The 536,997-nt window shown below is 39.8% G+C and overlaps 2 protein-coding genes, 1 long non-coding RNA gene, 1 other non-coding gene and 1 pseudogene across 16 annotated transcripts; 3 read left to right on the top strand and 2 right to left on the bottom strand.

Annotated features, from left to right (window-relative positions):
* Positions 1–34,068: 34,068 nt before the first annotated feature.
* On the top strand, positions 34,069–82,259 carry Dcp2 (decapping mRNA 2). Of its 4 annotated transcripts, none has more exons than XM_004836188.4 (11): positions 34,069–34,317; positions 45,864–46,015; positions 52,033–52,160; positions 52,567–52,665; positions 64,050–64,202; positions 64,330–64,442; positions 64,525–64,632; positions 68,041–68,176; positions 71,496–71,606; positions 73,655–73,706; positions 75,391–82,259. In XM_004836188.4, the coding sequence occupies exons 1-11, from the start codon at positions 34,265–34,267 to the stop codon at positions 75,552–75,554; spliced, it is 1,269 nt and encodes a 422-aa protein (XP_004836245.1). In that variant the 5' UTR covers positions 34,069–34,264; the 3' UTR covers positions 75,555–82,259. The 4 variants fall into 4 exon arrangements, with proteins under 4 accessions (XP_004836245.1, XP_012933398.1, XP_087050616.1 ...); XM_013077944.3 differs by lacking the exons at positions 34,069–34,317; positions 45,864–46,015 and adding exons at positions 46,035–46,658; positions 48,447–48,651 and having other exon boundaries at positions 51,995–52,160; XM_087194490.1 differs by lacking the exons at positions 34,069–34,317; positions 45,864–46,015 and adding an exon at positions 46,035–48,651 and having other exon boundaries at positions 51,995–52,160.
* Positions 82,260–87,507: 5,248 nt separating this feature from the next.
* On the bottom strand, positions 87,508–512,826 carry Mcc (MCC regulator of Wnt signaling pathway). Of its 10 annotated transcripts, none has more exons than XM_087194482.1 (20): positions 512,702–512,826; positions 433,823–434,070; positions 399,156–399,367; positions 273,020–273,073; positions 194,522–194,635; positions 178,259–178,401; positions 167,044–167,186; positions 145,288–145,451; positions 143,264–143,470; positions 135,439–135,585; positions 134,480–134,569; positions 133,337–133,485; positions 128,945–129,085; positions 126,331–126,434; positions 122,742–123,024; positions 113,368–113,602; positions 107,488–107,694; positions 103,604–103,704; positions 90,532–90,654; positions 87,508–88,541 (listed from the first exon to the last, which is right to left on the bottom strand). In XM_087194482.1, exons 1-20 carry the CDS (start codon positions 512,824–512,826, stop codon positions 88,361–88,363), a joined length of 3,171 nt encoding a protein of 1,056 aa, XP_087050608.1. In that variant the 3' UTR covers positions 87,508–88,360. The 10 variants fall into 10 exon arrangements, with proteins under 10 accessions (XP_087050608.1, XP_087050610.1, XP_087050607.1 ...); XM_087194484.1 differs by lacking the exon at positions 512,702–512,826 and adding an exon at positions 460,914–461,050; XM_087194481.1 differs by lacking the exon at positions 512,702–512,826 and adding an exon at positions 434,293–434,433.
* LOC106010684 (uncharacterized) lies at positions 291,001–330,906 on the top strand. Its single transcript, XR_001184446.3, has 3 exons — positions 291,001–292,443; positions 325,713–325,789; positions 330,746–330,906. It is a non-coding gene; the product is annotated as an uncharacterized LOC106010684 (long non-coding RNA).
* On the bottom strand, positions 300,299–300,428 carry LOC147822919 (small nucleolar RNA SNORA70). The gene has a single exon (XR_015444927.1). It is a non-coding gene; the product is annotated as a small nucleolar RNA SNORA70 (small nucleolar RNA).
* Positions 368,949–372,463, top strand: LOC147822918 (large ribosomal subunit protein uL18 pseudogene; annotated as a pseudogene).
* Positions 512,827–536,997: the final 24,171 nt, after the last annotated feature.

The raw sequence follows: 536,997 nt of genomic DNA, 5'->3' as shown, positions 1-536,997 counted from the left end.
ATGTGGAGGTAAATATTATAGGGCGATAAATATTTTTTTTTAAGTATTCAAGAAAGAAAAGCTTGTTAATTACCATGATTTTTCAAGCAGAGTCAGTTTCGAAAGTGAGCCAGGGAAAACGCCTTTGGGTGGACCTTCCACCTTCACTGACATTAGGTTATGCGGTCTGGCTGCCAACAAAATGGCTGCATCCTGCAGATTGGGCCCTGACTAACTTGGGGCTTGCTTAGACACCTCCACAGCCTCTTTCATGTTCTTTTCTTCTCTGGGGACAAATGCCCTTCTATTCTCACTCTCATTTTCTTTATAAACTCTGCATTGAGAAGAGTCAAAAATGTCCACAGAAGGTGTGGAGGGTAATAGGGAACACATCCTTAAGACAGAGTTGGGGAAAAAAAAAAGACAGAGTTGGGGCTGGAGAGACCAAGTATGGAAGAGCCTCCAGACCTCAACCAAATATCTGAAGATAATGTACCCCTGTAGGCACATGGATGTGTATATGAATGTGTGAATGTGTAGCTATAGCAAAAGATTTACTTCATAAAATTTGGGCCCTGTGGATGTGGGTGTTCTATACATTCCTCTGTGGACAGCCTTGCTTTTTACACCTCTATTTCTTTTCATTTCCTTCTTTGCCTGTTTATTTTTTTTTCTCTTAATAGGCCATAATATATTGAAAGAAAGTGTTACTTTTTGCTTTATCAAATCATTACATTTTATATAGAGAGTGGACCTCTGACTTACAAACTCAATTGGTTCCCAAGGGCTGGTTGTAACTCAAGTTGGTTGTAAGTCATACATCTGAGATCTGGATGTTTACATGGGTACACACTATAGAGGAAAAGAGGCAAATGAATCTTCCATTAACCTAATTAACCCAAGTTGTTCGTATGTCAGGCTGGTCACAACTTGAGAGTCTACTGTATTTTATATTGAGTGAAATAGTGCTCACTTTAGAAGTACAGGATCAACTATATTTTATATTTCTTTATAACACCACTAACTCCTTGCTGCTGTTTGTCTATATCCTCAGGGTTTATGTGTTGCAAACTTGGTCCCCACTGCAGCCATGTAGAGAGGCAGGATGTTTGGGAGGTAACTGAGTCATGATTAGTACATTTGTATATGAGTAGGTTAACTGATTACCATGAAATGGACTTATTATAAAAGTGAGCTCTCTCTGGCATGCTTGTTCTGTTTCTCCAAGTGCTGATACGGCGAAAAGGCCCTGAGGAGAACCTGTGACATAGTCTTGGATTTTTCAGCTTCCTGAACTGTGAGCTAAATACACTTACTTTCTTTTTAAAGTGTCCAGTCTGAAAAACTCAGCAATAGCAACAGAAAACAGAGGAAGATGCTGACACTGTTTTATTTATTTATTTATTTATTTATTTCTCCTAATAGCATTTAAAGGCCTCAAGAGCAGCTCTTTGTTTTACTCTCTGCTGTATCCCAGTTATGTACAATCTCCATGTTTCCCCAGGAGTCCTTCATTTACCCTATTCCAATGCTAGCCTTTTCCTTTTTCCCTAAAAGTAAACACATGTTGACTTGCATGGTCATCATTTCCTTGCTTTCTTTACAGTTCTGTCACAATGAAGCTTAATTTGTCTTTTTAAAATGTACATATTTTATGTCTCTTCTCTTGTATCCCTTAGTTGCCTCTTTGCCCTACCTTCCCCTGTACAACTTAGTTCTGGAAAAATCTGGTGTTGTCTGATATGACTTAGTCTCTCACATTTGGATTTTGCTGATTACATTTGCTTGCAATTTATGCTATTCTTCTATCTTCTATAAATTGGTAGTGAGATTATAAGTTTGCTCAGATTCAGGTATGATTTTAAGACAATACTCCTTTGTGGCATACAAGAGACATATAATATCTGGTTCTCTTTCTCCATGTGATGTTGGCAAGCATTTATCCATTTATTCTTTAGAAGCTGAAAATGGACCCAGATGTGGTGGTGTATGTCTGTAATCCTAGGCAGGAAGATTATAAATTTAAGGCCAGCTTGGGCAACATATCGAGGCCCTATCTCAAAATGAAAAACAGTCTTGGGATGTAGTTCAGTGTGAAGGCCCTGGGTTCGATCCTCAGTAAAGAAAAAGAAGAAGGGGAGGGTATAGGAGGGTGAGGAGAAGAAGAAGAAGAGGAAGAAGGAAAAGGAGGAGGAGGGGAGGAAGAGGTGGTGAAAAAACAGTAATATTAAATTTGATCATTCCTTCTTTAGTTCACAGATAAAATATTTCCATAATGAGAAAATTCTTTCAACTTTTTTTCCCTTAAATTCTTTTATTGGTACATTTTAGGTATACAATACATTTACATTTATCATTGGGTGCTTGTACCTGTACATGATATATCTTGGTTCTTATTTTTTCCCCATTACCAGTGTGCCCTTCACCCCCTCCACAATTCCCTATTTACATAGAATTTGTTTCCATTTTTTTCTCTTCTCATAATTTTTTCCTTTCCCTTCTTTTCTTTCCCCTTCCCCTCCCGCCACCCCTACCTCTTTGGACCTTTTCTTCCTATTTCATATTATCAATTATTCAGTTTAATCATTTTAATCCTTATTTACACTTTCAGTTTCTCACACTAGAGAAATTATTAGGTATTTACCCATGTGTGTCCTATTTATTTCACTTAAGAGTATGGCCTCAATATGCATCCATTTAGCTATAAATGTCTGTAGTTTGTTGTTCTTTATGGCTGAGTAGTACTCCATTTTACAAAAAAAACCAACAACACATCTTTATCCAGTCTCCAGTTGATGGGCACTTGGGCTGTTTCCAAGATTTAGCTATTACAAACTGTGCTGCTATAAACATGGCTGCACATATATCACTGTGGTATGATTTTTTTAATTCTTCTGGGAACATACCCAGCAAGGGAATACCTGGGTCAAATGTGGGGAAAGAGGAACCCTGCTCCACTGCTGGTGGGAGTGTAGACTGGTGCAACCACTGTGGAAATCAGTATGGAGATATCTCAAAGAACTAGGACTGGAAGTCCCATTTGACCCAGCTATTCCACTGCTGGGGATCTTCCCCAGAGAATTAAAAGAATCATACCACAGTGATACATGTGCACCCATGTTCGTAGCAGTGCAGTTTGTAATAGCTAAAACTTGGAAACAGCCCAAATGTCCATCAACTGGAGACTGGATAAAGAAAATGTGCTTTTTTTTAATAAAATGGAGTACTACTCAGCCATAAAAAAATGAGAAATTAGAGACATTTATAGCTAAGTGGATGAACATTGAGGTGATACTCTTAAGTGAAATAAATAGGACATACGTGTGTAAATATCAAATAGTTTCTCTGGTGTGAGAAACTGAAAGTGTAAATAAGGACTAAATGTATAATAGGTAATGTGAAATAGGAAGAAAAGGGGCAAAAGGGAAGGAATTGGGAGGGCTGGGGAAAGGATAGAAGGGAACGGGATTAATATGAGAAAATGGAAAAATAGGAACAAAATCTTTGTAAATAGGGAGGAATGGAGGGGTTGAAGGGAGGGCTGGGCAAGGGTGAAAAATAAGAACCAAGAGAGACTATGTAAAGGTGCAAATTTCCAATGATGAATGTCATTATATTGTATACCTAAAATGTACCAATGATTAGAATGAATAATCGATAATGTAAAATAGGAAGAAAAGGTCCAAAGGGGTAGGGGTAATGGGAGGGGCAGGGGAAAGGAAAGAAGGGAAAGGAAAAATGCTGAGAAATGGAGAAAATGGAAATAAAGTCTTTGTAAATAGGGAAGGGTGGAGGGTGTGAAGGGAGGACTAGGAATGGGGAAAAAATAAGAACCAAGATGCATTATGTAAAGGTACAATTCCCAATGAGAAATGTAATTGTGCTATATACCTACAATGTACCAATGAGAGAATTTAATTTAAAAAAAAGAAATAAAATATAATATATGCTGTTCAAATTCAACAAAGAATGAAAAAAGAATACAGAAAACTTCATCAGCCCTAAAGAAGAGAGAAAAATGAAAAAGGAAAAAGGGTAGTCAAGAGAAAAACTCAATTAGATACTGTAAATACATCCAAATATCACCATATGGGAATCACTATATGAGTTAATTAGATAGAACTCATTTGCTAAAAGATAAAAAACATTCACTTCATTTATAAGCAAGCAAATAAATTGAGCTGCAGTTCAAGAGGCACACACCAGAAATTTGAAAATAAAAGTAAGGAAAAATTTAACAACCAAATACAAATGAAAAAAGAATCTACAGAAATGTCAGCATTTAATGTACTTAAAAACAAACAAATGAAATTTAAAATGGGAAGCGTCATTTGGGATAAAAGTCAAACTCCTCTGTGTTAAAAAGAATAATTTACCAGAAGAGCAATTAAGAACCATAGTTTCAAGTTTTATTTTCCTGTCTCTATCTCTTGTGTTTGTTGGTTGACTTCTTCTATTTACTCATCTTACACATTTCCAAAATGTTAGGCTTTATGAATCAAAACTGTAGACACACATTTCTTTTCCTTTTGTCATCTATTTCTTGGGCTTTATCCCATAGCTATACCTACACAAGTGTGCAAAAAATGAGTGTATAAAGCTCTTTGGGGAAAACAAACAAGCTGGAAGCAATCTAAACATCCACCAATAACTGATTACTTGTTAGGCACACACATTTTTCTGTGGTTCCACTTGCTTGAGCCAGGGAGGTAGAGACCAGCTTGGGCAACATAGGAATATCCTGCTTTAATTAATTAACTTAGAAGGACTATTTTTCTTCTACTTTCATGTGCAGCTCAGCAGTAGATCACTTGCCTAGAATGTGTGAGGACCTGAGCTTGATCCTCAGCACCACAAACAAAACAAAACAAAACAAAACAAAAAGATTACTTAAAATAAATTATGGTATATGTTAGCATTTATGTAGGGCACCTCAGTCCTTGAGTTCTTGATGAAAGAATTCATTCAAAACTCAGGAAACTGTTTTGAAAGTAAAGGCAGAATTTATTGCAAAGAAAAAATTTATTATGTTGTTGTACTAATGCAAAAGTATACCCTTAAAGGAAAGGGCAAGCAAAAGCCACGGTTTCAGTTATACAGAGTGGCAGATTGGATTTCTTTTTATACACAGGACAGTAACTCCCAAGGCTTAGGGAACTATAGTGATTATTATTCCTCTGTTTCCATGGTGACCATGCTTACCTATATTTCCTCTTAGAAATTATTTTGGAATGTCTACCTTTTACTGGTGGAAAATATATGATTTATATACTATCCAGGGGATTTAATCATATAAGATATGTTTTTAAAAAGTAAGAAATTTTAAATCTAAGTGAGGCTTTAATTTACTGCGGGTACCACAGGTCTTGAATTGTTACTATTGTTCTTATGTCTGTTATCAGTAGGCTGTTGGCTGTAGCAACCAGGAATACGAATGGTGGCTGCTATTTTTGAGAATAAATGACCCTGAAGTTTTTGACTAACCATGCAGTGCAGCTGTACACATTCTCTGACCTTAAGAATTCATTATGCTGTGCAGGGGCATTTTTTGATCTGACACCTAATAGATGACTACAAATGTATTATACACTGAGATCTTTATTTCATTTTCTGAAACTATAATTGACAAAGCATGTTGTTTTGATCCCCTTTGTCCCTCAGGCCTGCTAATATCTAAATACCTGCCTAATAGTATACTCACTAAATGATATCTGTGGTAGATATTTCTAGTTTTCACCAGTATTTCTTGATCCCTTCTCCTTCTAGATACACAGAATAAATTATACACATCTCTGCCCCTTTGAGGTTTGGCATGCCAAAGTGATTTCCTTTGGCCTCTCAAATTTGAAGACCATTTCCTAGGGCCATAGAGCTTCTCCATGCTCTCTTTTGCAGCAATTGTACGAACTCATACTGGGATGGAAGATCATGAGATGGAAACAGCCCAGACACAGGAAGGATAGTAGACTTCATGTGCAAAAGAAACAGAATTGGTTAGTATTAAACCACAGATTTTGGTGGTGTTTGTTATCACAGCATAACTTAGATCATCCTGACTGCTACAGTGCTCTGTGCAGCCAATAAAATGAGTGAGATAGATAGATGTGTACAAAAGTGGAAAATGTAAGGGATATGCTAAGTGAAAAAAACAAGCAGCATAAGTATATATAGGGATGTTCTATTTGTTATTTTTTAATCTATTGAAAAAAAAGATTGATCAAAGGATATTAAAGTAACATGACACTGAATGTAAGGTAGATCTTGAGTTGGATCCTAGACCAGAAAAAAATTATCTTTCTTTCACTATAAATTACGTTAGTGTGATAATTTGTGAAATTTGTACAAGGTCTATAGACTAGATGATAATATTAAGTGATGTTAATTCTTGTTTTTTGTCATTGTATTATGGTTAAAATAAAATGTTTTTGTTTTTATAAAATACGCTAACAGGGCCAGGATTTAGCTCAGTGGTTTTGCCACCTGCCTCGCAAACGCAAGGACCCAAGTTCGATACCCGGTACCAAAAAAAAAAAATACGCTAACATATTATATGGTAAAATGGCATGATAATTGCAGTCTATCTCAAATTATTCAGAAAAAGTACATCCAAAAAGAGGATAATACATCAAATATGCTAAAATGCTAATATTTGGGAGTCTAGGTGAAAAGTATGTACTCTGTGCAATTTTTGTAATTTTTCTGTAAGTTTAAATTATTTTAATATGAGAAGCCAAAATTACCTTTATCTACATATGTGTATATGTTTGCATATAATTACAGATTTTTAAAAATTATAGAATAAAGTTACCTCTATGTGGGTGGATGTGAAGGTAAGACTAGTGTTTTGGGGTAGAAGGAAGACTCCCACTTTTCTTTGGGTACCCTTTCATTCCATGTGAATTCCCCAGAGAGAATAAATGATTGTTGTTGTTTTGGGACATTAGAGCATCTTGAAGTCATTTGTTTTAGAGACCTAGAATACTATGTGTCTCCTAAGGAAAAGAGAAACTGCTATAGGAAAAGATGAAAACCAGAACTACAACCAAAGGAAGAGGATTTATCAAGATTCAATTATAGCACAAAGGAGTGTTTCTAAAAATCTTAAGCATAATTTTATAAACTTAAAATTTAGTAGATATGTTTAAATAAGGAAAGAAATGATGAACCTTGAGTTAGTGGCCTGGACTACTAAGTAGGAGAAATATTTCAAACTAAAGAAGAAAAAATGCTATAGAAATGGTAAATAATATAAAAAGCCTTGGAGAACAGATACTGGAAATACAACATGTAAATAATAAGATTATTCAAAAGAACAAATGGAAGAAAAACAATATTATAAAAATATAAGAAAATATTTTGAATTAAAGAAAAACTTGAATAAGATTAAAGGCATCAGTGAGTTCTGTAGTAAGATTGATCAAAAAATAATAATAAATGGAAAAACCCAAATATATAATTACTTATGCACAGGCATATCCTGGTAAATTCCAGAGCCCCAAGAGTCAAAAGTACTAATCTTAAAAACTGTTGGAGTCTAAGAAAAAAATTACTTAGAAAGGAAAAATGTCAGCCTGGCACCACATTTCTTTTGAAAAATTTGAAAGCAGAGAGTCAAGTAAGATTCACAGACTACTACGAGAGGGGGGAAAAAAATCAAACCACCCTAATAGAAAACTCTATCCAGTTGAAATATTGTTCATCTGTTATAGTAAAAGAAAGATCTATGTAGACTACAAAGGTCCACAGAACACATCTTAGAAGTTCCCCATGGATGATATATGCAACAACTGAATCAAAACTGACCTAAGGAAGGTCAGTACACTTATTTACTGCTGGATCAGAAAAATCTGTTGTGGGAAACCACCCCATTGATTATGCCCAAAGCATGCTGTAAGCAGTGCAGGCTATAAAGAGTTAACCCCACAATTGGCTTATTTTAAGAAATGAGTCCAACTGAAGCCTATATGACTCATAGGAGCATTGTGGGTGGCATACAGGTTAGCACAACCTCTCCACCAACAACCACAGAAGAGACCAGAGAGATGGCCTATGAAGCTGTGGGGCTCAATGTGAGACAACGCAGCAGCCAAGGTCAGGGTGACTCGCATCCAAATTCCATTCCCAAAATTAAAACCTACTTAACTAAAAAGACAAAGTTAATTATTAACTACAGCCTAAATTTTGTCTGTTCTGTTCCTAATTCAAGAATGCTTTGTCTCTTCCTTTATAAGCCTTGCCTGCATCAGCAATGTAACCATAGCAACTCCAGTAGCACCTTTACCTCAATCTAACTATGATGTCACCAATAAATATCAATGGCTCTGGGTGTTCAAGGCCTTTGCTTGTTCATCCTTGCTTGCATGAGCACTGGTCATCCTGGCTCCCCATATCCCTGTCTCTTTAATTCTGTCTTTAAATTTTTCTTCTCACCATGCATTGTAGCACCAAGCATGAGATCAGAATCCACTTCAGGGGTCTCCAATAATCTGTCCCTGATCCAGAACTCCTCACATGCATATTCAAGGTAAAATTAATAAAGGTGGGTATATAAAACTGAATTAATGAAGATGAATAAATATAAAAGCCAAACAGTCACTTTTTACAAAAATGCAATAGTTGAAAAGAATAGTAACTCCTATTGTCACTGGCTAATATGGGTACTTGCTTTTCTAGAAACAGAAACTAAAATTAAAGCAGCCATATGGGTTTACAGGCAAAACTTTTATTGAAAAGTAAGAGAGAATATAGGGACAAAACTCCAGCTTGAATAACTGAAGGGAGCATACTTTGATGCAGGGGTTCATACTTGTCCAATGACAGAAGAATGGAGACCATTTTTATGGGATAACACAGTGGACTGGGGCACATTCAATCATTATCTCAGTCCCAGTTTTGTAGCCCTGGAGAACTCCATGGCTTGAGGGGAGATTTGGTGCTAATGAAGTTATTGTCTTTGTGGTGGTTTTAGTCATATGAAGCAACTGAGCAAAGAAGTCCCACCCTGGATGTGAGTGGGACAACCAATAGGCGTATAGCTCAGATGAAATAAAAAGGGAAAGAAGAAGGAAGTATGCATATTTTGGAAGAGCTCTGGTCTTCACCATCACCTTTGGACATTAATCTCCTGTTTCTTCAGCCTTCTATTGCAGACCCACACCAGCAACTCTACTATGAGCTTTCAGGTCTTCAGCCTTGGACTGGTGGTGCATTCTTTTTTTTCTCTCTCTCTCTCTCTTTTTTTTTTGGTACTGTGGGGACCGAACTCTGGACCTTGCACTTGTGAGGCAGGTGGTGACACCACTGAGCTAAATCTCTGGCCCAGTGGTGCATTCTTGACCCCTCTTGTTTTGTGGTTTCCATCTTCTTGGGCTGAGCAGCTACTAGATCCTCTGGTTCTCTGACATGCAGATAGCCATGCAGTTAAAGTGAGGAATCTCATCATTGGGATGGAGATGCTTGGGAAGAACATGATGAGACAGGGGGATTTGAACCCCTAAACCTTGGTGAGATTATTTTGTCAGAGGACAGGATTTCCCCATCCTCAGTGGCATAGTCATCTCACTCCTACCCTCTGTAATGTTGGCCTCTCTACCTATACCTGAGGAAACCAATCCTGTGCTGCTTCTGGAAATAGCAATGTCCTTCCCTGATGCAGTTACCAAACAAGACAATACGATGCTACTCAGGACCCATGCTCACTACCAACTTTTGACTCTAAGCCTATAACAGGACATAAATATTGAAAAGCTCCTAAAAGCGAGTTATATAGCATGACTCCCAAAGAGCTTCTTGAGTTTTCTAATTCTCACAGGCAAAGGTCTGGGGACCAGTATGGAAATGGATTATAAGAGTTCAAGATAATGGTAGAAGAAACATAAACATGGGATCAGGCTGAATTTCTGGATAGTGACCCATTAAGAGAAAATTCTGGGTTTAATGACACAGTTCATATCATTTAAAGAGGTGCTAATTGTTTATATGGTTGATTGGGTGAAATATGGATCAAAACATGGCCAACTGTGAGTGAGTTGGAGATGCCTAATATTCCTTGATTTACTGTTGATGAGGGTATACCAAAGCTCAGGGAAATGAGAATTCTAGAGTGGATTTGCCAGGATAAATGTACTCTACTATACTGGGAGGGTACAGAAAATGTATCCTTCACTAACACTTTTAGAAAAAAATTTGTGAGCATTCTTGTAGAGCTCCAGCATTGCTCATCTCTGTGTGCCAGACCATAGAGGATGTGCCCCAGTCACTCAATTGGGAAACTTAAATGTGATGGGTATATTCGGATCCTGGAGTGGCAGCAACCAAGTAGCAGCACTCAACCACCAAAGGCAAAGTGTGCATACTTACATAAGGAACAGCAGAGGAAAAGCAATGATCAGAATGGTGTGACACATGTAGACCTATGGCACTGGCTAATTAATCATGGTGTTCCCAGAAGTTAAATAGATAGGAAAGCTATTAGATTTATATAAGCAAAGAAAATTTAGGGTAATTGAAAAAAAATATACATAAAACTATAGAAACAGAGAATCACAGCCCCTGAAAAATTTCAAGACTTGAGCCAAAGGGGAGGCCAGGTCCCCTTGAGGAAGGACCCTAGTGCACTACCAAAACTGTATACTGCCAGTCTTTCTCCCATCCTTCCTCAAGGGAACCCATAGCCTTTTACCAAAGTAACCATACATTAGAGAAAAGGAAATGATCAGACAGTTCAGGGAATACTGGGTATTGGTTCTGAACTAATGCAAGAGAGCCAAAGAGTCATTGTGGCCCTCCAATAACAGCAGAGGGCTAAAGAGGTCAGGTAATTAGTGGAGCTTTAGGCCAAGGTCCAACTCACAGTGTGTCCAGTGGGTCCCCAAATCTATACTGTGATCATTTCTCCAGTTCCAGAAGGCACAGAATACATAATATATCAGACAAATTCTCATATTTCCTCCCTAACTTGTGGTGTGAAGGCGACTATGGTGAGAAAGACCAAATGAAAATCATTAAAGTTGTCTCTACCTAGGGAAATAGTAAATAAAAAACAATATCAAGGCCAGGGGTTTAACTCAGTGACACTGCACCTGCCTTGCAAGTGCAAGGTCCTGAGTTCAATCCAGTACCAAAAAAAAAATAACCCACAAAAATAAATGTCTCATCCCTGAAGGGATCACAGAGATTAGTATCACCATCAAGGACTTGTAGGATGCAAGGGTAGTGGTACCTACCACACGGCCATTTAACTGTCTGTTTTTGTTTTTGTTTTGTTTGTTTGTTTCGGTACCAGGCATCCCTTCTTTCCTTTCCCCTTCCCCTCCCACTTCCCCTACCCCTCTGTACCTTTTCTTCCTATTTAAAATTATCAATTATTTGTTTTAATCATTTTAATCCTTATTTACACTTTCAGTTTCTCACACTAGAGAAACTATTTGGTATTTACCCATGTGTGTCCTATTTATTTCATTTATGAGTATGGCCTCAATATGCATCCATTTAGCTATAACTGTCTCTAGTTTCTCATTCTTTATGGCTGAGTAGTGCTCCATTTTATTAAAAAACCATATCTTCTTTATCCAGTTTCCAGTTGATGGGCACTTGGGCTGTTTCCAAGCTTTAGCTATTACAAACACAGCAGAATTTTTTAGCAAGGCTTACCATCATCTATAGACATTACTTTCCCTTCAAGAAACAACTCCTGGTCTGCTACTAGGCCTTAGGGAAAACTGAATGCTTGACCATGGGTCACCACATTACTATGCAACCTGTATCAGTTCGGGTCCACTATAGGAACAAATATAGCACAATATAATATAATATGTGTGTTTATTATATAGGGATTTACAAGGTAGTCTTACAATGCAGCCTGCAGAGACAGGTGCAGAAGGATGCAAAAGAGATATCCGCATACTGGAGATCCAAAGGATCCAGTCAAAAGTCAAAGGCCTGGATCTCTTTACAGAGTCTCATGTGAGTTTGTATCAGGAAGCCAAAGGATCTGTGCTAAAACGCTGAAGAGTCTGTGCAGGAAGCTTGGAGACAGATGTTCAAAGATGATAGTAAAGACTGGAACTCCTGCAAAAAAGCAGAAGCAAAACTTCCTTCTTCTTTCCCTTTTTATTCCATTCAGGCTACAAGTCTATTGGTTGGTGCCACCCATATCCAGGGTGGGTCTTCCATCTTCACCTAGGTGTTTCTTATTCAACTTGACACCACAGTTAACTATCACACAACCTGAGCTGCCCATCATGGGTGCTGTTTGACTCACTGAGTTACAAAGCTGAGCATGCATAGCAAGAGTCCATCATCAAATGGAAATGGTATATATGTGATTGAACCCAAGCAGGTCCTGAAGGTACAAGTGAGTTACATGAAGAAGTGGCCTAAATGCCCGTGACTTCTACTCCTGTTATACTGCCTTGTGTCTCCCAGTAATGCCCTATGGCCTCCTAGGGTATAAAATGACAAAGGAAGAGAAGACTACAGAAGGCCTGACTTACAGATGGTTCTGCACATAATGAAGGCACCACTCAAAAGTGGACAGCAGCTGTACTATAGCCCCTTTCCAGAACATCACTGAAGGAAAGTGGTGAAGAGAAATCCTCATGGTGGGCAGAATTTCAGGCAGTTGGTCATACATTTTGCTCAGGAGAAAAAGTAGCCAGATGTGTGACTATACACTGATTTATAGGCTATAATCAATATTCTTGCTGGATTGTCAGGGACTTTAAAGGAAAATTACTGGAAATTGGTGACAAAGACATTTGCAAAACAGGTGTGTGACAGGCCTCTCCATATGGGTGAAGGATGTGAAGATATTTGTGTCCCGTGTAAAGGCTCAGCAAAGTGTGATCTCAGCAGAAGCAGAGTTTGATAACATTATTCTATAGATAGTAGTCAACCATTTCCTGAGCCGCCCTGTGGGCTCATGAACCAAGTGGCCATGGTTAAAGGAATGGAGGTGTTATATAGGCTCACCACCATGGACTTCCGTTCACCAAGGCTAACCTGGCTACAGTCACTGCTGAATTTCAACCTGCTGGTAGCAGAGACCAACACTGAGTCCCTGATACAGTATCATTCTCCAGAGTGATCAACCTGTGACCTGATGACAAGTTAATTATATTGGACCATTTTCTTTATGAAAATAGTAGCACTCTGTCCTTATGGGAATAGACACTCTGAGTATGGATTTGCCTTCCTTGTAGGTAATGGTTCTGCTAAAACTACTATCTGTGGACTTAGAGAATGCCTATCCACTGTCATGGTATTCCAAATATCATTGCTTTTGATCAAGGAACATATTACACAGCCAAAGAAAAGTAGCAAAGGACTCATACTCATGATTTTCATTGGTGTTACCATGTCCCCCATCATCCAGACACAGCTAGATTGATACAATAGAGTGGAATGGACTTTAGAATATGTAATTACAGTATCAACTAGGTCACAATACCTTGCAAGGTTAGGGTAAGGTTTTCTAGAAAACTGTATATGCTCTCAATCTGTGTCCAATCTATGGCACTATTTCTCCTGTAGCCAGGATTCATAGGTCCAGGAATCTATAGGTGGAGATGGCAATGGCACCACTCATTATTATCCCTAGTGACCCACTAGCAAAATTTCTGCTTATTGTTCCCGCCACCTAATGCTCTGCTGGCCTAGAAACTATAGAAGGGAAGGCTTCTACCAGGAGGCACACCAGTGATTCCATTAAACTGGAAGCTAAGACTTCCCTCTGGGTCATTTTGGGATCCTCATGCCTCTAAGTTGAAAAGCTAAAAATGAAATTATAGCGTTTGCAGGGATCCAGACTACTCAGAGGAAATTGGATGACTACTCCACAATGGAGGTAAGGAAGAAGAATATATTTGGAGTGCAGGACATCCCTTAGGGCCTCTCCTAGTATTACCATGCCCTGTTATTAAAATCAATGAGAAACTATAACAACCCAATCTAGAAAGGATGACAGATGACCTGGAACCCTCAGAAATGAAGGTATGGTTTATGCCACCAAGTAAAGAACCAAGACTTATTGAAGTGTTTGCTGAAGGCCAAGGGAATACAAAATGGGTACTAGAAGAGGGTATTTATAAATACCCGTCTCAACCAGAAATGATAATTGTAATTGTAATGAGTATTTTGTTCTCATTTTGTTAATATGCTTGTGCATATATATGCATATGTTAAGCAGATCTGTTTTCTTTTTGTAACATAATGTTGATTGACTTAATATTAGTACTTAAGTGTGGTTGTTTACATTACAATATTTAAATTATGGAATTTCAGGAGAAGAGTAAGCATTACCCAAAGAAAAACCCTGCCTTCTGTTCTGGGGAGGGGATTAGTGTGTTTCCATTTGTATAGGACAGTTTTATCATTTTAGGTGTAATTATGAGCTTGCTATTGTGTTTGGAGATTAAGCATGGTTTAAGGAGATGTATCTGGTTGTCAAGTTGACAAGGGTTGCATTGTGACTGTTAGTCATGACATATCAACTTGAGTGGATTAAGAATTATCTTAGGAGTTTAATAAAGCAAGTTCTGGGTCTGTCTGTGGATGATTAATATATAGTCCAGGAAACCGAGTGAAGAAGTCCCACTCTAGATGTGGGTGGCAACAACCAATAGGCTTGGAGCCCAGATGAAATAAAAAGGGAAAGAAAAAGAAAATATGGTCATTTTGGAAGAGCTCCAGTCTTCACCATCACCTTTGGACATTAATCTCCTATTTCTTCAGTCTTCCATTACAGACCCACACCAGTGACTCTACTGTGAGCTTCCAGGCCTTCAACCTTGGACTGGTGGTACATTCTTGATCCCCCTTGTTCTGTGGCTCCCATCTTCTTGGGCTGAGCAGCTACTGGATTCTTGGGCTCTCCAGGACGTTAGGCTGCCATTGTGGCCTCCTCACCTCTGATCCTGCAGAAAGCCATTGTGGACTCTTCATTTCTGATCCTGTAACCCTACCTACTAAATTCTCTTGCATAATTATTCATATATTTCCTGTTGATTCTCTTTCTCTAGAGAATCCTAACTCATACAAGGTATTTACTAGAAGCTAAGAAAACTACTCATACATTAACATTGGAGTAATGAATTCAATACAGACCATTGCCAATTAATCTAATAGTACCTATTAATATTAAACATGTCAACATGTATTAATAAAGAAAATGATCTTTAAAAAGTAACTATATGCTTGCCTTTACCCCAGTAATCTCACTCCTGTTAGTCTTTAGAAATAATGCACCAATACTTAAGCACATGTATACAATGAACTTTCATTGCAGCACTTTTTATAGGAACAAGAAACCTGATACAACGTATAGACTCATCAATAAAAATTATAGTGTATCTACTTCATAGAATATTAGGAAACACAGAATATTACTCAGAAGAATAAGTGAACCCCCATCAACTGAGTTAGAGAGATTTCCTCTATGTAAATGTAGAGAAATTATGGCCTTTTATTTTGTAAAACAATGAGAAAATCTCCATGTTATATGTCTGTAAAGATACATACTTTGTTAACATTTCTAGGAGTAGGGGTTGAGGACAAAAGAGAAAAATTAGATGGGATTTATTCAAGACTGGGGACACAAGCAGCAGTGGGGATGGAATTACTGAGCAATAACTCAGTAATTCATTATAAACATAACACCTATATAAAGTGGACTGCTGCTTTGCAAACAAAATTTTTAATTTGTGAGAACTAGCATATGTTTTTGTGTAGCTTTTATGGTTGTTTTCTAATTATAGGGCTCTAGCTGAATGGATGTTTTACCTAAATTAGAGATCCATGCTATATCATCCAAGCTTAGCAATGCAAATTACCTTCTATAGAAAATTAAATGAACATAGTTGAATATAGGTATGGAAATAAGGCCAGATCACCAGTTCTTCTGAAACTTGGCAAACTGCCTATTGATCATTATTTGCTATTCTTCCCCAAATAAATATATCTGCAGAAATAATATTCAAAAGCAGGAGGTAGCTAACGTTTAAGATTGGAATCTATAAACTTAAGGTTGACAAACCCCCACTGTCATGAGCATAACTGTATACATGGACAAATGTTTAGAAGTTAACTATTACATATTAATAACATTATGACTTGGACTAGTTAATCATAAATCTTGCTTATGTTATATGTTTTTGTTTCTGGGACAAAATAATCAACACGCAAAACTTAAAAGAGAAGATTATTTGGTTCACAGTTTCCAGTGGATTCAGTCCATAGTCAGTTTTCTCCAAGGCAGAAACACACGGTAGAAGGGTCTGGTGGGAGAAAGCTGCTGCTTATCCCATGGCAGCCACAAAGCAGAGAGAAAAGGAGAAACTGGGAAAAGAATATACCCTTCTGGGTTAGGCCTCCAGTGCCCTGGCTCCCTCAACTGGGCTCTACCTCCAAACATCATACTTTCAGGGGACATTTAGATCTAAACCATGGTAATTACTTGTTTCCAAAATGAGTCTCTTCATTGATTTGCATTAATTTTTCATATTAAAAGTTAAATTTTATAAAGTCACTTACTACTAAAACCAATGAGATATTATGAAATGATATTTTGGACATGAATGAAAATAAGGACTTGGCCCTTGATGAGCAAATAACTACCATGCAAATAAATATAACCAAGAAAAGAGGGTCCTGTCTCTGGCCAATAATTTCCCTGCCTGTAAGCCAACTCCTTTCTTCACAGCCAAATGCCAACAAAGACCTTCCTGTTTGATTGGAACAAATACCAAAATCTTTTTGTTCATTTTTCAACTTGATCTTTTTTTTTGTACTGGGGATGGAACTCAGGACCTTGCACTTGCGAGGTCAACTTGATCTTTTATTATTCTGCCTCTGACTTAGAAATGTAGCCTCTCTCCTCAGCATTCCCCCTTTCTATTTCCACATCCCTTCCCCCAAATTCTGATTCTGTTTACAGCCATTTAGATTTGGTGTTTTCACTTGGCCTCCTGGATGCAGCTTGATTTTCTACTCTCTTAAATACTTTTGATCTGGACTACTCCCTTTTTTCCAGGGCAGTTAATAGTGCTGACAGAAAGCTATATAGGATGTAAAGTTTAATTTCAAGTCTTCTTAAAGAATGCTTAGTTGAAAAGGAGCCTGAGCAGGGGAAGGGGGAAAAAATAAGAACCAAGAGAGTATGTAAAGGTGTATATCTCCAATGATGAATGTCATTACATTTTACACCTAAAACGTACTAATAAAAGGATATACAAAAAAAAGAAAAAAGAAAAGGAGCCTGAGTGATTTGAAAAGTTAGAGGTCCTGTTAGACATCACAGTAAGCACTGCCAAGCAGATGGTCAATTGGCTACTCAATGTGTTTCCAGTTAATGGGGCTTAGAGAGGCAAAGCCAAATCCTGCACTTCAGCTTTCTTTCAGAACTTCCACTTGCTACCTTGTTGAATTTTTAATTTTTTTGGACTCATTGTTAGCCAACTGTGTAATCCAGCTTTTTTTGCCTGGACAGTTTTTATTTTTTGCAGATGTAATTCATTCATTAATTTTATTATTGTGATTAGAGTATTTTCAAGTTCATTTCTTTTTCATAACGAAAGGGAGGATTGAATCTCAAACTTTTACCATGAGCTACACCCTCAACCCTTTCTTTTTAGTTTTATTTTTAATTTTGAGACAAAATCTTGCCAAGTCGCTGAGTTGCCCAGGCTGGGGTCCAACTTGTTATCCTCCTGCTTCAACCCCCCAGAATGTGAGGACTACAGGCATGTGCCACCGTGCCCAGTTTTGGATGTCATTCTTATCTCTTGCCATGTCTAAGTTCTCATCTTCATTTTCATGTTTGCCCTCTTGCTTTCAACTACTGCTTTACTCCTACAAAGCATCTCTTACCCTCTTAGATGCTGCTTTTCTTTCTTAATAATTATTGTATTAATCAGCTCTTTGTCTCTATAACAAAATACTTGAGAAGAAACAAATACTCAGAAAAAACATGTTTGTTCGGCTCACAGTTCTGTAGGTTCAAGAACATAAAGACTACTGGAAAAGACTGTTTATGTCAGTTTGAACTATTGTCCTCATAAAACAAGAAAAAACCAGTATCATGGCTTAAAGAAAGAAGTTTCTCTTTCTCTGTTAAAGAAGTCTAGACTCAGGCAGTCTAGGGATGGTTTGGTGGCTCCAAGGTATCATGTAGTAGGGAGTCATATTTTGCTTTTTTGGCCAGATGCCCAATGGCTGGCCACGGGTAGTGAAGAGGAGTGAGGTACATCCTATTACTTTCTTTTAGAGATTTTGCAGAGTGGGTGGCAGAGCACTAGGCCACCCTTACACTCACATCTCCTCGGCCAAACATAGCTGCCACAAGAAGTCACATATAGCCATGAAAGGAGACAAGAAACAAACTTTTAAATGGACATTTAAGGGAGAGGGAGGAAGAGAATGGGTGTTGGAGAAGGCAGCTCCCAGAAGTATTTGTCATATCACTGAGACTTCCAGCCATCTAAGGTATGTAACTTTGAGTGCCCTACAGCGCTTCTGTGCTGCTTTGGCCCCTGAGTTCCAGAAAATCTCTGTATTATTCCCAGTCACTTTTTTAAAGGTTATGAACTAACTTCATTTGGAATATATTGTAAATATTTGACAACCAGACAGAAAATGCTAGCCGTAAAAGGACAATATGAAGGACCTTTGTGATGAAAATGTTGTCTTGACTGTATAGATTTCAGTATCCTGGTTGAGATATTGTACTACAGTATTGCAAGATGTTATCATTCTTGGAAACTGAGTAAGGGGTATACCAGACCTCTCTTCTTACAACTGGATATGAATCCATAATTTTTGCCAAAGAAGCTTAATTTTACAAAAATTTAACAGCATTTTAAATTGATGTATTTAATAACAATATTTTAGTATGCAGTTTCAACTATTCCTATCATTTTTTCCTCTCAAATACTAAAGAAAAAAGAGAAAGAGCCAAAAGAACACTCTAAAACTTTTTATTAAGACTTGAAAATAGAAGAGTATAAGAATGATCTTTGTGTACTGAAAGTACAACTTCAAACATTACTACGTTTTTGGCAATGTTATTTTATCTATTTGCTCTGCAGGTTTTCTTTCTCTCCTCTCCTCTCCCCTGCCTCTCCCTCCTCCTCCCTGACCCCCCTCCTGTGCAGAGAATGGAACCCAGGGCCTTGCACTTGCTAAGCATGCACTCTAGCACTAAGCTATAGTGGATTATTATAAAGCAAATCCCAGACATCCTGTTGTTTTACCCATTAATAAGGACTATTTTTAAACTAGGGATCCCATGCAAGACCGAAAAGGAGGTAAAATTAGCAATTTTCAAACACAATAAAAATGTGTGATGTTGATTCCTAGAAACTGGGAAGGGAAGAAATGGGTAGACAGAGAGAAGAGCTACAATGCAACAGGGGCATGATAGGCAGAATAATGCCTTCCAAAGATGTGCATGTCATGATCCTGGGGATTTCTACATTATATTACAATAGCAAATGGGGAATTAAAATCACAGATGTTATCAAGGCTGCTAATCAGCTGGTTTTAAAATAGAAAGATTATCCTAGATTATCTGGGTGGGCCCAGTGTAATCACAAGGGATTTTAAAAGTGGAAGGCCATGCAGGGAGTCAGAGGAAGATAGTTTATGGTAGAAGGTGAGAATGATGTAAGAAAGAATCACCAGTGATTGCTGGCTTGGAAGATGGAGGAAGAGAAGCCTGAACCAAGGCATGTAAGTGATGTAAGTGGAAGCTAGAACAGGTAAGGACATTGACTCTCTCAGAGAGCCTACAGTAGGGAACACAGCCTTGCAGACACCTTAGTATTAGCTCAATGAGATCTGTGTTGGTCAACTGTGCAATAATAATTTTGTGTTCTTGAAAAACACAAAATTTTGGTGGCTTAATGCAACCAATCTGTGGCAATTGCCTATAATAGCAATAGAAAACTAATGCCCAGAGTGAGATTGTACCACCATTTGTCAATGCAGCCATGAGTATAGAATAGATGAAAAAAAGCTGTTAGGGGAGGTTTCATTGTATGGGAAAAGGGTTTCTTCAGAGACCTGAATCAACCAGGAAACAATGTCATTTCCCTCATGCCATAAAAATGAAGTCCTCTAAGCAGCTGGGGATGTAGCTTAGTGGTGCTGTGCCTGCCTGGCAAATGCAAGGTCCTGAGTTCAATCCTCAGTACTGCCAAACAAACAAACAATGGAGTCCTCTAACTTCCCTATCCCAATTATCATTTTCATTGATATTATTAATAGTTCATGTTTATGGGATATAATGTTTACATTTACTGAGGTTATTAGGTCCCTGAAATGATTGTAAAATGCATAAACTGCAAACATGTACTTAAAAATAAAATATTTTTGAAAATAGGTTAACACAGATGTTCTTCATTTAATGACTGTGTTATTTTTTTCTTGTTGCTGAGACAAAGTACCTGCCACCCAAAGTTGTAGGGGAAGAGGTTCATTTGGCTTACAGTTCGTAGAGGTTTCAGTCCATGATTGGGTGGCTCCAAGGCAGGGTGGCAGAGGGGCAACAACAGTTCATGGCAGTGGAAGCCTCAAAAAGCAACGAGAGGTGGGAGGGGCATCACAGAGGAGAAACAGTTCATGGAGACCAGAAGGTAGCAAAAGCAACAAGGGACCTCAGCAGTCTCTTTCTGCTCCTTTTATCTTATTCACACTACCTGGATTGGGGCAGTGCCAAACCAATCACTCACGTGTAGTGGTTTAGTAATCACATGCCCTTAATCCTAGCATCACCTGTTCCAGATTCAGCTACCTTCAAAAAAGACTGCATGAGGCTTTGGGAGGACATCTAGACACGAGCCACAACAATAACCTGTTTAATTAACATTCGGACTTAGGACCAAGGTGTGCTGTTTGGACTTATGACCCACCACTTGGACTTACAACCTTTTTTATTTGTACATTTTTGTACTTCTTGTTTACAGAATCTCAACATTTTTTATTTGTGCAGTACACCTTGTTTATACAGTAATTTTGCTGATTGTACTGTATAGTACTGTCATTTTATGTTTTGTTATACATTACAGCACTGTGTGTAAAAGTTGTACAAATAAAAGCAAAGTCATTAAAAAAAAAAAAAGGAGAGTCCTATGTATGGCAAAAGCCTCCGTTTTAAAGTCCTGGTCTTGTAGTAAATACTTGTGATATCAAATTTAAAAATGGAAAAAAGATATGGACACCCTCTGCTGGTAACAGCTAAAACAAATTTGTTGTTTAGAATTCTGGTTCCTTTGAATTTTCCAGGACTGATCACAGGGCTCTGTCTGGAGAGTGCTGGGTTGGCTGTAGAGACTTATGGGGCATATTTAGCTGATCTTCTTTTCTTGTCTTTTATTTTTATTTTTTATTTCATTTAATTAGATTTATTTATTTATTTTTGGTGTGGTACTGGAGGTTGAACCCAGGGCCTTTGCACTGAGCTACATCTCCAGCCATTTTTATTTTTTGAGACAGTGCCTCACTAAATCAAAGTTGCCCAGGCTGGGCTTGAACTTGTGATCCTCCTATTTTAGCCTTCCAGATTGCTAGGATTACAGGCGTGTGCCATGATGTCCATTTTAGCTAATTATTTTAACAAGATTAGTGGATATTTTGAGGGGCTCATTGTATTTCAATACAAACTCTTAAAAAATGTGATATGAGGTGCTATAAAACAAACCCTTTTTCCCAGTTAAAAAAACTAACAAGGTCAGTTAAGAAAAGAATAACAAACCAGCATCTAGGACACTTGCTCAACAACAAAATTCATTCAACGATGTGATGTAGTATTTAGTCATGGTTAGTAACTTAGTTTCTCAAATTTTACCCAATCAGTGATGGAAAATTAATAACAGAATTCTTAGAAAGTGTTGTAGAGTTTGTAGTTCTGATTTTTAAAATTGACACTTTCTGATAAAGTCCTGAAATAGTTTTATTTTTCCTGATTTCTCCTTCATGCCAAAGAATATTGTTTATTACTAGTTAACTTTCTGACACTTCCATTCTGCTCCCTTTAAATTACTTCTGCTTTCTTGAATACTTAGCAAATATATCAGTGCATGGGAGTTAAACGTGACAGGAGGAGTCAAAACAAGACGGCAAGAGAAAAGGGGACAGTCTACAGTTTTTGGGTTGTTTTATATTAAAAAATACATTTGTATGAATATATTATTAAGATTTTTTTCTTTTTTTGGTGTTGGTACTCAAATCTAGGGCCTCATGCATGCTGGGAAAGTATTCTACCCCTGAGGTACACCACTATCCTCATATTTCTGTTATGTTACATATATGCAACAATTTACATCTGGAATGTTCATCTGTTAATGGCTTGGTTCCCAGCTTGCTGCTACTTCAAGGTGGTAGAACCTGTGAGAGGCAGTATTTAGTGAATTAAAACCTCCAAATGGAGCCAAAAATTAACTTATTCTCTTTCTAGTTATCTTGGGTACTTGTTAAAGTGATACAAATCTGCCTAAGACAATATACTATATTATATATTGCTTATATTTATATACTGTATCTCTAGTCTATATGTATATAAAGAGAACAACTGAACTTGGTATTACTTTGACTTTCTGGTAAAAGTAACAAAAACTCACCTGAGCAAGAATAAGAATAGCTTCAACATACATCTAAACAGAGATTCACTCTTTTTAATTTTTTCTTAAGAGAGCCATTTTTACTTAAGATTTTGTACCTCTTCCCCAGTAACCTCAGCACATATTTGGCAAAAACTCATCCATTTGTTTGCTCTTCAGTTAAATGTTTATGGATTGCCTACCATATGGTGGGGATGTCTAGGCTTTGGGGATTTGATTCGGTGGAGAAGACAAAAGATCCCTGCTTTATTCTAACATATAGCATAGTGGGAAGAGGGCCAAACTTGATTGGAAAAATTCAAATCGAGGAGGCAGAGTGTGAGGGAAATAAAGGAATATGATAGATATAATAGCAGTGACCATTAGAAAAAGTGGTTGGGGAAATTCTTTTTGAAGATGGAATATTAAAGCTATACATGCAGGATGAAAAGGAAGGAATCATGGAAAGAGGGATGGGCAGAACTGTAGGCAGAGGGAATTGTGTGAGGAAGGAGTATTTGGTGAATTTCAAGAGTACTAGTGTGGCTAGCATGCAGTGAGGGACAGAGGACAATAAGATGTAGCTAGGGTGATAGTCAGATCCTACCATGTAAGGTTTCTTAGGCCATCTCATACATCTTAGGTTTTACTCTAAGGGTTATGAAGATTTTTAAGGAGAGTGATATGATAAAATTATGTGTTAAAATCCATGTAAAGGATATCTTAAAATGGCAGGGGTAAAAGACAAAAAAGATGACTTAGGACCCTATAGAAGTAGTCCAGGTGAGAGATGAGGTGGATTGGATTGAGGTGGAGTAAGTTGAGGTAGAGAAAAAGGGATGGATCTTAGAAATGTTTTGGAGGTAGAACTGGGCAGGACTTACTCACATATTGGGGATGGTAATACATGAGAGAAGGTCTAGGAGTAAAAAATCAGGAATCAGGGTCAATCAAACTTCTAGTTTTAGCCACTGGGTGGTTCATGGAATATATTTAATTAGAGTGATTTGGGCTCACCTAATAGAAAGCTTTAACTTGAAAACTCAGAGTCTTAAATAGTTTGGAAGTAAGGTGGGCTTTGACTTTCATCTACTCTAATAGTACTCGGGGAATCTACTTATGTGTAATTTTTCAGATCAGAGCAGAGGCAATTACAAAATTTTTCCCTGGCAGGCCTCATAGGGGAAAGCTGCCCTCCCTGCACCAGCCTTGGTGTACAGTCAATGCACTGCAGTGTCTGAGGGGCTGCACACAAGGACTTGGGTGCCTTTGCATTCCTATTCCCAGCAGAGCAGGCCCTTCATTCCAGTTCAGGTAGGCTCCTGGCAGTTCTGCCTCCATTTCTCTGCAGTCTTTCAGCTTTGCCCTATTCCACTTGTTATTTTTGTCCTGAAGATGATAGTGAGATGATCATAGTAGGTCCAGATATCACAGCCTGACCTAATGACATCTAATAAGAGAACTCAAGGGATTTTTTTTCATGTTAATATTTTAAGAGTCTTAAGATTCATGCTGATAGGACAGTGTAGGTGTGTTCCATCCATGAAATGGCACATGTCCAGGGACTATGACCAAGAAATACAATTGCTTATTGACTTAGGGCAGAGGTAGCTACAGAGCCCTCTCTCTCCTGACGTGAGCCAAGTTGCCCCAGCATCGCCCCAGCAGCTGAGCATCTGATAATAATGCACAAAAGCATGCCAATGCAAACTTTTACTTTTCAGTAAAAAGCTGTTTGTATCGTCGAAAGCTCCGTTATTGTGTTTTTCTTTTAAGACAAGAGATGGTAATGTTTTTTCTAAACTAAAACCTCAGTATTCAGGTTTCATTGCAGTGTTGGCACTCTGTGATAATTAAATGGGTTTTGGGTTACAGTTTGGGCACTTGGTCTCTAAAAGATTCACCATCACTGACTTAAGCCAACCAGGTCCTACCCCTGGAGCCAAGGCATGTCTAGCTTCCACAGAGTTACAGCGTTGCTTGAGGAAAGCCAGAAAGATCACATTTGAATCAGGCTTGAGTTAGGAAAATGTATGGGGTTGGTTGAGAGGCGTGGGGAGTCAGGGTCTGATTCATAATTTGCATAGCCTAGTGCCTCCTGAAGTACTGAGCTCCTTACTCAAAAGGCACGAATAAAGCCCTTCCAAGTAATAGAATATAAAACTTTTTCCTTCCTACCACAGTTTCTTTTGTGACTTATGATGCTTTTTTTAATATATAGTTAGTGCAAAGAAAATTGATATTTTTAATGATTATAATGAATTTTACCCTTCATCTTTATATTGTGCAATGCCAATTTAAAACACAAATATAAGAACATCTAACTTGTATATAGAATCACTGACATTACACAGTTTATATTTCATAATTCATACTTGCATTATGTAATTTCATTTTTATCAGAACAATGGAAATGCTGTACAAAATTAAGTGAACTGCTTGATTTAACTGGTTTTATGTTATTGGGGGTGGGGGGTGAGACAGGTTCTTGCTATGTAGCCCAGGGTGGCCTCAAACTTTCTGAGACTACAGGTATGCACCACTATGCCTGGCTTTATTACCTTTTTTTTGTCTTAAGGGGTAAAGTGTCTTGCTATGTTGCTTAGACTGGCTTCACACTCCTGGGCTCAAGTGATTCTCCTGCCTCAGTCTCTTGAGTAACTGGGACTATAGGCACATAACACCACTGTACTAGGCTGTTACTTCTTGATATGCACATAGCCTACCACCACTCTACCTTTAGCTTACTGATGAATGAGCAGAGACTGAGAAGAAAGAAACTATGGGCTGCCCTATCTTTTCCTTTCTTTTTGTCATAATTGTCAGCATAATGGTGGGTGATTATTGTTCTAGTAAGAATGAAATATATAATGCATATATGAAGTATAAAATATAAATTGTGTAACTTTGTAAAGTAACAATAAAGGATATGATATAGTTTCTTGGTCCTTTGCAATTTTTAAGACTGCTATTGTCTTCTTTTGTATTCAAAGCAAGTTCTGATTCAGAGGAAGATCGGCCTCTCAAGGCTGACAATGATCCCAAATACTCAGCTGCAGCATGCGTATCTTGTTTATACTTTGAATCTTGCTGAATTTCCATGTATTGAGAGTTCATGGAAATTCTGTTCTCACAGGATACTGCAAATATTATATGCAAATGGCAGTGCAAGGAGTGGAGAGGCTTGAGTAGTGGTTAGATCACCTCTGCTTACATACATCCTCCATCGTCCCACCTAATTTCACTTACAAAACATAAGCTCAAAAATAAAATTATTAAGAATTTCAAGATAGAGACTGTTACACCCAGTGAGAGAGAACCAACCAGAGATCAATATTAAATCCACACAGGAGTTTATTACCAGCCGGGACCCAAGCCGAGCATCAGACTCGAGCCCCAACTGGGGGGAGACAAACATGTTTTATACACCTTTGAGGCCAACAGTTTCTAGGCCCCTCTATGGGATAGAACTAGTAAAGCAAGCAAAAGGTACAGAAGCAGAATGTCCTGCTGTTAGAACATTTGTAAAACAATAGTTGATTAATTGTTATTTCTAAAGAGACTTTCTAAGGGGAAGAGGTTTCTAAGCTTCCTCCTTCTAAATTCATCTAAAGGGCAGGCAGGTGGGTCATCCAGCAACAATATGGAGTCTGTTTTGCTAACTAGGTTCCTTCATTCCCCACTGGTTCTTGTAACTTAATCAAATCTTTGATTTCTGTATTTATTCTTTGGATTCTTCCTCTAAAACATCTTCTAAAATCTCATAATTTTGTCTCAACACCATCAGTTTAACTGCATCAACCCTCTGTCTGACATATTTAGTCAGAGCATTTATAATACAAGGTCCCACGAGCAAAAGCAGAAGTAAGATAACTAAGGGGCCTGCTAGAGCAGAAACTAGGGTAGTTAACCATAGGGACCAGTCAAATAGATTTTGAAACCAATTTTGATCCTTTTGTTGAGTATATTTAGTCTTTAAATTTTCCCTGACCATAGCTAAGGTATCTCTAATGACACCAGACTGATCAGCATAAAAGCAACAGGTTTCTCCTAGGGCTACACATAACCCTCCTTGTTTCATGAACAGGAGGTCAAGTCCCCTTCGATTTTGTAGGACCATCTCAGCTAGGGAATCAACCTGGTTTTCTAATCTGGAGAACGAGTCTTCCAGGTGACCTAAATCTCTGGCTACTTGGTGGCTTAGGGCTTTAAAATTTGTATCCTGAAGGATCAGGGAGGAAGTTCCAATAGCCGCTGACCTGGCTACTCCTAATCCCACCAGAATGGGCACTAAAATGGGAGCAGCTCGTTTATTCCTATAGTGCTCAGTGGTTAATCCCAGATGCTTGCGGCCCCCTTTTCCATTATAATACAAGACTTGTAGAACAACACAGCCGGTGACACAAAATAAAGTGGCAGATTGGGTAGCCAAGACTGATTTGGGAATGTATTTAGTCAAGCCCTCAGTGCAAGCAAACCAAGCATATCAGGACCAGGTCTCCTGGCTTGAAACCATGGGGCTGGAACATCACAAAGGGCTTTTCTCAAGCCTGTTGTATTGTAGCCTGGACCTCACTCTGAAGAATCTGAAAAGCTTGAAGAGACTGAAGTAAAGAAACACGAGAATTCTCTGTTATCTGTTTAAGGTTTAACTTAGGGAGGACTGGCAGCGGCCTCCCAAACAAGATTTCAAATGGGGTAAACTTGTCAACATATGGAGTACATCTAACTCTTAACAAGGCTAGAGGAAGCAAATCGGGCCACCTACCGCCAGTCTCTAGAACATATTTAGTCAGAGTTTTTTTTACAGTTCTATTTATCCTTTCCACTTGCCCTGAACTTTGTGGGCGATAGGCACAGTGTAACTTCCAATCAATATGTAGTGCCCTTGCCAACAATTTGGATATCTGTGCTGTGAAGGCAGGCCCATTGTCGGACCCCAGGTAATGAGGGATGCTAAATCGGGGAACTATCTCCTGGAGCAAAACCTTACTTACTATGTTGGCTGATTCTCCATGAGTGGGGAAAGCTTTTACCCAACCCGAGTAGGTGTCAACCAATACCAGTAAATATTTGAACCTATTGCTAGATTTTATTTTGGTGAAATCAAGTTCCCCATGTTCCCCTGGCTCTCTTCCCCATAGTTGATTACCTTTGTTCCTTGGTCTCGTCTTGGAGTTTACCTGTGCACACACCTGACAGCTGGAACTGATGTCCTGGACCATAGAGGTCAGTCCTGGGATTGAAAACTTAGAGCTCATTAGTCTTTTTAACTTTGATTTTCCCAGGTGAGTTAAGTGATGTAACTGATGAAGTAGTTGTCACCCCAGGGCTTGGGGGAGACAAATTTGTTTGTTTGTCCCTTTCCACCATCCTGAGTCCAGTTTTGTACCCCCTTGCTTTTGGTTTTCTTCTTCCTCTTCCAGGGTATACGTGGGTCTTTCTGGCAGGTAGCCAAAGGGCCGGATGGGCAGAATGTCTATTGGCCCCACTGGTTCTCTGGCCACTCATCAGGCCGCATCATCAGCCTCTCAGTTACCGCGGGCCTCGAAGCTGTCTCCTTTTTGGTGGCTTTTGTAGTGAATAATGGCCAACACCCTGGGTTCCCAAATTGTTTCCAATAAGGCCAAAATTTCTTTTTTATTTTTGATAGTTTTCCCTTCTGATGTCAATAGCCCTCTCTGTCTGTAGATGTCGCCATGCACATGGGCAGTGGCAAATGCATACCGGCTGTCAGTGTAGATGTTTACAGCCTTGTCTCAACCTAACAGGGCTTGAGTTAAGGCTATTAGTTCAGCCCTCTGCATTGAAGTCCCTGGCTTAATGCCTGTGTCCATTGCACTTGTCCTCCTGGACTGACTATGGCCGCCCCCGCATACCTGACTCTGTCTTCCATGAAGCTGTTTCCATTGGTGAAGAAGGTCTCATCTGGGCTTTGCAGGGGAACATCAGTCAGGTCTGAGTGGTTGGTGGTGGAAGTTGTCAGAGTGTCCAGACAGTCATGGAGGGGTGTGCATGAGTTAGAGTCCGGGAGTAAGATGGCTGGATTAAGGGCCGTTTCTTGGGTGAATTTGATGCATGGAGCATCCAACAACAGGGCCTGGTACTGAATCAGGTGGGTGTTGGAGAGCCATCATTCTGGGGCTCCTCTCAGCAACATCTCCACCGCATGGGGTGCGGTGAAGACCACCTCCTGTTCCAGGCTGAGCTTATCTGCCTCCTTGACCAGGAGAGTGGTGGCTGCAACTGCCCTCAAACAGGTAGGCCATCCACTTGCCACAGGATCAAGTCTTTTAGACAGGTAGGCCACAGGTCTGTTCCAAGGCCCTAATGCCTAAGCTAGCACTCCTTTGGCTATGCCCCCTCATTCAGCCACAAACAACCGAAAGGGCTTGGTGATATCAGGTAGGGCCAGGGATGGTGCTGACACTAAGGCTTTCTTTAAAGCCAAAAAGGCGCTTTTTCCTTTTCTGTCTAGAGGGACTGTCTCTTGTGCCTGGAGTGCAGCAATAGTGACTTTCCCCAGTTTCTTGGCTAGGACTTTCTCGGGGGCATCACAGTTATCATAAACTTTCTGGGCTATGTTCAGTAGTTCAGTCCTATTCTTTTCCTCAAATCCCTCCAATTTCTGTAATTTCTTTCTAATGTCTGGGGCTGACTGGGAAACAAAGGCCAAATTTAAAGCTGCTGCATTTTGGGGAGTCTCTGGGTCAATAGGAGTGAAAACTCTTTAGGCTTCCAAGAGTCTCTCTAAAAACACAGCTGGAGACTCTGTTTTTCCCTGGCGAGCCTCATTTAAATTAGTGGGCTTTCTGACAGCTGCCTGGACTGCTGCTAATAAGTGCTGGTGGTAGGTCCCCAGCCTCCTCTTACCATCATCATCATCATTGGGGTGCCATTCAGGGTGCTGTGACAGAACTGCCACTTTGGCCCTGGCCGAATACCCCGCAGTTCTGGGAGTGACGCTGGGGTTTGGCCTCAGGGCCTCTTTGACTGCCTGTTGATAAATGCAGTCCCACTCCTCAGTGGTGAACAGGATCTGTAAAAGCTGCTGGCAATCATCCCAGGTTGGCTGATGGGTATGAAAAACAGACTCAAGGAGAGATTAATGCCTGAGGTTTTTCAGAGAAGGGGGGATTCTGATGTTTCCAATTGTAAAGATCATGAGTTGTAAAAGGGACATAAATCAATCCTCCCCCGGGCTCTGTCTGTTTTAAAGGAAAAAGGGAGGAGGAAGATGGGGCTGATGGATCGTAGTCCTGTCCTGATCAAGTGCCAAAGGTCGATCGGGACCTGTGTGGCTCTGACTCCGGTGACCACATTCCAAACCTTGTGAGCAATGTGCATAGAATAAGTTCCCACCGGGGGCCAACCGACTCCAAAACTGGGCCATTTTAATTGACACAGGGTTTGTAATTTGCCTTTAGAAAATTTCATGCCATATTCATCTTCCCTGTCTGTGGAATAAATTTTTTTGAAGTTATTCAAAACATAATCAAGTGGAGTTCCTTCTGTGGACTGTGAGGAACCCATAATTTTAGCCTGTGAAAATGCAAAAGGCACACAGAGCAAGCAGACAGACAACAATAAACAAAGACAAACTTTGGCCAAGTAAAACCTCTGGGGCCAAATGGATTCGGACCCCACCCAGGGAGTCAGTCTTCTGAGGACTCCGACCCAGTGAGTCTGCTTGCCGTCTCGAAGAGACTGTAGGTAGGGGAACCTGTGCCGTGTCCAGCTTCCTCCTGCCTACCCACAGTGCACTAAGAATCATTTGATTCTTACCTCTAGAGGCTTTCCTGATAAACTTCTGCAGGTCGGTTGATCGGTGATAGGGCCCAACTGGGACCAGCCTACCAGGAGCCCCGGAATACCATCAGGGTGGCCTCTCTTTCTGCAGACCAGTGTCCAGAGGGGACAAATACTGCCAATGTCTGATCCTGGTCTCTCCTAAAAGAAACAATGACTCCAAGATAATAAGCTCCAGAGCAGCTGGCTATCTCACTGGGGCCTCCAAGAATGTTACACCCAGTGAGAGAGAACCAACCAGAGACCGATATTAAATCTACACAGGAGTTTATTACCAGCTGGGACTGGAGCCGAGCATCGGAGTCGAGACAAACATGTTTTATACACATCGGGGGGAGACAAACATGTTTTATACACTGTTGAGGCCAACAGTTTCTAGGCCCCACTACGGGACAGAACTAGCAAAGCAAGCAAAAGGTACAGAAGTGGAATGTCCTGCTGTTAGAACATTTGTAAAACAATAGTCGATTAACTGTTGTTTCTAAAAGACTTTCTAAGGCGAAGAGATTTCTAAGCTTCCTCCTTCTAAGTTCATCTAAAGGGCAGGCAGGTGGGTTGTCCAGCAGCAATATGGAGTCTGTTTTGCTAACTAGGGTCCTTCAGTGACAGCAGAGCATTAACCCAAACTTGCAGGGCCCATGTATAGTTCACACCCATACCCACAAAACGGGTCCTGGGTAAACTGGTGCTAAGTAAGCAAGCAAGAATGTACATACAGGGTATATTTACTGAAACAAGGAAGACTGATTATAAAAAAATAGCTCAGGTATAAAAAACCAAGACACTTTATGCAGCAATAATTATATATGGCCCATACAAAATCTGCAACAAGTGCTCCGGGTAGCTCTACTCTGAGCAGTAGGCTTACAGATCTTTGCCCTTGTTTCAACAGTGTGGCTCTGTTGTCTTGAATCCCTAGCTTCCAGCTTGTAAAAGGAGAGAAAATGTAAAAATTCCATAGGCATTTCAGGAGCTGTACTTGGAAGCTTAGTATACCACTTTTGTCCTCATTCCATTAGTCAGAACTCAGTTTCCTGGTTCTATCTAAATGCAAGGGGTCAGCAAGACTGAGACAGAGATAAAGGGAGTTTTGTTTGTTAGTAGCATTTTAGTAGCTTTGGGAGATGATCAAACAGAAGGAGAGAGTGGGGCCAACAGAAAAGGCAATTATATGTTGCTCCATAAGCACTAAATTGAACCATAAGAAGTTTACAGGGATGTGAAAAAGCTTTGACAGACTTAGTTTAACCATACTCAATTTATTTTTGTGTGCTAGAGATTGACACCAGGTATGCTATGTAGGATACAGCTTTCACCGAGCTATGGTATATACTTCAAACTTTTGGTGGATTAATGAATAGTCAACTTGGAAAGCCCAGCTGAACTGAATCAGTATGATTTGGGCATGGAAGATCCACCTGAGGATTGTGGCCAATGGCATAAAAAGAGAACTGGAGGGGAAGATCGTGGGCTGATGATTTTTTAGGAGAAGCTTGCTGCAGTTGGTTTTCCTGATGTGAACCTGGCAGTTCTCCTTGGAGGAGGAGCTTGGGTCTTGCAGTCACTTGCTGCCCCTGGGACAGATGGGGTTGTGTTGTCCCAGGAATAGCCTTGAACCAATGACTGATGATCAAAGTTTGTATATAAATTTCCATCTTTCTTACTCCTTGAGTGGGATAACTCTTAGGCATGTTTGCACTGGGCTTGTGAGTTCTTCAGATGGATTAGGATCCAGTTACCCACAGTGTTAACTTTCTTAATAAGCCCTTTAGTGGCTTTCTTACCTTTGACTCTTTTCTAGGCTCCCCTGCCAGTGTTTCGTAGGGTACCTTCCTTACAGACTACTTGAACTCAAGTCCTTTCTCAGGGGCTGGTTCTTAGGAAAACTAAGACTTGTCCCATGAGAGGACTGAATAAAGTAAATACTCTAGTGTGTGCTCTTCTACTTGACACCCAAAATACAGTGCTTCCAGCTGGGCCTGGAAGCATTTTTAGTGAATTTGTCCAGCCAGAAAGAATAACCTACGTATACTTCTACCAGGTGTTTCCAATGAATAGCACAACCGGCTCATTCTACAGTGAAACTCAGAAAACAAGTCCCACCCATGTGCTGAGAACTTCCAATCAGCTTTTATAGCACTTGATTTCAGGTTTTTAAGGCCTTACTCTTAAGTACCAGTGAATACTCAGAGACTACAGGAAATTAATGACTGATGGAGACCAATTTCATAGCAGTTTGGAGGAATAGAAACTAGGAGAATGAAACTTCAATAAGTATTATTAATATTTAGAAAATAATGTATCTTTGAAGCAGGAATATAACATCACAAGAAAGCAACATTTGAAGAACAAAAAATTAAGTAAATATTTCTATAAGTGCTTGAGAGAGAAATTTGAATTCTCCAAGAACAAAAGGACGGAGTTGGAAAACTGGAGTATAAAATGGGTAGTGACAAGATTCGCATCATGCTAAGGGGTATAAAGCATATCAAAATCAGCAGGTAGTAAGGAGATGACTGAAAGCTGAAAAGATAGTTGCCCAGGCCAAGAAAGGAGACAGAGGCACTTAGGCAGCTATCTCAGGAGTACGGAGAAATTATGCAAAGCTAAAGACAGTGGATTTTGACAGAAATTAAGAAAAAACTTGGGAGCCCATATCCCTGGGTTCCCAGTAACTGCCCTGTGGCCTGATCTTCTGTCCTCCTTGCAGACTCCAGTGGGGTGAGTCCCTTGCTCCCAGTACCCTGTCCCCTACCTCAGGGTGCTGCCGAGAGGCCCCACCCTGCCCTTTTGCACTAAGAGATCAGGCAGCTTGTGTGCTAGAAGAGTCATATAGGAATAAGGGTGGTTTTGTTTTTGTTTTTGTTTTTTTTAAAAAACAGACTAAACTTGTGATTGAGCAGGGGTGTGTGTGTGTGTATATGGAGATACTGCGGGTCTCATGTAAGAGGAGGAACAGATGAATTCCTTTTCTCAAAGGATCTCGAGTGTATTGGACTCCATTAAGCAAAATGAGGAATGAGTACCTTAGAGTGGGTTGTGGGTGTGTAGGGAGTAGAATACTTAACAAGTTCAGGTTCAGTCTCTGTTTCCCGACTTCACTAGGTGTCAAATAGCGCGACTAAATTCCTGGGGATTGTTTTCTTTATATTTGGGACTAAGTGCCTGGGGAGGGATTGAGGTTAACAGTATCACAATGGTGTGCTTTCTTCAGGGGTTTGTAGTAGAGGAATATCTCTAGGCCTGGAGCTAGTGGGGGCTGTGTTGACTGTGTGCGCAAGATAGCTGGTGAGAAAAATCATGAACACACACTTGTGCTTAACAAATACAGTACTCAAGGTCTGCCCGGCAGAGCTAATAACTGGTCAGTCCAGAGGGGGTCGAGCAGACCACACCGAAGCCCCGGATGTTGGTCTCGTCCTCAGGGGAAAACCTGAGCTTTCTAAACTTCCCAGTACTGCATAGGAGGGATGACACGCATGCGCCTACGCGTCTCCAGGGTTCAGTCAAAGGCGGCGGGAAGTTAGTTTTCTGAGCAGGAACTGAGCAGGTAGAAGGCGGATTGGAGACGACGGACCAATAAACAAACGTCTCATTGGCTTAACCTGCGCAGGCTCCCCATCCACCGGATTCTTATTGGGCCTTTCAAGCAGAGCGGGGGCGTGACTCCCGGGCTCCGCCCCACGCCTAGACCCAGCTTCGGGTTCGGGGCTGAGGGAACGGGACGGAAGTGAGCGGGTCCCGCCCCTTTCCGCTCTCGCTTTCGTCGGAGCGGTTGCTGCTGCCGTTGCCCCTGCTCTCCGGCGAGCCGGAGTCTCCGTGCTGTACCTCGGTCACCGGCCGCGCGGAGCCGGGATGCACTGCTCCTGCTGTGGGTCCTCATCATGGAGACCAGACGGGTGGAGATTCCCGGCAGCGTCCTGGACGATCTCTGCAGGTACCGCGCTGCCCGGCCTCCTTCCGCCTCCCCGGCTCCTCAGTCTCGGACCCTAGCGGTCTCTCGGCCTCGTCTCCCCGGCCTGTCCAGGTCCTCGCTCCCCGCTTTCGCCCCGTTTAGCTTCTCCGTCGCGCCTCTCCCCGACGCCGCCGCCCTCAGGCCGCCTGGGTCTCGGGTCGCCGCCCGTCACGGCGTTTCCGCCTGTGCCGCCTCCCCGCCTGAGCCTAGTTTTTAGCTCTCCCCTTTTCCCTCAGCTGTTTCCTCTGCCTTTGCCTTCACTCACCATCTCCCTCTTCTCTCCCTGTCTGTAGGAGACCCCAGTATGTTAATATAAATGTTAGGATTCCAGGATACGCAAGTTTTCACACTTAGTTAACCTTTGTATATTCTTACTCATGTCCGTGGCATAAAAAGAATTACCAGTTCTTTTCATCCCAGGACTTGGTGTGAAGGAGATACCTAGAGCTGGTTTGTTTTTTATTCTTCCTTAATTATCCCACCTGAAAAGAAATTTTCGACTGCTAGGTTTTAAGACGGGGCATATTTTCCCAGGTAGCCAAACACGTGTAAAATATATTTAAAATATTTTCTCGAAGTAGAGTCATTGCACTGTAACCGAGTTGTCACCGACTATAGGTGGACTGCGAAATAATTTAGAGTAGGAGTAGAAACTATGATAAAATAACACCTGTTCACTTGTAGTTACAGTGTTTAGGTTAAAAGTGAGACAGTAGATATGTTGCATTCAAGCTTTCATTGTTAAGGAAAGAGCTAACATCTGTAGAATTTGTGCTGTGCTAGGCACTGGCTAATTTTCCAATTTCATCTGAACAAATGGATTCAGAGACTAATTTGTGCAAAGTCACATCCATCCTAATTAACAAACTCGAGATTTTTAGCCTATATCCCCCTAACTGCTTGTGCTTTCTCTAGGTGAATATAATAAAGTCGAACATTTTAAATCACAAAAGAAAAGTACATGTAAACATGTTAATTTGCAACTAATAATTAATGTTATTCTACTTGGGCAATGGAAGAATTAGAGTTTTTGAACCGTGATAGATTCAGATAAATCCTTAAAAGGCTCTTATTTTCTATGATCCCAAATTTGGTAGAAAAAGGAAAAAATTTGGTATATATATATGTCTGGATAAATGCCTAGGAGAATACGAATCTAAAGTCGGGTTATTAGATTGTGATCTTTGTGTTTCCAAGATTTTAAAAAAATTGTGCATTTTATGCTTAGAAAAAAAATTAAAGATGAGTACTGTATTTTAAAAGGTGAGTGAGTACTGTAGTAATTGTGGGCTCATGGGGTAAAAGTTGATTTTGAAAAAGATGAGATAAGCTTATACATTTTTATGGGCATCTGAACCAATCTTAGAGATAGTGGAGTTGATAGGTAAATTACCTAAGGTTACATCATTTAAAGAAGTGTTATTCTAGGTGTTGAACTCATTTCCATAATTTGTGTTGCTTTTTTTATGTTGTGTTTTTAAACATGTTAAACATCTGTGAAATGTTAAAGATACTTGATTTTCCAATAGATGTGTTTAAATTATTTTCTTAGACAAATCTTTTGGAATAGTTTTTCCTGTAAGGTTTTTTTAAAATTTTCTTACAATTATAAAATTTAGGTGTATAGGTAAGAAGGTAATATATTAACAAAATTAGGGCTATAAACTAGTAATGAAACCAAATCTTAAAACTTCAAGTTTTAAAAGTACTGCTATAGTTATATCTTTATTGATTAATTTGAGATTTCTTATGTTAATCAAGCTTTTCATTATGGGTTTAAATTTTTTCTTAATTCCTATAAAAATAAATCTCAAGTTGAAAGGTTAATTTTCTCTACTTCTTTGTAGTCTAAGGTGGCTCTCAATTTATAAATTCTGTCTAGATTCTTGTTTTTACTCTTCATTTTCTCCCCAGTTCTATTGCTTTGTTATTACATTAGTATATGTTCAGAGCTTTTTTTTTTTGGAATGATTCTTTTGATAAGTGACTTACTGCTGCTAATCACGCCTGTTTAGTCATTGTTGTGTATTAAGTAGTTTTGGAGAAATGTAAAAGTTCAAGCTAATTTTGATAAGAAACATTAGAGAACACTTAAGTTTTCAAATTATGACTAACCATTAGGCTGCTTTTAATTAGGATATAGAGTGTTATTTTTAGATTCCTTAATATGCAATGTTTTATTTACTGGAATACCATCCTGTCATTACAAATTCCTGAGGCAATTACCAAACAATAAATTGAAAGAAAATATTTTTGTGTTGAAACATGTATACTTGATGACTTGTGAAAACAAAATTTTGAGCCAAACAGCATGAAAGAATTTACGCTGATAACACTGATTAATTTCTGAGGAGTGGAATTAAGGAGGGAAAGAGGAAGACTTAACATTTCCTAGTAGGCAAAGATTGCTACATAAAATGTATGTAGAAGTAATGTAAACCTGGCGCATCAGGGAACATGTTTGTAGTCCCTGCTCCTGGGGAGACTGAGGCAGGAGGATTGCTTGGGCCCAGTAGTTTGAGACCAGTCTGCTCAACGTAGTGAAATCTTGTCTTAGAAGGGAAAAAAGAAAATGTATCTTTAAAAATAATAAAGTAAATCTGCAGCATTTTATGGTGATATGTGATACGCCATAATTTTTTACATTAAAGTGAAATATTTCAATAGCGCCCCCCCCCACGTCAAGTATAGAGATTTTTAAATACTGTGCAAAATAGTATTGAAAGTTTGAGTAGTTTAAGTGTTTAAATTGCTTGTTAAAGATTGGGAAGCATTTTTTTTTTTTTTTGGTACCGGGGATTGAACTCGCAGCGGGAGGCGAAACCACTGAGCTAAATCCCCGGCCCCAGGAAGCATGTTTTTAAAGTAAAACTGAAAACTAGAATTTGGTAAGTTGTTTCTCTTCCAAAGAAATGCTTGGAATTTTTTAAAAAATCCCTTTAGTATTAGATGGAAAGGCCACTCTACTGTTAAAAAGGAGAAAGATATTTTATGGTGATAAAATATCAGATGTTGCCACTGTTTTGGAGCACATGTTAAGTAATTTGTTTTTGTTTTGTTTTGTTTTGGTATCGAGGATCGAACTCTGGTCCTTGTGCTTGTGCAGCAGGCGGTGAAACCACTGAGCTAAATCCCCGACCCAACATGTTAAATAATTTGTGTTCATCTCAGCTAGCCATTGTGGTGTTGAATTTTATTGAAACAGTTTTTTGGTTTTTGGAGTTTTTTTTTTTTTACTGGTTGGCAGTCTTTGTGCTAATCTATCTGTGGGAATGTTAAAAAGATAATGTTATGTGAGATATTTTTCTATAACCGATAATTTTAACTGTTACTGTATATGTGTATATATACAAACTCAAACTTTTTTTTTTTTTTTTTGAGACAGGGTCTCACTATGCAGTTCAGGCTGGCCTTGAACTCAAGGCAATTCTCCTGCCTCAGCCACTCGAGTGCTGGGACTACACTTGACCCATCATTCCTGGCCACAAACTCACACTTTAAAATCTTTAAATGAGGAATATTCACAAAGTGAAAACATTAAACGTAATTTTCATGTTATCAAAATTGCCTTTTGCTTATAAACTTTCCTCAAATTTTTAACAAAAAGATGTAGGGCCGGGGATTTAGCTCAGTGGTGCTGCGCCTATCTCGCAAGGTCCTGAGTTCGATCTCTGGCACCAAAAAAAAAGTGTAATTATGTGAACAGTTTTATTTAAAAGTCAGTGCCAGTGGATTTATAATTGAAAAGCAATGTTCTCTTGTCAGCCTTTTCAATTCATGTTTTGTGTTTAGAGGCCTTGGCTTTTCTTGCTTTATGTTGAATTATTCTGGTAGATATTTTATGTTTTAAATATACTATGTAGGGGTTTTTTTGTTGTTGTTAAAATACTAAAGGATTTAGTTTCACCTTGATAGCTATTAGATGAGGGTTTAAGTCAGCACACCTACTATGGGCCTTGTCTTATTTTCAGGATATTGTAGTTATACATATCACTATTTTGAATTGCTGCCTGATTTGCCTTGTGACCTTTATATACTTAGAATTATATTTCTGTTTCATGAATGTACAGACTCTGTTGAGTCCCTGTTTGATAAGTCCAGGCAATTAGTATTCCCTCATTTCCATTTTTTATTCCTTTCCTCAGCTGCTGTCCAGAGAAACTTAAAAAATAAGATTGGTACTATTTATATTTCATTTTATAACCTTGTAAAATGTTAAACTTTTTACTGTTTGTTGATTTTAAGAGCTGAAGAATAATAAAAGCATTTGTTATGTACTATAAGGAGGTACATATTCTTCACAGTAGAGGAAAGTCTGCAGTGGCCAAGATTTTGTTTCTTTTCTATAGGGCCATAGTGATAAGAATCTTGAAGGAAAATGACCAAATGAATTTTTACATTCTAACAGTTAGTCAAAATAGTGTTACCTTTTAGTTTTTTCTTTAGAGAAAGAAGGGTATGTTTTCCTCTAATTCCCTAATTCCTTTTGTCTTCTCCTTTTCCTCCTCCTTTGATTGGTCACTGTTCTAAATTTTAGCTTTGTGTTTGTACTGTGATTCTCCTGTATGTTGCTCCCCTCTTCCCCAGAGTTTCTAGCCTTTTTTCTCTCTCCCTCTCTTTCTACTTTGTTATATTCTTGTTGAATCCTAAGTCATAACCTTTTGTTCTACAGAATTCTTTTTTCCTATAAACTGTCCTCTTAGAGACCTCCACTTTCCCAGTATGTTCTGGATCGGATGTTCCCTAGGGTGGCTAAAACATTGGTGTGCTAGATTCATTTTCACAACTCTCCCAGGTTGTATCCTTTCTTGGTTTTCATTCATGTTTTGCTGGTTCATATTTTAATTTCTTTTGAGGGGGTCATTGGGAATAAACTTTCTCAGTCCTTATGTGACTGAAATGTCTATTTCTCGCCTTGAACTTATGTTCCCAGATGGCTTGGGTCCTGCACTTTGAGTAACCAGGCTGTGGGCAGTATCTTCAACACTACAGTCTTTCAACTGAGCTTATTTTGGTAATAATAGAATTTCTAAGGACTCTTATTCAATGATTTTGTATTTAAAAAAGAAAAAAGTATTTCTGCTCTGAAAAAGCTCTTCTTTTTTTTTTGGTACCAGGGATCAAACTCGGGTCTTTGCACTTGCACAGTAGGCGGCGAAACCACTGAGCCAAATCCCCAGCCCTGAAAAAGCTCTTTGTACATCTCTCTGAGGAAAGAGTTCTGCCCTGTAACCCTCGCCCCACACTCCTCCATGTTGGGGATTAAATCCCAGGGCCTTGCACATGCTGGGGAAGTGCTATACCCACTGAGCTACATCCCAGCTATTTTTAAAAGCTTTTATTTTGAGACAATTATTATAGAGTGAATTATGGGAAAGAATGTGTACGATAGAGGAAACTGACACGACTTAGCATCCTGCCAATCATGTTGTCATAATTGTATAAGATGTAGTACATAGGCGTGAATCTTAAATAAGGTCCAGGTGAAGAAAGTTACTGCAGGTCATGCAGGCAAGTCTTATGGAATTTTGGAATTTTCTGGGCAGGCTGGGGAGGTCTTTGCTTTTCTTATGTCTGCCTCTGAGTAGTAAGCCTTAGGACAAGAGTTGGAAGTTGGCCCTGGGTATTGCTCAGGTTCAGGTGAATGGAAGGGAGTGGTCTTGTAGTGGGAGGAGGGGAGCTTCCCCATAGCCCCCAGTTGTACTATCTGTATTAATAACATTAGAACAGGATCTATAAAAGGATACCTTAGAACTGAAAACAGATTTTGGGAATTAAAAATAGCAGAAATAAAAATCTCAGTAAATGACTTGGCTTTATATATTAAGGAATTGTCCCAGAAAATAGAGGGGAGAAAGAGCAAAAGTAGGAAATAATAGAGAAAGGTAAAAAATCATAAGAGGATGGTTCCTTGAGGCTTTTTACCACTGAAGAATGAGAGTCCAAACATGAAGATCCGTTGAGTGACAGTATGGTGGATAAAAAAGACATTAGAAAATTCTGAAGGAAAATGTTTTTCCAACCTAAAATTCTTCACTTAAATTAAGTGTGAAGATACAGATAATTTCAGTATTTCTCTGCATCCTTCCTTCAGAATGTATGGGAAAATATATTTCATGAAAACAGAAGAGTGCATTAAAGAGGAGAAAGACAAGGACATGAGCTCTAATCCAAGATGAAGAAATAAGGAACCATAGGATGCTAGAGAGAGGATAGTATAACAGATGTGAGCCAAGTATAGAGGATAACTGGTCCAAATTGAAATAGATCAAAAGAATCAGTCTCTAAGGTGAAAACATGGATCTAAATCTGGTCCAAATTGAAATAGATCAAAAGAATCATAGTCTCTAAGGTGAAAACGTGGATCTAAATCAACAGTCTTGGGAAAAAAATTAGAAAATTAGTGAAAGGTTAAATTGGTGAAATAGTGACAAGTACTGCATAGAGAAAATGAAGCAAAGGCAATGATGGCAGTTATTGGGCAGGTAAAGGATTGTATGGGAGACAGATCACAGTTCATTCATATGACTTATTTGTGAATTGCATTAAGAGTCAATGTAAAGACTAGAGGCTCATCTATCTGCCAAGTGATAAGATGGACAGCACATTTTGTTGATCTTAATTGGCTTTACTTGGAATTCTAGAATTGGGCAACACTTCTATAAAATAGCATAAGTATTCCATTGAGCTGAGCAAAGAGGTTGGTTTTATGGTAAGAGAAACATTGAAGAAAGAAAGAAATAACTTTTGAAGTTCTTTTCCTTGGAAGGCAGAGTCAGGGCAGTAGAACAATAGAAAAATAATTGATAGGTTAGCATTAGGTTACCTAAAGTTACGTTTTTGTTTGGTAAAGATTAAACCCCCGGAGGACTTCATTACCATCTGTTTGATTATCATTGAAGCTGGCCTTTGGGAAATTTAGCTGTTATCTTCTGAATTCTGAGAAGGTCAGATAACAGCTTAGTTTGTCTTTGTGACTATTTTGATATCTAGTCTGGTCACTCGAGGCCTAGTGCAGGATCTTAGTCCAAGAACAAGGGCCTCTTATAATTTTTACTTAAAACATCTATCCCAGTAATTATCCACTCAGAGTGATTTTGGTCCTCTCAGATCGTTTGGCAATATTTGGAGATACTTTTGGTTGTTAAAACTTTGCTGGAAATGCTGCCATACATCCTGCACTGCACAGAACAGCATCTCTAACAGAATTACCTGCTTCAAAATGTCAGTAGTGCCAAAATTAAGAAACTAACCAAAACTGATATAATTGTGTTGGGAGAATGGAAATATGAGAAAGGTATGTGGATAACTGTAAAATGATGTCTAACTCTTTGAGAAGCTATTGTAAGGGAAATAGGTCAAACAGAATTTCTGGTTTTATTTATTTTTATTCATTTATTTTTTGGTGCCGGGGATTGAACTCAGGACCTTGCATTTGTGAGGCAGGTAGTGGCACCACTGAGCTAAATCCCCGGCCCCCGGGTTTTATGTTTTTGAGGGCTCTCCATACTGATTTCCATAGCTTACATTTGCATCAGTGGAAAAGAGTTCTTTTTCCCTGCAACCTCCCCAGCACTATCTGATTTCTTGATGACCCATGCACATCTGTGTTTATACCAGTACAGTTCATAATAGCTAAAAATCTTGGAAGTGGCTTGTATGCACATCAACAGATGAATACATAAGGAAAATGTATTTATTAATAAATAATAGAGTACTACTCTGCCATAAAGGGTAAACTTGAATCGTTTATAGGAAAATGATTCACCATGATACCATAATGTTAAGTGAAGTAAATCAGACACACAAGCTTAAATATTGCATGGTTTCTCTTACATGAGAAACCATGCAATATAAAGAGTAAAAGATAGATAATAGAGAATAAGAAAGTAGATATTTTACACATGAGAGGGGGCACCAAGAGATGGAGGGAAGGGCTAGGGAGGAGAAGAAAGGGGATGAAAAAGAATTAAGATATGTTACAAACTTGTACCAACTCCTCATGAGGAATGTAATCATTACTGTAAACATGTATTAATAAAAAATAAAAATTGAAAAAGTTAAGTATCAATCAGAAAAAAAAGAAGTATGGGGGAATGAAAGTGGAAATAGTTAATGCCTCATCTTCCGTAGTGGAAGTCAATAGAAAATGCCTCAGACTTGAGTTCAGAGAAAAGAGGACAAGCTTGGGGGGGCGGGGGGCGTTCCAAGAGGTCTTGCTGTACAGTTCAGTCTGGCCTTGAACTCCCGGACATCGTCCTGGCTCAGCCTGTAGAGTGCTGGGTCCACAGGCATGTGCCGCACCATTCTTGGCAAGGACTGTTTTTTGTAGTTTGGTTCTCTGAGCTTAAAATGGACAGTTGTAGAGTAGTCTGAGCATGTGCGGATCAAGGTTGAGCCCTAGATTTCATAAACAATTTTATGGGATCATTTTTCTGGCTGTTCTTCTTGCCATCTCTCTAGAACTTGTGTGTTCCCTAGGGCTTGCCGTTTTGGTCCTATAGCCAGAAAACCATGCTGTACACTTAATGTTACTGTCTATGTCTGGGACTAGCCAGCCAGAGAACAGACAGAAAAAGCAATAGAGATTGTCTGTACTCTTCTGGACTCATACAGCTCTTGACATTGGAAAGGAAGGTTCTTGTTCCTTAGGGTTTTAGGCTATGTAGGTCCTTATTGCTGTTACCTCTAAAATCGTGATAAATCGCGATAGGACTGGTTGAGGGCTGGGGCCTGAAAGAAAGGAGAAAAGAAAATTAGAGAGGATTTCTTCCACCGTCTCCCAAGCAGTAGAGGATGCCAGTAGATTCTTTTCTTAATCATTGAGGCAGAACTCAAGAACTTTTGGAACTTTCTCTGTCATTGACTGATGCCTACTTCCAGCCCCCAATCCAGGATAGTGGGTAACAGACAAGTGGAAAGGGGTAGATTCACTTTGATTCTGGTCTTTTCAGAACTTTCTGCTGTTTTCTTTTCATAGTTCCAAAGTAGCTATTTTGTATATCTGTTCGTGTTTTATAGCTGCATTTGATGAGAGGAACAGATTAGTGCATGCTTAACCAGGAAGAATAATCTATAAGCATTTAAAGGTAAACTATAATCCAGGTAATATCTTTGCATATTTTTATTACTGTAATTTGCTAGACTATTGGGAATAAAAATATGCAAAAATAAAATATTTACCTCACAACTAATTTGGAAAGGTTTATGGACAATAGTAATAACCATGTAATTCCTATGATAGGAGTCTGAGAGTATGTGGTATGATCAAAAATGTGAACGTTTGAAGAAATTTTTAAAAATTTTATTATAGTAAAAGACATGTTTCTGTTATTAATCTCCCTCAAAATATTCCCCCTTGCTTTGGAGACATTTATCCATTGTACTTGGAGCTTTCTGAAGTGAGTGTGGAAGTCTGCTTTCATGAGTGTCTTCATTCACTTTCACTGTCATGAATCCTAGATGTCCTGCATTGATTCAGAATGATTACCTTTAATGGTCATTTTGACTTTGAGGAAGAGCCAGAATTCACCCTGTGGCAGATCCAGTGAATAAGGTGGATGAAGATACACCATACTGTTTATGAGTCTGCCTTTCTTTTGGATGGCACCCAGCAGCAACATTCACTATATTTCTTTCACTATATTTCTTTATCACACCTCATAAAGGACTTCCAGAAGTACTTCAGAAAATGGCGAGAATGATATGAGTGTTCAGAGCAAGAGAAATGTTTTGAAGGGGATCAATGGCAATATATCTTTTATAATTTAGAAAACTAAAGCACTGTATATTTTGACCATACTTCATTTATAAGTCTGTTTTGAGGAGTCTGTTGTACTTATATGGTACTTACATGGTACTTACATGGTAGTGTTTGTAAGTTTCAGGATGAATGAGCAGTTTCTAGGTATGTAGCTCAGTGGTGTGCTTGCCTCACATGGGCAAGGCCCTGGGTTCAATATCCAGTCCAACGAGTGGAAGGGAGAAGATTTATCATTTTGATAGATGGATGTGGAAAGGGGCAGATGAATACAGTATAAAAATGGCAGCTACAAGTTCCAAGAATGAGGTCTCACTAGATACAAAGAACCTCTCAGTGATAAGAGATTGAATAGTTGGGCAGGAACTAGATCCCAAATGTTGTACAGCGGGGTTTTGGTTTTATGCTTTAGCTAATGTTAGATTTTCATATTTGACCTTTTGTTCTTAGTATATATGCAGTTTAAGCTCCTTTTCCCCATCATTTTTCTGTATTGAAACAGATTACTGTTTGTATGTTTGTCTTATTTCCTTATTCTTTATTGGATGTTACTCTAATCTTGTAATTTAAAAATATTTCCTTGAGATTTGATTGGAAACTTAAGAGCCAAGAGTCATTTAGTACCATCACTAATGAGTAATGTAAGTGATCAAACTGGTGATACTATTTTTAGTTTTTAAAAATGACTAAAAATAGTTGAGCCAAGTGAAAGACCGACAAAACGCAAGAGTTTCAGTGTGATTCCCTTAAGACTATGGAAAATGCACACTAATCTCTAGTGACCAAAAACAGATCAGTGATTGCCTGGAAATACGAAGAGGGTTGACACAATGATTTCAAAGGGAAGAAAGGAAATTTGGAAGGTGATGGATATGTCCATTATCTTGATTGTGATGATGATCAAGGGTACACCCTCATGTAGAAATAAACAGTACACGTTAAATATGTTTATATCCTCAATAAAATTTTACTAAAAAAATGACTTTAAAAATACCTGTGAGCTCATTTTATTTAGTTCAACATATCTCTCATGTTTACTAGAAGTTACCAAAAATGCTTAGCAAAAAAATTAGTAGATGCTTAATGACGGCTCATTTTCAGTTGGATTTATAAATTCTACCTTATCTGTTTCACCTAGAGGATTATCACATATATGTGTATGTATAATACAGTACATTATGTACATTTACATAATAGAAGACATTTTTCCATCTTTTCTCCACTGTACTTAGAAAACACAATTTTGGATTTTAAAAAATAAATTTCATGAAAGTGAGTTTAAACCAGGACTATACAGATTAGGTTCTTTGGAAAGTGTGTTATGTTAAAGAGCAGCAAGAGAATATCAGTTTCTCTCTTTGACAGTATTTCTTTGTAAAGTTTTATATGTGAAGGTTAATCACATATGAAATGTTGGTATTAAATTTTACAAATATATTTGCATATATGGTTGGAAATGTTACTAGACATGGAAGGAAATCCTAGTGAAGGATGTTTTCCTTCCCACTTTGTTAGCTTTTATTTCTATACTTGTAAACAGAATATACAGACCCTTAAATTCCATTTCGAGATAAATGTTGTATCTTGTTTTCTCTGTCCGAAAACTCATTTCTCTTACGCTGATTTCCACAAATTCTAATTACTTCCTTGATTGGAACTCCTTTTGATCCCTTTTCTAAGTTGTGGGTCGGGGTGAAACAGTTTCATAGATTAAAATAAATCATTACAATTGGTAAATGTAATTTTGTATGTGTTTTGTTTTTGACAGCCGATTTATTTTGCATATTCCCAGCGAGGAAAGAGACAATGCAATCCGAGTGTGTTTTCAGATTGAACTTGCCCATTGGTTTTACTTGGATTTCTACATGCAGAACACACCAGGATTACCTCAGTGTGGGATAAGAGACTTTGCTAAAGCTGATATCCTTTTTGTTACTATGACTGTCTTTCATTCTTGTTAATAAAATAGTTTTGAATTTTCTTTTACTTGTCTTTGAGATTTTTAACTTACTGGATAATATGTCCTTGATTTCTGAAAATTGTCAAATATATATAATGAAGGCTAGAGATGTAGTCTAGTGTTAGAGTACTTGCCTAGCATGCATTGAGCTTCTGGGTTTGATCCCTAGAACTGCCCCCATCCCAAATTGTATATATAAAGTAGACACAATTTAGTAGGTTTTTTTTTTTTTTTTGGTACCAAGGATTGAACTCTGGACCTTGCGCTTGTGAGGCAGGTGGCGGAACCACTGAGCTAAATCCCCTGGCCCTTTAGTAGTCTTATTTTTATACATAGGGCCTCTCAAAATGTAACTGATTAGAAATTGATTTTATTTTCTTTTAGAAAATCTATTTCTAAAACTGATCTGTTTTAACTTCATTCTTGTACCATTCTTCAATCAAATTGCCTTTCCAATTTACTTAGCAATTTCTTAATTACCAAATATTCAGTGTTAAAAGCAGTTTTATTAGCTGGTCGTGGTGACACATGCCTGTAATCCCAGCACTCGGGAGGCTGAGGCAGGAGAAGTGCCATGAGTTCAAGGCCAGGCTGGGCAATAGAGTGAGTTCAAGACCACCCTGAACTATATAGAGAGACCCTGTCTCAAAAAAACCAAAAAGAAGAAAAAGTTTTATTTGTACTGTAGTAAATACAAAGAAATCTTTTTCTTCAAATCTTTTTTTGTTCTATATATGTTATTACACAGCACCCTGTCATAATTTATAATAAATGATTTGCATGAATATTTAAGATTATAAAAATAACTATTCCATAAGGCAAACAGTTGATAAATTGCTAATGATCTTGATACATTTTTAGAATTTTAGAAAAAGGTAGAAAGAATTTAGGCAAAGGTATATTTTTAAGGGAATATAAGATTCCTTATATAGACAGAAGTGAGGAATATGTTCTAGGTTAAAAATAGGGATGGAGTTGGAACATTATAAGGCTATCTCAGAAAATAAATTAGTTTGTATTGAGCACAGAGTTCTTAGGAGGCCACAATAGTAGATACAGATGGAAAAGTATATTTTACACATTGTGGGGATTCCTACAGCTTGAGCTAATATGCTTTGTTTTGTATTGTGGAGTTCTTTATTTTTCTCAAGCATGAAGTAAATGTATTTGTACTTGCAAGCACAGTATGTTAGAACTAGAGTGGGAGTAGGAATTGGTGACCAGTAATACTCCATACTCTGCTCCCTGGTGTTTGTTTGTTTTTTTTTGTTTTGTTTTTTTTTTTTTTTGATACCTAGGATCGAATTTGGGACTTTGCACTTGTGAGGCAGGAGGTGGCACCATGGAGCTAAATCCCTGGCCCTCCCTGTTACTTTCTTGAGCTCCATTAAATACAGAACTCCTTAGATTCTATAGAAAACGGATGAAATACTGTTCTGGGTAGCTTAATCATAGCAAGTTTTTGAGCAAGGTAAGAAGTGTTACTCAGATCATTTTAAAATGGTATTCCAGGAGATTTATTAGGTAGGTTAAACCATACAGTGAGCTGTCATATAACTTGAGATAAGGAACAGGAAGGTTTTGAGCCACAGTAATGAAACTATAAAGAAAAGACTAATGGGAAACAGATTTCAAAAGGTGGTCAAACCATTCGACTCATTCAATGTGTAGAAGTTAATGAAGAACCAAAGGGAGATAAAAGTATACTAAGTGCCATCTTTGGTGGTGGGTAGTGTGGAGAAGTCTTTGGTTTTAGGGAGTTATGGTCTACTTAACCAATGTTTTGTTTTGGTCACTTTGTGTAGATTTATGTTTCTACCAAAGTAGATCTTTGGAGTAGTACTGCATCAGATTTTGCACATAACTGTGCACATGAGTTTTTGTACTTTCTTTGCTATTAAAAAGTAAAATTATTTCAGGTACACTTCTTTTAGTTTGATGTTGTGGGGAAAGAACTATAGTGGATTCTTCCATTAAATAAGTAAATGGTTACTCTGTGCCAGGCATTATACAGTGAACAAGTTAAACTCAGTGTTGTGAAGATGAGAAACAAAAGAATTATAGTTCAGTATGGTAAGATAAATAGAACAGTACGGGGTTCAGAGAGAACAGAAGAGAGAAGAGGGATCAAGATTTGGGGGCTATTTAATCCTGAATTTATCCACTCAAAGATCTTGGGGGAAGTTATCTAATTTTTCCTGTTCTTAGTTTCTTCATCTGAAAAAAATAAGGTTAGTAGTGAGGCAAAGGATAAGTTTGAGAATTAAGCTAATTTGTACATGTAGTAAATTATTTAGGGCAATACCTGGTGATCATGTAAACTACAGAGTCTGCCCTAAAACTGTATATACACATCAGGAAAAGAAAAATAGTATGTTTTTTTTTCAACAGATGGTGTTACTCTCGTATGGGGGATCCTAAAGGTTATATTATTGCAGAAACCCACTCTGCACTGCCAGCCCTTAGAGAAGAAATTGAAAATATATGTGCAACAATCTCAATGACCAAGGTTACCCAAGTAGCAATTCACCATAATAAATGTCTGGAAGCTGATGGTCACCATTTTGAACACCTCTTGTAATTATGGAGGCCAAAGGTAACTTGTACTAATGTCATGTTGTCTCAATCAATTTAGTAATACTTATACAAGTTTTTCTGTTCCTGAAGTGTGTATACATATTTTTGGTGGACTGTAATTTAAAAAAAAATTTTAATTAGATGACTTCTTTGAAGGAAATCTATATGAGAAAGATCTATGAGGAAGTAAAAGTAAAATATGTATTAGTGTAAATGAGCAATAAGTGAAGCCAGAGCGTAATTGGTGGTTTAAAACATATAGGAGTCTTGTGGGCCACATTTGCTTGGAAAGGAACAAGAACATACAGAATTTTCAAAAAATGTCTTATTTTGCGGGAAAAAAACCCTTCAAATTATACGAAAAGTAAAAAAATTTATTGAATTACTGTCATATCTTTCATATATTTTTATTCACATTTTGTCACATTTCTCTCTGTACAAGGAGAATTTTGAAAGGTTACTGAAGAGCAGTGTGCACAGTGAAGGGGAAGAAGGCAAGATTGGATTCTGAGATGCTATTATTTATGAGAAAGTGAAAACCTGTGACATTAGAAGTTCATTGGAAAAGCCAAATTTGAAAGATACTTAGGAGATACAATTGGGGATAACTTAAATATCTGGGGAACACAAGTGATGGTTTCTGATTTCAGCAGTTGAATGGATGAATGTGCCATTCCATTTGTAGGAAAATGAAGTTTTATAGGGGAATGATGAAGTGAGAAGTTGAATTTGATGAGAGGAGAGACTGCATTCTGTGGGAGTTAAGAGCATGATTTTTGGAGCCACATTCTGCCTCCCATTTACTAGTTGTGCATCTGTGGACAAATTGTGGGACTTTTTTATACCTAGTTTTACTCTTGTAAATTGTGCATAGTCTTAGTTTTTCTTCAGTAAGCAGTCAGTGATGTGGATAGATGGGCATCCTGGAATTGGTTGGCTGAAGTTGTGTTAGGAAGCTAAATTCAGAACACAGTGGGGCAGAGGAATTAGGATATTGCTAAGAGATTAATCAAAGTGGTAGACCATATAGTTCAGGGAAGAAAATAAAAGCAGGAGGGTCCTAAGAGGGAGAAAGGAAAGCAGTTGAAGACTGATACAGAATAACAATGTAGTGCAAATAATTAAAAGGAAGGCATAGAAGGTTATTCTTTATTGAAAATCCTACCCATTACCTTGTTATAGTTTCCTCATAGACAACACAGAATTCTAGCCTCAGTTCCTTGATTTCCTTGTCTTTCACATCCATATGCATTTCTGGAACTGATTCCCACAGCAACCCTCTGGACCTAGCCAACACTAGCACTACCCTGACAGTTTAATTAAAACACATTGGACATAAGCTTCTGTGCTTTCCACTCATTCCTTGCTCACTTGATTTATTTATTTATTCATTTGAGACAGGGTTTCAGGCTGGCTTTGAACTCCTGAATAACCAGTCCCCTGCCTCAGCCTTCTAAAAGTCTTGGAGCTATAGGCACGTGCAACTGCGTGGTTTGTTAGTATTTTTAAAAAATAAATGTTATGGATAGAAAAATAACAGGTGACCATTTTGTGGAGATGCAGGTGTACCTTGAAATTATGAGGGTCATTTTAAGGAGAAGGAACAGAAAGAAAAACTGAATATACATTCTGTTCTAAAGTTTGGGCATTATTTCCGTTCCTGGGGTCTTTTTATGTTTGTCTGTGGTTAATTTTTTATTTATTTATTTATTTTTTGGTACCGGGGATTGAACTCCGGTCCTTGCGCTTGCACAGCTGGCAATAAAACCACTGAGCTAAATCCCCCGGCCCTGTGGTTAATTTTTTAATGGAAGAAATGCCTATTTAAAATTTAAACTTTGGTTAGGTTAAAAAAAAATTTGTGATGACTTTTATAACTCACAACAAATTTTACTGGAAAAAGTTTATCCTAACTTGTACTGGTAAATAACTTTCAGAATCTTAGCCTTTGTGGAACTGTAGTTATTCATGAGATGGTTAATATATCTAAACTTACATTCTGTTTTCACCCTCCCCAAATGAAGGCATGGAATAATAATTGGGATTAACCTTGTACCTGTCTTTTAATTATGTTGTCGGCATAGATAACTCACTTCTTTGGACTTGATGAGGGCCTTTTTCTTGTTACAACTATAAAATCAAAATATTTTAAAATATGAAATTGTGGAACACATAAAATTCAAATTAGTAAAATGAATTTAATGTGATATTTTTGTTTTGCCCAAACCTCTCATCTCAGTGGACGTATGGTGCTAACTTAAAGGTTCTTCTGAGTTTGGTGTCTCTGTACTACCAGTTCTTAACACCACCTTTTCCTGTTTCATTTGTTGTGAAATCTTTATGTTAGGGCATCATTTGATACCATTTGATCTCAGTGCAAATAACATATTATTTATCACGCACATATATTAGGTTTGATTCTGATTGTAATAGCTCACAATGATTAAAGTAATTCTGGTACCAATATGATCTCTGAAATACTGTGGTAATGTTTCATATATGTGCTTACCTACATAATTATTCCATATTTTTAGTTTAACATCAAAATGAGAACACAGTACAAGTTCTTTACAGAAGACTTGAAAATCTTTAAAAATAGGCTCTGAAAAATACTACTATAAATTATAAATTTCCCCACAGTTTTCATCATTAGCAGTTTCAGTGATGAGGTATTTGATGGCATGGATAATTGAAAGGCATATAATTTCAGGGTTTGAGTTTTACTTTTTTCCCCCTACTGCTGTACACTGTCCAGTTTGGCGGAGGAGCATATCCAGTTTGTTTGTTTTAACTGGCAGTACCCTGATTTAACTTTTCTCTCTAATTCATAAGTCTTCATCTTTAAAATGTTTTTCATTATGAGACCAATAGATGTATGTAGTAAAGAAATTTAAGGGTATGGAATATTATATATCTTATCCCTAGTTCTGCTTCCCAGAGTTAACCATTTTGTGTGTGTTTTCTGATAGTTTATTTTCACTTCACAGTATGTATTCTCTTTCTCATTCTCCATCTCTCCCAGCCGCCTCCCCCCTCTTTATCCCTTCTTCTCTCCATACACTTATGTACTTCTGTTTCTTGCTGTCAGTTTCAATATCTTTTCAGTCTGATACGAATTTGAGAAGTATTTGAAATGTTACAGGTTTTGAATTCATTTGTGTTAACTCAGGGATCTCATTCTTCAGTATCCAAAATTTACTTGATTTGTGTCTAGGGTAAATACAGAAGTTAACGATGAGTTTGTTCAAGAGAAAGTGGATGTGGAAGAAACCAGAAAATATTAAACCTAAGTAAAGTGATATGTTGAACAATTTCATCTAAAATACAGGTCATTTAAATAGGTCTCTATGTAATTTTTCAAGCTGTGTTAAAGGAGAAAGGAACTTCCTTAACACTATACTCTTCAGTCATTGTCCATTTTTGCTGCCTCAAGGTGAAGATGTGGAAAAAATTTTGGATGAATGGAAGGAATATAAAATGGGAGTTCCAACATATGGTGCAATTATTCTTGATGAAACACTTGAAAATGTGAGTTTAATAAAGTAAAAGATTGGTGATCAACTGTTAGTTTTTAGTGTATAAACAAAATTTGTTGTGTAGTGGTCTTAATTGAGCATATATAGTATACTTAGATCTATAGGGCTAAAAGGCCAAATTTTACATATTTTGGTATATTCTGGGTCTTAGGATTTTGTATTTGTTTTGCATTTATGGCTCAGTCCAAATATGTGTCATTTTATTAATGAAGAAACACTTTAAAATAGGCAAAATGCCTTTCTTCACAGCAATAGTATATTTAGACTTAGGAAAGTCATCTAAATCAGTGCCATATACAGTTATTGGTAGTAACTTGAAATAAGGAGAGCAACACCTTTGATTTTCGGAGCAGTGGAAAGGAGGGCAAGTTTGAGTTATATTTCTGCTTGTTTTTTAGGTACTACTGGTTCAGGGGTACCTAGCAAAATCAGGCTGGGGATTTCCCAAAGGAAAAGTAAATAAAGAAGAAGCTCCTCATGATTGTGCTGCTAGAGAGGTGAGTACTGCAGTTTGAAACAGTGTATTTGGCCATTAGGTTCAAAGTATTGTTTAACCACTCACCAGTGCAATTTAAATACAGGGTGACCTAATATTGCATATTTTTCATTAATTTTTATAAGACAACATAAAAATGAGTTATTAGATTTATTCAGTACAAGAATCAACTGGTTGAAATGACACCTGCCTGAGAGATGCTTGGGATATGGAAACCAATGTGCTGCCCAAGTGAGGCTCAGGTGAACTGTTGAGTGGTTGAAGCTTGTGGACTTGTTCTTTTGGATGGATGGTCCAATCTTTCCAGAATTTCATGAGTGCATGAAGTACTGTGCCTTATAACTGTCTCTTGTTTTGTCCATGTATCTCCTCATTTATTCTGTTTCCATTTTCTTTCCCTGTCTTTGTTTCTGTAGTGCTAGGGTTTGAACCCAGTGGCTTTGCACTGTGCTACACCTCCATCTTGTTTTGTTTTTTTTTTTTTGGTACTCAGGATCGAACTCAGGACCTTGCGCTTGTGAGGCAGATGCTGGAATCACTGAGCTAAATCCCCCATCCCAACCTTTTTTATTTTCAAAAGAGCATTGCTAAGTCACTAAATTGCCCAGGCTGGGATTGAGCTTGAAATCCCCCTCCCTCAGCACCCCTTCTCGAGGATTATAGGTGTGTGCCTGATTAGTCCATCTAAAAAAATCATCTTTTGTTCCTTTTTTTAATGATGGTATGCTTTTAACCTTTTAATTTTGGAATTGACTTTGTAATTGTAAAACATTTTGGCTATTACAGTCCTTGTTTTATTTTATAGTTTTGACTTCCATGTAGGTGCCCAAATGGGACCATTCTAAGAACTTTACATTATTGTTGCTCGAAAATCGTATGCCTACAGAATGAACTCTGACTCCCCTCCTCAGCACACACCTGACCCATTTAAATTATTTATTTGCTGTCCTCTGCACTGACTGGTTTGTTTCAGACTCTAAAATTTTGCTGGAACTATTTCTTTACCTGAAACATCTCTCTTTTTCCTTTCTGTTTGAATCCTATATAGATATGTTTCTAAACCAACTCAAATTACTCTTTTTATTTGAAGTTCTGTGACACGCTAGCTTGGTATATAGGACCTGAGTTTCTCTGTAAAATGAAGTTTAGAATGGGTAAGTTCTCAAGTTCATTCTTAAATAGTCCAGTTTACCAGCCAGCTTTAGCCCACAGTAATCTCTGAACTTTAATAGCAGCTGCTGTCATTATTCATGTAGCATTACTTACATAGTACCTTGTGTACTGTGTACTTAGCCATTCTTTATCATTACATTATACTTTAAGATTTGAAAAGTTGACCTGTATGTAATAAGTATGATATATATAGTGGAAAGAATGGTAGCCTAGGAGTTGGAAGATTTTTGTTCCAGTGTAGGCTCTGTTACTTAATAGCCTAAACACTTTGTTTGGGCAAGTCATTTAATCTGTGTAAAACAAATTTATTAATGAGGGTCACTTTCAAGGATGTCATAACTAGAAATAATGTCTTTTTTTATAAGAACATGAAAAGTAATTTATTATTATTAGGGACTAGGACATGCAAATTAAAACTTTGGTAAGATACTACTATAAACCCAGTGAAATGGTTAAAATGAAAAGATTAGCATTACCAATCATAGAAGTAATAGCTTTAAAGAAGAGAAAACAAGGTGGGGCCAGGGATTTAGCTCAGTGGCACCGTGCCTGCCTTGGAGGCCAAAGGTCCTGAGTTTGATCCCCGGTACCGGAAAAGGAAAAACAAAGAAAACAAGGTAGTGATTTCTAATTTGAGATAGTAAAATGGGTTTTGTGGCATATTGTTTTAGACTCCATTGCCTTATATTTTTTCTGTAGTAGTGTTTGTTGCTTACTTTAACTTTGTATGTAACTATTGGTGAGAATTAAAAGTTCAAATACTTAAAACCATTAATAACTGTTAGTGAAGAAAAAAATTTAAATTCTTACAAACCGTTAGTAGTTTTATAGGAAAAATAGAAGTTGTTTAAATCCTGTGAGGCAGGATTTTTAAAAATGATTGAAAATATTGTATTTAAAAAAAAATACTGTATGTTAAATTCACTATGAAACAGTTTATCCAGCATAGTATTTGTAGTGTTTGTAACAGCTTATAGACAAAGTAGCCTTCTCCAAATAAATTAAAGTTTTATGTACACCTCTTAAACTGTAAGAAAGCTGCTTGGGGAGAAGGTAATTCCCACATCCTCTAGAGCTTTCTTTCCTTTGCCTAGATGTTAGAGGATGCAAAGGACCAATTCTTAAGTCTTCCCTTTTGTGTCTTCATACTTTGTAGTTCTGTTGCCCATCAAGAAGGACAGAACAGGAAACATAGTATCTTATTTAGAGAAATTGATCTACAATCTTGCTCACGTAGTTAAAACTACAGCAGAGTAGTTGAACAGGTCCAGAAAGGACACTGCATTGAGTGAAATGATACATTTTGATTAAATTGTCAGCTATCTCTATAATTGGATTCTCTAGGGGAAACTTGGGGAAAATGAAAAATTGCAAGTTGCAAAATTGAACAAGATCCACTACTTGTAGAGAGTAGTTTGGGAACTAAGGTGGAGTGTATCTGTTTTAGCCTGCTGAACTGCCAGAATAATTTATCATAGATGGAGTGGCTTAAACAACAGAAATTTACTTAAACAGATTTAGAGACGAAGATGTGGGTTCCTGGTGAGGGCATTCTTTTTTTTTTTGGTACCAGGGATCGAACTCGGGTCCTTGCACTTTCGCAGCAGGTGGCAAAACCACTGACCTAAATCCCCAGCCCCATGGCAAAGGCATTCTTTATGGTTTGTGGTTGACCACTTTGTAACTCGTTGTTCACACGGCCTTTCCTGAGTATATGCTTGTGTGCATGCTTGGGTGCTGCTGAGAGAGCTGTGTTATCTTGTTTGTTTGTTTGTTTGGATGGTTGGTTTTTGTTTTTTTTTTTTTTGAGACAGGATCTTGCTGTGTAGTGCAGGCTGGCCTCCAACTCACTACAGTCTGCCTGCCCCAGCCTTCCAAGTGCTGGGATTACAGGTATGCACCACCACACTTGGCTATGTTGTCTCTTACACAGATACCATCTCTGTCAGATTAGGGCCATGCTGTTAAGGACCACATTGGACCTTTATTACATTGGTCCTTTCACTTTGCTCTCCAAATATAGTCACACTGAGCCATAGGGCTTCTACCTACAAATATTTGGGGGTGGAGCACAAAATTAAGCCTACAACAGTTGCCATTCTTGAATGATGTAAGTATTCAACTCTCAGACCTAAGATTGCAGTATGTCCTTCTGCCACTTGGTGGTACTGAAGTATAATAAAAGCAGCACCATTGGAAAGCAAAGTCTTACTATTCCATTCTTTTTGTATTTTTTTTCCAGTACTGGGAATTGAACTCTGGACCTTGAGCTTGCCAGGCAGGCGTGGCTCTACTAAGCTAAATCCCCAGCCCCACTATTCTATTCTTTATAATAGTTTTATTAATACTTCATTTTTCCTTTTTAATTTCACTTGTATTAATACATAAGGCGAAGCTTTTTTCTAATTTCTTAGCGGGTGATTAAACTTAGGCTGAGGGGTTAAGCACTTTTTTCCCCTTGCTTTTAAGGTGTGCAGTGTTACCATGGCTGCCCGTATTTTAAATTGATGTCTTTATTTAGCTTTTTAAAATAGCATTCCTACAGTTTTATTAATGTTTTTCATTATATGTGGCAGTCCAGAGGTGTTTTGTTATGCTACAGCAGAATCTGAACATTTCCAAAAAGAACTGGATGTGGGCTGTCTAAAGAATCTGAGACTGCTGGGTGTGGTGGTGCACACCTGGAATCTCAGCATTTGGGAGGATCCTAGCAGGTGGATCACTGCAAGTTCCAGGCCAGCCTGAGCTACATAGTGAGACCTTGTCTCAAAAAAACAAAAAAAAAACAAACAAAAAAGAATGTGAGACAAGCTTCTCAGGAGAAAGTTATGAGTAATTCTCAAGCAAAACCAAGGGCAATCTTGTTTAGTAATTTTCAGTATATATTCTTCCTCTTAATGAGGAAATGAAGTTAGCAAAGACTTCTCAGTTTCTTTCCTTGACCCATGAGACTATTTTGTGCCTAATAGTTTGAACTCATAAATAGTGATTGTCACAACAAAACAGTTATTGTACCTTAAGAGAAGGGCTTGAAATGGAATTAATATGAGAAATGAGAAAATGGAAACAAAAGTCTTTGTAAATAGGGAGGAGTGGAGGGGTTGAAGGGAGGGCAGGGGAATGAGGAAAAAATAAGAACCAAGATATATTATGTAAAGGTATAAATCTCCAATGATGAATGTCATATTGTATAGCTAAAATGTACCAATAAGAATTTTTAAAAAAGGACAGGGGCTTGATTCATATGGAAGGAGGTGACACAGGTGTCCATGAGGCTGTGAAGCAGCCACAGGCATCATACTGGCCATCAGGAATGTCTGTGACTGGCAGCCCCTTCATAGGGAGGGAGCCTGAGGATGACGTGGCTGAGACTGTGGGTGAGGGTTATAAAGTGTATAGGAGAACCTGAAGGAACTGGGCTCCTAGCCTGTTGGACAGTCCTGCTGCCCGGGAGCCTGGGGTGATGGAGCTCTTATTCACAAACCATAGCCAGTGGGCTGGCTGGCATATAACTCATGGGGAAGCATGCTGGTGTGGGTAGCTTATTCATGGCTGGACTGGTGTGCAGCATGGATAGATATGTAAGTGAATTATTTCATCTCCAGTGTATCCAGCCAAGTAGATTGCTGTCTATGACAATCTTACAAAGGTGACCACCCCAATTCTCAAACACCTCCACCCTTGCTTAATTAGGCACCTTCTTCCTACCTCTTTGCACTTATAATTGTATTCTAGTTAGGTTTTTTTTGTTTTGTTTTTAGATAGAACTCCTTGAAAGAGGAGAGGAGAGGTTGATTTTACTCATTTTCAAATTCAGCGCTTTCGTTTACAACAGTACAGATTTGAATGAATGCACTAAAAGGATCTAAACATTTTGGTTACCTATGACTCCATAAAGACTGCATTTGTAATGAGATCATTTCAAATATAGAGGACAAAAAGCAAGAATAGAACAAAGAATAGATCTACCAGTTAATGTTTTGCCATATTTGCTTGCAACTTTTGATACAGATATGTATATAGTTCTTATTATTATTCTTGAATGTTATGGCTTGTATCTAGACATCCCCCTAAATCCTCATGTGGTCATAGAGTTTTTCAGAAGTGGCTGGATCTAGGCTGTGGTGCTGGGATTAAGAGTGCCTCACCCTGGGTGTGGGTGGCCCTGCCCAAAAAGTGAGTGGCCTTGGGTAGAATATAAAGGCAGGCTTGGTTGCTGCCATTGCTTGTTGCCTGCTCCCTTTTGTCTGCCCTGTCATGCCATGGACTGTTTCTCCTCTGTGATGCTCCTCTGCTGTGCCACCCTGCCTTAGAGCCAGCCAACTATGGACTGAAACCTCTACAAACTGAGCTAAATAAACCTTCCCTCCTCTAGCTTTACATGTCAGGTATTTTGTCTCTCAACAATGAGAAAAATATCTAAGACACTGAGTCATTTAAGAGTGACTTGCAGGGCTAAAGATGTGGCTCAATGGAAGAGTATTTGCCCACCTTGTGATACGATCCTGCATTTGATCCCCAGCACTACACACACACACACACACACACACACACACACACACACACACACACACACACACACACACACACACACACAGTTGCAGACATGTCTCTTTATCCCTAGCTACTTCTGCATGGTGTGTGTCTGTGTGTGTGTGTGTGTGATACTGAGGATTAAACCTAGGCAGTGAGGAGTTATATCCCCATCCCTCTTTTTTTTAGTTTTTGAGAAGGGGGATCTTGCTAAGTTGTTCATGTTTTCAACTTGTTCATGGCCTTGAACTTGTGTTCCTCCTTCCTCAGCCTCTGAAGTAATTGGTATTACAGATGTGGCTATACCCACAGTGTGTACTTTTTTTTTTCTTTTTAAAATTGCAGTGCTAGCAATAGAACCCAGGCCTTGTGCACAGTAGGCAAGGACATGTATATTTAAGGATAAAGAATTCTGGTAGGGTAATCCCAGTTGTCAAATTCAAAAATATGACATTGCTATGTCTATGTCTAATGGACAGTTCATATTCAAATTCACTACCCATTTTGATCCTTTTAGCAGTCTCATACTCTTCACCTATACAGGATCCTATTAAGGCTCATTTATTAAATTGGCATTTAATTGACAGAGTCCTGCAATTTCCTTTAATCAATTCCTCAGTGCTCCTTCAATATTTTCTTTAATAATCATGTATTCAGTTAGATATTATTTGTTTGTTTTTTTTGGTACAGGGGATCAAACTTGGAACCTTGTGCCTTCGGAACCACTGAGCCAGCCCAGTTAGATAATATTTATAACATAAAGATAACAGGCTCTGCCAACAAGGAATTTAGAGTTTGCAGTTTACTGTTAACACAGTTTCTAGTTATTGTACAGATTTATATGACTAGCCATACATAATTATTTCTGATAATTCAAAGAAGATACACATTGAAGCTTTAAGTAGAGGAACCTAGAGAGACCATAGAAGCTTTGTGCTGTTCTCCCATACCTCACGTTCTGCATCGCTCTATTTGTATCCTTTGTAATATCTTTAATAATAAACTTGCAAATAGTAAACGTAAAAATAGAAAACTAAGACCCTTATTATTATTATTATTATTTATTTTTATTTTTTTGGTACTGGGGATTGAACTCGGGTCCTTGCACTTGCACAGCAGTTGGCGAAACCACTGAGCTAAATCCCCGGCCCATTATTTTTAAATCCCTTTTGTTGACACTAAATACATAAAGTATACTAACACTAACTGAATGGTTTATTCATTTTTATATGTGTGAAACTGTCACTGGTCAGGGCCTGAGGAGGTCCCCCAGAGAAGAGATGGGGACTTCACCTTGCATCACAGGAAAGATTTCAGGGCATGTCATTGTGAGGCATAGTCAGATTTCTAGTTAAGAGGAAATTGGAAAGGAATTTCAGCTTGAGGACCTAATGGGGTCACATCTCAGATGAAGAGGGTCATTCTGCCCCTCCACAAAAGGAGATTGGTGTTTATGGATTAGCTGAGATGGGCCGGAATCTTCATGAACATTGTCTCAGGTTTGGTTTGCAAAATGGCTCAGGGGAGAAGTCCTTATTGCTTGAGGGTACAATTCAGTCTGAGAGAGAGAGAGAGAGAGGGGTGTTTCTTTTTTAGGCAGTCTTAGTTTTATGTACTGCTGAAATCAAAGGTGAACATAGCTTTAGGGCAATGACTGGAGATTTGTGGGCACTCATTGGTAGTTGAGTGTCCCTGTAAATCTCTTCTTTTGATGTCCTCAGTTTTGAAAGGGAGGGGATAAGATAGATTATGTAAATTTAGAGCTAATCAACCTTTTGGCCCACCTTCAGACAGATACAACACTCCCTAAATGATTATATGCCTGTGTGCAAAGCTGAGTGAGGATCTGACTTAAAGTTTTAAGGTTAAAAAAAAAGGATAGAGGCAAAGTGAAGATCAAACCCTGTCCTGCTTTTAGTTACTTACTGGGAATCTATAGGACCAAATGAAGAGTCACTTTTTTTTTTTTAGAAAAAAAAAAAAGTAAGAGCCTGAGTGCCTCAGAAGAAAACAAATCATACTTTTAATGACTTTTATTGCCATTGAAACAGTTTTACTTTTTCCTGAGTTTCATATAGGTAAGAATTTTGCAGTAAGTACTCTATGTTTGACTTCTTTAGCTCAGTGTAATTCCTATCGTATTTATATTGTTGCATTATCAGTACATGGTTTGTTTTATTCTCTGTAATACTCTAGTGTACAGATATGTACAAATACATCACAGTTCTTTGTCCATTCTTATATGCATTGTTTAGCCAGTTTTTGCTATTATGAATAAAACTTCTTGTGAATATTTTTTATGCATGTCCTTTGAGGAAAGTAAGCCCTTTTATTCCTTAAGAATGGACTTGTTGAGCTACAGATTCATAGTGGTTATAGCAATTTACATTCCTAACAGCAGTGTGGTCACAAAATTCAGTGAATGTTAAACTAAAAAAATTTATGACAGTAAAAGAAACATTGCCAACACCCCCCCACACCCTGGCCCCCCCCCCCCCCCCCCCCCGTACTTTCCCTTTCTTCCAGCATGTATCTCATTACTCTCATCACTTTGTAAAGCAGTGCTGGACATTCTCTTTTGTTATTGTCTTTAGTTGAGCTGTCATAGCTGCTCAGTGTCCTTAATCATTTCAAAGTGTTTGCCGTTCATGGTCATTTTGACGTGGGGAAGAGCCAGAAGTCACATGCGCCAGATCTGGTGAATAAGGTGAATGAGGATACACTGTAATTTTTTATTTGACAGAAATTGCCATAAATGTTTTGAATTGATTCAGGATGTGGAGACAGCCATGATAGTGTAACTCAAGACACACAAGAGGGCTTCCAGAACTGATGTAGAAAGTGGCAAGAACAATGGGAAGTGTTTGAAGTGAGAGGGAATATTGTATTTTGAGGGTAATTACTGGCAATGTGTCTTTTACTGTAAATTTAATAAATGTTTAATATATTTTTTATCACACTATGACAGTTTTAGTTGCACTCTGTTTTAGCCTACACATCAAATTATCACATTAAAATGTTTATAATGGTAATCATTGTAGCCTTAATTCGCATTTTCCTAGGTATAAGGATATTGAGCACCTTGTAATATTCTTATTGGGTTTTAGAGTAGCTCCTTCATTAAGTACCCATTTACACATTTTCCATGTTTTTTAAGTGTCAGTTTGTTGTCTGACACTTAATATACGAGTCTTTAGTATATTCTGGATATGAATGTCCCGAGAGTGGATTGTGTATTCCCTTTTGACTCTTAATGGTGTCTTTGATAAAGAGAAAGTTTTATGGTCATTGATAGGTGAACTTTTAAAATATGACAGTTAACGAAAATAAATCTGTCAAGATTGATTCATTAATCAAAATTTGTGTATGTGTGCAAGGCCTTTTTGGTTTTAGTTTTGGTGCGGAGGCTTGAATTTAGGACCTTGTGCATGCTTAGCACATGCTTTACAAGCTTCGCTACACCCACGACAAACCCAGTTAAAGTTGTTTTTAAACCTGGGTGTGATAGTTTACTCCCTTTAATTCCAGTACTCTGGGAGGCTAAGGCAAAAAGGATTACAAGTTCCAGCCAAGCCTGGACAATTTAGTGAGGCCTTGTCTCAAAATTTAAAATGGCTCATCTAGGCGGGGGATTTAGCTCAGTGGTTTCACCGCCTGCTGCACAAGCACAAGGACCCAAGTTCATGCCCAGCACCTAAATAAATAAATTAAATAAATAAATAAATAAATAAATAAATAAAAATGGCTTGTCTGGGGATGTAGGTCAGTGGCAAGGCCCAGAGTTTCATCCCTAGTATGCAAAACAAGCAAACAAACAAAAAAATCAGTTTTTAAGCCATCTCAAACAATAGATTAGACCTTACTTTGAAAGCAAAGGGGGGGAAAACTCATAGACCATTTCCTTGATCTTTTGTTTTAATGGGAATGTTGAGATAGCATTTATGAATCATGAATCTCCATGGTTGATAGTTTAATTATATTGTTTTATGTATATAGATGTCAAGATTGAGAGAAGTGGGAAACCATAAAACCTTAACAGTATCCTGAGCCTTCTGAATTTTACTTTGGGAAAGATGTATTGTTTTGGTATGTTTGAATGTCAGTCATTGTAGCAGATCTGTTTGTATGCCTGTGATACCTCTTGCAGTTATACCTGTGGTATACTTGTGGGTATAGAGAAACAGGGCAGAAGAACTTTAAAAAAATAAAGTATTGAGGCTGAGGATTTAGCTCGGTGCCACCGCCTGACTCACAAACGCAAGGTCCTGAGTTTGAGCCCCGGTACCAAAAAATGTATCATATATCTTCTGTAAGTCTGTCATTGCTAAAGGTAGTAAATGTATATAATGTCTCCCCTTTTCTGAATTTCTGTCTTTAAAATAAACACATTTTTAGTGAACTAGATGTCTGTTAGCTAAAATTGAAAGTGTCATCCAAATGTGTTACTTCCATCTTTACTAAACAACAATTTTCAAGTGAGCATATTCACATATTTCTTAAAATTAAGAACAAAAAGTGTAGCATACTTAAGAATATTCAGAAATGATGAAATGATTTGGGTGTTAACAGTGCAGTTTAAATTGAGAGTCACAAACCAGACATGCCTGAGAGAAGTATGGATGTGACCTGAGGAAAGTAGAAAGACTGTATGGTGATTGAGCAGAGCAAGAGGGAGGAAAACAAAAAGATTGGGTAGAAGTAGCTTTTCTATACCTGTATTTTGAAAGAGATTCCAGACTGTGTATGTGTTTAAAAGTATTATATTGCATAGTTAGGAAGTTTTTTTTTAGTTAGAAAGTTTTGAAACTAGAGCAAGGTAGAGGATGGTCTCCATCATCAGTGATCCTCAGTAGTGTCTAGCCACAAGGATTTTGGAGGTGGAGTAGAGAAAGACAATACAAATATTAATAGAGGGATAATTTTAAAGCTAGAATAAACTAGTGGTATTTTAAGTAAAAGTCCAGTGTGTTAATTAAGCATGGTCTCCTCTGGTTGAAGGAAAAAAGTGAGGGTTAGATGTGACATTAATTCTTGAGATTTCTGTTCTCCTAATCCCACCTCATTCTGCTCCCCCCATCCTTGAAGCACAGCTGAGAATAGTCAATTTTAGATCCATTAATCCAGTTCTCTCTCTCTGTTCCCTCTTTCTCTTGTCAGTCACCATGTACATCTTTTTACCTTTCTTCATTAAGGGAATACCTGTACTTCTCTCATTTCTTTTTGCATTTGAATTTATGCTCTTCATTTCCCTACATGGAAGTGTTTGGGTGATTGTAGCAGTACTTTTGGAATCTGTTCATTTAAATGAGTTTTCATCACAATTCAGTTTTCATGTTTGGAAAATAACTGTATATGTGCAAGACAATTTTTGGTCATATCTTGCTATACCCTTAGATTTCTGGACTCAAACCAATCTCTGTGTGGTCTCGCTTATTGAGAGCCACTGATGTATTCTGACATCTGCTTCCCTTTAATACATAATGGGGAAACTGGCTTGGATATATAATAGGTTTTTCTGTAGTCAGTTTAATAAGGCAGAGGTAGAACTAGGCTATGCATCATGTAGCTCCCTGCTTAGTGTTTTCATGCTTTAATTGCCTGGATATTTAAAATGAACACATTTTAATGAATCAGGGTCTACTCATTAAAATTAAAAATGCCATCCAAATTTATTTCTAGGTCTTTGAAGAAACTGGTTTTGATATCAAAGACTATATTTGTAAGGATGATTACATTGAACTGAGAATCAATGACCAACTTGCTCGTTTGTACATCATTCCAGGAATTCCAAAAGACACAAAATTTAACCCCAAAACCAGAAGAGAAATTCGGGTATGTAACAAATGAGAATATCTGCAGGTGGCTGGACAGTATCCAAATTGAATTAAAATTGAATTGAAAATTCTTTTTTAAGACTCCTCAATAATTATTAACTACATAATTTTTTCCTGTGTTTCAGAACATTGAGTGGTTCTCCATTGAGAAATTACCCTGTCACAGAAATGATATGACCCCCAAATCCAAACTTGGTTTGGCACCGAACAAATTTTTTATGGCCATTCCCTTTATCAGGTATATTTATATTTTTTGAAATATAAAACCTTCATGTTCTGGTGTTTTAGATTTTAAAAGTGAATTTTCAATGTTTACATAGGCCATTAAGGGACTGGCTTTCTCGAAGATTTGGGGATTCCTCAGACAGTGACAATGGATTTTCCTCAGCTGGTAGCACACCAGCCAAAGCCACTGTGGAAAAATTGAGGTAAAGAAATGTAATTTATATTTATGTTTTTTTATATTTAATATGTTTATATTCATATATATTTACATAAATATCTTTCTGACTTTCTGATGTCAGTTTTTAATACAGTAGCATTTTGCTTCTGAAGTTGGCAGAGGTATAAGATTTCTTTTTATGGATAATATTTTGTTACTGGTCTCACAGGTACAGGTTAATTGGAGTTGGAAAGGAGCTTCAGGCATAGTTTATTTTTTATCTGTATGTGTGTAGTGCATGTTTACCTTCCCTGTGAGGACTGGCATAGGTGCATCCCAGTCCCTGCTGTCATTACCTTTCCCTCCTCTCCCTACCCTCCTTCCATCTTTTGGTCCCTTTCTGTTTGAGAAACATGTATCTCCTTCCTTCCTATTTGTTTTATTTTGTTCTTTATCTGTATTTTGTGTTTCTCTTAGAAATCCATGTAATAGTTAAGCTTGTGTGGGTCATGTATTTCACTAACCTTATGGTTTTGAGGTACATTTATTTTCCTACAGATGACTCAAGTTTGCCTTTCTTTTTTTCGTTTTTTTTTTTTTTGGTATCAGGGATCGAATTTTGGTACTTGCGCTTGCAAGGCAGGCAGCGCAACCACTGAGCTAAAAATCTCCGCCCCAAGTTTGCCTTTCTTTATGGCAGAGTACTCCATTATGTGTAAATATCTTATTTTCTTTATTCATTCATCTCAGTGGATATATAGGCTACTTCCAAGATTTAGCTATTATGAACTATGTTTCTATAAACACGTTTCATTGTAATATGATGTCTCTAACTCTTGGGAAAATACCTAGAAGGGGAGTAGTTGGGTCAAACGGAATTTCTAGTTTTAGTTTTTGGAGGAGTCTCCATACTGATTTCCATAGTGGTTATACTAGCTTACATTCTCACCAACAACGGAGAAGGGCTGCTTTTTCCCTGCAGCCTTACCAGCATTTGTTATTTGATTTTTTGATGATGGCCATTGTTTGTGGGGTAAGGTCAAATCTCAGTTGTTTTAATTTGCATTTCTTTAATGGCCAATGATGTTGAGCATTTTTCAACAGTTATTGGCCATTTGTATTTCTTCCGTAGTTGTGTATTTATTTCAGTTGCCCATTTTTTGATTTGGTCCTTGATTTGGGAAGGTCTAGTATTTTTGACTTCTTTAATATATTCTGGATATTAGTCATCTGTCTGAGAAGTACCTGGCAAAAATTTGTTTGCCATTCTATAGGTTGTCTTTTCAATCTGTTGGTTGTTTCTTTTGCTATGTAGCTTTTTAATTTAATATGATCTCAGTTTTGATTTTTGGCACTATTTTTTGTGCAAGCAGGGGAGTTCTGTTCAGAAAGTCTTTGCCTGCAGCTGTGAGTTCAGAAGTTTTTTACCTATTTTATCTTGCATCAAGTGAAATATTTCTGTTTTAACAGGCTGTCTTTCCTTCAGTGTTTTTTCACCCCTTTATCAAATAGTGTTCTCAGAAGGGTACTAACTTATAGATAGGTAAAAAACTAGGAAAAGGAAAAAACCTTGCGTTTTTGTAGTTCCTGTTTTTATCCTGCTGTAGAGAATTGAGTGTCTGAAGGTGGCTGCCAGAGGGATGCTGAGGATGGTGCTGTGTGGGATGCTGACTGGGGATGCTGCTGAGAATTTGTTCAAGGCAGCTGTGAAGACTTGTGCTTGGGTTTCTTTTTTTCATAGCATCAGCTGTATTTTGAATGGTGACTATAAAATGGATGTGAAGCATGAAGAATATTTACTGCTTAGAACTTGATTGTTTCCAAATCACAGGTAGAGAGTAGAATGTGGAACTTCATTAAATATGCATACTTTTGTAATCAGCTTGCTGTAACGTCTCAGATTCAGAGTTAATCTTCACATTTTCACTAATTTAGATGTTGTGTTTTTATTATAGAGATTAAAAATTTTAAATATGAATAAATCACACCTATAATTAATATTCATTTTATATAGGTAGTATTCCATTTTAGTTGGGTTTTATTAGAATAAGAGTTTGAGCTAAATGCTGTAGAATAATTTTTGCCTTTGAAAATTGCTGATTATAATTACCAAACTGTATTTTCCTAGAAATAGGTGAAACAGTATAGAAGAAGTAAGGTAGACAGGAATGCTGCCAAAAAGTTAGGAAATAGTGATGGTGTTTGATAAAAAGTTGTATAAATAATGTTCATCTTTGGGAGAATCTAGCCACTATAATGTGCAATACATTTCCTCTGCTTTTAGTCCCAGGGTTCCTGTTCTTGGTTCATGGGTAAGGAGACAGCAAGAAACCTTTAACTAAATTTCAGGTTTCATACAGATGGCATATTTATTTTTAACCTCTGTGTCATATTTATACTAGTCTCTGTGGTGATGTGTTGGAGGAAATGTCTCAATTTTTTCTATGGAAAAAAATAGACCAAAATTTTATGTAGGTCTTACATGGGGAAGGGGAAGAAGATAATTAACTATAATGTGGTTCTTGGGATCGGTAGCTCTGGCCTGTACTATACATGTACATGGTACTATATAATAATGAGATTTCTTATATGATCAACTACTGCATGGAAGTTAGATTCTTTTGCATAAGAATTGAAGACTGTGTCTTTATTATAATCTCATCATCAATTGTCTTGTACCCTTAATTTTTGCTTTAGAAAATAGCTTAATTTCACAGATGTTCTTATAACATGGATAGGACCCTTAACTGACCTGTGTAAGATCAAATTCCATACTTGAAATATTCTAATAAGAATATGAGGGGTGGGGATTTAGCTCAGTGGCTCCGGCACCTGCCTTGCAAGCGCGAGGTCCCAAGTTCGATCCCCAGTACCAAAAAACAAATAGAATATGAATTAGCCAAGGATTTAGCTCAGTGGTGCCACTGCCTGCCTTGCAAGCGCAAGGTGTCCTTAGTTTGATCCTCAGTACCCCCCCACCAAAAAAAGACAAGAATATGAATTTATGGTGTATTAAGAAGGAAGGTCTTTCAAGTAAATTTAGAAAGAATTATTTTCCTCAAATATTAAAGAATATAATCACTTGAGGAGATGGTATAGATAATTTTGAAAAGTCTGGAATTAAAATATTTATTAACTCATTCAAGAAGTAGTTGGACTGGGGTTGTAGCTCACTAGTAGAGTGTTTGCCTAGCATATGCAAGGCCCTGGGTTCAATCCTCAGTGCTATGAGAAAGAAACTATGTATTCAGTACTTCTCACTCTTCCAAGTGCTGGGGATAAAATAGGGGGCAAAACAGATAAGAATCTCTGCCCCCATGGAATTTACAAGTATCAAGAGAGACAATAATAAGATAGTAAAATATGTAGATTGTCACTTAAGCTATTAGAGTGTTTAAAGAAGCCTAATTAAAAATTTTCTCACCTGATTTTTATTTTTTAAATATCGGTATAGTCGAACCAAATTCCGCCACAGCCAGCAATTATTTCCTGAAGGTTCTCCTGGAGACCAGTGGGTAAAGCACAGGCAGCCAGTGCAGCAAAAGCCATACAACAGCCATTCTGAAATGTCTGACCTATTAAAAGCAAAGGTAAGTGATGTACTTTAAAATTTGTCATAAATTTATATCATTTGTCTTGTTTTTTGGGTCAGGGTCTTGGTAAGTAGTTCAGGCTGGCCTCACACTCCTGGCTGTTCTCCTGTCTCAGCCTCCCAAGTGCTGGGATTACAGGCATATGCCAGCTTGGCTAGATTATTTGTATTTTAAGTTATTTTCAATTGGAGAATTGCCTATTAACAGTGCATTATAAAATTTAATTTTCAGTCTTGTAGTATATGGTGATTCTATAATTTATCCATTCTGGTCTTAATGGAAATTTTGATTGCTCCCAGTTTGTTTCCTGTGTTCTTGAGTATATATTTGAAACAATTTTCTCAAATAATTTATATCTTCGGCAAAAGATCTGAGCGTTAACAGCCAAATTCAGTGGTACGTACCTCTAATCCCATTACTCTGGGAGGCGGAAGCAGGAGGACCATAAGTTCAAGCCCAGATCGAGCAGTTCAGCCTAGCAAGACAGTGTTTGAAAGTTAAAAAAAAAGGGTTGGGCATTTAGCTAGTGTGAAGGACCTAGGTTCAGTCCTCAGTCCTGCTCACCCTGCCCTAAAATATTGTTTTATTTTAGCTTGTATTTGGTATTATCTGTCCTTTTTTTAGTTATCCATTGCATTGCCATTCTTTCACTTTTTAAAAAAATACAGAGTTTAAGCTGGGTGTGGTGACATATACTTCTAATCCCAGCACACTGCTCAGGAGGCGGAAGTAGGATCACAAGTTCAAGGCCACACCCTGTATCATACGACACACACACTGAGTTGTCAAAATTAAAAATTTTATGTGCTTCAGAGGACATTATCAAGAGTGAAAAGACAACTTACAAAATGGGAGAAAATAGTATGTATCCCAAACCATGTATTTGATAAGGGTTTAAAATCCAGAATATATGAAGAATTCCTTCAACTCAGCAATAAAAACCCATCCCCATTGAAAATGGGCAAATGACATGAATAGATACTTCTCAAAAGAAAATATTCAGATGACCAATTAAGTACAAAAAAGAGGTTCAGCATAATTTACTGTTGCGGGAATGCATATCTAAACTGCAGATTCTCATATTTTAGGATGGATAGTAGTAATAATAAAACCAACAGAATGGAAAATAACAAGTCTTGGTGAGACTGTGGAGAATTGGAAGCCTTGTGCATTTGCTAGAGGGAGTGTAAAATGTACAGCAGCTGTGGAGAACGATTTGCAGTTTCTCAAAAAGTCAGACATACAGTTATCATATGACTCGGCAAATCTCACTCACAGGTAACATCCAGAGGAACTGAGGCAGGAACTTCAACAGCCCGATGTATCAGTTTGTTAGCAGGATTATTCTTACTAGCCAAAAGGTGGAAATAACCCACTTGCCCTTTAACAGATGAGTAGATAAAATGATTTGTATACATGCAGTGGACTAATTTTAGCCTTTACAGAATGAAGTTCTGAGACATGCTGCAGTGCAGGTGAAACTTGAAGTGACATAAGGACAGAAAAGGACAGATAGTGTGTGATTTCACTTGTATGAGGTACCTGGTATAGGCAGATTCATAGAAACAGAATAGAGATGATCGGGGTGGAGGGAGGGGGTTTACTGTTTATTGGGTACAGGCTGTTTCTAATGATGAAAAAGTTTGGGAAAAATGAGTAGTGGTACTGGGCATTGTGTCTAATGCAATTGAATTACATTAAAGTGATCGGAGTGACCAAATCTTATGTGTGTTACACCACCAAAAAAAAAAAACCCAAACTGGGAACAGCAGAATGATGCTGAATCAAAAGTATGGTAACATGAATTTTTGAAAGCAATTACTGCTCTAAAATCACTTATTTTAGTAAGTGCTAGTATTTTCTGCACGTAAATAGAACGTAAATGTTTTTATATATTTTTAAATTCTTATATTGTTTTAGACAGTCTTTTTAAATGTTTAATTTTTAAATACATTGATTGATTGTAGTTCTGGGAATCGAACCCAGGGCCTTCATATTGAGCTACATCCACAGCCCTTTTCTATTTTGTAAATTTTGAGTCAAGGGCTTGCTAAATTGCCCAGGCTGCTTTTGAACTTGGGATCCTCCTGCCTCAACCTTCCAGAGTACTGGGATTACAGGTGTGTGCCACCATACCCAGCTAGAGTCAGTCTCTTAAATAGGTGTCTTTGCAAGATCTTGAACTACAAATTTGTTTAAAAAGTGTATTGTGAGCCAAAATAAAGATTTTTCTTTGTAAGTTAAAAAAATATTTGATCCCCGGTACCAAAAAAAATGTTTAAGTTAAACTTAGATTTTTTTAAAAACTCATGTTAAATAAGTATGATAGCAAGATTTTAAACCGTGCTGCATGTTTAGGTTTTATGTCAAATTTTAAAACAATGTTCCATGGGCCAGGGATTTAGCTCAGTACTGACGTCTCCTCCCTTGTAAGTGCAAGGGTCCTGAGTTTGATCTCGGGTACCAGAAATAAATAAATAAATAAATAAAAATAAAAATAATGGCCCAAAATTTTAAAACACCAGTCTTCATTATTATTTGATAAAACAAGATTATTTGATAATGCCTATGTGTTTATTAGTAATTTCAAGTAGATTTTAGGAATAATAATTGATCACATCTGTTACCTACTTTTTTGCTCTAAGAACTGGGGCTGTTGTGCCTCAGCATTCCTTCACAGAGAGCTCCCCTTTGATCATCATGTAGGGTTTTCAAAACTTGTTTTTCTGTACCCTGACTTTTAAAATTTTTATTTTATGTTTATTTATTAATGTTCGAGATTGAACCCAAGGCCTTGTGCATTCTAAGCACAAGCACTATCATTGAGATACTCCTGTGCCCTCATTTAGCATCATAAAATCTATATACAGATATGGGAGGATGAGGCAAGAAATGTGAAGATTCCTGGGAACCATTGTATTTGCTGTTTTATACCTTTAGAGGAATCTTGCTTTGTGAAGCGCTATCTTCTGTAAGAAGATACAGTGGAGCCTTGATTTTCAAACTTGATCAATTCCTGAGAACTGGTTGTAACTCATGTAGGTTGTAAGTCGAAACAGCTAAGATCTGGATGTTTACCTGGGTACACGCTACAGGTAACAGGGCAGATGAATCTTCCATTAACCTAATTAATCTAGGTTGTTAGTATATCAGGCTGGTCGTAACTTGAGGGTCCACTGTACATCTATGTGGTGATTTATGAAAATTTTCTTGGCGTTGCTGACTGACTGTCTGTAAACATTTTTGAGATACATTCTTTTGTGGTTTTTACATTATGCTATAGATTTAAATTTTATTTCTTTTTACGAAAAAACAGAATCAGAGTATGAGGGGAAATGGCAGAAAACAGTATCAAGACTCACCTAATCAAAAGAAAAGAACTAATGGGACCCACAGTCAGCCAGCGAAGCAGCAGAATTTGTTGATGGTAAGAGTTAAAGATCCAGGATGTTGTAGGCAGTCCTTCCTTTACAGAAGTGGAGCAAGGTCATTGTTCCAGCACATTAATGTTGTTGGGTTTGTGCTTGTTTTAAGTGATACAGTGACTGGATTTTTAATGGAAGTAAATTATGTACCATTATATTCATTCACTAAAAATCTCTTTGGCCACTCTTAATTACAGGTTTGTAACATGCCAGTTTCACATCTTATTTTTTCCTTTTATACAATTATTTACTTTTCGAGTGAAAACAGATTCCTTCTAGTTTTTTGACATTCCATTATATTTTCATTATTTTGAGTATGCTGTACAGTAGCACACCAGAACTTCTTCCATCTTGCTGCTTCTCCCTAGTTTCTGGTAACCAGCATTCTAATCTGAACTTTTATTAGATCAGCTATTTTGTAGCTATTATTTTTAATGAAATTTAAAATTTGAGAGGATGTTGCAGTTACATTTTTTATTTAAGTTGATGGAGTTCAGAAAATTAAAAATAAAACACAGTGTCACTGTCATTAGACTAGGCCTAAACACAAATAGTTATGAACATTTTACAGCATTTTCTTTCATTCTTCTATTTAGTGTGTGCTCTAAAAAAATAATATCCTAAGTGTCCTCACTAATCTCTTCTATAAATACTAATATTTGTATGTTGGAGTTTTTTTGATAGTTTCATTTCTTTAATAAAGTAGACAACAGTAACTTCAAACTTTTAGCAAAAAATATTTCATGTGAATTCCATGGTTGATGTTTACTTAGCTTGGGGTATAATGACACCATCCATTAACATATTAGTATAGATCCTTTTATTTCACTGTACTCTGATAAAAGTATTGAAAAGAACAAAGACAACAATCTTAATAGATGATAATAAGTCTTCTGATAAAATTCAACACCTGTTTCTAAAAAAAGCTAGAGAAATCATTTCTTAATGATATTGTATAAATGTTAATTCTTCTCAAATTAATGTGTAAATTTAACTCAGTATCAAGATCCTTGTCGATTTTGGAGACACTTCACAAAAGACTCAGATTTGTCTGGAAAAACTTGAGTAGATTTTTAAAAGTTAGAGAAGTATATGAACAATTTATAAATGAGTGACTGATAAACATTAAGTGTTATACCATATGTGTACTCAAAGAATTAAATTAAAATGGGATACACCATTTTTCATCAAGTAGGCTAACATAAAAAGATTTTACAGTATTGGTATATTAGCAAATCATAATTACTAATTGGTTAGAGAGGAGCTGGCTACATCAAAAAATCTGGAAAAATGCTTATCTCATTTTCTTGGAAGAGAAATTCAAAGAATAGTCACTGTCCCCTTACTCTTCATGATAATGAAAATGTGGAAATAATCTATCCAAGAGGATGTTGATAAATGTAGTGTTGTGAATCTGTGCAATAGACTACCATGCTACCATTACATTAGTAAAACTGACGATGTATGTGTGTATTTATTGAAAAAGTTCAAAACCTATTAATATTTATAAAGGTAGAACTGCTGAGGATGTAGCTTGGTGGCAGAGCACTTGCCTAATATGTGGGAGGTGCTGGGTTTGATCCCCAGCACTGTAAAAACAAAGAAAAAAATATAGAACAATGGTATATATTCTTTAATTCCATTTCAGAGCTGTACAGTTTTATGAAACTATAATCATACATACCTTCATTGGAAAAATAAACACTGCAATATTGATAGTAATCTGTGGGTTGAGAAGTATAGTAAGTAATTTTTTTTTCTGGTTCCTCTGTGTAATCGAAACCAAAACGTTTGGCCGGGGATTTAGCTCAGTGGTTTCACCGCCTGCTACACAAGCGCAAGCACCTGAGTTCGATCCCCGGTACCCAAAAAAAAAAAAAAAAAACCAAAACGTTTTAGGCTTCAAAAGAGAAACCCTTGTGAAAAAATAGAAATGGTGATTTTATTCTTGTTTTAATTTTTTTGTTGAGAAATCTGATACTATATCTTCTGATTTTTTAATAAATGAAAATAACTGGAGTCTGTTGTGTGTGTCTGTGTTTTTAAACAGAAATGTGAAAAGAAACTGCATCCGCGAAAACTTCAGGATAACTTTGAAGCAGGCAAGTTAATTTGTATTTTGTAAAAGTCTGTCATGTGGGATTTGGTTTGGTTACCTAACAGTGACTTTTTAGCGGGGTTTGTTATGAACTGTGATAGTTTTTTGTTTTGTTTTTTTTGTACCGGGGATCGAATTCAGCGTTTGGGAGGCAGGTGACAGCACCACTGAGCCCATGAACTGTGATAGTTAAGCAGGAAGAGTTGCATATGTTTTGGAAAGAGTTCATGTATGTGGAGTTATCTAAATGTGAAACTGGTTGAAATGAATTCACTTAAACAATCATGATCAAATTATTTGCTCTTTGTGCTATTTTGTGACGGTCAAACCTTGGTGCTGTGGATGAATATTGTAAGAAATTTTGTATGGCTTCAGGCAGTGGTGGCGAACCTATGGCATGCGTATTTTTTTTTTTTAAGACAAAAGTTACTAGGGCCAGGGTTTTAGCTCAGTGGTTCCGACACCTTCCTCGCAAGCAGAAGGACCCGAGTTCGATCCCCGGTACCAAACCCCCCCCCCCCAAAAAAAACCAAAAGTTACTAATGTATGAGTTGTTTTTTCTAAACTAAAACCTCAGTATTCAGGTTTAATTGTAGCATTGGCACTCTGCAATAAACAAGGAGGTTTGCAGTTTGGGCCCTCGTCTCTGAAAGGTTCGCCATCACTAGCTTAGGGAGAGTAGAAAGAGTCAAGTATTGTAAAGGTGAGGAAAGCTCATTCTCACATGTATGTAAGGGGAATGCTGAATTCAGAAGGAAACTTGTTCTCATTTTGTTGAGGTAATGAGACCAGCTTTTTAAGGTGATACCAAGGATAGCTTTTGTTACAATGATACTTGCATTTGCTCCATCTTGGGTTATGAAGGGTAGGTATTTTTGATTTGGAAACTAATCCTAATGAATGTAAAAAGTTTTTTGGTAATATTGATTTGATAGATGTCAGTTGAAAGTACAGTATACTCTTTTTAGATACTATTTTCATTTACCACCTTGGTGGTAGGGAACACGATAGGCTGATTGCTTCATGTCATTGACATATGATCAGAAATCTTTTATTTTAACAGAATCTCTTTTAAAATGTAAAAGGATTCTTTTCCTGGAAAGCCTCATTTCAGACTTTCTTTTTTGCTGTACCCAGTTGGAATCCATTCCAAACATGCTTTCCCGATCAGGTCCTTTTTTCTATTAACTAAGTAAAGCCCAGATTAATTGGAGGTTTGTTGTGTTGTGATTTTGAAAACTTGGGTTTTTCTTTGGTTTGATATATTGAAGACTTGGTCAACTTCAACTTTATTTTTCCATAATTGTCATCTTTACAATTCTTCCAGTGTAATTGTAGTTTTCAAAATGCTTTCATTTTCACCTCTGCAAGAATGTACCATTATTTTGGCACAAAATGCAAATGTAAGAGGTAAACTTATGCCCATTTTGAAGGCAAAGGAATGTCAAGGGTCTTACAGGCTGAAGTTAAGGTTTAGAATGTTGAGGTAGAGAAATAAGTTATAGGTCAGAAATTCAATCAAGTACTAGTTTGGGGAAAGGAAAGTATCTTGGTGTTTCTGCTTTAGTTTAGATTTAGTTGTGGAAAGATAAATATATATATACTATATGCATTTCTTTGTATCAGAAGGTGAAGGGCAGTATTTGATTCCTAAGTTTCTGAGCACATTTATTTTGTTTTCTAAGCAGATGCTGTATATGACTTGACTTGCTCCGTTGAAGACCACTTGCTAGAACATCCAGAGGAACAATCTGTGGCATGTAATGGACATTGCAAGTTCCCCTTTTCATCCAGAGCCTTTTTGAGTTTCAAGTTTGACCACAATGCTATAATGAAAATCTTGGACCTTTGATACCAGCAGATGTATTGTAGAAGTCTCAAGATCAGAGGCCTGTTGCATTTGAGTGGGTGTCTCCTCAAGCCTTACCTTTCTCAGGTGTTTTAAAGAAATGCAGGGAGGCAGTGTTTCTGAAGAAATTTTTTTTTCCAGAAGAGAAAGTAGAAATGAGTTTGCACTGTAAATGCAGTTATAACCTTTTAATCCAGTTTTACTTTTTCAGTATTTGGAAGTTTTAAGTTGCTTTTTTTGAGGGCATTTATTTTGTGTGACTGTGGGTCTTATTTTGTATTCTGATCAAGAAAATAGTATTTGAGTCATCAGTAAGTAAGTGGCCAAGTTAATGGGAAGGTTTCGTCTACCCAGTACAGTGATTACAATAATAGTTTACTTATATGAAATTTCAAAAGGAAACTTAAAATACCCTATTAGTAAATGAATATAAAAGTGAAAATGTCATGCATGTCAAGATTACACCTCATCAAGAGGGTAGCATTTTGCTCATTTCTCTGTGTCTAACCATTGAGGCTCTCTGGTACTCTGGCTTGGAGTTTTATTGAAAGAATTTATTTAGAGCCAGCATCTGTGATATAATATTCATGTGCAAAATGAACTCTTAGTACTTCATAAACACACAGTCTGCAGCCTGATAGGGATCATGTTGATGTGGAGTTGATGCTGTAATTTTGAATCGTGCTGCATGCAATCAGTAAACCTGTGAATGCTGAAGCAGAGAGCATGGAGCCAAGACTCAGCAGTCACTTTGGGTCATGTCTTTACCATCTTGCCTCCAACGCTTTGGTATTGTACAATGATTTTGTTCTTGTGAAAATTTCTTCCATATTCCAGTTGTGTAAATATGTAAGGAAAACTGACAATATTAGTTTTACATGGCATATCAGTGTTGGTCTATAGAAAATGGTGTTATATTGGTTCCAGTTTGCAGTAGTGGTAGAGAATGACATGCTTTATTGGCATCTGAGGCCCCAGATGATGGAGTCAGAAGAGATGGGATGTGCAGTTTACCCATGGACAAATAAAGCACTTCACTAGGGAGAATCAGAACATGGAAGTAATGTACCTAACTCAGTCCTAGGAATGTATTTTGCTCCTTCAGGGTTCTTATATCCAAGTAAAGATGGCAATGACCATTTTAAGAAGGGTTTCAGCTATGATTAAGGACAATCACCAGAGCTTTAAGGAGGCATTACTTTTTTTGGCTGCATCTGACCTCATTGAAGATACTTCTTGGGGGAGAGGGGGTGGAGTGTTTGACGTATGTGTGTGCAACTGTCATGTGAGTTTTAAAAATCTTTTTATAAGTGGTATCCACAGAATATATCTCTGCTTATAAATGTTACTGCAGAATTCTTTATTCTATATAGGTAGCCTACTTAGCCCTGTGGGACTTTTAAAAGAAGGGCTATCATAAGGAATTCACTTGGTATTACTACTTTGCTTTAGCTTTTAAGTGACTCGATTTTAAAGGAGAAATTTTATTTATTATTGAAAGTGTCACTCTTGGTGCTAAGCAGAATTCATAATTATGGTTTGTTTAGAATTATGTTATCCATAATCCTATATCTTTTAACATGACTAATTTGTGAATCCCGTGACCTGTGCTTTTTAATGCATTACATGATTGCATTTGAAAGTTCTTTGTTCTTTTCAGAAATACAGCTGCTTTGCTTGGGTCTCCTTGAGCCATATTTATAGTTGGTCCCACCATTCCAGATTTCTGTTAAATTGTTAAGGGAATGAAATACTAGTTTGCCTAGCAGATGAATCATTTTCAATTGTTTACTGTCGTCTAAACCATTTAATTTTTAGGGTTTATTTTTTTAAACATGTGACTTTTTTTTTCTTATTAAATGAGTACTTTTGGTCAGTCTTTCTGGTGCCTGTAGAGTTAGATTTTTCAGCTCCCAATACTAAAGAGCAAAAGAGATTAGTTATCAGAAGTGTGGTTTCTAATATGGTTAAGTGTTTTGAAGAACCAACAAATTATCTTTTTAATTACAATAGTTATTACTGTTGTGCTGCTTCATTTAATGCACTGTGGAACAAAATAAGGTTATGGTTGGGATGCAATTATGATAACTTTAGGCTTTTTACTCTCTTGACAGGTTGAGATTAAACATGTTAAAAGATGAGTTAAAGTTTATGTACATGATGTGACTTAACTATGCAGAATAAATGTTTAAGTGGATGTACCTGGTTTATGTACATCTGTTTTACTTCTTTTCGGTGTTTAGGTTACCTTGAGGTAGGCTATGCTTAGCACAAGACTAGATTTTTTTCTTTGAAATATTTTACCATGGTTTGAGGAAATTGTATGCTAAAGAAGTATGCTGAATATGCAATAATGTACTTCTGTTGAGTGCTGCATTTTAAGAATCTCAAGAAGAGTAGTTAGGGCTTCATTTTTAAAAAAAATTTTTTTGGTACTGGGGATTGAACTCAGGACCTCACACTTGCGAGGCAGGTGGCGGAACCAGTGAGCTAAATCCCTGGCCCATGGTTTCATTATTTTTAATGTGTTTGAGAGATAGGTCTTTAAATTCTTGTTTTTAAATGTTCTTCTGTTCCAGCCATACATGTTCCAAAGTGCAGTGCACTGTGAATCTTGTTTTTTAAAATTTTGTAGGTGCTTTTATGTTTAACTTTGATGCATAGGCTGTTAAATGAATTGTTTTTGTACTAAATCATTGTAATTTAAACAGTAAGGATGCAGTTTACATGCTTTCTACAAAAAAAAAAATAATTAAGAAATAGCAGATGGTTTTAGGATTTGATGCCTTCCTGAGACCTGAACATTTGGAGAGGTCTGGGAACTTAATAGATCTTTGGTAGCAAAGGTGAAATATAATTTAAAAATTTAAGTTCAAGTTTCATGTTAATATATATGTAAAGGATAAAGCCTCTCAATGCTGTCAGGATTTTTGGTTACTGCTTGCTGATTTGAGCTTTTAATATCATTATTTTTGTATAAAGTATCAGTAAACACAGATAACAAAGATACGTAAAAATTTATGCTACATGATTGGCTCGTACTTTTTATTTTGAAGTCTTTAGTACTTTGTATTGTCAAAAAGAACTCAAATCTAAATGAATGACATCCTTCTACTGTAGGAATTAAGTTCCTCTATGAAATTCAACATTGTGTTCTCTAGAAAAGTTAATCAGTTTGATGTCCTCTTCCCTTACTGTTGCCTTTGTATGTATCTCCCCCTCTTTTGTCTTCAACATTTACAGTACTTAACAGTAAGAAGAGCAAAATTAATTACAAAAATTGGAGTTTTTGCCAAGTTTTTCTTACTGTGCTACCTCTCGGCTTTTTAGCTTTCTTTGTACCAGCAAACCTCCTTGCTCAGAGACTTTGTTTTGATTCATATTCATAGTTTTACAGTCATAGCTATGATCATTAACACTTGGTCTTTGTGGTTTTGATTATCTTCTAGCTTGGAGAAGGATCTCAAATGTATTATTATAACTTTAAATTAATGATGAGCAAAACAAACCATTTTGTCCGAAGGTATCTTTTACCTTTATAGCCTGTCTCTGGGTCAACATTAGTAAAACAACAGTTACGATAAATTTTATTCCTGACAGCTTGGTGAAGCCTGGGTAGAAGTTCTCATTTATTATGTCCTAAGACTTTAAAGTGCATTAATACAGTTGCCAAAAATTTTGAAAATAAGCTTATGATGGGTTTTTTTAGCATTTTTTTTTCTTCCTAGAATTGAATTACTCTTGAGGCCTGTAACTCCTGGCCCAGAAGGCAGCAGGTTGCAGATGGGCAGTACAAGCTTGATCTCCTGCTTTCAAAGTAGTGTTCTGGAGTTGAAGTTTCAGGAAATAATGATAAATTATTATTTTAGAACAAAAGTGCCCTGAAAAGAGAAGATAGCCTTAGTTGTGGAGCAAAGAGTATAAAGGTATATCAGCACTTGAGCTGTATAATAACACCTGGTCATTGCCTAGTTTTAAGCATAGTCTGATATATATGGTGATTGCCAAATATTTTCTAGCCCTGAATGAAGTTATTTTTTTCTAGGTATGATTGCCAAGCAATCCAGTGAATCTAAAGTAATTTTTCTCACTTAAAAACCAGTGTTTGGGAGTCTGTTTCTTTCTGTGTTGATAGCCACAGAACTAAGTCTAGCCACTGTGAAGTGGCCGATAGCCCAGAGCACACACAGCCGGGTGTGTGGTAGCCATACATTTGTCCTGAATGGTGACTGATTTCTTATCAGCTACTTTCCTTGTGACAAATTGCATTTATTATTCAAATAGTAGTCTGTAGGGCTGGGATTTAGCTCAGTGGTTCTGCCGCCTGCCTCGCAAGTGTTAAGTCCCGAGTTCGATCCCTGGTACCCCCCCAAAAATAACCAGTAGTCTGTAGCTCTAGAAAAATGAAGCTCTCATGAATGGGACTAGACTTACTGCTCATATTCCAGCATGTACAAAGAAATGTTCATAATGGAGTTTACTCTGGGTCCCCAGATTAATTAAATCACCAATAAAAGTTTAGGTCTTCTGCAATTATCAGAAGAGATAGTTTAACCATATTAACTTGAAAGTACAATGTAAAAGAAACTAACCTTCGTAAGATGTTGCATTAGTTGAGTGATATTACTTAAGGGTGCTCTGAGGACATTGAATGCAGAAATCAACTGTGGGTTGTGTGACTTTTCTCTTTAGTGTACTTCACTCTAAGAGTTAAGGCCCTAAATATATATTTTGGAGGCACACAGTTGTTTGTTTTTAATGACCAGTCTTTTGAGTACCATGTTTAAAGACTTGTTTCTTACCCTTTTTCTTAGTTTGGCCAGGAAGAAGCTATTGAGTCTTGTTTTTATGTTTTGGTTTGGTTTGGTTTTCCTGATTTGTTCCTTTTGGGAATACTCTGGTTTTTCTTTTGTCTCTGCTACATCCCTTTGGTGAATCCATCACTGTCAGAATTTGCAAGTAGTGATTTGCCTTCTGGAGAAGGCAACTTCACTTTGACCCTGGGAACACCTGTGTTCTTCTGACTCAGTGTGTGGTCAGCCTAGTTTGCTGGTCTTTGAGGGGTCTTCTTAGGATAGTGGACTTTTTGAGATAGAAGGTAACATTAATCTACTTTTAATGTAGTGAATCCAGAGTTCTAAATATATAGCTACAGACTGGCAAAATATTTGGGGCACAAGTCTACATTGTAATTTCTCAAGTTTTAAGAAATTAATGCATGCTTTTTTTTTTTTTTGGTATCAAACTCAGATCCTTGCGCTTCCGTAGCAGGCAGTGAAACCACTGAGCTAAATCCCCAGCCCATCGCATGCTTTTTTGATATTTAGGAATAAACTATGAACTGCAGCAAATGAAAGCAAAGTAAAGGTTCTCAGCTCAATGAAATCTAGAAAAACTTTGGCAGTTCAGTTGATGGCAGACTTGCGTTCTTCATGCACTATTATGGTATGCACTGGTAGAAAAGCACACAAGACATATCTGCAAGAATCTGTGCATTTCACTGCTGTCCTAGGGCACTGCTGTCTCTGTGTTCATTTTAGGTTTGTGTTTGGATGTTGCACAAATAACTATGAAATGTCAAATGCAAAATCTAAAGAAATAAGACTTTAATTTTCCTTTTCATTTAAAGTTAGGACAGGAGGTGGCTAGTCTCACTTCCACTTAACACTATTCAAACAGAAAAGGACAATAAACCATGAATATTTTGATTTACATATTTTTCCTTATATTTTTGATGTTTGCTTATCGTAAAACTATTGTACTTTCAAAAGATCATCTTTGTTAAGTATTGACTTATCCTAGATCTATATATAATTCAGACTTAATTTTGTATTGGCTTTAATGAAACTTTAAAACCATCTAATATTTTAGAGTGATTAATCAAATAAAATAGTTTATGTATTAGCTAGCTTAAGTGAAATATCTCTTAAGATTGTTTTTCATCTAACCAAAATAGGGCATAGTTTAGTTTGAATGGGAAAGGGAATAATTGGTTTTTTAAATTCTGTGCCTATTTCTAGAAGAAGATTTGAAGTGACTTTTTTTACATTATGCTGTGAAGAGTAGATAATGTTTATGGAACATAGTCTTAAACAGTTCGGGAGTAAGTTTTAGTCTGAAAAATAGATGTTTATGCTGAGTTATGTTAAGTGAGTTATTTTTATTTGTGATATACAAAAGCAGGAAGATAAAAATTGATGAAGTGGTTTTTCTAAAAATATGAAAAATAAGTATGAGAATTGACTATATTAAGTGGAAAAAAAATGAACTTTAGAGTAAATGTGATATTTTGATATATTTGTAAAGTTTATTTCTCCGGTAATTATTTTTGTCTTATGTGAAATCACTTAAATTTAATTTTTGCTTAAAGTTTTATTACTTTACCTTGGAGGGCATTTTAATGCCTGGAGAAAAACTGTAAGTAAAGTCTTTTAAGTGATTCTGTCTACAGTAGTTTTATAAGTTCTTGCTGCCTTTCTTAGTTGTCAAACACAGCCAAGAAAGAACCCCAGAATACCTGTTAATAAGTTCAACTTGTAGTTAGAAGAATTGAAACCTTTGAAACATATGTTGTTTCTGGATTCATTACAGTGGTACAGCAATAGCTTTGTCTTTTTCCTTCAGTGTTAATGAAAGGGGGTGAGGACTGATTTTTAACCTATCTTGGGTGTAACTGTCATAAATAAAAGATTTCTCGTGACTCATGTTTGTGAATTGAAATTTAAATGTTTGCAAGAACATTACACTTCCAAAGACATGGAGATTGTCAACTGTGCTCTCCACTGAGAAGATGAACGAAATTTTTGTACTTTAGTCTTTTGTAAGCTTTTTGTTGTAAATAACATCAGTTTAGAAACTAAAAACCTCCTTTTATAAAGTAGAATTATGAAAAGTTGATCAAATATTGGCTTATTGTATTAAAGTTAGGCTATTTGTAATGCAATAACCAATAAAATTGGCTACTTGGGTAGTTTTAGTTACCATCTTAACCTTATTTCTGGTAGTTCGTTGTTATTGTGGGTTCTTACTTGTATTTTGGTTACCATCTCTTTGGACTAATAAAAAATGGTGAATATGATAAACAAATTCTAACAGGAAGAAATATTAAAAGGTAATCTGCCTGAAAATAGAGAACTGGTTTGTATTCCTTACCTTAACGGCTTGATTGGTGCTTTAAAACAAGATTATACAGGAGGGCTTAAGATGTGAACTAGATATATAAAAGGGAGCAATTTTTAAAAGTGTACTAGCACCAGGCTTCCCAGTAGAATGCTGCTTCTCCTTGGGTCCCAGGGGAAACAGCAGTACTGTATTTCTTCTCTGTTAAGAGATCTCTGCTCTGATGCTACAGGACTGGAGTACTATCCTTTATGGTTTTCTGTTGTGCCGCAGAAAATCGACATTGTAGCATTCTTTCTGTCAGACAGGATGCCATCTTGTAGTTGAGTTATACATGACTCCCTTGTGCTTTATCTTGCCTGTTTCAGTAGATAATTTCCCAGGTATGCCAAGTTTGAAAAAGCCAAATGAAAGTTCGTGATAAATGAGGTTTCTTTGGCTGTTTGTGGTTTGAGCCAATGCCTTATTTTTAGCTCCCTGTTTTGACTTAGGGCTCCTGATTTAATAAGTATCGCAGGTTTGGTATTTACATGGATTACAAATTGGTTTATTGGAAAACCGAAATTACCCTTTAATTAAAACAGTACAACGTGGAATTAGAAATATTTATTCAGAATATAAGAATGTTTGTAAAATATTATAAATGTCTCTGTATAAATAAATGGAGTTTTTTTAAAAAAAAACAATTCTATATCAAATAAGAAAGTAGCTATTTTACAGCAGCTAAAACTAAAGGCATCTGGGAACATTTAAAGCATATAAGTGAAGAGTCCAAAAAATTAATATAGTACAGTGTTAAGTAGCAACTTTAAAATGAGACTTTCAATACAAACAGCAGAACAATACTGACAAATGCAAATGCAGACGTGTGCTTTAATAACTAAGTACATTCAAGCAGGTTTTTCTAGTAATTCAAGTGGTATAAAAGCACATTTTCAAATAGGAAACTTAAATCTCAGGCAAAGTAAGTCTTGACAAGTTAAAAACTTTTTAGAAATGAAGTGAACATGTTTCATAATTTTTGAATTAGGTTGAAACAAAAGCAGATTATTAGGGGCACTCACTTATACTTGGCAGTCCTGACATGAACACTGTAAGTGAATACTATGAGTTCTACAAACAGAACATCAGTTTCCCACAAGTTGATCTGGAAAAAGTGCAAAAGTGAATGATAGAGCAAAAACTGTTTAAGCAGGGCACCTGTGTCTGTGTGAATGTGGGGGAAATAACTATATAAGTTGCTCTGTTCTGCTGAGCTGATACTTCAGATGATTAGCAGATAAATGACTGAGAAGATGAAAACACTACTAGTCAAGGATGTGAGTACCAATAGCAAATTGTTCTTTCTGGGACTGAATGGTATTTTTTGTCTTGTGAAAAATCTTACTCAGAAGTAATGTGGTAGAATTAAATATAACAACCAAAAATGTAACAGTTGTCTGCATGTGAAACATGAACTACTGTACACTTTTGTACCCTTTTCCACTTTTTATATTTTAATAGCAACTGAGTGCTCAGTAATGCTGCAGTGATAACAGCCAGCATATTAACTGGTAATTCAGGTTCCATTTCTAAAGTTACTTTGCAGCAAAGGCATCTCAGTGAATAGAGAGAGTAACTTCTGCGTAGGAAATAGGGTACTTCAGAAGGCTACTGTTGAGAGCAGACTTCAGCCTGACTTACATGTAAACACAAGGTTCAATTATGGATATACCTCAAAAAGTTTATGTAATGAAGGTATTTTTATTTTGTAGCAAGTTAACACCTGTTCTACAAACTCTAGAGAGTTTGCAAGCCTTAATCAAAGGCAGTGATTATATCATTCCTGGTCAAAATAGGCTGTTCCATTTGGATAAATAGAAAAATAATTGATTTTCTCTGAATGTTTATATTATTCTACAAACCTGTCATGTACTGCAGAAAAACAAAAACGTTACATATGCTCTCACTACCCACCCACCCCAGAAACCTTTGGGAATCCTATAGCTACACCCTAATTAAGTTTGGTACAGAAATTCTACTACAGAATTCTCTCACTGTTCAGGTTCTCAGTGCTTTTGAACTATAGCTCTAGTAAAGTAGGTGAAAGCTGTATGCTGAGTATGAATTTTTCATTTAAAATGTCGAATGAACGTGATGTACTTCCAATTAGGCATCTGCAGGTGATTTAAAACTTTATGGAGGAAAGGACACTTTCAGATGTCATTAATAAAATTCTGGATGTTTTTGTACCTTGGTGCTTTTCTTATCACTTCATCGTGTGTGTGGTTTTTTTTTTTTGGTTGGTACTGGGGATCCACCTCAGGGCCTTGCAGGCGGTGGCACCAGTGAGCTAAATCCCCGGCTCTCATCACTTCATATAAAACATGACCATGATACTGCAAACTTGAGACTTTTAAGTTGAGGAAACTGATGGAATTAAAAAGTAATTGCAGCATAATTTTTGTAGGCCATAGGAAATTGGCAGCCATGGAAATTTAATTCATGTCAGTGACAGAGGCAGCCCAGCCTTGTCCAGGTAAAATATTGAACAATTTTTTCCCACTTAAGATAATATCTGTATGCAGCTGGGAAGTAGATGGCTTTCGATATAGTTTCAGATTTTCAGCAGAGTGGCAGAATTCTTACTACCCTCAGTGTACCAGCTTTTAGGAAAAGCCTTTTGGCTCTAACTTGGGACTGCCTTTCTGAAATGGGACATGAAGGCTCTAATTTAGTTTTCTGAGTTCCCTGTATTTGCTGAAGGCTAAGAGGAAGACTTGGAAGTACTACATGCATCTGAAAAAATTAAGCACTGATGTTTAACTGGCACTGTAACTTTATTAACCTAACATTCCAGTCTCAGGCAGCATGAATATTAACTTCAGTTTGACCTGCCAGCAGATGAGTAAATATGAAAATTATCTCCAGCAGCAGTGAAACATCTAGTGTACATTGAGGCCTAGAGTATGACAGGGACAGTGTGATAAATCTCAATTGTCTGATCACATAATGTATTTAACCCTAAATAATCTTTGATGTAAGTCTCAAAAGGGAATCTGTCTTGCGGCCTCTAAGTTTATGGCAGTTTTGGTAGCTGATACACATGGTGTTGGACAGAGTATCAGACCCAGCTGGTAGGCTCACACATTGATGGCACTCCCGCTGTGAATGGAAGTCTCCTGCCTGTCTTTCTGCCCTGGTTGGTTTTGTTAGCCTCAATTCAGCAATGGGAAATATATTCCTAGGGAACTGTAAAACATCCCATTGCTCTATGCCCATTTCTTCAGGATCCAAAGACTGAACAGGAGAGAGAAGGGGCAACTTCCAAAGAATCTAAAGACAATTTAAAAATACTAAATTTTGAATTAAAAATCAAGATCATTGTTTAGCCCCAAAGGAGATGTTAATAGAAATACGTTCCTAGAGAAAAATTCAGGAAGAACAGTTATACAAGAGAAAATTATGCAGGCACCTGATATCATTTAATCAATGCAATTCATTAGCTTCACAGCATAACCAAATGTCTGCTACTTCACCTTTTAACAAAGATTGTCTCTTAGGGAGTATTTGAAAAATACAAGTAAATCAACTATAGTTTTTTATAATACATATTAATAAAAGTAATATTCTTGCCTGGGATATATATTTTACCTCTGACCACACAAAAGTATTATGTTGAGCTACAACTGACACTAAGGCCTGGTAGGATACTGCTAGGGCACAGAGTAGAAGAGCTGAGGCTCTTTCTATCTGGAGGAAGTACAAGGCTTAAAACAGTGGGTTCTTTGCTTTTACATGCAGCAGAGGTCAGTGGGCAGGATGTTAATCTGGCTTCAGCCACACTTTTCAGGATTGGTGGAAATGGGAACTACCCATTTGGTTAATGCCTGTTCAATTACTAGAGCAAAAAGCATGCACATGCCAGTTTGCCCAGGACAAGGTAGAAGAGTAATGAAAGCCGATTTCATCTATTAAACATTTTTTTGCATATACTTGACAGCTAAAACATCTTCCTCTTGACAAAATACAGCTTTATCCAAAAGGGTGAAAATTGATTTTAAAAAGTGACTTCCAAGAACTTCAACTAAATGAGAATGGAAACAGTAATCAAAGCATCCAAACACTGGTCCTTACAGACGGATACCTTTTTTCTCCTTTTTTGAAATGATCTTTACTGCTGGCCTCAGGGAAGGGGTGTTGCTTTTAGGGAAGAAGTGTTCTAGGTGGTGGCTGGAATTCCCTTCCCTGTTGCACATAGGTTGAGGAATTCTCTTGTGCCCTCTGAAAATAGACCAACTTGTACTGACAGCTCATGGACAGGAAGATTTTCCTGCAGTGACCTGGTATAACAACTATTTGTAGTTAACTGTGACATCAGAACCCACTTCTCATAGGGGACTTGGGTAGTCTTGGGGCTACAGAAAAAAACAGCAAATGATCTTGTAATTTTACCAGTGTAGAACTGAAAAACAGAAGGGTAAAAGGGGTGAAGGCTATAGTAGAGAAGGAATGATAATTTAAAGTGGAAGACCTCCAAGAACAAATTCAGGTGCTTTCGTCCTGCCTAGCCCTGTTACCATTTTGCTGGAAGTCAAACTTTTTAAGCAGAATATCCAATCATTACCATGTATCCTGAGGGAGAAAAGCCTCTCAACTGCACGCGCCCTTCCCCTGCATGACAGTAAGAGCTCAGTGCCCAACTGGAGGTGCACTAGTATTCAAGTAGGAATAGTTTTGCAAAACATTTAGCATCTCCTGTCTGACAGTGCACACCTTGCCCCTGAGAGAGAGAGCACTACAATTGTACTTCAGAATGAGTTTTGATCCAGTAGAACAGCAATTATATAGTGCCGTAGTGCTGGGGGAAGTATTAATACTGCTTCTCCTTTCTGAAACCCTAATAGAATTTTAGTTGTATAACGTGTCATGATTCTCAGCTCTTAAATTGTGGCGAGTAATAAGAGTCCGTTGAGAGGGGAAAATGTTAGAATCAAGAGAGCTCCCTTCCCAGCCCTGATTCTAAAATGCAAGGTTGAAGGACATCTCTACTCTTGTAATACAGGATGGTTCCAGCGCATCTCTGGTGTCTACTACTTGTAACTGATGGGACTGTAAGCGCTATCGTAGGGCAGTGATGGCGAACTTTTTAGAGGGTCTCTAACTCATAGTGACACCTCTGTAGGACAGTTAAGAGTTGAAGTGGGGCTTGAAAAACAGATTCTTGTTGGAACAAGCAAATCAGCAGTCCTAGATGCTAGAAACATACAGATCTGTGTGTCTATCAGTTTTCCCTGGGAGGAAGAGGATGGAAAGAGAAATCTGAGATTCCAGATTAGCCCACTATCTGAAGATTAAAAAGAAAGATTAGAAAATTATAAAAACAAATGCACTGGATCCCACTGATATACAGAAAAGGGGAAATGGTGACTATTGAAAGCAGAAGATATTACTGACTGAGCACAGTGCACAGGACCTTCGTTTACATACTGTCCATGAGCCCAGGAGAGGAGGGACAATCCTGTGGATAAAATCAATAGTGTTGCTGGGGCCACTCACCCCAAGGAGTGAGTCTGTGGCACTCTGTCCAATTCCTGACCTTTGTGCCAGCTTCCTTTGTCTTCCCAACCAGTCCTCTGGCCTGGGACCCTTCTTTCAGGGGCCTGCTAGAGTTTCGTTCCAGGGACATAACTTTGGTGCCTGAGTGCTGATTAGAGTGAAGTTTCATTGGTATGTGGCCTGGAGTTCTCCTCCTCCAGCAGAGCTATTCTTTGTTTGAGCATTCTCACTTGGGTCTCATGTCTTTCCACCATGGCCATCATCTGAGATTCCAACTTCTTCAGCTTGTTCTGATGCTTTTTCTTTGCTTTTTCATATGCAGCCACCAGGTTGCTATATGGGGTTAGAGGGAAATGAGAGTAAAAGATTCTTCCTAAGTAGCATGAGACACATTGTCTGGTCCCCTGGGTAGCCAGGGCTAGTGAACACTGCTCTAAAAAAGAGCTCACTCTGGCTCTTACAGAAGAATCTGAAACCAGGTGCTGAAAAGCAGCACAAAACCCAGACACTGGCACTCAGTGCTAGTCATCTGTCAGTTTAACCTTGATTATCCAGACCCACTGCTGTAGGCTTGTCACACTGACATTTTAGGAAGGTTTCACTAGGACTGAAACCAACAACCTAGACTAGCTAAATCTAAAGAAAATAGAAAAAGTAACTGAATATCAGCAGTCTGTTATTTTAAGTACAGACTACGGTCCACCTGTTGCTGTGTGGCAACTGTAAGTTACAGGAGTGTTGCCATGAAGTAACATTACTTAGGATCAGAGCAAAGAGGCTTATCTTGTTTTTGTTTTTTGTTTTTTAGTTTCAGAAATTTTAATCAATTTCCACAAATTTATTCACATCACATAGGGATATGTGATGTCAAGTAAACCAGACAAATTTTGTTCCTAAAACAAGACCTTGAATTTTTTGTAGTATCCATGATATGCATCCTGAAAAACTTGTTTTCATCTATAACAGACTCCTAATATAAATTCACTGGATTACAAAGTAAAACAGAGATTTTAATGTCCAAAATCAAACACTACAAATATACTGTATTTCATTTTCTGCAAGCAATTGATATTGCATATTTACAAAGCATCTAAGAACATTAATTATTCTTTTAAATTAATTTTATTGGTACATTTCAGATATACATAATGATCACATTCATCATAGGGAATTTACCTAAAAATGTCTCAAGTTAATCCTTCTTTATAGCAGAGTAGTACTCCATTGTATAAAAAACCCTACATCTTTATCCATTTGTTGGACGATGGGCATTTGGGCTGTTTCCAAGCTTTAGCTATTACTAACTGTGCCGGTATAGACATGGGTGTGCACATATTGCTTGTCTTTCTGACTTCCTCCTATGCTTAGGGGTGGTGGGATTCACAGCATTTAGTGAGGCCACAGGAAACACTGTCAGCCAAATATAACAACTGTCCTCATGTAAGTACGCAGAGAGCAAGCCCAGATAAATGCAGATACCCTGTCTGGTTCAAAATGGCACTTTGAACCTTTTCATGTGCAGTCACATTATTAAAGCCACGATTCTTGAAAGTGTGGTCTGAAGATGGACCCCTGGCAATTCCTAAAACCTATCAGTGGGTCCGTGAGGTCCTGACATTTATTTCTAACATCGCTGCAGGAAAGTGGGTGTTTATATATTTTGAAGTAACATTGACTGCAAAAGCAGATGTGAGTCCAGCTGTTTTCTATTAATCCAGATGTTAGATTTGCAACAGTAAATAGTGCCACTTTTTTAATTGCTTTTTTGGAAAATACTTTTTCATTAAGATGACATTTGTTTTACATCTACTGAATTTGGGATTTTGGGGTAAATGAATAAAAACTTTAACAAGTTTGTCTCAATTTTAGTTTCTGATATGAAAAGTATCAATAAATTACAAGAATGGAAACTCTTTGAAATACATGTAAAGGGGTCCTGATCCCCCAAAATTTTGAGATTATCATAAGATAGTATAAAGTGTCCTAAAGTGATCCATTGGATATTAAATGGTTTCATAGCTAGTTCAGTTTGGAAAACGCTGGCTTAAACAAAGATACTTTACTGTATGATTCTCAGAGCCTTTGCTATATATCAAGAAGAGACTACAGTAATCTCTTTCCTAGTTTACTTTGGTCAAAGGACCCATCTTTCCTGAGGATTTCTTAGGTTTCTGTGTGGCCTCTTGTCGGATACTGCTCCGAGGAGGGGCAGGTGAGCACACCCCACTGTCCAGAGTTGCTTCCCAAGGCTACAGAGAGGCTCTCCCTGGAGCCTCTGGATGGGTACTGTCTAAGTATCCCTGGGACAGATGGGGATTCTTACCTGTTGGCGCGCTTTAGATCATTAACGAACTCTGCAGATTGCTGGTGTCGGATTTCGCTGCTCTTTGTGAGCCTTTCCAAGGCGCTCACAAGCTCCTGAACTCTGGCCTTGAGCTTCTTTTCTCTGTGTCAAGGAAAGAATCCACTGCCCTGAGTACCTTGAGGTGACAGTGGAGGCGTCCCTGCCCCAGCTGTCCTGGGGAGGAGGCAGGTGCAGCTTGCCAAATCAAAAGGCAAAACGACCTGGGCTCGGGAATAACATCGTTTTCCTGGTCAGCAGAGCTAAAATGAACACTTGACCCCGGCCTTCTCAAAGGCCGATCTGAGCCTGCTTCTTGAATAAGAGCCCTTCAAAGATCTTAAGTATGTGTCACAAGGGAACAAGACAGGTATTTCTGTGGCGGCATACAAGGTGGTTGGCAAAACTTAAACGGCAAACTGGAAAGGAGAGGCATAGAAATGATACTCATTTCACAAAGGTCTTTGTTCCCCATTATAGTATTTAAATCTTATTTGTATTCTGAGTTCTACTGCTTTTGTTCCATGGCTCTGTACTGTAGCATTCATGCTGAGGGAAGAGTCAGTGAGGGGCAGTTTCTGGAGTCTTTTTTTTTTTTGGTACTGGGGATCGAACTTGGGACCTTGCGTTTGCGAGGCAGTTGCCAGAACCACTGACCTAAATACCCGGCCCGGTTTCTGGAGTCTTGTCAGCTTACTGCTTTCCAAGACGCAGGCACAGAAACAGTGATTAGCACCTCCCCTGATGTCACACGAATGGTGCCACCTTGCACAGTAACACACCAGACTCAGCACGGTCTCGCTGCAGTTGGTTTGGGTCTCCAGTGGATCCCCAGCACTGCACCCAACCTCTTCAGAACCCTGCAGTAAGTACTCAGTGCCTTGGAACTTACTGGAAAACCAGTGCTTAAGGGATGGAGTATCTCTAGAAGGGCAAGTGTGGAGAATATGAATTACCTGATTAGTTCATGTGACAATATGGTAATACCTAGGAAACTACCACCAAAGAATGGACACCTCCCTTAACCAAGCAACTTGATTTTTAGGACTTTATCTTACAGAAAAAACATGAGCATAGTTCCTAAAGACAATCAGTTATCGCTGGATTCCCTTCAGGTTTGGTTATAATAACTAAGAGTGGAAAAGAACCAGTGGAGTGGTTAAGTTCATCAAGGTATATCCATGGTATAAAATGCCTGCTTAACGAAACCCGTTTATAATAGAGATCGACATGCAGTGACATGGAAGGGAATCTCACATATTAAGTGAGAAGGGTAAGTTCTAGTGTATCACTTTCTAAAAACAACTGGAAATCTGAGTGTGTAACAATAAACTAGAAGGCTGAACACCAAACTCAACAATAGTTAACTCACAGGTAGGAGGTAGAGCTGTTCTACTTCACTCTTGTTTTGCTTTCGAGTTTGACGATTTGTATGCTTTCTGTAAAGGAGTCTCGGTTGTCCTTCCCATGGGAATGACACAGGAATGTGACTGTAGCAGGGTCAAAAAATCCTTGCAGATGCACAGTGACTTGGACTCTGATTCTCCCTTCCTGGCTTCTGGATTATCTAATCTTTTACATTTCTGATGTATGGCAAGCCAGGTTCTCCAAACTGATTACTGAAGGAAGCCTTTTGCAAGGGACAGAGGTGGGAAGATATTCTGGCTCCTCAGTGTCCAAATCATTCCTCAGTGAGTACCTCCCACCTGCCTTAGCTACCGGGGGGTGGGGGGTGGGGTATTGGAGCTGGGGTAGCTGCAGCTGTCACCCCCACCCCGCCTCCCACCCACTTCCTGAGGAATGTGTGCTTCCGGACCCCAGCAGGCACCAGGCAGTCGGATCTGGTTGCATTTCCAACTGGAAGCAGAGAGTGGCAGCATTTCCTAGCAGAGGTGAGACTGTATGGTTGGATGGGGTTCCCTCCCTTCCCACAGCTTCCTCTCAGCCATCTGAGCAGCCAGCTCCCCTCCAGCTAAGGCGAGGCTTAAGAGCACCAGGCGTCACCCCCCCCACCACACACACACCCCCTCTGGCTGGAAAGAACAGGGTAGAGTTGTTTATTCTGCATTTTATTATTGTTCTGATTCCTTCATGTTCTTTCTGAAATTGATTGTACAAAGAGAAAAAGCAAATTACGATGAGAACTAAAAATGTAACTCAGAAAATCCACAACAAAAAAAACCACTCAAAGCAGAACTATCCCTGCCCACCCACCCCCATCACTTCCACACCCGGCAGACAGGGAGAACAAGGAAATCCCAGCCCCGACTCAAAGGGCTTCCTTCCTTCCAAGCGCCAGGCCTCAGGGCACCAGGGGGAACTTTCCGGACCTGGCAAGATCCAAAGGAAGGATAGAACACCAGGAGGACACAGGAGGATCTCAGATGCCTCCTGGGCCAGCTTGGGCCATTAGGAGGAGCCCCAACATGCCCCACCCTACCGCCACACCCCAAACTAAGGAGGGGAGAGGGGAGTACAAATGCTAGCGAGAACTGTCATTGATTGATTTAAAGTTGCAAAGACAAGGTCAAACCTAAAATCTGGGTTATTTGCATTTGACAAGCAGATTCCACATTAAGAGTTGGGACTTCAGAATCACTCGCCTCACAGCATCATCCAAACACTGAAGCAACAATGTCCTTAGAGCTGTGTATCCAGTCAAGAACAGACACTGGCCATGGCTACCAGAGTACTCGATGTGACTGCCCCAAACTGATGTGCTCTAAGTAAGTGTAAGACGCACACTGGAGTTGGAGGCCGTGATACAGAAAGTGAATACAAACAACTCCATACCTTTTAAAGTCTTCCTTCCCTCCTTGCCTCTTTCTCCCTCCCTTTCTTGTGGTGGTGATCCAACCCAGAGACTCATGGACAAAGGGCAAGCGCTCTACCACTAAACTACATTCCCAGCCTGAGATGTTTTATATTAGGTTAAATATGCTACTCAAATTATAATCAGGTCGGTGTGAGGCAGCCTCAAGCATGTTAAGCAAGCACTTTACCACTGAACCACATCCCTAACCCTATTAATTTCACATTTAAAAAATTGGTATGGAATTTAGAAATTTTTAAATTACATATGTGACTTACATGTGTGGCTCAAATTATATTCCTCGTAGAGAGCAGTTCTCTAGAGCATTTGTTTAAAAGCGTATTCTCAGATTATTCCCCTGGATTTTGATCCAGTGTGTTTGAGCTGAGACTCGGGATGTCATTTATGAGGTGCCCAAGTGACTCATTACCAGGCAGAACTGGGAAACTGGTAAGGCAAGGGCTTCAGCAGGGGAGTGAGGATGGGCCCCCTGTGCTCCAAGACACCCTGAATCTAACAGCTATGTGCGAAACATGCACAGAGGCTGACTGCAGTCCTGTCTATAGCTCTCCTCACTCTCACAGGATGACCTGGAAAAATCCACCACAGACGCCAATCCCAGGGACCTCAGAGCCTCAGCCAGCCATGCCCGTGCCTGCTAGTTTCTAATTGCAGATGTGCTTGGGCTTCAGCTTGGAAGAATCTATGCAGTTTGTATATGTACTAAAGCCAAAACGAGCATTCTCTCGGGCATTATACAGATGAGAAAGCAAAAATGAAAACACTGTATGTTCCATTTCCCCCTCAACAGTAATGCATCCATACAGTGTTTTCTAGAATGCCCAAAACTGTATAGTCCCTTTCGTTCTTGTTCTTTTCTTCCCAGTAGGTTTAGGCACTCATGAATATGTACCTGTACCATCAAGTAAAAATAAATCAGTGCTGGATTATAATAACACCATGGTAACCCAAGTCTCCCAGTGCACATGTTGTATGGGTCTCCCACATCTGGCACTTAGTCCCCTCACCAATAGCGAGGGTTACTTTTCATCACAAAAGATCGTATGAATCTTACTATAACCACACAGCCAGGAAAGTACTTGTTTTTTTAATTGACACAATTTTAAGCAGTGGAATACCTATAGGGGATTTGAGAGGCAGCTTCATGATGGGAGGTTTAATATAATATGGAAAACCAAAGCGGCTCGTCAGTAAGCTGGGGGGCAGATGCCTATGCAGGACTCCGATGCACTGCTTGCTGGTACCCTGGTGGCTGGGTTGCACGGCTTTGTGAACAAGTAATAACTCCTTATTATTGGATCCTCCTTACAATGATTAGGCCAATAGGCTATACACTCTGTGATTAGAGTCACCAGGGTGAGCGCCCAGTCCTGATGAGGTCTGTGCAGCTTCCCAGCCAGCCAAGAAGCCTTTCAAAAGGGGCTGTAATCAGACCAAACCGCAGGGAGTCATGGCCATGCCACCACAAGGCCGGAATTTCTTAGCAGTTGCTAATTACGTGGAATTAGAACTGAGAGAATTGTCTGCATATGTGGTTCCTCTCCCTTACCCTTCAACCCCAATCTGCCTTCTGCTCCATGGACATGGCTAGGTCAGGTCACCGGGGAGCACTCTGCTTCAGTTAGCGGTGGGTCCTTTCTTACCCAGCAGCGGCATCTACGTGCTTGACCACGCCCTCTCCCTCCGTGGTCTCTGTACTCAGGATTAGTGCAAGGCCTGCAGGGGCTGGACTCCATCCTCCACTTAGGGTCCCCTCAGTTGTCTTCTTTTCCTCTTTTCTCTCTTCATATCACCTCCAGATGCTGGGATTTACCTAAGCATTTGGGCCTAGACTAGATTTTAATTTTACTTTTCTTTAATTCTGTCCACTTAAATTTATTTTCCTAAAAGCTATCTACAAGCTAAAAAGTCCAAATCCTTATCTCTAGACGCTTCTTCAGAGCTCTGGACTTGTCCATTTGACACCTCCATATGAACAGTTATCTTCAGTTTAACATGACGAGAGCAGAACTTTTGAAATCATCGCCAAACCCACTTTCTTCTGTGCCAGCAAAAGGCAACACCACTGGTCTGGTTCCTTACACTGTCTTGGAGTCCTCCCTCAGCCCTTTCACTCCCCTCATCCTCCACATCCGCTGAACAGCAAACTAAATCTTTTCCTCTTCCCATTTCTGCTGCCACCACGAGGGCCCAAGCTGCCATCCTTTCTCACTTAGATTACAATGACAGCCTGACTGGCTTCTCTGCTTTACATTTGCACCCTTCTGATGTGGTTTCCACATCATGGCCAGGTGATGTTTTCAAAGGATAGATCAGATTATATTCTTGCCCTTCAGTGCCTTTCACTTGCACTTGCAATAATGTCTGGTCTCACCTCCACTGGGAGGCTTTGCTTCAGCTTACTGTTTATTTGCAATGTCCTCCACTCTGCTGCTTCTTTTCCTTTCCTCTCAGCTTAAATATGACCTCTCAAAGAGGCTCGTCTTGACCACTGTCTACACAGATGTCCCACATCACAACACCTGTTCCTTTCCTTTATATTATTCATTGCAAACTACACTGACTTAACTTTTTCGAATTTCCACTGTGACTATATCCCTTCTCCGTTTCCTTCACAGTACTCATCGCAATCTATGACTGCTTCCTTTTCAGACTATCCTAGCAGCAGATAGCAGCTCTCTCTAATTCCTTTACAAGGACGACAACATTTAATTCTTACAACCACCTTTAAGATCAGTGTTATGGCCATTTTACAGAGGAGGCACTTGAGGCACAGCTAAGAGACTTATCACTGCCAGGAGCGGCAGAGCTGGGGTTCACACTCATGAGTCTGTGTGTAACACTGCAAGCATCTAGCTGAAGTATCTTGTGACCCATAAAGGGATCGACAGAGCGTGAGATAAGATCTCTGATGAAGAGCACAGGCTTGTGGAACCAGGAGTAAATGCCTCCAGATAATGATGTTCTGCAGCCATTATATCTGAGCTGTATTTTGCCAGGACTAGCAGCAACAGGAGGATAACAGTTGAGCTTTTTTGCCCAGACTTTCCTAGGAACACGTTTTGTGTCCAGCAAATGCCCCTGCAGCTCCCATAGGCACACCACCTCTGTCACCTCTGCCCAGGGCTGCTGTGTGCTCTGATGCTCCCCACCGCTCTCTAGATGGGGTCCCAGGAGAGGCTGGCTGCCTCTTCTCTGAATTTTGGAACACTGGGGTAATGACAGAGAGAAATCTCAATTGCTCAAGCAATACCCGCCTCAGCCTTTGCGCCCTTCCAAGCACCTTGGCCAGAGCTCAGCAATTTATTTCTATGATAATGAAGCCAGAAACACACTTTGTATTCCATTAATGTCCTGCAGACCCATGTGCATTTATGGAATTTTAGGCACAACTTCTACTGCCTGATTGCTATTATAAATCAAAGAAATATGAAGAATCAGCAAGTGCAAGTTTAATAAAACAGCACCTCTTAAAATAATGTACCTCCTAATAAAATGGTAAAGATTTTGCTGCTCATTTGCTCAGTGGGGCTCCCTTTGTAAAAGCACCCCACCCAGTTCACTTCATTCCACCCACTATTTTGTGGCTCAAAATTGTATTCATACTTAGCTGTTGAAATAAGATACATTTTTTTTTTCACTCAAAAATGCCAATATTAGTTCCTACAAGTCTGAAGTTTCTATAACTGGGCATGTGATTTTTGCAATGTGGAGATGGAGTTTTAAGGAGTTTTGCTGGTTTGTCCTAAGGCAATGCCAACAGCCAGGGTGCTGTGAGCCTCTGCTGGGCAGTCAGTGGCACTGACCTTGTGCTTGCAAGGCAGGCGGCACCACTGAGCTAAATCCCTGGCCCGGAAGGGCCTGCTCTTGAAAGGGAAATTGTGAGTGACTATGATTACAAATTATGTATAGGGGAAGCATCTGAAACATCGGCTAGGCGGTTACATGAGGGACCTATGGGTGATCCCCAATGCCACTGTCACCATCAATGGTGACAATGAAAGTATTTATGCAGAGCATCCTGGTCAGTGTGGGTATTAAGGGATTTTGGTGGCAGGGCACATGAAGGGCCCAACAGCAGAATGTCCCATCAGGACACTGAGTCCTGATTGTCTGAGGGCTAAACTTGGGAGAGGTGTTACAAATGGAAAAGAATGAAAGACATTTTAAGAAAAGAAACAATATGTCTTAAAAGTTGTTACCTTGGATCAATAAGAGCTGATTTTTTTTTTTGGTGGTATGGGGGATCAAACTCAGGACCTTGTGCTTGCAAGGCAGCCATTTAGCCACTGAGCTAAATCTTCGGCAAGAGCCAAATTTTTAATATGCACCGTACATGAGAATTCTGAGGGAATTACAAAGCAGGAGTTAACAGAATTCTGTCTTGGCCTTGAGGTACGTAGAGATGGTACCATGACAGGTGGGTGAAGGTGCTCAGTGGGGAGAAGACTAAGGCAATCTAGGGACCATTTGTTTTTTTGGGGTTTTTTTGGTACCGGGGATCGAACTCGGGTCCTTATGCTTGCGTAGCAGGCAGTGAAACCACTGAGCTAAATCCCCGGCCCTAAGGGACCATTTGGAAAGAATAGTCAGGAGAGTTACAGTCATGCACCTGGTTGAGGGTCACAGCTGAGACATTTTTCTGGGTGGAACTGACTGACTCAGGTGAGCCCTGTAAAGGTCCTGGATCTTCCTGAAAGAAACCTGAAGCACGAGGGGGATTTGCAGAGAGGGAGGTTGTCACTGATGGCTCTGGGGATGAAGAGGCAATGAGAAGGAATGTGAGAGGCTCCAGGAGCTGAGGTCCCTGGCCACCAGGCAGCCTGGAGAAGGGGGCCTTAGCTCTCAGCTGTAGGGTGCTGAACTCTTCCATGGGGCAGGAGGAGCTCAGGGGCAGATCCTTCCCTGGATTCTTTGGCTGAGTACACAGCCCAAGACGACAGGACAACTGCACGGCAACCCTGCCAGACACCAAGCAAAAAGCCAGCCATGCTGTCCGACCCACAGGTCCCAGGCTGTAACACATGGGTCTTGTTTCTGACCACTTCTGTAACTCAGGATCCTTGTGAAGAGAGGAATCTGAGATAGATGGAGGTTTCACAGCAACAGAAAACCACTAACGGGGTAGCCATCATGGTGCTTCTTACAAGGTTACTTTTTGACCCTGAAATATTTCCCCCATTTAGTGGAACATTTTCAGGTGCACACAAATGTGCTCTAGTGTCTCCATTCTAAAAAACAAAGCAAAGTTCCTCCAGAGTCCTGACATCTGCACAGCAGACTTCCCAAATCATCTGCCTTCACTTCCGGCCTTTCCCCGCTCCAAAGGGAAACAAGCTGGTGTCCTTGCTTTGAAGCACTTTCTTTTCTTGGCTTTCCCACATCCTTTGCTAGGAGAGGCTTGAGTCTGCCCTCTGGAGTCCCTCTATCCTGGTGACAGGTACAGTGGTACAAGCCCAAGGGACAGGGATGCTACAGTATCTCCTTGAACCCTGTGTGTCTGTCCCTTCTGGTGAGGAATCTCTACTCCAAGTCACATCCAGGCCTTGCAATCTGCTCTCTTGTGATCACACGGATCAAACAGGAACTCCAGGCCACTGAGTCTCTTTATGGGGCTCTCACGTGCAGCCTTCTCTCCAGGCAGCAGTTGCTCCCCTGTGTGGCAGCCATCAGAGAGAAATGGGGGCTTGCAGGCCCCCTCTGCTGGATGAGTTGGGTGACTCCTGCCACTGGACAGAGTGGTCTGGCCACTGCACTGTGAACTGCCTTCATGTATCGGTTTACAGAACCAGCAGGTGTACACAGACACACACACACACACAGGCAGTGCAGCCCAGTCCCCCCGCCCCTAAAGCTCAACAGGCCCCCGGTGGGTGTGTGACTTAATGACCATGACCTCCTGGGAGAGCAGAGCACTGTGCTGTCCCTGGGCCCTGTGAAAGGGGTGTGTGTTACTACGCCCCATTGCCCAGTGCCAGGAGGCACAGTTCCTGCATCTGAATCACTCTGACCTGCAAAGCACACAGAGGTGCTTCACAGGTCTGTCCATCTGTGAGGAAGTCTGCTCCCCCAGGGCACCTCACTGGTCTCATCATCACCTCATCATCGGAGATAGATGCAGCACAACGGCACAGACCGGGCCTGCAGAGGTAGGCTCAACTCACTCCTTTGCAAGCAAACACAACTCTGTCCACATATGTGGGGTGCAGGGGGTACCACAGAGAAAGTGCAGGCACGCAGCATCCCACTATTTCTTAACTGTGTGACCTTGGGAGATCGTTCAGCCTCGCTGTGCCATCTCACCCAGGATGACATGGAGAGCAGCAGCTGCTCCCAGCTGCCTCCTCCATCACAACAGAAGGGAGCTGGATGGGTCCACTCAGCTGTGCCCAGGCTGGCGGGCAGCTGCAGACACTGCTCTCATCTCGGAAAGTTCCCCCTATGTAACTGCTGTTTACTAACTTGCTTCCTGGACTGAAATATCAGTCAAGGGCCTGAAGCATCCTGGTATAGAGAAGAATCTGAGCTGGACGGAGAGTTCATAGCACACAGCCTGAGTAAAACAGAGCCAAAACAAGAAGCTCTGATAAGAAAACACCTCATGTGCAAGACTGCAAACCTGGGCACACACATGGAGTTTTATGGCCACACTGGAGCCAATAAGCTGCAGTAAATGTGCATGAAGTGGAGGGAACGAGGTCAGACCAGATGGAAGTTCTATACTAAATGTGAAATTGTGTGGAGTTCTGGTTTCGTTTCAATGAAGAAGAAAGTAAGAAGACACACCAAGAGGGCCAGCAGTGGGTGACAAGGGCCCAACCAAGGCAGAAGCCAGCATGGCAAGGAGAGACTGGGTTGGCACTGGCAGCAACCTGGAAGTAGTGACCAAAGTGTCACAAGACGCCTTCCTTGGGATGGCTGGTTCTCATAAAGGGACTGTTGCTTAGCTTCATCTCTTACTCTTCTCAATCTAGAGCCTGTTCCCACAACTCTGGGTCCTTTTCAAGGGAAAGGATACTTGTGACAATGCTGGCGAGAGTGCACCAAGTCACCTCAGCTGCTGGCCTCATAGTTAATCATACCACCAAAGAAGGTGAGACTTTCCATGCGAGTTTTAAAAAAGAAAAACCATCCCCAAATCTTAGCCCTCAGGTCCCTATAGGATATACCCTCATGAAATGATTATTCCAATTTCTAAGCTATATTTACAGCATAATTCTTATTCCTCTGGCTCTGTGGGTTCTTTCTTGACTCCACATATCTGGGTTTTGATTAGAAATCCATGCTAACCAACTTAAGGCTGGTACTGGAAATCCATTGTGACTGAAAGAATAAATGAAATCTCTTTGTGTTTAGTCAGGACAACCCGCATTCTACTTGTGCCAGCAAAGTCCTCTGAGGCTTGGGAGTTTGAAAAATTTAGGGTCTTAGCTTACAGATACAATATCCAAATAGCTCCCTGTTGGAACCGGACAGTGGATTTTCATCCCAGGCCTCTGGCATAGGCGTCGCTAGATTTGTTCAGGACATTTTCCTCTGTTGCTTCTCTCTTCCTGCCCTAAGCAGAGGGACTACAATCTAACCACATGGCTAGGAGTGCTGGCAAAGACAAAGCAAAGCTATTACAAGTTGGAAGCAAAGACAAAAAATGATAGTGAGTAAATCAGGAAGATAGTGCAGTTCGCCACAAGACAGCCTGCAATCCACTGTCAGCTGGGAGGCCTTGCTATAAAATAAACAGTCCTGGCCAGACCAAGTTGGCTGACAGAGTACACTGGAGCCTTCCGGTCCCACCCCAAATCCCCAGAAGTGATGAGAAAAATAAAAACTCCCTGAGCTCCTTACAAAGCAAGGAGCACTAGAAACCATGAACAACTGTGAAAGGCACAAGTTTTATTCTTTCTGAAAGAGGAAACAACTCAGAATGCACAGAGATAGGGCCGGGGATTTAACTCAGTGGCACCGTGCCTGCCTCAAAAGTGCAATGTCCTGAGTTCGATCCCCAGTACCAAAAAAACCCCAAAAAACCAATGCACACAGATAGAAGCTGCTGTCAAAGAAAGACAGGAGATCAGAAGTTCTCCAATTAGAGGTTTTGCCTGTCTGAACAGGAGGGGACCAGGTACTGGGTCAGATATGGACACTGGATAGTGGTTAGCAGCCAGAAGGAATAAAAAGCCCAAAAGTGGAGCTTCTGACAACATCAGCCACCAGTACTGCCTGTGACCTGGCTCCGGGAGTTGGGAGGAAGGCCTGTGATAAACACAACGCTCACAAACAAGCCCCCAAGGAATTTGAAAGACAGGGATGAACACAAAAACCGGAACAGAAGTTCCAGAAAGCCAACACTGAGAAAAAATTACAAAATTCAATATAGAAAGACTTTACATATGAGAAATAAGAGTTCATACAGCAGACAAAATAGTATTTAAGAACAAGTATAATAAATCTCCCTTAAAAGAACATCATTTCATCATGAAAAATTTAAAAACCTCAAGCCATACAAGGCGGGAGCACACATGTAATCCCAGCCACTCGGGAGGATGAGGCAGGAGGACTGCAAATTGCAAGACAGCCTGGGCAACCTGGCGTGCCCCTATCTCAAAACATAAAATAAAAAGGACTGGAGATACAGGTCAGTGGTACAGTGCCCCTGAGATCAATTCCTGGGGAGGCGGGCAGGGAGAGGTGGGGAAGGGAAGGAGGAAGGGAGGGAGGGAGAGAAATAGAAACAGTGGCTCAAGTGCTGCAGGTGAGCTGGAAAACTGCTGAAGACTCACTCTCTATGAAATGCCACAGTTACTCTGTGGCAATTAAAAATAATATAAAGAAGCAAAAAGAATTAATGTCTCCAACTGCCACTATCTTACAGAGGAGCCAATAACCATGTGCAGATATGAGTGCATGAAAGGTTGGCTGCTCTGTACATGAGACCAAACGTAGCTATAAACAACGTATCAAGCTGAAATGACATTTTGGATACATGGGTTAAGTAAAATGTGTTCTTAAAATGAATTTGACCTATTTGCTCCCTTTCCTCCCACTCTCTTCTACTTCATGCCTCCCTTCCTTCCTCTTTTTTCATAAGGCAGGGCAGGGTTAGCTGAACTTTAAAGTAAGTCAAGTCATGTGCTTAAGGCCAAACAGTGAACAAGCTGCACACATGGATGTGAACCCCACGTCCGACTCGAGTCCAGGTGTAAACTGAGGCAGGGACTAGGAGGAATTGAAGTAGCTGCCTGATAGGAAGGAAGGAGGCAGCAGTGCTCTGGCTGATGAGAGGGAAAGGAAGCAGATGGTTTCTGGACAGAGCAGTCCACACACTCCCTGCAATGCAGAAGCAGAATGCACGCCAGAGGGCGAGCTGGAGGGGACCAACACAAGTAACTGCACTCTACCCTGTCCAGGGACCCATGCCCCTTGTACACATCCACAAATAAATAATGACGTTCCTTTGGGCCTTCCTAAAAGTAAAATGACTCCACTGTGCCATGGGGCCCTGTCTGTGGAACAGATGTATTTGCTATGTCTTGCTTTGCTATAATAAACTTACTTTAGCATTGGAAGTGACCCATGTATCTTTCCATCTGTGTGTGAAGAGCCCACAGAAAGTGCTAACAGTGGCTATTAGAAAATTTAAAATTACATAGGTGGTTCATCTGGCCCCTTTACTAGACAGTGCTCATCAGGAGGGCAGAGGAAAAGAATGACAGAAAGTGTGGGGTGGAAGGCAGATTTAGATGAATTGGCATTCATTTCTCCTTGCAGAAGAGGAGAAATAATGAAGAAGAGACACTGAAGGAACAAGGAAAAATTCACAGAACGGAGTAAGAACAGAGCCTCTTGTTAGAAAAGGGCCACTACGCTAAAGGAAAGCAGTCCTGCTAAAGGGGCATCAAGGCAGGATGCCTGCTTTCACCCTCAGCGCATATGCTGCCCTGAAGATTCCAGCCAAGGCCACCGAACAGCAATGTGGATGGAATGACCACCTATATGCCTCCCTCCTATACCCCGCCACGCTCCTATCAAAAAGCCTGTTTGTGCCCAAAGCAGTTTGTGCCACCCAGGCAAGAGCAAAAGGGGAACACAGCAGCACTGTCTCCTTCTCAGATAGGTGTGGGTGATACCTGAAGTGGGACATGAGCAGCCGCAAGAATGGAGAATGAAGCTTTCATTCATGATTCATTTGTGAATCACACGAGGCCCCTGTGAGCTGCTTACCTGCGAATAGCACCAGCAAACTCCGAGGCCAGCTCACTCTCGCTGCACGACGTCCTCAGTTCCACCAGGGGGAGGGCTGGGGAGGCAGCCTCAGCACACTCCTGAGGACGGCAAACAAGCTCTGGTTAGACCGGAAGCCGAGCTGGACAGCAGGTAATGGCAGCAGTGTCGTGCTGGGTGGCACCCTCCAATCAGGCTGAAGGGGAAGCTGGTAGCAAACCACAGACAATCCCGCCTCAGCTCTCCGACGACCTTCAGAGGCTGCCCTATGGTGCCCACAACCCCTGCTGTCACAACCCCCGTTGTGCTGAGGGATGCACTGGTCCAAGCCCACAGCATGCATTCACTCAGTCATTAGAGGGAGCCTGAGGCAGATACCTCTGTTACCCCATTTTACCAAGGAGGAAACTGAGGTACAGAGAAAGAATGCACTTCTCAGTCACCAGTGAGGAAATGGGGGATCCAGGACTCAAAGCCAGGCTGTCTGGCTCCAGCTCAGTCTCCAAAGGAGAAATACACATGAATATCCTGTTGCCCGTCCCACTACCTGGGATGAAAGCCAATCTTCTCTACACCCAGGAGCTTTACTGGGTTCCGTGTAACTGAGAAAACAAAGAAGAGGAGGAGGAAAACAGAAGTGCACTTCTATCACATACATCAGACAGGAACCTCGGTGATCTAGGCCTCAGAATAAAAATCTGTGATGTGTGGCAAGAGACACATGTGAACAGAAAAGCCTACTGCATGGATTCAGTGCTAGAAGTCTAGATGGCAGGTGCCACACTGTTTTGCCAGCCCACTCATAAAGAAACACCAGCTTCCTGGGCACGCTGAGACAGCAGCACAGCCGCCACCTGAACACCCTCCTTGGCCACGCCCTTTGCCTGGCCTCCCCCCCTCCCCTCCATCTAGGTGTCCTCAAAGATCCACAGGGTCTGTGGAGATGCCTCACCCTCCCTTTTCATACATCCGCTCCGCTGCTGTTAACATTTCCTATGACTCCTAAAGCTTGGGACTGGCGTGCCTCAACTCCCAGTGCCTCCTGCTGAACGTATGTGGTAATGTCTGTTGCATACAGACTTAAGAACTGCAAAAACCTAATGAAACCTGGAGAGGATTGGGGACCAGCTGTGCTGGCTGGAGAAAAGTTTCTGAAGTAACCAGGAACACCCACCCATTGGAACAATGTTCTAGACCCAAATATGGCCCCTTTACCTGTTTATATATGGGCCATAGGCCAGGAATGGTTCTTCTGCTTTAAAATCATGAAAACAGTCAAGAGGAATATTTTGTGACAAGTAAATACTGCATGAAATTCAATCTTCAGTGTCCATCAATAAATCGTTAGAAGATAGCCACACCCACTGGTTTCCCTATGGTCTCTGCTTTGCACCATATGGCTACTTGAGCAGAGACGAGTAGGTGCAACAGTTTGGACACCCTATAAATCCTAAAATATTTACCACTGGTTCTCTCCAGAAAAGTTTGCTGATCCCTGCTCTGGATCATTTGGCTCTTCTCCAACAAAAAAGACTAATGGGGCAGGCATGGTGGTGTACTCCTGAAATCCTAGCACTTGGGAAGCTGAGGCAGGAGGATCACTGTGAGTTGGAGGCCAGCTTGAACTATATAGGAAGACCTTATCTGGAAAAAAAATAAAGACTAATGAATGGCCAAGATGGGAGATCTTATTGAAATAGTAAATGGATCCAATATTAAAATTAGAATAAGCTGATTATCTTGACTTTCAGCTTCATAACTTGAACAACAGTGGGTGCTCTTATAAAGCTTCTTACTATAACGTTAAATCATCTGGCCTTTTCTTTCACAGAAATTTCTGTACTTCGAAGCCACTGCACAAAACACAGAGTACTTCTCTCAGTCTAAATAAATGCCAAGAGCTGGGAGAATATGTTCATGGGCCTTCAGCAAGAACCTGGCAAGTCACTTCCACCACACCCAAAGAGCACACAGAGACACTAATGTTCTGTCTGGCAGCCTTTACTGAGAACTGACTAGTAACAGATTCCAAAGGCTATGGAAAGGCTCAGAAGGCATCTGTATGGAAGAGAAAATACCATTGCTCAGAGCCCCAGGCCCCCGTAAGAAACAGCACCAGATGGGCTGCTGTTCCCCAGCCAGGTGATTCCTAAGCACTGGTGCACTGGCCACGGGGACTTCCAAAGCCAAACTGTGCTGCTCTGCTCCCTGCTGAATGCATCCTGCGACTTCTCACTGACCTGGGACACACGGCTGGCTAACCCCTTGGCAGCATGGATCCCTACCCTGGGGTCTCCCTGTCTCTTCAGCCCAGGGTGTGCCTCCTCTCCCCAGCCCTCCACCCTGCCTTCAGCAGGCCACTCCCCTGCCTGCAGGGTCCATTCAGAAGCTCATCTCTTCCAGAAAACCTGTCCTGAGTCTCCAAATCCGGATTCTGTGTTTGGTCTGGGATCTACCGTGGTACTACGAGGTGATCCTTGCACTTGGGACACTGTCATTATGTTAGGATTGTGTTTGCCCAGAAGCCTCCCCTGTAGAAAGTAAACTCCGGAGGATGCAGTCTGCCTGCCATGGAACTCGGGGCCCAGCTGCTGTGAGTGCCAGAGCACACTCCTTGGCTAAGGCTACCCAGGAGAATGGAAAGCAGAGGGCCTCAGGACAGCTGGCTGGCAGGGAGCAAGGGCTGTGTGCTCCCAGCACCTCAGCGGGATGGAGGTGGCCAAAGATGTAGCTGTGAAGAATGGTTCAGATTTCTTAGCTATGTAGAGAGTGAAGGTCCACACCACACAGCACCAGCACTGTTCCTTCTTTCCCATGTGCACAACTCTCCTGGACACTATCCTGAACATGGGCCTTGAGCAGCCATTTATGTGGCCAGCAAGTCAGCACATTATCACATGTTCTGGGTCTCAAACAAATTGCGCTCGGGAGAAGCTGGCATTACCAGGAAGAGGAAATGCAACACACAGAATGTAGAGGACACAGGATGCAGGTTATAGTTCTTTAGGGTCCAGAGCCTATCTTTCTTCCATTGTGATATTTGGAAGAGACATATAAAATGATAGAATAAGCTTGGATTCTATGAAAAAGAAAGACCTGGGAGCTGATGGCACCATGAATTTGCAAAACAATGTCAGATGCCCACTGTGTAAGGACATCTGCTTTGCAATCCAAGCCTTGCCTTCCCCTTCCCAGCCTTGAGGCTGCTCCCGCTGAGCCCCTCTCCAAGGCTGAAAGCCAGCAGGAGAGGAAGTGAGCCTGTTAGCCGGTTGTGGACTCAAGCCTGAGGTCCTGTGTTTTGGTTTTTTGAAACAGAGTCTCACTACGTAGTTCAGGCTGGCCTTGCACTCACTTTGTAGACCAGGCTGACCTTGTACTCACAGCGATCCTCTTATCTCAGCCTCCCGAGTGCTGGCAGCACAGGTGTGCACAGGTGTGCCCAGCTCTGAGGTGTCGTTTTTTAAAAAAGCTTCGAGACCTGCATTTCTTTGGAGCCTCATTTTCCTTGTGTAGGTGGGCATAAATATTCCTTCCTCGCTGACTTAAATATTCCTCCTTCACATATGGGTGATTTAAGGGAGATAATAAATAAAAGTACCAAGAAACCAACAAATGATGGCTACTGTGAAAGTAGATGAGAAGGAGGAGGTGAGGCCAGTATCAGAGCAGCAGACAACTGTACAGACAAGACAGACAAGTATTAAGTAAAGTGAGATTTGGATTTGAATGTGGATTTGCTTTTGTTACATTCAAGTGTCACCTGAGATATCTAGGAATGACCTATGCAAACAAGGAAACTGAGGCAGCAGGGTGTGTGGTGTGGTCAGTAGTAAATAAGCCTAGGTGCAGCTTGACCCACGGAGCCCCGATGTGCCCTGCCCCACCTTGCCAGCTTTGTCTTTGCTGCCACTGCTGGTGGAGCTGAGGGAGCGCATCTGCTGCTCCTTCTGCTCCTCCACCTCGGACTTGAGGTGCTCGATGTGCACCAGGTAGGCCTGCTCCTGCGCCTCCCGCGTGCTCAGTTTCAGTTCCAGGGCCTTCTTCTCTTTCTCTAGGAGGTACAGCTGCGCCTTCAGCTCTGCCATCTCCTCCTGCAAGGGAAAAGCACAGAGCACATGAGCGCCCGAAATGCACCAGCAGAGCTGGCTACGTCAGGGCCTGTGCAAAGGGGGCCTGGCTACCACCATGGCCCACGGCAGAGGGACTGCTCTGAAGCCACAAGCAGGAGGACTGGGAGAAGATGGTAGCTGTTTCCACACTGTGAAGCACAGATGTGGGGGACAAATCCATCTGCTTTTTCACTCTGGGAACAGAACTGAGATGAAAGGGCAGAAGTCACAGGCAGATGTTTGGTTCAGTCTAAGGAAAGCCTTTCTAACAGTTGTCGGGACCCCAAATGGATACATCTGTCTCACTGGAAACTTGATCTCTGGCACAGAGCGGCTGAGCTGCATCAACTTGGGGTGCTAAAAGAGTCCCCCAAGCATGGAGGTCTGGGTCTGACTGGGTCCCTACCACTTCCCATGCAATTTCCACCTTTTTTTATCGGCGTAGTTATACAGAATAACAGCTTTCATCTTGGCACATTCATACATGCATGCACACAATATACTCTGATGTCGACCCCCATTAACCTTTCCCCTTTCCCTTCTCTTACTGTCTCCCCTACTTTCAGACTACCCTTTCCCCCTATAGTGTAACAGAGAAGACACGTGAACTTGTCTGAGTCTGGCTTATTTTGCTAAACATCTGTAGTTCCATCCATTTTCCTGCAAATGACAAAACTGCATTCCTCTCTCTGGCTGAATACTCCTTGGTGTATATGTACCCCACACAGAACTGAGTTACAATAAACATGGGCATGCGATTATCTCTATAACATGCTGGCTTGGATGCCTTTGGGTATATACCAAGGAATGGCACGCCAGTTAATTTAAATTGAGAGACTCTTGGAAAGATGAGTTGCTACACTCATTAGTGGACTTGTCTGCTCATGCTCACAGGTGAATGTGCTATAGGAGGTGGGGCCCAGGTAGAGGTGGGTCACTTTGGGGAGCCTCTGGAATACAAGTCACACTGGTGCACTTCCCTGTGCTCTATTCCCAGGCGCTGTGAAGTGAGCAGCTCTGCTCCACCATGCCTTTTTGCTATTACAGTCCTACCCTGGGACCAGCTGACCATGGACTGAAACCTCTAAAGCCATATGCCAAGTTAAACCTCTCCTCTCCTAAGTTGTAGTTGTCAGATATTCTGTCCAAGCGATGAAAAGATGACTAATACAAGTAGTGTAGCTGGATAAGATAGTAGTTCTGTTTTGAGTTTTTAAAAGAAAACTCCACACTGATTTCCACAGTGGCTGCACTAATTTACATTCCCATCAGCAGTGTAAAAGGGTCCCTTTCTTCTTGCATGCTCACTAGTACTGTGTGTTTGTACTCTTCATGACAGCCATCTTGACTGGAGTGAGATGGAATCTCAATATAGTTTTGATTTGGATTTCCCTGATGGCTAAGGATATTGAACACTTTTTTCCCCCCACACGATTGTTGGCCATTTGTATTTCTTTTGAGATTTATCTGTTCAACAGACTTGACCATTTCTTGATTGGGTTGTTTTTCTGTGTTAAGTTTTTTTGAGTTCTTTATACATTCTGGGTATTATTCCTTGGTCAAAAGACTAGCTGGCAAAGATTTTCTCCCATTCTGTTAAGTGCTTATTTTGCTGTGCAGGAGCTTCTTAATTAGATACAATCCCCTTTGTTGATTCTTACTATTATTTCCTAAGCTTTTAGAGTCCTACTCAGGGAGTCATTGCCTGTGCCTATATCTTGAAGTGTTTCTCCAATGTCTTCTTCTACCAATTTCAAAGTTTCAGACCTTACATTTAGGTCTTTGATCTCTTTGCATTAATGTTTGTACAGGGTGAGAGATAAGGATCTAGTTCTAATCTTCTATTTACACATAGCCAGTTTTCCTAGCATCATTTGTTGCTGAGACGGTAACATATGTTTTTATCACCTCTGTCAAGAATCAGATAGCTGTAGCTGCATCCAAACCACATATTTAATGACCCTTTTGGTACCTTCGTCTCCTTGCAGCTGAGCCAGGCAGGTGGAAATACCTACCACAATAGCATCCTCTCACTCTTGTTTACTTCTGAGGGCCCAAATGAAATCAATAACATACACTCCTCATAGGAGAGGATTCATCAGACAACTTGGAGGATGGGATCAAACCTGGGGCTCTGTGCCTGCTATGCATGACATCTATCACTGAGCCATGTCCCCAGCTAGATAACTTCCAAAAGTAACGTACAGGACTCAAATGTTTCTTTTCTGTGGAGACTAAGAAGTGAACCTAATAGGGAACAACCCAATCCTGGGACCACGAGCCACATAACAGTGACAAGCAACAGCCTTTATTGAGTATGTATCACTATTATAAGGGTTCACAGGAAGTAACTCATTTAATTCTTCCAACCTAAAGTAGGTATTATGAGTATTTCCACTTGTGAATGGAAAACTGAGGCATGCAGAGGGAAACCTCCCTTCCCATGGCTGCTGGGTAGGTTGTGGAGGCAGTTTGACCCTAGGCTGTCTGGCCCAAGGCCCAGCTTCATAACCACTCAGCTACTTTGCCTCCCTCTTGGGATGAGCCTGTGCATAACCTCTGGCCACCTCTGCTGGAGGGTGAGTCCGCCACAGCATGGCTGCCAGGGTGTCCTCCCCAGCAGTCTCTATGATCTTCAAGGACTCTGCAGAAAGCTGAGTCACCACCTTGAGATTGACTCATCAAGGTCACTGTCTCTGGCTACTTCTGAGGACAATGAGCTGCCAGCCTGCTGTGCTCTCCTGGGTAGACGTTTATACCTCCAATGTGGGCAACAGCTGGAGCCACTGACCAAGGCTTGTCCTCCTCAGGACGAGAGGATGTTCTTCACTCAGAAGAATAGGCCAGCCCTTTTTTCACTAAAGATCAGACATGAAAACCAGAATGAAAATGTGTTTTCATACCAAGAAGCCTTCTCATCTTTTGCCATCAGAAGCAGGATTCTGAAGGTTCTGGTAACATTGCATGCTGAGCTTATGTGGCTGGTCACACCCAGAACAAACAAGCAAGCTGGAAAGAAGGAAAGGTAAACCCACAGGCACTAGAAATGAAATAAGTCTGCCAGAGGAGACTGGCAAAGTGGGCAGAGACATCAGAGTGGTCTGCAGACCTTGTGATCTGGGTTCTTCCCATCCGACCACTGGCAGAGCTGGGCCCTCCCACCTGACCACTGGCAGAGAGCCACACTGAGACCCCTGTATGAGCTGTACTCTCAAAGTACTGCCCAGAAAGAGACCAGAAAACACCCTTTCCTTTCCGGCGATGTTTAAGGAAACTTGCAGGCTCTGAGCAAGAAAGACTGAAAAATCCCCTTTGAGGAATCAAAGCCTTAAACTTGTGTCACGTGTTTGTGTGATGCAGGAATCCTAATCCAAGAATGTATTAAAACCTAGTAATAAACCTGTGAAACCCACAGGTCTTACTCGGGAGATCTCAATACCCAGCCACTCTAAGGACAGCTGTAAACAAGGACCCACAGGACGCCTGAGACACAGTCTGTGCTGCAGATCGGCCCTGTACATTCTCCAGCCCCAACAGGGGATGGCAACGAGCACACTGATGCAGAAGCACTGGGTGCAACAGAAGCGAGAGCCAGCATATACAGGAGCGGAAGTAACAGAATGTGGAAAACCAGAAAGCAAATATACAAACAGTTTCTCTCTTTTTTTTGTTGGTACTGGGGATTGAACTTGGAACTTTATACTTGCGAGGCGGGCAGTGGAACCACTGAGCTAAATCCCCTGCCCAAATATTCAGATGGTTAAAGGGAGGAAGGAATAGGAGTGCTGATGAAAGGTCAGGACATTCATCTAAGAAGAGTGGACCAAGTAGATAGTCTACAAATGAAAAGGTACTTAGTAAAGATCATGGACCAGAAATAGGAAACCGAGAAATGTGAGTTTTCTCAGAAGTCAGATCCCAGAACAAAATGGTGAAAGGCAAGAGAATCTGCTGGATAATGGATCTACTCAAGTGAGCACTCATCAGCAAACACACTGGGAAAGGAGAGGGCACTGCTGTCTCCAATTTAAAGTCCCCAGGCAGAGAAGTATACCAGAACTCAGGCCAGGTTATGCATTCTTTCCTCCCAGCTATTCATAATTTTCACTGTCTCAGAATATTTATAAAAGGAGTGCACATTTATTTTCAAGTGGCAGAAGGAAAATTAGTGCTTTTGTTCCATAAAAAGTGTCTTTCCTGGCCAGAACAACTGAATTTGTCACACTACACACTGGCCAGTACATAAAACGGAAAGTCTTAGTCGATGGCCAAAGGAAACATAATATTTAGAATAAATAACGGAAGAGCAGCTTCATGCCACAGTCCCGACTGGGGAGAAAGTCACTTTGATTATGGAGCCAAGGCCAGGCTCATGGGCAGCTGGTGAAACTGGCCAGGGATGAGGACTCTTGGAAGGAGGAATCCAAGCTGAGTGAGTGGATGGGGTTAAGCAAGCTTGGAACTCAGGAGAACAGGGAGGGAGTCCCACACGTGCTTCCACTGCCCAGAGCCTTCCCAGGCTTCACCCAGACTCAGGCTACCATGGCCAAGGCCAGACATGCGCTGAGAAGATCACCTGACTGCACAAGTGACTGCTGTTGATGGGCCTGGCCCTCCGCAGAGGCCGCGCTGCCAGAGCTGTGTGTCTCTTCATCTTTCTGGGGACAATACTGGATGCAATGGTGGAGAAACAGGACAAGTTGTTAACCAGACACCACTGCAACCCTCTCTGCCTCCACTGGGGACCAGAGACACAATGGACTCCAAGACTGCAGGTCAGGCCTCTGTTCACAGGACAGGGAAGTTTGGAAAGCAGGTCTGGAAACACGGCCCCCAGCTCCCAATTCAAACCATCAACAGGGCCTGGCAGCACACCGGGACCTGCAGAAGTGGCCCCAAGCAAGCTCCCCCTGCTGCCATGGGGCTGCTGAGATGTATACTGCATCGGACTGAAAGGATGAGCTTAACTGCTTGCCAAGGACGGGCAGCAGCTTCCCGACAGAGTTCTCTCTACTCCAGAAATGCTGGAAAGTAACACAGCCAGTGGGTGCACAGCCCAAGACCTTGTCAGGAGCACTGGCCAGAACATCATGGCCAACCTTCACTGGGTTAAGCAAGCTCTGCACTGGACCCAAGGCACCAGGGTGCCAGGAGCATAAGGATTCCAGGCAAATTCAGCAGGTGGCCTCATACTGGTCTCCCCTTGTTGCCACTGAATGTGAGAGTCAGTGTTCTAACTACTTCCCAGCACTTGTGAGTTCAGGCATCACTGGACAGACCAGACTTATTCTAACATGCAGAGGCCTGGCCTCTCTTGGAGGACCAGATGCTCTGCAGCTGGCCTGGACACCATGAGGCATCCTCTAGATTAGGAATCATCATGGATGGACTCAGGTTTATTCTATCCTGCACATCCAGATGTCTGGCCTGGCTTCTCTCTTGGAAATTCTCTGCAGCTCTCTGCACACCCTGAGGCATCCTCCCGTGCCTCCAGGAATGTTCAGACCAAATGACTCCCAGATAAACTGAAGCCATCACTGTCCATAGCGATGCTCTAGCTCTCTCCATGCTGATTTCTCACCTGCGGGCCCTGCTCTCAGGCCAGTCAGGTCTCCCTCTGAAGCCAGCCACACAGAACAAACCCCTCAAACATACCTTCATGGCCATCAGCTCCTGCATCAGCACAGCATTCTCCAGGTCCAGCCTCTGGCTGTCCCCGCGGGGCTTGACATCGTAGCTGAGTGGATCAATGTGGATGCTTTCCAGCTCCAGCATGGTCAGCTTGACTGCTGCCCTGTCATTCTTGAGCTGCTGGATATAATCCTTCAGCCTCTGCTCATCTTCTTTAGTGAACTCCGTGTCGCAGCTACTGCCTGTGGAACTGGTTGTGCTGAGAAAGAAAAACACCATGTTGCCAAGTTGTCACTAAAATATCCTTTCTCCTCACCCCATCTCCCTAACATTATTTAGAATGTCCCCAAAGGCACATTCTTTGGTCCACTAGAGGGCATCAGAGCCATCCAAGGGGCCTGGGCACCCCTCACTTCATGGTGACCAGTCAGGAGCTTCCAGACTTGAGGAGTGCCCAGTTCTCTCCGGAGACGCCTGTGGCTACAAGTTTTTCGAGGAGCAGGGAGTGGTCTCCACAGGACACCCTCCCCACCTCACACTGGAATAGGGGTCGTGGGCACAGGACTCAACTCAGCCAGGGCAGTTCCATTCTTGTATAAAAACACATCAGTGAAAAGAGAAGGCTGGGTGCACTGACACACACCTGTAGTCTGTGCTACTTGGGAGGCTGAGACAGAAGGATCCCTAGAGTCCAGAAGTTCAAGGTCAACCTAGCTGGGCAAAACAGCAAGACCCTGTCTCAAAAAGGGAAAGGAGAAGAGGAAGGAAGAAGACAAGGTTTCCAGGGAGAGGAAAAGGAGAGAAGAGAGGACGGGCTGCAGCGCTGCTGCTCAGTTTGCCATTCACATGAGGAAGATACCACCTTAGGGTGTGAAGTGGTCTTCAAATTAGAACAGCTTCTAGGAGGGAAACTCCTGGACACCAAAAGCCTTTGGGGTGGCCCTGACTCCCTTTGTCTTGCCAGGAAGGAAGAAGTCACTGGGAGATGAAGGGAGCAAGATCAGCCTATCCACACCACCTCTTCAGGAGATAAGAAGTGAAGTGATATGGGCACTGGACTGGCCCACAGGCCCAGGCACCTTCCAAATACCAGCCTAGAGGTATTTTTTATATGTGATTCACTTTTTAAAAAATGGTACCAGGGGTTGAACATGGGGCTTCACACATGCTAAGCAAACTCTTTATATATTCCAGCCCTTTTAATTTTTTTGAGCCACAACCTACCAAGGTGCCTAGGCTGGCCTCAAACTTGTGGTCCTCTTGCCTTAGCCTCCTGAGTAGCTGAGGTTACAGATATGATTAGTGTCTATGTCAGTAGACTTTGAGTCAAGGAGATTAATCTCCCAAGAAGACATTCTGTCTCCAAACAGGCTACACAAGATCCAATATCAACTGGTCCTTGGGTTTCCAGCCTGATCTGAAGATTTCAAACTTGCCAGTCCCATAATCAAAGGAGCCAATTCCTTAAAATCATTCTGTACAGGGGTAGGGATTTAGCTCAGTGGTTCCACTGCCTGCCCTGCAAGCGCAAGGTCCTATGTTCGATCCCTGGTACCAAAAATATATATATCATTCCGTGCATGTGTGGAGAAATAGATGTCTACAGAGACAGAAATATGAGTTGTCTCTATATAAAGATATCCATATCCATACATGTCTCCTATTGGTCTGCTGCTTTGGAGAGCTCTAATACCAAAGTACTACCGTTACTTATGCCCTGAGCCTCTTACATAGGTCTATTTCCTCATCTGTGAAACGAAGAGAATAGTGTTACATGCTCCATAAAGTTGTGGTAAGGATAAAACAATGTAAAGTGTAAGGTGCTTAGACCAATGCACAGCATATAGTAAGCCCTTGATAAATAGAGCTATCATTCATTTATTCGGACATACCAAAGTGCCTACTATGAGCCACCCAAGTCTAGGCCCTTGCCTTACCTCATGGGACTTATATTCTAATGGGGGAAGACAGGAAGTGAAATTACACTATACACTGTACCAGGGAGAAAAATGAAGCCAAAGGCACAGGGAGTACAAAGTAGGGATGGAGTTATTATCAGAAATGGTGCTGGAGGGAAGGCCTGGAGGGGACCTAAAAGAGGCGAGAAAAGAGCTACACAGATGTGCTGAAAAAGACTGAGCCATGGGCTGGGGATTTAGCTCAGTGGCACCATGCCTGCCTGGGCAAGAGCAAGGTCCTGAGTACAATCTCCGGTACCAAAAAAAAGAAGACTGAGCCAGGCAGAGAACAAAGAATTGCTAAAGCTCCGAGGCTGGGAGCTTGGCCAGCAAGATGGGACTATGGCTGAAGCAGAGCCGACTGGAGGAGGAAGCAGAACTGGTCAGAGTGTGTGGAAGAAGGCAGGTGCCATTTCAGTTAAGGTTGTGTCTAGAATTTTTAAGTTTTCTCTAGAATTAGAATGGCAGTCACTGAAGGGTTGTAAGAGGAGTGACATGATCTGCCTTACATTTTAGAAGGATCCCTCTGGCTATGCTGAAGAGAGAGGTAGGGAAACCAGGCCAGGGCTGGGAGGCCCCTCAGGAGGCTACTTCAACAATAAAGAACGGAAGCCTGAGGTAGGATGAGGGCAAGGAAGGCAGAGGAAAGGTAAAAATATTAATCATCATTATTGTGTTTTCTCATGATATATTTTATTTTATTTATGTTTTTCTACCATGGATCGAACTTGGGACCTTGTGCTTGCAAGGCAGGTGGCAGAACCACTGAGCTAAATCCCTGCCCCCTTCTTATACTATATTTTAAAAGGATGAGAAAGGAGAAGTAGCACCTTCAGTTAGATACCTCAGGTGCTATTCCATAAGGGAGTGATGTTGTTCACAGGAAGCCTGACAAAGCAGACAAGACCACGGCACAGGGCACTGTGGAGGTGTGTGGTGCATTTGTGAGCCACAGCTGCCCACCAGAGGGACTAATGCCCCACCCCCTGGCAGTCCTCTTCCGCCCTGTCTGCAAACAGCTCTGCGGTGGGCATGATGCATACAAAACCCTTTAGATTGGGCGTGGGAGCTCACCTTCAGACTGTCAACACTGACTCAAAGGGACAGGCATCTAATGCTCCCCAGATGAATGAGTGGGCAAATTAAAGCAAATGCAAGAGGTGGCATTGCTCACATGGCAACTCACTGGGCTGAGTGCTGAGCTGGGCTCCCAGGCACCATATGTTTAGACTGAGTCGCTGGGGAAGAGCAGGCCTTCTCTCCCTGTCAGGAAGGAGGAAGCTTCAGGAATGAAGCCAGGACTGCAGCCCAAGGTTAACTTACAAGTTTAGCCTTTCCTTTTCATGAAAAATTATTTTACAAAGCTTCAAATGCCAGAAAAATACACAGAGAATAACCAATACCCACATGCCTGTCACCCATATGACATTTTGCTATATTTTCTTCACACTACTATTTTTAGAAAAAGAGCATTTACATTTGAAGCATCATTATTGGTTTACATTTAAAATAGAAATTGCAAAATCAAAGAGCACTAAAAGCTAGAGTTGTCTAATTATTCTGAATGAAGGGAAGTGATAAAATTTTGGCAGATTTTCTACTTAGCAGGATCAGTCTACCCTAACAGTTCTCAAAGAGGAATCCCTGAGCTGACCGCCACATTGGCATCCCTGACTGCGCGTTCCTGAGCCAGATCCCTCAGGCCAGAGTCAGGGACTCTGCCCAGTAACCTGTTTGAATATGGACTCTGATGGAAGCTCAGGTTTGAGAACCACATGTCTGCCCCTCAGGATATAGGCACTTGCTTAGTAGCCTGTGAGGTAACTGGACACCCTCATGTTTTCTAGGTAGAGGCCACTCTACTTCCAGGTTGCTGTGGTAGACACCACTGAGGGCCAGAAGGTCTCTGAAGCCAGACCTACCTGAACATTTCTCTTCGGGTCCTTCTTAGTCCTGTGGCCCAGAGTGAACTACCCAACCTTTCTCGGGTGCAGTATATGGGGCACTAATGGTTCCCACCTCCCATGTTGTGGAGAGGACACTATGGCCTGAAGCAGGAAGCAGGCAGGACCAGGTGGAGGCGCCCACACACTGTGGGTGAGGAGCAGGGACAGGGCCCCTTTCCTGACAAGCCCAAAACTGGCCAGGCCCACCAGCAGACTCGGGATCCCTGAGAGGTCCGCCATCTACAACCATCCAGAACTTCCTTCCGAAGACAAAAAAGCAGCCAGGGCTTGACTGGACTTTATAGAGACCACCAGAATCAGGGAGAAGCCCACAAATGCGAATGAGCAGGGAAAACCCACAGGCTCTGTCACCCTCTAGGGCCTGGAGCTGATTCCTGGCTGAGCAGGAAGCCTTCTGCTTCACCCTTTGTGTTACAAGCATCATTTCCAGAAAGGAAGAAAAAAGAATAAGAGAGTTCAGTTCACAGAACTTACCCTGTTGGAAGCTCAGAGCCTCAAACTGCTGTTAAGCAGAGGAATGCTGAATTTCAAGATAAGCACCACATTACCAGGCCCTCCAACCTCCCTCTCTCCCAGGACACCAGCAGGGAACAGATCAGGCGAGGTTAATTACAATTCTGCTTCAAGCCCTTAATGTTCCACTGCGGAATATGATTATGACAATGGTGAAGGAGGGGAAGCCACTGGCCTTTCCTCGGCCTCCCTGAGATGAGGCCCTGGCAGCCTCCCAAAGGCCTGCTGTCAGCTGGGCAAGGCTAAGTCATCCATTAACTCTCAGCTTGGAGCACAGGATGAGCTCAGCTGTCACGGGGAATAAATCACTTCCCGCAGACTGTCTGAGTCCTGCTCTCGGCATGGAGGATGGAGGTGTTCTTGATGGGATTGAGGCTGTGGCTGTAGGTGAGGAAACCTCCAGCCCACCTGGCTGCACAAGTTTGTGTTTTGTTGGGGTTTTTTGAGGAACCAGGATGAATGTGTGGGTTTCTTTTGGTGATGCTCTGCTGGAGCACGTGTTGCGCTGGCTTACTATGCATCCACCAACTGCCAGCGCATCTTGCCACACACCCAGGGCACACGCAGCTGGCCCGCAGCCTGGCCTCTTCCAGATGACCCACTCTCTGTCTACTAGGTCTGCTGTAGGATGGGCTGTGAAAACCAGCTACGATGTCAAATACCACCTCCTCTGTCCCTCTGCACCAAGTCCCATTACCAGCCTCAAGGTGTTTCACATCCTGCTCATTAGCAGAAATACTAGCTCAGCTTGCTCTGACAGAAAGCTACATGGGCATTTCCTTCTTTTTGCCTCAAGAATCATTGATGGCATTTTTCTGCAATTTTTAGCGGCATCTTACCTGGTCCTAACTCAGATCTGACTTCCATCAGACATAGCTCATTTTTATAAGGGTAGGTCTAGAGGCAGGGCATCTTCTTTTATATATACTGGGAATTGAACTCAGGGCCTTGAGAGTGCCAGGCAGGTGCTGAACCACTAAGCTATATCCCCAGGCCACGGGCATCTGTTTTATTGAGCATATGACACTGATTTGGAGGAGGGCTCAGTCCAGGGGGCAGTTGGCACTTACGCCACTCCTTGGTGGCCCCATTCTTCTGGTCTACTGTCTTTATCTTGTACTGTCGCACCAGGGTAACCTCTCATACCCTTTTTGACAATGAAAGGGTTTCACAGCAAATGAAAACACTAAGCAAACGCCATGACACTAAGGCTTATGTGTTCTACAATGGTTATGAGAATTCTCCAGGAGAAATGGAGGTTAGATGAGGGTAAATTACCCAACAAAATCTCACAAAATATGGGTATGAGAAAATCTGCAGTCAGATAATATCCTCAGAAACTGCCTAGGTCCAGAAAGTGCCCAGGAATTTAGCTGACAATGAAAGTCAAAATAAAAAACAGAGATGTTTAGGAGATAAATTCTATGTATGCAGCCATTTTTAAAGGTGCCACCACACTGTTATTGGAAACTGGGCATCTCTAAATAATACTAACTCATTCCTGGATTGGTCACTGATAACAAACCAAGACAGACACTGTTAGACCTTAACCAAGATAGTCAAATTGAAAATACATGCACACTGGGCCGGGGATTTAGCTCAGTGGTTGTGCCATCTGCCTCATAAGTGCAAGGTCCCGAGTTTGATCGCCAGTACCAAAAAAGAAAATACGTGCACTCTAATACTCCAGGTCAGCAAGGGTTTAGAGGGAGAGGCCTCTTACACATACTGGCTATAGGAGAATAATTCAATATGTAGAGAGGGCTTTTTGACATTGGAAACAAATCACCTTTGAGCCAGCTAATTCTGCTTAGAACTGGTCCCATAGAAATTGCACAAGGACAGGCCTCATAACCTTCCAAGAAGACCCTTTAGGTCTAAGCTATTGAGGCACATTTCTATTCTTTGGAACCCAGACCTTAAAAAAAACTGCACTTAAATCTGTGGCCCACACTGTTCCTATGTCCTATCCAATGAGGGTCCTAGCAGAAAATTTTCTTTGTGCATCATGCATTTTGTAATGCTGGGATTATTGTTGTTTATTCTTGTCTATCTGTCTTTCTGTATGTCTCTCTCTCTAGGTACTAGGAATTGAACCCAGAGACTTTGCAATGAGCTACATTCCCATCCTTTTTAATTTTTAAAATTTTGAGACAGTAATGCTAAATCACACAATTTCCCAGGCTGGGCTCAAACTTGTGATCTTCTCAGAGTGCTGGGATTACAGGTACTCACTAACACATTCAGCCTGCTTGCTTTTATAATGAGCATATAATTCTTTTGACATCAGGAAATCGGGTCTGAAAGAAAAAAAATAGTATTAAAAGGATTTCATGTTTCCATCATATTCTCATAGAACCTAAAAAGTAAGTTGCAAGGACATTGGAGCAGGAAGGCCGTTCACCAGGCTGTCACACAGAAGAATCTGTCTCAGCTGGATGCTGAAGTGTAATAACACTAATAAGCATTAATCCTGGGACTTTGATGGACTCTGATTCTTGGATGGGAAAGCACATTCTCTTTTCCAGTAAAGATGACTGTTGAAACAGCCAGATATAGCCTGACTCTCATTGCCTGAAGCTTGCTGATGGAGGTGGCAGAGGCCTGTCCTAACTGGATGGCTAGTTCAAGCCATCTCCCTTTTCACACGATTCTGCTGGCCTTAGTGGTAGCAGAGTCTTTCTGCTCCATGAAATCTGATCTTAATCTGGACTAGTTTAGAGAGTGAACTGGGCACCTCTGGAGCTCCGTCAACCCCTATTACAATAGGCCAGGCGGGCAGCGTTCTGGATACCTGCGGGTACAAAGAAGCTCATGGCACCTCTGCACATGGCTCATAGCCCGTAGTGCTAGAAATGCCTCTGGAGGACTGACGGTCAGCATTCCTTTCCTGAGAACTTGAGTAACAGTAGATGGACACTCTGAGTAGAATGCTATGCCAGGTGGTTATAGTGGGTGGTAAGGTAATTTACACAGAAAGCTCCTTTTCTTTCTTTTTTGCATAAATTTGGTATGGGGGAATGTCCAAGCCAGAATGGCAAGACTTACAAGAAAAATTACTGTGATTACTGTAATTGTGAAAGAGTCTGGGGGCTGGAAACCAAGTTTATCTGAAACAGTATAATTGTGTCAGGTCCTATGAATCCACAGGGCCACATAAATGCTGCAATGTGGTTCTATATCTATTGGAGCTGCTCTGCTATGGGGAGGAGGGGAAAGTGAATTTTCAGAGAACTGAGTAGACTCAGAACTAAGCTAAACATCTTTTGATGGAAAGCCCATCTGAGACTGAAACTAGTTAAAAACCCATTCTTTAGTAAGGTCATTACTGAATCCAGAGACTCAGTGTTGTGGAATTTGTCTCAACTTATAGAAGTACATCACCAAAAATCAAATTTCTCTGAGAAAACTGTCTCATAATCAAGGCTCACTTGTATGTTAACAACATATCTACCTCTCTAACAAATATTCAAATCCAAGGTCTCCATTAACATGGGGCCAAAATTTTCCTCACTTCTGACCAACTCCAAAGTTGTTTCTGATTCAGATTAAAATAATAAAATTTATTTTTTAGAGGCTGAGGCATGAGAAAATGATCTTTAGCACAAATCTCGTAAGCTACTAAAAAAGCACACATTTCCTGTTGACCCAATTCTTACATTCACTAATTCAAAAGAACAGTATCACTGACAGCATGAGTTCTCCATCTCTACCTACATGAATGTATTATTCATGTCTGGAGAAGTCATTATGAGGAGCATCTGCTTTCTCTATTTAAATAGAAGAATTTGGCTTTAAGAAAAAAATGAATTGTAATCTGAGTTTCACTGAATAAGACAACTGTTGGTGGGGTCCAGAGGAAATACCTCCTTGTGTTTGTGGGCACCTGGCCAACTGTGGTAGTGGGAATGTGCCCTCTCGTGGGACATGGGAGTCCAGCACAGGTAAATGGATGCACTGAGGCAGATGGCTGGGACCGCCAGTGGGAACGAGATGGAGGCATTAATCTGCTCTTGGGCACCAAGAAAAAAATCAGTAGTTCTTGCCTGGCTTTTGAGATCTCATCTGTCCTTCTAGTCACCTGGTCAGCAAGTAGGTTCTGTTACGTGGGACAGGACAAATGGACCTTCCAGTGGGAAGGTCAACGGTTTTGTCTGAAGTCCTGGGTTACCCTCTTAGCAGGCTTGTGGCCTCGGACAAGTCACTTACACATCTCTGAACCAAGGCTTTCTTACCTGTAAAAATGCTAAGTCATCTTTTTGTCTTTCGTAATTTCAAAATCCCTTAAGAAGCTGTAACCTAGGACCTCCTAGACTGAGAACTGGTATATAAGGGGAAGGCATTTGCGTATTTAGGGCTTCAGATGGCCAAAAATGGGAAGATAACTAGAAGAGGCTTCATTCTGACCCCCTGATCAAACAGTTTCAACAAATTACGCTTAGCAAGGTCTTGGCTGCTCTCCTTCTCATCTTTTTCCAGCACCCTCTTTAATTCTCTAGATTTACAGACTGAACTTGACCTCAGGTTCATGATTAAGTGCCTGGTAAGCACAGCTGTGAATGTGGCATCACTCAACAAGGACAAAGAGATGAGAGGAGAGGCTCTTGCCTGAGAAGACCTTATGAATGAGAGGCCCAAGAAGAGAGTGGGAGTGGAGGACAGGTGGGCTGGGCCTGGGGAGCTCAGGGACCTATATAGCCAGTGCCCTCCGAAATCTAAGTGCTTCCTGAAATCCAGAATTATAAAGAAATGGAGAACAGAACAGTAGGGAGAAAGAGCACCAGACAGAAAAGTAGGTTTGTGTTCCATTCTACCTAATACTTTAGGGCAAATCACCCTTCCTCTCTGGACTGCTGATTCCATGAGGCCCGAAAGAGAGAAGGCCACATTCTAGCTCCCTGCTCTATTTCTCTGACTCTGTGGATGGAGCTAGCTACAAGCCTGCAGCGTCTTGCTTTACCTAAGCCACACAGTTCCCAGCAGCTGCACCACTGCACCTCTCCACTGGCGAGGAGAATACACAGGCATAGGTCCCTCCTTCAGCAAAGCCTGGCAGTACCTTGTGTGGCTGTTGGAGGACAGGCTCTCCCAGGGCTGTACGCTGCAGCCGGCCATGGCGAAGGCTCCCCCACAGCTGCCATCCAATTTAATAAGCAGGGCCTTGGCAGCGTTCTCGGCCGTCTTCCGGCAGTCGTGGGCCCGCTTCAGCATCTGGGTGATGTTTTCATCCCCTGACTGGTCTCCTATGTTGCAAAGAAGCCAATGGATTAATCCTCACAGGCATGGGTAAGGTAAGCCTGGGAATGAACCTGCATTTCCCTTCTCAGTCTCTCAGGGCACAGGTAGCGCAGTGGGGAGCACCAGTGAGAAGAGAGGAGACCTGTGTCCAGGGCTTGACTGTGTCTCTCAAAGGTTGCCATTGGGGAAGGCATTTCTCTGCTTGGGCTCTGCTGTGCTTATGGGCAGGAGAAGGGGTATGATCTCCAAGATCTGATTCCAGCTCTCACATGCTGACTTTCTAGTTGTCTGGGCTCTTGGCTTCTCCTGCATGCAGGCCCAGGTCTGTGCACTGGCACTAGGTGAATAAGGGCAGGGAGAAACTGAGGTGCAAGGCCCTCTCTCCACATGTCAACTTTGGCTAGAGCTTTATTAGGGGCAAAAGAGAGAAAACTAAGAGTTCACATGAGAACTTTATATTAGCTCTGTAATTTCTGTACCAGTGCAATCCCTATCCCTCTCAACTTGAAAGTGGTGTCTCAACTCAGACGCTTCTCGAGAGAGGTGACTGGGCTAGAGCAGGACACTGGGGCAGCGTGGGCACCAATACAGAGCCAGACAGGCAAGTTCCTACTCAAAATGTTCACATTCTTATGTTTTAAAACTGTTCTGAAAACAGCAAAGCTATGGTGACACCAAAAAGAACAGTGGTCGCCAAAGGTTGGCAAGGGGAGAATGAATACTTGGAGCATACAAGATTTTAGGCCAGCAAAATACTCTGTATGATGCTGTAATGGTAAATACACATCATTATATATCCATCCAAGCCCACAGGATGAAGACCACCAAGAGCAAGGGCTGATGTGACCTGTGGTCTTTGGGGGGTAATGGCATGTCTATGTAGGGCCATCACTCTTGATAAATTATCCCACTGATATTGGAGAGGCTGTGGATGTGCAGGGGCAAGAAGCAGATGGGGATCTCTGAACTTTCCCCTCCACTTTGTTAAAAACCCAAAACTGCTCTAAAAAACAAGTCTTAAAAAAATAAACAAAACTGTGCTGGCCAAAACAGTCAACAGTTTGCCACCTGTACAGTACAGTCTATGCTCTACCAAATACTTTCCAATGAAATCTAAAAACCCTGTATGCTGAGTCTTATAAAATGCTAACTGTGGAACTGAGTAGAATGGGAGGGGTGAGGTACACTCAGCTCTTCACCCAGCAAACCCATTGCTGAGGCCCAAAGAAACCCTTCCAACTTCCAGCAGCTCAGTTTGAAAACCTTAATCATCTAGAATTAACACAGTGAATGTTCGGAAAGTCAATAAGAAACAAAGAAAACAACTGCGATAATGGATACTGTGGATAACATCACAAAGGAGTTCTTATGCAGAGTGACAGGTCAATTGCTGCTGTCAGATGAGTGGAAGAGTGAGATTTAATGGGAGGCAGCCACAAAACTGAGGCAACCTTCAGTACTGCAGAGAGTGGAGAAGTCTGGGGAGGTACATTCTGCAGGCTCTGACTCCCTAAACTTCCCTCTGGGCATTTCTCTGAACTTTCACACCATTTTTACTTCCACAAAGACATTTTACATACATCTCACCAACTGACTGCTATTTAAATTCTGCTCTGAAGTAGGCATGATATTACTGGCTGGCGCATCTCATAAATACATACATGAGCTAGCTAGTATTTAGTAAATACAAACCATTTCATTATTGATTTTTAAATACACATTTATTTAAGCCCTTTCAGCTCCTACCAAGAAATGGGTATGAGTAGGTAGAAGCCTAAAAAGGTCCCCTTGAGGATGGAGCAGGCTAAGACATTCCTCTGATAAAAATTTGATAGATAATCAATTAAAGGAAAAATCAATTTATCTATCTATCTATCTAGCTGACAGCAGGCCAACATCATTTAGGTTCTGTTTCACATGAGGAATAAAGTTTTATGGTTCAGTTAAAAATGAGGTTTCTAATGGAAATGTTGGCACAGTTTCCACTTCTAGGCTGGGCTGGTAATGCTATTAGACAGAAAGAGGAGGTTGAAGACAGTCACCCATGCAAATAAAGTCAGCTGCCTTGCTGGATAACTTGGGTATAAAGCATGAAATTAATCCCTGACTTGTTTCCTTTCCTCTAGATTTGATTCAGATTCCTGTGCACATCATAACCAAAGGAGGGAAAATATGTAAAAATGAGGTGTGAAAGCTGGATGCTTGCAGGGGAAGGAGCTAGGAGGACAGGTGAGTCATTCAGGCAGGGCCTGGGTGGTGACCTCGGTAAGGTATATCCTGGAAGCATAAGTCCTAAAGCGAACACACAGCTCTTGTGGGCTGTGGAGCTCACAGCTCAGAGCCGTCCATGACAGAGGGCTGGTCACCACAGAAGGACAGAGCTGCTCTGCCCATGCCACCTACCCTGGGCTGAGGAGTGACCTTGCTTTTTCAGCTTTGTCGCCTTGCCACTGCTTCTCTAAAGATGCTGCTGATATAGAGAGAGGTGCGGTCTTGCACTAAGGTGGCAGCCCCTCTCCATGGTCTCCCTCCCCAACAGTCGTCTTTTGTCACTGAAGGCCTCAGAGCCACCAACACTGGCCACTGGGTGCTGTTCAGCAAACGTTGCTTAGCCCGAGAGGCCACATTGTTCCACTTTTCAATTAAATACAGGTTCAAGGTACTCAAATTTGAGAGGAAGTGGGGGGAAGCAGTGTGGATCCTGAGGTATAAGTTAGGCCAAAAGGAGACCTAAGCCCTGGGATGGGGACAGGGAAGTCTGTAGGGATGCAGGATTGTGGTGGATCCCCTGGCTGCACCACGGCTGGGATCAGAGGGTGAGCATTCTGTGACACTGGCAACAGCATGTGTGAAACTTCTTCATTCATTAACACACCAAGAGCAATGGTAGGAACCCACAATCAAAAACTACTCAGACTTGGGGAGCACACATAGCAAATCAAAGGAATAAGACAAGGCAAAGGCCACAGGGGCAGCAAAGGGACCGTGAAAAGCAGTACTCCAGTGTGTCGGTCCCTTTCATCACGAGTGTGGGCCTCCCACTCCATCTGGTCCTCCTGCCAGCCCAGAAGAATATGTGTCCTAAGAAGGCTTGTTTGTTTTAACTTGCCTGTAATTCTGTTTCCACTTCAGTTACTGCTGCATTCAACATAAACAATTTACCCGCTCAGTCATGAGGAAAAACGAAAAACACACTTGACAAGCGAATTTCGTGTTGCTGAGAGATGACTCACTGCTGGCAGGGAGATGGGGGTGGCAGACAGAAGAGGCTTGGGGATGAGATGGGGGATGAAGACTCGGAGGACACTCACCAGGGGAGGAGCCCACGCCGGCAGCACGGAACTGCCCCAGGATGAGGCTCTGCTCGCTCTCAGCCAGCGCCAGGAGGAGTTCGTAGGCCTCTATGCACTGCTCACTGAAACAGAAGCACACGGCACCCTCAGCTCTGGGAGGGAAGGGTGAGCACCTTCCACGCCAGCATTATTTCCTGAGTGGCTCAGCCGCACCATCCACACAAGGGAGGAAGCTACCGGAATATTCCCTGGTCAAGGCCAGTGGCTTGCGCTGTATGTTGGTGATTTAAAAACACAAAACAGGGTTCTGGAATAATACAAGTGAAGCAATAACAGTGGGAGAGGCATGCTGGTCATTCTTGGATGACCAGCTCAAGGGGACGTGTGACAAACCTATGGCAGCCCCTGCAGTAGCTCCCATGGACCCCCACACCCAAGTATCTTTACCCTGGTGCCGTTGCAGGGTTGGTTGGTGTGAGCAACACTCAGTGGCAGAGTGGTATGTCACTCTCAAGGTTAGATTATGAAAATCACCGGCTTCCACTCAGTCACTTTCTCACCCCTATTCTCTCTCAGATTGTCCTCTTTGGAGGCAGCTGCCATGCTTGAATACTGTAAAGCAGCCCTCTGAAGGGGCCTGTGCGGTGAGGAACTCAGGCTTCCACTCAAGTTCAGGGAAGAAGAGCGGTCCCCACTCATGGCCATGTGAGTGACCCTTCCTAGGAGTAGACCTTCCTGTCCCAGTTAAGGTTTCAGAAGATGCAGCCTGGGCTGGAAGCCTCATCAGAGCTTTCTAACAGACCCTGGGCCAGAACTAAGCCAATCCCAAGTTCCTGATTTCAAAACTATGACACGATAATTTGTTACACAACCATCAATAACTAATATAACACCTCTGAAAAGGACAATTTTGACCTAGTACAAAGAACAGTTCCATCATAACAGAAAGTTCTTTTAGCTACTTGTAAAATGTCTCATGAAACACTCTCAGGACTTCACAGGATCCCTTATTTTTAAGAGTTTGAGTTTGGATTTCTAAGAAAAGAAGCAGTCACTCTGTCTCCATCATCCATTAGGCCAACAAGGTAGGTCAAAGACCAACCGTTTTCCCACAGCCTGACACCCACATTGCAGATGTGTAGACAGAAGTGGAGCAAGCACATGGCACTGGTGTGGTCTGGATGAGAGGCCTGCAGTAGCAAAGTGTCTGCCTGATTAGCTCCTGGAAGGTGAACATGGGAAATGTTGCCCTAGCCAACAGTGATTTGAGAGGACACCTGCTTTTGATTATCTTTTCATTCATCATCCTGCACTAAGAGTTAAGGGACAACCTAACAGCTTGAGGTGTTAGCAGCTCTTCCTTCCAGGCTCAGACTGTATTTCAGGCTAGAAGTGTTAAGACAGCTCATGAGGATGTGCTAATGTGTAAGAAGCCCTTTCTGACCAAAGGCAGGTTGAGGGCAGAGATGGCTGGTGTTAGGACTTGTGTTAAGGAGGATTTTCTGCTCGTTTTGATGCATCTGTGAACTTGTATGACTGATCTCAGCTTTGGTCTCATATTAGTTTGATTTTCTTAAATATTCTTAAAATATTCTTAAAACAATCTTGTGCTTTTTAGAGGATGTTGAGATACAGTCATTTTGAGTCCTTGGCAACTATGCTTAAGCAGTGACACTAATAAAATAAACCTAAGAATATACTCATAAATAGTTTTGTAGCTTTAAACAAGCATTAATTTAAAAACTGATAAATTCCAAAGTTGATACAGCAGGAAAAAAGTAGTATGTTCACATACCACTTGCTCAGCAATGAATTAACTATAGTGGTTCAAATAGGCTTGTTTTTATGGGAAAACAATTGGTAGTATGTCTGAAGAACCCTGAAGCTATTCATATCATTTGACCTGTGATTCTTGCTTCACAGAGTTTACACTAAAGAAACTATTCAAAAGAATGAAGATCTTATCTTTCTTATTCACCATTAAATTAATTTCAGTATTAAAAGTCTGCAAGTGTCAAAATGTCTTTTTAGAGAAATGAATAAAGAAAATGAAATATGTAAACAATGTGGGGGACACAACCATTCGAAATAAATTGAAAAAATTATGACATTTAAAAACAATGCTATTTTATAAACTATGACAATGCTGAAGAAACAGGAGCTGGAGGCTGAGCGGGGAGGGTGGCAATGTCAAGCCCAGCCTGGGCAACTCAGCAAGATACTGTCTCAAAAAAACAGAAAACAAAAGGAGTCTACTGGATTTACAATAATGTACAAGGTATATGAATAAAGACCAGAAGGAACTAATAAACATATCATGCAAAAACTGGTATTTTGAGTGATATTGCTTGAAAAAAAAACTGGCAGAATACAGTAGGAGAAAGGCAGAAATACATGGAAAATATGGAGGAGAAAGATACTAATACTATATTCATCATCCCTAATTTCTTAATTGCTCAGGACGCTAATTGATTTTCAATACACAGCACACTAGTACTTGCTGGTCCAACCCCCTTATTAATATCCTGAAAGCTGGGTTTCTACTTATATGCAGAATATTACTATGGATGTATTTCTAAATGTAAGCAGCACAAAGACCTGGCTGTGTGTCCTTCCCATTCCAGCTCCGCACCTGTACTGCAAGGCCAGCCTCAGCGCTGTGGCATTGGACTCGTACTTCCCCACGAGCATGCTCATCCTCTCTGCATTGCTTTTGCATTCCTCTAGGGTTATGGTCAGGAGGTCATTTTGGGATTTGAGGTGTTCAATACGGCTACAAAGGAAGAAAAATCACTTTCAGTTAGTACTGTAATTAATTTGCCAATATTTTAGTTGTCTCATTTATATGCAGGTCAGAAATGCACATTACCATGTGGGGCTGTCATATGCCTTAGCAAATGTAAGTGACACAAAATCATCAAGGAAACAATTCGAAATAAAACAATCATTAAAATCTGTGTGAGTTGAAAATAAAAAGTATGCTTCTGGTTGTTTTCCATTCTGCTGTGCTCCACAGCATGTTTCACATACCAGGTACTCTGTGAGGTTGAGGATAAACCCGAGACAGTAACAGCTGTGTGACCTCATGGTTCTCGAAAGAGTAGCACCTGGTGTACTCCTACCAGTCACACTGCATGGCTGCAGGGTGCTATTTGCTGAGGCTTTGCTCAGTCATCCTACTGGTAGCCTGCTGAATTAAGTATTATTATCTTCACTTCCCAGAAGAGCAGGCAAGGGGACAGGATGGTTAAGTCCTTGCCCAGGGATTTGACCCAGGCAATCTGGCCCCAGACCTGTGCTCTTACCCATTCACTGCAGAACAGAAGCAAAAGATCAATCAGTGAGTACACAAGAAACTGCTGTAAAGAGTCCTGGAAATAGACCAGGGCCTATAGATGGTGTCCCAGCTCCAGCCAGGTCGGACAGTCCAACAATTCTATTGGTTGGGTCAGTGAGAACTTTAAAGTTTTATCAGATTCAGAACTATATACTTGGGGCAAATAAGTTTTTTTTTTAAAGTGCGAAAATAAATAAAAAATGAAAATCAAAACAAATAAAAAGTTTTCAGCTTCATTTTCTGTCCCATGAAACACGCCCTTGTGTAATACTCTGAGCATCAGGTCTCACAGAGACATGGAGTTTCACACCCACAAAATGCAAGTGACTCTTGCAGTGCTAAGGGGTGTGGAAGCAATCTGCCTTGAGAATAGATCTTGGAATCACGTATCTTAGTGCAAAATATGGGGACTCTCATGCACATGGGCAATGTGTGCTGGGCACATAACCAAGACCACTATCTATCTGGCTCTGGGGACTCCAAAGTCCACTCAAGGTAAGCTGTTATTAAGAACAAGCTTTCTGCCCCTGTTCTTATTAAGACTTCTTGAAACCATCCTCACTCTCTCATTTATGACTTGAGGGTACATTCAGTCCCCACTAATTAGATGAAACCATTTACTCAGCTCATAGGGCTCCATGTGGCCAAGACCAAAATGCTTTCTTAGAATCCTTCCCTCTCTTAGGTCGGGGCCTTAGGTCAGGGCCCTTGCTAGTCTTTGTCTTGACTCACGGCAATGTTTTCTCCATTTCCCTATTCTCTACAAAAGCTGTGAGGGCTGGCATTCCCACAGGGCTCAACCAGGGTACTCTGATCTCGCCTTAGGGATGATTTTATCTAGTACCTGACTCTGACCTGCATTTCTGTTCCCATGGCTCCCAAACTTCTCCAGCCCAGACCTTCCTCTGAGTGCCAGTCTCACAGCCTCAGCTGCCTGCTGACATTTCCATCTGGCCGTCACATGCCAACTTCCTATTTAACATCCCGAGAGGAAACTGTTGATTTTCCCCACACTTTGTTCTTCCCCATCTTCCCTATCTCAGTGATAGGGATTCCTCCAACAGTACAAGCTAGATAACTGAGGATCTTTGAGATCACCCTTTCCTTATATTCACACCTAATCCGCTGCGGTTCCCACTGGCTTTGCTGCCCCAAGTATCCTGAACCAGACCCACTGTGCCACCCTTATTCTCTGTGACCATCTCTCTGCCTCCACCCACCCCATCCCACCCTTTCCATTCTTCACCTCTGAATTATCTTTCAGAATGTAAATTAGACCTTGTTCTTCCCCTGTTTAAAATCCCTTAACAACCTCCAAGCACACTTAGACTAAAGAATAAAATTTGCCCATGGCCTCAAAATCCCCATCCCCGAGAGCCAGGCACTGCCCACTGGGCCTCATCCAATCCAGGGAACCCTCACTCAGTCCCACTGGTTTCAGACGGTTCCTGCTTCAGACCTACTTTTTCCTGGCCTTGAGGGCTAGTAAGTTGGGCTACAGACTCTCCTTGGTCTGTCACCTGGCTATTTCTTTTATTTTTTGTCTCTAAATCTTCCCTCTTCAAAGACACTTTCCCTGAGCACCTATCAAAAAAATCAACCCTCAAGCAGCGGGTACAGCTCAGTGGTAGAGTACTTACATAGCATGGACAAGGCCCTGGCTTCCATTCCCAGCATCACATACAAAAAAACAAAAAAGGAATCCTCCCTGTTACTCGGTCAGTGCTCTATTTATGCTCTTCTTGAAGCTTTCTTTTCTTATTTGAATATTTTTGTCTATCTTTCCTAGCAGAATATAAGCTCCACGGTACCAGGGGCCTTGTCTGCTTTACTTTGCTTTACATATCGAATAGGGGAGAACACAGCAGTTGCATAACACAGGTGTGCTACATGAGGAAGAACACTGTGGCAGGTATGAACTTTCCTCTCCCTGCCCTCACAAGTCACAAAGTTACAGGCTAGCATTTTTGCAGAGTAATAAGCCTTCCATGTTGAGATACGCAGTTCAATAACAAACATCAGGATATAACTAGTAGATTATTTCTAATCTAGGAATCCCTAGGTCCCGATGTAGCTATGATCAGAATAGATAATGTGGGTAGGGTCAAAGGGCAGGAGTTGGAATTCTGCCTGGGTTAACAGCTCTAGACTTGAGGAAGATCACTCTACTTTCAACTTCAAAGCCTTTGTTTTCTCATTTGCAAAATGATACTGTACCACTTTTACCCTCATAAATTGAAGATAAGCAGTTGTCTGTGAGAGCCCACTGTAAGCTGCTAAACAACATAATAATATGCGCTACAAGTACCAAATATCTCTCTCATCTTTGGACTCTCCTGATCGCACATAATTCAGGAACCTCCACTGAGTGCAGCCACAAAGCAGGCTTGTTAAGTACCACAGTCAGGAGAAAGCAGATCCTCACTACACTGAGGGCCCCCCTGAAGGCATGTGAGTTCATTAAATAGCAAAGGACATATCTGATTCAATTTTTAAGCACTCCCAGGCCAGTGATACTGAGAAGGCTGCTTCTGCTTTACTGCAACTTGGTAACCTTCAAGACTGTCACTGTAAGTATTTAGGATTTAATAAGGAAACCATTTAATTTCAAGATTTTAAATGACCTAGATTGCCACACTTCCTTAATTCTCAAAAACTGTATTAAACAGTTTCAAATCAGGAAGGACTAACATGATAATTTAATTTATTCAGTTTTGCCATACACAAGAGGAGTGGAATTAAGCACTGGTGGATGGGAATGGTATCTGCATTTCTTCCTGGTTAGTTCAAGCTTTCCAGTTCTTACTATGCTCTCCCAGCAAAGACTGGTAGGTCAAAGTAGCCACACCATACTTGGCTGTGGCCCAACAATCTACTCTGCGACCACGGAACCATGTCTGAGTCAGGGTGGTGAGCATGGTTTGGCCACAGTCCTTTTCCTTGCTTTTTTAGCAACTCTCACATCACTAGGATGATATACAAACCAGGTTCTTCCAAGAGGCAGAAGTGGAAACTCAAACTATCTCTGTAGTCACAGCTGGGAAGAATCCACAGTACTATGGGTAAATTTACTTTCAGTAGGACAATGAGAATATGATGTTGGGACTCAGGGTTGGGCACACTGGCAGAAGTATAAATAAAAATTAGGGAATTAGGAAGAACAGAGAGAGTTAGAGCAGCAGCCTGGCCAACACCAGAGGCGCCTCCAGCACACTGGCTCTGCTGCTTCCTGGTAGGTCCAGGCGCCCCTGGGACGCTGACTCAACATTCCAGAACTTCCCTCCGTGTCTCTGTAGAGCAGGCCTTTGTGCCTGGCAGCCATCTGTGTGTGACCTAGTTGCCATTCTCTGTGTACTACTCCCGGGGCTTGCTGTGTAATGTGAAAGGTCCAGAGTAAAATGAAAAAGTGGGGCCCCTGGTTCATAAATTACTAAGAATTTAAAACAGCAAGAGCAGAGCAGTAAAGCAAGTGCAGAGTCTTTCTAAGCATGAAACTGTGCGGAGGCCACACTCCCATGAAGCTGCTGTGACTGCTGCACACAGCCCTCCTGAGCCCACATAGTGAGCCCCTCTCCCTCACTGCCACCTTACCAGCCTCGCTTCAGTCACAGTTCATAAAGAATCTTCAGAAAGGGAGGGGAGGAGCAGCTCCCACCCTCCAAACAAATGTCCGTAAGTGTTCCCTACCTGTTCAATCGTTCCGTTTCCACCTCAAACTCCCTAATCTTGCTTTCCGAGATGGCAGATCCATGTGAATAGAGTGTCTGGAAAATCTCTTGGATGTTGGAGCAGTCCTGAAGCGAGTGGGCCAGGTGTTCTGCCACGCTGCTGGACACCTGTACAAATAAGCATTCATTCCTAAGGAGTGTCCATTCAGGGATGCAAGTTCCCAGGCACACTCTGTATGCCGAACAATTTAAAGCTAAGATTCCTTGAGAATCTGCCACTAGGACATGATTACTCTGATGGGTCTTGGCTTGTGTATTATAATTCTAATGCAGAAAGCTACCTACTACTAAAGTAGTACATAAAACATGATCAAACTACAGCTGCATGCCTCAAGCATGTGCGGCTGGGCCTGACCTTCTTTCCCCAATTAGAGCTCCTTGATGCTCCACACCATTGTCTTCGGTCACAGCAGCCACAGAGAGGTGCTGACTAAATGTATGCAATTTCTGCTCAGTGCAAAATTTTACCTGAGGGCCTTAAAGTGTTCTTCAGGCTCTCTCACTCCCAAGGATCAAATAGCCAGCTATTCCAGCCTCACACACCATCCTCAAAGATATCCCTTAAGGAACTGAAACTACTCCCTTGTCATAATCTATCAGCTCTTCTGCCCTAGGGTAGGCTCTGAAAACAAAAACCAGTACCACACTGGGAGGTTCTGGTCTTTCCGAGCATTGGACTACACTACAAAGATAGCATTCATGCTCAGTGGAGAGCAGGTCTCTTTCAAAAAGGAGGTGCAAAAGACACAGTTCTTTTAGAGCTTCGAGACTCCCTTGGTCCCGAGGAGGGATAGGCAATATAAAACACATACTTTAAGCCTTTCATTAACATCACCAGGAATCAGACCCAACCCATTTTTTTTTAATGGATTCAAGTAAGGAAAAGAAAAAAAAATTCTCCCTTAAAGATCAAAAAGTAATTCACCATGCAGAAATGACCATACATTTTACTCTGACACTGGGAAAAGAAACTAGATATGAGTTATTATAATAATTACCTGGCTTATTGGAGGTGAACTTTAAAGTCCTTTCATGATCTGGGAGCAACTTTCTGGGTAGGTCTGTTGAGTACCTTATTCCCTTGCCTCTCAGCAACACTTACCCCAATGCTACTGATTTCTGAGCCCAGGACTGGCCGATCAGATGATGAGGATTCGGACCTTGTCTTTGATAGCTTTACCCTCTCGGCAATCTTGAAAAACAAAATGATCAAAAAAGTACACACACCCTTCAGGTTAACTATCGAGGCCTTAGACTAAACTGATTCATTAATGTCTTTAAAACAACTCACTTGTCCAATTCTTCTACCATCAGTTTAACCCATGGCTTCTCAAGCTCAGCAACACTGACATTTTGGGCTGGCCTTTTCTTTGTTGTGGGAGTATTTAGTAGAACCTCTAGCCTCCAGCCAGAAGATGCCAACAGCACTCCAGTTCTGACCAGCCCCAAGGGCTCCTGGGAGACAAACTCACTTGCGGGCAAGAAACAATGGTTTCAGCTAAACTTACTAAACCTGATAGCTGAGAACCAAACTTAACATGGAGACCAGTAGGGCTGCCTGGCGAGAGGCCATTCATCACTTGAACGGTCTCTCTGTGGTAGAGGGCACTGGGACTGCTCTCCAACTGCCACAGCCTGCCCCGATGATCTTTATTTTTTTGTTGGTGGAACTGTGGGTCCTGTGAGTGAGGAGATCATTGGCTCATTACTGGAGTCTCTGCTGAGCTGAACCATAGTCCTTCAGAGCAACTATCCATCTACCATGAAGGGCCCTAGCACTTAACATAACATCTCACACTCCACTGTGACTTGTCAGCTGTGACATTCTCCAGCCAGCTGATTAATGAGAGATGGCGTCCAGGTTGCAGCCAGGAGAAAATGAAAACATTAGTGGGTTATCTCTCCCTGCAGCCCAGTGTGAGAGGCCTGTGCAGTCCCAGGGGAAGCCCCCTGGGGCTGCAGAACTGGGAAATGTCTGTACAGTGGCATGCTCAGCAGCAGCTGGTGCTTTCAGATAACAGGAGGTGTTCTCGCCCCTCCGTCCTGTCCCCAGGAGCTCACCTTGGCAATAGGAATGTCATTGCTGCTGCTGCTTGTGCTCAGCTCTCCCGTGCTGGGGTTAACAGGGCGGGTGGCAGAAGTGAGACGGCCAGGGCTGGATGGGCCTGTGGCCTGCACGCTCTGCAGTCGAGTTTGAAGCTCTCGAACCTGAAACCACAAGGCAATAAGACAGGGTTGGTGGTTTCCCTGGCCAAAGAGCAAGAGCCAGAAGGGCAGGTGGCAAGGCTTTCCTTTACGTGAAGAGCTCAGCCTCAATGTAAGGCTATACTGGTTGAGTCCACAAAGTCACTTAACCTTTAATGGAACCAGTTACCTACTTGTTGTTCTTCACAAACACAAGGAGAATGTGTTTTCTAGGAGCTGCAAGCTTCTGGCAGAAGCTTAAAGGAATGTTTATTTGTGCAGCCTCAAGTGCCTGATGCTATGATGGGCACCACTGGGACCCAGAATGGAATCTCCACTGTCCTGGAATGCAGAGCCAGGAGGCACCAAAAAGCTCTTATGAAGGAGTGGGTACTAGATTCCCTGTGAAGAACCACCATGAGAACACGTGATGAAGGGCTTCCCAAACTTCATGGTATAACAGAGTCCCCTAACACAGTCCTGTAGAAGGCTTGTGAAAACACAGACTCCAGGCTCCACCCTCAGAGATTCAGAGTCAGTAGGACAGACACCAGGCACTGTTCCCTTCTCTAAAAGCCACTGGAAAGCTTTTCATATTAAATGTCTGGGACATCTGCATCCTGCTAACTTGGGAAGCAAAAGAAATTGAAATTTCAATAATTCATCAACACATTAGAAGCCAAAATAGTCAAACTGCCCTGGAGCAAACTGCATTAAGTAGTGACACAGCTCAGAAGTGGCGGATGCGCTGCTGCAACTCCCAGGAACTGTGCATGGTTGCAAGCGTCTGTGTCCTCATAACACACAGGACAGGGCCCACCTGGAAACAGTTTCCAGGCTAGAAAAATACATGCCTGCCATGGCAAGGGGTAGGGCTTATGGTGGCCTGGTCCCGACAAACCAAGAACAGTGTCAATGTGGATGCCTCATACGCCACATGGCACAGAGGCCCATGCCTATTCCTAAAATCCCAACCAGTTAAAAATGTCTCTTCTTCTAATCACAAAAGTAAACATGTTCATTGAGGAAATGTACAGCTCACTGAAAATTAAAAATTAAAACAGTGCTTACGTTCTTCTTTAACTGTATGGGGACAATTACTTGTAGTCATTTTCTATGATGTATGTGTGTGCACACCCGTGCCAAAAATAATTTCTAAATCCAAATATCCATTTTCATTTTAAAGGTTTCAATCCAAGAAACATCTCTGAAAACTAAAGGATAATAAGTGTGTTCGTTTTGGTGTGTGCTTTATTGTTTCATAATTTTTAGCCTGTGGGGTGGGATCCAGCTCACATGTATACTGAGCCTGTCATGGAAAGACAGACACCTCAGACTGGTGGATGGGTTAAATGGCCTTCTCTCCCAACTTGATTCTTTTTTTGAGGGGTGGGTACTAGGGATCGAATTCGGAACCTTGTGCTTATGAGGCAGGCAGTGGAACCATTAAGCTAAATCCCCGGCACTCTCTCACCTTGATTTTGAGGAAGAGTGTAGTACTGATGTAAGAAACAGAATTTTTAAATTCTAGTACATCTACAAAGGGAGAAGGCTAATCTACTCTGAAGAAGAGGGGCCAGGTTTAGAGTCTGCCATGGAAGATCCCACAATGGACAAGGTGAGAAGAGGGCTGAAAACCAGTTTTCAGAGGTTATCCTTCTGAAACTGGGTATTTTCCAACATGTGACAGCCTCAGCTAAAGTAGCAGGCACACCTCCTATCACAAATGCAGAGAAATGCTGCATTAAAGAGGAAACATTTGTGGGAAATTCATTGCCAAGATTAAATGAAAGCGAAATCTCCAGGTGCCAGAAATGAGAACTGCAGCTACAGAGGTCAAAAGGGAGGTGGGTGTTTCAGGCCCTGACAAGTGGAGGGAGAGATGCTGATGTGGGATTGGCTAGTTAGGCTAAGTAACACACACACACACACACACGCCCGCACACCCGCTGCCCTAAATCCTGGAGCCTTCCGGCCCTACCCACCTGTGCCAAGTGGACAGGAAGGGCTGACCCCAAAGTCTGCAGGAACCTCTGAGGCTATGCAGTAGGGACAACTGGAAAAATCCAAACTCCGTATCTGTGATATATTTGAGTGTAGAGTGCAAATTTACACCATCTATATATCATGGGAACTCATAATTATACATTGATACTCAACACTTGTTTGGATTTTGCAGGCCTCTTACTGCCTCAGAAACTGGATTTATAAATCACCCCGTGTTGTTAAGAAACAGGATACAGGCTTCCATGACTTGGAGCTTATGACTTCGAAGCCATCAGTCACAGGGACACATGCAGAGGGAGGAGGATAAACCAGAGTGCCAGCCACTAAAATGGATGAACTCTCCCCAGAAGACACAAGAGCAAACCATGCACTATATCACAACGGATAAGTGTAGGATACTTAAAGAATGAGAATCAATGCAACAGAACAGGCAAGCATCAAAAGCATCTAGCGTGAGAGCGAAGGTGGGCACCTCAGGCACTGGACAGTTGCTCTCCAGGAAATCAGCTGAATGTCACTACAAAAACCTCTCTCCATAAAATCTAGTACCTAGTGAGACTATTGTCATAAGCTGAACTGTGCCCATCAGAGTCCATGTCCTTGTCCTTGAGATGTGTGTGTTACCTTAGATGACAAGAAGCATTTGAGACTGGAAGACAGACCTGGACTATCTCGGTGCTTGGAGGGGGGCGGTCAGAAGGAGAGCCCTGAGATGCTGCATTCCTGGCTTTGCAGAGGGGAGGGAGGGCAGGGTCACAGAGCACAGGTGACTCTCCCCTCCAGCCTCCAGGACACAGTCCTGCAACACCTGGCTTTTAGCAAATGCGACACATTATGGACTTTGGACTTTAAGAATTGTAAGATAACACATTTGTGTTAAGGCACTGAGTTATTGATAATTTCTTACGGCATCTATAGGAAATGATGTAACTATCAAGAGTGTGGGCAGTACTTATATGGAATCTAAAAACGTTGATTTCCTAGAAAAAGTTGAGTGTAGAATGGTGGTTACCAAGAAGGGTGGGTAGGGAGAGGGAGAGATGGGGAGAGGAGGATCGAGGGACGCTAAGTTCCAGCTAGGAACAAGAAGTTTTGGTGCGTTTATGCACAGGAGGTGAACACAGCTAACAATCACATACTTTATATTCACAAAGCTAGACAAAGGGATTTTGAATGTTCACCATTAACAATAAATGTTTAGCTGGGCCTGGTGAGGCACTCTGCGAGGCTGATGCAGGAGGATCACAAGTTCAAGCCCAGCCTAGGCAATTTAGCAGCTTAAAGACCCTGTCTCAAAATAAAGAATAAAAAGGGCTGGGAGATATACCTCAGGGCAAAGGTCCTGGGTTCAACTCGCTGTACTACAAAATAAATAAATAAATAACAAGAAATGTTTGAGTAGATATGTTAACCTGATTTAACAGTATACAATCAAACTTTCTCCTTACCCCATTAATATGTATAATTTTCTTTATGTACTGGTTAAAACATAAGCCCAACTGGGTGGCATACACACCTATAGCCCTAGGTGCCAAGGCAGAAAAACTGCTTGAGACCAAAAGTTCAAGACCAGCCTGGGCAACATATTGAGACCCTGCCTGAAAAATAAAAATAAATTAATAATTTAATTGGGTTTTCTTAAGTGCAGGCAAAAATAAAGATACTTTCAAAGATTAAGAATTTATCAGACATAGATCTTTGCTAAAAGAACTTCCTATGGATACATCTTAGAAAATTAAACCCAAAAAACAATGGGATGAGAGAGACAGAGATAAGTATGAAAACTGCAGGGATGTAGGGGGAGGAGAAACCCTCTGCTGCTGCCGAGTGGATGGACTGACAAGCCATCCTCAGAAGTCAACAGTATGACTAAAATAAGGACCCTCACATCCTGGGCCTCAGAAATCTCACTCTTGGATGTGGAGTCCAGGGAAATTTTCACAGGAATACAGCAGACACATGCCCCAAGACGCAGTCTGTGGCTGTGGGAATTGGGAAGCAGGCTGGCTGTCAGCCTCAGTCAGTGTGACGGCTGCTCACTCAAAGCCCTCAGATGCATCAGACTGGATGGACACATAGCACCTTGGACTGATCTTACGAGAGTGCAGAGGTGAAGAAAGCAAGAAAGGGCTGTAGCCTAGAAAATGCCTGTCAGTCAAAAAGGACACATGACACACTGTATATCTAACAAGGACACAAACACAATGGGGGAGAACAAATTAATTCAAAGAGGGGCCTTGCTTAGACCAACAAGCATGCATTTAACTGAGGAATGTAATTAACTGACCTCTCTGCTCCTAGGTCCACATTAAAACAAACATACACAAAAGTTACACAAACAGGAGAGCCAGGAGCATTCGAGATTAGGCATAGACAGGAAGTGAGATGTTGGGGATTAGGAATTTGGGGCCAGAGCTGCCAAAGACAGACATCCAGTAGAGTGTGTAAGAAGAGTTTCTAAAATGGCACAAGGGTTCCCAGAAATTCAAGGCCAGGGCGAGTGTGCAATGGGTGTGGGTGCTTCTGTCTTTCGGGAGCACTGCAGGAGCACACTGAGTGAGGGCTGCTGGCTCTCAGATGAGTGGGAAAGAGAAATTAAAGGTGGCACTGGGGTCTGGAGTGGGATTAGAAATGTTATTAGCAGCCAGCTGAGAGCAAGTCTGTTCCACTGGTGAGAGGCAGTAGTGCTCACCGAGTAGCTGTCATTTCAAGCAACTAGGTTGTACTGTACTTCATAATCTCATTGTGTCATGGAGCTCGGTGAGGTGATTCCTACAACATGGCAGGGTGAGAATCACTAGGCCAGAAAAGCTCCACTTAATGAGGGTGAGGCAGTTCATTCCAGTGCACTTTTTTGGGTATTTTGTAGAGAACCATTCTTCTAGTGGAGATTTTGTAAAACTTTCCTTGGAGCCACCAAATGACTGAGAAATCACAATCTATTTTTTTTAAAAAACCCACATATTTATTCCTATAAATCTAATTCACACGGTGTTTTGGAAAAGTGGAATTTTATTGATGGCAACTTTGAGTAGGTTGAAACAGAAGAGACAGACCATGAAGCAGGAGAAGAAAAACCCAACAGCACTTCCATCTCTGAAGGTTTGACAGGTGCACTGCTCTCTCTTTTACTCTTCGGCCCACTGAAGTAAGTACCTGGATCTGATTGTCAGAATGACTGCATCAGGGAAAAGGTCAGCACTTTGGCTGTCTTCCTAATTTCTTACAGTTTTCCAACTAACGGACTCAGCTATTTTCTTTATAGCCAAGAGTTGGCCTTTAAGCAGCTTGGCCTCCTCACAGGCCAGGAATGGGTGAGGAAACACTGTGCCGACAACTAGAAAGCGACCTCATCACTTCCACAGCCCAGGTACAAGTATAGCCCTTGGACGGTTCCTGAAAACTGTTCCTGAAGAAAAGTAGCAAGAGCCTTAGCTCAGGACTCTCTGCCTGGGCCCCATTTAAAGCTCCCTCATCTCACAGAGAGGAGAAACATTGCTCCGAGAGTGCTCTGAGGGACTCAGACCGAGCTGAACAGACATGCACAAACAGCTTCTCCCTGGAACAAGTTCACTGCACCTTCCTGCTGCACTGTTAGGAAAGGGGATCTGGGGAGCCCCATGGAATGGGACAGCTGTGCTACTGTAACAGGCTGGTTTCCTAACTGCTAGCCTGTGTGGAATGAGGGGGCAGAATGAGAGAAAGGGTGGAGAGCAGAAGACAGGAAACAACCTAAACATTTGCAGGTGATGGTTTGGATCTAGAATGTTTCCCACTGTGTGACCACTTTCTGAGTATTATCTAATTCTTCTGCTTTGGTTGATTATCCACACTTCATGGCAAAGTAAAATGAGGTACAGAGAGGTAAGTAACTTGTCAGTGACTCATGGTGACTCTGCTGGTCAGTTTAGGCTATAACTCCACACAGTGTGGGTACAGAACCTTGATATATAAGGTAAATAAATATTCCCCATATTATTCTTCCCCCACTTCTTCCTACAGTTGAACTCAGGACCTTTGCACTAAGCTAGATTCTCAGTCCCCTTTTATTAAATTTTTTTAAAAAGATTTTTTATCTTGAGGGACGGTCTTTCCAAGTTGTTAACTTGCTCAGGTTGGGCTCAAACTTGTGATCCTTCTGTCTCAGCCTCTTATGCCTGAGATTATGATAGTTTTCTTAACACTGACCGCCAGAGTTGGAGAAAACACTGATGGAGAGGTACTGGCTTTTTGCTTGTTACAAAGAAGACTTGTTCTGTGCTTTAGTAACTCAAGTTAGAAAGGAAATTTATTCAAAACCACAATATGTTATTACACTTAAGAGCAACATTTTCTTCACAAAGCACCAGAATGCACACATTAAGAGCACAAAGATCAGCGAGGGCAACCCAGGAAATTACAGGTGGTTTGGGCCTCGGTGCTAACTTAGTCTCAGCTGGTTCTCCATAGAAACCTTTGCTGAATGGGATGAATTGCAGCTGCTGATGCAAGTACGGAGTATGGTAGCTGACAGAGCGTGAAACAGAAAATACACTTATGCAGGTGAGGAAGCCAAAAGCATTCAGATATGAGGGAGGAGAGCTGGCCCTTTAATTATGATATTAGTCATAAATGAAGAACACACCTGATAATGTTCAAAAATAGTAATTCATCCATATTCATGAATAATGACAACGAAGAATACTTGCATGTGGATTACAAAAATCAAATGGCATACACATGCTGATCTTACTGAAGAACAAGCAAGGTGTTCTTTAAAGATTAGGGAGAAATGGCAATGGTGAAGGTTCCTAAGACCTACTCGATATAGTTTCCCCCATTCTAATTCAACTCTGTGCAAAATTACCAGTCAGAGCATGACTAGAAAGCAACCTAATATTGTCCAGATTGAGAAGGAGAGTAAAATAGGCCTCGTATTTCAAAGTGTAGTTCAGAGGGAATCACAGTATTTCTGATTGAAGTATTCATTACTTCACCCCCAGTCCAATCAAAGATCAAATTCACATACCAATTGTGGGTATCTGGTGAAAGTTAAAACTCTTATCTTTGGAAAACTGAGTGCTTTTAACAGTTCTGCCAAATGTTTCTATGGTGAAACATCAGTGCCCTCAGTAATGGTGTGTCCTGACCAAAGTAGTTCTCAAACTAATGCAGGCTCTGGGGTGAACACCAGGGATCACACACATGTGTACACACATACAGTCATACATACACATACATGCAAATACACATGTATGCAGCCATATACACACACAATTATTTTAACTTTGATAAGTGTGTGCTAGAACAGGTATTTTTCATTAGATGCAGTATAAATAAATGACAGCAGGTACTATAGAATTTCTTAAAGTTACAGAAAAAAACTGAAAGGGGAAAATTCTGTATTTTAAAAATTATAAAAATATTAGACTGCCTTAAAAGAGCATGTTAATTATCTTTGGGGACACCGTACATACCTGGGAGAATAGTTTAGAATCACTGCCTGATAAAATTTTACCATTATTTAAATTTCGGATTCCAGAGAAAATTGATTTCAAACTATTAGCTACATACCTTGGCACTATGAAACTATTTTAAAGAATGACTTCATAATGAAAAGGGTCAAACAAGTCACAAAGTAGGATTGCTTGACGTTCCCAGGGCTGCCTTGGGAGCAACTGCATACCTGCTTCTCTCAGCCCTGAGCCATGCTTACCCTGCGCCGGAGCCGGTCGCGCTCCTCCCGGATGGCGTTCATGGTGGCCTTGGTCCGGTTCAGCTCCTCCTCCTTGCTGCACAGCATGGCGGTCAGGCTTTCGTTCTCTTCCCTCAGCCCAGCCAGCTCCTTCTCCCACCGAGACCGCTCTTCAGCCAGGTTGGGGTACAGGTCCCGGCCAAGCACCCCCTCTATCTCTTCAACTGTCTGCAAAACATGGCCAGGTCAGTTCCCTTGGAGAATGCGGACAGGAGTAGGGGGACATGGAGAATGGGTTTTAGAGCCATGTCACTGCACATAGTGACTGTGACTAGTGCTGCCCCCCAATTTCAGAGGAGGCCCTCTCCCTGGCCTGGAATAGTTTGTGTTACCAAGGAGTCCCCAGAATAAGGAAATACATTCCCTTGCTGGGGTTTCAGCCCGTGTGTGGGACTGGCTGCCATGTTCTCACAAATGTTTCTCCCCTTCCCTTGTGTTCCAGAGGTAGGTGGTGAACACACAGGCAGGCAGCAGGTCAGTCAGTGATCCTGACAATGCAGTGACAAGCATGAGGCTGCAAACTGCATACATTTAATTTGAAGTTTCCTAAATGATAGGCCTCCCACGTGCCTACTCAGCAATAAGCATGTCTCACTTTTAGTATCCCATCTGAATTCAGATGGTATGAATGAGGTTCATTCCCAAGATGTGTGTGAAAGACAAAAATAAACCTCAGTGACACAGAAAGGGGGAAACTCACTGTGGAGGTTTCCTTAGACAGCAGGGATTTAATAAGAAAGATAGCTATGAACTAAAAAGATAATACTGTATTTGGAAAGCTCCTAAAAATTCATTTACAACAGCATTAATGGAGAAAACTCCATGAAATTAAGAAAAAAGGAAGAACTTGTTTTGCTTGTTCTCAGGAACTATTCCTCCACTTGTATTGTCTTTTGCTAAAGAAAGCAGAATCTGGCTGATTTTTGAGCAGGAGGAAGAACTACCACACAGAGATGGAAGGTGATGAAGAGCTATGATGAGAAACTAAGTCTCAAGTGCTAGGCTGAACACACGAGGGTGCCACTCTTGGATGCGCAGTTGCCCAAATCTTGCTGCCACTTTCTCTGTACTGTGCTTGGTCCTCTTTACAAATTCAAGACTCTGCTCCTACTTGGCTCCACTCCAGGCTCTAAGTGCCTTGCTAGTTAGCAGAAACCCTGGTCCTTTTCTTTCTCCTGAATATCAAGGTGGGGGCTAGGACCAAAGTTGACATTACAATAAAAAATAGGATCCAGCAAACTCCAAAGAAAGAAAAACAGTGTCAGCTCCCCTATGCCAGACCACATTACCTGCACATGTGCAACTGGGGTGCATAAAGGCTGGAATCCAGCGGTGTTACCAACATACATCAACATGGTTTACCTTGGGTCAACACGACTCTTTTGGGAAATCCAGGATTCCTGTTGACAGAAACTTGGGCCTAGAATGCTCCTTTGCATAAGTTCTTCCCAGACTTTGAAGTTAGGCCTAGGTCACTAAGCTACTAAAGTGAAATTTAAAGATATTGGAGGCCCAGGCTCAACTTCAGCTGACATCCCCATTGTTTGGGATGAGCGTGTGCACATGCAGCAAACTCTTGTCACCTGGCTCTTCAGCAGTAAGCTGGAAGCATGTCAAAGACAAAACTGGGCTTCGGCTGCATTGTGCAGGGATGAGATGACTCAGGCCCTGAACCTTCCCCTTTGTTAGCAACGTGGACTGATAACTCATGGAATTGTATTCTACAGGTCTTAGGGCTCTAATAACGCTTCCAAGGCAAATGTACAACTTAAGAGTGCTCTACAATGAACCACACTAAAATGATAGGCTCAACAGCAGTAATTGAACTGTTTCCAAGTAAACTATCCTTTTTATGCAGAGCCAGCAATCTTGACCACCAGTAGAATGCCTTTTTCTAAAGAAACTCAGACCAACACAAATTTCTGGAGCCTTTGTTTCTACCCAGTGGCCCAATCCACAGCCAGCGGCGGGAGAGGGAGGCTGACCTTGATAGCCAGGTCGCAGTGCTCGCTAGCTGTGGTAAGCTGCTCAATGTGCCTGTCCACCTCGGCCACGGACAGGCTGCAGCTGCTCTTCTTCCTGCCACAGACCACACTTTCCAGCCCCGTCAGCACCCTCTGCAGTTCTGAGTTCAGGTCACTGCAGTTATCTGTAAGTGAATGAGGACAAAATGTGTTATTAAGCAGGCAGGCCGGCAGTGAACATTCTCCATTTCACTTGGCACTAGGAATTCATTCAGGGGAAACAGGAGGCAACAGAGCTTGACATTTCACAGCCCAACCTCATCCTATCTCATCTCCCAGGCTGCTGACACCACCTTAGTAGCACTCGGCCAGTGTAAAACTCTTTATTAAGGTGTTTCAGACCTTAATAAGTGTCTGAAAGAGAGCTGTACCACCCTGAACTCTGTTGCATTTCACTCAAAGGCAGATACATCTAGAGTTTCTTTAGTAAAACCAAAGAAATACCCTAAATGAGGCTGTGAGCACTTCAGAAGCCTTCTGGTAAACCTTTCCACCCAGCCATTCTGACCAGTATGGACCCTAGTGTTTCAACTAAGTCTATCAAAATTTTACACATTAAAAACATCAAAAACAAAAACAAAGAGACCATTTTTAAACTTAAAATATGAACTACTCTCCTCCGTACACCAATCTATATGTTCCATCTTTGAATTTAATCTGTGTTATTCTATCAGGGGAAAAAATAAACTTCTAACAAATTCTATATTGTTCTCCATGGTAAGGTCTTGAAACCAATTCTAATAACTTGGCTTGATGTGACTATATCGATTACTTTTAAATGCTGGGCATCCAGGGACTGGGAAGAATAGGAAAATTAATTATAATTTTAACATGAGCTAGAAATATTACAGCAGATAATTTTTTTGGGAAAAAACTCTTAGATTGCTTTTTTTCTTTCCATTAAGTTTATTGGTATATTTTAGGTATAAAATATAGTTACAGTCATCATTGGGATCTTATACCTTTACATCAGTATCTTGGTTCTTATTTTTTCCCTTCCTCTACCCTCCCTCCACCCTCTCCACCCTTCCTTATTTGCAAAGACTTTGTTTCAATTTTATTTTCTTTCTCATATTTTTTCTTTTCCCTTCTTTCCTTTCCCCTACCTCTCCCACTTCTCCTACTCCTTTATGGCTTTTCTTTCTATTACACACTATCAATTACACATTTTTTAAATTACAATATCAAAATTTCGAGGACATTACCACAGATTTTACACAATTTAAAAGGATATAGAAAGCATATTACAAAAATCTTTTTTGAAATAAATTTGACAATTTCTATGAAGTACCCTGGAAGACAAATTAATGAAACTGACTCTGGAGGAAATATAAAATTTGAATAGCACCTATTAAAGAAAGTATATTCCTAGCTTGAAAACCTACCTATATGACAACAACAGGCTCACATACATCTTAACTGATAAATTATATCAAACATTTAAAGCAGAAAAAAAAAGGAACACTTCTCCCCTCATTTTAGGAAATCAACACTGTGCTAATCCTAAAACTGGATAAAGATAATAGAAGAAAAAAGTATGAATATAGATAGAAATTTGTTTAACAAAACAAACTATTAGAAGTCAGATCTGGCAGTATGTAGAAAGTGGTTTTATTATAGGGATGGCAGTGTTGGTTCAGCACTGGAAGATCCACACCCAAAAGTCATCATTTTAACAGAGGAAAGGAAAAAGCCATATGATCCCTGTCAGTAGTTGCAGAAAAAGTATTGGACCAAATTCTACAGATGTTCATGGTAAAAGCTATCAGGAGACTAGAAGTAGAACAGAACCTTCTCAACAGATAAGCCATGTAATCCATACTTCCAGTAAAAACACCTTATATGAATGGAAAAGATACAATGCTTTCTCCCTAAGGTGGGGAACAAGGGCAGATATGCCTACTCTTCATCTGTCCATTAAACTTCGAAACACAGGCCCAAACTAAAATAGTCTGCCAATAAAAAAACACAATTAGCATAGGATTGGCAAGGTAGAAGTAAAATCTTTATATGTAGATGAAATGATCATTCTACAGAAAAACTACTAAGAAATCTCTAGGAGCCCCTAGAACTTGTATTTGAATTTAGTAGGACTAGAAAACACAAGGTATATATAAAAATTCAGGTCTATGTATACTTGCTATAAATGAAGAATTGGATATTGAAATTTAAAAGTTCTGTAGGAGTACAAAGGACCTAGAAGAGTAAAAAGAAAGAAAAAAAAAACAGTGTTGGAAGACATTTATTACCTAATTTTGAGACTTCCTCTGAAGCTACAGTAATCAAGGCATTGTTGGCATAAGGCATACAGATCAATGGAATAAAACAGAGAATCTAGAACTAGAACCACATATATATGGTCCACTGAATTTTGAAAGATTATTTAACATTAACATTTTGTAGAACATAAACGCAATTCAAGAGTAGAGGAAAAGATAGTGTTTTCAGCAAATGGTATTAGAACACCCGGTACCCATATGTAAAAAACTAACCTCAACCCTTTATTTCCATACATAAAAATAACTTGAAAGGATCTCTGGACCTAAATATGAAAGACTAAAACTATAAAACTTTAAGAAGAAATTATAAGGGAAACGTTCATGAATTTAGGGTAGGCAAGAATTTCCTAGGATACAAAAAACATGATGTATAAAAGAAATTGATAAATGAGATTCCATCAAAATTTAGAACTTTAAATGCCATTGTTAAGAAAATGAAAAGTGGTCCTTAAACAGACCATATTCATAATACATATAACCTAAATATATACATATAACCCAGAATATATAAAGAACTCTTACAGCTCATTAATAGACAACCCAATTAAAAAGTAGTCAGTACAATAACAAGATCGTATTTTACACTCGTTAGGGAGATGAAGTTAAAAGTTTTAAAAGAACATATGTCAGCTTTGGTGTGAACCAGTTAGAACTGTCTAATACTGCTAATTTGAGTGTTAAATGACAAAACCATTTTGGAAAACAATACAGAAATTTCTTGTATTACTGTTAAGAATCAACAGTTCTGTTCTTAAGTTTTTAATTTTAGAGGAATGAAAACACATGTTCACAATAGATTTATACATACAAGTTGACTATCGCTTATCTGAAATTCTTGGGACCAGAAGTGTTTCAGATTTTGGTTTGAAATCCACTTGATCGGGAAAAAGTATAGCTATTCTTGCTTTTTTTCAGGTTCCTGTCACATGGAGTATTGTTTTCCACCCTTTAACTTTCAGTCTCTGAGGTTTTTTTGAATTAAGTATGTTTCTTGTATGCAGCATATTGTTGGATCTTGCTTCTTGATCTATTCCACCGGTCTATTTCTTTTGATTGGTGAATTGAGACCATTAACATTGATAGTTATAACTGATACGTATTGACTTATCCTTGTCATGACTTTTTCTTTTTGTTGAATTCTACCCTTTTGCATTTAATTTCTTGTCGCACCCGATGGATTCATTCTGCTGGGCTTCCTGGGGTTGTGATGCTCATTGTCTTTTCCTAGGATATTGTCTAAAATTTTTGGAGTGTTAGTTTGGTATTCATGAAGTTCCTCAGGTGCTCTTTGTCATGAAAGTATCTTATTTCTCCATCCATTTTGAAAGATAGTTTTCAAGGGTACATCAGTCTGAGTTGGAGGCTGTTTTCCTTTAGGGCTTGAAATACTTCACTCCAAGCTCTTGCCTTGAGAGATTCTGATGAGCTTTCCTTTGCATGTGATTTGTTTCTTTTCTCTAACTGCTTATAGAATTTTGTTCTTCTGTTGGGTTTCTGGAATCTTAACTATTATAAGCCTATGTGTTTTTGCATCACGGCTAGTTGGAGTCCTATATGCCTCATTTATCTGTATGTCAAGTTATTTTCCCCTGCTTGGGAAGTTTTCTGCCATCACTTCTGTGAACAGTTTTTTTTATGTCATCTGTACTCTCTCCTGTTTCTTCGTTGACTCCAATCAGTCATATGTTATTCTTCTTTGCATTGTCTAGCAGCTGCTGGATTGATTTCTCATGGTCCCTTACTCTTTTAAAGATATTTTTCTTTCCCTGGTCACTAATAGCAATCTTATCTTCTATATCTGAAATTCTGTCCTCACATTGGCTCATTCTGCTGCGTAAACTTCCAATCGAGTTTTTAATCTCCTGGAAATCTGTTTGCATCTGTTTTATGGATTCCATTTGTTTCCTATGTTGAGATTCCATCATGTTCCTCAGCTCCTCTATTTTTTTATCTGTGTCCACTCTAGATTTATTAATTGTGTCTTGCACTATGGGGACAATCTCTGCTGTTATCTGAGAAATTATTTCTGATTTCATTTTTTCCAGATCCTCTTTTGTTGCCAGTTCAGGGAGTCCAGGTGGTTGAGTATCAGAGTGTCCCATCTCGTTTCCCTTTGGAGTTGCTTTAGGTGATCTGGAAGTCTGGTTTTAAGACTTGTTTATGTGTCTTCTCATTTCGAGGCATGGGCAGGGCGGTTTGGTATTGTCGCCCGCACTGCTCACCCGCTCTGTGCTGGGTGGTGATGGTGCTGGTTGTGTGTGTAGTAAGGTGGCTGGGAAGCCTCCTCCTGGGCGCTTGGAGCAGCTGGCCTCCCCTCCTCTGCACTGGGGTGGTGGTGGTATGGTCTAGATTTCTTTTTTTTAATTCATTAAATTTATTGGTACATTTTAGGTATACAACATGACATTTACCATTGGAAATTTGTACCTTTACATGATATATCTTGGTTCTTATATTTTTCCTCTATCCCCTGCCCTCCCTCAAACCCTCTACCCCTCCCTATTTACAAAGACTTCATTTCCGTTTTTCCCTTTTTTCATATCTTTTCCTTTCCCTTACCCCTACCACTCCCCCTTCCCCTTTAGACCTTTTCTTCCTATTTCACATTGTTATACATTTTGATCCTAATTTACACTTTCTGTTTCTCACACCAGAGAAACTATTCAGTATTTACACATGTGTGTCCTATTTGTTTCACTTAGAGGAGTATGGCCTCAATGTGCATCCATTTAGCTATAAATGTCTCTAATTTCTCATTGTTTATGGCTGAGTAGTATTCCATTTCATTAAAAAAACACCCCATATCTTCTTTATCTGGTCACCAGTTGATCGCCATTTGGGCTATTTCCAAGATTTTGTTATTTCAAATTGTGCCACTATAACTCTTAGATTCTTAAACTGCTATTCAGAATTCTATATAGCACCCTGTCACTCATACTGCAGCAACTCAGGTACTGACTGTGTGCTATGTCTTTTCCTATATCCAACCTGGTTCCTGCAGGAAGAAGCTAAGGATCTTCAGTTTCTCTTCTTACCACAAAAGGCTCCACAAACTAAAATGGTCAGCTGCTTTGGGTGCTCACCTTAGGAAGATTTCAAAAAAGCTTTTAGCATTACATAAGAGTATTTCTCAGGATACATTAGTCAACCTCATTTGGCTGCTAATACCTGTAAGCTAGCTAAATCTATGGAGAAAACCAACCCGAAGCTTTCTGTACAACCAGTGAACACAACTATTTTCTCTGGTTCTCCAACTTGTTCTTCCCTGATTTCTTCCACTTCTGTGAATGGCACCACCATTCAGCTAGTCCATCAGTTGCACTTTGAGGCAATCCTGATGCTTTTTGCCTTACACCCTAAATCCAACCCATCTTCTGAGCACAAATTCCAAACTGATCTTTTCTGACCATTTCCACCCTGTCACCATCATTTATCAAATAAGCCACTGTGACAGCTCCTTCCTCTACTGTCTGCACAGTAGCCAAGGTGAGTCCTGTAAACACACAAGTCAGATCACATTATTTCCTAACCTGAACTTACCAACAGCTTCTCACTATCCCTCAGTTAAAGTACAACTCCTTACCAGAGTCTGTAATATCTTGCATGATCGAGACTTTCTCAATTCAAGCGGCAGTATGAGATCCCCTGGGGAGTTTTTATAAAATGGCAATACCCTGGGCCCACCCCAGGCCAATTAATTCATAATCTCTGGAGGTAGGGCTTGGACCCTGGAATTTTCTTTTAAATTCCTCAGATAATTTTCAGCACAGTCAGAGTGAGAAACACTGCTCTAGCTTTTACCTCATCTATCTTACTTCCCTGGGTTCTTGATGCGATGTTTACACTTCTGGCTTCTCTCCTTCCCTACAAAGTGTCAAATTCTGATCTGTCCCTGAGGTTCTTTTTTTCTTGGCAGTTTCCTGCCTAGGATGATTTCCACTCATTATGCAGCTCTCAGACAGGGCTCTAGCTCCTTCCTGGGCCCAGCCCCTGTTCCATTATCCTGTTTTCTTTATGACAATTATTGCTATCTTATCTGATTGAAGAGTTTGTTATCTCTCTGCTACTTAAATGTAAGTTCCATGAAAGAATGATCTTTGATCTTCCTCATCATTATATCTCTGATGTAGAACAGTGTAGGCAATCAAAAATTATTTTTAAGTGAGAAAATATAAACACATCACTATGTATTTAAGAAAGCAAGACTAGAAACAGACTGCCTATAGCAGCTTTTGTTTTTGTTTTGTTTTTTGAGACAAGGTCTTGCTATGTAGTTCAGGCTGGCCTCAAACTCAGGCTGGCCTCCTATCTGAGCCTCCCAAGTGCTGGGATTACAGGTGTGCAGCACAATACTCAGCTAATAGTAGCATTGCTTACATTAATTATGCTTTCCATCCTTGTCATGGACAACACCTGTGTTGCTACCACGGGAAATGGAGGGTCCATAAGGATGACAGTGACTCACTCCTCACTGTAGACAGTCCTCTGGACACAGACAGCAGGGGTACATCATGCACATGAGGTGAAGTGACCCAAGTGAGGAGCAGCATGCCCCAGCACCACACAGAGCAGCCTCAGGTGCAGGTCCTTAGTACCCTAAGCTGGTGTGAACACACATCCCTGAATTATTCAGTGCTTAGGAATGAGGAATGAGGACAAGCAATGGATGCCTCTACTCAGCCATTCCACACTGACTTCCCCAGCAGAGGTCTACCTGGTGCGGGTGTTGTGTTGGATGTGTCTGCTGGAGGGATGACAAGGCAGATTCCTGAAGATGCTGGGCCATAGGGAACAGAAGCAATGATGAGAGAGTGGACCATTATTTCTTTCTCATTCTAAAATCAGCTGCTAAGCCCCCACCTCAGGCTGGAAGCAAAGTACAAGGAAGAGCAGGAGACTGCCCTCAACACTGAGAGCTGCACAGATGTGCTGGGTGAATCCTAAAGTCACTTTCTCAGCTGTCTACCGCCTGGGAAAGCACCCTGGAGAACACAGTGCGTGGATGAGGGTGGAGCATCAGGAGGATGTGAAGAGGGTATTTAGTTTAACAAACAGACTGGGAAGAGCTCATTAGCATCTGCCCTCAATCCCAGGATGGATTCAATGCTCTCTTTAGTATAAGGCAGCTGAATGAGTAGGAATATACAGTGGGTGGTAAACCCCACAGACTCCAGCTGTTGTTCACAAAGCTCTACTCTGGCTTCACACAAACTCATTAGTGACCTGTTGATACTTGGCTGTCCTTTGTCACTGTTCCCTCTTTGGAGCCTCACAGAAGGACGAGCTGGCCAGCCTGGCAGCATAGGTATCATGGGTCCCCTGTCCGAGGTGCTGTTACAAGACACCAATCCCTCCACCAGGAACCCCATCAGTACAGCTCTATCCAGGTGGAACTGTCTTCAGAGCCTGTGCCATATTCTTCTAAATGTAAGCTAAAAGTAAATTACAAACTTCTTCCTTTGGCCCAGAATGCCCTGCAGAATCTGGCCACTGCAGAGACTGGATCTTCAACACCAAAGCTGAGTCTGTTGGAATCTCCACAAAATATAAGTGGTATAACTAGAGGGAATGAGGTAAGCCGAGACAAGGGACAGAGTGCTCCAGATGGTGCAAGAAGTGCATAGGTGAGGTGGCAATCGTGGTGACTCTGGATCTTGAAACAGAGTCAGCACCTCTGACAGCTTGGAAAGGGCTTTCACAAACTCTGTTGCAGTCCAGTCTATTAGGTAGGTGGGTAAGCCTCACCAGCAGGGGATATCTGAGGCTGGGAACATGGGCTACTCAGCCAATGCTACATGGTAAGTGTAGCAGAGATGGGACCACAGTGGAGGCCTTTTATGGTGATGGCTATTTTAATCACACCACTGCAACCTGGAATAAGGATCTCTGGGCACACAAGCACAAGCCATCACACTGCATCCCTACCTAAAATCACTGTTTCCCAAAAGAGGAAACAGAAAGAGTTCCCAACAGAGAGACAGAAATCACAATTTAATGAGAAACTTAACTCCTAGGAGAAAACTTTGTAAAGGTATGGATATGCACTATAATTCCTAAAACAACCACTAAAAAAAATAGTAAAAAGCCAACAGATAAATTAAAATGAAATTGTACAAAAATCAGTTAAACACAAAGAAAGAAGAAACAGAATTTAAAACTCAGAAGGGACAAACAGAAAGCAAATTGTAAGTTGAAAGGCCAATGGTCAACCATATCATTAATTACATTAAATGTTAATTGTGTTGGTCAGTTTTCTGTTGCGGTGACAAAATACCTGAGAAAAACAACTTATAGGAGGACAGATGTATTCTGGCTCATAGTTTCACAGGTTTCAGTCCATGGTCATTGGGCTCTGTTGTTTTGAGGCCTGTGGTGAGGCAGAGCAAAGCTGCACACCTAGCAGCAGCCAGGAGGCAGACACTGTGAGGGCTGAGTGGGAGGAGCTGGAGACAAAGGAAATCCCCAAGGCACACTTCCATGATCTCCTTGCAACTAGGCCCTATCTTCTAAGTTTCCATCATTTTCCAATAATGTTATTAAATTATGATTCCATCAATGGGTTGCTCTACTGATGAAGTTAGCACCCTCAGTATTCATTCACTTTCCATAAGTTCCACCTTGGAATATTATTGCCTCGGGGACCAAACCTTCAATACATGAGCTTTTAGGGAATATTTCAGATCCAAATCATAAAATTAATACTAACCCTAAAAGATATAAAAATAGACTTTAAAAGATGCACATAACAAGATGGCGTGTGTGTGTGTGTGTGTGTGTGTGTGTGTGTGTGTGTGTTAACACAGCACTAGGAAATGACATATATTGGTGAGGATGTGGAGAAATTGGAACCCTTCTGCACTGCTCCTGAGAATTTGAAATGATGCAGGTATGTGGACAACAGTGGTATTCCTGGGGGGGAAAACATATGGTGGGCTGGGGATATAACTCAGGGGTAGAGCATGTGCTTAGTGAGTACTGTATGATGTCCTGCCTCCAATCTCTAGCATCACACACAAAAACAAACAATGACAAAAAGTTAAATGTTGAATTGTCATAGGATCCAGCAATTCTCCTCTGAGCCAAAAGAACTGAAAGCAGGGACTCCAAGAAACACTTGTACACCAATATTCATAGCAACATTTTTCACATCAGCCAAAACACAGAAACAACCTACGTGTCAATGACAAATGAACAGGTAAACGGACATATACAATAGAATACTAACTGGATTTAAAAAGGAATGAAACTGTTACATACTACGTCATGGATGTACCTTAAAAACATTATGGTAAAAAAAAACAAAACAAAAAACAGCATTATGGTAAGGGAAATAAGCCAGGCTTATAGGATCAATGTTGTATAATTCTACTTTTATGAGTTATCCAGAATATGCCAATGTATAGGGACAGTGGAATAGAGCTTGCAGGGTGGGAGGGGAGTGTTTAATGGGTGCAGAGTTTATGTTAGGGAGGATGAAAAGGTTCTGGAAACAGTGGTGATGGCTGTACAACTCTATGGATGCACTTAAAGTCACTGAACTGTTCACATTAAAATATACTTTTAAAGTAATATATATATAATACCACAATAACACAATAAACATATTTAAGTGAATAAAACAAGATGATAAAAGCCAATGGGCACAGATAAAATAGAAAAACGTAGCCTTAAAGAATGGCAGTACATTCAGAAAGATATGAGGAACTGTTGTTTAATTTACAAATGTTTCTGGGGGCAAGAGAGCAGAGGAAAGAGGCAGAGGTACAAGAAACCTGAGAGCCAGTGAGGTCACTGGCTCTTACACAACTCCAGCCTTCTCTCTGTGAGCAGGGAAAGGCAGCACAAGGAAGCCACTGCACTCTCAGCTCTGCAGTTCTCTCCATGCCAAAGCCATGGCTCTGTTCTCCACGTATGAAATGGGGAAAAGCCCTCTTGTCAAATGTACATTCCTTTAACAGGTTCTTTACATGATGCCTCTTTCCAAAGAAGAATCTTAAGCTTTCTGCAAACAGCAACAAATGGAGAGGGAGGAGAGGCAAGGATGAGGGAATGAATGGCTATGGGATCAAATAACTAATACAGCTGCTGAGGCTGACTCTTCCATTTAGCCCTGAGCTTCCTGGCAGCTAGAGCAAAAATAAATGATCTGCTATCATTAGAGAGGAAGCATTTCAGTTTCACAAGAAAGACAAGGTGTTTCTAGCAATAAATGCTTAAAGAATGTAGGCATATGGGGCTTCAGATGTAGTATGAAGTCATATGACTGCCACTTGGCCAATTTCACACACATGAAGATGTCATACAGTTTTTTCTTAAACTAACCTTCAACTAAAGTGAAAGATGGAGACCATAAAGTACAATTTAGCAGGAATTCTGGGAAGGGCTACACTCACATAATCCAGGCATTTGGATTTGGAACAGGCATTCCAGTTGTCTAATTTGCCATAAAGATGAAATGGGACATAGAAGAATAAATGGCCTGCCTCTCCTAGACCAGAGGATGCCAGCAAGCCACCTGCAACCAGAGATATGTCTGCACATCTGACAGGGTTGCAGTGTCTGGAATGACCACCTTTTTATTTTTAAAAACAGACTTTGATGAATTGTCACCATTTAAAAGTCATTAGAATTTATGGCTATTCTTGTAAAATCTGAATGCCTGGCAGTACTGGGCCCAGCTTCCCATGCCACAGCAGTCTGCCAAGTGAGCACCCGCTAATGCATGTAGACTCAGTGCACCCATGCGAGCCACAGCCCAACTCGCTTCCCACACAGCTGCCTGCTGCCCATCTCCTGCGCCTGGCGCTGTTTTCTAAAGGTAACTTTTCCCAGTTAGACTTTTGATAGAAGATGGAGAATAGACTGCTTGCACTATAGTTTTCTAATGAGAACCTAGAGCCTTCGGGTCTCATTAGGTTTATTTTGATACTTGAGGGAGATCCACATACTTTAGAAATCTGGAAAGCTGAGGAGAGGATGTTCATGGCCATAAAAATTGAGGAGCCTCACCAGCAGTCTTGCCCAGTTAAACACGCCCCAGCAAACAAAGCTGGTTTTCTTCTTTCTCTCTCAGGATCATCTACGTCTTTGCCCAAAGTTGACCCCATAAACTATACCAGAATTGATTCATTTTGAATATGGTGTTAAAATAAGCTGCTTTTTCTTTTTACCCCTGCTCTGGGAAAAAAAGAAATCCTAGCTCATTTAGCTAAATGGGGCCAGGGATTTAGCTCAGTGGCGCCACGCCTGCCTTGCAAGCTCAAGGTCCTGAGTTCAATCCCTAGTACCAGGAGGAAAAAAATCCAGCCAAATGGAGTAAACACTGAAAACGCTGCCCTTGTCCCCCTGATTTTAACAGGTCAGTTTTTACCAGGTGAATCTGCTCCAAAATATGATTCCAGATTCAAAAGGTACACACTTCTGGGCTCAGTGTCTGTTTCATAGTGAGCAACTAGGCATCTGCCTGGTTCGGAAGACCTTCATTCTTCTTTTCCTATTGGTCTTTTTAAAGCTTTGTCTGGAAATCCCATTTTCCAGGAAGCATCTGATCCAGGCATCACATTCCCTATAATCTCTTAGTAACTGACACACTGACTATTCTAATTTTGGCCCTTGGGAACAATGACTTCACTCATTCAATCACATGTTCCCAGAGACTTGCAACTCTGAGGACAAAGCAGGTGTGTGATATACACTGGATGAAATAAGAGCTAACTTCTAAAACTAAGTTTTTGTTACTGACTTGTTATCAAATTTAAGATATATCAAATAATATATCACACCTTGCTAAAAGGGCCAGAAGCTTTCAATAGAGAGCCCTAAGGTGGTATGCTTCCAATGAGGTATGAGATATCAGCCAGGCTAGGAAACATGAGAGGCTGTAGGCCTGGTCCAGTGTGGATGGCAGCAGGACAGGCCATTAGCCATGCCCTCACTGCCCTCTCGACCCAGCCCATGCCAACCTCTGACGACAGAGCACATCACGCCTGGCAAAGCACTATCAGGTGGAAGAAGTGCAGCTCAGTGAGAGAACATGTGCTCAGCATGCAAAGACCCTGGGTTCAATTCCCAGGAACAACAAAACAAAACAAAAAAGTAAAAAAAAAGAAAGAGCTACAGGCTCTTTTGGCATCCACACAAACTATCTGTGAGGATGCTGGATGTTCTATCCCAGTTCAGATATCCCTCTAGCTCCAGGGTTGAGCCCAGGAGGGCAGCTGCTTTCTCATCCACAGTCCTCAGCACTCCCCATGCAGCATGGCCCTCCCCATCGAACAGTAAACCAAAGCAGAACAAAAGAATATAAAAAGTGATATAGTAAGTCTACTTCCAGGTTTGAGTGCCAAGAGGATGAAAGGTCCAAGAGGAAAAGAGGGGATATCTACAGATGTTAGCTGTTGCACAAGGCCTCACACTGCCTATGTCTACCTAAGACATGAGGATTTATAAGAAGGATGCATTACATAAAAGATCTCAGCATCAACAATGATGCCCACACTGAATTAGGGTCCTTTTACTGCATCATGCTAAAGCAGACACACCATTGCCCACGTATATTCTCCCAAAACAAAACGCCCCCTCAAATCTATGAGAAAACAACCAGACAGTTCAGATTAAGGATCTTTCTATATACTATTAACTTGGCCTCGAAAATGTCCATTTTATGCCAGGACTGGTGCTGATGCCCATAATCCCAGCTACTTAGAGGGCTGAGGCAGGAGATATAGTTCAAGCCTTGAACCTTCCTCTGCCAGAGAAAGTAGTTCCCTGCCTTTAGTCTCAGACTCCTGCAAAGTCTCAGGACATGGTCAAAAGGTAAACTTTCTGCCAGATTTAACACAAGGCCTCTAGTCCAATTCCCAGTAAATTCCAATCTGAAACCTTATGAGCTGACCTTTATTATCTGTATTCCCATCAGCATTATGGTCTTCGGACCACAGGATCACCCATAGGCTCTCCTTTTAGAATTTTTAGGCTTTCTCCAGCCTTTACCTCCAAATCTTTCTAAACTTCTCCCATAAACCAGTTCCAAAGGCTTCTGAACCACACAGTCCCAGTCCCAGCAATAGTCCTCTTCCCAGTACCAATTTTCTGGATTAGTCAGCTTTTTGTTGTTGATGCATAATACCTTACATCCACAATTTTAAAGAAGAACGGTTTATTTGGTTCACAGTTTCAGAGGATTCAGTCCCTGGAGTTGGTGGCTCCAAGGCAGGAACATTGTGGCCATGGAAGGTCACGGTGGAGCAAAGCTGCTTAGTTCAAGGCATCCAGGAACAAAGTAGGAGAACAGCACCAAAGAAGAAGGGGCCAGACACCATGGACTGTACAGTACCCAAAATCACACTTCCATGACCCACCTAAACACACCCAGAAGTGTGCTGTACTAATCCCCTAGGGCAGCGATGGCGAAACTTTTAGAGCTTTCAATGAGAACAAATAGTCAGCAGCAGCACATGCGCCATAGGTTCCCAAGTCAATCAAGTTAACAGGGAAGCTTAACCATCACACCTGGCTTAGAAAAAAAAAGTTACACACAAATACAAATGGGAAAAGAAGGGAGGGAAGAGAGGAAGGAGGGAGAGGATAAAACTGCAACACAACATTAAAACTTGGTTAATCTGGACAAATGGTTTACAGGACATTTCTGTAAGTGTCAAATTTCTCAAAAAGTTGAAGGAGAGGGAACAAACACCTAGTCAGGAAGATTTCCCATAGTATAAATATGCTGAGGTCTCAATTCCCCTCAGACATTGCTGAAAGGATGGATTTCTCAGTGCAGCTTCCAGGCAGGAGTGCTCCCCTATGCCTGGCCTGCCACCAGCAGACAACACTGCCGAGAACCCAGGCACATCAGGGTGGATGTCAGGAGAAGAGAAGGCTGCCACCCCCACCACATCTGACTTCTGTGTTGCTTTTCTCAAAGCTTCTATTTTCACAAGATCTTACCAGCCTGAGATTTGTTTTCATTTTCGCTGTTGTCACTTTGGATTTCTGACACAGTTTGTTTTGGTGAACAGCAAACTTGGTCATAAATCTGAAGGTATAAGGAAGATCACGTAACATCAACTGCCCTTAGTGTCCCTGCCAGGACCCCTCAGTCTAATCTGCCACAAACTACGGGGGCTCTCAGCCTCTGGTATAAAAGCTCTGGCACTGGCTTCTAGAGAACAAGTCTTTGGCAACACATGTATGAAAAAGGGTCCAAATTCACACATCATTATATGATTACTGAGCACTGATTTGGCACAGCTTTAAAATAAGATAATCTCCAGCACTGCAGAGGATAGGAAGGAACCTCTGGGGTAGAGGGGGGGTGGCAGTTTGGCATCATCCTGGCCTTCTGAGAAGTAATCCTGAAGGCACTATTAGAGGCGTGTGTAGGAGATAATCTCTAGCCCCCTCATGCCATGGGGATCAGCCCCTGCCCAGCTTGTGGGCCTGCCCTTGGAGCACATTCCCCCAAGGCCAAAAGGTCTCAATGCCCTCTCAGTGCCCCAATCAACCAGGTCAGCCTTTGTTTACATGGGCTCTCTAGCCCCCAGGAGCAAACAGCACCAGTGCACAGTAGGCCCACTGTCAGCACTCACCAGGCCCTGTGGATCTCCCTGGAACAGGACTGGGAGGATTGCCAGGGCATCAGGGGATGGGGGTGGATGTGATCCCCACATCTAAAAGTTGGAAGTAACAAAATACTTTCCCATAGCAACCAGGCTCACCATGGTGGTTGGGGGGGGGGGTGGTTCTCAGTAATGCCAGCAAGGGCTCAGACTTCATTTCCATTCCAGACTAAACAGGCTTTTTGAGGCTAGTCTAGAAGCTATCACTCCTCTATAATGCTGGTCTTAGGGAAAAATAGATCATGAATTTCAACCAACCAAAAACTAAATCAATCTTACTGGACAGGGTCTGTTTAGAAAATAAGTACTGCTTATATTACAAGAGGAATTCATGCATCCCAACAATGGTAGGAGCTCATTTGGTATATACAGTGCATCAGTGACTTTCCATTTCTATCTCATTTCTACCCCAAGTCTCACTGAAAAATTACTGAACAGTAGAAAGTGACAGAAATAATCACAAACTGACGTATGGCAATGACCTTTCCTGCTTTCAACCCTGGTTATTCTAAAGAAAGTTCTGGAATGATTTTTGGTGGCTTCTTCAGTTGCTCATCTCTGCTCATGTTCACAGACAATGCTCACTGGACCAGGGTCAGGTCTCTGGGTGAAAACACAGTCACTTCAGGGAGCCCCTCAGTGAATCTATGTTCAAAGTTTTACCCCGAACTGTGTGTGATGGTGCATGCCTGTAATTGCCTCATTCTGGGAAGCAGAGGCAGGAGGATCTCATGTTCCAGCCCAGCCCGGGCAACTTAGCAACTAAGCAAGACTCTGTTTCAAAATAAAAAAAGGGCTAGGGATGTAGCTCAATGGCAGGGCCCTGGATTCAATCCTAAGTACCACACACACACACACAAAAGTTATTTCCCTGAGGTTCGTTCTGACTTGACCCACATTGTGAACCTCTAGGAACAAATTAAGTTGCTCAAGTAAAGGAAGGAGAAGGGAATGGGGAGGAAGGACAGCAAAGGGATCAGCTTGCTGCACAGATGAGTCAGAATACTGTTTTCAGTCCAGCCTAACAATTCCATCCTGGGGGCTGGTTCCTCAAGGTTTTCACTTCAGGTTACAGTGTGACTCTTCTAAAAATTCTGTGCTAGAGAATGGAAAACCTTGCCTCTCATTCCTACTGGAAGGTGAGTGTTCTCCAGAGCTGTTGCCCTACAATTCTGAAAAATTGCTTTTGGAAGAGACTGGGTAGCCCTTCCCTGCTCCAACTCTGTCTCCCTACTCTGAGAGGCTGCTGGACACTTCTAAACATTTTTCCTGCAGCTATTAAGTCTCATCAGCCACTAAGCCAAGAAAATCTGGCTTTAACATTAAACATATTTCATAGTCACAGCTATACCAAAAAGCCAGGTTTCATGTGTAAATTCTGGCCTGGCTGCTATCCAAAAACGACTCATACTGAGGAAAACTATCTACATGAGCACACCAGCAAGCAGTATTTGTGCTTCCTTTCAACCAGGAAGGTTGAACACTTTAATATTCTTAAATTGTGGAGAAATAAAAAATTCTCACCAAAACCCAGAAGAGATCTCAAAATACCAGAGCAGTACCACTCAAATCTATGTGATCAGGCATTCTGCTTGTTTTACGATTGCTCCAGAAAAGCTTTGAAGGTCCATTAATAGAGCTGGGGAAAAGCCCACTGGAGAGGACACTGCACCCGCTTTGACATGTGTGATGTGAAGACCCCATGTGCGCACGTCTGTGTTCTGCTCTATTGCAATACCACGAGTCGTGTGGTCTGAGAGTGTTGTTTTATTCTGCAAGCTGCACAATCTTGTTTAATTACAAACCCTCCCCAATTAGGCCAGGTGCTTATGATCACACAGCTGTTCCGGAAATTCCCCCATCGGCACTAGAGACCTCAAAGGATGGCAGTGAGCGCTCAACAGCAACCGCAGCCTGTCTTTTTGTTTCAACAGAGTATGCAAAAGCAAAGCCATCCACAGGAACATGGCACAGCAACAAAAACAACCTCTTAGTTGGGCAGCTTTGGACATGCAACTAAGCTTCTCTGATCCTGGCTCTCCAGCTAAGTCTTCAGGGTTCTCCTTCATGGTTGGGGATTAACATGACAGAGGACGTGAGCAGAGCACTTAGCTGTTACATTCACCCCATGTTTTTAACCATGATGCTTTGCTAGGCTGAGACAGTAAGTATTCTAAGCCATGATTCCTACCCTAGCTTGGTCCATTTAATCCCCAAGTGACTGTGTGACCAGGTGTGAAAGAGGTAATGTCACTTGCTTTAAGATGCAACACGCTGAGAACCTCTCTCCTTTATCCACCTGCTTGAGAAGTCACAGCACTTTCTAAATCACTCACTGCTCTCTCGGGCTAGGAGAGGGCCCTGGAGCTGGCTTACTGAAGGAGCAGCCAGGAGCCAGGTGGGGTTTGAAAACAAAAGAAAAGCGCTTTTTGATGAAGTGAATGGACTAGACTTGCTCCTATTATCTTTGGTGATCAGCAAACTCTGCATATAAAATCCACCTCATAAAAACCCCTGGGTTATTAATGCAAGTTTGCAAATATAGCAGCCATAATGAAATGGATGCTTTTTAATGATTTCCTATAATGGTGTTTATATATGGAAGCTTTTTTCTCTACTGAAGCAATTTAATTGGAAAATGGCAAAGGAGTAAGAGGCAGCCGGCCAGTTCCAATTAACAAGCACTCTGACTACTGTGCTGCAGCCTTAATGAACTCCTCCAGGTTCTCCCCAAGTGTCTGCCCTCCTTGGGGACATGGGTGACCTTTCTGTGCCCAGGGTAGCACTGCTCCCTCTTCACCTGCACTGTTTGCATTTAGCCCTCAGATTTCCATCAGCTGAGACCTTGGGAAGTGGGCTTGCACCCAAGGACACCACCAGGGACTCTGTAGCCCCTGTATGGCCCTGACCCCACTATGGGTCTTCCCATTGACCTGTCAGCATCTGAGAGAACTATGGCTCCAAATGGTGTCACTTCGATGCAGACATTTGAGTATTTTCTATGTGCAGGCACCATTAGGCTGGTACTCAAGGTCATTAAAGTCCCTCTGGCACAGAGCTTGCAATCTAGCCTAAGAGACACAGACTGGTAATAGGTAAGGGACTAACTCACGCACACACACAGACACACACATGGAGTATTTCCTCAGGTAGAGCTAAGTGGTATGAAGGGAACAGGCTGATTCTGCAGACTCAGAAGGGGGATTGGGGAGGTCTGGGGAGGAGACAGTGGACTAAGGGAATGGCATGTGTGGAGACCAGAAGAGAGTGTCCACGCAGAACCTAAGGCTGGAAAAGCTATTGGCTGGAGGGACACCAAGAAAGGAGGCCAAGAACAGGAAGACAGACAGGCAGAGTGGGAGAGGAATACGCTAGAGGCAGGAACCAGGACCCATGGGACCCTGCAGGCCAGAGGAAGGAGTCTGGATGTCACCCAAGTTTAAGGGGCTAGAATGTGGGAGCACAGCCATGTAGCAACAGATACTATCTTATGTGCCAGTACCTAACACAGCACCTAATGAGTTCACTGAATAGGTGAATAAAGGCTTCTCTGGTGGTCAGAGCACATGTACTAACATTGGGGAGAGGTATCAAGGCCCTTCATAGTTCAGTCTTGCCAGGAAAGACACTACTATTGGTTACAATTTACACATTTTCACATAAGGGACAGAATGGAAAGAAATGATTTGAAATGAATGGCTTGGGAAAATGAAGATGTCCCACTGCAAAGACAAGCAGATGGATGCAGGCTCCTACCAGTGCTGAGTCAGTGCTGTAGATGCCAAGTAGTGAGCTCTGTGGTGTCAGGAACTCAAGTCCCACAGTAGAGATGCCCATTCATGTGGGTTAATCCCTGCATGCCCCAAGCTTATTTAATTACCAGAGTGTCACAGCACAGACCACATACTAATTTCATAAAATAGAATTTGAGAGAAACAAATGGAAGGATCAGGGCAGGGCTGACCCTCCACAGCATTTGGGAGCTCGGTGGTGGCTTGAATCTTGCTGTCTGAGGGCGGGAATCAGAGTCCAGAAGATTGGGGCTGCTCAGGTTGGAGACTGGTAATGGTGGTATGAACTGAGAGTGTGGCATTTCAGCTCAGCAGTAGGCTGGTGGTAGGGTTGTGTGTGGTTTAACATAAAGCCTGGGGCTTCGGTTCAGATGAGTTTCAGGAAGGTAGTTTTGTCCTGAGTCAAATCAACCTGAACTCAATACCTGGCCTTTATGTTGTATCTAATGGGGCCTGGGGAAGTGTCTTTACTCTTCAACAGATTCCATCTGGTTGAAACTGATTATCAATCAGTCTACGGCTCTCACTGACTCTGATGCAGGTAAACTGATCTTATGATCTTATTGGGCCTTAGCAGCAATCCAGACTGCTGACCATCTACTTCTTCCTTACTAGGGCCTTCTCTGCTCTAATGGCTTAACACCAGGACACCCCTTTCCCGCCATTTTCTCCCTACATCTTTGGCCCAACAGTTGATTGCTTTATTCATTTATTCAGTCAGGATCTTTAAATACATACCACATGCCAGGCCCTGGGACGGGCTCTAGAAATATAACTAGGAGATCAAAAAACACTTTTTCCAAGAGTTTAATGAGAGAGGCAAGTTAAGCATACATAACTCAGAACTTCAATGTGACATAAGAAGGAAACAAATAGGACAGCACAGCACTCATATATCCTGGGGCTTTCTAAGACTAACAGGGGACATAGCTGCCAGAGCACTCCCAGAGTCTGCTCATCTGCTGGCCCCAAGACTTAGTCTCAGGCCCCCTCCACTTCTCACTCCGTCCACCAACTTCCCTGGCTTCCTTACCACATGCAAATAACCTATTGTCTCCTAGCTGGTTTTCTTCAGCCCAGAACGCTTCTCTGGGCTTTTTCCCCCAGTACGTACTGCCTTCTGAAGCATCTCCATGCAGGTATTTCAAGGCACCTAAGTCCTGCTCAACAAAGCACCTACCCATTCTCTTACCTTCACCCAGCAAAACAAAAGAAGACAAAACTCAAAGCCAAACCCCTAATTCTGTTTCCCTACCCTCCCATACTGAGGAGAGGCCCCATCATCCACCCGCTGTGTAAGCCAGGTTCTTCTGAGACGCTCAAAATCATATCTTCATTTCTGCCCCATTTTGAATCCTTGAGCAAATCTTGTCAAATGTACATCTTTTTTGGGCCAGGGATTTAGCTCAGTGGTTTCACCGCCTGCCTCACAAGTGCAAGGTCCCGAGTTCGATCTCCGGTACCAAAAACCAGAAAACCCATCTGTTCTACATCTGTATTCCTTTCTAAATTAAATTTCAGCTACCACCACCCTAGTCCCAGCAACAACTGTGACCACCTAGGCTTTTGGAATGGTTTTCTAGTTAGCCTTCCCACCTCACTCTTGCTCACTCTTGACCTGTGACTCTTTCTCTGTATTCGAGAGAAATTAATTTAAAAGGCAAATCTGATAATCTCACTCCCTGCACACTATTAAAATCTTTTGGTACCTACTTGTGGTCTTTGGGTAAAGAGCAGACTCTCTCACATGGTCTGTGAGACTCAGAGTGACCTGGCCCCTGCCAACCTCTCCAGCTGCCTTCTTCACACATAGTGGTCTTTCGCCTCCTCGGAGACATCTACTCCTTCACTGGATGCCATCTCCACCCTTACCTGCTTCATTCCTACTTATCTATCCTCTGGGGCTTAGGTCACATGTCATTTCCGAGAGGGAGCCTTCCTGGAACCCTGGACTAAATCAAAATCCTCTGACACATTTTCATGGTAACACATTTAATAGTATTATCACATGTATACAGGCTTAGAATTAAAGATCAAATGTATTATATTTGATTGAAATATGACCCACTGAAATATTAACTTCCATGAAAACTTGCTGTACGCACTTTCCTACTGGTCCTTCTTCTGTCTCCACACCACATGTGACCATTTTTTTGAGATACGTCATGCTGTGCCTCCCTCTTTTGACTCCATACCCTTTCAACCCCAGGGATCACTTCAGCTCCCATGACTTCAAAGCCTCTACCTTCAACCCCAATCTCTCTTCAAATATCCAGGTGGGAATTTCCAAGCAGGCCAGAGTCTTGCAACATTTTTACTGCAACCCACATTTAGGACATTTTGTTTGGCAGCTTACTACATACACATGTGCAACAAGCAAGTTTCATGAGGCCATACTGTCATGCTGTTTCCCCATTTCTTTTCATTTCTAAAATACTTCATTTTTATAACTTCAAGACTCTACAGAGAGTCACAACCTGAAGTTTAAAACACAATGTACCAGATATTTCCATGTGGATATTTCTCTACAACCTCAAACATAGTATGACTATTTCTCAACCAAACTTCTTTACCAAAGATTACGATAATCCTCTTAGTCACTTAGGATCAACATGTTGAAGTCATTTGGGATTCTTCCTTCTTACCCAATGTTGCTAAAGCTACTAGGGTCCTGCCACTGCAATGAATTAACACCATTCCACCCTTTCCACTCCCACCATCACAGTTCACATATGACTGTAAACTTGGAGCACTACAACAGCATTTTTAATTGGTTTCCTGCTTCTAGAATTTTCAGAGGTCACATATCTTCAATCACAGTCCTGTTAGAGCAGAAAGCCAGTTTAGCTCTTCAGTTCTACTTTGACCAATGAAGTAATGATTAAGGGACTAAAATGGATATGCTCTCACCCACTCAGAAACTCCAGGAATAATTTAATTTTAACTCAAGCTGGCCCATACTTTTAAGATTCCTTCTGGAATTAAGAAAGCAAACTTGGGCTTGGTGCTGGTGGCTGACAGACTCACCCATATCTGCAGTGACCATGGTGGACTGGTTTTCAGGAACGGAGACAGAGGTTTGGTCTTGGTCCATGCTTCGGGAGTCCTCATTGACCTCATGTTGGCTCTGGCTAAGCTCTGATCGAAGTTCGGAGTACTCATCTTCCTCCCTGAGAAAAAAAAGATAATCAGCCATCACCAACCAAGGATGTGAGACATATCCCTAGAGATTATGTCTTCTGAAGACAAGGATATTCAGAAAGAAAACAGACAGATTTTTCATCCAGTCCACAGAGGCCAGGATTCCTCTGAGGCTCAAAAGATGGTCACATGTATGGCCAGCCAGTGTATCAAAGTGAAAGGGTGCCTCTGTGGCCGAATGCAAACGTATGTACAGAACAAGATTCACCTATCAGGCTACTAGAAACTCTTCTCCTTCAAAGACTACTTAAAGAAATTAGATTTCTCCACCCCCTCAGATCCAAGGTAAAAATCAAAAGTGACTGCTATCAATGAGGATACAGTAAGCAAAACAATCAAGAGCCTAGTGAATAGCAACAGCACACCCATCATCTGGAAGACCCCACTGGGGGTGGCTTCCTTCTTGAAAGAGGACACTGGGAGGTGTCAGGGTTGGTGCTACTGAGAAACCAACACCTCTACATTCAGCAAACTGGACCCTTGGGAGGTGTAGAGATCAGCACATCTCAGAAATACCATGCTTACTTCTGTGAAGAGAGTGGAGTCAGGAGATAGGGGAAGAGGAGTAAGGCAAGGAGAAAAATGGAAACAGTGAGTGACAGAATATCACTTGATGCCCTATTTCCTCCCTTTTGCATCTGCTGGCAGGAAGGCAACACAGAAATGCAGCCATATTTCACCTGCTTATGCACATATTCTCTGCTCAGCCCAGCATAGATCCTGCAACCTTTGGTCTCTGACCTGTACTATTAACAAATGAAGAAAGTTTAGATTTATGGTATGCATTTCAAAGCACATACATCGCCCCTTCACATCCCACCAGTCACCACACACATAATGAATACAGGCAAGGAAAAAGCAAAAGTCACTCTCAAACATTCATTTTACAAGTGAACCGGAAGAAAACATCACGAGGGGATTTAACTGCAGAGGGGAAAGCTCACTGATATCTGCTGAATTCCCAGAAAGGATGTGTGAAGAAAGAAATTTATCTGGGGAGGTCTACACTCTTGGGTCTTAAGGAGACCAAGATGCTTAGTGGCTACCATGGGGCCTTGGGAGAGAGGCAACTGGGGAGAGATTTCTGGGTCAGAGAAATGTAAAACCTCTCCAAAGTGCTTGCTTCTCTACAGAAATCAACATTCTCCCAGGAAAGGAATTCAGCTGCTTTATAAATGAGTCCCTGCTTTATAAGGTACTTTAAGTAAAAGCCATTCAGAAAACCAGGAAGGCTTTAAACAAATATAAAGCCCCTAGTCGTGAAATAAGTGAATTAAAATGGGAGTGGTAAAGGGGAGAAAAGGTTAATGTTCTATGAATAAGTTAATTATTAGACATATGCAGAAGTCAACAATAATTAGCTTAGGAAAGAAAACAATTGAAAAGTACTCTTAGGAGTAGCCTTTTTGATCTAAAGGGTAATTGAGCACAGATATGTCAGCTCTCCTTTCAGTCAGCACTTAAGATGCTGATTTTAGTTAACAAGGGACTCTGTGTATGATGAATAAATTATCTTTATTGCATGACCAATGTAATCAGGTGCAATGTAGCTGAGACTTTTATAGCTAAGAAAATGAGTGATAAATGCTACTGCTATTTCTGTGGTATAAATGACATTTGCAAAAACCTTTAATAGACACCTTAAACCTTCCTGGTTGGGCAGATTCCAAAACATATAGCTTCTGCTAAATCTACTTTGTACTAAATTACTTCTAAGGATTACTAGGGTGGAAATTTATGAAGACGTGAACAGGGAGGGGGTGGAAGAAGGAAGCTGTTATTGTACAAACATCCCCTGATAGGGTCAGAGCAGAGAAAGAGGATGATTTCACATTAGCAATGTGATCACATGCATAAGGCTCTTGATGTCATGAAATACAAATTAAGGATGTTCATTCATTGTATTTGAGGACCAAGACAAGGACAAGAAAGCAAAGATAGGATGAAGTCTGTGTTGCAGGAGACAAAAATGTTACGACCAACGACCAACTCTAACCTACAAGAGATGCTGGGGGTGGACACAGGAGGAGCATCTGGGGCTGCTGGTGAGTAGTGACCAGGGATTCTCCCCAAGGGTGCAGCACTCAGATGAGTATGGTAGGACACGAGGGGGGAGAACAATGCTAAGGCTCAGAGGAGCTTTTAGGAGAATGTATTACACAGGAGGAAACAAGTAATCAGAGTTGAATTGCACACTTAAAATTACCATGTGAAGAGTCAAGGAATTCAGGGGAAGCAGTAAACGTTAGTAAGATCTTGTACGGAAACAGATAAAATGGAGGAAGGCAGTACAGAATCTCTACATCCCTGACCCACAGGAAAGGGTTGATATAAGCATACTGATCCTTAAGTAGGAGACCAGGACATGGCAATGTAGCTGGAACAGTTGCCAGCTGAAGAGACTTGTTCACCACAGATGCGATGCAGCAGCTCCCAGCCTGACACGAGATCAAGCTGAGCCCTGCACCCAGTACCAATCTTCTCACACGAGAACGAACCGAACCTGGCACCTGATATCAATCTTGTGACATGAGAACATGCCAAGGCGAGCACCTGATACCAATCTTCTAGCACAAGATGAAGTGGGACCACCTGGATCAATTGTCAAAGAAGCAATAAAAGTCAGCATCATTTGACTGAGCACTGCCCTCTTGTTCTTGCAGTAGTCCATTCGGCTTGCAGGACATATCTTCTCTTTTTCCTTCAAAGCAACCCTTTCTCCTTGAACACTTCTTTTGCTTTTCCTTTCCTCATTTCTGCCCTAAAATAAGTAAAACTCTTTCACATTCACCAATGGATCTGACCACTTCACTGAATAGGACAATAAGAACCTGGAAAAATTGCTGCTCCCTACTCCACCTGATAACAACCCCTAGCAAAAATTCTTCTGTGCTAACCATAATACGTATTCTGAAATAAAAACAACAGATACAAAGTAAATAGTAATTAAGAGGTGGAAAGCTACCTTGCACAAAGATCAGAGAAAGTTTTGTGGCATAAGGAACAGAGGTTAAACTGAGCCTACATCTTAGAAGATGTGGGTAGCTCTGCTGTTTCTCCTACCAGCTTAGCTAAAAAGAGCCATAGAGCTGCATCTTTATTCTCCCATCAGCATCACTCCTGAGAAGAGTTTGCAACCTAGGACAGGAAAAATGACAGAAACAAATTCAGAAGCACTGGTGCATGATGGGCAATGAGATCAGAAACACTCTGCTGGCTGAGGTAGGTTTTTCAAACATAAGATTCTGAGTTGTACATCCAAATCTGCTCTGTACAAACTCGAGTCACCTACTGGCGAAGGGTACTTGCTGAAGACACAGCAGCAGCTTCTCAAAGTGACTTCACTGTTCCCTTCCTTTGGGGGATATATAGCAACCCCAATGGGAGGGGGGGCTAAAAATATCTACTGCTAACTTTAATGATGGAAAAGAAGTAAACTGAAAAAGTCCAAAAAATTACCATCTAAGACACAAAAATAGGAACCCGAGACAAACTGATGAATGTTGGTAATTATGTTCTGTAGTGGAGTTTTCATAATGATGAGATTACAAAGTTCTCAAGTGTTTCTCTCTGGCACATAAAAGATCACTGTACAGGATTCTAAATGTACATAACTTCATTCACTTGTTAGCATGTGGGAAATGCCTCCAAGCTGCTTTATTTAGGTTTGCAATGCTCACCGCTTGCCACTAGCTTAAACAGAAAAAATTTTTTCTGAGCAGGCAGGCATTAGACTGTGCACACACCTCTATGATGACCTGCAGTGGCAGTAAAGTCACAGCCAATGAAGACAAGACCAATACTTTTATTTTAAAAACCAGACAATCAAAACTTCAAGAAGAAAAGTGACTTATCCAACATTATGCAACTAGTAGTAGCATAATCTAATCCCTAAATTTCGTATCAATGAAACAACAGTTTAATATTATGGCCTAGGGAAAAAATTCATTACTACTTTTGCTTATTTTTAAAGATTACCTCTTATTGGGTAGGGCTAAAATGATCTAATCTGAAAAGGGAAAAGTTAATAGAAGGATAATTCTTACCATGCTTTCCAGACTTTAGGTGGAAGTATTATAGTCAAGTACTCTTGACAAAATGTCACATCATTAAGTATCCTCAGATCTCCTTTATTTGGAGATGCACATTCATGTCTTATTACTGGGTTGGAATGAACTGGGAGGAAGATCCAGATGCTCATCCACCTGTCCTAGCAACTGTCAGTCAACTGCGGTTAGTGAACCCAGCAGTTTTTGTTGAACCACATTCTGTGTTTCTTACAATTAAAGATAGACTTGCTCAGGTCTCATAAAAAAGCTATCACAGGAAGTGATGAGTAAAGTCTAGATTTTTTTCCTTCTGTTCTGCTTCGTCTTATTCTCCTACATAGCAGAGAGCAGTGATGGCAAACCTTTTAGAGCTTTCAATGACAACAAACACTGTTGGAGCACATAGGTTTGCCACCACTGGCATAGAGGAAGGTCAGAGTCATCTGCAAGTCTTCTGGTGAATAATTGAACAAAAGAGATTTTGAAATGCTCTTCCAAGGATGTAACAATCCAACCTTGTTGTAATAAGATCTGATAAAAGATCCAAATATAAGAAGCTGAAAATATTGAATGAGGGATTATGCACACCACAGGAAGAGAAGGCAGAGAAAAATATGTCTTTTCTTTCTGGTTTTATTTTTATTTCATTATATTTTACTTGTCAGGCCATAACTTAATCAGAACAATATGTCTTCCTGGAAGATAAAGAGGTTTGGGTTACACTGTGTTTGAGATAAAGCATATGGGTCAAAGTATAATCTAAAAACCAATAGAAAGACCAGGCTCCTGCATAGCCCTGACATCTTAGGCATCAGAAGTCAGAGACTTCAGGTATTACTGAATCTGATGGGTTATTGTCCCATCTGCTGTCATTCAAGGTGAAAAGCCAGATGACTCTCAGAGGAAGTGGAAAAGATCCATCTAGGGCCTGCTGGGTCCTAGAATTGAAAGAGCATATCAGGAAGGAAGGAAGACTTAGGGTTACGTCGAATGCTATACAAAGGGATCAGTAATAAGAAAACAATGTTGGATTTTTAAATTAAGAAATTAACAGTGGACTCACTCTGGCTCAGTAGTACAGCATACAGGGAAGGAGGGAGAGAGAGGACAGACCAATGGTATACTCAGGCTCCCAAAATAAAATAGCACACACTGGGTGGCTTAAACAACAGAATTTAATTTCTCACAGTTCTGGAGGCTGGAAGTTCAAGAGCATGTGCCAATATGGTCTGTTCTGGAGGGGGCTCCCTTCATGGCTTACAAGTGGCTGCTTTCTCACTGTGTCATCACAAGGGGGACAGAAGGAGCATATAAGCTCTCTAATATCTCTTTTTATGGGGCCAATACCCCATCATGAGAGCCACACCTTTGTGACTAACAAAATCATCTCCCAAAGGCCAATTTCGAAATATATCACATTGGTGATGAACAGATGAATGTGGGTGGGGAGGAGAAGATACAATTCAGTCCATGGGAAAGGGGTTTAGGAAAACTGCTAGGGTAAGAAGCCAGGCAGTAGTGGGCTAGTAAGCAAACGGGAAATGAAGCACAGAACAAAGACTAGTCACTAGTCATGAGAGCCGGTAGTAACAGGCTGATGTTGTAAGAGTAGCTTATGAGAAAAGAAAAGAAAATAATCTCCTTGGGGGGAAAAAAAAGATCTCATGCTTAATTTGCTATACATATTTTTCCTTTCCAGATCCAAAATGAGCTATTGATGTATTTTTTCATATTTCTTATCCCAATATATAATCTCCCAAAATCAAATAAACATTTTTTAAAAGTCACTCATAACACATGGTTAAGTGGAAAAGCACATATTACAAAGCAATGTGTATTGTATGATCCAATTTGTTTAAATGTTTATGAATAAAATTTTTTTAGAAGACCATATATACAAAATGTTCAGCATTTATTTCTAGAAGATAGGATTTAGGCTGCATTATGGAGGGTTCAGTTGGGAAAACAAACTTCACTGGATGATTCAAGTACAAAGCAATTTAGGCAGTTCTGAGCTTGCAAAACTGCTGAAGGTAAGAGCAGAGAAAGGTGGGTGGAGGCTACTGAGCTGTCAGCCTGGCCAGCACAGCTGTGGTCCCCTCAGAAATCAGGATATTGCTGCTCCCTCATACCTGCTACAGCTCCAGGGTCTGGCCAGTCAAGGGAGGACCACACATATGCATGGCACGTCAACCTGTGTGGCAGCTGCCACCACCATGGCCTAGGGAAAACAGTTCCCACCTCCCTTCTACCTTTAGGTGAATGTGGGGTACATCTCATTGGCAGAGCTAAAACTGCATCCAGCACCCATCTGGTAAGGAGGCCTGGGAAGCAGCCTCAGGCCCAGGGTCCCTTGGAGTCTGGGGGCAACAGACAGAAGTCTGGGTATGGTGCCAAGGGACAGAATATCAATTTACCTTATATAAAATAATACTGGAAAATAAGAGAAAAAGAAATGCATATATACATAGACAAGCAAGAAAATATGCATAGCCTCACCATCTTTTCTGCAACTGCTCACAAGGCTATAGCTGTTAGATTTAGAACTTCCTTCTACCAAGAAATCTACATTTCCTTTGTGTTTGGCATCTAGCACCAGTCTTTCTAGCATCTCAGCTAGTTAGAATTAGTTCTTCACCTAGTGAGGCAATCCAAAATCTTTATTCCCGAAGGGCCTTACCCTATACTGGTTTGCTCTACTCTACTTTTACCACAGAACAACTTCTGGGAGGTATCCTAGAAAATTCCATGTTTCAGACATAATTCTTACTGCTCTTCAATGTAGTAGAAATCCAACTTCCCCTTGATAGTCACCCCAGCCAGTAAATAACCACCTTCTCTGCTTGTTGGTTAAGTGGCATGAGATACAGACTGTTGACAGTCAAGGGAACTATTATTTTACTCTCTGGTGGAGGCATTGGTCCCTTTGGAAGTAAGACTTGTACCATAGGACAAAGGTGCAAGGATGAGAAGAAATCTTTTCTAAAGGTGAGTCTTTAGGTGAATGAATGAGAAGAGCCACTTTTACTTCCCCTCTTGGTCCTTGGATGCAAAAAAAAAAGCAGCACCATAAACGGTGGCAGTTAGAAACAATTAATCTTATCTCTAGGACATTCAAAAATGTTATGTTCTGGGTATGTTGTGTCAACTGGGTAACTGGGTAAGAAACTATGGTTCTCCATCGTGGCTAAGTCAAGTCTCTTAGCACTAGCCCAGAGTTTTTCCTACTACATACAGCAAGTAAAATTTTTGCAGGTTGCCCATTTATGTCAGTTATACAAACATGGTAATTTTAGCCAGTAGCAAAGATCCCTACAGGTCAAAACTTTTGAATTACCACTGTGGTCCTGTTGACTAACAATAGAGCAACCAAGTCCATACTGACTCTAGCAGTTTACTGGCACCAAAAAGCCCATTTTAATCATGTCATTCCCCTACTAAGCAGTCCCAACACACTAAGTCTTTGAAATCATCTTGGCGGGGGGGGGGGGGGTTGTCTTAGAATTGAATCCATAGCCTTTGCACTGAGTTACAACCTCAGCCTGTGTTTTTTATTTTTATTTATTTTATTTTGAGACAGGACCTTGTTAAGTTACTATACTATGTAGACTGAACTCAAACTTGTGGTCCTCTGGCCCCAAACTCCCAGACTGCCGGATTATAGGCATGTACTGCACACTCAACTTCATCATCATTTAATGCAGTCTTCTACTGAACCTAGTTTTAAATTAATCAAAATGCTACAGCTAAAAATCAGACACTCTGCTAGGAACAGTAATGTCGTATCAATAAATTCATCATCAATCTCACTATAATCTTTCCATTCTGTTCTAGAACCCATACATTCTAATCTCAGCATATACAATATGATAAAAAAGTACAGTACATATAATCTTTTTAAAAAATTAAAGTAAGAGACACATTGCTGTTAATCCTACTTACAGTACTCCTCTCCTTGCTTCAAACACACTTATCCCATCATTCGAGCCACTGTCTGTAGCAATTCTGGAAGTTCTTTTCTGTGACTGTCTTCAGTTGTGCTGTCATAGCTACCACACTGTCCTGAATCACTTCCAAGCATTTACTTTTCATGGTCATTTTAACTTTGGGGAAAGAACTAGAAGTGTGCATGGTACAGACCCAGAGAATAAAGTGGAAGAGGACATACTGTAAAGTTTTCATGAGCCTGCCTTTCCCTTGGATGGTACTTGGCAGCAGCATTCACTGTATTTTTTGATCATATGTACCTGTTATATACACCCATGAAAGAAGAATTCCAGAATTTCTTCATAAAGTGGCAAGAATGATGGAATAAGTGTGGTTGAAAAGGAGTATTGTGGGGAGGATTAAAAGCAATGTACATTTTACTGTAATAAGTTTCTAAGATTTCAACATTCACCATCTATTTTGATCCCATCTCATCTTTTCAAGTTTTTGTTAATATAAATTAACCAAATCCTACAAATCTTTTGGTGTTTTAGCTGTATCTTGCCAGGTTGGATTTTCTACTTATCTTCTGGGCTGTGGTGTAATTTGGTGACATTTAGTCCTTAAAGAGGAATAAAATAGGATTGGGACAAGAATACATGTGCCACCCCCTATCTGGAAGATCACTACAGAGTCTCCAAGGAAGGTATGACTAACTTTAGTAGATGGAGAGAGGGGACTGTTTCTGCAGGAAGAGCTCAGCAGGGTTTGTAATTTGTAGGTACCAGGGTTCATTTGAATCTACCTAAAATGCTCCTCAAATTCTCAATATTTCATCTTATCCCATTAATGCTTAACTCTCGCCTAAGAATTCTGATATGGCTATTAATTCAACTTACAATGTAGTTCAGCCACCTGTAGTGCCTGATCCTTGGCTACAATAGCCCTGTGACTATAGGAAATGGAAAATCTATGGCAGTCACAGAAGAGCTCTGCTTCTTTGATTGAGACCTGAGGGAAAAAAATTAAACTATAAGATTGTTATTTGCTTTCCTTAAGCACTTCAGTGTTGCTTATGTGTGGATTTACCATAGCTTACATAATCTCAGATTCCTTTAATGATTTCTCAACTTCTCCACTGAATTCCTAACTCAAGCCCAGAGTGAAGTGACAAAGGTCTCCAAGGAAGATAGTACTGGCTTTAGCAGGACTGACTAGTGTAAGAGCCAGTTCTCTGGACCTTGGGGAAGGCAGGGCAGTGAGAACTCATCCAACAGGTACGGACCCGGTTCCTACTGCAGGGTCACCACAGGACATCAGGAGGCCCAACACTTCCCTGGAGTGCTGACAGCAGGAAGAAGCCTCAGCCTCTGCAGCTCAGAGGGCAGGAGGAACCTCATCTCACCGGGCTGCATGTCCACACACCACATAGCCTTGCAGAGTAACCTGGAGAAAGGCCAGCCCATATACATAGGGAAAACTGGCAGAATTGAATGTGACATCTGCCCAGAGGAAATCCTCCTTTATTTATGTATTTATTTTTTGGTACTGGGGATTGAACTCGGGTCCTTGTGCTTGCACAGCAGGCGGCGAAACCACTAAGCTAAATCCCCAGCCCAAAATCCTCCTTTAAATAAGAGGCACCAATATATGTTTATGGCCAAGCAGCTCACTATATTTTAAGGTGAAGCAGTTTGGGCATTACATTTATTTTAAACATCTTGGAATTGTTTTTTTCAGGTGATATGTGATGCATTTTTTTTTCACAACTTACTGAGTCTGTTTGATTTCATCTTCTCAACTGTTTAAAAGTATAACATGTTTTAATGGAAATTGCAAATTTGCCAGCGTCCTCTGTTGGGGCTCCTTTAAATCTACTATAATCATTTCTTTGGGTTGAAAATTCTTGTTTGCTCATACATTTCTAACCTACAATCAATCTGAAGACCAGGATACAATTTAAAAGCCCTAAAGTTCTAAATTAGAATATGAAATTTATTGTGTGGCTCCAGTGCAGTGCAAATTTTTCCATGACTTTACCCAGAAAACAGATGCCCCTCAATACCCTCATGGAGAAGCCCCATCATTACTGCGACTCTCTAAGTTGGAACAAAATGCACCCAAAGTTTCCTCTGACCTAGGACTTCTAGAAGGAGAACTGAAAGCAGCAGCCTGAAGCTTCCTGATTACGGTGTATATGAGCCTTCAGTGAACAAAGTGCACTCTCTCTCTAATAAGGTAGGTGCCAACTACTTGCTTTCCTTAGGGTTCCTCTCTGAGCACCACCAGGAAGATAAAAACATTCCCATCCTCAGCTCAGTAACTGTCCCTGAACAACGGGACAGACACTACCAACGAAGCACTGTGTGCAGGGGGCCCAGGGGCCATCTGATTGATAAGCAAGGGAGGCAGAATCCCTGACGGTCACTTTCATGAAAAGAAAATTAAGTAAAGGCAGAGACATCCTGAGGTTCCCCTCCAACTCCACCCTCAGCTAAGTATAACTGCAAGGCAGTCACTATTTTTAAAGCCCCATTTTATCTCAACAATAAAACAATGGATCAAATCATTCCCGTCCCCCCTTAGTAGCTTGGTAAGAGGATAAGTCAATGGTGATAGACAACTTAAGATACTTTCAATATTAACAGATGATATAAAAACCTACATAATTCTTAGTCATAGGCCACATTCATGAATCTTTTACAATCTCAAAAGGAGGCACAGAGTGGACAGACTGGAGTAGGGTCACCTCTCTAACACAAAGGGGGCTCTGCTTAGAATGTGGCAATAAAGCATTTCTCTCAGCTTCTGATTCCCTACCCTTATCAATAAGCCAAGGGTAACTCCCATTCTGTCTACCTTCCAGAGTTATCACAAAGATCAAAATCAGAACAGAATAATGGAGGTAAAAGCCCATGACTAACAAAGCAGAGAAAGTGTGTTACAAACTGTGAAAGTCTTAGTTATAAAGAAAGCAGCAGAACTCACAGGGCTGCTTCAACTCCAACACCCATGTCAAACACGGGACTTAGTGGCACAGAGGAAGTTGACTGGAGCCTCAGTACCTGATGGTGGTGCCTTGCAATCGGTCTATCTTCTTATTGAGCTCAGCAATGATGCTGTGGAGTTCCGTGATGCGTTCCTCATACCGCAGCGTCGTTCGCTCCTGGACATCCTCATGTTCTCTCATGAGGTGGGACTGCTCACACTGGGACCGAGAGAACAGGACAGAAGTGAAGATGAGGTGATGTACCTTTAGTCAATGATCCTACATTTTACGTCTTCAAACCATCACAGCCTCTATGCTGATTGTGCCCAAAGTAGAACACTTCTGCTCACTGCCCAGCACCCCAGGAGACACATCAACGGGACAGTTCTGTGATGCCCATGCCGGATATCTGAGGTGCTGCTTTTCCCGCACTCATTGTCTCTCTGGAAACCTTCTCTCAGCCATGGCACGGTCACCGTGGGCCTACCCAAGTCGTTTGCTTCCCCTTAGCCAACAAATGGGCAAGAGGCCCAAGCCAGGTCCATCAGATACCTTCCCTGGGAATCTGAATCTTGAGCAAAGGAACCTAAGATTGCATGGTATTGATTCATGAACTGCCTTGACGGACTGTCCTTTAGTTCCTACTGCTTATGTATTACTTTATGGCTGCTTAGTTTTCCCTTTACCAATTCAGTCCTTCTTTGCTGAAGTTTACCAGCTATTTTTCAACCAAATAACCCAAGTGACATGACAACGTGACTTATCTAGCTGGATTATGTGTGACTTTAATGCTTTCCAATATTCTTCCCAGGCCATCAACTCCCAAAAGGCAGGACAAAGTGCTTTCGGTATTTAACCCTAGCCTTTGGCACATGGCCTGGTTCACTGTAGGTGACCTAGAAGTGTTATGGAATGAATAAACTGCAATGTATCACACTGCCATGAAGGCTACTTTAAAGAAACAATGACAAAAGAGGCTGAAGAGCTTTCCTCACTCAGTGTTTGATGGACCAAGAGGCAGCAAATGCTATAAAAACATTTTTGTGGACAGAGTTTAAATCCTAAGGAATCTGTTCACTTTTTTCATTTCTCTCTACCCTTCTAAACCCCCACTTATCACTCTGGAGTTAATCTCATTTACAGAACAATGAATTTCTCCTCAGGGAAGGAGCAAGTGGTCTAGCTTGTGTCCTTGTCTACCACACCCAGCCTTAATTAATTTCCTGTCCAGTGGAGGAATTTTAATTTAATTTTCAACAAAGTTTTTCTAATGCCAAGATCCACATGTTTTTGCCAGCTTTATATTTTTGGGCCTGATAGCAGTCAGGGAAGGGTACTTTTTACCTACCTCTGTACTTTCAATGTCTCCCCCGTCCCTAGATCTGCCAAATTTCCAAAGGTGTAACTCAGGGAAGAAACCGAAAGATTTCACAGGCAAGCAGAATGCTATACTCAGCCTAGCTCAATACTGAAACAGAAGTACTCAACAAATACATCTGACAAACACATTGGTATAATTAACAGGGACCACATGTATGAACGTGACCTTCAAAAGTAGCTTGGCCAGGATAATGTAATTTCCTAGGAGTTACTCAAGGCTGCAGAAACAAGATCAGAGGCAACAAGGTTGTAGGGTGCTGTATCATAGAACTCAGTGGGTAGGTACCCTCAGAAAAATACTGCTGTGAACTACTGTTTTTAGTGACAACCTGAAACATCAAATAATATCCACTCAAGATCAGTATGTGGGAAAGAAGTGGAGCCAGAGGTGAGGATGAAGATGGAGTAAGAGCCACCTATAAAAGCTGGGAGTGTACCTCAGCAGCACAGTGCATATTTAGCATGTATGAGGCCCCGGGTTCAATCCTCAGCACCAAAAACAAAAAAGCCAGGCGGACGTGAAAGCTTTCCTAACAGAATGACAGGCCATGAACACTCTTTCCATGTATTTAGACCTTTTTTTTTTACCTACAATGGATCAAATTTTAAAAGAAGTTCATGAAAGCAAAGATTCTCAAGAACAGATTCCCCACATTTCACTGGAGTATAACATCAGCAGAACACTCTTCCTCTCAGTTCCCACAAAGTATCTATGAGCACTTGATATTGGTCTTATTACCATGCCCAAGCTGTGAGGTTGTCATGTACACAGGCATGCACAGTGGACACTTTCATCAGCTCCAGATCTTTTAATGATTACAGGATAATGCCCCCTCTTTGACCTGGACGCTGTCCATGCCATGACTCCTTCCTTCATTGCCATGTCGCTGGTTCCTCCTCTTTCGTTTTTTCACACTGAGTTCTTTAGGGCTAGAGTTTTATGTGAACTGTTTCCCCTTCCAAATTCAAAGAGCTCCCTCTCTCCCTTAATCCCTCACTTATTCTTCCTTCTTTATCATGTTTACAGATCAAAAGACCACTACCAACACCTACACAGGTAAGAAACTGCAAAATCCCAACAATGAGGGATGGGGGTCCAAGTGTTTATATAAGAAAATGGCACACGATAAACTGATAGCCACCAAAAGACAACCCTGGTGTCCTTGGGCACTTGTTATAGGCTGCCCAGGTTCCAGAGATACCAGATGGAGAGCAAGAGTATGAGGTCTGCTGCTGCACCGCCTCTGCCCATGCCTCTGGAAAATCAGCCTGGAGGGTACCCATAGGAACAGGAGACAACAGGAAGCCTGATGACTCAGTCAGGCAGAGCGAAAAGACTCATAATATATACTGGGAACTCAGAGGTTCACTTGGGAGTAGTAACAAAAATATATTGGAGAAAAAAATTCTCTTGGCTGAGTGCAGAGAAGTCTGGCTTACATTCCTATATTTTTCTTTAAGTATTTTTTTAATGGCAGAAAGTTCTATAGTTTAATACATCCTCTACAGATATCAGACAATTCTTGATTTCCCATGATGTCTACGAGACTTGCTGGGTGCAACAGGGGAGGTGATTATGACGCAGACTTTGAAGGGAACCAGGTTCACAGCATCCAAGTGGACTAAAACACTCTCAGACTTCTGGAGAACAAAAGCATGCACAGAAGTGGGGTGGTGAGAATAGATGGTAGAGTGCTGCCCTGGGCTTCTTTCCCCAGTGAAGACACAATCCTGGAAAAATCGCTGTCAAACCAATCCTAGCCCTAGATGCGTGAAAGGCTAAGATGGTTCATCGGTACAAATCAACTTCACTCCTTTGTGCACACTCATTGTATTCAGTCAAGGGTGAATCAATAATCTCAAAGCTCAGGGAAGGCCCCTTGAGTACCTCCAAGCTGTGGTGCAGGGAAAAGTGGAGCTACGCTCACCAAAGCAACAGTGGAGGAGGAAACAAGCTGCCGCCCACAGGAGCCACAGAGTCTGACAGAACAGCCTTGCTAAACAGCTCCACTAAACTGCACAAGAGTCAACTCCAGGAATGCAGCATGTTAGTGCAAGAGAGGTGGAAGGAGTGTGTGACACCAGCCAGACACAGTCATTCCAAGCACAATCACTGCCTGCCTGCTCTGGTGACATCCCACTTGGATAGGAATGGCCTGTTGAGGTGAAACCCAATTCTGTTACCATACTCTGGCATGGTTACCAACCCGGTGCCTCGGACCACACAGTTTCCACACCCTGGGAGGGCATTTTCTAATCTGGAAGGATGTGTAATTTCACAAGAACACAGGCTAGGCCAAGATCAATACCGCACCTCCATTTCAGCATCTCCTATGAACACGTTTCAGAAAAACTACATTTAGGAAGTTAATGAAGAAAACTAAACAGGAGAAAGGGGGCACTATTTTTACGATTATGAGTTACTATTCCATAAATCCTGAATTTAAAAATTTTTATATCTATCTCCTAAAATATCTATCACTCCTTTATGGTGTCATTCCTTTTTGAAATGTACAATACACCATTGTTATCTATTGTTTCCCTACTATACAATAGCACACTTTTACACTGAAACTTAGTAACCACTGATCAACCTCCCCACCTCTTCCTCTCTCCCTAGCCCAAGCCTATGGTAATCACCTATGAAAAGGCTGTCCTTTCTCCAGTGCAAGCTCTTGGTACCTTCATACAAAATCATCTGGCTATAGATAGGAGGTTTGCTTCCAGGGTCTCTGTTTTGATCCACTGGTTTATATGCCTGTCTTTAGTCAGTGTCGTGCTGTCTTGATTACTACAGTTTTGTACTCTCTTTTTAGGCTTCTTTTCACCAGAGATTCTTTTGGTGATTCTAGATAAATTTCACAACTATTATTCCAGTTCTGTGAAGAATGTCACTGGTGTTTGATAGGAATGCTTTGGGCGAGGGCTGGGGATGTAGTTCAGTGGCACCACACCTGCCTGACAAGCGCAGGGTCCTGAGTTCAATTGGCGGTAACCCCCCCCCCGCCCCCGCCCCGCCGCAAAGACTGCTTTGGGTACTATGGACATTTTAACAATATTGATCTTTCAATTCAGGAAGATAGGATATCTTTCCATTTCTTGCATCTTTGCTTTTTTTTATCAGTGCTTTATAGCTTTCAGTATGTAGAGCTATTACCCATTTGGTTAAATTTATTCCTAAATATTTATTTATTGGTAGCTATTGTAAAGGGGATTGCTTTCTGAGCTTCAGGTTCAGATAATCTGCTATTTACCACTGGTTTTTGTATCCTGCAACTCTGTTAAATTCATTAGTTCTAACAGGTTTTTTGGTGGAATTTTGGGGATTACCTAATACATATAAGATAATTTGCAAACTGACATTTTGACTTCTTCCTTTCTAGTCTGGATATCCTTCCTTCCCTCCAACCTTCGTTTTTTGTTTTCCTCTCTCTTTTGCTTGTTTGTCTGCACAGGCTGCTCTTGAGCTCCTGGGCCTAAGTGATCCTCCTACTTCAGCCACCCAAGTACTAGATGTACAACTATGCACCATCACACCAGGCTTTGGAAGTTATTTCTTTCTCTTGCTTGACTGCTCTAGTTAGGACTTCCAGTAGCACAGTAAGTAAAAGTGGTGAAAGTATCTCTGTCTTGTTCCAGACCTTAGAGAGAAAACTTTTGGGTAGTCTTCATTCAGCATAATGTAACTGTTAGCTTATTATAGCTGTATATGTATCACGTTGAGGTACATTCTTTCTGCATCTAATTTGTTCAGTGTCTTTACCATGAAGAGATGTTTAATTTTATTGTGTCTTTATTGTATCAACTGAGATAACTTCATGTTTTTGTTTTTGCTGTGCTAGGGATCAGTCCTGTAAGTACTCTACCACTGAGCTATACCCCGAGGCCCTGATCATAAGCTTTTCATCTTTTCAATATTCGATTCAATTTGTTAGCATTTTGTTGAGGATTTCTGAATCTATCTTTATCAAGAATACTGGCCTATCTTTATCAAGAATACTGGCCTATCTTTTTTGTTTGTTTTATCCTGATCTGGCTTGGGTATCAGGGTAATGGTGACCTTGTAGAATGTGTTTGAAAGAATCCCTTACTCTTCTATACTTAGGAATAACGTAAGGAGAATTGGAATTAGTTCTTTAAATATTTGGTAAAATTCAGCAGTGAAGCTGGCTGGTCCCAGGCATTTCTTTGATGGAGATTTTATTACAGATTTAATCTCACTACTTGTTCCTGGTCTGTTCTTTTTTTTTGGTACCGGGGATCGAACTCGGGTCCTTGCGCTTGCAAGGCAGGTGGCAGAACCACTGAGCTAAATCCCTGGCCCTCCTGGTCTGTTCTTAAGCTTTTCTATTTCTTCGTGATTCAATCTTAGAAAACTATACGTATATAGGAATCTGTCCATCTCTTCTAGGTGATTCAGTTTGTTGGCATATAGTTGTTCATAATTTCTAGTGATCCTTTATATTTTTTGTGGTATTAGTTGTAATGCCTCCCTTTTCATCTCTGATTCTTGTGTTCTCTCTTGCTTGGTCTAGATAAGGGCCAATTTTGTCAATTTTGCTTATCTTTACAAAGAAGCAGGGCTTTGTTTCATTGTTTTTTTTTCAAATGTTCTTGCTGGGCATGAGGACACACCCCAGTAATCCCAGCACTCAGGAAGCTGAGGCAGGACAACCATGAGCTTGAGGCCAGCCTGGGTTATACAGTGACTTCAAGGAGAGCCTGAATTACATAGTGAGACCTTGTTTCAAAAAAACCAAAAGGTCTCTTCTTTCCTTTATCTTTCCTCTATTCTTCATTTCTTTCCTTCTAATTCTGGATTTGGTTTGTTCTTGTTTTCTAGTTTCATGTGATACAGTTGTTGGTTAGAGATTTTTTTTTAATGTAGACATTGTTTTCTATAAACTTCCCTTTTAAAATTGCTTTTGCTATATATCCCACAGGTCTTGGTATGTTATATCTCCATTTCCAGTTGTTCCAAATTTTTAAAAGAAATTTTTTCAACTTTTACATTGTAAATTTAAGCATGTTAAGATTTTGTAAATAAATGATAGAAGAATCATTCATTTTTTTCATAAGTCCATTAACATAATTCTTTTTCAAATGGTAGTCGTTGCTCTCCAGTATTTTCTTGTGCATGAGGGGCTCTACCAAGAAGAGCACATGGAAGTAAGTACATCATATCAGCATCAGTGCCCTGGGGAAGCCAGCGGGGCTCTTCAGCAGAAGTTCGGTTTGGCTCCATCATCACATGGTGGGATTATACTTCCCTCTCCCTTGAGGTTAAATACAGCCACTGACTCATTCTGGTCAATGAGATATGAGTGAATATACACCATTTTTGTAGAAGCAATTAAAACACCTGTAAGATTTGTCACATTCGATTACCCAGGTCACGATTACTAGTGATATTCCAGATGGCAGAGTTCATTAACTTGGGAGCCAGGATGAGGTCAATATAACAGAGTCCCCTGCCAGACACATTAGGCTCCTAGTAAGAATCAAAAAACAAACCATTGATATTTTAAGACATTGAAAATTTGGAGTTATCACTGAATATCATCATTGATGAGATCATTTTATAGATGAGAAAACATTAAATGTGAAGAGACTACTGTAACCTAGATGACAGAAACCTCCAAAAAAATTTCCTATTCCTGTTTAGTTCATCAGTGGATTGAGATATAGTCACACTGCCTCCAACCCTCTACTTCTTTCTCTCCCAGCTTCCTATGAACTTATCTCTTCACCATTTGCCAAGATCTCCAGAGATACTGTGGTCTTGTAGCCTGCAATTCTTCCAATAAACTCCAGGAAACATGAATATCATGCCTGACTATACCAAATAAGAGCTGGGAAGACCCAAATGGCTCCCTCCTTAACCCCCTACAAGGACAAAAACAAGACACAAAAGAGTGTGAAATAGGGCACACCAGCTTCCCCTTCCCTGCCAGCTTTAGCTACCCAAGTAAATTACACAGTTAATACTTACTTAGTTTCTAAGGACATCAGCAGCAGCTTCTACAAGTCAGGCATTTCTTCTATTGCATAGAAACACCTCATACAATTTCAGGCGAATAAGATATGAAATTGTTTCAAACAACATGCTCCTGCTTTGTTTGTTTTTTTTTCATTCTTCTCCTTTCTCCCAGCCTAAGTTCAATTTTTAACTGATAGTTCTATGCAGTACAGTCAGAAAGCCAGCAGTTGCAATATCTTACCCGCCACAAATTTATAGAGGTCAATATCATGAGAAGCCTAGATTTTTCCTGCAACTACAGACTTGCAGTTTAAAAGGAAAAAAAGATTGAGATTAGATATAATAAAATTTTGATTTGCCTGAATTTCTTGTGGTACTTAATATACACCCTGATCCTAGCTCTCTTATCATGCTGAGGAAGCAAATTTAAAATCTATATAAATACTTGTGTCTATCCACAGAAACTGGCAGAACTGCCTATATGCAAACATGTTTAATAAAAACAAGCAATATCATCATTTCAACCACTGAGACTAAAACCCTATAGGCTCATCTCTTAGTGGTGCGATATAGGGGTAAAGTCTGCCTTGAAACAGACAGCCCAAGAGCATGAGCTCTTGTTGGAAAAACACCATGCAATGTGATGATGCTAAGGAGCTTTATGGTTTTGTTAATGCTCTTCACCAGGTTTTATCATACTCCACAGAGGCCACTGATCTTTAATCATCACATTAGTCTCAGCTGTCAAAACCTAAGAACATTATGAGCTGGATTCTTGAAAAATGCAATGCCATCATTAATGTGTTAACCTCAACCATCCTGTGTCGGGGGTCAGAACCACTCCCTTTTAAATATGCTGAGATGTGCTCTGGCCATCTGAGAAATGCAAATTTAAACAACACTAAGATTCCATCTTACTCCAGAAAACATGGCAATCATTAACAAATGCTGGTGAGGCTGTGGTGAAAAAGGAACCCATGATTAGTGGGGATGTAAACTAGTACAACCATTATGGAATTAGTATGGAGATTTCTCAGTGAACTGAAATTAGAAATTCCATACGACCCAGAAATTCTGCTCCTAGGTATCTTGTCCAAAGAGTTTAAGACATCATACTGAGGAGAAACATGCATATCAATGTTTATAGCAGCACAACTCGTAATAGCTAAATCCTGAAATAGCCCATATACCCAGCAACAGATGATTGGATAAAGAAAATGTGGTGTCTATATATATAATGGTATGTTATTCTGCTATAAAGAATGGCAGATTTGAGACATTTGTTGGGAAATACAATGTTGAGTGAAATAAACCAGATACACAAGCTTATATACCATATGGTATCTCTCATTTGAGTGAGGCAATGTACAAACAAAGAGAATAGTAAGGATGGATAGAAGGGGAGAAGGAGATGGTTCTCCAGTAGTAGGAAAGTGGTCCAAGGGAAAAAGCACAATGGGTAAAGAGAGGGGGAGCGGAAATAAGTAGAACAAAAATATGCCCTGTATAGGAACCTAATAACCTCAATTAACGTGAACAATATATGCCATAACATGAGCTAAGATTAATAATATCAACAAGAATGAAAAATGGGATGGAGACGGAGGGGGAGGGAAGGGGATTAAAAAACAAACAAGCTGTATTATGTATATGTAACCACTCATCTAGATGATTGCAAATGGCATGAATTATAAACATGAACAAATTAAATAAATAAGCAAGCTGAGATGTGACGTTCTCAGGGTCATGCTAGGTTGGTGACAACTACTAATACTACTTGGATTATTCCATCCCCACTCTGCCTTGGTCCTCCTAGGAGCAAGGTGGGTGGGACACCAAGCCAGTTAAACAAAGACAAATACAAATGCCATTAAGGTAGGGCCAGAGGAATAAGCTCAGCGCGGCACCATACCTGCCTGGCAAGTGCAAGGCCCTGAGTTTGATCCCCGGTACTGGAAAAAACAAAACAAAACAAAACAAAAAATGCCATTAAGGAGCAAAATAACTAGAGCACTTTACCAAAGAGCAAACACAAGTAAGAAAGGATGGGAGAGAGGTAGACCCTAGCAAAGAAAATATTTGCAAATTATATCTTTATCTCAGAAAATAATTTAGAAAAGGCATTAACTGTATGGTCTTTCATGAAAACTGTTATGTTTTCTTCCTGAAAGCAAAGAGGTAGAAAATTCAGATTTGCTTTTCAAGGATAGAGAGCTTAGAAATAGATTTTAAAGGGACTCATAAGCTTCTTTTGTGTATCCACTTCTGTAGTACTTGAAAATGCAGTAAGTTAATTTAAAATAATTGTTGGCACTAAATACATAGCAGATATGCTGAAAAAAAATCAAATCAGGGCTGTATACAGTCTTAGCCAGTTTCCCACAATGCTGTCCCCACTGGGTTGTTGACTTTGGTGTAGATGCGTGTACAAGTCTGTGCACCTGTTCAGTTTGGGAGGTGTGAATATTTTTTGCAGTCAGTAACTTCATAGCAATTTGTTACCCAACAACGGAAAACCAACACAAACATACTTTGTCTTCTCCACCACGATCATATTGGGCTCCTTTACCTAGCTCTTCCCTTCCTCTGAGTCACTAAACTCAAAATCCCACTTAAAGATTGATCTCATGACTATATATAATGAATGTTCTTTTATTTGAAGACTTCCAGTCACCACTAATAATTATTCAACAGATGGTGAAGCTCTTTTTATAATGTCTGATGATTATAACCACCATTTACATGTTACATTTTAATCATAGCACTACAATATTTAGAGAGTTGGTAAAACTTGTGACAGCCACAGAACATAAATTTTCACATGAATTTGCTCTCCTACAAACTAGAAAAGCCTCAAACATGAATCACTTAACAAGTCGTATGACACAGAAAGCACAGTGTTATCCTTTCATTGTATTTATTTTTTCTAGAATAAATAAATCCTTAAAAGAGGTATGAGATGGCAAGCCTGATATTTTCTCATGTTTTCTTTCCTGAGTCCTAGTTCTGAAACTGGGAACATCTCTAGTGAAAGAAGTAGAGGGTAATTTTTAAGTTTATTTAGTGCAATAAGGTAAAAATGAGTGAATGGCACTGTGACATCACCATTGCCCTCAGGGATAAAACCAGCCATCCCAAGCCATTCCTTGAAAATGGCTCAAGTACATGTAACTCTAAAAGGAGCTGAGCCAATCCTTGGCACAGTAGAGGAAAGTGTTCTAGCATCATCTCAACATTTTCTGCCAGGTGGCTTTCTCTTTACAGGTTTAAATCCTAATAAATACTTTGCCGGTCCCCTCTTAAGATCTAAGATTGTGATACATGCCAGCTTCCAGGTGAAAGGTGCACAATTATCTTTCATTTAAAAAATTCTCACTAATAGCAATTAACATTAGTTAGCTTTGGATGGGTGTAAAACAAAAAAGTTTCTTATAACTGGGAGGTAATTTATGTATTAGTACATGTTTGCAGAACATAATATTCACATTCCTTGTGGGGGAGAGAAGGCCTGCAACCCCCAGGCGTGCTCTGCACATTCCAGTCTCTATCTGTACTCTCTTCATAATGGTACCTCTGCCTGGCGTGGAGTGCCTTCTCTTTACTCTCCATCCCACTGGGCTCAGCCATTCTTCAAAGATCATCTCACATGCTGCCTCTTTTGTTTGTTTTACTTTTTTTAATAGTATATCTTTGTGATACACAATGTTTGCATACTTTTGGGAAACTGGTACATGTACAGAACACATCTTAATTTCTTTTTCATTCCCTTTCCCTTCCCTCCCTCCCCTCTGAAATCTTCTCTTGATCCCCCCTTTTTTGTACGTTTGCAGTATGTTTACATTCCTTTTGTAGAGTTGGTACATGCACATAACATATCTTAATTCCTTTTTCATCTCCTTTCTCTCTTTCTCCCCTCTCTCCATCTTTTTTTTTTCCTCCATCTCTTGATCCTCTTATTTCAGAAAGATCTGATACCCTACTTCCTATTATCTTTTATTTTGCTCTTTCTTTAGACTTTGGGTTTCTCATACAAGAGAAACTATGTTACTTAAACTTGTGTGATTTATTTCACTTAAAATTATGATCTCAAGGTGCATCCATTTTCCTACAAATGACTCACATTTATCTTTCTTTAGGGCAGAGTAGTACTCCATTGTATGGAAATACCACGTTTTCATTATCCATTCATCTTTTGATGGACATATTGCCTGCTTCCAAGATTTAGCTATTATGAACTGTGGTGCTATAAACATGGCTATGCATGTATCACTATACATGTTACCTTTAACTCTTTGGGGAAGAGTTAAAGAGTTAAAAATAACCACTTTTAGCTGGGTATGATGGCACACATCTGTAATCTCAGCACTGTAGGAGTCTGAGGCACAGTGATCACAATTTCAAGGCTGGGCCACTTAGCAGCTTAATGTGAAGCTGACTCAAAATAAAAAATAACAACGGGTAAGGATGTAGCTTAGTGCAAATGCTTGGGGTTCAACGCCCAGTACTGGCAGGGAAAAAACAAAAACAAAAACCCTCCAATATTTTAAAACAAATGTATTAAAGAAAAGCATTTAAAAAGATTCAATTTATCAGGCACAACCATACAAACATTACAACACTGTTTTACAAATTTATTCAATCACTTATCTTATTGCTTTTATAATCAGAAGGAAAATATTTTAAATAAAATTTCCGTCTAAGTAAAAACGTAACATTTTCAGCAAGTGTAACATCTTATAGTGAGAACAGGCACTGGTGGGCTTGAGAAGCTATTCACACGACTTTGGGCAAGGTCCTAATCTCCCTGGGTTGCCCATCTAATGTAGGAGCAGACGATCCTAAGTACAAAGGCTCTTCCTCATTATTCCACCTCACTCAATCTGTGATTATGAGATGAGAGTTTTCAAAAAACTTTTGCAGTCCATTCTAGGATAGCTGTAGCAGTGTTTTTTGGTTTTTGGTTTTTTTGGTACTAGGGATCAAACTCGGGACCTTGCACTTTGCAAGGCAGGTGTGGGAACACTGAGCTATATCCCCAGTTCCTATCGCAGTCTTTTAAAAAACGTTCTATGAATTCTCATATAACATCTACACAGAAAAAGGAAAGGCGTGGAGTCAAGGTGTTCCCTTGAATAACAAAGGACAGGCAGGTAAGGATAAACCAAAACCATCCATAGATTTGTGTGGCATTACTTAAGCTGGACAGGCAGAATCAGAGAGAAACAAGGTTGATAGATCCAAGAACTGGAGAATCCCAAATAACCAGAAGATGCTCACAGAAAAGTAAGGAAGCCAATCAAAAAATAGTAGCTGGGGTCATGGGGGGATACAAGTCTTATAAGACTGTGTACGAGCTTGCAAGGGACCTACAGAAAAAAGCTGAAGTCCAGTCCCGAGCTTTCAATAATGGCATTGGGGCTCCCTTCCAGGAGGAGACACTGGTGGGAGGAGAACCAAAACTGAGCAGGCTGGGGATAACAGAGACAAAAGAAGAAAATATCTAGATAAAAATTAGGAAAAGAAACAGAGCCAGGAAGCATCTAAAAGCAGGCTGCCATACTTTTTACTTCAAGAAAACAACATAAGGCTAAGAAAGCTCTCTGACCAGGAAAAAAAGAGCCTTCTTATATCCTACCTCCAAAAAATTCAATTAAACAGTTCAATTTTTCCTATTAAAAAAGTATTGAAGTCAAATTCCATTCAATGTAATAAGAGAACAGAATAACATCTTTATGAACCATGAAAGCATGCCACAAAACCTCAAACAGAATAAAAATTAAAATACAAAAATAGCTATCTTAAAGACTTTAAGGAAATGCATGAGACATAATCGAACAAAATTCAGAATTAGAAAATTTCAGAAAGTAAAAGCACTCAGAAAAGAATTAGAAGATAAAAATGCATGTCAGAAATGAATATTAAACTAGAAGGCACAAAAGAAGAATACAAAATATCATGTAATAACCTCAAGAGAAACACAAAAAACATTACATTTTAAGAAGGAGGAAATATAAAGGATTTGAGAGAGTGCACTTTAAAGATAAAGATGATCTAACATACAAATAACAGGAGTCCACGGAGACCCATCTTTTGTAAATGGGACGTGGACCAAAAGATGGAGAGAGGAGGTAGGGAAAGGGAAGGGAATGAAAAAGGAATTGAGATGTGTGACATACCTGTACCAGCTTCTCACAAGGAATGTTAATACTGTGTACTGCAAAACATGCTAATCAAATATAAAAATTGAATAAAAAAGAAAACCAAAGGAATAAAACCAATATTAAGCAATGTAATTTTTAAAAAATTCTCTGAAATAAAAGATAACTGTAATATATAATCAGAGAATATACAGCAAACCTGAAAATATCAGATCATAATGAGAATAATTAAGACTTACTACAGTAAAATTATGAGAAGAAGGAAGGAAGGGAGGGAGGGAGAGGGGAAAAGGGAACGAGGGAAGCAGGGAGAAAGGGAGGCTGGGAAGGAAGGAGGAAGGGAGGAGGGAAAGAATCCTCTGACTATCTAGAATAAGCACTATCTTGAAAGGGTAAAAGAGATTATCATCAGACTCTGACAGCAACACTCTATGCCAAAAGACAATAAAAAAACAAATTCCAGGAAAGAACACATGAGTCAAGAACTTTACATCCAGCAAAGTGCTCAAGTATAAGGGCAAGAGATACATTGTTATTAACAAGCAAGAATGTTAGAGACATTATTCCTACAAGTGCACTTGGAACAATCTAAAAAATAAGCTTCAGGCAAAATAAATACATATTGAATTTAAAATAGGTACTGACACAAGAATGCTGGTGATCATTAAACATATCAATACTTGTAGAACACAAATAAGAATCAATGGTCATTTGGTCCGGTGGGATCAATATAGTTCAACTGCAAAAACTTGAGAGAATGAAAACATAAAAGAAAAAAATTAAGTTCTCAGCAACTACATTGGTTATAGTGACATTAATGTTATTCTTCTGAGACTGAATATAACATGGGATAAAACAAAAGAATGCTTATGGAATGGAATATTCTAATTCTATCATCATCTGTAACCTCAATAAGTAGGATTTTTAAGTATGAAAAAAATGAAGATCAGAAATTGAGCAAAAATATGCAGTAGTCTCATTTTCATTAGTGGTATTAATTAGTATGAATTCCTAAGGCTCTCTCTCTCTCTATATATATACATTTTAAATTTTATAGTGCTTATTATATACCATTATATATAAGTTAGTAAATAACTTCTTTGCTCTGTCTACAACAGAAACCTACATACAATGAACCACCAAGAATAAGTACCCAGTACCCAGTCAGTGGTCTTGAAAGTCTCATTTCCTGCCGAAGAAAACTATGGCTACTTGGAGAATGGTTAACTCTATGTTTGGGGCAAGAAATATACACTAGGAGCCTGGTATAACTACTCACTCAGTTCAGGCCATAAGACTCAGGAGCCAACTCAAAGAGCCTCTCACTACTAAAAACAATGTAATTTGAGCTTCTGTATGGAAAACAATTACAAAGGGTTGAAATCCAAATATATTTAACTATATCAATTCATAATAGCAAAAATTAGTAGGTACTTTCAGAGGAGCATAGTGAATCACTTCATTATCTTGAAAAAGATTAAGTAAAACGAAAGATTCAAGGGTCCTGGCTAGTTTTTTCTCTATGAACTGTTACTACTATTTCAACAAATAGTAGGTCACAGAAACTGTCTTTATAAAAGGATTCTTATTAATAACAGAAACAGTAGAACTAAAGGTGACTTTGTAAGTCACGATGAAGCAATGAATCTAGGTAATAAGCATTAACAGTTGCTAACATCACAGAAAGATAAACAACCAGATACTATGGGCCTGCTGCTGAAAAAATACTCCTTATAGTTTGCCAAAGGGAGCAGATAAGAATCTGTCTGTGCCTCAGGATTCAACAGTCAGTTTGCAGGAGATACATAAGAACATGCTGAATCCCACTGCAAGTGTGCAATCAGCAACATCCGGAATGTGGGAAATTGTACCAGAACAATGGCCAGGTTTAACAGATACATTAAAAAGCTAACAAAAAGTGGAGGAAAAAAAGCTGCAGATTAAAAGATTTAAAGGAAACATCTAGTTTTTAAATGGGTAAGACCAAGTTCTACTCTCCAGGGATGCAAATTTGAGTGATAAAATGTAAAGATGCAAGAAATACTACTGTAAAAATCCTAGTGGTTACCTCTGCGGGAGGGAAAGTGTGGAGATTGGTATAGGACACAAGCAGGGTCTTCTAGGAGGAGAGACAAGTCCTGTTTCTTAACTTGGGCAGTGGGTACAAATGTGTTTCATGAATGTTTGTACTCCCCCAAATTCATATGGTAGTTTACCCCACTGCAATGGTGATGGTATTAGGGTAAGAGATAGGGCTTTTGAGAGATAATTAGGTCATGAAGGTGGAGCCCTCCTGGATGGGATTAGTTCCTTTTTAAAAGAGCAAGATAAAAGACAGATAATAGGAAATAGGAAGATAGAACTTCTGCAAATGGGAAGGGGGCCTAAAGATGGAGGAAAGAAGAAAGAAAGGGGAGGGGAAGGAAAAGAAAAAAGAATTAAGAAGTGTTATATACATGTACCAACTCCCCACGATGAATGTAATCATTATGTACTGCAGTCATTTAATAAAAATTTAAAAATTAAAAAAAAGGGAAACTGGGGAGGAATGATGGTGCTCTCTCCTCCATGTGAGGACCCAGTGAGGAGTTGGTGTCGGAAGCCAAGAACAGAGCCCTCTCCAGGAGCAAAGCTGGCAGCCACCTTGACTTCCAGCCTCTACATCTTCCAGAAATACATGCTTGTTGCTGTTGTTCTTGAAGTCATGCTGTCTATGGTGTTATAGCATCCCTCCAAAACTAAGACCATATGTTCATTAAGCCAGAACTTGTATTATGGGAATAAAAGTTGAAACAAAGACAAAACTTTCCAGGTTCCTTACCTGTGCCTTGGCCAATTTCTTCTCTAAAAGGTCCCGTTCCCGCTCCGTTTGCTGCAGACGTTTATTGAGCTCTACTATATCTCCCTTGAGTGATGCCAGGGCTGCCAGATGGAGCTGTGATAACAAAAAAGAAGGAGCATGAGGTTAGACAGTTCAGCAGGAACTCATTTTCTTCCCCTCATTCTCTGTAATCAGTGTAACCACGTGAAAAATGTGTCGTCCAATATGGGACACTTCTGAGCATAAAAGTGCATTAATCTCAGGGGACAGTGGCTATAAATCAGGACCCAAAGGCAGGTTGGGTTATATGGTCATCCTACATATAAGAGGGAAAACCATTATGCCGGGGCAGAGGAACTACTTTTGGATGGCAAAATCAGGCCAGAGGGGGCAAACTCCTTATACCAGTGGCTTTTTCTGAGTTGCTCACAAAAGAAGACAAGAGCTGGTGAGGACCTGCCTGTCTACTTCAGATATAAGGATAGAGCAGAACACAATCAGCTTTACTCTTTTTTTTTTTTTTTTTTTTTTTTCCGGTACCGGGGATTGAACTCAGGTCCTTGGGCTTGCAAGGCAGGCGCCGGGACTTCTTGCCAGTCCTTTCTTCCTCATTGCCCCCTATGCAGCCCAGATTAGATGGAGATGTTTCTTGTGTGTCAACAGAGCCTCACTAAGGAACAGAGCCAGAATCCTGATAGAGGATGCGGCAAAGAGACAACTCAGAATCCATCCAGATATCCTTCCCTAGCCACCTCTCTCAGGATAACTGGAGTTAGAAAGAATGTTCTTTGACAGATTAACAGGGCGCAGTATGCACTCCTCTCAACCCCATCAATTTTGCATTCTGCAGACTTAGCTTCAGTGGCAAGCACTCCTGCCCCACACTGGTGCCTTTTGTGGCTGTGGAGGGCAGCTACGGTACTACTCACAAGACCTGCTGACATCACTGACCCCAGAGCAGCACCTTGCAACCTGAGACCTCTCTGTCACCAAAGCAGAGCTGCCCTTAAGAGTCCAGTTAGGCTGACATCATTCCCTACTACAGTCCACATTACATTTGGATAAGCCATAGACTAAGAACAAATGCTCCCTCTTTATAGGTTTATTTGTTGCTTCGGCCAAGAAGGATTTAGAGTAGGGAGAAAGCAAATAAATGTGATCTTTAGAGATGTACATTGTACAATAGTACACAACTGAGCTTTGAAGATTTTCATTTTGGGTGTAGAAAAATGCCCTTTTTTGCAACCTGCCTGTCTGTTTTGCCAGGTGCTTGATGGGGGTGGTGGCACAGGGGCAGTAAGAAGGGGAAGGAGGTAGAGGAAGGGGGCTTCATAGCAGCTGTTTATGAGAGACTAACAGTAGTGAATGTGACTTTGCTTAATTGCACCAGGGCTGCAAATAAACAGATCAATAGCTGATTTGAAATCAGGAATGCCTGAAATTTAAAAAAGGAAATGTCAGGCAATCTGGCAATATTTCCCTTCTCCTGTAGGGCTGAGGCTGCTTAGAAAAGGTCACTTTGATTTTCAGATATGAGGTTTTATGTGATGATTTCTCAGCACAAATACCACAACATTCCCATTGTACAATCTTTTTGAGACTATTTTGTTTCAAGTATGATGGAGAGGGACAGAAATTCATTCCCTTCCACAGCTGTGTTGTCCTCTCAGCCTTTGAACTGTCACCCGAGAATTTCCTATCACACACTGCAACACATTCTATGATTAAATCCAGTCTTGGGAGAAGACACACCGAGTCACCTGTGGTGAAAAGGACTTGACACACCGAAGGTTAAAATGCTAAGAACTTCAGGAGTTGGGGCAGAGGCAACTGTGTGAGCTAGACATTGCTTCCTGCCTAACAGCTCCCCTCTTACTGCTGGAGAGGGATGAGGACTGGGGAAAATGCTGACAGCAAATGCTGGAGGCTCCCCCACTGGTGTCATGAACTGAGCCACATGGGGAGACACAGAGTAGTTGTTTCCATCACAGCCAGAGCTGAGGGGTCTACATGGGACAGTGCCAAAGCAGAGAGTGCTTGGCACCCGGCCCCCAGCCCCCCCAGTCACCAGGAACAGCCACAGGATGTGGCACAGGCCATCCCTCCCCTTTGCTCCATAAGATTCTGCCCCCACAGAAGAGGAACAGACCAGCTGTTCTCAGCCTTAAGCCTCTCGTAATCATGATGACCCCTCTCAGACAACTGTATGAACCTGGGGCTTGAAGCATGTTTTCCTCCCAATCATGATGAAATCTACTCATAAATGTCCAAATGAAGAAACATCCGGGCTGGACATCAGCTCTCCGACACCATGTAAGTCTGCAGACTGTCACATGTGTCACAATCCCTGATGTCTGAGTGGGAAACGGCCCTCATGCTTGGCATCCCCCACTTCTCTAATTGCAGGTGAGGATGTGAGCCCCGGAGAATAACTTGCTTATTTATGGTCTCACAGATAGCTTTGTACCACAGCCTAGACCACATAATCCTTTTAACACTGTATAGTGTTATATGTGGCAGTCATTTTCAAGTTTTCTCATGGATAAAAACTTCACTTAAAATATTTTTTTCTGATTATAAAAAGTGGAAATGTGACAGAAAAAAATTGTAAAGGGCATTCTAATATTTCACCAGTGTGCCCTGGATGGTCTTAAATTTTTTGATGCTTTTTGTTTAATGAGTTTTTTTTTTTAAAGAAGAGGAAGTTATTTTTGTATTAAGAAAATGAGAGAGTTAAAGCCAGGTGTGGTGGTGCATTCCTGTAATCCTTGCAGCCTGGGATGCTGAGGCAGGAAGACTTCAAGTTTGAGCCTAGCCAGGGCAATTCAGAAACTTTGTGAGACCCTTCTCAAAATAAAAAATAAAAAAGGGAATGGGGAAGTAGCTCAGTGTAAAGGCCCTGGGTTGAAACCCCAGTAACACACATACACACACACACATTAAGTAACTGTAGCATAAAAATTGTAAAGTTTTTTTTCCCCTTCTTTGCTATACTGTCTGTCTACTAGTTTTTCTGATAGAAAGTAAAACTTTAAAAAATGTGATAGAGTAAGATGCAGGCCTTAGCATCACTGACAGTTACTCGGCAGGGCACAGTAGGATCTTGCAAGGAGCAGTGGCCCTATAGCTCAGAAGCTGATGGCAGCTGTCCCTCAGGTCTTGAGGAGCAAGCAGACAAGCTGAGTTCCATCACAAGACAGACTTGCTGGGCCCTCGGCCCCTGTGAATGTGAGCCCACCAGGTCACCAAATGCTGTAATCACAGCAGATGTGCCCTCCTTTCTCTTAGGATCTCTCACCCCTCACTCTGAATGGACTGGTGGTATCCCCACAAACGCTGGGGAGTTGATAAGCGTTGCTGCAAGTGCTATGAAGGGACCTGTGTGACTGTGTCAAGGCAAGCATGAAAAAATTATCAGAGGTCCTTCTGGCTAATTTTTATAAGAATTGATGCATCTGTAGTCCTAGCTATTCAGGAGGCTGAGTCAGGAGGATCATTTGAGCCCAAGGGTTCAAGACCATGTTAGAAGAGGGGGGAAAAAAAAACCTGAAAAAAAATACTGGAAAGCTAAATTTACCCAAAACCAACCAAACTTGTAAATTTCTTTAAACATAACCTTACATTTACATTCATCTTGGAATATTCCTTCAGATATATTCTTATTTCTGAAATGAGCTTTGGACATATGAACTATGAGCTATGATTAAAAGATATTTCATGAACCAAAGAGAAGGAAAATATGTTTGTGTCTATGTTAGTCTTCCTTTGACACTTTTATGCATTCTCAAAAGTAAGACCCTGATTTCTAGCCGGTTGCAGTGTATTACTGTTCACTACAATACCCCAGTACCCGGCCTCTCAGGGAGCTGGAGCTATGGAGGCAGAAGTATTGTATGGGGGTGGGGAAAGTTTTTGAGAGAAGTCCTATCCTTTTTCTTGACCTCCACCCTTGCTGTCCAGTACCTCACGTGTGAAGGGTGAGTCCACACTCCAGGGAGCTGAAAAGTGCCTGAGTTCTTAACAACTGTGTGGCGCCACCACTCAGTGTTGGATAATGTGCTTCATCTTCAGATACTCTGGCAAATGAAGCTGATCTAATCTGAATTAGTACAGAATCAGATAACTAACCCTGGGTTCAAATCTTATTTATGACACTAGCTGGTAACGATTCTTGTATGATTGTTACACTGGGTCACTCTGCTACACAGTGACTGTAAAGACAAAGCGAGACCATCCACAAAGTGACTGGCATTCACGGGAGGCTCTCAAGAAACACGTATGTTCTTTCCCTGTGAAGTTTCATGTCAACAGCAACTGAACATTCGGTTCCTGTGAAATTTTAACAGGAGCCCTAACCCAGTTGAGATGGAGCCTTGACAATTCCTATACAAATCCAGGCGCAGCACATGAAGGATATAAATACAAATATTCCTTGAATTTTAGGGAATAAAAGCCCCTAATTCCCTGGGCTGTTATGAACCCTGCTTCACGTGCTTTTATAGCGTGTGTCCAAATGAAGCTAAACCAACTGGACAGACAACTATGAGCTAACTGTCAAAATGGTTGTCACTAGTGGACGAAACACTTCCTTGAGGAAAACTACTGTTTGGCTGGCTATCCAGAGGCTCCTCTGCCAGGTGAGGCATCCTGCCCCTCAGGCCAGGCAGGGGGCGACTCAGCCCCTCACGACCACCTCTTCTGGTCATTTCTCCCCTGCTAAGTGGACAGATGTGTACTCTGTCACACAGCAGCTATGAAACAAAGGGCTCTGCACTTCCCAAATGCCCTGGGAACCCATCAGCCAGTGCCAGTGACAGGAGCCCCTCAGGAGCAAGAATGTGTTTATAAGGTTACATGGTGCATCTCCATCTGGTGGTTACTGCAGGACAGCAAACACATGTTCGTGCAGCACTCTCCTGTGCATCACCTCATCCGATCTTAGCCATCATGACTCCCAGGTTCCCAGGGACAGGTTCTTTCCCATGGACCATGAGTGCCAAGGAGGAATCCAGGACTTGGATCTAGGCTGTCAAATTCTAAGCCCACCACTTTGTTCATCTTTCTGGGACTGTATTCACTGAACCGTTTCATCTTCAAAGTGCCAAAGGTTCCTGCACATAGGTGAGGCTGAGGAATGACTTCCTCTGCAGAGTCCACCCAGGTTTGGGACCACCAGGCACCTCCCAGGGCTGCTGGCCGCACCAGGCTGCACCAGTGCCCCACAGCAACTGTGCCTGTCCCCAGTTTTCCTGCTGGGCCTGGCTTGGCCATGAGGTGGTCCTGTAGACTGTGCCATTCTCACTGCTAAGGGGCCTCATTTCCTTTCCCCTGCTTGATGACAATGGGAATGACTATTATGTCTTCTAATGCAAAAGTATTCACAATTTTTGCTTATGTTTCGGTGATAACAATGAGTAGTATCAACAAGGAAGAACCAAACTGGGTATGGTGGCTCAGGCCATGTTAGGAAAATGAGTCCAGACTGAGCAACTTAATGACTTAGAGAAACCCTGTCTCAAAAAGTTTTAAAAGGCTGGGGATGTACCCTAGTGCAAAGTCCTGGGTCAAATTCCAAGCAGCACCAAAAAAAGAAAAAAAAAAAAGGTTGGGGGAACTAGTGCAACTAAACTTCATTAAACACACACATTTTCAGCGGGTTTTGACTACATTTCACGCACTCACTGCAACGTTATGAGACAGGTATTGTTATTTCCTTCTGACAAATGAGAAAACCAAGGCACAGAGGAGGGTTAGGACACCAGCCCACAGGCAGATGACTAATAAACAGTAGAAGAGCTAGTAACGCACAGGCGCTCCATGCTCAAACTGCTCTGCTGTGTGCCTTCTTAGGAGTTCAACTCTGTCTCTCCTTTCCCTTGCCTTGGGAAGGGCAAGCACACATGTATGTGTCTGTGTGCACATGTGGATGGGTGGGCGAGGGGTGGGGGTAAGGTGCATATATTGGAGTGGGCACATGAGGAAAATCAGGGTCAGGATCCTCAGAGAAGAGCAGCCCCCATGTGATCACACTTGCGACCAGAGGAGGTGGCAGAGCAAGTCTGCGAGTGGCACTGAAGAAGCTGGGGGCTCAACTCAGAGGGAATTTGGATGAGTCTTCCACTTGCCTGTGGATTCTTTCGGGGGTGGGGGGTGGGGTTCCTGGGGACTGAACTTGAGACCTTGTGCTTGTGAGACAGGCGGCAGCACCACTGAGCTAAATCCCGGGCCCTTCCTGTGCATTCTTTAACCTTGCAGCAGCATTTCCACCAGACTCTCAGACTCCTCTGGCTTCACATCTGTACTTGTGCACACCCGGCGCATCCCCCACCCAGACCCCACCCGAGTTCTGTGCTGAGAGCTCAGCATACTCTCTTTGCCCACTGGCCCCAGAAAGGACCTGCAGGAGCCCAACCTCTTGAGGAAGCTTCACTCTATACAGAACGACTCAGCAACCATCTTTCCCCTGGACATGGAGAGAGCACTCAGGATCCTGTACAGTCTGAGCATAGGCAGGGGAATTTGAAGAGTATCTAGTCCAATTTCCTCCACAAAGAAGTGACACTTAGACCCAGAGAAACAAGGCTCATCAAATTCAGATTTCCTGGTTCCCAGTCCAGTGGTTTCTTCCTCTCCCAAATGGTAATCCAAGAGCTTAAGGGAGTGAATGAACACCTGTGTGCCTGCTAGCCTTGCTGACAGCAGGAGACAAGTGCACATCAGGAAGCGGTCTCATTCCACTTCCCCTCCAAGACCCTCCACACCCCAGGGGCTCTCATTCAGATAGCAAAGAACAAAATCCCTGGCAAAGGGGCAGTGTTCCCTGCCAGATGGACACAATCAGGCCTGTTCAGTGGCTTCCAGGCCTGGACATTCCTGTTTGCTGCTACAATTCCAGCTAGGGGCCCCTGCTGTGTAGTATGTCTGGAAATGCTGCTCTTGGTCTTAAAACTTAAAATTCATTGAAACAGATCTATGAGATTGTTCACTGCACGCAAATCACTTTGGTGCTAGATTAACTCAGAAAATGGCAGCATTTTGTCTTTCATTTTACTTGATAATTTCATTGAGAAGTCAGTGGCTCCTGAGTTACTTTTAAACCTTGGTTAAAATCATTTCTCAAAAATAGTACTCCAATGCCCTTTTAACATGACAATACTAGGATTCCACTTACATATGAAAAATTGACCTCATACAAAGCTAGCGGACATAGGTGATGGCGCCAAGCCACCAAGCAAGTCCCAGGCAATACCTGTGAAAGCAGCCACACAACTGTCCCCAGGACCCACGTAAATCCAGTCCTTTCCTGCCTCAAATGAACGGTAAAGGGTGTGATTGCCAAAAAGAGGTGTCCAAAACTGTCATCTTTAAAGATGACCCTCAATCCTATGCCATCTGCAAACATATGCTCATCTAAAAATAAGCCCTATCATAATGTTATTAGCTAATACATGAATGTTGCTAACAACATTAGCTAATGTTATTAGCTAATACATGAATAATATTAGCTAATATATGAATGCTTACTAAGTGCAAGTTGTTATGCATTTTCTCGATTATTCTTCACACAGCCTTACGAGATGGGTGCTGCTGTTATCCCCAGTATATAAAGGTGGGAACTGAGGGACAGCAGTAAGTGTCAGGAGTACAAGGAGAGCTCAGGTCTGCTTCACCCCAGGGCTGGTCAGAACCACCACACCTCATACTGTGCAACAGAGTATAACAGCAATCTTGAGATCCTTGCAAAGACATAGGAGACTGCTGAGGAGGCATGGCCACAAACAAGAGGGTAATTTTTATGAGGAGGGGAAAACAGAATTGGAAAATTAGCACCGAGAAAAAAATGTACTAATTCTTTAAAACATCCAGCATTTTGAGAGATAGAAGACAGTTCATTCAGCTGGTATCAGCCCCAGGAAAGAAGCAGAGAAAAGTGTCTAGCTATTTCCATAATCTATGGAGAAAGTTAAAAAGGAAAGTTTGTAGTACATGTGAAAAAGCCCTTGAAAACAATTATGCTACTTAAATACTACTATATGGAAGGAAAAGTTATTTCAACCATTAGCTCTCCCAAAATTAAAAATCTAAGCAGAACATTCTATGTGCATTTTTAAATGTGCCACACAAATATTATTATGTAATAGTAACTTTTAAACATAACTGTGTATCTTTCCACTAAAAATAAATTCTTATTTTGTTTTCAAGAGAAACCAAAATTATGTGGTTATACAAGGCTATTTGGAAGGAAACACTGACAAAATAAAGACACTGCAATAAAGTGGCAGCACCTACTTACATTTCAAGGTGGGCTGCATCCTAATGACACAACATGAAGGAGATGAAGATGTAACAATTAAATCCAGCTAATCAGAAGGCATGAATATTTCAGCACACTAAATGCTGATGTGATCCCTGAGGCGGAAACTCCCACAGAGAATTATATGAACACAAGTAACAGAGTTCCTCAACAAGGCCTGCAGTGTTCATAAATTTTTATATTGATCCAATTTAGCAGATATTGAATTCTCCATCCTAGAGAAACCAAGTACCTTTAATGGTGAAACAGTCAATAAACTCCAAAGATCAGGAAAGGCCAAAGTGTGTTTATGGCAACGGTTAAAGTGCTTTGAAGGACCCTAGTTTTTTACTAGATTGAGAGCAATGTTTTCTCTTTAAGTAAATAAGTGAAGATTCAGAGTGTGTTTGTGAGTGCAAGTGTGTATGAACTTTACACAAAACTCAAGCCCTGTGCTTTCAGACTTTCAATTAAGGACAGACATAGCCAAACTGTCAACCATTCAGATATTCACTATATTCTTTTTAAAATATATTACCAAATTTTGAAAGACACTTTAGTGTGCCTTATGTTGTTTAAAGAACATCACTTTAATAATGCTTGATATGCCAGAACACGGTTCCATTCTAGTGCAGGCATAGCTGCTGACTGCTGTACCACTCATGGCTTCCTGGTATAGCTAATCCAAAGCACCAGCAAAGAGCAGACGAAATAAAATTTAATCTGCTCCACATTTGCTCCCTCATGGTGCAGTACTGACTGCATCAGAAAACACTATGTAGACAGAAGGAGGAAAGATTTTTGAGGTCCAAACCTCTCCTTCAAAAAGACCCTAATCCAGCCAACATTCACCCCAACCTGCTTCAGCACTTTCCCAAAAATAGAAGAACATGGGAGAGAGTAAAAGTTGAAACAATGGAGAAACCAGTATGGTGGGATGGGACACAGGCTTTGTATGAAAGCAAAAATAAACTTGAGTTCTAGACTTGAGAACTAGTTCAGCCCTGGGGTAACCCTGTTTACTTTTCAAGCTTTAATTTACTCATCTGTAAAATGGGCACACTACTCATCCATTCAGAGTTGTGAGGATTAGATGAAATACTGCAAGTCAATCTCTTAACCACATTGCCAGCTGGCAATGTTAGCCAAAATGACCATTATTATCTTAATTATGATGACCATTATGCCACCTCTTTTGCCTCCTGAAAAGTGTGAAGATACAACTGGGCTTTGAAAGCAGTGGTAGGTTACTATCCTTTCTCCTTGTTTACTCAAGCCCTGATTAAGCAGTCAGAGCAACTCACCACACTGGAGCCTGAAACAAATTGTCTATATTAATCTACACTTTGCCTTTCAACATGGCCACCTGAATCAGCAGCACTCTGCACCCTTGCTCAAGCAGCAGGTGGGCAGGCAAACACACTGACTCTAAGCCTGGAAACATCAGTAGCCTTACACCTGTCTATACCCTGCACTGTCTGGCTCAGATCATTCGGCTAACAGACGATCAGGAACCAAGTCAGACAAATACAGTGACCTCACAATGAAATTCCACAAAAAAATACCTTAATGGCAAAAACAGAGGACAAAATAATTTACTCTAATTAAGGATACACATAAGAATCCATTCTTGATAACAAAAGTGATTAGTTGAATAAACTGTAGGATGAACGTAGAACCCCAACTTGTCAACAGTATATATATTCACACAAATACACACACACAATAACTTGATAATTGTTTCCCATAGCCCTACTAAATTCTTTCATGTTGTGAGTCTCACATTTTCACCACCACCCACCCTGAACAAGTTCTCCTTCTCTTTCACCTGTTTTCTATCCTTTTAATCCTTTTTATTTTTCTTAACACTGACCACTACCTGACTTTATACCATACAAGTTTCTTGTTGATTCACTGTTCCATACAGTATGAGTTCCAAATTAAATCCAAGGCAAGACACTGGAGAAGTGACCAACAAACAAAACGAACAGTATTTGGTACATGACACAACTTGAAATGATATCTGTTGAAGAGATATATTTAGAAAATTTAAAGATACAGATTAACTTACATTAACCTTATTCCCAACACCTGAAAACATCTGTCAGGCATTTTTCTAAGTAAATACATTTAAAATAGCTTATGGGAAACAATATCCTTAATACAGTACAATTTTTTCCCAAAATATCTGCTACTTACAAAGAAGTCTGAGCCAGGCATGGTGGGACATGCATGTAATACTAGCACTCTGGAAGGCTGAGGTAGGAGGATCACCAGTTTGAGCCCAGTCTGGACAAATTAGTGAGACTCTGTTTCAAAATTTAAAAATAAAAACAGGCTGAGGATGTTGCTCAGTGCAAAGCCCTGGGTTCAATGTCTGGTACCACAAACTTCCTCCTCCCAGACAAAGGAAAACTAGGCGAGGGGAGAAGAAGAGAGGAGTCTGGAAAGACAAGTACCAAAATGTTAGCAGTCTTTCCAGGCTGTGCCTATGTAGTGAGATTGTAGACAGTGTTTTTGAGTCTTTTTTCTATCACAAGCATATATTAGTATTATGCAATTCTTTTTGTTGTTGTTTTTCTTGACCCTATTTACAAAGTGTTATGCGGAATACAAATGAGTATAATTATACAATCTTGCTCACAACAGTCTTGCCCAGGGTACTCAGGGAAATAAAATAGAATTTTTAGAATGTGGGAGTTGGAAACAGCATTAGCTATGCTCTTGTCCAATAGCCCAAGCGCTGCCAGAATATTGTCTCTCATGCATCCGCAGGTGTTACTGTGACTATGTAATCCAAATCTTAGCAACCCCCTGACAGCCTTAGACGGCTACAATCATTTGCAAACTTAATCTTACACAGTGACCCTGAAATTACCTCCTTTTACCTTCTCCCCACTGGCCTAGTTCCATAAGTAGGACAAAAGGAACTCTTTTCTATACTTGAAGTTCTCCAAATAAATCATTGTATCAATAACATCTCCTCTAAATCAAATTTCCAGAACAACCCTTCATCCTTTAGGGGTCCCCGGGATGGGAACATTCCTTTTGATAAATGGTACCCATGGCCAAGCACTGCACCCCACAGGAGTTCTGCCTCACATGCTTCCTGTGTGCCAGCTAATCACTTTAAAAGGGATTCCACAGAATCCTCACAGTAATCCAATGCTTCAGGTGCTATGGTGACCTCATTTTACAGAATATCAGGATTATTCATTGGATTACTAGGAAAGTGAGGCACAGTTTTTCTAGTACTTAACACCACAAACTTCCAAGCTGGTCTATCACATCTCATATACCAGGGGTGCCCAGGGTCACATATTTTAAGACTGTATATCGAGTGTGGGCCAAGAAAGAGTTTGGAGAATCAAGACTGCAGACTTGGAAGGAGCCCAGCACCAGATGGTTTACATCAGTGCTACTCAAACCAGAAAAGGCTAATGGTACTAGAAGGAAGCTTCAGAGAGCTCCTATGGACTTTCTCTGACAATGCCTGGTGCTGGAGGAAAGCAGCCAGCATACAGGTGAAAGCAGCCTGAATCCAGTGGACAATCAAGGGCTGTACTCCCCATAAAGACCTCATTCATACAAGCGAGTCATGTGCCCACCAAAGCAGGTGCCCTCCACCATCTGCCAGTGCAGCCTGGCCAGGGCCTGGGAGCATTTCCCAATCCCAGGCCAAATCCCAAATATGTCAGAACTGCAGATGAAAGCTGCAACATGATGCAAGTGAGCCACAGAACAGAATGACACCCTGTGGTCTGAGTCAGGCTAGACAGCATTCCAGTTCCTTTCCTGTATGAAGCTGCTTCTCCCTCAAAGGCAGCCTGTCCTCCCACCTTTGTATCTGGAAACCGCAACACAATAACAATCTGGATAGGTATGCAACAGCTCAGCATTATTTTAATACACAGTACAGAGCTTCCTCCCCTCCCTCCCCCACCTACAAGAAACACATTTTATCGCATAATGCCTTGCCAATGTTCTCTCTTATAAATTGATTTATTCTTTTTTTCCTTCCCTCTTCATTTCATGGGCTAACTGAAACTAATAAAATATAGCAGCCATAGTGGCAGAACTCACAGATGGCAGACTGGGAGAGCCAAGGTCAAAAGGAGGTTTCCAACATCTGCACCCTTCTGTTGTTAGCGGAGTCTAATGCCCTTAGAAAAGCAACACATAGAGTAAGGGGGAGGCCACGTTGGTGAGGTGATGACAGAAACATTCCTTTGGGGAGATATACTCATCAGTTGTTTCTGACTTTCTCTAGATGGAAGGCTCTCCTAATGGGAAGGCACCATGATCTAGCCCATAACATGTGGTAGTCAACAAACCTAAGTCTTGCTCCAGACCCAACTCCATGACGGTGACAGAGAAACAGTTTGGCTGCTCAGGGAGGTGGGGAGCTTTTGGATTAACATATACGGCAGTGTCTCCCAAAAGCAAAGTGTTCCAATTTACATTTTTGGTAATGGCATTGCTTTCTTCCCATAATACAGGTTTATTTATGCTTATAAAGGGGGAAGGGAAGGGAGAGCAGCATATTTTCCCAAGTTCATGAGGATCAGCCTCACCATCAGTTCTAACAGGCCACAGCAGAAGAGGCAACACCTAATCCTTGATTTCCTTGACAAGTCTCCCCTCCCGAGCCTTCCCCTTATCTCCTTGTAGACACAACACTAGGATGCAAATAGAAAGATTTCCTAAGGCTGTTTTATTTTGTTTCCTGAGAATAGAAAGGCAGTGAACAGGATAAAAAAAAAAAAGCTATTAAAGAATTCTAGTCTGTTCAGGAATAAAACATTTCCAACCTAGACAAGACTGTCAAATGAAAGCCCAAGTCTGGCAGCAACCAGAAATACTAGTTTCAACAATACAAAAAACAAAATTCACCCAATTATCACAGCACAGCCTCACTGCTAAAGAAGTTTACATTATTATAATCACTAGACACAGGATTCAATATAGGATTGGGAAATATGTTGAGGGAACTTTCTCCTTATATTCAAATAAAAGGTCTTTTGGAGTCCCAAAAGAGTTATCATGTGAGATCAGAATACTTGAAATGCTAATTATGAAAAAGTATTGGTGATATGATAGTTTAAATGCAAATTTTATTCTGCAACTGACAAATGGGATTATAAATTCAAGGTCTCCTCCCTCATCTCAATCCAGACCATCATCTGCAAAAAATATCAAGCTTAGTTCTGGGCTCCTGAGAACTATCACAAATCTGAAATGGGATTATACATTTTAAGAGACAAGGAGGACATGGGCAAATTAGCAGTAGGTGACAAGCTCGGGAGGGACTCCAAGAGTACTCACTGGCCTGCACAGAGATAATGGTTGTATTTTGGCACAGAGGATTCGGGCTTGCTCTGAATGACTTTCCTGACAGGGAAGCTGGTTGTGTGCTAGAAGGTATAGCAGTGCCTATGGAATTACTCTCTCCAAAAACCTTTCCAGACAGGGGTGAGTCTTACTTCTCTGGTACAATGTGGATGCAGTCCTGCCTGGGAATTTAGTCTGCAGCTTCCTGAAATTCATTCCATTCTGATGATCCTCTCCTTTTACGCCCACAGATGTACTGGGGCAAAAAAGGTGAGTAAGTGAGTCAGTGAAATTAGGGAGGGCATTTCTACTCATGTGGGAAGGAAAACCAGCGGTTATTCCAAGGGAAGCACAGGCACCATGAAGCTAGCCTTTTTATTTTAAACCCTGGCAATTGGGAACCCTAACACAGCATCATCAACAGGAGCACAGATCTGCACACTTCATTCCCTGCTGTTGCAGCCTGAGAGTGGTAGCATTTACACACCTGCAGGGCCAAGGGCTACCCAGAAAGCAACTGGAACAGAACTGGGTGTTAATTTAATGACACCAACACATAAAGGAGCAGCTCTCATTCCCTCACCCTGAAAGTAACAGGCTCGAGTAAAAAGGGTGAAGAGAAGAACCATCACCTTAAAATTGAAACTTAACAGATTTAACATTTTATACACTTTTAAAACCACCTCCACCCACAGGGATACACCTACCACTTTCCCTTTTAATGCTATCTTAAAGAAAACCTAAATTAGTCAAAACTTGCCTATAGTCTCAAGATTTTACAAGTTGATCAATGAAATTGCCTCATTCCAGGTATTACATTCTTTTGGACAGTAGTTTTATGTTCAAAAAGAAAAAATGCAAAAACAAGTCATTTCCTGGGGAAACAGCCTTTGAGTACCCTCATAAAGCAATAAGGTTATGCTGAATTTTCTTTAGTCATTTCATATACCCAGTGCAATATTAAGCTAAGGGCATGCCACAACAAGCCTATTTGGAGCTTAGATACTCGGGATATGTTTGTATCTACATGGGAACTAGAGAGACATAAGGCATTCATAACTTACATGTGGAGCTTTAAAGTTTTGCTGAAAACATGCATGTTTCCTGATAAATTTCAGATGTTAAAAGTACCTTTATATCCATTTAGACAAGTACATTACATGATCTGTTCTTTGGATCCTTTTGAAAAAAAAACCCTTGCATTTCTTTCCCCATTATATTTTATGGACAAAGACGCAGATTTTTACATACTTTTTAAAAGCTTGGTTTTTAAAAAGAAAAGATTATCTATGCCTTGCAAGTTAAAGATTTCCAAAGAAATATATTATTAAGAGTATACCAAATGGTAAGTCTATTCTATGAAAGATAATACAAAGCAACCCTCACCTGTGGTGAGTTCAAGTTCTGGAACATACCACATGCACCAAATCTCTGCAGTGTATGGAATTCTGAGTCTCCAGGTCTGAACAATGGGGAGAGGCCAGTGGAACCCATGCTTCTCTACTGTGTCTACGGCTTTTTAAAGAAGCCTGCTAGCTGGCAGGGTAGGGGAAAAGGGACAAACAAATATGAAATAGGGAATGGGAGTGTCCACAAAGCTAATTCCATTATTGCAAAGCAAAAATTCCCCTAAATTCAGACTAGATAAGTAGCAAGCAACAGCTTAAAGAGGCTTTAGCCCCTGTAAATATCCACCAATTCTCCCACAGGAAAGGCGCAGTCAATCAAAGGTGCAGTAAAGATTGGGTAAGCAAATGGAGCTCAAAGATAGGCTCCCCATCCTACTCCTCAAACCCAAGCTCAGCACTCCCTGGGTGCCTCCTGTATACACATTTTGAAACTGCCACCAACCAAGACTCACTCCCCTCTGTACTGAGGCAGAGGAAAAAAAGATGGATTTGTAGTGTGCTGCTGTTTTAGGGCTAAGACGAGAGAAGAGAAAGGGAAGGTAGAAACGGAAGTGAATCCAAAGGGTAAGGGAAAAGAGGAAATTGAATGGATGTGCCATATACACAGATAGCCATTAATTCTGAAGAAAGCCAAGAAACCCAGAAAAAGAAAAGAATAACATAATTGAAGAATAAATGTTATAGTTTTTAAAAAGTGTCTTTAACATTTCTTGTTTAGGAAAAAAAATGCAGCTCCTTTACAGCGATTGAGAATTACTGTATTTTGTCAATGTAAATGTCACTACTAAAAACAGATGCTATAAATAGATTGATGCCTTTTGTTTCCAAAGACTATTGCTATATTACAGTAATGCAAAAATAGTAAAAGTGAGGGTTTTTTTGTGGCAGACTTTGAGGGTAGGAGTATAATCTGCAAGTTATCTCAGGGTAAATGCTGCAGCCACAGGCACCACCTGCAAGTATTCTTGGGGCAGTGGAAAATGGATTCTCCCCCTTGGAAAACCATTCTTATACCCAGTTATGCAAAGCCTTTGCCTTGCATTGTTTTCTACAATGTCACCCCCACACCATCCAACCAGCATGGCTAAGCAGCACTCGTATTTAGAAAAATGGTTGGAGAGTACTTGTGGACTGCTGCACAGACCACTAGAGGTTGTTCTGAAAACAGAATTCTCTCATTCAGACCCAGTCAAACTGCTCAGTAGCAGAGCCAAGGGGGATAAAATTCAAGCTCAGAAATTCTATGTGGGTTACATTCTATCCACGGAGAGATACAGGGTATGGGGTAGGTTTCTTCAAATGCTTGGATTTGTTTTCTTCCCCAAGAACAGTCACCTTTTGAACTGCCGTGGGAGGACCTGGGAGAAAAATAGAAAGTGGTGCAACCAGGCACTCCTGTGTGAGTGTTTGCAGAGAACAATCGGAGGGCTGTCTAGAAAACAAAATGCTTCATTTCTTTAACAATAGCTATTTGGGGAGCAAGAGGCAATTGAGAGAGCAGCTAGCAAAGTGCACTGCTTGAGAGATCAGTATAAATGATAACGTTTCTATTCTGCCTCAGCTTTTATACATTACCCAACTTCACTTTGGTTAAATAAGATAATTTCTTCTAGGGATGGTAAGTACATGATAGGTCAGCTACAGCTACTGTAATAGAATTAGATGGATAAACAGTATATAACCGAATGCAAAAGTTTTAAGTAACTTAGAGTACTTTTAGTAAGATAAAGGAATTTTGTTTCTGTTTTTGTTTTTTTTTTTTTGGTACCAGGGATCGAACTCAGGTCCTGGTGCTTGTGAGGCAGGCACACTGCCACTGAGCTAAATCCCTGGCCCTTTGTTTCTGTTTTTTAAAGAACAAGATCATTGGTAGGCCTGGTCTTCTTGGACAGAAGTAATTACTGCGGTACTTTAATTTTTTTTTTCTTTGTGACACTTAGTTTAAACAAGGGCAAAGGAATAAGTATGTAACTGGTTCTTTTATTCCATCAATTTTTGTCCTTTTTTCAATGGATTTTATTTCTATCCCAAAGCAAAATGTTCCTTCTCTTTAGAATTGGGCAATATAGCATTTTGTCCACTTCCCAGGCAAGAAGTTACATTTCTAAAAGATTGTGATAAACCCCATCTGCAGAAGTGGAAGGAAGCTTGATAACCTTTGGTTCTGAGTCTGTCACTAAAGCATCCCAGACTCTGTCTATTCCCCACTTCCTTCTGTGTTCTGTAGAAGCTAATGTATACCCTACACACTTTCCAGGGAAACTGGGTGTAAGGGGGTAATTCATAGAAGTGTTTTGTGTTACAAGTACTATAAAAATGTTATGTCATACAGTTGAAGTTAGTGGCTTTTATATGTTACTCCCCTTACTTGGGTCCTTGAAAGTAATACTTTATTATGTTTGCCTCTATTTACAAAGTCTGGCAAGAAGCCATCTTGTGGATGGTAGTCTCTTGGCACATGGTGTCAGTAGTTACAGAATAAGTAAAGGAGCCTTCAGGAATATTGATCTTTAAGGACAAGACCTGGAATCTGCTTGTCAGGTCTGGACCTTGCCAGATAGGTTGCTGGCAGTAACTTTAAGATAATAGAGTCTCCCAAAGTACAGAGTGTGTTTCTGATACTGGGTTTTCTGCATCTGGAACTGGGACCCCCCCCACCCCAAAATGCTGAGTGTGTGTGTCCCCAGTGTTTTAGCTCCAAAGGCACTGGATACAATACTGAGCTATTTCTGTTTTGCAGGGACTTATGAACATGTCCTGGGTATTCACTCAGAAATCTGCATTCAGCACAAAATATCTAATCATTATGGCCTACATCCGTAAGGAAGATCCTGAGACAAGTTTTGCAGAGCATAATTATAGAATGGTGCAAGACAGTTTCCAGGAGCCATTCTCTGGAATCTAGAGACTGAAGGAGGAAGCACAGAAACCAGAGCTGTTTCATCACTCTGGGATCAATTTGCTTGCATCTCTACCCCAAAATGTCTTCATGCTCCAGCCTGGCAATTAGCTGATGAAGGCAAAAATGTACTCTTTAATCCAGAAAATGTAACTGGTGGCTCTGTGCCATGTATCACTTCACAGGTAGTTATCTGGCAGGCCCCAAGAACAGCACTGTGGCAGAGGAACTCTCCAGAAACTGAGGTTTGTAGGCACAGAGAGCTCCATGTGCATCTGCTCATCACACCAGGAAGTCCTAGAACTTGCAAATAGTTGGCTCTGCTGCAGGAACTCCCACAGGAGGAAGGCTCTCTCTTCTCTGTTGGATCTATTGTTTTTGTCTAACCATCAGTCCAATATTTTGACTGTAAAAACTAAAATTTTTAGGAAAGCTGTCCAACTATTGACTGACTTATTGCAAGCACTGTGGGAGTCTTTGGAAAGAAAAAAATTACAATCCAAGGCAAAGATTCTATAGAATACATACATATCATCCTTTTTTCCATGGCCACAAGTAGAAAAGAACAGAAGTACACACCAATGGACAGTTCATATCAAGTCAACATATTTCAGCTCAAACAATCCAGGCCCCTAACTTGATACTAACCAAGTCCCACGTGATAACTTGAGATAAGATTCAGAGCTCAGTGCAAAGCTTCTGTCCCCTGAGACCACAAAACAATGCAAATATGCATTTCTCACCACCCTATTAAAAGTTATTTAACATCTCAGGCAAGGGTTTGGTCTTAGGTGCAGAATATGCTTCATTTTCCCTTTATACTATACAGGGTTAGCCTCAAGCTATTATTTACCATAGCTTTGTAGCTTGGAAATCTTTACTTTGTCATATAAGTCTATTTATTCCCCTTCTAACCTTTCTTGACTAAAAAGGTGTTTTGAGAGTTTACTCTTTCTCCACCTCATTGAAACTCTGACACAACCTGGAACACAACAGCCTAAAAGAACCAAAGAACTAACCCACGGTAAGTATCCATCTTAACATAATTACCTATGTGCCAGACATACTATAATTTAGCCAACAACAAATTACTGGATGTTTAACCAATTTTCCTGGTCTACAGTGAAGAGCCTCCAGACAAATTTGTGGAAACCAAATTATCTGACCAAAATTTTTGTGCCCCGCCCCACAAAAGCAATTGGAATACAGATTTCTGCCAGCTACCTCTATTTCACTTAACTCTGAACAAGTCAAGATATATCATTTAAATAATTTTTTTGCCAATGATTTCAAAACGATATGTAGTCTTCATTTTCTTGGTTACTTGAGGGTAGTTTTTTGCATAAATCTACTGGACATGTGGATTTTTTAATTGCTTGTCCATGTTCTTTGCCTATTTTGACAATATGTTGATTTCTTGGCATTTAATATGTACTACAGGTATTAGCCTTTCACCATATATATTTCAAATATTCTTTCCTGGTTGGCTCTTCATCTTTCAATTTATATAGCATTTTTTACATCTATGCTTTTATGTTGTCCCCATAAAACTTTTCCTTTACAAATCTCCCCTCTGCTTTTATTTAGAAAGCTCTTCTCTACTTCATTCTGATGAAGTAAGTAGTTACCTACAGGTTTTTCAGTGTGATTTTTTAAAAGTGGTCATTTAAAAAACTTTAATTCATCTGGCATTTCAAAACATACATAAATTACAAATCTAACTTTGTTGTTTATATTTAATGCTTGTCCTAGTACTACTGAATAGTTATAGCTAAATGTTTAATATTACTTTAGACTATTATATTAGAATGTTTAATGTTGTATAAAATCTCACCTTTGTTTTCCTAAACTAGTATTTTAGCTGTTTATTCTTCCAAATAAACATAAAGTCATGGTAAAAGGTGTTTTTAATCTTGTAAAACTTTGAGTCCTAACACCAGTAAACTTCTACTCTCCCCTCAATCAGTGGTCATGTGTAAGACCAAATCTCAAGTAATAACACAGACATTCCACGTAACAATTGTAATTTTCTTTGTAGAGGCTCTCTTAAACCTAGGAGACAAATTCTAGATAACAAATATTATTTCTGTTTTGCTTCTCAATATATTCTATTACTAGCTGTTAGTATACTAATTACTTAATGTTAATGAATGATTACAATCTAGTGTCCTTAGAACACTTGTCTTATTATTTCTAACCCAAAATAGCTAAAATGCCACTGTAGCCCTGAATGCACTTGGTGTGTATAAACTGAGCAGAGGTGTAAGTACAGTAAGTACAGGACGTATAGCATCCAACTCTGACTAATGTTAACCAGCTCCAACCTCCTAAAAGACTGCAACAGCACTACAGAGGGCAAAAGAATCTGGGATAGATTAAGATGAACTAAAATCAACTACAGAAACTTATCCAGAGTGAGATTTGTCATTGCCATAGGAAAGTGGAGAGGTTAGTAAGGTGCCTTAAAACATCCTAGACTCAACGCGAAGAGAGATTTATGACACAAAAAGCAATGGCCTAGGGTAGGGATGGATAGAAACATTATCTTCTTCTCAGCTCCTTGCTGAAGGGACTCAGCTAGTAAAAATTCACCTACTGGTGGAGAATGAAAGGAATCATGATAGATGTACCCAAACTGCTGCTATGGACTACCTACACGTTAGTCCTTTGACACTTAAAGAGCTTGTCTTTTGATCTGCCAATTTACTACTGCTATGCTATATTTACAAAGTTATTTATCATTGTAGCAATGACAACTAAACTAAAAATTAAATACATTAATTCTCATCCACAAAAGAGTAAATGAATAAACTAGTATATCAACATTTTGCAACTGTGAAAAAGAATGGGATCTATTGGAAATCTTTGGAAAGAAAACTATAATCTATTGTTAGGTTTTTAAAAAGCTAAGCTTGGGATATACATAAGCTGATCTCACTTTTTATAAAAAGGTTCACTACATACATAAATATTTATGTATTTTGTATGAGCTTAGATCTGTATTGAAAAATAAACACCAAGTCGCAAACTCTGATTAAGGAGGGAGATAAGACTAAGGGAAGGGGACTGAGTTGGTTTGTTCATGGCAAATTTCCATGTTGCTGGGCTTGCTATATATGTATAATGGGCATGGATAGCTTTTGGCCTTGGAAGGAAAGGTTAATAAATTATTATTCTTGAAAACAGGCACGTCAACAAATCTGGGAAAAGGGGTATTAACAATGCAAATGTAAAATCACCTCAGAATTATCAAATGTAGAACAAACAAAATAATGAACCCCATTAGGGTATATTGAGACAGACAAACTTTGATGACTCAAAGCTAGAGAGAGGTATTACAATTAGTTTTCCTTTGATTTCAGGGACTTACTTATTCTGCTTATCTCAAGACAGAGCTAATAGACCAAATTGTTTTTGAAAGATCCTCAATGGTTCTTGACATTTGGGTCTGTTCCAGGAAGACTGAGTTAATTTACCTATTCAGAGAGTGGCACAGTTGACAGGGACAGTCCAAATTAGATCACCGTAGTTAGTGCTCGATTAGAGGGGAAGTAGTGACAGAGACGATGCTACGGGGACCACAATTTATTGGACTTTAGAAAGACTTCCTGGACACCAGTGAGAGGGCAGCACTCTGGTGCAACCTCTTCACTCCCCTCACAGCCATCCATCACACGCCTCAATGGCCTTGTTTCTTGGGCCTCCTTGTTCAAGTCTATATACTTCTTGAAGACTGGGGTTGTGTCTGACTGCTTTACAATGCACACCCTGTGCATGCCACAAAGCAGGTACTGAACAAATACACATTAAAGATTAACGCTAATCAATTTCTTTGCAATGGGACTATGGAAAAGGTGAATTAGGTATTGGGGGTCACCGTGTGATTTGCACTATTGTACAAAGTGGACTTTTGGCAATGGTTATGAAACCATCCCACCAAATCTCTCAGGTACATATGGTCTGACAACGTAGGGCTAGATGGTCTCACAATGACTTTAGTCGCAGGATCTGAAAACAAAAGGAAGCATTGAAACCAATGATGTAATTCTGCTTACAATTATAATTAAGTGTATTTTACCACTAAAACCATCTTATGTAAAGAAATCACAACACAACAATAATTGTAGCAGCTACTACATTTCTCTAGGGTCCTTTTCTACTTTTGTATGTACATATATGTTTGTGGGAAATTTCGGGTATTTATTTATATTTGGTAGTACTGGGGACTGGACATGCTAGGAAAGTCCTTTATCCTTGAACTGTATCCTCTCAGCCCTTTTTCATATTTTTTTGTACTGGGGATCGAACTCAGAACCTTGCACTTGCAAGGCAGGCAGCACAACCACTGAGCTAAATTCCCGGCCCCCCCCCCCCTTTTTTTGAGACAGGTTGGTCTCCAACTTTCGATCTTCCTTTTGAGTAGTTGGGATTACAAGTGTACACACCAGCATGCCTGACTTGTTTTTCTTTTAAAAGCTGTAATCAGAATACATTGTTAAGTTAGTGTTATTTTATACGGTTTTCTCAAGTGGGTACATATATATAGTCTTCAATGCCTGAGTAAACGCAATTAACTTTATATACTACAGTTTCCTTAATCACATTTAGGTTCTTTGTAATCTTCATTAACTTAAAATAATGCAGTAGTAGATATAAAAAATGCTTTTCTTAATTTTTCCATTTAGGGAAGATTTTTTTTCTCCTTATCTTAGGAGATTATTTTGCTATGTGAAAGAACCTTAAAGAACATATCCTAGTGATCCTGTCCACAGTGAAAACAGTAGCTAGCTTAAAAATGGAAACAAGTAGGGCTTGCAAATCGAAGCACTTGCTTGGTGGACAGAGGGACTAGTAAGGAAGGAGGCAGTGAGTGGTGACAGGGAGACCTGAGAAGGGAAGGGAGGCTGCTGAAATGCAACCCAGATGGGCACCATGCAGGTGGAAGAGGTTCCTGGAGAAATGTACCTGCAATTACTCTTCATTCTCAGAGAACCAAGACTCTAATCCTTCAGCTGCCCAGTTCAGAACACAACAGGACAGTGCAAGGGGACCACCTCAATACCCTGAAGAGCACAGGAGCGTGTCCAGCAAGGTGGTCAGGTATGGAAAAAAACATAAAAGCCCTGATGGGGCAGCATAGGATGGTGACATTTTCCCCATGGTTGGGAAACAAGAGCAAAGGGAAAATGGACCTGGGGTAGAAAATTTTCTTACGAGGGATGCTTTGGGCAGGATATCTGAAGGAATTCTAGATTCTTGACCTGCTCTGCTATGATGAGTGCTCACTCAACAAATGCTCATTCAACAAATACTCTCTCCTTGCCCCTGTATCTGGCCCTTGCAATAATAGCTCCACTTCTGTCAACAGCTAGATTCCTTTTACAGGATGGGCTCCCTATAATTAAAACTTGATTGAGCCCTCATGCAAATATTGTTGCTCACTCTATAGTCTTCTACCATTGTGTGCTAACCTCAACGATTTTTGCATTCCATTTCTACTGTCAAAGAATAAAATCCTGCTAGGTATCTCACTCTTAATATGGTGTTTTCTATTCCTTCTACCCTGTAGCACGGATCTAACTCTAATGGAAGGCAAAGGGGATCTGCAATCTTCCTCCAGAGATGTGGTCTGAAGTGATTATAGGCACATCTTTCTATTCCATTTATTTTGTAAGTCTTACAGCAATATTTATACACCCTCTAAGAAGCCAGGTTACTATTAAGCCTTGAATTCAGCAGAGCTTAAACATAAGAGAAGGACAAAGTGATCCACAAGTCATTCTTTACTGTGAAAATGCTGTATATCAAGCTCATTCCTCATCTCCCACAGCATTGCTTCTTCCATGCCTCGTTCAATGCCCTACAGAGACCCTTTAGGAACACAGTCTGCTTCCAGCAGTAACTGACATCCCTGTAAATCCATGTAATGTTCAGAAAAATAAATCCAGGGCTCTCCACTGCCCATAGAGCCACATTAATCTTATGAGAGGTACCACAGAGCAGGCTCCCTGCTTCCCCTTCCATCTGCTTTAAGTAGGGCAAGTGTTTTACTCATGTTAATTGTTCTGACAGATGAGGATCAACACTGCTTTAATCCATTTGCAGCCTCGCACAAGGAACATTTGTCTTCTCAAATGCTGTTAGAGGCAAGCACGCTGGCTGTTAGTAACACAGGAACTACCTCAGGGCAGTGATAGTACTAGTAAGTGAATGACTCTCCTTTCTTCACACAGAAAATTCAAGGGAAATTCTTCCTGAAACTGGCTCAAGGTTTTTTTGGTTGCCATTGTGGTTGTATTTTGAGCCTTTAAACAGTAGAGAGTAGGCCTTTATCAGATTAAAACACACTGATTTCTTTTAAAATGTTGGTGTGCCTTTTCATTTACCAATTAATCATATGCAGATTCTCTAAATGACAAATGGATGCAATCATATTCAAAAGGCTTTTGCAACAAATTTCAACAACCTACTTAGGAATGGTGTGCATTTTACAGTGGTACAGCTACCAACTCTTTATGCACTGGGAAACATGACAGCCAAGGTCTGCCAGTGTTAATAAGGGCAGGGGCACTAGACAAAGGCACATCTGAATTCAAACCTCAGCTCCACCATTTATACCTCCTCGGCCAGCTTCTGTACTGTGAGTACCAAATGATTAGCACATCCCACACTCAGCCCAAGCCCATCTCTAGCCAAGGGCTTCAGGGATGTTTACTTTAAACTACTATTAGACATACCCTTAATCTAGGTTCTGAATTACCTAAGAAAGAAGCTTCACATGATGTGCTAACTTTTGCCTAGAGATTTTTGTTCACATCTCAAAAGTTCAAAGAGGACTTCAATAGAGAATGAATATAGTGGCTTGACAGTCTTCCTTCCCTGCAATGTTAGAGGATAAATACAATTCTTCACCCTGTCCTCCCTAAGCAGTATTTCTTCACTAGCATCTATACTCTGGCCTACCTTCACTCCCACATGCTTTGGAACTGGTCACTTTCCCTTTCCTAATTCCTCTGTCTTGGCTCTATTTTCTCTTAAATTCCATCTTCTGTCTTCATCCTTTCCATTTAATAATCTTGTACATTTAAAGTTTTCAGTACAGTGCCTCCAGCTCAGAAAACTAATGGAGAAAAATAAATACGGTATGACTCAGGCTTATGGATATTTTGCATGGAGAACCCACCTGAAAAATTCACTCACTGCCCTCACAGATGGGACTACTGACTTCCTCTTCCTCTTCTTGATACTTCTGCATCCAACCCTGTTCCAGCCACTTGGGTGGGATGAGAATATATACGGAAGAATATCCTTCCAGTTTTTTAGCTCTTTTTTCTTCAACTTCCAGGTAGGGGGAAGGTCAACAATCAGTCATTTGCTAAAAAAATTTTATTACTGACAAGAGAGATGCTTACACTATAATGCCACCACTTCTTGCCCACAAAGGATATACATTAGCATGAGCTAGGACTTCAACAGTGGGGGAAAGAAAGATCAATTTTTTTCTCTATAAAACAAACATTAAAATATTAGTGGTAAGTACCTCTGTATTTGGAATTGGTCATTTTAATTTTAGTATTTCCCTGACTTTCCAAACTTTCCATGATGGTAATGAATTAGATTTTAATCAGAAAAAAAAATTGTAATTATGTAAAAATCATTTACATTGTTCTTACCCTCATTCATCATTTTGCTTTGCAAGTCATCATTTACAATTTATACAATTTACTCTAAAAATCATCCAGAATAGCCACTGCCAACTCCTGGGCTTGCCAAATTGATTCAACCTAATTAATGCCACATTAATGCCCTAAAACCCATATTCTAATATTGAGATTAATAATTCTCTATGTGAACTGATAACTCCCACTGAAGACAACTTGGTCTAAACCCTATAAACAGATAATTCAGACAATTCCTAATGATAGATTTAGATGGGAAGCTCTGATTCTCAAAAGCAGTTTTCCCATTTCTGCTGCTCAAAGAATAGGCCTAGATGTATAGAGGCCTCTTTAAGGCCATTTCAGGAAGGGCTGGGGATTTAGCTCAGGGGTGCCACCACTTGCCTCGCATGTGCAAGGTCCTGAGTTCGATCCCTGGTTAAAAAAAAAAAAAAAAAGACCATTTCAGGCAAATTTTAAGCCAAGACTATCTATTAGACCATTACAAACAGCCTTGAAATGTCCTGATTAAAATTTAGAAATGAATGCTAAAAGCTACACTTTTACTGGGACTCAGAGTAGTTTGGCTGGGCTGTTTTTTTTAATAATCACTGAGGTTAATATTTAAGAAAATAAAAGATGCCATGTACCAACTCAAAAGATTTCTCTAAACTGACAGCATTCAATAAAAATTCTTTGCATCTGTAGCTATAAAGTCAAATATAATGAGAAAAAAACATACAATAACATTGGCCAAATTCTGACTGTGCCTCTGCTATGGGAACAGTGAGGACAAAGCTGACTCTAGTTCTCCAGGTCTCAGTTTTTTCACCTACTGGATGACGTACCCAGCCCTCTAGACAGGATGAAGTGAAGCAAGTGATTTGTATGAACAAATGGAAACGGTTACAATTCACAAATGTGTGGTGCTAGGTTTGTGCTATTATTTACAAATGGCAAACCAAAGTGACGAATCATTCACCTGAGCAGTTTTTTTCTTTAGATGTCAACATCACAATTCCAAAACCAAAACTGTGTAAAAACAGAAAAAGGAAAGAATAAAATGGGCTCCCAGACACTGCGCTGAAGACCAGCCAGTCGTTTCACCTTTGACTGTAGCCCTACCGGAAATCCCGAGTCCCTGTCCTGCCCAGGTGCCTGCAACAGCCACCACAGGCATTGTTCTCCCTGCAGTTTGCATACCCTGTCAGCTGCATCAGCTACCCATCAGCATCACCTTCTCCCTTATAACTGGCCAGAGACACACGCTGTGCAGGTCAGGGGTCTTTGCTGGGGCTTCTCCTGTGTGCACGAGGGTCCAGCCACAGCTCTCCCCTTCAGCAGTTACTCCTTACCTGTTTAGTTTCCACATTAGGAGCAACCCCAGCTCAACTGAAATGCTTTTAAGAAGATTTTTATAGGAAAGAAGGGATTGAACTGCACTTCACAAGATATGCAGTCTCTTCACCTACTGCTTTCTGGTAGCATTTATGGCTTGCTCTCCCATTGCCATGTTCAAGCCAGGCCCTGTGTTACAGTGTGGTTAATAAAGCATGAATACTTTTGTAAACTAGATGGTGAGTGACTCATTCAAAATGCACATGTTGGCTATCTATTGGTGGGCTGGACATTCTGTAAAGTATGCAAGTAAAAGATTGAGTGAGACACTCTTCTATCTTCAAAATGCAAGACCTCAAAAGCTACATAAAACATTCATGTGGAAATACTGAAGCATTGCTACCTACATCCAGTGTACAGCATATATCATGGGGAGTTCATATTTACATGCCCTTCTCCATACTTGATGGTACCTCCAAGATGTACTTATTTTCAGTTCCTAGCAGGAAGCCTGACACACAGTCAGCACCTAACTACATGATCAAGCAAGGAGGAGCTGGCCATTGAGAAAACACAAAGTACATGTCCAATAACCATACTATCACAAGAGGCTTGAGATACAGGTCACAGGGAAGTCTCAACAATGGCAGTAGACAGCACAGGAGAGATAATACAGTTCCCAAAGGAGGTGACTGAGGAAGATTTTCATGGAGCACAGGCATTTGAGCTGTGCTTGGAAGTAGAATTTTAACAGGCAGGGAGATGCAGAGATGGGGGAGGATGTCCAGGTAGACACAGCAGCTTAAACGACTACCTGATTTATTCTGGGTGTGTGGCTGCCGAACACAGGCTTTACACAGCTGGAGGTCTGGATGTCTCAGCAGCTCCATCTGCTCCTTACTGTTATTGATTTAAAAGGTTAAAGTGCTGCTGTAGTAACCAAAGCGCAGGTCCTTGCAATCCTCAGAGAAGAGCTCCAATTCAAGGTTTGAAAAATTTAATATCTCTCTTTTCCTCCAAACCACCCACACACACTGGCAGAGACACAGTTTTTAAAATAAGCTTCTCTAAAATATTGATTTTCCAATATATGACTTACTTAAAAATCTACCTTTTCTTCCTTCAGGTAACAGATCAGAAAAACAACTGTCCAATTATTCATCAGAGCATTGTCCTATCTCAGAAGAAAGGAGTGGAGAATTAGTGTTTTGGCTCCTGGTGGAAATGTCACGACCATATGGTCAGCTACCTCTCTTCACCTAGATAGTTCCTTCCTAATGATGGCCTGGCTTACTGAGAGGGTTAAGTTCCCCATAAGCCTGGAGAAGGACACTTGTTAGCTATCTCAAATGACAATCCAACCATGCTTGCATTAAAGAAATACTGAACACAGTACAGACAGAGGCCAGAGTCTGAACATTCCCAGAGCTAGTCAGACATCTGGATAAGAGCACTATGAGGAAACAAGACTAGCCCTAAAGAACACGAATTGTCTGGAAACCATGACTAGTGAGGGACAATGGTCAAAATTCTGTGTTCTGTCTAAAAGGATTTGGGGGGCAAAGAGGAATTTGGTGGGGTGCCTAGCCCCTTCCACACACTGGCCTCTTTAAGGCCTGTCTCCACCTCTGGGCCATCTTCATAATTCCCAATTTTTTCCACTTGGAGAAACTGAAACCCATAGAAATTAGAGGAACTATCCAAAATTAGTCAGTAAAATGAGTATCTGATGTCAAAATCCACTTGAATTCCCTCCAAAGTTCATTAGAGTTGAGAGCTGGAATATAATTTAAAGAAAGCAGTCTTCAAAAGAACTGTAATCTTATCTCATGACATTAGAATTTGTTCTTATATAGACTGTTTTCCCACATATCAGCATCACATATTTATCAAGATGTATTTGGATAGTATCAGTAACTGGGGCAGAATATAATCGGATAATTCAGGTTCTTAATCCAAAACTCAGTTTCTATTTAAGATCATCTAAAAGAGTTACAATATCCAATTCTGATTTTTTGCTACAAACCTTCCCCCCAGCCCAACTGCTTTTCCTTAACTGGGAGACCTAACTTAATTGGGAGGTCGACAGAGGATGGACTGGTTGGAAAGATTCGACAGAAACATCAAGCCTATTTGCAAAACTTTATGTTGCTAATTTGCATAGTGTCATATGTTTTTCATACTCATTCAGTCTTTATAATACTATAAAAGTCAGCCAGATTTTTATGAAAAAAGAAGAGATCGACAGGTAAGTCAAGCGAGTAAGTCTGAAATTGTAGACATATTCTGGGTAGTCTTTAGTTCCACTGACATGTTGAGGTATACTAGACAGCTGACAAGTTTGGCTCCACATCTCCAATTGTAGAATTAGCTATCACTGAAACAGACAGGCAATTTTAACTTTATATAAAAGACTACTCTGTGACACACAGTCTAGTGACAGAAACAAAGAAAAAAGTTTCTCTGAGATTCTCTATTTGTCTGCAAATCCAAACCTCACTTTCTCCATCTTTAAACTGAAAGGTGTAAGAGAGGAAGACCACAAGGACTCCAAGAAGAATGCACACTCACACCCACCACACTGACACTGGTCTAAAAACATGAACAAACATCAGGCCACACGAGTGTGGTAACTATTCCATACACAAAGGATCTCTCTGTACCACTGAAACATGGCCTTGATGAGGGGAGGATGGACTTAAGAGTTTGATCTGATCCAAGTCTGGATTCCAACTAAGGTGCCTCCAGGCTGAGGTCCCAATTCTCCAGGAAATCAGGGAAGATGGGTGGCTACATGAGAAAGGACAGGCTTCCTTTAGAAGTCCTAAGAGGGATAAGCATATGGACCTGAGCTCAGATTAGGAGAGGAAATATCAATGTCTCCCCTGTGTTCACACACGACTCCTAAGAAAGGGTCCCCACGCAGAAACCATCTATTTTGTTTGACATCCTAAATATCCTGGTTACACGATTCTAAAATTGCTGGACACACAATTTACTAACACATAAAAGATTAGAAGCAGCAAATTAAAAGGCTAGAGACAGCTATCCAGATAGCAATAAGAACTGACAGCCGACAGAGAACAAAGAAAAAGAATCATCATTTTCAAATGCACACATATTTAAAAACTCAGCAATGGTCCAGGAGCTCTGAGGGGAACTAACAGCTTTACCAACTTTAATCGCTCTTGAGACCCTGCCACCCCCAAGCATACTAAAATAATTTATTACAAGTGGAGGAGAGAAACATGGCCTTGGTAGCAGAACATACAAGTGATTTAGGAATTCCAGTTCACGCTAAGTTCATTGAGAATTAAGTGTGTCATGGCTGCCAGCAGGCTGTGCCACCTGAGGATCTGTGTGGTAGTTACAGAGCCACATGAGGACTGTGAAGGTGGAGGCATTCCTCCTTACCTGGTGCTGGCGGACCAGCTTATGTCTGGACTCCTTTTTGTGGGACAGAAGAGCAACTGTGTGTGTATTCAGAGAAAGGCCACCAGGACCCTGAGGAAACCTGAAAATAAGGAATAGGAGAAAGATGTTTTTTCTAAAGTGGGGGGACAGTGAGAGGGGACAACAACAGATCAACTCAAAGAGTAGGAGTGAGTTGGAACTGTTCCTATTGAGGTGGGTAGGGGGCCTGGTGGCCCTTTCAGGAGTCCCTGGGATTACAGGTCCCCAGGGCAGGACACAATGACACACACTTGTGCTGCAGGCAGTGGTCCTTGCAACAGTTACCGGTGATCTGACCACATTTACATGGTGGCCCCAGTTCAGTCTCAGCAGCTTTGCTTCCTCTTCAGTCCTGCTTCTCAAATCAGAGAAACCCAGAATGTGGTGATGATAGGTACACAATAAACAAGGCTCTGGAGGCTACACACACTTTTTATTTGGTTTACACAATTTCCCTTCTCATTCACTCACTGAAGCCTGTTTTAAATATGAATGACTTAATACTTCATTTCTCAATTTCCTGAAACAACCTGAATTCTGGCAGCCTAGGGCCTGCATCAGGCATGGTGACAATGGACTAGAAATGAAGGCAGCTTCCTCTTTTGGCCAGTGCCCTCCATAATTAACATCCTTTTAAATAAACAAACAAAAAACCTATTTAATCTATTTAACCTGTGCCTTATCTGGCACTTGAGTGTGTAAAGCCTACCCTAGACAACATCTTTACTTGATGTAAATATAACTTAAAATCTTTTTATATTTAAGAACAACACTGACAGATTAGAGAACAGGGCAAAACACATGTGCACTTTTCAGAGAAAAGAAAACACCTATTAGCCCTGAGATGCTGAAAAAAGTACTGAGCCGATGGACCCTTTTGAGGGTCATTATAGGTTTTGCTCTGCTTCCTCAGAGACTGGAAATGTTAACCTTGCTTTATTTTCAAGTAGTAGTTCAAGCCAAGGGTAAGTTTGTTCCCAGAGGACATTTGATAATGTCTGGAGACATTTTTGGGTTTCACAATGGGAGGAAGGTGACGGAGTGCTTCTGGCATCTACTGGGAATGTTCAGGGACACTGCTGAGCCCCTTGCAATGATGCACAGTGACAGCCCCACAATGAAGTATAGCCTGGCAGAAACTCTCTTTAAGAAACCTTTTGAGAAGTACTAACCTATAAGACATGGAAGCTTTAAGTTTCCTCAACATCTGGCTCCAGCCAATCATTCCAAACTCATCTCAACTTTTGTCTCCTGTCGTTTCTCCTCCATCCCTCATCTGTCCATTGCTACTAGTCTCTCTTCCACCCTTCACACACATCTGGCCACACCACTCCTGGAGGTATTCATGCCACATCCCTTTGTCTGTTATTTTTCAAGGTCACCCTTAATACTACCTCCTAAACGCTGACTCCATGGTCTCTTTGCCAAAATTAGATGGCTTCTATGTTCTTGTTTTTTAAAACTTAAAAAGAAAAAGCACCCTGACAATATCACAAATATGGCAACTATGTGTTGTTCAGTCTGCCTTCTCTGGACCATCTTATCTAGTTCTCCCAGTACTGCTGTGTGAGACAAGAAGAACATATCACTGGGGTGGTTAAAAGCAGGGACTCTGCATCAATGCCCACCAGGACTCTGATTCTTGTACCATTTCTCACCAGCTTTGTGATGCTGGTCAAGGTTCCTCAGATTCTTCTTCAGAGAATGGGGACAAAAGTGCCATAAGCTCACCCAGCTGTGGTGAGATTGGTGGAGCCCAGGAAATCTCAGGCCTTAGGTCAAGGGAGGCTGCCATGCTCTCAGGGCCTTGCGCAGAAAGTTCTCACAAAATACACTAACAAAAGAATACACACTCATGACCAAAAGAGAAAAACCCAATGGACTCTTTCCCAAAGAGATAAATTATCACAAGTGTGGGTCACACCAGGTTAAACAGATCCCACATACACAGCTGGCTCTTCACAATCTTACTGCATACTCCAAAAGAAAACCAAAAACACCAAACATAAATGACAAAGATGGCACAAGGATGGCACCAACACATCTGGTGTGTGACCCTACTCCAGCAGGATCCCATCATCATCCTAGAGATGGGAAAGGGGAACAAGTAAACCAGGCCATAAATGAGCCTCTTTCCTCCCACAGCTTTGAAAAGGGTTGTGAAAAGGGCCATGCATTATTTAGAGCCACAAAGGCAGTGACATGAGATGGAAACAAACAATAAACAGTGCCCATGTCAGTGCCTGCCTGTCCCCATTATACACAGACTCTGTGGTTGCCTCTATATACGCCAGATTCCATTATAAATTCATTGTGGCCATGAATGGATATTGCGAGATTCATGAAAAGACAAGAGCTGGCTGACAAAACTAAATTATTCTCACTGTTTTCCAAAAAGAGGTTACAAAGGATTGCAATTATTCTAGCACCATCATTAAACAGGTAAACAAAGAAAGAACTACATATTCTGCCAGAGAATACCATGCAGTTACAATTTACTCCTTCAAAGGACAACCACAGAGTCTGCAAGGGGTATGACTGCAAAGTTTCTATTATTTAATGAGTAAATCTGATCAAGAGGCTGAAGCCTTTACATTTTCATACTTATTAAGATATTTTACATCACCACCTGCTGCACAAGAACAAGGACCTGAGTTCGGTCCCCGGTACAAAAAAAAAAAAAAAAGATATTACAAACAACACAACAACAGAGAGAAGGAGGTGGGGAAATCAAGATTGAGAGCACACACACTTTCCAAAAGACCATGTTTATTCAGCCCCAGTGTTTCATGTACTGTTCACACATCGTCTCATTTAACCATCACAGCAGCCCTTCCAGGTAGGCGCTATTGATTATCCTCACCTTCCAAGCACATGCTCACTGAATCTCAGAGGGTGAGTCCTGTAGCCACAGTCACAAGCCTGCTCAGTGGCAGAGCTAGGAATTGCAATGTTGATTCCAGAGCTTTTACTTAGGGCAACTTTGAACTCACTAAACAATAAAAACACAGCAAAAGATATTAGAATTCAGTATTAGATCATGTGAATAAGAAATGAATACTAAGCAAGGAAAAGTAAATGTGTTTGTTTTTGAAAAAGGGCAAAGGTAAATTTCATACAACGAATTTTCTGACTGCAAAGCTTGGTTGGTGACAAGAAGTCAGACTGTTCACTGGACCATGTGAAATATAATCACAGTGCAAGGAACTACAGAAGTATCCAGCAGGCAAAAAGAAACAGCTAAATAAAATCTACATCACCTCTGACTCATCCACTGCTCCAAAGGCTTCCAACCAATGTTCATACTATAATCTGTACTCTGAGCCCAGCGACACCCACTGCCTGCACCTTGCTCCAAATACCACTTTGCAAGAGCCAGTGTTTCACATTTACAGCCAACTGTCGCCTGGAAAGGGAGGCTTCTCAGCTGTGATTCCTATAGAGGAGCTCCCATCTGCTGAATCTCACAGGACAGGAAAAAGCGGCTTTGAAGTGTTAGCCTATGTTACATGGTGCTTGAAGAACTGGGTGACTGGAGCAGAGGTGGAAAAGCCTACTTTTAGGTGCAAAGCCCCATTAACATTGGGTCAACTGAGTCTGAGAAGTTAAATGGATAGCCTATCCAGGATCGCTCTGACTTGCTGAAAGGTAGAATGCAGATTCAGATGAGTTTTGGCTCCACCATGGTTTTTCACCATGTTGCCTTCCAGGTCCCTTTGTAGTCATGCCACATAGTACATGGAGACTAAATCAAAATGAGTCAACCTGGCAAATAGGAGGCTGGCTCCAACCACTGAGGGAGTGAGCAGAGCTTCACGGGATCACTGTTCACATTCTGATAAAGGAAAAAGGAAGTACATTGTGTCCAAGGAAACGGATATATTAACAAATTTAATTATAGAAGACTGGTCACTTGTTTTATATTAACTAATCATAATCTTAACTAAAGGGCTACCCTTAAAGAACCAGCTCTTTGACCCATAACACTGAAGTTGCATAAGGTTCCTATATGAGAGACCAGGCCCTGCTACTGGATGCAAGTCACCTGAGGAGCTTCATTAGTCCCTTAGCATCCTGAACTGGGAGATCCTGCCATACTCAACCTCGGAACCTGCTGCCCATCACCCTTCTGTCTCTGATCTGGTGTTAAAATGTCTCTAAAGTACCAAGTCTATATTTCCTACCTAGACAGTAGCTATAACCATCTTGGTCAAACTGTAGTTGTAAAGTGAACTAACTACAGCATGCAAGTTACATGATAAATCGTGAGAAGATTGTCTTTTGTTTGTATTTACAAGGCTGCCTTACACCATGAAGGCTTGGATAAGCCTTGCTTTACTGCTGTTTGGAGCTAAACAACTTACAGAGAAAGATGATAAAAACAGAGGGACAGGTCATTGTTTTTCCCTAGATCCAACTCTTTGGCCTATCCAGCAAGGGCAAAATCATATGAAAAGGGGCTGGGAGAATTCAACAGTGCTAGAAGATGTTACACAATGCACCCCACAGAAGGATCAGGGAGCATCGAGGAGAGAAGGCCATAAGACTACGGCAAAGAAAAGCTCTAAACCCTTGTGGGAAATATGTTCCCGAATCACAGCCTCAGAGCACAGAGCTATGCAGTATTGCTCTTCCTCTGCTGATAAAACCAAATAGACAACCACACAACTTAGGATGGGGTGAGAGGAATGGGAAGAAGCTGGTACAGTCCTACTCAAACACCTGAATGGTCTGAATGGTCTGACATCATAGCATCTAGAGCTGCAGGACAGCTGTGCGACGGAATCCAGCCTGGAGCCGAGAAGCAGCATGTGACAACAGTCTCTGAGCTGGCTCCTTTGTGAAGGAGAGGAAAAGAAAACCAGTAAATGTCCCACGGGTTTCAGGATGGAAATATTTCCAAGAAGCACATGCAATCATCTTCAGGTCAAGCAAAGGTCCTCATAAGTGGGAGAGGGCAGCATGGCCCAGGCACACAGCAGACACACTGCCAATGTGCTCATCGGGTGCATCTCCACAGAGACCTGGGGCTCCTCCTCTGCAGATCATGCACACACTGAAATGAGCACAAATCACCTAATGCAAAAATCACAATCATCTCATTTTGGCACTATGAATTGACTATTCCACATTTTTAGTTCATGTCACCAAGCAGAAGGTAGAGGCAGCTTACACATCTGTGCTTCCATTTCTTCCCATCTAGCAATGACAAATGTCAGAAGGAGAAAATCTGGCCTGCCCTACTGGCCTCTATGCTAGCATATCTCACTCTGACACTTATTCTCCCATGACCCGGGTTGTGTTAGCCCAAGCTTTGCCTGTCTCTCTCCTTTCCTTCTATCCCTTCAGAGGAGTGACAGGGTGTTCCTCGACTGTTTAAACATCTCTCCCTCTGGCCAGAGCCTGGCCAGGAGGATCACTGGCCAACATGGGGAACAGGACCTGGGGGCTCACCTGAGGCCTGATAACACCAGCAGCTCAGCATCCTCAAATCTCTCACTGACTCTGATTCTCTGCTTCTAGCATAGCTCTTCTGGTTCTCATCTTCCTGCCTCCTTCCTATGAGGACTCTTTTGATTATATTGGGCCTACTTGGATAACCCCAGCTAATCTCCCATCTTAACATTCTTAATTATACCTGCAAAGGTCCAGTTACCATGCAAGGTAACATATTTGCAGGTTCTAGAGATTGGACTGTTGGCATCTTTGGGAGAGCCATTATTCAGGCTAATATATATATATATATATATATATATATATATATATATATATATAATACAAGTAGGGCCAATGGGACCATTGCCTTCCACTCACCTGATCCTGGGTAGCATCCTAGTGCCAAACCCCGACCTTTGTACTGGAGGTGGCTCCTTGAAGGTAGAGATGGAAAATGACAAAATGACATGCCCAATGAACACAGCTGACCTGACTCAGTACCCTGTCAACTGTGCTCTGAAAGACCCAATGGGAGTTTCCCTAGGCCCAGCACACATTCCAAATCTTCTATTTTTTGGTACCAGGGCTCGATCTTGGACTTTGTGTTTGTGAAGCAGGCGGCGGAACCACTGAGCTACATCCCCGGCCCCACATTTGAAATCCTGAGGCCCAACCCATTCAGTGTCCATTCTTCTTTTCAGTTCATGGTGTTTTCTTTTCCACCTGCAATAGCCTACTTGCTCTCAGCATACCTTCCTCCTTTTAACTTTATTAAATTTAGCTGCTTTTTCCAGACTGTTGTGCACAGCATCCAATTTGTTCATCTGACACAAGACCCTGGGAAACCCATCTGGGATCCAATCAATCACAGTAATAATCCTACCAGATGATCTTACTATTTGGGGATGGGAACACAAATTTGTTGGAAATATCTTCTCCACTTTGGCAACATTCTTTCCACAAAAGTACATATTTGTTGTCAAGTCCTATTGATCTGTTCTTTTGTCCTTTCTCCCACTAGTTTTAAGCCCACCATGTCTCAGAAATACTAACCTTCCAGGTCTTGTGTATATATATTTTTATTCATTAAAGATTCAGGGGCCGGGGATTTAGCTCAGTGGTTTTGGTGCCTCCTTTGAAAGTGCAAGGACCCGAGTTCGATCTCCGGTACAAAAAAAAAAAAAAAAGATTCAAACAATATGGAAATATATGAAGCAAAAATAAAATTTCTCTCATTTCCAAATCTGCTTCTCCAAAGGAAGTGTTTAAGAGCTTGGCAACAATTCTTCTAGGGTTTATGCTCCTAATTCACATACATGTGCATTTCCATTTATGGGACAGTTTTGTACTAAGTCCATAATCCAACTGGGATTTTGGTGAATACTGTACACCTTAGGAGTTTCCCTTATAGTCTGCTTCCTTTTTAAAGAATGATTAACCAAGCACTGCTTAGGCAGTATTATATTTTTCTATGAAAGTCTATTTTGTGGGCTATTTCTGGTTTTATTCCCCAGTTATTCACAGCTAGTGACCATGTATCTGCCAATTCTACCTAATGTTTACAGCATCACCACTGGTGACAGTTATACAACAGCAGAAATAGTACTTAAGTAAAAGTTGCCCAGCTTCCAGGGGACTCACAGAGTAATATAAACATCATCTTTCTGGTTTCCTCATTGGAGGACAACAAAAACAATGGTTATATATGACTGTTTTGAATGTGTCAGAAAGAAATCCAGGAATCCATCAAGAGTGCATGGTGCCATCTTACAAAGGGCTTGCATAATATTTCACATTCAGAAAACACTTTTGAGAAATTTCCACTGAATGAATGTAAAACAATTCAACATTGCACCATAAAAGAAAAACACACACACACACACAAAAAAGCCTTGACACTCTTTCAAAGGCCTCCTGATAACTGTACAGCTACTGAGTATGAGCACTATGCTCCTAGGAAGATTTCTGCCATCTTGAATCCTCTCAACGGTCACTTCTAAAAGACCCATTGTGAAGATGGATCTAAAAGTGATGGAGAAAGCACACAAAAAAGCCCAGTGCAAAACACCCATAAAATCAACAAAGAAATTGGTACCCTTGCAGCCCTAATATATGCCTCACATCTCTGAATTCACTGGTGCCATCATAGCCAGGCCGATGGTTCCATCTCCAGAACAGTGACACCTCAGCAAGTGGCATCCCCATCAGTTTCACATAGTAACTGTGCCATAGGCCTCACCAGCATGCAATGTGGACTGAATATATCAACTTTGTTGAAGAAAATAGATAGCAAAGGAAGCCTGTACTCAAGATCTTACATGTATCACATCTGGGAGGACAGGGACAGACCTCATGGGTGCCCATTGATCCTGGCATTGCAAGAGCTGCATCCTCAGCAGAATGTTCTTGGAAGGGCTGCCAGTCCTTTTCACCATCACCCAGCACCAAACATCAGGAAGGGACTGCCTCTGCCAGTGGTCACAGGTGGACAGTGGACAAGAAGTCTCACTTACAGAACTGGACTTAAATGGGTCCCAGCCAGATAAAAAACTGACTGCTTAGGTTGGGCATAATTTAGAGCAGCCATAAACATGCTTACCATCTCTTTGCATGACAGGCAGGTTAAACTCCTTTCTAAGTATCACCACACCATTTTAGTGCACTTCAAACTGCATGTAAAATTTATCACTCGTGTCTGGTCCCAGATCACTGAAATCCTAGGTACCTGGCAGAGCCATGGCCCTGAGAAACAAAGGGGATCTTTGCAATACCATAGGGGCACCATTGGGAAGAAAGGGCTGTAATAAAAACTATGAGAGAGGGTACAGGGAACATTTAGGCAAGTATGTCCACAAACAACTCCTGCTTTTGAGATGTCTGCTAGCAGTTGAAGGTATTTTCATTTATAAGATGCCTCTGCCCATAATATTCACTCCTCAATTCTTTGGCAGCAGCTCCCTACTGCCTGTGTTTCAAATGCCACCATCTGGCCTCAAAGAATACCTCATCTGGCCCCTTCTTTCTCTACAATTCCCTCTAATACTTCCTCCTTTTGTGGATCAAACTGCTCAAATCAGATGCCTTTCTTGAACATGTCACACCCTCCAGGGAGAAGTCCTTGTTTCCTTCCAGCTATTGAAATCCTGTCACCCCTAAAGAGCCAAGCCAAGGGGCCTTCTTCATGAGACCCCTTGAGCAGCCCAGGCAGCAGCAGATACCTCCACTTCCATTCTTTATTCAGGTTATACTGTCTTTCTCTGCAGTCATCACTTATATGAATGGCCTCTCCTGACTGGAAGATACAGGAAATGGCTTGCTTTGCACCTCTTTGCTCTCCCCCAACCTCTAGCACCAGATTTCAGAAGAGGTACTAAATAGATGAATAATCCTCCTTCCTAGTTCCAGGCTCTCACAACACTCTGGGAACAGAGTCATCTCGGAGATCAGGCAGGTGAAATATGAGGGAAGTGTCCCTATGAGTAGCAGTAGGGTCCATGGCAAACCAGAGTTGTGTCCCACTCACCACTAGACACCTACTTCTCAGTGCCAACATTCATTGCTAGATGGGGAATATGGGCCCCAGATTGCTAGATACAGTTCTACAATTTTGTACAACAACACACTATATACATGCATGTGTATACACATACACATACACACACACACACACACACACACACACACTAGAAATCTGGGTTAAATGAAATGCTCTGATATATAAAAAAAACTTACAAATGCTAACTTTAAAAACCACTGTTTGGGCACATGGAAGTAGGTAGGTAAATTCCATTTGTGAGATGGTTCCCTCAATGTAGAACCCCCACTGATTTTCTTTGGAATTACAGGTGGTCCTCAACTTAGAGATGTTTCAATTTATAGATGGTTCCAATGTTGTAAATGTGATATGCTTTCAGTCAAAAAGGTATTTAAATATATAGTAACTATATGTTAATGGTGAGAAACAACAAAACAATTTTCCACTTTCAGTACAGTATTCAAGATATTACAAGAGACACTTAACACTGTTATAAAATATGCTTTGTGTTAGACGTTTTGCCCAACTATGAGCTAACTTAAATGTCAGCATATTTAAGGGAAGTTAGGCTAAACTACGGTGCTAAATGTATTAAATGCATTTCCAACCATTTCCACCTTACTATGGGGTTAGTGGGACCTACCCCCATCATAAGTCAGCAACTTCTGCATTTATTAATGACATTTAACATGTAACATTGAAAATAAAAGACACAGTCTGTCCTCGTGGAGCTGGAGCTTAGTCTTGGACACCAAACACCTACATGTGGAAAATATGAGCAAGGAAAAGTCAGCATGTGTCAATATTATATGAACAGGAATTTAGGTCTGGGTTGTCACTACAACCAGCTTCTTATTAAACAGTTATTGTGCTTCCTAGCATGCAAGAAGCCTGATGACTGCCAGTCTCTTCCTTTCACCTCCCACTATTTCTAGGGCAATGGTAGGCCAAACAACAGCTAATGATAGCATCAAATACAGAGCATTTACCACATAGGAGGCACTATGTAGTAAGCAGTTGGTTTCACCGATTTCATTCAAACCTTATGGCAACTATATAAGGGGCATATTACTACCATAACTTTACAGTAAACAAAATAGGGGACAAGGATATAGCTCAGTGGCAAAGGACTTGCCTAACATGTGCAAAACTCTGGGTTCAGTGCCCAGCACTGCACAGAAACACACACATTTAGGGAAAGCGGAGGAATCTACTCAAGGTCACAGAGCAACTGTGAAGTCAGGATCTGAACCTGAGGCGCAGACTCTGATGCCCATGTTCCTTGCACCATGGAGTGCTGAACTGTATGATCAGGCCAGAGGAGAGGCACAGGGAGCACAGAGGCCCTTGTGGGTCATGAGACTAAGTGTGAAGGTGTGTTTGATGACTTCTGAATGTCTCAGAGGGGCTGACTGTGAGACTGCGGGTGGTACAGATTTGAAAGGGTGCAAGAACAGGCTGCTGGCCATTCAGGGTCCAGGATTGAACCAGACATGAGAAGCCTACAGGCTTCTTCCTCATAATAGTTACAAGTTGACACAAAACAGTTCTGGTACATGCACAGAAATGCTATCACACATTTTAAGTAGTTCAGCTTGTTCGTGTCTTTCCCCATGTAATTATGTGAGTTTAAATAGTTTTTGTATTTTCTTCCTGAGCTACTGGACAGCAGAGGCTGTCACTGTCTATCTTCTGTTACATTGTCACCTACCATCTAGTAGGTGTTCCAATTTTTTAAAAACAAACAAACAAACCTTCCAGAGCTTATATATTTCTAGAGAGAAGGAATAAACTTTTTTCCCAGCTAACCTTTTAAAAATGTACAGATGCAACTAAACTCTTGCTGAAAAAATCAAAGGAACAATTGGTACAATATTGAGGAGAGAGGCTATGCTGGGCTGGGAGACAGGACCATACAAGCTACAAGCAAATATGGTCACATTCTAGTTTCCATAATGAGCTCACTGGATTAGTTATTATGAAGAACTAAAAGTGGAGAAGACAAACCTGCATAGACTAGTGACAGGTGTGATAGGAATAACTGACCATGATTAACCCAATTCTGTGTATTTGGGGCCCAAAAGTAAATAATAAATGAAACTACAAGACATACAGAACAGAAGTGAGGCCCTTCTCATGCAACCAATACTGCATATTATTTTAACATAAAATCCCCAGCCTCAAAACAACATGTGCAATTTATGTAAGGGGTCTTTAACTTGAAGTCCACACGAGATGTGCTTAATCCTCCCAAAACAGACAAGGGATTCTACATGAACATGTATTTTCTGGGAGGAAAGTTTGCTGCTCTCAGACTCTGGAAAGGGCTGAGTGAAGACGGAGGTGGGAGAGTGACTGCATTTAAAGTAATGGCACTGCAACAGGCACTGCACATCACAGGCACAGAACGAAGTCTTGGACAGCACCATGGGGGTGATGAGGGGTGGGAAACCAGCTGGAGCTCCTCAGAGATGAGGTCTCTATTCCCAAGGAGTGCCAACTTTCTGAAGAAAATGACACCAGAAGGAGAGAGAACGATGCAGCAGATCCCCAAGGCCAACCCCATCAATTCCTTTTCACATCTGGTTTTCATGGTGACATCATGCAAAATATCCTGGACTTTATGAGGAGAGTCCCAAAACCCAAAGGGGATATTTTTTCTGGCTTCGTTCCACTGAAAGCAATTGATTTTGGAGAATAAGAGAACAAGGATGATAGCAACACAGGATGATGCAAAATAGGATTTTTAGGTTCAGGCACCCTGTACATAAGACAGCAGAGATGGCTCCTGACGAGGGTGGAGATGCATCTCAGGAGCACAAGTGGAAAGAATTTTGCAACAGACAAAATGACACAGTAAACTTTCACTGTGAAATTGAAAAAATGGAGAAAGATGTTTAGGTTAAACTTAAGACATAGCTACAGTGGAAGACAAAAAATAGGGCAGGTTATCACAGAAGGAAAGAGTTTCAAACTTAATTGGTAAGGGAAAAAAAAGAACTGGAATACATAGTCTGTGGGTGGTAAACATCATGAACTTGATTGATAATAAAGGTGCTCTCATACTCACAGAGCCTTGGTGGAAGGTTTGAGCAATAGGACAGTGTATCTTGTTCAATGAAAGCCATGCAGATGGAGGGTACAGAAGAGCAGCTGTGAGTCCAGATGACAGCTTTACAGCAGAACAGAGAGCTGCCTTGCAGCCTGGTTCCACACAGCCCTCCCATTACACCACACTAAGACCCCACAAAGGCGGGTGGTAGCAGGCTTCCTTCCAACAGCAGGACTATTCAACTCAAAGACAAGTTCTTCCATATTTAGCTTCCCAGATCCACTTAGGTAGATCTTAAGTCTGCAGAACACACTGAGCTTATACAGGAAGCCCCTTCCCCATGTCAAACACACAGAAATGTTAGGTACAATTTAAAGCATTAAAAAAGCAAGCAAAAATGGCTGGGAGTGTAGCTCAGAGGTAGAGCATCTCCTCACAGCCAGAAAAAGGGGACGGCTTTTGTCAGGCTAATATGTATTTGCATGTCTTAAACACAAACTAACTTGATTGTGCAGTGAACAAAAGATAGCATTTTGTCATTGATTATCTGCAGGTTATTTGGAATATGGCAGTTTGAGATTTAAATTTGTGGGGTTGAACTCCTTGCACATAGAGGAAAAACTCCTAACATATCCTTTTATATGCTTAAATGTACAATTAGAAATTAGTGGCACACTGCAATTTGGCATTCTACTCCTCCATAAGTCTAAGGCCTCAGTTTAGCTGAAACACTAATCCATGGCTACAACTCCAAAAAATCCAAGAACCCAGCAGCTTTTAGGTCAACCTCTCATTTTGTTCTAAGTTTTACTGAGCTTTTTTTTTTTTGCACTTTGGAGTCAATGTTTTTAACACTCTTAAGTTATAAACTTTTATGACAACTTGAAAGAAATATTAAAAATATGTCCTGGGTAATACTTTAAGCCTTAATGTTTAGGGGCTCCTATATTTCAAAGTAAGCAATTTATTATGCAGGAAAGTTAGTTTAATAAAAGTGCATTAATACCCAAAACACACAGTTCTTTTTCTTTATGGAGGAAAAGTTTTATTCTGGTAGAGGGACAGATTAAAGCCAAGCAAGTTTTTACACTAGCTAATTGAGACCAGGGGAGCCAGGAATGAAGTGGTTTCCTGATGGGTCATCCAAGTAACAGGCTGTCAGACAGTCCATATACTCAGGCCAGTCAGGAACAAATGAAAGGCAGCAGGAAGAAATGGCTCCACAGCCATGCTCTCTTCCTCTTCCCCTTTTCCTCCTGATCATTAACGGCTGCCAAACACACTCAAGTAAACAGCAAATTTTTCTTGCACCATAACAGGCATTCCCTTTTCTGTGACCTTGTACAACCTCTATCCTCCATTGCTAATTTCCTTCCTCTAACTGAAGCCACCAAACATCTGCTGTCTGCCTTCTCTGCCTTAGACACTTCTGAAAAAATTGATTAACTGAATTTAATGTTCATTTTTCCAAAAGGAAAAAGGGTGGATAGGGGAAGAAGCTCAAAATATAATGCAACCCCTGTGTTCTGCTCCAGTGCACATAGAATGTCAATGGGAAATGCTTTTTTTTTTTTAAAGTTTCTTAAAAAAAAAAAAAAAAAGTTCACCTGGTCCAACCAGCCACTTTTTAATCTCAAGGACAAATAAATAACCTACACTGGGGTAGCTAAAACACTCAAAGTTTGCTTTGAAAGATTTTCTCAAGGTACTACCAGTTTTCAATCTTTTTAACAATGTAGTACATACATCCAATTAGCCTACAGGCTTACCTTTGTAATTCCTTTTGAGATATACTCATGTTTTAATAGTCACTCAGATATGCTTACAGTGTATGTGGAGGGGACTCTGAAAACATACGACCTCCATCTAGCAATAGCACACAGTCATACACACAAAGTATATTATATGTCTAAGGCTGAGAACACTGGCAACAAGCACATAATTGCCCTCTACTTCTTGAGGAGAAACACAGTTTATAAAGACTATGATCCCAATTCCCTGTCCCCTCAAATGCCTTCTCCCTTTCCTCCAGCCCCAGTGCAGATGAAGTTTGCCATTTTTGTACTTTTCCTAGTGGTACAGAAGCTTCAGGCTTTTGAACTTCTGTATATGTTGCCTGAGAAAGAAAACTGACCACACATTCTCAACCCTGTCTTTCTCACCCACATTAACAATGCCTGCTCATGGCCAAGGTTAAATGCAACCTCAACTGTCCCAAATCTAGTGAAATAGCATTGGACTACTGGTTGTTAGTAAAATGCACACAATTTTACCTTTCAGGACTTTTAAGCCACTACACCAGGAAATCTTTTGATGACTATACCCTTCCCATTAGTATAAAAAAAAACAAAACAACAACACTCAGGCTTCAGTTCTGATTTTGGAGAACTTCTGAGTTCCTGCATTTTAGTCCCACCCAAGGGCTCGGAACCTGTAAAATACGGTGGGGCAGGAGCTCGGTCAGCTCCCTGGGCTTCTGCAAGAAGGATCCTGTCCCTACCTTATCACATGGTCCCAGCCTCCTCGCTCAGCACGGAATGGAATGCTAACTTACCCCAGAAGTGTGGGTGTGGGTGTGGTGGCAGTGCAGTCCAGAGGTTGGTCTCTCTTGCCCTGCACTCGCTCAGTAGCCTTTTAACGAACTCAGTGACTCAGCGGGGTCCCCTTCCCCCACCTCCAATCTCACTCCTCTCAATTGCACTGATGCCCATGTGACAGCACGTTGTCTCCACCGAGACTAATCCTGTATCAATAAGAGCTTTCAGCACAACCCAGACCAGATTGCTCTGTCTCACAACCACTTTGCTGACCCGCTCCGGGGGCCACAGAATACTCCCCAAGCGCATGCTATTTACAGAGAAGTAGACAGACGCTGGATCACTTGGTGTGATGATCTTGGTTCCAAAGTTTGTGGCTTTAACAAAGCAACTCAGCTAATCGACATTCAACCAGTCAACCAGGCACTGTGCAAGCCATCAGAAGGAAAAAATGAGGACTTTTACACAGGTATGATTCTAAATATATCTACCAGGGCTAAGTATTTTTGTTGTAGCACATCCCACCACCACAGTGGAAGATTCAAATAAAGTCTGCATGTTAGATGACAGGTCCAAACAATCTCTTAAATACCAGACATATATGGGTTTTGCTATTAGAATTGCCTGGAACCAGGGTGAGGAAACATGGCATAATATTCTCAGAATAATTTCAATTGAGTATATTTCATAAGATGACCACAGATTTACTAAGAATGGTTCTTAGCTTTGCCCAACCTATGTAATCTAATTCTTAAGAGGTTAATAACAAATGTTGGTGGGGCTGTGGAGAAAAAGGAACCCTTCTCCACTGTTGATAGGAGTGTAGACTGGTGTAACCACTGAGGAAATCAGTGTGATTTCTCAAAAAACTAAAACTAGAGGTTCCATTGACCCAGCTGTTCCCCTTCTTCATATCTTCCCAAAAGAATTCAAGCATCATACCACAGCAATATATGCACACCTATGTTTATAGCAGCATAATTTGTAATAGCTAAGTCGTGGAAACAGCCCCAATACCCATCAACTGATGTGTGTTTTTAAATACAATGGAGTACTACTCTACCGTAAAGATAAACTTGAGACATTTCTAGGTAAATGGATGCACCTTGATGGCATACTCAAGTGAAATAAATTGGACACATGTGTTTAAATATCACATTGTTTCTCTGGTGTGAGAAATCAAAAGGGTAAATAAGGATCAAAATGTACAACAGATATTGGGAAACAGAAAATGTTCAAATGGGAAGGGAAACAAAGGAGGGAGGAAGAGAAAGCAAAGGAGGGAAAAGAAAAAAACAGAATAGAAGGAAAAAATGGAAACAAGGCTTTTGTAAATAAGGAGAGGAAGAGGGGTTGAAGGGAGTGAGAGGACTGAGGGGGGAAAAAGATGAATCAAGGTAAATTATGTACAGCTACAAATTCCCTATGATGAATGTGATCATTAAAAAGCTAAAATCATAAAAATTTAAAAAGAGGTAAATTAAATAAAACTTAGTACAGTCCTAACCTTCCTAATTTGCCTATCTTCTCTTTTTCTGCAATTTTTATCCCACTCCTAAAGTATGACAGTTGGCGCATGAGAACATTGGTCTCTATTCACAGCCTTTCTGAGCAGCGTGACAAGCAAGAGGCATAAAAGTATGAAGCCTACACACAATGCCAAGGAGATATCAGCATGTTCCCAGAGAACATTACATATTTGCCTGGAGAGACTGCCTTTAGCTTTTGTGAGAAGAGTTTAATCAGCATTTCAGATAAGAACAAGAAGCCCGTATACAAAATCATCACAAAGGCTTTTTCCAGTACTAAATATGAAGCCTTCCTGACAGATGAAGCCCTTTGCACATAACGCTTTCTTAGAAAACTCAATTTATCAATCTTGAAAACAAAGGTTTTTAGTTCCAAAACTGATGATAGCTATTCAAAATTAAACTTGCACCCCTTAGAGCTTCATTAAAAATTTTTAAAGAAATATGTACCCAAATACAAATTTAATTTTAGAACTAAAATAGTTAATGATCATTTTACATCTCTATCCAAACACCAGGCGGGCATGAAGGAGCTACAGAGAACACCACAGAGAAATGCCAGGACTGGCAAGAAACTGGAAAAAATCAAGGAAGGGAAGATGTAGCCCCAAAATGGTTCTGTCTCACACTTCTAATTATTTATCAGAGGGTATGGTAATTCCAAGTTCTTTCTAATCATCACAACTTTTCCCCTTTGTCAGAGAGAAGACTTCAAATTCAGGGCAAATTAATATGGAACACTGAATTTAATCTATCTCAAAGTCTTCTTTTTATATACAATTGATACATACAAACATGCAGTCGTAGAGATAGTCCCTAAATACCCAGAATGAAGAGTGGACTGATCTAGCAACAACCCTGCACGCACCACACAGCAGGCTGCAGAAGGGAATTGGGGGCTGAGGCTGGGGCTGGTTTTACAGCTAAAACCATACAAAATTCCATCACCAAAAGTTGCTTCTCACTTTCGGTTAGGAGGTGGGCAATTCAAATGCCAGTCTGTTTTCTTCTTTCCTCTCTCCTGCTGCTATTTTCCTCAATGGGCTAAGACTTGATATATTTTTATGTTGGTGAATATGGCTTGCAGCTTTTACAGGAAGGGCTTAAAACAAAGTCCATTGATGTATGAAAAGAACAGGACCTAAGAATCAGAGAAGGTGGGTTTTTTAGCTAGGTTTTATATCTAATAGCTACAGGACTGTGAGCAAGAATTTAACTTCTGCACTTCAATTTCCATGGCTGTAATCACAGCATTACCTGCCCTGTCTATACCGTCGGACATGTGAATGTGGCTTTGTATCACAGAGAAGGTGGACTGAACAGGATGGAGAAAAAGGGTCCAGGTCTCCATGTCCCTTATAGGGTTTCCCTTCCCCTTTTAGGCTAATTTGAAATACAAGGGTAGTCTGACTTGCTCTGTGTACTGTAAACATGTGTACAGTATATTATAAACATGAAGCTTGGGCAATCCACTGCAAAATAAATATTACAAAATGCACAATGCTATCAAAGAGCACACTCTTATCAGTCTGTCCAAAGACTAATTTTTTTTTTTGGTACTAAGGATTGGACTCAGGACCTTGTGCTTGCGAGGCAGGCGCAGTGCCATTGAGTTAAATCCCCCGCCCTCCAAAGGCTAAGTTTTGAAAGTATAAATAGTTCTAAGGTTGAGAGACTTAAAGAATATTTTTATACTACGTATAGGAAAATATCTTACTTGTTTTACATAAGGGAAGTCTAAATTAGAGAATCAGGGATTAAATGCTAGAGAAATCATAAGGGTGCCACAGGAAGAGGGGAGAGGAAGCAGTCTCCCAGATAAAACTATTGACGCCAGAGCCAAAGGTGGTAACAAGGAAGCTCAGTTGAAGCAGGGTACAAACCAGCTCTGGGATCCAGCTCAGTTCTCTAAGGCACTGAAGGCACATTGCAGCAAACATCCTTTCTATGGAATCACTGCCTGGCATTTTTGCCAGTATGGCAAAAGGCTTGAAACTGGAAGCCAATACTGTGCTGGTATCTGGAATGAGCAGTGACAGCTATACAACTGGTCGGGTTAATCCTGCAGGACTGCCCCAAGCCCAGGTTCAGAAGACAGGTAACTGGGGCTTGAAGTCATTCAGTCCAAGTGCTGCATTTGACAGAGAAGGAAATTGAAGCCTAGTAGCAAAGTGAAAGTGCTTCCCCAAGAACGGTAGCAGCCAAGTTCCACTGAGCATCTTGGACTCACTCTCCCAGCATACACCCCACTAGCTTAACGTGCTTTTCCTGCCTCATCGAGATCCCACATGCTCTCCTGCTGGCCAGTATGTACATAATCACAAAACCTTAAAATTATCTTTGAGCATCTTTCTCCTCTTGGCCTGATAAAAATCTCTCCTTTTCTTAGGCAAAGTACTTTCCAAGTACTTAAATATTTCAGGTGCTCTGAGAAACCCTTGTCTTGAATCGTCTTGAACTTAGAAATAAGTAAATCAAGTAATTCATTATGGGTCCTTCCTAACATGTACAGAGCTCTGCATGGTTTTTCCTGAGCATTCTCTCATTTGAGCTTCACAATGGTTCTGTGACACAACCAATGCCAGGATCACTACCCAAAGGAGGTGGAGCTCTAGAGAGGCTGAATAATTCAAAGTAGAACTCAGATCTTCCAAACACAAACTTAGTCCTTCCTTCTTACTTCATTCAAATTAAGAACCTGATACATCAAACACCATACTTAAAAATGAGGCACAAAGTATATAAAGCAGAATTCAGGTTTTTACAGAGATGGCATCTACTAGACATGCATACACACACAGAGGTTTCAAAGACATGAATTTGAGGATAAGAAATTTGGGGGTCAGACTTGCATTTGAGACCAGATTCCACTCCTTATTAGTTATGTAACCTCAGAGAAAGTCATTTATCTCTTCAAACCACAGTGTCCTTGTCTCACACAACTGTCATTAAGATAAAATGAGACAGTAGATGAAAGAAGTGAGCACTGAGCACTGAGGAGAAGCATCTCATGAGTACTAACTATTTTTATCAATGTGAATGCCACACAACAAAGGCACTGCTGGAGCACGGTCTGGTAATACCTGTTCAGGTTTGGAGGGCAGTTGTATCTGAAAGAACTGAGACTTCTAGAATGGCTCTAATGAAAGGGTTGTTCTTGCAAAACAACCCTTCTTTGTTGTTCTTTTAATCTGTCCATCCATGTAGTTACATAGTGCCTACAGTGAGCACAGCACTCTACAAAATGCTTCTCAGCAGGGCTCCCCTGAATGAAAGTGTTTCCTAGGGTGCTTAAAATACGAGCTCATTCATAAGTTAAACTCACACAACTTCTCAGATGTATGGGGACTGAGTGAAATGAGGCATATCAGTGGTCATTCTGTTCCTAGCTAGAAGAAACTGCCTAATAGAAATATTTCCGTATAACAGACCTCAGCAAAATAACCTTTGGTAACAAAGTAAGCATCTCTTCCCCCAGAGGCCATACTGCTGTGGGAGAGTGAGGACCTCTAGATCTCAATCATGTTTGACTGCACTTTTTATTTGAATGAAACATTTACCCCCATTAAACACTTGCACATAGGCAGTATTTACCCATAGAAGGTATAAAAATTGTACACTCTCCACCTGGCACTATGATTTGAACTTATTCTCCATTCACACCTGTCAGCTGACCTGTTCCTAGTAGCTAAGTGATCTAATCTGCATGAAGCAGCGATGTGGTCTAAGTGGGCTAGCCCATGCATTTTCCCTCTTTGCTCTGAGAACGTTTGCCAGTGGTGCTTGCAACTACAGAATTTACTCCAAGATAACTCATGGGTTATAGTCCTAACCTTACCTTCAAAGTTTGCCACAAAATATCTTGCTTTTATTATCATTTTTTCCCGTTATTCTAGTATATTGATAGTCTTTGGAAACAAAAGACATCATTCTATTTATAGCATTCTGGTTTTCGTAGTGGTATTTCCATTTACAAAATGTTCTTGATCGTTGAAAATTGAATGAATGCTGGCAGTGAGTTGCACTTTTTTCTAAATGGGGGGAATGACTTGCTAGCTACCTTTAATATCATACTTACTATGGTATTCACCTTCTTTTTACTGTGACAAATTCCTCATATAATCCACATACAGAAAACAGCTTTATTTTGCCTTACAATTTTATAGGTTTCAGTCCAGGATCAGTTGGCCCTGTTGCTTGGGGCCTGTGGAGCACATTATGGCAGAAGCATGTGCCAGAGAAAAGCTGTAACTCATAGCTAAGAGGCAAAGAGAGAAAAAAGGGGGCCCAGGGCCCCATTAATCAATCCCTTCAAGTACACAACCTCAACACTGAAAGACCTCCTACTAGGCTCCAACTCTTGCAGGTCCCACCAACTCCAAACAGCATCATGGAGTAGGGGGAGGGAATACAGAGTCTTTATTCCATAGATCTCTGGGGAATACTTTAAGATCCAAACTAAAGCAGCAACATAGCATAGTCGTTAGATAGGACAACTTTAAGATAACTTTGGGTAATTAGTTCAAATCAATTCCTTGCATAGCAAACTTTATGACAAGGAAGCTGACATCTATCTGTTCATTCTCCAGATGGTCAAGATGTTATCTACCAAGGACCTTAATCTTCTGCAGAAAGAAAACTACCACCTTTCAAAAACACAAAAGCTATTTTTAATTGTCCTGTTGGACAGCTCTCCTATGGATGGCTGTCCTGTTTAAAAACAGAAGAAGGACCAAGTCCTTTGGGATTGTTATGTTCTTCAACTAGGTTCTTTAAGATGGGGGGGGGCACTTTAGGACCTTCCTATTTATTTGAAATGTGAAGCAAAACAACTGAAAAAAATCAAGCCCTTCAGTCATGAGAAATAATGCAGTCACTTTGATGCAAGAATATAACACTTAACTTTTAAATTTTCTAGAAACTGAGACAAAGAGAAAGTCACAGAAAAATTCAGTTAGCAAGAATATCCTGTAAAATATAAACACCTTGGGCCAGGGATTTAGCTCAGTGGTTCCAGTGCCTGCCTTGCAAGCACAAGGACCCAAGTTCGATCCCCAGTACCAAAAATAAATAAATAAACAAATAAACACCTCGTTTCTTAGAAGACTCTAGTCTTTAAAGAGGAAATACAAACGTCCCCACTACATTGTCCTCAACAACATGGCTGAAAAAATTGAGAGGTGAAGTTTTTCATGCTGTCATATATTATAATTCACTATAAAAATCAGAGGACTGACAGTGAGGTCAGATGCTGGATTCTGTGAGGGGTTAATGGACATGGTATGTGTGGTATGGTGGAAAAATATAGCACTGTTTAAAATACTTTTAAAATTTATTATAGTAAAAGGCACACTGCCATTAATGCCCCTCAAAATATTCCCACTTACTTCAAACACACTCATCCCATTGTTCTTGACACTTTCTGAAACAGTTTTGGAAATCCTCTTTCATGTCTTTAGTTTGCTGTCTTGATGTCCTGAATGGATTCAAAACATTTACCTTTCATGGTCATTTAAAAAAAATTTTATTCTTATTAGTATGTTTGTAAGAACATACTGATTACATTCATCATGAGAAAGTTGGCACATGGACATAATGTATGAGTTCTTTTTACATCCCCTCCCCACCCCTCCTCCTCCCTCTCTCCATCTCTCCATCCTCTTCCCATTTGCAAATGGTCATTTTGATTTTGGGGAAGAGCCAGAAGACACACAGTATCAGATACTGTAAATAAGGTAGATGAGGATACACCATAATGTTTTTCAGAGCCTGCCTTTCTGAATGCACTTGGCAACAGCATTCAGAGTTGTTTTGAATGTACCTTGTAAAGATACTCAGGAAAGAAGACTTCTGGAACTGCTTTGGAAAGAAGCAAGAATGATGGGATAAGTGTATTCAAATTGAGGGTGAGTGTTGAGGGGGATTAATGGCAATGTGTCTTTTATTGTTATATTTTTAAATTTAAACATTTCTTGTATACTTTGATCACCCCTTGTCTATCAATATATAGTAGTTTAATTTTTCCCAACAACTGATAGTAAAATACTTCAAGAAGTTGATTGATACAGCCTGCCTCTTAAATTACCTTAGCTTAGACTACTTCTGAGATTGGCACCTTTTGGGTCAGGATTCTATCACCCTCATGTACTCTTCAAAATGAGAAACATCCAGCCTGATCAAAAAGGGGTGGGAGGATAAGTCATTTGTTAAATTTGTAAATGTAGTGTAGAGTGTTGCTTCATTTTGGCTTTTTAAAAAAAGGTGTCTAACCTTACAGTCAACTCTATCAGAGTGGTGAGATTTGTAAGATACAGCCAGAGTGGTAAGATATGACTTACAGGACATATGGTTGACTGCTGATTTTCACTCTTCATTCAAGTCATTCATGACTTGATCTACCCTACTATACTTATTAGATTCTTGTAGAATATAGTTCGATATTAACAAAGAGATAAAATAGAGCAATGAACATGGTAACAGAACAGTGTGAAGCCCTGAACCCTCAACAGTACAACAGGACTTTTTTTTCCCCAGATAAATGACGGGTCCGGAATTAGAAGGCATCTAAATGTATGTTTCCATATCACTCTTCCTTTGCCTCAACTGTCTCTCCAAACTATTTATTCAGTTTTTAATATGAGCTTGATGCTCTGCTAAACTAGGAAGTAAGTTTAAAAAATGCACATGAGGTCCTCATCTTAAACCATGTATTTTAGTCTGGAATGTAGGGATCTGGACTAAATCACTGCTAGAAAGATCACAAGTTCAACATCAGCCTGGGAAACTTAACAAGACCTTGTCTGAAAAAAAATGAAAAGGGCCAGCAATGTAGCTCAGTGGTACCATGTGTGAGTTTGTAAGCTCAATCCCCAGTACTGCAAGAAAAAAAATAAAAGACATATAACTGCTTCACCCAACACATACATAAAACAAATATTTAGCATCAGCCAGTGTATCAGGTGAAAGTATATTCCCCGACTCAGTGGAGCTGGGATTCAGAAAGGGATTGGGAATTATCAAATATAAGTGTGATTAAAAAATATGTGTGTGTGTGTGTGTGTGTGTGTGGTGAGTACTATACAGATGGAATGTGCTGTCGTGAAAGGAAAGTGGATGTCTGGGGGAAACATGAACCCAGGTGCATAGCAAACGGAAAGGCCTAACATGAATGAATCCAAGAAGAGAGAGAAATCAGGAATGATATTCTCAGGAAAGCTCCCTGCTAATGCAGGGAGCTGATATCAGGTAAAGGAAGAATAATATCAGTATCAACAATAGTTTAAAACAGTGTAGTGTAGACAATGAGATAGGAATATGTTTGTTTTTATAGTACTAGGGATGGAACCCTGAGCTATATCTTTAATTCTTTCATTTTATTATTTTTTATTTTGAGATTGGATCTTGCTAAGTTGCCCAACTTGGGTAAGGAACTGCAAACCTCCTGCTTCATCCACCCCATAGTACTAGATTACAAAATTTATCAGTTTTAACCTACCCTTGCCCTCCAGAGGCCAAGATTTATGCTCATCAGACATCACATACTCCAGAAGTGTTCTGCCAGCATTTGAAAGATTTCCATCCAAAGATTTCACTCAAGAGGTAGTTACTTCAAGCTCTTCACCTCTCTTAGCATTAAAGACTTTGTAAATTGGCTCAATGGAGGTTACAAAAGGTTTTTCAATGGTGAAAATTAATGGTGTTTAAGATATTCGGACTACACTTGCCCACCATGTGTGAGGCCCTGGGTTCGATCTCCAGCATTGAAAAAAAAATATGTGAAATGGCTACAAATACAGAGCTAGAATGTCTCTGTCCCCCTAAAAATCATATGGTGAAATTTTAACCCCCATTGTGATGTTTCAGGCAAGTCCTTTGGGAGATAATTAGAGCCCTCATGAATGGGATTAGTGGTCTTACAAGGGGATCACCCTTTCTGCTATGTAAGGATACAATGAGAAGACAGCATCTATGAAGCAGGAAAAGGCCTTTATCAGATACCAAATCTGCCACAGTCTTGATCCTGGAATTCTCAGCCTCCATAACTGTAAGAAATAAATTTCTACTGTTTATATACCACCCAGTTAATCGTATCTTGTTCTTGCTGCCCGAATAGACTAAGATATGCATGTTGGCATTCCATCTGTGAACAAGATATGAGAATCTGACAAGTTCAATCTTATCTTGTCCAATGGTTCCCACAGCTCAACTGTAAAACAATCCTGGGTACAGTCACTGGCTTGGAGAATTCTTGTCACCCAATCCTGAGAAGGCTAAAGGAATCCTGCCCCCACAATGTTAGAGTTACTTCATGTTAACTTTCTCTAAAAGTTCAGAAAGCAGGTTCAGGGACCATTTCAACTAATGATTCAACTTAATATTTGCATATACAGCAGGATCTGGGAGCAGTCTGCATTCAGATGTGGGAACTCAACTGAGGGAGATCAGTATGCCTCACGTACCCTCAACTAATGGGGTTCATGCCCCAAAACTACATGATTAAAAATGGCCAAAGTGGTTAAGAGGTTAGTTTGCAACACACTTGGAGTCATTTTATCAAAAATAAACATATCATAAAAATTCTATTTTAGAAGTATGAAAAATACTAAGTTTTCTGTGACACGAGTGAGAAATACAAACTATGATGGATTTCCACTGAAAAAGAACTTCACCACATGCACACACACACATACACAAGTACCTACAATTTTCAAACTCATAAATGTTTCACTAACAGAATGTCTCTAAAATTCTGTAGACACCAGGTGATAGAAATAGTGTATATTTATTTGCAGCTTAGCTAGCTAAGTGTTATTTCAGTGAGGTTTGGCATTTTAAAGATTAATGGATATAAGCCTCGCACAGTCGCTCATACCTATAATCCCAGCACTCAGGAAGACTAAGATAGAAAGGTCACAAGTTCAAGTTCCACCTAGGTAACTCAGCAAGATCTGTATCAAAATTATATATATAAAACACTCCATTAGATCTCAATAATAACATTATCAGTAAATAGTATATAAATTACATATATTACTATCAATTCACATAGATAATACACAACAATTCAATGCTAAAAGCAAGAAAAAACAATTCCCCTTCCTCTGTCAGGCAGAAAAATACATACTTTTGTTCTTACTAATCTTGTGTCCCTAGATATTCTGAACATGGACATTTGTTGCTGACAGCCACCATCAGACAAAGCTCCATGACCTGGCTCCATTCCAGGGAAGGCCACAGAGAGGGCTTCATACCATTCTTGGAAAGCATTCAATTGTCATATGCAGCCTGATCACTTAAAAAAAAAAAAATCTCACATTGCAGACAGCCTCACTATAATGCTAACAATTTTGGTATAATGCTAACAATTTTGGTTGTTACACACACAACAAAAATATAAACCCACCCTCATTTTATAGTGCCAATCTTCAAACACAAAATTATCAGCCATTTCAGGCAATATTTATCGCCACTTGTAATTTTGTCCTCTCAATACCGAACCCCTTACTCCAAAGAAATGAGAAATAGCTCTTGCTGTTATTCACTCTCCAATACTATGTCTGCCAAGAAACTGTGCTAGGCACAAAGAACACAACACTGGACAAGATCCAGTTCCTGCGCACAGAGAACTCAGAGGGAGACATTCTTGTACTTTCTACACTGTACAATTGGTAAGGTGTCAATTATCCCACAACTGCTAAACAAATGAACCAAAAACGCCCTTGTTTCCCTGTCCCATCCAATTTTAATTTTTACCTTTTTAAAATTCTTTTCAATCTTTAATTGTTCCCTGAGACTTCTGTTTATAGTATTCTTTCTTCTTCCTGAAGTATACTTACATTTTTTACATTTTAAATAGAATTGCTTCCCCATGAAAACAGTCCTTGGCTGGTATTTTAGAAGAACCTAACCAAGACTGCTTTCTAAGGATTATGATAAGTGAAACTGCTGCTGTCATTTGCTATGTCACTGCTGTTTCAATTTGCCATTCTTTCTTTCCTAGGGTCTCTGTGGCTTACTGCTAACCCTAATCTTCCAATGTAAAAGTACACGCACGGATTCAGGAATAAACAATAAATTTGACACTCCAGGAGCTAAGTTTAGCAGACTAAAAAGATATTATCCCATGAGGTGTTAAGTTATTAAACAGGATATGCGCATAGTCTAAAAGTTGGGCCATGTGGGCTTAGACAGGGCAGATGACAGGACCGCAATTTTGCTCGTTAGTGTATTTCTTGAGCTGTTTTCATATTATTCCTTTCTTTTCTGTGAAATGGTTTCTGTTGATTTTTGTTGTTGTTTTAACTTGGGACCACCAAGTTGTAAAGATGTATGTTTTTACCTGACAGTTGTCCCTCAGGTAGACTGTCAAGTTGAGAGGGATGATTTCATAGCTTATATTTCTTTTTAAAATTAAATTAATCCCTGATAAGAGTTGTTTTTTTTTTTTTTTAAAGAAGTTAGTCCTTGACCACTAGTTTAATACCATTTCCATTTTAGGTGACCTGTTTCACCAGCAGGCCTGTTACTCTCCATGACTAACTATGTAAGTGCTTATAATGGAATAAATTCCTTTTCTAAAAAAAAAAAAAGAAAAGAAAAGAAAGGGCAGATGACAAAAGCTGTTAGAAAACGTAAAACACGAAGCATGGTGGCCTCGTACTCTCCACATCTTTCAGGAAATGCTCATGACCACTGCCCCATCCAAGCAGTTCACAGCAAGTGGTATCCTCATGAAAAGAGAACAATGAAGTAACTTGAACAACATCTGGACCCTCAACACTGGAGGGCAAAAGAGCTATACTGGCAAGCTGCCCACAGCTTTTGACAACCTGTCTCAAAGTGAGCCCAGGAGCAAGAGCCGAGAGGGGGTGGGAACAAAAACTGTGCTTCCATGTTCCAAAGCTGCCTGCTAGAAAGGTCACTTTCTCATTCCTGACACGCGCTCCCTTTCATACCCACTCACAGTGGACCATCCACTCTCCTTTGTTATCCTTGTCACTCACGATTCCATAACTCACTTACCAGAAGGCTCTTTGTCTGGAAGAGGATACATTGGCTAATCCTTAAGCCCTTTCAGTGCTAAAGAATTTTTTCTCCAGGGTGCATCATTTATTCTTTTCTCTACTTCCTATGCCACCCTCATTTCCAAGGCAGAAAACACAACATAAGGGACCCAATCAGCCAAGTTAGAATTTGTAGGACTGGTGTTTTCTACAGCTCTATTGTATCTCTCATCTCCCTCCTCCCACCCTGTGCCCATATTCCAGAATTCAAATTCAGGGCCATGCACAAAAACTCAAAGCCATACTCTAAGAAGCTCCAACCTCAGCCCTGAAAAATAAGCGGGGTTGCAGCCAAGGCCCAATGTGCCCTCTGTTCACCCCCTTGGGCCTGCTTCAAAGCACACAAAGAATGACAGCACCGAGGAGTGACCGCTCAGCCACCAGGCCACACCCTGGGGGACAGAACCACATACCGCACCCTCTGCTCAGAGGGACTTTGTCCCCCATATCCACAGAACTCTGTTTCATCAAATTCCATGAACCAATTTACCTTGCACATTCATTTCTGCACTCTTATTTAGGGGGCTGTGCATACAATGATGAATCTTGAGTATTAGAGTCAAACTTAGAAGGAAATACAAAATCCAAGGTGGCACATGCTAGAACAAAGGTGGGCATACCGCTCTATTGCAAGTGAGGTTTTTCTCTGAGTCCTCCGTTTTTTTCTTTTTACCCCAACCCCCAGTGTTGCTAGTTCTAAAGCCTAAATTCTACCGCATCCCATCTCTTCTTCAGCTCTAACACCACACCAGCTCTGCTCAGGTTATTAGCATCTCCATCCTGGATCACTTTGTTTGCTAACTGTTCTTACCATTTCTAATCTCAACTCCTTCCAAGCCATTCTACACGAAGCCAGGTGCATCCTCAAAGCTTGGATTCATCATATTGGCCCCTCTGCCCCACACTTTAAAAAGTCTCAACCCATGTTTCCTATTGTCATTAGGGTATGGTCCATATGGTAATTCCATCTGTAACCCCTTCTTTCTTCCCATGATCCACTAGCACTTGGTTCATCCCTAATATAAAGCTTCTAGCACTTCAAATTCACCAAACTCATTCCTGCCCCTGAGACTCTACACAAATCATTTCCTCTATCCAAAACAATTCCCATTTCTCCTATTCTTCCTTCACTCTGTACTTCGCTAGCTGTTCCTAGGCCTTTAAGATATCACTTCCTCCAAAAGCCTCTGCTGGTTGATGCCTCTTTACACTTCTGTTATAAAAATACTACGCTGTATTATAACTGCTTACTTACCTATTTCCTCTACTAGACTTCAAACAACCTGGAATAGAATGGAATGTGGAGAGATTAAGAGCAGTCTCTTAATATCTATTTTTAAAAATCAAAAGACTTGAATTATGACTTGTTTACCTTTTTATCTTAGTCCTTAGCATAGTTGTTAACAAAAGTAGGTAATTATTTACTAAATGGAAGACCTAGCTCTGTTTGAGAGTGTCAGTGGAAGGTTTCATTTAAAAAGGGATCACATGTACCATGAGAATAAAAATATGGTTCATCTAAGGTTTGGGAAAGCCTAGTTGTAACCATGGTGTCCATAGCTGTCACTCCAGGCAGATCCCTTATTAAGTAAGTGCCAGGTCCACCTGTTCATTAGCTTTGTCCCTCTACACCCACCATGGATGTCAAAGACAGATCTAGTCAGGCTGTCTTCCCCAATATGTGACCAAGTACTTTATCGTGGCATCTACTATGGCTTGTGTTTAGATGTGCCCCCAAAGCCTCATGCAATCATAGGTGGGGCCTATTCTGAGGTGGCTGAGTCTAGAGTGTGTGATTGATTGATGATGCAATGCTAGGCTCAAGGATGCTAGGATTAAGGGTGTGAGCGCTTCCCACCCTAAGTAGTCTAGAAATGATAAAACGGGCAGAAAGAAGCTGGTAAGGTCCCTTATTACCTTTGCTGTGTGTGTTCCACCACCATGAATTGTTGCCCCTCTGCCATGTGCCACCCTGCCTTGGAGCCAGCTGATTATGGAGTGAAACCTCTACAAAGTGAGAGCTAAATAAAACTTTCCCCTTTAACTTTGAGTGTTGGGTGCTTTGTCTCAGTAATGAGAGAAAAGTAACATAGTACCACAAAGACATCATGAAGCTGAATAATTAAAACTAATTTTAATTGTACAACCCAACTGTGGAAACTATTCATCATTGTGACTCAAACAACAGAGCTGTTTTATTGTGCTATCACAGCCCTTCAGAAGCAAGGAGAGTGTGAAATGAAGCAAAGATGTTCTTGTATCAATGGGATGTTATTGGAATTATCAAACAGTAGCAACAAATAATAGATACTTTGAGGTTTAAGCCTTCCTAAAACTCTGGTTATATTCCAGTCATATTGTGCCTACACCTGGTATCAGATAAGATATATCCTAGGATCAAAATTTTCTTCAGGTAGGAAGAAAGGGGGCAAAGGGGAAGGAAGTGGGAGGGGTAGGGGAAAGGATAGAAGAGAATGGGATTAATATGAGAAAATGGAAAAATAGGAACAAAATCATTGTAAATAGGGAGGAATGGAGGGGATGAAGGGAGGGCTGGGCAAGGGTGAAAAATAAGAACCAAGAGAGACTATGGAAAGGTGCAAATTTCCAATGATGAATGTCATTATATTGTATACCTAAAATGTACCAATGATTAGAATGAATAATCGATAATGTAAAATAGGAAGAAAAGGTCCAAAGGGGTAGGGGTAGTGGGAGGGGCAGGGGAAAGGAAAGAAGGGAAAGGAAAAATGATGAGAAATGGAAAAAGTGGAAATAAAGTTTTTGTAAATAGGGAAAGGTGGGGGGAGTGAAGGGAGGGCTAGGAATGGGGATAAAATAAGAACCAAGATGCATTATGTAAAGGTACAGTTCCCAATGAGAAATGTAATTGTGTTGTATACCTACAATGTACCAGAAAAGAATTTAATACAAAAAAAAAAATTAATGGAGATAATCTCCATCATTTAGTCATTCTACACTTACTAAATGTCTACTATATACTTGTAGGAGCTGGATCAATCACATTCTAATCTCTCAAAATAGCTGCCAATTGCTTTGTTGCCCAGTGCAAATTATTGCTTCTCAATTATATCTTATTTGATAAAAACCTTTTTCCTTCTCCTTCTCCAGAGGTCAGTTAACTATGTCCTAAAGCCAAATATGGCCTGACTCTTGTCTTTGTAGATAAAGTTTTATTGGAACATGATTCACTTTCAGAGTTCCCCTTGTTGCTTCTGCTGCTACTGGTATAATGGCAGAGTAGTTGCAACAGAGACCACATTGCCAGCAGAGCCTGTAATATTTTCTTCCTGGCCCTTTAAAGAGAAGATTTGCCAACATTTGCCCTATTATTACTTATTTGATGGGTTTCCTTCCTGCCTCATTGACTATACCTATGCAGGCTCTTGTCATCCTGCTGTCCAGTGAAGGTGTTATCTGGTGTTCTCCTGACCTCTGTCAGTCATCCTCCTAACCTCAGGCCTCCCTCTCTCCAAGATGGTTTCCATGGTCCCTAAGCATTTGCCAACAGAGACCTAAGGTGCCATTATCTGTAAGCTTTTCTGTCTTCCCCAAAAGGTGGGGCTCCTCTTACAGCCATAACTCTCAGAGTGCCAGGCACACAACAGCCATTTGGGGACTATCAACTAGGTGGATGAACATTCACAACCTACTTTAAAAATAAATATAAAGTGCTACTAAAAGTTCAGGCACTGTCCCCTGGTGAAAAACCAATTATTCAATTAACAGTGGGTAAGTAAGGTTAAATTTTGTGACAAGGAGCATAAATTACGATCTGGGTATATTTCACCATTTCTACTATTTCACTGTATCAATTTTGCTCTTTCTATAGGCAGCATGAAGGACAAAGCAGAAACCCTAAATAGGGATTTCCATCTAGGTAAGGAATGCAAGTCTGACTTCACAATTACTAGTTACTACTTACTTTCCTAGAATCCTTCTAGGAAAGGGTCTGCTTTCAGAGCCTCAGTTGCCTCTTCTGCAAAAGGAAGATACTGAAATAATATCCATCTTTTAGGGTGGCTGTGGAACCAAGAATGTGTATAAAATGTCTCCCACCCTGTCAAATAATTTCAGTGCTCAATACATAGATGCTATTATTTTTGGGGACTTCTGCTTCAAGGCTCCAATAACACTAGGAATGAATGTGGCTGGGATTTGTCCTAACTACTTGATAGTATCACACTTTAGCTTTTCCTAGCAGGAACCCAGGTTCAAGTGATAATTTCATATTTTAAATTACAAAAATAAGCAGCTGGGTCACATTAACAATTATCCTTCAAATAGAAGCTCAAACACTAGATGAAGAGCCTTTTATTCCTCTATAGAGCTTCATCAGTTAAGCTCTAATACAGGCACTAAACTGAAGCACCAAAATACTGCGCTGTAAATTATCTTTTCACAATGGAACTGACAATATGCACAAGTGTGTGTTGTACTGTGTGGCTATAACACACACCTTAGAATACAAGTCATAAAATTTTTGAGCAGATATTCGGTAATCAAAATGCCAGTGTTGAGAAGGTCTTTTTTTTTCTTTTTGGTACTGGGGATTGAACTTGGGTCCTTGCACTTGCCCACCAGGCGGCGAAACCACTGAGGCTAAATCCCCAGCCCGAGTAAGTCCATTTTTAAGGCCTCACTGCAAACATACTTTTCCTAAAATTGTGCCTGTGTGTGTATGTGTGTGTGTGTGTGTGAGAATATGACATTTCTTTAAGGGTAAAGATTATGAGAGCTCGAGCAGATATATTTGAGTTTTACATGTCAAAACAGAAGGAAGTAATGCCAATCAACTTACCAAACACACAGATATCTCATCAGTATATTAAAATATTTGAAAAGGCTCAAAATCAAGCAGGGGAAGAAGGGTTTTAAACTAATTAGGGGACAAATTCTGTTCCACCTATGCCTGCATTCTGAGACTGATTGATGGCTGGGGCTCTGTCATTTATCTTTTCCAGTGAAAGCAGAGAATTCAGCAGACCCTACTGAGCCTACTCTTCTATCTGTTCCCAGGAGAAGAAAGAAACAGTAAGAGGCCAGAAGAGACACAGGCCTTTGTGTGTTCGCGTGTGTGCACAAATGTGCCACACATTCTGCCCCCTTTCCAACTGAGCATATTTTGGGAGGCCAGAGAAGTGAGGAGAGGATATATTAAAAACAATTTTTCAGTATTTTCTGCAGTCTGATCTGCCCTATGCTGATGAGACATGGCAAATAATTTATCCTCGAAAGGAGCCACAACTACTAACTAGGCACCTGTATCCTAAGAAGCCAGCAAGATAGTTAGGAAGGGTGGGGCGAGGAGCTGGTAGTGGTAGAATCCTCCCTACCTAGATTCTCACTCACCAATCTAAGTGGTTCTGGCTTAGAAATGCATTCTCTATGATTCTAAATGTATGCTGGGTAGGTGGATCCACACCCTGGCTTTTATTCATTGTATTCTTTTGCATCTCTAATATCTGCATCCTCCTGAGACTGGCTGGTATTTTTGTTGCAGGGCTGACAGGCTGGGGGTTGGGTAGAGCAGAGTCAAATGCCAAACCAGGGCAAAGGGCACTATGATCTCCTTAGTGCCTCTGCTTTCTCCTGATTACTGACATTATCATCCACTCAACCAGGAGGGCAGAAGGTGGCTCAGAATAATCAGTTAAGTGCATGAGGGCTTTCCCCCTTCTCTACAAATCCCACGTGTACAACTTAAGAGACAATACCCAGAAGTACAAATGGACCTACCTCATCACACCAAAGTGGATACATTTCCATTTACATGAATCAAAAAAGTTTAAAAAGATAACTCCAAATAAGGTCGGGAACTGTTTTTTTCACATTACAAATAAACTCACTATAGAATTCTTTTAGAAGATAAATGTCCTCCCAGGCATTTAAAGTAATTTGTTCACAAACCTTTGAATTCCATGCAGTGTGTCTGACAATATGTTTTGTACATTCAGCTACTTTTAAAAATAAAAATTTTAAATTAATAACTATCCTTCAGAATAGAAGGTAAAAACATTTTAAGAGAGGCTTTTGAAATAATCTAAAACTAAGATTATCTACAGAAATTCTGAACACATATGGATATGTAATCTGAGTTTTGTTTTTTTATTTGACAGGAGTAGGGGTAGATTCTTTAAAAAGTTTTTTAAAAAAATCCTTGTATAAAGAGAGAAAGACAGTGAAATAGCAGCTTATAAACTGGCCTTTGTCTCCTAAAAATGTCTCTGGGTTTCTGCAAATAGCACAATATTTGCTGCCAAATCCAGAACAAAACAAAGAAGGTAATCAGTTCATTGCTTTCATCCTTTTGGTTGCTTTCAATGTAAGATGCTTAAGATTTCATTTGAACAAAAAGTTCTGTTGTCATATAGAATTGGAATCTATTGTTGGGAGGTGCCGTGCAGTCTCTGTACACAGGAAGATTGGAGGAAACAGGTCTTGGCAAGGCTTAACGGCCCTTTCCTTGGGCGCCCTTAACTCTTGCTCTGGCTTCCAACAGCAAGTCACCGGCATTAAGAATCAGCAATTCAAATTCAATGGTCAACTGCTATATTTAACCATAAGTTTATCTAGAAATAGTTTTTAAAATGTCTACAGTTGGGGATGTAGTTCAGTGTCACACAGCTAGCCAAGCACAACACCCTGGGTTCAATCCCTTTTACTGGTTAAAAGAAAGATTTTTTTGAAGAAATGTCAGGTTAAAACAGCATCTCACAGAATACATTATTTTGCATTATATTAGCAACAGTATTTTATGCATAATCATGTAATCATAGTTTTACATTTTAATAGTGAATCCCAGCTGGGGGATAGTATAATGAATCCCACCCCTTTTCTTTCATTTATTTTACCTATTATATGGCTGGTATTTTCCTTAAAAACTTGGGGTCTAAGGCTGGGGATTTAGCTCAGTGGTTCTGCCACCTGCCTCACCAGTGCAAGGTCCCGAGTTCAATCCCTGGTACCAAAAAAAAAACCAAAACAAACAAACTTGGGGTCTATTTTTTTTCAAGTCCCAGCAGGCCAGAAACTACATTCAAAGCCAAACTTCCTGTCTGTGAACCACGTCCAGAAGATTGAGGGGTAGTATAAAGGTGATATTGATCCCTCCTCTGCCAGCCCACCCTGGCCTGCAGACTAACCCCACCATTATTTTTCCTATACCAGTGTGGTACAGAACCTAAGCAATCAGGCACAAATTAATGTGGCTCATCACATTCTTCAGATGAGAGATTGAAATAAAGCCAATTCACTGGATCAAAAACCTTTCTCCCTACTTCATCTGAAAGTTTTACACAGTAGACAATATAAGTATCCAAGGAAAAATGAGTGAAGTAATTTACAGCAGAAATACAGAACCAGATTAGTCAGCAAAAGCAGCCTCACTATCATTTGTGCTATATGTTTAGTCAAGTTTCCTTAAAATGAGAAGAATCATCATCCTTCCCCTGAATTAGGAAGGAGAATAAACTAAGGTAGTAAAATTGAGGTAGAAGAAATTAAACTAGGTGGAAAAAAGACCTGGAAATAGAGAATTTAAAACTGTATTTTTAACCGGGGATTTAGCTCAGTGGTTTCGCTCTCTGCTGCGCAAGCGCAAGGACCCGAGTTCGATCCCCGGTACCAAAAAAAAAAAAAAAAAATCCCAACTATTTTTAAAGAAAAACTGAAATTTCAGTACACAAGCCTGGTTTATTTACTTCCAAAACAGCAAACCTGGGCAAGTCCCTTTCAGCTGCCCATTCCCCTTTTCACCAGCAAATTGCCTTTTCCTTCAGCCCAGAAAGCAGTTGCACTGGAGACTGCAGGTCTAAGGTACATCTCCACTTTAAACCCAGGTGGATCGCTTGGACTGTAACCTGGCAGTAAGAATACACACGGAGGGTCAGGGATTTAGCTCAGTGGTGCCACCACCTGCCTCACAAGCACCAGGTCACGAGTTCGATCCCTGGTACCAAAAAAAAAAACAAAAAAAAGAATATCGAGATCACCCATACTGATAACAGCCCTACCCCAACTGTATCCTGCCTCATTTTCTTGACACCCATTTGAGTGCATCTTGTATCATCCTCTAATAAATCCTTCTCATTCTTCTTTTGCTAATGTCCTGAAAAACCTTTTCAGCGAAACTACATACTGTTAAAGTATTTCAGTCTCGGGAGCCCTTGGACCCAGTCTGTGACAAAGTGACTGGGAGTAACCATTTGCCAAAAAGAATTAACAGGAAGTCTCAGAAAAGTGAAACTACCTTAGGTCCAGACCAACATCCCAGGACCCATCAGGGTTCTAGAACTCCTAGGGTCCCAGTTCATTCACATGTAAGAAGGTTGGCTTCCATATGGTCTAAGGCCTTTCCTGAACATTGTCGTACAAGTTAAGGCTCATCAGATCTAAAAATGTGCTCTGTTTTTTCTTCCAGAAACTCATTTATTAAAGACAGAAAAATAAATAATGGAGTTGTTTAAAAAGAAAGGGATCCCTAGCTTGTTTAAATTCAAATTTAAAAAGCTTAAGACTATAGAATTTGCGGTTATTTCTTACATATTTCCTTAGTCCACTTCCCTCCTTTCCACTTTAAACAGATTCTACAGGAAATAATTACAAAACACGTATTATAAATATGTGTTCTAGACAATGCAAAAATCAAAGAAATATAAGCTCCTGCTGTATTTTTCTCCTTTAGTTTGAGGTATAATACAAGAAATGGCATAAAGGACACAGTTACAAAACTACTGATGAGCTCATTTCCACAGTCAAGATAGTGAATATCTCATATCCACTGTCCCTGAAAGGTACACCCAGTAACTTGCCTTTTTATTATTTTAACAGTGTTTTTGAAAAGCAAAAGTTTTTATTTTAAGGAAGCCCAATTGATTATATTTAAGAAAAGTTAGAAATCCAAACCAAGGGGTTTTCTTTGCTGAAAGTTAGCTCTTACATTTATTATCTCCCATTTCATTTTTCCATGTATGAGGTAAGAATGAGGCTTTTTTTTTATTGTTGTTGGGGGGGTGGCAATTGTTCTATCATTCGTTAAAAAGATTGTTATTTCTCTATTAAACTGACTTGGCACCTTAGTGAAAATGAACTGTGTAGGCCTATTTCTGGACTATTTTGTTCCATGAACCTGTTTCTTTATCTTAATGCTAATATTACACTGCTTTGATGATTATAATTTTTTTTGGTTCTGGGGATTGAACTCAGGACCTTGTGCTTGCAAGGCAGGCATCAGCACCACTGAGCTAAATCCCTGGCCCTGATATTGTAATTTTATAATGTCTTGAAATTAGGTACTATACATCCTCCAAATTTATTCTTTTTGTCAGTCATTTTGGCTAGTTTAAGGCCTTAGTGTTTTCACATGAATTTTAGAATCAGCTTGTCAATTTCTATAAAAATGCCTGAGGCTTTTATGAAATTTATAAATTGGAAGAATTTATATCATAGCACTACTGAGTTTTCTGATCCGTGAACATGGAAGTTCTTTCCATTTATTTACATTTCTCTCACTTCTTTTAGCAATGTTTGTATTTGTCAAGGTCTTGATTTGCAGCAAGCCATCTCCTACCCTGGGAGTGGGAGAAGAAAAAGAAAGGAGAAGAATTTACTGAAGATTTTTTTCTTTTAACACAGGAGTTAAATAATGATTTAATAACGGGTGAGGAAGAAGGTGGAGTCAAGGTTTTTAGCCTAGATCACAGAATGGCAGAGCCACCAATACAGGTAAAATGTAGTAAATTGGTTGGGTCAGAGGGACACAGGGTAGAGAAAGTCATGCTAAAAATTGACATTCTCCCCAATTCTTCTGTGTCACATACTGGCCTTTTCTTGATGTGTCTAAGCCAGGGATTCCTGAGGCCTTCCCCACCTGAACCACAATATCCTTGCTTTACTGTTCTACCAACAATACCTCCTGAGGACTTATTATGTAAAAGACAAAATCTGGGGTCTGTCAAAAACAGTATCTCAAGTGATAATAGTTCTAAATCTTAAAACAGGTATTATTATATAGTTTATACATCTAGTAAATGGATGAAAACTATTTGTCCTTACTCCAAGTCTTGGATTAGAAAGGCCTGAAACTGAAAACTCCTATTTTCTTCATAGTAACTATCTGTATCTTTAACCATCTTCTAATGGTGGCATGATCACTGAATGTTTTAACATCACTGCAGGAGGATCCCTGCCTCTAAGGGCTCCTACACTCTGTAAACAATATGTTTTTATCTGTGTAAATTCCGAACATATCACCATTAATCCAAATAACAGCTCTTTGAATGGGAGTAAACAGAGGAGAAACCTCATCTGAAAGGTCACACAAAAGATTTTCCCATAAATAATGTCCATGTGTAATTGCTACGAATTTCAAATCTTTTATAGAGGTGGTGAATGAAGTAAGTGTAATTTCACACTTCCCCTTATAGAAACAAATCCAATCAGGCTATATGTAAGTAGGGGAAGTTTCTGTACCAGTTATAAAAGATACACAAGCTGGAAACTGAACAAAAGGTGGTACAGGCCACGGTGTATGGTTCACTCAGAAACAGAGGTACAGGAGTGGTGACTGGTCTCCCAGCCTGGACTCAGTCTGCACAACAAAAGAGGCTGAAGAATGAGACCATGTCTAGAAAGGTGAAACAACTGATATATTTGCATAACACCTCATGAATTCCCTAAACCTTCCTATGCTTTTCCTTATTTGGTAATCACCTCTGACATTGATATTTCCACATTCAAAGACTGCACTGTTGCAAAGCTGGTTCAAAGCTGGTTGTATGACTTCGGACTTGAACCCAGGCATGACACTGAATCATATGTGTTTTCACCTATATCCAGTGAACTAATATTATTAATGAACTTCCTTCTGAAAACTGGTTAAAGTGTTTTGAATACCACCAATCTACCCCGGGCACTCGGCTTTTAGATCCTTCCACCATTTAGAACTGCTCTACCTCTAAGAACTCAATATTAAGATTCCCTTCTTCAACTTAAACCTCTTGACTACCCCTTTCCACTTCTCCTACCACACTGGTAATGACCTCTCTTTGGGCTCCACCAGTTACCTCCAGGCATTCACCTATCTGGTGAAATTTGGCAAAATTCTCCCGGTAACTCCCCTTGAGCCCTCAAACCCTCATCAGCCCTGCTCTTTAAAGAGAACTGCTTGACTACAATTCCAGGGAGGCCTTTACCTCCTTCATCTTCTCACACAATCACAATGTGAGGATGAGAAGCATAAGCCAAGGAACCTATTCCAGGCACTTCCTCTGCTCCTGGTTCATAGATGCTGAACAGTCACAGACGTATGCTCCCCAGAAAGCAGTGAGAGTTACAGGATGTCAGACCTAAAAGGAATATTAAATGATTCTGTCTAATGCCCTAAGGCTAGAGATGAAGAAACTGAGGTTAAAGTGAGAGCGCTCGAAAGCAGTAAATTCTCTGCTAACGAAAACATTCCAGAAAAAGAAACTGGTTTATTGAGATACTTAACAGAGAATAAAAAAGGCTAGGACAGGCCCTAAAGCAATAACTTTGAGTCCCTCACAAGGTACCAATGTAACTAACAGGAAAGGCAAGAGTTATAGTGAAGATGAGATGTGTTCAAATTTCAGTTTCCAGGCAACAGGAAATCCACAAATTTATCTGTACAGGAAGGAGACATGATGAAAGGCTTTGAGATATTCTGGCACCCATGCATTCAATAACATCAGGCTTTCGAACCAAAGCATTCATTTTCAAATTAAACTATGTGTGTGTATAAATGCTACTATATATTCAAGTAACTAATTGATTTAGTGCAAGGGGCTGGGGTTATTAAACTACCATTTTAAAAGAAAAGATGGTGGGGCTGGGGATTTAGCTCAGTGGTTCTGCTACCTGCCTTGCAAGCACAAGGTCCTGAGTTTGATCCCCAGCATCCCCCCCCCAAAAAAGAAAAGATGTTACAATCTACACTTGATCTTAGCCAAAAGGCCGAGAAGCGATAAGATGTTACAATCTAAATAATGCCTATGTGCTTTTCATCAGCTTGAAATTAAGCTTACAGAACACCTTCTTAAATCAATAATGCACAATATCCCCTAAAATGTTTAAAGTGTTTATCTCTGGGATGTGAAATTATGGGTAATTTTAATTTTTTTAATTCTAACTTTACAGAGTTTTTTCTTTGTAAGTATTATTTGTCCTCAAGAGGAAAGTCGTATTAAAAGATGTCTTATCCTCAGATAGACCTGAGTTCAAAGTCTGTCTCTGCTGTTAACCAGCTGAGTGACTTCAACTTGGTTAATTATCTTAACAATTTTTACACCTGAGAATCAGGCTAATTATACTTGGTATGCTTTAGAAAATTAAGAATTTATATTTTGTTATTTGCCAAGGATAAGCAATGTGATTATCTCAGAGATATTTACCAGTGGCAGAAATATCCAGTCTCAATTTTCCTTTTTCTTTCTCATCCAAAGTGGTATGACAACCTATTTCTAAATGCGACCGATTAAGTGAACTGTTTTAGCATTACATTATAAAAGTCTGAATTAGCAAAAATGGCCCATAATATTTCTCTAGACACATTTTAGTCCCTTATAATTGTCTCTGTGTATTTCCTTATCTCTAGGGTAACCACTGCACTGGTACCCCAATACCGTCTTCTATAAATAAATTTCACATAATATCCAGCACACCATAAAATGTAAGCACGCTCAACTGTGGCAAATAATCTGGTGTTAGTACTGTAAGAAACAAAAGTAACACCAAAACTTTAGAGAAAATAGAATATGAAACTTCACCAAAATATAACACATTCATTTTCTAAATATTTCGTTCCTGAAGTAAACTATACCTCAGGGCAACTCAAACTGTCTCCACAGTTCCCCAATTCGATTTGTTCTGTCCTACAGCTATGGAGTTTATTCATTCATGCAACTAATCTTTGTATTTTGAGTAAATATAGTTTGTGGAATAATATTTCCTCCATCTTTAAACAATGATCAAATTTCAACTTATTGTAGATAGAATTTAAGCACATCTGGAACAAACAATCCTGGTATAGCTTATAAGATATTCATGGGTAAGATCCAAATGTTATACTACTTCTATATAACTATAATGGCTATAAAGTAGGAGGTAGATGTCAAATACATTCCATTCCCATCACAAAAGCCAAGGAAAAGGCAGTCTTATTTCCCCTGTAAGATCTATTATTTTCCATTACTTGCCCCCTTTTTGGCACCTGTCATGAAAATTTTATGGTACAGAGAGTCTGTAAGTAAGACTGCTCATCGGCTGTGAGCCTGATTTTTCACTCCTGGGACACTATATCCTCTGTTAAAGACTGGTTTAGTCTAAAAAATAAAACATAATAAGACAAAAACATAAACAAAAAACAGGTATCAATAATCACAACAGAAGAGAGGACAGACCACTTAAAATGAAACCACAGGTTACACTCTTAGCCTTGGCAAAATTAAACCTAGCAGGGCCAGGGATTTAGCTCAGTGGCGCTGCGCCTGCCTTGCAAGCGCAAGGTCCTGAGTTTGATCCCTGGAATTAACAGAGCAGATCAGAGAATTTGCCTACTGAAGCACTGTTCAATGAACAAATCTGTTTTAAAACTTGACATTAAGATTACCTCTGCAAAACTTTTAAACGTTCTGAATAGGTGCAGGGACAAATCCAAAGTCTGATTCTGTAGATCTAGAAACTGCATTAAAGAATTTTTTTAAAAAGCCAAAAACTCCTTCCTAGTGGAGTTGCTTTTGGGACTACTGCTGAAGTACAGGCCTGTGTCTTCCCAGACCTTGCCAAACTGTGCCACTGAGGACAGAAATGATGCAAGGACAGAAGGGGTCCAATTTCACATCAGCCTCAGCCAGAAAGGCATTATCCCATGGCTGGCAGGAAGCCAGCTGAACAAGACTGTTCACTGTGGCACACCTGAGCCCTCTTCATTTCCCTTAGGAAGACGCAATTATCCTATCTGATCCCTTCAATGTTACACAATTATTAGGGGACCCTTTAATCTCCTCAAACGCCTGACCATTTCAAAGAAAAGATGTTTCAATTATTTTTCCCATTAAACTGTAATACAGAATTCCCCTTAGCCAAATTTGGGGAGATTTCAGTATCAAAATCAATGACAGTAATGGATTATAACACACTGAATATTTTAAAAATCCATAAATTTATCTGGTAGTAGAAAAGACTTATAGAAGTAGAAACAGAAGGGCAAGAGCTTTTTACAAAAGAATGTCAATGAATACAGAAAGAATGACATAAAAAACAAAACTGCCATTTTTACAATGAGCATAGTAACTGATTCAGGCAGGAGTCATTGGCAGACATTGAAGTCACGGAGCAAAAGCTGGCTGGGAAAGAGGATGAACACATATTTCAAAAGGAAATAAGATACCTTTCCAATAGCGAAGTTTGGTGGACATAATCTTAACCTCTGGTCCAAATATGCACCACTAATCACGAGATGGAATACCATGTGCCTACTGACATGACAGACCTACTCACACTGCATCACCTGTGTTATAGTACTGCCAAAAGCATTCTCTTATGATTAAATTAATGTGGCCAAATTGAAGGACATCTTGCCAAATATGTTGCATGGATTCTTCAAAATATTAAGTCATGAAAGATCAGTAAAAGCTTGGGGACTATATTCTAGATTAAAGGAGACTAAAAAGGCATGACAACTAGATACAATTATAAAACTTGACTAGTTCCTGCAATTTAAACAACAGTTACAAAGGATATTATGGGTTCAAATGAGAAAATCTGAATACGGGCTCTGTTTAGGTAGTAATACTATACTAATCTTACATTTTCTAAAAATAAGATTTGTCTCATGCATATATGTAGAGGAGATTCTTGTTTGCAGACAATATATTGAATTATTTAAAAGTAGTTAAAAGGGGCCAGGGATTTAGCTGAGTGGTTCTGGCGTCTGCCTCACAAGCGCAAGGTCCCAAGTTTGATCCCCAGTACCAAAAAAAAAACCCCAAAAAACAAAAACGATAAAAGTATTTAAAAGGTCATTACATCTACAACTATTTCAATGGTTCAGAAAGAGGCAGGGAGGTGGCTCAGTGGTAGTTGCTTGCAGAGCTAGCATGCATGAGGCCCTGGGATCAATACCCAGCACCAGCAACACCACCACCAAAAAGAGTTTAGAAAAAATTTTTAGAAATATAGATATAAAAGGAGATAAAACAGATGTGCAAAGATGTTAGAATCAGTGAAAGGTACACAGTTGGTCATTATATTGTGTCTAAACCTTTTTTGATGCTTTTTTTTTCAAAATATTATAATATGTACAGCTAAGTCTTTTTAGTGCAGAGAAATTAAAATGAAATTTTCCAAGATGTACAAAATTACTAAGAAGCAATGTAACTATCAAAAATAGTATAAAATAACATACTTTTGTAACCTTTATAGAAAATGGATCCAAAGTCCATTTATTCAGTTACATATTTATTGAGAATCTATGCACCCAGTATATTCTCTCTGCCAAAACAAAACAAGTTCCTGACCATATGCAACTTTATTTTAGTCTGAGAATAATAAAGAAATATTTTATACATGCAAACACACACCACCACCCCCAAGATAGCACTGGGGAATGAGGGAGTGAGCAAAGGGATAGATAAGGACAGTGTGTCACTGTATTTATAGATGGGTGTAAAGGCCTCACTGAAGAGATGACACTTGAGCAGGGACCTGCAGAAAGTGACAGACAACCACGTGGATATTTAAGGGCAGTGTAGCCCTGAGACACATGCTGCCGCTGCCCTAGAGGAAAGCAAGGTGATCAATATGTCTGGCAGCGAGATGGAGGGAGGAACTGTGGGACAGAAGGTTAAGGTTCAGATTATGGAACATGGCTCACTTCTAGGACTTTGGAGCCTTTTCAGTGTAAGAGAAAGAGGGTTTATAGCAAAAAACACGAACTGACCAGTATTTCAAAAGCATTGCTCAACTGCTGTGTTGAGAAGAGGCATTGGAGGTGTAAGGGTGGATGCAGAGAGACCAGTTACAAAAACAAAAACAGATGACAGTGAGTGTGAGGACTAGAAGTCTGATTCTGGACAGCTTTTCAGAAGAGACAGTGTGACTTTGTGAGAGTATGAAAAGCAAGAATCAAGAAACAGGAGCTAGGAATGTAGCTCAGCGGTAGAGAGCCTTCCTACCGTGTGTGAGCCCCTGGGTTTTATACACAGCACTGGAAAAGAGAAAGTTTTCACATTAGCTGGGTGTTGTGGTCCACACCTTTAATCCCAGCACTCCAGAAGCTGAGGAAAAAAGACTCGAATATTTTTGATCTGAGCAAACAGAAGGATGAGGTTACTATATAATATGGTTACTATATTATAATATGAGGTTACTATAATAATATATAACACTATATATATATATATATATATGAATGAATGAACTGTGAGTTCAGAGTTTGGCTCTAGAAAGCTTAGTTTGAGATATCTATTTTGCCATCCCTGAGAGACAATGAAGAGGCAGGTGAATACGAATGCTGAATTAGAAGAGAGGCAAAGGCAGGTTATATGAACTTAGAAGCCAGTGTTCATATGGTTTCTACAGCCATGAGGCTGAATGAAGAATGAATAAATGCCACCCTGACAGGTGGTACCTGGAGAAGGGTGGAAAAACCAGCTAGAGTCCAAGAAGGGGCAGCCAGTGAGGTGGAAGGATAGACAAAAGATAGCAGAACCCTGGCAATAGTACTGAAACTGAAAAAAAAATACTGTTTAAGACATATTTAAAAAACCTTGTAAGTAAATACTTAATGATGACAGTAATCATAAACTGCAATTATTTTTCCAAACACCTAATGTATAACAGTAGTGATTTCAATTAACAGACAAATTAAGGCACTGGGTTGGAAAGAAAAAAAAGAAATTCTCAAGTCAACAAAAACAATCTTTGTATTGCTTACAGGAAAAAGTCTACCTTCTTACTACTCTCTGCAGGCTTGGATGCAATACTTCAGGCAGATCTAAGCAGCAACCCACAGAACTACTCTGCAATTATTGTACAGGCAACATTTCTGTTCCACTGAACTCTTCTCCGAGCTAATGTGCAGTTAAAGGATTAAAGCAAATTGAAGTCTGCACACCACTAAAATAACTCTCCGTCCTTGATCAAGATGTTAAATGGTGAATTCTAAAAATGGTCACTTTATAGTTGAACTGCCTAATCCTTTTTCTTACTAAATCAGGGCAGTGATGGGTTATTTAACTGAATTTTAAAGCTTGCTTTCATCATTTAAAAATATCTTTCATTAAAAATTCAATTTGAAGATTCTCCTAAGAGAGCTAACACATTGATGTCCTTGAAATATAACTCTCAGGTGGTACAAGTTTAGATGGTGCAGTGGGAGGACTTACATCTCATACATAAACAACAAGGAACATCACTGTATTTTCAGAAGCTAATCAATGTGATGTAACAAATGTTAATAACAGGGCCCCAATCAAATTCTATCCTACCCTTCCTCCTAGCACAAGCTGACAGCTATACCTTAACATTTCTTCCTTTAAGAAAGAAAATGTTTACACTTTTTGAACTCAGCAATACTTCTGATTCAACAAGAATTACAGATCTAGTCCATCCCAAACAGAAAGAACATGTTGACATGGCCTAATTTGGAAAAAGGCTTGCTCTTGTTCTTTGGAAGTTACAACTTAGTGTGCTAATTTGTCAATATTGAGATAAATACCAAGGTTGTATCATTAAGATGGTACAGTGAGGAAAAAAACTGGTTTCAAATTCTATGTCAATTACATGTACCTGGTTGTGTGACAGCACTGCCACAGATTGTGGTTCTCTGAAACAAAAACTACAGTTCCAATAGAGTTTCTCTCAAGCAGCTGAGCAGCACTGCTATGGACTGCAAACAGGCTGTGATCTCAGTTCTCACAGCATACTCCACACCACAAAGGAACCCAATTTGAAAGAGATGAGCGCAACAACACTTCCCCAGCAACAGGAATTCCCTGTATTGCAAGATTTATATATTAGAGTCAATTTTTTAAAACTCCTCATTCTGAAAAGCAAATCCTGTTCTCCAAAACTCTTACCTAATTTGAGAAATGTTTCCATGGGAAGAACAAAGTCTCAACAAGTTGACTCTCAATCATTAGTGGGAACTATAGACAGTAAATTTTATTTTTCAAATTGAATACTACGGTTCTGAAATGGTTCCTTATTTCAGTGCTTCTCAATCCCTGCAAGTCGCTCCCCTTCCCCATTGAGTTTCTCATTTTTGTTCACTAATGTCATACTTCTGATTTAATTAAGAAGCTCAGTTTGTATTATATTCTACACATCCCCAGTAAATATGCTCTCACCTGAAAAAACTGTCTCAGTATGTAAATCCTTAAAAAAGCAATATCCTATACCTGCATACCCATGTTTATTAAGCAGCACAGTTCACAACAACCAAGATATGGTACCAGCCTAGGTGCCCATCGACATATGAATACACACACACACTCACAAACACACAAATGGAATATTATCCAACCATAAAAAAGAATGAAATTTTGCCAATTGCAAGAAAATGGATGGAAATAGAGATCAATCATATTAAGCAAAATAACCCCAACTCAGAAACACAAGTGTCACATGTTCTCCCTTATACATGGAATCTAAAAAGATGACATGGAAGTAGAAGGGAAACTATTATTAGATGAGAGGAAGAGAATGAGTGGGAAGGAGGGAATGTAAAGGAAGGTAATGGGAGGCAGATATGATCAAAATGTATGCACTGAAACCCAGGGGTTTTTTTTTCTGTTTTTTTTTTTTGAGGCAGGATCTCCCCTGAAACCCAGTATTTTAAAAAACTTATAGACACTAATAGAAAATACAGACAAGAATGTAAAAAAACAAAAGGCGCCCCATTGTTTCAGTTTTGTAAATTAGGTATTAACAGGTTCACTTAAAATGAAGCAGACCCGTTATTTAGCCAGATCCCAACTTAGAATATTCCTATGTCCACAGCACATGGGTGATTAGTCATGGCTGTCTCCTGTGTTCCCTTTGCTCCTACAGCCTAATATGCTAATGAGATTTCTCATTAATCTTTTTTCCTCCATATCATCTCTAAACTGGAATTCCTCATAGAAAAGAAGTGCTGATAAATTTTCTTGGCAGCTATAAAAGTTGTAAGCAATGTCTCTAAAACAATCATTACTAATTTGCCAATACATGTGAGAGAAAATGTGTATTGAACTTTGAGACAATAAAAAATATCATGGTTTTATCGAGGTTCAGTGAGTTTTGTGAGCTGTCATTTTTATTTCAAGGCTATTTCACTAATCTCTGGTTTTTATTACAGCCAACAATGTATTAACTGACATTAAGTTAAATTCTACTGAACCTATATAATTTTGAATTTAAACAACTTGCTGGTTTTATAGTCACTGTAGAGTAGATTCATAAACTACAAAATACAATTACTGAGATAGCTTATCACCAATCCAAGCACAAAAGTTTTACATCATTAGCTAGCTTTCACCTTGAAGGAAATTCTAACAGGCAAAAATAAAACATTCTTTCCAACACTGACTTGTCTAACCTTTGGAGAAAAAAGAACAAGCAGGAAAGCTACACCAACAAACACTGTAGGAGTAGGGTAACTATATCTAGAATGTTTTACAGATTTGCATTAATGGCTTCTGCTTGACCCACTTAATGCTATTAAGACTCCACCCTACCTTTCAATACTGGATGATGGGGATCCAAGTAGTTATCTTTCAGAACTAGATGTCTAAACACAGCACTCAGTAACAACAGGCCATGTGCATCGACATGTCCAAGGCATCTTCAAACTTCCCCTTTGTCTCCCCATTCTGGATTCATGTGCCCATAAAGCTTCAAACAGGTGATACTGGATAATCCGTCAGTTTACTTGGTAGGTATTCATATTACGATTCAAATTTAGATTAATGCATAATCATATACACATGTATTCAGTGTGTCACACTTCAAAAACACCTTTAATCTAAGAGACATTTTGAAAACTTAAGGCAAGAATTTATTGAAACACTAAGAATACAGGATTACAAACTAAGAACAAGTAATAGAACATTTATATGAGGCAAAACTTTCATACAATTTTTCGAAAACACCCCAGACTCTTTAACCATGCACTGAGTGCTTTAAAGGGCCTGGGCTGAAAGCCAGGCTTGACTGCTCACTGGGTGACCTAACCTGGCGGGGAGGGGGCAGGTTTCTTTACTTCAGTCTGCTCAACTAACAGAGATCATTTAAGGGTTTGAGCTGATGTTTACAAGTAAGGTGTTTATTTGCAGAATTAGGCCGCACGAACCCACAGTGAGACCCGTTCTGAATCGGGAAGTGGCCACTCCAGTGAGGACTGGATGCAGAGCTTGCTTAGCTGCACAGAAAACCAACCTCTTTGCCTACCACAGAAGTCGGTCATATGGATTAAATAAGGTGAGCCAGGGGAAACTCTTAGCAAAGCAACCAGTACACAGAACATGCTCTATAAACTTGACTATCACTAGTATTAGTGAAACACTATCCAACAGAGCAAATAAGTGGTACGAGGCCCTCTACTTGATCTGAGGGTATTGCAGCAGTGGAAACAAGCTCCTTTGAAACAAACTGTACTGGGGCCGAACAGGGTATTTATTTACACGGCCAGTTGTATCTGTAAATGTGTGTTACATCATATGAGTTACAAAAGCTGAAAATACCCATCTTTAGGAGAAAGAAGTTACTGGAAAGGCTTGATGTTTTTCTATAAATATCTTAGATAATTAAACTCATACCCCCAAAACTGCTCTTAATGTCTCAGACTAGGATGCACTTCAAATTGCAAATTTGAGAAAAAGTAACCAAAGTGATCATGCTGCCTGCTTCAAACACAAATATGAATGCAATGAAGTCTCCTCACCTGACAGATTCTCTGAAATCCCAGGTGTCTGAAATCCTTATTCCAAGAGACAATCTATATTGAGATAAGAAATGTCAATCTAGTAACTGAAACAGCCATTTCTCTGTGATTTACAGTTTTGAGACACTGCTAGATAATGTACATATGTGGCTTCTCCCTCCCCTCCTGCCTCCTTCTGCCCCCACTCCAGCCAGATGTCACCAGCACATCTGGCACTCTGGAAGAGAAAGGCTTCAACATTTATTATAAAAACGAACATTTCCTTGAGAATTAGATCCAAATTCATCTGAAGTCACCTAAGATATATTTGGCTGCCCCAAACCCCAGATTATAAATAATATTAAATCCTAACTGCTATGAAATTCTGTCAGTTTAACAGAAGGCCTAGGATGACTCTGATTGTCAGAACTAATTCTGATCTGCTCATCATCTACTCTCAAACAGAAAGAAAAGTATTCACAGGCTAGGGAGATACACGTATATGCACAAGAGAATAAATTCTGTCACTCTCTACCACTAAGAATAGAGGGAAATATTCTGAGTTACTTGTATTAACACACTTTAAACACTCATCTTGACCAGCACCTAAAGGAATCATGGGCACTCAGTATTTGTTAATTAACTGAATTTGATGGTGCTTGGTTACTTTCAGGATCTCTGTGATAGTTCATGAAAATGAAACCGCCTAAACATTAAGAAAAGACATTTAAATCCCTCAGAAAACCTATTATACAATATACGGTCATAATATCTAAACTTACCTCTAAATAAAGCTGCTACTTTAATTCATCATCACTTTCAACATTCAGCAAACATTAGATGAATTCTTGATTCATATGCATTACAATAAGTCTGAAACCCCATATAAATAGATATATTTGAATACAGTCAAGTATTATCCTGTCAAGATAAGGAAGAGTCAATAACACACAGTTCTGCTTACCCGTTTTTCCTCTGTGAAATGTGACTGGGAGCAGTGTCTCTGCATTAGACTAAAAGAGTAAGACTGTTATGTTTCAGGGTGCCAGGGCAGGTCCCCTACGCAGGCTTCAAACAATGCCAAAATCCCTCAAGAATAGGTCTCTACCTCTAACCATAGTTTTCAGTTTTCCTTCAAAAAGACTGAAAAGTAAAACAAACTATACTAGTATTATAAATAGAAAACTAGAGTTAAAATGAGACTTTTCCTCCTACCAACTTCCTCAAGGAAACACTGTGCCCCACCCAGCTGGTACACAACACTACACTTCTTCATGGATCCCAGAAATATAGGCTACAAATAAAACAGAAGCCACTAAAAGCAGTTGCAGGTTCCTCACTGAATAATGGATTCTTGGGTTCTAACAATTTAGCCCAAGTATACATAAACCAGTGGTAACCTCAGTACCCTGGCTAACTCCATGTGTGTACCACTATCACTCCTACCACGAGCCCTTCCTCTAAGTTCTACTTCTCCTCAGCTGTGTCCCATGGGTGTTCTGGAATTGTTCAGGGCTTAGATAACTCTGCTTTCAGAGTGAAAGGTGTCATTAAGCTCTAAATGAAGTCTACTTAAAAAAAAAACCCAAGAAAAAAACAATTCGGAGAACACCACACAATTCTCCTTATCCCTTTTTCTACCCTACATTTTGGGTTCTTAGGTTCCAATAACCAAACACATATACATAGCCTCTTACTTCCTAAAAGGAATTCCCCTAAAAATTTTAAAGCTGATTTGTCCATGCAAATGACTTGCTTTCTTCAGCCATTAACAGAAAAAGAGTAAGGGATCTTCAAAGAAAAACATGCATTTAAATGGAATTCAGAACTTAAGAATTAAAGGTCCATCTGTACTCAAAGGAACTGAGGGCAAAGTGTGAATAAAACAGTGAGTGTGAATTCAACACTCTTGTTATTTGATGGGACAGTGCCTGGAAGTCTCTCTCTCACTCCGCATGCTTTGCATGATAGATTAGCACCAGGCAAGTTAGCACCTGAAGAAGCGCCTCTTCATGGTGGAAAGGAGCTTCCTTGACTGCACATTCCCCCCTGCAAAGAAACCATTGTGATAAAAAAAGACTCTCACCACCTAAGTTCCTCTAAGAAACAGCAGTATTGGGAGCAGGGCACCCTTCCACTTCAATGTATTATCCAGCTCTGGAGTTTCAACTCTGTAGACGAAGAAAGAACTAGACCCTGAATGTACATCCATTCTGCCTATTTTCACCAGACTTTGAGGGCATTAACAGTCTATCAAGATCTGCCTGGCTTCTGAGACTCCAGCAGACCGAAGCACCATTAGTGATATTCCTGCTACCACTTTTTGTTTGTTTTTGCTTTCCTAACCTGAGGATGCTGGCTTTCCTTAAGTTCAGGACAGGTACTTCGGTGTTCCAAGGTGTGGAGCACATGATAAGTTAAGATCTGGCTACAAGATTCCCTTTTCAACCCTCTGGGATCCACACAAATAAGCCATACTCCTAGGAAGATACAAGATGGCAGCTCACAGACAATGTATGTAGTACTTGACCCTGAGTCTGAAATGACATTGCTGCATTTGCTGCATACACCAAGTGGACACAATAATCTGGAACCCAAATTTCAATAACTTCTAGAAATGCTCATGGCAGATGATAGGTCTCCCACTACCTCAGCAGCTATTATGTATAGTAGCTGCCCTCTTCCTATCGTGCCTTGCCCCCTCCCCTGTGTGACATCATGCCAAGATGGTTGCTCCCACCAAAGAATAAACCCTTCTTTCCAGCATGTCCCTGTTCCCACCTAGAAAGTAACCTAATACTCGCTCACCTCCTACCACCTAGTGACATCACCGGTTCCTCCATTCCCTAGTCACTACCTCACTCAACCCCGTCTCAGCGCCTACAAACCCCACCCCAGTCTCTATAAAAGACTCTCCCTGCCCCGGCCATATTGCTTTTGTCTCTCCTTTGTTCAGAGACAGCCCAGCAGATCTATTCCCCTAATAAAGGCTTGTTGTGGCCTGGTCTGGTCTTGGTCTTCAGCCTTTCACCTGACAGCAGATAGGCTTTCTAGGCCAATGAGAAGACAATATAGTAGGAACCAGTTTCCCCTCTACCTCTGAGTTGTATCACTTACAGCACCGCTGACTTTGAACACATTACTTCATTCTTCTATCCCTTCCTCCTCATCTGCTAAATGAAGATAATTATGTCTAGGGTTGTTGAGGATTAAGTTCATGAATTATAAAGTACTAAGATTGATGCCAGTAATGTTTATGTTTGCTGTTAGCATCATCAACTGTAAATACTACAAGTGAGTATTGCCAAGTAAGGTACCCTGAGGACCCACAATAAAATAGAAAGCTAAACAGCAGCTTGGAGCAGACCAGATAAAAGGCGGGATGAGCACTGGAGAAGAAAGCCAGAGCTTCTCCTGAGCTGGGGGACAGGCGGCGGGCAATGCTGGGAGTCGGGGCCAGAAGTGTGTTGCTGCCAAGTCGATCCTCAAGGCCCTCTCTCTTCATAGTCCCGATCTTTAGCTCCTCAAGCAAATTCACAACAAGCCAATTCTTATTTTCTTAAAGAATAAAAAATTGTCATATGTATGTTAAGAGAAAAACAAATCGGACTGTGACTATCAGTTGTAATCACTCTGACAAATTCTTAAAAAAATAAATAACTGGGAAGAGCCAGGTGTAGTGGTGCATACCTGTAATCCTAACACTCAGGAGGCTGAGGCAGGAGTATTACTAAGTTCAAGGCCAGCCTGGGCTACATAGTGAGTTCAAGGATGGCCTGGGCTGCATAGAGAGACCTTGTTTCGAAAAACCAAAACCAAAACCAAACCAAAAAAACCTCCTGAGAATTAAAGTGGTAAATGGGGTTCTGGATATACTAAAAGCCCTAGGGTATTCATTAAATACTTGCTAATTGACTGAACTTGCCCATTCAAAGAAAACTCAGAAATGTAAATACCTTCAGGGAATACATCTTGGGAGCATACAATTTACTGAGTATTTTGCTTAATAACTAACCACAAAATTTTGGTTCATATTTAAGTTAAATATTTAATTGATGTAAATAATACTACTGTGATCAATGAGAGGCAACCGAGAACATTTTATTTCTACTTTTTAATGAGTACATTTTTGGCCATTTTTTTTTTTCTTTATGAGCACATTTTTGGTCTTTATGAATTGTTTCCTGGCTTAAAGACATTTTTTTTTCTTGGTACGGGGGGTCGAACTTGGGACCTTGTGCTTGCGAGGCAGGCCCCAGAACCACTGAGCTAAACCCCTGGCCCTCAAAGACATTTTAATATAACAAGTATTTTCATTGACAATGGGGAAATAAACAGGTTAAGTTTCATGAATAGCAACTACCAACAATCTCTACTCTTCATTTATCTCAATGTTCAAAAATACTGTTATAGAAAAACCCAAAAGAAGTTGTCAAAGTAGGGCAACTGGTGCCTCTGGGATTAGGAGGTCATAAAACTACTACACCTTGTACCTGCCAAGAAGAGTCACTTACATTAAAATTATAGTAGTCAATTAAAGGGGGGAGGGTAGGCTACCAGCCTAAAACAAGAAAATAAGGGCCAGTTGCGTTTTAGAGAAAGCAGAGGCATATACATGGGCTACAGGAGAGACTGTGCTTGAAAAATAAAACAGGGCTTCCTCACTGATTAGTCTCCACTCCATTCTCATTTCTGACTGATTGAGAAACTTCAAGGCTTTCTCAGAATCAAGAGATAAGAATTTTTATGTGCATTACTACCAATTTAATTTCTTCTAAGGTAGCAGCACTTAAGAAAAATCAGGGTATTCTCATGTCTGACTTATCAGAACTGAATTACTTTTCAGCAACAGTAGAAAAATAATGTCCATGAGTGAGTATGATGTGGGGGGCCAGGGAGGGGAAGAAAGAAAGCAGAGATACAGAGGCAAGGAAGGCAGTGTGCTTTGTGATTTTCTCTTCTTTCACAATAATGGGAGTTCAAATATTTCTGGCTGGTAGGCTTTTATCAAACAGACCTTAAGGATATGGCTCTCTTTGGATTCCCACCTGGCATAAACAGTGGTCACAGCACTACACACCAAGCTCACAGTTACACCCAGAAAGCACAAACTCCAAGATTTACAAGGTCAGGGTGAGGGAGTTGATATAGGAGATGGGGCGTGGCAAAGCTGGCTGGAGAACTGAACAAGACCTGTCAATCACAAGACCCCAGGGCAACTTGAGGGCCTGCATGCTTATAGAACTTCTCCCCAGCCCCAAAGAGATGTGGACTGTTGACAGCATTAAAAGGACCAGCCATCATGGAAGGCTGCTAGCCCATGCGGTGTCTGTACATGGTGTGAACTTTTATTTTTGCTTTTACCTTCCTTTTCTCTTTCTTCAGCCCAAGTTCAGCTGGTTTCTCCCAAACCAGTTTACCCCACACCTTTCAAATAAACTTTTTGGCACCCTTATTGGCTTATCTAGTCCAATTCGTTGATGCAAGAAGAACCTGGAACACTTTTGATTGACGAGCCATTTTTTAAAGAAACTACCTTGTAATAGAGCCACCTGGGGAGCTTAGAATACAAAATATAGTAATATACCAAGGTATGGTTCAATGCTTCTAGCTGCACTTTTTAAAACAGCAATAATGTTGGGGAGAAATTTTTTTCTGTTTGTAAACAAGGCAGTTATATCACAGAAAACTGGGGGATGAAAAGAACTGACTTACAAAGTCAGTATCCACAACTAATTGTTAGTATTTTGTATATTTCATTCTAGTCTTGTTTCTTCTTAACTTCTAGTTGGCCGCTAAATATGCTAACACAGTCTTGCATTTTAGTCTATTTAAAAAAAAAAACAACCTTTTATTGAAGCTGTTAAATAAACAAGAAACTCCAGTCCCTTACGCTAAACCAAATGACTTTCCCTAACTGTACAGTTTTGCCATTGGTTGTTTGAAACTCAAAAACAAACGCTGTTAATGCTGTATCTAAAGTACACAGAAGCTGGAGGTGAGGTCTTGTCCTCCCAGAGCCTGCTGGAGTGGGGAGGGGAGCGGGTGGACTGCAACTCCACTCTGCACATCTGTGTCAAGAGTCTCAGGGTGGGCTGGGGATTTAGCTCAGTGGTTTTGCCGCCTGCTGCACAAGCCCAAGGACCCAAGTTCGATCCCTGGTACCAAAAAAAAAAGTCTCAGGGTGAGGCAGTTCACAGCAGAGAAACACTAATGGCCTCAGGTTTACACCAATGTGTATTTCCAGAACTAACAAGCATCTTTATCCATTAACTCACATTCAATCACAGTTGGGGCTAGGAGGTTTTATGATTACAGAGTTATGCAGTCCCACAGCCTCAGGTTTACACCAATGTGTATTTCCAGTTTTTGTAAAATGGTTGTTCAGAGCTTAAAACATTCTCCAAGGAAATAGTAAAGAAGAGGGTCATCTTTCCAATTTATTCTGCAGCATCTATTTAATCCACATAGTTTGAAGCAAAGGTTTCAAATAGGTAATTAGGACAATTCATTGAAACATGAAAAGAATATTCATCTATGTGTTTATTTTTCACTGTAGGATATACAACATTGATATAGTACTAAAAAAACTTAATTTGTAGATATATACAATGGAGACACAAGCTGTGAAATCTCAAACTTCTTCTATTTTTAAACAGAGAAGCTTAGAGACAGACCATTAGCTTAAGCAATAACACCAACGATGTTCGAAACCATATTGATAACCAGATCACTTCATATAAACAAGTTCCAAGTTTCCACTGGGATAAACCCAGGAATAAATCTATCATGGAAACTTTACCCTGTGTATCTCTTCATGGATCAGTTTGGTAATGCGAGTCTGGAATCCCAGAGCAGGAGTTTGCAGAGGGAGTAGGGCTGCTTCATTTTCCAAGAGGGAACCTCCTCACAGAGCAGAGTGCTTGGTCTCCTTTTTTCAGTCCCTCCTTAACCTGGTCAGTGGAATTGATTTTTGCTTCACACATCTTCAAGGCTTCTGACTCACATACCTGCTGAAGTCCATTTGTGGGCTCCTGGGCCCCTTATTACACGGAACAGAATTCAAGCTCAGTCACATCTAAGGAAGGACCTACATATTAAAGGGCAGACGGGGCTGAGGACAAAAGGCCTTGCACATCAAAATGCAGCACACTTGTAACAAAAGACTTCAGTGGAAAATAACTTTTATGGATGAAGACTAAGTCTGGGGTTCATATTTTAGTCAACCATGGCATATACACTCATTTGTCACGTGTACATTTCTCATTTGTCAGATTTCCCACGTGAACTGGGAACACCTTTCTGTAGAATCCAAACATAGTAAAAGACAGATTCCTGGTTCTGTACCAGGTCCTGTTAGTTTCTAATCATTACCTGGTCTCCTATTCCCAACTCAATGTAGGTGATTGATTCTCCACATAGAGTTCAAGTTGAACTTTAAAACACAAATCTCATCTGATCATTATTTCCCCAATGGCTCCTTTCTGCCTGTTTTTAAATTCTGCTCTTTTCTAGTCTCCTGCTGTGCAAATTAAATCTTCACAGGTGACTGTGAAGTAGAAGGTGGTAGAAGCTACTGTCACCCCAACTCTACTTCATTTTGCCTTGGAACAACTCTGCATGGAACTACTTACTGCCTCAAAGCAACATTCAGAACACCCTGCTCCCCAAAATAGTGATCAGCTTGAGATGGAGATCATGACAATTACCAGATGTGGAGAGAACAATGCACCAATAAAACACCCAGGCTTCGGGATCCAGCCATGGGAAAGACACTCCTGGATTAATGCCATCCATATAAGCCATTTTCCACCAAAGTCTTTGCCACAAGTGTGCTACTCGTTGGCAGGTGGGACCTTGGATCTGCAACTCCACCTTGCCTTTAGTATGGAGTCCTTGCTTCCTTGTGACAGTATTGCAGATAGGTAAGTTAATTAGCTATCTTGTGTGCAGTTAGACAGGACCAGCCCTCCAGGAGCCAAAACAGCAAGAACCCAACATGGAGGACAATCAAGACACATTCACTGAAGGCCAGAATTGTAAAAGGAGAGAAACCACACACCTCTGTGCTTCCCCTGGGGATAAATGGCAGTGATTGATATTCTAAATAGGTATCAGTCCCCTGGGTAGGGGGTGGGGGGTCAAGGTCTTAACCCAGCCTCTTCAGAAAAAAATCCCTGACCCCCATATTCTTACTGAAAATCTTTGTACGCTTGCTTCGTGACTTGCTCCCCCAATTGACCCCCATTTAATCAATATTACCTAGCTGACTGTACTTGTAATCTTATTGGTCATGGTTTTGTCCCACCTCATGCCCACCTTGTAAATTTCCACTGGGTCTTCTAGTTTTGTCCCACTTTGTTCCCGCCTCACCACATGGCTTTGCTGTACAAAACATCTTTGAAAAGTAGGGTGGGTGGGCAACCCACTTTCTGGTCCCCCTTCTGTCCCTCTTAAGCAGAAGGTTTCTTTCTCCCAATAAGTTTTTCCTACTCTTAACCTCTGTTGTTCCTAGAATTCATTCTTCAATTTTACAGAACGTGAACTCGCGTTTCAGATATCTAGTAGGCTCGAGAGTTACATCTCTTCCCCTTATATCAACAGAGCCTGAGTTCTGCTCTCTAGAATTGGGGTCCCAGAATCCTGCAAAGGGCTTCAGTAGATGTGTGAGTCAGAGCCCTTGAAGATACATAAGGTGAAGATCATTCCACTGACCAGACTGACAGAGGGGTGAACTAAAGCAAACTGATCAACTCTGCTGCATGAGGGTTCCTTCCAGAGAAATGAATAGAAATGGGTCAGTTTTGTTGTTTATTTTTAAAACTATTTTGAAATAATTTTTCAGGTTTAACTACAATAAGCCTAAAACTCAGACCACACTGACAGATGTGCAAGACTGTGAGACTAAATATGTCTAGATCTCTCGAGTCAATAGGACATAAGCATATTACATGATCCATGATGTCCAGCCTCTAGTTTATGTAGCTTAACCACTCTGAACCCACTCTGGTTTATTCTCTGGTTTATTTACTGGATCAGTGGGGCTCTTTACCATGAGGATGGTTTTAATAAAAATTGCTTAGATGTCACATTTCCGTTCCTCAAAGAGTCTAATGCCAAGGGTTTCTACCATCTAGCCTATACTTCACATAAGGAACTGGAGAATTTAAAGCACCCAATTGATATATCAAACTAGCAAATGGAGTCTGCACTAGAGGTGAACAGAATCTATGCCCCAGGAACCAAAGCATCAGAACCAGAAGGGCTGAGACCTGGACCACACCCATCTTCTACTTTACAATCAAGACAGTAACAGCACAGAGGTTCCAATGGCTACGACCTTGTGAGTCTCCAGGTCCAGATTAAAAACCCTAGAGTGAGAGGTACATGGCTTTGATACAAGCTCTCCTCCTCTTCAGTTGTTTGCACCAATAATCACAGACTGTTAACCTAAGAAGGAACCTCAGAGACCAGATTCTTATTCCTAAATTAAGAAACATCTTGGAGGCAAAGAGTAATTTGACTCAGAGCACTGGGATTGAGCAAAAGGACACCCTTATTCCACACCACAACTCTGCTTCTCTAAAATATCCCACAGCCTTTTGCATACAAGTACCATGGTTTTTAAGAACAGTTGAATCAGAATCTGAGTAACATCAATGTGTCATTCATAAATCATCTAGAAATAGCTTTAGTTTCACAGTAATAAGAGTCTGAGCTATATGCCATATTGATATAAATATACAAAATTCAACTAACTTCTAGTCTTTTGTCTGAAGTGTGATAATATAGGCCTCTGGTTAAACGCAGCAAACTGGTCACATATTATTCACTTCTTTCCAACAGCCACTAAAATGATGGCAAATAAAAAAAGATATACAAATGAAAGAAGAGAACACAGGGGAAGGCAGCAGAGGAGTTATTTCAACAAATTTTCAGAAGACAAAGTGGACAAAAATGATGGCTCATTTAACTTCCTCAAGTATGCTACAGCCTAAAGAACTTGGGCAGGATGTATCAAGAAAACTAATTTGCTCTCACAGAAACCCTAAGGTTTAGACTTGGAGAGACTATGTGCCACAAAATACAAGGCTGAGACATGAGACTGGAAACTGTTTCCAGTTTAGAGAGAAATTGGAACTCTCAGGTCTCTGCCTTAACCTTTTACAGATGTAGGACTAGTGTCTCTGCCTCTTTACTACCTTCCCTGAACAGAAAAGTCTGGACAAGGTAGGTCTGAAAACCACAGAAACCAAGCACCAGGCATTTGCAATGAGCAAAAAAAGGTATTAAATAAAAATATGCTCTCTAAACCATGAGACTTTGTATTAGTCAGCTGTTTGTTGCTACAACAAAATACCCGAGGCTGGCTTATAAAGAAAAGAAGTTACTTAGAATTCTAGTTCTAGAGGTTTAAAGGAATGATGACATCAGCTTAGCTCTGATGAGGACATCACTACGAAGAGAGAGGAAGAGAGAGGAAGAGAGAGGGGGGGGGGGGGGGGGAGAGATCACACTGCCAAAGAAGCGAATCTGGGAAATAGCCAGTCTTTTTTTTGTGTAACAACCCCTCTAGAGAACTAACTTAAATCCCAAGAAAACTACCTTCATCCTCTCAGAGGGTACATCCAAATAACCCAATCACCTCCCACTAGCCCCACCACTCAAAGGTCCCCTAACCTCAACACTGCTAAGAACCAAGCCTTGAAAACAGGAGTCCTTAGGGCACAAACTACATCCAAATCATAGCCATCCTTATGCTACTTTCCTTCTCCAAAGATTCGGTCTCCCAAATGTTGGAAGCCAAAAAAGCACCTCTAATGTAAAAGATTTGAGAAGTCTCCTCTCTGAAGACAGAATACACTTCTCGGTATAGGGACTTGTGGATTGTCAAAACACAAATTGGTCCCAAAGCCCACCTGTTGCCTGGTCCAACTACTCTCACAAAGTCTCAGATTTTTCATGTTCTTAAATGTAGGAACAGATGACCAAAAACAATATATTTGAGGAGTTCCTCCAACAGAAAGGAAAGAGAACAAGGAATAAAGATAGGAAAGAAAGAAGTTAAACTGTCAGTATTCGCTGATTATATGATACTTTACACAGAAGACCCCAAAAAATTCTACCAGAAGACTTCTAGATTTAATTGACAGATTCAGTAGAGTAGCTGGATACAAGGTCAACACTCAAAAAACAATAGCCTTCTTGTACACAAATAACAGACTCACTGAGAGAGAAATTAGGGAAACAATCCTGTTTACAATAGCATTAAAAAAATAAATTATCTAGGAATCAATCTAACAAAGGAAGCAAAAGACCTCTACACTGAAAACTATACCACTCTGAAAAAGGAGATCGAAGAGGATATAAGAAAATGGAAAGACATCCCTTGATCCTGGGTAGGAAGAACCAATATAGTGAAAATGGCCATATTCCCAAAACTGCTATATAGATTTAATGCAATGCCAATTGAAATTCCAATACTATTATTTCACAATACTAAAGAAAACAATACAAAAAATCATTTGGAAACAGAAGAGACCTAGAATAGCAAAAGCAATTCTAGGCAACAGAGACATGGCTGGGGTATCACAATCCCCAACTTGAAACTATACTACAAAGCTACTGTGATAAAAACAGCATGGCAAAGAAACAGACCCAAGGATCAGTGGAATAGATTAGAAGATACTGAAACAACTCCAGACATACTCAGCCACCTCATCTTTGAGAAAAGACCCAACCACCCTCACTGGAGGAAAGATGGCCTATTTAATAAATGGTGTTGGCAAAACTGGATTTCAACTTGCCAAAGATTAAAACTAGACCCATACCTATCACCATGCACTAAACTAAGATTGAAGTGGATTAAAGATCTAAATATTAAAACAGAAACACAAAACTTGCTGGAAGATAAGTTAGGTAGAACTCTTGAAGACACTGGCATAGGAAAGGATTTCATGAACAAAACTTCAGTAGCCTGGGAACCAGCACAAAGAATCAACAACTGGGATCTCATCTTATTTAAAAAGCCTCGGCATGGCAAGAGAAACCACCAGCAGAGCTAAGAGACAACCTACAATGTGGGAAAAATTTTTTTAGCAGCTATACCTCAGACAAAGGACTACTATCTAGAATATATAAAGAATGAAAAAAATCAGACCCCCTGGGCTGCGGATTTAGCTCAGTAGTTCCGCCGCCTACCTTGCAAGCACAAGGACCCAAGTTCATTTCCCAGTACCAAGAGAAAAAAAAAAATCAGATCCTCCAAATTTAAAGCCCAATTCAAAAATGGGCATCTGAAATGAACAGACATTTCTCAGACAAAGAATTAAAAGCAGCAAATAAACATGAAAAAATGTTCAACATCACTGGTCATTTGAGAGATGCAGATTAAAACAACACAAAGATTCCACCTCACCCCAGAAAGAATGGATGCTATCAAGAAATCAACAAATAACAAATGTTGGTGGGGGTTGTGGGGAGAAAGGAACCCTTCTCCATTGTTGGTGGGGTGCAGACTGGTACAACCACTGTGGAAATCAGTAAGGAGATTTTCAAAGAACTAGGGCTAGAGGTCCCAATTTGACCCAGCTATTGCCCTGTTGGGTATCTTCCCAAAAGAATTAAAAGAATCATATCACAGTAATATATGTGCAGCCATGTTTACAGCAGCACAGTTTGTAAAAGCTAAAGCTTGGAAACAGCCCAAGTGCCCATCAACTGGAAACTGGATGAAGATGATGTGGGTTTTTTATAAAATCGAGTACTACTCAGCCATAAAGAATGAGAAACTAGAGTCATTTATAGCTAAATGGATGCATATTGAGGTCATACTCTTAAGTGAAATAAAGAGGACACACATATGTAAATATCGAATAGTTTCTCTGGTGTGAGAAACTGAAAGTGTAAATAAGGATTAAAATGATTAAAACAAATAATTGATAATTTGAAATAGGAAGAGAAGGTCCAAAGGGGTAGGGGAAGTGGGAGAGGAAGGGAAAAGCAAAGAAGGGAAAGGAAAAATTATGAGAAAAGGAAAAAAATGGAAACAATGTCTTTGTAAATGGGGAAGGGTGGAGGGGTAAAGGGAGGACAGGGAATGGGGAAAAAATAAGAACCAAGATACATCATGTACAGGTACAAGTACCCAATGATAAATGTAAATGTATTATATATCTAAAATGTACCAATAAAAGAATTTAAGGAAAAAAAATAAAAGAAAATAAAGAGACCAAGTCAAACAACGTAGTAAAAACAGAAAAGTCTCCATCTCAAACCACACTTAAACTTTTTCTTTATCTTGAACCCTTTTCTGGTGCTAACCTCATCTCCTAATATAGTCACATTTAGCAGGAGACCAATACACAAGGTATGAGGTATGACAGAAATATATAGTGAATGTTTAAAGTCTGTCATAGCTGCCTTGATATCCTGAATTGATTAAAAATGTATACTTTTCATGATCATTTTGATTTTGGGGAGGAGCCAGAAGTAGCATGACCAGGAGAGCTTATAACCAGACTCACACCTTAAAGACCTTCAGGCATCATGTTTCCCAGTTTGGGTACTTCAGAGTCACTCTCTTCAATCTCCCCAAAAGAATAAAAAATCACTTGTGGAAAATTTAGAAAGTGAAGCTGGGATTTTACGAAAATAACATGGGTTAGGGAAAATAAGGATGAGTGAAGAAGCCGGATTACAGGAATCGGTGGTAGTGAGTTTCTACTCTCCGCTGAGGCTCAGATCATCAAACAAATCCAGTCCACAATGAGATGCCATGTAGGCAAAGTCTTATTCCTCTCAAATTACTTTTTTGAAAGCGTTTAAGCCAAGACATCCAGGGTTTGGTTTACTGAATTCTGACACCAGAAGCTCTGCCCTCTGCGTATCTTGTAATTAATATATTCCAAAAGCCCAGGTCTGAAAATGGCTAGCTGTATCACCATGGTTTTCTTTCCTCTAATGGGTTAATATCAGGTACAGGCATGACCTAGATTTTCACTGCATTTACACCAGCCCTTTTCTGGAATGAATCATCTACACATAAATAGATGGTATTAAAAAAAAACAAACAAAAAAAAAACAAAGACTATTCCATGAGAGGCAAACCTTGATTCCTAGAAGATAATTCAAAAGTACTGTTTTCACCTTTTTGTTGTTTAAAATTTGACATTGGCTCCTGAATGTTACTCACTCCCAGCCTGGCATTCAAGGCCTTGACAGTTGTTCGTGGCTCTCTGGGCTTGGATCTCAGAGCTGCCCTCCCCTTGCGCCATGTTCCAGCCAAGTGACGACATGGAATTTCTCAGAGCTGCTAACATCTCCCTCTGGCTTTCCTTTCCTTCCCACTCTACAACAGTGTCTCCCTGCTTCTTCTACCCATTCAACGCCCAGCTTGACCCAGATTCAAATTCAGTTCAGGGTACTGTGCACTGGACTGAAACACCACTGAAGTTAGACACCTAGCAACAGCAAACAGATCCACTCTCAGGCAGAATAAACGTTCAAAGTAAACCTCTGGAGCAAGCCAGGGTAAAAATCTGGTTAAGATATTCTCTAGAAAGTACATACAAAAATATTACAATTATCTAAATCTAAAGAATTGATTCCAATAGATGTGGCTTATCTAATAAATTTCAAAATGGAAATATGCTTTTGTCACTCTCAAATAGCTTACATAATGTGCATACAAGTTTTGGCTGAATTACTGATAAACTTTGAACAATATATAAAATGGTCACCTAGAATAAATATCCTTAAATCCTCTGCAAGTAGACTTCCAGCCTGTAGGAACAAATATATTTTGATTTCCCCAGTAGTTATACTTTGAGGAAATGAAAGAACTACTCCAAATTATACAATACTTGATACAATCACTGGGATTGGAGTAAGAATATGTTTCACATGTGCTCTGAAGTTTAGCTTATACATTATGAAACATTAGAAGTCTCAGCTTTTAAAAAATGCTTTAAATAACATTTCCAAATACAACATTTGGCTACTAGGAGTATCTCCCATGACTGAGAATTTACTTAGTCTGAAAGATAAAATGTCAGGCTCCAAAATGAAGGAAACCAAATCAGTGCAAATCCATGTCTACTCTCCCCCTAGAGAAATGATTTCACTCTGCAGTTTGCTATTTCTACTATTGGGGGTTGAGAGTAAAGATAGCTGAACAGGAAAAGATGCCTACCTAAAGTATTGTAATTAGGAAAACAATGCTGCATTTTACTACTATTCCCCAAATGCCAGATGTATATATTCATATAAACACTACCCAAATATATATGAAAAGAAAACCCATTATGGCAGCAAATGTTATAAAATCTGTAACCAGCAGCACTGCCTACAAGTATGTGAGAATTAATATTGATAAGACAGTGTAGGTTCAAAACTACAGAAACCTGTGAAAATAAAGATCTAGGAAGCTGTTGCTTCTAGAAAGTACATAAAAAATAGTAATCTTTTTCCCAAGGAGGCTCAACATATCCTTGAGGAAAATGTCAAAGAAAAAACCTCTTATGTTCTCTATGTTCTCCAAATCATCTAGATTTTTTTGTGTAATCCAATGGAACATTTTACATTAATTTCCACAATCTAGTCAGAGAGAAGGGTGATCAGAGTAGATTTCAGCTCTTGCCACAGCATTTTTGGAAAAACCATGGCTAAAGAGCCAAGAAGTATACCACCAGGATAATAGTTGGTTTGGAATCCAGTGTTAAGAAACAAAACTCTTAGCAGTTAATTTTAAAATGGTATTACCACTCTGCAGCCCTCCTAAGGGATGTACAGCTTCTCAGTTTTAACTTCTCAGTTTCAGTAACAAATGTCTGGCAAAGCTTCATACTTCTATTTCCTCCTTTCCTTATCCCCTCCCCTAAATGGTGGAAAATCCAAAGGCATCCATAAAGAATTCCTACTGAGGCAATTTAAGACCCATTCAATCACAGCCACTGCCACTTTGAAAGGAAAAAAGTCACCAGGAGTAAGTAAGGGCCAACAGTGTAATCAGCATCTAATGGGATCAGACAATGTCTGAGGTCTGAGCTTCACATGACACCAGGCCAAGGAGAACAGTGTTACTTCAGAGGTTTAGAAAGAGATCTTGTTATAAAGGCTTTGAGATAAGATCCTAAGCAAAAATATTTCCCAGGGGCAAAACGGAGAACAAAAAAGAATAAAGTCTTAGTAGAAAAGAGACATTTAGATTTAGTTATAAAAGATGGTTTATTAGCTGGGAATCTGAAAAAGAACAGAAGGAGAATAACATTCAGCCAGAATTTCAGGACTCCACCAAGCAACTCAGATTACAGAAGTTTTAGGGTTCCAGAGACAGTTAAAACATGTTTCTACACTCTTGGCCCCAAACAGAGATTTAGTAAAATAAGATCCCTTGTCACTGACATATTTTTTAAATTGTTACATTTAAAATTTCGTTCGTCCAAAAGCAATTTCTCATGAAAAGTTAAATCTCAATTGGATGTGAAGGAAGAGGTATGTAAGGGGAAAAGTTTATCCCAGCTGAGAGAGGGGCCATGATGTTGTGTTGTGGAACTTAAGGGAATTCCACAATGTCTTCCAGATTTGGGTCTGGGGTGGGGGTGGATTTAATTTCTAGAATAGGAAGGCCTGGTGACACTTTGGTAAATGCCTGCTATTTGCCACTTCAAGGAGGAATTTGGAGGGATGGAAAGAGACAGCTAATTTTATCTTTGATCCAGACAAAGCCTGCAAATGAAAAGTAAATGAATCCTAAGAGATGTCTTTTTTCCTCCAGTTGTCAGCTTTTTCTTATCTTTTAAAGCTGTCTTGTTACTGATATCTAAGAAAAATCAAAAAAAGAAAAAGAAAAATCCTACTACTTTATTCTGTGAACTCCATGCTATCTTCATTAAGTTATGCACTTCATTTGTAAACCACTCTTCCATGTGAGGGGGCAAAAAAGAAGACTGCACTGCAGTGTTCCCAAATCCAATCATTTTAAAAAGCCTGGCGTGGAGGTGCATGCTTGTGATCTCATCAGTTGGGAAGCTGAGGCAGGAAGACTGCAATGAATATGAGGCCAGCCTAGGCTACATACTGCATTCAAGGCCAGCCTTGAATGAGATCCTGTCCTACATAATGAGATCCTGTCACAAATAAACAAAATAAACAACAACAAATCCAATCATTGGAGTTATTCACGTAACATTAGGTTTAGGACTTGGAAAATGGCTTCAGATGGCATAGACCAGCCCTCTGCATATTAAATTATGAGGCCCAGGGAGATTAAGAGACATGGCAAGGTTCTCTGTGACTTTTAGAGGCTCTCTTCACTCAATCTACTATTGAGCCCACTAAAAAGCCCATTCTTTCTACCTTTGTCCTCAACCAGTTTGTGGCAAAAAACGGAGCTGGACAGACACCAGAGATGTAGTATCTGAAGATAGGACCCCCACCCCTGGGCAGTTTACAAGAATTAGAGAAGACAGAGCTACACATAAAACACAGGTAATGATATAATAAGGAAAAGCTCGTACAGGAATCCACAAGAGGGAGTCTACCAATAGCAGCAGCGACTGAGGAAGATGAATGCTGTTGATGGAAAAGAGTAAACCACAGATGAAGATCACTCAGGCAAGAGATGGGGAGGCAGTAGAGACCCTAACCAGCATTCAAAGATGGTGGCTGGCATGGTTCACAGTATGCCTCAGTAACAGAGAGCAGTGGGAATGAAGATGAGGAGGAAGTGGAAAAACAAGAATGCTTTTATTGCCAAGCTAAGGAATTTGAACTTTATTTTCCAGGCAAAAGGAAAAGATACCTCCCTAAAGTACTGTAATTAGGAAAATAATGCTGCATTTTACTACTATTCCCCAAACGTCAGATGTATATATTCATATAAACACTACCCAAATATATAGGAAAAGAAAACCCATTATGGCAGCAAATGTTATAAAATCTGTAACCAACAGCACTGCCTACAAGTATGTGAGAATTAATACTGATAAGACAGTTTGGGTTCAAAACTACACAAACCTGTGAGAATTTTATTTTCCAAGCAGTCATGAAGATTTCTACTGGAAAGTATTTCTTCAGTTCGAAGTTTTAGGAGAAACACAAGTGATATACATGTAAAGCAGTACATTAAAGAGCATAGTTCTGGAAATGTATCACAAAGTGGGTTAAAAAGAAAGACTGAAGCCAGGAAAGCCGAGAGGAGACTCAGTAGTACAGGTACAAGATGATGGGGACTGGTAGAAAAACAGAAGAATGAAGGAAGGACAAGCGTAAAAAAGAATATTCTAAAAGACAGATCAGTGGCATGTGGCCACATCAACTGGGCATGGAGGAATCAAGGCTCAAGATCTACAGCTATGTGTGGAAGAATGCTGTCACCCTGACCAGAAAAAAGGGATCAGGACACCTGGACAGGCAACTACAGGGGAAGGGTGTGGTCATCTATGAAAGCAAGTGAAATCAGATGTGGAACTAAAGCTCTGCAAAAGACACCAGGAAGTATAGTGCTGGGAATTACTCAGAACTAAGAGCCAAACCTTGAGGGTGAATGAAACATCCAAGTAGTCTCAGAACTCAAGAGTAGGCATGCTGGCATGTGTCTGTATGGCAGATGCATTTGGGAGGCTGAGGTGGATTACTTGAGCGCAGTAGTTTGAGACCTGCCTGAGCAACATAGACAGAACCTGTCTCAGAAAACTAAAGAACTTAATCTGAAGTATGAATATAATCAAGGCTGGAAGAAGCAGGAAAGATTAGGGAAACAAGTAAAGACGGAAAAAGCTCAAGAAAAGGTTAAAAACAAAGTACATATGAAAAGATGAGGGGGAATGCTTCATGTAAGACAGTATAACACATTGGATGAAGTGATTAGCTCATGGATATCAGAGTGCTATATTCAATTTTATTGTCAGTTACTGCTGCCTGGGTAAATATGAAATTATAAAAATGAATTTTATATCTACATAAAGTACTGCTTTCTAAATGTACTTAGGATTGTGACCCTGTTCGACCTTCTAAATGCCAAAAGACATGGGGTAGATCAGGTCTGGTTGATCATTTATCAAGAAAGGTCCAGAATGCCAAAGCTCATTTCACCCTCTTACCCCATGGTAACAGTGAGGCCGTGATATAAAAAGGGTTTTTACACTAGGAACAGGACAGAACAACACTGAGGCTCTTAGTGCCTGTGCTGCAGTCTCTTGATCAATTTCTTCCTCCCTTCCCACTCAGATAAATGCCTGATTGGATCCCACAATCTCAGTGGGTTCAGAAAGAAAATGGTGAGCTCATGGGAAAAGGAGCTGAGGCCCTTTTGTTTACTCTACAGAAATCATTCTACTCCAAAGATGCCAATCATAATATAAAGATCCACTGAGGACCAAATGAAGCTCAGGTCAGCAGAGAGATAAGGATGGATAACAGTGACATTCCCTGACTTCACTGAGGTAAGTCAGAAGAAAAACAGTTCCTAGGGCTGAGGATTTAGCTCAGTGGTTCCGCTGCCTTGCCTCGCCAAGTGCAAGGACCCGAGTTCGATCCCTGGTACCAAAAAAAGAAAACAAAACAGTTCCCAGTGGCCCCATCTCCCCAATATACAAGCCTAATCTTATTCTTTCTCTTCATAGCTTTCTTTGGGGACAAGATTTCCTTAATAGTCTGCCAAACCCAAACCCTCTAGCTATGATCTGTTCCAATTCTTTCCAGCCTGCTCCCAGCTGCTCTTCCATTGGCTACTTGCTCTTCTTTGCAGCTTCTCTCCCTGCCTCCTGGTCCACCCCCATAAAACTAGATAATCTAACTGTGTCCAAGCCTGTACATTCAGAGCATGTACCACACATGGACCACTGTTGGGTATTGAGGCAGAAAGCACAGCAGCATTCTCCATCTCACTTTCGGCCTGCTCCACCAGAACCAGGGCAGGGCCAAGTGATCAGACTGTTGTAGGCGGCCTTCAGGCCCTCTTATCCAGGATTCCTGTCTCTTGTGTCACACTCTACCTTTGAGCCTTTGGTTTTACCATCTGTTAACCTAATCCTCTGTGATTCTAACCTTGCATGTTACTAGCCTCGTAAAACTCCAATGCAGGGCTGGGGATTTAGCTCAGTGGTTCCATCGCCTGCCCTGCAAACCCAAGCATTGGAGTTTGATCCCTGGTACAACCCCCCCCCACACACACACTAAAACTCTAATGCAGCTGGGTGGGGGGAGGTAATAAATATATTGCAGAACTTCAGGAAACGCCATCAAATAAGAAACATCTGGGAGGGAGAGAGCTTCCCTGGTATATTGAAACCCAGACAAAATCAAGAAATAAAAAATTATCTCTCTATGAGGCCAGCCCTGCTTCCTTTAGGGTCTCAAATAGGGGCAGTAACAGCAGAAATTAAGGATGGTCAGTGAGGACCTACCAGGGTCTTAAGTTATACAGGACATTCCGTCATTATGTTAAGGGAGAAAACTGTTAACCCCTGATGATGAGAGAGTCAGCGAGAAGTGCCTTCCCCAAGAACCTTAATCTCTCAAGCAAAGATAACAAGAGTAAGTGTTCAGATGTCAGGGATGGGAAAGCTGCATGGGAGATAGTCTAGTACAAGCTCATTAGTTTACACACAAGAGAAAGAGAGGTAGGAAGGAAAGTTGCCCAAAAGACACACAACATGATAGAGACAGAGCTGGGATTCCACCTATGTTTCTTGCATCATCACCTCACTGCACCCCATTGCCTCCCTACATCTGTTTTTTCACATGTTGAGACATGTTCCTTCACAAATATTTCTTCTGAAGTAACTTAGGTTACCAGACCTTTTCTGTGATCCTGTCTTCCTGCTATTGGAATCTTAACATCAATCACAAAGTTATGTCATACACTTCCTGAGAAGTGCACAGAACTGTTTATGCAAGTGGTGTGGGGAATTCAGATCAAATGTTCAGTGACTCAAAACTGAAGACAAGGCAGCTAACACTGGGAAACGCATGTGGCTTTTTCTAATGGGCTGAGTTCCAAGTATGTGTAATGCTACTCCCTCTCTTCCTAAGTTCTGATGACTGGAATCTTGAGGTCAGTCGAAAGTTGATTTACATGCACAGAGGGAACTCCTGAGGATGGTCTTAGAAAAACACGGCCCCAAAACAGGTAAATTTAGCGTACATCATTCCAACAAACTCTCAACTGACAATGTTCTGTCCAACTGCTTTGGTACACAAAGGGCTTACAACTTTTCCATTCTGACTAGAGGCAGAGAATTTATCCAGAAGGCTTTCTTAGAGTACAGCTTTAACAATTCAATCAGGACAGTTTTTTTCAGCTCCAGTTTCCTGCCTGTTAACTAATCACTACTGTTCAGAAGAAAATAAAGTTAATTAATCTCAGCCCCAAACTTCAGGAGGAGTTTCCAGTTGTCACTTTACCACCTTTGTGAATGATAGGTATGCTCGCCACAAAACTGGGAAAACGTACATCAATCTGGCCAAGCTGAGAGGTATTCTCTTACTTAATTTTTAATCAGTACTACTTGCTTTTTATCTTTCTTTTTAAACAAAAATGTTGTTATTGCTTATATTAGATTTCAACAATTCAATTAAAGTTTCCATTTGACCTCACTCATTTGTGCTGGGATGTGCAATGCCACCTTAGAACTTACTAACAGAAACTTCAAGATAGAAACAGCTTCTCTGATAGTTTGCAATCTTGTACAGTGGAGTCTTTCTAGCCAGAGTTACAACATAGGACTAGAAGGGCCTAGCTGTAACTACACAAGAGGGCAGGTGGCAGTAGATGTGCACTGAGCAGGGAATGTGGCCATGTGAGGCAGCATGGCCAGTCTAGATGGGGCAGGAGCTGCTCAGCCTTAGCCAGTTACCTCAAAGACAGTTTTGCCAGATTTATGACTTCTCAAGAAAAGCCATGGATGGAGGCAGGGGAAGTGTTGATTTTTTTAAATGTTTAGTTGAAAAAAAAAACACTGTTGGCCCCGACAGATATGCTCATCAGCTTGCCTTGGTTGCTGTGTCTATAGTGTTCTACCTTTCCTCCACAGGAGTAGAGACAGTGCATATTCAATAGCTACTGTAAAAACTACTTTAGGTTGTTAAATGTCAAAACCCCTCTGGTGGCCAGAGAATAAGGGGAAAGGGGAACACACATGAGATGGCAAATTATTATTTTTATTTATTTTTTTGGTATCGGGAATCAAACTCAGGACCTTGCGCTTGCCAAGCAGGTATGGTGCCACTGAGCTAAATCCTTGGGCTGAGATGGCAAATTATTAATGTTTCATCCACACAGGGACAATCAAAGCATTCAGATTCTGTGTAGTTAGCAGGTTAAGGCAAGTAAAAACCCCACCCTGTCCACTACAAAAGTCAACAGAGAAGTCCGCTCTCTGTACTATAAACCTCTTTTCTGATTCAGCCTTAACAAATAGCTAAATCCTGCTTCTTCCTGAAATTATCTCAAACAAGCATTCTGCACCTTCTTTCCCACCAGAGTCCTGGTGCAGATCCTCAGTCACTGTCCACACCACTGCAGTCACTTGAGCATACCCAGACTCCAGTTTCTCTCCTTTCTTACTCCACACCCATACTAACACAAACTGCCAAAGTGACTTTTTCCTTAAATGTGCACAGCATGAATTCTCTGGAAGTAAGCAGGAAACTGCTAATAGGGGCTGCCTTTGAGAGGCAAACTGGGAGACATGGAGACTGGGTTCAAGGGAGGGTTAGCTTCTCCTGCATCCTTCCTTACTTTCTGAACATTTTTAAACATGTATTTCTTTCTCAAACATACATTTTATTAAATGTAATATCCCAGGGCTTCTAGGTTAAGAACTAAGATGTCTTCCCATCCCAGACCATTATAACTACTAAAGAGTTTCATAAGTGAGAGGAGAGCATGAGAAACCAAAGCAGAGCCTGGGACAAATGAGGGAAGACAAAAGCAAAGTTGGAATTTGGCAGGAGCTGAGATCAGAGGCTGCACTATGCGGCTGGCAGAGCAGTGCACAGCCCAGTTCCCCTTCCTTAGCTGATGAGTGCAGCAGCAGACACCTACTGTCTGCCAGGTGGTCTGGCATCCTCAGTGCGGAGTGCTCTCGCACTGGGGGAGCCTCAACATGTCCTGCTTCCCTCACCTGGACAGAGTGAAACCTGTTTTTTTGACATACTACACCCTCAAATTCAGCACTTGCGAACACTCCTCCTGGAAAGGACAAGCAAGCAGGAGCAGAGAATAAACAAGGAAAGGAGGTTGATGAAGATGAAACCAGAGAGAATTTCAGTGGAAAAAAATATGTAATCAAATATATTAGAAAACTGATGAAATACATGAAATAAAGACATTATTATGAAAAGGAAAATAATATATTACAATTAAAATTTGGGGTTTTGGACTCTGAAGGTCAATAAAAAGGATAGGAAAAAAAGGGGTCATGAAATTCCCAGGAAACAAGGTGGAGTGAAAAGAGAAAAGAAAAAACGTTTGATGAGATAGTTTTAGTACAGGAGGCCAAACACCAATCTACTGAATTGATTTTTTAAAAAAAGAAAAGAAGGGGCCGGAGACTTAGCTCAGTGGTTCTGCTGCCTGCCTCGCAAGCACAAGGTCCTGAGTTCGATTCCCTGATACCAAAAAAAAAAAAAAAAGAAAAGAAAAAGAAGGGATGAGAAAGTGGTGTAAAGGAAGTAATGAAAGAAATAAGAGAATTTCCAAGACCTGAAGAACATGTCTTTATATTGGAAAAGCCCACAGGTATTGAGCAGAATAAATGGGGGGAAAAGTGATTCTCATGAAAGATCACTATATTCCAGAGAAAATGTTCTGCATTTCCAAAGGTCCATATGAAGACACAAAACTCAATAATAATGACTGCAGTAAAGGAGTTCCTTTCAAATGCTGTAAGAAAATGACACTGAACTGAAAATTTCATATTCAGCCAAATTACCAACTAAGTATAGGGCAAATAAGCACAGGCTCAAAGTGCGCCTGTCATGCCCTCTTTCTGAAAACTTACTTCAAAATATATTCCAGCAAAATTAGAAATAAGGCTAAGAAAAAGGGAAATATAAAGTCCAAGAAAAAGTAGAATTATGCCAAGAAGAAAAGGAAAAAAATTTCAAGGTGACAGGTGCACAGCAGGTCTTAAAAGCAGTTCCTAATAAAGCATTCAAAACGGTTGTGTAATTCAGAGAATAATTTATAGTGCTGACCGAAAGAAAAATATTTCTCCCATCATAAAAAAACAGGCCATTAGAAAGTCCTGGAATTACAAAGCTGAGTAAGAATGTCCATACATGAAGCAAACAAAAGTTTGCCATGAGCCCAAGCAACTGATCAAACATAGAATGCATTTGACTTAGATGCCCATAACATCTTCCTTCAAGTGGCCCATGTTAAGTGACCCAGAATTCCATCTTTAAGGTCCATTCATGTTTTGATACCATTTTGAAAAGGGCTCTGAATCCAACCACTATCCAAAGCAGACCATCTCCATGGCTTTACAATGTTAGATGCCTCAGTAATCTTCCTTTCCAACCTCTTTTTCCCTTACCTGCCCCTACTATATATACCTTAAAGCAGAACAAATAAGAGCTAACCTGTTTTTCCACCCTCCTTTGCAGCTTAATCACAGATCTAAGGAGGTATGAGCCCAAGTCCTTTGAGGAGCCTTCCTTTATGAATAAACAGGCCAAGTCTTGTGAAGAAAAAAGCTTTGCTGTTTATCTTCCCTGTTTTTTTCCTACCATTTCATGATCAACAATAAAAGCTACATATTAAGAAAGACAGGACAGGGCCAGGGATTTAGCTCAGTGGTTTCACCGCAGGACAGGAGTGCAGAAGTTCCAAAATGATTTCCATGAGTGCCTGTAGTGGTCCTGGATGAATTTTCTTTGAGATCAGAAACTGAGCCTCTGTAAGTAAGAGTTCAGTTGCCTGTGTGTTGCTGTTGTTGGGGGAAAACAATTCTAACTGAAAGAAGAGATCACTTTTTCATTTTTAGTGAAGTCCAGTATGAGTTTGGTTGCTGACATGTGCAAGTGAGAAAGATTTAACTAATACTTAACTCTTTCTTTACTCTCTACTCCAGAGGAAAATAACCCAATAAGGATCTTCACTTCAGCCTCAAAAGGACTGTGATGTTATGTAGGGTCCACAGAATTTTTATTTTAACACATATGATAACTCAATCAAACCCAAACCCTTATGCTGAATATGGCACTAACAAGACACCATATCTGCCCTCCTGGGCCCCAGTAAAATGCTGTCAGAGTGTGGGACTATGTTGTGCAAGCATAGCAAATGGAATAATCTAGGTCAATCTAGTAAAATTTTAAGACTTAGCAAAACTTTAAAATTCAAAACCATGTTTTTGGCCTCATTCAGCTATATCAATATTGAATCCACCACTAAACTGTGACTTATTCCCTGAACAATGGCACAGATGAGCCAAAATAATATGTGCCTTAAATTAATTTATATTTTAAATTGGGTGTGCCTGTTGTTCTGGGAATTCACCACACCCCAAACAAATTGAATCCAAATGGAAGGTTCTAATTCAAAAGAAACCAGCATGTTATTTAGCTATTATAGCCAAACAAGGTTCCAGCAGGCAGGCACTCGGTAAAGAATTCTATGGCCACTGGAGACACCAACCTCCATATCCTTTAACCTGTTACCAACACTCAGTAGAGCCTCAACTGAAGAGTCACTGTGGCCTTCATAACTGGGTTAATCCCTATTTTTGCTTTATTTCTACACAATATCAGCTTTTTGCTTGTTTCACAGAAAATGCTAATAAAGTAAAACTCAGCTGGATTACACTTCCTTGAGTTCTCCAAGGTGACTAATTTCAATTCAGATCTTTGCAACCAACCAGAAAGTCTAAGTGGCTAGCAACTGTTTATCACACTCCATTAACTCTCTTCCTATATCTGGTTGCACCAAGTAGTTGTCACAAACATCTCATTTTGCCCTTCCCTTTTTAACTTGTCAGTGGAGATTAGTGGAAGTTTGGGGTATAGAGATATACAGGCAGCTGCAGATTTATGGGGCTAAAGAATTGAAAATTTAAGGTCACAGGCTTACAGGTACCACTTCCGGTCATCCTAAGTGCTGTAAGGAACCAGAGTTTAGGCTGCAGACAGATTTGGGCATCAGCATAGAGGCTACAACCAAGTCTGGGCAACTCTCCAAAGAGTATACAGAGATGGGAAAAAGAATTCAAAGCTAGAACCTCAGGGACTTCAGCAACAAAGAGGCAGACAGAGGAAGAAGAGACAGAAGAAAAAAAGATTAAGAGGACAGAAGACTTCAGGCAATGAAAGGTCAAGAGAAAGGAATAGTCATTCAAAAGAATCTGATCTGGAGCAGAGAGTGTAAGTGAGAAAGGAAGAAGCAGATTTAGTTAGAGAGGGTCTTCATGGCGGAGAGAGAAGTGAGCTGAGTGGTAAAGAAAAGTGAGGATTCAGGCAGGACAGACAACCCTTCAAAAGGCTGGTAATAAAGCAGCTACGGAGGGCCAGGGATTTAGCTCAGTGGTTCCACCGCCTGCCTCAAAAGCGCAAGGTCCCAAGTTCAATCCCCGGTACCAAAACATAATAATAATAATAATAAAAATAAAGCAGCTATGGATAAGATGGATAAAGCAGCAGCTAAAGGCATGCATGTGTGATTTTAAATACAGTTAAACAGTGTTGGGAAGGAGTCACTCAAAGAGAAGGCCAGGAGATAATGAGATAACCAAGGAGATACAGTCCAAGAGGAAGCAGAAGGGGCCCTCCCTAGCACACACTTAAGAAACAGGGAACCTCAGCCATTATGGGGTGAGGGCAGATGGATGAATGGCACCAGGGCAAAAAACTGCAACTCTAGGAAGGAAGTCACAACTAATGGCTCTCTCCAGAGGCCAGAGCAGCTGTTGACATTGATCAGGTGTGAAGTTTTTGTTTTGGTGGTGGTTTCATTTTGGTTTATTTTTGACAGGAAGTACAATAACCAAGGAGGGAGAAGCCCAGAGGGAGCCCTCATCAGAGTCAGGGCTCATCAGTTGTGCAGGAGACAATAATTGGGAATGTATTTGATCCCACAGACATTCAGCATAAAATGCTTCTGAACCAACATGTCTCCAAATTTATCTGAGTTAAACTTGATAAAGCCCCATTTCTTTGAGATGTGGATAGTCTAGCAACCAAGAAACCTGAATTTGGTCCTGCAGGGAGCCTCAATCACATGCTCCTTGTTCTACAAGTATCTTCAGCTACACTGGGAACAGCCTGAGATTAGAAATATGAATGTCCATTAGAAAGGGCTGTCTCCAAGGTTCCTTAGGGAAACTCATTCAAGCAATAGGATGTGTGCACCTTCAAAGAGGTTGCTTTTTGCAGCCACTGCACACCAGGCCCCCACGAAGAAAGGTATGAACTTCAGTGGAAGTAAAAAAAAAAAAAAAAATTCAATTAACCATTTGTGGTGAATGGAAGAGTTTTCCAAGGCAGCATTTTTCAGTGAGCATGTTGCAAAGGGTCATAAAATCAGTAATTCCCCTTTTTCTAAAAAAGTGAATTATCAAAGTACACCACATATAATAAAGCAAGAGTTATATAGAATAAAATTAAGGTAACACAGTTATGTGTATATTGAATCATGATATAAAAATGTATTTTCTGGGGCTGGGGATTTAGCTCAGTGGTTCCAACCCCTGCCCTGCAAGCTCAAGGACCTGAGTTTGATCCCCGGTACCAAAAATAAAAAAATAAAAATGTATTTTCTGTGGGTGGCAGTGAAAATATTTGACAGTCAATAGGCTAAGAGAGGGCCGGGGATTTAGTTCAGTGATTCCACCGCCTGCCTTGCAAGCACAAGGTTCCGAGTTCGACATTCGGTACAAAAAGGAAATAGGCTAAGAGAAATAAAAGGAAAGAGGTGCACTAAGGATTCAGGTAGGTTTAAAGCAATTTTAGTTCTTGGTGACACTAACCTACTTGTTCTGATTTGTGCCTTACACTTGGCCTGGGTTAGAGGAGGTAATTAAGTTTAAATGCTCCTGTTAAATGCTGTGACTCAAGGAAAGAATACATATAAAACACAAAGTAATATATCTTATCACTTTACTTAATTATGCTAATTAAAACTTTTAAAGTAATTTGACAGTAAATTAAGAGACTGTGCAAGAAGAACAAGATCTGTATTGCTCTGTTGGACCACATAATTATGCTTTTTGTTATCCATTAAAATTCTAATATCAAGCCCAGCATGGTGGCACACACCTGTAACCCCCTCACTCTGGAGGCTGAGGCAGGAGGATCACCTTGGGTTCAAAGCCAGCCTGGGCTATAAAGTGAGACCCTGACTCAAAAAACAAAAAGAAAAAAATTCTTAAAAGAAAATAAATTCTTATACCAAAAAAATTTTAAGTGATCCATTTAACTTGTAGATATAGCATGTGTAAAAAGGTTAACAAATGTTTTCTTTTAAACCACCCATAGTTTTGTGACTTACAATAGCAAAAGCAGTACAAACACACACATAGCTCCATTATTGTTCAATTCTCTTCAAATTGGGGACAAATCATTCTCTTAGAAAGGTATTCTTCCACTTCTAAAGAAACCAAAAAGTGACTCCATTACAAAGAAATGCATTTATTTTCCATTCTGTCATTTGTGAGATGTCCCTTTATTACAGATGAATTCTAATTTAAATAGTCAAAAAATAAACATAGCCATCTTCTTCATCTAGCCACGTACCAAAGATAATTCAGGGAACATGATTGTCCTTCAAAATCATTGAGCCCTGACTTCTAATCCCACAAATCTACTTCATGGGTTACAAAACAGCCTCTGAAAATACAGTAAGTTGGGTAGTAGACTCCACCTCCCACCTCTAAGTCATTTAATAGACCCATTATCATTTACCAAAGGAAAACAAAATTAATTGGAAAGCAGGTTGCTCTTAATATGTTTCAAAAGTCATTTGCAAAGATAGCTATGAAGCCATTTCATTTTTAATCTCCAGTAATCAGCTTAAATTTGGTGGGGGCAGGAGAACAGAAAGAACCTGAGGGCTATTATTTGCCCTTGAGGATGAATCCAACTCCTAGAATGTTAATTTTCATCAAAATGAAAGTGAAGCTGTTTTATATGTGTGACCTATTGTAGGTCCCACAGAATGCTGTATTTTACTCAGATAAATATGAATATCTAGGAAAAGTCAAGTCTCAACTAAGCTGTATAAACTTAGCTACAAAATGACTCTGGGAAAGACAAAGATGAAGAATTCTGTTCATTAACCGTTATTATCTTTCCATGTGGCCTGGATTCATTACAAAGTCAAGATAGCAGTAGGAATCAGTGATTTGAACCTTGAAAAATTTCTTCAAAAGAGGGTCACCTAACCCAGAAGTTTTCAAACTTTTTGGTCTTGGGACTTTTATACTCTAACTTTGAAGAGCTTTTATGTGGGCTATGTCTATTGCTATTTACCACATTCAAAAATAACTAAGATTTTTATATTACTTGTTTTTTCACTAAAAATGACTTTTAAATTACATACTAACCTAAATACTTTTTATGAAAAATAACTATACGTTTCAAAAGATAAAAATTTATTGAGACTAGTGGGCATTTTTACAAATCTTTTCCATGTCACACTTAGTAGTCTCATGCCTGCTTCTGCATGCGATCTGTAATGATGCTGTTTAGGTTGAAGTATGTAATTACCTGGCCTCAGACAGATACAGTTAGAAAAAAAAAGTAATGTCTTTTCAGATAATTATAGTTTTTTGGTTTGTTCTTTTTGGTACTTCCCCAAAATTCAAAGAGTGGTAGTTTGTTTAAAAATTAACCCATCTGGGTATTTACCCAAAAGATCTGAAAACACAATGTGGAAGAGATATCTGTACTTTTATGTTTATTGTAGCACTATTCACAATGGTCAAGGAACAAAAACAGCCTTAATGTCCATCAATGGATGAATATGTATGGATAGAGAAAATGTGGTGTACTGATGACAGAATACTATTCAGGCTTTAAAAAGAAGAAAATTGGGTTATTTATGACAACATGGATAGAATGGGAAAACATCCACTCAGCGACATGAAATAACCTGGCATGCAAAGAAAAAATACCATATGCTGTTACTTATATGTAGACTCTAAAAGGATCTAACAGAGTAGAATGGTGGTTATGAAAGGCTGGACTGAGGGAAAAGAAAAATAGGAAGATTATGGTCAAAAGGTACAAAATCAGCCAGAAGAAAATAAGGTTTGTTTTAAAATAAGATCTACTGTACAGAATGGTAAACATAGTTAATAAAAGTGTATTGTACATTTCAAAATTACTATGAGCAAATTTCAAATGTTCTCACCATAAAAACTAAGTATTTGAAGTGCTGGATATGTTAAATTAGCTTTAATTATTTCACATTACAATAATAAATTATGACACTACTTTGTACCGCATAAAGATATAATTATAAATGATCATGTACAATAAAATTGAGAATATAAAAATTAAAATGTTAATTGTAATATAAACTGACATCTTAGACAAATACTCTAGTATGCTGCATAAAAGTCCAATAGTTTGAGCCAAGCACAGTGGTGCACACCTGTAATTCCAGCACTCTGGGAGCCTGAGGCAGGAGGATCACAAGTTTGAGCCCAGCCTATGCAATTCAATGACTTAGTGAGACCCTGTCTCAACAGTTTTTTTAAAAAGGTGGTGGTTGGGGGGTATCGCTCAGTACAAAGACCTTGGTTTCAATATCCAGTACAAAAAAAATTCAATAGTTCATCTCAAACTTTGAAAGCATCTTTTACCCATTCCTGATTTTGCAAAATCTTGTTGCACTGGGTTATACAGGTATTCCAAATTCTGATACATTTCTTTACAGTGTCAAAAAATTATATTTATTCATATTACTATCAAAACATGGTATTGAGGTTCAGGGATTTAGCTCAACGGCAGTGCGCCTGCCTTGCAAATGCAAGGTCCTGAGTTCAATCCCTGGCCAAAGAACATGATATTGAAACATCACACAGTACCTCACTAACAGGTACAATTTTTATGATTTCATGTTAAAAATAAATTTTAAAATATAAATTAGCATCATTAGGAGAAATATCTTTCAGTATTGGAAAGCTGTCAAGTATAGGATTACAAATACAAATTCTCCAAAATTCCAATTTTCACTTTTCATTTAACAGCTGAAATTTTATCACTGGTTACAAATACTGTCAGATATTTTTCGTGAAGTGATTAATTTACAGCTGAGAAAATATCCGATGGCTTAAGTGCTCAAAGTGAGTAAATGACATGGGAAAAATAAATGCACATGATATAAAGTGAAAGATATGGACAAAAACTGTTTATATACTATGATATCAGGTGTACTTTAAAAGATTTGCACATTTCTTCCTAAGGTTTTTCTATATTAGAAAAAATGGTGACAAAACTGAACTGAAAATGTTTTCTTAGGCAGAAGGTATCTGTTTTAAGAAAAGAATTTACAAATAAGAGACTCATTAATGCCAAATATTAACATTGATGGAAAATCTGACAAATACCATCTCTGAGTTAAATTTAAAAATTTTTTAATTTGTATTCAATTTAACTGACACAATCAGAAAAGAAACAAATATAAATCCTATTTTATTAGATCCAACATGGAAAACATGAAGTACTACTATCTTTCGGCATTGATGGGGGCAGCATATGTAGTTACATGTTCTTCCCCAAAGCACTGTCCCTTTGATATCCTTACAGAACAAATGGGATTTGTCCAAAGTCCAAGGCATTTCTGCCAATCACTTTCTTTTATGACAAAATCCCCACATGACACAGTGTAACTCCTAAAAGCTATTTTCATCAATGTTACTGAAGCACACACCAAACTACCTGGTTATTAAAAAAATTCAAAGGTCCCTACATTTAGCTACCTACCTGCCAATAAAGAAGTAGAATGACAGATCAATGAATCCCTTATCAACCCAAGAGCACTAACTTTTCAGGTATGCCTCCAGCACCTTTTTAAAGTAAGAGATCCATGCAAAACAAAGGGCCTGTATAGTAAGATGCCCCAAAACAAAGGCACCCTCTAGCACTCTATACTTTTGGGCTCCTTGAGTCTCTTCTGAACACACAAGCTCAAGAGATTCCCAGTAAAAGTTATGTCAAACCCATGACTTTGGGCACATTACTATTTGTGCTCTCAACTATCACATGTGTAATCAGATAGAGAGGGAAAAAATTAAGAGAAACCACTTTTGCCTTGAGTTTCGTGAGAAAAGTTACCATTGTTCTGACCTGATAATCAATGATAGGTAAGTCATCTCTTCTTGATTGCAAATCCTTTAGGACTGATCCCAACTTTATTCCTTTATCTTTTTGTGGTCTATCATCAAAGCCTTTCAAAAGACAGTTCCAAATACCAGCAGTTATTGTTTACTGAGTACTTAGGGGCAAATAATTACACATATCACCTTAACTTCCTATCAGGAACTTGAAAGGCAGTAATAATTCTCTTACTTTTATAAAATAAAAGGTAGAGGAGGTAAATTATCTAGTCCCAGGTAGCTTACAAGTAACACAACTAGGATCCAAGCACTGGTTTGGCACTAAACCAATGATTCTCAAATTTTGGCATATTTCAAAATAACCTGGAAGGCCTGTTTAGAAAAATACTTGGGGCTCCACACCCTGATTTTCTGATTTCATGGGTTGGGAGTGGGGGCATATTTGCATTTCTAACAAGTTCCCAGGTGATAAGGACACTGCTGTGAAAAGAACCACATAGATTAGCCCATGCAGCCCTGCACAGGTTCAGTGTGTATGCTTGCAAGTTGTGTAGGCTAACACAGCCACCGAATTGAAATGGAGTAAAAAGGCAGGAATTGATATGTTTTTCAAAATTCAATTTGAGAAATGCTTTTTCCTACTTGCATATCAAGAATATCTATTTCTGGCTTTAGTTTTGTCTCCTGGCACCAAAAGTGAATCTGTAGACCAACAAACCCTAATCCTACCATGTTGGTAAATAGAGGTTGGTAAGAAACAAAGTCTTCAATTCTGTACTTTTTTAGAGACATAATGATCTCAACAGACTGAGACTCTGTGCCTCTTCAAAGCCAACCAACAGTTTAGCAGCATAGTCTAGAGTGAGAAAGAGAAGACAGCTTTCCAACCTGACTTGTTAGGGGAGACTGTGGCTAAAATTAAGTGGCTGTGATGGAAAGGACCCTTAATGGGATGGGAAGCTAAAGGTAAAAGACAAAGAAATGGAATGTACAAGAGGAGACATCTTCTCAGAACATTAACTCTGGGTCAGATATTGGCTACCATACCAAAGAATCATAGCTACGTTGCTATTGATTAATCAATAGTGGCCCTGATTCACTAGGACAGTGGAAGAGCTATGGGTTCAGTGTAACAAACCTCCACCTAGGAAGCTGCAAAACTGGCACTGTGAAAACATGGCTCTTTGAAATTGTTCAAAACTCTCCTACTGAGGAGGGGGAGACACACATTTCCAGCAACATTTCATTTGTCAGAGTAACATAACTTTCAAGGACAGGGCAAAAAGATTACAGTAATCTTATTGCAGGAAATCTACTCTGAAAGGTAAATGCTGTAATACAGTTATTACCTAAGGGGGTTATCTCCACGAGCATCTTAATTTTCCCGACATTTATGGTGTGGCAGAAAACAACAGGGCTCCTGCATACCAATTCCACATAGATCAAGACACAAAACTCACACATCATTACAAAAACAGCAAAAGAACTGAAGGAGATAAAAGAAAAAAGGAGGAAAGAAAAGAAATCAGTATGTTGTTCAAGGGAGGAAGAGAGGAAGAGAAAGGAGGAGGAAGGTAGGGAAGGAGGGAGGGAGACAGATCGACAGACAGTCCAACAGACGGATGGACAGATGGACAGACAGACCAAATCAACCCAACCTGGTCCAGAGGAACTACTACTTACTGACTTAGCATACGCCATGCATTTCATTTGGTCCTTTAATTCCTCACTGTAAGGCAATGCTCTGGGAATAACAAAGGCACTAGGCATGAGTGCTCTTTTGGAAACAAAAATTAAGTGGTTCTCAAGGATGAGACTTTTCAGAATTTAAGAGAGTTCATCAGGCAAATGCCTAATGGAATGGCTTCCTAAAACCACTTTGTTGCCAAGCATACAGAGAAAATGAAACATTCCTACACTGCCAATGGGAACATAAAATCATATAACCAATCCAGATAATAGTTTGGGACTTTTTAAAAAATTCAACATGTATTTTCCATTTGGCCAAATTTCCATACAACCTACTTTATGCATGCTTGTACACAATGTTAATAACTTTACTTATAATGTCAAAATCTGGCAACAATTCAAATACCCATCAACAGATGAACAAAGAAATTGTGGGACATTTATTCAATGGAATACTATACTCAGCAACAAAAAAGAATGACTGAGACATATAATAGCCACAAGGATGAACCTTAAAAATTATTTTGCACAAAATAAGCCAGACTAAAAAAAGCATACATTTTTAAAGATTCCATTTATTCATATATATAGATAGATAGATATATCTATATCTATCTATCTATATATACACTTTTTTTTTTGTACCGGGGAGCGAACTGGGGACCTTGTGCTTTCGAAGCAGGCAACAGAACCACTGAGCTAAATCCCCGGCCCTCCATTTATATTAAATTCAATAAAATGGAAACTAAGGTATAGTGACAGAAGGCAGACAATGAGTGCCTAAGAAAGAGAAGAGGAATGAGGAAAGATGAAATTTTGGGGGTGATGGATACAGTTCATTATCTTCACTGTGGTCATGGTTTCACATGTGTATATCTATAACAAAACTTCTCAAATTTTACACTTTAAATGCATACAGTTTACTATATGTCAATTATACTTTAAGAAATCCTTTTTAAAAATATGTGCACATAGATCTCTCAACTACTGAGGAGAAGGTGTGAATTTCAACGGCTAACCTAAAGGTCAGAAAATTAAATTCTGTAATTCAATCTGGGCTTTACACAAAGCAATGCACAATAGTCCAAAAGACTTGGTTTCTCCATGTAATTGTGGAAACATCTGGCTTCTTCGCCCTGACACAGGGAGACCAGCGTCTCAGTCATGGGTCAAGCACCTGAAGACTGCCCTGGTAATTACTAGCTCCCAGATGGAAAACTACCTAATCAGACTTAAAATCTTTCCTTTGAGGTTCGGTTGGAACAGTAGCCAACTGTCTTGTAGAGGTCCTCTGGGGTTAATGAGAAGGCTAAAATAGTAATACATGGTATGAGAGCTGTTCCCACCACCTCAGTTGTCATAAATGCAAATGGATCCTTATTTCCTTGGGATACAGAGGTTTGCAAACAGCAGCCTGTGGCCCAGACTACCTGACACATTCACTCGATACATACTTTATAAGCTAAGAAGGCTGTTGCCTTTGTTCTAAGTACTCAGGGCCTCTGGGAACTCAGAGGTCAGAACACAAGGACTTGAACACACTTTATTTTACCCTTCTCTGCTTCTCTCTAAAAAAAATCTTGGGGCCGGGGATTTAGCTCAGTAGTTTTGCTGCCTGCTGAGCAAGTGCAAGGACCCAAGTTCGATAACCAGTACCAAAAAAAAAATCTTTATTCTATTTATTTTCTCTTTTTATTTCACTTGTACATTTTAGATATACATAATAACATCCAACATAGGGAATGTGTACCTATACATGATATATCTTGCTTCTTTTTTTCCTATTCCCCTCTGCTCCCTTCAACCCCTCTTCCCCTATTTATAAAAGCTTTGTTTCCATTTTTCCCTTCTATTCTTTTTTTTTTTGTCCCTTCTTTCCTTTCCCCATCCCTTCTCCTTTGTTTCCTGTTCATTTGGACATTTTCTTCCCATTTCCCAATACCTACTGTACATTTTGGTCCTTATTTACACTTTCAGTTTCTCACACCAGAGACGAAGTATATTTCTTTTTTTTTTTGGTACCAGGGATCAAACTTCAGTCCTTGTGCTTGCACAGCAGGCAGTGAAACCACTGAGCTAAATCCTCGGCCCTCTCACACCAGAGAAACAATGTGATATTTGAACATGTCTGTCTGATTTATTTCACTTAAGAGTGTGGTCTCAAAGTGCATTTATTTAGTTAGAAATGTTTCAAGCTTATTCTTCTTTATGGTAGAGCAGAACTCCACTGTATAAAAAAAAACAACCCTATCTTTTTTTTTTTTTTTTCTGGTACCAGGGATCGAACTCGGGTCCTTGGGCTTGTGAGGCAGGCAACAGAACCACTGAGCTAAATCCCCAGCCCAGAATCCTATCTTCTTTATCCATTCATCAGTTGATGGGCATTTGGGTTGTTTCCAAGATTTAGCTATTATAAAAATGTGCCACTATAAACATGAGTATGGATATATTGCTTTGGAATGATGCTATTAATTCTTTCAGGAAGACATCTAGAAGGGGAATAGCTAGGTCAAATGGAAGCTCTAGTTTTACTTTTTTGAGGAATCTCTACACTGATTTCCACAGTGGTTGCACCAGTCTACATTTCCCCCAACAGTGGAGAAGGGTTCCATTTTCCCCACAGCCTCACCAGCATTTGTTATTGGTTGTTTTCTTAATAGCCATTCTGTCTGGAGTGAGACGAAGTCTCAGTGTTGTTTTAATTTGAATCTCTCGAATGACCAATGACGTTGAACCTTTTTTCATATATTTATTTGCCATTTCGACTTCTTCATCTGAGAAGTGTCTATTCATTTCAGATGCCCATTTTTAAATTGGGTCTTTAAATTTGGATGGTCTGATTTGAGCTCTGTGTATATTCTAGATATTAGTCCTTTGAGGAACTGCTGGCAAAATTTTTTTTCCACACTATGGGTTGTCTCTTCACTCTTGGTGATTTCTTTTGCTGTGCAAAAGCTTTACTTTTTTTTGGTACTGGGGATCGAACTCAGGTCCTTGCGCTTGCGCGGCAGGCGGTGAAACCACTGAGCTAAATCCCCTGCCCTACAAAAGCTTTTTAATAAGATGAGATTCCAGTTGTTGATTTTTGTGATGTTTCCTGTGCAATCAGGGTTTTGCTCATAAAGTCTTTGCCTACACCAATGTCTTCAAGAATTCTACCTATCTTCTACCTATCTTCCAGCAGATTTAGTTTTTAATATTTAGATCTTTGATCCGTTTTGATTTTAGTTTAGTATGTGGTGAAAGATATGGGTCTAGTTTTAAACTTCAGCATGTAGAAAGCCAGTTTTTTCAGCACCATTTATTAAAGAGGCTACCTTTCCTCCAGTGAAGGTGTTTGGCTCCTTTGTCAAAGATAAGGTGGCTGAGTATGTCTGGCGTGCTTCTCCATTTTCTAATCTGTTCCACTGATCTTAGGGTCTCTGTTTCTTTGCCAGTCCCATACTGTTTTTATCACAGTAGCTTTGTAGTATAATTTCAAGTTAGGGATTGTGTGCCCCTGCCTTGCCTTTGTTGCCCAGAATTGCATTTGCTATTCTAGGTCTCTTCTGGTTCCAAATGAATTTTAGGATTGTTTCCTTTAATTCTGTGAGATATGCTATTGGTACTTTGATTGAAATTGGATTCAATCTGTATAACAATTGTGGGAGTATGGCCATTTTCACTATATTGGTTCTTCCTACCGAGAACAAGGGCTGGCTTTCCATTTTCTGATATCCTCTTCGATCTCCTTTTTCAGAGTACTATAGTTTTCTATGTAAAGGTCTTTTACTTCCTTTACTAAATTTATTCCTAAGTACTTCACTTTTTTTTTTTTTGGATGCTATTTTGAAAGGTGTTTCACTAACTTCTCTCTCAGTGACTTTATTTGTGTACAAAATGCTATTGATTTTTGAGTGTTGACTTTGTATCCAGATGTGCTACTGAATTTGGTTATGAAATCTAGAAGTCTTTTGGTGGAATTTGTGGGGTCTTCCATGCAGAGTATCATGTCATTTGCAAATAACTAATGAACAAATCTTTCTTTCCTATCCTTATTCTTCTCCTTTTATCCCTCACTGTAGACCAAGGCTCCTGGTTTAGATGCCACTAAGTTTTATCTCCTCTGTTTTAGAGTCAGATTGGAAATCACAGCTCTTTCCAAATAGTCAGGAGGTGGGTCAAGTTCACAGGTCCAGTATGGCAGTGCAGATGGAACACAACGCACTTCTCAGAATATGCAGAGGGAGAGGTACAGTAAACAATACTCCAAGAATCTACTTTTACAGTCATCATGCAGGCAGAGAAGAAGCTATATATACTCAGGTCAGGATGAAAGACAGTCAATCCCTTGCAGTGACAAACCTAGAAAAACCCTCACAGCATGGAACAGTCTCAGGTGTCTGATTTCAACCTTCACTCAAATCCTAGGTACCATGGCAGATTCCAGAAAAAACTGATATTCTTTTCCTTGGTTCTTCTACAAATATATTTTTTTGTACCTCAGGTTATTCTCTACTTTAAATCTGTTTCTTTTTTTTTTCTCCTTTCTCAACACACACACACACACACACACACACACACACACACAACACACCAATCACTACCACCTCTACCAAAGAATCACCATTTTTAATTTTTTGGCTTTTTGAGACAGTCTTGCTATATAATTCAGGCTCACCTTGAGCTCACTATGTAGCCCAGGCTGGCCTTAAACTTGAAGCAATCCTTCTACCTCAGCCCACTGAGGGGTATGCACCACCATACCTGGCTACTTCTGAGAGAACTTATAATGGAAAAAATTCAAACAAGATTCACTCTCCCAAAGTAGGACACTCTCCTGTTTACCCAGCAACAATCAATTACACATTTCACGTGTGTGTTATACAACACACCGGGACTTCTTACAAATATACCCAAACAGTCCCTGGGACTTGGCAGTCCTTGGAAAATTCCCAGGGATCTTACACCTGGTTGTATCTGTTTTTTCGGAGAGGGATGGGCAGCAGATGGGACATCACCACTCCCATACATGTAAAGGCACTGAGCACTTGCAAGCTGTTCTGTGCACCTTGTTACATATAAAGTGATCTTCAACTTTCCAGCAAGGGAACACTTTTGTACAAACAAAAACCCTATAAGATGAAGAGATTAGGTCATAGAATTAGGCCTGAGGTCCAGGTCATGTTTCAAGCTAAAAGCATTTTGTTTTATTTCATGTTGTTTTTTAGAAGACAGCCCTAGTTACTGACCAGTTAAGCATGTGGCCTTGGGCCAAAAATAATTGGGTCAGAGAATCCTGCATAGACATGACTTGGGCACCAGTTAGCTAATTAAGAGAATTTAGCAATGATCACATTATTAAACCACTTCAGCAGAACAGGTTTAACACTTGCCTGTTTCCTAGGGTTGGCTAACTGGCTGGCTCAGGGACTCTTCGTCTCTGTCTCTGTTTCTCTCCCCCTCCTTCCCTCCCTTTCTCATTCTCTCTCTCTGTCTCTCCTCCCCCAAGCTATTTTCCTCCCAAGCAGGTCTTCTTCATAACCCTCAGCTCACCTTTCTTCAAATTTTGCCCTGGACAATCTCATCACCTCTCCAGAAACTGACCATTAACAGCAATGAGACTTCCTAAGAGCTCTTCAGGCTAGAAATTCACTCATGTGCCACCACCAACTCAAATGTAATTAGTAATTATGCCCAAAAATGTACCTCCTCATACCTAAAACTCACCTTCTCTTGAGAAAAATGTCATAAAACCCCCAAGTTTATATGAAATCAATCAATCAATGTTCATATATATTAACTAATTTCCACAGTAACTCTGGGTGTAAAGAAAGTGGTGCCATCATTCCCATTTGATAAGTGAGGCTGCTGCTCCCTCTCTGAGCTTTTTCTGTGGGGGCACAGCCATCTGGTGCCAAATCAAAACACAACTACAGAGTAAGACACTGTACAACAGGGATGAAACTTGAAAACACGAAGTGAAAGAGGCCAGTCACAAAAGCCCACACATTACAATCATGTCTCAAAAGAAACCCCATTAATGGTCACTCCCTGCCTCCCATCCTTTGAGGAAACCATTTACTGTATCTACTTTTGTGGCTATGGCTTTGCCTGCTCCTAGCAGTCTGCCCTGGTCATGCTTCCTGATTGCCTACACACTGCCTAGATCTCCCTCTCAAATACACAGTAGCACCACCACCAGAAGTCTTTTCTTCCTGCTCAAGGGGACCCCTTTATGTCACCCCATTGCCTTTGATCTCTCTTCGCCATTCCAGACTATACTGTTGTTTCTTTGAATACCTACCAGGATAGTATGTCTGAGTACAGTACTCAAGAGAACAAGGTAAGACCACTTTGTATCCTGTCCAACCCAGTGAGGGTGAGTCAAAATGCAACTAAGGTAGCTAGACAGGGTTAAGTCTTCACTGTTCTCTGCCCATCTGCTAGGCCTAGAGTACTGTATATAAAGTATCACACTATTTACTGAGTATTAAGAAGACCCTAAGTGCCGAGAAATTAAGGCTCATTGTTTACTATCTGATATGTAACACTTCTGCTATGGTGTGAGTATAGTTAGTGTTCCCCAAGGGCCCAATGCAGTTAAAGTCTTAGATCCCAAAATGGCCTATTGGAACGGGGTGGTAAAGCCTTTTTTGACAGGTAGAGCCTAGTGGGAGGTCCTTAGTTCACTGGGGTCAGGAGATAATTCTTATGGGATCCTTTGGTAGTTCTCATAAGAGGACTGCTATGAAAAGATCACGCTTGGCCCCGCTTATGGGTTCACCATGTGATGCTCTTTCCCATGAGCCCTGCCACTCACCATCCACCATGATGCCCCTGCCAGATCCTGCATCATGCCATGTAGTCTTTCAGCCTCCAAAATCATGAGCTAAATAAAACCTCTTCTCTCATAGTCAGCTGCCATAGGTATTTCACTGTAGTAACACATAGCTGACCAATACAACCCAAGAAGCTACCTGCAAAACCAAAAATTTTTATTTGGGAAGCAGATTCATTTTAATCATCCATCAGTAAATATTTGGTTATCTGGGAACTTCAGTAGTTTTAACTTGCCTCTAGAATGTCTAAACACTGGGCTTAAGGATGGAAAAAAAAAAGCTAAAATATACAGCCTTACAGGAGCCAGTGATTTCACTCAATGGCATCATGATTGGTTAGTGCACGACAAAGGGCAGGAATATGAACAATGATTGAGGTGAGCTATAAAGGCCAGATTTATCTAATTCAAGGGGCAAGGGGATGCAGCATGCAGGATAGATGCAAAAGGTACCAAAGGAACACAAGTGAAACAGCAGCAAAAATTAGTGGTTAAGAAAGCAATGGGAATAGCAGGGTGGGTGACTATTTGATTGAGAAGACAAGAATAAAGAAATAGCAGAACCGAGGATTTAGCTCAGTGGTTCCACCGCCTGCCTCGCAAGCGCAAGGTCCCGAGTTCGATCTCCGGTACCAAAAAAAAAGAAAGAAATATCAGACCAGATTTACAACTTGGAGGGAAGCAGGATATAATTCTCTGCTCACAAACCTGTATAACACAGGGGAGGCAAATTTCTTGCCTGGGTCAGGGTCCTGTAATATTTCTCTAGATGAGAACTAGGCCTTTGACTCCACTAAGGCTCCCAAGAGGGGAACCAAAGGCTGGTGGACTCTTTCTTACAAGGTTTTCATAGAAATCCTGAGTGATAAAGAATGAGTATGTGGTTAGACTCCTATCTCCTGAATTTAGCAACTGCAATGAGCACACATCAAAAAAGGACTTTGTATCTCAAGAATAATGTTGGTTTTTTTCACAGTGACACCAAAACAAATGATTAACTGTGGCAGCTTTCTAAATCTGATTAATGTTATTCAGGGACTCCCATAAATTGTTTGCCATTTATTACACTTGCTAATTAAGAGCAGTAAGGTCTTTATCTTCCTCAGCCTACAGTCACACTCTCAGGATGGGGCTCTGCTAAAAGCAGGACTCCTGGCTAATACTGTTAATGAGTTTAGCGCTGCCAAAATGTCAATGGTTTTTTATTTGTTAAGAAAGGGCCTAATTTATCTAGTTCAGCTGTCCTCAGTAATTTTCATGGAAATGTCAGAGCAACAATCAAGAGAAGCAAATGGTAATAAAGATGATTACTAGAAGGACTGCAAAGGATAATATCCCACCGACAAATGCTTTTATTTTCCTTTCACCATTCTGTGATTTCATTCAGATATAAGGCATACAGTACACACAGTTCAGTGCCAGAGCAAAACCACATGTATTTTGTCTAAGGTGTGACTGCATTTTTGAAACTTTAAAATATATACAATGTAAGAAGTTTAATTGTAAACCTTCCAAAGGAATGAACATATGAAAATGTTTTAGAGAAAGAGGCCGGAAAAGTTGAGCTGTATAATATAAATCACTTCCATTCACAACAAATTTTAAGATGTTAAGAAAAGGGCACCTGAAGCACTTTTACACTAGAGAAATTTTTGTTTTTGAGACAGGGTCTCACTATATATTCCAGGCTTTGACTATGTAGCGGAAACAGGCCTCCAACCTATGATAATCCTCCTGCCTTGGCCTCAAAAGTGCTAGGATTACAGGTGTGCACCACATCTGGTGAAAAATTTGGTTTTATGACTTATTCAAAACAAAGTAAGAATAAAGTTTCCTTTTTTGGCAAATTTGACTTATCCTTTTTTGAATAAGTCTAAGTGGTTAGAAATGTAATAATTCTAAGAGTTAGTAGCGGATAATACAACTGTTTATCTTTCAGTTCTCAATGCCAAGTTGTCTATGCATGGGGGGCATTCACTTAGCTTCCAACAGAAATGGGGGAGGGGGAAGTCCATGTGCTGATTTGGGTGGCTGGACACTGCCTTTCCCTGACAGAATCCCAAAGTTTACCATAAGCATAAGTTAAATTCATTCAAATCTTTATAAGTAAGGAGTCATATAAAATAATAAAACAAAGTGCTCAGCCTAATCCCCAAGGGCTGACCTCATATGGATTAAAAATTCCAGGGTAGGATAAGTTAAATTGCATTCTCTTAACCAATATGAGTATATTTCTGTAAGCACTGTTATGTTGAAATAAAGTTATGAAAAGCATGGAAAAAAATTCCAGGCTCCCAAAATATCAATTTTTGCATCTATTTGATTTTCTCCCTGACTCCCTTTATTTCACATAATGGCATATAAAAATTCTCCATGTTTTCTGATGGAATTCTTCAGCTAACTAGATGAACTAGAAAATATGGTAACAAGGGCTCTGCTTAAAAAGTTGAATTCCATGTGACCTAAACTACATTCCCAATTTCTATGCTTATTACATCCAAGTAACTCAGCATGTCTTTGTTCTTTTCTTTTTAAAAAAAAATTTAATTTTATTTATTTAGGAGATGCTAGGGATCAAACCCAGAACCATGCACATGCTGGGTAAGTGCTCTACCATGAAGCTACAACGCCAGCCATTTCTCATCTTTAAATGAAAGAGCCCACATATTACCAACATGGGTATTAAGGAAAACCTTTGATAGAAAGATAATTATTTCACTTTACTTTTTAACTTTCCTTTCAAAAAATAAAGGTATATATAGGCTTACTTCAGTTTTTCCTTCAGGAAAAATAACAGTTTTCTAAGAAAAGGACAAAAATACTCCACTTAACTTTCTATCAATTCATGTAGCTTGACTATGCAATTTGACTTAGTTATTCTTTACAGCAGACCACTCAAAATTGGACCCATAAATGACCAAGTATGTTTACTTTCAGATGATGGAAGGAAATACTTTTATCTAAGAGGGTTCTGTTTACATTTCTCAACAGACAGCACAGAGATCCTGTGCTGCTGACCTGGCTGCCTGTGGATTCTGATGGCCAGAAGTGTTTTGTTTTTCAACTCAGTTTCCCCATTATTAACAATGTATGGCTGAACTCTCTTCTTCCACCTGTCCAGAGCACTGGATTCACAATGGCTGGGTAAGAGTCGAGCTCTGTACGCATCTGGAGGCTCCCAAGGGTCAAGTCTGGAATCAGCAAACAGACAAAACCTACAGACGAGAAGCCTAACTTACAGAAAGGAAAAGGGAGAGAGTTTTTTTATGATCATTCATCCTTGCTTCAGTAAAGGATTTTCTAGTATAAAACCAGAAATAAAACTTGGTGTCGACATCGTAAACAAAATGACCAATTGGCCATCCTGGTGTGCTCAGGATTAACAGTTTGTACACTGAAATTCCTGGGCAACCAGGAATAGTTGGTTACCTTAATAGAAACTCTAATGAATAAGAATATTTGTATAAAAAGATGTCTAATGTAACAAATATAGCTGAATTCTTTCCAATGAATTAGAAACCTGGCATGATGGCTCACACCTGTAATCACAGCACTCTCTGGGAGGCTGAGGCAGGAGGATCCCAAATTGGACCCCAGTCTAGTCAATATAGCTCCTTTTTAAGACCTTTCAAAATAAAAAAATAAAAAAGCCTGAGAATGTAGCTCAAGTGAAGGCCCTGAGTTCAATCTCCAGTCCTGGGGAAAGAAAGAACTTGTTTACTTTAACTATGTTTTATCTTTTTCATGATGGATTTTCCTTTTTTCAGTTGTACCAAAAGGGAAATTTACATAGATTTAGTTAGCTGACTCTCTACTGCTTACAGAATGATTTGGAACAATAATTTAACCTCTTTTTCAGTTCCTCATCATGCAAAGCACATAGCAAGCACTCAAATGTGAGTCAACAGTATCATTTCTATTATAGTAACTCTCGTGGTACAGCCCTATTTGTCTGTGGGTGACTTATTAGATATAGCCATCTTCTAAATAAATACTGTGGATTTTTTTTTCTTTTTGGTACTGGGAATCGAACTCAGGATCTTGCGTGTGCCAGGCAAGTGTGGTACCACTGAGCTAAATCCCCAGCCCTACTGTGGATTTTTTTTTTTAAACCTTAGAAGAGCCTACAAATACCATCAAATTGATATGTTCTCTATTCTTCCCCCCTTTCCCTGCCAGACCTGTGTAAAAAATAAAGAAGCAATTTAATTTCCTTCTTCAATTTAAAATTGAGCTCTGCTATGCTCATTTTAGCATATCCAAGTGATAGAAACTCTTTTAATAGCAAATATCGTTATTTCTCTCAGCAATTCCTAATTACCAGAACACCCTTGTCCACTTCTTTCCCAATAGCTAACCTAGAAATAGGAATAAGCTCATCAGAATTCTACCAACACCAGTAACAAAACATAATTAGCTTCTTGGAATTTATGAGCCTATTCTATCCACAAAATACAGTAATTATTCTTTTAAAAATGAATATAATAATGCTTGGATTGTGAGGAAACACTTCTGTAATGAATTATGGGGCATTACTCTCCTATCATAGTTGATGAGGTTGCTTTTACTTTGTTGTCCATTCATTTGAATTTTCAATCTCAAGCTAACAAAGCCACTGCCTAGTACACGAGTAGACAGCTCAAAATCACTCAAATGCAATGATGCTGACAAGGTGGCTGCAGGGTTTTGAGGGTGCCAACAATAGAAATTATAGAAATGCAGCAAGAAACAGTTTTAAAAGTTGTTATGATTACTATTTCACTAATGTGCCAACATTAATGAGCTAAGGAAAGAGAACTATTAGTGCCACAATAACAGAAAGGAAAATAAAAGAACTTAACCTACTGTGTTCATCAGCACAGTACCTGAAAGGTTGAAAGTGACACTGCACAAACTTCTGGAGTAAAAAGAGAAAAGCAGAATTTCCACCAAAGCAGTGAACTCATTTGTTACCAATTACTAAGTCAATGCAGAGCAAACAGTTGGAATGCCGTGAATATGTGTCCTTTCCCCTTCTAGCAAAGTTCCAGCATAATATATAAAGAAATCAGAAATTCCCCACATGATCAGGCTTTTCCAAAAGTTGCCTCCAGAAAAAGTACCATAAATGAGCAATGGAGATCTTAGGGGAGCTTATATTCAATTGAGAAGTAGAGAGTCTATGCCACTGATGGCGAACCTTTTACAGAAACTGCTACCCAAAACCCACTAATCACAAAGTCCCAACACTGCAATTCAACCTGAATACTGAGATTGTAGTTTAGAAAAAACCAACTCATACATTAACATCTTTTGCCTTAAAAATAACACGTGTGCCATAGGTTCACCACCACTGGTCTATGCTTTGCCCTGAGTCATGCCTGCAATACTGCAAGGGGCTTTTTCAATTGGATCTTCTTTGATTTTTTTTGGTACAGTATCAGGTATTATGGAGAAATGGCAGAAAAGCACATAAAGTACTAGCAACTCCCAGCCTCTGAGGATGATTACAAATCGAAGGAGAGGCAAAATTTGGATAGGAGAAAAAGGCTAAGGCCACATTTTAAAATACTGAAGTGTGCACGTACAAACTAAATGCAATGTGATTTGGAAGAAATGCGTTAAAGAAGGTACTGGTGGTGTCAAGAATCATCTGCAAAAACAAAGGGCATTTTCATGATGAAATGGTATTAATAAAGAAATAAAATAATGGTATGCAAATAGTCATAGTAATAAAGATCAGGAATTTCCTCTTTCACAATAATAAACTGAATGATGAAGAAACAATGAATAACATCAAGGAGGCATAAGTTAAAGAAGTCTTTCTGGCAAGAAATATTGTTCCTTGTCTCCTTTCTTCATTCTTTGGCCTGCCTGCTCTGTTACAATCCTAGTTTGGCTCTTCATTAAGGGCTCCTCTCAGGATTTATGTGTAGATCAACATCCACGAAGAGAGGCTTTAGCTCTGCAGAGAGATGCCAGCTTCCCACTGTGCTCAAACTGCTGAACATTGTAGGCCCAAGAGCCGTGGGAAGCAGGGCGGGAGCCCTCCAAAGGTACTGAAGGGGTGCCAGAGGGATTTATCTTGGTTTGCTGTAGGCAGCACTCATTTCTTACAACAGCCTCAATGCTGTCACAACAAGTAGTATTAATTAGAGTGGAGCACAGATCAGATTCCAAACATTACAAACTGCTCAGTTCCTTCCTGTCCTGTCTACAATGGTGTAATTTTTAGCAAACCAACTTCGTCCTAGCAAAGGGAGAAACCAATAGAGAAGCATCTGTATTAAGCTGGGATAATTTAATTTTGATTAACAATACTTTGAAGGTCACAGAAATTGAGGCCAGACTAGCATCCTGGGCGCTATCTCCCATCATTAAACAGTCAGGATTCTAATACTACAATCCTGCGATGGGCCTAATACTGGGCCACTGGTATTATCAACTGTAAATGCTTTTATCATCCAAGTTCCCACAATCAATTCTATTTTGAGAAATACTCATTTGTGAATGAACGGTATACCTCATGCTTGAGAAGTATATCCATGCAGGATGACAGTTGTGGCTAGGAAGCCGGGCTCCAACACCACACCTGAATTCCCAGCAAAGTAGGGGCAGAGGGAAACAAGGCTGCCTGGCTCTCACAGCTTGTGGTCTTCCTTCCTGAAGGCAGCAAAGACCTAAAGCCATACTAGCAACCAGAGGCTCCAGCCAATGGGTCATCCAGGGTGGGACACTGGAGTAATGAGCTCCTTACAGGAAAAAACAAAAACACCCTGAAGCTACCAGCCAGCTCTCTTCCATTCTGCTACAAAAATAGTTACTCTGAGGGTAAAACTGATTACATGGCATAGTTTGCCAAGTCAGTAGGTTAAATGTTAGATTAGCATTTTGGTCATATCCAACTTTAAACAAAAATTAAATAAAGCCTTTAACTGTAGACTTGTACTTAGCAACACAGTTCAATTTAGGAATTTCCAGGTAATAATCTTATTGTAATTTAGAAGAAGTCACCATTGAAACAGAAAAACACTAGCAATTCACAATGGTAACATTCCTTGGCCAGAAAGTAAATTCAGCAGCCCCTGTGATTAAAAATTACTCCACTGGGCTCCAGGGATGGATGAAGCTTCCTACATTAGCTTGGTTCACAGGGGCTGGAGAATGTCACTCCAGGATGGAGAGTGTGCATGCCTAGCATGCAGGAGGACCTGGGTTTGCCACCCAGCACCTCCCCAAAACACACACACACACACACACACACACACACACACATTAAACTAGTTTGGAGAAGACTTTGCAAAAGGAGATTAATAAAGGGGCTAAGGATTTAGCTCAGTGGTTCTGCTGCCTGCCTTGCAGGCACAAGGTCCCGAGTTCGATTCCCGTGCCTCCCCCCCAAAAAAGATTAACATGAGATCACATGGACAGAGGTACATGTAAGAAGAGTCACACTTTTGGATGTTCAAGTTTAATTTCCTTTTTATTTTCCCCCAAACATGCTACAGTTGGATTCACTTGATGGTTAAAAAAAAAAAAAAGGCCAGCCAACTTCCCCTCTCTCCCCCACCCCTATTCCCAACACACACAGATCAGAAAGTCAGACCCACAGTGGACACAGTTATGCTGGCCCCAAACAGTAACCAGCATGAGAACTACACAGCAACCCATGCTGGCTCCCAAACCTGCGGTCCCCTTCCTGGTCTCTCTGCAACCCTTCCCTGGCTGCTGACACCTGGTAGCTCTCCTGCACCATTTAAAAAGCACTCTTAAATAAGCAACAGGCAGAAGTCTAAGAAAGCAAGCCCAAGTAGAATAACAGATGGTCCCAATTTATCATATAGCCTAGGTGTTTGGTCTTTTTTAAATTGACCTTTATAGTCTTTCAATTATTTTACAAAGATCACCCCAGGGCCTCGAGGTATCCTTGGTTTTTTTCTGTAACATCAGATGTCAGCTCTGCATAATACACTCTGCATTTTCTGTATTTATACATGTTTTCTCCCCCACTGTACCCCATCCCTTCCCTACTTCTCTCCTTCATTCCCCTGAAACAGTAGGCTTCATGTAGTTTTGCTTTCAGCAGTTTTACTTACACTGCTGCCCAAAATTATTAATTGGAAAATTCCAGAAGAAAAAAATAAGTTGCAAATAATTTGATTGCTATAACTGTTTTATTATTAATTATAATATTAATGTGCTTAATTTATAAATCAAAATTGGCCATAGGTATATATGTATAGGAAAAAACAGTATTTATAGGATTTGGTACTCTCGAAGGAGTCAAGCATCCACTAGAGATCATAAAATATATCCCTGGCAGATAAAAAACTATAAGAAAACAAAGTTATGCAGGTTCATTTTTTTATATGAATGTAGATTTTAAAACTAATATTTATTCCATAGGTATATATTATGGTATATAAGATGGACCGTTAGAATAAGTCTTTTAAAAGAAAATATATCAAGAAAAATGAGAAGACACAAGATTTATAATACTGTAAAACTACAGTAGGCTCCCTTAAATACTAACTAAAAAATATCAAAATGTTACCTAATAGTAAAATCATAGGACTTTTTGCTTAAACATTTGTTTTCCAAATTTTGTGTCAACATGCTTTACTTTTATAATCACATCTGCCTGCATACATACCTCTTACTCCTTCTCCTACTATTTCTTTAAGGAGAAGTCAGAGGTAGGAAGGTCCACATGATATGATAAGCTAATCATATTTTTCTTTTTTAAAAAAATTAAGAACCATTGCTTAAAAAGCATAACCTATTTCAGTTATAATGGCCAATTCTGAGTCAGAAGCATGTGTGTTAACTGTATATACATAAAATGCTAAAAGGCAGAGACTGATACTCTGACCTACATCTGAACTCCTTATCTGTGTGCTATTTGAATACAGGCATCTACTGTGGAGAGAATGGGATAGATCACAGGACATTAGCCATCTGTACTGTGAGTGAAAAGTCATGAAGAAGAACAAAGATTCTAAAATTTTAACCTCTCTGAGTCTTATTATCCAACAGTCTCCTGCACATTTCCACTGAGATGACTAACAGCCACTTCAAACTCAGAATGCCCAAATCTAGACTCAACATTCCTCCACAGGTTGGATTTTACTATGAGATCTCTCATCTTACCTATCAGCACCATCCTCCTAGAAACCTGGACATCAACCCCAATGCCCACCAACCCCCCACACTCTAGGAACTCATACGCCAAGCCCCAGGTCTCAGACGCTGGCTCTAGGGGCCATGTCTAAGGTCTAAGGAGTCAGTGTACACTGTGCAAACAACCAGGACTTCTGGACCCAACCCCAGTTTAAACCCACCTGTCACCCACTAAATGTGGCACATCGCACAACACTGTAATTTGTCTGACTCCATTTCCTCACTGTCAACTGCCCCTATCAATAGAACTTGTCTCACGGGACCACAGTTTTAAATCAATGTAATTCACTCAAAAGTGAACACTGAGGGCCTCGTGCTACACACACTCCAGGATCATTGGTGAGTGACAGCCACGCCAGTAGGAAATGCCAAGTCGACAGGCCTGTGCAGCATATGAATTGTCATAATGCAGTGATGCTCAAAGCCACGGGCACCTGGACAAGGGGATGACCCTAGACCACAAGAGGAAAATGGAGATGGTTTTCCAGGAAAACTAACATTTGAACTAAGTCATACAGGATAAATAGGAGATAGAAAAGCAAAGGTTGTAGATATGGATCATATACCAGCAAAGAAAAGCAAATGTGAAATTTGAGGTCCAGAGACACTCAAGTATCTTAAAGGTACTGAAAGCAGTTAAGTTGTCTAGAGGCTGGAATGTGAGTGTGGGAAGTGGCCAGAAATACAGCTGGAAAGGTCAGTGAGAGGGAAGGAGTGAGTGTCCCGAAACCAAAACACTAAACGCAGGGAAATAACCCCAATCAGCATGCATTGTGCTATTCTCTAATATTGTAACTTCTTTCATCTTTACCACTACATAATTTGGATTATGCTGACAGAAATGTATAAACAAATGTTCTTGGGGAAATTAAGGGTATAACTCAATGGTAAAAATTCTTGCCTAGCATGTGCGATGCCTTGGGTTCTATTCTCAGGACTGCAAACAAAGAAAGGGTTTTCTTTCTTTATTCAGCTGCTCTTTTTCTATTAATTATAAACATGTTTTAGTATTTTTAAAAAGGAATTTAAGTATTTTCCCCTCAATTTACTTAGTCAATTAAAGGTGGGTACATAAAAGGAAAAGCCTATTATTCTTCAGCTGAACTCTGAGTGAAAAGGTTAATTTCTGTCATAAACCTCAGAACTCTGCACAAAACTCATCACACTACTGATCACACTCACTTCCCAAATCTAACTGCTGTGGTAAGTAGCATTTACAAGACATCACATCGACCTCATCATTCTGAGGCATGAAGTATGGCAATCTTCCTATCTGACACATATAAGCACCAATGGTTTGGGATGCTCAGAATCACCAGAGCATTATGGGCTGATCACTCTGATGACAACTTGATCCCAGCAGCAAGGAGTATTACAATGCCATTTCTGAATGAAACCTACCCAGTAACTCAAGACTTTGTTGGAATAGCTCATTAACTCCATATGATAACCTATGAACACTGACATTTTTTAAAACTCAAATTAGTAAAATGAATTTAAATCTTTATCATTCCTTCTGGGTTAATAATCATTCACCCAAGAAAACCAATTAACATATTTCTGTCACTTGCAAATGAACACTGACATTTAACTACTTGGACTGTCTTTCCTACTTTTGTAAGAAAGAATTTTTTTGCATGTAGGCCACAATTATATATAGGATGTTATTATGGAAAACAATTCCTATGAAATTGAGCTGAAAGTAAGCATCATCCTTAAATACCACATATTCAAGTCTGATGTGGAAAGCAACCTTCAGAAAGCTAGCAGCATTCGGTTACTATTTTCATGAGTTCTAATAATGTTATTTTTGCTTAATCAGAGTATTGATAGACAATATGTATTTAATAATACTAACTTCTAGCAAGATGCTTTTGAAAATCACAACTGTTATTGTGCACCATTAACAACCAGAGTCTTGTTGTGTGGAAGGCAAGGTATTTTTTAAAGTACAGATTTAGCTTTCAGAATAAAGAAAGAGAGGGAATACTTGCACAATAAAACAGAAGTTGCTTTATACCATTATGGTTTCACTTGAAGTATTTTAACAAAAGTATTAGTATAGACGCTTCTTGACTTACCATTAGTTTACATTCAAATAAACATCATAAGTTGAAAAGATTATCAGTTGAAAATGCATTTAATACATATAACCTTCCAAACATCATGGCTTAGCAGCACAGCGCACCATAGAGTACCAGGCATTTGCTGCATGAGTAGGAGCTGTGGTTGGCAGCTGCTGCTGAGATGGAGATGGAGGATCACACCGCATTTATCTAGCTCAGGAAAATATCAGAATTCAAAATCTGAAGTGCGGCTTCTACTGAATGCATATTGTTTAAAACTCTTAAGTGGAATCACTGGGGACTGTCCATATTGCCACCCTTCACATTTATCACTTCTAACACAATCTGTAACAATTCTAGGTCTTAGAGGTTCTTCCACCACCTCAGGGCTTGATCCTGCTTCTAATCCATCTCCATTCTCATCTCTTCTCCCCTTGAAAAGACACCTAGAGCCAGCTCAGGCTTTCCCATGACATTCGGCTGGAAGTAAAGTTCTCCAACCCTGGTCCAACCGGATGGTCTCTGGGGCTGAGTTTGCCCTCAGAAGCTCAGGGAGGGGAAGTGTAACCAGGTACTTCAGGGAGAGGGAGCCTGGGAGCGGCGCCTGGGGCTCACACCCCCAGGTGATCTAAATGTAGCTGCCCTACCTTTTCTCTTAGTCTTACTTTCTTTTTACTTGTTTTCATAATTATTAGTCATGTATCCGGTCACTCATGCTGCAAGAATGTGCTATGGAGTGATGCATTTCTCCAGCCCTAACTATCCTCACCAGGTAAGCTTCCAAGATGGAGAAATAGGTGAAGAGATTGTATTACAGATACTAAGTAGCAAGGAAGAGGCAGAGGAATTGTTTCCAACACCCCATGGTACACCTTGTATTAACTGAGAGTGGAGACTGGCCTTTCAGAGAAACAAACACATTGTTGGTCCAGAGGATGAACTCATGTCACCCAGTGAAGGAAGATCATGTTGAGAAGCAAGATCAGTATGAGTTCTGCTTTGAGGCAGGATGAGCAAGAATAGTGACTGCAAGAAGGTTCTGGATGACACAAGACTTGTGCTTCTTTTACCTGTTGGACTGGAGATAACCTGTGAGGCAACAGCTTAGACGGGGGAGTTTAGGCCATGGACATGGAAACACCACCATAAGAGAGACCATGTAGATGAGCTAGAGATGGGAGCCAAAGGAGCCCATAAATCCACAACCAAAAAGTGAGCGGTAAGAGACCCCAGGGCTGGGGCTGGAGATTTGCTCAGTGGCACCGTGCCTGCCTCAAAAGTGCGAGGTCCAGAGTTCGATTCTTGGTACTGCAAAAAGAAAAGCCCAGGGCTTAGGTTTAGGACTCCCATCAGTTTCCTTCCCGTTACCCTCTAGATATATGCTCCTCAGCAAACAACCAAACTGCTTAACTTCAAAACATTAGCATGAATACACCATGAAATCCTGCTTTCTGACCATTAAACAGAACCTCAATAAAGTACGGTACAAGAGACTTAAAAAAACCTTCAAATGAAAAAAATTAGCTATAAAAAGAAACAGAAGCTGGGCATGCTGGTGCATGTCTGTAATCCTAGAACTCTGGAAGGCTGAGGCAGGAGAATCAAAATTCGACCCCAGCCTGGGCAATTAAGTGACTTAACAAGACCCTCTTTCAAAATAAAAGAACATTTAAAAGGGCTGGAGATGTAGCCTAGTGTGAAGGCCCTGTGTTCAATCCCCAGGAGGAAGAGGGGAAGGGAGGGAGGGAAGGAGGCAGGCAGAGGGAGGACTGAAGGCCTTCTTTGCTGAAAGGCACAGCCCAAGTCCTCCCAAACCCATTTACCAAGGCCCTTTTTCACCTGAGACCTGCCTCCTCCTTTACCAGTCATGGCCACTCCGAAGCAAAACTCCCATACACACCCCCTCCCTGAACCTTTCTTTCAGTTCAGACTGCAACTCGAAAAGGAATTGACAAAGCATGCATCACTGACAAAAACCTCATCTACATGAAAGAGATGGCTAGGCAACACTGTTTCTCTGCAGTGCATCCTTCCTCTATACCTGGTGGCCTACAGGGCCTTCCCTCTCCCATGCTGTGCCCTCAGATATGGTGGTCATCCTCAGGGCACTTCCTAGGCACTAGAGAAACTGAGAACAGCTTTGCTGGGATAAAATCAGGAGACAATTCATAATCAAAATTTTAAAGCAATTAGTATCGCCACTTGTTAGCTCATTAACATTCTGGCTGTATCAATCCCAAAAAGAAAATACCTACCTACCTTTCTTTCCTAAGACTTGTTAATATTTGAATAAACACCTCCAAGGTAGTAAGTTTTTGGCCTGAACATTAAGAGAAGAAAAACATCAGTAGGTCACAGGACTCTCAGGATTCCTGAATCATTCTCATGACATATTAGCCTACACTTAAGATCTTCTTTTAAATTATATCAGTGTTCACTCACAGCTACTGCTCTGAATGCTTCTGTTTGGCCACCTTTGTTCTAGCAGGTAAGCACTATAGTGAGCACAGTATTATCATGATTAGGAGAGCAGCAAAAGTTAACATTATTTACCAAATACTATGATAGGCATTACATGGGTTATGTCACTGGTCTTTGCAACATTTGTCTGGTACCTGGGTTCCTATCATCACTACTTTATAACAGGGAATGCACAGCCAGATCACCTCACTAGGAAGTGGCAGAGCTATGATTTCAGATCCTACAATTTTATAAACACATAGTGTTACAGAGACAGAAACGTAGGTCGCTTGACCCAGTGGAAAAGTTAGTAGGAGTGGCCAAAACTAGAACCCTTTCCTGTCACTCAACACATGATCCAGATCCCAATATGTCACTGGTAACTGGGGACGTTTTAATGCCAAGTCAGAAAGACTGCCCAATCACTGACAGTGGGAGAATTAAAGGATTTGAAGGCAGCTTTATCAGCATCAGACACTTTCTTCCACAGTAATTAGATGTGTGTCCAGCCAGTATTTTCATAAGCAGCTCAGAAGCCCAAAATGAGAAGCAGTCTTAGAAGATACTCTAACAAGCCTAGCAGAAGGCATACTGTTTTCTAACCCATACTGAATGCACATCCCAGATTGAAATATGCTGGGCATATTAAAAAAATAAGATCCCAAATTTGACTCTCAATGTACCTGTCCAATGTTGAAATTTAAAAGTCCTCCTTCCTTGGTCTTGTTCACGTATTTCCCCCTCCTTATTCTCGACACCCTGTGAGTCATGGGCTCAGGCACAGCTGCCTTTGGACCTTCGGGTTCTGCTGCACTCCTGGACAACACTTCCTTGCAGGCAAACACTTCATCAGAAGTGCTCCCAATCAAGCATGAAAATGAATTAGGTTTCAGTTTAACCAGGATTAGATTCACAGCACCAAGAAATGAAGTAACAGTTTTCTAATCTAACAGGCCAGCCCCAGACTTCCTGGCTATTCTGCCCAGGCCCCTGCTATCACTCTGTCTCAGAATTCCTCTCTAGCGACTGTGAAATCCCAGTGTGCAGCAGGAAAGGGCAACTCATAACAGGCACGGGGGTGCTCCTTAATTCTATGCTGCCTGATTTGCTGAGATCATCTGTTCCTTCCACAAGCAGAGTTGTGGGGTGTCGGTCTGTGAAAGGCACTTTGACACTACAATGTACTTATTCTTGGGGACCTGGAGGAGCCTCTTGGACTTGGGCACACATTGGTTTTCCATGAGGAAGGGGACACAGTTCACTCTCAGGCTTCATTTTACACTCACTCTCGTTCCATCTGGAAATACCAAAGACTGACTTTCTCCAGCATGGAGAAAATCAGATATGGACAGAAGAGAAGGGGGTAAAGGGGTAATGCAGAAAAATAAAGAACTTCTATCAATCATGGACAACAAAAAATCTAGACAACCCAATTAACCAATGAGCAAAGGACTTGAATAGCATTTCTTCAAATGTGTAAATATGTCCAATAAGCATGTGAAAAGATCAGCATCACTGATCATTAGGGAAATGCAATAAAAACCACAGTAAGATGACACCTCACACACTCAAAGTAATAAAGATTAAAGAAAAGAATAAGAAAACACATGTTTAAAGAAAAGAAAAAACACATGTTGGCAAGGATGCAGAGAAATAGGAAGCCTGGTATATTACTGCTGAGAATATAAAATGGTACGACCACTATGATGGAAAACAGTGTAGCAATTCCTTAAAAAATTAAACCTAGAATTACCATTATGATCTAGCAGTTCCTCTTCTGGGTATACATACAAAAAAAGGAAAAGCAGAGATTCAAACATATTTTGTACACAAATGTTTACAGCAGCATCATTCACAATAGCCAAAGGATGAAAACAAATGTCTATCAATAAATGAATGGATAAACAAAATGTGATGGACACATGCAATTGAATATTACACAGCCCTGAAAAGGAAGAAAATCAACACATGCTCTAACAATGGACGGACCCATTAAACATGATTCTAAGTGAAAGGCATTAAAAAAGAACAAATACTGTATGATTCTACTTACATGACACCCAGTACAAGCAAATTCAGAGACAAAAAATACAATGCTGCCGCCGTCTGCTGCACAAGTACAAGGACCTGAGTTTGATCCCCGGTACCAAAAAAAAAAATACAATGCTGTTTGTCAGGGGACTTAGTAGGTGTGTTCAACTCATAGCACAGTTGGACATGCCTGTGTTATTATAAAAAATATTTTAAAATACAGGCAGTTTTGTTATTTATACACATTAACTATACTGTGTATTTTATATACAGCCCAAGACAATTCCTTTTCAGTAGATGTGGCCTAGGTTAGGTGTGCCCAACCTGTGGGCTGCAGGCTGGACACACTTGAATGGGTACAGAGTTTCATTTGGAGATGAAAAGGTTCTAGAGATGGACAGTGTTGGTGAATACACCACAACTTTTGTCCTTAATGCCACAGAACTATACAGAAGATAGTTGATCATGTTCATGATGGGGCTATAATTTACACAGCTCACTGCCGGGCAGCTGACTGAATGTGTTAACATTCCCAGTGGCTTAACCATGATGGTGCGCGCTCAGCTGTCTTGTTGGGTGGCACGGGACGGTCCCATCAGGTGGTACAGGCCACCCTGGGGTACAGCTCAGAGGTACACCATTTACCTACCATGGATGAGTATGGCTTTGATCCCAGAACTGAAAAAAATTGGTTGAAACGTTAAATTTTGTTAGTTGTGTTTTACCACCACCACCATCATCATCACACGGGATGAGAAAGTTGACCGAGTCATAACTATCATCAATACACAGCAGCTGAAAAACTGGCCAAAAGCAAGCCTATCTCAATATCCCCAAAATAGAACACAGCTGCTCTTTTGCATTGTTATACCTGCAAGGCTCCAACAATCTTTACCATTAAAAGCTCACTGAGATGTTTACCGAAGATGTACCAATAAAAGAATTTAAGAAAAAAAAAAACTCACTGAGAGCAGACAACTCCAATATACCCAAAAACCACTTTGAGCTGAACAATTTTTTTTAACAGTGTAAGTTATAGTAATATCAGATGTAGAGAAGATGACAGTATTTCTCCTCTTAAAATAATTAAAGAATATTGCAAAACATATACTTTGGTGCAAATATCCTGTGATATAAGAACAGAGGAAGTTAAGGCAGAAAGGGGGGAAAAATCCCTGTGAATTAAAAAAAAAATCCATATTGCATGTTTCCCCCTCTCTCTCTGTTGCCTCATTAGGCATGCAAAAGGTTGTACAAGAGACAGCCCCAGTGAAGTTACGCACACAGGCACCATTCTGGCAACATCTGATAGAGGAGCATCTCCTGCCTGAGTCCATGCTTACCAGGCAACTTTCTGATCATCATCTCACTGCCAAGGATCTCTTCAATAGGAAAAAGGCCAGCATTCCAGTCTCCTTGGAGATGGATCTTTTATAAATCAGTATTAAGGTTCACAAAAATAAACACAGTGACTCTCAGTAGTTGAAGGAAATTGGCACAAACACTGGTGGAAAGTAAACCCCGGTTCCCCTAATTCCAAACCCACCTCTATCTACAGACTTCGCCCATCGGTACTGAACCAGCAATGGGACAGGTTATCTTCACATCACTCGGGGCAGTGTCTCTGCCGCTTAGTTTCTCAGATAATTCCTTCTGAGGCAAAAGTGAACTCAGATACTCTGAAGATGTCCAAAAATATGTATGGTTTATTTTTATTTCTAATTATAAAAAATGACATGATTTGAAAGTTTGGGGAAATAATCTGGCTTTAAAGGAGTGAGCAAAAGGGATGCACAGGACCCTGACTGCTCTGCCCTGAGTTCTGAAAGTACTTCAACTAACTGGCTTTGGGACCCAACCTTCCTGGATTTCGGGGGGGCTTTTCGCTAATACTGGCTCTTCCCTGCATCTCCCTCACTCACCCAACCATAAACATATTCATACTGTATATATGAAAATAAAAATGGAAGGCTCTGTTCAAAACTCTCCAGAGAAATCCAGACTCTCTTCTGTTGCTCACGATGGAAATTGTGCCGGGTGATCCAGCCCAAGGTGATCCAGCCCAAGGTGATCCACCCGGAACAGTTTGCTTGGACATCATCTCCTTCCTTCTCTGGCTCAGTGTGCACTCAACCACATCCCTCCTTGCTGTTTTGGAAACACACCAGGCATGCTCCGGACTCTGCACCTTGGCCAATGCTCTTCCCTGTCTGAAATGATTGTCTGAAATGATTATGGTTCTGTACGCCACTTCTTTCAGTTCTCAGGCTCCCACAAAGAGGTCTTCCCTGCTAAAATAAAATCCCTCCTTCCTTCCTTCCCTGCTTATCTGTCCCTGCAGCATAGATCACTGCTAACACACATCTGTCTATATGCACTGTCTGGCGCCCATTAGAATGCAGAGTCCATGGCGAGAGGCTACATCAATTTTGTTTGTTGCCATGCCCCAGACTTAAGATGGAATGAAGAAAGCATACAGTATTTGTTGAATAAATAAATGAATGGGGAAGAGATAGTAAGTTACAGTCATACTGACCAAACTAAATTCCATTAAATGTGTGCTTTATCCAAAATTGAGCAGTACTCACTCTACACCTCTGACACACTGAACAACTGGATTTGAAGTTTGTTGATGCCTTACTCTGTCCCATATTGACTAGATGATGACTGCACAGTGATCAGTTTACTCTGCATTTACCTTCAGAGACCCCATGGTCTCCTCAAGGAGGCAGATACATATTTCGGAAATTGTAGTAAGTGTTCCAAACACAAAACAACTAACCTGGAGAGGCTAGGAGGAGTTAAGGAAGAACAAGGAGAGGTCGCAGTGTGTCCTGTATTCTATAGACATGTTCGTTCGCACAACCCATCAGAAAGCAGGGACAAGCAATTACTCCTACTCTCACCATGCAGCCAATCAGAGAACCCCTTGGCTTTTTGAATTGCAAGGCAATCCCTTTTCATGTTGGCATGCTTCTCCTAACAACTGCTTAAGTATTTCTCACTAATCCAGTTGGAATCAACTGACATGTGCACACACACTGAGGTTTGGTGAAACTGTCCTCCAGTAATAAAACACTACACCCTTGGGTTTAAGATGCACTTCCATCCTGGAACCCACATGCCCCAACATGCACTCCAAGCACTGATCAAAGCTCACGACATGGGATCTGTCAAAAAATATCTCACCAACCAAAGCACAGAGGGCCTTTCATCACACAAACTTCCCAGCCCAGCAGGCTTTTACTGCTTATTTACAAAGGTAACACACACACACACACACGCATATGGCAAGTAGAATTAAAGCTAATTCTGGATTTTTTCTAAATGACTCTCTCAAGGCTTAATATCTTTGGTAAATTTCGAGAATATCTTGAAAGGTTTGCATATATGAAATGCTTTAGAACCTCAGTCACCCTTTATGATAATGCAAATCTTCCCAAAGGTGTCCTCTTTACCCCTCTGTACTAATTTTAGCTGTTTCTAGTCAGCAAGAGAAAAAGGATATTCACTAGAAAGACAGAGAAGCTGTGAGCCTAGTAAATATTTACTGTCTAGAATTTAACTTCTGTTTATCTGTAGAACCCAGAATGTTTGTCTCAAGATTGAAAATACCACTACCAATGTAAATAATTCATGTCCTAACTAATAGCTATCAATTTTCTCAGTCTTTCTTCAGCTTGTCTGGATGAAAAGCAGTGAAGAAATGGCTATAACCTCTTCAAGAGGGGTAAGACAAAGAATTTGTAACCATTTTTAATCCATTCCAGAAACCACAAAATGGCAAACATTGTCTGAAACCCACTCTTAATTTCCAATGCTTGGTAGTAGTTTCTCTTGTTTTATTCTGTATTTTAGTGGTTATTCAGTGGCTTGTAGTAGTTACCATTTTCTAAGCACTTCTCAGATATGACAGGACTGTCCAGAACTCTGAGATTCATTCAGTCATACTCATGTTACAGACACCGAAAATGAGTGTAAAAAGGTGAAAAAATTCACCACCACAAAACAATCTATAAAAGGTGGAGTCACAATTCGCACCCAGGTAGGCTTTCTCTAGGATACCACCATTTTACAGTTTCATTAGTTTGTTATTGCTCTCAATTTTTTTTCTTTTTTTTTTTTTTTTGGTGCCGGGGATTGAACTCAGGTCCTTGCGCTTGCGCAGCAGGCGGTGAAACCACTGAGCTAAATCCCCGGCCCTGCTCTCAATTTTTGATCACATGCTAGGGAGTATTCTGTTTAGTAAGCTTGTTTAATATGATCCATATTGTAATCCCTACGCAATGCACACGTGTGTTTTTGATAAAAATGAAACGGCTATGATTAAAGGGACAGTTACTGCCATCTCCTCCAAGTGGCTGAAGAATTCAAGGCCTTGAATTTCCAGAGCCCTAAAAGCAAGCGTGCTGATAAGGAATGGTGCACTCTTCATCCAGCGAATGCTCCCTTTTACTGCAAAGGACACTGGGTACCACTCTTGTCCCACTGCCTGTGCATCCAGAGGCACCTGAATGACTGTACCACCACATGTGAGGTGCCAGTATGAGAAGAACAAAGTTTTCTCTGACACAGGAACTAGGGCCTGTCCACACCTGCAGGCTGGCCTCTAGGTTCCCAGGACAGGTAGCCAAGCACTATGGGGCTGCAGAGTGCTGAGGCCGATGAGAAAAGCCAGAGACCAACGAAGCTGGCAGCCGAGGCTGTGAGGCAAGAGTGCGCCAGGTCTGGAGGCGGCATATTCCGAATATCACACTGAGTCCCCCAGTCAAACAAAGCAGATCCAAGTACAGAAATGGTTGCTGTAGGACCGGGAATTTAGCTCAGTGGTTCTGCCATCTGCCTCACAAGCACAAGGACCAGTTCAATCCCTGGTACCAAAAACAAAATAAAAAAACAAAAGACAGAAATGGTCACTGTGGCTGGAAGCAGGTGGAAGTCAAAGTGGCAAGAAAAAGGAGGGATGTGATGTGAGAAAGAGGAAGTTAGGCAAAGACTGGCAGGCAATTCGGACCCTGCACCAATGTCAAGTCCACATTATTAAGAGAATTAGTAGCTCATCCTCCCCCTCCATGGAACTCAGCTGCCATTCTAGGAAGACACCTGAGCAGCTACATACAAGGCCTTTGTCGAAGAGAATGAGCTTATTCAGTTTACAGGAAACCCCACCGAGCTTCCCAGCTATGTGCTTAAACCATCTTGGAAGTGGACAAGCCTTCTTCCCCACAAAGCTCTGCCCAAACTGTAAAATCATAAGCAAATAAGATCATTAAATTTTGAATTTGTTACACAGCCATAGACAGGCAGGGCACACAACAAACCTCAAATCAAGCACTTAACATCAATTCTTGAAATTCTCCCAAGAGGGAAAGAAGTTGGGTATGGTGGTTCATGCCTGTAATCCAGCACTCTGGAAGGTTGAGGCTGCGGGGCTGCAAGTTCAATTCCAGCCTGGGCAACTTAGCAAGACCCTGTCTCAAAATTATAGGTTTAAAAAAAAGAATATATATATATATATGGCTGGGGATGTAGTTCAGGTCAAAGGCCTTGAGTCCAAAAGACAGACAGATATACAGACAGAGAAGGAGGAGGAACAAAGAAAAGAAAGAGGAGAGAGGGAGGAGGGAAGAAAAGGGCAAGGTGTTCATTCATTCACTCAAAAAAGCCATAGGACATCTACTATGTCCCACATTCCACACAAGGTCTTGATGCTGCTCTTCAGTGCTCATGGTCTATAGCTAAGGCAGACATTAAATACCTTATTACAATGTGTAACTGTAAATAGAGTAGTATAAAGGAGCTGAGAATATTAGGTGATCTTATAGGCCACTTCCAACTCTGATAGTGCATCTTAAATCAATTTGTGATGAAAAATATATCTGTGAGATGGCCACTTAGAGGTGGTCATGCTAGGTTCAACTCCAGTCCCATTTTTTTTTTTAATTCTTTTATTGGTACAGGTATACAATACGTTTACATTTATCACTGGATGCTTGTACCTGTACATGATGTATCTTGGTTCTTATTTTTTCCCCCATTACCTATGCATCCTTCACCCCCTCCACCCTTCCCTATTTACATAGATTTTGTTTCCATTTTTTTTTCTTTCTCATAATTTTTCCTTTCCCTTCTTCCCTTTCCCCTTCCCCTCCCACCATCCCTACACCTTTAGACCTTTTCCTATTTCAAATTATCAATTATTCATTTTAATCATTTTAATCCTTATTTACACTTTCAGCTTCTCACACTAGAGAAACTATTTGGTATTTACACATGTGTGTCCTATTTATTTCACTTAAGAGTATCGCCTTGATATGCATCCATTTAGCTATAAATGACTCTAGTTTTTCATTCTTTATGGCTGAGTAGTACTTCATTTTATAAAAAAAAACCCCACATCTTCTCTATCCAGTTTCCAGCTGATGGGCACTTGGACTTCCAGTCCCAGTTTTTTTAAAAAAGCCAATCCATGCTTCTCATATCTATGGAGAGCAACGTTTTTCTATACAAGTCTGTTTCTTAATTAAAGCATCAGTAAAGAGGTATAGTGTCAGGTGTTTTTCAACAAGTAAATGTTTAAAGCATGGCAAGTTGCTTCTATTCGGAAGTGGAACAATCTCACAAAAGAGGCTCTGCATAAATAAAGAGAAAAGAAAAATATGATTTCCAGGGGCAGTGTTTCAAAGTAAGTAATGATGGAGATTTTTGTCTGTTTATTGTTTAAATAATGTTTAAAGGGCAAAGAATGTAAGTTGATTGCTTGAGACAAATTCTTTGAAAAATAATTTTTTTCAAAATCTCCAGAGATTTTAATGATTGCTAGAAAGGAAAAACTTCAAAGATACACTTCTATTTTCCTACATAAATAGCTGTCTACCAGAAAGCAGATCAAATAGACAGCTATTCCATAAAGAAGGGTGAATTCAGGTTTCCCCAAACTCTGCTGCACCTCATGACAGCTTCTTTCCAAAATCTGAATTGGTCTAAGAGCCAAGAGATGTAACTATTGACAGAAAAACAGTTAAACATACCCAACTCACAAGTTAGACAAACTGAACTAACCAGAACTTTCTCTTGACAAGCTTTGGGAAAACCTAATTTAATGCTACTGAAAGTGAGGCCATTTTGTCTCTTAATCATGGTAGGAAGGAGGTTGAAAGTTAAATGTTTAATTTTCTAATTACTTTTAAAAATTTGTCTGATGTTAAAAGTCCTTCCTTAACCTCACAGTAAATAAAACAAAACAAAAGTCCTTCAATCTTTGATAGGAAAAGCTAGTAGCTAAGAAAAAAGAATAGCAGCCAAGAGTGGCAGCCCCGCCTGTAACCCAGCCCTCTGGGAATCTAAGGCAGGAGGATCCCAAGTTCAAGCCCAGCCTGGGCAACACACCGAGAACCTGCTTCAAAATAAAAAAATTTAAAAGGGGACTGGGGATGTAGCTCAGTGTGAAGATCTCTGGTTCAAATCCCAATACTACAAAAAAAAAAAACCAAAAAAAAACCAATCCATGGTTCTCAAATTTGCCTTCTGCATTTCATTGTTACTGTTGCTTTGTGGGAGTTTAGACCTGACAGAAGCACTTTGGGCATAAACACAAATGTGTTAGAATGTTCATAAAGAGGCAATTTTACTCTTTATCATCAACTCATAGGATCTTAAATGGTTATCATTCAAACTAAAGATACAAAAGGAACACATTCATGAATTGCCTGTTAATCCATCTTAAAATTCTCCACTTGTAAAACACCTCGAGCCCAACACTCAGCTCTGGGTGCTCCAGTCCTCCCATGCTCTGGTATCTACACATTCCTGGAGCACCCTAGGGAGAGACCAACATCTCCTCTGGCAGACAAAGCTGCTCTCACTAACTGGGTCAGCAGGTCACAGCTAGAAATCGATCAAAGTCCCTCCCTCTCCTTCAAGATATTATGGAAAATTAGTCATTGGCTCCTATGGCCAGAGGGGAGTCCTGTAGAAGGGGTAAGTTCACAAGTCAACATCCTGGATGATGCCCAGGATAACAGGAGTTCTTCCAGACTTCTTCCTGCCCCTAAAATGCCTGGTAGACATCAGGGATCTGACCCCACGGGTGACCTCCAGACAGCCTCCTGGGCAGTAAGGGACATGGCACTACAGAGGGCCCTGAAAGTTTTTATTAGCTCTGCTTCTAGGTGAGAAGAAGCCAACCATCAAAAGAGGATGAAAAAGGAAAAAAAGTGGCAACTTTGCCCTACAAGACATTAAAGAAAAAAGTGTTTAAAAGAAAAAATTACAGTGAAAAAAAAAATACTCTATGCCAAAAAACTAACGTGAGAAATACAAATGAATTATATTTACATCTATGGGTACCGAAAACTATGGATATTATGAATAGGGTAAATGGTAAAACTACTGCCTATGCTAAATTGAACTGAGATTTAGGATCCACAGGTAGGAACCACACACACTGTTTCACAAATACCTCAGTTTAAAATGTTCTTGGGCTGGGAATTTAGCTCAGTGGCATAGCACCTGCCTGGCAAGCTCGAGGTCCTGAGTTCGAACTTTGGTACCAAAAAAAAAAATGTTCTTAAAGAGTAAAAAGTAACTAAAGACTTGCAAATATTCAACCTTCAGGAACACTGCGCAGAAGATGGACAGAAAATGAATGAGCAGACGTGGAGGACAAGGAAAAGAATTTGGTAAAGGATATGGTTGGGGCATAAACTTGTTTGTTTCCTTAGGAACAACACCATGTCCTACAAGATTCAAATATTTTTCTAACCAATGCAGGGGCAGCAAAGCACCCTCAACTCTTTCCTTTGGCCACAGCACCGGGATTACTTAGTATAACTTGACAAAGCACAGAGAGCTTTCCCTCACTCCTCAGCACCACAGATCTCTGGGCTCCTGAATGCACCCAGAGGGGCCAATGTCAATTCACAGTGCATTTTCTCCACACAACACTGGGGCCACCCATGCCGGTCCAGTCCACAGTCTGAGATTTACTGTTACACAAAGGTTACTGAACAGCACCCTTTAGGGGACAGCAGAGTTGCTGCGGTGAGGCTGTCAATGGAAAAGGCCTGTGAAAGAGTCTACTACTCTAGCAGTAGTTTTCATTTTTAAATGACCTTATATCAGTCAAATGCTTCTCCTGCCTTAATAGTGTTACAGTAGTTATAAAGCAGGACTCTGGATTCCAGTTAAGATTTGACTTTTCCCTGAATATAAAATTGGTAGTAATCATGTAGTTGCTCGTGCCTCCTCTCTTTCATTTTTAAATTACGTTATCTCCCTCTCTCTCAGCGTTTTACATAACAGGGGAGAGCCACAGGGGTTAGGAAATACCTCTGTCTCATTCAGCAAGCACTTCAAAACGTTATTCTAAACCGACAGCACAGGAGCATAATACTTAGAGCAACAGGCAGGGGCCGTGGCATTCCTAGTTGCAGAAAAGTCACTGGGGGTTCCACACCCACCCACCGCCAGCCAAGGCTCCCGCTTTTCCTTTCCCTTCACCGCTGGTAATCTCACCACTGACTGCCTCCGGCTGCTTTTACGTTGCTCTCCTTTTCTGCCCTCTCCTCTGGTCAGCTGTGCTCCTGAAGCACAAACTAGCCAAGCTACTTGGGCGCCTATAAAGGGCTCAGTGTTGTGCTAGGGAGGAACCACGTTCACCAAGCCTCCAGCTGTAGACCCTGAATACTGGACCCACTCTAGAATATCCAGTTCCGTAGGTTTCCCATCACCTTTTCAGATTTTCAAAGCTTTGGGGGGATGTGCCCCAGGCACTCCTGAAGTCATCAAAAAAGGTGGCGTGGAGCATCCCACCGCTCACATATTTGCATACTATTTGATGTGGCTTTAATTTCAAAGCCGGTTTCAAACATTCAAGTAGATATGGTACAGAGGGAGCCCTGGAATTGCAAATGCGCTCGCCTCAAAGGCTCAGGAGTCCAGACCCAGGCAGGAAATAAAAGTTCTAAGCGGCTTTGATGTACAGTACTTCCTCCCTTCTCCCCTCCCCAGGGCAGGTCATTCATCTCCGCCCAGGGAGAGACCACCTGGCCCGAACCCGGCTCAACGCACCACACGTGGACTGCAAGGGGGAGAGTCAATAACCCAATGCTTCCCCGCCCCCAGCCCGGCCACACTAGTCACCAGCGGCTTTCAGCTCGGCTGGGATCTCCGCGTTTCCCGACTATTAAAAGGAATGCTGCACACAGGCAGGGGAAAGCGGGTGTAAAGGGACAGGAGATCCAAACAGTGGAGGAGAAAACGCCTCGGCGGCTTGCTGAGAGCTGCTTTCTTTTTCAAGCCATTCATTTCAGGCTGAAATATCAAGCCAGTCAGTTCAGGTCATTTCCTGAATAGCTCTACAAGTTAAAACAGGATCCTGAAAATCTATTAATCTTCAATTGCGCTGCCTCCAGACTGGAAACACGGGGGTGGGGGTGGGGGTGGGGTGGGTCAAAAGCAAATGCAACCAGAAACCCGAGCTCCCGACCTCAGCTGTTCTTTACCTCACTCAGCTCGGCTGAGGAGTCGTTTCCATATTTCATGGCAACTCCAGAATTCATGACTGCACTTCTCAAGGGAGCCGGGCTCTTCCTCCTCCAGGTCTCGGAGCCTGGGAGTGGTGATCAGCAGGCTGGGTGTCCGCCGCCCGGTCCCTTCTGGCACATTTTCCTCTAGACAGTCACGTTCGCCCCGGACCGTGGGGAAGCCCGGGAAGGATGCATCCCGCGGAGGCTCGGGCGCCGCGGCTCAGCTGCTGCAGCGGGCGCCCTCGGCGCCGCCTCTACGGGGCCTCGCCCACCCCCATGACCGGGCTGCCCAGCCTCTCGAAGCTCCACCTGCACCCACGGGGCTCCGGCAAGCTCGCGAGGACCTGCGCGCCCCGCGGCCCGGGGAGGAGAGATTTGGAGCGAGCCGGCGCAGAGCCGCACTTCACGTCGAAGTTTCCCCCTTTGAAGCGTCTGGAGTTGTAAGTGGGCTCTGATTGAACGCAGCTGTCTAGCTGCTGGCAACTGGCCGCGCGGAGGAGGCGGAGCCAGAAACTGAAAAAGGGGAGGGGGTGGGGCCGAGCGGTGGAGACCGCGCCGGGAGGGCAGGCATCTTTCCAGCTCTCTGCAATAGTAATTACAGGACCCAAGTCCAAGAGGGAGAGAAGAAACAGGAAAAGCCACCTGGGCAATCGTGCAGGAAATTGAAAAAAAAACTTCCCTCCGAGGAGCCACTTTCCATGATTTAATAAGGTCAAGGCGAACCTGAACACGGCACATCAGACTGCGCCGTGCACTTCTCACGGTACATTAAGATTTTACAAGAATGTGGGGCGGTCATTGTCCCCGAACAGTCTAAAGTCAACACTGCGGGCGTAAATTCACTGTCAAACTCCCTCTTTCTGTCGCTAGGCCAGAGTACATTATGGACATTTTCTGCATGTCCGTAATGAAGATAAAGTTGCCCTATCCCTTGAAAGATGTAAGATAGGCTCACGTTTCTCATCCTCCCCAAGCCGCAGACCCGCGCGGCCCTGGGTTCAGCGCCTCGGGTGTGCTGGGAGCGGGGGGGGGGGGGGGGGCAGTGTCTTACTGCTTATCTGGGCAGAGTAGACTTGTTATTTCTGGAGTTTGGAGTATGAGTCAGAAAAGCTTCAAGGGGCTGTGATATCCAGTCGACCCTTGGGGACCAGACAGAGCACCTCTTCAGCTTCGAGTTCCCTGGCTGAGATTTTATCTCCATAAACACAGTCACCGCTGAATTTGAGATGCACGGAAAATCGTCTGATCCCTTAAAACAGGTCTGTGGGATTGCTTAAGAAACCTCTTCAGTCTCTGTACACAATAGGAACAAAATGTCTCCGTCCCAATGACAGACCTTGGCATTTCCTGAGGCCTTCTATGAAAAAGCCATTGTATTGTTCACTTTTTAAATAAATCAAATAGGATGTTTATTTTGCTCTTTAAGAAGGAGCAAAGAGGGCAACGTTTGCAAATTTCTTCCACATACCCTCCCTTCCCAGCGAGTTCTTTCACGGCCCAAGGAGGCCCTGCTGGGCCAACGAAGAGTTAGTTCCCTGCTCATTCTAGAGTACCAGCTCTCAAATCCCAGGGCTCTGGCAGACTAGTGGGTGGGGATGATTTGGAAAGACAAATTATTTAACTTACTTATTCATTAAAACTTGTTTAGAATAGTGTCTGAAGCTGGAAATGGCGGTGTATATACAGTCTTTAGCCCAAATAATTTGAGACCAGAGGTGTTTCAGATTTCAGAGTTTTCTAGACTTTGGAAGGTCTGTATAGACTTTAGAGGTTAAACATCCCTAATCTGAAAATCCCAGACCCAAAATGCTCCAGAATCCAAACATTCTTAAACATCCTGTCGATGCTCAAACTTTTTCAGATTTCAGATTTTTGGACTAGGGATGTTCAATCTGTATAAATATTAAGATCTAAGCAGTGCCCATGTTCTTAGGGTCCCTGTTCACGGTCTCATAAAGCATGAACAGAAATGACAATCCTAAATAGAAAATTATTCTTGCCACAACATGATATAAATAAAGATCTATTGCATTTCATGGGAAGGAAACATGATTTTGGCTGGGCAGGGTCAAAGATGAAGGTTCTGTGAAAGAATCTTAGAAGAGGCAGCATATGAAATAAATGCATGAAGAAATGCTCGACACCACTGGCCATTAGAGAAATGCAAATTAAAACAACACCAACATTCCATCTTATCCCAGAAAGAATATCCATAATCAAGAAATCAAATAATAACGAATGCTGGCAAGGCTGCAAGGAAAAGGAACCCTTTTATACTGTTGGTGGGAGTGTAAACTAGTACATGGAGATTCCTCAAAAAACTGAAAGTAGAAATTCCATTTTTTTAAATTTTAAATTTTAAAATTTCCAATTTTAACCAACTATTCCCCTTCTAGGTATCTTCCTGAAAGAGTTAAAGACATGATATTACAGTGATATATGTATACTCATGTTTATAGCAGCACAATTCACAACAGCCAAATCTTGGAGGCAGCCTATATGTCCATCAACACATGAATGGATAAAGAAAATGTGATATTTACATACAATTAAGCACCACTGTGCCACAAAGATAAACGAGTTGCTAGTATGAAAATGAATGTACCTTGAGACCATAATCTTAAGTGAAATAAGTCAGACACACAAGCTTAAATAGCACATCGTTTCTCTTTTTTTTTTCTTTTTTTTTGGTACCGGGGATCAAACTCGGGTCCTTATGCTTGTGAGGCAGGCGGCGGAACTACTGAGCTAAATCCCCAGCCCACACATCGTTTCTCTTATATGAGAAACTCAAAGTATAAATAAGGAGCAAAATAAAAGATATTAGAGATAGATCTTTCTCCAAGGGGAAGGGGGTCAACAGATGGAAGGAAAAGGGAGAGTGTGGAGGGAAAGGGGATGAAAACAGAAATTAAGATGTGTTCTGTACATTTAACAACTCCACACAAAGAATGTAAACACTGTACTACAAATATGTATTTTTTTTAGTACCAGGGATCAAACTCGCGTCCTTGCACTTGTGAGGCAGGCGGCTGAACCACTGAGCTAAATCCCCGGCCCACAAATATGTATTAATAAAAGAAAAAAGTAAAAAAACAAAAGAGGCAGCATGTGAGATGACCTTTGAAGAATGGCTGAGCCCAGCGGGATGGAGAGTAAAGAGACAGCACTCCACGCCAGGCAGAGGTACCATTGTGAATAAAATACAGATAGAGATAGAACGTGCAGAGTTGGCCTGGGGGTTGCAGGCCTTCTCTTCTCCAAGGGATCCTGGGTGAGAATGAGGGTTGAAACCAGATTACGGAGTCCCAGGCTAAAGAAAGAAATGGTTTGGTTTGGTTTCCAGTACTAGAGAGTGAACCCAGGGCTTTCACACTGAGCTATATCCACATCTCGCCTACCACACCCCTTTCTTTTAGGTCAGAGTCTAATTGTCCGGGTGGGGCTCAGACTTGGGATCCTCCTGCTTCAGATTCCAAGAGTGCTGGGATTATAGGCATGCATCACCACACCTAGTCTTACACTGAAACTTCTTTTTAGATGATGGGCTATCACAGCAGTCCAGCAAGAGGATTGTTTAGAGGGACTGAGTTGGGGGCAATGAAAACAGGAGAGAGCAGATGTCATAGAATGTATAAAAAGAGAATAAACAGAAATTATGATGGAAAGAGGATAACTTAAAATCAACTTGTGGATCTAGAACTTGGCTGATTAAGATTAGAATATTGTTCTCTGTGCCAGAGAAGAAATGGGTTTGAGAGAAACTAAGTTTGTGAGAGCGTGAGTATGGGGTAGCATCTGAATATTCAAGTGGAGATGAAATTAAACTATAGAGAAAAGTCAGAGTTCAGACAGAAGTTTGTGTTTATCTTGCTAGAATAAGAGAGAAGTGGTCTAAGCACACTATTTTAAGGAAGGGGTGTGTGTGTGTGTTTGTGTGTGTGTGTGTGTATTTTGCAATACTGAGGATTGAACCCAGGCTTTGGGCATACTAGCACATGCTCTACCACTTAGCCAATGAACTACACTCCCAACCCTTGTTTCATTTTAAATTTAAAAGCAAAAGAATCAAAGGAAATGATGGTGGGGAAGGTCAGTTAGAGAAATAGGAAGATAACCAAGAGAACTCTGCATTTGGGAGTCTAAAGCACATGTTGTCAAGACAGAAGAAGCAGTGTCTATATTATATGGTAACAAGGGGAAGGCTGCCAAAGGCTGGTAAATGGACATTTCAAGGACATTAATGTCCTTCTAAGATAAATTTCCATAAAGCTGAGGCAGCAGAAGGCAGACTATCATACAAAGTGAGCAGGAATTGGGGGCACTGACCATGCACTATTTTTCTCATGAATTTGATGTGCCAGAAAATAAGGAGATGGGATGGTCCCTTTGACTAAGGAAACAATGTTGAATAGAAGATAGTAGGGACATGTTTGTAGGCTGGGGTTTAAAGAAACCCTGGTGATATATAAAGAAAGGGGAGCTAGAGCATAGTTACCAAAAAAGGGAAAAAAGGAAGGAGCCAAGGAAAAAAAATCATGAGATTAGCTTTTGAGTAGGCTTGGGGAGGATGGATTCTGATATCCCTTTCTAGGAGACCAGGAACAGCTGAGAGAACTAGAGAACTTATAGACCAGGGGAGAAAGACCTTAGACAGGATATCCAATGACATTTATCTGAAGAGCCAACCAACTCCCTCCTGTGATTGTGGAGGGGAAACTTAGACTGATGACAATTTATAAATCATTCTGATTCAAGGAAAGGAAAAACTATAAAAACATCTGTCAATCTAGGCAATGACATAATTGTGATCCTACTCCTGATGTTGTTCAAGCTTAGGTTTTAAGGTTGTGGGACATTTTGAGTCCAGAAGTATATAAAGAGGAGGGTTTATTGTACTGAGGAAAATCTAAATTGGTCTTTTTATAATCTAAGATTCCATAACATGGGGGAGGTGCTATTGTTTAAATCTCTTATGACTTTTTTCACCTCTTAGTTTTGATCTCTGCTATCAAGAAAGCTAAGATAATGCTAAAATAAAGCTAAGACTGCAACTGGGTTAATACCCTATAAAAATTAGAAATGTAAAAGAAACTCACAGACTGAAAGTAAAAGGATGGAAAAAGAGTTCTCCATGCCACAGGAACCCAGAAGAAAGCAGGAGTAGCAATCTTATTTGCAGACAAAGTAGATTTCAAACCAAAACTAATTAAGAGAGACAAAGATGGTCACTACATCCCTGTGAAGGGAACAATCCAAGAGGAAGAGATGACAATTCTAAATATATATGCACCAAATACAAATGCCCCCAACTATACAAAACAAATATTAATAGACATGAAAAACCAAATAAACACTAACACAGTTGTAGTGGGGGACCTCAATACCCCACTATCACAAATAGACAGATCATCTAGACAAAAAGTTAACAAGGAAATTCTAGAATTGAACCAAGCTATTGAACAAATGGACTTAATAGATGTTTAGAGTGTTCCACCCCACAAAATCGGAATACACATTCTTTTCGGCTGCACATGGATCATTCTCCAGAATAGATCACATGCTAGCTTATAGGACATGTCTAAGTAAATGTAAAAGAACTGAAGTTACCCCCTGTATATTATCAGACCATAGTGCAATAAAATTGGAGATCAATAACATAAGAAACTGCCAAACCCCAACAAACACATGGAAACTGAATAACACCCTCTTGAACAACCAATGGGTCACAGAAGTAATTAAAGAAGAAATTAAACAGTTTCTACAAGTAAATGAAAATGCCAGTACAACATACAGGAATCTATGGGACACAATGAAAGCAGTTCTACACGGGAAATTCATAGCAGTGAATGCCCATATTAGGAAAACAGAGAAAACTCAGATGAATAACCTAATGCAGAACCTCAAGCTCCTAGAGAAAGAAGAGCATAATGAATCCAAAGCTTGTACAAGAGAGGAAATTATAAAGATAAGGGCAGAAATCAATGCAATGGAGACTAAGAGAACAATACAAAAACTCGATGAATCAATGAGTTTTTGTTTTTTTTTCTGGTACCAGGGATCGAACCCAGGTCCTTGTGCTTGCACGGCAGGCAGTGGAACCACTGAGCTAAATCCCCAGCCCTAAAGAGTTGGTTTTTTGAAAGAATAAATAAAATTGATAAACCTTTAGTCAACCTTATCAAAAAAGGAAAGAAAAGGCACAAATACATGCAATTAAGAATGAAAAAGGTGAAGTAACAATAGATCCAACAGAAATCCAGAGGATCATCAATACCTACTTCGAGAACCTCTACTCCAATGAAATGGAAAACACAGAAGAAATGGACAGATTACTAGATACATATGAATTGCCAAACTTAAATGAAGAAGATATAGAAATTCTAAACACCCCAATTACAATGAGTGAAATTGAAAATGTAATAAAATATTTACCAACAAAGAAAAGCCCAGGTCTGGATGGCTTCACTGCTGAATTTTACAAGACATTTAAAGAAGAACTAACACCATTACTCTTTAAACTCATCAAGGAAATTGAAAGGGAAGCAATACTTTCAAATTCATTCCTGGAGGCAAGTGTTACTTTGATTCTAAAACCAGGGAAAGACCCAACCCAAAAAGAGAACTACAGGACAATCTCCCTAATGAACATAGATGCAAAAATCTTCAATAAGATACTGGCAAACAGAATACAGAGGGTCATCAAGAAGATCATACACCCTGACCAAGTCGGATTTATCCCAGGGATGCAAGGATGGTTCAACATTCATAAATCAATAAATGTAATATACCATATTAACAGAGTCAAGGACAAAAACCATATGATCATCTCAATAGATGCAGAAAAAGCATTCGACAAAATCCAGCACCCATTCATGATAAAAACCCTACAGAAAATTGGAATAGAAGGTCTTTATCTTAACCTGATTAAGGCTATCTATGAAAAACCAACAGCCAACATCATACTAAATGGTCAAGAACTGAAAACTTTCACGCTAAAATCAGGAACAAGACAAGGATGCCCACTATCACCACTCCTGTTCAATATTGTTCTGGAAACATTAGCCACAGCAATTAGAAAAGAGAAAGAAATAAAAGGAATAAAGATAGGAAAAGAAGAAGTTAAACTGTCATTATTTGCTGACGATATGATACTTTACATAGAAGGCCCAAAAAACTCTGCCAGAAGACTTCTAGACTTAATTGACAGATTCAGTAGAGTAGCTGGATACAAGGTCAACACTCAAAACACAATAGCCTTCTTGTACACAAATAACAGACTCACTGAGAGAGAAATTAGGGAAACAATTCCATTTACAATAGCATCCAAAAAAATGAAATATCTAGGAATCAAACTAACAAAGGAAGCAAAAGACCTCTACACCGAAAACTACAGCACTCTGAAAAAAGAGATTGAAGAAGATACAAAAAAATGGAAAGACATCCCTTGGTCCTGGGTAGGAAGAGCCAATATAGTGAAAATGACCATACTTCCAAAACTACTATATAGATTCAATGCAATGCCAATTGAAATTCCAACAATATACTTCACAGAACTAGAGAAAAGAATACAAAAATTCATTTGGAACCATAAGAGACCTAGAATAGCTAAAGCAATTCTAAGCAACAGAGACATAGCTGCAGGTATCACAATCTACAACTTGAAACTATACTACAAAGCTACTGTGATAAAATCAGCATGGTACTGGGAAAGGAACAGACCTGAGGATCAGTGGAATAGATTAGAAGATCCAGAAACAACTCTAGACATCCTCAGCTACCTCATCTTTGACAAAGGAGCCAATCACCATCATTGGAGGAAAGATAGCCTCTTTAATAAATGGTGTTGGAAAAACTGGATCTCAATCTGCCAAAAATTAAAACTAGACCCATACCTATCACCATGCACTAAACTAAGATCGAAGTGGATTAAAGATATAAATATTAAGACAGAAACACTAAACTTGCTGGAAGATAAGTTAGGTAGAACTCTTGAAGCATAAGGACCCGAGTTTGATCCCCAGCACCAAAGAAAAAAAACAAAAAAAACCAAAGAATTGAAAAAAATCAGACCCCCCAAATTCAAAGACCCAATTCAAAAATGGGCATCTGAAATGAACAGACATTTCTCAGACAAGGAAGTAAAAGCAGCAAACAAATATATGAAAAAATGTTCAACATCACTGGTCATTTGAGGGATGCAGATGAAAACAACACTGAGATTCCACCTCACCCCAGAAAGAATGGCTGCTATCAAGAAATCAACAAATAACAAATGCTGGTGGGGTTGTGGGGAGAAAGGAACCTTTCTCCATTGTTGGTGGGAGTGCAGACTGGTGCAATCACTGTGGAAGTCAGTATGGAGATACCTCAAAGAACTAGGACTAGAGGTCCCATGTGATCCAGCTATTCCCCTGCTGGGTATCTTCCAAAAAGAATTAAAAGAATCATACCACAGTGATATATGTGCACCCATGTTCTTAGCGGCACAGTTTGTAATAGCTAAAGTTTGGAAGCAGCCCAAGTGCCCATCAACTGGAAACTGAATAAAGAAAATGTGTTTTTTTAATAAAATGGAGTACTACTCAGCCATAAAGAATGAAAAACTAGTCATTTATAGCTAAATGGATGCACATCGAGGCCATACTCTTAAGTGAAATAAATAGGACACACATGTGTAAATACCGAATAGTTTCACTAGTGTGAGAAACTGATAGTGTAAATAAGGGTTAAAATGATTAAAATGAATAATTGATAATTTGAAATAGGTCCAAAGACGAAGGAGTGAATGGAGGGGAGGGGGAAAGGAAAAGAGGGAAAGGAAAAACTATGAGAAAAGAAAAAAAAAATGGAAATAAAATCTTTGTAAATAGGTAAGGGTGGAGAGGGTAAAGGGTGCACAGGTAATGGGGAAAAAAATAAGAACCAAGATGTATCATGTACAGGTACAAACACCCAATGATAAATGTAAATGAACTGTATACCTAAAATGTACCAATAAAATGTACCAATAAAATTAATTTTTTAAAAAAAATTAGAAATGTGAGGAGCACTTCAACATGTCATCTCCATTGTAAAGGATGATAAAGCACCAAGTGTTTCCAGCATAAGAGAAAAAGTCCAAGATTACAGCTCACCATATTTACCAAGTATATTACTGTATGTGCCTACAAATCCTTTCATGTTGTGCCTATCCCAATAGGGTCCCTCCACAAAAGTTCCTCCAAGTCCTGCTTCAGCAGGGATTATCTCCTGGTGACAGGTGTAGCCATGAGGTCACAGGAGAATCAATCAAGATCAGGGAATAGTTTGGGAGAAGGAAAATCTGCTTTCCAACTAGGCAACAGCCTGACGCTCGGGTTCCTCTCCTTCTTGGGCCTTGACTTCTCCAGAGGTCACTCTCTTCCTCCCTGGTCCCTGGGATGGGAGGAGGCAGCAACCATTCTGGGAGAGTTTCTAGTTAACATAACTGGGGGAGTCTGCACCAATCATGCTGTCAGCCTTGCCTTTCTGCTGTCAGGAGCAGTCTCTCCCCCGTGTATGGCTGCTGATCTCACTGAATCTCCACTGTGTAATCTCTCCACAGAAGAGATTGTATTCTGGATCTGTCCTGTACCGTCTTCTGGTAAGGAACACTGGGTTAATCAAGTGTTTCACTGTTCTGGGTAAAAGTCTTAAACTTCCAGAATTATGGAAATTGACTGAAAGCTTAGAACTGGCTTGACTAGTCTCTTTGTCTTTACCTTTGGGCCACCCAAGCTACCTTTGGCTGCCGGAGCAGTCCATTGTGCTGAGAAAGACCTGTCCTTTCCCAGCCTGCAGAAGGAACCAAATTCCAAAATTGTTCTTTCCCCCTCAACTCTAATAAACTAAACAAAATGTGGACATCTCAGATTTTAAGAAAGCAGTTTTATAAAGCTAATTCACACAAAGGTGAAAAATACTAAATATCTTGTCAATATGCCCCAAGTATTTACATTGTAAAATGAAAATACTTTGCAAAAACTCTTAAATTGTTGAGATTTCCTGAAAAAGAAACTGAATTTTGAAAGGAAAGGGGTATTTGGGGGACCCTGTGGAGACTCAGGAAATTCCAGTCCTCCAAGTCCTGGTGGGTCATACAAGTCAGGAAGACCTAGAAGTACACCCTCAACAGAATTTCCTACAGTAAGTCCATAGGACACCCTATTCTCCCACATCATAATCCAGAAATGCTCTCTCTATCCCAGTTTCTGCGATAATCAGTAAGTGTGGCTGGACCAGTTCTTTTGGCATTGGGCCAGCCTGAGCACTGGAAGGGGAGCCTTCCCAAACCCTAAGAGCCTGTCCCATTCTAGACATCATCTCCATCAACTGATATAACATGTATTTAGGAAGCATTGCACTTGATCTACAGCCTTGCCACTGTGCCCTAAAGCATCGAAAACCTAGCTCATTCCTGCAGCCCACTCATGAAGCTTAGGATATGTAGGGTTAGCAGGTTTGTGGCATGCATTAAAAAAAAGAAGAAAAGCACCCACTATATGATAGATGTTGTTCTGTATTTTTCCTTGCATTCGGCAATGTACGAGACAGAAAAAATCCTGCTTCCACAGAACTAGTGCGCTTGGTGAAAATGATTACTAAATATATAAGACAGAGCTTGTGGTGGGCCTATAGAGGAATTTAAACAGACGATATAAAGGGGGAAAGCAGGCCTCTTAAGTGGAGTGGACAATGAAGGCCTCTATGGGAAGATGACTTTTCAGGGTGAAGACCAAGAAGGAGCCAACTACACAAATCACAGGGTGGAGGAATCGGGGAGAGAGACCACTAAGTGCAAAAAGCTTAAGGCAAAAAGAGTTTGATCTTCAATAGACTGCAATAAATTTCAATTTTTAATTTTAATTTCAGTGAAGAAGTAAATAGTGTAAGGAACATGATACAAAGGTTAATAACAACAACAAAAAGTTACTAGCAGAGGCAGATTATGAAGGAAATGTGTAGACCTTGACTTCATTCTGTGTGCTTGAAGATGCCAGAAGAAGATATTCAGCAGATCAGAGTCGTGGTCCCATTTTATTTATTTATTTATTATTTATTTAGCAGTACTGGGGATTGAAATCAGTATTTTGCACTAAGTCCACCTTATTAATTGATTGATTGTCTTGGGGATTGAACCCAGCCCCTTCATATTGAGCTACATCACAGTCATTTTTAAATTTTTTTTTTTGGTACCAGGGATCAAACTCGGGTCCTTGAACTTGCACAGCAGGCGACGAAACCACTGAGCTAAATCCCTGGCCCCATTTTTAAAATTTTTATTTTGAGACAGTCTCACTAAGAAATTATTAAGTTGCCCAGGCTGGGTCTAAACTTTTGATCCTCCTGCCTCAGTCTCTCACAGAGCTGGGATTATAGGCCTGTACCACCACACTCAGCTATGTTTACATTTTCAAAAAGGTAAATACATTCCTTTACAAGCTTTACCACTAGGTAACCTAAAAAATAAACCAGGGAAAGTTTTGGCTTGGTGCTCATAAATGCAGAAGAATTTGCAACCTCTAATGAATGAATAGATTTAGGTGTTGAGCCCAAAGGCCACTAACATTACAAAAAGACATACAATCAGACATGAGATTTCTGATGGAGAAAACAATAGTACTTATAAAGCCATCTTAGAAGTTTTTAACATAAAAGAACGTTGTATTACCTACAAGGATGCAATCAGCAAAATCTGGGCTATTCACTCTATAGGCCCCAAAATCTGATTTTCTAAAACAAATAAATTATAAGAGGGAAGAAAGAATATGAACAAGTGAGAGATTAAAGAAAGGAGAACTCTGCAGAAACGCAAAAACATAAAAGAGACTGAAGACAACAGCCAATTTCAATATGTAAACCTCATTAGGATCTTGATTCAAACAAGCTGCTGTAAAAATGATGAATTTTTAAAAGCATGACATTTAAAAATACATGTTTTGGATATTTGATGGTATTAGGAAATTACTTGTTTTACAAAGGGAGAAATGAAGAATGACTAACAGTTTTTGGCTTGAGCTATTAGATGTGGGAAAGGACCTGGCTTCAGGGAATCAAGGGCTCTATTTTCGATGCATTAAATTTGAGATACATATTTGATATCCAAGGGGTCAGTAACAGTTGCATATATAAGAATTGGGTTCTGGGCTAGGAATTTAGCTCATTGGCTTCACCGCCTGCTGTGCAAGCGCAAGGACCCAAGTTCAATCCCCAGTACCAAAAAAAAAAAAAAAAGAATTGGGTTCTGGGGAGAGCTAGGCATATGATGACAATTTGGACATCAACAGTATAAAGATTATAGTTTCTGCTGAAAATCATGAGAACATTTGAGGTCACTAATGGAAAGAACAGTGAGTAAAACATGCAGTCCCGAGTCTTGGTACTGTACTAAGATGCTTCAATATTTCCCAGTTGGGTAGAGAAGGAATACAGCAAGGAAGATTAAGGAAGAATGTCCAGAGAGGAACAGAAATACTGAAGACTATGACATAACAGATAAGAAAAGAGAGTTTCATAGAGAGTGGTAACACATGTGGTGCTGCTGAGGATTCAAAAAAGTTGTCAATGAAGAGTGGTCTGGTTGTGGAGGCTATTGGTGATCTCGAGAGAAGCAGTTTCAATAAGTAGTTGAGATGGACAGAAGCTAGATGAGTGTAGATTGGACAGTGCTTTGGAAGTGAAAAAGTTGAGAACACATGGAGACAACTTTTGAGAAGTATGTTGCTCAAAGCCTCACTGCTATTAAACCATCAGAATAAGTCGGGTTCATCATTCACTGACTTAATAAAGTGAGTCTTCATTTTATTGTTAATGAAGTTGGCTACATTGCTGTAGACTATGACTTACTGCTATGAAATAGCTGAAATGCAGTAGGTAATTTGGTGAGTCTGTTTAACATTTCCCAGAAAAGGACTTTAAAACTATTTCCAGATTATATCTCACACAAAGAACAAACAAAAATCCAACTTTCTGCAATTTCAAATATAACTCCAGTCAAGAAAGCACCTCTGGGCCATTAATTACATTCATGGACTGCCTCATACCCACCTAGACATTTTAATAACCTAGAATCACTTGGCAGCAACATCTCTGACAGTATCAGTGGGGAATTCCAATTTGAAATTTACTACCTCATGCAAGCATCATGTAATGCTTTGAAAATTGCTTCACTGATGAGACATTTTGGAGCCCAAAAACTTAGTGTCATCAATAGTAGAGCATCTTTCAAAAATCTTTACACTAGCCAGGCTTGATGGCCCATACCTAGAATTCCAGCTGTCAGAGAGACTGAGGAAGCAGCCTGGACAACTTAGTGAGACCCTATGTCTAAATAAAATTTTAAAAAGGACTAGGGATGTAGCTCAGTGATAGAGTGTTTGTCTAGCATGAAGGGAGGCTTGGTTCAATCCTCAGTGCTTAAAAAAAACTTTAGTTGTTTGTTACCAAATTTCTCTACAGAAATTATCAATAGAGATTAGAGATTTGGTTAAAAAAAAGTTTTAAATCATCCTAAGAGTACATGCATATGGCCAATTTCCTGGAAAGGAAAACAAAAAGATGCATAAAAATAGATCTAGTAAAGCTTGGAGAACATGCATAAATTAAACAAATTCCAAATGCCTGCCATTGTTATTTCTGGAGTGGAGCTCTTTGGGCTAGAAGAGCATCATTCCATTGCTCTCTTTTAGCTAGAATATGTTGCAGCAGCTGTTCAAAGGGGCAGAGAAATAATCAGTGTAATACAATGCCTCATATAACTAATGACAAAAAAGGCAGTTAACCTGGCATCATAACAAGCTGGGGGTGAAGAAGGGGGGGCTGCAGCAAAGGCTAGGGAAATCATTTTCCCAGCCTCTGAGTTACAAAGTGCCCATGGATGCACTGCTAGGGTACACATTTCCCACATGGATGCACCCTGAAATGAGGAATAGGCTCTTGCCTGTCCAGATACGTCAACTTCTCTCTCTTCAGTTCTTTTTCATAGTTGTCACAGGACTTCAAACTTTTCCTTTTAAGAAAAGGATCATAAATTGGTACCTCCTGCCATGACCCTTCTTTATGGTCTTTCTTTTTAATGTCTTTTTATATAACTACCAGCTACTCTTTTTTTTGGTATCAGGGATTGAACTCAGGACCATGTGCTTGCGAGGCAGGTGTGGTGCCACTGAGCTAAATCCCCTGCCCATACCAGCCACTTTTTTAGTCTTGCCATCACCATAAAATCATGTCTGAAACTGAATTTGTTACTTTCCACAAAAATAAACTTTAATTCCAGCTTACAAATTTCTGTAAATGGAATCAGAGTTTCCAGGCTCACAACTAAAGTGATTTTCAGTTCTCCCCTTCACCTTCCCTCCCAGTCATCAGCCCTTTCCTCTACTTACCCCTACTCTAACAGCATCTTCCAGGCCTTCATAACTTAAATGTTGGTAACTGTAGCTTAATACAGGACTCAACTCAAGTCATTCTGCACACTCCTCTAAAGTACAGCTTTGTATCATGTCATCTGACAAGTTATATTTTTGTAAACTTTATTGAAATACAATTCATACATCATAAAATTTACCTTTTAACATATATAATCCAGTAGTTTTTGGCATATCCACAGAGCTGTGTAACCATCCCCAATGTCTTATCAGGACATTTTCATTACCCCCAAAACAAACCCATACTCATTAGCAGTCATTCTTCATCCCTCTGCCCAACCTTGCCATCACAAACCTACTTTGTATCTATGGATTTGCCTATTCTGGACATTTAATATAAACAGAACAAAGCAGTATATGGATCTATATAGCTGGCTTCTTTACTTAGCATCTTTTAAAGTTCATCCATTTTGTGGTATATATTTGTACTACATTCCTTTTTATTGCAAAATAATATCCCATTGTGTTGGCATACCATTTTGGAGATTTGATTTGTTCCCACGTTGTTATTATGAAAAATGTTGCTCTGAGTAGTTTGGTGCAAGGTTTTATGTGGGCATGTTTTCATTTCTCTTGGGTATACACATCTAGAGGAATTTCTTGGTAATAGGGTAACTCTATGTTTAACATTTTGAGGAACCATCAAATTGTTTTCCAAAATGGCTGTACCATTCCAGATTTCCACCAGGATTGTATGAGAGTCTCAATTCTCCAAATCCTTGCCAATATTATATTATTCTCTTTTTTATTATAGTCATGTGGTTTTTATTTGTATTACCCTTAAGAATGATAATGTTGAACATTGTTTTTTTATGTGCTTGTTGGCCATTTGGATATCTTCTCTGGAGAAATGTCTGTTCGAATTCTTTACCTGTTTTTTTTTGAGTATTGGGGATCGAATCCAGGGCTTGAGGCACACTAGGCAAGTACTCTACCACTGAGCTGCACCCCTAGCTCAACACTTTTTCAATGGGGTTGTCTTGTTATCATTGAATTTTAAGAGCTCTTTATATTTTCTGGAGACTAGGACCTTATCAGATGTAAAATTCCAAGTATTTTTTTCCCCATTCCATGAGTGTCTTCCCTTTTTAGATAGAGTCCTTTGAAGCATAAAAGTTTTAAATATTAGCTGGCATATGCCTGTAATTCCAGCACTCAGGAGACTGAGGCAGGAGGATCTTTATGAATTTGAGATCAGCCTTGGCTACATAGTGAGTTCAGCCTGGAATGCATAGTGAGACTCTGTTTCAAAAAAAAAAATAAATTTTGAGGAAGTCCAATGATCTATTTTTTCTCTTGTCACTCAGCTTTTGTTGTCATATGCTAAAAAAAAAAAAATACTATTGCCTAATGTAAGGTCACATAGATGCACTCCAATGTGTTCTTCTAATAATTTTAGACTTTTGGCTCTTATATTAAAGTAAATGAATGATGTTGAACTAATTTTTGTGTAGCATAAAATTAAAGAGTCCCAACTTTGTTTCTGGATATCCAGTTGTGCCAATACTATTTATTGAAAAGATTATTTTCTCCCATTGAATTGTTTTGGAACCCTTGTCAAAAAACAATGAACCAAGAGGAACATGGTGGCACATGCTTGTAATCTCAGGTATTTGGGAGCCTGAGGCAGGAAGACAGACAGGTTAAAGCCAGCCTGGGTAACACAGTGAGACTCTGTCTAAAAATAAAAGAGGGCAGGGAGATAGCTCAGTGGTAGAGGACCGCTGAGTCTGATCTCCATTACCACAAAAACAGACAAAACAAACAAAAAATAAAAACAGAACCCCCCAACTAACCATTAATATAAGGTTATACTGGGCTGGGCATTTAGCTCAGTGGTTTCGCCGCCTGCTGCGCAAGCACAAGGACCTCAGTTCGATCCTCGGTACCAAAAAAAAAAAAAAAAAAAAAAAAAAAAAAATATATATATATATATATATATATATATATATATATGGTTATAAGGGTTTTTTTTCTGGAATCTACTCCTTATATGGATATGTCTATCCTTATGCCAGTCATACATAGTTTCGATTATCACAGTTTTGTGCTAAGTTTGAAACCAGAAAGCATGAGTTCTCCAGCTTTCTTCTTTTTCAAGGTTGCTTTGGTTACTGTGAGTCTCTTGCATTTCAATGTAGGTTTTAGGATCAGCTTATCAGTGTGCAAAGGATCCACACTGGGTTTTTGACAGGTATACAATGAATCTGTACATCAATTTGGGGGTGATGACATCTTAATATTAAGTCTTTGAATCCAGGAACCTGGACTGTCCTCTCATTTATTTAGGTCTTCTTTGATTTCTTTCAATGGTGTTTTGTAGTGTGTACAAATTTTGCACTTTTTAAAATCTGTTCCTAAGGATTCTTGTATTTTAATCTACTGTAAATAAATGTTTTAATTTCATTTTCAGATTCTTCATAATATAGATAATACATTTGACTTTTGTATATTGATCTTATATCTTGCAAACTTGTCGAACTCACATATTTTAATTTTTTACGACTTTCTATATATAAGATAATGTAGTTTGCAAATATAGTTTTACCTCTTTCTTTTCAATCTGGATGCCTTTTTTGTTGTTTTTGGAGGTGCTGGGTACACCAGCACAGTACAGTATACCACCAGTACAGTACTGAGCTACATCCCCAGTCCTATTTATTTATTTATTTATTTAGAAACAGGGACTCACTAAGTTCCCCAGGCAGGACTCAAACTTGTAAGCCTCCTGCCTCAGCTTCTTAGAGTGCTGGGATTACAGGCATGCACTACCATACCTTGCTTTTTTATTTCTTTTTCTTACCTACTTGTCCCAGCTAGGATCACCATTATAAAAGTGAGTAGAAGTGAAAAGAGCAAACATTTTTGTCTTGTTGCTAATCTTTAGGGGAAAAACATTCATTCTTTTACCATTGAGAATGATGTTAGCTGTAGGTTTTTTATAGATGCCTCTTTTTCTCCAATGTCATTTCTCGCTACAAGAATGGAAAGCCTTTCTCTAGCCAATATAGTTATTCTCCTCTCTCCCCTTGCTCCCTTCAGTACTGGAGACTGAACCTAGAGCCTTCGCACTGAGGTGCATCTCCAGTCCATTCTCTCTCTCTGTCTTTCAACAGGATCTCAGTAAGTTACCTGGGAGGAGCTCCCTGTCTCAGTCTCCCAGAGTGCTGGTATTACAGGTGAGTGTCTCCCTGCCTGGCTTCTTACTATTCTTGTAATTGTTTTTTTGGGGGGGGGGGTGTTTGTTTTTTTAAATTATTCTTATAATTGTTAAGCTCATTCCCATGCATTTTTTTCCTCTTGTTCTTTCTACTGACTGGAATATTAGCCCCATTTGATTGTTTAAACCCTAACAATTCTTCTATTCTCTCCTAATGTTGCTCTTTTTCTTCTCTGAAGCCCTTCAGCACTGCTGGCCTTGACGGCTTCCTTCTAGAGGAAGCTGTATGATGCTCAACTAGGGAAAGAGAAAAGCAGGACTGGAATGACTGTGTCGGTATTAAAAAATGTAAACAATTCTTTTGTAGCTGGTGCATACCTACTGCCCCAAACCGGACAGCACCCACCTCCTGCCAAAACCCTCCCCAGGCTGCCCAACCCCATCCCTAGAAACCTCCAGACCCTTTACAGATTCGCAGTCACAGGACTGACATTTTGCTCAAGTGATGTCTTCACCATTTCCCTCTGGCTATGATTAGTCCCCAATGTCAAGTATTGTGAATATTATTCCTCCAGAAAACAGACCATGTTTCTAAAGACAGAATAATAGGATAAATTTCTATACCAAAGATATCCAACTACATTTTCTGATTTCCTAACATTTGAATCAATATCCACCAACTCTTTTACGACTCTCTGAATATAAAACTCAGTTACTTTTCCATGTCAAAGAATTACTTTCCCTCCCTTCTTTTCTGCTTCCCTTTTTCCTTTCTCTCTTCTTTCCAAAGAACTGTGAGAACTATGGAATGTTTTTAAGATGGTAATGATCACTGTTCCTCTCATGTGCTTATCTTGCTGTGAAGTAGGTAAAAAAATTCTTATATTTACACCTTGACATTTGCCCTTAAACTTCATACCTTCTAAAACAAAAATATTCATTCATTCATTCATTTACTGAATGAACATGTATTATGAGGCTCAACTTTGAAATGCATAAATGATTCAGGCTAAATGAATGAATGAGCCTGTACCAAGACATCCAACAGGCACTGGAAAGGAACTAAAACAAGACCCCTGCCTTTGACATGCTTGGTCTAGTAGGGGAGACTGACTTCTTCACATTCCCTGGGAACCTATGTTTTCTAGCAAAAATGATGGAAAAAAATCAAAAGATGATGGGGTTTCATTTTGCCTTTGATAGGCCTTTAAAACAAAGAGTAGGCAAATAAAATCTCATTTTCCCAATCCCAAAGTTGACAGACTTTGGAAGTGAAGGCTGTATGACTGTAACCTTCGGTTTTAGAAAGTTATATGGGTCTTTCATTTCCATGTGTCCTGAATTATTCAAAATTAGGAATGGGACACGTGAGTGCTATTAGTGTCAGCAGTCTTACCTAAAAGAAGAGCTCCACACAACACACAACCATATATTCTGCACATTGCTGAGTAGACATTATAACGTGGGTTAAGAGAGAGCTGCATTGGACCCTCAACCCCCCATCCTAGGCCTCATGGCTTATGACAGTCACTTTGAGAAGTCATTTTAAAGGTCCCACAAGACTGCTCTTAGTGTTCCTCCAAGAGTGTTGCTCATTATCCTCGATTCCAGCCTCCTTCATCTTTCAGTTTTTGTTTTTGTTTTTCTACTCCTGGTAATTGAACGCAGGACCTTCACATTGACCTACATCCCCAGCCCTATTTTTGTTTCTTTATTTTAAGACGGGCTTGCTAAGGTGCTAAGTTGCCCAGACTGAGCTCAAACTTGTACTTCCTCCTGCCTCAGTCCCGGAGGGTCCTGAGACTGCTGGCATGAGCCACCATGCCTGGCTTGATTCTGGCCTTCCATTCTCATTTTTTCTTGGTTTGTAAAGTTAATCTGTCATTGAGCTTTGCTGTCCATCAATAAATAAAAACGTATTTTGTATTATCAATTCTATTCAATATGTATGTTCTATGTAAATAAAGTTTATAATCCTGAGTATTGGTTGAGGTTCTTTCAAGGTAAAAATTAACTGTTAAATATAAACCTCAAATTTACCTCTGGTGCTAAATGCCCTTTATTCCACTGTCCCCAAATCTCTACCAATATCCATGTCAGTAAGGTTTATTCAAAAGTAGTTTCTAAAGGTACTGTTTCCCTCATTATTAGGGCTTGAATATTCTCCATGTACTGGATACAGTTATGTATCTAGTGGGTGCTCAACAAATTATGGACATAAGATTAAACCATATTAAATTGCTGCTTTTAGTAGCACAAATCAGAAAATACCAGCAATTTTAAATAGTTCAACTTATTACTAAGTTCTACCAATTTAGAAAGTCGCATTTGAATTGAGTAACTGCAACAGCACCTGGAAAGTTTAAATGCTGTTCATTCACTTTTTAAAAACAAAAATGATAGCAGAAGATTGGGGTGATTGGATTATTTTTTTTTGTAAAGTGCCTAGGATACTACAAGAAAAAAGTAGACCTTCAAAAGATGTTGTTGTATTAAGTAGAAGAATCTAATTATCAACTTATATAAACAATGGAAACACTATAAGCATAACTTGATAATATTGCTTAAAAATCTTTACATTGCTAACTGAATTAAAATGTCAACAATAAATAATGAGAAAAAGATGAAAAGTAAGTTTGTAAGCCTCATCTATGAACTAAGCCAACTACCTATGACTTGATGGAAATAAATTCTCATATGGGTTGAATTTTCTCCTGCAGGTCATTTATATTTCTGCCATGATCCAATAAGTTCTAAGAGCGAGAGAAACTACATTTGGTAGAGACCACATGAGCTCTGGCACATCTAATTTGCAAGCTCCACTTTAATTTATATCTAAAAAAAGAATAAATAAGCAAGTACAGGGATATAAAAGCCAGGGTTACATAAAGATAATGCATAATTCTATCATACCTGATGCCCACCTCTGAACTAACTCTATTATATGAACTGGCTTTGTATCAGAGAGGGTAGAATAAACTGCTCTTCTCCGGGTGAACATGTAAAATCTGTCAACACAACATTTAGCTCAACACATTGACTTGATCTCTCACACAAGTACTTCCAAAACCAACTTTTCATTTCAATAGCATTCCTTTTTAATTTAAGCAAAGCAAAATGGAAATAACACCAGAACAGATGCAAAAGTATGGTGAAAAATGTCTTCTTGGACAAAGCTATTTTAATGAAAGCAACACTATGTAGTCTCCTGATTCCTCCTTAGTATTCAACCACCCAAATTAGATTCACTTCACTGGCTGTCTTCATGAGACTTCACAAACCTGGGGACTAACTAAAGGAAATAAAAAGTGAAGCTTTTCCTTAAAGCAGGATACTAGGTTTTGAAACAAATAATCATATTAAATGAAACAACTTGATTAAACCTACAATTCAAGATAATGATGAACTGATAGCTGGAGCTCAGCTGCCTGACACACTTTAGCATATGAATTAAATTTTCTCCTAGCTAACCCACTTAAAAAAAAAAGTATATTCAGACATCCCCCTTCAGGGAATTGACCATATGTGGAATGAATAGACTCTTGGGTCCACATGGGGCTTGGCTTGAAATTTCTGAGTCTGTTGGAAAAGCGAGTTTTATTGTATTATATTAAAATGGCCACTAGTAGGTTTATTTGAGCATATGATATTCTAGTGGGCAAGTCTGTTTATTCAAATGTACCATCACTCAAATGGATATAGGTAAGCCAGCAGTTGTTTTCACAAGTGGTAATATCCAAAAAGGGATGTTTATGGCCAAATGCACTTCAAACAAGGAGGCAAGTACATGTGGCAAAGAGAGGGAAAGAGCTGTCATGATGCACGACATGGATCTCCCAAGCACATTCACAACTCTGTAGCAAAATGTTTTCCATAAAAACCCTCATTCCACAAATAGAATTTAAAAATGGGATTGTAGCATATGGCCATGTAAATTGAAAATTCGATCCACATGTCTTCAACAATACCAATGTGCTGGGCTAATGAAGATGCAAATTGGGAAAGGTATATTCTTAAGTTGGCTACCTCAGAACACCCAGATGGCCCAGAGATGCCAGAGTTATTCTGTGAATATCAAAAGGAAAAATATAATCAGGATATAATTATAGACTTCATACTTACAGCCTTACAGACTGACGATTTCACATAGCTTACATATATCATAAGATGCATAGGGAGATTTAAGTGATTTATGAATCAGATAAGGGAAAAAGGAAGCAGATCAATTATAAAGAAGCGCAGGTCAGATGATTTCCAATTACTGATGTTGCAGTGTATGAATTAGAGCTAAGTCTTGAGTTTGTTAGCTTAGCAGGAGCTACAGTTTGAATACATCCATTTTTTAAAGCACTGTATTACAGCCTTGATGCCAATGCATCACTGTTAGTACCACTGTAAGATGAAGACAACTAAAGCTCAGAGAGATGAAATGATTTCCCAAAAGTCACAAAGCTAGTAAGTGCTTGAACAGGAATGAAAATTCCAAGAGTGACCAACCCCAGAGCCTGTTCTTTTTGTGTGTGTGTGTGTGGTACCAGGGATCGAACTCAGAACCTTGCGCTTGTGAGGCAGGCACAGCGCCACTGAGCTAAATCCCTGGCCCAAGCCTGTTCTTTTTCTACACAAGAGTTTACCATGGCAGTTCTGTTTTGTTTTTGTGTGTTCTTGAGGTACTGGGGTTTGAACCCAAAGGTACTCTGCCACTGAACTACATCCCCGCCCCTTGTTATTTCTTATTTTGAAACAGGGTCTCATTGAATTGCCCAGGCTAACCTGAAAGGGCTCCAGAGTACCTGAACTGCAGGTGAGTGCAACTACACCTGGAAGCAAGGCAGATTTTGGGTTTTTGTTTTGTTTGCTGGGGATTGAACCCAAGGCTTTATTTTTATTTTTAATTTTGAGATAGGGTCTTGCTAGCTCATTATGTTGCCAGGCTAGGTTCAAACTTTTGATTCTTCTGCTTCAGCCTCCCAGAGTACTAGGATTACAAGTGTGTGCCACCACACCTGGTCCCAAGGCATCTTTCATACATCTCCTTTCCAACTTCTGCCAGACCAAGCACCATCTGGGTATAATCTACCTAACATTTTTCTGAAATTGATAAATTTATACTTCAAACTATTTATTCAAAATGAAAGGTTTACATTACTATTATTAATGGAAAATAATTGTCAGTTGCCATAAGCAGAGAGCAACTATAAAAACGAGCTAAACCTTAGGCCAGGGATTTAGCTCAGTGCCACCGAGCCTGCCTCGCAAGCACAAGCTCCTGAGTTCGATCCCCAGTACTAGGAGGGAAAAAAAAAATGAGCTAAATGCTGTTGCCTTGCAGAGCTCCGATCCTGGGCCTGCCTTTTCCTTACACAGGGGCTCTGTTAGGGAGTTAGAGAGGTATCTGAGACCTTCTTCCACCCAAATGAGGCCTTGCTCTTGATCTCAACAGATGGGCTGAAAAAGGATTAAAAAGGGAATTCTACTCCTGGTGTGAGATAGTCTCATTTAACACCATTGGGTGTGCCACGTGTATCACTGTGTCTACCACCTTCGGCATACCAGCTGCTGCACTTTGGGGAAGCACAAACCATTGGCTGAGCTTTCTTTTCTCCCCTGCACTGGGGATTGAACCCAGGACCTTTATACAGAACTACACCCCCAGCTTTTCTTTTCTTTTCTTTCTTTATTTTTTGTTGCAGGGTCTCCATAAGTTGCTAAATTGCCCAGGCTGGGCTTGAGTTTGCGATCCTCCTCCTGCTGTAGCTTCCTAGAGAGCTATGATTACAGGAATGCACCGCCATGCCTGGCTCTGGTTGAGCATTTTTATCTGCATAGGAGCAAAGGAAGATAAAAAGGAAATAAATGGATTTTTTTTTCAAATCAAAATTCAACATGAAGGAAATAGATGTATACTTCTGTGTAAGATTCAGTTAGATATTATATGTAACAAATCTGAGACCAACTCAAAATTAAGCTAAGAACTAAATTCTTTTTTAAAAAAATTAGATTTCGCAGAGTAATGTGATTTCCCAGAGTGATTTGATTTGAGAGTAATGGATCTCATTGTGGCCTTTTCATACATGTATATAACATATGTTGATCATATCCATCCCCATTACCCTCTCTTGCCCTCCCCCCATCCTGTTTCCTTTCTCTCATAGTCTCCTTTCTTCTTCAGGTCATATTTTTTTTCTTTTCTCTAGATTTGTCTATAGAAAACATATAATACTTATTTTTCTGAATCTGGCCTATTTTGTTTAACTTGATGATCTCCAGTTTCATCCATTTTCCTACAAATGACATGATTTCATTCTTCTTTATGGCTAATAATGATCCATAGTGTATATATACCACATTTTCTTAATCCGTTCATCAGCTTATAGGTACCTAGGGCTGATTCTATAACTCAGCTATTATGAATTGTGTAGTGATAAACATGGGTATGTAGGCATCCTTATACTATGTGCTGACTTTGATTCCTTTAAGTATATACTGAGGAGTGGTATAGCTAGATCATATGGTAATTCTATTTTTAGTGTTTAAAGGACCCTCCATACTGACTTCCATAGTAGCTATCATGGTTTACATTCCCAAGAACTCTTACAAGATCCTGACATCCAACAGCCTTCAATCATGTTGGCTCTAGGACCTACTGAATACTGCTTGCCAAATTCCCTGGCTAAACCACAGTAGGACACTATGCAAACATCACCTGGCCCCTTACCAAACTCTGTATTGGGAAGAACAAGCTAAAATTTCTCAGTGCTTCACTTCTCCTAGGGAAACCTGACTCACAGAGTGGCCATGTGAAGCCCAAAAGTTATTTCTTAATAATTTCATCCCGGGCTTCTCCTTCTATATAAAGTACAGAATGACAGCATAGCTATCAGAGTACCAAGATCATCATGACAAAAAACTAATAAACTAATTCCATGTGTCAAGCAGAATAACTGAAGACATACACACATTCACATTACATAGTTACTTGCTTAAAAAAGAACAACTGAGTTTCAGTCACTGATAAGGCAATGGATCCTAAATGAGAAATATTTTGAAAATGAAAGAAATGCAAATTTAGAGTCCTATCAAGAAAGAGAAAGAGGCTGGGTGTGGTGACGCATGCCTGTAATTCCAGCACTCAAGAGACTGAGGCAGGAGGATCGTTGATAGTTCAAGGCCAGCATGAACTACAGAGACCCTGCCTCAAAGAAAACAAACAAAAAGAGACTAATTTTCAGATGTATAAAAGAAGAGCTTATTTAAGAAAAGGAACCATATCACTGAAAAACAAAAACAAAAACAACCCAGTTTCCATGTCACCCTGGGAAAAACAGGTAAAGCAGCCTGATAACCTACAAGCCTTCTATTTATTTCCAATATTTGTATTCCTGAGGAAATACATGTTTATTTTAGAATCAGATAAGCATACTGCTTACATCTTAAATTCTTTAGGAGCCAAGAACTAGTTTAATAATTATCGAAGTCCCTTGTCAAACTGTTGTTTCAAAAAAAGTCGGTAGGTATCATCATGTATTATACCTACTCCTCTGCAATTCCAAGGTCTGGCCAAGTGGCTGGCACATAAATATTGTCGAATAAAACCAGAGTGGGTAAATTAGTATATAGGTAACATCTCACTCTTAAATATACAATTTTATCCAGTTTGGAAAGGGTGAAGGTAGGGTGGATCTGAATGCCAATCATGTCACCTTTCTCTGGCAGACAGAGTATCAATATAATACTGATGTCTCCTTCTCATATAATGACCTAGACTTTTTAGTTGACATAATTATCTTTAGAAGATTTAAGTGTTCCAATATTGTAAAGCTAAATTTTTACTTAATAGGAAAATCTCTGACATGAAACAATATTTCATCATAGATTCATGGTTCAGTAATTATTTTGCTCTGTTTTAGTGAAATATTCTCACAACTACTGCTGCTAAATATAAAGGAATAAAAAATAAAAACAAGACTGATAGGCAATTTCAGTTTCTAGTGAAATATGAAAACAGAATTTCTATTTTAATTTGAAGTCTAGAATTGAAACTAAGATACCTTAAACAAGTTTAAAATCAAAGTTTCTTTGTAAAATAAAGAGGAAAAGAATTTTTAAATACAAGAAAAAGATCTATTCTATGGGTCATATCATTTTAAAACATTGGCTCCAGCTGGGGATTTACCACAATGGTGCCACTGCCTGCTTTGCAATTGCAAGGTCCTGAGTTTGATCGCTGGTACAAAAAGCAACAACAAAAAAATTAGCTCAATTTTTCTCATTCTAGTTTTTGCAAAGTGAAGCAACCAGTAAGTCCTTTACTAGGGGGAAAGGCTGGCAGGTGTAGACAGAACCCAACTCAGAGCTCAGCCCTGTGGACGTGAGAGAAAATATACCAACAAGTGTGCAGGCCACTTAAGCAAACTCCCAGGGAGAACAACGTTACACCCTCAACACTTAGAACACAAAGATGCTGATTTTTACCTATGAGCTTAACTCTGGAAAAACAGATGGTCCATTTTTTGTTTTTTTTTTAAAGTTCAAAAGGTTTCCTCAAATGCAAAGCCCTGTGTTAAGTATCAAAGAACAATGTCCCTCAAATCATCAGAAAGCTTGTTAAAATGTGGATTCTGAATCACTAAGGCTGGGTTTGTGGTTATAAATCCTCAGGTGATGAAGATGCTACTGGCCTGTGCACACACATGGCTGCCCTGACTTTACCAGATAGCGGAAAAAAATCTGTAGGCAACTATGTAACTGTTATACCTTTACTTCACGTTGTTCCTACCTAGTGATTATCTAATATTGTTGTAATACATTTTTATTTGGATAATTTCTATGTTTAAAATGTTTGTGGATATACTGAAACATACACTTAAATAAATTTATCCTACAGGAAAAAAAAAGATGCAGAAGACAAATCTTTTTTTTTTTTTTTTTTTTTGGTACCGGGGATCAAACTTGGGTCCTTGTGCTTGCAAGGCAGGCGGCAGAACCACTGAGCTAAATCCCCGGCCCCAGAAGACAAATCTTATGAACATTTTTCAAAAGAGTCAAGGAAATTAATGATAAAACAGATATTGTATATTACAATTTCTGGACTGGAAGTGGAAGTATTTCAGTAAATAATGAGGAAATCTATTTCCCCCACTCCCATCCAATTATTCAGTTGAAGTTTTTGGGATGAAGTGATCATTAACCGTCATTGTTCATTTTCTATCTAGTCCTACCGTCTGTTTTAAACAACTGGCTGACTTAGAAGATATAGACTTCCTATTCATTCCATAAATATTCATTGAGCATCAACAATGTGTTAGGCACTGGGCTGGATGCAGAGGATAAGAAGTGAATGGGTGGGAGGAGACAAATGATAAACAAGTAAAAAATGAATTGGTAATTGTTTTCTAAACATTTCCAATTAATGTTTACTTGTATGTGATGGATGTGGAACCAGCCTCCACAACATCCCACAGTGGCTCCCATAATATCCTAGTATTCAAGCCCTTGGACAGACCCACCCCAAGGTACTTAAGGATGACTTTTGTAACAAATAGGGTCTTCCATAAATAATGGAGTGTGACTTCTGTGGCTAGGCCTTAAAAAACACAGGAGTTCTGCCTTGCTCTCTGGATCTCTTGCCCCGGAGGAATCCAGCTGCCATGCTGTGACAGCACTCATACAGCCCTGTGGAGAGGTGTACATGATGAGGGACGGGGCTCCTGCCATTGTCCAGCAGTCACTGTAGAAGCAGTCTCCAGCCCTTGTCAAGGGTTCAGACGACACAGCCCTTGCTGACAGCATGACCCCGGGCACCATTTTCATATCTCACACTGAGAAAACAAGTGAGAGAAGCAGTGTAACACTGGAAGAGAATTCCTAATTCTTCCTTCTCACCACAAACCCTAACATCTACTATTTGGATTATATAAGGGCAGCAGTTGAAGAGATAGGTAAAATTTTCATAATTCGCTCAATAAGAATGCTCAAAATGAGTTTTCAAACTCAAAACCTGTCTGGAGAAGTGAATTAAATTCTGGTTATTTTAATTACCTAGGTTTCTCTCAATATATTCTGCTGACCTAAATCTAATTTTGAAATAAAGATTCTTCTCCTTGTGGACATTAGCCATTATTTTTATTTTCTCATGGTTCCCTTCACTTCCCTGCAAAGTCTTTGGCTGCTCATAGGTAGTCACCCAGAATCATAGGGAGCATTGGCCCAGAGAAACAAGTCTCAGGGATAATCTTGAATATTTTATTGAACAACTGAAAGTCATTTAATTAATGGAAAGTATTACAGCCTGTGGTGGCTTTCCAATCAAGGTTTAAACCATGTGAAGGCAGACTTTCAAGAAAATAAATTTATATTTTGCTTATAAAAGGAGGCACTCCACAGTTGAATTTCCCAGGAATTTTAAACTGTTGATCCACAGCCAACATTGATATAGCTTTACTCCTTCAATACTATACATTTTTACTATACATTTTCTTACTGGACATTTTTATCCAGTAATATCTAACCACCACATAATTTTTTTTTTTTTTTTTTTTTTTTTAACCAACACATGATCTTAATGCACCTGAACTCTGGAAGATTGAAGGCTGGAAATTTGGACCACATTATGAAAAGGTAACATGAGATGCCATGGTGGGGGTGGGGGCACAAGGAAACAGTGAAATACATGAATTAGAGTTTCGTTTATACCTCTCGTTGTAAAAGAGACATTTTGTCTAGATTAAAGCCATTATTGGGCACAAGTAGGAAAAATGTGTTTGAATGTGATATGGTTTGAATTTCTCATGTCTAAGTATGAACCAAGACAAGAAAACATGGGGCCCTCAGAAAAACTCAAATAGAATCAGGGTTGTCTGGTTAAAGGTTATTTCTGGTTCCACAGTGAAGAGAAAGTCAGGATACATCATAGAAATCACTATATATTATTTATGTGTAATTTGAGTGCTTAGTTCATTTGTGCTGCCATAATAAAATACCTGAGACTGGGTAATTTATAAAGAACAGAAATTTATTTATTTGTTGTAGTCAAGACTACCCCCAGGGTCTTTGCACTGAACTACATTCCCAGACTTTTTTCACTTTTTATTTTTTTCTTGTTTTGTTTTTTGTTTTTTTTGGTACCAGGGATCGAACTCGGGTCCTTTCGCTTGCACAGCAGAAGGCGAAACCACTGAGCTAAATCTCCAGCCCCTACTTTTTATTTTTGAAATAAAGTCTCACTAAGTTGCTAAATTGCCCAGGCTGGGCTCAAATTTGTGATCCTCCTGCCTCAGTCTCCCAGAGAATGAGATTACAGACATGTGCTGCAATGCCCAGCTAAGAACAGAAATTTATAATTCACAGTTTGGAGATTGCAAAGCCCAAGACAAAGGTGTCGAGGTATTCCAAGATGGCACTTGGTTACTGTATTCTCCAGAGAGGACATATGCTATGTTCTCACAGGATAAAAGGAAGGAATCCAGGGCCTAAATAACTCCCCTCTTCTTTGTAAGAAGCTCTCCTGATATAATTACTTCCCCAAAGTCCCCACCTCTTAATATCACCACAAAAGGGATTAAGTTCCAACATGAAATTTAGAGGGGTTGTTTTCAAACCTTAGTTGGTGCTACATTATTTATTATATGTTTTCTATCATTCTCACAACAGTGTATGGGTTCAGTTGTTCTCAACACTTTTTATATTCATGATTTCCTATGCTAATGAATCCCTTCAAGTATTGTTAAACGTACATTAGGGTAGATTACATTAGACTGTTTAGATCAAGATACTTTAAGTGGTTCTTTATTTCAGAATTCTGGTGATAAGGCCTACTTCTATAATGAAACAAAAAAAATTTACCCCTCCCCCCCGAATTTCTCTTAAGGAGAGTGTCATGTTTCTTTCAAAGATGCCTGGACTATGGGTCAGGGATTTAGCTCAGTGGTTTCGCCGCCTGCTGCGCAAGCGCAAGTTCGATCCCCAGTACTAAAAAAAAAAAAAAAAATGCCTGGACTAGTGCTGGGCTGCCACTCCTAGTGTGGTCTTAATGGTTACCATCCCATGCTCAAGCCTGGGAGAAGGGGTGGGTGAAGAAGGGTGGTCAGGTTGGGACCTGGGGTTGGAAAAGAGGCTGCTATGGCTTGTATCTAGATATCCCCCAAAGCCCCATGGCCGTCAAACATAGGGTTTTTCAGAGGTGGCTGGATCTAGGGTGTGAGATGCTGGGATCAAAAATGTGATGCTGGAATTGATTCACTGAGTGATGCTAGGATTAAGGCTGTCCCACCCTGGGTGTGAGTGCTACCCACCCTAAGGGACAGAAAGAGTGTCACTGTCACTTGCTGCTTTGCTTCTCCATTACTTTGCTATCTTCTGCCTGGCATGAACTGTTTCTCCTCTGCGATGCTGCCCTGCCATTCCACACTGCCTTGGAGCCAGCCAACTATGAAATAAAACCTCTACAAACTTCGAGCTAAATAAAACCTTTCCTCCTTTAACTTTGGGTGTCAGATATTTTGTTCCAGCAACAAGAAAAAGTAACTAAGATAGGGAGTTTCTTAAGTTGTCAAGAATAAGGCTTACTTTAAGAGATACTAAGTGAAATTTAGAAGAGGAAAAGACTGATAACTATGCTCAAAAACGCTTGGTGATTCAGGACAAAAATAAGGATGATAGTTCGTTGTATAACAGAGGTATCATTTGTCAGCTTGCTTATGCCAGAGAAAGGAATATGATAATCTGAGCAGCATATGGACACAAACTTCCAAAATATGGTGTGAAAGCCTAACAAATTATGCTGCAGCATACTGCACTGGCCTACTGCTGGCCTGCAGGCTTCTTAATAGGTTTGGCATGGGCAAGACCTATGAAGCCCAAGTGGAGGTGACTGCAGATGAATACAATGTGGAAATCATTGATGGCAAACTTGGTGCCTTCACCTGCTATTTGGCTGCATGCCTTGCCAGAACTAGAACTGGCAATAGTTTTTGGAGCCCAGAGGGTGCTGTGGATGGAGGCTTGTCCCTCCCTCCCGGTACCGAACAATTCCCTGGTTATGAATTTGAAACCAAGGAGTTCAACACAGATATACATCAGAAGCACATCAGGGGTCAGCATGTTGCAGATTATACACATTACCTATTGGAAGAAGATGAACATACTTGCAAGAAACAATTCTCTCAGTATGTAAAGAAGAAGGTAATTCTAGATATGATGGAGATGTACAAATGTGAAATAAATTAGACACACAAGTTTGTTTTTTTTTTTCCGGTACCAGGGATCAAACTCAGGACCTTGAGCTTGCCAGGCAAAGGCAGTGCCACTGAGTTAAATCCCTGGCCCCAGACACACAAGTTTAAATATCACATGGTTTCTGTTATTTGAGAAACCCAAAATATAAATAAAACAAAACAAAATAAAGAATAGGTTATAGGAAGTAGGGAGATCTTCAATTGGGAAGGGAGCCAAGAGATGGAAGGGAGAGGAAAGGGGAAAAGAATTTTAAAAAGAGAATCAAAGAAAAAACCTGTCAATACTGCTTTTTCAAATAGGAAAGGGATTAAGAGTTGGAAGGAACAGGGAGGAATGGTAGGGAAAGGAAAAGAAAGGAAAGGAATGGAAAGGAAAGGAAAGAACCAGCATGTCCTTGGGCTAGAAAGCAGGATGTCTGGCTTCTGAGCTGGAACCTTCCTTGTAGCAACAACGAAAGAGTGATGTAAAAATAGGAGATGTTGAGAAAGGAAGATTTTAGTATGGAAGTGTGCCCAGTGCCACACTGTGGAGAAGGGAGGCAAGCACAAGCCTGGGCCAGATGTCCATGGTCTGTTTGGGTGGAAGACAGTGCAGGCTATTGGATTCTCTTACACAGATGCCAACAAGAACAAAGCCTTCATGTGATACATTGATGGAGTATTTGGAGAATCCAAGAAGTACATGCCTGGAACAAAAATGATCTTTGCTGCCATTAAGAAGGGAGAAAGGGGCCTGGGGATTTAGCTCAGTGGTTTCACCGCCTGCCTTGCAAGTGCAAGGACCTGAATTCGATCCCCAGTACCAAAAAAAAAAAAAAAAAAAGGGAGAAAGGGCAGACTTAATAGCTTACTTCAAAAATGCTGCTAATGAGTAATAGTCACTGTTTTATTTATTACAGAACAGAAATGTCTCTTGGCTTTTTTATGTGTACCATAGCTTAATAGATCTTATATGCTAGAATTCAGATCATGAGTGGCTGACAGAATATTTTTGTTGGATAATCCTGATTTAAGTAAAATTGACTTCCGTAGTTAAATGGATATTTTTTCCCAAGTTTTGATAGTAATTTCAGTTCAGTAAATACTATCACCGTTTTCTCTTTTTAAATATATGATTGGACTTGATTAGTAATGTGTGACTTTTCACAAAGATGGAGAATGTCATCTCAAAAACCTACTGAAGGTTGGTCTTATACTTAGATTTATATAACTCGTTATGTAAATGTTTAAATACTGGGGAAATCCATCATTGTCTCATAACCAAGTGAGATTCCCTGTTTCAATTTGTGTTTATTAGCCTGTTAAAGGCAGTGGTTGACGACAAGGAAGTAACCTGTATATTTTTGGTCTTGACTATGCCAATTTAATTAGAATTTCCTGTATCTAAAAAGTGCTGCCTTTTATGTACTGAAAGGCATTTTAGTGTGCTGTATGTATAATACCAAATAAAGAATATTTATCACTTCTCACAAAAAGAATTAAGATGTGTTACGTACATGTACAAACCCCCACCAGAATGTAATCATGTACTGCAAACATGTACTAGTAAAAAATACATTTTAGGGCCGGGGATGTAGCTCAGTGGTTTCGCCGCCTGCTGTGCAAGCACAAGGACCCGAGTTCGATCCCTGATACCCCCCCCAAAAAAATACATTAAAAAAATCCCCCTTGGTTCAATCACCAGTACTGCATGAAAAAGAAAGTTCATGCTGCTGCTATATGAGAGAATCTAGTCTATAAGAAGCCAAGAGAAAAGTAAAAAAGAATAGGTGGGACCCTCCTAAAATGCCCCTGACCCAGAAGAACGATCGGGTTAATTCCAGAGAAGGCTTCCTCAGAGCTCAGGAGCAGGCTGCTGAGGGCTAAACTGCACTACAGTCATCTGGGAAGATTTCTCAGACACAGACTAGCAAACTTGTTCATCAATCAGCGAAAGATGCTTTGATAAACCACACAGAGTGGGAGCACAAGATGCTAAGGCCATGTTTAGTAACAGGACAATTCCTAAGTTATGACACAGTATTAGGAAAGGGATTTGCATCCTCCTAGAAAGGAGAGAGTGAGTGAGTGAGAGCACTGCTTGGGCCAGGGTGTAAAAGTGGAGAGAAACCAACAGTGTGGGGAGGAAGAGTCTCCAGGGGGGAGAAGCGTCCAAAGCAGTCTCTCACGGGTGTGTGTGGGTATTATATGAGCCTCTCCCACATCCTCAGCCCTCAATAAAATCCCTACTGTTCACCAACGCTTCTGTAATCCTAGATTCCTCACTGGGTTCCAATACTGGGTCACAAGGAGGCAAGGACAGACATGGAATGAGCAAAATGAAAACTGAAGGAGAAAGGGGGCATTGACATCTAGGTTATTAAAATAGTATTTATTATTATTTCTCAGTGCGAAACATACACTGCCATCTACAAACATGGAATAAAACCTAACAGCTAGAAAATCTTCTCAATATCAGAATAACTGATACTATAATCCACATATCTGCTCCTCCTTTTCTGCTTATGCACCTGGCAATGTTCACTTTTTGAACTTATGTGACTATCAGTCTTACAAATAGGCAGTGCTTTATCTTCACTCCAGGGAAAACAAATGGTACAATTTGGGGGGGGCGGTGTTAGCTTGAAGAGGACCTGGCTGTCTGAGAATTAAATGAGATGGTACTGGCAAGGGTTTTCTACCAACGTCCTCCACACGCTCAACATGTAACAAATGTGACCAGTTATTCAGGAATAACATAAATCCTTCTGCCTGATTCAGTTTTCAGGGAAAAGTTTAACCCTGATTTATGGCATAACACTATTTTCTCAAACTTACAAGGGAGAAGCCAGGTGTGGTGGTGCACACCTGATCCCAGCAGTCAGGAGGCTGAGGCAGGATTATCACCACGAGCTTCACAGTGATGTTCTGTCTTATAAAAAAAAAGTTATAAGGGAAATAGGGCTGGAGAGTGGATTCCTCCTTTGCCCCTGAACAATATACTGAGAAGTTTTAAAGTGGGGTCTGTCTCTGTCTCGCTGTCTCTGTCTGTCTTGGTTACTTTTCTCATTGCTGAGACAAAATACCCAATACTCAAAGTTAAAGGGGAAAGGGTTTACTTAGCTCACAGTTTGTAGAGGTTTCAGTACATAATCGGCTGGCTCCAAGGAAGGGTGGCACAAGGTAGAGGGACAATAATTCATGGCAGATTGAAGGTAGCAAAGCAACAAGGGAAGACAGGCTTCTTAATCTTTTTTTTTTTTTTTTAAATAGGCTTCTTTCTGTCCCTTACATCGTTCCCAGGCTACTGGGATTAGTGGACTGATCCAGCAATCACCCACCCTTAATCCCAGCACCCTTAATCCTAGCATTGTACCATGAATCAGTCACACACTCTAGATCCAGCCACCTCTGAAAAAGCTCCACCCATGACTGCATGAGGCTTTGGGGGTACATCTAGACACAGGCCATAACTCTGTCCCTGTCTGTCTCTGTCTGCGTCTGTGTTCCCTGTCTCTGTTTCCGTCTCCATCTCTCTCTCTCCATCTGTCTCTCTCTGTCTCTTTCTCTCTTCTTCTCTCCACTCGTTTTTTTGTATATCCTTTTATTGGTACATTTTAGGTGTACAGTATGACATTCATCATTGGAGATATGCACCTTTACATACTCTCTTGGTTCTTATTTTTCCCCCTTTCCCTGCCCTCCCTTCAACCCCTCCATCCCTTTCTATTCAAAGACTTTGTTTCCTTTTTTTCATTTCCTCATATTAATTCCATTCCCTTCTTTCCTTTCCCCTACCCCTCCCACTTCCCCTTCCCCTTTGCCCCTTTTCTTCCTATTTCACACTATCTATGATACATTTTAGTCCTTATTTACACTTTCAGTTTCTCACACTAGAGAAACTATTCGGTATTTACACGTGTGTGCTATTTATTTCACTTAAGAGTATGGCCTCAATGTGCATCCATTTAGCAATAAATGTTTCTAATTTCTCGTTTTTGATGGCTGAGTAGTGCTCCATTTTATAAAAAAACATTTTCTTGATCCAGTCTCCAGTTGATGGGCATTTGGGCTGTTTCCAAGTTTTAGCTATTACAAACTGTGCTACTATGAACATGGGTGCACATATATCACTGTGGTATGATTCTTTTAATTCTTTGGGGAAGATACCCTGCCGGGGAATAGCTGGGTCAAATGGGACTTCCAGTGCTAGTTCTTTGAGGTATCTCCGTGCTGATTTCCACAGTGGTTGCACCAGTCTACATTCCCACCAACAGTGGAGCAGGGTTCCTTGTTCCCCACAGCCCTGCCAGCATTCGTTATTAGTTGATTTCATGATAGCCATTCTTTCTGGAGTGAGGTGGAATCTGTGTTGTTTTCATTTGCATCTCTTGAATGACCAGTGATGTTGAACATTTTTTCATGTTTATTTGCCATTTCTACTTCTTTGTGTGAGAAATGTCTGTTCATTTCAGATGTCCATTTTTTAATTGGGTCTTTAAATTTGGGAGGTCTGATTTTTTTAAGTTCTTTATAGATTCGAGATAGTAGACCTTTGTCTGAGGGACCACTGGTGAAATTTTTTCCCACGTTGTGGGTTGTCTCTTCACACTGCTGGTGGTTTCTCTTGCTGTGCAGAAGCTTTTTAATAAGAAGAGATCCCACTTGTTGATTGTTTGTGCTAGTTCACGGGCAACTGAGGTTTTGTTCATAAAGCCTTTTCCTACATCAATGTCTTCAAGAGTTCTACCTAACCTCTGTTCCAGCTGGTTCAGCGTTTCTGTTTTTATATTTAGATCTTTAATCCATTTTGATTTTAGTTTGGTGCATGTTGAGAGATATAGGTCTAGTTGTAGTCTTTGGGAAGTTGAAACTCAATTTTTCCAGCACCACTTATTAAAGAGGCTATCTTTCCTCCAGTGAGGGTGTTTGGCTCCTTTGTCAAAGATGAGGTGGCTGAGTGTGTCTGGAGTTGTTTCTGAATCTTCTAATCTGTTCCACTGGTTCTCATGTCTGTTTCTTTGCCAGTACCATGCTGTTTTTATCAAAGTAGCTTTGTAGTATAGTTTCAAGTTGGGGGTTGTAATACCTCCTGCCATGTCTCTGTTACCTAGAATTGCTTTTGCTATTCTGGGTCTCTTCTTGTTCCAAATGAATTTTTGGATTGTTTTCTCAAGATCTACAAAGTATGCTGCTGGGATTTCAGTTGGGATTGCATTGAATCTATATAGCAATTTTGGAAGTATGGCCATTTTCACTATGTTGATCCTTCCTATCCAGGAGCAAAGGATGTCTTTCCATTTTCTGATATCCAGACAGTGGTTTTCTTTATGATTTTTTGAAGTACTGGTCCTTTTTAGGGGAGACTGAAGTAGCTTGCATATTTATTGAATGTTATTGATCTGTGTATTTTTAGTTTTGTGATGTTGATGTTTGTGTTTTCTGATGGGAATGTGATTTTGTGTGACACTGATCACAAATGGAATGCCTTTTCCATTCGAATGTAACAGTCTTTCCTGTTTTATCATACAAACAGAAAAACTATTCAATTTATTTACGATAAAATGGGAGTGGAATAGGAATTTCCTTGAAAATTGTAAGTTTACATCAAGTTAGAGGAACGCTAGAAAAAGTGATAAGGATGAAAATCAAATATTGGCTGCTTCTTATTTCTTTTTCCCTGTTGATCTATACTATTAAACTTATATTTATTGCATACCTGCTAAGGGGCATGTCAGGTGTCCAGAAGGGGTAAATTTGAGCAACAGAATCTTATATCTGTTCCTGGTAACCCAGAAGTAGCAATCGTGGGCAAACTTCAGGGCCAGCATGTCTGTCGGGTGGTCCCAGAGAATCTGTTCCCACAGATCACAGGCTTTCGAGAAGGTCCCTTTGGCAAACAGCTCCACTGCAGACACATGCAGTTGCTCCCCTGGCGTCAGTAGCTGGGTTTTTAAAATCTCTACCATGGTCTTCACAGCTCTTTGTCCAGCCTCACCGAGTTTCCAGTGCCAATGAGCACGAGGCCATTGGAGATGATATGGCCCATGGCAATGGTCGGATCTGCTGCTTTGAGCTTTGTCAGGCAGCCCTCAATGCCACCAAGACTCTTGTCATTGGTCCATTTTACATACTGGGACAGGGTGGCATCAAACAGCTTGCTGGCTTCATTGCTTGTGGTGGAGAGCAGGAGCCTGGCATCCTTCCACGCCTGGCAGTCTTGCAGTGGCGAGGACGCAGCCATGGTCTGCAAGATCTGGCTCAGGGATCAGGTCTTGGGATTGGTGACCTCTCTGCGGCCTTCTGGGAAGGGGAGGTGTGGAGCGTGGAAAGGCCGTGGCTCTGGGCCCCTCTCTCTACTCTTAAGCTTAGCTGAAGAAAGCCCCCATCATTCCTGGCAATCAGACTGAGGTCTCTAGGTTCCAAATGCATCTGTGATAGATACGCCTAACTGCATCAAAGTGGCAGGTGCATTTCTCTCAGCATTTAATGCTAATCCTCCCTGTCATCTAAGGATAAGTAACTACACATTCATGTCAGGAGGCCTCAACATGAATCCACCAAGGGTTTCAATTACTCTTCAATGACAATGTCTTATACAAGATCAAAAAAATGAAAAAGCCGGTCATTGTGTGTGTGTGTGTGTGTGTGTGAAAGAGACAGAGACAGAGAAAGGGGAAGCATTGAGGTTATCCTCAGAAGAGTCAGGGCATCAATTCTGTCCCTATAAAGGAGTTACAAAGAAACCCACCTCCAGTTGAGGATGTATGAGACAGCACTGCACTATAGGGAGGGTGAGGAGAAGGGGCATCTCTCCCATGTAGCCACCAGCGTCCCCATCCCCTTTCCTTTGTGTCCAAATCAGTGGCTACAAGCTGAAGCTGGGGAGTCAGACAAACCTGCATTCCATCTCGGCCTGTACATCTTCACAGCTTCGTCTCGGGGAGCCTCTCTAGTCCTCAGTCCTCAGCCCTTTCTAAAAGGGATTTGAACAGTGATTACGGCATGAGCTGTTGTGAGGACTGAGCAAGACAGTCTGTGTTCATGTTGTTTTTTTTAATTAATGAGAATTGAACCAAGGGGCTCTGCACTGAGCTACATCTCTAGCCCTTTGAAATTTTTTTTTTCTTTTGAGACAGGGTCTCACTAAGTCACTAAATTGCCCAGGCTGGGCTCCAACTTGGTATCCTCTTGCCTCCGCCTCCCAGAGTGCTGGAATACAGCCATGCATTACCACACCCAGCTACCTTAGATTATTTCAATACAATAGGTTGTATATAATAAATGCTCATTAAATATTAGCAAAGAAGTCCCCATCCCTTTGTTACAGAACGTAGGCTATGACAAGGTTCTAGGTATCCTTCCTCCCACCCAGGCCTCCAGTTAAATGAGTCCAAAGAAGGGCATCTTATCTTCTACCTGTGCCTCAGAGAAAACATAGTGAACAAACACATTCACACACACACACACTGCAGATTTCACAAATCCAAAAGGCAAATTTCTGCAAGTTCATTCTATATATAACTGGTCTAAATCCAGGGACCCACATAATCCAGTTTTAAGGGGTTATTCCTTTCAAAGAAACAGTTCAACAACCAAAAGTTATTAAAAATAAATCAGATCCTTATTTAGGCTCCTCATATTCCATCAAAGGCCAACTCATAAATAACCCACTGACATCCTTCTTCGTGTCCCTTTGCTTTCTTCTTGAAATTCATTACACAATTAATCTCCACCAGCTTTAGAACTTTGCAGACACATCCCAGTGGCTTCACCGGTTACATTTCCCCAGTCTGATCCCAGTATACAGAGGAGCTGGCCCATGCCTGTCTCCAGAAAAGCACGATGCCTCTTATCTAGAAGAGGGCAAAAGAGGTAGTACTGAGTGGGCAGGTGCCTGATTCTCTTTCATGATCACGGAGAAGGTGGCAGCTCTGCAGATGCATGCAGGTACATGCATAATGCAAGAACACCTTGCTCTACCTTCCCTCTCCTCTCCTTTTTCTTCTGTACTAGAGCTTGAACCCAGGGCCTTTTGACTGAGCTACTTCCCTAGCCCATGTTAGTTATAATTTGAATATTCATTCCTTTATTCCCTCATTCACAGTAGCAGGTATTGAATCCAAGGCCTTTATACTGAACTTTATACTGGGGTTGTAATCCCAGCCCCTTTTATTTTTTGAGCCAAGTTCTGACTAAGTTGCTAAGTTGCTCAGGGTGAGCTCAACCTTGCAAACCTCCTGGCTTGGCCTTCCAGAGCACTGGGATTGCAGGCGTGCACCACTACCATGTCAGACTTCACTCTCTTATTTCATCACTTTATCCTCCAAAGCAAAGATGCAAAGATAGAAAACCTTACCACCCTAAACTAAAAATACAAGTGTCCTATCTCTCCTTTGCTTTTTTTTTTTTTTGGTACTGGGTATTGAACTCGGGTCCTCGAGCTTTCGAGGCAGGTGGTAGAACCACTAAGCTAAATCCCCGGCCTACCTTTGCTTTTAAAAAGAAAGCCATGAAGATGTTAATAGCAGCTCTCCTGTTACAGCCCCACAGAGGTAACTCACTGGGAAAAGGAGAGAACGGAAACTACAGGGAATGACAGACAGGGTGCTACCAAGCGGCTGATTTGTTTTTATAAAACACTTCAGATATAAGTAGCATTTCTATTATGTGGAGGCGGTGCCTCTCTTCCTTGCCTACACAAAAGCAAAGGCAGAGCAAAGCAAAGGAAGTGGTGAACAGCCAGGTATTGAGATATGGGACCACTGCCCTCTAGCACATATTCAAATGTCTTCAAAATCCCTTTATCAGAGATTTTACCCCAAAGACAGAAGAAAACAGAATAAAGCATGAACCACTGCTGAACGGTTCACAGAATCATTTTCTACAATAATGCAGCTTATTAAGAGAATGCTATCAGATGGCTGCCCACCACCTCACTGTGCTGCTGCCAACACTCTTATCAGGCCCTAACGGGGGCTCCTCTTTCCAGTCCAACAGATTGCCAGAAGGACAGGCACTATAAGAGTATGTCACAGCTCACATGGCACAGGCTCTACTGGCCAGCCAGAACCCATGCCCTAGGAAGCCAGCTGGCAGCAATATGGCCTCCCTCTTTGCTTAAGCCCTCAGATGCTGAATTATGAAGGCTGTGGGCTCCTAGGAGAGGCCCAGGCAGGCAAGAGAGGAGACTGTACAGAAGTTTGTCAATTTTTCACAATTGGTCATCTGCACTAGGGTGTCAGCCTGAACATCAGGTCTGCAAAGGGGATTAGAGGACGTACAACAACCCACTGCCACCTGACACACAGAGAGGGACTCAGAGTCCAACAGCAAAGACCCGAAGGAGGACACAGATCTCCACAATCCCCCCATTAGCTGTTCTTTCTCTTGCCAACCACCAGGGATAGGCCCCTCACCCAGCGTAAGGGTATGGTACCAGGAGCAGGGGATGCCAGGAAACACTCCCTCCACTCTTGTGTCTCTGACTTCTTCCTGAGTGAACTAAGACATATTTGGACCTCGGCCCCATATTCTTGTGTCCTTCCTCCCTTCCTCCCTTCCTCCCTTCTAATACTGAGAACTGAACACAGGGACTTCACACTGAGCTACATTTTCATTTTCTGAGACAGAATTTTGCTAAGTCACTAAGCTACCAAGACTGAGCTCAAACTTGCAATCCGCCTGCCTCAGCCTCCCAGGATGCTGGAATCACAGGTATGTACACTGACATCTGGCTTAGCTCTCTGCTTTTCAAAGGGAGGAATTAGACAAAGGTTTTTCCTGAAAGAATTTGTCTGTAGGCAGGAATTACCTTTTTTTCGTGATCTGGTATTTCAAAATGCATTCTACATAAATGATTATTCAGTATAATTTTGAAGACAACACTACCACCTGAAGACAACCCCTAACTTTTACAAAGGGACTAGAGTCAGGCATACGGGTGCACGTCTGTACTCTAAGCATTCTGGGAGGCTGAGCCAGGAGGATCACAAGTTCAAGCCCAACTTGGGCAATTTAGGGAGACCCTATCTCAAAATTTTTTTTAAAAAGGGCTGGGTATATAATTCAATATAAAGGCCCTGAGTTCAATCCTCAGTACCATGGACACACAAAAAGGTAAATCTCTTGAAATATTCTAGAGAGATCTCTTTTCTTCAGAAATGTTTAGTTTCTATTTCCAAATATTTCTCCAAATACATCCACTTGTAGAAATTTTCAAGATTTGTTTCTAATAATGAGATAGGAAAACAGCAATAACAATCACTATCATTTATTGAGCATCTACTTTGACAAGGCAAGCATTTATATGTAATGTCTCATGTAACCCCTAACACAACCATATGAAAAATATTATATTATTATCATTATTATTATTTTTGTTTTGTTTTTTTGAGACAAGGTCTTGCTATGTAGTTCAGGCCAGCCTTGAACTCCCTATGTAGCCCAGGCTGGCTGAGAACTCACAGCAATCCTCCTGCCTCTGCCTCTCGAGTGCTGGGATTAATAATGTGCACCACCATGCCTAGCTTTATTATTATTTCTATTTTATGAGAATGGAGAGGCTTTAACAGAGATGAAATAACTTGTGTGAAGTCTCACAAAAAGCTCAGCGTGAATGACTAAAGTTTACAGTTTTAGTCACTCTTCTAGAGAATTTCATCCATGCTGACATTCGACCAGTAGATAGAATGTGAAAAACAAATGTAACTGAGTTCTTCCATGAAGTTTAGTTTATGTTTTCATTTATTTACTTGAAAGAAAAACAAAGAGTAGGTAGTACCTAACTTTGGAGCTAAAAAGTTATTTCTGATGCAATGGTGGTGATATTTGACAGTGTTATGGTTTGTGTCTGGATGTCCCCCCAAAGCCTCCTGCGGTCACAGGTGGGGCTTTTTCAGAGGTGGCTGGATCTGGAGTGTGTGATGCTGGAATTAAGGGTGTGTGATTACTAAATCAGTCCACTGATTGGTTTGGCATAGTTCTGGGTGTGAGTGCTACCTGCCCCAAGGGCAGAAGGTGGATAGCCTAGATAGAATATAAAAGGGGCAGAAAGAAGTTGTTATTGTCCCCTACTTGCTTTGCTACCTTCTGCCTGCCATGAACTATTTCTCCTCTGCAATGCCCTTCTGCCATGTCACCCTGCCTTGGAGACAGTGTATTATGGACTGAAACCTCTACAAACTGTGAGCTAAATAAACCTTTTCTCCTTTAACTTTGGGTGTTTGATATTTTGTCTCAGCAACAAGAAAAGTAACTAAGACAGATAGTATGTAAATTGACTGTTGATTTTTGGCAACAGGAAAAGTTGGCAACTCCCAGTCTTTTGAAATGTTATGGGAGGGACCGGGAATTTAGCTCAGTGGTTCCAGCGCCTGCCTTGAAAGCATAAGGTCCCAAGTTCGATCCCCAATACCAAAAAAACAAAACAAAAAAAAGAAATGTTATGGGTGCATGAAATTGCAGTACCTGGGAGCCACTGTTTTCCAGCAGCATGACTGCTGCAGACACTCTTTTCACCCCAAGGTTTGAAGCTTGTGAAGGTTGCAGCACCTGCCTTTTCTGTGTCTTGATGATGAGGACTTGTTGGTAAGAAGCCACATTCTCTCCCAATCTGACTTAGGCACAAGAAATCAAGAAGGTGATTTTGCTGCCCACTCTGTAAGCTAAGGGATCCTTCCCTGTGTGACAGAGACACAGAGGAAATGGAAGCAAAGCCAAGAGCAGACTGCTGAAAAAGAACCAAGAACCTTACCAGAAAAAGACCAGTAACTTAATCCATCGATCCTATACTGCGGATTTTATACTAGTAATAGCAATAACAGGAATACAAACAGTCCTTTAAATACCTCTTCATATTCACAAATGAAGTAAAAGAAGATTTTTGTCAAAATTAAAGTTTTTCCCTCAAAATAATTCATATAATTTCAATAGAATGTTGAACTCAATCTCAAATTTGTGCTTTCCCAGTATTTTAAACATTGAAAAATGCAGGTCTGGGTATTTAGCTCAGTGGTTCCGCTGCCTGCCTTGCAAATGCAAGGTCCTGAGTTTGACCTCCGGTACCAAAACAAAAGTGCTTATGAAGATTTTAATAATTAAATCATTATAAAAAATTAATAAACCATAATCATTTCTATAATTATTGAAATCTAAGTGGCAAATAAATATTCAAGAAATAACATTTCTTATGCCTTTTTTTCTGCAGCAGCTAAGCACTTCAATGCCATGTACTTTATTAAAGTTGAACTAAAATGATAGCTTTGTATTTATATCCATCTTCTTTATACTGATGAAGGGTTGAACTGAGGTGACTTGTTTGTAAAACCTAAGTGAGCTTGACACTACCAGTTTCAAGTCGCCCTGGAAACACAACAAATGTCCTTGGAGATAAGAAATTTATAGTGCTCTGTATTTCATTACAGTCCACTATGAGAAATTCCAGCTTTAGGACCCAAGGCAGAGACATGAAAACAGGGCCATACAGGGGGATTTTTTTCTCACAGAAAGGAAATGTGGGTGGTGGGGTGGAAATAGAGAGGAAAGATAGAGGAGAATGAGTGGATTTAAGTCCTGCATGAGAAAAAGAAAAACTAATAAATAAAGTTCAGGTAATTATAAATGTATAGCAGATTAGCATGATAATAAACAGTTTTAAATCAGTTTCCAATTCCCAAATATTATTTCCAGCCTACATAAAAAAAGCTGATTGGGCTCTGTATGGTGTCATATATGGTGGCACATAACTGTAATGGCAACTACTGTGGAGTTTGAAGTAAGAGGACCACAGTTTGAGTCCAGCCTGGCCAATTTAGTGAGACTTTGTCTCAACATTTCAAACAATGGGTTAGAGATATAGCTCAGTGATACAGCACCCCCAGATTCAATCTCAAAAGAGAAAGAGAGAGAGAGAGAGAGAGAGAGAGAGGAGAAAAGGAAGGAGGAGAAGAATGGGAGGGGAGGGAGGGAGAACTGAACTTCTCTGGGATCCATGGAACAGCAAACCTTGCTATGTCTTTGTTTTTGTAGGCTGAGAATTGAACCTGGGTCTCGTACATTCTAGGCAAGAACTATATTGGTTTTAAAATCCACATAATTTTATTTGCACAAATCACAACTACCTTTTTCATCTTTAAAAATATAAATTACTTCTGCAAGAAAAAATTAGGCACAAAATTACATCTTAAAATGGGCAAAATTAAAGCCAAACTGTCCAAAGCAAAAGAAGACTGCACTAAACAGCAGAGCGAGACATTACTATCTTCTGTACAGAAATGAGACCAGCTGTGTTTACCTGTGCTTACAAATCCCATCATTTGAAATATTAGGGGAAAGCACAAAGAAGTGCACTTCCCCACAGATAGCTGGTATGTGAAATAACTAACAGCACAAAGTAAATGTCTTCTCTCTATATATCCAATTTCTATTTTTTTAAATAGAAATGGTTTGTAAGTGATGATTCAAGGTTCTGAAATTTCTGGAATGTTCCTTAATAATTTTCTAAAAGAAGCCAGTATTTTATTTATACTGTCCCTCTTCTCTAAAAATCTATAGTTAACAAGTATGCCCTACGGTGAAGAATTTCTTGTTCTTTGGGGGTGACCAATGCCCAGAAGGGGATGCTCACAAAACCACTAGCCTTGCTCTGACCACAAAGCCAGGACATGTCCTGCCTGTTTCAACATGGTAGCCCTAAACTTGTCAACTACCATAATGATTGCAGCATCTTAAAATTACAGAAGCAGAAATGAAAAGTTCCCTGTATTAAAAGAAATTTAGGGATACATAAAAAAATTGGTGAAGACCATTTAAATGAAGGAAGATAGGGAAACACATGATAATAAAACCATGGCCATTACAAGTATGTACAACATCATCTTGTTGCATTTTTTTGAAATAGTATGTTAACCACAAAGTTATGGTATCTACTGTTTTAGGTAGAAGAGGACAGGTGCTTGGTGGTGGGAGAAAAGGAAGGGATGCTTAGAAAGCTAAAAACCCTGTATAGGAAGCTCCAGAAGCTTCTCAATGCTCAAGTTGCCAGTAAGGTTCTGTTTGTTGCCTTTAGACTCCAATGATCCCCACTTCTGTATCCTGTTTTGTGGTACTGGGCCTGCAGACATGTCTCCCCTGTCAACAGAGGGTGCTGGAGGAACACTGAGGGAGGAGGGGAATTCTGAGGGCTCTGAAGTGCTTCTCCAGGCTTGTTCTTGTGGTGACTGGACTCCAGAAGTGCAGGACCTCCCGAGATGCTCACTTTCAGTGAGTGTTAGTGGAACCATTTGGGAAACATCTTGGTGGGTGTTGTCACCATTCCCCAGGCTTCAGAGAGAATTCCTCTGCAATTCTGTAGAGACTTTCTTAGAGAAGCTCTTAGAACTCTCAATGAGGTTTACAGATGCCCCATTGTGTGGCATTCCTACAAACTGGACTGATGCTCCCCAGAGCTGGCTTCCTGCCTGCCAGCCTCACCCCAGTGTCTCAGGGAACGTCTCTCTACCTTGTGAGTACCACTACTCCCTCCTTGCAGAGTGTGCATCAGCCCTGGGTAAGGGGAGGGCTCACTTCCAAATCTGTTCCTTCATGAGGTACTCTACTCAGGTAGGGGCTGCTTTTTCATGTGTGCTATCCTTGTATTCACCAGAGTTTTCTTTATTACTTAGTAGGTCATCCTTGACTACTAGTTAATGCAAGGTCTTCTCACTGAGCTGCACACACACACACACACACACACACACACACACACACACACACACACACACACACCTTTCTGTGTTTGTTTTGAGACAAAGTTTTGCTAACTCATTAAGGTGCCAAGTTGCCCAGGCTGAGCTTCAGCTTGTCATCCTCCTGCTTCAGGCTCCCAGAGTGCCGAGATTACAGGTATGTGACCCCACACCCAGCTTGTTAATAATTCTTTATATTAAACGTTCCCTGTGTGAATTACTATGTTTTCTGTCTCCTAAGTGGACACTGATAAACATCTTTCACCCTTAACAGTTTTTATTTACACTTCATTTTATCAGTTCAGGACTTGGTTTTAAAAGAAATACAAATTACATTTGTGATTTTATGAATAAAGGGATTGCCTACATGTGCAATTTAGAGAGGTATTTTTTTTTCTTATTTTCTTTTATTGGTACATTTTAGTATATGTGCTGCCGAAGCGAGCACATTATTGGTACATTTTAGGTATACAACACATTTACATTTCTCATTGGGAACTTGTACCTTTACATGATGCATCTTGGTTCTTATTTTTTCCCCATTCCTAGCCCTCCCTTCACCCCCTCCACCCTTCCCTATTTACAAAGACTTTATTTCCATTTTTTCCATTTCTCAGCATTTTTCTTTTCCCTTCTTTCCTTTTCCCTGCCCCTCCCACTACCCCTACCCCTTTGGACCTTTTCTTCCTATTTTACATTATTGATTATTCATTCTAATCATTGGTACATTTTAGGTATACAATATAATGACATTCATCATTGGAAATTTGCACCTTTCCATAGTCTCTCTTGGTTCTTATTTTTCACCTTTGCCCAGCCCTCCCTTCAACCCCCCCATTCCTCCCTATTTACAAAGATTTCGTACCTATTTTTTCATTTTCTCATATTAATCCCATTCCCTTCTTTCCTTTCTTTCCCCTACCCCTCCCACTTCCTTCCTCTTTGCCCCTTTTCTTCCTATTTCACATTACCTATTACACATTTTAGTCCTTATTTACTTTCAGTTTCTCACACCAGAGAAACTATTCAGTATTTATACATGTGTGTCCTATTTATTTCACTTAAGAGTATCACCTCAATGTGCATCCACTTAGCTATAAATGTCTCTAATTTCTCATTTTTTATGGCTGAGTAGTACTCCATTTTATTTAAAAAAACCACATTTTCTTTATCCAGTCTCCAGTTGATGGGCATTTGGGCTGTTTCCAAGTTTTAGCTTTCACAAACTGTGCTGCTACGAACATGGGCACACATATATCATTGTGGTATGATTCTTTTAATTCTTTGGGGAAGATCTCCAGCAGTGGAATAGTGGGGTCAAATGGGACTTCCAGTGCTAGTTCTTTGAGGTATCTCCATACTGATTTCCACAGTGGTTGCACCAGTCTGCACTCCCACCAGCAGTGGAGCAGGGTTCCTCTTTCCCCACAGCCCTGTCAGCACTTGTTATTGGTTGATTTCATGATAGCAGCCATTCTTTCTGGAGTGAGGTGGAATCTCAGCATTGCTTTCATTTGCATCTCTCGAATGACCAGTGATGTTGAACATTTTTTCATGTATTTATTTGCTATTTCTACTTCTTTGTCTGAGAAATGTATATTCATTTCAGATGCCCATTTTTGGATTGGGTCTTTAAATTTGGGAGGTCTGATCTTTTGAAGTTCTTTATAGATTCAAGATAGTAGACCTTTGTCTGAGGAAAAGCGGGTGAAGATTTTTTCCCACATTGTGGGTTGTCTCTTCACACTGCTGGTGGTTTCTCTTGCTGTGCAGAAGCTTTTTAATAAGAAGAGATCCCATTTGTTGATTGTTTGTGCTAGTTCATGGGCAACTGAGGTTTTGTTTATAAAATCTTTTCCTACACCAATGTCTTCAAGAGTTCTACCTAACCTCTGTTCCAACTGGTTCACCGTTTCTATTTTAATATTTAGATCTTTAATCCACTTCCATTTTAGTTTAGTGCATGGTGAGAGATATAGGTCTAGTTTTAATCTTTGGCAACTTGAAACCCAATTTTTCTAGCACCATTTATTAAAGAGGCTATCTTTCCTCCAGTGAGGGTGTTTGGCTCCTTTATGGAAGATGAGATGGCTGAGTGTGTCTAGCATTGCTTCTGCATCTCCTAATCTGTTCCACTGGTCCTCAGGTCTGTTTCTTTGCCAGTACCATGCTACTTTTATCACAGTAGCTTTGTAGTATAGCTGCAGGTTGGGGATTGTGATAACTCCTGCCATGTCTCTGTTACCTAGAATTGCTTTTGCTATTCTGGGTCTCTTCTTGTTCCAAATGAATTTTTGGATTGTTTTCTCAAGGTCTGTGAAGTATGCTGCTGGGATCTCAATTGGAATTGCATTGAATCTATATAGCAGTTTTGGAAGTATGGCCATTTTCACTATGTTGATCCTTCCTACCTAGGAGCAAGGGATGTCTGTCCATTTTCTGATATCATCTTTAATTTCTCTTTTCAGAGTGCTATAGTCTTCAGAGAAGCAGTCTTTGATTTCTTTTGTTAGGGTGATTTCTAGGTATTTCAGTTTTTTGGATGCTATTGTGAAAGGAATTATTTTCCCTATTTCTCTCTCAGTGAGTCTGTCATTCGTGTAGAGGAAAGCTATTGATTTTTGTGTGTTGACCTTGTAACCAGCTACTTGACTGAATTTGGTTATTAAGTTTAGAAGACTTTTGGTGGAGTTCTTGGGGTCTTCTATATACAGTATCATGTCATCTGCAAATAATGACAATTTGACTTCTTCATTTCCTATCTTTATTCCTTTTATTTCTTTCTCTTGTCTAATTGCCGTGGCTAATGTTTCCAGAACTATATTGAACAAGAGTGGTGATAGTGGACATCCTTGTCTTGTTCCTGATTTTAGTGTGAAGGATTTCAGGTTTTGACCATTTAGTATGATATTGGCTGTTAGTTTTTCATAGATGGCTTTTATCAGTTTGAGGTAGAGACCATCTATTCCAACTTTTTGTAGGGTTTTATCATAAATGCATGTTGGATTTTGTGAAATGCTTTTTCTGCATCTATGGAGAGAATCATATGGTTTTTGTCCTTGGCTCTATTGATATAGTGTATTACATTGATTGATTTGTGTATGTTGAACCATCCCTGCATCCCTGGGTTGAATCCCACTAGATCAGGGTGTATGATCTTCTTGATGATCTTCCGCATTCTATTTGCTAGTATCTTATTAAGGATTTTTGCATCTATGTTCATTAGTGAGATTGGCCTATAGTTCTCCTTTTCAGGTTAGGTCTTTCTCTGCTTTGGGGATCAAGGTGATGCTTGCTTCCAGGAATGAATTTGGGAGTATTGCTTCCCTTTCAATTTCATTGAAGAGTTTAAACAGTAGTGGCACTAGTTCCTCTCTAAATATCTTGTAGAATTCAGCAGTGAAGCCATCAGGGCCTGGAATTTTCTTAGTTGATAAGTTTTTAATTACATTTTCAATTTCATTGGTTGATATTGGGTTGTTTAGAACTTTTAGGTCTGCTGCGTTCAACTTTGGTAATTCATATGTATCTAGGAATCTGTCCATTTCTTCTGTGTTTTCCATCTTCTTGGTGTATAGGTTCTGGAAGTAGGTATTGATGATCCTCTGGATTTCTGCTGGGTCTGTTGTAATTTCACCCTTTTCATTCCTAATTGCATGGATTTGGGCCTTTTCTTTCCTTTTTCTGATAAGGTTGGCTAAAGGTTTGTCAATTTTGTTGCTTCTTTCAAACAACCAACTCTTGGCTTCATTGATTTTTTGTACCATTCTTAGTCTCCATTGCATTGATTTCTCCTCTGATCTTTATAATTTCCTGCCTTTTGGCATTGTCCTGCTCTTCTTTTTCTAGAAGCTTGAGGTTCAGCATCAGGTTGTTTAATTGGGCTCATTCTGTTTTCCTAATATGTGTATTCACTGCTATGAATTTCCCTCGTAAGACTTTCATTGTGTCCCATAGATTCTGATATGTTGTATTGTCATTGTCATTTAATTGAAGGAACTGTCTGATATCTTCTTTAATTTCCTCTGTGACCTATTGGTTATTCAGAAGGGTGTTGTTCAATTTCCACATGTTTATGAAAATTTTCGAGTTTCTTTTGCTATGGATCTCCAATTTCATCACACTATGGTCTGATAATGTACAGGGGATAACTTCAGCTCCTTTGCACTTACTCAAACATGTTCTATGTGTGAGTATGTGGTCTATTTTGGAGAATGACCCATGTGCAGCTAGAAAGAATGTGTATTCTGATTTTGTGGGGTGGAAGACTCTGTAAACATCTGTTAAGTTCATTTGTTCAAGAGTTCGATTGAGTTCTAGTATTTCATTACTTATTTTTTGTCTAGTTGATCTATCTATTTGTGACAGTGGGGTGTTGAGGTCCCCCACTACAATTGTATTAGTGCATATATGACTTTTCATGTCCATTAGTATTTGTTTTATATAGTTGGGCGCACTACTGTTTGGTGTATAGATATTTATGATTGTCATCTCTTCCTCTTGGATTCTTCCCTTTACAAGGATGTAGTGTCCTTCTTTGTCTCTCTTAATCAGTGTTGGTTTGAAATCTACTTGATCTGCAAAGAGGATAGCTACTCCTGCTTTTTTTCAGGTTCCCGTCTCATGGAGTATTATTTTCCACCCTTTAACTTTCAGTCTACGAGTTTCCTTTTGAATGAAGTGTGTTTCTTGTATGCAGCATATTGTTGGACTTTGCTTCTTGACTCATTCTGCCAGTCTATTTCTTTTGATTGGTGAATTGAGACCATTAACATTGATGGTTATAACTGAAATGTATTGACTTGTCATTGCCATTACATTTTCTTTTTGTTGGGTTCTCCCCCTTTACATTTAATTTCTTGTCGTGCCAGATGGGTTCATTCTGCTTTGCTTCCTGGGGTTGTGATCCTCAATGTCTGTTCCTAGGATATTGTGTCAAATTTTTTTGAGTGCTGGTTTGGTATTCACGAAGTTCCTAAGGTGCTCTTTGTCATGAAAGTATCTTATTTCTCCATCAATTCTGAAAGATAGTTTTGCAGGGTACATCAATCTGGGTTGGAGGCTGTTTTCTTTTAGGGCTTGAAATACATCACTCTAAGCTCTTCTTGCCTTGATGGTTTGTGTTGAGAAGTCTGCTGTGATTCTGATGGGCTTTCCTTTGTATGTGATTTGTTTCTTTTCTCTAACTACTTGGAGAACTTTGTTCTTCTGTTGAGTTTGTGGAATCTTAACAATTATATGCCTATGTGTAGATATTTTTGATCAAGGGTATTTGGAGTCCTATATGCCTCACTTATCTGTATGTCAAGCTCTTTTCCCCTGCTTGGGAAGTTTTCTGCCATTACTTCTGTGAAGAGGTTTTTTATGTCATCTGCACTCTCTCCTGTTTCTTCATTGACTCCAATCAGTCTTATGTTATTCTTCTTTGCATTGTCTAGTAGCTGCTGGATTGATTTCTCATGTTCCCTTATAATTTTGAAGCAATTTTTCTTTTCCTGGTCATTAATTGTAATCTTATCTTCTATATCTGAAATTCTGTCCTCACATTGGCTCATTCTGCTGTGTAGACTTTCAATGGAGTTTTTCAACTCCTGGAAATCTATTTGCATCTGTTTTATGGATTCCATTTGTTTCCTATGTTGAGATTCCATCATGTTCCTCAGCTCCTCTCTAGATTTATTAATCATGTCTTGCACTAGGAGCACAATTTCTCCTGTTATCTGAGAAATTATTTCTGATTTCATTTTTTCCAGATCCCCTTTTGTTGTCAGTTCAGTGGGTCCAGGTGGTTGAGTATCAGAGTGTTCCATCTTATTTCCCTTTGGGGTTGTTGTAGGTGATCTGGAAGTCTGGTTTTGAGACTTATTTACATTTTTTCTCATTTTGACTGGGGGGGCAGGGGGGTTGCTGTTGGTGCCCACATGGCTCACCTCCTCTGAGCTGGGAGAGATGGGACAGGGGCCTCCTAGGAGTGCCAGTAGGGATGGTGGCCCAGAAGCCCCTTCCTCTGGGCTGGGAGCGGCAGGACAGAAGGCAGCCCAAAAGCCCTTTCCTCTAGGCTTGGAGTGGTGGGATGGATGGTGGCTAGGAAGCCCCTTCCTATGGGCTGGGAGTGGTGGGACAGAAGACGGCCCAAGAGCCCTTTCCTCTGGGCTGGGAGCGGCAGGAGGTATGGTGGCTGGGAAGCCCCTTCCTCTGGACCAGGAGCAGTGGGAAGCCAGCTCAGAAGCCCCTACCTCTGGGCCAGGAGAGGCGGGACAGATGGCAGCCCAAAAGCCCTTTCCTCTGGGGGGGGGAGTGCTTAAAGAGGTTGTAAAGAAGTTTCCCAAATGGTTCTGCTAAGGCTCACTGAAAGTGAGCATCTCGGGAGGTCCTGCACTTCTGGAGTCCAGTCACCACCACAAGAACAAGCCTGGAGAAGCACTTCAGAGCCCTCAGAATTCCCCTCCTCCCTCAGTGTTCCTCCAGCACCCTCTGTTGACAGAGGAGATATGTCTGCAGGCCCAGTACCACAAAACAGGACACAGAAGTGGGGATCATTGGAGTCTAAAGGCAACAAACAGAACCTTACTGGCAACTTGAGCATTGAGAAGCTTCTGGAGCTTCCTATACAGGGTTTTTTAGCTTTCTAAGCATCCCTTCCTTTTCTCTCACCACCAAGCACCTGTCTTCTTCTACCTAAGACAGTAGATATCATAACTTTGTGGTTAACATATTTGCTTTCTTTGCCACATAGGAGGGGTATTTGTCAAATGAGGCTCCACAGGCTCCTGTGAACAAACCTTAAGTCAACTACAGCTGGGAAACAAAGCCTTTTGAATAGAATGGTTGACACCATGACCACCTATGACAATGATGGTGAATCTTTTAGAGCTTTCAATGATTACAAACAGCTCGCTATGGCACACGTGCCACAGGTTCACCACTACTAACCTATAATTTTTCACAGACCTGAAAAACTTCAAAGGTATTTGACAAATGATGAAGATATAGGTGTGAATGAAGAACTGGAGCCCACACAAATCCTCTACTACAAGGGCATTCTTAAGGGTCTGCAAGTTCAAATGGCTTTTAAATTTTTCACTTAGTGAGAAAATATTGCTGACATAGAACTAATGCGCAGGCTTTTGTATTACATTTCAGTTCTTCACAAGGGATCTCCTTAAATGATCATGTACAATTTTATCTATTTGGTCATTTGGATGGAGCAATTATTTATAAAGTTACACCTATTTTTTTTTTTTTACTTATTCAGTGTGTTCCAATAGCCATTATCACTAATAATGTTTTTCTTTCTTCTTGGCAACAAAGTACATTCCCGGGCCTTGTTATTTTTTATTTTGAGACAGGGTCTTGCTAAGTTGCTCAGGCTAGGCTTGAACTTGTAATTCTCTTGCTTCAGCCTCCCTGAATGCTAGGATTACAGGTGTGCACCACCATGCTCGGCTTCATCAACTTTTTTTTTTCCCCATTAAGTTTACCGGCACATTTTAGATATAAAATACAGTTACATACATCATTGGGATCTTGTACCATTACATGAGTATCTTGGTTCTTATTTTTTTCCCCTTCCCCTGCCCTCCCTTCACCCGCTCTGCCCTTCCCGATTTGCAAAGACTTTGTTTGCATTTTTTTTTTTTTGGTCCTGGGGATTGAACTCAGGTCCTTGCGCTTGCGCACCAGGCACTGAAACCACTGAGCTAAATCCCCGGCCTTTGTTTGCATTTTTTTCCTTTTCTCATATTTTTTCTTTTCCCTTCTTTCCTTTCCCCTACCCCACCCACTTACTCTGCTCCTTTAGACCCTTACTTCCTATTACACAATATCAATTATACATTTTTAAAATTACAATATCAATATCTAGGAGACATTACCACAGATTTGATAGAATTTAATAGGATACAGAAAGCATATTAAAAAACTCTTTTTTGAAATAAATTTGACAACTTCTAAGAAGTACCTTGGAAGACAAATTAATGAAACTAACTCTGGAGGAAATATAAAATTTGAGTAGCACCTATTAAAGAAAGTATATTCCTAGCTTGAAAACCTACTTATATGACAACAGCAAGCTCATATACATTTTAACTGATAAATTATATCAAACATTTAGAGCAGAAAAAAAAGGAACACTTCTCCCCTCATTTTAGAAAATCAACATTGTGCTAATCCTAAAACTGGATAAAGATAATAGAAAAACGTATGAATATAGATAGAAATTTGTTTAACAAAACACTTATTAGAAGTCAGATCTGGCAGTATGTAGAAAGTGGTTTTGTTATAGGGATGGCAGTGTTGGTTCAGCATTGGAAGATCCACCCCCAAAAGTCATCATTTTAAGAGAGGAAAGGAAAAAGCCATATGATCCTGTCACTAGTCGGAGAAAAACTATCGGACTAAATTCTACAGCTGTTCATGGTCAAAGCTATCAGGAGACTAGAAGTAGAACAGAACCTTCTCAACAGATTATAGACATGTACTTCATACTTCCAGCGAGAACGCCTTATATAAATGGAGAAGATACAGTGCTTTCTCCTTAAGGTGGGGAACAAGGGCAGATAATGCTTACTCTTCATCTGTCCATTAAACTTTGAAACATAGGCCTAAACCAAAATAGTCTGGCAATAAAATGACACAAATAGGATAGGATTGGCAAGGTAGAAGCAAAATCTTTATATGTAGAGGAAATGATCATCTACAGAGACAATCTCTAGGAGCCCTTAGAACTTCTATTTGAATTTAGCAGGATTAGAGAAAACAAGGTATATATAAAAATTCAGATCTATGTATACTTGCTATAAATAAAGAATTGGATATTGAAATTTAAAAGTTAAGTAGGAGTACAAAGGACCTAGAAAAGTAAAAAGAAAAAGAAAAAAAAAGTGTTGGAAGATGTTTAGCACCTAATTTTAAGACTTCCTTTAAAGCTACAGTAATCAAGGCAGTGTTGGTGTAAGGAAAGACATATAGATCATTTGAATAAAACAGAGAATCTAGAAATAGAACCATACATATATGGTCCACTGAGTTTTGAAAGATTATTTAACATTAACATTTTATAGCATATAAACTCAATTTAAGAGCCGAGGAAAAGATAGTGTTTTCAGCAAATGGCACTAGAACACCTGGTATCCATATATAAAAAATTAACCTCAACCCTTTATTTCCATACATAAAAATAATTTCAAAGGATCTATGAACCTAAATATGAAAGACTAAAACTATAAAACTTTAAGAAAAATTATAATGGAAAATGTTTATGAATTTAGAGTAGGCAAGAACTTCCTAGGATACAAAAAACATGATTTATAAAAGAAAAAAAATGATAAATGAGATTCCATCAAAATTTAGAACTTTAAATGACATCGTTAAGAAAATGAAAAGTAGTCCTTAAACAGACCATATTTACAAAGCATATAACCTATGACCAGAATATATAAAGAACTCTTACAGCTCATTAATAGACAACCCAATTAAAAAGTAGACATAAGAAGATAAATAGTCAGTACAGTACAAGGAAAGGTGTGCGACTCTAGAATCAGAAAAATACTAATCAGTATAGTAACAAGATTGAATTATACACTCATTAGGGAGATGAAGTTAAAAGTTTTAAAAGCCTTGTCATGACTTTTTCTTTTTGTTGGATTCTCCCACTTTGCATTTAATTTATCATGCCCAACAGATTCATTCTGCTGGGCTTCCTGGGGTTGTGATCCTCATTGTCTTTTCCTAGCATATTATCTAAAATTTTTTGGAGTCCTGGTTTGGTATTCATGAAGTTCCTAAGGTTCTCTTTATCATGAAAGTATCTTATTTCTCCATCAATTTTGAAAGATAGTTTTGCAGAGTACATCAATCTGGGTTGGAGGCTGTTTTCCTTTAGGGCTTGAAATACATCACTCTAAGCTCTTCTTGCCTTGAGGTTTGCATTGAGAAGTCTGCTGTGATTCTGATGGGCTTTCCTTTGTATGTGACTTGTTTCTTTTCTCTCACCGCTTGTAGAATTTTGTTCCTCTGTTGGGTTTCTGGAATCCTAACAATTACATGCCTATATGTAGATTTTTTTTGATCAAGGCTATTTGGAGTCCTATATGCCTCACTTATCTGTATGCCAAGTTCTTTTCCCCTGCTTGGAAAGTTTTCTTCCATCACTTCTGTGAACAGTTTTTTTATGTCATCTGCACTCTCTCCTGTTTCTTCATTGACTCCAGTCTTAATGTTATTCTTCTTTGCATCATCTAACAGCTGCTGGATTGCTTTCTTGTGGTCCCTTACAATTTTAAAGCAATTTTTCTTTTCCTGTTCACTAATTGCAATCTTATCTTCTATATCTGAAATTCTATCCTCACATTGGTTCATTCTGCTGCGTAGGCTTTCAATGGAGTTTTTAATCTCTTGGAAATCTGTTTGCATGTTTTATGGATTCCATTTGTTTCCTATGTTGGGATTCTATCATGTTCCTCAGATTCTCTATTTTTTTTATCTGTGTCCTCTCTAGATTTATTAATCATGTCTTGCACTATGGGCACAATCTTTACTTTTATTTGAGAAATTATTTCTGATTTCATTTTTTCCAGATCCTCTTTTGTTGCCAGTTCAGGGAGTCCAGGTGGTTGAGTATCAGATTATTCCATCTCATTTCCCTTTGGGGTTGCTGTAGGTGATCTGGAAGTCTGTTTTTGAGGCTTGTTTACATGTCTTCTCATTTCCATGGGGCGGGGGGTGGGGGTGGCTGCTGGCGCCTGTGTGGCTCACCTCCTCTGCCCTAGGAGTGGTGGAATGGCAGCAGGGAGCCTCCTTCTGGACGCTGGGATTGGCTTACCTCCTCTGTCCTAGGAGTGAGCGGTGGAATGGTGGTGGGGAGCCTCCTCCTAGCTGCTGGGATTGGGTCACCTACTCTTCATCAACTTTTTATAGATGTGTGCATACAGTAAAGTACAAGCTGTAAGTGCACAGTTCATGAATGCCCCTCAGTGACTACTCCTGTGTGAGGTGAGTGCTTGACATTTCTGGGGATGCTTCTCAAGCTGGTCTCTGCAGAGGGGCTCTCAGGCAATGTTCCTTGGCTCTGAAGCATAACTAACAGTGCACAACAGGGTACATGTAACAGGGTACATGGTTTTAGGGCATGTGAGAACTCTGAACCTTGCGGCCTATGAACAGCTTACTCAGAACTTGGCTATGGGGAGCCCAAGGGCTAAACTGGCCTCTAACCAGGAGAGACAGAAATAGAAATCCAGCCAGGTCACTGAAGAGGTTAAGAACCATGGAGTCAGTCAGAGTCAGGGAACCAGCCAACTCCCTCAGCTTTCAACAGTGGTTTTCCTACAGAAAACTGGTGATCCACGAACCCTAAACTCTTCAGAGTGGTGCCGCCAAGTTTTGATCAATGGGCACACTGATTTGCTGTAACCTATGCTGCCATGGCAATGCCTGTCAGGAAGAAAGCTTAGGTGGTGTAGCACAGAGGAAGCTTACACATGCTGCAAATTATGTGTAAGAGGCACTGCCTACACCCAGGTCCATGTCACAGAAAGATGACATACAGATTTGTGAATAGTTGCCCAGTCCTCTGAGCACACATGAGGCAAGCAGAACAGTACAGTTCTTCTCAGACTGTGCAAGATCATCCTTGAGGGGCGGCCAAGTGATGAACAGTTCAGTAACTCTATGATGCTTTGGCGGACTTCAGGAGATGCAATCACACGCTGGTAATGGTTTTGTATGTATGTGGTTTTAATAATTTTTTATTTCTTTAACAGCTTAAGATTTACTAAAAAGTTGCAGACAGGACAGAGTGCTCTCATATATCAGTTTTCCCTACTTATTAACAGCTTATACTTATTATCCAATACTTACCACAGTTAATGAATCAATATTTTTACATTGTCAAGTAAAGTCTATATTTTATTCAGATTTTCTTAATTTTTAACCTAATGCCCTTTTTCTGTCCCAGAAGTTCATCAAGAGTACCACATTACATTAGGTCAGATCTTCTGAGGCCGTTCTTAGCCGACAGTTTCTCTTCTCAGATTTTCCTGATTTTTGGTAACCTCAATAGTTTTTTTGGTATTGAGGATCAAACTTAGAACCTTGCACTTTCGAGGCAGGCACAGTGGTGCCACTGAGCTAAACCCCCAACATAACCTCAACAGTTTTGAAGGGTACTGTTGAGGCATTTTATAGAACATCCTTTAATTGGGATTTGTCTAATTAATGTGTTTTAATTATTGCTAATATATTTAGGATGGTTAGTTCCTTCAAACATTTCATCAAAAAGCCTGAATTGGGAAATATGTCATACATCTGTTTGTAAACCTCTAGGTCTACATCAAAGCAGAATATGAATGTATCCACAAGTCAAAATGGTGAGGATGCTTATTGCACCATCTGAACTTCAATTTCAAAAAGCCAAGTAGGTTTTTGACCTTCCCACAGTGTTTGGGTAGCAATCTCTATCTGTAAACTGTGTATTACTCAAAATATCCCCCGTCATCAGCCACCTGCCCTCATTCCCTAGCTCTCACCAAGGCAGACAACAGCTGTTTACCCAAAGGTTACCACAGTAATGACTCATCTCAAGATAAAAGGGAAAGTTAAGGGGCTGGGAATGTAGCTCAGTGGTAGAGGTCATGCTTAGCATGTCTGAGGCTCTGGGTTAATTCCCAGCACCAAGAAAAGAAAAAAAAAGGGGGCCAGGGATTTAGCTCAGTGGTTCCACCACCTGCCTCGCAAGAGCAAGGTCCCAAGTTCAATCCCCGTTACCAAAAAACCCCCCTAAAACCCAAACAAGCAAGCAAAAAGAAAAGAAAAGAATAGGAAAGTTAAACTAAGCATAATAAAATTCTAAGTTGTCCTATAATTTTCAAAAGAAAATAGTTCAAAAGTATAAGCAGAAACAATAAACTTTCAATGAAATATTTTCCTCTTTGTTTTTCAAATGAATAAAGCCCAAATTAGGGGACAGAAAGAAATGTATCCTATTAATTTATAATGCCTGGTCCCACAGAAGCATTCCAGTTACAGGAAGCTATGGTAGACTTTCTAGTAATTAAATCTGGACAAATTAATGGACTTAATCAAAACACCTTTAAGAGTTCACTGGGTCTTTTTCCTGAGGTGGGGTCTTGCTGTGTAGTCCAGGTGGTCCTTGAACTCACCAGGTAGCCGAGGCTGGCTTCAAATTCATAGCAGTCTTCTGGCCTCAGTCTCCAGGTGCTGGGGTTACTGGCATGCACCACCATACCTTGCTACTCTGGTCTAAATAATGAGTGGAGTCCTTTAATGACTAGTAGCTTTGGAGCACTAAACATTATTGACAATGCTGGAAATGGTACAAGATTTAGCTCAGTATAGAAGACAATATCCAATATGTCTTCTGGATCTCAAAATTAAAATATTTGTAGGGCCAGGATTTAGTTCAGTGTCACCTTGCCTGCCTTGCAAGTACAAGGTCCTGTGTTCGATCCCTGGTACCCAAATAAATACATAAATAAATAAATAAAAATAAGTATTTGTATTGTAATATGGGCTGATCTGTGGATATGTTCTGTGAACCAAAACATACTCACCGTGTTGGCCAGCTCTAGGTAGTGTCCTCCTACAGAGCTGCCAAAATGTGGGGACTGTGTGAGCAGTTTGTGGAGAGCAGCTTGCTGATGCAAAGAGCTTCCGCCATACTCCAGCAGCTTCTGTAGGGCCGACTGAGTCTGCAAATCTGGGCTCTGGAGGTCCCTGGCACCAGAGTCATATTCCCAGCTCTCCCTGGCTGCTGATAAGGCACCTAGGTCCAGGAGAAGCAAGGAAAATAAAGAGACATTTCCATCATTAGCCTGTGGGTGGCCAATAGGCAGTGATTTGGAACTTCCTAACTCTTCCATGTGCCAGCAGCTTAGAACACATGTGGCACCCAGGCTGCCTGCTAAGCACTTTCCCCTTCAAACTGACACATGGGGAGCTTGGAGATAAAAGCAATTTTATGCAGAGAATTTAGAAATAACTATCCAATGAATATGTGTCCCTAAAACAGAAATGCTTAGCAAAAATGCAATGGAGAGTCAAGTAAAAGGAATCTAGGCCAGAGCTACATCTGTCTGTGATTTACACAGGGCTTTTGTTTCCCAAATGTGGAAAAAGGAAACAAGGAAGAGGACAAAAGTTAAGGCATGACAGACACTTTATCATGACTTTCTCATGTCAGTGTATTCACACCTGGAAGCAGCTAGACTGTATTTTACAGTTAGGTACAGCTGGGCAGCTGAGTTCTGGGCCATAAAATGTGAACACAACTGAGAAGCATCACTTCCAGCCTTTCTCGTACCAGGGTACGGCTCCCCATGCCCTTGCCTTCTGGCCTGGTTCAGATGACAGTGGCACCCTTGAAAGCCACTACAGATGGTGAAGCCATGAGGTGCAAGACACCTGGATCCTGAATCATCTCCTGAGGGGACCTGTCTGTTTATCCAGAGTACTCCATTTTGATTTTATGTGAGTAGGAAAGAGACTTCTATTGTGTTTGATGCAACATATATTTTTGCTTTGCTAATTAAAAGTTAGCAGATTATAACCTAATAAAAGGTGCTAGTAATTATAGTACAATGGTAAAGCATAATGAGAAAGTAGTCAGAGGAAGCATATGTACCTAATGCAGCCCACCTAGAGAGGGATAGGCAATGTTTTGTTTTTTGATTTTTTGGGTTTTTTTGGTACCGGGGATTGAACTCGGGTTCTTGCGCTTGCACAGGAGGCGATGAAACCACTGAGCTAAATCCCCAGGCCAATAGGCAATGTTTAACAAAACTTCCTGGAGAAGAAAGCCTGATGCTTCAGTTGTCACCTTGTCTAGAAAAGTTAGATGTAGGGAAAAGACTGCTTCGTTGTGTTATTCATTTCTGAACAGAAATCTCTTGTGGATGCATGTGGTTGGTGGACCTTGAGTCATGTGCCTCTGCCCTAGCTACAGTGGAGACTGGGAAATTCGGTTTTCTGGTTTCTACTTTGGGGAGGTAGGACTTGCAAGGTGAGTCATTTCCTAAACAGAGAGAGTGTTCAGAAAGCCTGGGCAGCCAGACAACATGCGGACAAAGGTCCACATGGGCACAGTAGTACCTACTAGAGACACAGCAGAAGGCATGATAAATTATAGCCCCTGCCTGAGGGGTTTCCTTCTGATAGGTCTTTAATACATGACCTTTTTTTGGTACCCAGCATCGAACTCGAGTCCTTGCACTTGCGCAGCAGGAGGCGAAACCACTGAGCTAAATCCCCGGCCCTAATACATGACTTTTAATGACAAAAAGGAGACTCATTATTCAATTTGTACACTGAAATGAGAATGTACACACTGTGATTGAAAAACATAATGAATGTTTAAATTTTTTTAAAAATTTGTTATAGGGCTGGGGATTTAGCTCAGTGGTTCTGTCACTTGCCTTGCAAGCGCAAGGACCTGAGTTCGATCCCTGGTACCAACAAAAAAAAACTGTTATAGTAAAAATCATTGTAATTAATTCCCCTCAAAATACTCCCTCTTGTGTCAATCACACTTATCCCATCATCCTTGCCACTTTTGGAAGTAGTTCTAGAAGTCCTTTTTGTGGTTTTAGCTGTGTTGTTATAGCTGTGTCAATGCCCTGAATGGATTCAAACGTTTCCCTTTTGTGGCCATTTTGCTTTGGGGAAGAGGTGGAAGTCAAGTGGTGATAGATCCTATGAATAAGGTGGATTAGGACACACTCATGTTTTTATGAGCCTGGCTTTGTGTTGAATGGCTCTCAACAGCAGCATTCACCATATTTTTTATCACACCTTGTGAAGACATTCATGAGAGAAGACTTCCAGAGCTGCTTCAGAAAATAGCAAGAACAATGGGGTAAGTGTGTTTGAAGTGAGGGGAAATATTTTAAGAAGGATTAATAATAAGGTGTCTTAATGTAATAAACTTTTGTATTTAAACATATCATGTGTTTTGATCAGTCCTTATATACAGATTATTCCACAGTTTACTTGAATATAATACATACAACAAACTACAAATTGTGTACAGTTCTGATGTGGATGTCCAATTTCTTTCTAGAGGGTACTGATGAATTTAATCAATATGACTAGGCAGACTATCTTCGCATGATTTCTCCCTAACTATTCATGCTCTGCTTATATGTCTGATCCAACATTTTTTTATAGGTGCTATATAGGTGGGGTACATCAGCTGCTTTGTTTCAAAGCAAACAATTTTGTCACCATGCTGGTAGTTGATCAAAGTTTATTTTCATGCAAAATCTATCAATTGTACAGCAAAAGAGGCTTTGCTTTCTTTCACACAAACTACAAAATGACTGTCTTCCCTCCCCTACTTTTCTGAGTGCTCTGTTATCTACTTAGCTGCCTGAGCTCCACCGTCCTGGCCCAGCAACATGTGTCAAAAAGACAGACTAAGGTTAGAGTTGAAACATGGGTCCTCTATGACGGACTGAATCTCAGGTTGTCTCTGTTTCACATAGAAGACAAGTTGACACAGTGTTAGCCTTTGCCTCTTATGTTCACACAGTATCTCCAGCACTGCATATATGCCCTGTGACATATAAGGTATTTAATAAACATGTATTGAATAGAGTACTGAATTAGGCACAGTTGTACTACACTAGGTTCTCACTTTTAAACCTGGAAAAGCAAAATGGCAACTACTTTTTAAAAATAGTTAAAATTAATTATACACTTACACTTTTTCTTGATACAAACAGAAAGCCCCATTTTCAAATAACAACATACAGTAAGACTTTAACTGGGATAAGACAGAAAAAAAAAGATTTGTTTGAAATTTATTATGTCATATTAATAGACCTAAACCCAGTTTCTGGCAGAATTATATAATCAGGTTAGCCAGGCTCCTTATTAATCAGCAAGATTAAAAGCCCCTCCTATTATTAGCATAACAATTTTTTCTGAAATTATGTTGAGAAACTCAGATTTTTTGCTAAGAAGTAAGTTAATCATATAAAACCCACATAATACTACTAACATAAATGGAACAATATAAAGGAAGTACAATTTTTTAAATGTATAATAGACTATTCCCTTACTATCCTTTCGTCTGTCTTCATATCAGATTGTTCTAGATAAAAACCAATTCCTGAGACAAAAACTAGTCATATAGTTGGAATGATCCCACAGAAAATTTTTGAAGATATAGGTCTGATACCCATCTTCCTTTTGCCTTTTGGAGCATGATGGTATCTGTGGTTTGAAGTTCTTGGCAGGCTCTGCTCAGCCCCCTGATGAAGGCTAGGTTCCATGACTTTTCAGATGCATTTCCCCTGCAACAGCTTTGGGAGGTAATGAGAATGGGATCATCAGTTTACTCCTTCAAATCTTTCATTAAATCTGTAGTGACAGGTGAGGAAAAGGCTCTTTTATCCTCTCTAGAGTCTGTGTTTGCATATTAACATGAATGCTCTTGCCCTACTTAATACTCAAAAGAAGCTTTGTAATTACACCATTAGGCTGCAATTTTCTAGGTTCTGTGTGTGTGTGTGTGTGTGCGTGTGTGTGTGTGTGTGTGTGTGTGTATAACATGCACGCGAGCTGCTGGGGGTCAAACCCAGGGCCTAATGCATACTAGGCACGTACTCTACCACTGAGCTACATTACCTTCCTTAATATTTTTTATGAAAGCTGTAAGTGAAAGAAATATTAAGAGTAAGATTATGATTTAGGCTTTACTTGATATCTGCACATCAGGTCAATTGTCTCATGAACTTTCTTGTAAGACATCTGTACATGTAAAAAGCCTATTCACCTCAGGAAAATGCTGTGATTTCTTTTCCTTAACAAGGACACCTACCTGCACAGTTTCACTGTTCCTCCTGCTCATGAGGCTCTAGCCAGGTGGTTGTCTTTAAGACCCTCTAACATGACTACTACAATGCTCAGGCCTTCCACATGCTGCTTTTGTGCTCCAAATGCTCTTTCCTACTTCTTTGCTTGGCTCACTTCTCAGACTTCCTGGAGTTCCCAAATGACAAAACCATTGTTACGTGTGTGCTCAGCACTCTATTCCCTCTCATTCCAGAAACAGGAAGGCTTGGGGATCACAAGCACTGCCATTGGCTTTAGGTTTTCTGAATCTAAGTCCCAGCTATGCCTATGTGATCTTGGACAAGGTGATAATGAGAAGGGTAACTATATTTACCACAAAGGATAGTTGTGAAAATGAAAAGAAAGAAAAAAAGATTGCAAAGTTCAAATATCTCTCCACATGATCTCTCAATACCACCCAATGTGAAGTTCCTTTCTTTTCCTCCAAGCTTACAAAAATACATGGATTAATAATAAGCAAACATAAGTTGACCCACAGATATCCATGAAATTGACAACCTGTGAAAGGCCGCTTAAATATCCCATCTGGCCTAGATCATCACCCTGGGATTCTTAACACTGATCAGTCTATAAATGGTTAGGGCCACTGTAGCTGTCTGTGCTGGTCACCTAGCAAAATGCATGAGGCAACTTAGAAATGATGTGATTTTTTTTTACTACCATATGAAAATATCACTTGACACAGCCACATGCACAGAACTGTTTTCTACAGTAACTAAAGCGGGCAAGTGGAGAATTTTTTAGTCACTTTTTCCTGCCAGGAGGGTATAAAGACAACTAACAAGGGTCATTTTTAGGCACTAACTCCTTTCTAACCACTGTTCCATTGCCCATTGGGAGTATCTGAGGTTTGTAAATATAATTCTGTTGGTTAGAATAAGCTTGATTATGTTCCAGTAACAACAAAAACATCCTACTTCCTAGACCAAATGTAAGTTGTTGTGGGGTTTTTGTTTTGTTTTTTGGTACCAGGGATTGAACTCAGGACCTTGTGCCTGCGAGGCAGGGATCAGAACCACTGACCTAAATCCCCAGCCCCTCACTCTAAGTGGTTTTAGAAAAGGTTTGTATCTTCTGGACACTACCATCTTCAGGTCAACAGAGATTTCTGCTCATGGTAGTCCCAGAGGGCCATGAGTTGCTGTCCAGCTGGAATAGTGTTTGGAAGGGTGTTATATTGGCCAGTGAGTGCTCGGGCACTGAAGTGGATCACAGCTCACTGGCCAGATGCAATCATACAGGCCAATTCAACCTGAGGGGATGAAGGACATAAGATCTTACCCACACATCCAGAGGGGAAGAACTAGAAATACCTGATGAATATAAGAATGAAGAGTCAGATTTTAATATTGGTAAGATTTTCATATTCTCTCAATTATGATAATATCAAAAGGTTTATTTTTGGTTTTATGGTGCTGGGGACCAACAATAGCCTCACACACGCTAGGTAAGCAACATACAACTGAGGCATACCCCCAGATCTCCTTTCTTTTTCTAAAAAACTTTATTGCACCATGACCAACCACATGCCCTGTATATTATTACCATTCAACATCCAGAATTAATTGCCAGACATTATCTTTGGTTTGTTAAAGCAAGAATGTAGTAACAGCATTTTGTTCATTGAGGAAAAATAACAACAAAAAGACAGTCTTTTATCTGTCTGAATACAATATTCTTATTGAAAAACTATGCATACATACAAATGTAGGTAATATACTGTGTGTATCTAGTCTAGCTTTTATATTAATGACTGAAAAGAAAGCACTATGTACGTAAGAGGAAAATTTTACTCAGCTCACAGTTTTGGAGGTTCAAGGGCATGGTGCCTGCACTGGCTCAGTTCTGGTGAGGGTCCTGTCTCCTGGCTGCATCATATCATGGTGAAGGTGCAGAAGTGCAGAAGCTCTTACACTGCCAAACAGGAAGCCAGAGAGAGAAAGTCTGGGGACCACATCCCCAGTGGCCAGGGATCTCTTACCAGGCCGGAGCTCTCAAAGATTCTACTGTTTCCCAAAACCGCCATTGTGGGGCTGGGGATTTAGCTCAGTGGTTCCAGAGCCTGCCCTGCAGGTGCAAGGTCCTGAGTTCAATCCCCGGTACCAAAAAAACACAACAAAAATACCGTGCCACTGTAGACCAAGCCTTTAATCACAGTGGGCCATCAGTGCACACACAAACCACACCAAACCACAGAACTAAGTTTCAAAAAATACTGAAGTTTCCAAATAATCCTTATTTGCATTTTGCCTGCATTTTGACAAAACAAACCAAAAACTAGAAAAAAAGACATCCTGACCAAGTTTACTTTAGTTAAAGCATCAGAGGAAAGACCAGGTTCATCAAAGGAGGAACGGCAGAAACTCACTAAATGGAACCCTTTCTCAAAGGCCAGAAGAACATCATCTAAGTTTGGGAATTTTCCTTCTTTCACAATTATATCTATTATAAAAGTTTCCTGTTTCTATTATCCTTAAAACTGTGATTTAACCTCTCTTATCTTGCTATCTGAAATGTTATCTCCTACATAGCTAAAACAAATTCTGTAACAGAGGATTAATAGACAGGTGAGGTGGAGCTCACTTCTGCCAGCATGCTTCTTTTCTCCTGCTTTTTCTCAAAGGCTCCCCAGTGAGGAGATAACAACTGTACATATTAGCATGCTCAGGCTGCCAGAACAAAGTGACTTAAACCACAGGCATTTATTTCCTCACAGATCTAGATGCCGATAGCCTGAGACTGGGTACCAGCCTGGCTGCATTCTGATGAGGGTTCCTTCTTGTCTTGAAGATGGCCACCTTCTTGCTATGCCCTCACAAAGCCACAGAGAGAGGGAAGAACAAGTTCTTTGGTGCCTGGTCTTATGAGGGCACTAATTCCATGATGACAGCCCCACACTCATGACCTTGTTTTATACCAATTACCTCCCAAAGGCCCTGTCTCCAGATATTATCACACTGGGAGTTAAGGCTTCAACATAAGAATTGGGAGGGAACACAAACTTTCAGTCTGTAATAATCACTGTGCAATTTCTCTCTAGACCAGTAAGGAAACTGACTACTGCATGGATACAGGAACTAAAGCAAAGGAGGCCATCATAGCTGCTACTGTAGCTCCTATAAGACTCTCAGAAGTTGGGCTGGGGATTTAGCTCAGTAGGTCTGGCGGCTGCCTCGAAAGTGCAAGGTCTGGAGTTCGATCCCCGGTACCAAAAAAAAAAAAACTCAGAAGTTAAAAATGAGGCATATTCTTTACACAAAAATACAATGTTTACTTTTAAAAGGTGGTAGAGCACCTTATCAATATTTCACTTCCTGAAAAGCATAGAGCTATGTATGTATCTCAGAGGTAAAGCACACGCTTAGCATGCATAGAACCCTGTGTTCAATCCCCAACAGTCCCCACTAAGATGAAGAAAAAGCAAAAGAAAAGCACAGAAAATAAGTAGAAATTTGACATGTTTATAAAACATATCACTGGGGAAACTGCTCTCAGAGAGAAGGCTGGAACAGAGAGCCTGCCAAACAATGAGATCCTTGCCCTTCTGGGCTCTTGGCAGCTATAGCTAGTTCTTTAATATCATTTTCAAAGTGCCACCCAGGTTGGGTTCTAAAGCCTGTAATTACTGTGCTATTCACCAAAGGCATTATGCCACTTTCTCAGCAGGCTTTCTTTTTTTGGTACAGGGGATCGAACTCGGGACCTTGCACTTGCAAGGCAGGTGGTGGAACCACTGAGCTAAATCCCCAGTCCTCAGCAGGGTTTCTTGAAAATAAAGCAAGCCTAACCCTTTGGTACACCTCAGTTTCACCTTAAAGACACCAACAACAATCAGGATACCTAATATCTATTTGAAGCCCACTAGAATTGGGGCTGGACACTATTTTAAGCACTTTACATATATTATCTTATTTAGTCTTATTAATAACCTAAGAATAGCTACATTTTTTTTTTCCATTTTTAGAAAAGCACATTTTCTCTTTCATCTTAATACTGCAGGCATTGCTCATTTGCATAGGAGAATGGTTAAGAATTGGGGTTTTGTAGTCATTCTGCTTGGGGCCAAATCAAAGTCACCATGACCAGGAAGTTATTGAACTTAAGTTGCAGTCTCCTTATCTTTAAAATGGGGATATCATGTTCTTTATGGATTTGCTGTGAGAAATTAAAATAAGTTACAAATGAGAGCACTTAAGACAATCCTTCTATATGATAAACTGATAACAAATGTTAGCAATTAACTGGTCACATGTATTTGGAATCCACTTTAGAAACAGGGAGTAACTATACAGGAAAAAGGTATACTCTCAACTTCTGAAATGTACATGTTATGATTGTTAATTCTTTTTAAAGAAATAATACTTTTGGTATCTAACTAGTGCTTAACAGTTCACAGAAAAGTAAATAATGGCATTATTACAAAGAAAATGAAAACAGCCAATTATATCAGGGCCAAAATTTATTTCTCTGAGTATGGATATATTCTATTAAGGAGTTAAGTTTTTGGTTATGGGGTTTGGTCATCTTTGTTTCCCTATTCTACTCAGCCAACTCTTAATCTTGAGAAGATAACTGCCTTCCCAAAACTTGGGGCCAGCACTACAAGGACATGTGCATAGTTCACCACCAACAGCCAAGCGTAATTCTTCCATCAGATCTGTGCTCTGGCCACCACAGCTCCCCATTTTCAACCTCTTGCCCTTTCTTTTCCATCCTTCATTTAAGTGCTGGGGCCTCTTATGAAAGGTGTTCATAATATTTTCTTTTTGTTCATGGCTGCAGCATCTGTAGCAACGTCTCCTTTTCACACCTGATACTGGTGAGAACAGACCCTGATATGGCCCTGAAGATGACAATGTAATGTTTAGGGGGTCCTGGAGCCTGTATTAATAGCATCTTATGATATCATCTATGTTTAGTGGCCATTTATCTTTCAGTGATGCAGACTGTTCAAAGAATGTTCCTCAGTAGCAAGAGAGAAAACATTCCCTTCAAAACAACAGAACCAGCTACCTTTCTGAATTCTGAACTTCCATACTACATACTCCTTAGCTGGGAGAACTTGAACAAACTGGCTGCCAGGTGTCAGCCTCCCCTGCCACAGCACATTTACAATTTCTAGATAATAATGACATCAACAGAAGCAGCAGGAAATTGTCTAGTCCACAGCAGAATCAACATGGGAATCTTTAGTCATTTATTAATATCAACGTTTGGTCCAAAGTCAGAAGCCCAATTCCCATGAGGGCCACTGGACTCTTTGGCCACAAATTACATTGTGAACACAGGCCAGTGGTCTTAAAATCTGTGCCTGTGGTCAAATGGAGAATTGGATGGGAAAGGACAAATAAACAGCCTATCTAACCTCCCTGGAGAAAATTTTAAAAAGCAATTCACAGCACATGTTCTACCAAGGTAAATAGTATCACCTCTCAGGTGACCAAAGTCAGGTCTTCATTCTTTAGCTATCTAAAGAAAGTCAGCTTATTAGTGTCCTTTTCTGAATAATAAATAAAATCCTGAATTTTAATATAACATTAGAAATAGAGTATTTTGAAATGCAACTCTCTCTCCCTCTCTCCTGCTAAATTGTTAATAGATGACATGAAAGAAAGAAACGAGGAAGTGCATTTTTTCTTACGAAGTGTGCTTATGATACGATCGCTATTAGTGGGCATTTTTAATGTCCTGCTGTGCAGAAACAAATTCAACAATCCTTGATGTGTTTCAGCACAGGCTTGAGAACTCCTAGTGAGAGATATTTTAGAGACAACTAAAGGAACAGCTGGAATAAACAGACTTTAAAATCTTCCAGCTACACTTCCACTGTTCTCCTGACCAAATTTAATACAAAAGGCAAAGTGTCTGCCCTTTAGCAGTTAATAATTTAGTTATGAAAGCACAGCTGAGGCAAGCATCTGTAACCTTTAAAAAAAACAAAATACTTGGCAGCTGATAATCTTGGCATGTCTAAACTAGATATATGAAGGAGATACGGGTTGAATCAGGGCTAAAGAATTCAAAAGAGAAGTTGGAGAAAAAGGTTTTAGCTCAAAGAAGTGTTAATTGAGTTTCACATGAACTCATAGAAGGCTCAGCTATCTAGGCCCCTGAGCTTAGACTGCAAGAGGGTTGTAACACCTACCCAACTGAATTTAAGTTTATTATCTTTTTAAAGGTTTGTATTCCTTGGTCAAAGGCTGTACATTTTGGATGGATTTCTTTCTCTTACAAGACACACTAATTATATTCACTAAGACTTTGGTCATCGCTAATTTTCAATGGCAGGCATGATTGGGGAGATGGCTAATCTGGGCCTGGTCTCAATTATTAGTTATCAATTCCTTTTCTTTTTTTTTTTTTGCAGTACCAGGGATCGAACTCAGGACCTTGTGCTTGTGAGGCAAGCATGGCACCACTGAGCTTGACAAACCATTTAGCCTGTTTGTGCTTCTATATTTGTGCTTATTTTTATTTTATTAATTTTTGTTCTTTATTATCTTTTCTTCTATCCTATTATTTTGCTGTTCTAAATTATTGGAATGGATGTTCAATTCTTTTTTTCTTTCAAATATAAGCATAAAACCTATAAAAATTTCTAAGTACTGTGTGAATTGCATTTTAATTGATATTTTCATAATTTTTCCATTAAATTTTTTTAAATTTGTATAATCTCACCACTGATCTATGAGCTATTCAAGATTATGTTTGTTACAATTAATTTTAGGTGTTAAAAACTTGATTGAGTTAAGGCCTACCCAGACAGCTGGTAAAGCATTATTTCTGGGTACATCTTTAAGGGTATTTCCAGAAGAGACTGGCATTTGAATAAGTGGATTGAATAAGGAATATCTGCCCTCACCCAATGTAACTAGGTACAATTCAATCAGTTGAGGGCCTGTGTAGACTAAAAAGTCAAGAAGAAAGGTGAATTCACTCTCTGTTCTAGAGGCAGGACTTCATCTCCCTTGCTTTCAGACATCAGAATTCCAGCTTCTCTGGCCTTCCACAACTTTGATTCCTTCCAGCTTTAATTCCACAACTTGCACCAGCAGCTACCTGATTTTCAGAACTTTAGACTGGGACTAAGCATGCCATGGGTCTCCTTGGTTCTCCAGCTTGGAAATAGCATGACAGGGGACTTGTAGGTATAGGCAGATGTTAAACTGTTTCATCTTTACAATGAATTTAATCCTTTTTGCGAGCTACATATTCATTTACATAGACCAGACACATTTGTGTCTTTCCATAATATTAGAATTTATTGAATAGGATCACAGATATCACCAGCTTTTTGTTGTTGTTTTTTGTTTTTGTTTTTGGTACCGGCGATTAAACTCAGGACCTTGTGCTTGGGAGGCAGGCAGGGTGCCACTGAGCTACATCTCCGACCCATCACCAGTTTTAATTAACTGAGCATTTTTGATTTTGCCTGGAGTCAGGACCAAGGTAATCACAAGTTCTTTTTTTTTTTTTTTGATACCAGGGATCGAACTTGGGACCTTGTGCTTGCAAGGCAGATGGCAGAATCACTGAGCTAAATCCCCCACCCCACAAGTTCTTTTAGTCCATTCCAATCTTACTAATATCTGTAACACTCAAGTCACACTTTAAACCTCACACAATAATATACAGCTTATAAAAGGTTAAGAAAGGGTTAAAAGTGGCCAAAAGATTTAAAGAAGCTGTTTTGAGAGAGCAAGGGCAGAAAGGTGATACAAATGCAGAGTCCCCCTGTTGATGGTTGGTTCCAGGGGTTAGCTGTCAGATGAAAGAGGTCCAGAATACAGGCAGTTTGGAAAGTACCAGCTTGAACTGGGCCATGCTGCATCAGGAGCAGGAGAAACTGCACTGAGCTGAAGCCCCAGGACCAGGCAGGGTTTGGAGCAGATGACCAGGTGACCGGGTTGGTGGTGCAGCTGTGTCAGTTTTGGAGTGCTTTTCCTTTCATATGTCTCAGGTGAAGGAGTTGTATCTGGAGAGTTTGATAAGTTCATATGTCTGGTTTTTCTGATATGATTTGATATGTCGATTTCTTATTTGTATGAATAAGTACTGCAGTAACACAGCAGAACACTCACCCCTTCACCACTTGGAAATTATAACACTTTCATGAACATTAAAAAAGCTATTTTTGGGCCAGGGATTTAGCTCTGTGGCACTGCGCCTGCCTCGCAAGTGCAAGGTCCTGAGTTTGATCCCTGGTACCGCAAAAAAAAAAAAAGTATTTTTTTCCTGTTCTGGCACAGAACTCTAAAACTTTTGGTATTTTTTGAAAGTTAATCGAACCTTTCTTATACTAATGAGCTAGCTCAAGGAAGAAGGAGAAGGGGGAGCTTTTGCTCCATATTTCTCTTTCCCACTGGAAATCTAATTCTATTTTATGTTAAACTCTCTTGATTCTAGTCTCTCATATTTTACATCTCTTTCTTTCTCTGTGGTTTCTAAATAATGCCCTCTGATCTCTCTTCCAGTTCACTAATTCTCTCTTCATCTCTGATTGTTAATTTTCATTGAATTTTTATTTCAATTACATTTTTCATTCCTAGATGTTCATTTGGTTCTTTTTCCATATGTTTAGTTATTTTGGCTTTATTTTTCTAGCTTATATTTTCCTTATGAACATAGCAAATTAAATATAATTACATTATATTCTGAGTCTGATTTTTCCAATAAATAAAATCTTGGTAGATTTATTTTGTACATTGATCCATGCTTATGGTGTATAGTCTCCTTATATACTTAAAAATTATAAGCACTGAATTGACCATATTCTCTGGAAAATTATCTTCAGATAATATTTTAGAACTGCTGTACTCTTTTGTCTCAAAGGCACTTTCCCTTGGAACACTCTGAAGGTAATATGGGTTGCTGTGTTTCTGTTCAGTCTTATACAGAATGTATAGCCCTCCATGATTGTAGCTCTTTGGGAAAAAGGTATATTTTTAAAATTTCTTCACCTGAGGATACCCCTTCTGTTCCCATGGTTCACAAAGTCATGTAATCCAAAGTTCAGTTTTATTAGATTCAGTCAATAATTTTAATGCTGTCCCAGGTTTCCTCAATCGTTTAAATGTGAGAAAATATTATTTTGCTAGATATTCAGTATGTTGAAGGAGGAGTTTAAAATATACTTATTGCAGTTTTTTAAATATTTTCTCTGGAGGATATATCCTAATATTATTACAGACAACTAAGTTGGAGAGAAATTAACAGGCACCCAAAGAGTGATGAGGCCCTTGAGGGAGTCAGTGCAGAAGATGAGACATAAGATTGTGGCTGGAGGTGATCTGAAGACAGCCAGGCCTCAGAATGGAGATGCAATAGCCAGTCCTATAAGCCACCCTAGAGATAAACGGCAGCCTGAGATTGTCCTGTGATTAACACCACCTGGTCCAGGGAGCCCAGATAGATAGGTATCAGATGCACGGGATGGGTGACCAAAACATCTGGACCCACACACTCCCATCCCCTTCCAGGAATGCACTTGTTCTTTCCATATACACCTGGCTATGTGCCTCACTTCCCTATTGGATCATTATTAGCTAAATGACTATCTCGCAATCCTATAGGTTAATTGCAGTTTGACGCACATTTTATTGTGGTTTTTTGGGGGGAGGAGGGGGTTGTTGTGTTTTTTTGGTACCAGGGGTAGAACTCAGGACCTTGTGCTTATGTACTCTGTAGGGAAAATTGAAGTCTAGGATGGCTTCACTTTGGTTCAGGCTCTGTGTGTGGGGTGGGGGTGTGTGTGTGGGGGGGTGATTTCCACTGGACATTAAGTCCAAGTCAGCAAGATTTCAGTGCAGGTGCACATCATGAGTCTCAGGGTAAATAACTCACACAACCAAGGTCAATGTTAGCCAGTGTAAATAACACATAACCAAGGTCGTCACTGGCACATGGCCACTAGCATGTATTTTGGTAAAAATATAGACTGATAAAGGCTGGCAGGACACTAAGCAGCTGAGGATGGCTGCGAGCATGGACGAGCTAGGGCCTGAGGACTGCCATGCAAATGCCCATGGCTGACAGCACCTGAGAATAAAGACGTCTATTCCAGTTCACAACTCTGTGTCTTCTTCAGGCTGCCTGAATATCAAGTGAATCTCCCCAGTCTGAACCCATGACAAGTCATACCCACATTGTGATTCTGCTGTATAAAATACTCTTGACAAACAGCCTCAGTGGTCATTCAATCCGGATCCCTCCTGGAAATCCAGGAGCTAGTCTTCTCCTTATTTCCAATGAAACTCTCCTTTGGTTCCAGACTCTATGTTGTGAGGCCACAAACTCGGCACATCTGTTCCCTAACAGATTGGGAGTTATTTTCCCCACAGCAATATCTACACGTTACCTGATATAGGAGTAAATATTTGTTATTTAAATTACAACTGCATAAATTATGATGATAAAACTACATGTTCACATTTGGGCCATGATTATTTTTCTTTTCTCAAACAATTTTTGTTTTCCCTAGAATTTTTTTCTGTATTTTCATTTATTTTTCTATGCATTATGAGTATCATCTTAGCCACTTACATAAACTGCCTCTCAAAATTTTAAGATGCATAGATCATCTATCAAATTTAGTCACAAGAATTTCTCCTGGAAATTCCGACTTGCTCTTTAGTCTGTACTGATTCTTACCACTAATTACCTCACACTTGTTTCCATTCTTTTTTTTTTAATTGGTACATTTTAGATATACATAATGATAACATTTATCATAGGGAATTTGTACCTGTACATAATATATCTTGCTTTTTTTCCTATTCCCCTCCCTTCCCTTCAGTCCCTCTTCTCCTTGTTTCCATCTTCTTCCATTCTCTTTTGTACTTGCAAGTATTTCTTTCTAATTTAACACTCTTTAGATAGTCAAAAAGCTTTAAGAAATGAGGTTATGGAAAATAGTAAAAAATATAAATATTTTGATACTCCACATGCATGAAAACATTTCTATTCTATCCTTATGTTCCTTAATAATTTGGTAAGGGACTCTAGATGGGGAACTGCTGATACGTTTGTCTGTGAGAATCAGAGCCAGTCTTATTCTAAATCTTTTGTATTGGTCCTGTGTAGTTTCATTCTAGGAACGTTTAAAGAATCTTCCTTGTCTCCAGTGTAATGAAATTCCATAATATGTGTTTTGATGGAAGGTCAACTTTCACCTTGATGCCACGATACTTGATAATTACATTCTATCAAGAAACATGTCCTTCAGTTTGGAGGAAATTTTTTTTGGTATTGGGGATCAAACTCAGGACTTCAAGCTTTCAAGTGAGGCACTGTGCTGCTGAGCTACATCCTCGGCCCATGGAGGAAAATTTTCTATGTCATTTTGCTGATAATTTTTCCCCTCTGTTTCGTTTGTTCTTTCTAGAATACCTATTATTTGAGCAGTAGATCTGACACCAGCCCTCTAAATTTTTAATTTTTTTAGCACTGAGAACTGAACCCAAGGCCTTTGCACTGAGCTGCACCTCCACCCACCCACCCCCGCCCCTTTTTTTGAATTTTTAGACAGGGTCTCACTAAGTCGCTGAGTTGCACAGCCTGGGCTTGAACTTGTGATCCTCCTGCCTCTGCCTCCCATAGTGCTGGGATTTCAGGAGTGCACCTCAAGGACCAGTAATTCTTCTTATATATTCTAATGTTCTGGCTTTTTATTCTTTTGTTCCTCTTTCTGGAAGATTTTATCTGTATTTCTTACTCTTTCTACTAAGTATGTCAATTATGCTATACTTTTCCTAGAGTTTTAAAAAAATGATCCTTTTACCCTCTACATTTGTGTGAATATGATATTTTCTTCTGTTTTTCAGAGTATATTAGTGGGGAATATTTTGAGTGTTCTCCCTGGAGAATCTCTGCTTCCTTTCAGTTACCTTTCCTACTTGTTTCAGTCTCTATCATTCATTTCAGAGAAATTCTTCAGACGTCGGGTACTCTTTGGCTGTTTGTCCCTTTGGGACACATAACCTATTTCAGCTCTAAGATCTTAGTTTACTCTTCTTAAAATCATGGCAGCCTAATGGGTCCAGTTTAGGGAACACTGATCTAGCTCATGCAATGTAAGTAGGAACTTTTTAGGTGAAAGTGATCGGAAACATGAATTTTCCATAAGCCCTACATCCCTGTCCTTTCCTCAGGTTTCTTCTACAACTCTGACTCCCCTATCCTGCCTCTGTCCTCAATTTCTACCCTGCTTTTTCTTTACATTAAACCCAGTTCAAGTAAAAAAAAAAATCTGATCATTTTATGAGAACACAGTATAAATGACTGACAAAGCTAAATATGTTTTCTGATAATTGGCTTTTAAAATGAGGTCAACAGCATTTCTTGGAAATAAACCAAAGGACTAAACTCTTTGGCTATAACTTAGCCAACATCAAACAGATAAGAAAGCAGGCACCTCCCAAGCTTCTTATCCCACAAAGCTGGCACTGGGCTGGGGATCTCCACAATCAATGATGCAGCAAAGCCACATAATCCTTTTCTCCTCTATGATTCACCATTTCCATCAGGATGCTCCTCTAATTATCCCTGCAGCCAGTCCTAGGCCATGAAGAGGCAGAGATGTTACTCTTACTATGGCCCAAGAATGGATGCCTCTTCTTCTTTAATACCCTCAAACAGATAAGAAATTAACATAGAAACAGCAGGAAAGTAGATAGTCAGGCATTCCAGAAGTGACTTACTATTTGTGGGTACTAGCCAGATCCCATCAGTTTCCAGCATTCAAGAACATAAAATGAAATGGCCTGAGGGCCAGGGATTTAGCTCAGTGGTTCCACTGCCTGCCTTGCAAACACAAGGACCAGAGTTCAATCTCCAGTACCAAAAAAAGAGAAAGAAATAGCCTGATTTATTTTTCTAAAAGCAAGTCATTAAGCTTCAGAAAAAAGCCATCTCTTATCTGCTGGCTTAGGTCTTTCTTGTGGCTGAAGCTTCAGACTGGTGGACTATGGACTGACTCTATCTGATCCAGACATGTTCTATTAGCTCGGCTTTAATTAAAAATCAGTTCTAAACAATTCAGTCACCAGCATTGAACTTTTAGAAAGATCATATTTTACAAAGTCAAAAACGTTTTTTGGCGTGAACGCATATACATAAAGATATATGGTGGGGGTGGAGAGAAGAGTTGTTGATCTAGAAACATGTAACTCCCATTCCCACATAGGAATGCTGGCTGGAATTAGCAGCAGCTGCCCCTTTACATTAGGCATGTGACCTCCAGTTTTCTGCAGCCTAGGTCCAGTCAACTTTATTCAGTTATGTTATCTCTTTGCCCTCACTGACCACTTGCAAGCCTTGCTTCTGAGCTGCAGTTCTGTGTCTGAGGACCTAGATTTCCCACACAATGAATTGGGAAGAACCATCAGCAATCACCTTTACCTGCAGAGGAGACCCCCATGTATCTCAGGGCAGTGGCCTAAGTACATATCATATGATAGCCTCAATATTCATATAAGACTTACAATTTTTACAAGGAGGACTACAGCTCAAGAGCCAGGAGCACCCAGCAGCATGTTTAAACATGGATGACAACTGAGTACTGTGTTGATACATTCACTATAAGGTGAAAATGTCAGTGTTTGTGTCCCTGAGATTTTGTATCTAATTACTCCTATCAAAATGAGTATGCTATGATCTAAATGTTTGTGTTCCATCAAAATTCATACCTTAAAAAGTGACATCCAGAAGATGATACTACTAGGAGATGGGCCTTTGGGGGGTGATTAGGTAATGAGAGAAGCCCGCATGAAACAGATGGGTTTCCTTCTAAAAGAAACCCCAGTGAACTATTGAGTCTTTTCCACCATTTAAGGACACAGCAAGGAAGTGCCGCCTATAAATCAGGAGATGGCCTTCACAGGACACTAAATCTGCTGACACCCTGGGCTTGAACTCCCCAGCCTCCAGAACTGTGAGAAATATATATCTGTTGTTTATGAGCTATCAAATCTTTGCTATGTTTTATAGTAGCCCAACAGGCTATGACAAAGTAAAATACAGACAAAGTAAAAAGAAAAGAGCAAAGTTTAAAGTGCAAAAAAAAAAAAAAAAAGTATTTTGAATGCCTCAGATTTTGGCATTAAAGCAACTAAACTGGTGAGATTGGAGGAGTCCAAGGTGGTATTTTCATACCTAAATCTCTACATAGCTGGGGATTTAGCTCAATAAAGACTCAAATTCTAAGGTTTTGTTAATACAGTAAAAGAACAAGGAGGAAAGAACATAGCAGTGAATTAATAGAAAGACAATTAAACCAGGAGCCAAGAGTTCCAGTTTAGTCCCAGCCATGCACTAACTCTGTGACCTGAGAAATGTTATTTTGTCCTCTGAGTTGCCATACTGCACTATATAGTAAGTGAAACTAGATGATGTTTAACAGATCCTCTGGATTGTAATGTAATTCAAGAGAAAAATTTTATCAAAGTACTCTAAATCTTAAGTCACATACATCAAAGAAAGCATTATAAGTACCAAAAGAGAAATCTGACTTGGTAAATTTTTTGTGTTAAAATTTATCTAGAACTGGATTAGACAGATCCATAAAATGAGAGCTAAGTAAATATGCAAGATAAAAGATTAAATTATGTTTAAACTGGAAGCAAAATGTTTTTCCTGAAAATACAAATTTAAATGGATCAACTGGAAACCACACAAAATTCGTCCAAAACAACTATATAAATTTAACTGATTTAAACAGTCAGTTACTAATGCATTTTCATTTATGTTCTCCAATGAATTTGTAGTAGTCTTATAAGAGATAAAACAGGAAGCAAAATAAAGCGTTCCTGAGGCTTTTGTGATTATAATGCTGAGTGACAGATTCTGTAGAATGAACAATGGATAATGGAATAGTCTGGCCAAGCTAAACACTCTGTGATCAGACTGGGCCTTTATCTCAGCCAAGTAATCATTTTTATTCCATGAAAAATATCAAAATCATGCCAAGTTGTATCACTGCCACTGAAATTGGAATGATTTCAACAACCCATAAAAACAGTGACACTTAATGAATTGTTTCAATTAAATCATGCTGGAGAGAGAAAATAGATGAACAGTTTATTGTGTTCTGTGTAGTTCAAAAGATATCATCAGCACAGGTAATCGCTGGCGCCCTTCATAGCAGGATTCCCACCGGAGATAAGTACACCTGGGTCTCCATGAACTTTTTGGTTTATGCTGGCTGAAATGAAGCGATTAATGCCAGGAGGGAGCAGCTAAAACAAAAGATCCAAAAGTAGCAACACTAAACATTGTGAAACATACTGACAAAAGATGGAATCATCCTGTAAGGCAGAACCAGTTTGCACTATTAGAGACATCATTTTAAAAGAATTTAGATCATTACCAAACAACATATTTAACAATATGAAACAGTAATCTACAAAACATCTAAAACCTTTGGTATCTCAAGAAATACCTGAGAATCTAGTGATCTCATACCTGCTTGCTTATAAATTTAGAAAAGAAATATATCAGTTTTTTCTTCTATTTTCCTTTTAGGTTTTCCTTCTGTCTGCAGTGAATAGACAGTGAAGAAATAATATAGAATATGTCACAAATACAATTTTGGACATTGTAAGTACAAAAGTTAAAGTTCACACTAAGAAAAGACAATTAAAGACAACTGAAGTTCAAATATACCCAACACAAAAACATACTTATGCAGATAGCTAAGTAACATACATTGATTATTCTTGCTGACTTAGATGATGTCAAAGTTATCTATTATCTTTGGTTTCACTGGGTCTTTTGTACTTACATTTTAATATGTGAGCTTGATTATCTGAGAACCTACACCTTAAATAACCAAAGTAGACACAGCTTGGTAAGGTAGAGAGAGGTGTATTACAGTTTCCTATTTTATTTTCTTATTCAGAAAATCTCTCGTCTGTCCTCAAGACATGACTTCTCATGATAAGTCTAAACAAGTTTTCCATTTTAGTGCTCCACATTTCCCTTGGTTAAGAAAAAGGAAAATGTTTGTTTTAATGGATGCTGCTGATCTGTCAGATATTAAATCTGCGAAATATATTAAGGACAATGTTATATTATGTCCTTAATTATGCTCATAATTTGAAAGCAAGATTTGCCACATATAAGCAACCCCTATATAATCAAGATTTCCTTGTGTCAATACATTTTCACTGCAGGATTGCTTCATTCTATATGCTGAGTTTCTTTTTTTTTTTTTTTAATTTTTTTTCCCCCATTAACTTTATTGGTAAATTTTAGGTATACAATACAGTTATCATTGGGATCTTGTACCATTACATGAGTATCTTGGTTCTTATTTTTTTTCCCCTTCCCTTGCCCTCCCTTCACCCCCTCCACCCTTCCCTATTTGCAAAGACCTTGTTTCCATTTTTTTCCTCTTCTCATATTTTTTCCTTTCCCTTTTTTCCCTTCCCCTAACCCTCCCAATTCCCCTGCTCTTTTAGACCTTTTCTTCCTATTACACAATATCAGTTATACATTTTTTAAATTACAATATTAAGATCTAGGAGACATTACCACAGATTTTGCAGAATTTAAAAGGATATAGAAAGCATATTTCAAAAATCTGTTTTGAAATAAATTTGACAACTTCTAAGAAGTAACTTAGAAGACAAAATAATGAAACTAATTCTGGAGGAAATATAAAATTTGAATAGCACCTATTAAAGAAAGTATATTCCTAGCTTGAAAACCTACCTATATGACAATGGCAGGCTCATAAACATTTTAACTGATAAATTATATCAAACAATTAAAGCAGAAAAAAGAAGGAACACGTCTCCCCTCATTTTAGGAACTCAACATTGTGCTAATCCTAAAACTGGATAAAGATAATAGAAGAAAAAAGTATGAACATAGATAGAAATTTGTTTAACAAAACAAACTATTAGAAGTCAGATCTGGCAGTATGTAGAAAGTGGTTTTGTTATAGGGATGGCAGTGTTGGTTCAGCATTGGAAGATCCACCCCCAAAAGTCATCATTTAAACAGAGGAAAGGAAAAAGCCATATGATCCTGTCACTAGTTGGAGAAAAAGTATTGGACTAAATTCTACAGCTGTTCATGGTCAAAGCTATCAGGAGACTAGAAGTAGAACAGAACCTTCTCAACAGATTAAAGACATGTACTCCATACTTCCAGTGAGAATGCCTTATATAAATGGAGAAGATACAATGCTTTCTCCTTAAGGTGGGGAAAAAGGACAGATATGCTTAGTCTTTATCTGTCCATTAAACTTTGAAACCTAGTCCCCGCCAAAATAGTCTGGCAATAAAATGACACAACTAGGATAGGATTGGCGTGGCAGAAGCAAAATCTTTATATGTAGATGAAATGATCATCTCCAGAGAAAATACTAAGAAATCTCTAGGAGCCCCTAGAACTTGTACTTGAATTTAGCAGGATTAGAAAACACAAGGTATATATAAAAATTCAGGTCCATGTATACTTGCTATAAAGGAAGAATTGGATATTGAAATTTAAAAGTTATGTAGGAGTACAAAGGACCCAGAAAAGCCAAAAACAAAAACAAAAACAGTGTTGGAAGATGTTTAGCACCCAATTTTAAGATTTCTTTTAAAGCTACAGTAATCAAGGCAGTGTTGGTGTAAGGAAAGACATATAGATCATTGGAATAAAACAGAGAATCTAGAAATAGAACCACACATATATGGTCCACTGAGTTTTGAAAGATTATTTAACATTAGCATTTTATACAATATAAACTCAATTTAAGAGCCGAGGAAGAGATAGTGTTTTCAGCAAACAGCACTAGAACACCTGGCATCCGTATATAAAAAATTAACCTCAACCCTTTATTTCCATACATAAAAATAACTTGAAGGGATCTATGAACCTAAATAAGAAAGCCTAAAAGTATAAAACTTTAAGAAGAAATTATAAGGGAAAATATTTATGAATTCAGGGTAGGCAAGAACTACCTAGGATACAAAAAACATGATGTATAAAAGAAAAAAATTGATAAATGAGATTCCATCAAAATTTAGAACTTTAAATGACATCATTAAAAAGAAAAGTAGTCCTTAAACAGACCATATTTACAATGCATATAACCTATGAGCAGAATATATAAAGAATTCTTAGAGCTCATTAATAGACAACCCAATTAAAATGTAGACATAAGAAGATGATAAATAGCCAGTATAGCACAAGGAATGGTGTGCAACTCTAGAATCAGAAAAATACCAATCAGTACAATAACAAGACTGAACTATACACTCATTAGGGGGATGAAGTCAAAAGTTTTAAAAGCCTTGTCATGACTTTTTCTTTTTGTTGTATTCTCCCCCTTTGCGTTTAATTTGTCACACCCAATGGATTCATTCTGCTGGGTTTCCTAGGGTTGTGATCCTCATTGTCTTTTCCTAGGGTATTGTCTAAAATTTTTTGGAGTGCTGGTTTGGTATTCATGAAGGTCCTGAGGTGCTCTTTATCATGAAAGTATCTTATTTCTCCATCAATTTTGAAAGATAGTTTTGCAGGGTACAACAGTCTGGGTTGGAGGCTGTTTTCCTTTAGGGCTTGAAATACCTCACTCCAAGCTCTTCTTGCCTTGAGGGTTTGCATTGAGAAGTCTGTTGTGATTCTGATGGGCTTTCCTTTGTACGTGATGTTTCTTTTCTCTCACTGCTTGTAGAATTTTATTCTTCTGTTGGATTTCTGGAATCCTAACTATTATACGCCTATGTGCAGTTTTTTTTTTGATTAAGGCTAGCTGGAGTCCTAAGTTCTTTTCCCCTGCTTGGAAAGTTTTCTTCCATCACTTCTGTGAACATTTTTTTTATGTCATCTGCACTCTCTCCTCTTTCTTCATTGACTCCAATCAGTCTTATGTTATTCTTCTTTGCATCGTCTAGCAGCTGCTGGATGGATTTCTCATGTTCCCTTACAATTTTGAAGCAATTTTTCTTTTCCTCCTAATTGCAATCTTATCTTCTATGTGTGAAATTCTATCCTCACATTGGTTCATTCTGCTGTGCAGACTTTCGATGGAGTTTTTAATCTCTTGGAAATCTGTTTGTATCTGTTTTATGGATTCCATTTGTTTCCTATGTTGGGATTCCATCATGTTCCTCAGATCCTCTATTTTTTAATCTGTGTCCTCTCTAGATTAATCATGTCTTGCACCATGAGCACAATCTTTGCTGTTATCTGAGTAACTATTTCTGATTTCATTTTTCCCAGATCCTCTTTTGTTGCCAGTTCAGAGAGTCCAGGTGGTTGAGTATCAGAGTGTTCCATCTCGTTTCCCTTTGGGGTTGCTGTAGGTGATCCAGAAGTCTGTTTTTGAGGCTTGTTTATGTGTCTTATCATTTCCACGGGGGGGGGGGTGCTTCTGGCGCCCACACAGCTCACCTTCTCTGCCCTAGGAGCCTCAGATGGCGGTGGGGGAGCCTATGCTGAGTTTCTTGCTCTCTCCCTTCCTCGCTCCCTCCCTCCCTTTTCCCCTCCCTCCTTCCTTCCCACTCTCCGGGGTGTGTGGTGTGTGTGTGTGTGTGTGTTTTAAATATCAAAGCCATCACAACAACCAAATGCCTTTGTTGGTATCTTAACAATGTTTGGGCAACCTTAGATTGTCTTTCTTCCTTGATGCAGACAGTTTTGTAAGTCATTGTTTAATACCAAAACACCATGAGCTCAAATATCAAGAGCCATAAACAGCCCAAACAAAGTAGAAGAGAAACAAGATTTAAGGTTTACACTGTAAAGGGATCTTTCAACAGTGTTTCCCAACTATTTTTTCCAAAGTACACCAAAGGCAGAGAGGAGCATCAAGAGGCTTGGGGGATAGAATGAATCACCTGTAAGCCAGGGAATTCTCTGAAGTCTCATGTTTTATCTTGGTAAGTCATTTGAGTTTTTAATTCTACTCCATGTATATCAACATTTACTTTAATACCATTTTTAAAAAAAATTACTAACGCATACAAATTCTCCTCCAAATAATCAGCCAAATTGACACATGAGAATATATACCATGTTTGTCTTAGGGCTTTTACAGCTCTCCACCCCCAACCACTGCTATGTGCTTGCCAGATGTTAACCATAACTCAATATAAAGCAGAAGGACATTTAATTTAATAATGGATAATACTTTCAAGTGGACTCTTCTCCAACTTATCACTATCTGGTCTGTTTCCTTATTTCTTCTTCCTTCCTTTTTTTTTTGTTGGGGGGAACTGGGTATTGAACCCAGGGAGTACTAAGCTACACCCTCTGCTCCCTTTAAAAATTTTTTCACTTTGATGTGCATTTCCCTAATAGCTAAAGTTGTTGAACATTTTTTTCATATACTTATTAGCTATCTGATACACAGTCTTGCTAAATTGCCCTGGCTGGTCTTAAACTCACAATCCTCCTACCTCAGCCTTTTAAGTAGCTTTGATTATAGGCATGTGCCACCATGCTCAGATGTTCTGGCACTATTTTATTTATAATCTTAGGATAAAAATAGATTTGAAGGAAAAAGTACCGATCTGTAACTCATTGACTGGACTTATTTTCCTTGTAAAAATTGCCCAGATCCAAACACACATGTCTTTAATTCAAAGGAATAGCTATAGCACAGAGAAAGAGGTCCACACCTTGAAAGCTGAAAACAAATCAACAAATAGCTGTTGATAGCTGTACCTGACACTAGGTGCTGTGGTACCAAAAAGTTTTGTTTACTGATATACTCATTCATTGATCAAATACCCATGCAGTGAATGTCATGTGTCAGGCTCTGTGCTACTTGCCCAAAATGTATAATCTAGTAGAGAAGGTGAACACACAAATGGATAATTACAACACAATAAAATTCACAATCACAATGACAGATATGTACACAGGGTATAACAAAGCACATAAAACACAAAATGTCTACCCATCATTAAAAGAACAATTTGGCTCACTCAAATGAGATACCATACAGTATTTAAGTTTGTGTGTCTGATTTATTTCAGTCAACATTATATTTTCCTACATATGCCTCAAACTTGTCATTCTTTATTGCCAAGTAGTATTCCATTATATATAAATACCACATTTTGCTTATCCAATCATCTGTTGATGGGTACGCAGGCTGCTTTCAGGATTTCGCTATTATGAATTGTGCTGTTATCTTTCATTTGACTGAGGCACAGTACAAAGAAAATGATAAAGGATGGATAGAATGGGACAAAGAGACAGATCTTGTCCAGTAGGGAAGTGGTCCAAGGGAAGAAGGATGAGGGGTGAAGAGAAGGGGAAGGGGAAATGGGAGGAATAAAGAGGGGCCATGTACAGGAACCTAATAACTCCAATCAATGTAAACAGAACATTATATAACAAAAGCCAAGACAAATAATATCAACAAGTGGCTGGGGATTTAGCTCAGTGGTTCTGGTGCCTGCCTCACAAGCTCAAGATCCTGAGTTCAATCCCCGGTACCAAAAAAAAATATCAACAAGAAAAAGGTGATAGGGAAACTAGAGGAAGAGAGGGGGAGGGAGGGAAGGGGAAAGGGGTTAGGAAAAAAAAAAACTATAATATGTACATGTAACCACCCCTCAAGATGATTGTAAACTGCATGAATTGCAAACATGTACTAATAAAAAAAATTTTTTAAACCATAATTTGGTTGTGTGACAAGACCCACAAAACTTTCCTAGTTGCTAAGAACATGTAATACCTATCAGTATTATCTAGAATTTTTAGAACCTTTTGAGGATTGTAAGAACACATGTACCAAGGAAGAAAAAAAGGCAAGATTTATATTGTAGAATCACATGGCAGACATGTTATTTTGACTGCCCAGCATCTATTCCCCCTTTTGTAATGAAAGGACCCTGGTTCCCCACCCCTTTTTCTCAACTCTCATCAGATATGGATAGAGACAGTGCCACCCCACAGGTTGATCATGTGACCTGGGCCTGGCCAATCAAAGCACTGCATTCTTCTGGCCAGAGTTACTGATTCCAGGATAGGTATGTAGCCCAAGAAGAGGTAGTGAGACCAATTTCCTGGACTTCTGTGGTGCTTCTTGAGGAGAAAAATCATTCCTTTTCCTATGGTTACTCAACAGACTGAACGTAAGCCTGGGAGTGCTGGAGGCTACAACAACAACCTGGGCATAAAGCCAGTTATGGAGGAAAAAGCTGAGGCATGGGGGAGAAATACTGAACAATGGCATCTGAGACTCTGAACCCAGCTATGTTGGGGTCCACTGCCCAAACTTCAATACAGCCACATGCATATTCATTCATCCACCCCCCCACCTTTCCTATTAGAAATGGGTGTTAGTCACTTGTCATCAAAAAGCTCTAATATATTAACATATTCTGGTTTTTTTGGCAGTCCTAGGGATTGAACACAGGGCTTTTGCACTGAGCTACATCCCCAGCCATTTTTTATTTTTTATTTTGAGACAGGGTCTTGCTAAGTTACTAGGTTGTCCAGGCTGGGCTCAAACTTGTGATTCTCCTCTCTGAGTGCTGAGATTTCAGGTATGCACCACTATGGTGGGCTTCTAATTAAAATAGGAATGAAACTCTAGAAGCAGGTTTGAGGAATGTATGTACTGGTCAGTTAGAAGGACAGCATCATTGAAGCTAAGGGTCCATGTGGGGAAGTAATGGGAAACAAAATGGAATAATGTAGGATAAGCCCACTGAGTCTTGGTATCCGAAAGTATTCAGAGATTAGATAGCAGAGTGTATTAAGTGGTAGATAGAAGTGAATCAGGGCTGGAGGTTACAGCTCAGAGACAGAGCACTTGCCTATCATACACGTTCACTAGGAATTAAAAGGATAATGGAGGATTCAGATCTGGAACCATGCCAACATAAGAAGTATGAACAGAAGAATCAGTATGGATTGAAGCCTGTTCAAGGGCAAGAAGGACAGGCCATATTAACCGAAGAACTGACCAAATCTACACAAAGTAAATCTAAAGGACAGTTAATCTAAAGACAGGTACTTGACAGCATTCTCAGTATTCAACTCAAAAACGTAAAACAGGTCCCATTACTTAAAGACTTCAGAAGCCTATTTTAACTCCCAAAGGAAGAACAGAATAAATAAAATTAACAGACTGTTCACCCTACACCATGGGATGTGCAGTATATGAAATAAAACAACAAATACAAATCATTAAATCGTCCCAAAACTTTCAGTTGGGCCTGAAAAACTATTGGGACTTCAGCCTGTTTTGATGTTAGCTGGGGAGTATTTTTAACAATGAATCCCTATCATGACTGATTTATTTAAAAGCCTCTGTGTTAATTATTAATTGCTCACCCAGAGCTCAAAGGGGACTTAAACCATTTCTCATAGTCCTGATACAGCAACCAGAATTCTACATATTAGAGCCAATCCAGTTGGACTGTAAAATGTCTTCTTGCCTGAATTTAATCAGTTTTAAAGATTCTGAAAAATATTTATGCATATAGAAAAAAACCCCTAGAAAATAATGCTAAGACATTCATTCTGGAAGACTAGGATGTGTCAAGATTAGAAGGGTTGTGTGTACCTTAAGTGACTGTGGGTTTTGTTTTTGTTTTGGTTTTTTGGTACTGGGGATCGAACTTAGGACCTTGTGCTTGCAAGACAGGCGCTGGCACCACTGAGCTAAATCCCTGGCCCAAGTAACTGTGGTTTTAATTTTGTTTTTTAAGATATCAAACCAAAATTCACGATGCTGCTTATGGTATTTTTAAAAAAATTTACCAAGGAATCAAGGTATTTCCTTACATTTCCTCCATTATATTGTGAAGTTTGGAGTCCTTCCTGCCTAAACCATATATTCTTTGATCTAACTTTTAACTTCAACCTATTAGGAAAAAACTTTTGCTGTTAGCTTTTCCAAGAAATTTCACTTTCTGTGCTCCTTGAGGATCATTAGGCATTAGCAGAAAAGCAAGGATGGCTGACACGTCAGAGGGAATCTGCCACCAGAAAAACCCAGCAAAGTTTCCTGAAGTCACAGATTGTTGGAAGCAATATGCAAAGTGTTCCAATCTTTGCATAAATTAAACTTAGTTGTACTAATTAGCAGGTCTTAATGTTTGCTGTGTTAAACAGTGTTTTAATACCCCAGGGTTTTGATCCAAATAACTTCTTGAGCTCTCTGAGACCTGACCCAAAGTAAGAAAAACAAGTGGGCAACTTAGAAAAGCACAAAGACGTGACAACTTCATTAAGTCAGAAAGGCTGGATCAGCTCTCTTCCGGCCCTCTGAAGCACCACCTCTTACATAATTTACACCTTTGACACATACATGTGGAAATCATATGCAAGGTTTACAGTTTGGCTGAAATTTTAAAAACCTATTTATTTAAAAGAGCATGTTCAAATAAAGGCTCTGTTGGAATTGCTAACATACAGAAATATCTAATGATAGCTTTTTAAATTCAGGGTCTTTCCTAATCACTAAGAAAAGCAGTTTTCAAAATGTAATTTCCAAATAATTATAATGAATCTAGATGATATTTTTGGGAAATCAGGCAGCATAAGGAAAGCTTCACAAATGTTTTGGTACAATATTTGAGTCACTTTGCTGAGGAAGATACGGGCTTAAACTAACTGTAATTGCCCTCAAATCTCCCCTCGAGACTCCAGGGACCCTGTGTCTGTAATTTCTGAGAATAACCTTTGGATGGTAGTGTTGTTTCTAGTTTAAATTTTGGTCATCAAAACCAACTTTTCTAAGTTTTGGTGCCAGGGACTCAAAGAATCATCTCTTTCACCACCCCTTGCTGGTTCTATGACTTTGAACCTCAGTGTCCTCCAGTATGTAAGGAGGTCCCTACTCTAAAGGATCAGAGTGATAATGATAATGATAATCACTATTACTTACTGAACACCTCCTGTGACCAGGCACTTTATAGTACCTTTACAAGTGATAACTCACTAAATCCTTCCAGCTACCCTACAATGTACGTGTTACTACTCTAAATTTAGATTAAGAGAACTAAATTTCAGAATAATCAGTAACCTAACCTAAGTCCCATGGCAACTCAGTCATGAAGCTGGGATCTAAGTAATATAAGCCTAGAAAATCATCTTGAACAGAGTAAATATTAGTAATTTTAGCCATTTTATTGTTGCTATTGCTGTAACTATTAAGTCATGTAGCCAATCTCTGATAGACATAAAGACTTAAAAACAGTATTCTAAACTGACTTAAAATGGATATAAAAATATATTATGACCTACCTGTCCAGGTAACTTAACTTCTCCCCAAAGTATATTTGAGCAGAAAATGCAAAGCCTAAGAGAAATGTCACTTATATTTGGGAAATGCTTTATTTTCTTTTCTTCTCCTGAAGATTCACAAGAAGCATTAGCATATTAAAAGCTCTGAGATATCTTGCAGTAAGAAAACTACTCATCTACTTTAAGCCAATGTTTTCAAATTAAATGACAAAGGAATTCTTTCTTCACATAATATTTATGACCAACTCTTAAAAATCACTGTTCTGTGGGAAACACTTGGGAAAAATAAATCCATTGAAATTCCTCTTCCAAGTTGTGCATGTAATACTTTGACAGGTCTTGTTTTCCTGCCAACTCTACTCCTTTCTGTGGATGTGCTGTGAAATGTCAGGGCTGATGATAAAAGGTTTTTTTTTCTGACAGTTAACTGTTAAACTAAAGTTTTCTTATGGTTTTCTCACGATAGTCCAATATTCTGCTTCTCTCCATCTTGTAGCCACAGGTAAAATCCTAACCTTCTCTTGAAACTTATATTCACAGATTTTTCTCAGTGCTTATTTATAGACTATTTTTTCTGTACCAATCAATAGCACCTTATATTTTATTAACTATAATTTTAATCTTACTGCTAGGGCTAGAGTTGTAGTCCAGTGGTAGAGCACTTGCCTACCATGTGCAAGGCCCTGGGTGCTATCTCCAGCATAAAAGAATAAAAAAGGAAAAAAAAACCTTATTGTTATATAATTTGTCACATGCTTATGTCTCTACAACTAAATTGTAAGTTTCTTAGCATCTGAGATCATGCATTGCACTTCTGTGTATTGCTTAAAGAGTATAAATACAGCACGCTGCTCATTTATTATTCATTTATTCAACAAATATGCATTGAACATCTCCCACATCCCAGGTACTATTCTGAGTGCTAGGGTATTGCAGTCACAAAATAGGCAAGGCCATAAGTACTCTGGTGGAACTTTCACTGCATCGGGCAAGCTACATAGTGAGTGTTCAAGTAGGTACACAATATAATGATAGATAAGGATAAGTGGTAGGTAGCAATGAGGGCATGTGAAAGAATGAATGAGAGGTTACTCTAGCTAGGGAAGGCCCTCTTAAAGAAAGCATATTTAAGCTGAAATGTGAGTAACAGGAAAAAGCCAACTATGCAATAAACAGGTTGCATACAGATGGTTCTAGGCCAAAGGTAAGTGACAAAAGTCAGGAGGCTGACTAAATTTGTTAAAGTGGAGGAATATCAGAATGATCAGTATGACTATCAGGGGAATCCCTGTGAGATCAATTCAGAGTGGTGGGTGTTAATCAAACTGTGGTAAAGAGTTTTTAACTTTAAGATGATAGGAAAGCAACAGAACATTTTAGACACAAGAATGACCAAAACATATGTTTAGAATTTTAAAAGACCACTCACTTCAAGGTAGAGAATGAAATGCTGGGATCAAGGGTAGATTCAGGAAGGCCAGTTGCACGTTATTTTAGTAGGCAAGGCAAGATACGACAGGCATTTGGATAAAGATGGTGGCAGGAAAAGAAAGGAAGTGGACAGATTCTGGATATGCTTTGGCAAGAGAGACAATGGAACCGGCCAGCATGAGCAAACAGGAAAACAGAGGTATTTCCTAGATGCAAATATTTCCTAGATGGAGATATCTGGGAGAGGAATGGGCCTGGGAGAAAGAATGAAAAAGGAAATCAAGCACTTCTTAATTGTATTGACGTTGGAAGGTCTAGAAGATACCAGAGTTATGAGTCCATTTTCCTGATTCTGGAGCTCATGGGAAAGGGCAAAAGTAGATATACATACATTTAGGACAAAAACTGTACTACATATGTGAAAGCATTGAGACCTGTGAGAGAATGTATGCCAAAGACCAGTATGGCTGGAACATAGGGAGACAATGTATGCCAAAGATCTAGACATGAACAGAAAAGGAAGTAAGGGATTGGCCAACATGAATGTATCAAAAGCAAGATCAGAGGACTGAAGTAGACGGTAGTGGCCTGAAGGAAGAGGGCAGGACCAATAAGTACTCAATATAGACAAACTCTTCAAAAAGGTTTACAGGGCCAGGGATTTAGCTCAGTGCTTCCGGCACCTGCCTCGCAAGCACAAGGTCCTGAGTTTGATCCCCAGTACCAAAAATAAAAGTTTGCAGTGAAGAGAAGCAGAACAATTAGGCAGTAGTTCGGAGGCCATGGAGTCAAGAGAAGGCTTCTCTCCACCCCAAAGTGGGAGATACTGGAATTTATCTAAACACAGACAGAGGAAAATGTTGATGACATAGAAAAGAGAGGGACTAATTAAACACATAAATCTTCACTTTTGTCAAATTAAAAATGTGTTTGATTCACATTAGACTAAGTAGGAGGTTGTTTTCCAACATATATCTGACAATCTGCAGGATTTAAAACTGGGTGGAAATAACAATAATTAAACATGTTATTATCAATTGGATGTAGTTTGAATGCTCCCTCCAAGGCTTTAGTATTGATATTTAATCCCCATTGTGAGGCAGCAAAAGAGTGAAACTTTATGATATTTAGATGTAGGATTTTGGGGAGTTGATTAGGATTACATCAGGTCATAAGGGTAGAGCCCCCAAGGTTGAATCCTTATGGGTTTTTAAGAAGAAGGATTCCCTTGTCTCTTATCATGTAATGTCCTGGGTCTCTTGGACACTCTCCCAGCAAGAAGGCCATTATGTGATGTTGGCCTTTGAACCTCCAGAACTGTGAGTCAAATAAACTTATTTTCCTTCTTCTTCTTCTTCTTTTTTTTGATACTGTGAATTGAACTCAAGGCCTTGCACTTGTCAGGCAGGTGCTGTACCACTGAGCTACATCCCCAGCCCAAATAAGCCTATTTTCATAATAAAGTTAACAAGCCTTGGGTATTCATTACAGAAGTGCAAAGTGGACTAATACACATGGATTTAATGCTCATTACATGCCAGGCATTGCTTTACGTGTTTGCACATGTACATTAACTCATCTATTCCTCCAAATAACTGTAACTGCTCCTACTTTACTCTTAGTGAAACAGAGACTCAGAGAGATTAAACAATTTGTCTAGTGTCAAGGCTGCGGGAAGTGACAGAACCAGGATTCACACTCAAGTGATCACATTCTGAAGCCTTAACTACCAGGGTAAACTGGTCAGAGGTTTCAAAGCTGCCAGCCTTTCCCCAGTCCCCCTCTTCTCAGCTACCTCTTTTTTCTTAAGCATACAAGGCTATAAAAAAAGGATGAAAGAGAATTGTTTTTCAACCTTTCTATGCTTCAGTTAAGCCCATGTGATGACCAAATCAATTAGTAATTCTTTCAAACATATTCTTCTCAAAATATCTATAAACCTCTAGTATATATTAAATACATTTTGACAGTTAAATAGTATAGTTTTTTCATAAAAGTATTTCTCCCATATTCAAATTTGACACACATTTTACATTATTTTAATAACTTTATGGTATTTAGCTGCTGGGATGTTCCACAGTTTACTTAACATTTCATATATATATATATATATATATATATATATGTATACACTCATGTACTTATATAAGAAACTCATGTTCTTGGCAGAAAATTAGCAAATACAGCTAGGCAGAAAGAATTCCACTCATTCTTTCATTTAATAAATATTTACTGAGTGTCTATTTTATGTCATGCAACCATTACAAATCATGCTTTTGAATATGATATAAAAGCATGAAGAGAATATAAAAGGAAAATTGCAAGATACAAAGCCATATAGAAAGTATGAGAAAGAACTAGTCAAAAAACAAGGCTGGGGGTACAGCTGAGGGGTACAATACAGGTTCAGCATATACAAAGGCCCGAGTTCAATATTCAGCACCAAAAAAAAAGTGAAAAAAATCAGAAAACAAATAAAAGAAAGGAAAGAAAATCAGGCGCAGGTGTATGTGCACACATACAAACTGGACAGAATAGAAAGAGAGAGATTCAGAGAGACAGAGAGATAGAGACAGAGATAAGCATATCAGACGTAAGCAGTAGCTGTTATGCTGCCTGGTAAAATTAAAGATGATTTTTATTTTCTTCTGTTTGCCTTTGCTTTACAGTTTTCCTATAATGAACACATATTAGTTTAGTACTCAGAAAATAATGTTCTCAAATTAAATATTTCTACATATTGTGCTGAAAGCACATGTACTTCATGCATTACCAGACATCACATTTGTCACTAAAGTAGAATCCATTAAAGTAGTAAAGCACAGAGCGTATGTGGATGTTTTTATTGTTTCACTTACCCAGTAGTTATGCTCCAAATTATTTCACTGTCAGGAGCATTGTTCAAGGGGTGCATGTGTGTGTGTGTGTGTGTGTTGTGAGGCACTACTACATAATTATCCATGCTAATTAGTATACATAGATCTAGACACAAAATAAATTATGGACAATCAACATGGAGCTTCACCTTCTTGCTACTAGATCCACTCATCAGAGGGAGAAACATTAAAAGAGATCCAAGAGACATTTTCAAGGTGGGAGGGATCCTGAAGAAAATTCAGATGCTTTCCTCTGTCCCTTTATTTAGGCTACTTTTTAAGATGCCTCTTTTCTTTTCACTATGTATGTAAAAGTCCAAACATGCTAAATATATATATATAAATATATATATATATACACATATATATATATATTCAAAAATATATGTAAGCAATCCTATCACCAAGTTTCAATAATTAGCAACATTATTAAAAACTTTCTTTCCAACTGCTTATCTTGTATCTAAAAGAAATAGTAACACTTATGCACAGGAAAACTATATAGAAAAATTTTCTAGCGTTAAATAAAAAAGAAATGGCTTTTTAAAACCTCAGCACTAAGCTGTAAAGAAGTCCCCAAAAATAGTTCCTCAGGCCTACTGATGCAGTTACCACCTTTTACCACCCATTTGCCCCATCTCTTCCAAGCTGTTTGAATCAGCATTATTATGCATGGAAAACCAAGAACTGTTGAACAGAAAATACTGTTGGGGAAAATACTGAGAACCCACCCAAGGCAAGTGTGGCCAGGAGTGCAGCCCCAGGATAATTAGGCAGGAGCTTTATTTACAGAGATCAATCAGTGGAGCCAGTGGGGCACCGTCATACTGCCTCCTTATTGTACCTACCCAGACTGTTGTCACTGCTCGTGGGCCAGGAATCAATTCTGTCCCTTAGCTTCTTCTTTTTACAGGAGTTGTCTGACTTCACAGAGAGGTCTACTTCTTCCTTCCTAATTTCTTGGACTAGCTGCATACGACACCTTGTAAAATCCTGAAAGGAAATCTTCCCGTTTTCATCTGCACCCAACTGGCTCATGATCTCAGCCACAGACTCTTCCATATTCAGTTGGCGACAGACCATCAGCAAGTCATTTCTGCAGAAGAGGTGCAGGGAGAAAACATGTTAGGAGCGACATTTGATCTAGAGAAAGTGGCTAATGACAAAAAAGTTTATTTCTGAAATATATTTACACATAGAAGAACTACTTTCAGCTGTCTCATTGCTATCAGAAAAGCGGCAAGTGTACAAAACATCTATTTTATCTGGGTTATTCCAGACAAAAACTCCATTATTATTATTTGAAAAGGAAAGGCACCTTTTAATCCTTTGTTCTCTTTTTCTTCCTGTTTCTAGGACTTCCTGTCCCTTTCCTTTGAAACTGAAGAGCTTAAATTTTTTCTTTACACCTGTGGAGGATAGCACTGTAATCTCTCTGTAAGATAAAGTTTCAGAACACAGAAAGGACATTGTTTCCATTCTTGGCAGAATTCAAAATCTAGTCAAGGTGTAAAAAAACACAAAGATTTTAATAAGCTTGATTTTCAGCCTTCTGAACCATAGCTAAATATGTACTTCTTTAGTATGTTATTTAATCTTGATTTTCATGATTCTTGTTCACCTACCTGTTTTTTCCTAATTTTCTTTCACTGCTTTCTACCTTCCCATTAGCAATCAGTACAGCCCTAAGACTCAGAGTAATGATCAAAATCTCAAATGTCTTCCAGGACTAGATGCCAGGTAAATGTGTGGAGTGTGTGGATCTAAGAGGGTAGAAAAGCATACCTAGCCTACAGAGTCCCAAATTAGAAAAAAGAAAATTAAAAAGGAATAACAGAACAACATTATGCAGACCAAAAACATTTATCTGGAGGACACTGGTTTGATCCCTGACATATAAATTTTATTCTTTTCTCTCTATCTAATCACCTATGGGAAACAGTTTGCTCATACTGCTTCAGCTGTAAGTCTTAGTGAAATTCAAAGGATTCTAGAATTTAAGAGTTGAAAGAGACATCTTCTTGCAAGCCCAAGGTCCCGAGTTCTATCCCCAGTACCAAAAAAACAAAAAACAACAACAAAAAAAGAGTTGAAAGAGACATCAGAAATTAGCTCTTGATCACAAAGATAATTAATGCTTCCATCTAACACACTGCAAAAGTTCACTCATTTTAAGAAAATGCCCAATTTGATAACTGTTGATACCTCAAACCTAGCCATGAAAAGGCCACTTGTCACTCAGTCATCACTCACAAATCTCTTCTCCTGGTCAATGCCACCATGACCTCCCTAAATTCTTCAGGCTCATGGAATCATGGACATTTTTTTTTTTTTTTGGTACCGGGGATCAAACTTGGGACCTTGCGCTTGCAAGGCAGGCCGCAGCACCACTGAGCTAAATCCCCGGCCCATGGACATTTTTCATATCTTCTCATTCCCTCATGTGTTAAAAGCACAGTCGCCAGTCTGTTACACTAGAGATAGTAGAGGCAAATGGGAAGAAGCTGGGCCCCTGGGGTGAGCCCTTGAAGGAGATATTAGGAGCCCTCTTTCAGTGTCTCTCTTTAACCCCAGTTGCCCTGTGGTCAGCAGCTCTGTTCCACTGGTCACCCTCTATCATGTTCCACCTCACCACCACCCCAAATGCAATAGAGCCGAGTGATGGTGGACAGCAACTTCTGAAACTGTGAGCCAAAATAAACCTCTCCTCTTTTACATGGATTTTCTTTGGTATTTTATTATACCAATGGAAGGCCAGCTGACATAAATAAAGGGGATCTCCTTTTCTGCCTTACAATATTTTTATACGTATTCTTTTTATATTTTTCCATAAGTATATGAGTCACTAAAACATTCTTAATTTATGCCATGCCTATGACACTAACCTTTTTAGCTGGTCACCCTGCTCACGTGCCATCCTACTTTCATATCTCATAAAGAAATTTATACATAGCCACATCTTTTATCTTGTGTGTATGTGTATGTCATTATGTGTGTGCACATTTTATATACATATATATATATGCTATGTGTATATAATACATACATACATGTATTTGTAAGGCACATAGATGAGTAGATGAATCAATAAATATACTTGGGAGTAGGTATGGTAGATTACTATTAGTCTAAATTTTTCATTTGTCTATAGTAGTCTAATAAATCTATATCCTTACTTGGGCCTTAAAGTTAAGGACATTCATGGTAGGCATGTGCTTCTCCATCCCTTAACTTCACTCTTTTTTTTTTCTTTTGTACCAGAGATCAAACTCAGGTCCTTGCACTTGCAAGACAGGTAGCATAACCACTGAGCTAAATCCCCGGCCCCCTAACTTCACTCTTGACATACAACTTGTTTGTCATACTAGTGGACTTATATTAGTGCATTTGATTTGCCCCATTCTGCTTCTGCCATCTACACTGGAAGCACATACCATTCTATTCCCATTAACCTAGGTCCCAAAATATACCAGCCCAGCCAACCTGCAGACTCACAGCCTAAGAACCACTCCAGCTGACCCAAAATGTGTGCTTAAGAATAAATTCTTATTGTTTATACTAATTAAAGCTAATTTTTCAGCTGATATTTTGTGATTATTCACCAGCAATAGCTAATTGATATGTTGAAATAATATATTTTTTAAAGAAATGTTTTCATAAAGTTATCCTTTTTGCCCTTCCCTTTATACAATCTGCTTGATATTCAGCTGGACTCATCCAAGATTTAGAAATGGTTAAGACTGATAAAACAGGAATGCAAACAGAAAGAAAGGGTCCAGATTTTACTTTGGATATGAAAGTAGAAACACATTATATTTTCTAAATAAGAAATTGTTTCTTAGATTTTTATATAGTAGTTTTTTAAAAATAAAACTTAGTGAGAAATAAGGTTTTCTAAATTCCAGAAGTTCATATAATATGATATTAATGAGAATATTCTCTAAATGACAGAAATATGGTGTTTTACATTGTATTTTTGACTACATTGTATTTCATAATTTTCTGCAATGTACTACAATACTTTCACAAATTGATATGTCATTTTACATTTTAAAGATGGGGCTAATAATAGTACCTATCTTTCAGGGTTATTCTGAAAATAAATGAGACAATGTGTGTAAAGCACTTAACATAATTCCTGGCATATATTAAGTATTCAATAAATAGTAGCCATTACTATGATTATTTTATAATTATTGATCATAGATCTTTCACAATATCCTAGTTTAATAATTAGAGCTTTTGTAATGAAGCATGAACCGCTCAGGGGAAAGAATGCCTGATTACCTACCTTACTAAGTGGAGCAATCTGTCCACAAAAGCCCTTTCCTGTGGCCCATTTACTACTTGCCAGGCCTGAGAAGCCTCATTCTATTCAGAAAGAAGATTTGTGTTTAAAAATGCCAACTCAAAGTAGAATGTGTAGCACAACATTTTTATGTAAAAAGTAGGATCACTGAGAGACTGGTTTGAAAGACAAAAACAAAATATATTGCTATCCACTAATGTCAGATTAAAATCTTTAAAATAGAACCGCCAGTTTTTGGAAATGAAATTAAACCTAAGTTCTTTCAGCATAGAGATACAAAACTGAAAATAACAACAATGAAGCCTGCAGGGCAAGTACTATCTTCATTTTGCAGATTAAGTTATGAAGGCTAAGTTATAAGAAGTTATAATAATAAGAAGCATTTATTCTCAGAGAATTCAGCACATGGATGTTTAGTAAATATTGAATGACCAGTGAACCCCATGAAAAAGAAAAAAAGAAACCTAAGGGCTCTTTAGTCTTCAATGCAGCATGACAATTTCTCTGTCGCAGGCAAGGCAAATTTCTCATAGGAAAAGCTGGGATCACCCAAAACCAAGTAGTAGAGTGGGGAACTATTTCAGCAGCAGTAGCATGATTACATGAGGCACCTACTCTCACATAAATGAAAACATTCATGTTACTTACTGACAAGGTCATATTGTGAGAAATGCATTATTAGGTGGTTGCATCATTGCGTTAACATCAGTGTACTTACACAAACCAAGACAACTACAGTGTCACTAAGTGATATAATCTCAGGTACCAGCCTCATACATGTGGTCCACTGTTGACTGAAATGTCATTATGCAGTGCATGACTATATTCCAGAAACTACAGATCCAATGTAGAAAATGTAAATCAACAAAAAGAAGAACATACAAATTTCATATAATTTCCCTACCTAGCCATGACCACAGTGAACATTTTGGTGACTGTCATATAAAATTCTAGTGAGCACTTTTTCCTCTACATCTTCATTACTACAAGTGCTGTAGGATGTCATATTTATTCAGTTTCACACACATTTATCTTATGTTTAGAGGCTATCATCATGGCACAAGAAAGGAATGGCCTCGGGTTTATGGCAGGAGAACTGGTCAAGTCAAGCAATACAGTATTTAATTCTGTAGAGATACCAATCACCAGGCAGTGGAATTGAAGTATGACTGAAGATTGATGCATCCCTATCAAAACTGCATGATTTCACAATGCAGTTATTACTTTCTGTATATAAAAGTCTTTTTTCTCTTTACTATTTTTCTTCCTTTAACATAAAAAAAAAAAACAAATAGGAAATGAAAATTCAATGAAGCTATTTATCACTCAAGGAAATTCATAGCCTAACATCAGGGAAGTATAATGGAGATGGGATTTGCTCTCTTTGGCTCAAGGGAAGAGAAAAACATGATTCTTCCCCACACTGACAGTAGATCCCAAACCAGGTGGAATAAGTCAATCATTATTTTGAGTAATAAATAGGTTACATGGTTCTGTTCAAAATTTTGATCTACTGTAGACCCTGGGCAGACAGGACAGAAGTAGGTGCTCATGAAAGAACAACAAGAAATATCTAAAAGCTCATTTTGCCCCTGTCTAACCAGAAACTCTAATTTCAGTTCTACAAGTACTCTGTGAAAAAATTATAAATAGGTTGTGAAAAACAGTTTTTTAAGCTACAGTTGATAATTTCTGTACACAAAGTATGAGGCAAATGCATTTGCCTTTCATCATTGCTTCTTAGTAAAATAAAGTGATACACAAATCATAAAAAGGAAGAAACAAACCTGTACCTAAGATGCTTAGGAAAAGAAGAAATTTCAGTAAATTTCAGAAAGATGTAATGGAGATGGGAGCATGTTGACAAATAATACAAGTACTAAAAATTGATGTTTAGAATATGCTGCAAGAGAGCTGCTGAGAGGGCAGCAAAATGAAGGCCGTGGGTTTACAGCTGGCTGTTAGGATGGGTGAGAACGAGAAGTCAGGCTGAAAACAACAAGGCTTTAACTCCCTTTCATGGTGTGGCATAAGGAGACACTGTTCACAGTTGGTAAATAAGGGTGCCAAAGTAGAAGCATATTGTTCAGCATTTTGAAAGAAACGATCATGGGAAGTAGACGCTCACATGGTAAAAACACTTGGCCCTGGGGAGAGAGGGTGGGCATGGAGAGGGAGATGGTTCAGGAGACTTATGTGTCATAAATGTGTGTGTGTGTGTGTGTGTGTGTGTGTGTGTGTGTGTAGTACTGGGGAGCAAACCGAGGGCCCTGCACATGCTAGGCAAATGCTGAGCCACTGAACCACATCCCCCACCATAGCTTTTTCTGCTTTGAGGAAAGTAATGGTTTCAAATTAAAAAACAAAACTAGTAGGCCATGATGTAATCTGAGATATAACAGAAAAAAATTACTATTTAGGTATATAGGGAAGTTCTACAATGCAGTAAGGAAAAGATAACAATTCAGTAGAAAAATGTGCAAAGACTATGAACAGTCAATTAACAAAAAAATCTGAGTGAACAATAAAGATATGAAAACAGTTTCAGCTAGGTGTGGTGACACATGCCTGTAATCCCAGCACTCAGGAGGCTGAGACAGGAGGATCACTATAAGTTCGAGGACAGCCTGGGCTGCATAATGAGTTCAAGGCCAGTCTGAACTACATGGTAAAACCTTGTCTGAAAAAATAAAATAAAATATTTTCAACCTCACTAAATGTAAGGAAAATGCAAATTAAAAGAAATAAGATGCATTTCAGTACTTATGGGATTGCCCAAAATTTAACCTTATGATATCAAGTGCAGGCAAGGAAGCAGAGGCTCTTACAGGGCTGACAGAAGAAAAGCTGGAACCACCTCTTTACAGAGGATGTTGGCAATATCTAAAAAAATAGAGTTAAGCATATGCTTCAACCAAAACTACAACTTTCAGTCCCATGTTCTAAAGAGACTTTTGCATGGGCCAAGGAGACACACACTGTATCTTTTGCTGCGTAATAATAATATGAATAACCATATGACAATAACAGTTAACACATACTGGATGTGTATTGTGTGCCAGGGCCTGAACTAGTGTTTTATATACATTAGTTAATCCTCACAAACATGCTATAAAGTTGGTATTATTATTATCATCATTTTCCAAAGAAATACATCTACAAGTGTTATAAATCTCCAAAAACAGTTGTGAATAAAGACATCAAATTGAAGAATTTGTCTTCAATTTGAATTCTTCAAATTGAAGAATGATGAACAATATGCCAGCATTCACCTAAGTTTAAAGCATACACATACTATGCACAGTATATAGATTTACATATAAACAAGTAATAAAAGAAAGTCAGGAAGCATAAGTATCTATAAAGTGGCAAGGAAGGGAAAGAAATGGGATTGGGGAAAGGTCTAAAAGGTTTTTGTTTCGTTTTGATTTGTTTTTATGTCATACTGAGGATTGAACGCAGGGCCTTCACAGTCTTTTTCTTTCCAATTTTTTTAGACAGGGTCTTGCTTAGTCACTAAGTTATCCAGTCTGGGCTTGAACGTGTGATCCTCCTGGCACAGCCTTCTGTAATTCCAACTATTTAGAAGGCTGAGCCAGGAGGATCAGTATTTGTTTAAAAACAAACAAAGCTCCTTTAGTGATTCAGAGAGCTTTTCTTTTATACCAATAATTCTAAGAAATGAGGGCTGTAAGGCAACTCAAGAATCTTAATGCTCAAAAACAAACAAAAACATTACATAGTGGTAATTTATGCTCTTGCAAGTTAAAAGGAAATAATTATTTTGGGAAAACTCTTCTATTGAAGTAGATATAAAAAGGCTTTCTCTAGAATTTAATCTCTATGAGAAAGGAGAAATGTCTGTATTTTGTTCACCATTATATTCCCAACACCAAGAAAGGTGTCTGGCATGTAACAGATGATCAATAAATAAATTACTTTTGACTAGAATGCCCTGATTTCAAATATATCAGTTAACTGAAATATGACACATAGGACAAATTGGCAAAGACAGCCTTTAGTTAATCAACAATTTTCTTTAAAAGCATAAATATTACATTCTGCAATTTAAAATGGCACTTTGATGTTAAAAAGGGAAAACAAAAAGATATTGCTATGGATAACTGCATCTCAGCCCCTTTTCAAAATTGAGACCTATTTTTTGATTAATTAAGTTTATTGATATATTTTAGGTATACATTATAATCGCATTCATCATTGGGAATTTGTATCTGTACATGATATATCATGGTTCTGGTTTTTCCCCATTCCCCTTCTCTCCCTTCCACCCCTCCACCCCTCCCTATTTACAAAAGCTTTGTTTCTGTCTTTTCCTTCTTTTCTCTTTTTTTTCTTTCCTTTCTTTCCTTTCCCCTGCCCTCCTCCCTACTTCTGCTTCCTCTTTGAACCTTTTTTCCTATTTCACATTACCTATTATACATTTTGGTCCTCATTTACACTTTCAGTTTCTCACACCAGAGAAACAATTCGGCATTTACATATGTATGTCCTATTTATTTCACTTAAGAGTATGGTCTCAAGGTGCATCCATTTAGCTATAAATGACTCTAATTTATCATTCTTTAAGGCTGATTAGTACTCCATTTTATACTTAAAAAAAAAACATCTTTTTTTATCCAGTCATCAGTTGATGGGCATTTGGGCTGTTTCCAAGATTTAGTATCACAAACTGTGCTGCTATAAACATGGGTGCACATATATCACTATGGTATGATGCTTTTAATTCTCTCAGGAACATACCCAGAAGGGGAATAGCTGGGTCAAGTGGGATCTCTAATCCTAGTTTTTTGAGGAATCGCCACACTGATTTCCACAGTGGTTGCACCGGTGTAGACCACCAACAGTGGAAAAGGGTTCTTTTTCCCCAACAGCCCCTTCAGCATTTGTTATTGGTTGATTTCTTGATAGCAGCCATTCTTTCTGGAGTGAGGTGGAATCTCAGTGTTGTTTTCATTTGCATCTCTCAAATGACCAGTGATGCTGAACATTTTTTCATTGTTTATATTCTACTTCTACTTCTTTATCTGAGAAATGTTTATTCATTTCAGATGCCCATTTTTGGATTGGGTCTTCAAATTTGGGGGCATCTGATTTTTTTAAAGTTCTTTATATATTCTAGATAGTAGTCCTTTGAGGAATAGCTGTTTAAATTTTTTTCCCACATTATGGGTTGTTGAGACCTATTTTTTTTTTTGGTACCGGGGCCTGAACTCAGGACGTTGGGCTTGCGAGGCAGGTGCGGTGCCACTGAGCTAAATCCCTGGCCTTAGACCTATTTTTACTTTATTTTATTTTATTTTATTTTATTTTATTTTATTTTATTTTATTGGTACCGGGGATCAAACTCAGGTCCTTGAGCTTGCACAGCAGGCAGCAAAACCACTAAGCTAAATCCCTGGCCTTAGACCTATTTTTAAAGGTTGGTTGTAGTCTGAAAATATGAGACAAGAATATGAAAGCCACAAAAGGAAGAGAAAACTGATTGATTATATTACCTAAACGAAAAATTGCTCCATGACAAGCATCATAAGGAATTAAATGACATCATCTCAATCCCTCCTATTGTGGTCTCAAAGCACTCACCAAGCATGCCAAAGTGGCATCTGAGACTAGTGCAGAGTTGGGCCCATGCTTTTATTCTTTTTTCTTTTCTTTTCTTTTGCTCTCTCTTTCTCTCCCTCTCCCTGTCTCTCTCCCTTTCTCCCTCCCCCTGCCCCCCACTCTCTCTGTGTTACTGGGGACTGAACCCAAGGCCTTCTCATTGTGCAACATCCCTAACCCTTATACTTAATTTTCATTTTGAGACAAGATCTTGGTAAGTTGCTACGTTGCCCACACCAGGGTCAAATTTGGAATTCTCCTGTCTCACCATCCCACAGTGCGTGGACTACAAGTGTGTACCACCACTCCTGGCTTGTCTGTTTCTTATAAAGCATACCATCAGAAACAATGAAATTATTGGTTTAATTCTTATATCTGAAAAAATGCTTTTAGTTGTGGCTACCAACTTGAAAAAATACAGAAAATAGAAAAGATAAACAAAAGGAAAAGATTAAAAGGAAGGAACACTTTAAGTCACTTATTTATATTGTCTTTTTGAAGTTTTAAATTTAATGGATTATTGAGATAAAGGCTTTTTGCAAACCAGAATTTCTAATTACCAACTTCTTTATCATTATCTAATTTGAAACCTATTTAAATTGATTTGGAAAAAATTTTTTTTGTACTGGGGATCAAATTTGGGACCTTACACTTGCAAAGCAGGTAGCTAAACCCTTGACCCTGGAAATGTATTTTAACCCATGTGAATAAATATATGTAGTCTTGGACAACACTGTTCATTATGGTAAGCACCAGTGACAGCTATTTAAGGCCATATTTATAATTAAAACTAAATACATTAAAAACTCGGTTTCACAATTGTTCTAGCTTAATAACTACATTCCACATGCTCAGTAGCCACATTGACCAGCACAGATATATAGCATTTTGATCATCACAGCAAGTTTCATTGGCTAGCAGTGGAAAAATGAGAGTACAATCTCTTCAAATTGCTTCAGGAAATACTATGTCAAGCAAAGAAAACGTTAAAAATGTCAGTTACTTTTCTAGGTAAAGAAAGAATTGCAAAACTGGAGGTATTTCTCCCCTGAAATATAGAAAAGCCATTTATGTCATAAATCTGTTAATTTTTTTCAGCTTATTTTCTAAAGTTGGATTCACACCTATTCATAGTACCTATACAAAAATACTTTTTGAATCAGCATATCTGATCAGATTCAAATTGCTGACCAGATCACTACCCATTTATGCAAAAACTGAAAGATTTATCCGCCTTCAGGGCCAAGTGGAAGGAAATGTATGTTTCCGAGAGGAAGCACCAGCTTTATCTCCATAGATTTGAACTCCTGAAATACTAATTCCTCGTGATGTCTAGTCTGAACTTTCTGAAAGTTCACAGAAATATTGAATAGCTAAGATCGATCACTGACAGGATGGTTTCCTCCTTTCCAGGTGCAATGTCAAGAGTGACTATAGGCCAATATTCAAGAAGACAGCACTGCAAACAAGTACAGTATTATGTGCATATACTTTAAAAACCCATTTAATTCTACAATTCATGTACACATGACTGTTTCCTAATACTCTTGCTTTTTATTCTTTCGGTGGTCTCTTAAATTGGCATTTTCTATTAATATTCTAGTGGAAGAAATTATTTTAATGTTTTTCTCCCTTATACTATTTCTTTAAGTCAGTGAAGTGACATTCTCTATGAAGTAAGACTCAGTTTATCCTCATAATGAGTTGTATAAACATCTCAAAAGCAGTCTCTGTCATTCCTGGGGAAAAAATACTCATTTGAAGTCCCTACAGTTCAGGGGCTGTGCCAAGTGTTTTTGATATATTATTTCATTTAATCTTCACAGTAATTTAGATATTGGCACCATTTTGTAGGGTCTATTAGCGCCTCATAAAAGGGAATCTTTTCTGGGTTCCTGGCCCACATGTGGAAAGCAGCAGGCATTTAAACACGTTGGTGGATGCATGAATGAACAAAGGATGCATCATTTCGGTAATTTCGGGGACAGACATATAGAAGCTTGCAGTAAGCACTCAGTGAAAATGGTTCTTAATATTGGGGAAGTGTGCCAATTTTTTAAAACTTATTTTTGAGAGTTTTTAAAGTAGCACTTTCAGAATAGTTATCCTTCACATCATTTTATATCATGATTTACAGGAAAATGACATACATAACACCATTATTATAAAAAGACAAGGAAAAAAAAAAAAGACAAGCCCGGGGATTTAGCTCAGTGGTTCTGCCACCTGCCTCACAAGTGCAAGGTGCCCCCCAACCCCATATCAAAAAAAAAAAAGACAGCCATACCCCCACTTTCTTTTTTTGGGGGGGTTACCAGAGATCGAACTCAGGTCCTTGTGCTTGCAGGGCAAACAACTTTCTAACAAAGGCAAGAAGATATTTATTTATTTATTTGGGTACCTGGGATCAAACTCAGGTCCTTGTGCTTGTGAGACAGGTGGCAGAACCACTGAGCTAAATCCTCGGCCCAAGAAGATATTTATAATATGCATTTAATGTATAAAAGATTTACAACTTGTTGTGAATAATAAATTTGTAATCATGTTTATTTTTTCCACTGTAGAAGAGGAGTAACTCAATAAGATAAACCAAAAGTTTTTGTTCAGTTCTATTCAAATGAGTAGAAAGAGTAAGAAATTCTTTATGCTAGGCTCTAATACACACTTGACCCCTGGCTCTTCGGAACAGAACTTGGGCTACTCACCAAGCATCAAGGCTGTCTGTTCAACTGTTCATTTTTTCTAATCCTCTCTTGGTCTCATTCTTTTATCATCTAACACCCCTCTCAGATCTTCACGCTTCACAAGTCATGTGGACCTGTATGTCCTATCTCCTAACACCCACTGACTCTGCTCACACACAGTTAGGGAGGCTGCAGTCACACTCAGAATCCATTTTCCCAATGTTTATGTTGGTTCCTTGGGTTATATCTTAACCTAGTCAGAAACCAAAACCTCTCCATTAGGCTGACTCTGTGACACTTGCAAATTTCCCCAGATTTTATTACTTATATGTTGTCTGCAAGCTTTTAAAAACATTCAACACAGGGTTTGATTTTTTTTTTCTGAGTGCAAGTTATGGCATTAAAGTTTTTCTCAGTATTTTCCTAAGTACTTTTGTTTAGAAAATGGCATTAAAGCAAAAATAATATGGAGGAAATGCTACTGACACCTTTCTTTGAAGGATTAAAAAAATGCAGTTCTCCTTTGGTATATGATTTTCTCTCTTATTCCACTTTTAATCACTCAGAACCTAATTAAAATATCATAACATGAAAAGCTGAGGAGGCCTTGTAGGCTGATTACAGAAATGGAAAGGTGGAAATCTAATCCCAGTAATGCAGCAGCTTTAGGCAAGAAATTTCGTCACTGTGTCTCATTTATTCCAGCATTACAAGGGGATACCATATTTGTCATTCTATGAAAACAAAGCAAGCCAATGACATTTACAGCAATGCATTCTGCTTATAAGCTAGAAAATCACTGAAATTTGAAGGATTTAAAAAATTATTTTAAAAATGTAATTTATGATGGATTGATATTTTGCAGAATAAAATAAAATGAACTGAGGAGAAAAAGATTTAACAGAAACAGAAAAAAACAAGTTCAATTTTTAATATTGAATCCACTACTGCTAAAGTTCTTGCATTTACCTTATTAAAGACAGACAAGAAATACACTAGTCTGTGGATGTCACGAATGTGGCTAAAACAAGTCCTTCCTCCAAAAAAGCCAGTGCCTAATGTGGAAAGGGATGGTACCAAACAGCAACAACACCAGAATCTTATATAGCTTGCCATATTTTGTTGCCCTTAACGTATGAAAGTGAGAATACACTGTAATGATATCTATGTTCAGTGCTGGTCAACACCGTATAGGAGAAATGCAAAGAAATGCCATCAAAATTTGTACTGTATTTATAAATACTTTATTTATTCATTCATTCATACATTCATTTAGTAGTACTAAGGACAGAACCCAGGGTGCTCTACCACTGAGCCATATCCCAGACCCCTTTTTTTTTTCGGTACCGGGGATCGAACTCTGGTCCTTGTGCTTGCGCAGCAGGCGGCGAAACCACTGAGCTAAATCTCCAGCCCTTAATTCCTTATTTTAAGACAGAGTCTCACCAAGTTCCCTGGGCTGGCCTCAAACTTGTGATCCTGCCTCCGCCTCCCTAGTAGCTGGGATTATAGATGTGCACCACGGCTAAGTCCTTAAAATACTATATTCTTCAACTACCCACATCACATACTTAAGTGAGCACTATAAGCTATGTTCCACATAATTGAACAAAATGGGCTCTTTACATTTTAAACGTTTGGAATAAAATAGTATCACAGATCATAAGATAGTGAGCACAGGGAGGGAGACGTATAGATGGAAAAAATCAAATGGAGCTTCCATCGGTTTATGATTGTACCTGTAGTGTTAGGACAGTGGTTGAAGGAGAGTTGATAAAGTTCTAACAGGAATAATCAAAACTGTTTTGATAAAAAGGAGGAGGGGAAATGAAGGTGCGGTAGGAGAGGAGGGAAGGAAGCAGTAGAGAATAAAACTGCTGGCAGGGGAGCCAGACCCTGATGCAAGAGGGTAATGGCTGGTTAGGACAGTGGCTCAGGGGTGAAGTCCCAGCTATAAGGCACCACCAGCACTTCATCATTAAAGATCTAAAAACTTCAGTCTGTTTCTTTATTTGAAGATAGGAAGAACTCTTCCTGTGATTTGCAAATCAAGGAAAATTAACATCACTGATGTCCCTCTGCATTGGCAAAATTTGGTGTTCTGAACAGCACTTCTCTTAATCCCCTCTTCTGTAAGAAAACGCATTTAGAAATAAGCCTATTTCCATAAGCAATGCCCTCAATTGTAAAAAATGCAGCAGCCAGGAGTGTTGGAGAACAGGTCCTGATCACAGATAATCACCACCGTAACTCAAGCACACCCAGAGGCTTTGGACTGTGATCAAGTCAGAGAAACAAACATCTGTTAGTGACAAAGGCTATGTCCAGAGTTTAAAAGTACATGTCACTCTCACACCCTGCTGGTGGGAGTATAACTTCCTAATATCCCTGCAGTATTTGCAGTATTTATTGAAATAAAAAATACAAGTGCCTTTCTTTTGACCTAGCAATTCCATTTCTAAAAATGTATCCTACGGATATGCTGATGTATACAAAAATGATGAATAAACAGAGTTACTTAAGAGTTACTAAATACACACCAATGCAGCAAGGAGGGATTGGTAAATAACTAATGGTCCACCCATACAATGCAATGAATATTATTCCTTAAAAAGAATGAGGCAGATGTATATAATAGCACAATCTCCAAAACAGAACAGAACAGTTTTGTTTTTTTTATACCGGGGTTCAAACTCAGGACCTTGAACTTTCAAGGCAGCTGGCGCCACCACTGAGCTAAATCCCCGGCCCAAAACAGAACAAATTTTAAAAAGGCAGGTTCAGAGCTGTGCTTTTGGCAACTGAAAGAAGTAAAGTCTTGATGTGCATTTACTGTCTCTGTGAGGAATCCTAAGGAACTCTTACCAGGGATTGCCTCAAGAGAAGGAACCATTTTGGGAGAACAGGGGTGAACACAAATTTGTATCTGCCACCTACATTTTAGGGGGCATACTGAATTTTGATTCATGTTCATGTATAGGCTTCCTTTTTAAATTTTTTCTCTTTTATAGTGCTGGGGATGGAATGTAGAGTCATGTGCATGCTAGGCAAGCACTTTACTACTGAGATATACCTTCAGCCCTAGAATAAAGCATTTCTTAAAAAGCTACATGCCACCTGTACAGTGGTGATTAGGATCCTGATAGCTAAAGAGCAGTGGTAGGGCTGGGGATTTAGCTCAGTGGTTCTGGTGCCTGCCTCGCAAGCACAAGGTCCCGAGTTCGATCCCCAGTACCAAAAAATAAATAAAAAGCAATGGTAGAGAAAGTGAGCCAAGGATCTTAGTTTGGCCTCTAGACCCCTGCCAAGTGGAAAACCAGATGCCTCCTTACAGCAGTTCAATTTACACGTAATTCTGGTTATTATTCTGTCAGGATTTTTAGTAGCTTACAACTCACACTTGCCTTGACAATAGCTTGCTTAATTGTCCAAAACTTCTCAGTTAATCTTCTGCAGGTGATTTATGTAATAAGTACATTATTATATGATATTTAAACAGAATTTAATTACTTATTTGAAGAAAATTTGAATTCTTATCACTCTGTAAACATTGTAAAGATTTTTTAAAATGCTTAAAATCTGCCAGGCAAGGTGATTTGGGGGGAAAAGGAGTCATATAAATTATGCTGTGGTTTTCTCTAAAATATATTTATTAATACTATTTCAAACATCTAGCATATGTCTACATGACTATGCCATTTTTCCTTCTGCACATCATTCTATGATCTTCAGTGCAGAGCATCCTCTTTTCCCCTGGTGATTCAGAAAATCAGGATGCTCTTCAGGTTTCTTTCCTCTTGTAAATAATTATGTCTCAAAAGCTAGACAATTTTCAAGGCTAATTACTTCAAACCAATGTATAACTTAGAAGTTCACAGGTTCATCTTAGAAATTACAACCAGGAAAAAAAAATTCCATTTGTTAAAAGCCTTGCTTCTTGCCTGCACTATCTAATGTGCAATTTGTTCATCCTGAAAAATTATGGTGAAGTTAAATACAAATGGTACTTTCTAAGTTAATTACAGACAAATCTTCCCTACAAATTACATCTTCGAATCCAGCTCTAGGCTGTTTCATTTACTTCCAGCTGAAGAAAAGGAGTTGTTAGCTTAAGATTGTCAAGGCAGTCACAAACTCATTTATGCCATAGAATAACAATTCTAGTCCCAAATCAGACACATCGTGTTGCAACATAACCAGCTCTTGCCCGTGTAAATGTAATGCAGACTCCTCCAGCTGAAGCTCTGTTGTGGTTCTCTGCCCTCTCCTCTGAACTGGTAGTAACAAGAGATCTCTATAATCCTATTTGTACTTTACATCTGTACCCACCAGCGAAAGCTGACTTAAACTTTACTTTTAAAAAAATCAATTCAAGTATAACGTGGCTATTCAGCCACAATGTTTAAAAGTAATATTCACTCATAGAAAAGCAAGTGAGAAACAAACTAAGAAGGAAAAACTATGTTTAAGTTTGAAGCTTTACAGTTACATATAGAATTGAAAGTCACTGTCAAGCACAAGTCCAGCCAGCAGAGAACATCAGGAAAGTTTGCATGAATCCACAAGATGAGTCTCCAAAGAGGGGAAACAAGGCCATCATTAGGTCTACATTAAAAGTTCCACACCTTGAGCTTCACCCATCCAGTGAAGAGGCAAAAGAACTACATGTCTTGACAGTGTATGATGTTCCTGGCAAAGTGTCAGTTTAATGGCTGCTGTTTGTCTTATTTAATCCTCAGATCAACCTTGCAATCTCAGTATTATTATTTCCAGAAAATTCAAGCAACTAATCCTAAACCAAACAGCAGTAGAGTTAGAAATTTTAATTCAAATATATCTGGCTCCTAAAATTGTTTTACAAAATAAGCAATAAGACCTAAACATTCGGGCCAGGGATTTAGCTCAGTGGTTCCGCCACCTGCCTCACAAGCACAAGGTCCCAAGTTTGATCCCTGGTGGTACCAAAAAAAAAAAAAGACCTAAATATCAACTATAGGACAGATGAGTAAATAACCACACACACACACACACACACACACACGCATATATCATGAAAACAGACACAATTCTCCAGTACAAACACAAAGATCTGGGACAATATAAGAAGTACTCATAGTAAACTGCTTAAGACAAAAAGGCGGAATAAAAAACTTTATCTAAAATAATTATAAGTTCAAAATATGTTAATGTAATTATTTATTGAGCACATAATTTTGCTTGGCATTTGACATAGTCCTCTTTATAAATGTGCAGAGGCTATCATTAAATCCACATTTTGCAGGTAAAGAGACTAAGGATCATGCAGATTGAATAACTTGTTAGCTAAAAAACAGATGAGCTGAGATTTAATCCCCAAATGTCTTAGTTTCTTTTCTCATTGCTGAGACAAAATACCTGATACTCAAAGTTAAAGGGGAAAGGGTTTATTTAGCTCACACTTTGTGGAGGTTTCAGTCCATAATCGGCTGGCTCCAAGGCAGGGTGGCACATGGCAGAGGGGCAGCAGTTCATGGCAGACCAAAGGCAGCAAAGCAACAAGGGAAATTTAACGGCGTCTTTCTGCACCTTTTATCGTATCCAGACTATCGGGATTAAGATGGTGCCAAATCAATCAGTGTACTGGTTTAGTAATCACATGCTCTTAATGCCAGCATTACACATGCTAGATCCAGCCACCTCTGAAAAAGCCCTATGACAGCATGAGGCTTTGGGCGGACATCCAGACACAAGCCATAATACCAACCAACCTGATTGCAAAGAACCCACAGCAAATGTTTAAAAATGGAATCCATTTAAGGAGAAAGTGGGAGGCAAGTGCATTGCGGCAGTTGGCAGGGTGGAAAACATTCTTTACGTACTCGAAGAAGAGTGAATTCCTATCTATGCCATTTTCTAGACATGTGACTTTATTACTGTTCTCTCTTAGGCTCTATAACTTTGCCTGCAATACCTGAGACCATTTTCTACTCAAGATAATATCTGAGGAAGTGGTGTGCTTCCCATAGCAGCTTCCATGTATTCAGCATTATCACTGTGCCTTTAACTCACTCCACCAAGCACTGCCTGTAGGATACACAGAATTTCAGAGTTTCATATGATCTCTGTACTGTATTATTCAGTTACATCTCCTTATGTTCAAGATCAGGAATCTCAGGTCGACAAATGAAGTTGGTAGCTAATTAGTGGGAGAGGTAGGATTAGATTTTAGGCCTCCTATTTTCTAGTCTAGTACTCTTTCCTTCTAGTTAGTCTAGACAGAAGACAAGAACAGAGAAACAGAGAAAAAGCAAAGGGAGAGAAATTAACACAATCATCTAATATATTCTCAGCAAACAACCTCAAGTCTACCTGAAAGATATGGATCTTTCATATGCCCTGTTCTGATTTAAATCCTCATTTAATGCTCATTCCCAGACACTTTATATGAGATTTGTTTGATTCTTAAAGTAAAAGCTGTGCCTTCAGCCTAAGACACAGCAAGGCAAACTTTGGGGACAATAAGAATAAAAACATGTAGTTTTTCCCTGTGTCTACGTGTTTTTGAATTCCATCTCTGACATACACATGATATTATTTTCTATGTTTGTTCTCTTTTCACTAGAAAAAAGAGGAAGAATTACAGTACTGTATTCTGAAGTCAACTGCTAGATCCTTCTCAGAGACAAAAATGTACTATATCATATTAAACACTACGAACTTTAGAAGAAATCTTTTTAATTCTTCTTAAATCAGCATTTTCAATTACAGCACTCTGAAAAAGGAGATCAAGGAGGATATAAGAAAATGGAAAGACATCCCTTGTTCCTGGGTAGGAAGAACTAATATAGTGAAAATGGCCATACTTCCAAAACTACTATATAGATTTAATGCAATGCTGATTGAAATTCCAACAATATACTTCACAGAACTAGAGAAAACAATCCAAAAATTCATTTGGAACAAGAAGAGACCTAGCAACTAATCCTAGTTGATTGCAAAAGCAATTCTAGGCAACAGAGACATGGCTGGGGGGATCACAATCCCCAACTTGAAACTATACTACAAAGCTACTGTGATAAAAACAGCATGGTACTGGCAAAGAAACAGACTTGAGGATCAGTGGAATAGATTAGAAGATGCAGAAACAACTCCAGACATACTCAGCCACCTCATCTTGATAAAGGAGCCAACCACCCTCACTGGAGGAAAGATAGCCTCTTTAATAAATGGTGTTGGAAAAACTGGATTTCAACCTGCCAAAGATTAAAACTAGACCCATACCTATCACCAGGCACTAAACTAAGATTGAAGTGGATTAAAGATCTAAATATTAAGACAGAAACACTAAAAGTGCTGGAAGATAAGTTAGGTAGAACTCTTGAAGACATTGGCATAGGAAAAGACTTTATGAACAAAACTTCAGTAGCATGGGAGCTAGCACAAAGAATCAACAACTGGGATCTCATCTTCTTAAAAAGCTTCTGCACAGCAAGAGAAACCACTAACAGCTAAGAAACAATTTACAATGTGGGAAAAAAATTTTAGCGGCTGTACCTCAGACAAAGGTCTACTATCTAGAATAATTGAAAAAAACCAGACCCTCCAAATTCAAAGGCCCAATTCAAAAATGGGCATCTGAAATGAATAGATATTTCTCAGACAAAGAAGTAAAAGCAGCAAATAAATATATGAAAAAATGTTCAACATCACTGGTCATTCAAGAGATGCAGATGAAAACAACACTAAGATTCCACCTCACCCCAGAAAGAATGGCTGCTATCAAGAAATCAACGAGCCTGGGATTTAGCTCAGTGGTTTCGCCACCTGCTGCGCAAGCACAAGGACCTGAGTTCGATCCCCAGTACAAAAAAAAAAAAAAAAAAAGTGCCTTTACGTTTAGGGACAGGGATTTAGCTCAGTGGTGCCACCGCCTGCCTTGCAAGCTCAAGGACCCGAGTTCGATCCCCGGTACCAAAAAAAAAAAAAAAAAAAAGAAAGAAATCAACGAATAACAAATGCTGGCAGGGGTGTGGAGAGAAAGGAACCCTTTTCCCTTGTTGGGGGGAGTGCAGACTGGTGCAACCACTGTGGAAATCAGTGTGGAGATACCTCAAAGAACTAGGGGTAGAGGTCCCATTTGACCCAGCTATTCCTCTGCTGGTTATCTTCCCCAAAGAATTAAAAGAATCTTACCACAGCGATATATGTGTACCCATGTTTACAGCAGCACAGTTTGTAATAGCTAAAGCTTGGAAACAGCCCAAGTGCCCATCAATGGAAACTGGATAAAGAAGATGTGGGTTTTTTATAAAATGGAGTACTACTCAGCCATAAAGAACGAGAAACTAGAAACATTTATATCTAAATGGATGCATATTGAGGCCATACTCTTAAGTGAAATAAATAGGAAACATATGTATAAATACCGAATAGTTTCTCTAGTGTGAGAAACTGAAAGTGTAAATAAGGATTAAAATGAATAATTGATAATTTGAAATAGGAAAATGTCCAAAGCGGTAGGGCTGATGGGAGGGGAAGGGGAAAGGGAAGAAGGGAAAGGAAAAACTATGAGAAAAGAAAAAAAATGGAAACGAAATTTATGTAAATAGGGAAGGGTGCAGGGGGTGAAGGGCGCACAGGCAATGGGGAAAAAAATAAGAACTAAGATACATCATGTACAGGAAGGAGCACTCAGTGATAAATGTAAACGTACTGTATACCTATAATGTACCAATAAAAGAATAAAAAAAAAAATCAGCCTTTTTAGATTGTTACCTAACAATGGAATTCTTCTCAGTGGCCCATTGATTGTGAAACCCACATTCCACAGAATATACCTAGGACTGAGATTCTCGAATGTGATCCTTACACCTAGCATCTTTTCAATCTGGAAACTGGTTAGGAATGGCTCAAACCCACTTACTGAAGTAGAAACTTTCAAGGTCTTTTACCAAGTCCTCTAGAGTTCTGTTGACAGCTAAAAACTGATAAACATTAATATAGGAAAATCATAGAGATGGTTTTATCATGAATACTCGTTGTTTTGGGGGTTTTCTTAGGAGAATTACTTTCAAACTGCTCCTCGAGACCAAGGGAAGGAAAGTAGCAAGGGGAGACTTGAAGACATTCTAGATTTCAGAGCAGACCCCTCACCTCTTCTCTCTTTTCTTTATTAGGCTACAAATTATGATTTTATTTAAATGCAACTTTTCACAGATTAAATAAAAGTCTGAAACTTAACTGTTTTAAAAAGTCCAGCACCTGGGTCAATTTCAGTGCCTACTAATGAGTAAAAGGCCAGTTAAAATAAAAGGGAAAATTTTCTATTATACATATTCAGTTAACACAGATTTCAAGCTAAATGTGGTGAATACTTTGTTTCCTTTTATTCCTTCCTGAAGTCACCCTAAAACAATGAAGGATGAAAAAAGTACAAAAATACAGGTGATCTTCATTAATCATCACTCAGTAAAAATAAGTATCCTCTTCACAGTCCATTAACTGCCTTGTTTTCATATTTTTATAGTTCCTGTTGTTGACCTGGGTATATAAAATGGCCCTGTGTCAGGTTAACTAATGGTCAACTTGGAATGCCCAGCTGAACTGAGTCAGCACGGTTCTGGTCATGGAAGACCCATTTGAGGATTGTAGCCAACAGCATAAAAAGAGAACTGGAGGGAAAGATTGTATGCTGTTGATTTTCCGGGGCGGGGCGGGGGGGGCTTGCCATGGCTGGTTTTCCTGATGTGAACTAGACTGTTCACCTTGGAGGAGAAGCTCAGATCATCGCTGCTGCTGGGAATGGCTGCTGTTTTCCTCAGAGGCACTCTGGTCTTTGCCTTGAGCATCGCTTCCTGCCTCAAGTGCAGATCCCTCAGCCTAGTGGCACAGACTTTCTAGCTTCCACCACAGGCCTTTGGGCCTTCGGGGTGCAGATCCTTGATACAGATTTGCATGAGACACTGCCATGGGCCCTAGGTCTCTGGCGGGACTCATGGAGGACATTATCTTGGGCTCTAAGCCTTCAGGTGGACTTCTCCAGGACATTGCTGTAGGATCCAGGCCCTCAGCTACATTCTTTGGGTCTCTAGTGTGTGGACAGATCTCTTGCACTCCTCTGCATTTGACTTTCTGAGTGACTATTGTAAATAATCCTGTAAATTATGTGTCCTATATTGAATCTATTCTCTTGCAAATCCGGACCACAACAGGCCCCTACACATAGCACTAAAGAACTATCTCATTTCCTAAGTGCCTCACAGAGAAAATAGGTGCTTAGATAAGTTTCATTCAAGTGTGATTTATACTGCTGGTGACCATGAGTTCAATTGTTAATGAATCAATAATATGTATTGAACAAAGTATTTTTAACACAAAGTTACATATCAGACGCTTACAGGAACCTAACTCTGTATTTCCCTAGGAGGAAAATACTATACTTGTAGTAAATAGTTGAGTATTCATTAATTCAGTGTTCATCACAACTTTAAAGAACAGGGCTGGGGATTTAGCTCAGTGGTTCTGGCACCTGCCTTGCAAGCGCAATGTCCCAAGTTTGATCCCCCATACCAAAAAAAAAAAAAAAGATAACAACTTTATAGAACATAATTATGAGCCAGGGATTTAGCTCAGTGGTGCTGTCACCACCTGCCTTGCAAGCACAAGATCCTGAGTTTGATCCCTGGTACAAAAAAAAAAAAAAATAGAACATAATTACTACAAACAGTAAGAATTGAATGTTTAATGACAAACAGAACAAAAGTTTAGAACAACTGAAATTTCAGATGGATCAGTGGACTCAGCTCACCAAAAAGCCAGAGCAAAGGTGGGCTTTACATACTTAGATTATGCTCTAATTTCTTAAGTTTTGTTTATTCCTGCCTAGAGGCTGCCAATCTCCAAGCAGTCATACAAATGGAACCAATGACAAATGTGCTAGACTTCTTTTACCTGGATTCACCAGATTGACCTTGTAAAACAGCTCATAACTGCTAAACTATATGATAAGACTTCTATGTTGGATTCTGAAGTCCCCTGGACCTTCTCCTTATCCTTTTTGTGGGAGGCTATTACTAGCTCCTCCTGGTGCAGACCCTTGTTGGCTACATTCATAGAAATCCTGCTGACCTTATAATTTGGCCCATGTATTAACTGTTTCTTTGGCTTTGTCTCCTCCAGACTCAAAGCTATATGGCTACCAAGGTGACAATTCCTGGCACCTATTGAGGGCCTTTAGATAGACTCTGTGGAGTAACTCTAACTGCTGATCACAACTTCGACCCTCTTCAGCAGGAAGTAGTCAGAACTGTATTCCCCCTTTAACCGTTCACAGCAGTTAGGGGTACTTCTTCAGAGGGGGGAATATTATAGATAGGTAAGTTAATTAGATATCTTGTTGGCAGGTAGACAGGGCCTCCCTTAAGGCACCAGCCCTCCAGGAGCTAACACAGCAAGGAACCAACATGGAGAACAACTGAGGCACATTCACTGGTTAGCATTATAAAAAGGAAAAGAAGTACTACTTCCCCTAGAGATAGATAGCAGTGATTGATATTCTAAATGGGAAATTCCTTGGATGAGACTTGTCTTCCCATTTGATCCCCATTTAATCAATATTACCTGGCTGACTATAATAATCTTTTCGGTTGGTCATGGTTTTGTCCCTCCTCATGCCCACCTTATAAATTTCCATTGGGTCTTATAGTTTTGTTCCACTTTGTATCTGCCTCACCACATGGCTTTGCTGTATAAAACACCTTTGAAAAGTGGGGTGGGCAGGCAACCCACTTTCTGGTCCCCCTTCTGTGTCTCTTAGGCAGAAGCTTTCTTTCAATAAATTTTTCCTACTCTTAAAAAAAGAAAAAGAAAAAGAAACTGGTCACCAGGAAATACAGGCGAAGTTCAAGACAGGAGGAATAAAGGCATATATATAAGAAGTAATTAAATCTTCATATCCCATCCCCAGACAAATACAGTCAAGTCCGAAAACAGCCTTCTTAGATCATCTCATAGTGAGACTCTCAAAGTAACCTCTCTGCTACACACACACAAACACACACACACACACACACACACACATTTTCTAATCAGCTCTGTTCCATCTCACTTGGAAATATGAGAAAGTAGCCAACAAATACTAAGTATTTAGAGGGCACCTAACAAAAGAGACAAAAAACAGAAAAAAAGCAACCCAGAAACAACAACAAAAAAAGGAAAACAAACAAAACTGAAATATAAGAAAACTTCCAAAAAAAACTAGGCTGGGGATTTAGCTCAGTGGCACCCTGCCTGCCTTGCAAGTGCAAGGTCCTGAAACCACACACACACACAAGAAAGACAACTTCCAAAAAAGCTATCATAAAGATCCACATACAATTAAGCAACATGTTATGGTTTGGATCTGGAATGTCTCCTTAAAGTCTAACATGTTCAGAGGTAGAGCTTTTGGAAGGTTATTGGATCACGGATTAATCCACAGATGAATTCATAGCAGAATATGCTCTTAGGAGGTGGGACACTGGGACCTTTGGAAGATGTAGACCTCTCCCTGGCTCTTCCTGCTCTGTTTCACAGCTGCCAGGGGATTGAACTCTGCTAGGCCTTTTCACCATACCATTTTTTGCCTTGGAGCCAGATGACCATGGATTAAATCTTCTAAAAGCTTGAGCTGAAATAAACCTCTCCTTTTTTTTTTTTGTATATCCTTTTATTGGTACATTTTATGTGTACAATATAATAACATTCATCATTGGAGATATGCACCTTTAACGTAATCTCTCTTGGTTCTTATTTTTTCCCCCTTCCCCTGCTCTCCCTTCAACTCCTCCATCCCTCCCTATTTACAAAGACTTTGTTTCCTTTTTTTCATTTTCTTACATTAATTCCATTCCCTTCTTTCCTTTCCGCTACTCTCCCACTTCCCCTTCTCCTTTGCCCCATTCTCCTCTTTTATTTTTTATTTTTATTTATTTATTTATTTATTTTTGGTACTAGGGATCAAATTCAGGACCTTGCGCTTGCAAGACAGGCGGTAGAACCACTGAGCTAAATCCCCAACCCCCTTTCTCCTCTTTTAAATTGTGTATGTCAGGTATTTGAGCACAGTGACAAAGCTGACTAATATACAATGTTATAATATTCATATAAGAATAAGAAACTTTTTAAAAGAACCCTTAGAATAACAATACCATGAAAAACTCTTGGAAATTAACAATATGGTAGCAGAAACTAAAAATTTTAAGTAAGAACTGAAAAGTAAAGTTGAGACAATCTGTCAGTAAATGAGACTGCAACAGTAAAAGTGAAAGTCAAAGAACTGGAAATATGAAAGAAGAAGTCGAATGAATAAATAATTTTATACTATTTAAAATGCAAATTATAGGAGTTCCAGAAAGAATGGCAAAGAAGTCCAGAAGGACAAACCATTGTAAATTTAATTTGAGAAATTTCATAGAACTGAAGGGTACTGATTTCCATACCAGAGAGTTCATGATGGATCCAGCAAAATGGATGAAAAATAAACAAGACCCCACCAATACTATATGTGCCTGTAGATATACATAAACCTGAAGTTTTAGCACACTGGGTAAAGCTTCCAGAAGAGAGAGGAAAAAAAAATAGGTCTCATACAAAAGACTGGGAATTACTGTTACTTTTTTATAGTGCTGGGAAATCAAAACCAGGACCTGACACATGCTTTAGGCAATGATCCTCTCTACCTCTGAGCTACATCTCCAGCTCCCATTGCTATTTTTAATGGCAATATTGGGCACTAATAATACTACATCAACCACTTTAAAATTCAAAGATGAAGTAATTTCCAATCTCAAACTCAGCTAAAAGTACCAATCAAATGAAAGGAAGAATGAAGACATTTCTCAAAACATTTAGCTTTCTTAGGCAATTACTAGGGGAGGGGCCCCATCAAAAGAAAAGTGTTTGCAGGTTGTACGACTCTGTTAATATGCTAAAAATCTACTGAATCATACTTTAATTTTGTAAATGATATAGTATGCAAATTGTAGTTCAATAAAGCTGTTATTTAAAAAAGGTCTGCAAGAAAGACAGAAACATGGCATGTTAGGTTTGGCTACACATAACCAATGACTAAATAAATGTGGGATAATAAGAAAGGGGTCTATTTTTCTCTTACCTAACAAGAAGTCTGAAAATAGATCTATTGAAATTTATGATTAGGAGAATGATAAAGCAGAAGTATGAACATATCTCAAGGGGGAGCACTAAATTTGCAAATTCTTTGGTAGAAAATCAATACTATAACATCATATCTACAAATGAAACAACTGAAGAAACAGTAAAGTAAGCAAATTTTTATAAATCAAAGAGAAAAACAGGAGAAGAAACAGCTAAAAGTTTGATCAATGTTAACAGAAAAAATTGGACATAAAAGTGCTATTTTTCATTACGAATTTTGAGTTTTAAAACTACATACAACTTTTATCAGGGGGGGACAGACAGAGTCAGAGACAGAGAGACAGAGACAGACAGACATGGGAGGAAGATGGATAATGGAGGCCAGGGATCTGGTGTCATGGTAGATATCCATGTTCTGAAGCCCTGACAACCAGGAATCATTAAGTGAGTGTATCAGCAGAGGGCAGAACCCAACAGGCAGGGGCTGTAAGGGCTCTTCTCCCTGGAGGGGGCAAGTTAGAACTAGGTAGGACAGGTCTCAAAGGATTGAGAACTGAGAGAATTCCAAGGCAGGGAGTCAGCCCAGGAAACAAGGCCCTGTGGGAACTTCGGTAAAAGAACTGAGACATCAGATCAGAGCCTGTCTGACAGCCAATATCAGTAGATATTGAGACCAGAGGGCTTGGGATTCACTCTTTACCTATGCCTGATCTATGAATCAGGATAAGCCTGATCTTCATATCCAAGAGCCACAAGAGAAGCAACACTGGAAATCTCAAGGCTTAACAAACAGTCAGCACCAGATACTAGATCTTAGAGCTATAATATAGCTATTCTCTTCTCCTTTAAATGAAAAAAAGAATTAAGATGTGTTATGAACATGTATCAACTCCCCACAAGAAATGTAAACATTATGTACTACAAACACGTACTAAAAAGAAAATAATCTGAAAAAAAATATTTTTAATTTTTCCTGCTGCAAGAAAGTGACTGCAATTTGAATACACAAAGAATTAAATTCCATAAAATTAATTATGGAATAAAAATTATAAATGCAAAAAAGTCTATTAATCCCACACTGACTATCATACATAGCCTTCCAAAATCTATCTCCATGACTATTTAAATTATGATACATTATATTGGTCAGTTATTTGTTTCTAGGAAAAAATACCCATACCCACTACTTACAGGAGAAGTTTATTTTAGCTCAGTTTTCAGAGGATGCAGTCCATGATAAAATGGTTCCAAGGCAGAAATAGCATGGTGGAAAGGCATAGTGGAAGAATGCTGCTCAATCTATGGCAGCCATGAAGCACAGGGAGAGGAGCAGCCAGAGAAGAAGATATACCTTCCAAAGGCACACCCACAGAGACACACCTCTTCCAACCAGTCCTCACTTACATGAGCACATTTAGCTATGAACTCATGAATGAACCAATCTATGGATGAGTATGGTGCCCCATGATCCAATCATGTTCCAAAAGCCCCATCCCTGAACACAAGGCTTTATGGGACATTCTAGATCTAAACCAAAACATGCATTCACACAATGCAATAATATGCAACCAATGAAACAAACATTGAAGGTTCCTTGGAAAGCTTTTCTTTCTTAATATAGGTGCTGCCTCTATTTCCCACTTCCTCATTCTTTTTCATGCTTGGACCAGGATACTTGGAAATGCAGTATCACCGGCAAATAGATCAACCTTGTGATCCTGAAGCAACAAATGGGAGGGCAAGACTGACGTTCTAATGATGAGAGAGCCAAAAAATGGGGGCGAGGGGATTCACTGAAGGCATCATTGAGTCACAAACCCCATAATCCTTTGCTTCTAATAAAATGCCTTGATTCTTAACAGATGAAGCCTTCCCAGTGTTGGAATGTAAAATGAGTTCTATACTCTCCCTGGGGATACTGGTTTGGAATAATTACTTCTCTAGGAACAAAATCTACAAATACTCATTCTCAAATAAAATTGCCTTTGAGGATTCTGGAGAACTCAAAGGAGGTATACTGTATTTAATCACATCCTAATTGGCATTTTTTTCTATCCCTACTGTAAAAATGGGAGAATTGAGAGATACACCTTCCCTATGTCCAAATAATTTGTCAAGATAATGAACTACAAAACACATTTATCATCCTAGAAAGTTCACTAAAAATAATTTTGAGAATATAATGTAAAGAACATTTAGAGCCAATTTAAAGATTCTTATCTAATTAAAATGAATTGTTGGGCCACAGATTTAGCTCAGTGGTTCTGCCACTTGCCTCGAAAGCTCAAGGACCCGAGTTTGATCCCGGTACCAAAAATAAATAAATAAAATAAAATAAAATGAATTGTTTACTTTGAAAAAGGTATGATATGAAGTTTGTGTCATTTCACTACTATACAATTAAAGTAAATAAAAACAATTCACAAATGCTTTGGAACACTGCTCATATAAGCTTCTACTGTTCTGTAATTGACTGGAAAGTTCCCACTGATTTCTCCACATGGAAGAAACATATTGTTGACATCTTGTAAGAAAATCAAGTTATTCAACTTAATGCATCTGTACAGGAAACAAAACTCTGTTTGCCAACCAGAATATTTTGCTGTGTTTGTGTTCCATCTGATCTAAATTTGCTAGCTTTGGATACTGGATTTAAACTAACATCCACGAATGTCATTTGATATGGTCTACTTTATTCATTAAAACAAGGCAAAGATCATTATGAAGTCTCTTTGAAAGGTAGTTTGGGCTTTTTTTTTTGGTACTGGGGTTTGAGCTGGGGTCCTTGTGCTTGTGCAACAGGCAGTGAAACCACTGAGCTAAATCCCCAGCCCTGGGCTTTTTTATTTAATAAATCCATTTCACTTAACCTTCCAGTATTTTATTCTCTGCAACTCCTATTAACAACCTACAAATATGTTTTCCATTATTAAATTTAAGAAATTAGTATGCAATAAAACTCTCAGCAGGAATATTGTTATTAAATGAGTTCATTAAACTAATTAACAGCTAAGTATTGAGGAACACATATAACTGTGGACCATATTCCATCTTCCTAACCCCTCTGCTAATTCTACAAAATATACATAAACATTCTCTGAAAAAAAAATTCCAGGAAGGTTATAGAAACCACAAATACTCTGTGGAAATCAGCTCCTCCGAAATAAATGTCCAGGCTTGTCTGAAACTTGCCACGTAATATATCAGTAATTTTTAATTATGTGCACAATTGATTCTAGTTCCTTCCTCCATTATGCCTGTAATGACCTGACTAAAAATATAGTGCATTTTATTTCTCCAACTAATACTAATCTTCACTGGTCACAACCCAGCATACTCAGGGGGCTCCTGATATAAAATCTTAGGACCCTAGCACAACAATATTTTAACCATAAGGGGGAAAAAAGAATCCCAAGTAGAGGAATTTCAACAGATTTTAATATATAATTACTATCTCCTTGACCCTCGCCCTTATCACCTCTAGTGGAGGCTATCATGTAGCACCAGATTCAAGGAGTGTTGGTACAAAGGCCTAGTCCTCTCCCCTCAACTCTTGGTTGTGCTCAAGGGCCATCTTCCTTCCAGTGTTGCCCAGAAAACCAGCTGACACAGCTCTTGTAAATATGTCACAATTCAGCTCCATATCCTACCAAGCTTACTTCCTTCACTTCTACATGGGTATTGATCCTAGATGCTCCCAAACAAACCTTCTATATCCAAATCTCTGAGTATGTTTCCTGGGGAACTTGATGTATGACATTCTCATCTGAAGAAATCAACCTTAAGGAAAAATTTAAAGGTAACCCCATGTAATGTACATAGTTTGACTTTCTGAAACAAAGTAGTTTAATTCCAACCACAGCTGAACTTTTTAGAAGGGCTCAAATCTTCATAGCCCAAAAGATGTTAAATAACTTTGGGCCTTCTGATAGAAAAACTGTCTTTAAAGTTCTCCAGGTTCATTTATCTTAAAATAACAAAAAGAAATCAGGCTGAATTGCTTCCCAATTCATCTAAAAACTAGCTAAAAACCTACGCCTATAAGGTAATTATGTTGCAGCAGAACTTATTTTATTTCTAATACTATATCTAAGCATTCTATTATCTTCAGCTTTCTTTCACTGAAAATAAATATATATTTGTATATATATGATGAGGATGTTATGGACTGAATTGTGACCCCCCCCATTCATATGTTGAAGCCTAATCACCCATATGACTATATATTTACATATGAAGACACTGTCTTTTTTAGGAGATAATTAAGGTTTAATGAAGTCATAGAGGTGAGACCCTAATCCAATAGGACTACAGCCTTATGAAAAGGCAAGATTCATATTCGTTCTCTCTCTCTCTCTCTCTCTCTCTCTCTCTCTCTCCCCTTCTCCCTTTCCCCTCTCTCTCCCCTCTCCCTTCTTTTCTCCATTCTTTCCTCCCTCTTCCTCTTTCCCTTTCCCTCTCCCTCTCCTCATTCCCCCATCGTTTTGTCTCTGCAGCAGGAAGACACAGGGAGAAGTGGCTGTCCACAAGCCAGAAACAGAGCTTTCACCAGAAACCAAATCAGCCAATACTTTAATTTTGGACTTCAGCTTTTAGAACTGTGAAAGAAATAAATTTCTGTTGTCTAAACCACCCAATCTATGGTACTTTTTGTTATGGCAGCCTTAGCTAACATAAGAGGTGAGGAGATCAGTAATATTATTAAAGTAAAGCACCATACTATCCTCACAAATACACCACTTGTCTTCACTTTACCTCTGCATCTCTTCTTTTTGTCAAATACTTCTTTTCTCATCAGTGTCAATGTTCTTGACTCAAGAGTGGTGTCTGTACTTATTTTGAGGCTCCCTGAACCAAGTGCTGCTGTTCTGTTCAGGATTGCAGAGGCTGCTGGTTGGTGACCTAAATTAAAGCCTATGCATAGGAATTCTGAGGGATTTCCCTATAGTGGGAGGCCCATGAGATTTGGAGTTAAAGTGGCTAAGAGCTGAATTAGCAAATGTACAAGCAAATGAATGAACAGAGAAACAAACACAGTGAGTGAATTAGCAACCTACACAGGTAATATGTCCATTACATAATCCTAAAATAATCCTGTGGATAGCACAACACTAAAATTCAAACAAGGCGACAGTGTGGTATAGTCAGGCCTGAAGGGTCATAACGGACCCTGATTTTAGCAACTGCCAACAGAGCTCCTGGGTTTACAGATGGAGTGAGCCATTAGGATGATCCCAAATTCCTCTTTTTCTGGATCCAAGCAATCTTTTGATTAGAACTTGGCTGCTTGTGTCCATTTCCCATTTGAGAGAGAGAAAATATGTGAGGCTCTGTTAACGTATGTGTTCCATGACACTCAGCAGTTGTTTTTCCAATACTAAATTGGAAGAAAATGGTAGTATAGAAGGAATATCAGTCTTTCATGAAATGTGTTAACATAAATTAGCTCCACTCTGCCAGGTCACCCCTGACAGAATGGTAAAATCTAGTTTCACACCATGAAGTTCACTTAAGGGATGGCCCTGTGTAAAGCTGCCAAATTTAAAATGGGCCTTCTTCTCTGTACAACAAGGTTCTTCCTCTGCTGGGATAGGACAATGAGCAGAATTCAATGTTAAGATAATTCTGGAAGCCTATGAGGGATAGGCTGGGGGCTAGAGAGAGTCGACAGTAAAGATGTAAACAGTCTCCTGCAGTTGCTCAGAATGGAGATCTGAAACAGTCTAAGAGAATCAGTGTGCATGTGGGAGGCACTGCACAATTACAGAAAAGACTCTGAATCCTGAGAAGAACACACAGTGAAAGGATAGGATCTTGTAGAATGCTGATATGTATGGTAAGAAGAGCAAGAAAGCAGCCAGTGGCAACAGAAAGGAAGGAGTGAAATTGAGGCCTCCCGACAGGTACCCACATCTGCTGTGGGAAGAAACAAGGAGAGGAGCTTGGTGATAAAAGAGTTGGGGGAGGCTGTCAAGAAAACTACTACAGAGTTGAGAAGACAAAAAGAAGACTAACTGATCAGTGGTAAGAGCCTAGCCAGATGAGTGGTTTGCTAAGACTGCTGTAACAAAGCTGTGGACCACAAACTGAGGTGCACAAAGAATAGAAATTTATTGGTGACACAGCCCAGACAGGGACACCACCAGTTCAAATGAGCCCACCCACCACCTTAAAGAAATGCAGGTTTCATTTTACTTAGATCACAGAGGACATGCAGCAGGTCACTGTTATGGCTTGTGTCTATATCAGGAGGTTACAAAGGACACATCAGCAAGCCACAAGCCTGCCACTTCTCTGACCCACTTCTTCAAAAGCATGCAAAACAAAACAAAACAAAACAATAACAACAACAAAAAACACTATAAAAAAGCCTCAGCCTGTAAGAGACACCTTCTCTCTTCTGCTCACAGAGACAGCCCTCTCAGGTTTAGCAATAAATCTGCTTGGACTGTTGAGTTCACATCCCTTCTTTCCCGCTCAATTGGCTTACAGTTCTGCAAGCTAGGACTCCAAGATAAGGCACTGGAAGGTGCAAGAGAAGGATCTGTTCCAAGTCTCTTCCCTGGACACCAGTTATATGGATTAGGGGTCTTCCCTACACCAGTATGATCTCATCTCAACTAATTGCATCTGCAATGAATCTATTTCCTAATAAGGTCATATCGTGAGGCACTGGAGGTTAGGAATTCCATGTATGAATGGGGGTTATTATGCAAGCTATAACTGTGAGTGAAAGGCTTTTCTCTAGGAAAGTAGAGGCAGAGGTGCTGTACAGGGACATCTGGACACTGACTCTTAATTTCCTCCTGCCCCTGCAACAGGCTATGAGGTCTTAAAGGAGTTAACTTTTGGAGAAGAGCTCAATAGGTAACAATGTGAGCTCTGGCCTGGAGTACTTGAGCTCTAAGCTCAGCTTTGATAGGTATATATCCAGTGACCAGAGGAAATTTACCTAAACTGACTTTTCCTCAATCTCCTAATCTATATATTTTTGGAACAACAGTGACAGCTACCCCACAGACTTATGAGAGTGAAATATATTAACGAATACCATAACTAACAAGGTTATGGTGTTATGCTTGTTTTATAGGTGAAGAAACTGAGACCTATACAGGTTAACCACTTTGCCCAAGATCATCTAGTAACAGAGTCAAAAGTCTAGAAAGTAAAAGTTCATCCTCCTAACCATTATGTTGCATTGCTTCCACTGTTAATTTGTGTATTAATTTAATATTAGTATACAAATAAAAAAGTAAATGGAAAGAAAACAAAAATAAAACTTTTTCCTTTAGTCTATGAAGATTTCTTCTGTGGGTCCTGAGGAGTAATTAGCTATAACATCAATTACAAGGAGAAATATTAAGACTACAGAAGAGTAAAAAATGGAAGTTAAAGTTTCTGAGTGCTCTGTATCAAGTATTACCAATGAGGAGGGAGAGGGAGAGAGGGAAAGGGAGAGGGAGGGAGGAAGAGAGGGAGAGAGAGAGAGAGGAAGAGAGAAAGAGAGAGAGAGAGAGAGAGAGAGAGAGGGAGGGAGAGAGAGAGGGAAGGAATGTAGAGGGAGGGGGAGGGGGAAACTGAAACTGGTGGTTATGTCAGCTTCCATTTCTTCTGGTTGTTCCTCTTATATTCTCCAGTTCATGGCTACTCTTGAGAATCTAACATAATATGGAAAGAAACACATATGAGACAGATTTCCAACACTTGTCAGCTTAATTCTTTAAAATATTTTCTAAAGATTCTTTAAAAGTTTATCTCTATTACTGTGATAACAAACACCCAGTGTTTACTGTTAGGAATAAAATAGCTAAAAATTTTTATCTTGGTCTCACTGCTGCTTTCTTTACTAAATTATCATAGGGAAGAAATAAGGAGAGACAAGCAGAGGCGAAGGCAAGAGAGAGTCAGGGAAGACAGCGTTTAGAAAACTGAGCTTGCTCATCTGTGTGTCTCCCAGCTGCTCTCAGCACAGAGCTTCACAGACAGACATGCACTAATAGCTGAAATGAATGGCTGTGGCACACAGAGTGGGAGAGAGACAAAAAATCGACTTCCTTTATTTCTTCCTTATCACTTTTGTGTTCTATGTAGTTCAAGAATGAAGAGCTGGGGCTTTAGCTCAGTGGTTCCAGCGCCTGCCTCACAAGCATGCGGTTCAGAGTTCAATCCCTGGCACCAAAAAAAAAACAAAATAGGTCTCAACAACCCATAATGTGGGAAAAAACTTTTAACAGCTGTTTCTCAAACAACAACAACAAAAAATGAAGACAATAAGGTATGAGGTATTCACTCAGAATGAAAAATACTTACCTTGAGATTATGTCAGACCATCACATCTAAAATCCTAAATTGGTGGGGTAACTGCATATTTGCATTTCATACAGAAGAAACCCAGCAACAGATATCACAAAATACCCCCACCCCCACCCCCCCACACACAAGGGTTGGTCAAAATATACAGTGGATGTTTAAATAAAAATAGATTTCAAACACTAAAATACATATTGCCATTAATCCCCATAAAGTTCTCCCACTCACCTTGAATACATTTATCCCACTGTTAGTGCCCACATTCTAAAGCAGGTCTAGAAATCTTCTTTCATTAGTGTCTTTACAAGGTGTGATCAAAAATACAGTGAATGGAGCAACTGAGTAAAATCCACTAGAAAGGCAGCCTCCTGAAAGCATTAAGGTGTATCCTCATCTATCTTTTTCACTGGCACCATAAGACTTCTGGCTCTTCCCTTCCTCAAAGTCAAAATGACCATGAAAAGCAAATACTTTGAATTGGTTTAGGACATCAAGACAGCAACACCAGCACAACTAAAGACATTTACAAAAGAGGACTTACAGAACTGCTTCAGAAAGGGCAAAAACAGGGTAAATGAGTTCGAAGCAAGGGGGAGTATTTAGAGGGGAGATCAATGGCAAAGTGTCCTTTACTGTAATAAATTTTTTAAACTTTAAACATTCACCATAGCTTTCCATCATACCTCATACATAAATATACACGAAACTCAGAGATACAGCAGAAATAGTGCTGCGCTCAGATGATAGCTGGTTTTGCTCAGAATCCCCAAGTCATGCTTCTAAAATCAATTGTCCAGTCTCCTCCAACACACCATATGTTCTTTGATTTTTCATATGCCTTAAATTCAAAAAGCTCTTAAATCAAAAAAAAAAAAAGCTCTTAAATCTATATGACAGGTAATAGACCTACTCTAGTGTCTGACCAAGATGTTTCATTACTAATTTGGTTCCTTTTTGGTATAGAATGAGTGGGTAAATACATTCTATGCAGTGAGTTTGGTGGAAGATGGGTGAAGAGGCCTGATCCCTGGTCCTGGATTCTGACAACTCATTTTGTGACATGAAGCAAGTGACTTACACCTCCTACCCCTTAGTTTCCTTAGTTTCCAGGGGGAAAGTCTGTGCCATGAAATTAGTAAAGTCTTTCCATACCTCAAACTCTGTGATTCAGTAACTCAAGAGATGTATTCTCAGGGGCTCTGTCTGTCCTTAGTGAGGCAAAGAGGTCAAGATAGGTTAAGAACACCAGCTATGAAACAGATAAATCTGGTTTTAAACTCCCGTGACCATCTCTTATTTGTAGTGTAACTTTTAGAAAGATATTTCCTCTCTGAAAAATCACCTGTACAATGAAGATGTACTTCATTCAGTTATGAGGATTAAATGTGGCAATTCTAGCATATTACCTCTTTTATGTCACAATGGTCTAAAGCAGAGCTCTTTTACATTGGACCCAAGTTATATACAAAATGGTATTTGGTATAATAGAACTACCTTACAATATTCTAGAAAGGACCTTGAAAACAATTTTCAAGTATGTATTCAACACTTTCCTCAGCACTAAAACACTGGAGAAGCTGAGGTCCCACCTTTTAAAATTTTTATATTTAGTTGAAGAAATCACTAGGATATACAAGAATATTATAATACTAAAATATTAAGCTTAAGTAGATAAAGTGCTGGTTTTGTGGAAACTTTGTAAGTCTTACAAAATAGGAAGAAAGAAATCAGCTGGATTGCCCACTGTCTTAGTCAACTTTTTGTTACTGAGAAAAATGCCTGATGTACATAGCTTAAAGGAGAAAAGGTTTATTTTGGCTCACAGTTTCACATGTTTCATTCTTGGTCAGCTGGCTTCAAGGCCAAAATGTGATGGTAGAAGGATATAGCAGAGGAAAGCTGCTCACCTTAAAGCAGCCAGGAAGCAGAAGGAGGGAGAGCCAGAGAGCAAGGAAGGGACCTGGGACAAGATACACCCTTCAAAGTCATGCCCCAGGGACCCACCTCACCTAATTAGGCCTCCCTCCAAATAAGGCCACTGAGCTGTGAACTCATCAATGGACTAATCCACTGATGAGTTAGTGCCCTCATGGTCCAATCATCTCTCTAGGTACTGCCTCTGAATACTGCTGAATTGAGGATCATGCTTTTAATATATGAGTCTTTGGGAGATGCTTCATATTTAAACTATAATACTCTAGGTTAAAGATTCCTAAGGCAGGCTTCTCTGGCTGGAAGTGACCCACAGTAGACTGAGGAGACTGTCTTCAAAGATGACAGTTCCTAAAACCAAAGTACACTGGCAACATAATCTTTAGGGGTCAAGGATTGCTCTAAGTGGGCTTTTTACAATGCAAGGTGAATGTCTGAGCTAAGGAAACAAAAAAAAGCAACTGAAAACTCCAAGGAATCAGATGGAAAGGCTTCCAGTGTTTAATTTGGCTCAGGTGTCTGACCAGTCAGGTAGGTCAAAGCCTGTGGTGGAAGAGAAAGCTGGTAGTAATAGCAGACCCATCATGTACACTTAGGACTGGAGTAATTGTGAATACATTTAATTTAATTGTGAGTGCATTTCAAGTGGTTCACCCAGCTGGGGGAGGGTCTCATGGAGGTGATGAGACATATGGGAACTTGAAACAAGGGTCAGTGCTATAAAAGTAGACATAGGTTTGATAGGAAAGAGAAATAGCATTTGAAAACACAGAGATATGAATGAATATGGCCTTTATTAGGTGAAAAATGCCATGGGGGAGACAGTGTTGAACATAACATGGTAGGCACCCTCAGGTCTTTCAGAATCCTGACCTACTTTACAACTGACAGAATTAGAGTGGAGAATCCAATGGGCAGTCACACAGTTTCTGCTTCAGATCCATGCCACTGATGACAGATAAGGAGACAAAAATCCTATGTTGTGGCTACTGTTATTCAATAGATTCAATCTCTTTGAAGCTCAGTATCCACATTTAGCAAAAAGGGACAAGAATCACGTCCACTTCACAGGACTGTTGATAGACGCCAATAAAAAATGATGGATAGTGCTTAGCAAAAGGCCAGTGCCATAGCTGCTAACTAAGTGTTAGCTGTTGCTCTTTGCGGTGATTTCTTACATCTGGACCATCGTTGCTGCTATCTAATTTTGTCTCCCTCCATTCCTAAGACAGCCCCCTTACTGGTCTATGCCAATTTGGCATTTCTCCTCACTGCAGCTTCAGTGTTCTTTATTAAAGACAACTCTGGATTTTTCATTCCTTTCTAAAATTCCTAATAGATCCCCTCTGCCCTTTGGAAAAGGGCCAGGTTCTCTCAGAATCTGAGAACCTTGGATATCTAGCCCCAGATACACTCTCCTGTCTCAGTCAGATACTACGCCTTTGCTATACCTTCTCCCCACATCTCTCATCTCAGAGCCTTTGTATGTGCTGCTAACCTTGCCTACATTACCTTGTCCCCTCTTTTCTACCTGTCTTCATTTCAACCTTCCCCAACTTCCTTCTACTTTCTTTCATCCTCAGTTGGACTCACAACACCTTCATCTCATGTTTGTTACAGACACTAAGTGGTCTATAGAGTAGTTCATTTAATTCTCTAACTCCTCAACTAAGTGTTTCCATGACAAATATCACATTTTATTTGTCTCTAGATTCTCAACGCACAATGGTTTGCAGGCAGTCAACAGGAATTTGTTTAAAGAAAGGAAGGAAAAATAAGAAAAGAACAAATGGGAGGAGAGAGGTAGAGTGAGAGAGGAAGAAAAAGAGAAAAGAGACAGAGAGAAGTAAGGGGAGAGGGGGAGGGAGAGACGGAAGGAACAAGAGAAATAGGAAGGAATAAAAGGAAGGAAGGAACAAACAAACCATTTGTCTCCTTCTTTCCTTATTGTTGCTACTGATTCCTGGATCTGCTACTTATGCTAAAGGAAAATGCTTCTACTGTTCAGTAACAATTACAACTCTTTTAGGTAAATTGTTCATTTAGTATTACAATTCTCCATACTGAAGGCCTAGAATTGTATTCTAGGTCAATGACCTACCTGATAATGTTAATAACAATACTAATAATAGCGCAAGGACCCGAGTTCAATCCCCGGTACCAAAAAAATACTACTACTAATTTTTTTTTTTTGGTACCGGGGATTGAACTCGGGTCCTTGAGCTTTCGCAGCAGGGGGTAAAACCACTGAGCTAAATCCCCGGCCCCACTAATGATAATTTTAAAGTCTCCTTTACACTATTTATGTAATTTATCCCCATAGCTCTATAGAAGAAGTTTTTCTATAGATGAAGAAACAAAAGTTTAGTACAGTTAAGTGACTTATCCAAGGACAGAACCAGTAAAGGACACAGCTAGTTGGGGATTTAGCTCAGTGATGCCACTGCCTGCCTTGAAAGTGCAAGGTTCTGAATTCAATCCTGGGTATCAAAAAAAAAAAAAAAAAAAAAGACAGAGCTATACTCTTACTATGGCATGTCCGTTCTCTTACAAACAATTTTTCTAATGACCACAAACGAGTAGCTTAGATACAGCCCAGACACTATAAGTCACTGTAGCTTGGAGTATAATGTTGGACTTAGGTTTCTATCCCCAGTTTCCAGAAAGGCTAAGGCAACCTTCTTTAAGTCTCAGTAGTTGAGTTCAGGCACCAAATCTAGGGAGGCTTGTGAACATAATATCTAGTAACTGGGTCAGGCCCCTGCCCCTCCTTTCCTCACTGCTAACTGATCCTTTCTCCTTGAGGTTTTGCAGCTATCTAGGTACATTGTGGTTCCACTATGATTTTGCTACAGCTGAATTTAGAATTGGAAGAGGTCTTAGAAACCATCTAGTCTAACTACCTCCTTTGACAGATGAGGAAGACCACATGTTCCATATGGACACATTTTGACATTCTCTTATAGTTTGCTCATTGCCCAAGGATTTTTTTTTACATTTTTGTAAATCTTAAATACTATTTAAATTGGCTAGAATTCAAATAAATACATCCTCCCCACATTCTGCCTTTCCATGTCTCCTCTGACTCTCTGAGATAGATGATGCTACCTCTGAGACTGTTCAACAAGTGGGACATCTATGCTCAAGCCTAAAGTCAAGAAGTGTCTGAACTATCACAGGGTGGCTGTTATGGTTTAGATATAAAATGTCCCCCAAAAGTCACGTGTTTGGCATAAGGGGGCCTGGTCAGAAGGGGCAGGTCACAGGGGCATGACTTAGAAGATTATATTCTCATCCCCAGCTCCTTCCTTCACTCTCTGCTTGCTGGCTGCCATGGGATGGGGAGCTGTCCTCCAACAGGCCCTTCCACCATTCTGCTTCTACCTTGGAGCAGCCAACTTTAGACTGAACCCACTAGAAATTGTGACACAAGTAAACCTCTTTTCCTTTATTGTGGCTGTTGGGTATTTTGTCCCAGCAATGAGAAAATGATTAACATAGTTGTCCACTGAGCGAGAGTACTTTAAGACAGATGGTCCATTGTCCCATTTCTAGGAAATCACTGGAAAACAGCCAGGTACTTTGGGAGTTGAGGCTTGAGCAACATAGCAACACCCTGCTTGAGAGAGACAGAGACAGAGACAGAGACAGAGACAGAGAGAGAGTGAGAGAGAGGAGAGAGAGAGAGGACAGAGAGAAAGGAGAGAGAGAGGAGAGAGAGAAAGGAGAGAGAGAGAGGCAGAGACAGACAGAAAAAAGCTTTGGCTTTGCTGACCTTCAGGAATACAATGGGCTTGAATCTGTCCATTATTTGTGCAAGGATGGAGAGGAGCTGGAAAAGGAGAATATGAGGAAGAAGGAAAATAAGTATACAATAGTATTGAAAACAATACTATATGATCTTTCCCTGTGTAGCCCTCCCTCAATTCCCTAAGAATGGAATTCTTTCATTAGACTCTTTGCTGGTATTAGATAGAAGTTCACAATTAAAATCAAATATGGGTTGGGGAAAAGAAATAACATTAAATGTTATCTTATTATTAGTAATTTACCTGGAATTAGTTTATGAATATAAGCCTAGAGAATTGCCTCTAAGAAGTTGAAAGGACACAGAAGGCTGAGGAATCTCCGGGAGGAGGATAAAGGCAACCCCACCAGCTGCCATTGAGTTAACTGTGGGCATGACCCTAGTGGGGGACCTGGCAGCTTGAGATAGTTCTTTTGGCATATATAGCTGTCTTTGACTGATATGGTGCCCAAAAGCCTGGCAGCATCATGAATGGAAATGTGCAAGAACCCCAGGAGATAAAGCATTTTGGTGAGGACCATTTGCTTATCATGACCCTTATGGGACCCAGCATGCTTTTGAAGCAATTTCACAGATGTTCTCATAGCATATGCTACATTAAGAAGCGCTTTTAAAGTAGTTCGCAATTTCCATTTCCCTTTCAAGAGCTGTTTTTGGGTTCCTTTTCATAAACATTTTAAAATAGCTCCTCTTAAACAGCCTCTTTCATAGCACACATGTACTTACATGCCCCAGAAAACATCAGTCTCTGGAAGCAGGGTTTCTGTGACTCCCCATCAGCCTCTTTGGTGAGGTCTACAGAATGTAAATTATGAAATGCTTTTACAAAGACTCACATTTCTATTCTGTAAGAGGGCATGAAAGTCTTCCTTTTCTGCCAAATATATTAATAGAGGGCCCCACAGGTTTGATTTGTCCTTTCTGAAGACAGTCCCCACGCTCTTTTCCTTTCCTTTTTCCCCCTCCTTCTCACTTGCACACTTACTGCTTCAGTTATTTCTATGCATCTTTCCTTTCCACAACTGTACATTTTTCTTTCCCAGGCTAGCACATATACCCATACAGTTTGTACCTCTGAAGTGGAATTCAGGAAGCAAATTATGAATCCCCATTCCAGCGTCATACTCCCAACCACCTTGATGACACACTTTACCTTTCACCCTTCTTCAGCCCCCTGATGAAACCCACTACGTTAGGAAGTTGGGGATTCACAGGTGGTACCTGATGTAGACCATCTTGGAAGGCTTGGAGGGGATGGGAAGCCTGGGGGGTAGAGAGAATACACAAAGGGGATATACCTTTATTCTAAGATTAATAATACTTATTAAGTACTCACCTCGCTTCAGACACTCTTCTTCATGCAGCTTTCAGCATTACACTTAAAAGCAGAGAAAAGGGCTGGGGATTTAGCTCAGTGGTTACGGCACCTGCCTTGCAAGCGCAAGGTCCTGAGTTCGATCCCCAGTACCAAAAAAAAAAAAAAAGCAGAGAAAAGTTTACACTTTATGTCAAACCATTTTATTATTTGTATGACCTTCAAAAGAAATTTAGAGATTCTCTTCTCAACCAAACACTGAAATGTTTCTGTATTTGTAAATAAATACATGTACATATATGAATATATACACACATACATCAAAATATCAAAAGGGCTGAAAGCAAAGGAAAAAAATAACACCAAGAAAAACATTTCAAATATCCTGACCTGACTGAAGTTGTGTTTCTTTACATAAATATCTTCTGTGGGACTTTATTTCCCTTTGTACTGTTAACCAAAGGCCCCAAGGTAAAGCAAGGGAATTTTTTTTTTTTGGTACTGGGGATCGAACTCAGGAACTTGGGCTTGTGAGGGAGGCACCAGAATCACTGAGCTAAATTCCCAGCCCAAAGCAAGGGATTCTTTATAAGGAGATAAAAGAAACAATAATAAGCCAGAAACTAGCATTTTAAATTCAATTTAAAGTTTATCCAGAACTTTTACTTTAATCATCTTATTGGTTACCATGACAACCATGAGAGGTGACTATCTTCTCCATTTTACAAGTAGAGAAAAACTGAGGTTTGGAACAATCATATCACTGGCTCAAGACACACATTAAGTATTTTAATTACCTACTGCCATGTAACAAACTATCCCCAAATTTAGTGGTTTAAAATATCAATTTGTAATTACTTGTGATTCATGGGCTGGGGCTTTAGCTCAGTGGTTTCGCTGCCTGCTGCGCCAAGCGCAAGGACTCGAGTTCGATCCCTGGTACCAAAAAAACAAAACAAACAAACAAACAAAATTACTTGTGATTCTATGGGTTGCATGGACTAGCTGGGTAGTTCTTCCTGTCAGCTGGGATTTTGCCTGATGCCGGAACAGTCAAGAGGGCCTCCTTCTTTTACCCTCATAAAAACAGTATGGTACTGGGCCGGGGATTTAGCTCAGTGGTTCTACTGCCTGCCCCAAAAGCGCAAGGTCCTGAGTTCGATCCCCAGTACAAAAAATCCCCCCAAAAACAAATAAACAAAAAAACTCCAGCATGGTACTGGTAAAAACAACAGACCTGAGGATCAGTGGAAAAGAATAGAAGGTGCAGAAACAACTCCAAGCACACTCGGCTACCTTATTTCTAAAAGGAGACCAAACACCTTCACTAAAAGAAAGACAGCTTCTTTAATAAAAGGTACTGAGAAAACTGGCTTTCCACATGTTGAAGATTGAACCTAGACCCATACTTTACCATGCACTAAATTAAAATTGAAATGGATCAAAGATCTAAATATAAAAAAAGAAACAATCTTTTGGAAGACAGAATAGGTCTTGAAGACACAGTTGTAGGCCCACTTTAGGAACAAAACTCTGATTGCACAGGAAATATTACAAAGAATCAACAACTGGGATCTCATCAAATTAAAAAGGTTTTGCACACCAAAGGAAACCACCATCAGAGTGAAGAGACAACCCACAGAATGGGAAAAAATTTTTTACCAACTACTCCTCAGACAAACAACTAATATCTAGAGTATATAAAGAACTTTAAAAAAATCAGACAACCCAAATTTAAAGACCCAATCCAAAAATGGGCATCTGAAATGAATATTTACTTCTCACATGAGGACATACAAGCAGCAAATAAATATATGAAAAAAATATTCAGCATCACTGGTCATTTGAGAAATGCAAATTAAAACATCACTGAGATTCCATCTCACTCCAGAAAAAATGGCTATCATCAAGAAATCAACCAATAACAAATGCTGGCGAGGCTGTGGGAAAAAAGGAACCCTGCTCCATTGTTGGTGGGAGTGTAGACTCTTGCAACCACTGTGGAAATCAGTGTGGAGATTGCTTAAAAAATTAAAACTTCTAGTTCCATTTGATCCAGCTATTCCCCTTCTAGGTATCTTCCCCAAAGAGTTAAAAGCATCATATCACAGTGATATAGTCATACCCCCATTTATAGCAGCAAATAATAGTTAAATCTTGAAAACAGGCCATATGCCCATCAACAGATGAATGGATAAAGAAAATGTGGTATTTATATATAATGGAGTACTATTCTTCCATAAAGAAGGATAAACTTGGGCCGGGAATTTAGCTCAGTGGTTCTGCTGCCTGCCTCGCAAGCACAAGGTCCGGAGTTCGATCCCCAGTATCAAAAAAAAAAAAAGAAGGATAAACTTGAGTTATTTTTAGGTAAGCGGATGCACCTTGAGACCATAATTTTAAGTGAAATAAATCAGATGCACAAGTTGAACAACACATTGTTTCTCTTGCACGAGAAACTCAAAGGGTTAATAAGAAGCAAAATGGAGAATAGATATGGGGAAGTAGGAAGAACATGTTCTAATGGGAAGAGGAACAAGGCGGGGGTAGAGGAAGAGAAGGAAAAGGGATTAAAAACAGAAAATGGAAGGAAAACGTTGAAGTAAAGCTTTTTAAATGAAGAGAGGAAAAAGAGTTGAAGGGAGGGGAGGGGAATGGGGAAAAAAAAAGATATATTATGCACAAGTACAAATTTCCTACGATGAATGTGATCACTATGTATGGCAAATATGTACTAATAAAAAAAAGCAGGAATAAAAAAAGATGGCCTCCCTCTCGGGTTTGCTATAGGTGCTGTTGTTGGCTGGGCACACCGATTCTCCTCCACTCTTCGTCTCATCCTCCAAAAGTTCTCCCTTCATTATTTCTGCAGCAAAATAACCCAGGGGGTACAACAGAAACCACCAGGCATCTAAAGGCCGAGGTCTGGAAGTCACACAGTGTCATTTCTTCCACATCCTAGTGATCAAGACAGGCTATGGGACCAACTAGATTCCAAGACGTAAAGACAGATTCAGTCTCCTAACAAAAAAGCCTCATGCGTGTAGAGGAATAGAATGAATTGTGGGCAGTTACATGCTTTGGACTGTGTGTTTGTGTCCCTCCAAAACCCATATGTTGAAACCTAATCATCCCAATATGATGGAATGAGGAGGTAGACCCTTTGGGAGGTAATCAGGTCATAAGAGTGGAGCTCTTATGAATGGGTTAAGTGCTTTTATATGAAAGAGGCCTCAGAGAGCTACCTTATTCCTTCCACCATGCAAGATCACAGTGAAAGATGTCCATCTATGAACCAGGAAGGGGGCCTTTACCAGAGAATGAATGTCTACACCTTTATTGTGGCTTTCTTAGCCTCTAGAGCTGTAAGAAATAAATTTCTGTTGTTTATAAGCTACCCTGTTTAGAGTACGTTGCTAAGAAGCTGAAATAGACTAAGGCACTATATTTGCAGACACTAGCAGAAGCACAGTTGGAACTCAGATCAGTAACAATGCCACTATTCCACTAATTCTTTAATGTTTAAGCCCAGGGCTGTGGTTTCATTATGAACACATACACAGGTGCAGGAAATTAGTTCCCCATTTGGTCTCAAGTGATGCTGGCTCCTTGAAAATTTGCCTTTATGTGTCCATTATTTGGAAGGCAGAGACAAACTTGGGCCTGTATAATTGTTGTTAATTTGACTTAATAATCTGCCTAGTGCAAATATTCTCAACAAGTACTTTAAGAGCAGGGTATGAGGTGACAAAGTATACTCCAGGGGGTGCTGATACCCAACAACTAGCTAAACAATGGGTACTTCTGATGAGTGTTATTGGCAAAGAGCCACTTGGCAGAAATCACAAGAAGGTTATTTATGTAACTTACTCAACCTTTTGCATTTACTAGCTAGAAGGTACATTTAGTGGTCATCCAATTAAACTCTCCCTTTAGATAGGCACACTACTACATCTGAGATTCGTTAGTTATAAAATTCCTCCAATACCTAATTCACCTAACACTGCACATCCACATGTGCTCCAGCTGTTGTATGCATGTGTGTACGTGCGCACACACGCGAACACACACACACACACACACACTCAGTCCCACCACTAAACAATGTTGTAGAATAGTGATTTTACATAAATGAAAATTACATTTGAGACCTTTTTTTCATATTTTCCAAGGTCTTTTGGAGTAACTGGAGCCCTCACAGAGGGTCAGTCTAAGCTACCATCACTAGGGCTTCACAAGCAGTCACAAGGCAGCAGTGACTGCCACTCTTCTGCCTCTCTCAGCAAAGGCAAGCATCAGGATTCCCTTTCTGGTTTTGAACCACTGTGAAAGATATTTTACTCTTCTGTAAAGGCAATCCTGGCTTATAAGGGGCCAGGGATGTAGTTTAGTGTACTGCCTTTGCCCAATTTGTGTGAGGTCTTGGATTGGATCCCCAGCATCACAAAAAAAGGGGAAGGGTTTTTCTACCTGCCTTCCTCTTGTTTTATATGTCTCCATGGTTCAGGCAGATGAAATAAGAAGTCAATAAGAGATGTATGGAATGAGAATACAAAAATTAATTTTAGGGAAGGAACCCTAGCACTGTCTGATATTTGGTAATCAAAGCTCGGTTTAGTTTGATTAAACAATAATTAATGGTATAGCTTAAAAATTATTTAAGCAATATGTACATATTAAAGAATATTCTTAAAAGATTCCCTAAAATTATTCATATTCCTTCCTATTAAAAACAAATATACTTTGTTTCTGATTTCATCTAATTTGGTAAATTTTATAGCAGAACTGAGAGCCCAAGCCAGATGAGTGGTTTCCTTGATAAGGTGTTACTACTCTTCTAGATAAATGACATTAAAAAAATAAAAACCAGACAAGACTAACTGGGCTAACAATTTAAAATATTTTAACCAGGTCAATCCACTTCAAAGGGAGAACTGATCACAAAATTTTAAGAAGAGTATACAAATCCAAAATATGTTCCTGCATCATTAGCTCTAAAGTATTTAATATTGGCCTTATAAGAGAGACAGATTTAAAGAATTTGATCCCCCTAAAGGTGATATCAAACGAATTTTAGAGCTGATAAATTCAGCAAAGTAGCAGGATACAAAAATCAACATTAAAAAAATCACTAGTTTGGGCCGGGGATCTAGCTCAGTGGTTTCACTGCCTGCTTTGCAAGCACAAGGACCCAAGTTTGATCCCTGGTACCAAAAAAAAAAAAAAAAAAAAAAAAATCACTAGTTTTTCTTATACCAATAATAAACAAGCCGAGAAGGAAATCAGGAAAATCATTTCATTCACAATAACTTCAACGAAATAAAATACCTTAGGAACCAATCAAATTGAGGAGGTGAAAGATCACTGCAATGAAAATTACAGAACACTGAAGAAATAAACTGAAGAAGACACTAAAAATGGGAAAACTTTCCATATTCACGGACCAGCAGAGTTGATATTTGTTTAAATGACCATAATACTAAAAGTAAGCTACAGATTCAATACAAACCCCATAAAATTCCAATAACAAGCCGGGGATTTAGCTTACTGGTTCCGTTGCCTGCCTCACAAGCGCAAGGTCCAAAGTTCGATCCCTGGTACCAAAAAACCCCCCAAAAATTCCAAAGACATTCTTCACAGATCTAAGAAAAACAATCCTAAAATTCGTATGGAAAAAGAAAAGAATCAGAATAGCCAAAGAAATTCTATGCAAAAAGGACAAGACTGGTGTTATCATAAGACTCAATTTCAAATTATTCTACAAAGCCATAGTTACAAAAACAGCACACTATTGGCACAGAAATAGACAAATAGACCAATGAAATAAAACAGAGAACAGGAAAACAAGCCCATGCAACTATAGCCATATGATTCTTGCCAAAGGGGCCCAAAACATATACTGGAAGACAGACAGCCTCCTTCACAAATGGTGCCAGGAAAACTGGACATATAGAAGATTCAAACTAGATCCTTACTATTATTCTGAACAAAAATCAAGGGATCAAAGACCTAGGTACAAGATCCAATACTATGAACTGCCAAAAACAAACAAACAAACAAACAAAAAAACCAAAACCACAGAGGAAACAACTGAAGCCCTAGACACAGGCAAAGATTTTCTGAATAAAACTCCAACAGGGCTGGGGATTTAGTTCAGTGGTTCCGCCACCTGCCTCGCAAGTGCAAGGACCCGAGTTCGATCCCCGGTACCAAAAAAAAAGAGAAAAGACTCCAACAGCACAGGAAACAATAGCAAGAATCAACAAACAGGACTACATCAAATTAAAAAGTTTATGCAAAAGCAAAGAAAAGAACCAACAGAGTGAGGAGACAGCCTACAGAACGGGAGAAAATATTTGCCAACTACTCTTCCAATACAGGACTAATATCTAGAACACATAAAGTTCAAGAAACTTAATACCAAAAAATAGTTCCAAGCAATAAATGGACACATGAATTGAACAGACACGTCTCAAAAGAGGGAGTACAAATGGCTAGTATGTTTATGAAAAAATGTTCATTAGAGAAATGCAAATTAATACTACAATGAAATTCCATCTCATCCCAGGGACAATAGCTATCATCAAGAATACAAAACACATGAAAGGCTGGGGAGAATGACGGAGTAGGGATGGGGAAATGAGTATGGAAGCCCCTCAAAAACTAATAATAGCACTACCATATGGCGCAGGTATACCACTCCTTGGTGTATACCTAAAGGAATTAAAGTCAGCATACTAGGGATCTCTGCATAACTATGTTTATGGCAGCATAATTCACAATAGGCTAGATATGGAACAAAGAAAATGTTACACATATAATTCAGCCACAAAGAACAACAAAATCATGTCATTTGCAGGAAAATGGATAGAATAGGAGATCATCATGAAAAGCAAAATAAGACAGACTCAGACAAGTATCACATTTTCCCTAATGTGGAATCTAAAAAAATTTTTAAAGTATATTACCTATAAAATTTATTACTTGAAAAATCAGTTATATACGAAGGGAGAATCAATGAATGTATATTACACATTTGGGGAGTTATTGAAATATTTTGCCTATTTATTAAACAGAATATGCACACAGAGAGCCATATATTGAATAACATTAAACAAATAATAACTGGCTGAAATAAATATTTATACCTTTAGGATTCATACATACATACATTTAGGATGTCACTTTCACCCATCTGTCTGTGGCCTCCAGGGCAAAATCTAAGCTCTTTCACTAGACATAAAAAGCATTTCATGTTGTACTCCTCTACCACCTGTTGGTCTCATCCTCCATGGACTGTTAGTAGACTTTCCATTACTGTAACAAAATACCTAAGATAATGAACTTATAAAGACAAATGATTTAAGGGTTGGGGTGTAGCTCAGTGGTAGAGCACATGTCTAGCATGCACAAAGCTCCAGGTTTGATCCCAAGTACTGAAGAAAAAAAAGAGGAAAGGTTTACTTTGGCTCACTGTTTTAGAGGCTTCAGTTTATGGTTGAATGGATCCATTGCTTTTGAGCCTATGGTGAGGAGTGTATAAAGTACCAAAGCCACTTATCTCATGGCCCAGGTACTAAAGAGAAAGAGGAAGAGACCAGATCCCCAAATCCCTTTTGAGCATATGCCCCCCATGACCTAAAACTTCCCACTAGGTCTCAGTTCTTAAAGGTTCTAATACCTCCCCAAAGCACCATGTGTCAGGGATCAAGCATTTAACATGGCCCTCTTAGAGGCATTCCAGATTCAAACTATAGCACAGTCTTACAGACTTTGCAGTCTTCAAGAGCACTGAGTTTTCACTCTCTTGGGTCCCTTATTCTCAACTTGAAAGATTCTTCTTGCCCATCACTTGGTTTATCCGATGCTCTATCCTGGAAAGCTGTAGGTTCCTTCTTGGCCAGCCAAAGCTGAAAGCACTGGCTGTCCAGTCCATGCCTGTCCTTCTAGATAAGGTCTCCTCGAGGACAAAAGTGGCTTATTTAATTTAATTTATTTACCACACTGGGAATTGAACCCAGGACCTTACACATGCTTGGCGAGTTCTCCTCCACTAATCTGCATTCCTAGCCCAGTGACATCTTTTAACTTGCCCTTCCATCACCATCACCAGCTCCACCCCAACCTGTAATTGACATATGATAGAAATTCAATAAATATTTCTTCATGAATATGGCCACATTTCAGAGGTCTATAACAACTAACAGTTTATCTGACAGGCACTTGCAGTAGACTGCTATGTTTAATCCTTACAGCAACTTTCTAAAGTGGGAGGTACAGATCCAAAGGGACTTTTTCAAATTTCTTGAGGTTAGATATTATTGTAGTCAGGATTTGCAAGGGAATAGATTTAATACAGGACACATAATTCATAGGATTATTTTATATATTCACCCAAAAAGTTAAATGCAGAGGAGTGTAAGAGATCTGTCCATACTAGAGAGCCAAAGAATCCAGCCAAGGACCTGGATCCCACAGCAATGTCCCACACAAGTCCAGCTAAAGGCCTAGAGTCTACAGCAATGTCTCACATAAGTTCATATCAAGGATCTGCACCAGGAAGGCCCAAAGGCCCGTGGTGGAAGTGCTGGCAGGGTGAAGGATTTGTGTCACCAGGCTGAGGGATCTGCACTGGAGCCAGGAAACAATGCTCAAGGCAAAGACCAGAGCTCCCCTGACAAGAATAGCAGTCATCCCCGCCAACAGCAAGGACCAGTGCTCCTCTGACAATGAAAACAACTGAGTTCACATCAGGAAAGCCAGCTGGGGCAAGCTTCTCCAAGAAAATCAACAGCATACGACCTTCCCCTCTAGTTCTCCTTTTATGCCATTAGCAACAATTCTCAGGTGGGTCTCCCACATCCAGAACCACAATGACTCAGTTCAGCTGGGCATTCCAAGTTGACTAGTAGTTAATCCACCACAAACATGTTTAGAATTTCAGAAATTTTTGTATTTTAGAAGGCAATATGTTGCATTAAACAGTCCATGATATAACACTCTCAGTGGGATTTGGGGCAGCACTGATAACCAAAGACATAATAAATACTGATAATCAAACATAATTAGCCACACATTAATAATTGTATTAAATGGAATAAACAAAGACTATAAATAGACCCTGGTCAGTTCAAGTTAAATTTTGCTACCTGTTAAGTTTGCAACAAACTTAGAAAAAGCTGTCCATTTTAGAGCTTTTTAGATTTCAGAATGGCACATAAGGGAGCATGGACCTGCACAATTATCTCTATACATTTTAGAAATAAAGAAAGGTTTGGTTCCATTGCCTGCCTCACAAGTGCAAGGACCTGAGTTCGATCCCCGGTACCAAAAAAAAAAGAACTAAAGAAAGGTTAAGTAACTTTACTAAGAACACATAACTAACAGACAATAAACTGAGGCCTAATTCCAGATCTGTACTTCTAAAAAGGTTAAATACATAAAAAGAATATATGTGACATATATGAAAATTAATGCATAATAATTAAAATAATATAATAAAAATGAACCTCCACCTAACTTAGGGATATGAATCCCTGATCTTAACTCCTGGGCACAGCAGCTAAGGGTAAATTATGTATAACTGTGTTATACAGGCTGAGTTTTGTGGCTCAGAATATCAGCTTCTTGGGTGGGGTCCCAGAGATCCCTCAGCTCTGATACTAGTCACCTCAACCAGGAGTAATTAGTCCTTCTATAACATCAAAGGACCAATGAAGGGATGAGAGGAGGAAATTATATTGCTTTTCAATTTCAGATATAGATAAGAACTCTTTTACAAGGCAGCCTGAGTAAAAACGTAACAATGTGCAAGACCCAAACACGCTGGTGCATATAGCTTGTATAGGACTATATAACAGGAGCGTAAGGTCCTGAGTTTGATCCCCGGTACCGGAAAAAAAAAAAAAAGAAAGAAAGAAAGAAAAGAAAACAGGAGCACAGTGCCATTGGCCCCAAGCTGCTGGACCAATTAGAAGGAATTAGGAAAGAAGTGTTTGAAGGGGTTATACACAGAGAGAATACCCAAGACCCTGATTTGCAAATATATAGTGTGGTTATCTGTAAATACGGATAAAACCAAAAGTAGCCTACCTTGTTTATTAAGATCTCTTTCAGGGGTTACCAATTGACCAGAGGAATCTTCACCTCAAGGTTCAGAAAATGAAAGGGTAGGGGCTAGGGATGTAGCTCAGTGGCTCCGGTGCCTGCCTCGCAAGCAGAAGGACCTGAGTTCAATACCCGGTACCAAAAAAAAAAAAAAGACAGAAAATGAAAGGGTTTCTACCTCAGCAAAACGGAAGTGATATTGTGGGAGAGTTATTGATTGATGGACCTTTTCCTGAGATCAAACATCCCCAAGCTTGCCGGATACCAGCTTCTCTCAAACAGCTTGCTCAAGAAGATATGGACAAGTGGAGAGGTCCAACAAAGACCACATTGGAATTTGGATGCTCTGAATAGGTGATGGAAACTATGATGTCTCTGGAGAAGAGTGAGAGTGTGTGTGTGTGTGTGTGTATGAATGAAGACTTGGAAAAATAATTCTTTTGAAAAAAGAATTTTATGTTCACAGAATCTTACTTGACCCATGAATACTCTGTTATTCAATGACTGGTGGGGGAGAAGCAAACTTTAGTTGAAGGACCTATTATACCAGAGTACCCAGTAATCATGTGCTACTTCAGAAACCTGTTGTGGTTGCTGCTTTAAAGTGATCACCCATTTAAAAGTCAAAAAAACAGCAGACAAATGATTCCATGGAAACTAGATGATTCAGATATACATTCCAAAAAGGAGTCATTATGGAAAACACACACACATTCATACACATATACATTCTCCTTTGAAGAAAGGAGAGCTACACACATGCAAGGGCAAGGAATAGAGTTGCAAATTTGCTCCATTCACATGGAACTCTGGGAAAGCTGAACTAGGACAGCAATTGAAGCAATCAATAGGCTAAGTAGGTTGCCAAGAAAGCCCCTTGAATGACAACAAAAATAACTAAATATATCTACTTAAACCACTAAAACAGTTAAAGGAAAATAATGGAAGTTATTTCTAGCTTTTTATTACTGCCACGGGTGAGTTTTGGAAAAATCTTACATGAAAGAAACTCTTTCCAAGGAAATGGGTAAAGGGGTCAGTCTTAGGCATCTGACACATCTTCTGAGGTAGTCAGTGTGGACCCCTCCAAGGAACAGGCACAGGACCTCTCTCTTTGGTTGGGATCATCTGTTCTTTTATTCAATAACATTTAGATTAATATCTCACTTCCTATGAATTTTCTCATCAGCATTCCCTGCTCTTCCCTTTTCTTTTCCCCCAATTACACACACAACACACATACCAAGTTAGTTACTCACTCCCAACTGATCAGAAAACTAACTTCTAGCCATGTGATTTTGCCATTAAAAGCTGCAAGAGGACTGTGTGAATGCAGAATCCTCAGGGCTTCCACAGCCCCATGCTGTTCACTGTGTCCATAGTGCTAACAGAGCTGCAAAAGAGAGGACCCTAGTGGCTTCTGCGTAACTTGTCACATCTGAGCAAGTTTCTGAGACAGATGTAGTTTGCTGCCAAATATCTGGCTGCTGCTAAAGTATGGTCCACAGACCTGAAACACCACAGCACTGGTGAATTTGTTAGAAACACAGAATCTCAGCTCCTACAAGAACTGCAAAATCAGAATCTACAACCTAGTAATGTACTCAAATGATGTCTATGCTCCTCAAAATTTGATGAGTACCTGGACTGGGGATTTAGCTCAATGATGACGCTGCCTGCCTCGCAAGCGCAAGGTCCTGAGTTCGATCCCCAGTACCCAAAAAAACTGAATACTACTTTGTCTCTTTGTCAATTTATGTTAAGAAATATTTACAAGCTAGGCACATGATTGTAATCCTAGCACTCTGGGAGGCTGAGGCAGGGGGATCACAGGTTGCAGCCCAACCTGGGCAACTTAGCAAACTACTGAGACTGTGTCAAAATTTTAAAAATTATTTTATTTATTCTGTGACAGGGTCTCGCTATGCAGTTCAGGCTGGCCTTGAATGCACTTATGTAGCCCAGGCTGGCCTCGAACTCAAGGTAATCCTCTTGCCTCAGCCTTGAAAGTGCTGAGATTACAGGCATGCGCCATCACACCCAGCTCAAAATAAAAAATTTTTAAAAGGGCTGGGAATGTGGTCCAGTGTGAAGGCATTGAGTTTAATTCCCAGTATAAAATTTTTAAAAAACACTAATTACTATAAGCAAACATTCCTAAAAACACACTTTCAAATAACTCATTTGTTCCTCAGAACAACTCTATTTATAATCATATGGTCAACAGGTACTTTAAACTGCCATTTTACAGATGAGGAAACTAAGACTTGCAACTGTTAAGTGGGTACCTAAGGTCAGACAGCTGGTATAGAATGGAATACAGATTAGAGCTGCATAATCTACTCCTCACATCACAACTCTATGCTTCCTGTCTCTTGGAGACACAAAAGAAATAATTAGAACAGTATTCTTTCCCCTGTTCTAGTGGTCAAACCTAGGGTCTCCTGCATGCTGGACAAGTGCTCTTATCACTGAGCTACACCATGATTCTGAATGATTTTTAAGGGTGGATACTTTGCCCCAGAAAAAAATACCCACAGATGATTAGAACAATAACTATTTTGGAAGCTACAGATTATAGTATAGATCTTCCAAAGGAGAGTATTTTCCCGGAAGAGATGCAAAAAGTGAACGCTTTTCCCAACACACAACAGGGAATCCAAAAGAAGCAGGAATAAAAGAAATAGCACACTGCTAAACAATCAAAAATATTAAACCTCAGCAATCCATTTTAAAATGTTTTTAGAACATTCTGAAGGTTGGTAAAGTAAAAGTAAAGTAACCTAACCTACATGCTTGAGAACCTTAGACTGTTAATGCCCTCACAACACATTAAAATAAGAAAAGAGTAAAATTTTTTTAAATGGCAGGTTTATTGCATTCCCTGTCAAAAGCAGGTCAAAATACTTTAACAGTAGTTGCAGGCCACCCACAGAGCTGGGTTTCTAGCCTTTTTGGAACTGTTCACATGGTGATGTGACTTTGGCTGACCCAACCGCTCACTCACTTTCTACTTTGATTTCTGGGCCTGGCCTCCTTTTAAAATACTTCATAGCTCTGATCTCACATTTGTCTACAGGCTTAGCTTTTCTGGGCTGCCTGTTTCACAAGGCCCACAGCAGTGCTCCATACAAACCCTGAGAAACAGCACCTCTGGCTGCAGTACTTTCCTGAAGCCTCCAAAAAGTGGATTTCACCTTTCAGGCATTTGGAAATGTCACTAACAATACTGTATGTATATCAGCCTAGAATCTGTGCATTATTCAATCTCGAGTCCGGGTGGTATACACAAAGGGCAGAGAACAGTTATACCAGTTCATGACAAAATGAGAAAAACTCCAACAGCAATTTCTTCTTAGCAACTCCAGATATACATAGAAACCTCCACAAAGGGGCAGTTTTGTTTATGGAAATAAAGTGCTTATGCAAATTAAAAGAAATGCACTAGTGTGCCAATTATACAAAAGTTTAACTTTCTGGTTTAATTCTAAGAAGCAAAAGAGACTTCACTGATTCCTTCCACAAATATTTACTGAGCAATATGATGTGCCAGCTTACTGTACTAGGCCTGAGGATTCACTAGTAAACAAAAACAGATAAGTCTGTTCTCATGGAGTTCATGTTGGGTGGGCCAGAAAGACATTACTTTGAAATTCTCACCAAAGCACATACCACTATAAACTAAGACAAGGACCCTGAAGGCATCTTAGTAGAGCAAGGAAAGGCTGAAAAAGTGACCCGTAAGCTAAGCTTGAGATGTATGACAATATCTGGAGGTATCTGGCTATGTGAGAGCTCACTGGGGACTAAGGCAGAATACACTGGAGAAACTGGAATTCAGAGAAGACAAGGGTAGTTGGTGGACAAAGTCAGGAGGAGGGGAAGGAAGATGAGGCCAGTAAGCAAGCAGGACCCAAAACTTGCAAGCACTTTGTTGGCTGAATTGGAGATTTTGACTCACTTAAAGGTTTTAAGCAGGGCATAGTGGGAAAATTAGCATGTGGAAAAGCCCTCTCTACATACAGTGTGTAGGACTAGACTGGATGGGGCCTGAGAAGATACCGAAAGTTAGCCATATCTGCAGTACTCTAAGTGAGAGAATTAGCACGGTGGCAATGGAGGTGGAAAGGGGATTGAACCCAGGCCCTACGCACTGAGCTGCATCAGTTCATTCATTTAATGTTGGTTTTCACATCTGTGTAGAAGGAATGCTGACAAACTGTGTGGGAAATATAAAGATGTTGTTATATTCATGAAGCTTATATTCTAGTAGGTGAAAGAGGCTGAATAGAAATTACTGTAATACAAGTTTGTACTGGGTAAGTTCCTTTATTTTTATTTTACTACTTTAAAATGCTTACTGTGAATACTCAATAACCATTAAAAGGATAGCCTATGAAAAGTGAAGTAAAAATATTAATTTGAGAATCTTCTCTTTCTAAATTTATATATATTCTGAACTATGCGTTCAACTTCCATCAATATTTCAGTAACAAATAGAACACAAGGTGAAGAGTAGTTTTTAAGTCCCCTCTAACTCATAACCTTTATTTGGGGACTGATAAAAAATTTTAGCCACAAGTTCAGGGCACTTGAAAACACTCTTTACTGGCATGAAATTTAAGGCTATTACATAATAACAATACTAATATAGATAAATTGAATTCATCAGGATTAATTCATAAACCGCAGACAGTTGCCCATTAGAGACTAATTCAAGCAGTGTGCCTTTCTATGAAAATATGCTACCACTAAAAGCCTAAGCTGATAGCTACTTGTCTACAAAAACTAAAGCATTTCAGTACCAAAAAAAATTACAGAAAAAGTACTTAGAAGAAGACATGTACTAGAAAATTTTGTGTGACTTGTTTAAAATCATATCATTAGTAGCAGGGACACTGAATTCTGCCAAAATGGTATTTTAGATTAGGTAAAAAGGCACACAATATCTATTTTCAAATATAAGTTTCTCATCTTCTAACCTGGACAAAACTCAGATAAATCCTTTTCTAAAAATTCTCAAGCATTTCTAATGACTATTACATAATAAGCCTTTGAATGCTTGATAAATTTCTGTTGTGTGTATTGCACTGAGGTTACAAAGATAAAAGACAAGAAAGCATAGTCTCTGCCATGAGCATAAGAAAGGAAATGAATCATAGATGATATCAAACAGGAGCAGGGCTGGTGTAGGAGAGTGTGCAAGGTGCTAGGGTGTCAGGAAAGTGTCAAGAGAGGAAGAGCTACAGAGAAACTAAAGTCTAGATAAGAGAAGGCAGATGAGGGGAAGAGAAAGGCCCTTACAGAGGAGCTGGTGTGCAGAGTACAGGTGCTTGGAGCAGCCTGGCACACTGGAGGGCAGAGTGTGAAAGGAATGTAGCAAGAGATAATGCTGGAGAGCAGTACAATCACAGTACAAGATGGAAAAGGACCTTAAATTAAAGCTCTTAGAAGGAGGCTGAACTTATCTGTAAGGAACAGGCAACACTTGAAAGATTTTGACAAGAGCTCCCTACAGTTTTGCATTGTAGAAAAATGACTTCCGTGTCACAGCAGAGTGGCCTGGAGGGGCGAATCTGCGGGTTAGAACACTATGACAGAATTCTGGGTAGAGATGAGGAATCTTAGGAAACCAAGAAGCAAGACAGAGAATGAGCACCATTGATTTTATCATCTACCTATAATAAACATAAAACTGCCAACACATTCTTTTAGAAGGGTAAATACTTCCTTAACAATTCTCCCAGTGATTTTCATCCTGTTTATTACTGAGAAATAAATTCAGATTAAGGGTCTCCAATACATAAAATTGTAAAAGTAGCCGGGGATTTAGCTCAGTGGTTCCGTCGCCTGCCTCGCAAGCACAAGGACCGGAGTTTGATCCCCAGTAACAACAACAAAAAAAAAGATTGTAAAAGTAAAGCCCTTCCCTAAAAGCGTTAACTTCTAGTGTAGAATATTCTGTTAAGCTTGTCATTTCTCAGAAAGGGGTTCTAAAATTTTCTATATAAATAAAAATTCTGACATTTAAAGGAAATGTGGCCAAATCTTTACGAAAGTGCTTCGCTTTATTTCAATCTATTTTCTGACATCTTTCATCTATACCATAAATTTGGGCTTGTCCACTTTTGTTTAAAACAACAAAGCACTTGCCATAATATTAAAGATGCCCAATTAACACCAATGCTTTTCAATTATCCTCTGCATCACTGTTGTTTATTTTTAAGAAATAAATACAAATCTCATTTATCTAGAATTTTCTAAGCAATAGATTTACAACTTAATATTCAACTGAGAGCTGCAATTAAACTCAACCAACAATTGTCACATCAGACACATCTAATGCTTACTGGTCAGTCTAGAAATTTGTTCTATTTTCATTTTCACTGCTTCAGATGGCAGGGATCCAAATGTTTGAAAAGTGAATAGGGCCAGAGAATCCTTCTGTCTACCTATCTTTTTTATCTCCTGTAAGTCAGGGTCATCAATAATCAACGGCATGAATTTAGAAATGACTCATTTGCATATTTAAACTGACATTTGGAAATGACAATGAAAAGCTAACAATTAACTGTTCTCTACAGAAATGCCTTTTCCCTCCATATGGCTTCCACTATGGGGCTAAGATATAAAGAGATTTTCAATTTACTGAATGATAGAGAGTTCCCAGCTGAGACTCCCATGTAACTCCGTTTAGAATACAAATGAGTGTACCAAGATTTTAAATGCTATTCCTACTGATGCTAAGAAGCCATTATAAAATGAAATCGTCCTTACCACAGAGTTTTGGTAAATTAAAAAGTAAAGAACTCTGAGGTTTTAGGGTAAACTAAGTTGTGTGTGTGTGTGTGTGTGTGTGTGTGTGTGTGTCTTAGCTGGACAGTATAAAATGTGCAAATTATTCTTTGACTCTTGGTTAGGCAAAGCTTTCTTGAGTATAATACCAAAACACAAGCAATAAAAGGCCACATAATGTATGATTCCATTTATGTGAAAAGTTCATGGTAGGCAAATCTACAAAAACAACTGAGTAGTGGCTATCGAAGGCTGGGAGATTCATGGAAAACAGGGAATGACCACTAAAGGCACAGGACTTCTTTTGCGGTTGATGAAACTATTCCAAAATTGACTGTGATGATCTCTGCACAACTTTATGAATAAACTAAAAACCAATGAATTTCACACTTAAAATTGGTGAACTAGATAGTATATGAATGAAATCTCAATAAAGCTATTGAAAACATATATATATGAATGAATGAAACAGCATTAGGTAATGATCAAAACCTTCATTTGAAGGGGCCAGGCATTTGGCTCAGTGGTTCCAGTGCCTGCCTCACAAGCACAAAGTACCAAGTTCAATCCCTGGTAACAACAACAACAAAAAAACCCTGCCTTTAAGAACAAGAGGAATGAGTTTAAGTTCAGGTTTTTCAAACTACTGAATCTTGAGCAAAATACAAAGCCCTGAGCCAGTATTCTTATTTTTATTTTTTTAAATTTAACTTTATTGGTACATTTTAGGTATACAATATAATGACATTCATCATTGGAAATTTGCACCTTTATATAATCTCTTGGTTCTTATTTTTTCCCCCTTCCCCCGTCCTCCCTTCAATCCCTCCACCCCTCCCTATTTACAAAGACTTTGTTTCCATTTTTTTCATTTTCTCATATTAATTCCATTCCCTTCTTTCCCTTCCCCTACCTTTCGCACTTCCCCTTCCCCTTTGTGCCTTTTCTTCATTTCACATTACCTATTATACTTTTTAGTCTTTATTTACACTTTCAGGTTCTCACACTAGAGAAACTATCTGGTATTTACACATGTATGCTCTATTTATTTCAGTTAAGAGTACTGCATCAATGGGTGTCCACTGAGCTATAAATATCTCCAGTTTCTCATTCTTTATGGCTGAGTAGTACTCCATTTTATTAAAAAACCACATTTTCTTTATTCAGTCTCCAGTTAATGGGCAATTGGGTTGTTTCCAAGTTTTAGCCATCAAGAATTGTGCTGCTATGAACATGGGAGCACTGTGGTATGATCCTTTTTTTTTTTTTTTTTTAGGTACCGGGGATCGAACTCAGGTCCTTGTGCTTGCGCAGCAGGCGGCAAAACCACTGACCTAAATCCCCAGCCCCTGGTATGATCCTTTTAATTCTTTGGGGAAGATACCCAGCAGGGGAATAGCTGAGTCAAATGAGAACTAGGACTTCCAGTCCTAGTTCTTTGAGGTATCTCCATACTGATTTCCACCGTGGTTGCACCAGTCAACACTCCCACCAGCAGTGGAGCAGTGTTCCTCTTTCCCCACAGCCCTGCCAGCTTTTGTTATTGGTTGATTTCATAATAGCAGCCATTCTTTCTAAGGTGAGGTGGAATCTCAGTGTTGTTTTCATTTGCATCTCTCGAATGACCAGTGATGTTGAGCATTTGTTCATATGTTTATTTGCTATTTCTACTTCCTTGTCTGAGAAATGTCTGTTCATTTCAGATGCCCATTTTTGAATTGGGTCTTTAAATTTGGGAGGTCTGATTTTTTTAAGTTCTTTATAGAGTCAAGATAGTAGGCCTTTGAGGAATAGCAGGCGAAAATTTTTTCCCACATTGTGGGTTGTCTCTTCACTTTGTTGGTGGTTTCCCTTGCTGTGCAGAAGCTTTTTAGTAAGAAGAGATCCCACTTGTTGATTGTTTGTGCTAGATCATGGGCAACTGAAGTTTTGTTCATAAAATCTTCTCCTACACCAACATCTTCAAGAGTTCTACCTAACTTCTGTTTCAGCTGGTTCAGCATTTGTTTTAATATTTAGATCTTTAATCCATTTTGATTTTAGTTTAGTGCACAGTGAGAGATATAGGTCTAGTTTTAATCTTTGGCAAGTTGAAACCCAATTTTTCCAGCACCATTTATTAAAGAGGCTATCTTTCCTTCAGTGAGGGTGTTTGGCTCCTTTGTCAAAGATGAGGTGGCTGAGTGTGTCTGGAGTTGTTTCTGCATCTTCTAATCTATTTCACTGGTCCTCAGGTCTGTTTCTTTGCCAGTATCATGCTGTTTTTATCACAGTAGCTTTGTAGTATAGTTTTGAGTTGGGGGTTGTAATATACCCTTGCCATGTCTCTGTTACTTAGAATTGCTTTTGCTATTCTGGGTATCTTTTGTTCCAGATGAATTTTTGGAATGTTTTCTCACGGTCCGTGAAGTATGCTGCTGGGATTTTAATTGAGATTGCATTCAATCTATACAGTAGTTTTGGAAGTATGGCCATTTTCACTATATTAATCCTTCCTACCAAGTAGCAGGGGATGTCTTTCCATTTTCTGATATCATCTTCAATCTCTCTTTTCAGGGGGCTATAGTTTTCAGAGAAGAGGTCTTTGATATCTTTTGTCAGGTTGATTCCTAGGTATTTCAGTTTTTTGGATGCTACTGTGAAAGGAATAGTTTCCCTATTTCTCTCTCAGTGAGTCTGTTGTTCTTGTAGAGGAAAGCGATTGATTTTTGTGTGTTTACATTGTATCCAGCTATTTTACTGAATTTAGTTATTAACTCTAGAAGACTTTTGGTGGAGTTCTTGGGGTCTTCTATATACAGTATCATGTCATCCTCAAATGATGACAATTTCACTTCTTCATTACCTGTCTTTATTCCTTTTATTTCTTTCTCTTGTCTAATTGCCAGGGCTAATGTTTCCAAAACTATATTGAACAGGAGTGGTGATAGTGGACATCCTTGTCTTGTTCCTGATTTTAGTGTGAAGGATTTCAGTTTTCGACCATTTACTATGATATTGGCTATTGGTTTTTCATAGATGGCTTTTATCAGTTTGAGGTAGAGACTATCTATTCCAATTTTTTGTAGGGTTTTTATCAAAAATGTATGTTGGATTTTGTTAAATGCTTTTTCTGCATCTATGGAGATGATCATATGGTTTTTGTCCTTGGCTCTATTGATATTGTGTATTACATTGATTGATTTGGGTATGTTGAACCATCCCAGCATTCCTGGGTGGAATCCCACTTGGTCAGAGTGTATGATCTTCTTGATGATCTTCTGCATTCTATTTGCCAGTATATTATTAAGGATTTTTGCATCTATGTTCATTAGTGAGATTGCCCTATAGTTCTCTTTTTCCGTTAGGTCTTTTTCTGCTTTGGGGATCAAGGTGATGCTTGCTTCCAGGAATGAATTCAGGAGTATTGCTTCACTTTCAATATCATTGAAGAGTTTAAACAGGAGTGGCAGTAGTTCCACTTTAAATGTCTTGTACAATTCATTAGTGAAACCACTGGGACCAAGGCTTTTCTTAGTTGGTAAGTTTTTAATTACGTTTTCAATTTTATTGATTGATACTGGGTCATTTAGAAATTTTAGGTCTTCTTCATTCAACTTTGGTAATTCATATGTATCTAGGAATCTGTCCATGTCTTCTGTGTTTTCCATCTTATTGGCATATAGGTTCTGGAAGTAGGTACTGATGATCCTCTGGATTTCTGCTGGGTCTGTTGTAACTTCATTCCTAATTGCATGGATTTAGGCCTTTTCTTTCCTTTTCCTGATCAGGTTGGCTAAGGGTTTGTCAATTTTGTTTATTCTTTCAAAGAACCAACTCTTGGCCTCATTGATTGTTTGTATCATTCTCTTAGTCTCCATTGCATTGATTTCTGCTCTGATCTTTATAATTTCCTCCCTTGTATGAGCTCTGGGGTTGTCCTGCTCTTCTTTTTCTAGAAGCTTGAGGTTCAGCATGAGATTGTTTAATTGGGCTCGTTCTGTTTTCCTAATATGAGTATTCACTGCTATGAATTTCCTTTGTAAGACTGCTTTCATTGTGTCCCATAGATTCCAATATGTTGTACTGTCATTGTCATTTAATTGAAGGAACTGTCTGATTTCTTCTTTAATTTCCTCTGTGATCCATTGGTTATTCAGAAGTGTGTTGTTCAATTTCCATGTGTTTATGAAATTTTTGCGGTTTCTTTTGCTATTGATCTCCAATTTCATCACACTATGTTCTGATATTATACAGGGGATACCTTCAATTCCTTTGCACTTACTTATACATGTTCTATGAGCGAGTATGTGGTCTCTTTTGGAGAACAACCCATGTGCAGATGAAAAGAATGTGTATTCTGATTTTGTGGGGTGGAACACTCTGTAAACATCTGTTAAGTGCATTTGTTCAAGAGTTTGAGTTCTAGTATTTCGTTGCTTTTTTTGTCTAATTGATCTATGTATTTGTGAGAGTGGGGTATTGAGGAACCCCACTACTATCGTATTAGTGCTTATATGATTTTTTGTGTCCATTAGTATTTGCTTTATATAGTTAGGCACACTAGTGTTTGGTGCATAGATATTTATGATTGTCATCTCTTCCTCTTGGATTGTTCCCTTTACAAGGATGTATTGTCCTTCTTTGTCTCTCTTAATCAGCGTTGGTTGGAAATCCACTTCTGCAAAGAGGATAGCTATTCCTGGTTTTTTTCGGGTTCCTGTCACACGGAGTATTGTTTTCCACCCTTTAACTTTCAGTGTATGAGTTTCTTTTTGAATTAAGTGTCTTTCTTGTATGCAACATATTGTTGGACTTTGCTTCTTGACCCATTCTGCCAGTCTGTTTCTTTTGACTGAATTGAGACCATTAACATTGATGGTTATAACTCATATATATTGATTTATCATTGTCATGACTTTTTCTTTTTGCTGGATTCTCCCCCTTTGTGTTCAACTTCTTGTCGTGCCCAATGGATTCATTCTGCTGGGCTTGCTGACATTGTGATCCTCACTGTCTTTTCCTAGGATATTGTCTAAAATTTTTTCGAGTGCTGGCTTGGTACTCATGAAGTTCCTAAGGTGCTCTTTGTCATGAAAATATCTTATTTCTCCATCAATTTTGAAAGATAGTTTTGCAGGGTACATCAATCTGGGTTGGAGGCTGTTTTCCTTTAAGACTTGAAATACATCACTCCAAGTTCTTCTTGCCTTGAGGGTCTGCGTTGAGAAGTCTGCTGTGATTCTGATGGGCTTTCCTTTGTATGTTATTTGTTTCTTTTCTCTTACTGCTTGTAGGATTTTGTTCTTCTGTTGGGTTTCTGGAATCTTAACAATTATATGCCTATGTGTAGATTTTTTTTGATCACAGCTCACAGCGACTTGGAGTCCTATATGCCTCACTTATCTGTATGTCAAGTTCTTTTCCCCTGCTTGGGAAGTCTTCTGGCATTACTTCTGTGAACAGTTTTTTTGTCATCTGCATTCTCTCCTGTTTCTTCATTGACTCTGACTAGTCTTATGTTACTTTGCATCGTCTAACAGCTGCTGGATTGATTTCTCATAGTCCCTTACAATTTTAAAGAAATTTTTCTTTTCTTCCTAGTCATTAATTGCAACCTTATCTTCTATATCTGAAATTCTGTCTTCACACTGGCTCATTCTGCTGTGTAAACTTTCAATGGAATTTTAAATCTACTGGAAATCTGTTTGCATGTGTTTTATGGATTCCATTTGTTTCCCATGTTGGGATTCCATCATGTTCCTCAGCTCCTCTATTTTTTTATCTGTGTCCTCTCTAGATTTATTAATCATGTCTTGCACTATGGGCACAATCTCTGCTGTTATCTGAGAAATTTTTTCTGATTTATTTTTTTCTAGATCCTCTTTTGTTGCCAGTTCAGGGAGTCCAGGTGGTTGAGTATCAGATTGTTCCATCTCGTTTCCCTTTGTGGTTGCTGTATGTGATCTTGAAGTCTGGTTTTGAGGCTTGTTTACGTCGTTTCATTTAAAGGGGTCAGGTAGGGTGCTGCTGGTGGCCACAGGGCTCACCTACTCTGAGCTGGGAGTGGTGCTATGGAGATCTGGAAGCCTCCTCCTCTGTACTGGGAGCCATATTCTTATTTTTAAATTGTGTATAATAATGATTTCTTTCTCAAAGTGTCTACTGTATGAGATGAGATCATGTATATTAATTGCTTGTTTAACACATAACTTGGAACACAGTAAACACTCAGTAACACTAGCTATTAAAATAAAAGATGTAAGAGTCCAGTGGTGGTGAAACTATGGCACACATGCTGCACCAGGCTATTTATATCACTGAAAGCTCTGAAAGGTTCACCATTACTGGTAGGTAGTGGCTAAAAAACAGTAAGTCAGTTTAGGTATTGCTTAAATTTTATTTTAAAATTGTACTTAAGCTTCCAAATAGGTTCACTTTGGAACACTTAGTAAAAATGGAAAATGAGATCCCAGGGCAGGTCATAATAGAATCATAGAGGCCAGATTTACCCTCCTACCGAAAACAACTAGAATATGAGACAAAATACATGAAACAATGATTATCAGATATTTCACAACACACAGCAGAAAACAATGATTCATGAGTAAAGGGACACTAGTAAGAGAAATGTATAACTATCTACTTACTGTCTGGAGGCAGTTTGCAGGCTGCAGAACAGGAGGAATCCAGACAGCCCCCAGTCTCACTGGTCTCACTGGGTTGAGGAGATAGAGAACAAAGTTCAGGGGAGCCAAGGAAGATAGAATTCTGGTACAGAAGAAAGAGGAAGAAGGGAAAGAGAGAAAGAGAGAGACGGGAAGAGGAGGAGACAGAGACAGAGAAAGAGAAAAACAGAGGGGGGCAGAGACTAAACTAGCCCTACCAATAGTGGCAAACCTATGGCACGCATGCCACAGTGGGCTGTTGGTATCACTGAAAGCTCGAAAAGGTTTGCCATCACTGCCCTAGACTGTCAAACAATGCTTAAGTTCCCTTGAAAGATGAGAACTCAACAGCATGCCAGAACAAAGTAAAGGAATACAACACAAAAACCAGTATCCAACAAGTTAAAATGTCTGCCACCCAATTAAAAATTCTGAGGCATGTAAAGAAGTATGGAATATGCCCCATACTCTGAAAAGTCCATCAATAGAAATAGACCCAAACATGAAAGAGACGATAGAAGCTGTAGAGGATTTTAAAGTTATTATAAGTAGGCTTCATATGTTTAAATAGAACTTTTACAGGCAAAAGTGTCACCTCACTTTTTGGTGAGGAAATTTATAGGCAGGGTCTGTAACCAAGTGACATAGTTAATTAGTGGCAGAGCCTAGAGTAAACCCAATTTTCCTGACTCTGCTACAGTACTCTTTCCACTGTGCTGTACAGAAACAGCATTATCCAACAGACACTTAAGCTACCTGGCTGCTATATGCATAGGCCTGCGTGTGTAGAATGTAGAATGGGTAGGAGTAGAAGTAGGAGTCTATTATAATAATCTCATTGAGAGATGGATGATTGCTTGGACCTCAGTGGTAGTAGAGAAGGTGGATACTAGATACATTTAAAAGAATTCGTAGGATTCCTGATGGATTAGATTTACTGCTTGAAAAGAATACAGGATGACTTCATGTTTTTGACTTGAACCACTAGCAAAAATTCAAGCCTTTGCATATTAATAAGCCATTTACTATAAGGGGAGAAATCAGGATGAACTGTCTTAGGAAGGGCAGCGAGGAATTTGGTTCTGAACATGGAAAATTTGAGATGCCATCAAACATGTAAGTACATATGCAGGTAGTATATACAGTAGAGCTGTCTTAAAATTGAAGGGAGAGACAGGGGTCAGAGATATGGAAAGATCATTAAGATAGCAGACAAATGATAGGAATTTGGAACCTCTAGGCTTTAAGAGTCTTTAGATAAGAATTTGGGATTCAACTTGGTACCAGTTCCTCAGGCTAAGAAGTTTCTTGTCAATCTGACAGAATGTCCATTCTATTATTATAATTTTTCTCACACCATTTGCCTTGCCATGATTACCCACTGTCTTTTCCACTGCTTCTGCAGTGTCAATGTTGCATAGTTACTGTGAGTGATACACAAGCTCTATAACTACCTGAAAGGTCTTAGATAAATGTTAGCTCTATGTTATCTTAGAGAATCCTGTTTCTTAAAAGTTGTTTCACTTGTACAAGAATGTTCATAGTGCCTTTCTTCATAATAGCCCCCAAATAGATAGAACCCAAATGTCATCAAAAACTGAAGGGATAACTGTGGCATATTCATCCAATGCAATGTTATTAATAAAAATAAAAGAGCTACTGATATACATAAGTGTGCATGAATCTCACAAGCGTGATGGTGCCTGAAAAAAGTCAGACACAAAATAATATATGTTGTATGATTCCAGTTAAATGAAAAACTAAAAGACAAATCAAATCTATAGAGACAGAAAGTAGATCAATATTTGGGGCCTATGACTGTGGTAGAGATAGAACTGGAAAGGACACAAGAAACTATTTTTGGGTTATGAAAATTAGTATTAATTGTGTAGCTGTTGTAGGGGTATATAAATTTGTCAAATACACACATCAAAAATATACACTTAAAATCGGTCTATTTTATTATACATCAGTAATAAGAAAATAATGCTTAAAGAGTCAACTCTTGCAGGTGATTGGAGGCTAAATATGTTCCCTTCAAAATACTGTGTCTCAGCTCGGTGTGGTGGTACACACCTGTATTTACAGTACTGAAGAGGCTGAGGCAGGAAGATTACAGAAAGTTCAAGGCTAGCCTGGTCTACATAGTGAATTCAAGGCCAGTTTGAACTACACAGCAAGATCCTATCTAAAAACAAAAAATTGCCTCCCATTTTACTCTATAATACTAAGCAGTGCTATACTTTTTATCTTGAGCTACCTCAAAGGGAGCCATGTGGGATTTTTTAAAAATACCTAATTAAAAACAAACCAGGATCATATTTTCCTTCACTTTGTTTTGGTAGGCTAATTGTCTTATGGCTAGTTTCCTTAGGATTTTAATGGGGTTTTTTTCTCCCAGTTAGGTTCCAATTGTACTTTTCTGAGTGACACTATGGTTTGATTTTAGCTTTGAGGTTTCTATTAGTACTCAATTTCTTTGAAGTTTGTCTTTGGTTATGCTGCTCTTTGAGTCTCACCAAAGGCTCTCCTTTAAAAACTGTGTTCCAGAGTATTGCTTCCAAGAACAATAAATACATTGCAGGTTTTCTCCTTATGTCATGAGAATCTACTTTGCTAAGAGACCAGAAATTTGGAGGCTATAGTCTGTCTATTTCACTTATTTTTCATGGAAGTGGTTCCTTCAAATCTCTTTAAGCCAGGTCACTTTTTTCTGTTGGCTTTCAAAGTCATATTACCACCAATAGTGAACAGAAAGAGAAGAATAGAGTGTGTGTGTAAATCTGCAGTTCTGGAGTCAAATGCAAATATTATTCTCCATTAAACTTGAAAACTGTGGTGGTAGTTCTTGCTGAGTGAAATTGCCTACAACCAATTTTAGTTTATGTATTAATAACTCCAGTTTTGATGAATTCTTTAATAATACAGTAATAGAATAATGAGCTGTTTATTCTAGCATTATATAAAGTACAATATTTTAAAACTTATAAAATGCATAGTTTAACTTATAGGTTAACTTATAATTTCTTTTGGCCTGGTGCTGACATAGTTACCATTGCTTGCTAAATGTGAATCAGGTTCTTACTCCTAGTAACATAACTAAGTAACTGAAACTCTCAATCCTCCTTTAACAAGTCCTGGTTAGCGTCTGAAAACCTTCTACTGACACTTAGTAAGATCAAAAGTACCAGTATCAATATTTGCAGAAAAGGTGTCAACATTGGGCCGGGAATTTAGCTCAGCAGTACAGTACCTGCCTGGCAAGCGCAAGGTCCTGAGTTCAATCCACAGTACCAAAAAAAAAAAAAAGGTATCAACATCTTACAAGGAAATCTTACAGAAAATATTAGAGCCCCACTTGCCTTGAAGAAATACTACCTGCCTAAATATTTTGGTCTTGTGGAGGTTGAAACTGGGTAGTGAAATATAACACCAACAATCTGAACCAAAAGTAATATAGGAAACAGACTTTAAAGGTGACATTTTAAGATTATTTTAAACAATTTGTTTTGTTTTGTTTTGTTTTTGGAACCAGGAATCGAACTCTGGTCCTTGTGCTTGCAGAGCTTGCAAGGCAGGTGGCGGAACCACTGAACTAAATCGCCAGCCCTATTTTAAACAATTTGATTAGCTTGTTTTCCTTTTTTATGTATGTACAAGAGTTACATGTGATAAAACCCATCACTAAAGAATTTTAAGGAAATACTATCAAATAACAATAAAATAAAAATTATAAGTGGTAAGGAGCATTATGTCATGGCTTTATTGGTACATAAAATACCAGTATTTCCTAGTCTTTGGCAACTTAATGAAATTCCAAAGCAAATAACTGGAAACAACCTAAATATTCAACAACAGAAGAAAAATAAGCAAATAAAATTACAACAATTGTAAGTCACATTTTCCAATCTTTCTAACAGCTTTGATGAGCTATAATACCTATAAATATTAATAAAACTCGGGTCCTTGTCCTTGCAAGGCAGGTGGCAGAACCACTGAGTTAAATCCCCAGCTAAAGATGTTATTTTAAAGGAATATATTCTTTAATAAAATATATGTACATTTAAAATATTTTATAAACATGAAATGTGTTTGAAAATGAAAATGCTTGAAAGATTTTTTAGTATATGTGCATATACTCCTGTTTATTCTTTTTTTGGTTTTTTTTGTTTGTTTTTCCTGTACCAGGGATCAAACTCAGGACCTTGCACTTGCAAGGCAGGCGCACCACCACTGAGCTAAATCCCTGGCCAACTCCTATTTATTCTTGATCCTTTATTCATGAGAATTTGCTGATTATATATTCATGACACATACAGTGCTAGGTACTGAGTTTTAACAAAACAGACATGATTCCTGCCTTCATGAAGCCTACAGCCAGTGGGAGAATGCCAATAAAATAGATGAAGAAGCAAATAGTCATACAATTACAACTTGTAAAGATTCTTTTGAAGGAAAACGGTCAGTACTATGATGTAGAGTACTGGAGAGGTAGTGCAAACTCATTTTAATATAACGGTCAGGGAAGCTCTCCATAGGGGCTCTTTATAAAGGCTCTACATATTGGCTATTAGAGATATGATTTTCCAAAATTTTCTCCCATTCTGCAGATTGTCCTTCACATTTCTGATAGTGTCCTTTGAAGTGTGAACTTTAAAATTTTTTTTTTTGGTACCAGGGATCGAACTCAGGACCTTATTGCTTGTGAGGCAGGTGTGGTATCACTGAGCTAAATCTCTCCCCAAACTTTAAAATTTTTATGAAGCTCAATTTATCTCTTTTCAAAAACTTCTGGCTTTTGGTGTCATATAGTATAAAAATCAATTGTCAAATCCAATGTTACAAAGATTTAAGCCTATGATTTCTTCTTTTAAACCAAAAATTATTTATTAATGCTAAATATTTTATTGGTATATATTTGGAATACACTATAAATATATTTGTTTTGGGAACTGGTATAATCTTGATCATTTTCAGTCTCCTACCTTCTCCCCCCTCCCCTTCCCCTTCCTTCTTCTAATGTTCCCCTTCCCCATCTCCAAAAAGTCTGCCTCCTTGTTTCCAACCCTCTCTCCTTCATTTACTCTTTAATTTATTTATATTTTGGCTTTCTCATGGTTTTAGCTCTTACATTAAGTTTTGATCCATTTTGAGAAATTGGAAATGAGGAAAATGTTCAACTTCATTCTTCCACATGTGACTATATGTTATGGTACCATGTGGTGAAAAGACTACTTTTTTCCCCATTTTACCTTTGATCTTTACATTTTTCTTTGGCACAACTGTTGAAAATCAACTGGCCATGGATAAATGGATTTATTTCTGGGCTCTCAATTCTATTCCATTGATCTTTATGTCTATTCTTATGCTAGTACACTATGTACTCATCAATCAGCTGTATTAGTTACTTTACAATCACTGTAACACAACACTCAAAACCCACAACTTAAAGAAGAAGTTGAATTTAGCTTATTGTTTCAGGGGATTCAGTGCGTGGTTGTCAGGCTCCCAGCAGGAACATCATGGAGGAGCAAACTGCTTAGTTCATGTTGGCCAAGAAGCACAGCAGGGGAGTAAGTAGCTCAAGAGAGGAAGGGGCAAGAGACCAAGTACAGTACCCAAGGTCACACCTTGATGATCCACCCAGACACACCCAGAATTGCACTCCACTAATCCTCTCAAGTGGCTCCCAAGACAATCAAGTTGACACAATCAAGCTTAACCATCACATCAACCTTCCCCATCTCTCTCCTTCTCTCCCTAGCCTGTGGTAATCACAATTCTACTCTCAACTTTTATGAGATCAACTTTTTATATTCCACACATGATGAGATCATGTGGTACTTATTTTTATGTGCCTGGCTTATTTCATTTAATATAGTTACCTCCAGTTCTATAAACATTTTCACAAATGATAGGATTTCATTCTTTTCATGGCTGAATAGTATTCCACTATGCATGTGGACCACATTTCCTTTATCTATTCATCTGCTGTAGGCACTGAGATTGAACAGTGCAGATGTCTTAACATGCTGATTTAATTTCCTTTGGATATATATCCATAGTGGGATTGCTAGATCATATGATAGTTCTATTTTTAATTGTTTGAGGAAGATCCATACTGTTTTCTGTAATATCTATGCTAATTTACATGTCCAGTAACACTGTGCAAAGGATTCCTTTTCTCTACATCATTTCTGACATTTATTATCTTTAATATTTTTGATATTAGCCATTTTACTGGGGGTATGGTGATATCTCATTATGGCTTTCACTTGCATTTCCCTGATGATGAGTGATATTTAGTGTTTTCTCCTCTAATTGTTGCCATCTATGTCTTCTTTTGAGAAATGTCTATTTAGATTGCCTATTTTAAATGAGGGCATTTAGAGGCTTTTTGTTATTGAGTGTTGAGATTCCTCATATACTCTGGATATCAAGCCCTTGTCAGATGTATACATTGCAAGCATCTTTTCTGTAGTGCAGTTGTCTCTGCACTCTATTGTCTCCTTTCTGTGTAGAAGATTTTTAGTTTGATATAATCCCATTTGTCTATTTTTGATTTTGTTTCCTGTGCTTTGGAGGGCTTATCCAAAAAATCCTTGCCCATTTCAATGTCCTGAAGCATTTTTTCTATGTTTTCTTCTAGTAGTTTCATAGTTTCCAATTTTATGTTTAAACCTTTAATACATTTTGATCTTTGTAACTGATAAGAGACAGGAGTCTAGCTTTATTATTCTGCATGTGGATATTCAATTTTCCCAGCACTGTTTATTGAGAAGACTATTCTTTCTCTAATGCATGATCTTAGCACCTTTGTCAAAAATAATTTGGCTAAGGGCCAGGGATTTAGCTCAGTGGTTCTGCCGCCTGCCTTGCAAGCACAAGGAACCGAGTTTGATCCCCAGTACCAAAATAAATAAATACATAAATAAATAAGTGGAATGAAACAGTGTGAAGAGACAACCCAAAATGTAGGAAAAAATTTTCACCTGCTATTCCTCAGACAAAGGTCTACTATCTTGAATCTATAAAGAACTTAAAAAAATCAGACCTCCCAAATTTAAAGACCCAATTCAAAAATGGGCATCTGAAATGAACAGGCATTTCTCAGACAAAGAAGTAGAAATAGCAAATAAACATATGAAAAAATGCTCAACATCATTGGTCATTCAAGAGATGCAAATGAAAACAACACTGAGATTCCACCTCACCCCAGAAAGAATGGCTGCTATCATGAAATCAGCCAATAACAAAAGTTGGCAGGGTGGTGGGGAAAGAGGAACACTGCTCCACTGCTGGTGGGAGTGTTGACTGGTGCAACCACGGTGGAAATCAGTATGGAGATACCTCAAAGAACTAGGATTGGAAGTCCCATTTGACCCAGCTATTCCCCTGCTGGGGATCTTCCCCAAAGAATTAAAAGAATCATACCACAGTGATATATGTGCACCCATGTTCATAGCAGCACAGTTTGTAATAGCTAAAACTTGGGAGCAGCCCAGTTGCCCATCAATTGGAGACCAGAAAAAGAAAATGTGGATTTTTTATAAAATGGAGTACTACTCAGGCATAAAAAATGAGAAATTAGAGACATTTGTAGCTAAATGGATGTACATTGAGGCGATACTCTTAAGTGAAATAAATAGGATACACATGTGTAAATACCAAATAGTTTCTCTAGTGTGAGAAACTGAAAGCGTAAATAAGGACTAAAAGGTATAATAGATAATGTGAAATAGGAAGAAAAAGGGCAAAAGGGAAGGGGAAGTGGGAGGGGTGGGGAAAGGAAAGAAGGGAATGGAATATGAGAAAATGAAAAAAATGGAAACAAAGTCTTTGTAAATAGGGAAGGGTGGAGGGGTTGAAGGGAGGGCAGGAGAATGGGGAAAAAATAAGAACCAAGAGAGATTATGTAAAGGTGCAAATTTCTTTTTTCTTTTTTTTGCAAATTTCTAATGACGAATGTCATTATATTTTATACCTAAAATGTACCAATAAAATTAATTTAAAAAAATAAGTTGGCTGAAGATGCATACGTTTATTTCTAGGTTCTTTATTCTGTCCCATTGGTTCATGTATCTGTTTTCATGTCAACATCATGATGTTTTGATTATTATAGCTTTGTAGTATACTTTGAAGTCGGGTGGTATAATGTTTCCTGCTTTGTTATTTTAGCTCAAAATGGCTTTGGCTATTACAATTGTTTTGTAGTTCCATATAAATTTTAGAATTGTTTTTTCTAGTTCTGTGAAATGCCACTGGTATTCTGATAGAGATTACACTGAATCTGTAAATTGCTTTGGGTAGTATGGGCATTTTAACAATATTGACTTTTCCAATACATGAACACAATAAGTCTTTCCACTTTATTGCATCACCCTAAATTTCTTTCATGAGTGTTTTACGATATTCATTGTAGAGATCTTTCACCTCTTTGCCCAAATTCATTCCCAGGTATATTCTTTTTCTGTACCTATCATAAATGGAATTGCTTTCTTCATTTTTCTTTCAGATAATTTGTTATTGGCATGTAGCAATGCTGATTTCTGAATGTTGACTTTTGTATCCTATAACTTTGCTGAATTTTTTTATTGGTTCTACTAGATTTTTGTGGAATTGTGGATATTTTCTATATGAGTGCATGTCATCTGAAAACTGTGACAATTTGACTTCTTGTTTTCCAATGTGTAAGTGCCTTCTCTCTCTTGCCTAATTACTCTGGTTATGCCTTTCAGTATGATGTTGAATAGAAGTGAAAGTGAGCATCCTTGCCTTTTTCTAGATCGTAGAAACAGATTTGTTTTTCTTCATTCCCTTTAACTGAACTGTTGGCTTATTATAAAAGGCCTTTATTATGTTGAGGTACATTCCTGGTATGTTTAATTTGTTCAGATTTTTATAAAGGGATGTTGAATTTTATTGAACACCACTTCTGCATCAATTGAGATGACCACACGTTTTTTGTACTTCATTCTGTTGATACAGTGTATCATATTTATTAACTTGTGCACATTGAACCATCCTTGCATCTCTGGGTTGAGCTTCACTTGATTATGGTGAATAACATTTTTAATGTGTTGCTGCATTTGGTTTGGCAGTATTTTGTTGGAGATTTGTGCATCTGTGTTCATCAAGGATATTATAGCCTTTAGTTTTCTCTTTTTGTTGCATTTAGTACCTTGTATTTTGCTTTGCAGAATGTTTTGAAATTAGTATAGAAAGTATGAAATCTCCAACTTTGTTCTTTTTCAGATTGTTTTGACTACTTTAGAGTCCTTGAGTTTTCATATGAATTTCAAGATCCGTTTTCAATTTTTGCAACCATTGTAAATATTATAATAAGACAACCCAATTTAAGAATGGAGGGCTGGGCTGGGGATTTAGCTCAGTGGTTCTGCCGCCTGCCTTGCAAGTGGAAAGTCCCAAGTTCCATCCCCAGTACCAAAACAAACAAACAAGAATGGAGGGGGCTGCGGATTTAGCTCAGTGGTTCTGCTGCCGGCCTGTCAAGTGCAAGGTCTGGAGTTCAATCCCGGGTACCAAAAAAACAAAAACAAAAACAAAAAAACAATGGAGGGCTGGGGATTTAGCTCAGTGGTGCCATCGTCTGTCTCACAAACGCAAGATCCCGAGTTTGATTCCCAGTACTAAAAAGCAAAAAAGAATGGACAGTGGCTCTAGACATTTCTCCAAAGAAAATATACAAATGGGCCATATGCTCAACATGCCCAACATCATTAGCAACTAGGCAAATGCAAATAGGAACTACACTGAGGTACCATTTTATACCAATGGGATAACCATAATTAAAAAGTTGGATAATAACATGTATTGGTAAGAACGTAGAGAAATCAGAACCTTTATACACTGCTTGTTGGAAGATGAAATGGTACAGCTACTTTGAAAAGCAGTCTAGAAATTCCTTAAAAATATAAAACAGAACTGTCACATGATCCAACAAATCTACTCCTAGATATATACCCCCCAAAACTGGAAAATACACTTTGAGTGGTTTACACTGCCTTAATCCTGGTAGTCTGGATGGGATAAAAGAGGCAGAAAGACACGGTGAAGGCCCCTCATTGCCTTTGCTAACCTTGTGAGCACCATGTTCTTTCTCCTCTGCGATGCTCATTTGCCATCCTGTCTTGGACCCAGCCAACTATGGACTGAAACCTCTACAAACTGTAAGCTAAATAAACCATTTCCCTTTTAACTTTGGGTGTCAGGTATTTGTCTCAGCAACAAGAGAAAAGTAACACACAGGTCCATACAAATACTTATACACAAGGAGTTATAGAAGCATTATTTGTAAGTTAAAAATGTAAATAACCCAATGTTCATCATCTTATGAATGAAGATAGGTTGTATCTTTAAGATGAAATATTTAGTCATAAAAATGAATGAATTACTTATATATGCTGCACCATGGATAGCCTTCAAAAACATAATGCTAAGTAAAATGAGCCAGTCCCAAAAGACTGCACATCATAATATGATTCCATTTATATGAAATGTCTAGAATAGATATATTTATACAGTCCAAAAGTAGATTAATGGTTTCTTAGGGGTAGTGGGAGGGACTAAAGAATAAAAGCTAAACAGCACAGGATTTGGGTTTCACAGATCTTTCTAAGAAAGCAATTTCTAAGCTGAAACTTGGGGACAAGATTAATATCTAAATGTTTGCTTTTAATATTTGTTAAAGATGTCAAAATAAGCAGTTTCATATACTGAAAAGACAAAAAGCCTTAAAACTCCAAAGAAAAAAATGATCTCAACAAATAGAATAACTTCCACCACCTTCTACATGGTATGTAGGGTCCAAAACATGAAATATGGGGTCATTCTAAAGTTAATGAAATGAACTAGAAGAATGTACTGCAGTCTCCCTGTGCAACCAAAATTCTACCATTTTCCAGCTGCAGTCTGGGGCCACTTGATGGTAGTTTTCTGCTCCATTTTAACTACTGATGGGGATGATTCTATGTCCCTTTGACAGGCTAGAAATTCCTTGGCAAAAGCAGCAATTTCAAGAATTAGTTAGTCAATGCTGTGGGGGTTTTTTGGGGGTTTTTTTGGGGGGGGGGTTGTTTTGTTTTGTTTTGTTTGCCAGTGTAATGGGAAAGACTATCCAATTTTGTTGGGGGTTTTTTGGTACTGGGGATTGAACTTGGGATCTTGCGCTTGCAAGGCAGGCGCCGGAACCACTGAACTAAATCCCCGGCCCAAGACTATTCAATATTGAAGGTACAAAGTTCCACCTTTTACTTTTCTGGAGTTCCCTTCATTGCCTTAACGTTTCTTCTCCACACATAATATTTCCAGCCCACTCTTGTTTACAATAATGGCTAAGCAGAGAACCAGGTCCAAAAGAGTTAAATGTAATTTTTCATGGAAGCTTTATTATATGCATTTATGGCTTCTTAATGCCCAATATTTATTCCTTACTTTTGGTACTAGAACTCCGATTTTTGTTTAGAAGGCAATGTGCCTAGAATTTTTATGCTTCCTCAGACTCTACTGCAAGGTATGGTTAGGCGTTGTAGTGTGAACAATACGGGATTTTGGGAATCTCTGCTTTAGTGATATAGGCGCCACTCATGTCAACTTCTTTTTACATCTTCTTCCCTAGAACTTGGTAATGAGGCTGGAGACAGAGCTATCATCTTTGCACTATGAGATAACCATGATGAGTGCTCTATGTGAAGAATGATGACGGAGAAACTTAGAAGGAAGCTTAGCACTGACACTACTGTAGGGCTGCTGCCCATGTCTGTATAGCCCATTTGCAGATTCCCATTAGGTGACAAAGCTAATGCTTATTTGACTGAGATTAAATTTCTATGATACATACCTATATGCCATGAGCATAAACTTTATATCTTTGGAAACACCCCCAATTTTTAAGGTTTTAATACAGAAAGTCCAACTCTTATGTTAATAAAAAATTCACAGCACTCCAAACCTTGTAATCCACTAAGCAGGAGTGAATAAAAGCCATTAAGCGGAAGCAGCACAGAGGGTGGTTTCAGACAGGGAGTCTCTTAAGGCCCCTTACCTTCACTAAACTCATTCCCCAAGCCATCCATCCCAGAAAGTATATATTCCAGGTAAAACAGTGCTTGCTATGTAAATACATTTCCAGACATATTCTTTGGTGCCTCCTTAATAATATTCCCATGCCTAAATTCTTCCTACATGGAAATTTTCCTGGAGCATAATCTCCTGGGCAACTCCACCCACTTCTAAAGTTATGGTTCAGGGTCCATTACTGCACATACCGTGCAACTTTCAAGCAGACACATAAAATGATGTAGCTCAAGGAATGTTAACAGCTTTTTCCACCTTTGCCCCAGCTGATTTCTGCTCTACCTCAAAATCTGTATTTTATTACCACTTTTTACACACAATGCTTCAACCTCTAAAACAAAGTCCTTACAAAATTCATCATCCTCTGGGGTAGACACAGCCGTGACTGAAAATAATATGAGCATTTATCCAGTAAGTGTAGTTTAGATAAAGTAACATACAGTGATCATAGGCCAATTTGGAGGAAGTAAAGGTCAGAATGCTGCTAAATTCCTATAGGCACTCTTGTCTATGTGAGAATAAATTCTATTTTGCATTTAAACTTAAATGTAGATTGCTTTTTTTACCCCCTAGTACGGGATTGAACCCAGGGCCTTCACACTGAGCTAAGTCCTCAGCCTTTTTGTATCTTTCATTTTGATAGGGTCTGGCTATATCACTAAGTTGCCCAGGCTGGCCTTGAACTTGTGATCCTTTTGCTTCAGCTTCCCAAAGGGCTAGGATAACAGGCATGGGCCACTATGTTGGTCTAGATTGGTTTTACTATCACAATGAAATAATGGCCTTTCAAGTAACAAAACCACATACACAAAAAGTAAATTATCTAATAAATTTATTTATCCTATTACTAAAATCTGTAGGCTTGCAAATAAAAATCCGTGTGTCAATTAAAATTATATATTATTTTCATTTCAGAACAGAATTACTCCATAACATTTTCTGGTCTTTCTAGTGTTTCCCAATGAAACTTTCTAAAAATAATAAAATTCACCTAAGAAAGATTACTGAGTCGTTTCAAATAAATGATTATTCTGTAATTGTCAAATTCTTCCACGTTAACTTACACCTATTTCAGAGAGTTTTTCTTTTCTTTTCTTTTCTTTTTTTACAATTTAGGGAGAGAAAATCCCCCACTCTTTTCTTTAGGTAGGCAAGGTCAATCAGCAAGGAGACAGCTTCGGATTTCAGAAAGGATCTTTAGTATTACCAAGGCAAAGGTCAAAGAAACATGAAATACATATTGTCCCTGCGTCCTTTATTGAAGGCAATTCAAATTTTGGTGTGTACTGTCGTCAGCACCCAGTGTTAACCTTTCATACAAGCATACCAGAAAGCATTACAACTATCTCGGTCACCATCCTTTCCTAATAAGCCATACAAATTCGGGCAGAAGTAATCATTTGGCCAAGTCCGGCGGCAGGGAGCCTCAACCCGCTCCAATGGGGTATGTGGGAATCTGGCAGCAAATGCAGCAAGGGAGAGGAGGGGCCCGCGGGGCCGGCACCGCTGCGCTCACCTGGTCAGCGCGCAAAGCTCCACAGTGCTCCTGAGCGCTTTGTTTCTCTAGGGCCACGGTGTTTAAAATCAACACCCGGAGACAAATTGAACCCATTCTTTTAGTTTGGCATTCAGGGGCTCGGTGCCACACGAGTTCTTCGCCGGTCACTTCCACGTCCGCGTCTGTCACTCGGCGTGCACCTCTCTCGGTGTACGAAGCAGGGGACAGATCGCTGCCCACCCACGGAGGAGCGCTCCGAGCCGGGGAGTGCTCGTTTCCCCAGCCCACACAAGGCGGCGCTGGGAAAAGTTGGACCGACCGGCACCTCCAGAAGCTAACAGAGCAGCCCTTCGCTCCCGGTGGCCGCACGAGCGACGCGCTGCGAGTCGCGGTCAACTCGGCGCGAGCGCCTGGGCCACTTGCGGGAAGTTTGGGGCGGGAGAGACCGGCTCTCGGCGCCTCCCCGCCTACCTGCTAATGTAGCCGTCACCGTCGCCATCGCACGTCTGGAACAGGCGCCTCACCCTCTCCTCCTCGCCGGTGCTGGACGTGTCGCTGCTGCCGCTCGCGCTGGCGCTCCCCGCCGCCGCCATCATGAGGCGCACCCGCCGCCGGCCGCGCCGAGCATGCCCAGTGGGCGCCTGCGGCCGGTAAGGCGCGCGCTCGGCAGCAGGCACCTCGGCGTGGAGGGAAGAGCGGCTTGGGGTCAGGCGGCCGAGGTGGCACTACAGGCCCCGGAGGAGGTGGAGTTCGCTGGGGCCTCCGCGAAGGGTGTGGGAGTGAGGTGTCCCGACAGACGCGGCCCGACCCTCCGGGACGCTTCATCGGAGCGCGGGTGTTCTGGCAGAACTGCACACACTCCGGGATTACTTTTTCAGGAAAAAGATAAACACTCCTGTTTGCAAGCTCAAAGCGGCGTGAGCCCACTCGCCAGGAACGCGCTGGGTCCCTTACCCATTGCCCCCAGGCACTTTCTGACTCTTGTCAGTGAATCCGGACCTCTCAGCCTCAAGTTGGCTTTTACTCTCTACTGGGCAAAATCTGCCCTCCCATGTGGCTTTGTCGCTCGCGGTTGGGTCCAAGGCTGTAAACGGTAGTCCTCCTGTCAGGCGGCACTAGAATTTTTCTCAGGAGAGCGAACATAATAGATGGCCTCATTTGTTCCACCTTAGACCGGGAAGGTGCCTCTTTCATTACCAACTCTATGACTTACGAGATAGATAAATAGTTCTTCCTGGGGTTATTTTCAGGGTAAAAGGAAACTGTACATAATACAAGACAATGCCTGACACCTACCAAATGCTAGATCAAAGTTAGGTTTCATTATCCCCACTTTACAGGTAGAAAAACTGAGGTACTGAGATTTGCTTAAGGTTCCAGGCCTAGCAAGTGTCAGGAGAGAGGCATGTTTGGACAGTCTAAGTCCAGGCAGGAGCTCTTAAACGCTACACTCTCCTATTACCACGGCAGAAAGGGAACCACAATGAACCGATTTGTAGTTTGGCTAGTGACTCATTATTGTGTTCCAGGCTTCCCTCCAGAGGTCTGGAAGTCCTGTGGTGATTTAAAAAACATGTCCACAGACTCTTTGGACATCAAGAGGTGTTTTTTTGTCTCTCCATGAATCTGGCTGGTACCTCATGACTGCCTCGAATTCTAAGGCTAGGTTAGTTAGAAAAGGCGTATTCCACCTGGCTTTCTCACTGGGGATATATATGAATCTTTGAAGTTCTGAGCGGTCATGAAAGAAGTTTGGCTACCCTGAAGCTGTCTTGCTGGAGAAAGCATGTGAAGACAATGTAGAGACAAAAAGAGATGCTTGGAGAGCCCCAGCTGTTCCAGCCTCCAGAAGTTTAAGCCTCATGAGATCAGATGCCAGAGGTGATGAAAGATGATGCTAGCCCTAGATGCTGCAGCTACATGAGAGATGGAGAGCAAACTCTGTCTACCTGAGCCTAGCCAACCCTCCAGAGCCTTGATGATAATCATAAAAGGATTATTGTTGCTTTGAGCTACTATGTTTTGAGGTGATAACTGGATCAGTCATATGTCCTGGAACTGTGTGCAAGGTCAGAAGAAAGAACCACTGCTCTCTTTCTTCCCCTGTCCACCCATCAACCTATTCCTACTTTAATTCTTTTTAATTCTGTAAGTTCCCATTATTTCAGGGCACTTATGTAGTGAATGAGGCTGCAAATTCCTGAGAGAACATAGGTAGAAGTAGGAAAGCTTAGAAAAAGTTTGTAAATCTACCCAATAATATTTGTTTAAAAGATGCCACCAGTATCACAAATATTTCTAGCTACAATAGGATAAGGATTTAAACCCATGTTTATATACAATATACATTTTTCCAATTTTTATAGAGTAAAACTTTTATTATTGCCTGACAATATAGCCAGGCAGGAGTTGCTCTCAAATCTTCCTAGAGAATTAATGGTTTGGGATTTTAAAAGGAAAAAAATAAAAAGATTTATCTAAATACAATATCTACAGAGGGTCTGGAAACCCAAAAAATCTTCCAAGATTTGGGTGGATCTTTACTTTATATAGAGTAAGTGGAGGGTTAACCTCATCCAGTGATATTTCTAAGCAAAGAATGTTTTTTCCTTAAAGAATGTGCACAATAGTTCTGGGGGCTTACATTTAAACCACTTTGAATTAATCTGAACACACCAAGTACATTTTGACAAATTTCCTAAAGAATATATTGTTATACTTGGGTAACACAGAAATGGCTGAACAGATAGCTTCTTTTCTTTCCAGAAAAGAATTATTTCTGAGTTGCTATGAAGAATGTGAAATTTCATCTGATAAGATTATGGTAGAGGGTGATATTGTATATTATTAAAGATAGAGATGACATATGAATATAAAGATGATAAATATAAGGTAGAACTTGGATTGAGAGCAACAGCTATGATGTAAATCTAACAGTACTGGGCTAGGGATGTAGCTCAGCAGCACAGTGTCTGCCTGGCAAGTGCAAGGCCCTGAGTTTGATTCCCAGTACCAAAAAAAAAAAACCTAACAGGAATGGTTATGTATTGCATAATTTCAAAGGTTTTATGCATTTATCTGATTCGAGTACATAGTGCAGCCTCTTTTTCCTCATCTATTTTTCTTTTCAGATTCCTCTTGGTTATAATTACCCTTTATATTTATTTGTATGTTTCAAAATTTACTATGTATAAAATATACTATCTCATATGTCTTAAGCTGCCAGTTAAAAGTAGCAGCACTTTGCAAACTTGATTATTTGGTGCTTACTCTTCCAAATTCCATTTATGTGAACTAAAACTACGTGAAAGAGTTGGAGTCAGAAGCCCATGAAACCCTCAGCCCACCTTTCTCTCTAGGGTATTTTTTTTTAAATGTGAACTTTTTTTATTAGTATGTGCTTGTATTACATAATGTTTACATTCTTTGTGTGGAGTTAGTTCATGTACTTAACATATTCTTTTTTCATCCCTTTTCCCTTCTCTCCCTCCAGTCTCCATCTTTCTCTCTCTCTTTTTTTTTTTGGTACCGGGGATCGAACTCAGGACCTTCCACTTGCGAGGCAGGTGGCAGCACCACTGAGCTAAATCCCCAGCCCAAAGCTTGTATATATTTATAAGCCCTGCAAAAATCCCTATATTCCTCGAGAAAGCTTCCTTTACTACTCCAACTCACATAGATCTTTCAGAGTTCTCTTAGCTTAAAGCAGACTTTCTGAAAAAGAGAACCTATTGTTCAATGATGGCAAACCTTTTAGAGACCAAGTACCCAAACTGAAACCCCAAACTCACTTATTTATTGAGAAGTGCCAACATTGTAATTAAACCTGAATACTGAAGTTTTAGTTTAGAAAAAACAACTATTATCTGATGCTCAGCTGTCATCCTGACAGAGAGGGCTCTGAGTACCTGTCACGGCATGTGTGCCATAGGTTCCCCACCAATGAAGTTTGATTGTGATTTGACTTCCCCTCCTGCACCTTGCCCTGTAGTATCAATTATTTATTATTGAATGAAGCTGTAAATTCCTGAGAGACCATAGTGAGTTAGGATTAAGAAAGCTTAATGAGGGTGAAGGGTGCAAAGGTAATGGGGGAAAAAAAAATAAGAACCAAGATATATCATGTACAGGTACAAATACCCAATGATAAATGTAAACGAATTGTATACCTAAAATGCACCAATAAAAGAACTAAAAGAAGAAAAAAAAAGAAAGCTTAATGAGATTTTAGTGAGTCCTTACCACAAATGAGTTAAAGTTATTAGTAAATATCTTCTTTTTATTAGTAAATATCTTAATGTTATATAGTGGGGATAGCTATTTATTAGCCCTTTGATGGAGGAGGGGTAAGGTAAATAAATTCCAAAAAGGTGGAATAATGTACCCATGCAAAGGAAGAAGCTGGAATTGATCTCATATCTATCTGTCAAAACCATGTCCTTCACATTTACTTTATATTGTCATAATATTAGGGTCTGTGCTACTCATATAAAGTGTGATAAAAAATATAGTGAATGCTTTAATTTTAAAAAGTATGTTATAGTAAAAGACAATTTGCCATTAATCTTCCTCAAAATAATGCCCCCTATTTCAAATACACTTAGCTCATCATTCTTGCCACTTTCTGGAGCACTTCTGAAAGTCCTGTTTTTTTAATCTTTTCTTTTTTATTTTGTTAGAACATGTTTGCAATTCATACAGCTTACAGTCGTCTTGGGGAGTGGTTACATGTACATACCACAGCTTCTTTTTCTTAAAATCTCCTTCCTCTTCCCCTCCCCTTCCTCCCTCCTCCTCCAAGTCCCCTATCCCGTTTTTCATTCTTGTTGATATTATTAATCTTAGCTCATGTTATGGCATATAATGTTTACATTAATTGAGGTTATTAGGTTCCTGTACATGGTACCTCTTTATTCTACTTATTTTCCCTTGTCCTCCTCCTCATCCCTCATGTTTTTTCCCTTGAACCACTTCCATATTACAAGAGATGGATCTCCTAGTCCCCTTTTATTCATCCTTTTTTATTCTCTTTGTTTGTACTTTGCCTCACTCAAATGGGAGATATCATACAGTATTTAAGCTTGTGTGTCTGGCCTATTTCACTCAACGTTATATTTTCCAGATGCATCCATTTTCCTAAAAATGTCTCAAATCTGTGATGCCTCATTTTCTTTATCCAGTCTTCTGTGGATGGGTATACACGCTGTTTCCAGGATTTAGCTATTACAAGTTGTGCGGCTATAAACAATGGCATACAGGTATTGCTGTAGCATGATGTCTTGAACTCTTTGAGGAAGGTGTCTAGCAGGGGGTTAGCTGGGTGGTATGGAATTTCTAATTTCAGTTCTTTGAGAAATCCCCATCCTTATTTCCATAATGGTTGTCCTAGTTTGCATTCCAGCCATCTATGAAGGAGAGTTCCTTTCTCACCATAGCCTCACCAGCATTTGTTATTGTTTGATTTCTTAATGATTGCCATTCTTTCTGGAGTAAGATGGAATCTTAGTGTTGTTTTAATTTGCATTTCTCTAATGGCCAGAGATTTGAGTATTTTTTCATATATTTGTTGACCACTTGTATTTCTTCCTCTGTGAATTGTCTGTTCATTTCTCTAGCCCATTTCTTGACTAGATCTTTAATTTTAGGTGATTTAATGTTTTTTAGTTCTTTGTATATTCTAGATATTAGTCCTCTGTCTGAGGAGTACCTGGAAAAAAAATCTTTCCCATCCTGTAGGCTGTCTTTTCACTATACTGATTGATTATTTCGGTGTACAGAAGCTTTTTAGTGTGTTATAATCCCATTTGTTAATTCTTGCTGTTGTTTCTTGTGCAATTAAGGTTCTGTTTAGAAAATCCTTTCCTACACTGATGTCTTCAAGTGTTTTACCTTTACTGGAATGTAGGTTCCAGTAGGTTTAATGATTCTATTCAATGTTTAGATCTTTGATCCATTTTTATTTTAATTTAGTTGGTGATGAGAGGTAAGGGCCCAGTTTCAATCTTCTCTACACAGCTAGTTTTCCCAGCATCACTTGTTAAATAGGCTATCTTTCCTCCAACATATGCTTTTGGCCTCTTTGTCCAAGATGAAATATCTGAATGTGTCTAAGGAAGTTTTTGTATCCTCAATTCTGTTCTATTGATCCACATATCTGTTTTTGTTTCAGTACCATGCTATTTTTATCACTATGACTTTGTAGTATAGCTTGAAGGCAGGTATTGCTTTGCCTCCAGGTTTGCTTTGTTGCCCCAAATTGCTTTTGTTATTTTGGTTCTCTTCTGATTCCATATGAATTTTAGGATTCTTTTTTCAAGATCTGGAAAGGATCCTGTTGGTATTTTGACTGGGACTACATTAAATCTGTATAGCAGCTTTGGGAGTGTGGCCATTTTGACAATGTTGATTTTGCCTATCTAGGAGCAAGGGAAATCGTTCCATTTTCTGATGTCCTCTTCAATCTCCTTCTACAGAGTATTGTAGTTTTCTGTAGGTCTTTCACTCCCTTGGTTAGGTTATTTCCTAGATGTTTCATTTTTCTAGAAGTGATTGTGAATGGTTTGTTTTCATAGCTTCCTTCGCATCTCATTCATTGTGGTTATACACAAATACTAATGATTTCTCTGTGTTGATTTTTTTTTTTCCAGTACTGGGGATCAAACTCAGAACCTTGTGATAACAAGGCAGGAGCGGTGCCACTGAGCTAAATCCCCAGCCCTCTGTGTTAATCTTGTATCCTGTTACACTGCTGAAGTTTGTTATTAATTCTAAGAGTTTTTGGTGGAATTCTTTGGATCTTCTATGTGGTGTATCATGTCATCTACAGATAATGACAATTTGAGTTCTTCCTTCTGTATATGTATCCCTTTTCTTTCTTTCTCTTGCCTAATTGCTCCGGGTAATATTTCAAGTACTTTGTAGAATAAGAGGTGATAGTGGACACCTTATCTTGTTCCTGATTTTAGGGGGAATGCTTTTAGTTTTTTCCCATTTAGTACGATGCTGGCTATTGGTTTCTCATATATAGCTTTTGTCATATTCAGGTATGGTCCTTCTATAACTGTTTTCTTCAAGGTTTTTTTTTTTAATCATGAATGGGTGTTGGATTTTGTCAAAAGCCTTTTCTGTATCTACTGATATGATCATATGGTTTTTGACCTTGCTTTATGCAATATATTACATTTTTTGAACTTACATATGTTGAACCAGTTTTGCATCTCTTAAGATGAAATCTACTTGATCATGATGAATGATCTTTTTGATAATGCACTACATCCTATTTGCTAATATTTTGTTGAGAATTTTTGCATCTATGTTCATTAAGGAGATTGGTCTATAGTTTTCTTTTTTAGTTGAGTCTTTGTCTGGTTCAGGGACCAGGGTGATACTGACTTCTATAAATGAGTTTGGGAGCAGACCCTCCCTTTCGTTTTCTTTGAAGAGCTTGAGGAGTATTGGAATTTAAGGAGTCTATGACATCCTTAAAAGTTTTGTAGAATGCAGTAGTGAATCCATCAGGTCCTGGGGTCTTTTAGTTGGCAGATTCTTTTTTTTTTTTTTTGGTACCTGGGATCGAACTTGGGTCCTTGTGCTTGCGCGGCAGGCAGCAAAACCACTGAGCTAAATCCCAGGTAGTTGGTAGATTCTTTATTACTAAGTCAATTTCATTGTTTGTTATTGGGCTGTTAAGTATATTTATATCTTCTTGGGTTAGTTTTAGTTGTTTGTGTCTAGGAATCTGTCCATTTCTTCAAAATTTGCTAATTTTTTGGATATAATTTTTCAAAGTGCTACCTATCTTCTAGATTTCTACAGTGTCTGTTGTGATTTCACCTTTTTCATTTCTAATTGGATTAATGTTTTTTCTCTCTCTTAGTAAATCTGGCTGACTTACCTATTTTATTTATTCTTTCAAAGAACCAGCTTTTCAATTCATTGATTTTGTTTTTACTGGGTTTTTTAGTCTCAATTTCATTGATTTCTGCTGTCATCTTTATAATTTCTCTCCTTAATTTCGGTTTGGTGCTGGTTTGTTGCTATTTCACAAGTATGTTAAGATTTCTCATAAGGTTGTACATTTAAGTTTGCTCTCTTTCCCTAATGTGAGTATTGATTGCGATGAAACTTCTTCCTAGAACTGCTTCCATAGTGTTGAAGAGGTTTCAATGAGTTGTACTATCATTGTCATTAAATTCTAGAAGTTTTGAAATTTCTTCTTTGATTTTTTTCCATGACCCATTGATTGTTTAGGGTATATTGTTACTCTTCCAGGAGCTCCTGCCTTTTCTAAAATTTCTTCTGTCTTGATTTCTATTTTCTTTGCACTGTGGGCTGATACTATACAAGAGGTAATTTCTATTCTTTTATATTTACTTCAGCAGGCTTTGTGGACTAATATGTGATCTATTTTGGAAAAAGCAACATGTGCTACTAAAAAGAATATATACTCTGTTGTAAAGGTGTGGAATATTCTGCATATATACATTAAGTTCACACATTCAAGGGTGTGGTTCAGCTCTGAAATTTCTTTATTTTTTTTTCTTTAGTTGATCTATCTCTTTGTGAAAGTGGGGTGTTAAAATCCCCTACTATGATTGTTTATGTTTATTTGATCTTTTAATTTCAGCAGTTTTTGTTTTTCTAAGATAGGTGCTCCAGTATATGATGCATATATGTTTATCAATGTTATCTCTTCCTGTTGGAGTATTCCCTTAACCAGTATGTAGTGACCTTCTTTGTCTCTTCCAATCAATTTTCACTTGAAGTTTATCATGTCTGATATTAGAATTGCTACCTCTGCTTACTTTTGGAGTCCCGGTGCATGAAATGTTGTTGTCCATCGTTTAGTTTTTAATCTGTTAATGTATTTTTCATTAGATGAGTTTCTTTTTTTTCCCCATTAAGTTTATTGGTACATTTTAGGTATAAAATACAGTTACATTCATCATTGGGATCTTGTACCATTACATGAGTATCTTGGGTCTTATTGTTTTTCCCTTCCCCTGCCCTCCCTTCACCCCCTCCACCCTTCCCTATTTGCAAAGACTTTGTTTCCATTTTTTTTCCTTTTCTCATATTTTTTTCTTTTCCCTTCTTTCCTTTCCCCTACCCCTCCCAATTCCCCTACTCCTTTAGACCTTTTCTTCCTATTACATGATATCAATTATACATTTCTAAATTACAATATCCAGATCTAGGACACATTACCACAGATTTTACAGAATTTAAAAGGATATAGAGCTCCCTGCTTCCATTGCATGCTCCTAGGGCAGAAAAGCTGAGCCAGTCCCAGCACCCGGAAGGAAGCTCCCCTGCTGCCATTCCATGCTCCTAGGGCAGAGAAGGTGAGCTGAAACCAGCACCTGGAAGGAAGCTCCCCTGCCACCATTCCATGCTCTTAGGGCAGAGATGAGCCACACAGGCGCCAGAAGCACCCCCCCCCCGCCCCCGGTGGAAATGAGAAGACATGCAAACAAGCCTCAAAAACAGACTTCCAGATCACCTACACAACCCCAGAGGGAAATGAGATGGAACAATCTGATACTTAACCACCTGGACTCTCTGATCTGGCAACAAAAGAGGATCTGGGAAAAAAGAAATCAGAAATAATTACTCAGATAACAGCAAAGATTGTGCTCATAGTGCAAGACATGATTAATGAATCTAGAGAGGACACAGATAAAAAAAATAGAGGATCTGAGGAACATGATGGACTCCAAACATAGTAAACAAATGGAATCCATAAAACAGATGCAAACAGATTTCTAGGAGATTAAAAACTCCAATGAAAGTCTGCGCAGCAGAGGGAACCAATGTGAGGACAGAATTTCAGATACAGAAGATAAGATTGCAATTAGTGACCAGGAAAAGAAAAATTGCTTTAAAATTGTAAGGGAACATGAGAAATCAATCCAGCAGCTGCTAGATGATGCAAAGAAGAATAACATAAGACTGATTGGAGTCAATGAAGAAACAGGAGAGAGTGGAGATGACATAAAAAACTATTCACAGAAGTGATGACAGATCATTTCTCGGCCTTTTGGCTAAGATCAAGTATAGAAGTGATGACAGAAAACTTCCCAAGCAGGGGAAAAGAACTTGACATACAGAGAAGTGAGGCATATAGGACTCCAGCTAGCCTTGATCAAAAAAAAGTCTACACATAGGCATATAATAGTTAGGATTCCAGAAATCCAACAGAATAAAATTCTACAAGCAGTGAGAGAAAAGAAACAAATCACACACAAAGGAAAGCTCATCAGAATCACAGCAGACTTCTCAATGCAAACCCTCAAGGCAAGAAGAGCTTGGAGTGAGGTATTTCAAGCCCTAAAGGAAAACAGTCTCCAACCCAGATTGATGTACCCTGCAAAACTATCTTTCAAAATTGATGGAGAAATAAGATACTTTCATGATAAAGAGCACCTCAGGAACTTCATGAATACCAAACCAGCACTCCAAAAAATTTTAGACAATATCCTGGGAAAAGATAATGAGGATCACAACCCCAGGAAGCCCAGCAGAATGAATCCATTGAGCATGACAAATTAAACGCAAAGCGGGAGAACCCAACAAAAAGAAAAAGTCATGACAAGGCTTTTAAAAGTTTTAACTTCATCTCCCTAATGAGTGTATAATTCAGTCTTGTTATTGTACTGATTAGTATTTTTCTGATTCTAGAGTTGCACACCTTTCCTTGTGCTGTACTGCCTATTTATCATCTTCTTGTGTCTACTTTTTAATTGGGTTGTCTATTAATGAGCTGTAAGTGTTCTTTATATATTCTGGTCATAGGTTATATGCTTTGTAAATATGGTCTGTTTAAGGACTACTTTTCATTTTCTTAACGATGTCATTTAAAGTTCTAAATTTTGATGGAATCTCATTTATCAATTTTTTTCTTTTACACATCATGTCTTTTGTATCCTAGGTAGTTCTTGCCTACCCTGAATTCATAAACATTTTCCCTTATAATTTCCTCTTAAAGTTTTATAGTTTTAGTCTTTCATATTTAGGTTCATAGATCCTTTCAAGTTATTTTTTATGTATAGAAATAAAGGGTTGTAGTTAATTTGTTATAGACGGATACCAGGTGTTCTAGTGCCGTTTGCTGAAAACACTCTTTTCCTCTGCTCTTGAATTGAGTTTATATTGTATAAAATGCTAATGTTAAATAATCTTTCAAAACCCAGTGGACCATATATGTGTGGTTCTATTTCTAGATTCTCTCTTTTATTCCAGTGATCTCTATGTCTTTCCTTACACCAACACTGCCTTGATTACTGTAGCTTTAGAAGAAGTCTTAAAATTAGGTACAAAACGTCTTCCAACACTTTTTTTTTAAACTTTTCTAGGTCCTTTGTACTCCTACATAACTTTTAAATTTCAATGTCCAATTCTTCTTATATAGCAAGTATACACAGACCTGAGTTTTTATATATACCTTGTGTTTTCTAATCCTGCTAAATTCAAATACAAGTTCTAGGGGCTCCTAGAGATTTCTTAGTATTTCCTCTGTAGATGATCATTTCATCTACATAAAAAGATTTTGCTTCTACCTTGCCAATCCTATCCTAGTTGTGTCATTTTACTGCCAGACTATTTTGGCGGGGACTAGGTTTCAAAGTTTAATGGACAGATGAAGAGTAAGCATATCTGCCCTTGTTCCCCACCTTAAGGAGAAAGCATTGTATCTTCTCCATTCATATAAGGCATTTTTGCTGGAAGTATGGAGTACATGTCTTTAATCTGTTGAGAAGGTTCTGTTCTACTTCTAGTCTCCTGATAGCTTTTACCATGAATAGCTGTGGAATTTAGTCCAATACTTTTTCTCCAACTAGTTACAGGATTATATGGCTTTTTCCTTTCCTCTGTTAAAATGATGACTTTTGGGGGTGGATCTTCCAATACTGAACCAACACTGCCATCCCTATAACAAAACCACTTTCTACATACTGCTGGATCTGACTTCTAATAGTTTGTTTTGTTAAACAAATTTCTATCTATGTTCATACTTTTTTCTTCTATTTTTATCCAGTTTTAGGATGTTGATTTCCTGAAATGAGGGAAGAAGTGTTCCTTTTTTTTTCTGCTTTAAATGTTTGATATAATTTATCAGTTAAAATGTATATGAGCTTGTTGTTGTCATATAGGTAGGTTTTCAAGCTAGCAATATACTTTCTTTAAAAGATGCTATTCAAATTTTATATTTCCTCCAGAGTCAGTTTCATTAATTTGTCTTCCAAGGTACTTCTTAGAAGTTGTCAAATTTATTTCAAAACAGATTTTTGAAATATGCTTTCCATATCCTTTTAAATTTTGTAAAATCTGTGGTAATGTCTCCTAGGTCTTGATATTTCAATTTTAAAAATGTATAATTGATATTTTGCAACAGGAAGTAAAGGTCTAAAGGAGCAGGGGAAGTGGGAGAGGTAGGGGAAAGGAAAGAAGGGAAAAACATATGAGAAAAGGAAAAAATGGAAACAAAGTCTTTGCAAATAGGGAAGGTTGGAGGGGTTGAAGGGAGGGCAGGCAAATGGGGAAAAAATAAGAACCAAGATATGTCATGTAAAGATACAAGATCCCAATGATGAATGTAACTATTTTATACCTAAAATGTACCAATAAACTTAATGGTGAAAAATAAATAAATAAAAGGATATAGAAAGCATGCTACAAAACTCTGTTTGGAAATAAATTTAGGGTCTGGATATTTAGCTCATTGGCTTTGCCACCTGCTGCGCAAGCACAAGGACCTGAGTTCAATCCCCAGTACCTAAAAAAAAAGAAAAAGAAAAAAGAAAGAAATTTGACAACTTCTAAAAAGTACCTTGGAAGACAAATTAATGAAACTGACTCTGGAGGAAATATAAAATTTGAATAGCACCTATTAAAGAAAGTATATTCCTAGTTTGAAAACCTACCTATATGACAACAGCAGGTTCATATACATTTTAACTGATAAATTATATCAAACATTTAAAGCAGAAAAAAGAAGGAACACTTCTTCCCTCATTTTAGGAAATCAACATTGTGCTAATCCTAAAACTGGATAAAGATAATAGAAGAAAAAAGTACGAACATAGATAGAAATTTGTTTAACAAAACAAACTATTAGAAGTCAGGGGCCGGGGATTTAGCTCAGTGGTTTTGCCGCCTGCTGCGCAAGCACAAGGACCCAAGTTTGATCCCCGGTACCTAAAAAAAAAAAAAAAAGAAGATCCACCCCCACAAGTCATCATTTTAACAGAGAAGGAAAAAGCCATATGATCCTGTCAGTAGTTGCAGAAAAAGTATTGGACTAAATTCTACAGATGTTCGTGGTAAAAGCCATCAGGAGACTAGAAGTAGAACAGAACCTTCTCAACAGATTAAAGACATGTACTCCATACTTCCAGCAAAAATGCCTTACATGAATGGAGAAGATACAATGCTTTCTCCCTAAGGTGGGGAACAAGGGCATATATGCCTACTCTTCATGTGTCCATTAAACTGTGAAACATAGGCCCAAACCAAAATAGTCTGGCAATAAAATGACACAAGTAGGATAGGATTGGCAAGGTAGAAGCAAAATCTTTATATGTAGATGAAATGATCATCTACAGAGAAAATACAAGAAATCTCTAGGAGCCCCTAGAACTTGTATTTGAATTTAGCAGGATTAGAAAACACAAGGTATATATAAAAATTCAGGTCTATGTATACTTGCTATAAATGAAGAATTGGATATTGAAATTTAAAAGTTATGTAGGAGTACAAAGGACCTAGAAAAGTAAAAAGAAAAAGAAAAAAAAACAGTGTTGGAAGACGTTTAGTACCTAATTTTAAGACTTCCTCTAAAGCTACAGTAATCAAGGCAGTGTTGGCTTAGTGAAAGAAATGTAGATCATTGGAATAAAACAGAGAATCTGGAAATAGAACCACACATATATGGTCCACTGAGTTTTGAAAGATTATTTAACATTAACATTTTATAGAACATAAACTCAATTCAAGAGCAGAGGAAAAGATAGTATTTTCAACAAATGGCACTGGAACACCTGTTATCCATCTACAAAAAATTAACATCAACCCTTTATTTCCATACATAAAAATAACTTGAAAGGATCTATGAACCTAAATATGAAAGACTAAAACTATAAAACTTTAAGAGGAAATTATAAGGGGAAATTTTTATGAATTTAAGGTAGGCAAGAATTTCCTAGGGTAGAAAAACATGATGTGTAAAAGAAAGAAATAGATAAATGAGATTCTATCAAAATTTAGAACTTTAAATGACATCATTAAGAAAATGAAAAGTAGTCCTTGAACAGACCATATTTACAATGCATATAACCTATGATCAGAATATATAAACAACACTTATAGCTCATTAATAGACAACCCAATTAAAAAGTAGACACAAGAAGATTATAAATAGGCAGTACAGCACAAGGAAAGGTGTGCAGCACTACAATCAGAAAAATACTAATCAGTACAATAACAAGATTGAGTTATACACTCATTAGGGAGATGAAGTTAAAAGTTTTAAAAGAACAAATTTCAGCTTAGGTGTGAACCAGTTAGAACTGTCTAATACTGCTAATGTGAATGTAAAAATGACAAAACCATTTTGGAAAACAATATAGAAATTTCTTGTGTTACTGTTAAGAACCAACAGTTCTTTTCTTAAGTTTTTACTTGAGAGGAATGAAAACACATGTTCACAATAGATTTGTACATACAAGTTGACTATCCCTTATCTGAAATTCTTGGGACCAGAAGTGTTTCAGATTTTGGTTTGAAATCCACTTGATCTGCAAAGAAGATAGCTACTTCTGCTTTTTTTGGGGGGGGGTGTCCTGTCATTATTTTCCACCCTTTAACTTTCAGACTATGAGTTTCTTTTTGAATTAAATGTGTTCCTTATATGCAGCATATTGTTGCTTCTTGCTTCTTGACTCATTCTGCCAGTGTATTTCTTTTGATTGGTGAATTGAGACCATTAACATTGATGGTTATAACTCATATATATTGATTTATCATTGTCATCACCTTTTCTGTTTGTTGGATTCTCTCCCTTTGCTTTTAATTTCTTGTTGTGCCCAATGGATTCATTCTGCTGGACTTCCTGGGGTTGTGATCCTCATTGTCTTTTCCTAGGATATTGTCTAATATTTTTTGGAGTTCTGGTTTGGTATTCATGAAGTTCCTTAGGTGCTCTTTGTCAAGAAAGTATCTTATTTCTCCATCAATTTTGAAAGATAGTTTTGCAGGGTACATCAATCTGGGTTGGAGGCTGTTTTCCTTTAGGGCTTGAAATGCCTCACTCCAAGCTCTTCTTGCCCTGAAGATTTGCATTGAGAAGTCTGCTGTGATTCTGATGAGCTTTCCTTTGTGTGTGATTTGTTTCTTTTCTCTAACTGCTTGTAGAATTTTGTTCTTCTGTTGGGTTTCTCAAATCTTAACTATTATATGCCTATGTGTAGATTTTTTTTTTTTTTTTATCACAGCGACTTGGAGTCCTATATGCTTCATTTCTCTGTATGTCAAGTTCTTTTCCCCTGCTTGGGAAGTTTTCTGTCATCACTTCTGTGAACAGTTTTTTTATGTCATCTGCACTGTCTCCTATTTCTTCATTGACTCCAATCAGTCTTATATTCTTCTTCTTTGCATCATCTAGCAGCTGCTGGATTGATTTCTCATGGTCCCTTACTATTTTAAAGAAATTTTTCTTTTTCTGGTCACTAACTGCGATCTTATCTTCTGTATCTGAAATTCTATCCTCACATTGGTTCATTCTGCTGCATAGGCTTTTGATGGAGTTTTTAATCTCCTGGAAATCTGTTTGCATCTGTTTTATGGATTCCATTTGTTTACTATGTTTGGAGTCCATCACGTTCCTCAGCTCCTCTATTTTTTTTATCTGTGTCCTCTCTAGATTTATTAATCATATCTTACACTATAGGCACAATCTCTGTTGTTATCTGAGAAATTATTTTTGATTTCTTTTTTCCCAGATCCTCTTTTGTTGCCAGTTCAGGGAGTCCAGGTGGTTGAGTAGCATAATGTTCCATCTTGTTTCCCTTTGGGGTTGCTTTAGGTGATCTGGAAATCTGCTTTTGAAACTTGTTAACATGTCTTCTCATTTCAACAAGTGCGGGTGGGATGGCTGCTGCTGGTGCCCGTGGGGCTCACCTCCTCTGTGCTAACTGGGGTGGTATGGCAGCCCGGAAGCCTCCTTTTGTGCACTGGGAGCAGCTCACCTCCTCTGTGCTCATGGGGGTGGTATGGCGGCCCAGAAGCCTCCTCTTGTGCGTTGGGTGTGGCTCACCTCCTCTGTGCTAGGATTTGTATTTTAAGAGGAGATCTAAGAGAACAAGCTATCCCAGCATGCACTAAGAAAAGGCAATATGAGTACAGAGCAAGTTGAGGCCATCTACAAGTCAGGAAGAGAGGGCTCTTCAGAAATTGAACTCTGCCAGGTGTTAGTGTTAGGTTTGCAGTCTTTGGAACTGTAGAATATAAATTTGTTATGAAAGCCACCTTACCTATAATATTAGTTATGATAGCCTGGGATAATATAATTTTTCAGCCATGTGGTCCTCTCCCTTTTCAGTATTAGTCATGAGTTAATTTGCCAAATTAAGCATAAAAGAATTGTGTCAAATCATCTGGCAATGAGATATTCCTAAACATTATTCCTATCCCAGGAAGGGCCAGGGTGTTCTTTCTTCTGGTGCAAAATCTTGAAAGTGACTACTTTTGGATAATGATAACTACTTTTGTTGGATCCATTCAAACAAGGTGGTTGCATATCCTGAAGATGGCTGCATTTCCCACATGTGTAAGAAGGTTTATTAACTTGATCCATGTTGGGCTGGAAAGACTCTTAGTGATTTTTGAAAAATTGTTACCATTTTCAAACTTGCCCCCGAGTAAAAAAAATAGTGCTGAAACCACCCCCCTAGCCCCATGCATCTCTTTAAAACTACATAAAAAGACAAAAAAGTATAAGCTTTTGTGGAAGAAGAGGTGGTTTTCCTTGTCTCTTCAAACATCTTCAGCATGAGATACTAAGTGCTTATGAAGTTACACAATGGATTTGCTGACCTGTTATGCCCACGTTTTAGGGCTGAGGTTTTAGTGTTTGGGAGACAGTTTACAAATGTTTCAGACATTTTTTGAGGCACATTTTGTAAAAAAAAAAATCCAATTAAAATTTAAAGCCTAAAACTTAAGAGATGCATCTGTTTATATTTTTAAAAATTTTTGGATGCAGAATAAATTAGTGGTTAATGTTTCACACAATGACTGTAATATCCTATGGCATAATAGTGGATAAGAAAAAGAGGAAGAAAACAAACCAGTTGATAGACTCTTCTACAGAAAGAGTATATTTTTATGATTTTTAAATATATGTTTTCTCACATGGACCCAGTTGCTGCCATCTCAATTTTTATTGTAATTACTCCCGTTATTATAACATGTAGTTCACAGTTATATTTTAAAATCAGTAATGTTTAGGACTACGATCACAAGCAAACATGGCTTTCTAGTTCCACCTTGTGGCTAACTTACTAATATATACTTCAAGTTGATTGCTATGGAGAGGGATAAGTGGATATAGCAAAATATCCATTTTAAAAATATATTTATCATTATATATGTATCAAATGATAGATCTAGAAGTGATTTTACAATTACTTGAAACTCAGGTAGCAAGAAATATTTCATTTAATAGATTCAGATACCACAGAACTTAATTTTCCTAGAATTAACTAAATCTTAGATAATTCAGGGATCCCCCTAGTTCTTGCCTAGGTTTGCTTCTACATTCTAGGGGAGTTAGTAGATATCAAAGTATCTGGAAGTGTGGAAAGATGTTTTTGATCCTTGGCTGTCAAATAACATAGGCCACAGTTAAAAGTCATTTGTTGCTTGTTCACAACTCTAAGATTCCTTCAGTCTGATGTGTCTCTGCCAATTCTAGACCACTCTTGGGCATCAGGAATCCTCTTGCTCTACAACACACTGAGCCCCATCTGCCTAGACACAGTATCCCAGTATTCGTTCCTGAGCTGTCTCTCTGGATTTCCATTCAGGAAAGCAGCTATCTTAGTTCATTTTCTTATGATAATAACATAACATCACACACTAGGTAAGTCATAAAGAGAAGAGGCTTATTTTGGGTTACGGTTCTTGCTCAGTGTTGAAGGGTTGCACCTAGTTACAGCCTTCTTGCTGGCAGAGTCTGTAAGCAGTGCAGGACATTATACAGCAAGAGGTAGGAAATGAACATGCATGTTCTTATCTGTCTTTTCTTATAAAACCACCAGTATTCAATAATTGAAGTACCACACTGATGAAGTTATATAATCATAATCACCTTCCAAAGGCCCTATCTCTAAATAGCATAGGTGGATTAAGTTTTTCTCCTACTAATATTTCACAGTGAAAATTAAATTCCAACATGAGTTTTGGTAGCTACATGAAGTAACACACTGATGAAGTTATATAATCATAATCACCTTCCAAAGGCCCTATCTCTAAATAGCATAGTTGGATTAAGTTTTTCTCCTACTAATATTTCACAGTGAAAATTAAATTCCAACATGAGTTTTGGTAGCTACAGACTATATATTCCAACCATAGCAGCAGGATGTTCTTACTAGGACCTATTCTGTTCCAGGCTCTCCCAAACCATCCAGGGTTTATTTTGTTCTTCTTTATGGGAGTAAGGAATCAGCATCCTTTTTGTGACTCACAAGTATATTAGTATGTGACTTCTTCTTCCCCCAAGTTCTAGGGTGCTGAAAACAACCCAAGACATTGTTCTTTGAAAGAATATGTCTTAAATGACTTACCTGAGTGAGAGAGAAAGGGGTGGAAGAATGACACAATGGGAATGGTGAGGAGATAAAGGGTAGAAAGAAATATCTGTAACAGCGATAATAAAAGCACATTGGTTTTATATATATAAAACCAATGTGCTTTTATTATATATTTGGTACTGGGGATCAAACTCAGAACCTTGTGCTTGTGAGGCAGGCATTGGAACCACTGAGCTAAACCCCCAGCCCCTCACATTGGTTATATTTTAAGAGTACAGAGTTCACCAAAAAATGTACTTATCAGGAACAGAAAAATTGGTATAAATATTTTAATATTAAATTTATTGAAATGTCATGAGATTAATGCAACTTACCTTTGGCTTCTACAATTACAAGAGGTGCTTAAGGTAGTGGCCATTAGCTTCCAGGCATTTATTAGTACGGTGAACTGCTGAAGTGTATGTGCGTGCGCGCGTGTGTGTGTGTGTATGTGTGTGTGTGTGTGTGTGTGTGTGTGTATATATATATATATATATATATTTTTTTTTTTTTTTTTTTTTTTTTTGGTACCGGGGATTGAACTTGGGTCCTTGCGTTTGTGAGACAGGCGGTGGAACCACTGAGCTAATCCCTGGCCACCAGGCCAATTTTATAGACGAGAAGAAAGTCTTGAGTAGTTTCGAGATTACTGTGCTGTGACATGCTGGTATGCCACAAGTAGTTTTCAAGCATATCAAGGTGTTGATGCCCTCTGTCTTTAGTAGCTGGGCAGGAATTGAAATAGTTGAAGCTGATTCTCTCAGCACAGTCACTTCTGAGGGAGATCAGCCTTATCTCTATCCCAATATAATAGTCAAAATAAGCTAACTGTATCAGTTAACTATTGCTATATAATAAATCATACCTAAAACTTATTGGTTGGGAGCAATATCCATTTTATTTGCTCACATACTGTATGGGTAAAATATTTGGGTAGTGATTAGCTGGAAGATCCTTCTGATCTTTTTTGGGTCACTTCTGCAGCTACAGTCATCTGGCAGCTTGTCTGAGGATAGGTTTTCCAAGGAGGTCTCTTTCACATGTTTAGCCATTTGTGCTGACTAATGACTGGGTCATATGTCTCTGTCAAGCTAGCCTCAGTTTATTTATTAAAAGAAGGCTTCACACAAGTAGCAGAGGGTAAACCCTAATGCACAAATATTTTATTTATGCTTATGTCATATTTGCTGATATCCCAGTGGCCAAATCATGGTACATAATCAAAGAACAGTATAAATGCCAGAGAAGTATACAAAGGTGTGAAAACAGGGAAGTGTGATTCATCTGAGGCCATGAAAGTAACAGTCTACTGTATTGTGATACTAAACACCTCCACATGTCCTCAGTGGCCTACCACAAATAAGATTTATTTCTTATATCACAATTCAACATAGATTGATAAGGAAACTTTATCATAATCATTTGGGAAACCAGGGTCATTCTATCTAGTAGGTCTACTGTTTCCTAAAACTTCCAACAGACCAGAAAGGCCGAGAATAGAGGATTGAAGAAAAGATTTAGAGACCAAGCCTGCACATGCATATCAGTTCCAGCCATATTCCAATAGCCACAGTCTTTGGCCCCTGGCTGACTGCGAGGGGATTGGGAAATATCACAATGCTCAGGAAGAAGAAGGAAAACACATTTACTGGTGTGCGTTACTATTCTTTGACACTGTTAATAAAGCTAAATTAAAATTATACGAGGTCACTGTTTTGGACTAAGTTTTAGTCCTTCTAGTGATTCCAACAGATCAGACAAAGAATCAAAATGGAGTTATTCACACTAAAGTTCTGTGTAACCAAAATCAAAAATTTTATCTGATCGCCTAAGAAATCGAGAGAGAATAAATGAATATAGCCAAATTCCTCAAGCAGCCCAGTTTCAGTGGGTGTGATAGTAAAGTTCCCTCTGTGTTAACCCGTATAATCAAAATGCACTAATTTGAAGTAACCTGATGTTAACAAATCAGTCATTTTTCTGTAGTTGTTTCTCTGTTCCTATAAGGAAAGTAACTTCAAAATGACCAATCTGTTTCTGTTCTTTGTTTTTGCTTTGTTCAGTTTGTTTCTGTCTAAAACCAACCACCACAGCTTAGCTCATTCTAACATTCTGTTTTATGGACCGAAGTGCTGCCTGATTCTAGAATCACAAATAAAGCCAATTAAGATTTTGAAATAAATTGTTTTACTTTTGTCTTTTGACAATACCCTGCTCATCAAATATCAAATATTTGTCCCCTTATTACCACACTATACTTATGCTGTTCCAGAGACACCCTATTTAGTCCTGCATCCAGGATCTGTTGTTGATATACAGTCCTCTCTATCAGGTACAGATATGTTGCCTCATGGTCAGGTAACCTGTATACTATGTAACCTATATACTGTGCTTTCACCTATTTACCCTGTTAAGAGGTACAGCATATCTGTAGTGATTTTGAAGTGCCTCTTGACAGAGACTATGAAGGCTCTTGTTGATGGGGATAGGAGAAATTCTATTTTTAGATTCTAATTCTGCTCTTTGGGGAGAAATATTTACAGGCTAGGCAAATATTCTATTGTATATCACAGCTTTGTCCACTAATTTTAGTATCCATAAATGATTCTTGGCTGAATAACTATATTTTTCCCTAACGGTGATTTTGTGTTTTTATCATCATTTTTATATTTATCAAACAGAATCTTTCCATGAGGAAGAATGGTCATTTCTCCCATTTGTTTATTCATTTAATTGTTCATTAATATCATCATGGGCTGAAGGATATTTGTTCTATTCTATGGGTTTATAATCCAATATTGTAACTATTTTGATACTCAAATGATGCCATCTTTGGCCTTTAGCAAGTCCTAGAGGTTGGCTCCACTGTTCTTTTGATAAATATGCATGCCCTTATAAGCAATCCCTTATTTTCTGGTTCCTTAAGATGTTTCAGGTTCATCCTGTGTTTGTCCCATCAGAGCCCTGTAATTAACCTTTATTCTAGGGAGCTTTGGGACCTTTTATTGGAGAATAATATTTAGGAACTAAGATTGGGGCACTAGGTGTACTCAGTGATATTAGGATATGTTCATACTGATATCACTGATTCCAATTCAACATCACAGAGTTAACTCACTACTCCCTTCTTTCATTATTTGTGATTCCTTTTTCCAACATCTGACTGTAGACAAGAGAAAAGAAGAATCAGAGTATATATCAATTCTATCTGCAGTCTACTTACCAGAACCCAGCCATATGCCTCCCCAGTAGGGACAGAGGCTTTGGGTAATATGAGAGGAATATGGCCTAGTGTTGGGTTCTGGAAGAAGAAGAGAAACATGGAAATTTATGAGCACCAGCATTCTTTGCTATACCAAGGATGTCACACAAATATTTTCTATGTGTACGATGAGGTGAAAAAGTTTGCAAAATACTAATCTAGAGAATCTAAAAATGACTTGTTCAAATAAAAAGCAATTAGATTTTTCCCAATTAAATTATGTTTGTAGCTGACGCACCTGGCCGGCCTTCTTTGCAGGTCTTAGGTCCCTGCTACCCCAGGTGCCACCTATGGGGAACCAGCCTACTCCTCTGAGCTTTCTCCACCCAGGCACCACTTGTGGGGGACCTAGTTCCAATACTTTGTTGTCCCTTACCTGGGGGTGAGTGAGGATGAGTCAGTTTAACCTGTGGGCAGCCAGGGGGCTCTTGACTCTAGTAGGCCGAAGAGCCCTAATGTCTCTCATTTTATCTTTATTCACTCAAGCACAGGTACAAGCAATCAAAGTAACACAAGATTCATCTGCTTTCCAATATCCATTACTACATGCTCAGGTACTTAATCTCAGCTGTCTTAACTTTTCCCTAGAACTTGCAATATGCCATCACCCCTGAGTGCAGTCTCACTCCTTTGTGCTCACAGAGGAGGCCAATTAGGCCTCAATTCTCTTCTAGTCTACCTTAGTGTTGTTCAATTAGGGCTGAATACAATTTATTATTTTTATTATTATGTGGAAGTATTTGTGATATGTAAACAATCAACTCAGTAGGAAAACACCTAGACTTAACTGATTTAAGAGTAGATTTAAGGTTTCAATTTAGAACATATTTTTTCACCTCAATCTCTAAGACAAGTAAAAGTTTGAGTGTTTATGCATGTTTCTTGGGTGGGGTGGTTTTCTAGTTCTCCAATTATTATTTGTAACTGTGCAACATTCTGTTAAGCACTATCAGAAAGTGACTAATATAGTCAGGATTGCAACAAACTCTAACTGAGGTGTTTTGCTAATTCAAATTCTTTTTAGATACATAGGGGTTACGTGGTATTTTCTTGTTCTCTCTGGCTTAATTTTTCGTATTTCTTATAAAGTCTGTAACATATCTTCTGGAAATTAGAATAATCTACCTGTATTAGTCACTTTTCCATCCCTGGGACAAAATACTCAACAAGGTGAACCTAAAAAGAGGTTTATTTTGGTTCATAGTATTAGTGGGTTCAGTCCATGGTTGGGTGGCTACAAGAGTGACATAGCATGGTGGAAGGGCATGGTGGAAGAAAACTTCTCAATTCATGGCAGCCAGGAAACAGAGAGAAAGGAAGATGGTAGGAGACAGGGACAAGTATTCACCTTTATGGGTCAAACTCCTAGTGACCTCCTCTTCTGACCGGGCCCCACCTCTGAACATAAGGCTTTTGCTGGACATTTTTGATCTAAAGTATAACACTACTGTCTTAGTTACTTTTCTCTTTGCTGAGACAAAATACCCAACACCCAAAGTTAAAGGAGGAAAAGTTTATTTAGCTCAAAGTTTGTAGAGGTTTCAGTTCATAATAGGTTGGTTCCAAGGCAGGGTAACATTGCAATCAGGCATTGCAGAGGAGAAACAGTTCATGGTGGACAGAAGGTAGTAAAGTAACAAGGGACTACTGCAGCTCTTTCTATCCCTTAGATCTTATCCAGGATACTTAGAGTGGGTAGCACTCACACCCTTAATCCTAGTGCCCTTGACCCTAGCATTGCACCATGAATTAATCCCAGCATCACACACCCTAGATTCAGCCATCTCTGAAAAAGTCCTATCTATGACTGCATGAGGCTTTGGGGGGACATTTAGACACAAGCCATAACTACCGTGTTTTAGCCAGAGCCAGAATATAGGACATATCTTTGCTTGTGCAGAACTTGGTCTAGTAGTTAGAGGTATTAGGAGCTCAAAGGTCACAGTGAATGTTTTCTGATGGCAAAGATTATCACTACTAATTCTAGGTTCTAAAGCACTTGCTGAGAGTGGATGAAACAGCAACAAAAATAACCATTGTGCCTGCTTTTTTTTGGTACCAGAGACTGAACCCAGCACCTTACACTTTCAAGGCAGGTAGCAGAACCACTGAGCTAAATCCCCGGCTCCCTCATCATTCCTGCTTTTAAGGAACTTATATCCTAGTCAGAAGAGCAAATAATAAAATAATTTCAAAAAGTGGTAAATGATAGCCTACTGATGTGTGAGAGCAAGGCTAAAGAATGAAATCTTGCTGTAGATGATAAGAAACAGGCATCAATGTGAAGTTCTGAGAAGAAAATAATCATGTGTAGGAGACTACCCAAGTGCAAAATTTCTCGGATAGTAAGCAGCTTGGTGTAGTCAATGAAAAAAAACCAGTGCATCTGTGCAGTATGACAGTGAGAGTGGTGGCAGAGGTCAAATCAAAGAGGGTTCTGCAGGTCATGGTATGGGATTTAGGGTTTGTCTTAGCTGCAGCAAAGAGCAATTGGAGAGCTTTATGTCAGGTATGATTCTATCTGGCTTGTATTTTTAAAACGATCACACTTCTTTCTTTCTGGAGAATGAACATAGGAAGAATAGAATGGCAGCAATTAGGGTGGTTGGAAATAGATTTATATTAGTAGGAGTGTATGGAAGCCAGTGGGAGTT

Source organism: Heterocephalus glaber, unplaced genomic scaffold (genome assembly GCF_053883595.1).
Source record: "Heterocephalus glaber isolate CG9 unplaced genomic scaffold, H.glaber_assembly_v1.0 deba00001606, whole genome shotgun sequence".
Classification (NCBI taxonomy): Eukaryota; Metazoa; Chordata; class Mammalia; order Rodentia; family Bathyergidae; genus Heterocephalus; species Heterocephalus glaber.
The sequence above is the reverse complement of the archived record's forward strand: the minus strand, read 5'-3'. Positions and strand labels throughout refer to the sequence as shown.

What these genes read in the sequence shown, in the direction of transcription:
- Dcp2 (XM_004836188.4), top strand. Translation starts at nt 34,265, where the DNA reads ATGGAGACCAGACGGGTGGAGATTCCCGGCAGCGTCCTGGACGATCTC. An exon ending in GTCCTGGACGATCTCTGCAG is followed by an intron (nt 34,318 to 45,863) that starts GTACCGCGCTGC and finishes TGTTTTTGACAG; the next exon opens with CCGATTTATTTTGCATATTC. An exon ending in AAACCAGAAGAGAAATTCGG is followed by an intron (nt 64,203 to 64,329) that starts GTATGTAACAAA and finishes CCTGTGTTTCAG; the next exon opens with AACATTGAGTGGTTCTCCAT.
- Mcc (XM_087194482.1), bottom strand. Translation starts at nt 512,826, where the DNA reads ATGATGGCGGCGGCGGGGAGCGCCAGCGCGAGCGGCAGCAGCGACACG. An exon ending in GAAACGGAACGATTGAACAG is followed by an intron (nt 129,086 to 133,336) that starts GTAGGGAACACT and finishes CTTCCTTTGTAG; the next exon opens with CCGTATTGAACACCTCAAAT. An exon ending in GATCTAAAGCGCGCCAACAG is followed by an intron (nt 88,542 to 90,531) that starts GTAAGAATCCCC and finishes AACCCCATATAG; the next exon opens with CAACCTGGTGGCTGCATATG.